This window comes from Rana temporaria, chromosome 4 (genome assembly GCF_905171775.1).
Source record: "Rana temporaria chromosome 4, aRanTem1.1, whole genome shotgun sequence".
Taxonomy (NCBI): Eukaryota; Metazoa; Chordata; class Amphibia; order Anura; family Ranidae; genus Rana; species Rana temporaria.
The window spans coordinates 354,882,949-355,296,115 of NC_053492.1; the positions used below are offsets into that span (position 1 = coordinate 354,882,949).

Here is a 413,167-nt window from a genome sequence, read left to right on the forward strand (position 1 = left end):
ATAAAATCTAACTTTTTTTGACATATAAGAATGTCTAATCTGTAATTTGATGCCTTTTGGAGATTTTTCCATCTTTCCTTGGCTTCGTTATGCACATTAATACAAATTTTTACCTGAGGTGCCCAAACTTTCGATTCCCACTGTATATGGCCAATTTGAAGGGAGCCTTTCGGAATATAAATGGGAGCTGCTGTTAAATGACCTGGGGTTGTCTTTGCTTCACCACATAAGCCTACAATACATGGATCAAAATTTTGATTTCAGTCCATGTATGAGCACCCTGGTTGCACAGAAGCTGATCCATCGATCAGCCACCCTGTTAGGTTTTTCCCAAGCAATCAGTGAATCGTGAATTTTTGGCAGATCAATTGTTTTTTTTTTTTTTGGTACTTGCAACATTTTTAAGGGGTTACAACAGAGGGAGGTGCACATGTACACATGTACTGAGTATACATGACATACACTTCAAAGAGTCATGGAAGGAGTCACATTCCACCCAGGACTGCACAACGCCAATAGTCTGCCAGTAATTATACCTGTATTGTGTTCTTGAGATCTTGACAAAGCAATTCATTACAGTTTTTTTGTATTCGAATAGATGCATTTTGGCTGTTATTGACCAACTTCTTTGCATCTATTGTGTCTGGGTTGTGGATTCCTTCAGTTTTTGCAACATAAGAGCCGGTTCACACTGGGGCGACCTGGGATCTGACTTCAAGTCGCCCCAAGTCACCCCAAGTCGTGCGGTCGAGAAAATGAATGGAAGTGAATGGAAGCCGTCTTAATGTACACTACTGAAGTCGGTAAATAAAAGTGCAGCGCCTATAACAGGAACTCCTATAAAAAGTTCTATATAATGAAGCTATGACTAAGCATCTATCCATGATGTCAAACATGTTAGATTTCTTGTCCCCTATGTCCACTTTCTACCATTGATTGCAGTGAATTTTTGGATGTTATACAGCTTTGGATTTTATCCCTGTTAATTTTGTTTCAAAACATCGCCTATCAGAGTGCGGCAGTCCAGGAACATTTCTTTTTTCCACGGATCAGCACAGAGTCTGCACCTGTCAGTACTACAGGGCAGGAGCACAGCATAGGCCGCAGGGCTTGGAGCGATACTCTTTTCCATTGTTCTCATCTGGAATTGGAGCAGAGTGAGTCACCTGGAAGTTGATTCATACAGCTTTCTGTTGAGGAGATTACCAGTCCAGTAGAAACGGGGAGCGTTACAACAGCAGTGACCAGATCGGGCAATCGGCCTTCCACGCATATACGACCCACCACCGTATTGTGTAGTTTGGGTCCACCCTATTCGGTAAGGGTATTCCATCTGATTGTTTGTCTCTGGAGGGATCATGTTTCCTTGAAGGGAAACTTTCTATATTGATTCTACAAATATTACTCCACCATTTGGATTTTTTCACCTTTATGGACACTTATATATATGTCATGTATATTAAGTTGTAAATCACATATTCACTTTGATACGGTTGAATTTGTTTCAAGACACTTCATTATATAGAACTCTTTTTATAGGAGTTTCTGTTATAGGCGCTGCACTTTTATTTACCTAGTTTGTTACAATTATCCCTTTGTTGTGTTGGCTGCCCACTAGAGAGATTTTAGGGAAGCGCAGTATTTACTTTTTTACTACTGAAGTCTCTCCCACCTTTAGAAAAGGTTCCTGTACTACTTCAATCCGACCCATTGATTTCAATAGAAGTCGACTCCAAGTCGGATCTCCGTTCACAGTGAGGCAACTTTACAGGAAGTCGCCCCAGTGTGAACCTGTTCTAAGGCAAGCCCCTCCCTCCCACAGGGGAACTCCAGGCCAAATTTTAAATAAAAAAACGGTGTGGGTTGCCCTATAGGAGCATACCAGGCCCTTAGGTCTGGTATGGATTTCAAGGGGAACCCCCTACGCCAAAAAAATGGCGTGGGGGTTCCCCCCAAATCCATAACAGACCCTTATCCGAGCATGCAGACCGGCCGGTCAGGAAAGGGGGTGGGGTCGGGCGAGCGCCCCCCTCCTGAAACGTACCAGGCGGCATGCCCTCCACATGGGGGGCGTTTTGGGGCAGGGGGGCACCCTGTGGCCCCCCCACCCCAAAGCACCTTGTCCCCATGTTGATGGGGACAAACAAGGGCCTCTTCCCGACAACCCTGGCCGTTGGTTGTCGGGGTTTAGGGGCGGGGGGCTTATCGGAATCTGGGAGCCCCCTTTAATAAGGGGCCCCCAGATGCCGCCCCCCCACCATATGTGAATGAGTATGGGGTACATCGTACCCCTACCCATTCACCTGGTGGAAGAAAAATAAAACATAATAATAAATAAAAAAACACTACACAGGTTTTTAAAGTAGTTTATTAGGCAGCCCTGGGGGTCTTCCGACTTCTCCCTTCTGCCGGGCACCACCGCTGTCTTCTTTCAGCTCTTTTACCAGCGGGGGCTGATCTTCTCCCTTCTTCGGGGGTCTTCTTCCGACTTTGGGGGGTCTTCCGACTTCTCCGCCCTCTTCTCCCGCTCTCCAGTTCTTTTTCTCTTCTGCCAGGCACCACCGCTGTCTTCTTTAAGCTCTTTTACCAGCGGGGGCCCGGTCTTCTGCGTCGCCTTCTTCTTTTCTTCTCCTCTTCAATGTTGACTCGACGCTCCCTCCCGCTGTAATGCCGGGTGTGCCGTGCGCAGCAATTTATATAGGCCTCTTATGACGTCACAGTCCCAGCATGCCCTGGGTGGTGATGACATAAGGGGGCGGGGTAATTATGTCATGGGGGTTCCCCTTGAAATCCATACCAGACCTAAGGGCCTGGTATGCTCCTAGAGGGGGAACCCATACCATTTTTTTACTTAAAATTTGGCATTGAGTTCCCCCTCCTGGAGGCGACTTCAAGTTGTGTTGTAAGTTGCGTTGTGATTCATACTCAAGTCGTGTTCAAGTTGCCTCCCAAAGTCGATGTAAAAGTCATGTTGCCCCAGTGTGAACCGGCTCTAAGGCTGTGGTGTGAAGCTTCATATTCTTCAGGAATACTTGCTACATTTACAGAACCTCAACCTTAAAGCATAAGTCACAACAAAATGAAAATACAAATAAAAATGTGTCTGTCTGTAGGGTTCAATCTTGAATTAGCCCTCTCTTTGCAGCATTAACAGCTTTAACTCTTCTGGGAAGGCTGTCCACAAGGTTTAGAGGTGTGTCTATGGGAATGTTTGACCATTCTTCCAGAAGTGCATTTGTGAAGGTGTTGGATGAGAAGGCCTGGCTCGCAGTTTCCACTCTAATTCATCCCAAAGGTGTTCTAGCGGGTAGAGGTCAGAACATTCAAGTTCTTCCACCCCAAACTTGGTCAGCCATGTTTTGTGGACAGCCTTTCCAGATGAATTGAAGCTATTATAGCTGCAAAGGGGCAGCGAACGCAATATTGAACCCTACGGACTAAGACTGGGATGCCATTAAAGTTCATGTGCGTGTAAAGGCAGGCACCCCAATAATTTTGGTAACCTAGGGCCAGATCCTCAAAAGAGATACTCCGACTTAACTGCTGTTCAGTCTGTGTGTAACTTTGGAAACGATCCTCAAAAGGCTTTTTCCAAAGTTACACAGAAGATCCGGCATGTGTAATTGAATTACACTGCCTAATTTTAGGATGCAGTACCGCATCCGCCGCTGGGGGCATTTCGAGTCGAAATGCCGTTGCTAGTATGCAAATTAGCACTTAAGGCGATCCACAAAGCTTTCTAGCTTCCTTTTTGCGCCGTAAGTGTTATTTTGCAAGTGTAAAATTAGGGCTCGTTTTACAAAGTGTAAAGTTAGTCACACCTTGTAAAGGCCCATTCCAGCGACGGCATTTGGTATGCTTTCCCGAGGGAGAACTCCACGTCAATTTGTAAAAAACAAAACCGGCATGGGTTCCCCCCCAGGAGCATACCAGGCCCTTAGGTCTGGTATGGGTTGTAAGGGGACCCCCCCTACGCCGAAAAATCGACGTAGGGGGTCCCCTACAATCCATACCAGACCCGTATCCAAAGCACGCTACCCGGCCAGCCAGGAAGGGAGTGGGGACGAGCGAGCGCCCCCCCCCCCCCCTCCTGAGCCGTGCCAGGCCGCATGCCCTCAACATGGGGGGGTTGGGTGCTCTGGGGCAGGGGGGCGCACTGCGGGCCCCCCCACCCCAGAGCACCCTGTCCCCATGTTGATGAGGACAGGACCTCTTCCCGACAACCCTTGCCATTGGTTGTCGGGGTATGCGGGCGGGAGCTTATCGGAATCTGGGAGTCCCCTTTAATAAGGGGGCCCCCAGATACCGGCCCCCCACCCTAAGTGAATGGATATGGGGTACATCGTACCCCTATCCATTCACCTGGAGGCAAAAAGTAAAAGTTAATAAACACACAACACAAGGCTTTTTAAAATATTTTATTATTCTGCTCCGGACGCCCCCCCTGTCTTCGTTATTAGCTCAATTAGCAGGGGGGGCTTCTTCTTCCACTCTCCGGGGGTCTTCCACTCTCCGGGGGTCTTCCGCTCTCCGGGGGGGCTTCTCCGGACTCCGGGGGGGCTTCTCCGGACTCCGGGGGGCTTCTTCCATCTTCTCCCCTCTTCCGCTCTTGACTCGGCGAACCCCGATTCTTCTGCAGCTCTCCGGTGCCTTCTTCTTCAGCGCTGGCTGCCTGCTATGTTTGTGTGTTAGCTCGATTTCAAACAGGCAGCCAGCGCGGTCTTCTGTGGCGTCAGGGTCTTCTGGTCTTCTGTTCTTCCGATGTTGCCTCGTCGCCTGTTGTCGCTGTAATGATGGAAGCGCGCCTTGCATCACATTTATATAGGCATCACCGTCCCATCATGCTCCGGCAGGTACCCACGTGGTGGGTGCACGTGGGTAGGCACCCACCCACGTGGGTAGGGGGGGGGGGCGCTCGCTCGTCCCCACTCCCTTCCTGGCTGGCCGGGTAGCGTGCTTTGGATACGGGTCTGGTATGGATTGTAGGGGGACCCCCTACGTCAATTTTTCGGCGTGGGGGGGTCTCCTTACAACCCATGCCAGACCTAAGGGCCTGGTATGCTCCTGGGGGGGGAACCCATGCCGTTTTTTCTTTGAAAATGGGCATGGAGTTCTCCCTCAGGAATGCATGCCGCTGTCATTTTTTTTATCCCCGACGCAACTTTAAGCCGTCGCGATCCTCAAAACTCGGCGTAACGTAACTTCTCGCATGCGCAGTACGGCCGGCGCGCATGCGCAGTACGGCCGGCGCGGGAGCGCGCCTCATTTAAATGGGACTCGCCCCATTTGAATAGGAACGCCTTGCGCCGGCGGAATTTTAGTTACACAGCCTGAAATTTCTAGATAAGTGCTTTGTGGATCAGGCACTTAGGTAGAAACTTTAAGGCAGTGTAACTTAAATTGGATTTTTTAAGTTACGTCAGGTTTTTGTGGATCTGGCCCCTAGTGTGTATATATATCTATATATGTAGCCATGACCCCGCTGGGTTGCTACGTGTTACAGCATCCACACATTTCACCCTGCTGCCAGTCATTCATTAGACACACTTCTCAGTCAGTGAACAGTCTCTTGCTTGTTTTTGTTGTTTTTATTAGGGGATTGAACTTGGTTGGGGAAATGGGACATGGGATGCCCATAGGATGAATATTGTTTGGCAGAATTAAAGTAACTGCGTCACACTTCTCAGCAGAACAAGATGGCTGACTCTAAACTTGACAGTCCTTTACCTCAGAATACTTTCTCCAGCACACTACTTAGGAGCTCTTAATTCACTATCCAACTTTAGTCTCCTGTCACACCATCAGCACATGATTAGGCCTCAGAATAAGTCCCAGTGTCTTTACTTGATAGTCCTCTGTAGGCTGGGGCAACGCTGTATCCTGACCTAGGCCAACAAGGCCCAGGCCTAGGGCAGCACTTTGCAGAGGGGCAGCACGGAAAGAGTCCCCACTGGCTTGCGCTACACTGTTAGTGTAACGCAAGCTACTTCTAATTTTGGCTGTCCTTTCATCCTGGACCACAAACCTTCCTCACTGTGCTATATGTTTTCTGCTACACCCTTGGCATGGTTATATCTTCTTAGTCCTCTCCATAAAATTATCAGAAATTTGTGCTTAATGTAGAACTATAGGCAACACTTTTGTTTTCATTTTGAATAGAGTAAGGGAGGGTTATAGCCCCTGTCAGTTAAATTTTTACCATTCCTGTCCCATTGCAAAGATTTTCCTTCACTTCCTGCCCCAAACAGGAAGTGAAAGATAATATATGCAAATTAAGGGAATCTAATGCCCCCAGGCCCTAAGAACTAGTGTCCCCACTCAAAAATGTCAGGATGGGCATTAAACAGAAAGGGGTGTGGCCTTGACAGGAAGGGATGGGTCATATTTAAATTAGGGGGTGCACAAGTTTAGTCAGGCCTAGGGCAGCACAAAACCTAAATACACTACTGGGCTGGGGCCTGCAGTAGCCCTCTGTGGTAGCAACTTATTTAATTGAGAAGAATAAATGTAGATGGACTATTGATCCCAGCAAGTCCGATTGCAAATGCTGCCCGCAGCGACTTGACACAAAACTCCCACAGTTTCCCCCTCTGGGTCTACATCTAGCTCCCCTGGCATGTCTCTTCCAGAACTTTCCACTATGCCTTCCACTCACTGACTCTCCTGGATTCTTCCTGAATGACTTTACTCTGGACGTGCTGACAAACTGTCCTTCCAGCTCCTGTTCCAGGACACCTCCCAAGGAGAGGCTCCCTCCCAGATCCCGAGCTCACCGCCTGAGGTACCCCCCCAGAAAGGCAAGAAAGACACGACAGTCTAACACTCCATCATCCAGTTCACCCAGCCGACAACTCCTCCCCCAGCAGGCTGACCATGGGTATATGTAGGAGGCCTGCCCCCTGCCACTCCTAGTTGGGGATTGGTCAGGGCTCCCACATGCACCCCATGTCACTCCAGCATTCTGCCCTTCCCCTTTTCCAGAACATTCTCCCTGGAAACAGAAGAGGCAGCCAAGAGCCGAGGAACAGTCACCTACTGCTATACTCAACCCCTCCCCTGGCCCCAGATCAAAACAAACAGGCTTAGCTCACAGCATAGGTCTGCTTAAATTTTCCTACGCTGGCAGCTTACACAAAAAACCTAAGGTAGAGGGTGCTACATATATATGTATATACATTGGATACAAAAAGTCTACACACCCCTGTTACAATGTCAGGTTTCTGTGATGTAAAAAATTACACAAAGATAAATCATTTCAGAACTTTTTCCACCTTTAACCACTTCAATACCGGGCTTTTATACCACCTCCATACCGGGCCTATTCTGGCACTTCTCTCCTACATGTAAAAATCATCATTCTTTTGCTAGAAAATAACGCAGAACCCCCAAACATTATATATGTTTTTTTAGCAGACACCCTAGGGAATAAAACGACGGTCATTGCAACGTTTTATCTTGCACGGTATTTGCGCAATAATTTTTCAAACACCCTTTTTTTGGAAAAAAAATAGTTTCATGAATTAAAAAAATAACAAACCAGTAAAGTTAGCCCAATTTTTTTGTATTATGTGAAAGATTATGTTACACCGAGTAAATGGATACCAAACATGTCACGCTTTAATTATGCGCACACTCATGGAATGGTGCCAAACTTTGGTACTTAAAAATCTCCATAGGCAGCGCTTTAATTTATTTTTACAGGTTATCAGTTTTGATTTACAGAGGAGATCTAGTGCTAGATTTGTTTCTAGCACTCTAACGCACGGGGCGATACTTCACATATGTGGTTTAAACGGCGTTTACATATGTGTGCGTTCGCATCTGCACGCGAGCTACCGGGGACAGGGGCGTTTTAATTTTATGTTTTAATCTTTTATTTATTTTTTGACTTATTTTTTACACTTGTTTAATTTTTTTCACTTTTATTCCTATTACAAGGAATGTAAACATCCCTTGTAATAGGAAATGTGTGTGACAGGTCCTCTTTATGGAGAGATGCTGGGTAAATAAGACCCCACATCTCTCCTCCAGGCTGGAAACCATGAGATCGGTGAAAAAAAATTCACCGATCTCATGAATAGTTGCTTACAGCCTCAATCGCGGCTTTGTTTACTTACAGGGACCCGGGCGTGAGGTCATCACATCGCGCCCGGGTCCTCCGGCGGTCATAGAGATGACTGGTCATCTCTATGCTTCCTGCCGACACCGGACGATTCGTTCTCCGGACCCCCGAAGGCACAGGAGAGCCCGGAGAAGCACCGGATGGCGGCGGGAGGGGGGTGTGTCCCCTCCCGCCGCCTGTAAGAACGATCAAGTGGCGGAACCGCCGCTATGACCATTCTTATGTCGTGCAGAATCGTCGGCTGAACAAGAGGATATCTGGATGATGCCTCTGGCTGCAGGCCGGTATTGAAGTGGTTAATGTGACATATAAACTGTACAACTCAGTTGAAGCACAAACTGAAATCTTTTTTTTTGGGGGGGGGGGGAGTAAAACTAAAATAATGTTGTTGCATAAGTGTGCACACCCTCTTATAACTGAGGATGTAGCTGTGTTCAGAATTAGGCAATCACATTTAAACTCATGTTAAATAGGAGTCAGTACACACCTGCCATAATTTAGAGTGCCTCTGATTAACCCCAAATAAAGTTCAGCTGTTCTAGTAGGTCTTTCCTGACATTTTCTTAGTCGCATCCTACAGCAAAAGCCATGCTCCACAGAGAGCTTCCAAATCATCAGAGGAATCTCATTGTTAAAATGTATTAGTCAGAAGCAGGGTACAAAATAATTTCCAAGGAATTAGATATACCATGGAACACAGTAAAAACAGTCATCATTAAGTGGAGAAAATATGGCACAACAGTGACATTACAAAGAACTAGATGTCCCTCCAAAATTTACGAAAAGAGGAGAAGAAAACTGGCTAGAGAGGCTACCAAGAGGCCTACAGCAACATTAAAGGAGCTGCAGGAATATCTGGCAAGTACTGGCTGTGTGGTACATGTGACAACAATCTGACGTAATCTTAATATGTCTGGGCTATGGGGGTAGTGTGGCAAGACGAAAGCCCTTTTTCATGAATAAAAACATCCAAGCCCGGATAAGTTATGCAAAAACACACTGAAGTCTCCCAAAAGCATGTGGGAAAATGTGTTACAGTCTGAATAAACCAAGTTTAAACTTTTTGGCCATAATTCCAAAAGATATAATTGGTGCAAAAACAACACAGCACTTCACCAAAAGAACACCATACCCACAGTGAAGCATGGTGGTGGCAGCATCATGCTTTGGGCCTGTTTTTCTTCAGCTGGAACAGGGGTCTTGGTGAAGGTAGAGGGAATTGTGAACAGTTTCAAATAACAGTCAATACTAGCACAGAACCTTCAGACTTCTGCTAGACAGCTGAACAAGAAGAGGAACTTCATCTTTCAGCATGACAACAACCCAAAGCATACATCCAAATCCATAAAGTAATGGCTTCACCAGAAGAAGATTCAAGTTTTGGAATGGCACAGCAAGAGCCCAGACTTGAATCAGATTGAAAATCTATGGGGTGATCTGAAGAAGGCTGTGCACAGATGATGCCCTCTCAATCTGACAGATTTGAAGTGATGGGCAAATATTGCCAAGTCCAGATATGCCATGCTGACTCATACCCAAAAAGACTGAGTGCTGTAATAAAATCAAAAGGTGCTTCAACAAAGTATTAGTTTAAGGGTGTGCACACTTATGCAACCATATTAGTTTATTTTTTTATTCTTACTTCCCTCTACCTAAAAGATTTCAGTTTGTTGTTCAATCGAGATGTCCAGTTTATAGGTCACATTAAAAGGTGGAGCAATTTCTTAAATTATTTATCTTTGTCTCATTTTTTACATCACAGAGAAACCTTACGTTTAAAGACTTTTTATATCCATTGTAGATTTTGAGCTAGATTCACCAAGGCTTTACGTCGGCGTATCTATTGATACGCCGCGTAAGTTAGAAGATGCGCTGTCGTATCTATGCATGGTATTCAGGGAGCTAGATACGTCTGAATTTCAGCTTCCTCCGACCGACGTAAGTGTTAGTACGCTGTCGTATCTAGGGTGCATATTTACGCTGGCCACTAGGGGCGCTTCCGTAGATTTACGCGTAGAATAAGTAAATGAGCTAGATACGCCAATTCACGAATGTACTTGCGCCCGCTACGCCGTTTACGTAAGGCTTACGTCCGGCGTAACGTTACCCCTGCTATATGAGGCGCAGCCAATGTTAAGGTATGGACGTCAGAACAGCCGTCAAATTTTACGTTGTTTATGTAAGTGGTACGTGAATGGGGCTGTACGTAGGTTACGTTCACGTCGAAAGCATTGCGCCAATGTTTTTAACCACTTCCATACAGGGCACGTATACACCTTCCCGCCCAAGCCAATTTTCAGCTTTCAGCACTGTCGCACTTTGAATGGCAATTGCGCGGTCATGCTACACTGTACCCAAACAAAATTGGCGTCCTTTTTTACCCACAAATCGAGCTTTCTTTTGGTGGTATTTGATCACCTATGCGATTTTTTTTTTTGCGCAACAACTAAAAAAAGACCGAAAATTTTGAAAAAAATTACGTTTTTATTTTTTTCTGTAATTTTTTTGTAAATAAGTAAGTTTTCTCTTTCAATTACGGGCACTGATATGGTGGCACTGATGGGCACAGATGAGATGGCACTGATGGACATCGACGAGGTAGTACTGACGGGCACAGATGAGGTGGTACTGATTGGCGGCGCTGGCATGCGGCACTGATGGGCACACATAGGAGGCACTCATGGGCACACATAGGCGGAACTGATGGGCACTCATGGGCGGCATTGATGGGCACTCATGGGCGGCACTGGGCACTCATAGGCGGCACAGATGGGCACTCATGGGCAGCACAGATGGGCACTGTGGGGTGGCACAGATGGGCACTGTGGGGTGGCACTGATGGACACTGTGGGGTGGCACTGATGGACACTGTGGGGCGGCACTGATGGACACTGTGGGGCGGCACTGATTTACTTGTTGCCAGTCAGTGCCCATTTGTGGGCACTGATTGGCATCTTTTTTTTCTTGCATCTTTTTTTTTTTCCATTTTTTTTTTTCAGACTTTTTTTTTGTTTTGCCCTTCCCTGGTGGGCATCCCTGGTGGTCCATGTGGCGATCCGAGGGGGGGCTGCGCTGATAAACAATCAGCGCGAATCCCCCCTGTCAGGAGAGCCGCCGTTCAGCTCTCCTCTACTCGCGTCTGTCAGACGCGAGCGAGGAAGAGCCATCGACGGCTCTTCCTGTTTACATTGTGATCAGCCGTGGTTGGACACGGCTGATCACGTGGTAAAGAGTCTCCGTGAGAGACTCTTTCCGGAGATCGGTGTTGCGGGGTGTCAGACTGACACCCCGCAACAACGATCGCCGCGATGCGCGCCCCCGGGGGCGCGCAGCGGCTCAGAATCCTGAGGACGTCATATGACGTCCGGTCAGGATTCTACAACCACTTTGCCAACGTCAATCTGTCATTGGCGGGCCGCAAGTGGTTAAGAGAGTATATGAGACGGGATTCTGAGCATGCGCTAACATGCGCCGTACGAACGGCAATTCATTTACATGGGGTCACGGCTAATTTAAATGAAGCACGCCCCCTACCTGCCTATTTTGAATTAGGCGGACTTGCGCCTAATACTGTTCTGGGCTCCCTGATTTACGTCGGCGTAGCGCATATGAGATGCGCTACGCCGGCCAAAAGGTACGCTGCTGTACCTGAATCTAGCTCTTTCTATATATATATTGTAATAGTCAGGGTCCCGGTCACCATAAAAACGCAGCAAAAATGGACACAGAATCTGCATGTCAGCGGACTGCAGGACTACACAGCATAGTTTTTAAACGGAGAAAACTGTTTTGGCAGCTTTCTCCAGGTTTTTCTAAGCTTGGATGGGGCTGTGTAGTTTGGAGATCCTACAGAGACTTGGGCGCGATGGGATCTTCAATCCTGTGTCCAGATCTTGTGATTAGCCAGCAGGTTGTGTGTCCAGGTGAATATAATGAGGGACTGGTGAGAACAGAGAGGAGAGGAAGGTGGAGTGTGTGCAGCTGGCTGCTGGTTCAACACAGTGTGTGTGGAAAGCTGTCTGCCCTGGAAGACTACATCCCTGGTGTGGGGGGACTTTGTGCCTGGCGGACTGGGAAGGCTGGTAGACCTGAGGTGGCTAGCGAGTCCAAGGGGGCTGGAGGAAGTCCGGAAGTCTGGGAGACAGTAAGCTGGAGAATCCTGTTGAGGCCAGGAGTGGGCCAGGTATAGCAGGTACTGCAAGGCTGAGTGAGCCTGGGAGCCAGGAGGCTTGGTATTTTTTCTTTCTATGAACATTACTGGAGAAGAACCCCTGCGTGGGAATCCTGTATGTGAACTGTTTATTTTTGCCTTTTAAATAAAAATGGGCTGCCATGCCCTCAAACCCAACATCTGACTGCTGTGGACTCGCCAAAAAACGCATTTACCAATTGAGTTAAACCCCCAATGTTTACAATATATATATATATATATATATACACACACATACACGCACATTATAAATATATAGGATCAGATTCACAGTGGAGATACGACGGCGTATCTGCTGATACGCCGTCGTATCTCTGTTTCTATCTATGCGACTGATTCATAGTGTAATTGTTTTACACTGTCGGATCTTAGGATGCAATACCGCGGCCGCCGCTGGGGGGAGTTCGCGTCGTAAACCAGCGTCGGGTATGCAAATTAGGAGTTACGGCGATTCACAACGGATTTTTTCGCGTTCGCTACGTCGCCGCTAGTCTAGTTTCCCGTCGCAAAGTTAGTCGTCGTTTTAGGTGCCCTAACTTTAGTCAGCAAGTGTATTGCTGTCTAAAGTATGGCCGTCGTTCCCGCGTTGAAATTTAAAAATCAACGTCGTTTGCATAAGCCGTCCGGGAATACGGAATTACGCTACACGCGTCGCCGTTCGAAAAAATGACGTCACGGCGCGCAATGCACGACGGGAGTTCGGAAACGGAGCATGCGCGGTAGGTCCGGCGCGGGAGCGCGCCTAATTTAAATGGCACACGCCCATTTAAATTGGCCCGCCTTGCGCCGGAGGCCATCGGCGTAGGTTTTCATCGCAAGTGCTTGGTGAATCAGGCACTTGCGATGAAAAATTGCGGCGGTGTAACGTATCTACGATACGTTACGCCGCCGCTCTCCTATGTGAATCTGGCCCATAGTTTCAGCTAAAGCCTATCACATGCAGTATTCATTACCATGCATGTGTTTTTATTTGTTTGCATTTTTTGCAGCTCCTTATTCATAAAGTTGCCAAAGATAAGCATAAGAGACTAAATAAATCTAAACTGTCTCTACTTATGGAAACATTACTCTCCTGGGAAGAGAAATATTTCTGGATGTACACTACATGGGAAATACTTTTAGACTTTTAATAGAATCATGGAAAGATGACTAAAAATATGCTAGCTTTGGTAATTTTGTGGCAGTCTATAAGCCCTGTTTTTGAATTACTTTCATCAAGCAGAACAACTGCAATTGTTTTAAAAGTCCAGTGTGCAAGAATACCCTTATATTTTCTTAGGCTTTCTGAAACCTGGGTGGATATAGACAGCAGCACTTCTCGTAAGGCGTTGGTATTCTGAAGCACAGCAGGAACATTTGAAACAAAGAGTATGGCCATTCAACGTTGAAGAATTCCTACCTTCCTGTGGTAGTTCTTAACAGCTTTAAACAATGCTGACACTAACGTTTATGAAAGCTTAGCTATTGCACCCTGATGTGTTTTGAACCAATGTCACTCCAGCGAAGTAGGTGGTTGTAGTAATGTAATAATTGTTCTAGAATTCAAAGGCTAGTGTTGGACTCCTATGTTTATGTTACTGGTTGAGTATAGTTTAGAAAGAATAAACTAAAAGGCTACTGCTGAAAAATGTACATTTCAAACTAAAAGCCACAAACAAAATGCAATTTTATCAACAAATTGTTAACCTATTAGAAATTGAGATTTTATATTTAGATTTGGATTCTTTGGATCCACTGAGTGGCCATTTAAAATGTATTGGTGACTCAAGTTCCACAAGCTTAGCACCATGGTTCCTGGTACTATTCACCTTGGAGTGGGTGTTTTAACTACGTCTATAGCATTCTCAATATATCCTTATAATTGATGCTACAGGTGTGCTTACCTTGACACTAAAACAGAGAATTCTCAACATCAGGGTTGCTGAGTGATATAAGAATTGGTTTCATTCTCCATCATCAACCCAAAAAATTCAATTTCAATTTTAAGACCCTTAAAATATATGCATTTCTTGTGGTCAGGCCTCAGCCAGAACAGATTCACTTACAGATTTACTTACTGCCTGAAATTGCCAGGTGTCCGCAATGGTCTGTTACAGGAGTACAACACTCACACAGGAGCCACTATAAACTGTATCTCCCAACTGGGGACATAGACAGCTTGGTCTATTTAGAGCGTGGTGTGCCTCCTTTCCCAGTAGACGCCTTTTATGGAGAAATGCAGCGTAGGGCGGAGCCAAAGATCCTGACATCACCACGCCCCAGCTGGCTGGCTCGAGCCACGGCTGGTAGTTTTGCCTCCTAGCTTGTTAGTTGAAAATACTTTCATGCTGATGTCAGTTACCCAGCTTTAGTAATAAAGGGTATTTGTTTTAAAACCACTGCACCATGAAGTATTCCTTTCCTCTTTTAAACATGTTTCCTCTATGAGTGAGCCCATCTATATCCAAACCCTGAAGGTGATTGTTAATTATCCCCAGCTGGCTAGTGGAGGTGAGGATTCAGATGACTGCATGAGCTACCATTGCTGACACTGGGAGTATTCCTGCATGCTGAGCCCTTTTGATCTCCGTGATAGAGATCCAACTAATCTGGTAAGCCGCCTCTTTATATACCTGCCATAGTTTTTTCATCTGCCGAGTGAAAGCGTAGGATGAAGATTTGAATCTCTGCCCCTTTGATTCCAGCAATACTTTTGTAGCTGATTTGAATGGACACTTTGTAGCTGATTTGAATGGACTCTTTTCACTTTTTTTGTTATATTGTATTATATGTTATATTTTTAGGTTTGTGTGATAATACATTTTCCACTCATTTGCACTTTGTTTGCTATATATGGTTGCGCATATTTTTATTTTTATCAATAAAAACCCAACAGAGGCCCAAAACCTTCCCTATATCCCTTCCCTACCTAAAATATAATATAAAGGGGACCAGTGGTGCTGGGTGCTATGTAGAGGGGCCCAGAGCTGTGGGGTGCTGTGTAATGTAAGGGGCCCAGGCTCACAGGGTAAACTCTGCCCACCTGCCTGCCAGTGCAACATCTCATCTATATTGTGTTGGCACAGTTGATAAGATATAAAAACAAAATTCACTGCAATACTAAATAGTAGTCTTTTGTCGGCCAGGGTGTCTTTGCCTTACAGGGTAAACTCTGCCCACCTGCCTGCCAGTGCCACATCTCATCTATATTGTGTTGGCACAGTTGATAAGATATAAAAACAAAATTCACTGCAATACTAAATAGTAGTCTTTTGTCGGGCAGGGTGTCTTTGCCTCACAGGGTAAACTCTGCCCACCTGCCTGCCAGTGCCACATCTCATCTATATTATGTTGGCACAGTAGCTTGCATGCATAGTACAACTAAACTAATCTAAAGAAATTGACAGGTAGAGGCAGGCCACCCCGCAGGGGCCGTCGTGGTTGTGGTGCTGTGATTCCCTTTGGCCCTAGAATAATGGCCAGTGTTCAGAGGCCACGTACACTGAACTCGAAAAGTTCTGAGGTCATAGTTGACTGGCTAACACAGGACACCCAATCTTCTACAGCTTCCGCTCGAAACCTTGACGCACCATCCTCCTACCACTCAGCTTCGGGCACCTCTCAAGTTACCACTCGCCCGCCTGCCGCCACCACCGCCACCACCAACACTAGCATCACAGCTGATTCACTTGATCTGTCAGAGGAGTTATTTACACATCAGTTGGAAGAAATTAGTGATGCGCAACCATTATTGCCAGAGGATGTAGATAAAAGGGATATGACTCAGTCAGGCAGAATTACACACATGGATGTATGGTGTGATGATGATGTACCCGCTGCTGCTTCCTTTGCTGAGTTGTCAGATACAAGTGAAGCGGTTGATGATGACGATGTGTCCGGGGATGTCACGTGGGTGCCCGCTCGAAGAGAAGAAGAACAGGGGGAAAGTTCAGATGGGGAGACAGAGAGGAGGAGGAGACGAGTTGGAAGCAGGGGGAGGTTGTCGCAAGGAGCTAGTGGCACAGTCAGAGAGCATGTATCGGCACCCGGGGTCAGCCAGACAGCACGCCAATCAACGCATGCTGTTGCCACCACCAGAATGCCGTCATTACAAAGCTCAGCAGTGTGGCATTTTTTGGTGTGTCTGCCTCTGATAACAGTGATGCCATTTGCAACCTGTGCCAAAAGAAACTGAGTCATGGGAAATCCAACACCCACCTAGGTACAACTGCTTTGCGAAGGCACATGATCGCACATCACAAACGCCTATGGGATCAACACATGATGACGAGTACAAGCAGCACACAAGCTCAAAGCCACTATCCTCCTCCTGGTGCAGCATCTTCAGTCACGTCAACCACTGTTGTCCTCCTTGCCCCCTCTCAACCATCCACCACTCCGTCTCTCACCTTGAGCAGTTCCTGCTCATCTGCCCACAGTCAGGTGTCTGTCAAGGACATGTTTGAACATAAGAAGCCAATGTCACAGAGTCACCCCCTTGCCCGGCGTCTGACAGCTGGCTTGTTGGAACTCTTAGCCTGCCAGCTTTTACCATACAAGCTGGTGGAGTCTGAGGCCTTCAAAAAATTTGTAGCTATTGGGACACCGCAGTGGAAGGTACCCGGACAAAATTTCTTTTCACAAAAGGCAATCTCAAACCTGTACTCTATTGTTCAAAAGGAAGTCATGGCATCCCTGGCACACAGTGTTGGGGCAAGGGTCCATCTGACCACTGATACCTGGTCTGCAAAGCACGGTCAGGGCAGTTATATCACCTACACTGCGCATTGGGTAAACCTGCTGTCGGCTGCCAAGCATGTAATGCGTGGCTCTGCAGAGGAGCTGGTGACACAGCCACGACTTGCAGGCAGGTCTGCTGCCACCTCCTCTGCTCCTCCTACTCCATCCTCTTCGATAACCTCCTCGGCTGAGTCTTCTTCTGCTGCTGCATCTTGCTCCACATCAACTGCACTCCCCCAGCTCCCCAGGGGCTATTCCACATCACGGATACGACAGTGTCACGCCGTCTTGGGGTTGACTTGCCTGAAAGCAGAGAGTCACACCGGACCAGCACTCCTGTCCGCCCTGAACGCACAGGTGGATCAGTGGCTGACTCCGCACCAACTGGAGATCGGCAAAGTGGTGTGTGACAACGGAAGCAATTTGTTGGCGGCATTAAATTTGGGCAAGTTGACACATGTCCCGTGCATGGCACATGTGATGAATCTGATTGTACAACGCTTTGTGCATAGGTACCCAGACTTACAGGACATCCTCAAGCAGGCCAGGAAGGTGTGTGGCCATTTCAGGCGTTCCTACACGGCCATGGCGCACTTTTCAGATATCCAGAGGCGAAACAACATGCCAGTGAGGCGCTTGATTTGCGACAGCCCGACACGTTGGAATTCAACACTCCTAATGTTCGACCGCATACTCCAACAAGAAAAAGCCGCCAACGAGTATTTGTATGATCGGGGTGCTAGGACAGCCTCTGCGCAGCTGGGAATTTTTTTGCCACGTTACTGGACGCTCATGCACAATGCCTGTAGGCTCATGCGTCCTTTTGAGGAGGTGATACACCTAGTCAGTTGCACTGAAGGCAGCATCAGCGACATCATCCCATTTGTTTTCTTCCTGGAACGTGCCCTGCGAAGAGTGCTGGATCAGGCCATAGATGAGCGTGAAGAGAAAGAGTTGTGGTCACCAACACCACCAGAAACAGCCTTCTCAGCATCACTTGCTGGACCTGCAGAAACGCTGGAAGAGGAGTGTGAGGAAGAGGAGTCAGAGGAGGAATGTGGCTTTGAGGAGGAGGAAGACCAACCACAGCAGGCATCCCAGGGTGCTCGTTGTCACCTATGTGGTACCCGTGGTGTTGTACATGGCTGGGAGGAAGAACAGACCTTCAGTGAGATCAGTGAGGACGAGGAACGGGACATGAGTAGCTCGGCATCCAACCTTGTGCAAATGGGGTCTTTCATGCTGTCGTGCCTGTTGAGGGACCCTCGTATAAAAAGGCTGAAGGAGAACGACCTGTACTGGGTGGCCACGCTACTAGACCCCCGGTATAAGCAAAAAGTGCCTGAAATGTTACCAAATTACTGGAAGTCGGAAAGGATGCAGCAGTTCCAAAATAAATTTAAAAAGTATGCTTTACACAGCATACAAGGGTGATGTCACAGCACAACGGGAATCTAACAGTGGAAGAGGTGAAAGTAATCCTCCTCCTACCATGACCACGCCGGCAAGGACAGGACGCTTTACAGACGTGCTGTTGATGGAGGAAATGCAGAGCTTTTTCAGTCCTACGCATCGCCACAGCTCTTCGGGGTCCACCCTCAGAGAACGACTTGACTGACAGGTAGCAGACTACCTCGCCTTAACTGCAGATATCGACACTCTGAGGAGCGATGAACCCCTTGACTACTGGGTGTGCAGGCTTGACCTGTGGCCTGAGCTATCCCAATTTGCGATAGAACTTCTGGCCTGCCCCGCTTCAAGTGTCCTTTCAGAAAGGAGCTTCAGTGCAACAGGAGGTATTGTCACTGAGAAGAGAAGTCGCCTAGGTCAAAAAAGTCTAGATTGCCTCATCTTTATTAAGATGAATGAGGCATGGATCCCGAAGGGACTGACAGTGGGCGATACATTTGACTAAAGACATGATGAGATGAGCTTCCTTGGGCTACAAATGGTCCACACGCTGCTGTATTTTATCTCTGCATGCCGGATGACTTGCGTGACTTATCCGCCACCAAATAGGGTTCAAGCCGCAATGTTTTAGTGCACTTTCTGCCTGGAAAACATAAATTTTTCTGGCCGCTGCTACAGCAGCAGCTGCAACAATACTTACTTTTTCAGGCATGTGTACATGCCTAATTTTTCTGGCCTCTGGTGCTGCACTGTGGCTGCAAAAACAAAACAAAAAAAAAGGCACATACATGTGTCAATTCCCCTTCGTGATCGTTACCTTGTTGTGGTGAAGGGGCTTGCTTATCACAATGAAGCGACCACCTCTATGAGTGTGTTGGCAATGGCAATGTTGATAAGGTCGTTGCTTCATTGTGAACAGACCAAAAGCGATCGGCTGGATAATATTGCATAGAAAAAACATACATTTTCTTTGTGATCATCTAAGGTGATCATTAAAGCCTACTAGGCCAACAATGGGCCCACACTGCAGAATCATTGTTTTCTGGGTCACTTAACTGTCACTGAACTACCTCAGCACGACCATAGGCTTTGAAAAACCCCCATCGCCTGCAATCTCCAAAACGTTTATTGACATCAGTGAGGACAAGGAATGGGACATGGCTAGCTTGGTATCCAACCTTGGGTAAATGGGGAGTTTGCGGTTGTGCAAATAGACTGTTTGCAGGTGTTTGCGGTGCGTTAAACGGGGAGTTTGGTCTGTCAGAGTTTGGTCTGTAACTGTGAACCCTAACCCTATTACAGACAGGGTTAGGGTTACAGATAGGGTTAGGGTTACAGATAGGGTTAGGGTTAGAGACAGGGTTATGGTTACAGATAGGGTTAGGGTTACAGATAGGGTTAGGGTTAGAGACAGGGTTAGGATAACAGTTAGGGTTAGGTTTAGGGTTACAGACAGGGTTAGGGTTACAGACTGTAACCCTAACCCTATCTGTAACCCTAACCCTGTTTGTAACCCTAACCGTAACCCTAACTGTTACCCTAACCCTGTCTGTAACCCTCACCCTATCTGTAACCCTAACCCTAACCCTTACACTACCTGATCGATACAACATCATACCTGATGTTTTAAAGCACGTTATTCCAAACAATTTATGAATGTTAGGTGATTTCTGCCCTTTATGGATTAAAAACGGACTGTGCGATAACTACGTAATTTTCCATGGGAGTTTTGCCATGGATCCCCCTCCGGCATGCCACAGTCCAGGTGTTAGTTCCTGTTGAAACAACTTTTCCATCACTATTGTGGCCAGAAAGAGTCCCTGTGGGTTTTAAAATTCGCCTGCCCATTGAAGTCTATGGTGGTTCGCCCGTTGGTGAACATTTGCGGAAGTTTGCGTTCGTCAACCGAAAATCTTAGGTTTGCGACATCACTACCTACAGATACCACCAAGATGAAGGGCTGAAGTTAATAAATTTGTGACAGTTCTTTTACCCCTATAAAACAAGTGAAAAATATTTGTGCTGTAGAAATAAAAATATACAAAATATATAGATATAATTGGCAAAGCAGCCAAAAGTAGAAGTGACAATTAAATGGCAGTGTAGTAACAATATTGAACAATCCCTATAAGGGACAATACGCAAAGGGTCCAAAAATCAAAGTCCAGCCGTATGAGAAAGATACAGTTCATATACAGTTTGATCCAGCCAATGAAAAAATGTAAAATTGAAAATAAATAGTTCAGAGGAAAGAGGCCTCGTAGCCGAAGATTGGTGAAAAGAAGGTAAGCTGTGCACCAAGGTCTCAGACAAACACCTCCAGTGGTCCCAGCAGCTCACCTCAACTCTAGCAACTAGAACTTGTCAGCCAGATCCTATTGTATGGGGTCCAGAGCAGATGTAGATCTCGGTGTAAGGCAGTACATGCAAAAATAAAAAGGGCATACAACAAAATAGTGTGATATTGTTATAAAAGGGAGCCTCGAACGTAACCAGTGGGGATGCACTCACATAGAAATAAAAAACATGGGGCTTATCTCCACGAGCGCCGAGCTCGTCAATCCCTGCTTCCCTTCCTTCTCCAATTCTCCAATGTATCAGGCTAGGGGTCCTACGCCTCAGGTGGCTCACAGCTGGCACTTGGAGTCTGATGGATCAAATCCTGGTGTGTGTATATGTGGGTCTCGATGATAACAGTACATGTAAAACAGACCAAAAGGACATGCAGCCTAATGGTGTAATAACGTAACAACACGGGACCCCAGGAGTATCCAAATTGCAGATGCACTCACATGAATAAAGTGCAATGGAACTTATCTCCACAAGTGCGGACTCGTAATAGGCCTGCTTCTCCTCATCCTCCCACCTGCCTGTGGATCAGGCTGACAGTGCTGGATACTCAGATGGTGGTGTCACACATGGAGGGAAAGTAAATGAAGGTACATCGCATAACCCAGTAAACAGTAGGATGTTTAATAAAACTAAAGTAAAAAAACTCACATTTAAAAGTAGTAAAATTACATGTATCCCACAAGTAGCGAACTCGTTCGACCGTCCGTCGGATGCTAGAGTGTGTCCAGCCCTCAAATCCCGACGTGTATCGTCACAACACGTGACTTCATCAGGGGGTGATATCTCTTTTTGTCTATTGAGGTAGACTCTCCTAATATTTGCAGCAGTATCCCTGTCACCTCCCCTTCCCCTGTTTCCTCCTTTTCTCACTCAAGACAGCACAGGAGTTCACTTCACTTATCTTTTACCCCTATATCTCTGTATGTTTAGCATCTCAAGGAGTGTTGGCACAAAACTGATGAGTAAGATATCCTGACACACCTTAAAGAGGACTGCAGTCTGCTCACATAATTTGTAATAAAAATCTTTGTCATTCTGAAGCTTTCCTCCAACAACTTTGCATATTAACCATTTTAACTGGGGGCAGCTGAAACTGCTGCCTGTTTACTTTCTGGATTTACACAGAATCACACCTCCAGCTCTGTAGCCCTGCAGCTCTCATTGAATCTCTTATGACTCACCACTCACCACTACTCTCTTCCTGGCAAACTCTCACAAGAGTGAGAGAGAGAGAGAGAGAGAGAGAGAGAGAGAGAGAGAGAGAGAGAGAGCTGTGCATGATGTCATAAGTCTAGGCTTTTTACCAGACAAAAACAGGAAGTGGGCTGTATAAGGAATTTACTGGCAGAAAATAAATGTTTTACAAAGTTAAAACAACAAGGGCAGAAGATTTAATAGATGGAAAGTTGAAAAAAATACTGAAGTTCCTACAAGTACCTGTATTTTACCATATATGGAACCATGTAAGTTTGAAATACTATTTAAGAAACATCTGTTATTTGTGTCATCCTGTATTTGAATCACTCTCCCTAGTCCACTACCATTCTAGTTTAAAAGCAGTGACAAGAGAGGAGTGTGCTTCTTTTACTAGGAAAAATCACAGGCATTTGTACATACAAAATCGCACTGTTATTTGTACTATACGTGCTATTCAGAATAACTCTTGACTTATGTATGTGGGAGTGTTCAGCATGTGCTGTAATTTTATCTATGACCACACAATGATCAAAAAAAATGGCTCAGGCTTGGAGGAATATATATAGTGCAATACAGAATTATTATTGAAATGTATGTTGTCTTGCAGAGTTAAAGTGTATGTAAACTTTTAGTTTAGTTTCAGGTGACGTAAGGAAGGGTAAGAACCCCTGGCAAGTATTTAGTGCTGTGTCTCCATTGTCATAAAGTGAATCCAACATTTCTGAGTTGTCATCAGAGTAAGAGGTGAGGGGAATTTTTTTCATATGTGACAAATGTGTTGGTAACAACTGTCTAAGGCCGCGTACACACGGTCGTTCTAAACCGATGAGAATGGTCCGACGGGCCATTTCCATCGGTTCACCGGTGAAGTGGTCTGAAGTGCGTACACACCATCGTTCCAAAAACCGATCGGGTCAGAACGGGGTGACGTCAAACACACGACATGCTGAATAAAACGAAGCTCAATGCTTCCAAGCATGTGTCAACTTGATTCTGAGCATGCGCGGGTTTTGAACCGATGCTTTTCTGTACTAACCATCGGTTTGGACCGATCGGGCAGCGGTCCATCGGTTCGGTTTTGAAGCATGTTTTAAAATTTTGGACCGAAGCAAAACAGACCGATGGGCTATACACATGGTCGGTTTGGACCGATGAAACTGAACCTCGGTCCATTCTCATCGGTTTTGTCCGACCGTGTGTACGGGGCCTAAGAGGAGAATTCCCCTTGTTTCTTGTTAATTTGAGGATCTTGCTGAAGGTTATCTACAAAGTTGATGCTTCAGTTTCTTCTTCCATGTACAAATAAAAACAAAGGTTTAAACTGTTATTGGGGTGCAGATAACAGAACCGTTTATGGCCTGCCTAAGGTGCAAGAAGAGGGGATAAATAAATAATAAATAAACTGTGGCAAGACCAGTATGTCAGGTGACTCCTTCCCGTTCCATTGACTTCTATGTCACTGCCAGCCAAAGAAAACAGTCAAAATGCACTTAATCCAATTGTTGACTTCATTCCGCAGGATTCAGTGTTGTGATTCCTGTGCAACAGCCTAAAGGATGCGGACATTGTGGAACAGTGTAGAAAATCCCAGGACTGTCCCGCACAATCTGGGACACTTGTCAGCTATGTTTAAACCCACCAATTTCACTTCTCAGCATAGACAATTTTTTATTTTTTAGGTAAAGCCCTGCCTGTTATGACAGGAGAATGGAAATCTGTTGATGTTCTAATTATTTGGCATGCATTTAACAATAGTTGCCAACATTTGGAAATAGTTAGGAGGGATCACTCGAAAAGCTATAGAGGAAATCGGGATGCATGGAGACATGGCTAAATGTGGGGGGCAATATTGTGGGTATGACCTAAGGGTGCATGGCTTGTAGTGCGCCACCTTTTTCCCTTTGCTTTGCTATTTTTTTTAAACAAAACAGGATCTGAAGGTACACTCAGGAGAAAATCAGCCCTATTTTTGGTATAAAATGGGAGTCGCATTGTTGGTATCAGTGGGATAAAAAAAAGTCCATCTTCCACTTCAGTGGTAAGATATTAGTGTGTGTGGTTGGGGTCAGTGGGATATTTAAAAATAAGCCCCACATCATCTGTTGGACAAAGTAAGCCAAATGATTGGCATAACTGGGATAAAATAAGCCAGATCATTAGTGTCATTGGAATAATAAAACGAGGACTAATTGATGATTTTCTTCCCACTCTAAGGCCAGCCATACACAGAGTGAATTTCTTTCCTGCAACCTGGTTGCAGGAAAGAAATTTGCTTGATTCTCCCATCAACACAGAGAGTAGCATCGTCTTCTCCCTGCGGGGAGCCGTCCCTATCAGGAGAAAACAGTGATTATTCCTAGTGGCTATAGCAGCTGCTAGAGATAATCACAGGTAAAACTCAGCGTGCTGGTGGTACCCAAGTTGATTGATAGTTTAACTTGATACATTAAGCCTGATCATACCCAGTTTGAACCTCGGCCAGTTTGAACCATCTATGGCCTGCCTATGGTGCAAGAAGAGGGGAGGGAGGCCTAAATAAACTATGGCAGGACCAGCATGTCACGTGACTCCTTCAGATTGTCTTCTATGTCACTGCCAGCCAAGGAAAACAGTCAGGCCCCGTACACATGAGAGGATCCATACGCTGGAATTGATCCGCGGACCGGCTCCAGCGGATAGATCCCCTGGTATGTACAATCCAGCGGATCTGTTTCCGCGGATTTTTATCCCCTGGGATGGATTTCCAGCGGATAAAAATGTTAAGACCTGCTTTAAAATCTATCCGCTTGAATCCATCCCAACGGATTGATCCGCTGGTCTGTACAGACTCACCGGATCAATCCGTCCGAATCAATCCCCCGCATGCGTCGTAATGATTCGACGCATGCGTGGAATTCTTTATATGACAGCATCGCGGCGACGGCGCGACACGTCATCACGATGGGATTTCGGCACGGATTTCGATCCGATGGTGAGTACACTCCATCGGATCAAAATCCTCGAAAATCCTTGAGAGGATTTATCCGCGGAAACGGTCCGGTGGAAACTAGCAATAAAAACCAGCCCTGGAAAAAATGTCATACCACCCCCATAACATTATTATACCAGCCCAACAGCATAACGTCATTATGCGTCTGCGTCTATCACATGAGCTGATCTAGGAGGAGAGCAGAACTTTTCTCACAGCGTGAGCGCGGCCAAAAATTTCACACTTGGCTGCTCCAAGACACAGCCAAGTGTGAAATTTTTGGCCGCGCTCACGCTGTGAGAAAAGTCCTGCTCTCCTCCTAGTTCAGCTCATGTGATAGACGCAGACGCATAATGACGTTATGCTGTTGGGCTGGTATAATAATGTTATGGGGGTGGTATGACATTTTTTCCAGGGCTGGTTTTTATTGCTAGTCTGGCCCTGAACTGAGACACTTGTCAGCTATGTTTAAACCCACCACTTTCACTTCTCAGCATAGACAATTTTTATTTTTAAAAAAAAAATAATTATGGTTTCAAAACAAGCATTGTAGTTACATATAGGTAGATTCAGAGAGAAAGGTTTAAACTTGCTGCAGCGTAGCTTAGCGTGTTTAGGCTACGCCGCCGTAAGTTAGCGAGGCAAGTACTTGATTCTCAAAGTACTTGCCTGCTAAGTTACGGCGGCGTAGCCTAAAGCGGGCGGGCGTAAGGGCGCCTAATTCAAATGTGTGTAAGGGGGCGTGTTTTATGTTAATGGGGCTTGACCTTACGTTTTTTTTCAACTGCGCATGCGCCGGGCGCCTACATTTCCCAGTGTGCATTGGGGCTAAGTACGCCGCACGGGCCTATTGATATCGACGTGGACGTAATTGACGTAAATCCCTATTCACGGACGACTTACGCAAACGACGTAAAAATTTCGAATTTCGAAGCGGGAACGGCGGCCATACTTTAACATTACTATTCGATCTATTAGATGGAATAACTTTAGGCCTGATAATGCCTTACGGAAACGGCGTAAATGTACTGCGGCGGCCGGGCGTACGTTCGTGAATCGGCGTATCTACTAATTTACATATTCTACGCCGACCGCAATGGAAGCCAGCCTTAATATTGCAACCTAAGATAGGACGGCGCAAGCCGTCCTATCTTAGATGTGTTTAAGCGTATCTCTGTTTGAGAATACACTTAAACATAAGTCGGCGTAGATTCTGAGTTAGGTCGGCTTATCTACTGATAAGCCGGCCTAACTCTTTCTAAATCTACCTAATAGTTAGTATTCTTGCCTTATAGCTGTAGTTGTAGCCATAGCTCAAGGTTTCATTGAGCTATGGCATTTGTATGTTCTTTCTGTCTGAATGGATTCCTCTAGGTACTCCAATTACTTCCTACAGTTCCTAAACATACTGGTAACATGATTGGCAGTTGACTAAATTTGGCTTAACCTGAGTTTCCTACTTGGCTTGTGCTGAAAGATGAAGGCAAGAATCAACTGCATGAGGCTACTTTACAGCAAAACAAAATAAATCAGATGGATTATGGAAAGAGCTTATATGCACAACTTTTCATATAACTTACCAGCACTTGTATGAAATTAGAGATATTTGACATTTATGTAACTTGGCTGTTAACCATATTGCTCTACAAAAAAGGAAACCTGTGCTGAAAGAATATGCAGATCATTGATGAATGTTTCTTCTTAGAATGCGGTTTGGCCAGATGTCATGCTGTTCAAGTACCTTTAATCGTCTGTGGAATGGCTCCAGACCAAGTAGGCATGCTGGCAGGTACAAGTGCTTTTTATTTGTTGCCCTTCCTTTGGTGACACAGATAGTGTAGTTGATACCCCTTTATATACCAGCTGTGGGTGGAGCCCAAAGGAATTGATTTATGGGAGCAGGACACCCCTGTTTAGCAAGTCATAGTGCTGTGCGGATAGAGAGAGATCCCTCTGCAAGGCTTGACTACCAGGGTGACCAGAGGACACATGGGGAAAGATGGGAAAACCTTGCCACCCCTGACCTTTTCTAGCCATCCTGTGGTTTGGTTTAGGACAGCCTTGGTGCCTAACTAGAAGCATCTCATGCGTCAGGAAAGAACACCCAAAGTGTGATGGCAATATCTGGGAAGATGGCTGCAATGATTATGTGACTATTCTGAGTGTTCTGCACTAAAAAGACAACTGTCAGGAAGTCATGATAATGATTGTTGTGTTGTGAAAGAGCACTTAGGGCCAGATTCACAAAAGGGATACGACGGCGTATCTGCTGATACGACGGCGTATCCCTGTTTCTATCTATGCGACTGATTCATAGAATCAGTTACGCATAGATAGGCAGAAGATCCGACAGGTGTAATGGACTTACACTGTCGGATCTTAGGATGCAGTACCACGGCCACCGCTGGGGGGATTTTGCATTGTAAACCAGCGTCGGGTATGCAAATTAGCAGTTACGGCGATCCACGAAACTTTTTCCCGTCGTTAGGTCGCCGCAAGTGTTAGTTTGCCGTCGCAAAGATAGGGCACCTTTTACAAAGTGTAAAATTAGTACACCATGTAAAAGTATACCCGTCTTTCCCACGTCGCTTTTGAATTTTAAAAAAAAAAAATTCCCAGCGCAATTCTTTTTTTCATGTCGCGATTCACAAAACGTTGGCGCGTCATAATTTCGCGCAAATCACGTCGGGAAATTTGCATCGGGAGCATGCGCAGTACGTCCGGCGCGGGAGCGCGCCTAATTTAAATGGTACCCGCCCCATTTGAATTGGCCCGCCTTGCGCCGGACGGATTTAGGATTCACCGCCGCAAATTTCCAGGTAAGTGCTTTGTGGATCGGGCACTTAGCCAGAAAATTTGCGGCGGTGTAACCTAAATCGGTTACGTTACGCTGCGCCGCCTGGCTGTGAATCTGGCCCTGTGCCACTATGATGATCTGGTTTGCAGTAAAGTGTTGAAGATGCTTTGGATTGGACATTATTTATTCTGGGTAGAAGGCCTCAGGCCTAGAATATGTGAGTGGATGGGCCTCAGGCCAAGAGAAATTTGACACAATATGGCAAAGTATCTCCAAAACGACAGGTACGTGATTATCCAATACAAGGTGAAGCGTGAGAGAAACAGCCACCCAATAAAGGACAGTTAGAGGCAGATCAAAAAATGTGGACTTTCTTTTTAGCTTGCTTTTTCCGAACTACATTAAAAAATAAATTTATTAACATGAAAAGCAACCAATAAAATGCATACTCACAAAGATGCACAAGTATACAACAAGTACATAGAAGGATGAGTCCTGTGATGGGAATTGGATGATTTAAAGTAGAAGATATATACATACATACCATTGGAGCAAGTTTATATATTCCATTCACCTGATCGATGTAATACCATACATATGTAAGATTGATTGGAAGGAGATCTTTGAAGGTGTTATGTCTTTGGAATGAGGAGTCTTTAAAGTGGCTGTAAACCCTTACAGACCACTTTTACCTACAGTGAGGAAAATAAGTATTTGAACACCCTGCTATTTTGCAAGTTCTCCCACTTGGAAATCATGGAGGGGTCTGAAATTGTCATCGTAGGTGCATGTCCACTGTGAGAGACATAATCCAAAAAAAATTCCAGAAATCACAATTTATGATTTTTTAACTATTTATTTGTATGATACAGCTGCAAATAAGTATTTGAACACCTGTCTATCAGCTAGAATTCTGACCCTCAAATACCTGTTAGTCTGCCTTTAAAATGTCCACCTCCACTCCATTTATTATCCTAAATTAGATGCACCTGTTTGAGGTCATTAGCTGCATAAAGACACCTGTCCACCCCATACAATCAGTAAGAATCCAACTACTAACATGGCCAAGACCAAAGAGCTGTCCAAAGACACTAGAGACAAAATTGTACACCTCCACAAGGCTGGAAAGGGCTACGGGGAAATTCCCAAGCAGCTTGGTGAAAAAAGGTCCACTGTTGGAGCAATCATTAGAAAATGGATGAAGCTAAACATGACTGTCAATCTCCCTCGGACTGGGGCTCCATGCAAAATCTCACCTCGTGGGGTCTCAATGATCCTAAGAAAGGTGAGAAATCAGCCCAGGACTACACGGGAGGAGCTGGTCAATGACCTGAAAAGAGCTGGGACCACCGTTTCCAAGGTTACTGTTGGTAATACACTAAGACGTCATGGTTTGAAATCATGCATGGCACGGAAGGTTCCCCTGCTTAAACCAGCACATGTCAAGGCCCGTCTTAAGTTTGCCAATGACCATTTGGATGATCCAGAGGAGTCATGGGAGAAAGTCATGTGGTCAGATGAGACCAAAATATAACTTTTTGGTCATAATTCCACTAACCGTGTTTGGAGGAAGAAGAATGATGAGTACCATCCCAAGAACACCATCCCTACTGTGAAGCATGGGGGTGGTAGCATCATGCTTTGGGGGTGTTTTTCTGCACATGGGACAGGGCGACTGCACTGTATTAAGGAGAGGATGACCGGGGCCATGTATTGCGAGATTTTGGGCAACAACCTCCTTCCCTCAGTTAGAGCTTTGAAGATGGGTCGAGGCTGGGTCTTCCAACATGACAATGACCCGAAGCACACAGCCAGGATAACCAAGGAGTGGCTCTGTAAGAAGCATATCAAGGTTCTGGTGTGGCCTAGCCAGTCTCCAGACCTAAACCCAATAGAGAATCTTTGGAGGGAGCTCAAACTCCGTGTTTCTCAGCGACAGCCCAGAAACCTGACTGATCTAGAGAAGATCTGTGTGGAGGAGTGGGCCAAAATCCCTCCTCCAGTGTGTGCAAACCTGGTGAAAAACTACAAGAAACGTTTGACCTCTGTAATTGCAAACAAAGGCTACTGTACCAAATATTAACATTGATTTTCTCAGGTGTTCAAATAATTATTTGCAGCTGTATCATACAAATAGTTAAAAAAATCATACATTGTGATTTCTGGATTTTTTTTTTTTTTTGATTATGTCTCTCACAGTGGACATGCACCTACGATAACAATTTCAGACCCATCCATGATTTCCAAGTGGGAGAACTTGCAAAATAGCAGGGTGTTCAAATACTTATTTTCATCACTGTACGGGTAAGCCTAAATTAAGGCTTACTTGTAGGTACAAGAAATATCTCCTAAGCCTACACGGTTTAGGAGATATTTTCTAAAAAGACAGGCACCGATGTCTACGGCGCCGCAGGTGCACTGAGCGTGGCGTTTCTAACGGTGGTCGCGACGTCACTCCCGACGAGGACCGCTGCGGGGGCTTCGATCTCAGGTAAGTAATTCATAATGAGCTAGTATGCTATGCATACTAGCTCATTATGCCTTTGTCTTGCAGGGTGTATTTTTTATTTTTTTTCCAGAGGGTTTACTTTCTCTTTAATCTTTATGCTTTATGGCCATTTGTTGGCCAAAGCCATCTGGTGAGCGCATTTTGTTGTCACTACGGATCGTAGATGCATTTTTCCGCCGGCCGCTATGTGGCGTTTCCGTCGAACTCCGCATAGAGTATGCAAATTAGCTAGTTACGGCGATCCACGAACGTACGTCCGGCCGGCGCATTTTTTTACGTTGTTTGCGTTCGGCTTTTCCCGGTGTATAGTTACCCCTGCTATTATGAGGCGTACTCAATGTTGAGTGTGGCCGTCGTTCCCACGTTGAATTTTGAATTTTTTACGTCGTTTGCGCAAGTCGTTCGCGAATAGGGATTTGCGTAGAATGACATCACCATTGTAAGCATTGGCTTGTTCCGGTTTAATTTCGAGCATGCGCACTGGGATACCCCCACGGACGGCACATGCGCCGTTAAAAAAAAACGTTGTTTACGTCGGGTCACGACGTATTTACATAAAACACGCCCCCATCACATCCATTTGAATTCCGCGCCTTTACGCCGCCAAAGATACACTACACCGCCGTAACTTAAGGTGCAAATTCTTTGAGGATTAAAAAAAAAACTAAGTTACGGCGACGTATTGTATCTTAGATATGCTACGCCCGGCGGATTTATGTGCCGATGTACGTGGATCTGCCCCCAAGTGTTTCTGCAGCCTCATGTGTGCACGCTAGCGCATTTCGGGGGCGCACCCCCTTCTTCAGAGCTGTGCTAACCAGACAACCAAATGCCTTGTGTTTAAATGCAGCAAAGCACACATAAATCCGAACCCCCGCCCCAGCAGAAAGGGCGGAGCAGAAAAAAAACACCCTAATATATTAAATGTGTAAGTAGACAGAAGCTGTGAAAATCAGCGGCGAGATGTTACCTGCTCCAGACGGTTGGACCCTGCAGGAGTCATCTTCCTGACCTGTTAGCTCAAATAATCTTTATGGCGTGGTTTTATTGACCCTTTTTTTTTTAAGATACTTTGTAGAACAGGTGAGCAACTCCTCTTGGCCTTGATGAAAAATGAGAACCTTGGCCCTGTGATATTTCCTTCTTTAATTATTTGTGAGATTAATTTTGGCTATAGTGCACAGTACTCTTGTTTATCACTGTGGGAGAAACAGAGTTTGAAAACAGAGGGACCCCCACTACAAGCCAAGGGAATCTAGAGAATAAGGCTTCTTTTGTATTTACCATCATGATATACAGAACTGTTTCTAACATAAATATTTGGGAATAGATTTGCGCAAAATGAAAATAATAAGAAAAATCACAAAGTAACAATTTATCATCAAAGGGAACCTCAGAAACGGTGCTAATCTATTACCATAAATCTGAAAACAGCTTTCAGTTAACAAAGTCTGTTCCAAGTTATCATTCTTTTGTCAAGTTTGCATTCACTGTAGCCAATTAGTTTGTGGTAAGCAGGGCCTTTATTAGAAGTTGTGGGGCCATGTACAGCCTACTTGACAGGCCCCCTATCAACCCTTCTACAATAATTAAAGGAGTTGTAAATAAAAAAATTGTTTTGCTGAAATGACTGGTTACAGGGTATAGAGACATAATAGTTAACTGATTCCTTTTAAAAACGAATAAAAATAGATACACATCAATCATATAATGTACCTGTAGTTTCTAGTTTCGTTTTTGTATGTTGTTTCCTGCCTCTCTGCTGTACAGAGCCACAGAGCCAATACAGGGCAGTGATGGTTTGGAAAACGAAACTGATTGGTGCTGTGGGGTTTTAGACACACAGGGCCAGATATACAACGAGCGGCCGTAACTTAACTTTTCCTTTTTAAGTTACACCGCCGCAAAATCTCTACCTAAGTGCCCGATCCACAAAGCACTTACCTAGAAATTTTCAGCGGTGTAACTTAAATTCGTCCGGCGCAAGGCGGGCCCAATCTAATGGGGCGAGTCCCATTTAAATTAGGCGCGCTCCCGCGCCGGAAGTACTGCGCATGCTCCCAACGCGATTTTCCCGACGTGCTTTGCGCGAAGTTACGTGACGCCGTGTTTTGTGAATCGCGCCGGGTAAAAAAAGTTGCGTCGGAAAAAAAAAGATGCGGCGAAAAAAAAAAAATGTAAAACATTTTTTTTACAGCGTCGCGGGAAAGAAGGGTCTACTTTTACATGGTGTACTAACTTTACACTTTGTAAAAGTAGCCCTAATTTTGCGTTTGCAAACTAACAACTTACGGAGACTTCACGAAGGGAAACCGCTTTGTGGATCTCCGTAAGTGCCAATTTGCATACCCGACGCGGAATTTCGACGAGAAATGCCCCCAGCGGCGGCCGAGGTACTGCATCCTAAGATCCGACAGTGTAAAACTATTACACCTGCCGGATCTTAGGGATATCTATGCGTAACTGATTCTGTGAATCAGTCGCATAGATAGAAACAGGGATACGACGGCGTATCAGTAGATACGCCGGCGTATCCCTTTTGTGGATCTGGCCCACAGTAATCACACCTCCTTGATTAGTGACCACAGAGAGAAAGCTCCCAGTACTGTGGTTATCAGGAAACAGACAACCAGTAAGTGTGGAGATCAGAGAAGAATTACAGCAACTTGATAGCAAAAACGAACAATGAGGACATGAAAACAGCACTCCATTAAGGTAAAGGAAACTATTAAGATAAAAAAAAATTCCTTTACAAACCCTTTAAGCAATCCTCAGGATTTACTATTCCAAGCATATGGTGTAGCCAGACTCAATACACTGCTTCCCAGCTTAGTATTGTGTGCATAGAGATGTACGATACGAAGACCAGTAGTAAAATTCCGTCCGACAAACGATCTGCCGATTTTCAGATTGTTAGTATGGTGCTTTCGACAGCTGATTTCGATTTTTCGTCTGACAAAAGCTGTCTGTGCAGACTATAACATTTTTGTCGTACGTGAACTCAATGTCCGATTTTTGTTTTTTATTTTGCATTATCTTTATTTTTGTATTATTACGGTTTTAACCCCCAAAAAATCGTAAGAGCAAGACTACGCACGCTCAGAAACGAAAGAATACATAAAAAACTATTCAACACATTACATCACTTCTGAAGTTGTATTCCGTTGAACGAGAATTTTCGTATGGTGAGTAACCTCTTCACTTTCCGAAAATCTCGTTCAACGGAATACAACTTCAGAAGTGATGTAGTGTGTACGAGGCTTAAAGGGTCACTAAAGGAAAACATTTTTTTAGCTGAAATGACTGTTTACAGGGTATAGAGACATAGGGGCAGATCCTCAAAGAAATTACGCCAGCGTATCTCTTGATACGCCGCGTAATTTCAAATTTCCCGCGTCGTATCTTTGTTTTGGTATCCACAAAACAAGATACGACGGCATCTGGGTTAGATCCGACAGGCGTACGCCTTAGTACGCCGTCGGATCTTAGATGCAATTTTTCGCCGGTCGCTAGGTGGCGTTTTCCGTCGTATTCCGAGTTTGAGTATGCAAATTAGCTATTTCCGACGATCCACGAACGTACGAGCGGCCGTCGCATTTTTTTAACGTAGTTTCCGTTCGGCTTTTTCCGGCGTATAGTTAAAGCTGCTATATGGTGGCGTACTCAATGTTAAGTATGGCCGTCTTTCCCGCGTATAATTTAGAAAATTTTACGTCGTTTGCGTAAGTCGTCTGTGAATGGGGCTGGACGCCATTTACGTTCACGTCGAAAACAATGACGTCCTTGCGACGTCATTTGGAGCAATGCACCCTGGGAGTTTTTAAGGACGGCGCATGCGCAGTTTGTTCGGCGCGGGGACGCGCTTCATTTAAATGAAACACGCCCCCTACCCGCCGAATTTCTAAGAATCAGGCGCAAAGATACGACCCGCCGGACGCAGAGATACAACGGCATATCTAGAGATACGCCGTCGTATCTCCTCTAAGAATCTGGGCCATAGCGTTTGTTCCTACTAAGTAGGGACAACTATATGTCTCCTCTCCCCTGACAGAACAGGAATTTGACAGCTCTTAAAAGTAACCCCTTACAGGGTTTTGCGCAGGGGTGCCATTCTGCCCTATAAAAAGACGTGAGCCGGTCGGGAACCGGTTAAACCCTTAGGAGTTATATCCACTATCAAGTTTATATTGCTGTCTTTGTCCCTGCTGGGGAGATTCACTCCTCTATTTATACTGGTGACCATAATCACTGATGAAGAAAGTGGGGGGGGGGGGTCTAAAATTTGGCCAGAACAAAGGGTAAGGGGCAAACTTCCAACTGGGACATTTGTTCCATGGACAACTCTTTTGTCTTTTTTTTTTTATGAGAAAAAGGTTTATTGTGCCATTAGTCATCCAAAACACAATACAGTAGACAAAACATATAGGAAGCCTAGGACATATAGCAAAGAAATATAGGAAATCAACTTAATAAGGAAAATAACATGTCCCAGTAAACAGAACATCCCATCCATTATAAGCAACTAAATGATAGCTTATTGTAAAATTTTAGCGATAACAGAGTGCCACTAGAAGTCACATAACACTTAAAACACAAACGAAAAATGTGAAAACAACATTGAAGTAAATATCTATCTGCACAACCTTGCAGGATGAGAGATCAACAGCCAATGGGCCAGAAACTGAATAGTCTTCGCTATCCCGTTGCCTGGAAGATAGATGTAACCTCCTTGGGCAAGGACAAGAAGTACCATTTTGAGTTTCTTACATGTAATAATATTTATGTAAGGGCAACACACTTATATATCGCCCTGGAGGTAGAGGTCAGAAGGTATTTAACTCTCATACCTCTAACAGCCTGTACATGACTAGCTGGGGTACTGCAAGTCCTGGAGTATCCAACTATGCCTGCCATATAGAGCAGAATTTACCAGCAACAATTTACCAGCTCGATCATTTTTATGCACATAGCATTGGATTAATTGAAAGTGCGCATATAGGGCCAGATTTACAGAGATCTGCGGCGGCGTAACGTATCGTCTTTATGTTACACCGCCGCAAGTTTTCAGTGCAAGTGCCTGATTCACCAAGCACTTGCATGTAAACTTACGGCGGTGTAACGTAAAGCCATCCGGCGCAAGCCCGCCTAATTCAAATGGGGCGTGTACCATTTAAATTAGGCGCGTTCCCACGCGAACGTTCTGCGCATGCTCCGTTAGGAAATTTCCCGCCGTGCTTTGCGTGAAATTACGGCGCCCCGACGTGTTTTTTTGAACGGCGACGTGCGTAACGTAATTTCGTATTCCCGGACGTCTTACGCAAAAAAAAAAATTTGAAATTCGACGCGGGAACGACGGCCATACTTTAACATGGCTGTTCTAAATGTAAGCCATGAAAAAGCAGGCTTAGTTTTGCGACGGGAAAAACCGACTAGCGACGACGTAAGAGATTGCGATGAACGCGCGTATCTTCGTGGATCGCCGTAATCAGGTAATTTGCATACCCGACGTTGGAAAACTACGCAAACTCCACCCAGCGGCCGCCGGAGAATTACACCTACGATCAGAAGGCGTACAAAGCCGTACGCCTGTCGGATCTTAGCCAAAAGCCGTCGTATCTTTGTTTGTGAATTACAAATAAAGATACGACGCGGCAAATTTGATAGTACGCCGGAGTATCAGCAGATACTCCGGTGTACTTTTTCTGTGAATCTGGCCCTTTATCTTTTAAATAAACCTTATCTTGGATTTTACACTATGCGAGCTCCTTCTCTTTTCATGGCGCAACTTGCAACATATACTGAATGAGGCTGCAACTTATTGATGCTCTTTCTTGGTGGATATCCATGCGGAAGTTAACCAGCATACTTGTGATTTTGATCTCCTGCTATAAGAGATCATTTTTAGCTGGTAAGAGGCAGTGTGTCATCAATGTGGAGGTGCTTCTCTGTCATCACTTTTCTGGATGCTGTGAATTCTTTTTATCACTTGGAGATTGATATTTTGAATACCTTTTTGGACTATATGGGAACAATTTCACTTATTTGGACTTTAACGGTTCACTATACACTTATGTGTCTTTATTATCACTCTCTTTCACACATTGAGAGTGTCTGATTATTGTTTCATTATTCACATATTATTTTTATATAGGTCACACTTATATATATTTGATACTACTAGTGCAGCTTTTTTTCTTTCCTCGCGCCGTAGGCCTTGATGAGGTCTTCTAAAAACCCTGCAGAGTCGGACCCCTCTGCTTTTTCAGGAAGGCCAATGAAACGGTTCCGGTTCTCTATATCATCTTATTTGGAAGCAAGTTGTTGTATTTGGCGTTGCATATCCTCTGTAGTATGCTGCAAGGGATGTAAGGTGTCTTCAGGTCTGATTATGTGAATCTTGGTTTCAGTTACCCAGTCACGTAGTTTGGACATATCCTGTCTTATAAGTGATATATCGATTTTGACTTCTTCTATTTTGGCCATTAACATGCTTTGGCAAACCGCTATTGCCTCCAGTGCCTTTGTCGTCTCAGTCTCAGCACGTGCTGACACAGATGGGGAGTCAGTGCCATCTTTGGCCTGTTCTTTCTCCTGCTCGCCTCTGTAACTTTCTTCAGCAGGGACATCATTTGTTGAGAAGGAGATCTTAGGTAACAGATAGGTAGTAAAAACCAAAGGATTGCTAGCCCGAATAAAGTATACAGGATAAGTTGTGAGCGGAGCTATCACCACCAGCATCTTATTCCATCGCACTCCAGGCCAATCCCCCTATACAGACTGATTTTAACTGTTGTAGGTTAAGTAACACTTTAAAGTTTCCATTGCTGTTTTTTATTGTCCTATATGCACCTTTGTAGTAGCTATAGATAGGCAGGATGACCAGAGTCTACCTCCTTTGTAGAGAGGATGGTGTTTTGTAGTAGCCCTTGATAGGCCTTACATAGTTTTGGGGTTCCTGTGCAGCAGTACAGGCTATTTTCCTGCTACGGCAGTTGCAACTCCCTTCACTTTTAAGCAATTGTTTTATTAATCATAGAGATACTCTGAGCCCAGGTATATCTATGATGTATGGAAAAAATTATGTTTTGTTGCAAAGTATATGTAGGGCAGTGAAAGTGGTGAGTTAGGAGGAGGGTGGCTGTTTAGTCCCCTGTCCCTCTGTTCCCAGATGCTATTATCACCACTGTATTACCCATTCTTCTTTTTGTACAGGAATAGTAGGAAATCTGTTGTATTTAATGTTTGGGATTCCTTTTGTCAGGTGATGTAATCTGGTTCACATATAAGTCACCTAGAGCTGACGCCAATATGTTAATAATTAAAAAATAGTTAAAATGTAGTGTTTTAAAAGCATACTTGTGATGGATTCAGGAAATGGATAGGAAGGGGGATTGGATAAGAAACTAAAATACACTCCCTAACATTGACCATAATCAGTTGATTGCTAAAAAAAAAAAAAAAAAAAATCTCACTCATTTTTATTGTCTTGCAGTAAAATGATCTAATCTTTAGTGTTCTAGGTGCAGCATATGGTGTTCACCTCAGTGGCGGAAAGATGACTACTACTCATGCTGATTGAATTATTGCTCTGGAATTTTAATACGATAAAGCATGATAGTTTCTATAAACAATGCAGCATAGTCTGGAATTGATAAGAATTTTTGTGAAAGAAAAATATATTTAATTATCTTTAACGAAGTCCATGTGGCTCTTGCATTGTGAAATCCAACAAAGTACCATTTTGTTATCTGTTTTTTGCATATGAAAGTTGGAAGACCAAATACTGTAATATGTTTTTTTTTCATGTTGTGCAAGTACACACATGAATGCAGTACCCAAAAGTGCTCTATAATATTTTAATTTTAGTGATCACATGATTTATTGCACTAAAGTATTAATCTAAAGTTAATTGTCTATATTGTATTTATTATTTAATTACATACATACAATTTATTCCAATACAGTTAGAGATGCATTGAAACCCATATAGGAGCCATAATCTTAAGTTCATAAATGTTATGGGGTATATTTATTAAGCAGTGAAGGTGACATTTACTGCATGTGAATACATGTAATTTAAAACACATGGTCAGTATCAAATTGACTGGTTGGTCCGACTTTGATCCTACTTCAGCCCATTGAACATCACTGAAGTCGGTTCACCGTCTTAACTGATCTGACTTTGACATGCGACTTGTGGTCCGATGATCTGGAGGGGGAACTCCACGCCAAATTTAAAATAAAAAATGGCATGGGTTCCCCCTCCAATGGCATACCAGGCCCTTCGGTCTAATATGGATTTTAAGGGGAACCCCCAACCTGAAAACCGGCGTAGGGGTCCCCCCGAAATCCATACCAGACCCTTATCCAAGCACACAGCCCAGAAGGTCAGAAAAGGGGGTGGGGACGAGCTAGCTCCTTCCCCCGCCTGAACTATACTGGGCCGCATGCCCTCAACATGGGGGGTGGGTGATTTGGGGCAAGGGGGCCCTGCGCCCCCACCCTAAAGCACCTTGTTCCCATGTTGATGAGGACAAGGGCCTCTTCCTAACAACCCTGGCCATTGGTTGTCAGGGTCTGCATGGGGCTTGTCGGAATCAAAAAGCCTCTTTTAACAAGGGGGTCCCTAGATCCCAGCCCCCACCCTATGTGAACGAGTATGGGGTACATTGTACCCCTACCTATTCACCTAAAAAAGTGTAAAAAAAAAATGCAGTACACAGGTTTTTAAAGTAATTTATTAACGCAGCTCTGCCGGTTCTTCTCCCCTCTCCGGGTCTTCTCCGCTGGTGTCTTCTAGCCCTCTCTGGTTCTTCTCCCTCGGTCAGCTGTCTTCTGGTGGGTCTTGTCCGCTGTCTTCTGTCTTAAATTTTCATGCAGTGTGCATGGGGACTTATAAATATGCAAAAAAAAGTTGCGCTATAAATGTGAACCTGTGTATACATTAAAAAACCGTACTCATATTCAGTGTACTCACAGCAGAAAAATGTAATTACCGTGATACATACATAAGCAAAAAGCGTGAACCAAAAATATTATAAATGGATGTACATATCAAGTACATATAACAGTGAATATAAATGTAAATACTGACAGCTGAGATGACAGTGCCACTGAGCATCAAGCAACTACCACCAGAAAATCCTCAGTGACTGATAGTAGATAAATCAGTCCATATTAAAAAAAATGATATAATGAAAAAGAACAGTGCTAGTGACTGGTGATTATAAAATTGCGGCCTTATAAATATGTCTCTTTAATTCTTATTTAACAGGTGTGATAAAACAGCATAACTACTCTTGCTTCCATTCAAAAAATTTCATTGATAACACCGATGTATAAAATAGTTTATTGCATAGCACTGACATAATATGCGGTGCATTTCAAAGAATAATGTACTATAGGGATGGGCGAACAGTTCGGCCCGAAAATGAGTTCAGGCCGAACTTTGGCTGTTCGGACATTCTCCGAACAACCAAATTATCAGGGCGTTTGACCGTTTGTTCGGCCCGCCAAACAACCATAATGCACTGTGCCGCCGTACAGCCTTGATTGGCTGAAGCAATGAAAGCTTCGCCCAATCAGGGCACAGAACTAAATAGGTACCAAGGGTTGGAAGATCTACTAAAGCAGACCAGAACAGTCCGTAGCTTTTTCAGGCGGTCATACACAGCCAGTGCTCGGTTGGCTGAAATTCAGCAGGCCCACCACCCCCCCTAAGAAGCGCTGCAAAAAAATCCCTCAACCCTCCCAGCAACTCCTGCACCTGGCCGGCTGTCTCAGGGGCGCCAGGCTGGGTGCCACCCGCCCCAACACCTGGGACCTGTTTGTCAACCCCTCCCACCAGCCTACACAAAGCATTAGAAACATCAGTAGGTAATAGTACAGTAGGTAAAGAGTTAGACTTACCGGGCTGACTGGGCACGACCCCCACAGCCGTAGAAGCAGTCTCCACAGCCGATGAACCCTCCCGGGACACCTCCACTTCCAAATCCGATACCTCGCCTTTGGATTTCCCCTCCTCGGCAGGCGTCATAAGCCCCCCAGGCAATGCAGGCCTGGAGGCCGTGGACCCCAGCTGCTCCGTGGCTCCCGACCCCTCTGCGACCCGGCCGGCGTCCCGCCTCCATCTTGTCTTCCTCTCGGTGGGCCCCCGCTAGGCCGCGCCGCCTGCACACTGGCCTCCCTTACTGCGCCCGGCCTGCTCCTGGAACCCGGCCCGATGGCCGTAGAACTGCGTCTCCCCCGCCGAATCTCCCCCAAGCACTCGCAGGTGTCCCGGGAGGGATCGTGCGACACTCTGTGTTCCGGATTGCAGGCGAGGAACGAGCCGCCATTACGGCCCATAGCCCCACCCCCTGAGCTCCTCCGTTTCCGTCCAGCCCCCTCTCTAGCCACGGCCTGTGACCGTTTTACCGGGGGGGGCGACGGGTGACTACTGGGACTCCTGGTCTGCCTATTAGAGCGGCCAGAGGGGCCGGGTGAATACCGCTCCGGCGGCCTAGATATGCGCACACATGGCGTGGCCCCCCCGCTCTGGGAACCCACTGCCTGGTCTTCTATGTAGTCCACTACCCGTTCCAATAACCATTCGCGCCACCACCCTGAGCCTGGCTAAAATTAAATCCGCCATACCTTCTAAAGAAGGAGCAGCGTGAAAACTGCCCGACTGTGTCCTTCAGACCCCACCCTCCTCCTCTTATATTGCTCCTGCCCATCACACTCATTTTTCCAGACTGCCCCTCCTTCCACCTCCTCCTCAAAAATTAACCCTGTGCAAGCTCCCTTGCACCCAGTCATGCCCCGGCCCTCCGTTACTTTCTGTTCTGTCATTCTCACTCTGGGCCTCACTGTCTATTTTATTGGGAAGGAGCAATATGTAGTAACACTAAAAACGCATAGTTGCAATTCCACACTTTTCAGGCTTTATGCTGGAGTAATTCAAGGAGAGCTCCAGCCCCAGATGAGGAGAGTAGCATGTTAAATTTTGGACCAAGCAGGAAGAATTATTATGAGAAATATATTTTTTTCTTTGTGCAACATGCTGGCAGCACCAAACACAATACAGTGCTAGAAAAAAAAATGATTAAAAAAGAACACTTTCTGATTCAATGTATTTATTGGTTTTAAGCCACAAGTAAGAAATCAAAAGCAAGCACATAGGTTGCCCCCGCAGGGGCTAAAGTATGATCAGGTATTACAGAAGAATCCAAGAGGAATACAGACATAACAATCAAAGTTAAACCTTCTTGCGATAGGGATGATATTGAAGGATAATTAAGGTGAAATGGAGGGGGGGGGGGGGGGGAAAACATACACCACAACCTACTCACAGTCCTCCCAGGGGTGGTCCCATTCCTGAGACCAACCCCAAAGGATAGAGTCTGTAAGAACAAGAATAACCAGAAAGAAGGTAGGAGGGAGTAAGAAAGAACAGAGTCTAGAGAAGGAAAGAGAAAAAGGAAGGAAAAATAACTCTGATACGCCGCCGGAAGCAGTCAGAGGAGGCCTGAACAAGCCAGTTGGAGTAAGCGAAACTCATAGGCAATACAAGGTTCCTAGACTTTGAGATATTTAGGGTGTGAATCGTTCACAATATTAGACATCTGCTAATGAAGCATCAAGGCAGTCATACGTGACTTCACCCATTGAAAGGCAACACACGGGGTCTTCCAGGCCTGGGCTATATGGTCTGTTTAGCAGATATAAAAAGATAAGTAGCCAGCTTCTGCTAGGATGCATATAGGCCGGGAATCGGGCAATGCAATGGGGCCAACTTTGTGTCCCTGTGGACCGTTATATGGAAGAGGGTCTGGAGCAGGCCAAAAACCCTGGGCCAGAACCGCACCAGCAGGACCACCAGGTATGCAGGACATCTTCCCTTTGGCCACAGTTATGAAAGCATCTGCCAATACTGCCCAGGTAAGCATGGGCAACCCGGGCAGGGACCCAGTTTCACTTAAAAAGAACCTTATACGTGGCTTTGAGCGTATTTGTATTAAAAGAAAATTTTGCAACTGTTTTCCAAGCCTTACTCCAGTCCTCTAAATCTATAGTGGACTGGAGGTCCCGCTCCTATTGAGATATGTAGGAGAGGGATGCTGATGACGGGCGTCCATTCAAAGATGCTTGGATGGCTGAGATAAGGCCAGGGGCATGCTGGCACGCATGTTCAAAGAAAGTGTTTCGATATGGGTAGGTGGGCATATGGCGAAGGACAGCAATCCAGTGTTTTAGTTGAAGAAAGTGAAAATGCTCCCCGGCTGGAGCCTCATGTCTCACAAATAGCCTCCCAAGATGGATGGGAGCAGGAGGAAAGAAAATATTGGACCCGCGTGAAGCCCCGGGAGGGCCACCAGAACGCTGGGGTTACGTCAAACCTAGGGGAAAGAGGGGGGTTAAACGTGATAGGCAGCAACGGAAAGGAACACTTTTTAATCAGAGTATAGCATCAAGTTAAATAAACTCCTGGGATATTGATCTGGTCAGTTAAGTAGCAGAGGGGGTTGTTAATCAGTTTCAGCTGCTTTGGTGTTAATGAAATGAACAACAGGTGCACTAGATGGGCAACAATGAGACAACCTCCAAAAAAAGGAATGGTTTTACAGGTGGAGGCCACTGGTATTTTCTTCCCCCTTTCCTTTTTTTTTATTTTCACTAGTTTTGCATTTGGCTAGGGTCAGTGTCCCTACTGGTAGCATGAAGCAATACCTGGACCCTATAGAGGTTGCACAGGCAGTCAGGTTTGGTGTGTCTCCCAGCACGGTCTCAAGAGATTACAGACAGGTGTTTTTTTCTTGGACAGCTGGACAGGGCCGTAGAAGGTCCTTAACCCATCAGCAGGAACGGTATCTGCTCCTTTGTGCAAGGAGGAATAGGATGAGCACTGCCAGAGCCCTACAAACTGACCTCCAGCAGACTTCATGAGGGCGGCCTGAGGGCCCAACATCCTCTAGTGGGCCCTGTACTCACTGCCCAGCACCGTGAAGCTTGATTGGCATTTGCAAATGAACATTAGAATTGGCAGGTCTGCCACTTGCGCCCTGTGCTTTTCAAATTTTCACAGATAGGAGCAGGTTCACCCTGAGCACGTGACAGACGTGAAAAGGTCTGGAGAAGCCACGGAGAACATTATGCTGCCTGTATCATCATTCAGCATGACCAGTTTGGTGGTGGGTCAGTGATGGTCTGTGAAGGCATAGCCATGGAGGGACGTACAGACCTCTACAGGTTAGACAATGGCACCCTAACTGCCTATCGGTATAGGAATGAAATCCTTATGCCGCGTACACACAACCGTTTTTCGGGGTTCTAAAAAATAGAGAACAATAGTGCAGCGCTGGAATGTGTTGTACACAATACTTAGTGACATAAGATCTAAAATGGAATATACATTAAATAGCGACTTAATGAATGTGAAGAAGTCCATACAAAGACCATACACCACAAAAATGCGTTGCTGGATCAGTGAAACGATCACACAGACTGATGTGTGAAATAATAGTCCATAAAAAGAAGTAGCTTTTCAATTGTTGACATATGATGTTAAATGTCTGGTTGTCTGAAGGGATCACAAAGGCATCGAAGTATAGATAAAAGTATAATAAGGGACTCTTACCGTAGGGTGTGGACTCAGCTGTTTTGCAACAGTAAGTCTCATACGCTTGAAGGTCTTGACGGACCTGGATCGCTGCAACAAAGGACTCCCCGGATGATGATATGTACTTCAATCACTCAGTTAGGATGAATACCGAAAGAAACAGGAACCGGACGGATGAGCCTTCCAATGCAGGATACAAATGAAGAAATTCCAACGAGCTCACAGAGCAAACGAAAAAAAAAAAAAAAAAAAAAGAGTGCTCCAGATGGTGCAGGTTAAAAATATAAACCATGACAGGTTTTTATTTAAAATTCATATAACAAAATGAACAGATAAAAGGTGATCACATAAATTATAAAAGCAGTATGGGATGCAGTAAAGCGGGATCCGACGCGTTTCGGCTTAGAGAGCCGTCAACAGAGGTTCTAAAAAATGACGTTTTTTTAATGTCAATAAAAACGATCGTGTGTGGGCTTCAGAGCATTTTTCGGGTTCTAATAAATTACCAAAAAAAAATTCGAACATGCTCTATTTTTTCACTACGTTTTTAACGTTGTCGTTTTTCAGGTTGTAAAAAATGGTCTTGTCTGGGACATGTTTCAATCCATCCGACGTCTCCAGGTTGCACTTCAGTCTCTTCAGGAGCTCAGTGTACCCTGGTGTAGATTTGGGAGAAAATACCCCAGGACACTATCCCTCGTTTAATTAGGAGCATGCCCCAATGTTGTCAGGCATGCATACAAGCACGTAGGGGCCATACAAACTACTGAGTACCATTTTGAGTTGCTACAATTACATTTTAGTAAAATGGACTAGCCTGCTGCATCATTTTTCACTTTGATTTTCAGGGTGTCTTTGAATTCAGCCATCTGTAGGTAGATAATGCCACATTGTTTGATGGAAATTCTTAACACATTACCCAGTCCATATCAGTATAGGTATCCAAAATAATATTTTCCCCATTGAGATCTGATGTGTTTTCAGTGTTCCATTCATTTTTGTCTGGCACCAACAATCATGCCACTTTCTTCCCCACTCTGATACTCGGTTTGAACTTCAGCATTTTTTTTTTAAGCCAGCAGCTACAAATACTGCAGCTGCAGACTTTTGAAATATGGACACTTACCTGTCCAGCACGCCCACAATGTCCAAAATGCCCAGAGGCGATTCAGTTTGCATGTGTTGCGCTATATAAAAGTTTCTCACTCACTCAGTTCTATACTGCGCATACGCGAGGAGCGTGGCACGCCGTCACTGGTCCCCGCTCTCTCCTGGGAACAGTGTGTTTGCCAGAATACAGCGGGAGGTGCGGGAAGCGGCCGGAAGTGGGTGCAAATACCCGTCTTAGACAGGTATCTGCACCCCCCTGAAAGGTACCAAATGTGACACCGGAGGGGGGAGGGTTCTTTAAAGTGGAAGATACATTTTTGGGCGGAACTCCGCTTTAAGATACAGTCCCCAGACTCCCTGTTGTGTGCTTGTGATCATTATCATGATCACAGCACAGCAGGTGCTCTATGGCTGTCACAGTTTGTCATATGGTTGTTGGGCTGTGTTAGAGACTAACTGTACAGCCATAACAAAGTCTGCACCCAACAACCATATACACCTGCTGTGCTGTAATCATGATAATGATCACAAGCACCGTAAAGTAGTTGAGCTGTGTTTTTAGTAAAAGTAGTGGTGCTGTGCTGTAGGATGACTGGTGACAATTAATAAATGACAAATAAAAAATCTATTTAGAGTGCAAGTGAAAATGACAATCAATGTATGCAAATGTGTAAATATTTCCGAAGAAATAAATTGATAAAATCACAATATGAATGAAACACACATATAAGTGAAAAACTTGATGTGCAAGCAAATAGAAAAGTTAATACGGTGCAATGAACTCAAAATGTCCCATGTGCCACCTTAGGCACATATAGCAATCAAAACGTGATAGTTCATAAGACAAATCGAAAGATGATGGATAAGTGGGGATACCCTTCACCATAACCAGCGAATAAATGGCTGATGTCTGGCCAATCCAATATGGTGACACCTTAGTATGCACTAACCTCTCACCTTAAAGCGGTGGTTCACCCTCCTTAACATCATTCTAGCATTACATTTGGCATCGTAGCGCGAGCTACAGTATGCCGGTCTTACATTTTATATCCCCGTACTCACTGTGCTATTGCACATTGAAGATTCCGACTCCCGCGGGGAATGGGCGTGCCTATGGAGAGGGAGGATGATTGACGGCCGGCTCTGGCACGTCACGCTCCCCGAAGACAGCCGGAGTAGGTCTCGGCTCTTCACGGCGCCTGCGCACAGGCTATGCGCAGGCGCCGTGAAGAGCCGAGCCTATTTCGGCTATTTCCGGAGAAGCGTGACGTGCCAGGGCCGGCCGTCAATCACCTTCTCTCACCATAGGAACGACCATTCCCCGGAATCTTCAATGTGGAAAAGCACAGTGAGTACAGGGATAAAAAATGTAAGACCGGCATACTGTAGCTCGCGCTACGATGCCGAATGTAATGCTAGAATAATTTTTTTTTTTTTTTTTTTTTAATAGGGTGAACCCCCGCTTTAAGGTAAGGTAACAGTAAAGAACCAAGTCGGGTGCTTCAGACGGACTCTGGGGGTCCCTCTCCAGTAGGTTTGGCTGGTGATGCCTTATGATGAGTAAAGCCTCTTATACGGTTTCCTCTGTGCCAGAAATAAAAATGGAAGATCCCAGATAGTGAAGAAACTATTGATAAAATATTTATTAAAATAAAAAATATGGATGGTACACTCACTTTTACAACTGTCTCACAAACAATCCACAAGCAATGAGCTTGTACTCCTGCATCACCTCCGGCTTTCCCTTTCGCTCAATCCCGACGCTTATCGTCACGCCCACGTGACTTTATCAGGGGATGAGCTGCGTTTTTACCACCCTCCAACCATTCTCCTTTAAGAACTTTTTACCCAAGCTTTCCAATTAGGGCCGCCTCTCAGTTTTTCATGCAGACCTGATTAAAAGCTCCATGTACGTCTATGGGAGTCTGGATGTAAATGAACTTGTGCCTGTTTTCACTCATCTACCTCCATGTCCATTCAGGTCCAAAAAAATGGAAATGGACTGCATCCCTTTCTATTTTTCCAGACCTAAATGTGACAGATCAGAGGTGGCCTGATGTAAATGGACACAAAGTCCATCTACATCTGGCCACTCAGAGTCCATTCACAAGTCCACCCCTCTCTACTGTGTGGAGTATGCAGACACAAACTGAACAGGCACTTATGTCAAAGCACTGGCTTTTGAATGGTGAGGCATTGTGACAGCTTCTGGCAAGATAGGGGAGGTGGGTCCAAACTAGGGTCTGATCATGCCTGAGCTCATTCTTGCCAATTAGTTATTGTAAAAAGTTCTAAAATAAGACACCTCTGCCAGTTTATATGTGTAATAAGTTTAGAATATTAAAGTAATGGCTATTAAGTTTGTAATAAGTAGAGTATATTATACACAATGCATATTCTAAGTTCTAAGTTTTTTAACTTTCCTGTCAATAACCAAAGAGAATTCTGTAGCTGCCTAATAAATATCTTAATAAGGGAATGGGAACAATTTAGAAGAGAAAGTTTTGCGTAAACTGTAGCCAATATGTTCAGTACACAAAAGCAGTGTTCCCTGCTATGTTTTTGCTGTTCAGCATAATACTGCCTCTAGTATAATATGTACTTGCAGCAGATCTGCAAATGTTACCATTACCATGTTGGCCCCTTTCACACGAGGACGGATCCGCTTTCAGCGGTCTGCCAGCTCAAGCGGGAGTTCTCTCCGCTGAGCCAGCGGATAACAGGTCCCTCTCTGCTCACTGAGCGGGGAGGGGCTTGTGCAGTGCCACTGTCTCCTGTGGAGAGATCGGACGAAAAAGGACAGCATGTCCGTTTTCATCAGTTCCTAACTGATCCGATATGGACGTATGGCAACGTATCAACTTTATCTATAAATATTAGTACCCAGTTATACTATGTACATTTAGGAAAGAATCCAGGCCTTTTAAAAAGCAATTTACTGAGCTGACCAGAACCACCTCTGGAGGGAGTCTAGTCCACATTTTCACAGCTCTGATGCCCCGTACACACGATCGTTTTTCCCGACGGACTTTTTACCGTTGGGAAAGCCAAGAACCTGCTCGGCACCTTTTCCCCCCTACACACAGCCAGTTTTCCTGGCAAGAAAACTGCCATGAGAGCTTTGGCCGGGAAGCCCGGCCGTGTGTATGCTCCACTGCAGGCTTTCCCCATAGAAAAACTGTCACGAAAAATATCGCCGAGAATTCCGGCAGGAAAAGAGAAGACATGCTCTCATTTTTCCTGCCAGTATTCCCAGCGGTTTTCCTGTCGGGAAAACTGCCATGGAGCATACACACGGACAGTTTTCCTGGCCAAAAGCTGTCCTGGCAGTTTTCCTGCCAGGAAAACTGATCGTGTGTACGCGGCATTACTGTGAAGAAACCTTTCCGTATTTGGAGAGGAAATATATTTTCCTCCAGACGTAAAGAGTGTCCCCTTGTCCTCTGTGATGACCAAAGTGAACACCAAGTTCACTATATGGACCCCTTGTGTATTTGTACATGTTAATCATTCCCCACCCTCTCTTCTCAAGAGAGAATAAATTCAGTTCCTCTAATATTTCCTAATAGCTGAGCTCCTCCATGCCTTTTATCAGTTTGGTTGCCCTTCTCTGCACTCTCCAGTTCCCCCGATATGCTTTTTGAGACCTGATGCCCAAAACGGAACTGCATATTCCAAAATAGGTCTTATTCATATTCAACAAAATGATTTTAACACATTTAGGATCTACCCCGTTTCCTATACTCTATAGACGTATTAAAGCGTATCCATGCCATGTAAAGTAATGATATTTAGACATATCTAGAACCTACACAAACCTTCTGTTCTATGGCCACACACATTTTAAAACATGTCTTTTATAGGCAAAATAAACCACTGAAAATGAAACCAAAAATGTCCAAAAAACTGGAGTTAGGTGATCTGGAAAAACATCTAATGCTAATCTAAAAGAAGATACATTTCAATGGAATCGTTTTGGTTTTCTCTATGGAGTGTTTTAAATCATAACATAAATGGTGTGGAAATCCCAGGAAATGGTAACCATAACATAGATGAACATTATCTCTTGATCCAAGTAAACATTTGTGTGGTTCATTTAAATTACCATTTAAGTTTTACATCTTTTAAATTCTTTATTTAAGAGGTTCACTGGAACATACAGCGACATCAGATATTCTTTGTAAACATTCACCATTGAGGTTACAACTTTAGTTTCAGATTTTTTTTTTATATTTGAAATACATTTGCATTTCTGGATGTCTTAAAAACTGCTTTGTCCATGAGGAAGCTTCAGCTAGTAAGGCAATGTGTTCAGTGAAGGCAGGAAAGAAAAGGGTGGTGATGGTTATTGGAATCAATGCACCATGCTAGAAAACATTGGGACAAGGTTAATGAGGCCCAGATTCACAGAAAGCTGCGTATCTCTGTGCGGGCGTAGCGCATCTCATATGTGCTACGCCGACGTAACAGAGAGGCAAGTACAGTATTCACAAAGCACTTGCTCCCTAAGTTACGGCGGCGTAGCGTAAATGGGCCGGCGTAAGCCCGCCTAATTCAAATTAGGAAGGTAGTGGGCGTGTTGTATTAAACTTAGCCGTGACCCCATGTAAACGAACGGCGCATGCGCGCGAATGCGCGCGAATGCTCAGAATCACGTTGAATGTACGCCCTAAGATACGACGGCTCAATGGCAACGACGTGAATGTAACCTACGCCCAGCCCCATTCACGTACGACTTACGCAAACAACGTAAAATCTGACGGCAGTTCCGACGTCCATACCCAACATGACTTAGACCAACTATTTGGTGGTTTATCTTTACGCCGGACGTACGCCTTACGTAAACGGCGTAGCTTACTGCGACGGGCACCAGTACATTAATGAATCAGCGTATCTCGCTCATTTACATATTCGACGCGTAAATCAATGGAAGCGCCTCTAGCGGCCAGCGTAAATATGCACCCAAGATACGACGACGTAGGAGACTTAGGTTGGTCGTAGGAAGCCAAAATTCAGGCGTCTCTCATTACAAGAATAAGGCACATAGATACGACCGCACATCCATGGACTTACGCGGCGTATATAAAGATATGTCGGCGTAAGTCTTCGTGAATCCGGGCCTATGAATCCTGGGGAAGAAGAGAGTGAGGGAGAGAGCAAGTGGAGGAACAAAATTGTAGAAGTCTGTTGGAGAAAAATAAGAAAAAAAAAATGAGGGAGGAAGGGGGTTTGGGGTTAGGGAATGAGAATAGTAGAGTATGACATACAGCACATAGATCTAATATTACACATTCTTAGGATAAGGTAGTTCAATAATTGTATTTTTAGTTCTTAAAGTGTATGTAACAATGAACTCCTACTTTTTGGTCTGTTAATTATACCATTGGAAGAATTTTATTGTACCTGTTCGATAAAATGTTAGCAGTTTATTTACACAGACTATGTACAGAAACAAAAGAGAAAAACCAAAAGAAACTAAGAACATAAAAGAGAAACTAAGAACATAAAGCCTTGTCGCTTAGTGACTTACTAACATACAGGGTCCCGGGAACCTATTGCTGGTCTGGTGCTTAGCCATCTGCAAAATAAAAGTCTGACACCAAGGCTGTGTTTCATCAAACCAGGGGCGGATCCCCCTCCTGAGTCTAATCTCAGCAGGGGCACTGCCAGAAAATAAGGTTTTTCGTGGGCAATTTATCGGGGCAATGGCTGGAGTTTTGGCACTTCGATCTTCATGGCACCATGGTTGATATGTTGTCAGGATGATTGAAGCAAATTATTTCTGTTGTTACATTGTAATATAAAATGAAATAGTTCAACTCACCATAATGCAGAATCACTGGGAGCCCCGAGTGTGTCACATGCCATCGTCACCTGCCTTCAGATGCAGCTTGTCACTTGTCACGTTGCCTGCCAGCAGATGCAGCTTTTAACTTCTCACGTCGCCTGCCACCAGATGCAGCTTGTCACTTTCCACGTCACCTGCCTTCAGATGCGGATTGTCACATGCCACCAGAAGCCGATTTTCACTTGCCACATCGCCTGCCACAAGATTCGCATTGTCACTTGCCACATCACCTGCCACCAGATGCGGATTGTCACTTGCCACCAGATGCAGCTTGTCACATCGCCTGCCGCAAGATGTGGATTGTCACTTGCCACATCGTCTGCTACCAGATGTGGATTGTCACATGCCATGTCGCCTGTCACACGATGTGGATAGTCACTTTCCAGTGGTTGTGTCCCAGACTGAGGGTGGGCAGTGAGAGATGTTGTAATCGCCCTGCTGCCCACAGCTGCACAGTTAGGGGGACAGGGGGACTGCGGTGATGCAGAGCGGGCGGTGAGTGATGTAATTTCTTTGTTCGCTTACTCACCTGCCGGCCTGCTCATTGGCCTGCCTGCCCACTATTTTTACTGGGGGAGTAATTGCCCTAACTGGATCTGCCCCTGCAGCAAACAGGCGCAGTATTTTTACCATGCAGGTAGTCCAGTGCTTGCTAGTCTGACATGCACAAAAACTTGTTCCAGGGTAGAGCAAAACCCCTTAGCAGCCTGGGATTTTACAGAGAGCCTAAAATTACCATACCTGGACTCCTCTCCTCAGCCAGCCCAGGCATCCTCAGCTCCGCCACTAAATACAAATAATGAAAAATATCTAGCAAACTGTCAGCATCTAGGACAATTAGTCATATTTAGAATTAGAACCAATTGTCCCTTTATAACCAACGACACCAAAAAGCTCCCAATTCACTCCCTGGCCATCTCCCATCTCAACTACTGCAACTCCCTTCTCATCAGCTTACATTTACATAAGAAACCCCCCTTCAGTTCGTTATGAATGTTGCTGCCAGGCTCCATGTGTGCTACTCCTGTGTCAATCCCTCCGTTGGCGCCTGCTCACCCAATGAATGAAGTTAAAGATATTATCAATAACCTACAAAGCTATCCACAACTCTGTCTCCAACTACATCACCAACATAGTCTCAAAATACCAACCCAATTGTTCTCTTAACTTCTCCCAAGACCTCCTGCTCTCTAGCTCCCGTCACATCTTCCCATACTCGCCTCCACGACTTTTCCCTAGCCTCTCCCATGCTATGGAACCCCCTACCCAAATTTGTCAGATTATCTCCTACTCTGCTTTTAGACAATCCCTGAAAACTTGCATCTTCAGAAAAGCCTATCCTTTACCTAACAACTGTACTTTAATTGTCTCCATCAGCTCCACCCCCACAGCTATTCCCCTTTGTATCACTTGACCCTCGCTCCTAGATTGTAAGCTCTAACGAGCAGGGCCCTCTGATTCCTTCTCTATTGAATGGTATTGAAACTGTACGGTTTGCCCTTGTGTTTTAAAGCACTGCTCAAACTGTTGGCCCTATACAAACCCTGTATAATATTATTAATTAGTGCCTATGTGGAAATTAAGGGATTTAGTAGTTTAGCAAAAGTAAGCTGGGAAGGGCTGGCACCATTTGGTCCACAGGAATTAAAAGAGTGCATTTCTGGCAGATTAAAAGGTATATATACACACAGTATGTACTTTAAAAGAAAGCAAAAAATAAATGCTGTGTTAATACATTGCATATGTTCGTTAAATATAAAATGTAAAGCGATCTATGTGGCATAGCTTAGTGTTTATTCCCTCAGAAAAGGGGAGATTTCATAGCTGCCTGCCAATTCAGGAAACCAAGTAATTTATTTACCATTGGTTTTGTTGCTCAGAACATTTGGCACATCTCCAGCCCTGGCCACAGAAACACCTGCTGATAATCCAGGAACCCACAACTCATTAGTGTGGCCAAACACTGAGACAACCAGATTACAGAAGAAACTACTACTGAAAGACCAGTTAAATTTTGAAAGATTATATAGAAATTTAAATATCTTAAAAAAGGAAAGCTTTGCATGGGCAAATCTCCATTGTAACTGCTGTTTATACAGTACTCATTTTTCTGATGAAAAAAAAAAATGTATAATTTTGGTTGATAATTGTTTCTGTTTTGATATTATAATCAAGTTTTGTTTTTAAAGTTTTTAGCACATTTAGGTTTTTATGTGAATATGCTAAATGCCCGAGTACTTTTTTTATCTCTTTTTATCAATGCTTGTGTAGCGCCCTGCTACTTTCATAGCTGGTGCTGCCTTAAAGGAGTAGTAAAGGAAACATTTTTTTTTTGCTGAAATGACTGTCTACAGGGTATAGAAACATTATAGTTAACCGATTCCTTTTAAAAACGATTAAAAATAGATAAAAATCAATCATATAATGTACCTGTAGTTTTTTAGTTTCGTTTTTGCATTTAGTTTCGTTTTTGCATGTTATCCGGCCTCTGTGCTATACAGAGCCATAGAGCAGTGATGGTTTGGAACATGAAACTAGAAACTCCCAGTACTGTGGTCATCAGGAAACAGACAACCAGGAAGTGTCCAGAACAGAGAAGAATTACAGCAACATCAGAGCAAAAACGAACAATGAGGACATGAAACCAGGACTGCAGTAAGATAAAGGAAGCCATTTAGCTAAAAAAAAAAAAAAATCCTTTAGTGACCCTTTAAATTTAGAGAGTGGTCAGAGATTTAGTTACCTCTGGTCATGTTTTGCCAAATTTGGGCCTCTGTTCCAGCCATGGCTGTACTGTGAGTGACCACTATTGTTGTCTGAGGTGCCTGTACCACCCCAGGCCGAGGGTGGTAGCAGTCGAGTCAGGGCGTATTGGGTATTTTTCCTTAGCAGCCAATCGGTGGGGGTTGATCGCCTGGCTGTGCATGCTGGGGGAGTAGTACTTAAGGGACAGACATCATTGGTTTGCGGTCGTCGATCGCTGGTCTGTCGTCCCACCACCCCCTGTGTGTGGCCCTCATGGCCGGGGGTGCCGTTCAAGTGTTCCCAACTCCGGGACCGCGTTGGTCCAGGGTTGTGATCTACTGTGTGGGCCCGGTAGTCAGACTGGGTCCCCAATTGCAGAGTGGTCCTGTGCTGTCCGTCCTGAGGGAGGAAGCCGCCGGATGAAGAACCTGTCTGGGAGAGCACAGAGCACGAGGCTGGTATCTCCAGAGAGGCCTTGAACTTCATCGAAGGACGCACCATTACTGAAAGGCTGAATGATGGTCGCCTGTCAGTTCTGAATTTACCCAAGTTTATTCAAGGGAGAGATCTGGGTGCTTAATCCTGTGTTGAGAAGAATTCCTGGACCGAATACATCTCCACCTTTGGGAAGGTCTGTGGCAGAGACTTTGCTAAAGTTTCCGTGTGACACCCTGGCTGCTAGGCTGGTGAGAGAGGCCTATCCAGGTGCACAATACCCACACTGGCTAGAGTGGCGACGTGAGTATTGCTGGAAGCAGGAGAGTTTACGAACAAAGTTATACACCTGAAACTACTATCCTTTCTACCTCTTCAACTACTACTTTTATTGTTTTCCCCCGTTGGATAATAAAGCACAGAAAAGGACACCTAAAGTGTAGACATTGCAGTTCTTCTCAACTCTCATTGTATACCCTAGACAGCGAAGGAAGAGAGGTAACACGCTACCCAAAACTAACCAGCAGCTCCTTCCGGGGTAGTGCTACACTTGCAAAACGTTTTACTCTCAAACCACAGTCATTCCAGCAAGCTAAAAATCGCACAACTGATATTAAAGATTTTTGCTGCTCATAAACTTTTTTATTCTCAATTGCTCATGACTAACTGACATTGTACACAGAGCTTAGATTGAGGGAAACATAATCTTTGTGCTCAACTTTAGCAGTGCTTACCAACCTATTTTAGACATCTCCAGATAAAGGCTATGACCCAGATTCACAAAGCCCTTACGCCGACATATAACAAGTTACGCCGGCGTAAGTGTAAATGTGCGCTGTCGTATCTGTGCGCCAGACCCACAAACAGATATGCGCCTAAAACCAGGCTACACCCCGCCGACGTAGCTTGCTTACGCCGGCATAGGGTGGGCGCACATTTAGGCTGGGTGCATGTTGCCGCTCCCATTGAATAGCCATTCAAACATGCAAATGAGGCAAATACAGCGATTCACGAACCTGCGTGCGCCCGACACAGGCTACGCGAGGTGCGCGTAAGTTGTACGTCCGGCATAAAGTTATTCCCCATAAAGGAGGTGCAACCCAGCAGCAGACATGCAAAAGGTCTGCACCAGGGAACACAAGCCGGTGTATTTTACGTTGGACGGGTGTCTGGCTGGGCATAGGTTACGTTCACGCCGTACGCAGTGATCCAGCGTAGTTTAGGCAGTTGTTCTGACGTGGTTGTGAGCAGGCGCAGGGGGATGCGTCCACGTCACGGCGCATGCGCAGTTCGTGATACGTATCTGTCTGGCGCTCGGCCCATCATTTGCATGGGGTCACGCCTCATTTGCAGGGGTCACTCCCACTTCCACCTACGCCGGCGTACGCCTTCGAATCCCACACCACGCTGGCACAGCATTGGGAGCACTGGCTTGCTGAATGCATTGCTTGCCTCTCTGCGTTGGCATAGCGTACATTGGTTACTCTACGGCGGCGTAATGTGCGCTTACACTCTGTAAATCTGGGCCTATGTACGCATGTATCAAGTGGTGTGAGTACTGTGCATCGCATTCTTGGCCATTAACCAGCAATGCAAAATCAAGCTTCCTCATTTGATTTGTTAATCAATTTATTTTATGTTATATTTTATGTTATTTTAATGTTTTTCGTAAGAAAAAAGCCTTTTCTACTTCATCACTTCCATTTGCCCAAATTGTATAGGACCCTTGTACTACAAACATATTGGCTAGTACATGGCTGAACATGTGTCCCTTTTATTAACAGTAGTGCATGTTACAATCCCAGTGTTGGCGTTCACAAGGTATTTCTACAGCTCCATGCACAGTATAGGTGTAGATACTCAAGGGTAGGTGTTGGAAGGCAACATGAGTTCATATATTTCTGGAGTTTCTACATATCGGTTTGCTATTCCCAAGATCAGCTGGCTGATTCCGTTCCATGGTTTTAAAAAGGAAGACGGCCCAGGGCTCCTGGAGATGATATGGGCAATACTGCCACCCAGAGGCCAATTACGGCAGGGTGGTCAGTAATTTGTTGAGGAACACTGCCCTGTGAACACTCTGATTCGTCCAAAACCGAGTGGGGCTGGCAATGGGGGGGGGGTTTAGAGGAGATATGACTGCTATGGCGACAAAAGAGCTCTTTCTCTCTCTCCTGACCTGCTGGTGAGAGCCTTGTGGAATCCTAACTCGGGCCTAAGCCAAGGGGCTCACAGCTCTCTTTTAACATCTGAGACCAGCCAACGAGGAGTCTATCTAGAGCAGTGTTTCTCAACTCCAGTCCTTAAGGCGCCCCAACAGGTCATGTTTTCAGGATTTCCCTCAGTTGAAACAGCTGTGGTAATTACGAAGGCAGTGAATCAAATCACTGATGCAAAATAATGGGAAGCCTGAAAACATGACCTGTTGGGGCGCCTTGAGGACTGGAGTTAAGAAACCCTGATCTAGAGAATGTGTTGGTATATTCTCTGTAGATATCTGCTGTGTAGTGTGTGAATATTTCTACTTTCTTGAGAAATAAATAAGATTGTTTTACTAAGCAGATGTGTCTGCCAACATTTTTTTTGGCAATGTCTAAACTCCAAGAGGTGTCCAACAAAGCGTAGCTCACCTGATCACTCAATTTTCCAGAACATTGTTAAGAAGAAGAGGCTCCTACCGGCTCCAAGAGCTTTGAGAAAACCAAACACCCAGGACACCACCTCAGCCAAGCGGGATGGTCTGTTAGTTATTTTCCAGTGATAGGAGAACTTCTTGGCTATTGGCAATAGGGAGTGGAGCCATCAAATTAAAGATGTCTTACCTTGATCTCCCTGTCCAAAAAAGGGAACAATTCTTAAAATGATAGGGTCTTGTGCTGCAATGTCCAGGTTTGGTGCTGCATTTAAGGAATTTATATGAAGGATGCTACTACAAGACCCATGCAAACGTGCATAGTGAGTGGATGCCCACCTGCTGGCACACAGAAAACAAACAAAGTTGTAGTTTCCATAGTTTTCATAAGAGGGAGGAATACCTTGGCCTGGATGTTGTCCAAGATTAAACACAGGTATTCCAGGCAATGGGATGAAACCAGCAAACACATCTGAAGATTTAAAACCTCCCAAACGCCTCCAGAGTGCAAAAAATGAACATTTAGATGAACAACTATGGGGCCATGGCTATGTTCAAGGGAAAGACTTTAAACTGGTAATGTTTCCTCCCTACTATGAATTGTAGAAACTGCTGGTATCCATGGTGAATGAGTGCATGGAGCAATGCATCCATGATATTGACAAAAGCCAGAAAGTCCACCCAATGCAAGGATGTCACTACTAAATGGATCAACTCCACCTTGAACTTGTGGATTTTGACAAAATCTTTCAATGCTTTAAAATACAATATTGGCATACCATGCCCATTTTGGCACTATGAAAACATTTGAGCAGAACCTTTAAACATTACCACAGTGGGAACTGCAATCACTACCCTCTCAGCCAGGAGACCAGAAAAAAGGTTGGAAGCCAAAAGCCTCTGAAGATTATGTGAAACTAAATTCTGTAGCCATGGGCTACCAATTCATAAATCTATTTCTCCGACTTTCATGCAAGCTGAAAGCCCACAAATGTTAGAAGATAAACCCGGGGGGGGGGGGGGCAACAGGTGGGGGAAAAACAAAACATGAGGGTTTTTTTCTGCAGGTTTGGACTGCCAGGGACACTTACCCTTCACAGAAGTGTAGGCCTTTAAAGAGTCTATTAGTCCAAATGTTTTCCCCAAATAATAAAAAAAGAGCCACTCGAGATGAAACAAGGCTCAGCTTTTCAAAATAAATCCTTGACCCCGCTGAGCTGGTGCAAAAATAGTGGTCTTTCAGTGAGGTTCTTCATGTCCTCATCCAGCATCTCTTCATAGACAATTCCCTATGAATGGCAGATCTACAAGTGCCTGTTTGAATGGTAGGTCAAATGACCAGGGATTTTTTGCCCACAGCTGAAGTTGACAGTCTAAAGACCAAGAATGGTTATGCCGAGCAATATAAGGAAAAAAATATAAAAAAAATGCTTCTCTTGGAGCAAAGACAATGTGGGTGCTTTGTTGCTCCTCGAAGGAGGTACATCCTGTTCCCGAATCCTCCATAGGTGCTTCCATCACCACCTGGAAAGCCTCCTCTTTGCACAACTCTGAAGGCACAAAGGAGGGAGGAGGCAGTTTCTTTACTTACCTGTAGGTGATCAAAAAAATAAAAAAATGTTATGCATGTGGTATAAAACACTAGAAAATTAATGCCAGAAAGTACAGGGATTAAGGATGGGCCTGGGATGCTTAAAGCTGGAGGCACAGAACCAGGAAAAATAAAAGGGATGCCACCTGTGACGATTTAGAAGAATGACAAAATGAATCCCCCCAAAGTGCTCTGCATCTCCACAGCATAAGTGGGGAGGTAGAGTAAATCTTTGTCTTTCAGTTCATCCAAAGAGGACCTATAAAAACCTCCACCTATCGGTCCTCCCAACTTCCAGCACCAGTAACAGCCCCTAGTGAACATCCACAGTTCCTGTGACACCTATGGGGGACCTTGGTATTTAAATCAGGTGGTTAAATCAGCACAAGTGCTCTGAAGGCTGTTGATGATCTAGAGATTTCTGTGGATCTGTGTGTTTGAACTTTGGTTTGGCTTTGATTCATCATTCACACGAGCCATTGGCCGAGGCCTGAGTGTGTTCTCGAAGTTTACGCTCTAGAAGGGTATGGGCTTTGTTACCTTTATCATAGTATACCTAACGGAGCCTCTGAAGGGCCTTTTCAACCTTGCCTATGTCTATGCTTTTAAGGACTGCCCGGAGACGTATAATTTCTCTTAAGAGACGGATCGAAGACGAAGTCGTAAGTCTGGATTCTAAGTCCCGTAGTCGCTGTGCTGTCTGTTGTCTCCGCAGCTTGGAATTTTTCTTCCAGGCCGTAGAGACCGCTATACATTGGCCACGTATGACCGTTTTGTGTGCCTCCCAGAGGGTTCCCACAGAGATCTCCTGGGTATTGTTCTCTGCAAAGTACAGCTTTAAAGTGTTTTCTAACTCCGACCTATGTGCGAGGTCCTTTAAGAGGAAGTCGTTGAGTCGCCAATGGTGGCGTCTGACCCTAGAGGGATCCAATTTAAGTTTCAAGAGGATCGGAACATGGTCCGAACATTATATAGGCAGGATTTCTACGTCAGTGATCGCCCGCAGGGAGGGGGCATTAACAAAAAAGTAATCTAGCCGTGCATGTGTGCGAAACGGGTGGGAGTAATGGGAGTATTGACGTTCAGTCGGATGTTCCACACGCCAGGCGTCAAACAGGGCAAACTTACGGGTGATCTGTCGGAATTGTTGGGATTGTCTAACGAGGCGTGGGGAGGGGATTTTCTTGTTAAGGGATGTCTTATTTAGAGTAGGGGAGAATGGGAGGTTGAAGTCCCCATCTACAACTAAAAAGGAACGTGTGGTTCTAAATAGGCGGTTGTACACCTTGGTCACAAAAGACATCTGGTTCACATTTGGTGCATAAATATTGCAGAAGGTTATGTCAGAGTGTTGCCATCTGCCACTAAGGATCTAGAAATGGTTATTCTTTATTACTTATCAGCATCACAGACCTGGTAATTGTGTAATATGTGTTTGGTAGTGTACTTCACTGCCAGACACATTTTGCAGATTAAAGTTATTGTAAACCCTCACCCTGTAAAACAACCCATTCAGTTGCATAAGAGCGATAGGAGGAGAACCAGCTGCGAACTGAAATTACCAGTGAATGGCTATGCACGGGAGGGGGGGAGCAATACAATATATTCATACAAGTTCATGGTACAACGAGCACATATCAGGAATATGAAACGTTGGGTTTACATATTGTTTAATAAGACAACATTCAGAGCCATTTATCCATGTAAGCTACACCAAAACATCACTCATGCCAAGTCAGACTTGTCAGTGCTGAAGCCTATGTCAGTTTTCAGTTGTATATATTTATATACATAAAAACATGCACTCAAATGACAAGTCACATTGTATGTATAATGACTGTTCAACTATGGCATTATAACATGGACATTGGGCCTAGAGCTAATTATATGTTAAAGTGTCCACCCAAAAACAGTTTTTTCAGTGATGGATGTACCAACTCTTTAGTAGGCAGCATCAGAACGCTACATACACACTTTACACAGATTTCACACAAGATAAATGTTCAATGAAACATAACTTTTATAACATTTGCAGCAATAACCAAAGGCAAAAATGTTTACTAGAAACATGTAGATGTCCCAGCTTCACTTTTTTAAATGTCCAATTATAAAAAAAAGTACAAACAAAAACATACAATATGTTTTTTAACTTATTTATTCAAAAAGTTGCTGAAGTATAACAAACTCATCTAAAATGAATTTGTTACAGAACAGTTCAGAAAAAGACACTGCTGGACATGATATGATAAAGGAGACCTGCATAAAAAGCACTATCATTTTTGCAGTTAGGATTCTTTATGTAGCAAACTTATCTCAGACTATTAGGTCAAGGAAAAGTTCAGGAACAATTTAACATTGCTGGATTCTGTAAAATAAGAAAGTTCTAAATTGAAGGCACCTTGATTCTAACACCATATTACCTCCTAGAACATAAATAGTGCAGTCATGTACAAACCCAATAAGCCAGATCTCGCTCAAGCTGCCACATTTTCTACCTGACAGAGAAAATCTTAGAAAAGTGGACTATGAATTTGAATATTGTAATTACACGTGTATTAAGTCTACTGTTAGGCACACCAAGATGTCATCACACATATAGGTGATACATCATCTACTCTAATGTAAAAGTTACACGAGTGAACAAAATAATGCCAATACAATAGGTCTTATTAAGTTGAACTATAATAGCCACAGCTATATATAAACCTACAGGTAAGCCTAGGACATAGGCTGTAACCCATATTGTCTACCAATGTGACAGCCTTCACAAAAAAAGTGAGAGAGTAATATACTGTACATAGATGGCAGAAGTTTCCCTCTTTTAAAGTGTATTTCTAGACATACCTGTATTGTTCGGTTTGGACAGAGTAGGGAAGGGTTATAGTTCCTGTTAGGTTTTCACTGTTATCCATTAGAGAAATGTACCCTCACTTTGTGTCTTCCCAAGAATGCTTTACCATACAAGAAGTAAAGGGAAATCTTCAACAGGAAGACACAAATAACAATTATTTTCTTTAGTGGAGTAGGGGAAGGGTAAAATAAAACCCATTTTCAGATTTTGCTTCTGTCTGAACCTCTGTTGCAGATATTTGTTTAATTTCTGTATGGTTAAGCCAGTGCCAGCTGGACAGTAAGCGAGGGGGAAAAAATCTCCATCGGAGCCTTGAATAGCAGCAAAACATTTTTTGTATACAATGGGGAAGGATTAAGAGTTGTAATCCTTACTCACTGTATCCAAAAAAAGGGGGAAAAAAGGTTTTGGGCTTGACATTCACTTTAATGAGTGTTCATCAGAAGACTTCCTATGCTCATAGCTATTGTATTTAAGCTCTCACTGGTCATTTACAATGATGTAATTTCACAAATGCTTTATGAGTATTATCTAGACTTTTAAACTCATAGTACATAAGGTTTGCTTTGTAACAGTTCAAAAAAACAAAAAAAAAACTTTCTTCAATGCAAAATATAATATAAAACCTATATTAAACTTTTGAATATGCAAGCTAAAAAAATACCAACGTTTAGCAACTATAAGTAATTTATAGATCATACAGTACAATGGTGTGATGGTATAAATGGCAGTTTTAAGCATGTATTGTTTCATTTAAAGAGTAAATTTCATGAAGAAAAAAGCTTGTTGGCTTTCACAGAGGCAAATTTCAAGTAGTGCTGTATAAGACAGATATTCTTTGCCCCAGTAGCTTCATGTTTAACATTTCAGTTCTTGGAAAGATTGGATGTGAATGTAAAAAAGCTGCGGTTTGTCAGTGGGTCCAGTTGGCTAAAAGAAAAATTAAGTAGTAAGCATTCTTGGGATTCACACAGAGATTCCAGGCAAAGGCAGTGCAGAATTCTGGGGAGGAAAAGAAAGTAGATACCCATTTTAATATTTTGCTTAACAGCAGGCTTTAGAAACAAGCTATTAATTCAACCTGAGCAGACAGTAGATCAATTGTGTGGCTGATGCACAAAGCATACCAGGAACAGATCAGGGGGGAAGAAAAATCCAATGTAAAGAGAATATGCATTTCAAGTCCTAAATACACATGGTATAATATCTGTATATGTTTATTCAGAGTAAGCATTCCTATTACCAGATTTAATGAATATTCTTGTTCATGATATTTAACATTGTTATAAAACAAAATTTAACCTATGTAGCCTTTCCATGTGCTTTTAGCTGGGTTTAGATCTTTACACGGTAAAGAACTGGGTTAAACAAAAACCTACATGGCACATTTTAATTGATACGGTCATGAAAGTAATTCCCAATTGACAATTCATTTCATTAGTCCCAAATGTATGTGTGACCAGAGATCATAAATATTGATAAAGCTTTTGCTTTATACAGTAAGTAGCATGATTACTGTTGAAGTAATTGTAAAGGCAAACCTTTTTTTTTTTTAAACAAACCTGTCTATACTTATCTGCTCTGTGCAAAGGAATTGCACAGAGTGGCTGCAAACCTCCTCTTTTTGGGTACCCTGTCGGCACTCCTCTCTGTCTAGTGCCCCCATGGGAAACAACTTCCCACGGGGGGCACTCATGCCTGCTTGCACATGAGCCCCGCTGCATCCATTGACACAGACAGCGGGACTCCGATTGCTCCTTGACTATACCATACAGAAGTGGTCACACACAATTTTTTTTGCTTTAGAAAATTCACCGGAAACTGCATACTAGGTGCATAGAGACTGCAATAAATAATTATTATACTATCTGACCAGTATAGTTAAACAGTGGTTAGATGTTCCCCTTTGAGTGATTTACCAGAATAGGGCAACATCCAAATAAAGTAGAATGTTGGGAACAATTCTTTAGGAAAACATAGAACTTAAAGATATCAGTTTTACTATCGCCAATATACAAAACAAAACTGTGTTTAGGTTGGTGTATTAGTGCTGCTAAAAGACTGGACTGGGCTCCCAGAAAATGCTACGTGTAGCAAAACGTGTAGGAAAAGATGAAGGGCTTATTTTTGCAAGATTGTCATTACCTTCCACTTTCTCTGCTTGAACAATCGTTTAGGCAGGTCTGAATCAGCTTGGTGCCTTAACTTTTTAGTATCATCACACTGATACATCGTTCTTCAACTTCATTTGAGATTGCAATAAAAGTGTGCCAAAGTAGTGACAAAGAGGACTCTGGTACTCTAGTGAAGTAACTCGATCTCTGAATAATAAACTGAAATACTAAGATGTTAATCTGTGCTTATGTCACCTATCCCAAGACTAAGCTGTACCTTTGATTTTCTTATAACTCTGGCATTTTTATGAGCACTCTAAGCTCATGACCAGTCAAATAAATGTTTCCAGAATAAAGTTGGCTATCCATGGAAGTAATATTCATCTGTGTACACCATTCCATTGCAATCCAAATTAATTTTCAAAGGTCGATAAGATTGATTAAGCCGGTTATAATAGAATTCTATTTTTGAATAATTTGCAGTTTAGCCAGTTGATGAATTTCAGGATTTCCTCTAGACATTCAGAATAAATAAATAAATAAAAAAAAAAAAAGGAAAAAAAAAAAATATTTTTAAAAACTGTACATATGCAATTCATTAAGGAAGGCACTTAACGTAAATCTGATTTTACCTGAACAATCACATAAGCAATGCATTATGTTAAGAGGATTAAACATGCATCTAAAAATGTGAGAAATCGGTGGATGTTTGGCATTACTGTGGTCCAGTACTGTACATATTCCTGTGAATTAATAAAAAGCCTGAAACGGTAACAACCAGACCAGACAGATTCCAAAGCAGAAATCAGTATGTAAGCCAAGAAATATGTAACTAAAACAATATGTAAACTGGGTCATTGATCACTTGGGAATCAAGAGAACTCCTCAGTTCAACAAAGCCAGTTAAATATGTTAAAAATATGTCTAAAATTGCAGCCATGTAAAATGCAGGCCAGACAAATCACCTACAATTCCCATTTGCCTATTACAGTAAGCGGTTTCCAAAAATTAACAAAAAGCAGATAAAGTACACTGCAGGTGTGAAAAAAAAATGCTTTTGAGCTAAACATTACAATTTGTTGAAGCTACTGTGATCATTAAAGAAGTGCAAATGGCAATGATTGTGTGCAAAGTACAGTAACACAAAACAGTTTAATGATCCATAATGATAACATTTAATTGACTGAGGGATACTGCCGTTAACAAAATGCACTACCTTATTAAAAACCTCAACTATCGCATTGATCATAAAACAAACTTTCCCTGTGTGCGCTCATGTCAAAAAATCTTACCCTATATCCCTGTATATTGTGCACGCTAAGATGCCTACGTTTTTTGAAACTAACAAAACTTCCTGCTGACACCACCGATTGTGGAAGTGAGTTCCACATCCTTACTGCCCTGACAGTGAAAAACCCCCTACACAGTATAAAGTTAAATGATTCTCCTTCAATTTGAGTGACCACGTTTCTTCTTATACTCCCTGCGATTGAATAGTTTACTCCCTATTCTAGAATCACAATTGAGATATTTGTATATCATTTAAGGTTTGTAATCATTTCTCGTAACTGAGGTCCTACAGCCCCTTAAGCCTCGTACACACGATAGGTTAACCAGAGGACAACGGTCTGAAGGACCGTTGTCATAGGTTAACCGATGAAGCTGACTGATGGTCCGTCACGCCTACACACCATAGGTTAAAAAACCGATCGTGTCAGAACGCGGTGACGTAAAACACAACGACGTGCTGAAAAAAACGAAGTTCAATGTTTCCAAGCACTTGATTCTGAGCATGCGTGGGTTTTTAACTGATGGTCGTGCCTACTAACGATCAGTTTTGACCCATCGGTTACCAATCCATAGGTTAATTTTAAAGCAAGTTGGCTTTTTTTTAACCTATGGTTAAATAACCTATGGGGCCCACACACGATCGGTTTTGAACGTTGAAAACGTCCTTCAGACCGGTGTGCTCTGGTTAACCTATCGTGTGTACGAGGCCTTATTAATTTTGTTGTATTTCTCTGGACGCTGGGCCAGATTCTCTAAGATTCGGGGTTGGCGTAGTGTAAGCCATTTTACACCACGCCACCGCAACTTACTGGAGCAAGTGCCGTATTCTCCAAGCACTTGCTCCGTAATTTGTGGCGGCGTAGTGCAAATGGCCCGGCGTATGGCCGCGTAATTCAAAGGGGGCGGCTTGTATTCAAATTAAGCGCGCCCCCGCGCTGATCGAACTGCGCATGCGCCGGGCGGAAAAAGGGCCCAGTGCGCATGCTCCAGCTCATGACGGAAAATGTCAATGACGCCGACGTGAGCGTCATTGACGTAAAGTCGTATTCGCGGACGACTTAGTAAAACGACGTAACCGACGGAAAAAGACGACGCTGACCCGACGCCATACTTAACATGGCATACGGCGGACTGGCGTAAGGTTACCCCTTATATAGCAGGGGTAACCTTACGCTTACGGAAACTACGTAAACGACGACTACGCGGCGCAAATTTGTTCGGGAATCGGTGTATCAGACTCATTTGCATAGTCAAATGAGAACTGAACGTAAACGCCACCTAGCAGCCAGCGTCGAACTACATCTAGGATCCGACGGTGTAAGTGACTTACACCTGTCGGATCTTGGCCGTATCTATGCGAAAATGATTCTAGGAATCACTCGCATAGATACCCGGGGCCAAAAACAGAGATACGACGGTGTTTCCTGAGATACACCGTCGTAACTCTTTTGAGAATCTGGCCCGCTCTGCATAATTTCTTCGTATTCTTGACCAGAACTGGACGAAATACTCCAGATGTGGCCGAACCGGGCAGGATTTTATCTCTGGAGTAAATTCCTAAGTATATGTTGGCCCTTCACCAATCCACTAGTAATATTTCCTGTCAGTATGATGTCCATCAAAATTAGGAAGAGCTGTCTGGCTATAACCTGACTGAGTTCTTTGAGGACACTCGGGTGCAAGTTATCTGCACCTGGTGATTTGCGTTAAGTTTTTTAAATCTTATTCCGACACCAGCTTGTGTAAGCTACAATAATACATTACTAATGATACATTCTCGATTGCTTTACCCCTCCTTTTCCTTAGTAAAAACGGACAGTTGCCATCTCCTTATTTGTAACCAACTTCCCCTGATTATCCTTCATGGGGCCAATGTACTCTGACCTAGCCTTTTTACGATTAAGAGATTTAAAGATTATTTTATTTTATCTTATCCTGCTTTGTGCCTTTTGTGGTCTATATTAGCCTGATTGCATTATTAAACTTCTTATTGCGTTCTTTGTAGTGTTTAAATACCAACAATGACCTCTCTGCCTTTTTACGTTATGGTTTAGCCACCTAGGTTTAACCTCAGCTCTTCTATATTTTTTGCACATTCAAATGAACCAGATAATACCTTTATTTAATATGTTCCTGAAGAACTCCCATTTTTTTCTCAGTATTCAATATTTCTTGGACTTGGTCCCATTTAATGTCTTGTAGTATTGAACGCAATGAGAGAGTGGGTAACCGCTCAAAGAGAACCAGGTAATCTGATTCCTGTGGTCCGAGCCAAGGGTGCAGGCAGTGCAATCAAAATGCAGGTTAGGATGAAGGAAAAAAGGCTGGGACAGCCGCACTCCAAAAAAACTCCTCCTTTAATTAAAAATCACAAAAGAAAAGCTGACGTTTCGCACTATGCCTTAGTGCTTCTTCATAGCTATGAAGAAGCACTAAGGCATAGTGCGAAACGTCAGCTTTTCTTTTGTGATTTTTAATTAAAGGAAGAGTTTTTTTGGAGTGCGGCTGTCCCAGCTTTTTTCCTTCATCCTAACTAGTATTGAACGCAGTTTAGAAAAGTTGTCTCTTTTGAAATGTAGGGCTCTTGTACTACCCGCCTGCCTCCTTTTTCTATGATTTATACTGAATGAAGTATCCTGTGATCACTGGTTCCCAAGTTGTCCCGTATTTTCACATCCACAATCAGATCTGTATCATTTGTAATAGATCTAGCAATGCATTCTTTCTAGTGGGGGAATCCACCAACTGGGACATGAAATTGTCCTCTAAGACATTTAAGAAATGATGGGCCCTAAATGAGTGATCAGTCCCTTCTGCCCAGTGAATATGTGGATAGTTGAAGCCCCCCATTATAAAGACGTTGCCCTGCCTCACTGCCATTTCTAACTGCAACAGAAGATACAACTCCCCCTCATCCTTCAAACCCCCACTAATATCTTCCTGCTTGTATCTTCTCTTTAAAAGTTCCACCATGCTGTCCCTCATGTTCACCTGTAAAATGTTCTTTATACAGGCACCCCCTTCCTCTTCTATCCTTCCTGACCCTCTGATGCAAGGAAAAACCCTGGATAGTTGCCAATAAGTCACATGAGCTGTCAAAACCAAGTTTCTGATATTCCCAAGTAGTCTGAATCCTCCTTGTGTATCAGCAGCTCAAGTTCCACCAGTTTGTTAGCTAGGCTCCTGGCATTTTGTGCCTCTCAGTTTTGTATTGGTGCATATTTTTTCCTGTAGTGGGTGTAATTTTGTTTTACCAACCCACTCACCCAGTCTAAGTATTATGGTTATAGCGCCCTCTGATCTTTGCTCACTGCTGGCTTTCACTTCCTCTAACCCCTCCCCGCCCAAAACCTAGTTTAAAAACCCCTCCAACTTTTTGGCCATCCTTCCCCCGCCCCCCCCAACAGAGCTGCATCCTCCCTATTAAGGTGCAGTTCATACTGGACCCAAGACTGAAAAAAAACCTACATTTTTTTTTAGCATTATAAAATATTACAGCTGGCCAGTACCCTTTAATTTAACCACTTGGCGCCCACGCTATAGCCAAATGAGGGCTACAGCGTGGACCCCAAATGCTTGGAGGATATCAATAGAAGTCCTCCTTCGCGCATTCCCCACGCGCTGCACGCACGGTGATCACCCGAGTCACTGAGACTCGGGTGATCACGGATCCGGCCCCTTATCACGTGATCAGCTGTCAGCCAATGAAAGCTGATCACATGATGTAAACAAAAGCCAGTATTTTTTTTTCCTCACGCTGACAGCATGAGGAGAAAAAAAAAGCCAATCACCCAAAGAGAAAGGAGGCACATCTGCCTCCTCTGTGCCACCAGAAACCCCTGCTAGTGCCACCTATCAATGCCCACAAGTGCCACCTAGCAGTGCTGCCCATCAGTGCCCATTACTGCCACCCATCAGTAAACTGGATTTTCTTATAGGAACACTTTGTGAGTGAGTGAATAGCTTGTAAAGCACTATAAATGTGAACTGAATCGCCTCAAGGCGCTTGGCATCCCTTTTCCTTCTATTTTGCCTTCAGAAAAGATGGGTCTTGAGTTTTTTCCCTGAAGGCCTGGTGATTCTCTTCCGTTCGGATATGAGATGGTAATGAGTTCCACAGTCGAGGTCCTTGGACTGTAAATCTTCGTTTCTTCCTTTGCTCTTGTAACGGGCCTTGGGGATTTGTAGTAGATTTTGGTTAGCTGATCGGAGAACGCGATTGGGGTTGTGGTATTTTATCACATAGATATTGGGGGGCGATGCCTTGTACACATTTGTGTGTCAGGCAGAGGGCCTTGAATGTGATTCGGTCCTTGACGGGCAGCCAATGGAGGGACCACAGGGTCTTCTCGCTTTTCTTTTTTTGGACATTGGGGAGCGGGGGGGGGGGGGGGTAGAAGCTGCAAAGGGGTTAACAAAAGTGTACTTCTTGAAGGAATTTTGTGGAGAAATAAGAGTGTATATCAATATATCAAAATGTATGGATGGAATGTGAAACAGGGAGCAATGCACTAAATATGTCAAAGTACAGGTTAAAAAGGGAGAAATTGGTAGCCATCACTTTAGAGGGTAGATACGGTCACTTTCGAAGCCCTCAAAACATAGGAAATACCAAATACAATACCATTCCACTCACACCTCTTATTCAAGGGGGGTGAGTGTATTGATTGACTCTGGGATGGTGTTCACCTGCAGACAGAGTAAAGTGGAAGCAAAAGGGCGATATGTATTTATTTTCTGCATGATAGAGACAAGAGAATATGTGGTGGCCAATGTTTATATGCCCCTTCCCCCGCTTAGTACAGAAATTCTGTGGGATTTAATGGAATTTGTAATGGACAAGGCAGGTGTGCCTGTTATAGTGGCGGGAGACTTCAATATGACTAGGAACAAAAAGTTGGATAGATTTCCTGCCGGGATCTCTGCTGGCCATGCGGCCGACAGCCCTCGTCTTCAATCCTGTGGGGAGACAGGGCTGGTGAACGTGTGAAGGGGGAGACATCCGGAGGAAAGACAGTTCTCCTGCCACTCGAGAACGCATGCGACCCTGTTCAGGATAGTCCTTATACTCTGTAATGAAGAGGCCTTGGGTTAGGTGGGGGGAGGTGGAATATGAACCAAGAAGTATCTTGGACCACTCACCAGTGACCTTTGAAATTAAGACAAGTAGAAGCTATAGTAAGGGGGATTATAAGATGAATCCATTCTGGTTGGAAGTAGTCGAAGATACGAGAGGGATATGTAGCAGCCTGAAAGAATTTATAACATTAAATACAGGATCAGCCACGAGGGGGGTTATATGGGACACTTTGAAGGCGTTCCTGCAAGGAGTCCTAATACAAAAAAATTCACTTTTTAAAAAGCAAACACGTGACAAAGAGGTTGCGGCAAGGGAAAAGGTGAAAAGGGCAAAGACAAGTTATGTGGGAAATCCAACCATAGAGAAACAAAGGATGGTTAGAAAGACAGGAAGAGTATATACAATTTGTACTTAAAAAGTCGGAAAACAAAAGGCCATTTCAAAAGCAGAGCTTTTTTGGGGAGGGTGAGAGAGTGGGGAGAATCCTGGCCCTAATAGCTAGAGCCAATGCTCCACGATCTGTCATTCCGGCTGTTTTTGATGAGGAAGGGGAAATTAAGAGAGGCACTCCGCAAATAGAGATTTTTAAAAATTATTCCCAAAACCTGTATAGTAGTACACCACATAGTAATGTAGAAAGAGATGGAGACCACCTTTGAAGGGCTGCAGATTCCCCTGCTGTCAAGGGAAAATAAAGAGGGATTGGAGGCACCACTGATGCTGGAAGAGCTACGAATAGCAACTGCGGACATGGCAAACCAAAAGGCCCCAGGGCTGGATGGCTTGCCAATAGTAACATATAAAACTTACAGTGAGGTGCTGCTTCCATGTCTCTATGACTGAAGCAACAATCATTGTTAAAAGAGGGGAAAAAATCAACTTGAGACAGCTTCGTATTGGCCGAGATCTCTGTGTTCAGACAAAGATTTTGGCCAAAATATTGGCAACAAGGCTAAATAAAATAGTCTCCAAACTGGTACATCCGGACCAAACCGGATTTATTCCAGGTAGATCCACAAGTATCAATATAAGAAGAACATATTTGAATATTCAGTTGCCAATGGAAAAGGGGGGTCAAGAGCTATCCTGTCCCTAGATGCAACCAAGGCGTTCGATAGCCTTGAGTTGCATTACTTGTGGAAAGAACTGGCGGAATTTCAGTTTGGTTCCAAGTTTATCCAATGGATTAAAATACTGTATAAGGGTCCCAGGGCGAAAGTAAGAATAAATGGCGAATGCTCGGACTGGTTCCAGTTAGCGAGAGGGACAAGGCAGGGGTGTCCGCTGTCGCCCCTGTTCTTCGCCCTAGCAACGTAGCCCCTGGCTATCGCCATAAGAGCGTCCCCAGAAGTACAGGGCTTTAAGAGGAGTCTGGGGGAAGAGAAGGTTGCAATGTACGCAGACGATGTAATACTTTTTCTAGGGGATACACAATCCTCACTGGAGACAGCAATGGGTATAATTGGGGATTTTGGTACATTTTCGGGGTTGACAATCAATTGGGATAAATCGTCACTTTTGCCGATAGACCCATCATTACAGAAGATTGCCCAAGTGAAAATCATGAGCCAAATGAGATACCTGGGAATAAATGTAAAAAGGGACCCAGGGCATTATATAGACGGAAATTTAGTACCATTAATGACAAAACTGAGACAGAAGTGTCGAGTTTGGAACCGGCTTCTACTTTCAGTGGCTAACCGGTATAACCTGGTTAAATTGGTCTGGATGCCGCAAATTTTGTATGTCCTGCACAACTCCCCAGTATGGATTCCAAGATACTGGTTTAAAAAATTGGACAGTATGTTTAGGGAACTAATATGGAGGAATGGAGCAGCAAGGGTCCACCTCCGAACCTTACAGCAACCAAGAGAGAAGGGAGGGGTTGTCACGCCCAAATCCGAGGCACTATTTTCTAGCCGCACAAATGCAACATATGCAGGGTAGTAACCTATCAGTAGGCAGAAAGTCATTGAAACGTTTAATATTGACTGACACCAGTCATAATACAGAAGTAGAAGCAGTAGAGGTGGACTCTTTCTGCTCTAGATGTCCCACAGTACAACTGATGGTAAAATGTTGGGAAAATGTCAAGAATATTCTGGGAGACAGTGGATTTTCCGAATTTTTGCCCATATGGATAATAATAATCTAAAGGAACTTAAGGTTATGGAGAAAATTGAGGAATAGGATAGATATATTATACATCTACTGGAACAACTTTTTAGAGCAGGGAGAATAAAGTCATTCCAAGAGATAAGGGAAGATTACGCAGTCCCAAATCTTTCCATAGATACCTGCAAATCAGGCAAGCGCTGAACGTGTTGTTTCGGAACAGGAATCACCAGAATGGAACAAAATGCCCTCTCACCGTAACCTAGTAAACACAGATGCTTCTAGAGGGATGATTTTGGATATGTATAGGAGTATAGAGGGGGTGGATCAGGGTGAAGGATTGGATATTAAAAACAAGGATAAATGGGAGAGGGACGTGGGTCCACTATCACAGGAACAGTGGTAACATATTAGAAGCAGGACCTAGAGTATCATTATCCCCCTCCCAAATAGTATCCCACCTCTACTTGATACATAGAGCGTACTATACGCCTCAAAGGATGTTTCAATTTGGTAGGAGACCCGATGCAAAATGTCAGATGTGGAGAGGACAGGGGAGACCCAATACACATGGTTTGGAGGTGCCCCAAGCTATATCAGTACTGAAAAGAGATTGTAGAGAAGATAAATGTGGTGTTTGGGACATCTCTGCAACCGGAGGTTAAGACGTGCGTATTGGGTCTCATGGAAGAAAAGGGGAATGTCAGAAGATATACAAACGGCAAAAACAAGGTTTTTGTTCAAGGAAGGAAACTCATTGCGCAGAGGTGGCAAGAAAGGGACACCCCCAACAGGGACAGAATGGAGAAAGGTGATGGACGACACTGTCATGAAAGAGGAATTTATTTACACTAAGCGGGGAAATAAAAATACATTTAAAAGTATGTGGAAACAATGGATAGAAGTGGAGACATGTTTGTGGGTGGGTGATGGATAAGTGAGGATGGAATATGGTAGAGGGAGAAGGGAGAATGATTGGGGAGATGGGGGTGGGGGGAGGGGTATGTGGAATTTAATTTTTTGATATTTGATAAATGAATTGCTGCATATAAAAGAAAATTAATGTCTGGTTTTATCATGTTGGAAAAGAGAAAAAAATAAAGAATATTTGATTAAAAAAACAAAACACAGGTGTTGCTTCTAGCATGAGCAGCTGTCTCTACCTCTGCATTAATGGCTGCCATGGCTGGGCTCATTAATGTAGATGTAGAGACAGCTGCTTGTACTTCCAGTTCAGCATTTTTTTTTATTAATTTTGACTATGCACAATTGCACTTGGTAACTGTGTGCATGGACTTTGCACTTTATATTAATACATGTGAATAGAGTATCCGATTTGCAAATGGGCACTACGCTAAAGTTAGTGGGGAATGGGAGAGTTATTTTGCTCCCATTCACAATTCGCCAAATTTGGACTTCTGTCATTCCAGAAATGTCCACTGGGTCAGTCTGTGCTCCAGGGATGCGGTACCATCCCTGGCCAGCAGTTTGCGCCAGAGGGGTTCTGGCAGAGCAAGTTTTCCCCAGCAGCCAATTAGAGGAGTTTTTCCCTCGCGGGGCATGCTGGGGGAGAGTATATCTGTGACAGGGGTCATGTGCTAAAAAATCTTTGCGGGGTCCCGGTTCCAGGTGCGGCATCCACCTTCAGGGTGCGCGCATCCATGGACCCCGCCGGCGTGGCCCACCTGGCCAAAATTGCAGGCTACACAGAACCTCATCCGGAGGTGAAAGGGGACTCCGGTGACTTACTGGATCCCCAGTTCTATTGAGAGGATCCCAGGCTGGGTGCCGTTCGATTGGGGGGTCGGCTTGAGGAGAACCCGGAGGCAGGTTGTCCAACAGGGCTTGAATGAACCAATCGGGGATCTAGTGACCGGAATGCTGACAGGTATGCTTTGCTGTCATCCGGTGACCTATGCTAAAATCTACTGGGAGGATTCGCTCCATTCATCTATTCAGCTCGCTTAAAGTAATAGGCCTGTGGCAGAGGCCCTAGAGCCAGGCCTGTGAGAGAGACCTGTTCCTCCCAGCAAATCTAAAGTGACACCTCGGCTGCCAGGCTTGAGATAGGGGTCTGTCCGGGGGCACTTCACCCACTCTGGCTAGAGTGGCGACGAACAATAATTTGGTACTACTGAGAGCAGGATTGCTCGGTTCATATCCAGGCCTGATACTGCACAGTTTTTCTCTCTCTTTCTTCATCAACCCTTTTCTTCCCATTTGATGTTGATGTTGGCCATGTTGGCCTGGAAATAAAGCATTGGAAAACCTTTATTCACTGTCTGGACCTTCGCTCACTACTTTGTTCTCCCACTACACCCCTAGACCACATCAAGGTAACTTAATATGCTGAGCCCAACAACAAATCAGCGGCTCCTTCGGGGGTAGCGCTACATATATATCTAAATAAATAAATATCAATCACACATACACATATACACACAATTTGATGCATTTGTGTTTCATAACATAGGTTTGAATAGCACAGCATTTTTTACACAATATTGGAAGCGATTTTCACGTCTCGTGAGTGGCATTATACTATTGCGCTTTAGATATAGTACCGGCAGTTCTTCACTATATTTTCTTCTCTTTTTCTGCCTTCTATCCGCCATGATGGATCTCCTTTGGTCCAAATGATTGCAAGAGTCCTGAATGCCTCGTTTAGAATAGAAAGATTCATATATTAGATCTTAATGATCTCAGCACTTCTGACCCCTGGACTGAAAAGCTGAGGGTCTATCAATGTCGGTGAGTGGGGCCACAAGAGGGGAATGTGATGTTTGAAAAACCTCTCCTATACATCCCAAAGCATTAATCACCATTGAATGATTTTGAAGATTTTTAGCACTTTCACCTCACTTTATTTCACTTCTTTTGTTCACGGACTGTGTTACATATTGTGTTGTCTTTTAAGCCTAGTTAGCGGTGTTTATACATTTTTTCACATTTTTACTGTTCTAACACAGTGGTTCTTAACCTGGGTTCGATCGAACCCCAGGGGTTCGGTGAGTGAGTCTCGGGGGTTCGGCAGTGGTCACACAGGGCCGCCGGTACAAGGCCGGGGCGGACGGGTGCCCTGGGCGATAACATTTCGTATAGGAGGGGTGGCGCAGCCGCAGGTGAAGCTCTGCCGTGGCCAGCGGCACTGTACAAATTGTGTGCCGAGTGCACTCCTGCATCCGGGACCGTCACCTCCCGGCTCCCTTTCCTGTCTGCTGCAGCCTGTTTACTCCCCCTATGAAGGAGTCTCTTGATCCCTTCCAGCGGCGTGACGTCACTCCACTCACGATATTATTAACGGGCCAGATCCACAAAAACCCGGCGCAACGTAACTTTTTCAATTTAAGTTACACGGCCGGAAAATTTCTACCTAAGTGCCCGATCCACAAAGCACTTACCTAGAAATTTTCGGCTGTGTAACTTAAATCCGGCCGGTGCAAGGCGTTCCTATTCAAATGGGGCGAGTCCCATTTAAATTAGGCGCACTCCCGCGCTGGCGGTACTGCGCATGCTCACGACGTCATTTTCCCGACGTGCTTTGCGCGGTTTTACGTTGCAGCGGGTTTTGAGAATCGCGACGGGCGTAAAAAAAAAAAATACGAGTTGCGGCGGGAAAAAAAACAATTTGAAAAAAAAAGACGGCGACGCGGGATAGAAGGGTCTACTTTTACAAGGCCTAAACAGTTTAGGCCTTGTAAAAGCAGCCCTAATTTTACGATTGCAAACTAATACTTACGGAGAAAAAACGAAGCTGAAAAGCTTTGTGGATCTCCATAAGTGCTAATTTGCATACCCGAAGCGGCATTTCGACTCGAAAATGCCCCCAGCGGAGGATGCGGTACTGCATCCTAAGATCCGACAGTGTAAGTCCCTTACACATGTCGGATCTTCTGCCTATCTATTGGAAACTGATTCTGTGGATCAGTTCCAAAGATAGAAACAGGGATACGACGGCGTATCAGTAGATACGCCGTCGTATCCCTTTTGTGGATCTGGCCCAAAGTGCATATGTGCTAAAGTGAAAATTCACTTACTGTAGGTAGTCCTCAAAACAAGAGAGAATATAATCTCAAACAGATATGTATTGAAGTCCTCCTAAGGTACTGCAATGTACAAACTGGAATTCAGGGCCAAATCCTCAGCCAGGCGGCGTAACTTAACTTGCAGCAGTTAAGTTACACTGACTTAAAGTTTTTACCTAAGTGCCTGATCCACAAAGCACTTACGTAAAAATTTCAAGCCGTGTAAGTTAAGTGCCGCCGTCGTAAGGCGTTCCTCCTCTCCGGGGGGCGTTTACAATTTAAATGAGGCGCGCTCCCGCGCCGGCCGTACTGCGCATGCGTGTGACGTCATTTTCCCGACGTGCATCGCGCGAACGTAATTGACGCCGGGCGGCTTTGTGGATTGCGACGGGACACTAAAGTTGCGACGGGTGAAAAAAAGACGCGCCGGGAAAACAAATAATTAGAAAAAAAAATGACAGCGACGCTCGGCATGCATTCCTGAGGGAGAACTCCATGCCAATTTTCAAAGAAAAAAACGGCATGGGTTCCCCCTCAGGAGCATACCAGGCCCTTAGGTCTGTTATGGGTTGTAAGGAGACCCCCCTCCGCCGAAAAATTGACGTAGGGGGTCCCCCTACAATCCATACCAGACCCGTATCCAAAGCACGCTACCCGGCCAGCCAGGAAGGGAGTGGGGACGAGCGAGCGCCCCCCCCCCTCCTGAGCCGTGCCAGGCCGCATGCCCTCAACATGGGGGGGTTGGGTGCTCTGGGGCAGGGGGGCGCACTGCGGGCCCCCCCACCCCAGAGCACCCTGTCCCCATGTTGATGAGGACAGGACCTCTTCCCGACAACCCTTGCCATTGGTTGTCGGGGTATGCGGGCGGGGGCTTATCGGAATCTGGGAGTCCCCTTTAATAAGGGGGCCCCCAGATACCGGCCCCCCACCCTAAGTGAATGGATATGGGGTACATCGTACCCCTACCCATTCACCTGGAGGCAAAAAGTAAAATGTAGTAAACACACAACACAAGGCTTTTTAAAATAATTTATTATTCTGCTCCGGACGCCCCCCCTGTCTTCGTTATTAGCTCAATTAGCAGGGGGGGCTTCTTCTTCCGCTCTCCGGGGGTCTTCTTCCACTCTCCGGGGGTCTTCCGCTCTCCGGGGGGGGCTTCTCCGGACTCCGGGGGGCTTCTTCCATCTTCTCCCCTCTTCCGCTCTTGACTCGGCGAACCCCGGTTCTTCTGCAGCTCTCCGGTGCCGCCTTCTTCAGCGCTGGCTGCCTGCTATGTTTGTGTGTTAGCTCGATTTCAAACAGGCAGCCGGCGCGGTCTTCTGTGGCGTCAGGGTCTTCTGGTCTTCTGTTCTTCCGATGTTGCCTCGTCGCCTGTTGTCGCTGTAATGATGGAAGCGCGCCTTGCATCCCATATATATAGGCATCACCGTCCCATCATGCTCCGGTAGGTACCCACGTGGTGGGTGCCTACCCACGTGCACCCACCACGTGGGTACCTGCCGGAGCATGATGGGACGGTGATGCCTATATATATGGGATGCAAGGCGCGCTTCCATCATTACAGCGACAACAGGCGACGAGGCAACATCGGAAGAACAGAAGACCAGAAGACCCTGACGCCACAGAAGACCGCGCCGGCTGCCTGTTTGAAATCGAGCTAACACACAAACATAGCAGGCAGCCAGCGCTGAAGAAGAAGGCACCGGAGAGCTGCAGAAGAACCGGGGTTCGCCGAGTCAAGAGCGGAAGAGGGGAGAAGATGGAAGAAGCCCCCCGGAGTCCGGAGAAGCCCCCCCCGGAGAGCGGAAGACCCCCGGAGAGTGGAAGAAGACCCCCGGAGAGCGGAAGAAGAAGCCCCCCCTGCTAATTGAGCTAATAACGAAGACAGGGGGGGCGTCCGGAGCAGAATAATAAATTATTTTAAAAAGCCTTGTGTTGTGTGTTTATTAAATTTTACTTTTTGCCTACAGGTGAATGGATAGGGGTACGATGTACCCCATATCCATTCACTTAGGGTGGGGGGCCGGTATCTGGGGGCCCCCTTATTAAAGGGGACTCCCAGATTCCGATAAGCCTCCGCCCGCAGACCCCGACAACCAATGGCAAGGGTTGTCGGGAAGAGGTCCTGTCCTCATCAACATGGGGACAGGGTGCTCTGGGGTGGGGGGGCCCGCAGTGCGCCCCCCTGCCCCAGAGCACCCAACCCCCCCATGTTGAGGGCATGCGGCCTGGCACGGCTCAGGAGGGGGGGGGGCGCTCGCTCGTCCCCACTCCCTTCCTGGCTGGCCGGGTAGCGTGCTTTGGATACGGGTCTGGTATGGATTGTAGGGGGACCCCCTACGTCAATTTTTCGGCGGAGGGGGGGTCTCCTTACAACCCATAACAGACCTAAGGGCCTGGTATGCTCCTGGGGGGGAACCCATGCCGGTTTGGAATTTACAAATTGCCGTGGAGTTCTCCCTCGGGAATGCATACCAAATGCCGTCGCTTGAATGGGCCTTTACAAGGTGTGACTAACTTTACACCATGTAAAAGCAGCCCTAGTTTTACACCAGGCAAACTAACACTTACGGCGAAAAAACTAGGTACAAAAGCTTTGAGGATCGCCCTAAGTGCTAATTTGCATACTAACAGAGGCATTTCGACTCGAAATGCCCCCAGTGGCGGATGCGGTACTGCATCCTAAGATCCGGCAGTGTAAGTCCCTTACAGATGTCGGATCTTCTGCCTAACTTAGGAAAACTGCTTCTGAGGATCAGTTCCAAAGTTAGAACCAGAGATACGACGGCTTACGCCGGAGTATCTCTTTTGTGGATTTGCCCCTTAGTTTTTTCAACAAAGCCTGTAAATGAAGATGTTCCCGATATTCGACTGTGCCGTCACCAATTTGGAGTTGTGATTCCACCATCTGGGGAAGGGGTAGGTACTCTTACCATGAGTCGTGGACTCATCCACCAGCGTTGGCAAGTCATAAAAGCAGAGAAAAAATTTGCGCAGTGTATGGGGCTTCAGCAAAACCCTAGGGTTTTCATGCTTGCTGAAGCTCCATACACTGCGCTCATTTTTTCTATATGTGATAACTTTTTACCTGTACACATCTGATGGTGTTTGTACTTTTATATTCATTCTGCCATATTTGATCGATGCTACGTGGAGGCTTCTCTTTTTTTCATCATCCCTCTTGCTCATCGTGTGTGTCTCTCTTCCCTTGATGGGTGAGCAATTGCTTTTGTATACGGAGCTCTCAAAGTGCGTGTCAAAGGTTCCATCTTCAGTTACCATCCAAGGAAGTTCAGAGTGTGTTCCATATGATCGTGTGAGGAGGTTGCAACTAGGCTGCAGGCGTTCAGATCTCTGCTTTTACGACTTACCACCGCTGGTTGAGGAGTCCACGACTCATGGTTTAAAGTTCTTTTCACTTTAGCACATATGCACTTTAATAATATCATATTGGATGATTATATTTTATGTGTTCATTGTTTTAGTGATATTGCATGGACTAGTTAATGGTCCATTCACATGTTTGACTATATACACAAATTTTGTTATTTGCACAATTAGTGGGAACACTAGTGTTGCTGATTACAGGAAGTATTTACTTCCCCACAAGTCATTCTTGCATACACATTTTTTCTTATCTTCATTATCATATCTAACCATTATCATAAGAAGAAAAGCAATTGAGAAAGTTCTCCTTTAGGTACATTTTTTCAGTAGGCCCTGAGGTAGAAATGTGTGGTTCCTACATAGACCATCTTTATCTCCCAACATGTGCTGAATGCAAAAGAAAATTATATGGAGTACGACAAACACATGATTCACTGAAATGAAGTCTAAATGAATTAACTCAACATCAGGAGGCTAAACAACACTGTTTGCCTTGTGACACAGTCATGAGAACTCTAGGTTACATAAATCCTATAAGTAAATAGAAGAATAATCGCTGCTACTCATTGTTTCAGTCTTGAAAATTAGGCTCACATTGGCAAACCATGTGAAACTTGCATTTGAAGCCAGAAGTATAGCAGAGGCTTCCTGTATCAATCTGAAGTGAGAGAAACAAGTAAAATTAGACGGTGTTATTACAGTAGGGTCATTGGCCTCATGTATAAAAATCCTAATAAAAGTGACACTCAAAAAACAAGGGGGCAGATCCACAAAGATATTACGCCGGTGTATCTCTTGATACGCCGCGTAATTTCAAATTTTGTGCGTCATATCTTTGTTTTGTATCCTCAAAACAAGATACGACGGCATCTTGGCTAGATCCGACAGGCGTACGTCTTAGTACGCTGTCGGATCTAAGCTGCAATTTTTCGGCGGCCGCTAGGTGGCGTTTCCGTCGAATTCTGCGTCGAGTATGCAAATTAGCTAGTTACGGCGATCCACGAACGCATGTCCGGCCGGCGCATTTTGTTTACGTCGTTTGCGTTCGTCTTTTTCTGGCGTATAGTTAAAGCTGCTATATGGTGGCGTACTCAATTTTAAGTATGGCCGTCGTTCCCGCGTACAATTTTGAATTTTTTACGTTGTTTGGGTAAGTCGTTCGCGAATAGGGATTTACGTAGAATGACGTCACCGTCGTGAGCATTGGCTTGTTCCGGGTTAATTTCGAGCATGCGCACTGGGATACCCCCACGGACGGCACATGCGCAGTTAAAAAAAACGTTGTTTACGTCGGGTCACGACGTATTAACATAAAACACGCCCCCATTACATCTATTTGAATTCCGCGCCCTTACGCCGCCAAAGATACACTATGCCGCCGTAACTTACGGCGCAAATTCTTTCAGGATTCGAAAAAAAAAAAGTTGCGGCGGCGTAGTGCATCTTAGATACGCTGCGCCCGGCGCAAAGGTACGTGGATCTGCCCCAATGTCTATGCCAGTGAATACCGAGTGCTTGCAACAAAATATATTTAAACGGTTAGTACAATCTACTGTATGCAAAAGCTGTTGAGCTTCTGACTTTCTTTTCCACCTTTTAAGCAACAGGGATCTCTCCATTACTCTGGTTTATTTAGATACCATTGAAGTGTATCTAAAGCCAAAACGATCTTTGTTTTGTTTTGGGAAGGGTGGTGAGGAGTTAGTGCTTTGCCAAGTTTTTTGTTTGCCGTCTGTATACTCATATAGGATATGACCACTGCCACAAGGAGTCAGTGAGGTAAAATTCCAAAAATTTAAAAAGGAGAAGTAAATCAAAGCTTGTTTGGCTGTACTTCTCTTGTGGATTACAGGAGTGCAGTTAGTTCTGCATTCCTGCAACCCAGTTTCAGATGACAGCAGGCTAAAGCTGACGTCATAGAGCCGTTCCAGGATGGTGAAAGATCACAACCATACAGTTGGTCCAGCACCTGGCTCAGCCTCTCAGTGAGCCGCTGAGAGCCTGGGGCAGCTGGGGGTGGTGCAAAGCACACAGCGGTGGTGGACAGTCACCAGCTGACCCCTCACTGAGAATTGAATGATCAACAGTGTTTGATTGTTCAGTTCTAGTCTTAAAGCTGGTGGTGGACAGATGCAACATTGGAACGATGCTGCATCCACTTACTGTATGCAAGTAGGATTTAAAAAAAAAAAAAACCCATACAGAACAGAAAATAGGAAGAATCTTTCAATCTGTACTGTCCTGCCATTTTAGGGCCTCAAAAGATATTATAGGCAGTCAGAACATCAGTTTTCTGGAATTTGTAGCCTTTTTTGTGACTAGCTCTAGCAATAGACTGAGTAGCTCATCGAGTTTACCCATTTTTACATATTTTTTATTCAGGTTGACTGACTCACTACCTCTGCTGGATGTTTATTCCAAACAACTTACCTTTCAGACAAATAATACTTTCTAAGATTAGTTTTGAAATTTCCTCAAGTTAGCTTGAGGTCATGTCCCTGTATCTTTGATTTTTGTCTCATATTGAAAATACTGCCATCCTGAACCTTATTCACCCCCTTGATGTATTTAACCACTTCCACTTGGCTTTCTGACGGTATAGGGGGAACGTGCGCTGCATCACCGAGGAGCTGATGCGTGTGTCGGGCGGCTGCGATGGCCACTGGGCACCCGTGATTGCTAATGACAGAGCAGGAACCTGGATCTGTGTGTGTAAACACAGATCCACGTCCTGTCGAGAGAGAGGAGGCAGATTGGTGTTCCTATATAATAGGAACACACAATCAGTCTTCCTCCCCCAGACAGTCGCACCCCCCCCTAGTTAGACTCACTCCCTAGGCAACACATTTAACCCCTTGATCGCCCCCTAGTGTACATTTATACAGTCATCAGTGCATATTTATAGCACTGATCGCTGTATAAAATGTCAATGGTCCCAAAATAGTGTCAAAAGTGTCCGATCTGTCCGCGATGTCACAGTACCAATAAAAAAAATATAAAAAAATCACAGATCACTGCCATTACTAGTAATAAAAATAATAGTAATAAAAATGCCAAAAATCAACCTATTTTGTAGGCGCTATAACTTTTGAACAAACTAATCAAACAGTTATTGTAAAAAAAAAAAATTACCAAAAATATGTAGAAAATGACATATCGGCCTAAGCTGAGGACATTTAAAAAAAAAAATGGGATATTTATTGTAGCAAAAAGTAAAAAATTGTGTTTTTTCAAAATTGTCGCTTTTTTGGTTTATCGCGCAAAAAAAATATTTGGGTACAGTGTTGCATGACTGCGAAATTGTCATTCAAAATGTTACAGCGCTGAAAGATAAAAATTGGCCTGGACAAGAAGAGGGTGAAAATGCCTGGTATTGACGTGGTTAAAGGTTTTAATCATGTCCCCTTTCCCTTCTTCCCTCCAGACTGTACATTTTAAGTTCCTAAAGTCTCTCTTGATAGGTTTTATCCCCCAGAACTTTCTCCATTTTTGTTACCCGTCTCTGAACTTGTTCTATCTTATCAATATCTTTTTGTAAACCAGGTCTCCAGAATTGGACACAGTATTCTAAATGAGGTCTTATAAAGATCCATATAGGGGAATCAGAACCTCCTTGCAACATGCTGTTAATATAGATGTCAACTAGACAGCTTGGCAATTACTAATTTACTCAACAAAATATTAGCATCGGTTTGTTTTCATTGTATAAGAATACAGACAAAGAAATCATAGGGCCAGATCCACGTACAGCGGCGCATCTCTCCGCCGGGCGCAGCGTATCTAAGATACACTACGCCGCCGTAACTTTTTATTTTTTTCGAATCCTCAAAGAATTCACGCCGTAAGTTACGGCGGCGTAGTGTATCTTTGGCAGCGTAATGGCGCAGCATTCAAATCTCTGTGATGGGGGCGTGTTTTATGTAAATACGTGGTGACCCGACGTAAACCACGTTTTTTTAAATTGCGCATGCGTCGTCCGTGGGGGTATCCCAGTGCGCATGCTTGAAATTACCCCGGAAAAAGCCAATGCTCGCGACGGTGACGTCATTCTACGCAAATCCCTATTCGCGAATGACTTACGCAAACAACGTAAAAAATTCAAAATGCGAGGCAGGAACAACGGCCATACTTAACATTGAGTACGCCACCATATAGCAGATTTAACTATACGCCGGAAAAAGCCGAACGCAAGCGACGTAAAAAAAATGCGCCGGCCGGACGTACGTTCGTGGATAGCCATTACTAGCCAATTTGCATATTCAACGCGGAATTCGACGAAAACGCCACCTAGCGGCCGCCGAAAAATTGCATCTAAGATCCAACGGCGTACTAAGACGTACACCTGTCGGATCGATCCGAGATGCCGTCGTATCTTGTTTTGTTTATGCAAAATTTGAAATTCTTTTGTGGATCTGCCCCAAAGTCTTAATTTTTAGGGTTATATGTTATACTTCTCTAGCAAGTAGCTTATTAACCTAAAGAAAAGTTGTCGGCTTTTATATCCAAGTAAAACTGGAAAGATTAGAGTGGTTCAACACAGCTAGGTTTTAGAGGCTTTTCAATAGCCTTTTTCAGACTAGAAGTCATTACATGGTATTGAGGCAGCATAAGAGATGAGTGTGGGATAAAAAACATTTTATAGCTCAACAACTTTATGCATGTACACCTATTAAAAAACTGCTAAACAACCAGATGTAACAAAGGCCTAGTCCTACTGTTAAAAAGTGAATTATTTTGGGAGTAGGTCACAAGCAACTTATTATTTATGATTTCCAATTGCATGGCTTAAATCAAAAACATTAGAAATGTCAGCAGATAATGAAAGCAGTATTGTGCAGCTAGCAAAAGGGAAATATAAAGCAGGCATCAACAATCTAGTACCTAGAATTCATATAAACTTATTGCCTTTCTGAACAAAGGCATGAAGGACAATGTATATAAAAAAAAGTAAAAATAAATAAAAATCTTATCCATATGAACCCTACAGGGGACAGATGCCCCTCCATTGAATAATACAAGGCCCACCTCCCACTTGTACAAAGAAGCAGATTTATGGAGAGACCACAGATTCTATAGAGAGAACAAGGGTCCTTCTCTATAGAATTTTTTTATGGCATATGAAATTTATTTAGAGGATTGAAATGAAAAGTTTGGTTGGGCTTTAAAGAGATATGCATGGTACCCATCCTTCAGGGCATAACTGTGGTTATTGACTCTAACAATAGTCACTACATATGGAGACAATGGGGGTCATTTAGTGCACTTGAAATTGCACTGAAAGTGCACTTGGAAGTGAAGTCGCTGTAAATCTGAGGGGTAGATTTGAAATGAAGGGAAGCTCTGCTGATTTTATTATCCAATCATGTGCAAGCTAAAATGCTGTTTAACGTACCTTACATGTCCCCCTCGGGTCTACAGTGACAGCACTTCCAAGTGTAATTTAGTGCAATTTTAAGTGCACTTTGCACTTGTAGGGGCAGATTCACAGAGCAAGTACGCCGGCGTATCTACTGATACGCCGGCGTACTTTCAAATTTCCCGCGTCTTATCTTTAGTTTGAATCCTCAAACCAAGATACGACGGCTTTTGGGTAAGATCCGACAGGTGTACGGCTTCGTACGCCTTCGGATCTTAGATGCAATACTTTGGCGCCCGCTGGGTGGAGTTTGCGTCGTTTTCCGCGTCGGGTATGCAAATTATCGATTTACGACGATCCACGAACGTACGCGCGGCCGTCGCATTCACTTACGTCGTCTGTAGTCGGCTTTTTCTGGCGTATAGTTAAAGCTACTATTTTGTGGCGTATAGATAGACTTGCCATGTTAAAGTATGGCCGTCGTTCCTGCGTCAAAATTTGAATTTTTTTTGCGCAAGTCGTCCGTGAATAGGGATGGACGTAAGTCACGTCTAAGTTAGAAAAATTACGTTGTTGCAACGTCATTTAGCGCAATGCACGACGGGAAATTTAGGAACGACGCATGCGCATTTCATTCGGCGCGGGGACGCACTTCTTTTAATGGAAACCCGCCCCCAACCCGCCCAATTTCAAATACGCCGCCAGAAAAACACTACGCCGCCGTAACTTACGGCGCAAATTCTTCCTGGATTCGAATTTACGCCAGGTAAGATACGGCGGCGTAGCGTATCTCTGATACGCTGCGCCTGTCCAATTGTATGTGAATCTGCCCCGTAGTTTTGCAGTGCAAAGTGGATTTGCCTTTCCTAAATAACCCCCAATGCCTCTATTGTGATCACAGAATCAATACTTCACAGAATGCTGGGTGAACCTACAATATATAAGGTTACCTAGCTTAATGATGGTAATCCGGATCAGAAAAGGCATTCCACTGGCAGGTGACTGTGGGCATTTGATAGGGCAAATTGCAAAAAAGTGTGTCATCACTGAATATTGTTTGAAATGTTGTGTAACCCCTGTAAGAACTGTTCAGTGTAAAAAGGACAAGACAGCTGTTCCTTTGATATAAATGAAAGGGGACATATGTTGTTAATCTAAATGGCATTCAAAGCAGTTCTGTATAGAAAACTAGAGAAGTTTTGTCATGTCATACTGAATTAGATATAATCTAGATACACAGAATTCAAGAGTGGATTTCTTTAACATAGGATTTGCAGAGGAAAACAATCCTCTTGTGTAGGCTAATGCTAAATTATATTCTGGCTTAAGGGGCAGCACATTGAGGTTGATTTACTAAAGGCAAATCCGTTGTGCACTTGGAAGTGCAGTAATGTAGATCTGAGGGGAAGATCTGAAATGAGGGAAGCTCTGCTGATTTTTATCATCCAATCACATGCAAGCAAAATTGCTGTTTTTTTATTTTCCTTGCATGTACCCCTCAGATCTACAGTGACTGCACTTCCAAGTGCACTTGGAAGCGCACAGTGAATTTGCTTTTAGTAAATAACCCCCATTGTGTTTTAAAATGCAGTGCATAGGTGGATGGAGAAAAGGAGACTTAACAGCTTTGGTCTTCTGCAGAAAAATGTATACAGCATGCATTTGTCTGCACTGTACCAGGGCACTTTGTTCTAGCCAAAACAGGGCACATAGAAAATATTTTTTAATGCATAAAAATTCAGGTTTCTGCAATGTGAATGAGCCTTATGCCACATACACACGACCGTTTTTCGGGTTCTAAAAAAATGATGTTTTTAAGGGTCTTGAAAAAACAACGTTTTTTTCAACCCGATCATTAAAACGGCCTTGCCTACACACGATCGTGAAAAAATAAATGCTCTAGCAAAGCGCGGTGACGTACAACACGTATACCGGCACTATAAACGGGAAGTACCATGCGGATGGCGCCACCCTTTGGGCTGCTTTAGCTGATTTTGTGTTAGTAAAAGACGATTCACGCTTTTCAGTCTGTTACAGCGTGATGAATGTGCTTACTCCTTTACGAACGCAAGTTTTACCAGAACGAGCGCTCCCGTCTCATAACATGCTTCTGAGCATGCACGTTTTGTCACGTGGTTAAAGCCCACACACAACCATTTTTTACGACGTAAAAAAACGACAACGTTAAAAACGACGTAAAAAATTAGAGCATGTTCGAAATTTTTAATGGCCATTTTTTACATCAAGTGAAGTAGCACCAATCTGAACCAGCCAGGGCCAAGTGCCATTTCTATAAGCTGCCTCGATTCTCCGCTTGTCAGTTGAATCACCTCTGACAAGTTTTCCCAAGACCAAAAAAAAAAGGAAGGAAGGAAGGTGAAAGGGAAGGGATCTCCAGATCTGTTCCTGTGTGCGGTGTGAAGTAGGGTGCATCCCTTCCCTCCAATCAGGTGTCAGAGCTCTCCTCACTGAGCTCTGCAGTGTGTAATTTCAGCTCCTGAGACGTTTTACTGACAGGTCAGACAAGCTTTATAAATTCTAGACTTTAAATAGATGAAGAGTAGACTGGAAAGGTACCACTTAAGTAGGGGGGATTCATTTTATCTCGGTATCAACTGAAGCAAGTCACTTCACTAGGTATATGTAAGGGTTTACAACCAATAAGTCTTGGGGCATATTTTTTACAGCTGCGGATGTGATGTTCACCAAACATTCAATAAAGGTAAATTAATCGCTAATTTAAAACACAATAACCCAGAAAATATACCCGTATTGACTAACATTCACTCCTTTGCAAATATACCCCTTGGTTTTGTGGTTTTAAAGGTCTAACCACTTTAACAGAACTTGTAAAACATTAGCACCAGTTTGACAAATTATCTTCTGTCAATCAAAAATTGGCAATGCAAAGTAAAGCATCCCATCATGTAGAGTATGTACAAGCATAAGCCTGAATTACTGTATAGAGAGATCATAAGTACTGCTGCCAAACACCATTCTTTTAGAAGTTGGCAGAGGGCAGTCCCTCACACAAGACTTATGGGAAAACTCTAAGAATATGGTACAGGCAAAAGTGCTACTGTTAAGTTAAATCCACTAAGCTATAACGACCATGATGTTTACAGCAAAAACGAAAATGAACAGCTAATGAACTTCGCAAACAACTCAATGCGATAAGTTACTGCATGAAAATATGCGGTAATTACCACATTAGCAAAACTTTGCCGCAGTAGGTATTTACCATAAAATTCTTAGTGAATTGAACATTTGCACAATTGTTTCCGCAGGCTTTTACTTTTTTTTTTTTGCATTATTTGATACCATAAACCTTTCATCGGTATTCACATTTTTTAAAACACTTTTTTGCTTCCCATGAATGAAAAGCTGCTGCAATAAAGTACAAGTTCAGTCCAAAAAGACAAATCAGCACAAGGAACTTTAATCTGATGTGCCACTTGTGCTGCCGGGCTCATGCAAATTATTGAAATCTTCCTCCTCTTCCAATTCCCCCTACCACTGTAATCTTCTACTATAACTGCCCTTGCCCCTTCCCACCTCCATTTAAAGAAGCAGTACTTTCATGAATGAAAAGCAAACTATGAATGGAGAATGGACAGATGAATGAAAAGGTCCAACCCCTCCATTCATAGATCATCTTTCATTCATAGACGCTATAGTACAGGTTCTATGAAAGGAGGAGTGTGCAGAAAGGGAGGACATAGTCTTGAGGACTGCGTGTCCATAGGCTCTATTAACACCGAACCAGAAAATTCCGTTGGGGGGGGGGGGGGGGGGGTAGTGAGAGGGGAATGGAGGAAAACGTTCAGGAATGCAGGAGCCAGCAGCACAAGTGACAAGTTTGAACAACAAAAAGTAATGTCTCTTGTGCTGATTTTTTCTTTTGTGACTAAAGTTAGGCTTTCAAGACATATAGCAAGGCTCCACACCCCATGGCCTGCATTATAGGAATTGGACATAAATTGCAGTATTATTATGGAGCATAGAAGGAGCAATATCTGGTCATATTTAAAAATTGGCTCCTAAATGGTTCCTTTACAGAAGCATAGTTAAAACCCCAAGGGTCTTATTCATTAGTTCACACTAAATGCATTACTTTAAACACATTGTTTTACATTCAAAAACACTGAAGGGACTAGTTTCATTTAATGCAATACGATTTGTGAAAAAACGCAAACTGCCACATAGGGTCTACAGGTCCATAATCAGACTGTGGACATGCCTAAGATTTTTCTATTTGATGGTAACTAGGAAATAAAACTAACTTGTAAACCATATAAATTGCTTGTTACAGCAATGTAAGATGCTCCTATCAGAAAATGGAAAACTAAGTTTCAGTTATCACTGCCCATATTATACAGAAATATATTTGTCTATGTTTGAATACATCTAAGTTTTTCCTAGACAGGTTTAAATGAATTTACTGCTGACCTCTCCAAGAAACAACTACTCTTTAGGCAAAACTTTTGGAAGTTTGTTTAGAACATTCCTTCTGGTAGTTTGAGGTCATGTCCCGGTGTTCATAATCCTTGTGAGCCTTATTTTACACTCTTAACGTATTTAGAAGTTTGTCATGAATCAGATTGCCCTCCTATCCTCAATAATGAACATACTAGGTTCCCACAGTCTCTCCTGTAATGCTTTATCCCTCAGACCTTTCACCATTTTGGTTGGCCGTCTGTAGATTCATTTTATCTCATCAATATCCTTTTGTATCTTTTAGGTTTCCAGATATGGACACTGTATTCAAAATGAGGTTACCATATATATTCGAGTATAAGCTGAGCTTTTCAGCACATTTTTTTGTGCTGAAAATGCCCCCCTCTGCTTATACTCAAGTCACCTTTTTGCGCCCGATCTTCCGGACTTTGGGGATCCGGTACTGGCCAGCCGTAGGTTCCCTGGACTTGTCACACTCTTCCTCTACAAGTGTGCAAAGTTTGTTGTCTAGGGGACCTACGGCTGGGGATCACCGATTTTTCAAACTCGGGCAGCCCTTCCATAGACTCCCATGTTAAACTTCAGTCTAGTCTTGGACACAGCAAGGCATGGGCATAGTGAGGCATGGTCACAGTGAGGCATGCACATGGACACGGCGAGACAAAGTGAGGCATGCAGATGGACACCCTAGGCTTATACTCGAATCAATACGTTTCCCAGTTTTTTGTGGTAAAATTAGGTGCCTCGGCTTATACTCGACTATATACGGTACATCAAAGATATAGGGGAATCAAAAGCCCCTTCCTTTTGCTGGTGATCCCTTTAGTGATGCAGCCCAGAATTCTATTTACGTTCTCTGCTGCCTGGTCACACTGTTTGCTCATTTGGCTATCAACAAAAAAGTACCCCCATATATTTTTCCTTTAGTTCTGACCAGCACTGCATTCCCAATATTGTACTCTATCAGAAAATATGTAATCCCCAAGTGCATTGTTTTGCATTTGAAAACGTTGAATTGCAACTTCCACTGCTTTGACCAATCTTCCAGCAATGCCAAATCATGTTTCATGTTACAAACACCTTAAGAAATATCAAACCTATTGCACACCCTTGTGTTATCAGCTGTGCTAAAAAAAAAAAAAAAACTGACTTGAACAGCAACAGATAAGAGCAGCAAGCAGGGCATGCCCAGGAGAGGCATATGAAAGAATCTGGGATGCAGTGACAATGTTCACATATATTACAGCTGAAATACACTATAACACACTAAGAGCTACAATGAGGGCTTATGTGTATGGAGCAGTTTGATCCAGGATGCTCTTGCAGCCCCAGGGGAAGGGAGCATGTTGGCATTGAAATGTTAGAAACAGGTACCAGGGGAACTATTCTGAGGTGTACAAGGTTTGAATATGTCTCATATTTAAAGCAATCAGTAAATATTCTACATAAATCATATATAAAATCTTGAAATACATTGCGACTTTAAAAGTGCAGCTCAATGCAAATGTAGAAATTGGGGCTATGGAAAGCCCAGAAGAGATGATTGTAGCCTGCACTTATGTATCTCACTGATCTGCCTGTCAGCCCAGGACAATTTGGTATAATTTAGAAGTAGAAGTGCGTGAAACTATAAAGCAAAGATACGTTTAATGCAGGGTTTGACAAATTTGCTTGGAATCTAGGAGCCAGCTAAAAAAGTTAGGAGCCAGAAAACGCGCCCGTCCCTCCAAGCTCGCGCGCAGACGCAAACGCATTCGTGAGTAACGCTCGCATATGCAAACGGTATTCAAACCACACATGTGAGGTATCACCACGATTGGTAGAGCAAGAGCAATAATTCTAGCCCTAGACCTCCTCTGTAACTCAAAACATGCAACCTGTAGAATTTTTTAAACGTCGCCTATGGAGATTTTAAAGGGTAAAAGTTTGTTGCCATTCTACGAGCGGACGCAATTTTGAAGCGTGACATGTTGGGTATCAATTTTCTCTGCGTAAAATTATCTTTTACAATATAAAAAAAAAAGTGCGCTTGTAAGACCGCTGCGCAAATACGTTGCGACAGAAAGTATTGCAACAACCACCATTTTATTCTCTAGGGTGTTAGAATGAAAAATATATATAATGTTTGGGGGCTCTAATTAGAGGGAAGGAGATGGCAGTGAAAACGGTGAAAAACACATTAGAATTGCTGGATTGCTGTTTTACTTGTAATGCCAACGGCCACCACAAGATGACCAGATCACAGAAGGAAGCTTAGGCCTGCAGAAGGCCGCGGCCTCAATTGCCGGCCTGCGCAGCAGGGGAGGTGGGGGCGCACGGAGACACAGTGTCGGCAATTGAGGTCACGGCTTTGCGCCCTTCTGAAGGCCTAAGCTTCCCCGGGCGCCAGGTCACTATTTCTTGTCGCAATTGCGACCGGATATTGTTGAGCCCTGGTTTAATGCATGCACTTAATGTGTACCCTCTATCACATACAATATACATTCATGTGGAGGATTTTTCTAACTTTATTACTACAAAATGATTTCTCCCATTTAAAAACACAGTAAATCATTTATTACTTAACCACTTACCGACGGCTGGCCGTCATATGACGCCCTGGGCTTTGTGCGGGGATAACTAAATGATGCCTGCAGCTACAGGCATCATTCAGATATCGTCTTTCAGCCAGCGATTTCCTACAACCATGATATCAATCATATCCAGCGACGAGAGAGGACGTCCCCCCCCCCCTCCCGCCGCTGCTTCTACCGACTCACCGCTGCGATCTTTAAATTGGAGATCGGATCCGCCAGCCCTGGATGTTTACCATAGAGATTTTCGGCGGACCAGATGGTCGCCGGAGTCTCTCTGATCGTCGGAGGCCGGGCATGATGTTTTGACATCACGCCCGGCCTCTGCGTTCAAACAACGTCGCCTCGGCTGGGAAGACAAGATTGTGTATTTTTTTATGACAGGCTTCCCAGCCTAGAGGTGAGATGTGGGGTCTTTTTGACCCCATATCTCACTGTAGAGAGGACCGATCATGCCATATTCTTATCAAAAGGGATTTTTACATTCCTTGTAATAGGAATAAAAGTGATCAAAACATTTTTTAAAAAGAAAGTGTCACACAAAAATTTTTTTAAGTAAAAAATAAATAAAAAATGTTTTATTGTTAATTTTAAAGTCCCCGTGTGCTCACACTCAGAAGCAAACTCATACACAAGTCCCGCCCACATATGAAAACCGTGTTCAAACCACACGTGAGGTGTTGCCGCGAACATTAGAGCAAGAGAAATAATTCTAGTCCTAGACCTTCTCTAACTCAAAACACGTAGCCAGTAAAAAAAATGTAAAGCATCGCCTATGGGGATTTTTAAGTACCGAAGTACTGTATGGCGTCATTCCACAAGCGTGTGCAATTTTAAAGCGTGACATGTTGGGTAAAAAAAAAAAAACATAGGGCTAGATTCAGATAGCCCGCCGTAACTTTGTGCGGGCGTAGCGTATCTCAGATACGCTACTCCGCCGTAACTTAGTGAGGCAGGTTCTGTATTCACCAAGAACCTGCGCCCTAAGTTACGGCGGCGTAGCGTAAATCTGCCGGCGTAAGCGCGCCTAATTCAAATTGTGAAGAGGTGGGCGTGTTTTATGCAAATAAAACATGACCCCACGTAAATGACATTTTTGACTAACGGCGCATGCGCCGTCCGTTAATGTAACCCAGTGCGCATGCTCCAAATTAACCCGCAAAAAGCCAATGCTTCCGACGTGAACGTAAATTACGCACAGCCCTTTTTGCAAACGACGTAATCGATGGAAAATTTGACGCTGGCCCGACGTTCATACTTAACATAGGATACGCCTCATATAGCAGGGGTAACTTTACGCCGGAAAAAGACTAACGTAAACGACGTGAAAAAATGCGCCGAGCGGACGTACGTTTCAGAATCGGCGTATCTACCTAATTTGCATATTCCTTGCGTAAATCGACGGAAGCGCCACCTAGCGGCCAGCGTAAATATGCAACTAAGATACGACGGCGTAAGAGACTTACGTCAGTCAGATCTTAGCCAAATTCCGGCGTATCTTGTTTTCTGAATACAGAAAAAAGATACGCCGGAGCATCCTAGAAGTTACACGGCCTATCAATAGATACGCCAGCGTAACTTCTTTATGAATCTACCCCATAATGTTTGGGGGGTCTATGTAATTTTCTTGCATTTTGTATGTATGAGAGAAATGTCAGAATTGGCCTGGTTGGGAGGTGGTTAATATACACAGAACATTTTTCTCAAAACTACTAGTTTTTCACTAATGTAATTTTAGCCAAGATCATTTTCTAAAGATGGAAAAACAGATTTAATATGAATACACACTAAAATAAAAGATTGGGTGTACCTGAGGTTTGTTTAGAATAGCCCTTTTACTTCTTCAGTGTCAGGATCAAGGTCAATGTCATAAAAGCAAGGTCTTGTGGGTAATCCTGGCATGGTACTCATCTAGGAGAAAAAAGTGCACATTAGTGACATGACATTCTATATAGATAAACTGGGGTTAGACAACAGTTATGGTAACTTTACAAGTTTTTGGTTCATGGTTGAAGTGGATGGCAGGCCCACCCACTTACATTAGCGAGCAATAGGCAAGTCATGTAGCATTAAAATGTCCATTGCAATGTGTAAAACATGGATCAGATCAGCCAACTGTTTTTATTGGCCCCTGGTGGTCTGTGTAAAAGCAGTCTTACTTTATCAGACTGCTAGTCACTAAAAAGTATCAACCTGTATAAAACCAAGGTATGTTATCTACAAAAAATGTACTTGCACAATACCATAACAGGAGACCTCCCATAAATGTCACAGTATGAGCATGAATGAGGAGAATAAAGATCTAAAATAATAATATACAAGCATATCATACAAGTATAAAGCAGCACATACACATGCTGTTTATTTCAGACGACTGGTGGTTATTGTACAGAATCTATATAATGCCAACAGCCTGTGCAGCGCTTTACAACATGAGGGTAGACAGCAGGGGTCAAGTCCTGGGGAAAAAAGTGTGGGAACTCCCACCCAAGATCCACTCCCCCGCCAAAAAAATAAAATGATACGCTCATATGCATAATTACTAAACCGCATGTTTTGTTTTTTTCTTCGATCCACTGTACCTTAGTAATCCTTTGTTACTGGCCGCTTCCTGTATATGGATTCATCGGGTATTCCGTCACTTCCTCGATGCCGCAATGTCTCCTGGGAGCTTTTGTCATTGTTCCCAGGAGACATTGCGGAGGTCTGCCGCAAGTTATCGCGGGATTTAGAAAGAACTTTAAGCAAGTTCTTTCTAAATCCGGCGATAACTCGCGGCAGACCTCCGAAATGTCTCCTGGGAACAATGAAAAAAGCTCCCAGAAGACATTGCGGCATCGAGGAAGTGACGGAATACCCACACACTACCGGATGAATCCATATACAGGAAGCGGCCAGTAACAAAGTATTACTAAGGTTCGCCTGCCCCTGACAGTGACTCGAGCTGGGCATCGCCGCTTAGTGAAGGATTGGCTCGGGCGGCTCGGCTGCTCTCGGCTGCTTTAGTCCTGCAAAGGGAACTGCGTTCCTGCTGTGAAAAAAGTGCAGGAATTCCGTTCCCACGCGTTCCCGCAGGACTTGAGCCCTGGTAGACAGTACAGTTACAATACAGGAATCATAGGGCCCTACAGGTGCAGCGGCTACAGGGTAAACTCCAGACCCAGGACATGCGCTGTAAAAGGGTATTTTCTATCGCTACTGTAGTGTACATGCATACATGCTATTTTACTGGCATGCTAGAAAACTAAAAAAAAAAATTATAATAATAATTCCAGCTTCATAACGGGGACAAATACATGCTTTGTGCCACATGACCCCTTCTGTGCTACATAAAGCCCCCTTCTGTGCTACATAAAGCATCAATGCATGAAGTGAAACTTTACACATTTTCCCCAAAATCCTTTCTCCTGACTTCTACCTCCTCCCTCTTTCAATCTGGGAGAAAAAATAAAAAAACTATTAACATTTAATTTTTTTTTTTTTACTGCCAGAAAGCCTAGGCTAAAATTATGTAAAAGTCCCTGCACATACAGTAGTGTATGTGGACACATTGCAGGTCTCTGCCAGTTTTCTCGTGTGTACAGACACTGCCTCCTTGGCTGCAAGATGTATCCATCCCAGGAGCAGATTGCAAGATGTGCACACATGCCGTGCAGTCTTTGCCAGGTCCCACAGTCCCCGTGTCTGCACATGGAACACGTCTGAATTAAAGATTGCGGTACTGAAAAGGAAGGGCAAAGAGCTTTTGCTTCAAGAAAGACAATGTTGGATTTCATGGTCTAGTAAGTATTGTATGTTTTTTATTTTAAGACATGGTCAAGTACAGTAAAACCTTGGTTTGAGAGTAACTCTGTGTTTTCCAAGACAAGCTAGATTTTTAAATACATTTTGACTTGATATACAAGCGATGTTTTGATATAAGAGTAGCGTCATGTCACAACCGAGTATAAGAGAGAAGACAGACACCTCTAAGTGTAGCAATATGGTAACATTTAATGAAAGTACAAGATTTTGCAACACATTGCTACACTTAGGGGAGCCTCTCTTCTCTGTTATACTCTGTAGCTCCTACTGGATTTTGCTTCTAATCCCCTTGTGGAGGCTTCCATTTCTAAATTGACATTTTATGAATACACAACCTATAGCATTGCTATAATCTTGTTATATGGACTATAAACTGAAGGATTTATGAATAAATGGTTGTGGAACAAATCATTTGAATTTACATTATTTCTTATGGGGAAATTTGCTTTGATATACAAGTGCTTTGGATTACAAACATGTTTCTGGAACAATAAACACTATATCTGAAAAAGTGAAGACGGTGAAGTCATTAACAGGTAGTAAACAGGAGAGACAAGAGTCCGTGTTCAAAGAAAAGCAAGAGAGATCTCAACGGCTTGAAATGCTCATCCTCTTCCACCAGAACCATCACTCGTGAAGATAATTTGGGGTCTAAATACACCCCTGTTGTAATTGCTCTTACCAAAAGGTACTATATACAGCGTTGTATGAACTCAAAAATGCCTTTCCACTTCCAGATTCAAAAAGGTACATAAACGCATCCAGCGACTGGTGCTCAGATATAGAGGTAAAAAAAGCCACAATAGTGTAATATATATTATATATATATATATATATATATATATATATATATATATATATATATATATATATATATATATATATATTACACTATTGTGGCTATATATATATATTTTTTTTTTAGGTAGCGCCGCCTTGATGATATGTAATGTGTTGCTAATGCATTGTATGTTGTATTGCTATAAATTTGCCTATCAGTAGATGGGATAAGGTGGCCGCTTTTTACCATCACTGATTTTTTATATTGTCCTAGAGGGAGGTGATTATAGTACCTCTGTGTATTTTCATTTAGTTTCTCTCCTCTCTTCCACAAGCACTTTGATTTTAGGAAGGGCTAGTCGTTTTATGTATTATGCAGAATTAAGTACGGTAATTAAAATAAACATTAACAACTGTATCCGTGCCCACCAATGCAGGCTGAGTGTGTCCACCAATGTAGCCCTTGTGCCCACCAATGCAGCCCTTGTGCCCACCAATGCAGCCGCGTGTCTGCCAATGCAGCCATGTGCCCATTGCCCACCAATGCAGTCTTGTGTTCACAATGCAGCCTTGTGCCCACCAATGCAGTCTTGTGTCCACCATGCAGCCGTGTGCCCAGTGCCCACCAATGCAGCAGTGTGCCCACCAATGCAGCCGTGTGCCCAGTGCCCACCAATGCAGTCTTGTGTCCATCTTGCAGCCGTGTGCCCACCATGGAGCCTTGTGTCCACCTTGCAGCCTACCTGTGCAGCCGAGGAGAGGAACAGGAGAGCCGCCCAGGTGATCAGAGTGCAGCGGGGGAACACGGTGATAACAGCTTTCATTTCAATAGCCGTGTTCCCGCCGCACAACTTCATATCATTGATAGACAGATCAACTGTCCAATCCCAGCGACGGGTGATCTGTCAATCAAAGTCCCGGGACCAGGGGGCAAGGCTGTATTTGACAGCGAGCGGCGGGGAACACGGCTATTGAAATGAAAGCTGTTGTTATCACTGTTCCCCCCGCTGCGCTCTGAACACTTAACATCTCTCTCTCTTCCCCCCCTCCGGCCTCCGTGATCGCTGAGAGAAGGACTCCAAATTGACACAGGCTGACGGCTCCCCCCGCCCACCAACTCCCAGGCAGCCCTTCCTCGCCAGACTGTAGAATCCACTCGCAAAATGCGAGCAGGCGAGTGGATTTTTTGAGGGCTGATAGATAGATAGATCTCTATCTCTCTCTCTCTCTCTCTCTCTCTCTCTATCTCTCTCTATCTCTAGATAGAGATAGAGATCGATAAAATATATATATTATATAAATATATTATATATATATATATATATATATAAAAATAAAAAATAGAAATAAAACTTTTTTTTTTTCTATATATATATAAAAAAAATAAAAAAAAATTAAAAAGGTTTCCCTAACTTTCTGTTAAAATAAAATTGCCAGAACTATAGGAACGCCACCGAAATTAACCATTTTTGGAAAGCAGATACTATAAGGGATCTTATTTTTTACCACAATTTTTTGGTAAGCAAGAAACATGCCGGTATTATTCAGGAGGTTAAAACATGGAGCTTGGTAATGGTGCACTAAATACTGTACAAGGCATACAGGACTTACACAGAGGCTGGAGGAGGTGAAGCGGTTAATGTAATGGTCATATACAATGGAGGGGATGGAGATGAGGGGATTAATGTGCAGGGATAAGGGAGACGAAAGGGTGTAATCAATGGGGATTGGTTGCACATAAAATGATTGTTTAAAATCTTAATTATGCTATTCAAAATAAGAAAATTGAAACTCTGAACAATTTCATTACATTGTGGCCTGCGACCGGTTACCAAATCACTTAAGTGTCCCACGTTCTTCAAAAGGTCAAGAACCCTGCCTTAGACAGTTAACCCTTTTGAAAGATTTACCCATAACTCTTTCTGTAAAATAATGGATTTCACATCACATTCTATTCCTGTTACAATGGTCACAGTACAGACATGGTAAAATTAGTTAGGAGGAACAGAGACAGCAATAAGAACCTCAGGAGGTTCTAATCCTACCCTACCCTGCTTAACCACTTACCCCCCGGACCATATTGCTGCCCAAAGACCAGAGTACTTTTTGCGATTCGGGACTGCGTCGCTTTAACAGACAATTGCGCGGTCGTGCGACGTGGCTCCCAAACAAAATTGGCGTCCTTTTTTTCCCACAAATAGAGCTTTCTTTTGGTGGTATTTGATCACCTCTGCGTTTTTTATTTTTTGCGCTATAAACAAAAATAGAACGACAATTTTGAAAAAAATGAATATTTTTTACTTTTTGCTGTAATAAATATCCCCCAAAAATATATAAAAAAACATTTTTTTTCCTCAGTTTAGGCCGATACGTATTCTTCTACATATTTTTCGTAAAAAAAAATCGCAATAAGCGTTTATTGATTGGTTTGCGCAAAAGTTATAGCGTTTACAAAATAGGGGGTATTTTTATGGCATTTTTATTAATATTTTTTTTACTAGTAATGGCGGCGATCAGCGATTTTTTTTTCGGTATTGCGACATTATGGCGGACACTTCGGACATTTTTGACACATTTTTGGGACCATTGGCATTTTTATAGCGATCAGTGCTATAAAAATGCATTAGATTACTATAAAAATGCCACTGGCAGTGAAGGGGTTAACACTAGGGGGCGGGGAAGGGGTTAAGTATGCCTGGGTGTTATCTTACTGTGGGGGGGGGGGGTGGCCTCACTAGGGGAAACACTGATCCTCGGTTCATACAGTGTATGAACCGAAGAAAAGCATTTCCCCTGCTGACAGGAACGAGAGCTGTGTGTTTACACACACAGCTCCCGTTCCCCGCTCTGTACCGAGCGATCGCGTGTGCCCGGCGGCGATCGCGCCCGCCGGGCACACGCACGGGAGTCGGGGGCGAGCGGGGGCCCCTAGTGGCGTCTAAAAGGCAGGACGTCATAATACGTGATCTCGCCTAGGAGAGCCACCTTGTGAACGTATTATGACGGTGCGGCGACGGCAAGTGGTTAAAATGAAAAACAAAAAATACATTTATTAGGCCTACACTTTAATAAAAACCTAATGAAAAAGTATTTTTGAGGGAAACTAGGGTTCTAGGAAATCTAGCAACTAGGGCTGAAACAATTAATCAACCTTTAGTACCCCTAATAGTAGTGGTTATCCGTTGTTTTTGTACGATAAAAAAGGGCACATTTTTGTTTAAACCAATCATGAAATGTGATTCAAAAAGCATGCTGCTGCTATAAACCTCTTGCCGACTGCCTCACACACATGAACGTCGGCAGAATGGCACGGGCAGGCAAAGCAACTTATATATACACACACGTTGCTCTGAACCTGCCCACTAGCTAGCGCTCGTGCACGCCACGGTCTCCGTGACCATGCCCGTGGGACCTGCGGACTCTATGTCAGCCGGTGACCCTCAATCAGGTCATGAAACGGCGGGACTAGGGGATACATTTGTAAACAAGGCATCTCACTGATTTGCCTAGTGACACAATACTAATTGTCCGCTCCCACTAAACGGGAGCAGCGATCAGTGATGTGTCACAGTAAGCTACGCCCCCCAACAGTTAGAATCACTCCCTAGGACACACTTAACCCCTTCCCTGCCCCCCTACTGGTCAACACCTTCCCTGCCAGTCACATTTATACAGTAAACAGTGCATTCTTATAGCACTGATCGCTGTATAAATGTGAATGGTCCCAAAATAGTGTCAAAAGTGTCCGATGCGTCTGCCATAATGTCGCAGTCACGATAAAAATCGCAGATCGCCGCCATAACTAGTAAAAAAAAAAAATGCCATAAAACTACCCCCTATATTGTAGATGATATAACTTTTGCGCAAACCAATCAATATATGCTTATTGCGATTTTTTTTTACAAAAATTATGTAGAAGAATACGTATCAGCCTAAACTGAGAAAAAAATAGTTTTTATAAAAAATAAATAAAAAATTGGGGATATTATGGCAAAAAGTACAAAATATAGACTTTCAAAATTGACGCTCTATTTTTGTTTATAGCGCAAAAAATAAAAACCACAGAGGTGATCAAATGCCACCAAAAGAAAACTATTTGTGGGGGAAAAAAACAAATTTTGAGCAACTTCGCACGCCCGCGCAATTGTCAGTTAAAGCGATGCATAGTCCGGGGTTGAAGTGGTTAAACGTCTTGGTGACAGCAGGAGCAGGTAGCTTGTAGCAAACTACCTGCCTATGACATGGGAGTCTGGATTACAATCCGGTCTAAACAAATCAGCAAAACAGTGTTTTAGATCTTTTAAAAAAACCTTTTCCTTATATAAAAATGTTGATCTCTGAATCTGATATATACCAGATTCAACCACTGATGGCATATAGCGGGCATCACTAAATGGCGGCCCGCGGTCCGCGTCCGTCCCGAGCTGCTGCTCTTTCCGGACCGCGGCGATCGGGCCATTTAGACGCCGCTTTTGTCTCCAGCCTCCTCCGCTATTATTAGCAGAGAAGAGGAGCGGACGGCGGGACAATTCTGGACTGTGGGCGGGACCAGAGAGGTAGCTGCCTGTCATGTTAGATGGGAGGTGATTGGCTGCTAAGAGGCGGTCCTAGCAGCCAATCACCAGTTCGCCAAAAAGTCAACCCGACAGCTCCCGCGCCTTTAGTTCACGATTATCCCACCTCCTGCTCTCCGCTCTGTGAAAGGTAGGAGTGGAGAGGGAAGGGAGGAAAATGTATGAAAATGTTAAGGATGGGGACCGGAGGCAGTGCTGTGTGTGTGGAGGGGGGTCATGTAAAGGGGGCATCATGTAAAGGGGGCAGTATCGTGTGGGAGGAGGGATATGTGATGGGGCAATACTGTGTGGGGGGGAATATGTGATGGGGCAATACTGTGTGGGGGGGGATATGTGATGGGGCAATACTGTGTGGGGGATATGCGATGGGGCAATACTGTGTGGGGGCATATGTGATGGGGCAAAACTGTGTGGGGGGATATGTAATGGGGCAATACGTTGTGGGAAGATATGTGATGGGGGTCATGTAAAGGGGGCAAAACTGTGTGGGGGGATATGTAATGGGGCAATACTGTGTGGGGGGATATGTGATGGGGCAATACTGTGTGGGGTGATATGTGAAGGGGGTAATACTGTGTGGGGGGGATATGTGAAGGGGAGCAATACTGTGTGGGGTGATATGTGAAGGGGGCAATACTGTGTGGGGGGATATGTGAAGGGGAGCAATACTGTGTGGGGTGATATGTGAAGGGGGCAATACTGTGTGGGGTGATATGTGAAGTGGGGTAATACTGTGAAGGGGAGCAATACTGTGTGGGGGGAAATGTGAAGGGGGGTAATACTGTGTGGGGGTGATATGTGAAGGGGCAATACTGTGTGGGGTGATATGTGAAGTGGGGTAATACTGTGTAGGGGGATATGTGAAGTGAGGTAATACTGTGTGGGGTGATATGTGAAGAGGGACAGGGCTGTGGTGGGGAAGATGTGAAGGGGACAAGCAGCTGCGCACAAAATTAGGTGCTGCACAGAAAACGTGAAGGGGTACCATTGACTCCTAAATGCACTAAAATGCAAAGTGCAATTTTCTGCACATGGAAATTGCATGGTACAAACGCATCATGCAGTTTCCATGTGGCTGCCTTTTTAAAAAGATGCCAGGACCTTTTCCCAGCAGAAACGCAAGCGCAGCAGCCCATTCAAACGAATGGTGTGTCGTGCCTGCACCCCTGGGCTGCGATGTAAAGAATTGGGGTAATCGCACAAAACTGCGATGCGGACCTCGGCTGGAAGAAAATTTTACTAATCGGACCTCCATGAATTTTAATTCAATACCCCTGGCATATAGCATGCTGCCTCTAGGAGCACATTTCTGATTATAAGAATTGACATTGTCATAAATGGTGGAGTCTCTGTGACATGGCATGGTCTCAATTGAATCCAGTTCAAGGGAATGGCAGGAAGTCATTAATTTGAACTGGCCAAAGATCCCTTTTAGTTTTACTTTATACAAAAGAATAAAACAATATACGCACAGAGTATCAAATCTAGGAACTGCCTGGGAAAACTTGGAATTAGCTTGCTTTCAAAGGAACCCAGAGCTCATTACATTAACAACCACTAATTGCTTTCAACCACAACACAAAATAAGTAAAAACTTCTGGTAAACTTCTGGTGACAAAAACTTCTCAAGCACGACCCTAGCATCAGGAAAATATCATATTTCTTTCCTTGCGAGTTACAGCAATGTGTTTTGTGTGTTGAGAAGAGCTCTGCTATTTAACCTTTAATAAGAAGATCTCATTTTACAAGCTTATTACACTCTGCCAATGAAAAGAATTGCCTGGAAAGGTGACTACAGAGAACATGTTGTGTTTTTCACTGGCCTCCACAAACTTTATTGAATCTGCTAAAAGGATTCTTGGAACTTTATTGGATTCCACAGCATTATAATTATTGACTCGGATCATTTGATTAATTAAACAATGCCATGGAAAAACAAACCTCCAGAGCATCTGGCTTCATTCTAAAAGCTACAGGAACTAATTTCCTACACAGATTTTTTCATTAGGATTATGGTGTTTATTATAAGGTCAGTGTTATGTCCTGTAGTCTGGGAGGTAGTGTAATTATTATAGAGTGCTTTAACAAGTTTAGGCATCCATAATAGGAACAGAGGGCCAGATCCACAAAAGGGATACGCCGGCGTATCTACTGATACGCCGTCGTATCCCTGTTTCTATCTATGCGACTGATTCACAGAATCAGTTACGCATAGATATTCCTAAGATCCGGCAGGTGTAATTGTTTTACACTGCCGGATCTTAGGATGCAGTACCGCGGCCGCCGCTGGGGGGAGTTCGCGTCGTAATCCAGCGTCGGGTATGCAAATGAGGCGTTGCGTCGATCCTCAAAGCTTTTTCGCGTTCGCTACGTCGCCGCTACGTTAGTTTCCCGTCGCTTAGTTACACTTTTGTGAGGCAGCCCTACTTTTACACAGCAGGCGTACTGCTGTGTAAAGTATGGCCGTCCTTCCCGCGTAGAATTTTTAAATTTTACGTCGTTTGCGTAAGCCGTACGGGAATACGGAAATACGCTACGCGCCGTTCAAAAAATGACGTCACGTCGCGCAATGCACGTCGGAAAAAAAAGCGTCGGGAACATGCGCAGTACGTCCGGCGCGGGAGCACGCCTAATTTAAATGGGACTCGCCCCATTTGAATTGGCCCGCCTTGCGCCGGACGGATTTGAGTTACACCGTCGCAAATTTCCAGGTAAGTGTTTTGTGGATCGGTACCTAACTTAGGAAATTTGCGGCAGTGTAACTTAAATCTAAAAAGTAACGTTGCGCTGCCGGGCTGTGGATCTGGCCCAGAATACCAACAAGTATAGAATGTAGAATACATGCAACATCTATATACAGTGACATCTACAGGTCAGAGGTATGAACATCACATATTCCCCTCATATTAGTCTTTCTTCCTTAATATGTGACAAGGGGCGACTATGAGTAAAAGCAGCTTTACGTGTTTCGCATAGGACAAAAACAATCTAAAGCCTCATACACACAGTCAGACTTCAAACAAACTTTTCCGTGGATTTTTGTTTGAAGGGCTTTGGCGATGGAGCGTATACACGGCCGGATATTTTTGAAAACCTGCTCATTTTGAAGTTTGTTGTCAAAAAGTCAGACCGTGTGTCATTTTCAAGACAAAAGTAAATGCCCATTCAGATGCATCAACTTTTCAATATGGTCTAGTATTTTTAAAAGTCATTCTACACCTTCCTACCTGCACCTTGTATTTCGATGTGCATTCGATGTGCATTGATCATGTAGTTTCATGGTGTCATTTGTTGCATTGTACATACATTCTATAGTAAAGTAAATCTTCATGTTCCTGTGTCAGAAGTTTCTGTTTGTCTTCAAACATGAGGCATGCAGCATGGCACTGCACAGGTTAATGCATGATATCTGTTTGTAGTCTAAGAACTGGTACTTCCTGTGAAGAAACTACATATCCCATAATTGCTGTACCTGTCTAGTACAATTGAGCGCTAAACAGTAATTTGATCTGAAACAGGCATAACAATGGCCATGAATAAGCACTGACCAAGTGTGAAACGCGTCGGTTGTTTATGATTCTCGCTGTGTATTTGCGGTGTCTGCTTATGTTTCTTCAATAAAGATAACTCAAGAGTTCTTTGGTGTGCGGCCGTCCATCCGTCTTTTGCCACTTTCCATTGCCTAGTGCATTGCCAGCACCCACATCTACCTGGACTTATCCACGATTGCACTCGGGATTTCCCTGGAGCGGTGAACCCCACTTCGCTTTGTTCTTTAAATAGGCATAACAATTAACCGAGAAGTCACTGTGCAGTCTCATCACATTGGCACTGCCTAATTTGTGATGCAACACTGACAATGGCAAGTTATGGATTGTGCAGCACTGTATGTTCTGTGTGACCCAAAACAAGAAGTGGCATGTCCCTTTAACAAATAGGGACAAGCTAGGTTGCATGTGCCTGAAAAAAGAGGGGATAGGGTTGGGACTTTAGATGAGGCATATAATAAAAACTACCACAGGCCTCCATCCCTGTAAATCTAAAAAAAAGGGGGGGGGGTTGGGACTTTGAATGAGATGCGTTTTTAGCAGTATGCGATTAAATATATATATATGGAATATAAATTTTTTTTGCTCAATGGCCAGGCTCAAAATTACCAACCAAAAAAGCACTAAACCAAATTAATCTGTCTAGCTGTATGCATTAAAAACAGAGGTTTAGTTGCACGTATTTGCAAATACCTGTGTAAGCTGCAGGCCAACGTCAAGGCACTCCGTGTACTGTAGTTCCTAACTATGAATTTTAAAGTCTCCTAAAAAGCACAGGTGTGCTAATCAATAGATAGGGGGCAGGTAATCACCTAAACCCTATCCCCCCTTTTTTCAACACTATCCAGAGATGGCGATGCGTTTCAGGAGTGGAATAGAGTGCCTCCACAGATCTACCACCGACAGTTAATTATGCATTGTCATTTTTTGACTAGCTGACCCAGGTTGATGTGGTCCGCCCTTAGTTTGGTGGTATTTTGGTTTGGTTGCACTCTTGCATTTTTTTTGTTTTTCCAGTGCTCTTTTTTGCTAGACCAAGTATAGGGCTTAGGTAAGGAAGGGGTTAAAACTGCGCCATAGCACCCAGACTCATTAATTAAAAAGTCAATTGGAAAAAATCAGGATTTGGAAAAAGAAAGTCTATAAAATTTTCCAGGGATTCCACGATACTGGTGTATGGGATAGTGGATCCCACCCAGATGATCCACAATTGTTCGTGTGTAGCAAAGTTACCAGAGTCATGAGCTGCTTACCAGATCCACTATCCCATACACCAGTATCGTGGAATCCCTGGAAAATTTTATAGACTTTCTTTTTCCAAATCCTGATTTTTTCCAATTGACTTTTTAATTAATGAGTCTGGGTGCTATGGCGCAGTTTTAACCCCTTCCTTTCTCTAGTCTTTATATTTTGTGCCTCGGCACTAGAAACTGCTGCCTTCCCTTCCATACATATATTTTCCTCTTGGTTTATATATCCTTTTGTCTTATGTTACATTAATTTATATGCATTAACCCTTTCTCCGGATAAGCGCAATTTTTTCTTACTGTATAGGGCTTAGGTGATCACATGCCCACTATCTATTGATTAGTAGACCTGTGCTCCTTTTTAGGAGACTTTAAAATTCATAGTTAGGAACTACAGTACACTGAGTGACTTGACGTTGGCCTGCAGCTTACACAGGTATTTGCAAATACATGCAACTAAACCTCTGTTTTTAATGCATTCAGCTAGACAGATTAATTTGGCTTAGGGTTTTTTTGGTTGGTAATTTTGAGCCTAGCCATTATGGAAACATTTTTTATATTCCATATATATATTTAATTGCATACTGCTAAAAACGCATCTCATTCAAAGTCCCAACCCCCCCCCCCCTTTTTTATAGGTTGCATGTGCCTTTAACAAATAGGGACAAGCTAGGGGAATGTATACATGGACATAGGGGAATCAATCGCCATGACACTACAAACTGCAGCCACAACATGCGAGTCCATCATTACAAGGTAAAAAGGAAACAAAGACAAAAAGGGAAACAACTACACCAATACCTAGTTAAAACAAAACATATAAAAGTTTAAAACGCCTTTAAGGTCTTTGGAAACTGCATCTATCACAGAGAACAGTAAGCGTCTCAATTTCTGACATACGGTTTCATCTTGTTAATTTTGTGAACAAAGTTCTTTGCACAGTCCAGCGAGTCTTTGAATGGTTTAACTTTGGACACTGGTAGTGTAGGGGCTGTTGTGATAAGACCATACACTAATTGTATATTTAATGCAGCAAAATGATCCCCGACAGTCATAGTGGTGAATTTCTTTACAATGTAGAATTTATTGGTACACAATGGATATGCGCATTCCCACGGACCATGGAATAGAGCCAACTTATAGGACTATTTCTTAATGTAGTTGTTGTATGTGGTGTTATTTACTTAAAAGAGGTCATTGGGTCCCAAAAACTGAAATGTGATGATTTGCTGCAGTTTATTATTTATTGGCACCCCTGACAAAACTATTTAGAGCGAAACATTTAGGGTATGTTGTTCTTTTTCAGGTGCACCATTTTTTCTCATCTTTTTGTTTGGATTCACATAGTTTTTGTGGGGATTAGGCAGGGGGATCCCAAGGTTTCATCCATTTGTTTTATTAGCATACACAGTAGTATACTTAATAGCAGGAACAGGAATGAAATGGAGAATTTATGAGTGTGGTTTGGACCATTTCATTACGTCCATTATATATCCCACCTGTATGCAAGTACTGTGTTGGAGTGTGTCCTATACCCTTACCATTTTAATTTATATATATTAACTACTGAAGAGAAGGGGTACTGTATACTGCCTAACTTGTTGAGACCACTGTGGTTCGAATGCCATGATTTATTGATATCCTTGTTTTTTTTTTCAGAACCTGATGATCTCTTCCTAGATAAGTAAGGCCAGTTTGTTGTCAAAATGGAATTTAGGCTGATTGATTTTTTTTTTATACAGTCAGTGGCAAGCAACCAATTACAGGAATATGGTCAATAAAATAACTAACTATACTTAGCAAGACAGGAACAAAGGATGTTTCTGGACAGCTGCACTCTGAACAATGATTGCCTTTATTGAAATAGGAACAGCACTACAAGTCACAACAAGTTAAACAAAACCTGGAAAACTGACGCGTTTCGCACTGAATCTAGTGCTTAGTCATAGCTGTGACTAAGCACTAGATTCAGTGCTAAACGCATCAGTTTTCCAGGTTTTGTTTTGCTTTATGTGACTTGTAGTGATGCTCCCATTTCAATAAAGGCAACCATTGTTCCGAGTGCATTGTTCTTAAGCATCGTAAAACACAGGAGGTTACGATGCTCAGTTATATGAATGGACAGAGTCGGTGATCATGTTCATTCGGAAAAGGTAGGAGCCGGGCTTAGCGGCTCCTACCTCTGCTCTCCCCCCCTGACAGATTGAGGGGGGAGAGCGGAACAGACGGGGGAGAGAGAACTGCACGGACGGACGGGGGGAGTTGGAGAGAGAACGGCACGGATGGACGGGGGAAGGGGAGGAGAGAGAACGGCACGGACAGACAGGGGGGGGGGGAGAGAACTGCACGAACAGACAGGGGAGGTGAGAGAGCAGCACGGACGGGGAAAAACAGCACGGGGGGAAGACAACACTGAGCACGGGGGGGGGGAGAGAAGACAACACTGAGCACGGGGGGGGGGGGGGGGGAAGAAAACACTGAGCACGGGGGGGGGAGACAACACTGAGCACGGGGGGGGAAAGACAACACTGAGCACGGGGGGGGGGAAGACAACACTGAGCACGGGGGGGGGGAAGACAACACTGAGCACGGGGGGGGGGCAGACAACACTGAGCACGGGGGGGAGAAGACTTGCAACTCCCCTGCCTGCCTAGGTATCGGATGAAGCATCGGGAGCATTTCCCAGAGTACAAGTACTTGGGGAAATGCTCGGTATCGGGACATCCCTAAATTAAAAGGCTATAGCTCAAAAAACAGTGAATTGGGGTGCTGCTGCCTGTAAGCAAAGCAAATGTTAGCCTGAAAAAATACTTACACAGAGAACTGCCAAAGTATTTATTAATGTTTAAACAGAGTTGTTGATTTTCCATGTCACCTTTGAAGCTGTATGAAAAAGACCTATCCTAATGTACATTTTGTTTGTGCCACTGGCAAAATTTACCTGGTTTCCCATCCCGGTTTTTGAAAATGGCTTACTTAGTAGCTCAAAAGAGGCCAGGATTGACTTGCCTCCTATTAACTTTGTTAGGGCTTGGAGCCAAGCCCAGGGCCTCTGCTATGTCCGACAGTAGCTCTTCTCGCAGAGCCACTTGAGATGCTGGATAGCTCCCTGCCTGATTGCTTACACAACCTTGCCTTAATTCTTGCTTCTTGTGAACTTTGAACACTTTGATACTCACATAAACTTCACAATTTAAGCCAGGTCCCTGCACTTCCTGTTTGTCAGATTATTATGCTATCTCCAGCCAATATCTCACTCGTGTCACTCCTGCTGCCGTCTGTATCTTTGCTACTACTCACTCATTAATGCTCTTTGGCTTGTTCCTCAACTGCATTTTTGCTTGATTCCAACCTTCAATCACTTGTTATTGACCTTTGGCTTGTTTACCGATTATGATTTTGTTTGATCCCTACCTGCTATATCTCCGCTACTTGACCCCGGCTTGCTCAGCTACTGGTGTGGCAATTCTGAGGACTATGACCTGGTATTAACATGCAGCAAAACCCACCTCTACCATCAGGAGGCTCTGATAAAAACGCGTTGGCATTTAGGCCCCCAGAGTGACCTGCTTGTGCACTTATCCAGTTGGTCAGTGGAAGCCTCTCTACTGCCATAAGCTACTGGCCTTTGTGCCAGTTCCTGGACTGTGACAAAACTCAATACAATTTGCCCAAACATTCAAGTTCACAGAACTCCAAGAGCATCAATTCGCTCATCATAAATTATAAACTTGCCGTTACACGGGAGGCTTGAGTGGTTAATATATGCTACTGTTGCTTAGGTTCAATATAATTGAAAATTCTTATTTTTCAGGTGAGCGATGGAGACCTCTTAATGTAAGCCAACACTGCAAATGGTTATTTAAAACATGAAAAAAAAAACATGATGTAAAACATGCCTGTAAGTACAGTATGTCTTGTCTGTTAAAAGAAAATTACTTATAAAGTCACTTAAGTGCTTTTGCTATTACACAGATCTTCAAACCCCAAAAGGGAGATGCTTTACCAGTTCATACTTCCCCAGTCAATTTCTAAGAGTGACACCTGGTTGTTGGCTGTCCCTTCATGTGACTGTATCTTTGGATTTGCATGTCCATTTTTTATTAATAAAGACTACGGGCCAGATTCACAGAATAGATACAACGGCGTATCTCCTGATACACCGTCGTATCTCTTGTCGTATCTATGCGACTGATTCATAGAATCAGTTCCGCATAGATAGCCCTAAGATCCAACAGGTGTAATTGACTTACACCGTTGGATCTTAGGATGCAGTACCTCGGCCGCCGCTGGGTGGAGTTTGCGTCGTTTTCCAGTGTCGGGTATGCAAATTAGCAGTTACGGCGATCCACGAAGGTTTTCGCGTTCGTTACGTCGGCGCAAGTCTTTTTTTCCCGTCGCAAAGTTAAGTGTGCTATTAACATGGTGTGAAATTACTCCACCATGTTAAAGTATGGCCGTCGTTCCCGCGTCGATTTTGATTTTTTTTTTCGGCGTAAGTACATTACGCATGTCGCGATTCACAAACACGTCGCCGTAATTTTTACGCAAAGCACGTCGGGAAAATTGCGAACAGAGCATGCGCAGAACGTCCGGCGCGGGAGCGTGCCTAATTTAAATGTACACGCCCAATTTGAATTGGGCGGGCTTGCGCCGGACGTGTTTACGATACACCGCCGCAAGTTTACAGGTCAGGCACTTACACTGAAAACTTGCGGCGGTGTAACGTAAACGGGTTACGTTGCGCCGCCGCAATTGTACCTGAATCTGGCCCTACTTCTTCAAGTTCCTCTGGAGTGCGGCTGTCCATCCATTTCCATTTTTTCCATGTTTGCCTTGTGCATTGCCAGCACCTTGGACTCCTGAGAGGTTCCTCAAATTGGCTGCAAAGACCTACCTGGAGCGGTGACCCCCTCCCTTTGACACCTGGTTGTACAGGAATATTTAATAACATGCTACCAATCAGGGACTAGGTCTACGTATAAACGCATCTAAATGAAAGTAAGCAGTGACAGAGTTGACAGGCGAAGGAGGTATAGTGTTGAGTAACAGTAATCTATGTATAAAAATATGTTTTTAAACTCAAATTATTAGCTAGATGTATTTAAAGTATATTTAAAAGGGTATTTAAAGAGCTAAACCCTAACTGTACAACACATTGTTTGCTAAAGCACCATGTATCAAACAATTGCCATTTTTTTCATAAAAGCATATATTTTTAAATGTCCTTAGTATTTCAGTAATGCGTTGCTAATCCAGCATCTTTTAGCCACTTCCTGTCTACATGTACTGAATTGAATAATGGCTACACACTGATCTGGACCAGCTTCCTTATGGGACAATAGACCATGTCTGCATGCATTCCTAACATGTAATCTCCATCAGAGAGGGGTACATGTAACAGGATAATAAGCAGGAGCATATTTGGGAGACAGTGATCAACCCCATAACAGAAAGTAACTCTTCAAGGGCATTCATAGAAAAATCACCAGGTATTTAAAAAAAAAAAAGCAGCTTAATAGTTATGAAGATTGAAAACAGTTTTAGAATTATTTTACATATTAGAGATCTTAGGGCCAGATTCTTGTACTCTGGGCGTATCTCTGCGGCGGCGCAACGTATCTGATTTACGTTACGCCGACGCAAGTTTTTCAGGCAAGTGCTTTATTCACAAAGCACTTGCCTGTAAAGTTGCGGCGGTGTAGCGTAAATCACCCGGCGGAATTCAAATTTGTCGGGTAGGGGGCATGTATCATTTAAATGAAGCGCGTCCCCGCGCCGAACGAACTGCGCATGCGCCGTCTGTAAAATATCCCAGTGTGCATTGCAACGACGTCATTGGTTTTGACGTGAACGTAAATGACGTCCAACCCCATTCACGGACGACTTACGCAAACGACGCAACTTTTTAAAATTTCGACGCTGGAACGACGGCCATACTTAACATTGGCTGCGCCTCATATAGCAGGGGCAACTTTACGCCGGGAAAAGCTTAACGTAAACGTCGTAACTTTACTGCGCCGGCCGCGCGTACGTTCGGGAATTCGCGTATCTAGCCAATTTGCATACTCAATGCGGAAATCTACGGAAACGCCACCTAGCGGGCAAAAAAAAAAATTGCAGTTTAGATCCGACGGCGTAAGAGACTTGCGCCTGTCGGATCTAATGGATATCTATGCGTAACTGATTCTAAGAATCAGAAGCATAGATACGACGGGCCAGATTAGGACTTACGACGGCGTACATGGCGCTGCGCCGTCGTAAGTCCTTTGAGAATCTGGGCCTTAGATACTGGCTTTAGGCCTACTTTTAGCATTCTGTATTCAGGTAAACATGGAAAAAAAAAAACTCTGCCATAATGTACAGAGTACACCTATTATAATAAAGACACACAAAAGATAAAGCTGCTAGTAAGACCTCTGCAATTCTGAACTCCAGTTTGCGATTGGCAACTCTAAAGCCGTGTACACACGATCGGTTTGTCCGATGAAAACAGACCGACGGACTGTTTTCATCGGACAAACCGATCGTGGGTGGGCCCTATCGTTTTTTTTTTTAATTTTTCCTATGGATAAAAAAAAAAACACAATAGAAAAATCCGATCGTCTGTGTGGAACTCCATCTGACAAAAATCCATGCACGCTCAGAATCAAGTCGACGCATGCTTGGAAGCATTGAACTTCATTTTTTTTCGGCTCGTCTTAGTGTTGTACGTCACCGCGTTCGGATCGGATTTTTGACTGATGGTGTGTAGGCAAGACCAATGAAAGTCAGCTTCATCAGATATCCGACGAAAAAATCCATTGGATCTGATTCCAACAGATATCCAATCGTGTGTACAGGGCTTAAGTGTTTGTTGCTCCCATATACCATTTAAGCAAGTCCCGGAGCCACATGCACCACTTAAAGGGTAAAATCAAATTTATTGTTTAGCACATGCTAAAACACAGACATTTCATCAAGGAACCAATCTTGAATGTGTTTCACCCCCTACTTGGAATTAATCAGAGGGAAGATCAGAGGTGGAGTGTGTTTGTGCTAAACAAAAAAGTTGATTTTACCATTTGAAAGTGATGTGCACCTCCAAGGGTATCCTAAACTACGATAAGCACACTTGATAATTTTAGGCATGCAGGGGACAAAAGCAACATGTTTGCTCTAATCCCCCACCTCAACATCACATTTTCCTTTCCTAAACTCCCCGATGTTACCTTCAACTGCTGGTAGCAAAGAAAATATGCAGTACTACCAATTCTGGATAAGCTGGTGACTCTGGGCCAATTATCAAGCACTAGTGCTGTTACATAGGGAAGGTCCATAGCCCTAAGCTAAACATTATGCTGCTCCTGAGATGTAGCAGCAGAAGAGCAAGGACATGCTCTTCTCGATGAGATGCTATAATGTCCACCGATTGGCATCTGCCTGGTAGACCAGGGTGGCATACCTGGTGGGTGTCCTTTGTGGACATCCCTGGTGGTCCGGGGCAGGCATCCGCGGGGGGCTACGCTGATAAACAATCAGCACAGATGCCCCTCCCCCCGTCAGGAGAGCAGTCGATCGGCTATCCTCTACTCGCCCTGTCAGATGCAAGGAAAAGCTGATAAACTGCTCTTCCTGTTCACACTGATCAGCCGTGATTGGACAAAAATATGGAGAAGCAACCGCGCTAATAAATAGCGTGATAAAAAATGACTACTACTGAGTGACAATCAAATGTGATAAAGTGAAGCTGCACCTTACTGAATATATACAAACAGTGAAAACATATGGAAAAAAAAAACAAGATGCGCTACATATAGTACAATGTAAACAAGTGTCCAAAAAATGATGAAATGAATCATCCGTGAATAATAGTGAGATATAAATAAACAACAAATATTCAGGAAAAAGTCCTTAGTGGAAACGGAAAAGTCCTTTCACCAGTGATTATGAAAAGCAATGTCCATATTGGTAAGTGACAATCCAAAAAAGAAAAGACCTCCACCAAACGAGTATTGAATCTGCTTACCAGATTCCCGGTGGTCTCTTAATTAAAAGAAGACCCCAGGTAGCATGAAGGTATTAAACTCTGCAGAGTCGAAGCTTGAGGGACAATCAGGCAAACGATCTTGGTTGCACTCCAGTGTTAGGGGATACGGTGACCATACCACATAGAAAACATAGGAGGCCACAATAGTGTAAATCCGTAAAGAATTAGTTTATTAAAAGTTGGTAACAAAAACACACTTACAATTTAGCAGTGTTTGACAGGCATATAAAGTGACGCTCCGGCCGGAAGCAGACCAAACAGCCCATCAAATGGTGTGGAAATATGCAGACAGCGGGGGGTGATACCGGTGTAAATGCACGTTCCGCCCGACCTGGTTTCGCGACAAATCGCTTCCTCTGGGGATGATTCATTTCATCATTTTTTGGACACTTGTTTACACAGCCGTGATTGGACACCTAGGGCACGTGATCGTGGCTTATCCTGCTGGACGTCATATGGCGCCTAGTCGGGATAACTGAACCACTTCCCGACCGTCAATTTGCTATAGGCCGGACAGAAAGTGGTTAAACTGACTTCATTTGCAGACCAAAGTTCCTCCCTTTGATTTGTAAATGAACAGAAAGACACAGGGGCAGATCCACAAAGATCTGCCTATCTTTAGGCAGGCGTAGCGTATCTAAGATACACTACGCCGCTGTAACTTACTTTTTCGTCTTGTGAATTCTCAAAGAATCCGCGCGGTAAGTTACGGCGCCGTAGTGTATCTATTGCGGCGTAAGGGCGCGCGATTTCAAATGGGAGTGATGGGGGCGTGTTCTATGCAAATACGTCGTGACCCGACGTGAACAATGTTTTTTTTGAACGGCGCATGCGCCGTCCTTAAAATATCCCAGGGTGCATTGCGACAAAGTACGCCGCAAGGACGTATTGGTTTCAACGTGAAAGTAAAGGACGTCACATTCCTATTCACGAACGACTTACGCAAACGACGCAATTTTTTTTCAATTAGACACGGGAACAACGGCCATACTTAACATTGAGTACGCCACCATATAGCAGCTTTAACTATACGCCGGAAAATGCCGAACGGAAACGACGTAAAAAAATGCAACGGCCGCTCGTGGATCATCGGAAATAGCTAATTTGTATACTTGACGCGGAAACGCCACCTAGCGGACGCCGAAAAATTGCATTTAAGATCCGACGGTGTACTAAGGCGCACACCTTTTGGATCTAACCCAGATGCCGTCGTATCTTGTTTTGTGGATACAAAACAAAGATACGACACGGGAAATTTAAAATTACGCCGGCGTATCAATAGATACACCGGCGTAATCCTTTTATGGATCTACCCCAGCCTTTCTCAACCAGTGTGCCGCGGCACACTGGTGTGCCGTCAGAGGTTCTCAGGTGTGCCGCAGGGTCAGTGGAGAGAAGGCTGTCAGATGAGCTCTCCTGCCGAACTGTGAGAAGCTCTGTCGGCTTCAAAATAGAAAGTAAAGTGCAGAGGAGTGAGCTGTGCTCTCTGCTTCCCCCTAGAGTGCAGTACCCGGCTGAATGAGGAATCTAGAAAGGTACTGAGCTAGAAGCTAAATTCATTTTAAAATGGCTTTATACATGTGTCTGTGTGTGCACATGTGAGTGCATGTATGTGTGTGTGTGTGTGTGTGTGTGTGTGCGTGTGTGTGCATGTAGGTATGTGTGTGTGTAAGCATGTGTGTATGTGTAAGCCTGTGTGTAAATGTAAGCATGTGTGTATGCGTAAAGTGAAAAAAAAAAGTGGTATATAAATCCATAGTTTTTTTTTTTCACTTTATTTTTCTATATGAGTGGGTATTGTAGCGCTGCACTCCTTTGTATTATGTCTTGCTTTGAAGTTTTTGTGCTGAACTTTAGTGCTAGCTGCTTCATTTATTTAATTTATTTTTTCAACATATGATACACAATCATTTTTTATTTTCACCAATTTCCTTTAGCGCTGCATCAGCCTTAGGGCTTTTCTCTTTTCCATGTGTGTATGCATGTAAGCATATGTGTAAGCATGTGTGTAAGCGTGTGTAAGCATATGTCTGTATGTATGTGTGTATGTTACTTTTAATCCTGACCCCCCCCCCCATTCCTGTACCATCAGAATGGCTTTTGTAGGGCTTGTTTAATAGCAGCAAGGACTGCTGCTCCTCTGAAAAGCAATCCATGCACAGATCGCTTTTCAGAGGCATTTGACAGGAGGTAAAGAGGCATTATGTTGCTTCCTCACCACCTGTTTTAGGCCCGTAAATGCAGCATCACTACACTGCAACTGTGCAATGCACACAGTTGCGGGGTAGTTTCAGTGCACCCCCATTCACCCTCGGTATACCTCCAGTTGCAGCCACAGCATGTGAACACCCTCAGCTGCTGCCTCTGCAGCTAAGGTGGAGAAGTTGGGGGTGGTAAAACAGCTCAACCATGTGGTTTTACCGCCCCTATGACATGTGAACAAGTCCTTGGTTCACATCTGTGTAGCTGCATGTAGGGCAGTCCATTAATTTCCGTACCCACAAAATGCAGGGAAACAAGTCCCCAAACTTTTCTTTTTTTTTTAAATTGCACTGCAGCAAAAGCACCACACGTTTTCCAATCTGTGGGGGTACCATTAAGAAGCAGAGCATTTGTCTGTGAGCACGATTTTGCCCGTGTTCTGCGACACACCGTAATGTGAACCAAGCCTTGGACTGGGGTGCCTCAAGACTGAAAATACTTTTTAAGGGTGCCCCGACTAGAAAAAGGTTGAGAAACACTGATCTACCCCACAATGTTTCTTTTTATGTGTCTCAGCGCTGAGCAATGTTATTGATAAATATGGCCTGCTGTTTTTTTGACAGCTATGAGCAGAGGAACTGCTCTGCACTTTTTACATGAAACGTGGAAATGCCAGATTAAGACCGTGCGGTGGGGTTGAATCGAGATCGCAATCTTTTAATGATTAATCATGCAGCCCTACTCAGAAGCTGTCATAACTATACTTGACCTGGAACAAGTAGGTTCAAGGAAAATTAAAGGTTAATTAGTGAAGCAAACATAAGCCCCAAAACATGGGAGTCAGCAGTGGCCGCTCCCATAAAGTAAACCTCAACTCAAAAAAGCGAAGATGTTTTATGTTATAGGGAACATCAAGAAGTGTTATCAGCACATAAGCAGTATCCTGAAGTATTTACTGAAGTAAAACAGAGGTAATCCCACAAGCATCAATAGTTTCTATAGAAATATTTGCAATCTCTTCCCGGTCATCTGCCACAGAATTCCAGATGCTGCTTCAGATGATAGATAAATCAAGGCACAGTTTGCTTTGCATTGTAACAATATAGTAGACATTAGATTTATTTAACAAAAAGGTGTGACCTGAATAAAGTCAGATGGCTTGCCAAGCAATACTGCTAAGGGGCCTTATGAAAATAATCATGAAAAATACTGTGTCCAGAAATGCTCAACTCATGGCAAGTACTAAGGATATGCAATCTAAAATTGCTCAGTAATCCACACATCCCTACAATAGAAAAACACTACAAACAATAAGTGTGCCGGATTAGTTCTGATAACTGCTTCTCAATGACAGCTAGTGTGACACAGAAGCAAAACATTTTTTGAAGAATTTTAGCTCCATGAAATAAAGCAAAAAACTTTACATTAAATTTAAAAGCTGAAAATGTTGTAGAAAAAAGTGATTTAAAATTGATAAATATGTTTAAGCAAAGCAAAATGGGATTGATTTGTTTAAAGGTAACTCCAAGCTGCTATATTCCGTGGAGAAAATGTGTAACCCTGTGCAGTTTTTCTAAGTTTACCCACTAACAAAGAAATGAAGGGTCTATCATTTTTATTATCCCAAGTGTATTTATAAAGATAGAGACCGAATATCAACCACAAACACATATGTATAACGCTATAAATTAAGTTGCAGTTCAGTAAGTAAAATAAGTATTTGATCCCCAAGCAAAACATGACTTAGTATTTGGTGGTGAAACCTTTGATTGGCAAGCACAGAGGCAAGCCGTTTCTTGTAGTTGGTGACCAAGTTTGCACACATCTCAGGAGGGATTTTGGTCCACTCTTTACAGATCTTTTCTCAATCCTTAAGGTTTTTTGGCTGTCTCTTGGCAACTCAGTTTCAGCTCCCTCCATAACTTAACTATAGGATTAAGGTCTGGAGACTGACTAGGCCACTCCATGACCTTAATGTGCTTCTTGTGCCACTCCTTTGTTGCCTTGGCGGTATGTTTTGGGTCATTGTCATGCTGGAAGACTTATCCACGACCCATCGTCAGTGTTCTGGCTGAGGAAAGAAGGTTCTCATCCAAGATTTTACAATATATGGCCCTGTCCATTCCCCCCAATGTGGCAAAGTCGGCCTGTACCTTTGGCAGAGAAACCGCCCCAAAGCATCATGTTTCCACCTCTGTGCTTGACTGTAGGGATGGTGTTCTTGGGGTCATAGTAAACATGTTCTTCCTCCAAACACTGAGGAAGTGGATGGGTCATGGATGCTTATACAGTTAGATACTTATTCATCATGGCATACCGTCAGGGAGGTATATGTAAAGAACAAGGAGTTTTGGAAGTAATAGTTTAGGCCCCACAGAGCTCCGATCCCAGCATTATTCTTGTTCAAATATTATATTGAGAAATAAGAAAAGGGTTCCAGTACAGGAGGTACAAGTCATAGTACAGTAGGTACAAATACACAGTGAAATCAACTCAACATGGATTGAATGTGGAAATAGCCATGTAGAGATAAAAATGTTGCATAACAAGTAGTGCAGGAGGATAATCCTCCGAAAAGGCATGTAGAAGTACGCTGAAAGGCTGTGCACAGTAAACATGGCAACAAAAAATGGGGGGGGGGGGGGGGTGAATGGGAACGTATATATTAGGCAAGAGCACCCTTATTTATGTACAGGATAAAACAAAGGCAGTTATTTGCCAGTCATACAAGGGAGGGTACCAAAGAGCCCGAAGAGTACTGGGAGACTGCAGATAGGGGTGGGCAGCGAGGGCAAGCCAAGGGGCAAACCCAATGGGAGGTCTCAATCTCAACATTATTGAGTTTGTCCGCGATTGCACGAAGAGAAAACCCACATCCACAGAACATCCATGGTTAGTTCTCCAAGATGTCTGGAACAACCTGCTACCTGTGTGAAAGTGTACCTAGAAGATGCGATGCTGTTTTAAAGGCAAAGGGTGGTCACACCAAATATTGATTTGGATTTCTCTTCTGTTCATTTACTTTCCATTTTGTTAATTGTTAAACTATTAAAAGGAGTTGTAAAGGAAAACATTTGTTTGCCTAAAATTTATGTCTGCAAGGTAGACAGAATAGTGTAATGATTCTGTTAAAAAAGTACCTATTAAATTCCTTCATCTATATCACCTCCGGCGTTCTAGTTTGTTTTATCATTCACTTCCTGGTTTGCAAAGCTTGTTCATGCAAGAACTACATTTCCCAGTATGCATTGCAGCACGCCCAGTAATTCACAACTCCTTGAATTTTCTAACACGTAGAGAGCGTCCTGCTGCACAGATGTAGTTCCCAGGAGGGGGCGAGCACGTCACTGACCACCGCAGTCAAGCCTCCCTTCACTGTGGTGAGTAACAATCAGACAAGCAGGAAGTGAACAGAACAGAGAAGAAATAGAGCAACTTCTGAGCAAAAACGAACAATGAGGAAGTGAAAAGAGGAATGTCTGCAGGTAAAGGATGCTTATTATGAAAAATAAAATAAATCTTGATCACTGGTATCTTTTATTTTTCTGGAGTAGTAAACTAAACCCCCATTCACACATGAGTATTTGTCTGCTCATTTCACCTACAGCTTACTATGCCTGCACCACACCTCTGTATCTATATGAAAATGTCGGGAAATGAAAATGGCATGGGAGGTTGTAAAGGATAGGGGGGCTTAGTGCTACTTCAACTTCCTATTTATGATTACCTTACTAACAATTAGGAATACACTTGTAATAGTTTGAAGCTTTAATTCGAGATTTTCCTAGCTTGTGACGGAAAATATTGATTATATGAAGACAGGAGGCGAGTATCTTATGCATTATCTTTCTTTAATAATGCCCATAGCAGAAATACAGTAAACATTTATTGTAACTTAAAAGAAAAAACTCAAAGAACTACCCTTCCCAGCAGTCCCTGGGCCAGCGTAGCCCCTCCCAGACCGTAATCTATATAAGGGACTGTCTGAGGTAACCTATTCCTCTTTCTTCATGCGAATTAGTGTAAACAGGAACCGAAAGTCCAATTAGACATCTCCGCGGCTGCCGGGAACCTTCCGACCGAAACACAACATCTGAATCTGGAGGAAACTAAAGGACAAGGCCAACACGGACCAACTTCATCCGGACCAACTTCATCCCAACGGGGACTATAGGAAAACCAAAACCATTCGGAGCCGACCGGTCAGTCGTCTTCAGGAACATGGACCAACGGATTCAGTCAACGGCATCCCGACTCCGGATCTGGAACGTAGTAGGAGCCTCCATCTGCAGTGAACTAAACCCATGGATCGAAACGGAACAGCAATCCCGACGGGGTTAGTGAAAACGAACTCCCGGGGCGTACCCGCCTCCGACTTGCAGGGTGTGTGGTTCAACAGTCTAGAACGAGAGAGAGACAACCTCGTGACAGGGTTGGGTCGGGAGGGAAGATACTCGCCTCCTGTCTTCATATAATCAATATTTTCCGTCACAAGCTAGGAAAATCTCGAATTATACCTCAGACAGGAGGCTCATATCTTATGCAAGTTCAAAGCTATAACAATGCATATATAGATGATAACAAATGAAACAACTACAAAATTGATATAGATATGTGTTCCTCCGATCCAAGCAGAATTGGCGGAAAGCAATCGTGGTTACCAGTCCGCCGCTAGCCGTAAATCCTATAGGGAGCCGCCCGGGGTGATGACCTAGGAGCCACCGCTCCTCTGGAGGGGTGGGCGCCCAACAGGGTTACGTAAGACCCTGCCATTTCCATGATTGATCGTACCCCTCTGGCTAGCGTAGCTGAGGAAACCGGAAACTGAGGTTTAGCGTAGGAATGAGGAGTAGGAAGAGATGCGAAGATCGCAGTGGGACCGTGAAGGACTAAGAAATCCGTAGACAACGGAGTACGATGTGCAGGGAAGAACGGGTAGAAAAAACCGATGAAGTCCCGCCGCTGTCCTACGCACGACGGAAAAACCCCGACTCTCCGAGGCGGGATCCGACGCCTGGAATGGCCAACGTCGTGACACCCGATATGCGTCTGACGGAATCAGACACGAGGGGGCAGTAGCTCAAACGACAATAACCTCCGACAGAGTGAGATTGTCCCCCCAGTCCTGGCGCGTGGTCAGGACCACTGATCACCTCCTAAGAGCGTTGATACCCTGGGTGTGATGGGCGTTGAAACTTAACGCTTACTAAGTCGGTACACCATGGGTGTTATCCCACCGGTAGTAAGTCTACAAGGGAGCGGTAGTCCGAGTTCGCAGCGCGGAAGGCGCAGGGGAGCTATAGGACCTCCCAGACTCAAACGAGTCCACCAGGTAGTTGGTCATCTCAGACGAACGCCTTCATGAGTTTAACTTGTCGTTGATCACCAACTAACCCAGAGTCCTCCGGATGATCGAAAAGTATATCTAGTCCCAAGGCCTAGATCAAGGCAAGTGGAACCCCCGTTATAAAAGAAAAGGTTGCTGTCCGTGACCGACACCCCGAAAACCCAACCATGCGAAGAGAAGTAGGACGTGCGTCGTGAATAGAGGGTGCAGATCCCCGTACAGACTGAGGAGAGAAAGGATCCCATAAGGGAGCAAGGGCCAGGAACACTGACCGGTGCAGTAGTCAGTCGATGGAATTGGGCGGGTAACGAGAATTCCAATCTAACACCATAGCGGAAGTGCCTGGGGTACATTTCGCAGCTGGAACGATGTCGCGTTCCAGGCAGAAATGTCAGAGATCTTGCTAGATCCGTTAGGATTTTGGGTCAAGGATCCCCCAAGCGAAGGTCGTACTGGACCACGGATACGGTGTCCATACGCAAGAACACACCGTAGGTGGACGTGTGTGGCATTAGAGTCCTGATGGCAAGACGGTCGTCAGGATTTCCACGTGTGAACGTGCAGCAGAGACTCCGCTGTGGGCCACGCCCCTCCTGTGGACAAGGGACCGCATCAAGTACCCCAACCGAGGTGGTTGGCAACCTATTCCAAGATGAATCCGTCGTGGAGTTGCAGGTGGACCTGCCGTGCCGTCTGTCGACCTGACGTAGCCACCACCGTAGTTCAATTATGGCTTCCGTGTCCAGAGTGACGACGTCTGCACAGTGAAGCCCCTGGCAAAGACGTAGGGACTGAGACTCTGAAGGTCTCGATAGTGAAAAGAAGCTGGACAAATGGCCTGGATTAACGCCGGAAACAGGCCGACCAGGCGAGCCAGTCCGCGTAAGGATACCCGTCGTTAGCCCAGCACGATACTGACCTCGTGCAGATGGCGGCCAAGTGGTCATGGGTAGCCGAAGGATCACTAGGTTGGTGTCCACCAAGAACCCTAAAACTCTACCTCCTGAGATGGGGAGAGGATAGATTCCCCGTGATCTATGGGGAACTGTCCCGGAGGCGTGTTCGTTCGCCAGGCGAGGGGTACGAGCCATTAAGAGTAGGTCGTCCAAGTAGATAATCAACCTCACCCTTTGTGTCGCAGAATGTCGTCACTGTATACAGTAATTACGAGAGATTTCTCAAGTTACTACCGGGCGATAACCGCCCTCCTTTCCTGACCAGGAAGACGTTGTTGGGGAAACCCGGGGAGAGCGGGTCCGTCTCCACTATCGTTTGGGTGAACCAGAGGCTCTGCAATTCGTTGTCCATTAGGGCGGTGTTCAGGTCTGAAGACCGAGGAAAGAGGGACTAGGTCCATCTCCGGTCCTATAATCCTGATAGACCGGCACTGTACCGTGTTAGACTTTGATGACGTTTGGGCTCATCCGGGATGGAATAGAGCCCTACCGTCTTGGAATATCTTAATCAGCGTGATCCCGACTAGCCTGCCCTCGGTGGTCGGACCGGGGTCTGATTCGGCTAGGTGAGACAGCTGGGGAACAAGCCACGTTAAGATTCGAGCGGCGGTGTCCAGTCGGACCCGTAGTGTCCACGCATCCCAGGAGGCGACCGCCCGTTGGGCCCAGCCCCGATTTGGGACAGGTCAGTCGGCTGTTCAGCGGCGTGGCCTGCTCACTAAGGTGTGGGATGATGGTGATAGGTCCCAAAGATCCAAGGCCCTGGTCTGTATGATCCGAAGGACCTCTCTATTCCCAGCTTGGGGGATTTCCCGTGTATGGTGGGATACCCCCAGGGTATGGGGTTCACCTCGGGAGCGTGCACAGCCATAAATGGTAAAGGAAGGGGGTTACGCCCTGAAAATGATTCGGTGAGTTTTTCGACCGTTCTCCGGGTCCATTATGTGATATATTGGATCACCTCGGGCGGAGGTGCCCAGTCATCGGAGTGTGGATGGCATATCGCCCCCGGATCTATAATGGCTCTCTACGAGAATCCATCGAGTGTCACCCTGGGAACAGGGTTGGCGTGGTCATAGAGCGCCATGTGCCCACTGCCCTAACACTCATCATCATTCTCATCATCTACAACCTCAGACTCAAGGTGTTAGCCGCCTCAGATTCCGCGGACAACTCTGGAAGAGTCCACGAATGGGTCTGGCTTAGTCCGTCTAACGGATCGCTGCCTCTGCATGTGCATCTCCCCGAGGCTCGGGGGTCGGTCGGAGTCTGGGAGGGCAGTGGGTCGGCAGTCCGGGTAGGGTACTGCCTGGGACATATTATTTACTTCCCCTGTCGGGGAGTCAAGGGCCACAGAAACGTGGCAGCGTTTTGGAACGCCCAGCCCTTCTCAGGGGCGGTAGACCGTTGCCGGATGGTCCGGGCATATGGTGTGCAGGCGGGGGTAACCTACGCCATGGTCGTAAAGATTGGTCTACCGATCAGTTTTGGCAACTGTGTAGCACTGTTGAGATTTGGCCTCCTAGGACTGTGTCCACCCTATCCGGGGTACCGGCATGAACAATGCCATGATATTCATTAAATTGTAGAATCTTTGTACAATTTCATACGATTTTTTTTATACATATTTGTATAATTTATTTATATAATGAATATATAATTTGTATAATCCATCTATAATTTATTATTTGTAAAATTGAATAATGGATTTAGTTATATATTATAAGTAATAATATATATTAATAATAATATCATTAATAATAAATGTATTTATTCATTCAATCCTTAGATAGTTATTTAATACATTATTTATTAGGAGTATGTTGTAGGGAATAAATTCCCCGGAGATAAACATGCTATAATTTCTTTATTTAATTTATTGATTTATTGATCTATCTACATATTGATTATTTATTTATTAGGATAAATAAGGTATATGTTCTAGGGAATAAATTCCCCAGAAATATAATTTGAGTATATATTGAATTATTTATTTATTTATTTATTAGATATTGATTCATTGGAATGAAATATATATATTTATATATATCTGAAAAGATGTACTGCCATCTAGTGGTTGAAAGCATGGTGAAAAGCAGCAGGTTCCTGGCTACGACACCGCTGGGAAGGACATCCTGCGGTGTGAGGGGAGCCTGACGAGATTCTAACTCCAGAGGCGAAGTCTCGCGAGACTACGGCCTCTGGAGTTCTTATTGGCCCGAGGTTGTGAGGGACGGAACGGTCGATGAGAACCGTTCTCCCCCGTCTCGCTCTCGATACCGAGAGAGGCACCGAAAGAGAGGAGAGGAGGAGAGGAGCGGCCGCGGCGGAGACCCCGCCCCCCACCTGAGCGCGCGAAGGGGAGCGTGGGGAGGGGGGGGGGGGGTACAGTTGCCCAGGCATGGCGCCCGCTGAGGGAGCGAATGAAAACCAGCGCGGATCCCGCACGGACGCCGCAGTGCTCCAGCGTCAAAGAAAGGGAAAAAACCCGAGCAAAGAATCAAAGAATTGGAAACAAACAAACGTGGCCTCTCAAACATATCTGCCTGACACCGCTCCGGTGTCAGGCAGACAGAAATAAAGCGCAGAAACGGGGGATAGCAGGGAGAACCCCCAGTATTCCACATCTTCCAAAAACTACAGAACAATCAATTCCGACAAAATACCTGACACCGGGGCATTCGGTATTAGGGAGGAATTCCAGGAAAACTCTCCATGTTCCACAATACCTCAAACATATCAGTCAAGACTGAACAAAATCACCCGACACCGGGGCACTCTGTATCAGAGACCATATATACAGTCAAACAATAAAGGTACATGAAACACCTATCTTGTAAATAATAAAGATACAAGAAGTACCTATCCTGTAAATAATAAAGGTACATGAAATACCTATCTTGTAAATAATAAAGGTACATGAAATACTTATCTTGTGTGCTCTGCCATGAGCAGAAAGAAAGAGGAATAGGTTACCTCAGACAGTCCCTTATATAGATTACGGTCTGGGAGGGGCTACGCTGGCCCAGGGACTGCTGGGAAGGGTAGTTCTTTGAGTTTTTTCTTTTAAGTTACAATAAATGTTTACTGTATTTCTGCTATGGGCATTATTAAAGAAAGATAATGCATAAGATATGAGCCTCCTGTCTGAGGTATAATTAGAATTATGAAAGATTGTGTACAATAATGTTTATACTTCTAGTAGAGAAAATAATAATAATAATAATAATAATAATAATATACATACATATACACACACACACACACACACACACACACACAGTTGCAATAAAAAGTATGTGAACCCTTTTGGAATGATATGGATTTCTGCACAAATTGGTCATACAATGTGATCTGATCTTCATCTAAGGCCCCGTACACACGATAGAATCCATCCGCAGATAAATCCCAGCAAATGGGTTTCTGCGGATAGATCCTATGGTGTGTACACGCCAGCGGATCTTTTTCCGCGGATAAATCTCCCCTGGGATGGATTCCAGCAGATCGGATATTTGCTGACATGCACAACAAATCCATCTGCTGGAATCCATCCCAACGGATGGATCCGCTCGTCTGTACAGACTCACCGGATCCATCCGTCCAAAGGGATTCCCCGCACGCGTCGTAATGATTTGACGCATGCGTGGAATTCCTTATATGACAGCGTCGCGCCCGTCGCCGCGTCATAATCGCGGTGACACGTCATCGCCAGAGGATTTCCGCGCGGATTTCAATGCAATGGTGTGTACACTCCATCGCATAGAAATCTGCGGAAATCTTTGAGAGGATTTATCCGTGGAAACGGTCCGCTGGACCGTATCCGCGGATAAATTCTCTCGTGTGTATGGGGCCTTAGTCACAATAGACAATTACAGTCTTCTTAAACTAATAACACACCACAAATAAATGTTACCATGTTTTTATTGAACACACCATGTAAACATTCACAGTGCAGGTGGAAAAAGTATGTGAACCCCTAGACTAATAACATCTCCAAGCCAACTGGAGTCCAATCAATGAGATGAGATTGGAGGTGTTGGTAACAGCTGCCCTGCCCTATAAAAAAACACACACCAGTTCTGGGTTTGCTTTTCACAAGAAGCATTGTCTGATGTGAATGATGCCTAGCACAAAAGAGCTCTCAGAAGACCTACAATTAAGAAATTGTTGACTTGCATAAAGCTGGAAAGGGTTATAAAAGTATCTCCAAAAGCCTTGCTGTTCACCAGTCCACGGTAAGACAAATTGTCTATAAATGGAGAAAGTTCAGCACTGCTGCTACTTTCCCTAGGAGTGGCCGTCCTGTAAAGATGACTACAAGAGCACAGCGCAGACTGCTCAATGAGGTGAAGAAGAATCCTAGAGTGTCAGCTAAAGACTTACAAAAGTCTTTGGCATATGCCAACATCTCTGTTAGCGAATCTACGATACGTAAAACACTAAACAAGAATGGATTTCATGGGAGGATACCACAGAGGAAGCCACTGCTGTCCAAAAAAAACATTGCTGCACGTTTAGTTTGCACAAGAGCAACTGGATGTTCCACAGCAGTACTGGCAAAATATTCTGTGGACAGATGAAACCAAAGTGGAGTTGTTTGGAAGAAACACACACCACTATGTGTGGAGAAAAAGAGGCACAACACACCAACATCAAAACCTCATCCCAACTGTGAAGTATGGTGGCGGGGGCATCATGGTTTGGGGGTGCTTTGCTGCATCAGGGCCTGGACGGATTGCCATCATCGAAGGAAAAATGAATTCCCAAGTTTATCAAGACATTTTGCAGGAGAACCTAAGGCCATCTCTGACCTCAACCCGATGGAGATGCTATGGCATGACCTCAAGAAATCGATTCACACCAGACATCAAGAATATTGCTGAACTAAAACAGTTCTATAAAGAGGAATGGTCAAGAATTACTCCTGACCGTTGTGCACGTCTGATCTGCAACTACAGAAAACATTTGGTTAAAGTCATTGCTGCCAAAGGAGGTTCAACCAGTTATTAAATCCAAGGGTTCACATACCTTTTTTGAATGTTTACATGGTGTGCAATAAAAACATGGTAACTTTTAATTATTTGTGTGTTATTAGTTTAAGCAGACTGTGATTGTCTATTGTTGTGACTTAGATAAAGATCAGATCACATTTTATGACCAATTTGTGCAGAAATCCATATCATTCCAAAAGGGTTCACATACTTTTTAGTGCATCTCTCCATCTCTCTCTCTATCTATCTCTATCTATCTCTATCTATCTATCTCTATCTATCTATCTCTATCTATCTATCTCTATCTATCTATCCCAGAGGACATGAAAGCCCTAATTTAAGCACTACAGGACTTTTAGAGGCTAGCTATGTTTAAAGTGGATGTAAACCCGAAAAAAAAAAATTGATGTCACAATGTACAGTATAAGATTTCCTATCATCTGTGCCCAGTCTTGCCACACAAAATTAATCCAGCTCTGAGCAATCCTCTTATTGTTCAGTGAAATAAAACAGATTTACAGAGAAAAACCTTAGTCCGTTCCGCCCCCTTGCTGTGAGCGACAGGTTATTTACATATCTCATGCACTAGCCTGGAGATGGGCATTATTTTTTAATTCCCACCCCCACTCCTTTTCTGAAGTCATGTGGTTACTTTTCTGGATTTTGACTGGATGTTAGGGATCATAGCAGAATTTAGTGTAAGGAATACATAGGAAAAAATGCATGTTGACAAGGGGAGTGTAGAGGAGGGTGGGGAGTCTACTGACATCACGACTCCACCCACAGAGCTCCAGACAACAGATCCACCTACAGAATCTGCAGTTTTTCAGTTCTTATAACAGACAGAGGGGAAACATTTGACAGGTAAGGAGGCATGTATATCCTTATAGATCAGCACTATGGCAGTAGTTTAGAAAGGATGAGAGTGGGTTTACATCCACTTTAATCGTATGATTTAGAATTAGGGATGCACTGATATATCGGTGGCCGATACAGATCGGCCGAAAACATCTGGTTTGGGGACATGCCGAAACAGCTTAAAAATTGCCGATAATGACTGCTCGCACGATCACCGCTGACTGTCCCATGTCATCCTCCAGCCCCCGTCCGTTTTGCTGCAGTCTCTCTCCCTCCGTGTCCCCCTCGGTGTTTCCTTCTCCTCCTTGTCCCCCTCCGTGTTTCCTTCTCCTCCTTGTCCCCCCCTCCGTGTTTCCTTCTCCTCCTTGTCCCCCTCCGTGTTTCCTTCTCCTCCTTGTCCCCCTCCGTGTTTCCTTCTCCTCCTTGTCCCCCCTCCGTGTTTCCTTCTCCTCCTTGTCCCCCTCCGTGTTTCCTTCTCCTCCTTGTCCCCCTCCGTGTTTCCTTCTCCTCCTTGTCCCCCTCCGTGTTTCCTTCTCCTCCTTGTCCCCCCCTCCGTGTTTCCTTCTCCTCCTTGTCCCCCTCCGTGTTTCCTTCTCCTCCTTGTCCCCCTCCGTGTTTCCTTCTCCTCCTTGTCCCCCTCCGTGTTTCCTTCTCCTCCTTGTCCCCCTCCGTGTTTCCTTCTCCTCCTTGTCCCCCTCGGTGTTTCCTTCTCCTCCTTGTCCCCCTCGGTGTTTCCTTCTCCTCCTTGTCCCCCTCCGTGTTTCCTTCTCCTCCTTGTCCCCCTCCGTGTTTCCTTCTCCTCCTTGTCCCCCTCCGTGTTTCCTTCTCCTCCTTGTCCCCCTCCGTGTTTCCTTCTCCTCCTTGTCCCCCTCCGTGTTTCCTTCTCCTCCTTGTCCCCCTCGTCCCCCTCCGTGTTTCCTTCTCCTCCTTGTCCCCCTCGTCCCCCTCCGTGTTTCCTTCTCCTCCTTGTCCCCCTCCGTGTTTCCTTCTCCTCCTTGTCCCCCTCCGTGTTTCCTTCTCCTCCTTGTCCCCAGCCATGTTTCCTTCTCCTCCTTGTCCCCAGCCATGTTTCCTTCTCCTCCTTGTCCCCAGCCATGTTTCCTTCTCCTCCTTGTCCCCCTCCGTGTTTCCTTCTCCTCCTTGTCCCCCCCCGTGTTTCCTTCTCCTCCTTGTCCCCCTCCGTGTTTCCTTCTCCTCCTTGTCCCCCTCCGTGTTTCCTTCTCCCCCGTATCCCCCGCCATGTTTCTCTCTCCCTCCGTGTATTTCTGCGCCCCCCCCCCCCGTGTTTCTCTCTTCCTCCGTGTATCCCTCCGTGTCCCCCGCTGTTTTTCTCTCTCCCTCCGTGTCCCCCCCATGTTTCTCTCTCCCTCCGTGTATCCCTCCATGTCCCCCGCCATGTTTCTCTCTCCTTCCGTGCTCCTCCTCCACCCCCTGGAACTGTCAGGATGGCCGAAAACATCTGGTTTGGGGACATGCCGAAACAGCTTAAAAATTGCCGATAATGACTGCTCGCACGATCACCGATGACTGTCCCGTGTCATCCTCCAGCCCCCGTCCGTTTTGCTGCAGTCTCTCTCCCTCCGTGTCCCCCTCGGTGTTTCCTTCTCCTCCGTGTCCCCCTCTGTGTTTCCTTCTCCTCCTTGTCCCCTTCCGTGTTTCCTTCTCCTCCTTGTCCCCCTCCGTGTTTCCTTCTCCTCCTTGTCCCCCCCTCCGTGTTTCCTTCTCCTCCTTGTCCCCCCCTCCGTGTTTCCTTCTCCTCCTTGTCCCCAGCCGTGTTTCCTTCTCCTCCTTGTCCCCAGCCGTGTTTCCTTCTCCTCCTTGTCCCCCGCCGTGTTTCCTTCTCCTCCTTGTCCCCCGCCGTGTTTCCTTCTCCTCCTTGTCCCCCTCCGTGTTTCCTTCTCCTCCTTGTCCCCCTCCGTGTTTCCTTCTCCTCCTTGTCCCCCTCCGTGTTTCCTTCTCCTCCTTGTCCCCCTCCGTGTTTCCTTCTCCTCCTTGTCCCCCCTCCGTGTTTCCTTCTCCTCCTTGTCCCCCTCCGTGTTTCCTTCTCCTGCGCGTTTCCTTCTCCTCCGTGTCCCCCTCAGTTTTTCCGTCTCCTCCGTGGCCCCCTCGGTGTTTCCTTCTCCCCCGTATCCCCCGCCATGTTTCTCTCTCCCTCCGTGTATTTCTGTGTTTCCCCCCCCCCCCCCCCCCCGTGTTTCTCTCTCCCTCCGTGTATCCCTCCGTGTCCCCCGCTGTTTTTCTCTCTCCCTCCGTGTCCCCCCCATGTTTCTCTCTCCCTCCGTGTATCCCTCCATGTCCCCCGCCATGTTTCTCTCTCCTTCCGTGCTCCTCCTCCACCCCCTGGAACTGTCAGGATGGCCGAAAACATCTGGTTTGGGGACATGCCGAAACAGCTTAAAAATTGCCGATAATGACTGCTCGCACGATCACCGATGACTGTCCCGTGTCATCCTCCAGCCCCCGTCCGTTTTGCTGCAGTCTCTCTCCCTCCGTGTCCCCCTCGGTGTTTCCTTCTCCTCCGTGTCCCCCTCTGTGTTTCCTTCTCCTCCTTGTCCCCTTCCGTGTTTCCTTCTCCTCCTTGTCCCCCTCCGTGTTTCCTTCTCCTCCTTGTCCCCCCCTCCGTGTTTCCTTCTCCTCCTTGTCCCCCCCTCCGTGTTTCCTTCTCCTCCTTGTCCCCAGCCGTGTTTCCTTCTCCTCCTTGTCCCCAGCCGTGTTTCCTTCTCCTCCTTGTCCCCCGCCGTGTTTCCTTCTCCTCCTTGTCCCCCGCCGTGTTTCCTTCTCCTCCTTGTCCCCCTCCGTGTTTCCTTCTCCTCCTTGTCCCCCTCCGTGTTTCCTTCTCCTCCTTGTCCCCCTCCGTGTTTCCTTCTCCTCCTTGTCCCCCTCCATGTTTCCTTCTCCTCCTTGTCCCCCTCCGTGTTTCCTTCTCCTCCTTGTCCCCCCTCCGTGTTTCCTTCTCCTCCTTGTCCCCCTCCGTGTTTCCTTCTCCTGCGCGTTTCCTTCTCCTCCGTGTCCCCCTCAGTTTTTCCGTCTCCTCCGTGGCCCCCTCGGTGTTTCCTTCTCCCCCGTATCCCCCGCCATGTTTCTCTCTCCCTCCGTGTATTTCTGTGTTCCCCCCCCCCCCCCCGTGTTTCTCTCTCCCTCCGTGTATCCCTCCGTGTCCCCCGCTGTTTTTCTCTCTCCCTCCGTGTCCCCCCCATGTTTCTCTCTCCCTCCGTGTATCCCTCCATGTCCCCCGCCATGTTTCTCTCTCCTTTCGTGCTCCTCCTCCACCCCCTGGAACTGTCAGGATGGAGAGCGGGGTAGGAGCCAGTAAATCCGGCTCCTTACTGTTTCGAATGGACAGAGTCAGTGATGACTGACTGTCCATTCACATAACTGAAACATCGTAAACTGTGTTTACAATGTTTCAGTTTATGACTGAAGAGAAGCCGCTGTCTTCTCTCCATTCATTTTCAGCGCAGCTGAAGCTGCAGAGAAAGGGGGTTGGGGAATCTGTGTCCCTAGTGCCTTTACCTGTCTCAGAGGGGAGATATCAGAGGTCTTTTAAGACCCCTGATATCTCACCAAAGCCCCCCCCAACAGGGCTGATAAAAAAAAAATTGCAATAAATAATTTAAAAAATAAAATGTGAATAATAGAAAATAAAATGTAAATAATAAAAAAAAAACACACTGACAATCCACTACCACCCCCCCTCAAAAAAAAAGAAAAACAAATATCACTGTAAGAAAAAAAAAGTCATTTTCGGTTTCGGCCTGACATTTTTTTTTTTTTGTTTGTTTTGTTTCGGTTCTGAAATTTCCATTTCAGTGCACCACTATTTAGAATGGTATGAAGTCGGAGGTTGCAGTTAAATGTAAATTATTGCAGCAAGTTGACACATTCTCTGGAAGTTCATAAGATTCTATTTCTAACACTGGCATTATTATTATTGCATTACTGGAGAGCATTTGTGGACTTACAGTCAAACACAGAAGCAGATTTATCTGTGCTGTGCTTATATGTTGGTGAACATTAACAATTTTTTAAATAAATATTTAAAACAACATGTGTTGTGTTTAGTAAACGTATTTAAATAATAAACAAGGCATATGTATAATATAAAACACACCCTAGACACAAAAATAATAGTAATGATCAAAAAGATGCCTTATTTACATACACAAGCAAAATGTGAACTAATATTCACAATCAATGTGCATCACATGCCAGTCCATTTTGTGGTCACTGGTGTATTATTGTAACAGCCCACAATACATTTAGCTAAAAGACAAGTTGCACAATGTGAAGATAAATAACCTTCTGCAGAAAAAAAAAAAAAAAGACACCACTGCAAACCATGCTTTGTTATTTACATGCTCACCCTTTCATAGAACTCTAATGCCCCGTACACACGCTCTGGAATCCCGACGGGAAAAAAGAGCTGGTTCTCTTTTTTTTGCTGGCGGGTTTGGCAATTTTCCCGTCTGAAAAACTGCAAGGGAGCATACACACGGCCAGGAATCCCAGCCAAAAGCTCTCCACGCAGTTTTCCAGTTGGAAAACCCGGTCATGTGTAAGGGGCATTAGTTATAGTAGGTCAAAATCAGCTTGGTGGAGAGTTTGATATACCCTACACATCAATTCCTAATCCTTAGCAGCAATCTCTGCTGGTGAGACTTCATTGACGATTGAGTCCAGTGCCTCACTTTTATAAATCCCCTCATTAAAAGAAATCTGAATACTTACCACAAAATATATACAATATAAATTTATAATAAAACAAGTATACTCACAGAAGAAATTGGTCTTCGGCACTCAGTGTGCCACTCATCAGTGTAAACAGCATACCAGGCAAAATCATTGCCCGCAGACGTAAGGCATAAGGTGGAGTTTAACTTCTGACCCAATCGCGCTACACAGGACCATTCTTTTATGTGAATACGTTTGATCAGCATCGGCTTTGACTTTTATGCCATTTACAGTGATGAGTGCCACACTGACTGAGCACTAGAGACAAAATTTGTTCTGTGCAAGAGTACTTGCGGTTTTATTATAAATGTATTTGGTGGAGAGCATTAGATGTTACTTTGATTTTTTTCTGAGGGGGTTTGTAAAAGGGAGACAATGTGGAATTGAGAAGTCCTCCAAGTTCTACCAGCTGGGATTGTTCATAAAAGGAACACTACTTGGTCCTCCACCTTGTCCAATCAGAGAATACCTCTACCTTACTTCTACCTTTTGGAAAAAATTTAATAAAATGGACCCAGAAGATTGTAACTGACTGTAGTAGCATCAGCTTCCTGGCACGCTGAAGACCATACGTGGAGTTCAGCTTTACCAGTGTTACTGCTTATAATTCCCATTGGGTTCTGGTGGGGAGCAAGCATTTTGTTTTTGGCTCTTTCAGTGAACTAGTAAAAAAGGGTACACAGGTCTTATTTACTAGTTAAGCAGATGATGGGCAGGTGAGGTATATGCCTGCAGCAAAGTGATTAGCAACCTTAATTTAGCAGATTTACAAATATTAATTAAATCAGTGGATTTAAGGAGATTAATTTCTTAATGAAAAGAGACTTCCATAATGTGGCATCCTGGTTGTTGTCCTGCCATATGTGATCCATTATAAAAAGCATACAATGTAGGACTGAAGTATAGCAACACATAGGAGTCTTTAGTCCCAACTAGTCCTTTAAATTTAAAATCATTTTGTTTACCTTGATCATCAGATTTTAAGTTTCTATGAAAAGTGATAATGGCATTTAGAGGGGTACACGGGTATCTAGCTTGATAGGCCATGGTCTTAAGCTTTGCATCAGGTTCTACTGCAGATGAAATTCTATGACTTCGCTCTCCAATTATTAAAAACACATTGGACGATGACAGCAGCAATCACCATCTTATGAAAACTGCAATATGACAGACAACCCCATACAGGGTCAACTCTGGTCTGAAGGCAAGAACACAACAATCTACACACTCATTTGTTTTTACGCAGAATGTGAATTATAGTACAACGCCTAGCAATGAACTGTTCTGTGAACCCAAATAAGTGAACTCAAATATATATTAGTTCAGATTTCAAAGAATGTTTTGCTAAATCGGCAAGGTCTTATAAGTTCTAATCAAGGAAAGATGTTCTTTGAAGTAACATATGCTGGACAAAAAACGTTGGATTGGGTTTACTGCTTCTGTCACCCAACCTAAGCTTGCAGCACCAGGAACAAATAAACAATTTCAAAACATTTGAACACGAAAAAGGTAAAATTCTGACAATGATGATCTGCAGCACCTGTCCCAAGAACTACCCGGGCATAATCCACTTCCCATTCTTTAGCCAAATGATTTCTAATTTGATTAAATTATAAGCGCTAAACAATGAAAAGATGAGAAACAAATATTGGACAGCCGCACTTCCACAAAATTCTTAAAATGTTACTTTTAATAGTAAAAAATTAAAACAGCACTACAAGTCACAGCAGACAGTGGGGTGGATAGCTGATGTGTTTCGCACTGGAGTATCAGCGCTTAGTCATAGCTATGACTAAGCGCTGATACTCCAGTGCGAAACGCGTCAGATATCGACCCCACTGTCTGCTGTGACTTGTAGTGCGGTTTCCATTTTTTACTATTAAAAGCAAAATTTTAAGAATTTCGTGGAAGTGCGGCTGTCCAGTCTTTTTCTCCAGTCTTCGCTCCGTGCATTGCCTGCACCCACGCTTCTGAGAGGACACTGATTGCACTCACCTGGAGCGGCAGTTTCCCTTTTCTCTACATGAGAAACAAATACCTTTAATAAATCAGATTACTGGCCAACCATAAAAACAAAAGTTTATGTTCAATGTCTAATACAAATACATATTGTTCATTGTTTTCTAACCACCTCTTAGTTTCAAAATTAACATTTTGCAGAGGTATGTTTTGCAGATCCATTTATAATTATTCATCATTTGTGGAAATATTTCAGCACCATTAGAAAAGCTCCAACCAATTCTATAATCTCATAACATCCGGTAAAGTAAAACAAAATAACACAAAGGATAGGTCATGTGCTATATGTAAATGGCATTGATACCCACTTCTGACATAATTTGTGTCAATCATTTTTGGGTTCCATTGCCCCGTTGATCTCTATACTTAAAGGGTCACTAAAGGAAAACATTTTTTTTTTTTGCTGAAATGACTGTTTACAGGGTATAGAGACATAATAGTTAACTGATTGCTTTTAAAAATGATTAAAAATAGATAAAAACCAATCATATAATGTACCTACAGTTTAGTTTCGGTTTTGCTGTTGTTTCCTGGTTCTCTGATGTACAGAGCCAGAAAACCAATAGAGAGCAGTAATGCTTTGTCTAAAACCCCTCAGCACCAATCCAGTTTCGTTTTACAAACCGTAATCACACCTCCTTGATTAGTCACCACAGTGAGAAATCTCCCAGTACTGTGGTGATCAGGAAACAGACAACCAGGAGGTGTCCAGAACACAGAGGAATTACAGCAACATCAAAGCAAAATCGAATAATGAGGACATGAAACCAGGACTGCAGTAAGGTAAAGGAAGCTATTTAGCTAAAAAAAAAAAAAAAATTCTTTAGTGACCCTTTAAGCTATCTGTGCTATTGACAGAACCTAGGCCTATGAAACTAATTTGAAGGAAGTTGCAAGTCTTGAAGAGAACCATTAGAAGCCAGAACAAGGCACAGAACCTGAAAACTACACTAACTACACCCATATCCCCACTGTTCACCTTTATGTACCAGTAGAAGAGCAGTAGTTAGTATCACTTTTGTTTCCTATGTTTTACACTGGATATACATCCGAGGTGTATTGTGGATTCATTCATAAGGAAAAATACCAGTACAGTATGTATTCTGTTTTTAAAATCAAACTAACTTGAGGCCAAATATCTCCTGCATTACTGGATTACGTTTGGGAATCCACAAGCTTTTAACAGTGTTACAAGGCTCCCCAGTGTTTTTTTCATAAAAATATATGAAGAAAAACCTTAGAATGTGTGAGGAAAAAAACATTTATCACATGCCCTACAGGAACACAGAGCAGAGGAAGTGACTCTTAAAATGATTCAAGGTATTTTAGGTTATTTTCTAGTAACACACCAAACATAAGGCAGTAGGCATGAAGTCAATAGTACAGGTATAACTTAGTTATAATAATGGTTCCAAGAAAGAATGCAATATTACAAATACTGTTTAGAACTGCCTTAACAAACAAGCAAAGATTAGTTAAGTTTAGGGAGCTTGATTAATGGCAGTCATCCAACAGCCTGAAGAAGAAATCTACCAGTGGCCAAAGATTCATTTTAGCAGATAAATCATCATACACACCCCTTAAAACACTTCAGATTTGTAAATTTTATGACTCCCAGTCCACCACTTAGAACAGCTTATTATACACAATTGACAAGACAGGAATGTTCAATAAGTTATAGAAATTGCAAGATGCATTATTCAAAATTCCAAACAACCTGCTTTGCAAAGTCTCATAGTGATTATTGCAAAGATACAGTACAGCATAACTTCTTAAAAAAATTGCCATGAATATATTTTCTTAGTTGGTTACGTAAACATAAAATCAAATTAAATCAATATTTGCGGTTTTTGCTCTTTAAATTTAAAGTGACCCCAAAATTCTCTGAAGTAGAGGTCGACCGATACATCGGCCGATATTTGACCATTTTTGATAAATCGGCAGATTATTATCCAAATTAGGCCGATATTTAACACCGTGCCCACAAGTGTTCCTCCCCCTTCTCCACACTCCGTTGGCAGAGCAGCGTGGCGTTTGACGCTTGCCAGAGCCACCAAGTGTGTGAAATTGACACGTAACTGAATGCAGAGAGAGAGAGAGAGAAGCTGTGAAAATTGGGCGTTGATGTCTGGGGTGGGCTGGACCCAGCAGCTATCAAACACCAGCCAATGGGGTGGGATCTGGGCGGGCCCCTACATGTATCTGACCATGTCCCCTTAAGCTGTCCATTCATTGGCTGGCGTTTGATAGCTGCTCCAACATCACCGCTGAATTTTGACAGCTGGTCTCTCTGCATTCAGTTACATGTCAGGTTCACACACAGTTGCACTATCGGCTCAGTGAGAAACTTGCCAGTGCCACCTGTCAGGGCCATCTATACTGAGGACATCAAGTGTGTGGTAGATTGACAAGAGGAAGCAGGGAGAGTGGAGTGGGTGAAAAAAAAAAAAAAAAAAAAATATCGGCAGCAAAAAAAAAAAAAAAAAGCAGCATCATATCAGCCACCCTGATTTCTAAATATTGGCCAGGGAAAAACCCATGTCGGTCGACCTCTACTCTGAATGCCCACTTCTACAGAGGATAGATATATTTGCTAAACAGCACACAGAGGTGTTTCTGGTGATTGAAGAATCCAAAAGATCAATGCCAGAGGAGTGGGTGGATTTTGGACTGTGTTTTTTGTACACATAGAGAACCTTGTGTTTGATCAATAGTCACACAGTCTATTGTATATTGATTTCTGATTTGTGTAGTTTTGAACATGTGCGTTTTCTAATTAATTGAATTAAATATGCATGTTCTTGCAAATAAAAAATACATTTATACTTTTTATTCTTATTCTATAGCGCGCTCAGGTGTATAGCGCGCACCCCTAATCTAGAAGGGAAATTCCTGGGAAAAAAAAATTACTTACAGTTTGTCGGTGTCTTGCCCGGCGTCCATCGGCGGCCTTGTCCGGTCCGGCGTCCGTCTGCGGCCTCGGTGGTGTCCTCCCCGCTTCTTCCGCGCTGTCTCTGAGCTCTCCCGCTCTGTCTCTGAGCGCCGCCGCCGACATATACCGAGCGCAGTACACTCGGGTACACTCGACCACGCTTGGCTCGTCTCGCATAAAGGCTAGGAGGCGGCACAGGGCGTGACCGCGAGCGTTGCAGAGCGTGGCCGAGCATAGCCGAGTGTACTGCGCTCGGTATATGTCGGCGGCGGCGCTCAGAGACAGCGGATCGGCATATAATGTGCACCCATGATTTTCCCCTGATTTTAAAGGGGAAAAAAGTGCGCGTTATACGCCGATAAATACGGTAATTCATATATTTCTGCAAATGAATAATGCGACTGTATGGGTACAGCCACACTCTTTAAATTGCGACAGCAGATGTGGGGGAGAGGAACCCCCGCCCGCTGTCATGGGGGTGGAAGATTGAAGGCTTTGGCTGAAGGTGCTAGAGCATGTTAACCGTTATACCCTAAATCCGCGTAATGTTTAAAAAGCTCTAAAAAGGTGAACTTAGCCTTTTAATAGTTTACTCTATCATGTAATTTTACAAAATTACATATATGCAGCTCTCAAATATTGAAGGTTAGGCAGAACAACACAAAATAGGTTTTATATAAAACTCCAGAGAGACCATCCTGCTAAAATCACATAAATTACAGGCAATCATACTAACCAATACATAGAATGAAAAAAACAAGAAAAGAAAAATGACCCATAGAAAACTTTCATCCCTGTGTTAAGTAACCCAGGTGGTCTCTCATTTTTGATTTCCAAGAAAAACGTATTCTTCCCTGAGTGTCAAACACACTAAATTGGAATAACTAGCTCCAGCTGTCAAAAAACACATTTCCTGAAGAGAAATACTTTGCCGCAGAGATGATATCCTTGGGCGGGAAATTAATTCACTGACGTCCAAGTAAAAATGTTATGATGAGGGTTGTTAAAAAAAAAAAAAAAAATCAATACGCTTGCACTTAAAATGCTCCTAGGAATGTACTTCCTTAAGACAGTGTAGGCTTTAACAGATGAGTGGAAGCAGGAAACACAAGAAAGGCCAGTAAGCTTTTACACAAGAATAATCCATTTCCTTCAAAACCTAAATAGGGGTGTCTCTCATGGGAAGTACAGACTTGGATAAAATATTCAACACAAGTGATACATTCACATAAAACGTTCTTCCCAAAATGTATAATCTGCAGACCTTCTTAAAAAGTTTAGAACATATAAATTGTAGCCCTAAATAGTAACTAATCAATATAGAAACTATGGGGCAGATTCACATACATTTAGATAGGCGCAGCGTATCAGAGATACGCTACGCCGCCGTATCTTACCTGGCTTTAAGTCGAATCCAGGAAGATTTTGTGCCGTAAGTTACGGCGGCGTAGTGTATTTCTGGCGGAGGAAATCAAATCGGCGATTAGGGGGCGTGATTCATTTAAATGAAGCGCGTCCCCGCGCCAATTGAACTGCGCATGCTCCGTTTAGAAATTTCCCACCGTGCTTTACGCGAAATGACGTCGCAACGACGTAATTTTTTGAACTTAGACGTGACTTACGTCCATTCCTATTCACGGACGACTTATGCAAAAAATAAAAAAAATTCAAATTTCGACGCGGGAACGATGGCCATACTTAACATGGCAAGTCTATCTATACGCCTCAAAATAGCAGCTTTAACTATACGCCGGAAAAAGCCGACTAGAGACTACGTAAGAGAATGCGACGGCCGCGCGTACGTTCGTGGAAAAAAGCTCATTTGCATACCCGATGCGGAAAACAACGCAAACTCCACCCAGCGGACGCCGAAGTATTGCATCTACGATCCGAAGGCGTATGAAGCCGTACGCCTGTCAGATCGAACTGAGATGCCGTCGTATCTTGGTTTGAGGATTCAAACTAAAGATACGACGTGGGCAATTTGAAAGTACGCCGGCGTATCAGTAAATACGCCGGCGTACTCTCTCTCTGGATCTGCCCCTATAAATATAAATGTATGACAGATATAAAGTCCAACAAATTGTGTATGAACTAGGTGAAACTTGAATAGAAAATTCAACTGAGTGAATGATTCTGTGGTAAAAGGAAAACCATGCGATATTCCCACACTTTCAACGTGACACAAACTTGTGAAAGAACCACCACCGAATCCACAGAGGCTTACAAGAAATGTTGAACCCTGAAAAGCATACGCTCAGAGGGTCAACAAAGCTTGATATAATCAATGGATGTAACAATACGAGACCAGATCTTCAGAGACAATGAATAACAAGTCCACCATCGAATGTAAAAGGTATATGATGCTTGAAGGTGGTGACCCACGGACGGTCAAACCATGAGCCCGATGTATTGGAAGAGAGTTGAAAAGAAGCACATAGTGTAATACTGTAGGCAGTGAGTGTTTAACCACTTGCCGCCCGCCAATGACATATTGACGGCAGCAAAGTGGTTGTAGAATCCTGACTGGACGTCATATGACGTCCTCAGGATTCTGAGCTGCTGCGCGCCCCAGGGGGCGCGCATCGCGGCGATCGTTGTTGCGGGGTGTCAGTCTGACACCCCGCAAAACCGATCTCGGTAGAGTCTCTCACGGAGACTTTACCACGTGATCAGCCGTGTCGAATCACGGCTGATCACGATGTAAACAGGAAGAGCCGTTGACGGCTCTTCCTCACTCGCGTCTGACAGACGCGAGTAGAGGAGAGCCGATCGGCGGCTCTCCTGACAGGGGGGGTTCGCGCTGATTGTTTATCAGTGCAGCCCCCCCTCGGATCGCCACATGGTCCACCAGGGAAGCCCACCCTGGACCACCAGGGAAGGGCAGATAAAAAAAGGCTAAAAAAAAAAAAAAAAAAAAAGCTGTAAAAAAAAAAAAAAAATGCCAATCCGTGCCCACAAATGGGCACTGACTGGCAACATAGGTTAATCAGTGCCGCCCCAGTGTCCATCAGTGCCACCCCACATTGTCCATCAGTGCCACCCTGCAGTGTCCATCAGTGCCACCCCACAGTGCCCATCCATGCCCAGTGCCCACCTATCAGTGCCCATCTGTGCCACCCATAAGTAGCCATCAGTGCCACCCATAAGTACCGCCCATGAGTGCCCATCTGTGCCGCCTATGTGTGCCCATCAGTGCCTCAGTACTACCTCATCGATGTCCATCAGTGCCATCTCATCTGTGCCCATCAGTGCCGCCATATCAGTGCCCGTAATTGAAAGAGAAAACTTACTTATTTACAAAAAAATTAACAGAAAAAAATAAAAACATATTTTTTTTCAAAATTTTCAGTCTTTTTTTAGTTGTTGCGCAAAAAAAAAAAAATCGCAGAGGTGATCAAATACCACCAAAAGAAAGCTCTATTTGTGGGAAAAAAAGGACGCCAATTTTGTTTGGGTACAGTGTAGCATGACCGCGCAATTGCCATTCAAAGTGCGACAGTGCTGAAAGCTGAAAATCGGCTTGGGCGGGAAGGTGTATACGTGCCCTGTATGGAAGTGGTTAATAACCGATTGAAACACTTACATAAAAGTGGAAAAAACAGGCACTTGATCAAATGTGCGTGGCAGCAGTGAAGTCACCCGACACATTTTGCAATATGTTGCATCGTCTGGGGTATTAAAAAGTTTGAAGAGTTTCCTTACCGAGTCAAGGAATTTTTAATTTTTATAAACCCTTTAAAAAAAAAAAAAGACAAAAATGGTCCATCATGAACACAATTTCTAGCATTACATGTTTTATGGTGTCTTAACTTGAAAATGTGTCTCTGGACAACAATTTCCACACTGCACAACTAGTTGTACCAGTTGTCCAACATGTTATCTCAGTTGCCTGACAGCTAAAATGCCAATGGAAGAACAGCTGGGTGGATGTAAAAAAAAAAAACATGTAAAAAAAGACAAAATCTTAGAAAGTACAAACACCTGAAATACATGTAATGTACACAACCTTCATCTTGGGAAAATATTTACATTTTATGGGAGAATGGGTAGAGTTTTTCCTTGTTGGAAAAACACTGGTAAGACGATGCAGAGTTATGAACGTTTACTCAAAAGACCAGCATAAACCCTAACTGTAAGACATTTCGGCTAGGTTCACACTTATGCCAGATGCAGCTCGCAGCAGGGGTCCAGTGTGTCCCTGTTCTCAGTTTCAGAGATGAATCGGGCCCGAATTGTTGCCCGAGTTCGGACTTGAAATGGAGCCAAAGACACACAGGATGCTTTAGCAATCTGCTCCGCAGGCCGCAGCCACCCCAGAGATATGTGAACTGGCTCCATAGAGAGCCGGTCAGTGTCTCCTGTCATGTGAATTGGATGCAGTGAACCCCGCATCCAATTCACATAAGTGTAAACCCAGCCTGTTTGCTAAAGCAGAATGTATCTTAACCACTTCAGCCCTGGAAGAATTTACCCCCTTTCCCACAAGTTACATTTTACGGTATTTGATCACCTCTGCGGTTTTAATATTTTGCTCTATAAACAAAAAAGGGTGACAATTATAAGAACATAATTAAAAAAAAAAAAAACACAACACAATTATTACATTTTTTTTAATATAATAAACATCCCAATTAAAAAAAAAAATTCCCTCAGCTTAGGCCGATATGTATTCTTCTGCATATATTTTTGGTGAAAAAAATAAAAATCACAATAAGCGTATAATGATTTATTTTTAGCATTTTCAAAACATCCTGTGAGGTCCTCTGTTCCTCTTTCTACTGTATATATAAACACGCAAACATATGTGCCTCAAGGAGATTGTGGTGGTCTCTTCAGTTCTAAAGCTGGCATACACTGCTAGTGGGCTGAACAAAAAAACATTTCATTCCTCCATGCATACAAACAAGGTGGCTGGAGGAATTCTCCAGGTTACCAATAAGTTGGGACTACTTGAACTTGGTCATACAACAGACGATAAAGCACACGCCATACAATCATTTTTTTTTTTTACACTAATAAATTGGTATTATCCAACACATTTTCAATATACACTGAGTGGTGTCCTCATTTATGCAAACATGTATGCATCTGTATAACAATGATGTGCTGATACACTGTATGCAAAATTTGCATTCCAGTTCATTCTTGTATTCCTATCCCTTAGTTTACATGATACAACTACAGTCTGTGTGAAAGACCTTTCCCCCTTTTACTCTCCCCCACTCCCAAACTAACGCTGGCCATACACTGGTCGAATTTTTTTTTTTTTTTTTTCGAAAATCCTATCTAAGAATTTTTGTTTCTATTTCGCACCGTTAGTGGGCTGCAGCAACAGCCGATTTTGGTGTAGCCATCGAATTTTAATAATCCAACATGTTGAATATTTTTTGAAAAAACAAACGATTATCTAATCAATGATGGGAGAATAGCGCGAGAAATGTAATCGAAAAAGAAATGTGCACGTGCAAGAAAAGAAAATTCCCCAAAAGAAAAGAAAGTTCCTGGAAATAAAAGAAGGTTCCCAGACACGAAAAAAAAAATTCTGTAGGAACATGGAAGTAAAATTGAAGGTTTGGTCGGTTGAATTTCGGAATCAATGGTGGCACAAAACCTAAATACACTATTGGCTCAGGCCTGACAGCCAGATGCAACTATTTTCACATAAGGAGGGGCAATGACGACATCTACCTTCAACAGTGGAGCTTACCCAAGGTGGGCTCATGAAGTGGGGAGGTGACTAGAAAGCACAGAAAGGGGAATATCCGTTACTTTTAGGAGTTTGCAGCCCATCAGTACTAGTGTCATGGAGTCTAAACAAGTATTTTTATGAAGTTTGTATGTTCACCACTTTGAGCTTGGGTTTCTGGACTGTTCTGGTTACAACCTACAATTTAAACAAAATGCTGATGTTAAAAATTGTATCTAAAGCCATTTTTTTTGTCTTGGCAAAGGTAGTAAGAGGTCTCTTTGTCAGATTTTTATTGCTATGTCCCCATCAGGAAGTTTTATACACTTGCTTCTTGTCTTCGTGTCCATTGTCAGTCAGCAGGACTAAAACAGAGGGTAAAAATTTAAGTTTTCACTAAAACAAGACTAGAGGAAAATTTTCCTATGGGCATAGTTGCTCCAGTGCTAACCAACTATCCAAGAGGCAATTTCTGACACTTTGGAGAGATTTTTTTCCATTTCCTGTTGGGTCTACAGAGCAGGAAGCAAAAGATCTCCCTAATCACAATACACATGTTAAAATGAAAAACACAAAAAGTAATAAAAAAAAAAACAAAAAAAAAAACGGAATTCAATATATTTTACCAGACTATAACCCAGGTGGGCCCTGCTGTGTGTGCGAGCATCTTTATGACTAATGTATAGAAACTGGGGGCAGGAACTGATGTGAATGGTTCACCATTCTCTGCAGAATATACTGTATAAACAAATAAAAAGCATAAACAACAAATGCCGTTTTCTTTTGTCATGCACCAACTCTTACCAGTTTCCAGCACCAGAGTGCCAAATACTCTGTCAAAATCAAGAAGTGAATTTACTGCTCCACCTGTGTGAATGATGTGACCCCAGGTCAGGGTCATAGGGAGCCGAGATAAAAGCCATTCAAGTGCTAATTGAATGTTACTCTTGTGTTACTGCTGACATGTTGAGATAACACTTGGTTTATTTTACCTTGAAAGACTACCATGCTGCGTAGGAACCTGAGCCAATCACAACACAAAGAAAAACATGCTTCAAAAGAATTCAGAATTGACCATGGACAGGCGCAGTACAGCTCTGAAGAGATAAGGTGGCTAGAAGCCCAAAATGCACGTTTCCAAAAAAAAAATAAAAAAAATAATAACTTTTAAAACAGGGTCTTTTATTGCCAAGTTAAAGTGTGATTAAACTATTGCTGGAACAAAAAAATCCCAAGGTCAGATATATGCAGGATGCAGATATTGGAAGGATCAGAGTTGCAACTGCCGTTTCTTATGACCTACATATGGATTCCATTACCGTCCTATATCCTGCAATCATGTCCTCCTTCCTCAGTGGGAAGGTCTGCATGTTATAGTCACATGATTAGTCCCTGTGTTGTAAAAGGAAAACCTGCTGAGAAAAGCAGATAATGACTGCAATCATTACGCTTCTTCAGCATGGATGATCTGTATACAGTTTACAGAACATTCACATCATTTTGATAACACTATATAAGCACCTGTAGTAAATAATAAATTACAGGCAGTAAAAAATACCACTTATGGCAACTAGATGGAGCTCAGGAGCATAGGAAATATACAGTGAATGAATGAATGAATGAAAAACTTATAAAGCGCGGCGCATGCGAACTGAATCGCTTCTTTTTCGCTCACATTTTTGTAAATATTTTATTATATCTTTTCATGTGACAGCACTGAAGAAATTACACTTTTCTACAATGTAAAGTATTGAGTGTAAAGCTTGTATAACAGTGTAAATTTGCTGTCCCCTCAAAATAACTCAACACACAGCCATTAATGTCTAAACCGTTGGCAACAAAAATGAGTACACTCCTAAGTGAAAATGTCCAAATTAGGCCCAATTAGCCATTTCCCCTCCCCGATGTCATGTGACTCGTTAGTGTTACAAGGTCTCAGGTGAGAATTGGGAGCAAGTGTGTCAAATTTGGTGTTATTGCTCTCATTCTGGTCACTAGAAGTTCAACATGGCACCTCATGGCAAAGAACATGAAAAGATGAAATATTTACAAAAATGTGAGGGTGTACCCACTTTTTTGTGAGATAATGTATATGTCTTTGTAAAAAGATGCAATGTAGCAATGTAACTAGGGTTGCCAACTCATCCCTTTAAAACAGAACACATATTAATTACACAGGTTATGTGGCTGATTAAGGAGGTAATGAAACTCACTTGGTGCCTTATCTGCATTAAATTAGCCTCAGAACCTGTGTAATTAATATGTGTTCTGTTTTAAAGGGATGAGTTGGCAACCCTAAATGTAACAGTTCTATAGCTAATAATAGTGCAGGTCCCCACTGTGAACTACAGGACAACTCAAGCTTATCCTATGAAGATAAGGAAGGAAGTGCTTTGCTGTACAAATTAGGATAAGGCATCTAGGATTACAGGATAATGCTCCTCTATAGATATATTAGAGTATATGCGTTTTGTCACCCTTGGACAGGAACTGTGTTATTGGCATGAGCATCAGACTCTGTTTCTTGTCCCACAGAGCTCCCCCTCCTCCAGCTGTGCCTACCTTCCCCTTTTTTAACACTCCTTTTTCTGCAGTCTCCAGCTTCGTCATTGACATGCAGTGTCCCCTTTGAATTTCCACCTGGTGGTGGCGGTCCTGCACTGTAGGTAAGAGGGCCCACCCAAAACCTGGAGCTTCAGAGAAAAGGAAAGTCTTGGCTGCCAGGTAGGGGTGCAACGGATCCTCATTGATCTGTATGGATCAACACCTTCAGGTTGGCACACACGTGATCCGCGGGCCTCCCGGTCCTGCATCGCCCATAGGAAAGGCAGCGGTTTCGGCCTAGCTCCAGGAACACCGGCGGCCATCTTGGTCCACCCGCCGGCGGCCGCAACAAGCTATGGCCTGATTTGCCTGGAGTTCGCTCCCCTCCTGGTCCTGGATAGGCGTCCGGAGCCAAATAGATGGTCCTTTCCTTCTTTGAGACAACACGTGCTGGTTCATATGCCACTTTAGTGGCTGGAAACTGAAGTTCACTGTGCGCTGTGGTAGTTTTTTCCTGGTAACAAAACAGGGGATACATAATCCTGTAGTAATTGGGGCAAACAGGCATGCATGTAGGAAACTGGAGTGGTTGGCTTTTTGACAGAGAGTATCTGCATACATTTGTCTAACTCATAACTGCATATTCTCTCTAACAGGTTAATACTTTAATTTAGTCCTGCAATCCAAGTCCATCAGTGCACTGCAAATGCTATGGAGAAAACACTGCAGCTGTGCCTAAAATGAAAAAGTCTGCTCTATGTACCTTCAATCTGGGCTTTAAATTCTCCATCCAGTCAATTTTAGCTGGTTTAGTAGTGATCCTCTGCAGCATCCTCTTGTGACGCGATACTCTGCTGTGGAACGTCCATTTAAAATAATATAAAAAGTGTCAAACAAAAGACAAAACTTGTTTGTCTTTTTTTTTTGCTTATCCGAAAAATTATCCGATCCGTGACTCTGATCCGAGAAACGATCCATTGCAATCCTACTGCCAGGTGAGCGAGGGACAAGGAAGGTGCTCTTTACATGTACCTTAGGCAAAAATAGAAATGTAGGCCTTGCAGTGCAGGGGTTGCCCCACTGCAGAGGTAGATTTTTAACTTCCCTGAAGTTCAGCTTTAAGGAATACACACATACTTTATAACAATTCCCCAAAGTTTGATGCTGCAGGCAATTTCCTAACTAAACCCACCATCACGATAACTGGCCTGCTGGTTAAAAGTGATTCATCATTTTGTGACAATGAAAATAGCCCCATCATTAATATTTCCCTTTGCTCTCATCTTCATAAAGAAGCCCTTAAATAACCTGTTTTATAAATTTTTCTGCATTTCTTCTTACTGCGGCCAAGAATGAGCAGATCACTCATCAGTTTTAAATGACAGCAGAACTCTTCCCAACCAGATGCTGAACACTCCAGTCCTTCAAGGTGAGATACAGGGGTTTTGCCCTGCCTTTGTATGCAACACTGCTTGCTTCCTCAGCCCTTGGCTTTCACTCTAGAAAGCCAAGGGCTTGGGAAGCAAACGGTGTTGCACTAGGCCTCATTATGCTTGCATAGGCTACTACAACAGGAGATATATGAGGTATATAACATACATACTCCCCTCCATGCTGCAGCAATGGTGTGATGATGCAGCTATCCTCATATGACCACTGATCATTCAGTTCTCGGTCTTCTCTAGTAGAGGGCATTGACTGTAATTCATCGTTCCCTGCTCTGCCCCTCCAGCATTCATGAATCACCGAGCTGGAGAGAGACGGGTGCAGCTGGAGCCGAAAACCAGCTGTCAATTAGGCACCTGGGTGGATCCCGACAATATGATCGGAATCCTTCCAGACCCTGGAGTAGCTCTGTGATGTCAGCTGGCTTTATCCCACTGTTGGCTGATTCCGGGTCACAGGAGAGCAACAGTAAGTGCACTCTTGTGATGCAGAAGAGAAGTTTGGGCAAACAACCTATGGCCATACTTCTCTTAAATCTTGTGCTACCAGATTTCGCCTTATAATTGGACACATTGGGGGGAGATTTACTAAAACTGTAGAGTGTAAAATCTGGTGCAGTTCTAATTAGAAACCAATCAGCTTTCAGGTTTTATTGTAAAAAGTTTAATTGAACAAGCTGAAGTTCAAAGCTGATTTTGTTACTATGCACAGCTGCTCCTGATTCTGTGTGCTCAAGTTTTAGTAAATCTCCCCCTTGTGACATCAATTTGAACTCTCAGTCTGTCATGCCAGCAGGGCCGCCATCAGAAATTATGGGGCCCCTTACACAGCTTCAGGCATGGGCCCCCTGGAGCAGAGAACTGGGGGGGTGGGGGGGGGGGGGGTGCTGCTGCCGCCTCAAATTGAGGGGGCTGCCGTTACAAAAACAAAACAAAAGGTTTATAAAAAAAAATTACAAAAGAAAGGGGGGTTGCCATCCGGGGCCCTGGGGACCTCCTGGGCCCTTTAATAAAAAATAAATAAAATAAAAAAGGAAAAATAAATAAATAAAAAGAATGTAATTTTTTTTTCTTATAAAAAAAAAGGGGGGGGAGGGGTTGCCATCCTGGGCCATGGGGACCTCCGGGCCCTTTTATAAAAAATAAATAAAAAATAATTATATAAAAAAAAAAAAAAAAAAGGGGGGGTTGCCATCCGGGGCCCCTGTGGACCTTCAGGCCCCTTACAGGTGTACTGCCTGTACCCCCCTGATGGCGGCCATGCATGCTAGTAAGCAGCTGAGGAACTGACTTACCTAGCAAGTGAAAATTAAGGATAAGGGTTATCCATTGCCATAAATTCCCTTTCATGGCAATGATATGACCTTCCTAAAGAAGTCATACAAGGAAGACATTTCCCACATATTTGTTATATTCATCATTACAAAATGTAACGTGCTGTACTGAGTGTTCCATTTGCTTGCACTGCATTATAGTTAAATACCAAACAATACGCATACTTCGTTAAGGCTGCACAGTAGTTAGGGGCAACGTGACTTCACATACTATGCATGCAACCATTCTTGTGAATGAAATCATCTTCCGGAACAAATAGTGGGAAAACCTCTTCCAAGGCAAACAAGCCCCAATGACTTGTCTTCCTGAATTCCAGGAACCTTTCCGATCAGCAACTACTTCCCCTTTCACACAGACAATTGTATGAGTGATGTAGCAAAGAGAAAGCTGGTCATTTCAGTTTATCTTGAAGTATGAGAATACAAAGAGACTGCAGCCTGATCTGGATGGATATGATAACACTGGAGAAGAGCTTGTCCGGAAACCAAGAGTCTTGCCAGCTGTGGATGTCAAGCTGCCAAGAAGTTTTTCTATATATATATATATATATATATATATAATATAAATGAGAAGAAGGAACTGAGGTCATCGGTCTTCATATCCAGTATGTAGGAAGCACATGGTATAACAATGACACTTACTAATATAAAGAAAATTCTCAAATTAAAATTATGCAAAGTCATCGTGGTCCAGCGTTATGATATGAGGATAGAAACACCCACACACTACTTAAATTATATTTCACACACACACACACACACACATATACACACACACACACACACACACACACACACACATATACACACACACACATATACACACACACACACACACATACATACATACATACATATAAGGGGTTAGCTCGGTAGCGGGGTGTGTGACCCCCTGGATGGGTTCACTACACACTGATTTATACAGAGAAACAGCCGAAGACAGTTGAAAGCAAAGATTTTGGTTTATTCTTCCATCTTGCTGGAAACAAGTGCAAGCATCCAAACAGCATAAACAAAATCAAACATAAAATAAACCCTGGCCACTTGGGGTGTCTACCTTCACCACACAGGAACCTATCTATGGAGTCTGGCACATCCTAGTGCTGGGCAGACACTGCTGGTCCTACAGCAGAAAACAATAGTCTCTTTTTGATTTTTATCACACAGAAAAATCAGCAGCACCTCACCTCTTCAGAAGTTTTTCTGTTCACTGCTCTCCTTCACTCAGAAAGCCTCAGGATGCAGCAATCAGTAGTAATCCTCTGAATTACTTATATAGGCCTTAATTGCCTCATTCTGAACAGCTGAAGTTTTCCAACGCCCTTAAATCTTTCTGGCTGACTTCCTGATTTACCTGACTTCCTGTCACAACATATATATCACAGTAAATATACACACATACACACACACACACACACACACACACACACACATACACATATACACACACACACACACACACACACACACACACACACACACACAGTCAGGTCCATAATTATTGGGACATTGACACAATTCTAATCTTTTTGGCTCTATACTCCACCACAATGAATTTGAAATGAAACTAACAAGATGTGCTTTAACTGCAGACTTTCAGCTTTAAAAAGGGGTTGTAAAGGTATTTTTTTCCCCTAAATAGCCTCCTTTACCCCAGTGCAGTCCTCCTTCGATTTTGCTTTGTAATGTCCTTATTTCTTCTGAGAAATCCTCACTTCCTGTTCTTCTGTCTGTAACTCCACACAGTAATGCAAGGCTTTCTCCCTGGTGTGGAGAAAGCCTCTTGAGGGGGGAAGGGGTCGAGCAGGCAAGTCAGGACACTCTCTACTTTGCAGATAGAGAAAGGAGCTGTGTGTTAATGTGCGTCCTGACACTCCTGCTCGCCCCCTCCCACCTCAGGTGGCTTTTACCACACCACGATAATTGCGCGGTCGTGCGAAGTGGCTCCCAAACAACCGCGCAATTGTCAGTTAAAGCGACGCAGTGCCCAATCACAAAAACTGGCCGGGTCCTTTACCTGCTTAAAGGTCTCGGTTATACTCAGTTGTGAAATTACACTACTTGTATATCAAGTCAAAATGTATTTAAACATTTTGCTCGTCTTGCAAAACGCTCTCAAACCAAGTTACTCTCAAACCAAGGTTTTACTGTACTCTTTCCCAAGTCACTGTCTTCCAATAGAGTGCTCCCCTTTATATGCTGTCTTAGTGAAAACTGAAATATCTGCAACAAAGACCCACAACAACAGACACAATATCTGTCTGTTTTCACCTTATCCAACATGCACACACACACACACAATAGATTTTGGTTGGGTTTACTGTACGGGTGCCCAGGAAAATCTGACTGTATCAAACCTTCTGCTTTGCCCGCTTAACACATTACAACATGAAAAATATACTCTTTCTGGAATCTTAAATGCTAGAGTGTTAGGTGGAGCACCTTTATCGCTCTGCTTCATGAACCTCTGATTACAGGCAGTAAGCCAGACAATGATTTATAACAAAAGCAAAATATATGGACTTGTTTAAGAGGCTATGCAGTAGGGAGGACAGTTACATGAAATACAATTCTTTATATAAGGAAATATGCAAACAGATCCTGCTGCCGCACCCTTCTGTACTAAATTTTGTACATTTGATTCCACTTGTTGACCTTTGCCACTCATCTTATATAGAGGATTAACTGAACACTGGAGACTGAAAGTGTAGGTGATAAACATACTTGCACCACAAGAAATAGACATAGGGGAGTAGATAGAAACTATTTAACCACTTGCCTACTGGGCTTTTTTTTAGAACAACCTTCTGCCTAGGCCGATTTTCAGCGCTGTCACACTTTGAATGACAATTGCGCAACACTGTACCCATATACATTTTTATCATTTTGTCAAACAAATATAGCTTTATTTTGTTAGTATTTAATAACCGCTGGGTTCTATATTTTTTGCTAATCTAAAAAAAAAAAAAAATTCATAGTGAGTTAACATTTTTTGCAATTTTTCTCCTTAACTGATAGCATTGATTGGCAGCTCTGGTGGCCCCAATTATTAGTGTCAATGTCCATTTAAAATAAGCCGGTTATCGGCTTTCTTCTTCTCACCTCACACCATCAGTGGCTTGCGTTTACAACCTGTGATGAGCTGTCCTTGGCTAACAGCTGATCACATGGTAAAGGGGCGCTGTGATTGGCCCTTTACCTCGATCTGTGATCGGCTGAATCCAAGGGACACTGCGATCACAGAGCACGCCGCACACCCACACGCCACAGGGGGTGCACAGGCAACGCGATCATGGGAGGATGTCCATGAACACCCTCCGGCAAACTAAGTCTTTTATTTAAAAAGGAAAAATGCACTACAAAACACAGCACAAAATACAGGGATATAAACTGACGCGTTTCGCACTATTGGTTAGTGCTTAGTCATAGCTCATCTTGGAAGATAAGGAACAGTTACAGAGTGGAATCTTTTTATGAACTGCACAGTTATTTGGTTATTGCAGATTATGATTGTTCTAATTTAATATATATTTTTACTTTGCTGCAAGGTGGTTTAGACACTTTGGGGTAGATTCAGGTAGGGAGCGGGTAACTCTATGCGGACGTAGCGTATCCTATTTACGCTACGCCTCGGCAACTGACAGGCAAGTGCATTATTCACAAAGCACTTGCTCCATAAGTTGGGGCGGCGTAGCGTAAGCCCGCCTAATTCAAATCTGTAAGATGTGGGCGTGTTTTATGCGAAATCATCGTGACCCCAAGTAAATGACACTTTTTACGAACATCGCATGCGCCGTCCGTGAAAGTATCCCAGTGCGCATGCTCCAAATTAACCCGCAAAAAGCCAATGCTTTTGACAGGAACGTAAATTACGCCCAGCCCTATTCACGAACGACTTAAGCAAACGACGTAATAGACGGAAAATTTGACGTTGGCCCGATGTCCATACTTAACATTGGCTGCGCCTCATATAACAGGGGTAACTTTACGCCGGAAAAAGCCTTACATAAACGGCATTTCTGTACTGTGACGGCCGGGTGTATGTTCGTTAATAGGCGTATCTAGCCGATTTACATATTCTAGTCGTAAATCAGCATACACGCCCTTAGTGGCCAGCGTAAATATGCAGTTAAGATACGACGGCGTAGGAGACTTACGCTGGTCGTATCTTAGACAAATTCTGGCGATACGACGCCTCAGACTCAGAGATACGATGGCGTATCTGGAGATACGCAGTCGTATCTCCTACCTGAATCTGGCCCTTTATATACATAGTTAGTATTTAATACGTTTAAGAACAATAAGCGAGCCGGGCTATACACTTACAGCATTCATTCATTAACATCACCGTAAAGTTACTGGTACGCATTAAACCGAATATAAAACACAAAAAATAAGAAAATTGTCTGAATGCCAGTAATTTTAAACAGATTTCACAGTATTTAGTCAGTATGCCTAGTTGATGTAAACCACAGAATTAACTCATTTTACGATTTCCCTTTTGGTCTACTAAAATATTACTGAAAGTGTCTTGTTAGATCTCTAGAAAAGAATACCTTTTGACCCTGCCTGTAATTCACTGCTGTTCTGTGCACTCTTAAGCAGTGTTATCAGACAGACATTCTCATTTTTCCTCTGGTCCTATTGTTATGAAGATGAGGAGAGAGAGGGAGGTGTAGTTCAAGCCCATTTTTCCCCTAAGGGTGACAACTATCCTGAGGGAAAAAAAGTGTGGATACCCTGCGCTGCCAATACTAATAGTAGCTGATAACACGGCTGAGGTCCCATGCACACGAGACGCAGATGCAAACTCATCTAAACATACGTTTTCAAACGCAAAAAACAGCGTTTAAAATGCCCGTTTTGCCGCAAATTTCGCAGCGTTTTACCGCGTTTGCGTTTATAAGCGTTTAGTTAAGAAACATCATAAGACCCTCCCTAAGCTCAAAAAACAGTCTTATTTAACCATTTCAGCCATTTTGTGAGACCAGGGTAGCAGCTGAGAGAGCAGCAGTGTACTTGTATTTAGCGTGTCACTTGCCACATCACCTGCCACAAGCTGCGGATTGTGCACTTGCCACGTCACCTGCCACAAGTTGTGAATTGTCCACTTGCCACGTCGCCTGGCCATGCCACCTGCCACAAGTTGTGGATTGTCCACTGACCACGTCACCTGCCATGTCACCCGGCCACTTCACCTGCCACAAGTTGTGGGTGGTCCACTTGGCATGTCACCTGGCCACAAGTTGTGGATTGCCCACTGGTCACGTCACCTGCCACAAGTTGTGGATTGTCCACTGGCCACGTCACCTGAGCACGACACCTGCCACAAGTTGGGGATTGTCCACCTGCCACAAGTGGATTATCCACTTGCCAAATCACCTGGCCACGTCACCTGCCACAAGTTGTGGATTGTCACCTGGCCACAAGTTGTGGATTGTCCACTGGCCACGTGACCTGGCCACGTGACCTGCCACGTCACCTACCACAAGTTGTGGATTGTCCACTGGCCACGTCACCTGCCACAAGTTGTGGATTGTCCACAATGCAATGCAAGCAATTACAGTTTTTTTATGTTTTTCATCACTTGCCATAATTTTTGAGATTTCGAATGTAAAAAAAAAAAGGTCACCTTTAAAAACGCCTATTAACAAAATTGCGGCAAAACGCCACTACCGCGTTTTGCGCCTGAAACGTGAAAACGTTTGCGTCTGAACCCATTTTTTTGCTTCTGAAAAAACGAGCATAAACACAACTGCCAAAAAACGCAGAAAAACTTGACAATGTGCATTGACACATAGGATAACATTGAATGTGTTCAGGGGCAGTTGAAAAAGCTGTTTAAAGTGCTTTAAAATCCACACTTTGCAAACATACCTAACCTTCTAAACGTTGCATTCTGAATACAGAAAATAGCTCACGATTGGTCAAACTGAGGCACTGGCTGGTAGGGTTGTGGATGTTGTATATGTGTATGGAAAAAACAAGCTTGTTTTCAATGCTCTTAATACGTTCTGGTCTCGTCCTTTGAGAGCCCGTATAGGGAACAATATTGTGACACAAATAATCCAAACGCTAGAAATATTTTGAATGCAACACGTCACTTTAGTGAATGTCATGAGGGCGATCTCCTCTTTCCGGTTTAGAGGAATAGAACGGTTGTCTCACTCGCCCAGAGGAGGTGATAGGGAGAGAAGACTATTGGGGAGAGAAGCACGGTGGATTTTTAGATTAAAAACTAGATCGCCTCAGGGGTTAAACCTGAGGTGGGACCTGGACTTGCACTTTAAGAATTAAGAATGCCTCTTCCCAGAGCCTCCTCTCTCTCTCTTTTTCCTCTTCTGGTGTCTTTTTTCACATACCTGGATTATTATTTTTATCTTTTGTATTTAATGTTTTTTGAATTTCATGGTGTGTTTTAATTATGTATATTTATGCATGCAGGGGTGTGTACATACCTGTACTATCACTACAAGGTATGTGGCACACACATGGATCACCCAATATGCATTGCTGCCGATTCCCTTTTTTGGATAATTGCCTGCGGTCAATTAAGACAATTAGTGGGTGGAGCCAGTGATCCTTAGAGCTACTATTTATTTCAAAGTTTCATGTCTGTAATGTGGTTATGATTAAAACCTTATAGGCTGAAACGCGTCAACTGTTCTCATTTGCGTTTGTTCACTGTGGCTTGTTAATAAATACAATAATGTTTTAAGAGCAATGACCGGAGTGCGGATCATCTTTTCCTCAGTACTCTACTCAGCCAGCGACTGTGGATCGAGCACCCGGGAGCTCTGCTTTCTATGTGATGTATGGGCAGTAGCACTAACTTTTTTGTTTATATTCTAGGACCTGTAACCCAGAAGCCTTGTAGAATTTTAACTGGAATAAAGCCTTCCATCTTAGGTCCAGGATATGCACAGGTCTTTATAGATGCGAGTTGACTGGGGGGTCATTGGCTCTCTCTCCCACTCTTGGCTTTGGGAGACTGCTGCTAGGTGAAAAGGCTGACTATTCACAGAATACTACAAAAGTACACATGCAATTTGTTCAAGAGAACCTTTTAGGTAACAACCTGTTAGTCAGAAACTGACCTAAACTTTGTGGTTTGAATGTGTAGAAATGTTGTTTGTTTCATGCCATGGACCTGTTGTAAAAGTCCTCATGCCTCAAACTGTTTGACAAAACTGCTTGGACTGTTCTTGGGTGTCCCTGGCTTTTGGGCATTGCTACCGCTGCCGGCTGAGCCTGTCCCTATTATAATACGTAAAATATATTTGCTTTTTAGCTCAAGGTGATTAAGGCTCGCAGAGTGGCGAATTAGTTGGCCCTGCACAGAATGTCTATGTCCCCTCTGCATTTATTTTTTTTCAGGCGGCTCCAGATTCCTTTCACAACTGAAAATGCACCTTTAAATTAATTTGATTAAGAGTAAATTAGAGTAAACCACAAATTATTTGTATATTTACCCAATTATTGTAGCTACAACATAATAAGCACAATGACAAGAAAATTTATGTTTATATACATATAATAAACAAAGATAATAAAGTAAAAAACTGTGCACAATGCCTTAGAGCACGGGTCAAAACAAGGCCCACAGGCATCAATTCAACTTACCAGGCCATTTTATGGGGGCCTTTTTTTCAGCCGGATCATGGGGGGGGGGGGGGTATAATGCCTGTGGAAAGACATGTGTGCAGAGGTGGGGAATGGGGGAGAGTGGTGCAGAGGTCAGAGCTCCAGGGGGTTGGAAGTGAGTGGTGGACAGCCTGTGAACAATGAACCCTACACACTGTGCATAGCACACTTCTGAACTCTGAACATAGGGCATCCTTGAAATTACACTCTGTACATAGTGCACCGCTGAACTCTGCACTCTGTACATATTGCATCCCCAAACTAAAAAGGCAATCATAATGCTGATGCGGGTCTGCGATGAAATTGAGTTTGACACCCAGACATTAGAGAATAAATTATATAGGAGCAATGTACAGTGACCCATTGGAAACAAACACAGATCACTAAAATACATATTTCAATTACTTGCTATGGGAAGGCATTATAGATATAATCATGAGCCTGCAATTAATAGGATCGCACATGCTTACATAATATTGTTCATAGGCTACAAAACTACTTACAGTTCCAACCAAAGGAAATATGAACCCAGCTCCAATACTAGCCCGCACATCACTTATGGGCAGAGTGAACCCTGTTGGCACGCCTTTCTTCTCAGACTGATGTGACAGCGACAAATGCGTCTTGGCCATGCAAATGGGAAGGTTATTAAATCCCTGTCAAAGGCAGAAAAAGCAAAACATTTTATCAATCGGTACTTGAATATGTGGATTGTTAGTGCATTTACAATAAGAATACAATGTAAAAATCCCCTGGATGTCAGTCTAGGAGACAAAAACCTCAGGTGGAAATCGAGTCAGCGAGGGACCTGGATGAAGGGCAGGATGGGTTAGAAGATTTTTGCATAGTTGGTCTTTAAAGCAGTACTTTACTCTGTCAATCAACATTGACTATTTTTTATCCTTACAGTGCAACCAGAAAGTATTCACAGCACTTCACCTTTTCCACATTTTGTTACAGCCTTATTCCAAAAAAAAATATAAAAAAATAAAAAATTTCCCTCAAACTTCTACAAACAATACCCCCATTATGACAACATGAAAGTAGTTTGTTTGAAGTCTTTGAAAATGTATTAAAAAAGCATTTCCCATGACACTCAAAATTGATCTCAGGTGCATTCTGTTTCCACTGATCATCCTTGAGATGTTTCTACAACTTGGAGTCCACATGTGGTAAATTCAGTTGATTGACATGATTTGGAAAAGCACACAGCTGTCTATATAAGTTTACAGTGCATGTCAGAGCACAAACCAATCCATGAAGTAAAAGGAATTGTCTGTTGGCCTCCGAGATAGGATTGTATCATGGCACAGATCTAGGGAAGGGTACAGAAAAATGGCTGTAGCATTGAAGGTCACAATGAGCACAGTGGACTCCATAATCCGTAAATAGAAGTTTGGAAGCACCGGGACTCTTCCTGAAATGGTCCCCCGATTAGGGGGAGAAGGGCCTTAGTCAGGGAGGTGAATAGGAACCCGATGATCACTGACAGAGCTACAGCGTTTCTCTGTGGAGAGAGGAGAACCTTCCAGAAGAACAACCATCTCTGCAGCACTCCACCAACAAGGCCTGACCGAAACTATTCCTCAAAAACAGGCACATGACAGTCCACCTGGAGTTTGCCAAAAGGCACCTGAAGTACTCTCAGACCATGAGAAACACAAATCTCTGATCTGATGAAACAAAGATTGAACTCTTTGGCCTGAATGACAAGCTTCATGTCTGGAGGAAACCAGGCACCGCTCATCCCCTGGCCAATACCATCCATATAGTGAAGCATGGTGGTGGCAGCATTAAGCTGTGGGGATGTTTTCAGTGTCAGGAACTAGGAGACTAGTCAGGATTGAGGGAAAGATGAATGCAGCAATATACAGAGACATCCTTGATGAAAACCTGTTCCAGAGCACTCTAGACTCAGATTGGGGTGAAGGTTCATCTTCCAACAGGACAACGCCCCTAAGCACACAGCCAAGATAACAAAGGAGTAGCAAAGGGACAACTCTGTGAATGTCATTGAGTGGCCCAGCCAGAGCCCAGACTTGAACCCGATTAAATGTATCTGGAGAGATCTGAAAATGGCTGTGCACCGACGTTACCCGTTTAACCTGATGGCGCTTGAGAGGTCCTGCAAAGATGAATGGGAGAAACTGCCCAAATATAGGTCTACCAAGCTTGTAGCATCATACTGAAAAAGACTTGAGGCTTTAATTGGTGCCAAAGGAGCTTCAACAAAGTATTGAGCAAAGGCTGTGAATACTTATGTATATAGGATTTGTTTATTTTTATTTGTTTTAATAACATTTGCAAAGATTTCAAAACAAACACTTTTCATGTTGTCATTATGGGATATTGTTTGTAGAATTCTGAGGAAGATAATGAATTTAATCTAATCTATTTTTAAATAAGGCTGTAACATAAAAATATGGAAAAAGTGAAGCGCTGTGAAAACTTCCCGGATGCAATGTATGCCGATGTATACCCTGTTTCCCCAAAAATAAGACCTAACCTGAAAATAAGACCTAGCGTTATTTTCCAGGAAGGCTGCAATATAAGCCCTACCCTGAAAATAAGCCCTAGTTAAAAATGATTGTGAAATCCTATAATCCACTCTATTATAGTAGTATATAATGTACAATGTGTGCGTTTCTGTAATATAATTGAGGGGAAGAGAGCTCCGGCGGGTAACAGAAGCACAGAGCGGCTCTATAACAAAGGTATTTGGCACAATTTTATTACAGAAACACACACATTGTACATTATATAATACTGTAATAGAGTGGATTATAGGATTTTACAAGCATTTTAACTCGGTTCACACTGGGGAGTCCTGACAGGCAGGGAGAGAGAGGGGGAGAGAAGACAGCATATTACATGGAAAGACCTACCCCGAAAATAAGCCCTACTGTGTCTTTTGTTGGCATAATTAATATAAGACCCGGGCTTATTTTCGGGGAAACACGGTAGATAGAAAAGTATACTATATTTAATTCCTAGAAGCTTTTGTTTTCATTTTCTCAGTTTCTTCTGGATTTCCAGGGCTAGGAAAACAATGTCCTACATCCCAGGAATCTTCATGAAGAGAGGGGGGGGGGGGATATTCTTAGCTAAACACACCCACCTGCCTGCATATCTGAGCTAAAGGCAGATAGATTCCAGAAAGTACAGTAACTGCTACATGAATTATCTGCGGTCACTCAACATGGCCACGACCAGAATTTCTAGGGTGAGTTTTTCAAAGTGACTTCTCAGCAAAATAAAAGCATGGAGACACGAACGGATGGGTGAGTTTTCTTTGAATATAACAAAAAAACATACACCTTTTCTAAGCAAAATAAAGTCAGCTGCAATTGGTCTTTGTCTGTATATGTCGTATTTTATTGCCCACAAATAAAATAATTTTCTTGTTAAATATTAACCACTTCACACAAAACGACATAATCGTACGTCAGTACTTTGACGCTAAATATCGGAGTTATGGCAGCAGCTAGCTGCCATAACCCCGATATTTTCGGGAACGCTGTGAAAGTTTCTCTTTAAAGATAAAAGTGATCTCCATGCCGGATTTGCCGCAAGATCACCGCACTCCGGTCGTCTCCTTCGCTTACCGGCGGTGGAGGCGATCGTGTCTGGTAGCGGCGAAGGCAATCGCGTCCTCTATCGTGGATGTCTGGCTGCCGACTGAGGGGAAGATGTCCCCTGCTCAGCTCCATGGCATGGTAGGGAGGGAAGCGACGACCAACATCACTTCTGTCCTAGCTCTTAGAAGAGATTTTTTATTTTTAGTGACTTTTTTTTTATTATTGCATTTTTGTGTAAATATGAGATCTAAGGTCTTTTTGACCCCAGATCTCATATTTAAGAGGTCCTGTCATGCTTTTGTTCTATTAAAAAGGATGTTTACATTCCTTGTATTAGGAATAAAAGTGACCCAAATAAATGTTTTTAAAGTGTCAAAATAAAAAATTGAAAGTAAAATAAAAAGATTTTAAAAACGGTGTTGAACTTGAAACCACACATGTAAGGTATTGCCACGATCGCTAGAGCAATAATTCTAGCCCTAGACCTCCTCAAACTCAAAACTGGTAACCTGTAGACATTTTAAACATTGCCTTTGGAGATGTTTCAGGGTAAAAGTTTGTCGCTATTCCACGAGCGGGCGCAATTTTGAAGCATGACATGTTGGGTATCAATTTACTCAGCGTAACATTATCTTTCACAATAAAAAAAATAATAATTGGGCCAACTTTACTGTTGTCTTATTTTGTAATTAAAAAAAAAGTGTGACCGCCATTTTATTCTCTAGGGTGTTGGAACCCTAGAGAATAAAACAAGTGTAAAAAAGAGGCTTGAGGCTTAAGTGGTTAAAAAAAATATATATATATTTATATGTATAGGGCCAGATCCTCAAATCTATTGATACGCGTAACTTATAGTTTGCACCGGCGTATCTTTGTTTTGTATCCACAAAACAAGATACGCCTGAAGCTGTGCTAGATCCGACTGATGTACTTTTTAGCACGCCGTCGGATCTAAGGTGCATATTTACGCTGGCCGCTAGGTGGCGTTTCCGTCGATTTCCGCGTCGAGTATGCAAATTAGCTAGATACGGCGATCCACTAACGCACGTCCGGCCGGCGCATTTTTTTACGTCGTTTCCATAAGGCTTTTTTCGGCGTATAGTTACCCCTGCTATATGAGGCGTACACAATGTTAAGTATGGCCGTCGTTCCCGTGTCAAATGTTGAATTTTTTATGTCATTTGCGTAAGTCGTTCGCGAATAGGGCTTTGCGTAGAATGACGTTCACGTCGTAAGCATTGGCTTGTTGCGGGTTCATTTTGAGCATGCGCACTGGGATATCCGCACGGACGTCATTTACGTCGGGTCAAGACGTATTAACATAAAACACGCCCCCATCACATCCATTTGAAATGCACGCCCTTACGCCGCCAAAGTTACACTACGCCGCCGTAACTTACGGCGCAAATTCTTTCAGGATAAGGAAAATACGCTGTAAGTTACTGCAACAATGCGCCAAGGTACGTGGATCTGTCCCATAGTATCTTATAAGGGACTGCAAAGAATACATCACATTTTCCAGCATGAAGTCAAAAAAATAAGAAGAGAAGAAGAAGAAAAAAACAAACAAACACACAAACAAACACACACACACACACACCCCCCTTCATGCTGACAGGAATAATAAAACCTCAGAGGGCTACAACTGCTTATACCAAACTGTGGCGTAATACGAGTCACTTGTCTGAGCATTGGGAACAGTGGGGAATCTCAAGATGAGAAATAATTGGCAACCCTTCCAGCCTTTTCCACCGCATATAATGTAATAACTATTATGCTTGTATCATTTTGCCAGTTAATACACAATGTTGCTTTGTCAGATATTTTACCTGCTGAGTGTAAACTTCAATCTTTGACTGAGCCTTTGGAGACAGTTCTATGTCTGCCGCACCATAGACCTTCTGAGCGATGGTCCGAATTTTCTCCACAATGGGTAACTATAGACACAAAGAAAATTTTTACAAAAAATGTTCTTTTAATTGACATAATAAGCAATCATATGTACAATTTCAAACAATATGGAAAAAATTATTGCCTGCCTTTTAGAGGCTATTCTGCTGTGGCAAATTAACGTGCGCTATGTTAAGGCATCTCATTCTCATTTTGAATGTGCTGCCAACGCACTGCAACATTATAAAAAACAAACCTTACCCTTTTTCACCATAGATCACCATAATCCATAGTAGGTGTGTTGTGGTGCACTGCTGTGCATTAACCACTTAAAGCGGGGGTTCACCCGCACATAACACTTTTTCCCCTATTCCTATTTTGATTGACAGTCTTCCGACGGTCGCATCCATCGCGTCACGATTTTCCGAAAGAAGTCGAACGTCGGTGCGCAGGCGCAGTATAGAGCCGCACCGACGTTCGGCTTCTTTCGGCTACTAGTGACGCGATGGATGCGACCGTCGGAAGCCTCTCGGAAGACTGTCAATCAAGAAGGAATGCCCGCTCCCGAAGACCCATACCCGGAAGCGACGGAGAAGATGCATCTCGAAAACAGTAAGTACGGCTCATATTTTAAAACAACTAGCCGATTCCCCTAGACAAAACGAGCATCCATCTAAGGGGAAAAGATAAAAAAAAAACATCATTGGGTGAACTCCCGCTTTAAGGACCGCCTAACGCCGATATACGTTGGCAGAATGGCACAGCTGGGCACAGGCACGTACATGTAAGTCGACCTTTAAGAGCCCGGCCGTGGGTCGCGCCGGCCCACGCACACGACTCGGTCTGAAGCTCCGTGACCGCAGGACCCGATCGCCGCCGGTGTCCCGCAATCAGTCATAGGAGCTGAAGAACGGGGAGAGGTGTGTGTAAACACACCTTCCCCGTTCTTCACAGTGGCAGTGTCATTGATCGTCTGTTCCCTGATATATGGAAAGACGATCAATGACGTCACACGTCGAGCCCCCCCCTACAGTTAGAAACACATATGAGGTCACACTTAAACCCCTACAGCGCCCCCTAGTGGTTAGCTCCTAAACTGCAATTGTCATTTTCACAGTAATCGGTGCATTTTTATAGCATTTGTTGCTGCGAAAATGACAATGGTCCCAAAAATGTGTCAGAATTGTCCGATGTGTCCGCCATAATGTCGCAGTCACGAAAAGAAAAAAAACGCTGATCGCCGCCATTAGTAGTAAAAGAAAATTATTAATAAAAATGCCATAAATCTATCCCCTATTTTGTAAACGCTATACATTTTGCACAAACCAAATCGATTAACGCTTATTGCGATTTTTTTTTTACCAAAATTAGGTAGAAGAATACGTATCGGCCTAAACCAATGTTTTTTTATATCTTTTTTGGGGATATTTATTATAGAAAAAAGTAAAACAATATTGAATTTTTTTCAAAATTGTGGCTCTAGTTTTGTTTATAGCGCAAAAAATAAAAACTACAGAGGTGATCAAATACCACCAAAAGAAAGCTCTATTTGTGGGAAAAAAGGACGCCAATTTTGTTTGGGAGCCACGTCGCACGACCACGCAATTGTCAGTTAAAGCAACGCAGTGCCGAATCGCAAAAAGAGGCATGGTCCTTAACCTGCATATTGGTCAGGGTCTTAAGTGGTTAACATGTTATCAATGCACCACAAAACACCATAGGAAGGTGTGTGTGTTGATGCTTGTAACCACAGGGTAGAAATCTGAATACGTTTTTATATAATTACTAAACATAAAGATGGCAATTCCCTTTCATTTTCTTTTCTTTAATTTTCTACTATGAGACAGATTCAAATTGCTTCAGATTGCTTGCTTTAACAAATTCCTTCCCAAAGAATGAAAGAAATTGACAACTAGCTCTAGACTTGATTGTTCATTGGCACTTGTTTGTGATTTTTTGAACTTTATAAGACATGGGCCTCCTTTTTCCATTAACCTGGAAACTTTCTAAGCCCATTTACAGATTATAAATCTGAATTGATGAGGAACAAGAGGTACTTGTAAGATGTATTATTTGATGGTTTAAATGTTATATAAGGGTTTGAATCTAAGATTTCACAAAGATAATCACGATATACAGTATATTAACTGCCTAAAGCGGAGCTTCAGTAATTTTTTTTCATCTTCCCATCTATTAAATCTTCTGTTCTTATTGTTTTAACTTTGGACTAAAAAAAAGTTTTTTCAGCCAGTAAAACCTTATACAGCCCACTTCCTGTTTCTTGTCTGGTCTTTAGCCTAAGCTTGTGACATCATGCACAGCTCGCTCTCTCACTCTCGTGAGTTTGCCAGGAAGGGGGGGGTGAGTCATAAGAGGGCCACTGAGAGATGCAGAGCTGGAGGTGTGCCTCTATGTAATTCCAAGTGAACAGGCAGCAGCTTCAGCTCCCCACAGTTAAAATGATTGAAGCCAGACTCAGTAGAGGGAGATTTCTGCAGCATATTTGGCAAATACAGAATCACAGTATATATAAAATATGAAAAGTGGTTGGAGGGAAGCTTCAGAATGGCAAAGATGTTATTACAAATTATGTAAGCAGACTGCAGTTCCTCTAAGGGCTGCCCCCCGTACATATATTATGGCCGGGCGGCCCTTAAGTGCAAAATCACATATATGTGCGTGATAGTCTTCTTCTGCTCTGGGGCGCGCGCTGCTGGAGCCCCGCTCCCGCTATGATTAACCACAGCAGAAGCCAATCAGCGGGTCCGGCGGACGCAATGTCCTTCAGGTACCAGGCAATCGTTCATAGAGAGGCAGAATGTCAGTCTGCCTATGCAAACAAGGCAGAACGCCATTCTGCCAGAGAGGAAAATGGAGATCTTGTGTTTCTGCTAAGCAGAAGCACTGATCTCCGTTTTCCTTTAGTCAAAGCATCCCACACACAGTTAGAAAGCACTCATAGGTAACCCATTTAACCCTTTGATTTCCCGATGTTAACCCCTTCCTTGCCAGTGTCATTTATACAGTGACAGCACATTTTTATTTAGCACTGATCATTGTATTGGTGTCACTGGTCCCCAAAAAGTCTCACTTAGTGTCAGATTTATCCGCCACAATGTTGCAGTCCCACTAAAAATCGCAGATATAGTAAAAATAAAAAAAAAATGTAAAAAGTCTCTAAATCTATCTCATAGTTTGAAGACGCTATACCTTTTGCACAAAAACCAATATACGCTAAATGGGATTTTTTTTACCAAAAGTATGCAGCAGAATATATATTGGCCTAAATTGATGCAGAAATTTGAATACATTTTTTTTGTATTGGATATGTTTTATAGCAGAAAGCAAAAAATCTTGTTTTTTTCAAAATTGGTCTTTTTTTGTTTATAGCACAAAAAATAAAAACCGCAGAGGTGATGAAATACCACCAAAAGAAAGCTCTATTTGTGGAAAAAAACAGACATCAGTTTTATTTGGGTACGCCGTCGCAGGACCACACAATTGTCAGTTAAAATAACGCAGTGCCGCATTGCAAAAAATGGCCAGGTCAGGAAGAGGGTAAAACCTTCCGGAGCTGAAGTGGTTCAAGTGTATTCCTTAGAACACCCGGAGCAGACATAATCCGAAGCGGCTGTGCATGGCAACCAATTGGCTTCTAGACTTCATTTTTAAAGCTCATCTGAACAAGCTGAAGCTAGGAGCCAATTAGTTAACAATTACAACTGTTCCAGATTCTGTCTGCTCCAGTTTTGATAAAGCCCCCCAATGTGTTAAAGGGTCAGCGGCCATGCTAGGGCAGTGCCGCTTCGAGATCACTGAATGTCACAAAAAAAATCTGAAAAACAGTGCTAATATTGTAACATTCCTCTCCTTCTGTCGATCATCTGACAGCTGTTCCCTCAGTATGACGCTCACTAACCAATAATTAGAAGGTGAAATAGGCTGGCCAGAGCTCCAACTTTGCAGATGAGGTTGCAATTTTTATTACTGAGTACCTTGGGTTTTAGGGGGTTCCTGTGGAGCGGTGGAAGATATATTAAAGTATGGTACATATAGGCACTGAGCAGACCTACAAGCATTTTAATATATATTTTTTTAAATTCAGCACAGGATTGCTACAAACCTGTATGTAATGAAGAAGTAAAACATTAAGGGTCCTTTCACACGTGCGGACCGTTCGTCCGTTTTTTTATACGTCCGTTTACGGACTGCAATGCTTTCCAATGGGATAGCATACGTTAGCGGATGAGCATCTGCATAAGTCCGTTAACATCCGTCTCCGTTAAGCTCCATTTTTTTGAACGGAAGAAAACCCTATTTTTCTTCCGTCAAAAAAACAGAACGGACGAAAAACGGATGTTAGCGGACGATCCGTTTAACATCCGATCCGCTAACATCCGTTTTTCATCAAAATATGTAATAAAAATAAAGTTCTAACAAAAAATAAAAAACGGATGAAAAAACGGATGAAAAAACGGATCAACTGATGATAAAAAACTGATCTAAAAAACGGTCCGCACGTGTGAAAGGACCCTTACTTTTGATCTACAATTTAAAAAAATACTAAAAAATTTAAAAGTTTTCTGTAGTTTGCATAAACAAAAAGCAAATGTGTAATCCTTTTGTTATTAGCATTAAGTTTTTGCAAACCCTAAAGGGTTATATTTGCCAGAATTAAATTAAAAGTTTATGTCTTTAGTATTAAAACATGCCTTACTTGTACAAGGTCATTTAAAAAAAAATTATTGTAATAAATTAAAAAGGGGAACCTCTCCAATGAGCTCCACATCTGTGTGGGAACGCAGCAGAGTTTCAGAAAAAAAACTCTAGTAAGAAAAACAGAATGATGAGGTCAGGATGAACTTCTCCCTAGATCGAGTTTCTCAGCTATGGAATAATCACAACTCTGAACCTGCTGAACTTCCCAAACAGAACTATGAAGGAAAGACATGCACACCTTGGAGAGGACTGAAGACTAAAGCCTGTAGGCAAGATCAGCATAACAATTTCTATTACGAACCCAAGCAAACTACAATATCATAGCAGTACCGATTTACCAATTTAACTGTCACTGAATAAAAAGACCGGGTGGGACAATCGTCTTGAAAAAGTTTCTGCACTTTTTTTTTTATACTTGATAGAATTTTAAAAGTGCGGAAACCTTTTGAAGAACCGTTGTATATAACATTCTGATGCTCCATGGCCTCCAAAGAGGTTGTCATGAAATTAGATGCATAATTTATCCGCCCTAGAAACGCCTGTAGGAGCTTCTTGGATTTTGGCCTTCTCTGTGAGGCTAGGCTGTGAAAGTCTCACACATGTCCTAGCCCCATACTCATGAGGGGTACCAGAATGTGTTTTGGGTGTGATTCTCTAAGTATGCCTATGCTGTGTTATAAATATCCTATTGACAACTTTGTGTAAAAAGTGGTGCTCCAGGGCCTACAAAAATGTGTTAGGTAGTTAGGAAATTAGATGAGTATTTTATGCTCCTTGAAAGCCCAAAGGTGCTCCTTGGATTTTGGGTGTAAATGGAAATGGAGGCGAGATGTCAGCGTGCAGCTCCTGCCTCCACGCGTTTCATGCAAATGCACGTTTTCAGGGGATGCTAGATGTCAAGACATGCATTCACATGAAATGTGTTGCGGCAGGAGCTATATGCTGATGTCTTGTCACCGCTTCAATGCTTGGAATTGGCGCCGGTGGCTCCCTTTGTAAGTGCACGGTTTTATTTGTCATGACAATCGTTTTACTGGCATTTGGATGAAGCCTTTCACTTTTTTTATGTAGAGTCTATACTTTTAAATAAATATACTACACTATATGTGGTCTCTGCTTGTGGCTCCATGTGGTGAGTGCTTTTCCCCCCAAACAGTATCAAGTAAACCTTCTGTTCCCAGTGGTGAGAAGCGGTTCTGTGTCTCCTTAGAGAGAATAGAGCTGGTTTATCACGTGTGAAGGATCCTATTGACACAAAAGTGCATGTTGCTGCTTTTCTCTGGCAGTTTTAATGTCGGTGAGTGCATTTCAGTTCTGTTGCTCGTGCTTTTTTTTCTCATTATTATTTAAAAAATTATAATTTTTTAATATTGTAAATGGTTTTTGCACATTATGAATGCTGTGTTGATAGCACATGCTTTAAGTTTGCAATAGTCTATATTTGGAGGCGCTGCATTATTTTCTTTGTTTGGGTATTGTATATTTACCTATTGCAAGCTGCCCATTTTTTTTCTGCACGGTTTTATGTTTTCGTAAATATAGGTATGCCTATGCTGTGTGTGAGAATTTATTTAAAATGTAAAAAGTTAAAATTAGAACTTTTGTTTCTTAAATTTTCCAAAAAATTGTGACAAAAAAAAAAAATTCCAACTTAAAAAAAATTCACCATTTCTCTTAATACCTTGGGTCACTTTGGGGTATTTGTACTGTCCTGGCATTTTAGGGACTCATGAAATGAGATAGTCAGTACGTCAGTATATAATCAGTCTTTTTTAACCAGGGTTCCCAGAGGGTGCCTTTAGGTGTCTTCAGGAGTAAAAATTGTATACAAGCTAGTGGGTGGATGAAGCCTGTCTATTCGTTACACAAAGCCACAGGTTTTTTTATTGTGCACCATCACAACCTTCCAGGCCCAGTGTCCGAACAACCAATTAAATCATCAGGTGAATAAGGATGTTGGGCATTGATGCAGAAGAGAAACATTGAAATACTAGTCAGTACCAGTGTGCAAAGATGTATTTGTAAGAATAATTTCCTCGAACATTGGGAGTCCTACATGTGTGGTTGTTGCTGCCTTATATAAAACTATTTATTTTGTTTTTAAAACTTTAGAAAGGGGTGCCTCGAGATTGTGTGGAATTTTAAAAGGGTGTCTTGACTGAACACCGATATATATATTATAGTTTGTAGACTAACTTTCACACAGACTAAATAATATATACTGATTTGGGTTATTTTTACCAAAGAAATATAGTAGAATACATTTTTGCCTAAATTTATAAAAGTGGATTTTTTTGCTAAATTTTATAACAAACACTAAGAAAAACATAGGTTCCCCCCCCCCCCCTCAAACTTTTTGGTAATTATTTTTTTTGCTTATAGAACAAAAAAAACTGCGCTTATTAAATGGTACCAAAAGAAAGCTTGATCTGTCATTTTTCATTTGGGTACAGTCTTGTAAGACTGAGTGAGAGCACTGAAAGCCAACAATTGACCTTGGCAGAAAGGGGGTTAAAGTTTCCAGTATTGAAATGGTATTCAAGAACATTAAAGTGGTTGTAAAGCCACAAGGTTTTTTACCTTGATGCAAACTATGCATGAAGGTTAAAAAACTTGTGTGCAGCCCCAACCCCAGCATTGTCCACGAGAGCCTTGCCTCTCCAGGGACTCGCACTCCTGATTGGCTTTTGGCAGCAGCGGGTCAATCACATCCAGTGAGCCAAAAAGGAGACACAGGGAGTAGGGCCGAGATGCAGCTCCATGTGTGAATGGACACACAAAGCTGTGTGGAGCGGTGGAGGCACCCGGCAGGAGTCATGGGTGTCGTCGGGGGGATGCAAGAAGAGAGCGATTATGGGTTGCTTGGTGCAAAACCAGAGCAGGCTAGTATGACATATTTGTTATAAAATAAAAAAATAATTTAATATCGCTTTAACTAAAAGATCCAAATCTTCAAAAGTCTAACTAAGGTCCCTTTCACACTTATACAACTTGCCCCACGATTTGTGATGGAAAAGTAGCAGGACAAGTGGTTACCCTTGATTTCCAATGACAGCCATTCATATTAGTACGACTTCAAAGTAGTCCCTGCACTACTTTGGTCTGATTTTGTTGCCAATTACACAGGCATTGCCTGAAATTGCAGCAAAATCACGGCCACGAAATACGGCAAAATCACAGTCGCAAAATCACGGTGAAGTCGCAGTAGTGTGAAAGGGGCATTTGTTTCTATATAAATGAAAAGTGGTTACCACACTTTGCAAACTAAAAACTTTTTTTTTTTCACCATTTCAACATGAAAATAAAATGGGCAAAGTAGGACATTACATAGTGTTATCTATAAATGTATGAGAGGCATGCTGGGAATAAGAAAAGCATGTTGGGACAATACCTATGTTATTGATCATAAGATACAAGCTGAAGAATGTGCATGTACCAGTTATATGAACATTTTTCCCAGTGAGCAACTGTTATTTTAGATACGTATAGATAATGTAAGAAGTGGGTTTCTTAATGCAAGATAGAAATCGGATCACAAATATGCTGATTTAGGAATGTATTTACGAGAGTTTCACTAATACAGTGTAACATTTTTAACTGCAAAAAACAGTATGCGACAGTAGCTTTTGTTCTACCCTTGTGACTTGTAGGGCCAGGAATAGCTCCTTGATGCAGTCATCTGTTATCCAAGCCCTGCATTATGCTGATCAGTACAACCTAAACCTACTGAACCAGCAAACACTAGAAAATCAAGTCAGATCTTACCATGAAATCTTCTAGAAGCTAAAATATGTATAGTACAGTGTAAGACAGGGGTAAGCAACCTGCAGCCCTCCAGCTGTTGCAGAACTACAAGTCCCATCATGCCTCTTGGAATAATTGCAACTGCCAGCCTATTTTTCTGCAACCGAGGTACATTAATGGTATATTGGTACATAGGTGAGCTGGATTTTAGAAAAAAAAATAAAAAAGGGTGAACTTGGCCTTTAAAAGGGGGCTTCCAGATTTGGATAGGCCTCCACAACCACTGGCCAGGGTTGTGAAGAAGAGGCCCTTGGCCCCATCATTAGGGGGACAAGATGCTTTGGAGGGGGATCCCCCCCTGCCCCCCGTGTTGAGGGCATGTGGCCTGGTATAGTTCAGGAGGGGAAGCTCGCTCTTCCCACCCCTTCCCTGGCCTTCCAGGCTGCAAGCTCGGATAAGAGGGGTCTGGTATGGATTTTGGGGGACCCCACACCATTTAAAAAAATTGGCATAGGGGGTTCCCCTCAAAATCTATACCACACCCAAAGGGCCTGTTATGGATTTGGGGGGGGGGCTCCATGCCATTTTTCCTACAATTTATTTTATTGCTGGCACCTGATAACTCATCCCTTGTTAAGGATGCAGCGTCTGGCTTCCCGGTCCACTCCTGAACAACCAGCTATTTACTGGTTGTTGAGAATGCAGGCGGCCTCCGATTCAAAAAAAGAAAAACTTTGCTAAATGCTGGGCAATGGCGTTAAGCAGAGTTTGGTAGCGTTTAGAAGCGGTTAACATTTTTTTGTGCCACTAAATACTCTCCTGACAGAAAACGCGGATAAAAGCCTATGTGTGTATGAACACATAGGACAGGGATATGCAATTAGTGGACCTCAAGATGTTGCAGAACCACAAGTCCCATGAGGCATAGTAAGACTGACAGCCACAAGCATGACACCCAGAGGCAGAGACATGATGGGACTTGTAGTTTTGCAACAGCTGGAAGTCCGCTAATTGCATATCCTTGACATAGAACATGCAGGGGAGTTTAGACCGATTCCCAAAACAGCAACTGTGCATGAGGCCTTAGGATCTTACAATAGGAAGACATCAGTTTGTTGCATTATGTCATACCAGAAATTTCAGGTCACAGTTTTGCGTGTGGATACAGACAAGATCCATCTTAGTTATACCACATTTAGAAAAAGCAATTCGTCCACATTTTCCGAATAGTACAGTAAAACCACATTAATCTTGCCTAAGGTTTCATTCATACGGCTGTAAACAAAACGCATATACAAGTGTTTTTTAAATTATGGATCTGAATGCAGCTGCCCTATTTTCAAAGGAGCCATTCACACAGGTGCATAAACATGAGCTGCTTTCAGATACATAACACAGAACCCAAAACTCTGCATCTAAGAACACAGGGCCAAATCCACAGCCAGCGGCGCAAAATAAGTTTTTTAAAACTTATGTCATTTAAGTTACGGCGCCCTAAGTTGGTGTCGTAAGTGCCGTATCCACAGCGCATTTGCGCACAAAATTGCGCCAGCCGTAACCTAAATTCGGAGGCGTATGGCGGGGTTATGGCAAGTGGGAAGGAAGTGGGCGTGCTTCATTGTAATGAGCCGTGACCCCATGCAAATGAAGGTCCGGCCGTACTGCGCATGCGCGCAGGAATCTGCTGCTCACTGCGCATGTGCAGAACTTTGCTGGGCGCAATCAGTGAGATAGGTAAAAGGCCAAGTGTACTTAGTTTGAGGATCGCCCTGTGCTTAACTAGCCCCAGTCAAACACACTTCATTTGCAAAAGTATTTCCCTGTGTTCCCTTCCATGAGCAATTTGCTTCTGCTCTTAGTTTGTCAGTGTTTGTTGGTAAGTTGTGTGTGATAGAGAAGTGTTGGAGGAGTAGTAGATAGTAGTTGTTGTTTGTTTGTGATAAGTGTATTTTTTGTTTGATTGTTTCTGCTAAGTTTATATTTTTTTTTTTCTGCTTGAATTTTGTGTTTGGTTTTTGTGTGTTTGTATTTGACTTTGTAGTAGCTGTCTGCTTGTGTGTGTATTTTTGTGTATTTGTTTGGTGTGTATTTTTGTGTGTTTGTCCTGTTTGTTTTCTTGTTGCTGTGTGGTGTTTGTGATGGCTCCCAAACGCAGGAAGCTGAATTTTTCCCATGTTGAAAAGCAAATCCTTGCCAGGTATATCATCCAATATGGAAGATATTTACATGGGCCTGATAGCCGGAACACCTCCCCGTCCCAAAGGAAGAGGATCTATGCCAAAATTACAGATCACATAAATGCGGCGGGGGGAGGGGAGACGAGGACCCCCGCTGGCATTAAGAAAAAGATCAATGATCTGAGGAGCGTGGTCCGCAATAAGGTGGCCAAGCTCACTGCGCATAGGAGGGGCACTGGAGGAGGGGGACCATGCCCCATCCGGCTGACTGAGGAGGAATGGGCAGTGGCCCGGTGTTTCGAGCCAGAGCAGGTGGTGGGCCTGCCTGGTTATCAGTCTGATGTTCCTGTGAGGCCAGGTAAGGTTTTTTTTTTCTATTTGGTGATTAGCATGTGTGGGTGGGGGAAGGGAACATGTGCCAAGTGTGTGGATCCTCAAACCTGTGATTGTTTGGTGTCTTCCACAGATGACCAGGAGATTGCTGGGCCATCAGGCCAGGCTGCTGCACCACCCCAAAGACAGAAGGCTGCTGAGGAGTCCCCAGGGGAGGGGAGTGGCCAAACCTCCCCTCACGAGGAGGCTGAGGGGGAGGAGGGGGAGGAGGAAGAAGATCTCCAGATTGGCCGGGAAATCATTATTGCCACTGATCTCATGACATTTGACGATACCCTTGAGGCTCCCCTTGAGGCTCCCCCAGAGGCTACCCCAGATGCTGGCACCAGTCAGGCCACCATCAGGGGTAGCCCCTCCCACTCCTCCCACAACATGCCGCAACCCACAAGGGTCACTCTATCCCCTCCTCCCTGGCCACAAGCCTCAGGGGCAGGCAGGATGGCGACCCAGGAGACCAGGGGGGGGGTCTGAGCATATGCCCGCCAGTCTGCTGAGGGACAATGCCCAGCAGACCCGCAGTCTGGGTGACATCAAAAAAACTATGGCCAAGATGGAGCACAGCCTGGATGTAATGAGGGAGTCACTCAGTGATGTGGCCACCAATTCATTGGGTGTCATCACCTGTTTGTGGTCCCTGCATACCGCCACAACAGGCGTGGCCCAGAAGGTGACTGCCCTCACCCGGGCTGTGCAGGACAACACCCGGGCTGTGCAGGACAACACCCGGGCTGGCCAGGCCAATACGGCTGCCATCACTGTCTGCCTGAACAGGATAGCAGTGGCCTTGGAGGGCAGGCCAGCCGGAGGTCAGACACCAGGGGAGGCTCCTCCCTCCCCTGCCCCCCCCCCATGAAGATACTCCATCCCCTGCCCCCCCCATTAGATACTCCCTCCCCTGCCCCCCCCGTGAAGATCCTCCAGGTGCCCGTGGCCGTGCCCCTGCCCGTGGGCAGCCCAGACGGAGCACTCGCCGCCGGACTTAAATAGCAGGGGTACTTTTTTTTTTTGGTTTTATAATTTTGTTTATTATACTGTACTTATGATTTGGTTTATGTGTGTGAATGATGTGTGAATGTGGGGGGGGGGGGGCATTCCTGACAAAATAAGGGTGTCACCCTCAGTTTTGGTGGAGAAGGGATCCCCAGGACCAGGGAGAAGTGATCCTAGGTTCCTGAATGGTGTATGAATGCACAGTGACATAATTGGAGCCGTGGCGTGGCGTTACTGCTCCCAAGTACCAAAGGGGGGGGGGGGGGGGGGTACTTGGATCTAATCCAATTCGATGTGCATGTGATGTGTCTGTGCTAGGGACCACAGTGGTGTGCATTCATGCATTCTCATTGTGACATAAATCATGTGCGTTTCCAGAGACAAAAACATTCTCAATGTGTCATTATTCATGTGCGTTTACTGTGCAAAGCAACATTCTCATTGTGACATAATTCATGTGTGTTTGCAGTGAAAACAAATATTATCATTGTGACATGATTTATGGCCATTTACTGTGAAAAGATGCCTTCTGCGAGGCGTCTCCTGGCTACTGTGCCCTCAGTAGACCGGGTAGAGTTGGCTAGGGGGGGATTGCCTGGGTGGGGGGTCAGGTCAGCACGTAAGTTAATCTCCAGTCCCCTTCTCATTGCAAAGTTGTGAAGAATACAACAAGCCCCTATTATTTGACACACAGAGTCTGGGGAATACAACAGTGTACCCCCAGTCTTGTCCAGGCATCTGAAGCGGGACTTCAGCAGCCCAAATGTGCGCTCCACCACTGCCCGGGTGCGAATATGAGCCTCGTTGTAGCGTTGCTCTCCTGGGGTTTGGGGGTTCCTGAAGGGGGTCATCATGTGAGGTCCCAGGGCATATCCAGAGTCACCTGGAAGGGAAAAGACAGGAGGATATTAGTCATGCATGTGCCCCTTGTGATGTCTGCATCATGGGGGGGGACAGTCATACCTGACACCCATGTCACTCATCAACCAGCCAGCTGTCTCCATACACGTTCAGCTCCAATTCACATGATATGTTGGTCTGCCTGAAGATATAGCTGTCATGGCACGAACCCGGAAATTTGGCACAGACATGCCAGATGAGGCCATGGGCATCTACGATTACCTGCACATTTATGGAATGCCAGTTTTTGCGATTCCTGAACAGGTGCTCTGTATCATGGGGGGGCTGTAGTGACACATGGGTACAGCCAATGGCCCCGATGGTCCGTGGGAATCGGGCAATCTGATAAAAGTCGGCCATGCTCTTCATTCGCTGGTCCTCCTGGGTGGGCTTTTCAAATTGACTGCCCATGCATCTCAGTATTGCAGGGACAACCTGGTGCACACACCTGCTCATCAAGGACTGTACCATCCCAGCCAGACCTCCACATGTTCTTTGGAAAAACCCAGTGGCAAGAAAATGCAGGGTGGCCATAACTTTGATGTGAGGTGGCAGGGCATGAGATCGTTGGGTTGGGGTGTTCAGATCATCCTGCAGGATCCTGGTTAATTCCAGGATGGCTTCCTGGTTAAATCTGAAGTTGCCAAAGACCTCAGACGCAGTCATGCCAAAGAGATCTTGGCGTGGGCGGTATACCCTCTCCTGTGCCCTCCTCCTCCTCCTCTGTGCCCTCCTCCTTCTCTGCGCCTGTAAAGTTGCGAGTGCAGTTATAATCATGGATGGGCCGGGCATTTTGGCAGTCAGAATGAAGTCCAGCAAAGAAGTGTTGTCAGCTCTTCCTCAATGGTGTTGCTTCAGCAGACCTTTACAGGGCTGGTGTAAAATTAGGGCTGCTTTTATAAAGTCTAATTTTGCTCCAGAAAACTAACAGGTGCGTACAGGGCGTAATCTACGGCGCACAGGGCGTAATCTACGGCGCACACACTTAATTTTGAGGATCGCCCTATCTCCCTCATTTGCATCTTTGCCTATCAAATAAAGCGGCGTGACTAGCGTAATTTGCGTCAGAGGATGCCCCGGAGTAATTATTTTAGGTAGGACGGAAAAAACGGATTTTTCGTTTTGAGGATCGGGCGCAAAGATACGCGCGGAGTAAAATTAGAAATCTCGAGTTAAGTCGGCGCATCTGCTTTGTGGATTTGGCCCACATATTTTACTCATTTACGTGTATAGGCATTTGCATAAATTAAGTCTAAACAAAGGGGAGGGGGGGGGAGAAGCATCATAAAAACAATATGCATACGCGTCTTTATGCATTCAAATGTGTCTATATGCAAGTATTTTAATTAGTGTTGTCCCGATACCACTTTTTTAGGACTGAGTACTAGTACCGATACTTTTTTTCAAGTACTCGCCGATACCGAATACCGATACTTTTTTTTAAATGTGTCCCCAAATACAGCCATGTCCCCCCACAAATGCAGCCATGTCCCCCCACAAATGCAGCCATGTCCCCCCCCCATATCCAGCCATTGTCTCCCCTTGTCTCCCCCCATATGCAGCCATTGTCTCCCCCCATATCCAGCCATGTCTCCTTACCTGCATCCCGCTGCCAGCCCGACTGGTTAATACGCGCGGGGAACATTACAGCTTTGAATAGCTGTAATGATTCGCTCCGCGCTGCGTATAGACACTCCCCCTTGCTCCGGATTGGACAGTTCACCCGAGCAAGGGGGAGTGTCTATACGCGTCGGGGCAAATGAATGCTGTAATGTTCCCCGCCCGTATTAACTAAGCGGGGATGCGGCGTAGCGGCGGGATGCGTCGGCGGCGGGGGGGAAGAGTATTCTATTTTGGTATCGGAGGTATTTGCGGGAGTACGAGTACTCCCGCAAATAAAGAGATTTTTAATACAGCTTACCTGTAAAATCTTTTTCTTGGAGTACATCACGGGACACAGAGCGGCATTCATTACTATATGGGTTATATGGAGTACCTTCAGGTGTAGACACTGGCAATCTCAAACAGGAAATGCCCCTCCCTATATAACCCCCTCCCATAGGAGGAGTACCTCAGTTTTGTAGCAAGCAGTATGCCTCCCAAAATGGTCCTCAAAAAAGAGGGGTGGGAGCTCTGTGTCCCGTGATGTACTCCAAGAAAAAGATTTTACAGGTAAGCTGTATTAAAAATCTCTTTTTCTTTATCGTACATCACGGGACACAGAGCGGCATTCATTACTATATGGGATGTCCCAAAGCAATGCTTACAATGAGGGGAGGGAGAACATCTCCAAGACAAAAGGATTTAATTTAGAGATATACTCAAATCATAATAAATCCAACTTAGTTGAGAAAAATAATCTTACATTTTTAAATTTAAACTCAAACAAGAGGAGCCCCCGGATCCGAGGGTCTCAAACTGCAGCAGCACTGCCTGCCCGAAGGCAGTATCAGTATTCCTTCTTACGTCCAACTTGTAGAATTTTGTAAACGTGTGGACAGAAGACCAGGTTGCCGCCTTGCAAACTTGAGCCATAGAGATCTGGTGGTGTGCTGCCCAGGATGCGCCCATGGCTCTAGTAGAATGAGCCTTTAATGATACTGGAGGAGGCAACCCTTTCAAGCCGTAGGCCTGAGTGATTAATTGCTTAATCCACCTAGAAATGGTGGACTTTGCAGCTGCCTGCCCCTTCTTGGGCCCATCCGGTAGAATGAACAGCACATCTGTTTTCCGGATCTTCTTTGTAGCTTTAAGATAGGCCTTCATGGCCCTGACAATATCCAAGGTATGCAGCAACCCTTCCTTTCTGGAAGTAGGTTTAGGGAAGAAGGATGGTAATACCAAATCCTGGTTCAAATGAAAACTGGATATGACCTTCGGTAGGAAGGAAGGATGAGGGCGGAGAACGACCCTGTCCTTATAAAAAACAAGATATGGTTCCTTACAGGATAAGGCTGCCAGCTCCGAAACTCTTCTTGCGGAAACTATGGCAACCAAAAATACTAACTTCCTTGTCAGTAGAACCAAAGGAATATCAGCCAACGGCTCAAACGGTTGTTTCTGTAAACTTGACAGAACAACATTTAAATCCCACGGACAAAGCGGGGATTTAACTGGAGGTCTAATACGTAAGACCCCTTGAAGGAAGGTCTTAACCAGCGAGTGGGTGGCCAGCGGCCGCTGAAACCACACTGACAGAGCAGAAATCTGTCCTTTGATTGTGCTTAATGCCAATCCTTTATCCACTCCTAGCTGGAGAAAACTTAATACTCTATCGATGGTAAATTTGCGAGAAAGCCATCGCTTGGACTCACACCAGCCTACATAGGCCTTCCAGACCCTGTAATAAATCACCCTAGAGACCGGTTTCCTGGCTCTGATTAGGGTAGAGATTACTTTCTGAGACAGACCTCTACCCCTGAGAATCAGGGATTCAGCTTCCGGCCGTCAAATTTAGATGCCGTAAGGCAGGGTGGAGGATCGGACCTTGCGATAGCAGGTCTGGCCGTAGAGGAAGAGTCCACGGGTCTCCCACTACCATCCTTAAGATTAGTGAGTACCATGCCCTTCTGGGCCATGCTGGAGCTACCAGGATGACTGGTATGTGCTCCACCCGGATCCTGCGCAGCAGGCGGGGTAGTAACTGGAGCGGGGAAAACGCATAAAGAAGTTTGAACTGATGCCAAGGGCAAACCAACGCATCGGTTCCGCAGGCCATCGGATCCCTTGAGCGGGATATGAACCTGTCTAGTTTCTTGTTGAGTCTCGATGCCATGATATCCACGTCCGGCACTCCCCATCTTTGGCAGAGTGCTTGAAAGACTTGTGGATGCAGAGACCATTCCCCCGGCCATAGAGTCTGGCGGCTTAAGAAGTCCGCCTGAAAGTTGTCCACTCCTGTAATGAATATTGCCGATATGCAGGCACATGAGCCTCTGCCCATAGGAGAATCAAGCTCACCTCTCTCTGAGCGGCTTGACTGCTGGTTCCCCCTTTGTGATTTATGTATGCCACGGCCGTGGCATTGTCTGATTGAATTCTCACCGGGAACCCCTGCAATTTTGACGTCCAAGCCCTGAGGGCTAGTCGAGCAGCTCTGAGCTCCAAGATGTTTTTTTTTTTTTTTTTTTACACGTCAGACTCTGCTCACATAAAGCCGAGAGACTAGCTCACGGTTCGCCCGCCCTTAGCGTCTCTCTTGCGGCTTTGCATCATTCGTGTTTTTTTTTTTTTAAACATTACAGGTTTAACATTTTTAAATATTTAAGTTAATCTTTTCCCGCTTAACAGGTCTCACAGCCTTCCTTGCTAACGTAACATAGTTAATCCCCCCCCCTTTTTTTTTTTTTCCCCCCCACCCATCTCTTCCCTTCCCCCCCCTCCTCCCCCCCCCAGATCTGTGTGCCATGCAATCTTCTTTATGGTTTCTCAGCTATCTGCTTCTATTATTCCCTGGACGAACTTTTCTGAGGATTTAAACACTTTCCATTTTTCCCAAACCACCCTGTATTTGTCCACTTCTCCTATCTCTCTGCAGGCAAGGTATTCCATCTCTTCTATATATTCCACCCTTTCTATCCACTCTTTAATTGATGGCCTCTTTGGGTGTAGCCATTTTTTGGGGATCAGAGCCTTAGCTGCATTTAACAACACTGGGACCAGAGTTATTCCATATTGTTTTTTTGTTTTTTCAGTTCCGTGAAACAAACAGGGCAGCGGGCTACATAGAATCGTCTCCCCTGTTATTTCTACAATATATTTCAGAATTTCTTTCCAATATTCTTGTATTCTCGGGCAGTCCCACCATATATGAAGCGTTGTTCCTTTTTGTTTACAGTTTCTCCAGCATAACTCAGAATTACTTGGGTAAATCTTACTCATTCTTGATGGGGTCAGGTGCCATCGCACCATACATTTATAGTTTGCTTCTATGGTGGTAATGTCCGCGGCATGATTATATACTGCACCTATCATTTGTGTTTTATCGATTTTTTTACCGATGTCGCTTTCCCATTTTTCTAAAAAGGGCAATGCTTCCTGAGTCTCGAGTTCTGTTAGTATCCCGTATACCTTTGATATACCGTGTGTCAGGGGCTTGTCCATGCTGCATATTTTTTCTATTGGGTATAGTATCTTATCTTCCCTAATTGGTTGTGGTAGTGTGCTCACAAAATGTTTTAACTGCAAGTACTCCCATTCACTCATGCTTTGTTCCCCTTCCCCTATTTTTATCTCTTGCCTTAGTTTAATTTTTCCCCGTGTAACAATATCTTTTAATTTTTTCTCCTCTAAGTGCTTTCCAAAGCGTGTTCCATTACCTGGTGGAAAAAAATTAGTGCCTGCTAATGGGATTAGTGGAGAGTTATACTCCCATTTTTCCCGTCTAAATATTGTGTCCCATATCCTAAATACGTTCCTTGTTATGCTATGTGTATTTGTGCTCAATTCCCTCATTTTCGGTGGTATCCATACGTTTCTATATAATAGTGTCCCACTTAATATTTCTTCCATTCGTACCCATTTTTTTTTTGTGTATGCATTTGTCCATTCTACCAACCTCGCTAAGTTTACAGCATTATAATATCTTTTTATATCGGGGAGCCCCAACCCCCTCCTTTTTTTTTCATGCTCAACAATGAGTAGCTTAATCTGGCCTTTTTACCCGCCCATATATATTTTAAAATTACTGTTTTAATTACTTTAAACTAACTTTGCGGTATTTTTATTGGGAGCATTTGAAGTTTATATGTTATCTTCGGTAATATCATCATTTTAAACGCGTTAATTTTACCTATCCAAGAAATATGTTTTTTTGCTAGGTTTTTCAAGTCTTGGTTAATATCGTTGATTAGGGGGACAAAGTTGGCCGAGTAAAGTTTTTCAACTGTAGATGTAATTTTTATACCCAGGTATGTTATAGCTTCTTTTTCCCATGTAAATGGATATTCTTTCTGTAGTTCTTCTACTTCTTTTTTTTCCAACCCCAGATTCAAGATTACTGTTTTTATCGGGTTTATTTTAAAGTTTGAAAGTTCACCATATCTTTTTATTTCCTTTATGACATTGGGAAGGGAGATTCTAGGTTTGGTCAAATATAGGAGTATGTCATCCGCATACGCCGCCACCTTATGTTCTTCATCTCCCACTCTCACCCCCCCTATCCCCGGGTTTTCCCGAATTCTTGCTAACAGTGGTTCCAAAGCTATTACATATAGGAGAGGCGAGAGCGGGCATCCCTGTCTGGTTCCGTTTTCCATGTTGAACACAGACGACACACTCCCGTTGACCTTCACCCTGGCCGTTGGATGGCTATACAAGTTCTTTACCCATTTCATGAACCTTGGTCCCAGGCCTATATTTTGTAAAGTTTCCATCATATACCCCCAGTCGACTCTGTCAAATGCTTTTTCAGCATCTAAGGACATGAGTACGACTGGGGGTTTCTTTTTTGGATCTCGTTGTAGCAGTAACAGGGTCCTTATACTATTATCTCTTCCTTCTCTGCCTGCTACAAAGCCCGCCTGATCTGAATTTATTAATTGCGGCATTAAACTTTTTATCCTAGTTGCTAATATTTTCGCGTATACTTTCAGGTCTGCGTTTAACAATGCTATTGGACGATAGCTGGAACACAACGTTCCATCTTTTCCCGTTTTAGGGATAATAGAAATATTTGCCAAAAGAGATTCTTTTCTCATTTCCTCTTCTTCTCCTATTTTGTTAAAATAGTTACACATCTCTGGGACCAAGAGTTCTCCAAATGTTTTGTAATATTTGATCGGCAAGCCATCTGGGCCTGGGCTCTTCCCACATGGTGTTTCCCTGAAGGCTTTGTATATCTCTTCTTGGGTTATTGGGGACTCTAGGGATTCAATGTCATTTTGGGAAATTTTAGGTAGTTTCACTTCTTCTAGGTAATCCCTGATTTTCCTTTTTCTCATCTTTTCTTGCTCTTGGGTTTCCTTGGTTCTTATTGAATATAATGAACTATAAAAAGTCCGAAAGGATTCCGCTATTTCGGACGTCTTATATTTCATAAGGCCGTCTTGATTTTTTATTTTTTCTATGTAGTTTTTTTTTTTTTTTTCCCTAGATATTCTGGCTAAATGTTTCCCTGGTTTGTTCCCCCATTTGTACCTCTCCTTTCTAACATTTTTGAATATGTCTCTTGTTTCAACCTTCATCAGATCCCTAAGCTGGGTCCTCTTTACTATAATTTCTTGATATATTTCATTTTCTCCTCGCTCTTTATGCATTTGTTCCAGTTCAAATAGCTCAGTTGTTAATTTTTTCATGTTTAATTTCCTTATCTTTTTTTTCCCTGCTCCTATTGAGATTAGTTTCCCTCTGATGTATGCCTTATGGGCCTCCCATACGGTAGCTACCCTTACTTCAGGTGTATTATTAAAGGTGAAGAATTGATCCAAATCCGTTCTCACTGTGTTGTTTACCTCTATATCCTCTATAAGTTCTTCATTTAAGTTCCATGATCCTTTTCTTTGCTCTATTTCTTTGAATCTAATTTCCACTATTACAGGGGCGTGATCTGAGATTGTAGATACACCTATTGAGGTTTTAACTACCTCTTCCAATAACTCGTGGTCTACCATTATATAGTCCAGTCTTGAGTAAGTTCCGTGCACGGAAGAGTAATAGGTATAGTCTCTTTTATTTGGATATATAATCCTCCAGGGGTCTATTAAACAGTAACTATACATTTTTTTTCTTAATATTCTAAGCTGTTTGGTATTTCGCCTCTGAGCCCCGGATGTGCTATCCAGTTGATGGTCCATTGAAAGATTGAAGTCTCCTGCTAATATTACATGTCCTGATTTAAAGTCCATTAAGGCATTCAAAATCCCCCTCAGGTATTTATGTGGTTGACTGTTTGGGCAGTATATATTTGCCAGCGTGTATTTTTTCCCATGGAGTACTCCTTTTAGGAACAAATAACGACCATCTGGGTCTACCTTCCTATCTTCTACTGTAAAAGAGATATTCTTCCCTATTCCTATGGCAACCCCCTTAGCTCTCTTTTTTGGGGAGTCCCCATAGTACCAAATGGGAACTGCCCGAGAATACAATCTGACATTAGAATCCAACGTTATATGCGTCTCTTGCAGGAAAACTATTTCAGCGGAATACCTTTCAACTTCTCTTAGTACCATATGCCTTTTTTCAGGGCAACTGAGACCTCTTACATTGTATGTTAAGAAATTTATATTTGTCATAGTTTTTTTTTTTTTTTTTTTCCCGCTTTCGTGGGTATATATGTTCTTTCCTATTGCATGACACACAGATCTAAATCCCTTTCCCCCCTCCCTCCCTAATCCTCCCCTCTCCCTTCCTACCCCAACTCCTCTTTCCCCTCCCTTCTCTTTCCCCCCCTCCACCGGTACCTTACCCCCTTGATCTTTATTTGGGGCTTTCTCCTCCCCTCCCCCCGCCCCCCCATCGATCCCTGACCTTCTGGTCATTTTTTAGAGCTTTTTCTATTTGGCGCTCCTGGCGCTCTTTTGCTCCTCAGGCTGAGGTGGAGTTCTATTTTAGCCCGGTCTCCTATCCCCCTATACTGGGGAACTGGTGAAGAAGCACTCTCTGGGTCTCCCCTCTCCCCAGTCCCACCCCGACAGTTTACTATCTTGACCCTCCCCATCTCCCTCCCACCCCCAGCCCCCCCCCATCACTCCCCCCCTCCTCCACCAGTCAGCACTAATAATTTTTTGGTGTTGGGATGCCTAAACTATGACAAAATTCTGGTGTTTCCTCCAGAAACCTCAATCTTGCCGAAACACCATTTTTCCTGCCTATCAGGCACGCTGGGAATCCCCAATTATACTGAATATCGTGCTCCTGCAAGACACCCAGCAATGGTTTTAAACTTCTTCTTCGTTTTAACGTCTCTTGTGACAGATCTTGATAAATTTGAATATTATGTTGATCATATTCTAACGGCGACTTCCCTCTCAATTTTCTCCATAGCTGGTTTTTCTCTTCCCAGTTTTCAAAACGCACTATAATGTCCCTTGGGTAGTCCTGTGCTCTCTCCCTAGGACGTCTTATCCTATGTGCTCGTTCTATTCTGAGCGGGGAAGTTGTTTCTCTCTCTAATATTGGATTACAGATTTTTGTTATTATTTCTGGGAGGTCCTCAACCTGTGTCGTTTCTGGAACTCCGCGTATTCTTATATTCTTTCTTCTGTCTCTATTCTCTTGATCTTCTAATTTATACGCCTGTTCTCGTTGATTTATTTTTAATGCTTTTATTTCATCTTCTAGCTTTTTAAGTGAGGTTACATTGTGGTCAACTTTTTTCTCCACTTCTTCCACTCTTTCCAATATCTGCCCCATATTTCTCTCCATTTTTTCCATTTGCGTTTTGAGAGATCTTTCTAAAGCAGCGAACATTCCTTCCATTTCCCTTTTTGTTGGCAAAAGTGTCATATCCTGCGTTTCTCCTTTATTTCTCTGGTCTAAATCTGTTTCTTTATCTGTTTCACTATCTTGGTCTGTTCTACTCTCAAGGAGTGATTCTGTGAGTATTTCTGAGTCCGCCAGGGTGTTAGCTGGCCCTTTTTTCTTATCCTTTTTCTTTTCTTTTTCAGCTTGGCCTGCTCTACCAGTCGATGGTTTTTCTATATGCTGGTTATCCCCGTTTGTCCCATGGGTCACAAATTTGCACATTGGGCCTGGGCTTTGACTTAATCGGGGTACCTTTGGGATTGCCCCACCTTTCACTATTTTTCCTCTTGTGGTCATCTTTGCGCCTGAGTTGTAACTACGTCACTTTAGAGAGGTTCTGAGGGAGAACCGTTTGCACATATGATAGGTGTGTACTGCAAAAAAAAACTTTTTTGATGTTTCTTATATCACAATCTCAAGTTATTATGATATTTCTTCTCTTTGGTTTTGACTTGGAGCTATTTGGGGCACCCGACTCATGTACTGACCTCCCCTCTCCTGCCCGTCTCCGGCGCCCGTATATCTCTAGGACCTCCTTCTACGGGTTTTCCTGGCTCTGTAGTCTGATTACCTGCAGTGTATGTAATGCTTTTACCGATGCTTTTACCGATACTTTTACTGTTACGTCTTTTGATGTTTCATTTATCACAGTTTAAAGTTGCTGTAATATTTCTGTTCTTTGTCATTGTCTTTAGCTTTACACAAAGGTATTCAAAACCATATGCATGTATACTCGCCCCCCTCTTCTATCCGACTCCAGTGTTCGTCTATCGAGTATAGTGCAAAAAGAGTTCCGTATGTCTAGTACACCAATTAATCCCCAAAAAAAAAAAAAAAAAAAGAGAAAGTATCCCAAAAGAGAGCCACCAGAGAAACTATGAGGTTACCGAACTCCTTACTGGAACCCAAAAATACAGTGCTGCACTCATGTCACTTATGACACATTTTTTTCACATTTTTATGTCACATTTTTTCAGGCTTTCATATCAATCCCGTTCATTTATCAGTCTCCTCAGGAAGGGGTGTCCCATTTGTTTATTTCTATTTTCTTAATTTTTAAGAGATAGAACGTTTGTACTCACCACTTCGTTGGTCAGAGTGCACTGTGGTATGTACTTACCATTCCAATGGTTGTCTACATGAGAGGAGCTTACCATCTGCTGTAATAGGTTCCAGGGTTTTCCCCACCTACTATTGTGGCTATGATGTGGTGGTAATGCCAGCCGCAGACTAGGTCCTCTTAGTCTTAATCTGGGGCTGATGCCCCATTTCGCTGGACTGCAGGGCTACAGAGCCAGAGAGCCACCCAGCACTGCGTGTCGCCCCCCCCCCCGAGCCCCCCTCCCGGAGCCGCGCGGCACGCCTCCGCAGCGCATTCGCTCGCACTCTCCAGGGACCCGGGCAGATCGGAGAATCAGGGGAGACGAGGGAGACGCAGCACCGCCGCAAGCTAGTCAGCCGGGAGAGTCGAAGGAACCGAGGAAGCCGCCCACGTGACAGCCCAAGTGTCAGGTAAACAGATCGGGGGAGACCCGTGCTGGTCCGCTCCAGCCAACAAGGAGCTATGTTCTGAAGAGGGAAAGGAGGAGTAGGGGGGGGGGCGCCGGCGCCCTAGTGGAGGGAGCGGAGGGAGCGGGGGATCCGGTTCTCGCTCATTTCAGCGTGGGTTCGGAGCATGGCTGGGGAGCAGGCATCCCGTCTAGCTACTCCTCCACACTGACCGCGCCATCTCTAGACTCCTCCCTCCACTTGAGCTCCAAGATGTTGATGGGCAACTGCTTCTCTGGCTTTGCCCAAGTACCTTGGCGAGTGCAACCATCCAAAATTGCTCCCCAGCCCGTCAGGCTGGCGTCTGTGGTCACTATCTTCCAAGCCACTGGGCTGAAAGACTTCCCCTTCAGTAGATTCTGAGGGTCTAACCACCAACACAGACTTTGTCGGACTCTTGATGAGAGCGGCAACGGGATATCCAAGGCCTGTGGCCTTCTGCTCCATGCTGACAGGATGGCTGCCTGTAGGATGCGAGTGTGGCTCTGGGCGTATGGTACCGCCTCGAATGTGGCCACCATCTTGCCTAGTAACCTCCTACATAGGCGAATAGTCGGTTCTTTCTTGCTTAGAACCAGTAGGATTAATTCCTTGATGGCTTTTACCTTCCTCAGAGGTAGGAACACTCCTTGTTGTTCTGTGTCTAATCTCATGCCGAGATATTCCAACTGCCTTGTGGGCTGGAAAGCTGACTTTTCTCGATTTAGGACCCAGCCGAACCTCTCGAGGTATTGGACCGTGAGGGCCACTGCTCGCTCCAAGCCGGGAGACGAGTGGTCTATGACTAGGAGGTCGTCCAGGTATGCTAGGATCGTGACCCCTTGGATCCTTAGCTTGGCTAGGATCGGAGCTAGGACCTTCGTGAACACCCGGGGGGCCGTAGCCAACCCGAAGGGAAGCGCCACGAATTGGAAGTGACGCGAAGCCACCATGAAGCGTAGATATCTTTGATGTGGCTGATAAATTGGAACATGAAGGTAGGCATCCTTTATGTCTATGGACGCCATGAAGTCGTCCTTCTGGAGTGTGGCAGCTGCTGACCGCACGGATTCCATCCGAAATGAGCGGATCTTTAGATATGCATTTACCATCTTTAGGTCCAAAATTGGCCTGACATCTCCCTTGGATTTTGGGATGATGAATAGGTTGGAGTAGAAACCCAGCCCCTGTTTTTCCAGGACTGGTACCTCTACTATTACTTCCTGGGAAAGTAGATGATCTAATGCCGATCTTAATGCGGCTCCCTTTTCCGGATCGTTTGGAATCCTCGACTTCTGGAAATGAGGAGGAGGAAACCTTAGGAAATCTAATTTGTAGCCTGTGGCCACGGAAGACCGTACCCACTCGTCGGGAATGCTGGCTTCCCAAATCTCTGAAAAGAGTCGCAGCCTTCCCCCCACCTTCGTGGGTGGGGGCGCCCCTTCATAAGGTTGGCTTGGGGGCTGGTTTTGCTGGTTTGCGAAACCACTGCCTTTTGCCTCTAACAGCCTGTCCTTGTGATTTGCTGTTGAAGCCAAAGTTTGCTTTTGCAGGAGGCCGTCGATACTGCTTGGCATTAGAGGGCCCCTGCCCAGGGGAATACTGTCGTTTAAACGCAGGTCCCTGAACCTTCTTCTTAGTTGGCAAGAGAGTACTCTTGCCGTTTGAAATGGTCTGAATGTATTTATCTAGGTCTTCTCCGAAGAGTCGTCCTCCATGGAAGGGGAACCCTACCAGGAGCTTCTTGCATGGGGGCTCAGCCTCCCAGCTTTTTTAACCATAAGAGTCTTCTCATATGGATAAGGGATAACGATAAACGTGACGCTTGCTGGATAGAATCCTTGATTGCGTCTACCGTAAAACATATGGCCTTAGGGACATCCGAAAATTTTTCTGCCTGCTGGGCCGGAATAAGTTTAAGCATCTGCTTAAATTGATCCGATAATGCTTGAGCGACCCCAATCGCAGCCACAGCTGGCTGTACTACTGCCCCTGCAGTAGTGAAGGAGTTCTTAAGTAGTGCTTCCAAGCGCTTATCAACTGGATCCTTGAACACCTGTATGTTTTCTACAGGGCATGTTAACGATCTGTTAACACATGAGATGGCTGCGTCCACTGCAGGAGTAGCCCATCTTTTGGAAAATTTTTCTTCCATAGGATATAGGACAGAGAACCTTTTAGGTGGTAAGAAGATCTTATCTGGCTTGTTCCAATCTTGGAACAAAATTCCCTCTAATAGAGGATGGATCGGAAACACAGCATTGCTTTGAGGCGCCCTCAGTGAGCCCAAAGCTGAAACCGTCGATACCTGGAGATCTGGTACTGGCAAGTTGAACTGCCCCAGACTCCTCTGTATCCGGATCTTCGATCCCTGAACCTACTTGGTCCTTGTCCAAGAGGTCGTCCAATTCCCCTGAGGAAAGGACCTCCTCTTCTGAGGGTCCGCGCTCGGGCGACGGAGATCTATTCCGCTTACTGCCCCGCATAGCTGCGGCTACCCATGCTTTTCTGCATCTCTTTTAAAGAGGTGAGTAATACCTCCTCCGTGACCATCTTAGGGTTGGACTGACCCGCGTCAGCTCCAGCCCCAGATCCCGATGGCCCCAAGGCTCCCTGTGGGGAAAGCAGCGGCATAGCTTTGTCCGAGACCTCAGACTCTCTGGGGGAATCCCCACCTCTTGTACCCTCTGACCCGGATGCCATGGTACAATACCGAGGTACACCTGCTACCTATTGGTATTTGGAACTATAAAAGTTAATTGCCCAAACACCTGTTTGGGGGATAAAAAATGCTTCCTCTCCCCTAGATGACTTTTTTTTTTTTTTTTTTTTTTCTCAAATCCAGGAAAGAAAAAACATTCTGTCCCCCTGAGTAGTATTGCAAAGAAAAACTATGAGATGGAAAGAAACAGCCTATTTCTAGGCTTGAAAAACAGTCCTCTGAAGACTGCAATATCCTTTCTGGCCACTGTGTGTCCTCGGCGCCCCCGTGCTGCCGCTCTGGTCTTTCTCCTCAGTTCCAAAGTATTGAATGGAACAAACAAGGAAGGGCCGCCCCTTCCTTTAAGCCACTGACCCGCCCTTCCCCCCCAGCAATCTCAAACAGGAAATGCCCCTCCCGACAGGGGGGGGGGGGGTTTGGGAGGAAGGGACCTCTCTGTTCCAGCAAACTGCAGCCTGCAGCCTGGAACCATGAGGAGGTCAGCGTTTTGCCTGCTTTGCAGGCCTTGAGGAGGAAGACTGAATGGAGCATCGCCTGGAGGCTTGCAGGTAAGCACAGCTCTCTGACACACACATATATTTTTATATAACACAGGCCCCACTCAATGCTTTTCCAACACTACAAGGGAGGTCACATCTTATGGGGAATAATACATAGAGAGCCATCCTATCTTTATGATATGTGACTAGTTTGCCAGATGCAGTGCATAACTTTAGGCATGTCCCCTGTGACCCCCCAGAAAAAACCTGCTAAGAACCAAGTTCCGCAAGTTTTCCCCTCACTTACCTGCTCCATGCCGCAGGACTTTGCCAAGCAAGAGGCCCAATCTTCCCCCATCTCCGTGGGGATGTCTAGACCTTCAGGCCCTGGGTTCCTATGAAGGATCCACTGTCCTGGGCCCATATAGCACCCTGGCAACAGAAAACATTAGGCACCCAAAGGTTTCTAAGTTCTGGGCCCAGGGTCCAGCTCTCTAAAAAGAAAAGCATTATGGGCTATACCCCAAGGGTTTGGGGTCCGGTTACTGACCACTTTAGCGCTGAGGCTTTTTTGGACAGAACCGGTAGCTCACCTAATCCCAAGGATGCGGAGGCAAGCTAAACCATGACTAACACCTAAGACACTGGCGTAAAAACTGAGGTACTCCTCCTATGGGAGGGGGTTATATAGGGAGGGGCATTTCCTGTTTGAGATTGCCAGTGTCTACACCTGAAGGTACTCCATATAACCCATATAGTAATGAATGCCGCTCTGTGTCCCGTGATGTACGATAAAGAAACTAGTATCGGTATCGGGACCGATTCAGAGTATCGGGACAACCCTAATTTTAATAATTACGCAGGAACTTTTCTCCTAGAAAACACATGTATATCATCAGTAAAAAATTTACGGCCGTATGAATGAGGCCTAATAGTGCAAATAGGATGTATAAATATACTGCTACATTGTAACAACAAAGTCATACTTACAGAATGGAGAGGAGTACAAAAAAAAAAGAAGAAAAAAAAAGTAAATCAAAAAGAATAAAAAAGTAGAATTGGTGGCATCTCCTGGGCCTCACTAGTCCACAGCCAGGTATTATTCAAGGGTTCCAGGTTTTGTAAAATTTAGATTAAATCTCTTGAATTTTAAAAATCAACTGTAAACCTGATGCATGCACAGCCAGCACAAAATCAGTTATAAACAAGTAAAATCAGTTTCTGAATACTATCAAGGAAATGTTGAAACTGTATTTAAATCAGAAAGCCCACTTAATTATACCAGAGATTTAATAAATTCTATACATGCTAGTTACAGGATTTTTTTATTTTTATTTTTTTAACAAGACATTATCCTCTTATCACAAAATAGTGTGTTGTACAAGTTGCCTCCTAATCCAATTTATGAAGGCTGGGAAACAATTGCCACAAATGAGGTATAACAGGGTGATAACGGAAAATAGAACAAGCTGAACTATGTTCATTGGCTCAGTTTCAGGGCTATACTCTACATTACATAGAAAAAACAAATCTTGGCTAGCGCTGGAGGTTAATGACCATTTTTGTTGTGCCACAGACCCAGGTTACAGAGGTTGCATTTTAGGCCATTAAGCAACTACAGTGAAGAAAGAGCCATTTGCTTGTGTCCATATGCAGTGAATATGTATGGGAGTGGTTTTATAATTATAAGTCACACGCTGCACCAACAGGGCTCTAATGAGGAAATTGACAGGGTCTGCATCCCTTTAGAAAAGATTTCCCTTTTGGAGTACCTCACCAAAAATACAATTTTTATTGCTAATGCTTGAAATCTGAAAACTTAATTTTTAATTGCTAATTTTTCATAACATAAGTGGAGTAACCCTTTAAATGCACTTTCTTGCAGTTCAGTGGTGCAGTGTTGGGGTTTAGGATATATCCAATACATAGTGCCTTGTCAAAAATGTAAAAGCTAATCAACTAGTCACTTTTCACAAGTATAAAATATCAATGCTTTTATCAATACCTGGTAGGAAAGTTTTAAAGGAGTTACTGAATATATCTAATGCTTACCTCCAAATTATATAGGTATGTAAAGTCAACATGTTGTCTTGCGGCTCCGCTTACAGATTCAGCCAGTTCTACAGCTCCTTTTCCACCAAATGACCAATGATTGCATGGAACAGCATCAAAAGCACCAGATTCTTTAGCAATTTTACACACCAGGTCAATCTCCGCCTGACTGTCATTTCTATGAAGCAAAATATGAATAAAACACAGCTTCCATTATCCATATTAAAGTGTATGTTACCATAAATATATATTTATTTGTGTGTGTGTTCACATATGGGTATTTCATAAATCCTAGTATGTCATTTTCATGTACTGCTTCCATTTTTAGTACCTGATTGATCCTGCCAGTCACCTTTAACCCTTATTAAAAACTGACCCCAAAAAAACACAGAAGTTGATCTGTTCTTGTGTGGTCAGTTTTCATCATTTGGCTGGCCATTCAGAGGTACAGGACACAGCATGCCTGTATTTGGTAGTCTGTTTAGCCAGCACACATCCCGACCAATCACAGCCTGCATTTGTAACACACCCCCTTTTCTCAATCACAGCCTGCATCTTGAACACACATCCCTGCATCTGACCTCAGGCTGAACAGACTATAGAATACAGGCACAATGTGTGTCTGCACAGTCTCCTGTAACCCCACCCCTCAATATCAGAAAAAGATGCATAGTCACAGAACACTTTTTTTTTTTTAAAGTGTATTTTGTGCGTGTACTCGAGAGAGGAGCCGGACTGCAGGAGTTGGGAGTAGGCAGGCCTCCCCCAGAGGCAATCTGCCACCTTTCTCCATGCCCCGGGTGGCAATGGCGGGTGTGTGGGGGGGTCCTCCCACACAGCCCGCCCTACCTGCTCCGCTTTGAAGCCCAACAGGGCAGAGGGACTCCCTATAAGGGAGTGAGAGGATCTAGCGCGCTCAACCAGCCCCGTTAGTCCTTCGCCTCTCTTTTTAGAGACCGCGTGGTCAAAGTGCGTGCATGTTAACCCAATTTCGAGTGCGTGTATGTGTGGTGGTTTTTGTGGGAGGGGGGTGGGCGCACTAAGCGCAGGCTTACCTCGCATAGCACACCCACCCGGAGCCGGGCTGAGACCACCAAACTCAATTCACATGTAGCCGAGACCGGGATCCAAACCCCTAGCTGCAGAGGTGAATGGCTTGTCAGCGCAGTGCAAATCGCATTGAGCCACCGCAGCTCCATGTCACAGAACACTTTAACCTTGGAAAAAGTTAAGAGTATTTCTGAAAATTAGTTACGGTACCTGCATGTACCTACATCACTGTATTAGAAAGTGTCTATAACAATGCATGTTCACAATTAACGTTAATTATTGAAAAAAAGGACTAAATGACATGTTGATTTTTTTTTTTTTATATATATATAAATGTACTTTACTTAATTCATCACAAGATGGCCGATATTACCAGTATAAGTCAGAAAAACCTTCGGTGCGTTTCTCCAATTTATTTTGACTTGGATACGAAGATCTGACTTTCTCTGACTTGATAGCCAAGCTCTGCCGACTGCTATGCCCCTGTCCAGTGACCATGCCTTTATAGGCCACTATGGTCGTCTTACTGGACATTGTACTAGCAGTTGGTCAGGCTTAGTCATGAGCTCAGAGTTACTCAACAAAGTGAAACCAAATCAGAGAGGGGCAAAGAAGTTGCTTGTCTGGGTAATAAAAGTAACAGCAGGCATCTGGTGGTGTTTGCTCTTAGGCAGCATTAAAAAAATAAAAAATAAATACAACAAAGCACAGGTTCACTTTAACAAATTACTACATTTAAATACAAGTCATACAGGTAAACATGGAAAACATATCACCAGGCACAGATGGTTCTGTCAAAATATTGTAAAAGAGCCAAGTGCTGATTCATGTTTTCTAAAAGCAGCTTGCCAGTTTACTCATGCAAGCCAGCCGTGAAGCTACTACAATACACAACACAATAATAACCAACTTCTTCAGAAAAAAACACGCAGGCAGTTTTCCATCTATTTTCAGGGTAAAAAAGTGAGTGTTATACGCCAATAAATACAGTATGTGACAGAAGTAATTTAATTTAACCAATACTGTGATGGTTTATTTTTTCATCAACCATAAAAATAGGTCGCCAAGTGGAATATACGGTATGATAAACTGTATGTAGGGCGAAAGGATTCTGATCCTAAACAACCATTGCAGTGTGCAGAAAACCTTTTGTCCGTATAAGTTAATGAGGAAGAAAACTTCTAATCCCCAGAAGGATCTTACGCTGAAAAAAAATGCAGCCATCATATTGAAGACAAGGAATGAGGTTTGGGTTTGCAATAAACATTTGGGACATAAACCTTTTACAGGTTCACCACCAGAAATAAGGAACAACCTAGAGTGCAGTACATAGCCTTTGCCCCTGGCCAGCTCAGTCCCAACAGGCAATAAATTTAATGGATAACCCAGCCCCTAGGGTTGGCCCATAGCAGCCATACTGTTATGCCTCGTACACACGGCCGGACTTTCCGAGAAAAAAAAAGTCAGACAGGCTTTTTTTCCTCGGAAAGTCCAGGCCGTGTGTAGCCTCCATCGGACTTTTGTCAGAAGTCCAACGGACCTTAGATAGAGAACCTCTTTCTTTCCGTCGTACTCCCGACGGACTTTTGCACGGTCAAAAGTCCGACCACGTGTAAGAGGCATAAGTTCGTTGGAGCTCTAAGGGAGAGTTGCCAAATCTGTGTAGGAAGATATTGTTTTTTACTATCATTCATTTTCTTGAATTGTCCAACATGGCAGTCTCTGAGCTCCATGTCTAATGTTTGACTATAGTCTATTAGCCCTAGAAATGGCCAGAATTTAACAAGATTTCAAGGTTTACCCCCATACACTTCAATGGGGTTTGCAGCAAAGTTCACATTGAGCAAAATCTGCCAACTGTTCATGAACCTAACCTGGGCAGACTTGCTAAGGACATACAAGCTGTAATATTTTACAGTGTGTTGTTGGGTTTATATATGCACATTTAGCTAAATAATGCCCCTCATGGCACTAAAAATTGTAACTTCCCAACAAAATTTAGACTTGTAAGTGTGAAAAAAAAAGTATGGCCACAGACAGAAAGCAACAGTTGAATTTACTCAAGTTATTGTCAAAGGGAGACTGAAAAAGAGTTGGGATCATGCTTCTTTCCCATTGTTCGTGCAATTAATGCTAAGTGGAGCTCAATAGTTGCAAAGTGTCCTTGATTTCTAGGAACAGAGCCAGATTTTATAGATATTTTCTGTTAATGTCCTTGGTTTTTAGAAATGGAGCCAGCTATACATCTTTAATAAGACACCTGCGTTTTATAAAGAATAGCTTTTGAAAGAAGAAAAGTTAACTATATTTCAGATTTCTAACACATTTGATATTTATAAATATATATTATATATTAAATATATATTTACATGCAGCCAAACGGTGAGGCAACCACAGGGTTCTCTTGGGTGGGGGCATCATTTCGGAAAATATTAGTTGATGGGATATTATGCCAAGCCAATTATTTTAATAATATACTGAGCTGGAACCAGTATTACGACAAAGATTACAGTCCCTATTTCCATGTCGTTTATGGATCAGGGATTCAAATTATTGAAGCCACTGGAAAACATTTGACAGCCAAGCAACTGGCATATGCAGAATACATCAATAATGGCAGCTTCCATGTTTCCCACACCAAATATTTTCTTTCATTTTAACCACTTTGTTGAAGAACTTACTTGAAAATATTTAAGGCGACCACAACTGGAACACCAAACTGCTGAGCAATCTGGATCTGCTTCTGTAAGTTACAACAACCATCCTGAACCAGCTTGAGATTCTGTAAGAAATGAGAAAATGTTCTTAGGTCTGTTGAGTTACTGCAACACATTGATTCCCTGTCTTTTTACAATTGAGACAATGCTGTTTTTTCCACACAGTATGTGAATAATTAATAACTAATGTTCCATGTTGTTGGTGCTGGAGCATATGGCTAGGCTAATGCTTTCAAGCATACATTAAGAGCCCTGCAATCTGTTGCCAAGCACAAATCACACTATGAACATCATGCCTGTTTAGGCCATTTATGAACGTTACAGTCAGCTATATGACGTCAAGCAGACCAACGGGCTGGTCTAAATCACAGCTCCACCTACAGTGGATTTCCAGTTAAACAAAATGCGTTTGCATGCCCAGATGTTGTATCGAATTATATAAAATGCAAATAACGGCAGCAGTGCAAATCCTAACCTCCCTGGGGCCCTAAGCAAAATGACATGTCACATTAAAGTTGAGAAGCGTGGGGGGGACTGCCTAAAATAACATGTCACATTAAAGTTGAGAAGTAGGGGGAGGGGGTGTTCTGCTGTCAGAAATTACATCTTACATTAAGGTGAGAAGCGGGGGGTGCCAACTTCTTACCTCTTCTCCCATGCAGCCAGCAAGTTGAGAAGCGGGGCGAGGGGCCAAAAATAACTTCTCACCAGACAGGGCCTCTAGTAATTTGAAGGGCCCTCCGCAGCTTTGTGGGGCCCTAAGCGGCTTGCATAGTGAGCCTATAGGGCGGATCGGCCCTGAACAGCAGTTTGCATTAGCGAAGACAGTGGTTTCCAGTATGTCACTTGAATACACCTCTGCAGTCCACTTCCCAAAAAACTGTATCCGCCACCCACAACATTGAGTACAGTACCAACACCACCAGAAACACATCCACATCCTTTTAAACCCCATTTAGATTTGTTAACTTAAAGTCAGAGCCACAGGATGGCGTAATGCTGACAAGCTGTATACTAAATACTGTAGTAACTGTACTTAAAAACATCTTTATGGTGAGATCTGGGGTCTATTAGATCCTAGATCTCTCCTCTGCCAGCCAAAACATATGATCAAACCCAGATCAGTTTAAACAGATGCATGTTCAAGTTGCTAATGGCTTATTTACATGAGAATGAAATCCAAAGTGACAAAATCTCAGTCGCTTCCGGATTCGGATGTCCCACAGTGCAAGGAACAACATCAGTTCCTCTGTGTCCCAGTGTCATAGAAATTTGGCTGTATGCAGAGCACACAGACAGATCTAAAAGTAACACATTTTGTCTTTGTGAAACAATCCATCTTTGAGCTAAAAGTTCACTCATCATTCATTCCCTTCCATTCATACAATCGGACACCATCACCCATCAGCTTGTTTTCGTCTCGGCATCCTCACCAGACTTCCTGACGACGCCCACACGAAGTATATTTATTAGCACAAAAGACTTCACAGACCACAGCTGATTGGAGGAGATCACAGCATTTGGCCATAGGAAGTGATGTCACAGCATGTGGGCTTGACACAGCAAATGCCCATATATGGATGGGACAATACTACAACATAATACAACAGCATGATACAATAACTATACAGTAATAACAATACAGTAATAATACAATAACCATATGATACAGTAATAATACAATAACCAATGAACACAGTTCCTGATGAGGGGAGCTTATCTGCAGGTGTACGCTCACATCATAAAACCCTGTTGATCAGGTACCGAGAGATGACAGGAGCACACACCAGCCAAACTGACAATGCGTTTGCAGAGTGGACGCATCGCACAGGTGAATATCTGTGCATGACACAGGGGCCCTTTCGCCGGCCGACACCCCCACTCCACAAAGACCCTTCTTCAAATCAGGAAGTGTATATCAACCAGTCTCAGTCTGCCCCAGTCAGCTCTTTAGAGCGGGCGGCGGGAAAACCAACAATGGGTGACATTATGACAATACATATTAAATACATCTTCATTAAATTTCCACAACACCAGGGACCAGATGTCACTGGTTGCATTCTTCCCAAAAAAAAATGTTTTTTATATTTTTTTCAAAATTGTCGCTGTGCTTTTAAGTTTATAGCGCAAAAACTAAAATCCACAGAGGTGATCAACTACCACCAAAAGAAAGCTGTATTTGTTGAGAAAAAAAGGACATTAAATTTTGTTTTGGTACAAAATCGCACCACTGCACAATTGTCAGTTAAAGCGACGCAGTGCCGAATCGCAAAAAATGGCTTGGTCAGATAGGGGGTAAATCCGATTCTTCTGGGGTCCCCCACCGACACTCTTGGCTCCTCATTTTCAGCTAGTGCCCCCATAGGAAGCCACTTTCTATATGGGGACTCGTACAGGCTCGCTGAAGAGCCACCTTGTCCATGCCCATTGACACAGTCTGGGCAGCTTGTCCCTGCCCCTGCTCCTCAGCACAGGATTTGATTGAAAGCAGCAGGAGCCAATGGCTTTTGCTGCCATCAATCTGCCCAGAAAGGGGGGACAGAGCCAGGAGAGCCTCGGCTCAGGTAAGTATAAGGGAGGGGGGGCAGTCTGACACAGGCTTTATGCTATAGAAACACTTCTATAGTGGCGATAAAGCTGAGAGCTCCAACTGGGATCTCTCTTAGACCAATTTCACACTGAGGCGCTTTCACACTAAAAACAGTGCTTAAAAAGCTCACGAAAACGTATTTCCATTAAAATCAATGAATGCTTTCTTCTCCATTAAAATTAATGGAAAGCTCTTCAAAAGTGCCTGAAAAGCGCTCAGTGTTTTTACTGGCAGTTTAGAAGCCCCTCAGTGTGAAAGTGGCCTAAGACTCCAACATACATACACAGACCCAGTGGATTTAATACTTTGGTGGGCATAGCTTTTAGAACAAATTTATTTCAACAATACTATGACCAAATATGCAAACTCACAACCTTAAAACCCTGCTTGTTTGCAGAACTGCATATATACTTAGAAGTGATGAATATTTTATGAAATCTTGGGTTTCAATTTATTGGTTTTATCCTACTGTTTTCTTCATTGAAAGACTAAAAATAACATGGCATAGAGTTTTTCAGAATCCACTGCAATAATCAAAAATTCCATATGTATTTACATGAATAAGCAACAGTACTTTTCATAAAGAGCAACATTCCTGACTAAGCAGTAATCGTTAAGAGAAATTGACCTCTGGAAGCTATGCCAAAAAAAGGCAGGCAGAGGTCAAAGCCATCAGTATTGCTTGTGTTCTTCCAGCAGCTGACCTTTTACCGACTTACTATGCCATGTTCGGCACTCTTTCTGCAGGGACGGTTAAGTTTCATATAGGGTTGTCCCGATACCGATACTAGTATCGGTATCGGGACTGATACTGAGCATTTGCGCGAGTACATGCAAATGCTCCCGAAGCTTCCCCCGATACTTCCCCCCCAGAGCAGGTGGAGAGGGAGCGGAGAGCGGGTGGAGAGAGGGCAGAGCAGAGAAGTCCTTTGGTATGGAGGAGAGGAGACCTGCTGCCGGTGCCGCCTAGTCCCCAAAGTGAAAGCCAAGCCCCCCCGTCGCTGCCAACATCTAGTTGATTAGCGCTCGGGGAACATAACAGCTTTCATTTCAATAGCTGTGTGTTCCCCGATCGCTAATCAACTAGACGGCAGCGGCGGGGGGCTTAGCTTTCTCTTTGGGGACACAAGGCTGCATTTAGGGACAAGGCTGCATTTAGGGACACAAGGCTGCATTTGGGGACAAGGCTGCATTTGGGGACACAAGGCTGCATTTGGGGACACAAGGCTGCATTTGGGGACACAAGGCTGCATTTAAAAAGTATCGGTATCGGCGAGTACATGAAAAAAAGTATCGGTACTTGTACTCGGTCCTAAACATGTGGTATCGGGACAACCCTAGTTTCATACAAAAAGGTACATTTTTCAGTACACTGCTTAAGCACAAATAAATGTTACCAATAAACATAACAAGTCTGCAGGTCTCCTTAAAAGAGAAGTTTGGAAATTCTTTTTTTTTTTGTTTTATGAATCATACTTACCTAGGTGGATGCAGTATTGGTCCGATCTGTCCCCCACCGGCTCAAAGACGGAGAACCGAGTGATAAAAGACTAATAACCGCTCAGTTCATAGTGCTCCCTGAAACTGTCACTGCGGTTTGCTCACACCCCCCCCCCCACATACATTTACTGCAGCGCTGGGCCCTGGAGGCAGTGGGAATGGCTGGCTCAGGCTTTCAGTGGCTCGCTGAGAGGCTGAGCCAGGCTTCTGAGTAAATCCTGACCATATAGTCGAGATCTTTCCCTAGCCTTGAACGGCTCTGTGATGTCAGGCTAAAAACAGGTCACAGGAGTGCAGAACAAACTGCACTCCTGTGATCCACAGGAAAAGTATGGTCAAATGATCTTTGGCTATACTTCTTCAAAAGCATAAGAGGTGTTAACCAGCCCAAAAGACAAAGAATGAATTAGCCTACTCCAAACTATATAACTTGTGTGTTTTAGGATCAAAAACCTTATAGCAAGCAGTAGCGCCAAAATACCATCATTACTACCAAAAAATGTACACGGGTGGCTTTTTTTTTTCTTTAACCACTTGCCGTCTGCCTACCACAGATATACTGCGGCAGGTCATCTCTATTGCGTGAAACAATGTACCTGTGCGTTATTTTGTGCTATAGAGGGGGGGGGGGGGACACGCGCGCTGTGATTGGATAGAGGGGGGGTCCCCGTTGGACCCGATGTTGGCCGGCCACTTGCCATCGTTCCCCATATAGGCAGAACAGTGATGTAAACAAGGCAGATCGCCATTCTGACAGTGAAGATAAAGAAATCATGTGTTCCTGCCTAGCAGGGACACAGATCTCTGTCTTCATCCAGTCAAACCACCACCCACACAGTTAGAAAGCACTCCATAGGGACACACTTAACCCTTTGATTGCCCGATGTTAACCCCTTCCCCTGCCTGTGTCATTAGTACAGTTTTTATCACCAATCACTGTATTAGTGTCACTAGTTCCCAAAAAAGTGTTAAAAGTGTCAGTTAGGGGTTGGATTTTTTCCACCGCAATGTCGCAGTCCCACTAAAAATCGCTGATTGCCGCCATTACTAGTAAAAAAATAATAAAAAAAAATGCCATAAATATATCCCATAGTCTGTAGACTGACTTTTGCGCAAACCAATATACGCTTTATTGGGATTATTTTACCAAAATAATGTAGCAGAATACATATTGGCCTACATTGGAGGAAGAAATTAGATTTTTTTTATTGGATTGAGTTTTATGCCGCGTACACACGATCGGAAATATCGACAAGAAAACCGAGGATTTTTTTCAGACGGAATGTTGGCTCAAACTTGTGTTGCATACACATGGTCACACAAAATTCCGACCGTCAAGAACGCTGTGACGTACAACACTACGACGAGCAGAGAAAAATAAAGTTCAATGTGCGATCAATGTGCGTCGAAATTGCATACAGACCATCAGAATTTCCGAGAACTTTTTCCGTTGGAAAAATTGAGAACCAGCTCTCAAATTTTTGTGAAATTCTGACAGAAAAGGTCCGTTGGAGACTACACACTGTCGTAATTTCTAACCAAAAGCTCACATCAAACTTTTCTTGTTGGAAATTCCGACCGTGTGTACGCGGCATTATAGCCAAACGTAAAAAATATTATTTTTTCTTAAAAATGTTCACTTTTTTTCTTTACAGCATAAAAATGTAAAACCGCAGAGGTGATCAAATACCACCAAAAGAAAGCTCTATTTATGGGGGAGGGGGAAGGGGATAGGACATCAATTTTATTTGGGGATCGCGCAATTGTCAGTTAAAGTAATGCAGTGCCATATCACAACAAAATTACCTGTTCATTAAGGGGGTAAAACATTGCCGGGGCTGAAGTGGTTAAACTTTTGTTGCTACTACAAAAAAAGGTCTTCTAGCTTTAAAAACAAAAAAAAAAAACTGACCAACTCATGAATAGCAGGGTTGGCAAAATACAGTCCACTTATACACATGTGAATTGGTGTAAGTATGCATAAGGCCTCATGTACACTGCTGCTGGTAAACGGGCATTTAGGAGCAGTTGGGCATTTTTTTTCAACTGCTCCTGAACTCTCCTCTATGTCTTCTTATCAGTACATGTACACAGGGTCGTTTACAGTCGTTACGGCAGTTGAGTTTAGAGGCTTTTTTTGGAACCCAAAAAAATGCGTTCAGAAGCTGTGTTTAGAGGCATTTCAAGCACTAAACTTGGTAAAACTCATGTTTAGCAGCGTTTCATTTACAGACGTTTTTCATTTCAACTAAAAACGCTTCTAGACGCAAACGTGGCTAAACGCGACATATAAACCCTGCTAAACGGACGTTTTTAGACGCCGGTTTCTAGCTGTCAAGTTAATTTGTTCAGGAGAGGTTGAACAACGTCCCGTGTACATGAAGCCTTAGTATGCTTTTTGCTTTCCATTCCAGGATTGTTTTTCAATCTCATTCTGGCCGTTTTGATTAGTGATCAATCAAAAAAGGGCAGAAGAGAGCTATGACTGACACATCCCTTTATTTTATATGAACAGCCTACACAGTCAAGCGTATTCAACAGCACAAAGAATTAAGCATCAGTGATAAAGTGCAGTCACTTTATATCAATTAAAATTAATCTTACAGAAGCAACACTATTACAACACACAATTGATCAATCATTACTACTGCTACAAGGGGTGCTGGTGTGGATTATTCATACAATATTACAACCACAATAATTACCCTAAAATTATATTGTTAACCCCCTATCTCCTTTTATCTTGTAAAACACTGCATAATATAAAACACTGTATAATAATACAGGCGAACATTACATCTTGATTATAATGGTAAAATATAGATCAAACCACAAATATCAATCAGTTCACCAAGTTTAAATCAGAAAAGCAACACCACAACATATTACATTTTACAAAGTCAGCATGTTGTAATAAGTATAAAGCAGTTCCAATATTTATTACCTCTTCTGTGTATTCTTTTGCAAGAGGAGCTCCAGCAGTAACCTGAAATTATAAAAAAATAAGATGTATATTCTTAATTGAGTAGGTGAATGCATGTCAAAGAAATTAAACAAATAGATCAAAGGGAAACTATGCTGTTTTAATTTACATTTTATGTTCATAAACTGAGGTTTTCTATTTTTTTAATTATACAAATGATTGAGTTTACAAATGTAAATCCAATAAAGGATACACTTGTGAAATAAAATTTGGGCGCCTTTCACGCGGCAAGCCCGTTCGAATCCGCCTGTCTATTTTTTCCAGGCGGAACCGAGCGGGCCATCCTTTGACTCCTATGGGAGACTGTCAGCGGAGATGTGTCCGCCGACACCCGTCTTACATCCGATCCGCTAAAATCAGACATATGGTGGTACGTGCGCCATGCGTCTTGGTGGATCGGATCGGATGAGAGCTGATGAAAACAGACATGATGTCCGTTTTCATCTGATCTCTCGATAGGAATCAGAGGCGCTCTGACAGGCTCCTCCCTGCTCAGTGAGCAGAGACGGATCCGTCATCGGCCAGCTCAGCGGAGATCAATGGAGCGATCTCCTGCTAAGCGGATCCACCTCGTGTGGAAGAGGCCTTAGGCTTCATGCACAATGGCTTAAAAAAAAAAAAAAAAACACTTTGCTTCTACAGGAGTATTTTGTTTTCTGCCTGTAGAAGCAGCTCAATTTTATCCTATGTGTTCATGCACATTAGGACGATTACAGTCATATTTTGAGCTCAGTGTTTAGAGGCAGGAAAAAATAAACTTCTGGTTCACTGTTCTGATTGGAGCTTTCTGGCAGAATTTTTTATTTTTTTTTAAACTCTCCAAAACTCATCTAAACGTTGTACAAAACATGCTCTATATGAGCATGTTTTACTCCCAAGAGAGCCTTTGCACATTTAGGGGGTTTAGAAGCGGTTTGACTTTAGACCGTTTCTGAACTCTCTAGGATTACTTCTCAACAGAGAGAGTCAAGAGATGGAAACATTTAATGAACCTAAAAAATATTTTTTTTAACTTGTTAAAACTAAAAACACACCAAAAGCAAGGGTATTTAATAAATGACGTCGATAAAAATCTAGAATATTTAACATTTCACTCACAGCAATTGCAAGTTTTGCATTTTATAGAAGTTATATACAGTATGCTGGAAAAGCTACTTTTCTGCTATAGTAAATACATTACTAAACCAAATGTTGGTTTAGAAGGGAAAAACTCCAATGATCACGTAAGCATTGTAACATACAGAAGAACTTACATTGGGCCCTCCTCCATGCATCTTTAGCGCTCTAATAGTAGCAACAAGAACAACCACATTGGGAATCAAGCCAGAAGCTCTGCACTTAATGTTGAAGAATTTTTCCATTCCAATGTCTGCACCAAATCCAGCTTCTGTCACTAGAAAAAAAAAAAAAAAAGAGTAAATCATGAACAAACATTAAAGTAATCCTCTAAACCACTACTATGTCAAAGTCCACAAATTGTACATTATTTATCTTTCCGTGTACAATCTCCCAAATTGGTAACAGGATAAATATTACCATATAGGAATTTCTGAACAATGGTACTGACCATTGCTAGGCCTGCATAATAAAAAAATGACTAGTACATACTGTGGGACTACTTCTGGTACTAGTTCTACAAGCACAGGTTTATCCTACTACCAGGCATTGGTTTAAGCCCATTAACTAGTTGCTTTTGTATTGTGGATTTAATTTAATTTACTAGGTCACATCACAAGTATCCACCAACCAGGGCTGTCTTTAACATTGATTGGACACTGGGCAAATGTTTTTTTGCCCCCCCCCCCCCATGCAATTTTGCTCTCCATTCCAAAAACTGGTCCAGGCTCGCTAATTGGTTGCTGCACATCCTTACTGTTCACTGATCTGGTTACTAGAGGTTACTGCACATTAATACTGCTCACCCATTGGTTGCTAGAAGTTACTGAACATTATTACCTCTCACTGATTTGTTGCTGAAAGTTTCAGCCTTTTATCCATTTTTATCCTTTTAGCATCCATTTATTTAAAACACATGCCAGCAGAGAAACAATAAGTGCATACTTACGCATCAAAACACATCAACAGACACAAAATATATATATTATTAATTACAGTAATTGCAGCCGTTCCCACACTGGCAACCACCCACAGTCAGAACACAAAACACATAGCGGGTGTGTGGGTACAGAAACTGAAAAAGCACCATGCGACTTCCCTGTGGCTACATTTAAAAAAAGTGCAGGCTCCTTTTTCCCCCCGAAAATGTAGGCACAGCTCCCCATACACATAAATGGGTTGTCGTCCCCGGCAGATGCGGGCCTCAAACCCACTCAAGTGTGAGCCTAGCCTTGGGATTCAGAGCAGTGTACACATGTCAGTAGTAGGTAGGGCACTGTACAGAGAAAAGTATGGCAGAGGACAGGAGATTACAGGACAGGGGGTCAGTAGGGAAGAGCTTAACTTAACTAGTTTAGTGCTACATGTTTGCCCAAAAAAGGTAATCGTACACAGAACGTGTAGCATGTCCAGTCTTTCTGCCCTGATCCCCCCTGCCAGTACACAGCAATTTGGCTATGATTAATCAAAGCTGCATTGCCGAGTACACAGAAGTTTGGCAGCTTCAGCGGTCAATAAAAACAAAACAAAACAAAAACGCATTCTGACAGTGTTTACAGTGCCTTGAAAAAAGTATTCATACCCCTCCGAATTCTCCACATTTTGTCATGTTACAACCAAAAAAAGTAAATGTATTTTATTGGGCTTTTATGTGATAGACAAACACAAAGTGGCACATATTTGTAAAGTGGAAGGAAAATGCTAAATGGGTTTACCAAAGTTTTTACAAATAAATATTTGAAAAGTGTGGCGTGCATTTGTATTCAGCCCCCTTTACTCTGATACCCCCAAATGAAAATGTAGTGGAACCAATAGCCTTCAGACGTCATCTAATAGAGTCCACCTGTGTGTAATTCAAATGCAGTATAAATAAAGCTGTCCAGTGAAGCCCTCAGCTTTTAGAGAGCCTTAGGGAACAAACAGCTTTATGAAGGCCAATAAACACACCAGATAGCTCAAGGATAAAGTTGTGGAGAAGTTTAAAGCAGGGTTATGTTATACAAAAATATCTCAAGCTTTGAACAGCTGATGGAGCACGGTTCAATCCATCATCCGAAAACGGAAAGAGTATGGCACAACTGCAAATCTACAAAGACATGGCTGTCTATCTAAACTGACAGGCCGGGCAAGGAGAGCATTAGAGAGGCAGCCAAGAGGCCCATGGAAACTCTGGAGGAGCAGCAGAGATCCACAGCTCAGGTTGGAGAATCTGTCCACAGGACAACTATTATGCCCCATACACACGATCGGAATTTCCAATGGAAAAAGTCAGACAGACTTTTTCTAATCGGAAATTCCAACCGTGTGTATGCCCCATCTGAGTAATTCCATCGAAAATTCTGATGAATTCCATTGGAGTTTACATAGAGATGTTTACATGTTCTTTTCCTCCGATGGAATTCTGTCGGAATTCCGATGTGAATTTGGTCGGCCAAAGGGCTGATCGTGTGTACAGGGCATTAGTCGTGCACTCCACAAATCTGGCCTTTATAGAAGAGTGGCAAGAAGAAAGCTATAAGAAGTCCCATTTGCAGTATGTGAGAAACCATGTGGGGGACACCGCAAACATGTGGAAGAAGGTGCTTTACTCAGATGAAACCAAAGTTAAACTTTTTGGCCTAAAAGCAAAATGTTATGTGTGGCGGAAAACACTGCACATCACCCTGAACACACAACCCCGAATGTGAAACATGGTGCTGGCAGCATCATGTTGTGGGGATGCGTTTCTTCAGCTGGGACAGGGAAGCTGGTCAGAGGAAATGGCAAGATGAATGGAACCAAATACAGGACAGTCTTGGAAGAAAACCTGTTACGGTCTGCAAAAGGACTTGACTGGGATGGAGGTTCACCTTCCAGCAGGACAATGGACCCTAAACGTACAGCCAGAGCTACAATTGTTTAGACAAAAGCATATTTATGTGTTAGAATGGCCCAAAGTCCAGATCTACCGTAATTCTAATAGAGAATCTGTGGCAAGAAAATTACTGTTTACAGACACTCTAAATCCATTCAGGGAGCTTGAACTATTTTACAAATAATGGGCAAAAATGTAATGCCCTGTACACACCATCGGTTCGTCTGATGAAATTGGACTGATGGACCATTTTCATCGGACAAACTGATCGTGTGTGGGCCCCATCAGTTTTTTCCCCATCGGTGAAAAAAAATAGAACCCGTTTAAAAAATTTTGTATGGTTAAAAAACCGATAGGAAAAAACGATCGTCTGTGGGGAAATCCATCGGTCAAAAATCCACGCATGCTCAGAATCAAGTCGCAAGCATTGAACTTCATTTTTCTCAGCACGTCGTAGTGTTTGATGTCACCGCGTTGGACACGATCGGTTTTTTAACCGATGGTGTGTAGGCAAGACTGATGAAAGTCAGCTTCATCGGATATCTGATGAAAAAATCCATCAGACCGTTTTCATCAGACGAACCAATTGTGTGTACAGGGCAAAACTCCATTTTCCTTCCACTTCACAATTATGTGCCACTTTGCGTTGGTCTATCACATAAAATCCCAGTAAAATACATTTATGTTTCTGGTTGTAACATGACAAAATGTGGAAATTGCAAGGCGTATGAATTTTTTTTCAAAGCACTGTATAAATAACACTTTATGTAGTATCTGAGCAAGATACAACATAAGTTACTTCTGTATCATTCTGTTTATACATCTGCAGATAAAAAAGGGATAAAGTTTGACCTGCAGATTATGTCAGTTAAAGCGACCTGATGAAAAATAAATAAAAAAAGGTTTGGTTTTTAAACATATTTGTGGTTTAACACATTATTAACCATTCATTTACTCTAATCTGCCCAAATTAACTCCTTATTCTCATCCAATTATTTTCCTGCTGATTTTTTTTCTTGTTCATTTCTAGTTGCGTACATTTCTGCTTCACCTGCTGTAGATATATGGATAGGTATTGGGAGGGTGACGTAAAGTAATCTAGGACAGCAAATTTACCCTGTTATACAAGCTGTACACTCACTACTTTACATTGTAGCAAAGTGTAATTTCTTCAGTGTTGTCACATGAAAAGATATAATAAAATATTTACAAAAAAGTGAGGGGTGTACAGACTTGAGATACTGTATATAAACTCACTTAATACAAAACGGTGGACACTTTTCCAAAAGGGGTCTTTGGAACCATTAATGTATCCTAAATTTACAAATACACCAGACAGGAGAAATATATTATACTTTGTTCTATAAATATGAGGGATGGGGGCAATGCTGGTTATGAGTTTGATGTGTACAATTTCATAAACTGCACAGTACAGACTTGGAGAGGGAGACCAAACCAGTTGTGATTCAGTGCTTACGTGCCAACCAACAAAAAGCTGATATAAGTGCATTAATCCATACAGTGTAAGCAAACTTGCATATTTTAGTGCCAAGAAGCCCCTGAGGCTGCATACAGCTGCTCATATACATATGAATGGGAGAAGGTGGTTGTAGGCAGCCATGTACTACTACTTGCGCAAGTGGGGCATGTGCATGGATGTAATGTCCCAAAAGTAGTAAATGTGCATTCAGGAAATTATGATACAAAAATAAAACTGCGCCAATAAAACCAACCAGCAACAGGGTGCCAGTAATTAATAGAGAAAAACAAAGTCTCTGAGCCCCAAGAATAATAACATAATAGGGGTATAGATATTAGAAAAGTCCCAAGTTGTATGTAGGGGATCAAGGCAGACCCCGCAAACAGGATAAACAGCACCACCGTGAAAATGACTTCTTGTGAGGAAACCACCACCTAATGGAAAGCCGCTTACCACAACCAAGAGGTTCAAAAGCCTATAAGAAACTCCTTCCACGAACTGAGGCACCGGACAAGCAGGGACTCCAAAGGACAGTTATAAGAGGATTTGACAAGTCTCCAGAGATATAAAAGAGGAAGCTACCCACGGCCTGCTTTTCAGAGGTCCCCCCTCCCCTATCTCCACTCCACTATACTTCCAGAGCTCCCCGTGTTTATTGACACTATCCAGCAAAATAAATGGTGAATTGGGCAATAGCTTGCAGGCAACAATAGCTGAGCTCTTTGAACTTCTAGTAGCCCTGATCTGTCTTTGGAGATCAATGAGAAAGTTCTTGCTCTCGATTAACATATATTAAATTTAACACATGATGCTTCATTTATACTTCAAAGTATGCTTGTTTTCTTTATTTTACATTGTTATTGCTTTATAGTTCACCTTTTTTTGCACCTGTAACATATTTTCAATATATTTCTGTACCCCTTGTCATGCTTTATTTTATGGCCTTCCCCTAGTCCATCCCATGCTTTCCAAAACTGAATTTACTGGTTACAATGGTGATTTGCAGGTTTAGCCTTTTGTGTCTGCAGAAAACGATTTTGGAATCATCCAAGCCTCGTTGTAATGTTTAGTCGTGCACACTGTGGCACACAACTCTGTGATTGAATCAGTGCACGCATTGAAGTATTCCGACTTTTTAAAATCCAGTTTGTGTAATCACAGAACTAAAAAAGAAAGTGATTGTATGTTAAAAAATAAGGAAATAAAGTGAAAAAGCCTGAACTACACGTGTGCTTGTTCACAAATAAGGTAAATTGGCACTGGAAGGGCCGCGATCAATGGCCTTGGGTCCCTTATGCCACGTACACACGATCCACGATCTGATTTTCTGACGGAAAAGCTTGGATGGTTTTTCTGACGGCATTCCGTTCAAGTTTGGCTTGCATACACACGTCACACAAGTTCTCTGTACTTTCGTCCGTCAAGAACGCAGTGACGTACAACACTACGAAGAGCCGAGAAAATTAATTTCAATGTTTCCGAACATGCGTCGGAATTTTTTGCGTCTGAATTGCTACAGACGATCGGATTTTCTGTTTTTGCGCAAGTCAGTATAACATCCCTGTATTTGACTATTACTTAGGAGTTCAATGCAGTCTCTTGCTGTCCTGACTTTTTTTTATATAGTGGCTTACTGTCCCTTGTGCCCTCTCCTGTCCATCTTGGTGCCCGCAGTAGGTTTGGAGGCGTCTGTTTGTTTTTTGTAATTTCTAACATTGTGAGTGTGACTTAATACATTACTTACGATGCCGTGTTACAATATCGTTAAAATGTTTAATGGGTAAACGTTGTACCTTATAGTTTTTCTACTATATTTTTATGTAGAGAATATCCATCATACTCACCCCCTGAAGAAGACAACAGAGGTTGAAATGCATTGGGGTTTTGCTCACATACCAGGGACTTTGGGTCCCTTTTCCAGTGGATTGATGGGTATTCTATTTTTTGTTGTGAGAGTTTTAATAGGATCTCTATATGGTAACTATTGTCTATTGTTTTAATGTTTTGCACAATACAACTTTGCATATTTTGTCATTCATATTCTTTAGTATAAAAATGAGGGGGGTGTAATGGCGCTTGCCACTAATATAATAAGCAAATGATTAATAATGAGCACAAAATTATTAAATGACCAGTAAAAATGTGTTTCACACCTTATTCCTTGAAAAAACCTCCAAACATCAATAACAATGATGAGAAGGATGAATACCGTGAAAAATAATGAAAATCCAAAATATATGATTGACTAAAAACCATTTCGGTCATCAGACATTTATTCAAATAAATATCCCAAAAATTGATAATATATAAAAGTGAGAAAATGAATCCTTCAGTGAATAAATAGTGACATCAAACATCCAGTGTATATTACAAAAAATAAAAACTGCAAGAAAAAATGCAAAAAAATAAATGTATCAAAAAAAGTCCATGTGCACAATCCCTGTGCTAAAAATAAATGTTCAATCAAAATAACAGTGCTTCAGTAATGTTTTCAAACAGTGTGTGGTGCTTCAAAGAACAATAATCCAAATAATAAAGTGTTTCCAAAGTGCAAATGTGCTTGAATGATAGCTGTAATCCACCGTACAATCATTAAGTGTAACTGTGCAGAACCAACACCAGTGTATGGTAGTACAAGCCTCTCACCTTAGGAAAGGCTATAATGAGCCTATAATGATTGCTGAAAAGCCCAGCAGATATCCCTGCAGATCAATGCTTCCAGGACAGATTTTTCTCCACACTCCCAGCTGCAGCTCTCACAGGTCCTAGCCAGAACACTCCCAGCATGGATGGCACTCAATAAAACACATATGATATCCCCATAGTGTTATATAGTATGCAAACATAAGGTTTTAATGAGCAAAAAGAAATGCACTCACATTTAGAACGATTAAAAAAACATCAGGCAGCATGTAGCTGACAGGCGTGTGTCTCCGAGTAGTATCCGTTCTCGGCCGCGAACGGAGATGACGTCACCGACAGCTCTCCTGAATCTTGACGCTTTGCATGGCAGCCCGACGCCACTTAATCATAAGATCCTTAAGAACCCTCTTCTTATGATTAAGTGGCGTCGGGCTGCCACGCAACGCGTCAAGATTCAGGAGAGCCATCGGTGACATCATCTCCGTTCGCGGCCGAGAACGGAGACTACTCAGAGACACACGCCTGTCAGCTACATGCTGCCTGATGTTTTTTTAATCGTTCTAAATGTGAGTGCATTTCTTTTTGCTCATTAAAACCTTATATTTGCATACTACACTATGGGGATATCATATGTGTTTTATTGAGTGCCATCCATGCTGGGAGTGTTCTGGCTAGGACCTGTGAGAGCTGCAGCTGGGAGTGTGGAGAAAAATCTGTCCTGGAAGCATTGATCTGCAGGGATATCTGCTGGGCTTTTCAGCAATCATTATAGGCAAGTTATAGCCTTTCCTAAGGTGAGATGCTTGTACTACCATACACTGGTGTTGGTTCTGCACAGTTACACTTAATGATTGTACGGTGGATTACAGCTATCATTCAAGCACATTTGCACTTTGGAAACACTTTATTATTTGGATTATTGTTCTTTGAAGCACCACACACTGTTTGAAAACATTACTGAAGCACTGTTATTTTGATTGAACATTTATTTTTAGCACAGGGATTGTGCACATGGACTTTTTTTGATACATTTATTTTTTTGCATTTTTTCTTGCAGTTTTTATTTATTGTAATATACACTGGATGTTTGATGTCACTATTTATTCACTGAAGGATTCATTTTCTCACTTTTATATATTATCAATTTTTGGGATGTTTATTTGGATAAATGTCTGATGACCGAAATGGTTTTTTTAGTCAATCATATATTTTGGATTTTCATTATTTTTCACGGTATTCATCCTTCTCATCATTGTTATTGATGTTTGGAGGTTTTTTCAAGGAATAAGGTGTGAAACACATTTTTACTGGTCATTAATAATTTTGTGCTCATTATTAATCATTTGCTTATTATATTAGTGGCAAGCGCCATTACACCCCCTCATTTTTATACTATTGCTGGTGCGTGAGCATCTTTCAGTAGTGGCTGCTGCCTTCATATTTTATTTATTTCATCGCTTTTTATTCATATATTAATATTAGGTTTTAGTGCCCTGGGTTAGAGTGGTTTTGCGCATTAGTTCCCCCCCTACACATATTCTTTAGTGCCCTTATAGTTCTATCCATATCAGTTCTTGGATCGCTACCTTAATCATGTGGCTTTAAAGCAGAACTAAACAATATAACAGTTTCTCTCAAAACATTTATATTCAAGGCATGCCATGAATGACAACTGTCCACAGGTGTAGCACTACGGCCACTGTAGATTAAACCAAGGCTATGTTGGCAGCTTCCTTGACTATCAAGGATGGGAGGGTTTAGTTTCACTTTAACCGCTTAATCACCGCCCTATAGATGAAAGACGTCTACAAGGCGGTTCCTTAACTCTGGGAGGATGTCCTCTCAGAATCGCGCTCCCATGGGGCGCGCACACAGGGATGTCCTCCCAGAATCGCGCTCCCATGGGGCGCGCACACAGGAATGTCCGTGACAGTCGGGTCCTCCGGACCCGACGCATCACGGACCACAGGAAATTCACCACTGATGGCGGCGGTTTACCACGTGATCGCTCCGTCCAATGGCAGAGCGATCACTTGTAAACAAACCGGTGTCATGTGATGACGCCGGTTCCTCCCTCCCCTCTCTGTACCGAACAGTACAGTGTGAGAGGAGAGGGGAGAGAGCGAATGCAGCACGAGTGCTGTGGGCTGGATCTGTGACAAATGCAGTCACAGATCCAGCCATCCATCCATCCCTACATGCTCAGCTATCCCTGCCCATACTGTGCAATACTCTGCAATACCCCACACTACTCTGCAATACCCCACAATACTCTGCAATACCCCACAATACTCTGCAATACCCCACAATACCCTGCAACGTCGCCTATGGGGATTTTTAGGTAGCAAAGTTTGGCGCCATTCCACGAGCGTGTGCAATTTTGAAGGGTGACATGTTGGGTATCTATTTACTCAGCGTAACTTCATCGTTCACATTATGCAAAAGAATGAAGAAAAAATACTAAATTTGCTAGATTTTATAACAGAAACAAAGAAAAATTATTATTTTTTTTACAGAATTTTCAGTCTTTTTTCTCTTATAGCGCAAAAAATAAAAAACCCAACGGTGATTAAATACCACCAAAATAAAGCTCTATTTGTGTGAAAAAAAGGAAGAAAATTTCATTTGGGTACAATGTTGTATGACTAAGTAATTGTCATTCAAATTGTGAGAGCACCGAAAGCTGAAAATTGGTCTGGTTATTAAGTGGGTTTACGTGCCTGGTGGTCAAGTGGTTAACCATTTTTTTTTTGTGGTGAATTGCATTAACCACTTCCCGCCCGGCCTATAGCCGATTTACGTCCGGGAAGTGGTTTTGAAATCCTGACTGGACGTCCTGCAGGATTTCATGCCGCGCATCGATCGGTGATATGGGGTGTCAGTGTGACACCCTGCATCTCCGATCTCGGTAAAGAGCCTCCGGCGGAGACTCTTTACCACGTGATCAGCCGTGTCCAATCACGGCTGATCACGATGTAAACAGGAAGAGCCATTGATGGCTCTTCCTCACTCGCGTCTGACAGACGCGAGTAGAGGAGAGCCGATCGGCGGCTCTCCTGACAGGGGGGGTTGCGCTGATTGTTTATCAGCGCAGCCCCCCCTCGGATCGCCACACTGGACCACTAGGGAAGCCCACCCTGGACCACCAGGGAAGGGCAAATAAAAAAAAAAAGAAGTCTTGAAAAAAAAAAAAAAAAAAAAAGAAGGATGCCAATCAGTGCCCACAAATGGGCACCGAGTGGCAACATGGGTAGATCAGTGCCGCCCCACAGTGTCCATCAGTGCCACCCCAGTGTCCATCAGTGCCACCCCACAGTGTCCATCAGTGCCACCCCACAGTGCCCATCCATGCCCAGTGCCCATGAGTGCCGCCTATGAGTGCCCAGTGCCACCCATGAGTGCCCATCAGTGCTGCCCATGAGTGCCCATCAGTGCCGCCCATGAGTGTCCATCAGTGCCACCCATGTGTGCCCATCAGTGCCGCATAGCAGCGCCGCCAATCAGTGCCACCTCATCTGTGCCCGTCAGTACTACCTCATCGGTGCCCATCAGTGCTGCCATATCAGTGCCCGTAATTGAAAGAGAAAACTTACTTATTTACAAAAAAATTACAGAAAAAAATAAAAACGTGATTTTTTTTCAAAATTGTCAGTCTTTTTTTAGTTGTTGCGCAAAAAAATCAAAAAAAAAATCAGAGGTGATCAAATACCACCAAAAGAAAGCTATTTGTGGTTGAAAAAAGGATGCCAATTTTGTTTGGGAGCCACGTCGCACGACCGCGCAATTGCCATTCAAAGTGCGACAGTGCTGAAAGCTGAAAATTGGCTTGGGCGGGAAGGTGCATAAGTGCCTGGTATGGAAGTGGTTAATGTGGTTATACTGAATTTGTTCACTTTTTGTATGCTCCTGGAATGTATCTTTAGTGGATTTAAACTGAATGTTAGGTTAGACATTAACCTAATTTTTTTTAGATTCAGGAACTTCTGCAAATCAATACATTTTGTAAAGGGCTTTGTAATTAGAAAGAACTTAGGACATTTAGCTACCCATGGTCCATAAAATATGAGTGTAAGTGATCCAGTAATTTCTTTCAGATTACTTCAATCTTATGCAAACACATAATGCATTATTTACAAGCAAAGGAGGAGTTCAGTTTATAGGGCGAAGATGGAGGCTTGTTAAGAAGCACTTAGTAAGCGCCAGGTAAACAGTGTAAGCAAGAATTAAAAAACAGCTGTTTACATGATTTTAAATCCTTGCAAAGCTTAGGAATTACTATGTCCGTATTTGCATTAACTACAAAATGCATGAAAATATGGAGAAACCATTGAAGAGCAAAACATCACAGCATGAATTCCACTATGAATTACATTAAATGCTGGGAAATGGTCTACACACAAACATGCACTAAATTATGAAGCCTCTTCACTGTTAGACAACTAGACAAAGATTGGCCAAGAATGTCAAAGTGTGACGTCAGTTAAAAGGAAGGAAACAGGATGTGGTTCCAAAGCTGCAAGGATGAAGGCAATACACTGCAGAGGAAATAAAAAGCAGGACAAATGAGAAGAAAACAATATGCAATGCCAAGCTCCTCCATTAGGATACTGGCCTTTGATTGCATACACTTTCCAATCGCTCCAATATTATTTCCGCTTTGCAGATTCAAGTGCCAAGAAAAACACCAACAAATGCATCCCTTGGGGACATCGGAAAAGTTCAATATAGTGAGTCTTCACTAATTACCAGATTAGGGAAACCATAAAAAGGTACAATGAAAATAATGATCAAGTTAAACACTTCATAAAGAACATGTTAATGTAATCTTAATGATGTGTTTTACTACTTGTTATATTATTGGAACTTCTGCTTTAAGCACTCCTCACCCCCTTACATGCCACATTTGACAAGTCATTCAGACACAATGACACAAACGTATAAGAGATCAGAAAGAATGTCATTAAAGTTCTTGAAGAGGGCTGGAGTCACAAGCCAGAGTACATTACAAGATATTCATAATGCCTGTCTCTGGTGTTAAAAGTGATTTTACATTCATTACCCTCTTTGATCCTGATCAGATTGTATGCTTCATGGAGCAGAAACTTAGTTCAAAATTTGAACAATTTGAAGCCTGTTAAAAAGTTCAGAAATCAAGGGTAGCAGGTATCGATTTTTCATTGTGATGTCACCAAGACCTCTAATCTGTGCAGGGCCGACGCGTACCATCCATTTCCTCCACAAACAAAAAGCCAGCAGGAGAATGGGACTTATGGATAAATCTTTTCCTGCGGCTTTTCCCAGACATACTCAGCATGGCATGAGTCTTAGGGATGGAGAGATTGTAGACTCGACCTCTGAGCATATTAGTCACAGGAAGGAGGCGCAATTGTAGGGACGATGAGGCAAACCGTCAAGATTTTTTTTTTTTTAAACAAAAAACATCTTGGAAGGCCTGATAATGCCAAGGGAGCATCAGGGAGTTGGTGATCAGCCACAGGAACACAGAGGTGGTTGCACCTTAGGTAGAGAAGTCTCATGGCATTGCAACACCCGTGACATCACTTGGCCAGAGTTTCAATCCAGATAGGGCGACTGTTTCTGCAACCGAATGAAGGGACTAGAAGACTTAGGAAGAAACAGGAAGGAGATTTCCTCACAATGAAGAACATAGACATGCTTAGTTTTGGAGGTAGCTCTGAACTGTAGTGATCCCAAGGCCAAGGTAGAACGATCGACTGCAGATACTGATAGAGGCATCGCCAAGGGAACGAGAGGAATGCCCTATTCACTAACCAAGGACAGCTCGAAGTTCCCGGGTGCCCAAGAGTCCGCATATGCAGAAACTTGATATGAGGAGTTCAGAGCCCAATAAATGGAGACGGGTATGATATATGAAGGGAAAGAGGCAGAATTTAGGTTCCGATCTAGATCACCTCCCTCAGTGACCTAGACCCAATAGTTTCCCGGACAGACAGGTCTTTATTATATGACCGTCAGCCCCACAGTAAAAGCAAAAGGTCAAATCTCAGGCGACAAAAAAAAAAAAAAGAAGCTTTTTTGAAGTGAGGCGTGTCTGGTCTACACGGTGTGCACAATTAGGCGGGTATTATAACCAAATTCAAATTTGTATGCATATTGTCTAACGCTGTATAAACATAAATGCTGGGTGGATTTAAGCATATCAGATGATGGGCATTTGTGTATCAAGGGAGGTTGTGATCTAAAAAGATCAACATCTGATTTCAAGATGTGCATAATTAGACAGCTTATTTTCCTGAAAAAAAGCTCCAAAGTTGTTAAAGTATTTCAGAGGGGATGCAGAACTCTTGGAATTGCTAAGATATTGGGGCATGATCACAGAACCAAACGTTTTGTTGCAAATAGTCCGATGAAACATGTTGAGAAAAAAACGCAAATTAACTGCCAAAGATTTGAGAAGAATCAAAATGTGAAGCTACCAGGAACCCATTATCCTCCAGTGCTGTCATATTCCAAAACTGAAACCTACTTGGAGAGCCCAGAAGTACAAGGTGTTCAGAGACATAGCCAAGGGCTGAAACTTACACAACACTGAACAGGACACAAGTTGAAACGTCAAGACTGGGCCAAGAAATAACTGAAGACAGATATATCAAAGGTTTTATGTACGGAGATGAGAGTGACTCTTGACAGACTAAGTGGATGGGGCCTGTGGCTGGATCAATAATAGGCACAGAGTTCCACTTTGACTCAGGTGCCAGAAAGGTGGAGGTGGGGTATTGGTATGGGCTGGTATTATTAAAGAGGAGGTATTAGGACCTTTTCAGGTTAAGGATGGGACTCAAAATCAACTCCCAAGCCTACTGCAAGTTTTTAGAAGACAATTTCTTCAAGCAGTGGTACAGGAAAAAAAGTCTTCATCTTTAATTTCAGAAAGACCAATATATTTATGAAGGACAATGCTCCATCGCATGCATCAAAGTACTCCACTTTGCTGCTAGCCAGTAAAGGCCTTAAAGATGAAAAAATTACATTGCCCCCTTCCTCGCCTAAACCCTATTGAGAACTTGTGGGCCCATCTTAAAGCGGTGGTTCACCCTGCAGAACAACATTTTCGCATACAATTCGGCATTGTAGCGCGAGCTACAGTATGCCGGTCTTAATTTTTTTATCGCCGTACTCACAGTGTAATCGTACATAGTAGATTCTGACTGCCCGCGGGGAATGGGCGTTCCTTTCAAGAGGGAGGGTGATTGACGGCCGGCTCTGGCGCGTCACGCTCCCCGAAGACAGCCGGAGTAGGTCTCGGCTCTTCACGGCGCCTGCGCACAGACTATGCGCAGGCGCCATGAAGAGCCAAGCCTATTTCGGCTATTTCCGGAGAAGCGTGACGCGCCAGAGCCGGCCGTCAATCACCTTCCATCTGGATTGGAACGCCCATTCCCCGTGGGCAATCGGAATCTACTATGTACGATTACACTGAGTACGGCGATAAAAAAAATTAAGACCGGCATACTGTAGCTCGCGCTACAATGCCGAATTTTAGGCTAGAAGAAAAAAAATTTTTTTTTTTATTTTATAGGGTGAACCCCCGCTTTAAACAGGAGATTTACAGTGAAGGAAAACCGTAAACCTCTCTGAACAGTGTCTTGGAGGCTGTGGTTGCTGCCAACGTAAAACATTGACCGTCAACAGATCAAGAAACTGACACACTTCATGAATGGAAGGCTTATGACTGTTATTGAAAATAAGGGTGGCTATATTGGTCACAGAATTTTTTAATTTTTTTTTAAATGTCAGAAATGTTTATTTGTAAATTTCGAGTTGTTTATTATTCTTACTTTAACACATGAAATTAAACAAGTGAGATGGGAAATTTTTCATTTAGTTTCAAATTAATTCTGCTCACTAATAGTTGTCAAATATTTGTGCACACAGATTCTCAGAAGAAAGCCAAAACCTCACTTTTAAATAATACTCTTAAATATACAGGTTTGAGGTTTAACATTTTGGATTGACCTAGAGCACTGTAGTTCAATAATGAAATTAATCCTCAAAAATACAACTTGCCTAATTGTGCACACAGTATTTGCATAGTTCTTCAGATGCCGGCATAGTTGCAGAGATGGGTTGTTCTGGAGCTTTCTGGACAACAACAGAAGCTAAACAAATCTTGTTCCTGGAAGCCGTCAACGATTTGGATGCCAAGGGCAATCAAGTCATCCAGGGAGGTGGGTATGGTTCTGCCAGCTAGTTCATACTTTTTACGATCCGCTAGACCTTGCCAAAAAGGTTGCAGTAAGGGGCTCACTATTCCATGGCAGTTCCGAAGCCAAGGTACAAAAAGGGAACTGCGTATTGACCAACAGTCATGTTTCCTCAAAGCCGAAGAGGTCCAGGAGGAGGAGGAGGCCCTGACAGGCACATCAAAGGTTTTGGGGGAAGATTGCTGGCAGGCAGAGACTGGAAACAGTAGGGTCTTGATGCTCCCACAGTGGTGAGGCCCAAGCCAGACCATCTCCAGAAATGAGTGATATCATGTATGCCACCTTGGAATGATCAGTAGGGAAATGGCCCACTAGCTCAAAGTACGTACTGATTGATGAAGCCCCGACAAGCTTTAGGATCACAGAAAAAGCGAGGCGGTGGAGGCAGCTGGAGTTTTGAAGGAGCAGCATGAACTGGAATAGGAGCCAGAATAAATGGCAAGGAAGTGGGCATCTGATCCAAAAGGGAAGAAAAGTTTTTACAGACACTGCATAATCTGCTCTTAAATAGGCCTGCTGGACATCAACTCTCTGTACCAAATACTAAAGTTGTGCCAGAAGAGGCTGCGGTGTCTCCGAGGAGGTCATGGCCTGAGCAAAGTGTCAAAGCCCCAGTCTGCTTCTTCACCAGAGCCTCTGATGGTGGATATGGACTTGCAGCAAGCTGGAGCCAGGTTGCAACCCCCAGGTATGCCCAGCTGAGGATGCAGAGAACACTTGCGTGTGCAGAGCACAACAGCAATCGATAACAGGAAATCTAGGAGACAAATCGGGGTCAGCAAACAAGCACAGACTAAATTAAGCTGGGGTCGGTGCACAGGATACACAAAAAAACAGAGCTGTGAACTTGCTCATGCAATGTGGACTACACTGAGCACGTCTTATATTAGGCAAGCAATCTGGGATGCGGGTCAGGAAATAATGGAAGGGAAGAAAATAAAAGCCCACAGAATAGCAGGCGACACCCATAGGTGAGCACAGCCAAACCACACATGTGAAAAGGAACCAGGGTAGAAAAAGCACACAGCAAGGATGGAAAAATATACAAGCATGAAAGTGCAGGCCAACGTGTGACATAAAAAGCCACTAAACACATTATTGGTGCCTTTTAACCACTTAAGGACCACTGCATGACGATATACGTCGACAGAATGGGTAGTAAGCACGCCGGCGGGGGCGCATTCGTGACCCGGCGCATTCGTGACCACGCCCGCAGGACCTGATCGCCGACGGTGTCCCGCGATCGGGTCACAGGAGCTGAAGAATGGGGAGAGGTGAGTGTAAACAAACATTCACCGTTCTCTGTGGCAGTGTCAGTGTCAGTGAAAGTCTGTCCCCTGTCATAGGGAACGACGATCAGTGATGTCACACGTACAGCCACGCCCCCCTACAGTAAGACACACACACACACAAGGTCACACTTAACCCCTACAGCACCCCCTAGTGGTTAACCCCATTACTGTGAAAATGACAATGGCAGTGATCAGTGCATTTTTATAGCACTTTTCGCTGTGAAAATGACAATGGTCCCAAAAATGTGTCCGATGTGTCCGCTATAATGTCGCAGTCATGGAAAGAAAAAAAAAAGTTCTTTTATACATTTTTTGGGGGCATTATAGCAAAAAGTAAAAAAAATATTATTTTTTTTTTAAATTGTCGCTCTATTTTTAATAGTGCGAAAAATAAAAACCGCACGAGGTGATCAAATACCACCGAAAGAACGCTCTATTTGTGGGAAAAAAAAAGGACGCCAATTTTGTTCGGGAGCCACGTCGCACGACCGCGCAATTGTCAGTTAAAGCGACGCAGTGCCGAATCGCAAAAAGGGGCCAGGTCCTTAAACTACATAATGGTCCAGGTCTTAACCAGTTAACCTGTTCTACACAGGGCCTCATCCCCTTTACCACATATGGTCACAGTTTATAGCAAAACTGAGAAAAACACCACCTATGTTGTACCACCTATGTAGCATGCTCTGTTGATATCACTTGGTGTGTCCCCACAAAAAGCAGGGGGGCTCCAACCCTGCCCAGAAAATAACAATGCTTAATTTCAAAAGTATAGAACTAATAAAAAAAACAAGATATTGGTATGCTGAGTAGTATTGGCCCCCCAGAGGAGAACATAAAAGTCCAATAAATGTAGTAGTAGGGGCAGCCAAGCACTTGGGCAGCTCTTCACAGGAGTAGAAGCGGAACTTAGTGTTTTTATTCCCTTATCTATTTCGGGTACTGCACTCAGAGGCGCTTCTTATTTTGTATCTTCAAAAGTATAGAACATGCTTTGTAAACATAAACACAGAAAGTGTTTCATGACCAGAATTGGTGCAGAACTGTACTTGGCCCCTAAAGCGGTTTTTACTTTCCTTTAGTTGTTTTTAGGCTATTCATTTTTTCGTTATGCCATGTCAGATTAGGAAACACTCCACTGGCTATCCCTAACAAGTTTATCGTTTTTACGAGCACTACCACAATGTACTCCGATATGCATTTGCAGTATTGGAGAAGGGAACAGACAATGCAAACCTAGAACCTTCAGGTTCATAGACCTTGAAATGTGAACTAGAATAAAAGTCAAGCTGGGATAAAAGAGAAAAATAAAATAAAAAAACTTTGAACAGATATAGGGATTATATGGCTTATCTCTAAAGGACGAGTATTGATGTTTTGTATATGTTTCATGAATTGCCATCGCCTAATATGGTATATCTTTGGAGTTTACCACATATTGCATGAGGCTTGGTTCACAATAGAGTCTTGTCAGCTCCAAAGCTAAACACAAGTTCAGGATCATTACAACAAATCATTCAGAGGATATACAGTATTGTCAGTCCTAAAATTAGGTGCTGTCCAGGATTATTTCTAAGCACAGATCTTCAAGTTGTTACTTGTGAACAATACAAAGGGAAACGGAAAGTGCAAGCTGCTCACTGCCACTTACTCTCTGGATGTAAACAAAACAGTCTCGGTGCAGCTGGATATTTGCAATGTCAGGAAAAAAAAATATCAAAACTGAATGGAAGCCAGTGAACTCAACCAGCCCATTTTCAAAAGCAAGAGCACAAGAAGATTTCATTTTGAATGGATATTGTTTCAAAGACTGAATTAAACACTGCCAAAAAATACAAGTTTTATCAGTGGCAATTTAATAATAGGCATATATAGTATGAAATGTCTAAGCAATTAGCAGTATTGTCTTGCAGTCTTTGGATCACCAAGGATGCCCCTCTATATAGAGTGTGCATGATTTACAAGGAGTTGCTTCTACCATAAAATCAAGGATAATTGTCTTTTACCAAAACTGTCACTGTTTATACAAGTATCAGGACATGGGACATAAAAATCCACTTTATGAAAATTAAATTGTGCCAATGGTTCAATGATCTCTATTCAAGTACTGTAGAATGTGTCAGAACTGACCGAATTTTTTTTTTCAAAAAACAAAAAAACAAGCTTACTGGTTCCAGATTAAGGGTCCTGTCAATGCCATTTTGCCAATGGAATATGTTTGGAATGCTTCAAAGATCATTTACAAATACTTTACAGGTGCATTTGACCTGCACTTACCTCTTCCTGGCTTGCATTTGTTCGGCTTTATGAGGGCTTCTCTTACATTTGTATGGGAATGCAGAACCCGTTTGATGCGAATAAAAGCCAATCAACAATGGTCTTATTAAAAGGAGTTCCGCCAGCCACTTTTAAAAATTAGAAGTCAACAGCTACACATACTGTAGCTGCTGACTTTTAACATTAGGACACTTGCCTGCCTTGGAGTCCAGCGATGTTGTCACCGCAGCCAATGTTTATATCGGCTGGTTGGGTGCTGCCGCCACCCTTGCTGGTAAAGGAATCCGGCAGTGTAGCCTTTTGGCCTCATGGCCGGGTCCCTACGGTGCACGCACGAAGAGTGCTGCGCCTTTCCACTGGCCCGGCAGAAGGGGGGGGGAGGCGGTAGGAAAGAAAATAACTTGATTCCCCCCCATCCACACAGTCTATGTAGATGGAGAAATACTTCCTGCAATGCTATTGTGTTCTGCCAGCTGGAAACCTTACCTGTCGGCAGAGCACAATGATTAGTGTTGCTGGCTATAGCCAGATTCAACAATGTAAAATATGATTTTTTACCATTTTTCAAGTGGTCTTAAAGTTTTGATCAGGACTGTATTAGGTTTCTGCATTTTTATTCCCTTTTAGCTTCATAATTGTTCACACATTTGCACAGTTCAGGAATTCTAATTGTTTGCAACAACGTTGTTAATTTGTATGTATATTTCTATGGATGCATTGCTCAACTCCTTTGGAACAAAAAAAAAAAAAAAAGTTGGTCCTTGAACTTGCCAACATCCTATAATGCCGCGTACAAACGACCGTTTTTCATGACGTGAAAAATGATTTTTTTTTAAAGGTGTGGGCTCCAGAGCATGTTTCGTGACGTGAAAAATGGGCATTAAAAATTTAAAAAACATGCTCTATTTTTTCGCGTGCATGCTCAGAAGCAAGTTATGAGACAGGAACGCTCGTTCTGGTTAAAGTAGCGTTCGTAATGGAGAAAGCACATTTGTCACGCTGTAACAGACTAAAAATCATGAAGACTGAAAAGCGCAAATCGTCTCTCACCAAAAACTTTTACCAACACGAAATCAGCAAAAGCAGCCCCAAGGGTGGCGCCATCCGAATGGTACTTCCCCTTTATAGTGCCGTTGTACGTAGGCAAGGCAGGCTTGACAAGAATCAGGTCGAAAAAAACCATTGTTTTTTCTAGACCATTAAAAATGGTCATGTGTACGCGGCATCAGCACAAAATAAATGTATTGAGTCTTACTACTGGTGGCAGAGAGCTTTTTGGTCTAACTCCAGGTAAATGTCTAAAAACAAAGTGGGATACCTATATAAGAGCCTATTTTATCTGCCAAAGGATTTGTATTGATGTCCAGCCAGCTGTGAGATATATATATATATATATATATATATATATATATATAGCTCATTCAGACAGCACAGACAGGTTGGTAGCCTGGCATTACGTCAATGACTACACAATTGGTTATCTACTTGCCCCAGTCTGTGATTAGACACTGAAAGAGCAGCAGACCGATTACGGTAATTTAATGTTGTGCCCACACTGCTTTCTCCTCCTGTCAGTATTTTCCTTGACAACCCAACTGGACCCTAGTGCTACCCAAGCCTCTCACAGTCCACTGTGCAATAGATTAAAAGAAACGGACACCAAAATAAATGAAAGTGCCTAGTTGCACTTTAAAAACCTTTAATCATTTTGATAATTAATACATTATTAAATGAACACGATGAGCATTCCTTGCTATGCTCAGTGGTTCTAGACACTGGCCCTTATGACTTAAGGGTCGGCAGATGTAATTACATCACATAGTAGGGGAATGCAGAGATCGGACACACATAAGTCTTATGAGGATTATTTAAAAAAGCAACCGCTTTAATTTGAGATTAAATTAAAAGATTTAAAATAATAAATTAAAAACAGAAAAAAAAGGCTCTCAACTGGGTATTTTTTTTTTTAAGAATCATTGACAATTTAAAGTCTGAAACTATATGGCCTTGTGCACAATAGACATTTTTTACAGCCGCTCTTAGGGGCGTCTGGTATTTTTTATATCCTGCCTCTAATATCTCCTGCATGTTAGCCTATGTATTCATGTACACATTGAATTTTACAGAATTTAGTGGCAGGAGAGTTTAGAGGCAGGAAAAAAAAAAAAAAAAAAAACACCATACTGCCAGTGCATCCAGGAGCAGCAGAGTTTTCATTAGATTGATTCTCTGAATAAATAAATAGGAGTACAATGTACATGCTTTACATTCCGCGTATTTCTTATGTGATGTTCGCACATCTGCAGATTATATTTAATTTTTTTGCAGGCCAAGTTCAAATGGAGACGTTGCGTGTTAAGGCAGTCTGGTTTGACAGTACAGTGCTTACAATGACACAAAACAGAAACATGGACACAAAGGCTGATGTCTAAGCTTAATTTTTGTTGTTAGTAGACTTAAGAGATGGGTCATCTGGTGTTTGTCATGCTAGCACATGGCAGTTTATAGATGGGCATTTTCCCAATGTAAAGTCTGCATGCCTTGATATGAAACGCAATAGGATTTGGCTACAAAATTCCAAACATGCCACTCATTGGTTTTAAACTACAATACAAATCACTTAAATCAGAACACTTTCAGCTGTATAGAGGGTATATTACAAAGATAATTTTATTGTATGAGAAATAATATCAGTACATACCGACAGAGAATGCAAGAATAAATCCAAAATCACAAAGTATATTTCTACACGATAGAATCAGTAGAATTCAGTTTAGCATGCCAGTTTTTAAACTACATTAAAATTTATGTGTAAAAACTTCCCATAGAGTATTTTCTCCATGAAGTAAAATGCCATAGTTCCTAAGTGTCTCAGATCCTGTGGGATTATCCTGCTTTTCTAAACAATTTCCCTCAGTACATAGTTGCCAGAGAACCAGCAGCCCCAACAACCGAGTTGCGCCACCGCACATGCCCGTGCACGAACGGCGCGCACGCATGCGCGGTTCTGCGATACGGCGCGTGCACGCACAAGCGCCTCCCCGCACGCCTGTCACGTACCTGGTACAGAGCAGATCCTGACGTGCAGGGAGCGGCAACTCTTGCTCCTCTGGTAGAGCAGACAGGGAGCGCTAGAGTTCAGAGTCGCACAAGCGCCTAATATGGTGCTGTGCAGGTCTGCAGTGGTTTCCTGAAGACTCCGGGGGTGCTGTGCAGGAACTACGGAGATGCTGGAAGGTCAGACAGCAAACAACAGGAGCTTGGTGCAGACGGCTGGAACAGGCAGCAGGAGGGAGGTGTACTGTAGTACAGATGCTGGCGGAGTCAGGCAGGCCGGGTCAAACACAGGCAGATCAGGTACAGAGAGGAGGCAGAAGCGGAGTCGTGGTTCAAGCCGGGTCGGTAACAGGCGGGCAGCAAACCGTTGGAAGGAGGAGGCAGGAGCGGAGTCAGACAAGCCGGAGGTCAGGGCAGGTGGAGATCAGAAGGGTCAAAGGTAAGCCGGGTTCACAGGTGCAGGAGACAATCAGGTAACGGAAGTCGGGTAGGGTAAAAGGAACGCTGTTGACTGAGCAGCAAGAGGCTATGGGATGAGCCCCATTAAATAGCCTGACTGGTGCCAAAATGACGTCATCGCGTGCCCGCGCGCCGCTGCCGCGCGTGCCCGTGAGCGCCGCTGCCGCTATTGCGCGCACCCGTGCGCGCCGACGTGCCGCGAACGCGCGCTCCCGTGCGTGCTGATCCGCTATTGCGTGCTGATACGCGATTAGCGCCACCTAGTGGTCGGCCAAGTCCATGACAACGCCAAACAGAGTGCGGCCCTGCCTACTTAAGCCAGCCCCAGTCTCATGACGGGTTGCTGGTTTGTTGTCAGCTCCTGCTTGTGTTAACCTTCCTGAACCTGTGCTTGAACCTATTTGACCACCACCCTTTTTTGTGACCATAGTCCTCAGTGACAGCAGAAAAGCTCTGCCTTCCAGTACCTGGGACCATCAATGCTGGCAAAACTAGCCAGAGTGATCTCATGCCCAATGACAACTGCATAATTAGAGAGTCTACATCATCCGACACTGGGGCATTCTTCCACCTACTCACCATCAACATTCAAACTTTTTTTTTCCCTACTGACACCAGAGAATTTTTTTCTCCCACTAATCAGCAATGTAAGCAGCATTAAGTTGCGTACCCATGACTGCTGCAATCCAGGCCATCTCTTACATACTCCAGACTACTGCGGTCAATACGCTATGTTACTAAGCACTGTTGCTCTTTTTATACTATGTGGTACTAGACAAAGTTCCGATTGCTTCACTCTGTAAATTGCATTCTCCTAACCAAATTATTAATTGACTCAGGTCAACAAACTTCTAGATTTAATGTAGTCCCAGATCTTTTATTTATATTTGTATTTAGTGTATAGAAAAGTGATTTTTTTTTGAGCAGGGTGACAGAAAAGAGAAAGAAGGCCTTAAAACATCAATCCGCTCACATATTAAGGCCCGTGCAATGTAAAAATAATGAGGTTTCAGTACATGGTAGGATATTGATCTAGGAAAAGAGACATTATTTTACTTAAAGTTCTACAAAGACTCCAGTACGACCCAGAAGAGGACTTAAAGGGGTTGTAAACCCTTGTGATTTTTCACCCCAATACATCCTATGCATGAAAAAACACCTTGCTGTGTATGGCCCCCCATTTCACTTACCTGAGCCCTGAATTTCCAAGGGCGCAATCCCGCATCGCTCTCCCCATGGCTCTTCATTAGATAGATTGATAGCAGCACAGCCATTGGCTTGTGCTCCTATCAAATCCAATGACGTGGCTGCCGGGGGGGGGGGGGGGTGGGGCCAAGTCATACACTCTGCATCTATGGGCGCTGAGTGTATGGCACAGTAGCGGGCCCGCAAGGTTACCCTCTCAGGAGAGCGCTTCCCAGAGGGGGTTATCTATTGCGGGAAAGAGCCGTGAGAGCCACCATGGGATCCCAGAAGAGGACGATCGGGGCCACTCTGTGCAAACAAACTGCACAGCAGAGGCAAGTATTACAATTTTATTTAAAAACAAAAAACCTGAACCTATAGTGTCACTTTAAGATTTTTAGATTCTGCTCAGACCTGTGGGAAGAAGCAAATTTGAAAACATGCAGTAGATGTGCGACAGTCCAGCACCATTCCTTTGCTGGGTCCCTGGACCGTTTTTTTTTTTTTTTTTACATAAAATGTAAAGTCTTGCAGAGCTAAAAAAAAAAAACACATTGTGACCCTTGCATTGTTCTGAGCCATCCACTGTAGAGGAAGAGAGTTTAATCACATGGGAGGTGTCTGCCCAAAAAGGTAATACTTCAAATATTTCTAGTGTCCACTTTATGGCCAAGCATTGCTTTTCACTGTTAAACAGTTCCTCTCTGCTGGTGTTAGTTTCCGGCTGAGGTATGCTACTAAATGCTCTTTTTCCATTTCCTAGGACAAGACCCTAGGCAGCGAATACACAATTTATTTATTTTCTGTTCAACAGGTTAAATGAAAAAAAAAAAAAAAAAAAGGAAGAGCCTGTTCCCAAAGTCACACTTGACATGAAAGGGCAAATCCCCCCGATGTGCCATTGTATCCTGCCAGTGAGAAGTCCTCCCCACCGGCAGAATACAATGATCAGTGTTGCCGCCTGTAGCAAGTGGCTCTGATCATTTAGGAAAAACCTGACAGGCTGGTTGTACACAAATTGATCGATAGATCGACTTGTGCACAACCAGCTAGCCCAAACATGGATCAAAATTTGGCCGGTTCAGCAAAGACTGCCCAAATTTAGATCAATGTATGACTGGCTGCTTTACTAAGCCCCTTTGACATAATTTGACAAAAAACAGAACAATGCTAAATGCTCTTTTTAGTCTCAAGCTGCATTAATATCAATTTAAAATGCACATGCTTATGGAGATATTGTGACCTAGCAAGCCTACATTTGTCACTTAAGGTCTTGAGCAAGATGTACTGTAAATCATAGCCCCGTATTTTATGCATAAGCGCAAATTATACAGCAGAAACCTTTAAAATTTGTATTGAATCAAATTTGTCTCTGAAAAAAAAAAAATCTAGAGCCATTACTGATTAAAATTTTCGTGTTCGATTAATCGATTTATCGACCAATTTCAATTATAACGCACATACAGATCCAACTACTTTTAGCTGATCTCCTTGCATTGCAACTCTGCATTAGTCAGTGGTATATGTGGTATACACTATATACAATCAACCGACACTAGTTAGTTCCCACAATCCATGACTTACAGTAACTTCACAGTTCACACAAATTTGTTTTAAATTCAAACTGTAGCACTGACGTAAGTAATTTTTTCTTATTAAACTTTAAGAAAAACGTAGAAAGTTAGTTTAACTTTAATTATAAAACTTATCTAGTATATTGACTGTCAGTCACTTTATAGTAAACAAGTAGGCATCACTTTAGCCAGTCACGCAGACATACCAGAGTGTTTACATTTTCTGGAAGCAGACATGATCGCATTTTATTGACAATATACCCTGAAGAACTGAACAGTCTATCGCACGGAACAGATGTTGCCGATGCACAAAGAATTGTCTGCACAAAACGTAGGACAGGAAAACGATGGTTAATTTTGCCCCCTTCCCCAGATGGAGCCTGATGCATCCTCCTGCTCCACAGATGCAAAGGTACCTCAATCCAATGGGTGCAGTTTGCTTGCATCCAGCAGGGCAAGTCTCACTGTCCAGGCTGTCCGGTGATGTCGAGAATTTTGATCGATCAAAAAAATTAAAGATTAAATCGAGGAATTTATCTTTAATTTCCCCAGCCCTAAAAAAAATCTGATAAGTAATCCTGAGAAAGAAAAGATTTGGAGCCTTACTATAATATGTAGATATCTAATTTTAACACAGTAGAAGACTAAATTGGAAGATTGTATATTTCAACATCTATAAAAAACAATCTTTAATTACCCATGATTCCTACATATATCAAGTATTCACCAGCCACACCTCAGGTACCAACAATAACATTTAAAAGTAATTTTGCCACTGGCTCGCATTATATTTTTATGGTCTTTCCCCAAGATAAAAGCATTTTGGAAGAATGGTGATCAATTTATAAATGTTTTCATACATCTTTCACCCACGTTGCAAACTATTTGGATTTCATTGCAGAAATACAGTGCCTTGCAAAAGTATTCAACCTCTTTTTTCGTGTTTTGCTGCCTCACAACCTGGAATTAACAAGGATTGTTTGAGGATTTGCATCATTTAATTTATAAAACATGCCCACAACTTTGAAGATTTTTTTTTTATTGTGAAGCAAACAAATAGAACAAAATAACAGAAAAAGTCAATGTGCACCCCCCTAAAAATCAATACTTTATAGAGCCACCTTTTGCAGCTATCACAGCTCTCACAAGTCTCTATGAGCTTTGCCACATTTTACCACAGGGATTTTTGTCCATTCCTCCTTGCAAAACTGCTCTAGCTCCTTCATGTTGGATGGTTTGCACTTGTGAACAGCAATCTTTAAGGTTACTTTCACACCGAGACACTTTGCAAGCGCTACAGCGCTAAAAATAGCTCTCAAGTTGCAAAGCACCAAGGGCTTTCACACTGGAGCGGTGGCACTGGCAGGATGGTAAAAAAAAAAAAAAGAAAAAAGTCCTGCTAGCCGCATCTATGAAGCGCTGTAGGAGCAGTGTATACACTGCTCCTACAGCGCCCCTGCCCATTGAAATTAATGGGCAGCACAGCCGATTTGCAGCCGGTTTTCACCCTTTTTTGGCCGCTAGAAGGGGTTAAAAGTGCCTCGTTAGCAGCTGAAAAGTGCCGCAAAATAGCGCTGCAACACCTCAGTTTGAAAGTAGCCCAAGTCTGACCACCAATTTTCTATTGGATTGAGGTCTGGGCTTTGACTAGGCCATTCCAACACATTTACATGTTTCCCCCTTAAACCACTCAAGTGTTGCTGTAGCAGTGTGTTTGGAGTCATTGTCCTGCTAAAAGGTGAACCTACACCCTAGCCTCAAATCACACATACAGAGTGGTACAGGTTTTGCTCAAGAATATCCCTGTATTTAGCACCATTCATCTTTCCCTAAACTCTGACCAGTTTCCCAGTCCTGACTGCTGAATACCCACAGCATGATGCTACCACCACCATGTTTCACTGTGGGGATGGTGTTCTTTGGGTGATGTGATGTGTTGGGTTTGCGCCAGACATAGTGTTTTCTTTGATGGCCAAAAAGTAAGATTTTAGTCTCATGAGACCAGAGCACCTTCCTCCATACATTTTGGGAGTCTCCCCACATGCCTTTTCACAAACTCAAAATGTGCCATTTAGTTTTTTGCTGAAAGTAATGGCTTTCTTCTGGCCACTCTGCCATAAAGCCCAACTCTATGGAGCTTACAGCTTATTGTCGTCCTATGTACAGATATTCCAGTCTCTGCTGTGAAACTCTGCAGCTCCTCCAGGGTTTACTTCGGTCTCTGTGCTGCTTCTCTTATTAGCCATCTTTGCTTGGTCCGTGAGTTTTATACTATCCTCTTAATGCTGAATAACTTTATTGCGTCATCACCTTGAGCTCTTCCAGCGAATATCATTTGTTAGCTACACTATAAGCCACATTCAAACCAACACAGCGCCCCTGCCTTTTCTTTTCATCTCTAGTCTTAGCCACAATTTTTGGGCTTTTTGGATCTGACTTTATCCCTTATGGGGCCTGCGCTTCCCTGAATGATCCCTGTGGGGACAGTGGAGCGATTTACTGAGCTGGTCACATCATAATCCCCTGATGAAGTCAAGGGTTTGGCGAAACTAGTCGGGAGGACCTGACCATATGTTTGTACATATTACATTTTGCTCCCATGTTTACAATGTACTGTTCATGTGATTGAATAGACAACATTTCTTGTGATTTAATAAAATCATTTATTTTTGTATTTAAATTATATTCAGAACTTGGTTTCTCTTTGTGGCACCGTGATAATCCCACCACCTTCTACCCTCCTATTAATTCAAGGGATGAGGTGCCGTATCCAATTTAGGACATTCGACCACTAATTGCTCATTGTCCCTTGTTTGGAGAGTTCCTTGGTCTTCATGGCACCGTTTGGTTAGTGGTGCCTCTTGCTTAGGTGTTGCATCCTCTGGGGACTTTCAAAAAGGTGTGTATATGTAATGACAGATCAAGTGACACTTAGATTGCACACAGGTGGACATCATTTCACAAATCATTTGACTACTGAAGGAAATTGGTTGCACCAGAGCTTCATAACAAAGGGGTGAATACATACACACGTGCCAATTATTTTTTTTATTTCAGAAAACTAGTTTTATGTATATATTTTTCTAACTTTACTTCACCAACTTAGACTATTGTGTTCCGATACATCACATAATATTCAGATTAAAAAAAATATTTAACTAAAAGGCTGGAATGTAACAAAATAGGTATAAAGCCAAGGGGGCGAATACTTTTCCAAGGCACTATATGAATTCTGAATGTAATTTGTGTGAACCTTGTGTGAAAAGATTTAAAGATATACAAAGTCATATTTTATGCTTGAATCTAAAATGACTCACGGTACCTTGACTAGCAACACTCAAAACTGGAATTGGACATCTTAGCAAAAAAATATCCTATTACAATGGTTTTCCTCACTTGGATTATACTACTAAATAATGCCTTCCCACCTAAAAAGTAATGCACCCACACCATGACTGCCCAACCAAATACAATAAAATATGGAACCCCTGGTTTATGTGATTAAACCTTAGCCTTTTGTACTTTACAATGTAAATCAATTCTTATGAGATGGGTCAGATGCACTGATTTCGCAGAGTAGTGCACTTGTATGCATTACCATAAGATCTCACTTTCTACACTCATTTTATTACCTGAACAAAAAAGGCGTTACAATTCTGAAGCATTAGACACAACCAGCATTTACATACATGGATAAATCTTCGCGCTTACCCTTGGAGTAAGCACTCGATATGACAGGTTCTCGGTTCTTTGCCACAAATCTGAACTACCTTGTCCCTTCTGACACACCTGATTAGATGCTGCAAACACCTATGTGAGCTGAAGTCCTAACTCGCGATTACAAAATATCAGGAAAAGGGCACTGGGCTACTTAATACACAATATCGATGAGCAGGTAAAAGAAACTTCAAGCTAACTGGCATAATTACTAGGTTTAAGCATAGCAGTTAAAATACCATAGTCCTAAAGCAAGATTAATATAGCCATAGCAGTATCAGTAATAAACAGTATAAACAATGAACAGTATCAACAGCAATTAAAATACAAAAAACAAACATAAAAAATAAAGTAGCGCTTCTGCAGTAAATGGTCATAGATGTATGTACAGGAATGTATGCATCTTGAGAGGGGTGCCCCTTGGAAGCAGTTGGTTAATTTCTGGCTCCCGACCTGCTAGCCAACAGCTGAGCCTTGTCTTTAAGGTGGTGCACATCTGTACCGTCCCATAAAACTAACGTTAGTGGTACTTAGTGGTTTTACAACAGCTGAGAAATTCCTGATAAACTTACGGTAGTAATTGGCGAAGCCGAGGAATCTTTGTAGTGCCTTTCTTGTTCGTGGAACAGGCCAAGCAAGCACACATTCAACCTTTGACTGATCCATCGAAATGCCATCGGGTGTGATGTAGTAACCAAGGAAAGAAATGGAGGATTGTCCAAAGACGCATTTTTCCATCTTCGCATATAACGAATGCGCTTGGAGCCTCGCCAGAACCCAGCGTACATGTTTAACGTGTTGTTCTGGATCGTCCGAGTAGATCAAAATATCGTCGAGATAGATGACGAAGCATACGTCTAGCAAGTCCCTGAAAATGTCACTAACAAATCGCTGAAAGGTTGCTGGCGCATTGCACAAACCGAATGGCATGACGGTATATTCAAATAAACCGTAGTGAGTTTTAAAGGCAGTCTTCCACTCGTCACCGGAGCGAATTCTGATTAAATTGTAAGCGCCTCTGAGATCTAATTTCGTGAAGATCTTTGAAGTTTGAAGTCGTTCAATGAGCTCTGGGATAAGAGGTAAAGGATACCGATTCTTGACCGTAATGTTGTTAAGAGAGCGATAATCTATTACCGGTTGTAATGAACCATCCTTTTTCTTGACGAAAAACATTGCTGCACTAGCTGGAGAGGTAGATGGCCTGATGAAACCCTTCAAGTTTTCATCCAGGTATTCCTTCAGATGGCCAAGTTCTGGTGGAGAAAGTGGGTAAATTCTTGCCGTAGGGATGGGATCAATGGGGCAGTCGAAGATGCAATGTGGAGGCAGAGTGTCCGCCTTGGACTTACGCAGTGTTTCTCAATTCCAGTCCTCAGGCCCCCCCAACAGGTCAGGTTTTCAGGATTTCCATTATTTTGCACAGGTGATTTGATCAGTTTCACTACCTTAGTAATCACCACAGCCTTTTCATCTGAGGGAAATCCTGAAAACCTGACCTGTTGGGGGGGCCTGAGGACTGGAATTGAGAAACACTGGACTTACTGAATACATCGACAAAGTCTTGTAGATGAGAAGGAAGATCTGGTGATAAACTTTCTGCCGCCAATATTGGAGGAATAGGGTAACAAGTCTCTCTACAGAAAGTGGACTGAGGACGTACGGTCCTATCTGACCATAGAAAGGTGGGCTGATGAAGAAGCATCCATGGAAGTCCTAACACAATAGGGAATACAGGAGAAGGAATGATGTTAAAAATAAGAGATTCAGTATGACCGTCCAGACATGTGGCCACCAATGGATGTGTCTCAGTGGTTATTGGGCCTGAAGTGGAATTGGAGCCATCAATAAAGGTAACCGAGAGGGGAGTCCGTTTAGAGGCATAGGGGATCTTGTTAGCATGGACTAGAGCAGAATCTATGAAGTTGCCACAAGCTCCAGTGTCAATCATGGCCTCAATGGTGATCCTCTCGTGGTCCCACTGTAGAGTAAGAGGAACAGAAATGTAACGGTTTGTGTAGGACACATGTCGGTTATGCTTACAAATATGAAGTATTTTACCTTCAGTTTTCTTTCTGAGGAGTGGGCAATTGGAGAGGTTGTGGTCAGAACTGGCACAATACATACATAAATTTTGAACCCTCCTTCTTTGCCTTTCTATTTTGGACAGGGTCCCCTGACAGAACTCAGATCCATGGGAGTATCCTTAGGGGGAGACCTTGCTCTCCTAGGAGGTGGTGGAGTGTACGTATTGGAACGTTCTGTTCTTTCCCGTAACCGTCGGTCAATGGATACTGACAGCTGCATAAGGTCATCTAGGGTCGTAGGTAAGTCTAGACGAGCAAGTTCGTCTTTCAAGGCTTCGGATAAACCTAGGCGGAATTGGTTCCTGAGTGAGATATCATTCCATAGCGAGTCACGACAACAACATTTAAACTCTGAGATATAATCTTCCACAGGTCTCTTACCCTGTTTAAGACTCCTAATGGTGTTCTCGGCAGATAATTGTTCATTGGAATCCTCATAAAGGAGTGACATGTCATCCAGGAAAGAGTTGTAGGAACCCAAGAGCTCCCCTTGCTCTTGGAGGTGAGCGTCTGCCCACGCTCTGGGTTCTCCCCTGAGGTAAGAGATTAGAGTAAGTATCTTGATCCTGTCAGAATAATAGGTACAAGGTCTTAACTCAAATATTAAATTACAGGAACTGATGAATTTACGAAAAAAAATTCTGTTGCCAGAAAAAGGTTCAGGAGGGGAGACCTTGGGTTCAGGTCGTTCTCTGTAAGAGGCAACATTTGGGCTAGTATGACTGCGCAGAGCCTCATTTTCCAATCTCTGTGTGCAGAGAGTTTGGAATCCTACCATCACAGTCTCAGTCAAGAAACATAGGCGCCAGTGAAAACTCAAACAAAGTATAAAGTCCAGGTAGAACTGATACTAGTTAAATGCAGAAGTAGCCGAGCATGCGATGCATGTAAATAACCTTAACGGCAAAGTCCTCAAAGTAATAGGTAGTACATGTGCACAAAATAACATTTGAGAAGGAGGTACGTAGGCATGCAAGACTTCCGTTTATACTTGGTGACTTAGAATGTAGAAATCATGGCAGGATCCTTATTAGAAGTACCAAACATAGAGAGACTATGGCTGCAGCAATTCCTGGTATAGTTAGCATACATAATTAGCAGGCAGGGCAGTTCATAGGAAAGCAAGGCATAACATCAGGGTACTTGCGATACTGAAGTGAATGATGCAGGCATAAGGTCAGGCTCCAAGGGTCCAGACGGGTAAGGCTGGTGAAGCAGGCAGTGAAGATTCCTGGTCCAGGTCAGGAAGTTGAAGTTCAAAGCAGGTGCGTCTGGATACCCAACAGACAGAGGCGTTGTGTCAGCCAAAATAAAGGAACACTTTCTGGTTAGTGCTAGGAGCTTAAATAGGCCGCCCAGCAGCTTAACAGGAAGTCACAGGCTAATTAGAAAGAAGGAAGTAACTATAGTTGAACTTCAAGTGAGAGACTCTTCAGGAAGAAGGTTTGGCAAGGAAGTAACGGATGAGAGTTAACTGGGAAAGAAGCACAATTGTATTTAGTGCAAAATTGCTCGCGAGACGTTACAAAAACTCTGTATGCTGCGATTCTGGAACTACTAGGCAAGAGTATCCCACAGCCGCACAACTCATGCAGGAGTCCCAGCGCTCCTCCCGGTCTCCTCCTGTCCTGCCAGGTACCGGACTACTCCCACAACAGTGATTTGCATTGCCACCTTACCCTCATCGCTAGCACAAAAGATACCTCCACAAGCCACATTTTGAGGTATTTGTGGAAACAAAGCAAAACTTTTGAGGGATACTGAAGAAGATTTGGTCACATTAACAAGATATTATAGGATTGATGGTTATGCATGCAGTCAACCCACCCATCTTAATCATGCCCAGAACAACTCCCTTCTCCCCCACCATGTGCCATAGTAAATATTGGCAGGTAACAGGAGCACTTATACCATTTTGGAATTCCTCAAAACTGAATAGAAGAAAGGATTTTGGTTATATTATTACCGGTATTTTATTTTTCTACTGTCTGTTCTCCTTTCCTCTGAAAAAACTTTTACTATAAATTAATCTAACCTTCTACTTTTTACTCTTTTTCTTCGTTTGTCTCTGGATAATACAGATCATTTGTCTGAAGCCTTACAAAAAGGCACAGATGGTCTACATTTTTTGGCAGATCCAATGGCCTTCAGTCAGTCAAACATTTTTGTCTTTATGGTTTCAAAGTTCTATTAAACAAAGAAAAATGACTCTTGGCAAAACTGCAATGCCCACAAAAAAAGATTTAAACATGAATGTGATAAATCTTGGTAAAAGCATGCCTATGAACACATCTGGAAGATAATTCCATTTCATGTGTATTTTGTTTACCACATTTCAATTCCTAAATGGCTCTGAGCCTTAGATTTCAAATGCTTTTTAAACTATATTTTATTTTGATATGTCACCATCACTTCGCTAGCTGCATAACCAGTAAAAAAGGTCTATGGTTCAAGAAAGGTGGAAAAAAAAGACTTGATCTTTAAAGTAGAACTAAAAAGGCAAAAAAAAATTCATTTGGATAAAGAAATAGGTTATGACCCCTGTCAGTTTTGCTTGCCATCTGTGTCCAATCATGGGGATTTCCTTGCATTTCCTAGCCAATAACCAAAACCGGAAGTGAAAGGAAGAGCAAGGGAATCCTGGAGTGCCACCAGAACTAGTGTTCCGATTGGAAGATTTCCTTGTCTATTCCTGTTCTGGGGTCAACCTAAAATTATATTTTTAATTCCACTTTCGATGAGAATGATAAAGACAAAAGAGGGTGAATCTCCCCAACAGGGGCACAGACAGCAATAAAAACCTGACAACAGTTCTAACTCCTCTCGCTCTATCCAGAAAGTTATGCCTTTAGTTATACTTCAACATTGAAATAGTCTATAACAGGTAGCCTGCCTAGTAGTTCCCCTATTCCAATAGTTGGCATGTGACCAACCCCCATCCCAAACAGTGCTTAGAGCAGGACTAAACCTGTAGCCTTTATAGTTTCAAAAGTTGAAAGTGTATGGACAACTTGACTGCCAAATTACATATTTTTTTCAGAAAATTGTAATTGAGGTTTTAAAAAGGGAAATAAAGTAAAAAACATTAGGCCAAGGACCTGTTTTATGAAATTTTAAATGAGATGCAATTTTAATAGAAGGAAGAGTCTTGGCAATGGTCTTTGAGTTACGTGTGTTATTATGTGAAACATACTAATGCTATATGGAGTCTGTGTTTATGAGACTTTTGGGGTCAGTAAAAAAGGGGAGGGTGGGATCTTATGGAAAAGGCAGGGCAGGAGGTGCCGAAATAATGAATAATGCTTTGTAATTCTGCAGCATACGCTCCAGACTGCTTTTGGCCGCAGTTGCATGCTTGCCCCCAAAACATACAATACAGGGGTAAAAGCCCTGCATTGCGAGTGATGACACCGAGGAAGCGGCCACAGACAAGAGCTTCATAGGGAAAAAAGCGCTGGAGCCAGGTAGAGTGACGTGTAAGTAATACTGACTCTTCATCTCTCCCTAAAGTTGGCCTTTAAGGGAAGTTGGTGAACAAGTAGGGTTGTCCCGATACCACCTTTTTAGGACCGAGTACAAGTACCGATACTTTTTTTCATGTACTCGCCGATACCGATTACCGATACTTTTTTTTAAATGCAGCCATGTCTCCCCCCAAATGCAGCCATGTCTCCCCCCAAATGCAGCCTTGTGTCTCCCCCAAATGCAGCTTTGCGTCTACCCCCCAAATGCAGCCTTGTGTAGGTCTCAGCCCCCCCCCCCCGCCGTCTAGTTGTTCGGCGCTCAGGGAACATAACAGCTTTCATTTGAATAGCTGTGTGTTCCCTGCCGTGCGTCGTCATATATAGCCCCTCCCCCATGTCCAGGCACTTTGATAGACAGATCACCCATCCAATCCTGGGACGGGTGGTCTGTCTATCAAAGTGCCCGGACAAGGAGGAGGGGCTATGACGTGCGTCAGGGAACACACAGCTATTCAAATGAAAGCTGTTATGTTCCCTGAGCGCCGAACAACTAGACGGCGGCAGCAGCTCTCCTCCAGTGGTAGTATGGTTATACATACCCGAGGACTGCTCTGCTCTCCGCCTCCTCTCCGCCTTCCGATTCAGCCTCCTCTCCGCCTTCCGATCCCGCCTTCCAATCCCGCCTCCTCTCCGCCTTCCAATCCCGCCTCCTCTCTGCCCCCTCCCCGCCCCCACTCAGGAGGAAAAAATAAATAAAGTATCGGGGGAAGCATCGGGAGCATTTGCAAATGCTCAGTATCGGTCCTGATACCGATACTAGTATCGGTATCGGGACAACCCTAGTTCTAAGTGAAGACGGTAGGGGACAGGGGTTCCTATGCCTGACTCTTACAATATATGACAGTTTGCTGCATTTGGTGCAAGTAGACATAATAGGCACAAGTCAGGATTAGATGTTAAACACAGTATGTCACAAAAGTGAGTACACACCTCAAATTTTGGTAAATATTTTATTATATCTTTTCATGTGACAACACTAAAGAAATTACACTTTGCTACAATGTAAAGACGTGAGTGTACAATTTGAACAGTGTAAATTTGCTGTGCCCCAAAACAACAAACACAGCCATTAATGTCTAAACCACTGGCAACAAAAGTGAGTACACCCCTAAGTGAAAATGTCCAAGTTGGGCTCAAAACGCCAATATTGTGTGTGGCCACCATTATTTTTCAGCACTGCCTTAACCCTTTTGGGCATGGAGTTCACCAGAGCTTCACAGGTTGCCACTGGAGTCCTGGAGTCACTGCCACTGGAGTCCTCTTTCACTCCTCCATAATGATATCACAGAGCTGGTGGATGTTAGAGATCTTGCCCCACAAATGCTCAATAGGGTTTGGGTCTGAAGACATGCTTGGCCAGTCCATCGCCTTTACCCTAAGCTCCTTTAGGAAGGCAGTGGTCATCTTGGAGGTGTGTTTGGAGTCGTTATGTTGGAATACTGCCTTGCTGCCCAGTCTCTGGAGGGAGTGGATCATGCTATGCTTCAGTATGTCACAGTACATGTTGGCATTCATTGTTCCCTCAATGAACTGTAGCTCCTCAGTGCCGGCAGCACTTATACGGCCCCAGACCCTGACACTCCCATCACCATGCTTGACTGTAGGCAAGACACACTTGTCTTTGTACTCCTCACCTGATTGCCGCCACACATGCTTGACACCATCTGAACCAAATAAGTTATTATTGATCTCATCAGGCCAGACATACGAAATGTCTTAGCAATAACATATTTGTGACTTCTAAAGTCCCGTAAACTTAGAAGAGTAGTTTAATTTAACTTTGGTCCAGGTTATAGGAAAATACTGTATAATTTGGATTAAAACCCTTTCAGCTTATCTGGGGTTTCCCTACTTTCCAGGTCTGTTAATTAGACAAATACTTCTATTGTTCTGGGATATTGGATGTCAGCACTGTCTCCTTATTTTGGCAAACAGTCATTCCAAGGCATTGCTTCATTAAAGTGGTTCTAAAGCCTTATGCCGCCTACAACTGTTTTTCATGACGAGAAAATGCAATTTTTTAAATTGGTGTGTCCTATGTAGGCTCCAGAGCATTTGTTGATGAGAAAAATGGGCATTAAAAATGTAGAACCTGCTCTATTTTTTCTTGTCGTTTTTCACATCATTTTTCTCGTCGTGAAAAACAGTCATGTGTACGCTTTAATGACAAGGAAAAAAAACATGCATGCTCAGAAGCAAGGTATGAGAAGGGAAATTTGAATACTCAGCCCAAAGGGTGGCGCCATTCGAATGGAACTTCTCCTTTATAGTGCCGTTGTACGTACGTCACCACGCTTTGGTCGAGCATTTTTTATCACGATTGTGTGTATGCAAGGTAGGCTTGAGAGGAATCACGACGAGAAAAACGTAGTTTTTTTCCAGGACATGTGTGTACGCGGCATCAAAGTGGATGTAAACCCCATTCATGAAATCTGACCTAGGCACATATACAGGTGCATCTCAAAATTTTAATATCATTAAAAGGTTCATTTATTTCAGTAATTCAATAATAAAAAAAAAAAAATCATTTTATATAGATGCGTTACACAGAGTGATATATTTCAAGCATTTTTCTTTCAATTTTCATGATTATGGCTTACAGCTAGTGAAAACCCAAAATTCAGTATCTCCGAAAACTAGATTATTACATAAGACCAAGTTCAAAAAAATAAAAAATAAATAAATGATTTTTAATACAGAAAATGTTGGCTTACTGAAAAGTATGCCCATGTACAGCATAGTATGCACTTAATACTTGGTCTGGGCTCATTTTGCATTAATTACTGCATCAATGTGGTACGACATGGAGGTGATCAGCCTGTTGCACTGCTGAGGTGTTGTGGAAGCCCACACCACATTGATGCAGTAATTCATGCAAAAGGACCCCAGACCAAGTATTGAGTGCATACTATACTCCCACAAAATGCGAGTAGCAAATTTGAGGTCTGTATTATACCTATGCCTTTTGTTAACCCCCGACCCCAATCCATTATACCCAAGCCACCAACACCCACCCCACCCCCAATCCATTATACCTATGCCTTTTAATTACCCACCCCCTTACTCCTAGAAATGTTTTTGTTCCATCCCTCATTATACCAATGCCTCCAGAACATAACAGCACAGTCACATTTACCATTCTTCCGCAGCCATGGGGGGTCAGGCATCTGTGCACACTAAAGGTGCCTTGCAGAGACATGCACCTCTCTTCTCCTTAGATGTGCGGCTGGAGGGAGAGGGGCGGTCCCAGGCAACTGGTAAACATCTATTGCCATGCTCACTCTACAAGCCTGTGCGGGGCAGGGATGTGTAGCAGGAGGGAGATGGAGAGGGGCGGTCCCAGGCAGCTGTAGAATTCCTATAAAACTGGCTGCACTGCGAGAGGGCACTGGCTATACATTGCCGGTACAGCACAGCCCTGTCTATACACGCACTCCTCATAATTCCACTTGCCAAATGCGATCAGGCGAGTGGAATTTTTGAGGGCTGCTATACTGTACATGGACATACTTTTAAGTAAGCCAACATTTCTGCATTCAATTTTTTTTATATATATATTGGTCTTATGCAATATTCAAATTTCCTGAGATACTGAAATTTGGGGTTTTCACTAGCTGTGAGCCATAATCAAAATTAAAGGAAAAAAATAAAAATTGCCTAAAATTAATGTCTGCAAGGTAGACAGACAGAATAGTGTAATGATTCTGTTAAAAACTAGTAAATACCTATTAAAATTCCTTCATCTATATCACCTCCGGCGTTCTAGTTTCTGTTCTCTCATTCACTTCCTGGTTTGCGGCGCTCGTTCATGTAAGAACTACATTTTCCAGTATGCATTGCGGCACACCCAGTAATTCACACCTCCTTGAAGTCTCCAACACTTAGAGAGCGTCCTGCCGCACAGATGTAGTTCCCAGGAGGTGGCGAGCATGTCACTGACCACCACAGTAAAGCCTCCCTTCACGGTGGTGAGTAATAATCAGACAAGCAGGAAGTGAACAGAACAGAGAAGAAATAGAGCAACTTCTGAGCAAAAACAATGAGGAAGTGAAAAGAGGAATGTCTGCAGGTAAAGGATGCTTATTATGGAAAAAAAAAATCCTTTACAACCCCTTTAAAAAGAAAGAAATGCTTTAAATATAACCCTCTGTGTAACACATCTATATGAAATATAGGAGTTTGACTTTTTGAATTAAATTAATGAAATAAATGAACTTTTTGATGATATTTACATTTTATGAGATGCACCTGTATTTGTAGTATTTAATTATCTCTCGCCAAAGCCTTAAGTCCCCTGTTTTACTGCTGCTATGGTCCTCTGTTATCAGCATAACTCCTGACAAGTTCTCAAACACAGGAGATAACAGCAGCTGAAAATTTGTGTCAGGAGGGTGCTATAAATAGATTAGCAGAAAGCTGGTCTATTCACAGCAAGTTTCTTCGTTACTCTGCCTATGTGGAAAAGGGGGGCCTTCGCCTTTCCCCCAATCAGCTGTAGCACAGTGAATGCCCAGACTGACCTCCCACTGCTAAAATAGTAAGAAAAATTTCTAACACTATGTTCACTTTCTAAAGAGTATAGAAAGCTGAAGACAGCAGATATACATGTAAAACTTATATAGGGAGATGTTTTATTTTTGTGTATCATCTGAGGCTGTTCACTTCAATAGGTATATGTGAGGGTTTACATCCACTTTAAGGTTTTTAACTTAATGCATTCTATACAATAAGGTGAAAAACCTGTGCTGCTTCCAACACTGTCTTTCTCCTCATTGGACAGAACAGCAGCAGGAGCCATTTGCTCCCGTTGCTGTAAATCAAATCCTGTGACGTGGGAGCGGGGCTGAGTCCCGCCGTCTGGCAATGAACGCAGCAGTGGGACTCTGAAGTGAGCTTGCCCTCTCTAATCTGTTCCATCACCCTTGCTGCTCTCTGTGGTGGTACACCACAAGTACCAGCCAGCCTGCTCTGCCTACTGTCCTGCTTGTGGTATGTGCTTTCTATTATTGAATGGTCTGTCAGGTTACACCCCTCTTTTGTTCATTGAACAGTCTGTTTGTAGCACTTCTGAATGATTTTTTTCTTATCTATACTCCTGACCTGGCAAATCCAGACAAACATTCTCACAGCCTGAGACTGCGATCACCATACTTAATATTGAGAAAGTTTTGTTTATGCTGCTGTGCAGTAATTGGCTTGCACCAACCAGTGTTTGGTCAGATGGCCAAAATGTTTAATTTTGGTTTCATCATACCATAGAACCTTCCTTCAGGCAAACTGTACATGAGATGTAATGCGAGTTCTAGTAAGAGGTTTCCTTTTCCACTATAAAATAAAGCCGTGATTAAGCAGGCAAGAAACCACTGTATTCCTAATAACTCCAATCCTAACCATTAAGGCCTGTAACTTCATCAAATTGGCCATAGGTCTCTTGTTGGCCTCACTTACTAGTCTTGTGCTAATTTTGCACTTTGGAATCCATTTATAAAGAAGTTTGATTTGCAAATGCCTCTTTCACACAAATATTCAATACCCATATTGTTTGGCATATGTATGAAATACTGGTTTCTATTGCCTTTTGCTAGATGAAGACAACATTCCCCAACATTTGATCCCTAGAGAAAAAAACCTTTGGAACATTTGACCAGAAGAGTTAAAGTGGAACTTCACCCAAAAGCTTCACTAGTTTGCATCCTCTCCACCACGCCACATTTGGCATGTTGGGGGGGGGGGTGACAGGTACCTGTTTTTTTTACAGGTACCCGCGCCCACTTGCAGACATTCGGGCCCCCACAGCCTTCTGTAACACACCACAGGTCCCAGAAGAATAAGGACCTCACATGTGCAGTAGGTTTCCCTCACTTAAGATGCCCGTGCCTGGACCCGAAGCCAACTGAAGAATCGGCTCAGGTGTGGACATGGCTAGATCCCTGGACAGACAAGTGGCCTTGTGTTAAAAGTCAGAAGCTACAGTATTTGTAGCTTCATTTGTTGGGGAGACTGGAGCCTTTAACAACATACAATCAATAGAGAAATATAAAAAACACTATAGGCTGAAAAAAAAAAAAAAAAACATTTAATCTGCTTATTGTAGGAATAAAACTAAAAAATGACCTTCAGAACTACTTTAAAAAGAGTATATGTTGATCAGTGTACAAATAAATCCACTGCATTTTAGTGTTCCAGGGCATGAAAACAAGGCATAAAATACTTTATAGGCACTGACCCAATTATCTAAAAATTTAATATACTAATATAATTTAATATAGTTACCAAAAGAGTGGCCTAAATAAAACCGTTACATGGGGAATAATGTAACACCCACCCAAATCTTCGGAGGGTCTAAATGGGAATAACACATCCACTAGGTCTGAGACAGAAGCTGCCCTCAGAAGAAAGTCGTCCAAGCAGCCAATGAGGCAAAGCCTCTCTGTCCCAACAAAGTTAGGATAAGTGTCAGTGTCCGGATTCGAACCAATGACACGCTTGCTGCCAAGTAATGACGTTAACCACTACACCACTGTGTGCATAAAAAAAAAAACATTCTGAAACAGAAGCCCTGGATAACAAGGGCACAGCATTCAATGAAGCATCCAGACCTATATGAGGCCCTGGACCAGCTGGTCCGCTAGCCTAATAACTTCGGGAGAGAGTCGGTGCTCCTCCACTGTCTGGTGCAAAATGCTCACTCCGTGGGTGACTGAGACCCCAGAGTAGTGGCCACAATAGGCCGCAAGACAGACCCCAGCATGGTAAACATAGAAAGGGTCAGTACTTTGGATCTTCTATCAGTCAGATCCATACAAGCGGGGCCTCCCGCAATAGGGAGAATGTTCACCTATACATGACACCCGGAGGGTCCACCACCGGAGAAGAAGCCCACCTCTTGAAAGGGCTCTCCTTGAAGGGGCACTGAACCGCATCTAAGAAATTAACAAAGAAGGGCACAGAAGGAAAAAACCTACACAGAGCGGTCGGATTTCTGTGATCTAAAAAAAGAGAGAAGGACAGAGCCCTCGGTGGAAACCCAGCTGCACTATCCAGCTTAAGAGAGTCCCCTACAGAAATGTGAAGCGCACCCATAAATGCTTTATCCTGCACTGACAGGTACCTGGTCCGCGGCTCCAGAACAGAGCATTCCCCAGGGGATAATGGGGGGAGGGGGCACTCTTTAAACCCCCGCCCGTCTGCAGTACGCCCCCACCCTGGCACAAAAGTGTCCAAGGCTAACAAAGCCTCTGTGGGAATCGCAGGTGCTAACACCTGCTGCTACCACCAGCATGTTGGGGAAGGATCCAGATACTAACTCCAAATATTAAAACATTTACATGAGTATATATATGAAATGTAGGTGCATCAGCATGCAGCCTCCACCTGTCCTTACAATAAACTGAAGCTCCTAGGGCCCTATTCAGGGCCTCTCACCCACTTGCTGCACTGACCAGGGGTACCCAGGGGACTCACCTCAGGAGGAGATTGCCCAGCGCTGCCGACCGCTCTCAGCACACGGCGTGTGGAGAGGAAAAGAACCGTGAAGGACTGTGCAGCGTCTGAAGGGACCTGTGTGCGCCGTAGGATACAGCACTAGGGGTCAGGACTGCACAAAGATGGCCACCGAGCGTTCAGAACGCGGCCACAGGAAAATGGCCGACCGCAATGTAAGCTGCGCAATAGCACGGCTACGACAAAATGGCCACCAATGGGAGTTTTCAATGTTATTGAAAACCTCCCAAAAAATGTCCCCAGCGCCGGGCAAATGGCGGCAAAACGCTGCGTTTAAACAGGAAAAGCCTCCTAGGGCTTTACAGTGAAAACCCCTCACAGGAAAGTACCCAGTACAACAAGAACAGCAGCTTTAGCAATGCGGCAGAGGGAAAGGAGCAGGGAAGGGAGGAGAAAAAGACCCCCGAACCCCAGGAATGCCCAGCCGTACCAACCCACCGAATCGGGAGGGACTGTACTTACCCGTCCGAGCGAGGACTCGCTGACGCATTCCTGACAGAACTACAACCGCAATAGAGGTAGCGGTCAGTCCACTGAGTGAGACAAAACCACAGCCCAGTCATATGTGGACCTCTGAGCAAAGCTCGCTGGCCACCCCAGGAGCCATGGGGTATAGCGTAGCAGACCCAGCCTCTTTGCAATGGTGTGCCCACGCTCACTGGTTGGACTGAGTAGACTACAAGGATCTATATTATCCAGCCTGTCCCTCAGCCGACAGTTGAAAGAAGATTCTTCAAGAAAAGGTAAAATAAAATAAAATTTCTCCTCAGGGCGCTGGGCCCAAACGTCCTTCTCGTTTGCTAGGCAGAACAAAACTGAGGCTGCATGCTGCAGTGAGGAGGGTTATGTCTGGAGGGACTGCCCCCTGGGCAGGGCTGTTCAATTCTAACATGTATTTAATTATCTAACATGTTTCTGCCTAGTCCTCTCCTGTAAACAGGGTACATAACCCACTTGTCAAGATTTAAGGAGCTGTGTCCGTCCATCCGAGACTCTCCCATCTGATTGGCTGAGACACAGCAGCGGTGTCACTGGCTCCCGCTGCTATCAAAGTCAGTGAGCCAATCAGGCGAGAGAAGGAGCCAGGCCATGGCTCCGTGTCTAAATTGACACAGGGAACTGTAACGCGGCATGGGTGTTCCCTATAACTAGCTGCTTGCTGTTGGGGCACTTGACAGGGAGGGGCCAGGAAGCACAGAAGGAGGATCTGGGCTGCTCTGTGCAAATCCACTGCAAGAGAGGGGGCAAGTATAAAAGGTTTGTTATTTTTATTTAAAAAAAAAAGACTTTACAAATCACTTTATTGATTAGCAGTATAGGATATGACTTATTAGAATCCAAGGCAAACCTCTAATGTATTACTTCAGCCTGGGTTGTTTAAAGGAACACTAAAAGGCAGATTTTTTTTTTTCTAAATAACAAACATGTTATACTTACCTCCACTGTATAGCTCGTTTTGCACAGCGTGTCACCGAATCCGGTCTTCTGGGGTCCCTCGGCGGCTGTCTCTGCTCCTCCTCGCAAAAGCTTTCCACCTTCATGCGAGCGAGCTTGCATTGTGGAAAGCTTTTGCGAGCGCGCACCCGTGATACAGCGGCGGGCATAGCCGCCGACTGTATCACTAGGCCCCGGCCCCGGCGCGCCATCGGATGTGATTGACAGCAGTGCCAGCCAATGGCTGTGCTGCTATCAATCCGTCCAGCCTAGCCAATCAACAGCCAGGCTGGGAACCAAAGAGAATCACGGACGTGCGGGGGACTTTCGAGGGGGGGGTGGGGGCGGTACCATCGGATGTTTTTTCACCTTAATGCATAGGATGCATTAAGGTGAAAAAACATTTGCCTTTACAACCCCTTTAAGCCTTTACTAAAATATCTCCAACAGCAACATACTTTTCTTCAGCTCATCCTCAAACCTTAACTGGTGATCATAAAGCCATAATGAATCACTTACTGTATGTGCTACTAGAATTTAAATGCTGAATATCAGAATTATTGAGAAACTGAAATCTTACTCGGTGCTTTGCTTTTGCTGCTCTGCATGTGAACTTTCAGTGACTTGCTTTGTATATGTAATATTATCCATTCTAGACCATACTTGTTCAAGATAAAAATCACATTTATACCTTGCAAATAAATTCCATATGTTTGGTAAAATGGCCATTATTATAGCACAGTATGAATAACAATACTAATAAAGACATATTGAAATAAGGCCCATTAAGTGCTCATTTCCCTTTGTTTCATAAATGGCGTACCCAAAGAATATAAACAAGGAGACCTGCCCTCAAATAGAGACTGAGACATGAGTATAAATGTCAAAGAGAAACAGTGAAAAGGGTTTAAAGTATATATTTCTACATTTATAATCCAAACCTGCCTTTTGAAAGCATGCATACAGATTTACAATAAAAAGTCTCCAAATGGATCTTAAAACTGTCTGTAAACCCACTTTAAAAAAAGAAGAAATTGCTGACAGATACAGATTTTTTTGACAGAAGATACCCTAGCAGTCTCTTCTGTCAAATGCTTTCCCTGCCTGTCAGCTGTAATCTACACTGTAGAGTTCACAAAAAAAGTTGTTTGTTGGGAGGTGAGAAAAGGACTTTTTTTACTTGCACATTGTGATCATTGCACTTGGTGAACTTTGGACATTCATTTGAACTTTGTATTTTATACTTTATGATTGAAGGTCCATTTCATCTTGGGATTTTTTTTTTTTGCACACATTTTAACTTCTAACTTCTGGACCAAGCCAATTTCTGTTTACAAGTTAAAATCAGTATTTTTTGCTAGAAAATTACTTAAAACCACATACATACACATATATACACACACACACACACACATATTTATAAACTATTTTTTTTTAGCAAAGACTCTAATGAATAAAATGGCGGTCATTGCAGTATTTTATGCCACACGATATTTGCCCAGCAGTCTTTCAAATGCATTTTTTTTTGGGGGGGGGGATAAACTTTACTTTTTTTTTTTATTTTTTTTTTTATTAAGTTTAGTGAAGTTTGCCAATTATTATGTATACTGTGAAAGATGTTAAGTCAAGTAAATGGATCCCTAAAATGTTATGGTTTAAAACTACACACTCTTGTAATGGCGACAAATTACTTGCACCAGTTGAGATTTACAGAGGAGGTCTTTTGCTAGAATTATTTCTGTCAGGAGGAGGAGGGGTAGCTGCTCCAGGTAAAAAGCCTTGATAATGCACCTCACGGAAACCACAGGTGCTGGCAATGCATTCAGCAAGGCAGGAATAAGAAAGTATATGATTAAACACTAGAAATAGTGTGAAACGCGTCAGGGTCCAGTTTGCTGTTTTCTTGTGCTGTCCTATTTTAATAAAGGCAACATTTGTTCAGAGTGCGGATGTCCAGAATTATTTCTGTCACTCTGACAATTGCGGTGATACCTCACGTGTAATGTAAACACAGTTTACATTTGCGGGTGTGACTTGCGTATGAGTTTTCTTTGGTGTACAGGGACAGGGTGCTTTAAAAAAGGTTTTATTTATTTTTTTCTTATTTCCTTTTTTTACACCATCTTTAAAAAAAATCTGATTACTATTTTTTCTGTCACAAGAAATGTAAACATCCCTTGTGACAGTAATAGGCAGTGAAAGGCACTCTTTATGGAGGGATTTGGGGTCCAAGGACCCCAAATCCCTCCTTTGCACTTAAAAGTATTCAAAAATTTCAAATTCTGCTTTTGGAATACTAGGGATTTCTTTAAATCTGCGCCGTTGGCAGCCGAGTAAACAGGAAGTGACGTTACTTCTGGGTTACTAAATCGGAGACCCGACCGAAGCCAATTCCAGCCGTTTTCGTGCCTCAAGCTAGCCTGCAGACATTTCTCAGGTCTCCTGGTGGGATGGGAGAACTAGGTGGAGCACCAGCGGGAGGGGGGAACGTCCCCTCCTGCTGCTTGCTATAATGACCAAAGGGGCTGCTGAGCCACATTGGTTGTCATCAGAAAGCCTAAAGAAATGGTACCGGGGTACAAGCACTTCTTCATTAAAATAAAATAAAAAAAAGGAGGTATGTCATTGCTTGGGACTTTAAAGTTTTAAGGTTAAAGTAATTACTAATTTTAAAATGTTTCATTCTGGGCCGTATTGTCACTTTATTTAAAATTTGAAGGTTCCAGAATAATTTTTTACAAAATCTACACTTTTTGCACATGTTGAGCTTTTTTCAGCATGGTCTTTATTAAACTGACATTTATTTTCAAATATATTGTGAAATAGTACCTTCTGCTAATCCAAACTAATTAGATCCCGAATCCATGGTGTAGATTTATTTTACATTCATTGACCTACGTCATGTGACTGCAGGCCATACCCACCCACCACCATATTCCCCAGATACAACCATATAAAAATACACATGAAACATAGGATTTTGGCAAAAAATGGCCGCGGCACTTTATTGGTTTACATTTTTCATAACCCAAATATATTACCCAATACTTGCATAAAATAAATCAAGCAGGCTCTGCTCAGTTATTAGAACTCGAGCAGCTTAAACTTTAATATACCAAGAAAACGCTGTGGTCAGGATTCTGGGGTGACCCTGACCACACAAAATGCTTGCGAGGGGGAGGGAGGGAAGGAGGGAGCTTTTACTTTCGTATTCCTGGACACCACAAAGGAAGTACAAACTTCTGCATCCCCCTTATACAGTCCCGAGGGAACTCCAGAACCTTCCAGCAATTCCCATTGGACCATTCCGGATCCCTTTCAAATTAGGGACAGTGCCCCCAACCATTTCACCAAAAAATACCTAACCGAGTAACACATCAACCAGGGCTGGGTGGCCACCATCCCAAGAAAGTGGACCCAAAGAATGTATTCCCATAGACGTGAAAGGGCCCCAACCTACAATCATGTGACAGCTGAGCAGCCATCACATAAAAGAGTAATCTTCAAAGCCCCCTCTGGCTGGCTCCAAAATTATAATTTTAGATATTTGAATATAAAATAAGACTTGAATGTAGTTGGTTATTGTTTTAAAAACATTACAGGTCTCTCTAGTATGTTTGATGTTATGAAGGGGCCTTAGGTGATGCAATGTGGTCCAGTTATTTAACGCTACACATTTTACGATACATAGAAATGTTGTACAAGCGATAAATGTGGTGCAGCACTGTTACGTTGGAGACAAACTCAGAGTGAAAACAGGAAAGCACTCCTCTTAAGTGTAGGAAGTTCGTAAGTGTGGGAGGCTTTCTACAATAATGTTTGGAGAAGTGGGTGCAGAAATAAAAAAAAAAAGTCTGGAGCTTAGCCAGACGAGCACCATGACAAGGGCCGATTCCTGGGTTTGTGGCAGTTTCAGGACAGATGTGATGTTCCATTAGTTAGAAAATAAAAAAGAATAGTAGAATAGAAGTGTGTACAGTAGAAAGGCAGGACAAGTGAAATGTTTAAACATTAACCCTTTCGCTGCCAGGCACTGTGCCCCATTTTTTACACTCTGGTGGCCAGACCATTTTTGCAATTTTTCCCTTTGCTTTTTTTATTTTTCACTTATAGCTTTCAGAATTTGTGAACTGATCTTAGCAAAATGATCAGTCACATTTAGCCAATTGAGGTAAAGGAATGGATGTTCCTTTGGTAACAGCTAGAAAAATGCACCAATGACATTGGGGCTTCATGTTGGACTTACTGCTGAACCGGTCAATTTTTATAACAAGAACCGAAGGACAGAACCTCAACAAAACATATGCAAACAGAAAAACATAACACAAGGACGGGAACACTGTTGTCCTGGAAGACTCCTGGAAATAATAATAATAATAATAATAATAATAATAATAATTCTACAGGATTTATATAGCGCCAACCATTTGTGCAGTGCTCAACATGGGGGCAGACAGTACATTTACAATACAATATGGGAGGAATCAGAGGGCCTTGCTCATTAGATTTACCAGTAACTCAATTTTTTAAAAATTGTAAGCTCCAACTCTGGTTTTCCCAAATCATCTTCCCATGTGAGGATTAGCAAGAGCTTACTAGATTAAGGAGGGTCACCAAAAGTCCAACAACCTCAACCACCTCCAGGGTGACCATAAATATGGCAGAAGACTTGACAGCCAAGCAGAAAAAGACAAAGAATGACTAGTTCTGTACCATGGTGGAGATATATTATTATACAGGATTATATTAATATATCTCCACCATATATAGAATATAAGCACATAAGGATCTGCTCAAAAGCATACATCTAATGACTTTCCACCACCTATATCCTTGTATATGAATGTGCCAAACCCCAGTGCCTTGAGACATGCATCATCCAGGGACCCATGGTAGTCTCCACTGTGTAAGAACAAGCCATACACAAATTTGTTATATGGTGACAACGCTGATTCCCCAAGCTACTGTGTAACTACTGCCAATGAAAAGACCAAAGCTCTATGTACACGGGACGTTTTTACAACTGCTCCTAAATGATTAAACTTGACAGATAGTAACACACGTTTAAAACGTCCGTTTTGCCGCGTTTAGTGGCATTTTGAGTTTAGAAGATTTTTTTTTTTTTTAACCACTTCCATACCGGGCCTATTTTGGCACTCCTCTCATACATGCAAAAATCATAATTTTTTTGCTATAACCCCAAAGCGCTATATATGTTTCTTTAGCAGACACCCTAGGGAATAAAATGGCGGTCATTGCAACTTTTTATCTTGTACAGTATTTGCGCAATCATTTTTCAAACGCCTTTTTTTTTGGGGGGGGGGGGGAACGGTTTCAACAATTAAAAAAACAACAAAACAGTAAAGTTAGCCCAATTTTTTTACATATGTGGGCGGGGCTTACATGTGTGTTCGCTTCTAAATGCGAGCTAATGGGGACAGGGGTGTTTAAAAAAAAAAAAAAAAATTGTATTTCATTTTTTATTTTACTTAATTTTATTTTTACACTTTTTTTTTTATCACTTTTATTCCTATTACAAGGAAAGTAATCATCCCTTGTAATAGGAATGGTTCGTGACAGGTACTCTTTATGGAGAGATGCGGGGTCAATTAGAGCTCACATCTCTCCTCCAGGCTAAAAAGCATGAGATCCTGAAGAAAAAAATTCACGGATCTCATGCTTTCAGCCGCGATTGCGGCTTTGTTTACATTCCGGTACCCGGGCGTGACATCATAACATCACGCCCGAGCCGCCGCCGATCATAGAGATGACTGGTGACCAACTGGTCATCTCTATGCCTCCCATCCGGCGCTGGCAGATCGTTTCTTCGATGACACAGAGAAGCAAGCGGCGAGACTGCCGCTATGATCATTCTTATGGTGCACAGAATCGCCGGCTGAAGAGATGGATATCTGAATGATGCCTGTAGCTGCAGGCATCTTTCAGATATCCCTACTGAAAGTCCAGAATAACATCCTTGGGCTGGAAGTGGTTAAATGGGAAAAAACGAAAAACACCCATAAACGAAATGCTGCTAAACCCGAGTTACCGCGTTTGGTGTCTGAAACGTGGAAATCTTCTGCGTCTGAACCCATTTGTTTGCTTTCAAAGAAACGCTGTTAAACGCAACTGCCTAAAAATGACAATAAATGGAGACTGTGTACATGGTCACATAGGATAACATTGAATGAGTTTAAAAAAAAAAAACACACTAGAACAAGCCTCCAAATGCATCCTTTCTCAGAGAGGAGTATAGTGGTGCTTCATGCCATCAAGGTAACTGACAACCATAAATAAATAGTAGAAGTATATTCAACTAGCAAACAAAAAAACCTAAACTGAAGTCTGCAACAACACAAAAATACAGAATTGCAACATATCCAAGGCATGCATAAGGATTACCATATAAGTAATAATGCAGCAATATAAACTATCACACCATCTACACATGAAGCCATGCATAAGGTATAACATTGGGTTACAGGGTAGACCCTACCCAAAATGCATAACTATATTGCATTACATGCAAAATGGACTTTGGGTTGTAAATGTAAATCGGCTGCAATACTCCACACCAAGTGTAGCAATGCAAAAACACATTCCATAAATAGCCTAAATCTTTGGAGAAACTGAATGTCTACCTGTAACGGATTATGGACTATTCTGCCTGGACATTGATAATAACTGCAGGACTTGTTACAGTTGGATTTACCACATTGTATTCTGAGCACAAAGGGTTAATTGGACAAGTATCTTTTCATTGCTGGAATGCTAATGTTCCCTTCGCATAGATAATGAACCCTCTTTGTGTGCAGGTAAACAGCCCCCCTGTGAGGTGTATGCTGATGGGGATTATGTGTGAGTGATAATTGTTTTAAAGGTTAATTGAATTCTATGTGCCTGGCCAGGAAATGTTAAGTGGGGTGAGGTGCCGAAGCGGCTAGAAACTGGCCAAGTGATTAATTCAAGGAGATGTCATTGTTTCAGGGGGTCTGTGTTGAAGCCCCCTACTGGAAAAAGGGGAGGGCGGAAACTGTCATTGTTCTTGTAACAGTTGTAAGCAGATATAAGCAGGTGAAATATGCCAAATAAAGTCAGTCTGCTTGACCCGCCAAACGTAGCCCGTCTCGTTTCTTGGAAGGGCGTTCGATGGGATATACCGGCGGTACCTGCATATCGCAGCTTGCCAGGGAAAAGGACGTCTCCAACGGCCGATACCCCTCACTACCAGTGGGTAGCCGTTACATTGGTGGCAGCGGTGGGATGGTCCTTTTATCCAAAGAGCAAGTTCTGAATGGAGTCGCAGTACGCCAGGCTGAAAAGATCCACACTGAAAGATCTATTGGAGATTCGTGGTAGGAGCGCCAGCAACAGACCACGGAGGGAGCTGATAGCTGAACTGCTGGAGCTGGACGAAATGGATGGATCCATGGAAGGAACGGAGCCCCTTGCACCGGTCAGCGAAGAAGATGTAATTACTGGGATTGTACAGCGGAGATTATCCTTGTATCCAGAAACGTCCGTGGAACTAATCAACCAGCTGTTCCGGGAAGCAAGGGAAGAAATACAAACGAAGAGGGGACAAGAACTGGAACTGGTAAGAGCGAGACAGCCCATTACACCTGCAGTTCCTACCCCCCCACCCGCTGCTACAGGAAAGAAAATACCGTTCACTGCATTTAAAGCTTTTGTAGAAAGTGAGGAGGAAATCGATGGATATTTGGCGGACTTTGAGAGGCAGTGCTCACTACACCAGGTACCACCAGACCAATGGGTCACTATTTTGTCGGGGAAATTGTTGGGCAAAGCCAACGAAGCCTTTCGGGCTCTCGCTCCAGAGGATATTTTACAATATCAGCAAGTTAAAAAGGCGCTGCTAACCCGATATGCCGTAACGCCAGAAGCCTACCGCCGGCGCTTCCGGGAGTCCAAGAAGATGGCTGTGGACTCCCACATGGAATGGGCCAACCAGTTACAAAGGGTGGCATCCCTTTGGGTCCAAGGGTGCAAGGCCAACACCGGGGAGGAAGTATTGCAGCTGTTCCTAATGGAACATTTCTTCCAAGACCTGGCCGCAGACATACAAGACTGGGTACGAGATCGCCGTCCCGCTAACTTAAACGAGGCGGCTCGGCTAGCAGATGAGTACGCGGAGACAAGGAAAGTAAGCCAGGGTACGACGCGGCTGGCTCAGAAGGTAGAACCGCGTACTCCAACCGTCACCCCACGCCCAGAGTTTCGGGCTCCAGTCCCACCACGTCCTCAGGGGCCTAGCAACTACCCCCGGGATTCGCCTAGGGTGACGTGCCATCACTGCAGCGACACGGGACATATTGCTCGTTATTGCCCTTTGAGAGCTACAAATAACAATTGGAGACGCACAACACCCAACACAGAGGGCACTCCATCACGTCCCTCTGCGGCCCACTGCCTGGAGACCGAGGGGGGCCCTGAGGAATGTCTGGGAATTTGGTATGAGGCAGACCCAATACAAGCGGCCTCTCCGGATAACCGTCAGCATCACCGTCAGGAGGTACGAGTGAATGGACAAGTAGCACAAGGCTTAAGAGATTCCGTGACTACTATCACTCTGATTCAAAAACATCTGGTAAAGCCAGAGAACGTGTCCACTCGCACAGTTGCCGTCCGGGTCGCAGGGGGTGCTGTATTTCGCGTACCCACCACCCGTGTGCACTTAGACTTGGGAGCCGGGTCAGGAAAGACCACAGTTGGTATCATGGACAACCTACCTGCCGAGGTGGTGCTGGGCAACGACATTGGCCCTCTGACTTCGGCTTATTTACCTACACCTGCTGCTGCTTGTCCCGGGACCACCCGCGTTGCTGGAATCAACCCGCTTGCTGCTGAGAACCGGGTAAGACTACCTTCCCCGACATGTACTGTAGATCCGGCACAATATCACAGTCTAAAATGGGAATGTGACAAGTTGGCCAGTGAGAAATCAGAGATGCAACGACACTATGTCATGTATTATGAGATGTCCCGTGGCTTGAACATTGAAATGCACAAACAGGCGGAAATTGTCAAAAGATTAAATGGGATTTGCATCCAGGTGGTGCCGTATCTGTCCCAAGAGCATCAGCAACAGGTTTTGGGAGCCATTGAGAGAGCAAAGCAAGTGACTGTTCCAGAACTGAATTCTATTGTTCACCGTCACCATCAGCTACCGACCTGGTAAGCCAATGGGAAGGCCGACGGACTGTCCAGGCAAACGGAACTTTTGCCCTAACAGCAGACCGGACATCCCCAAGTTGATCCGAAAAGGATCAATCCGGGTCTGCCGAAGTGTTCCACAAAAGGGGGGCAGTGTAACGGATTATGGACTATTCTGCCTGGACATTGATAATAACTGCAGGACTTGTTACAGTTGGATTTACCACATTGTATTCTGAGCACAAAGGGTTAATTGGACAAGTATCTTTTCATTGCTGGAATGCTAATGTTCCCTTCGCATAGATAATGAACCCTCTTTGTGTGCAGGTAAACAGCCCCCCTGTGAGGTGTATGCTGATGGGGATTATGTGTGAGTGATAATTGTTTTAAAGGTTAATTGAATTCTATGTGCCTGGCCAGGAAATGTTAAGTGGGGTGAGGTGCCGAAGCGGCTAGAAACTGGCCAAGTGATTAATTCAAGGAGATGTCATTGTTTCAGGGGGTCTGTGTTGAAGCCCCCTACTGGGAAAAGGGGAGGGCGGAAACTGTCATTGTTCTTGTAACAGTTGTAAGCAGATATAAGCAGGTGAAATATGCCAAATAAAGTCAGTCTGCTTGACCCTCCAAACGTAGCCTGTCTCGTTTCTTGGAAGGGCGTTCGATGGGATATACCGGCGGTACCTGCATATCGCAGCTTGCCAGGGAAAAGGACGTCTCCAACGGCCGATACCCCTCACTACCAGTGGGTAGCCGTTACACTACCCATGTGCAAAAGAAAGCTATGAAGAGGGAAACACTGTGGTACAAGGTAGATACCGCCAGTACACCAAGTAAAAGCATATGTAAAAAGATTACACCATTACACTAGTGCTGCAAAGCACACTCTGGACGTTCTCCATTTGTTCTTAACCAATGTTGTAAACAGATAATTTCCTTGTAGTGAATGTGTCATGTACAGATCTAAAACTGTGGATAACAAAAGAGCATAAGAAGCACACATGCCCTGTAGGTCCTACTGTTAAAACACTAATTGGGTGCTCACAGTTGAAATGCCAATGCAGGGGAGAGGAGCAATGGTTCGGGCGACTACATCAGTGGATCATGAGACAGGCGAGTGTGCATTTATTAACCACTTCAGAAGGATTTACCCCCTTCCTGACAGGAGCACATTTTGCAATACGGCACTGCATCACTTTAACTGACAACTGAGCATTCGTGCAACGTTGCACTCAAACACTTTTGGTGGTATTTGATCACCTCTGCGGATTTTATTTTTTGCGCTATAAACAAAACACAAGTAACTTTTTTTTTAATGCGTTTTTTATTTTTGTTATAAGAAATATCCCCAAAAATATATCTAAAAAAGTCTCTCAGTTTAGGCCGATATGTGTTCTTATACATATTTTTGGTAAGAAAAAAAACAAACGCAATAAGTGTATATTAAAATCGGTTTGCGCAAAAGTTATGTCTGCAAAATAGAGCATGCTCAGAGTACGCTACAGGTGCGCGTCCACTAAGCCGCAATTTAAAAGGGACGTACAGGTACTCCCATTTGCTCAGCCATGCCATTGTGCCAACGTATATCGTCGTGCGCTGGTCGGCAAGGGGTTAAAAGCCAGCAGCTACACTTTTTGCCAACACAAAAAAGACTGGAGCTCATCTTTAATGTGATCTGTGAGCCTACAGTGGATTGGAAAAAAAAACTTTCCTCTTTGAGCAAAACTTCACCCAAAAGAGGAAGTTCCACTCTTCCTCCTACTCCTTTACATTTGCCACTTTTTTGAAGGGGAGGTACTGGATTTTGACAGGACGTCTACACAAGGAAGGCTTTTTCACATAAACAACAAGCCTAAAATACATCGAATGCATATATAAAAGGTTATGGGAAGATTGTTGTTGAAATGATCCGATAACAGGGGTCTCAGAGATAAAATTAAGGGCCCAGATTCTCAAAGGAGATACGCCGGCGTATCTCCAGATACGCCGTCGTAACTCTGAGTGTGAGGCGTTGTATCTATGCGCCTGATTCTTAGAATCAGTTACGCATAGATTTGTCTTAGATCCGACAGGCGTAAGTCTCTCTCTTTACGCTGGCCGCTAGGTGGCGCTTCAGTCGATTTACGCGTTGAATATGGTAATGAGCTAGATACGCCGATTCTCAAACGTACGTGCGCCCGGCGCATTTTTTTACGTCGTTTACGTAAGGCTTTTTAGGGTGTAAAGTTACCCCTGCTCTATGAGGCGTAGATGAGGCGTACCAATGTTAGGTATGGACGTCGGAACAGTGTAGATTTTTTCACGTCGTTTGCGTAAGTCGTCCATGAATGGGGCTGGACGTAAGTTACGTTCACGTCGACTAGGCATTGAGCGGGCGCAATTTAATTTGAAAATTAGACGTGATACTGAGCATGCGCCGTTCGATAAAAGCGTCACTTATGTGGGGTCACAAAACATTTACATACAACATGCCCTCTACCAGCCTAGTTTGAATTAGGCGGGCTTACACCGTATCAAATACACTACGCCGCCATAACTTAGAGCGGAAGAGGTTTCTGAATACGGGACCTGCTGCTCTAAGTTACGGCGGCGTAGTGTATCTGAGATACGCTACGCCCGCCTAAAGATAGGCGTTTTGAGAATCTGGGCCATGGTTTCTAAGCAAGATTATATATCAAAAAAATTCCCTGCCTCATACACACTATTCGTTTTTTTTTTGTTCAACCCAGCAGGCTGAACGAAAAAACAAAAACAGAAAAAAAAAAAAAAAACTGGAGTGTGGAAGGAGCTGCTGTATTACCAATCTGATGTTAGTACAGCTATCTCCCCCACTGAGATATTGTGTTCTGACAGGAGGAGACGACCAACCAGTGTCGCTTCAGTCTCTGCTGTCAGAGTACCCGTCGGTCTAGAGTAGCTGGATGCAAGCACGTTCATCCAATTATGTTTACTACATTGCTTATATATTCTCTTGGCAAGATCTCTGCAATTAAAATTTCCAGCTTTGCAATACTCCCTTTCATTATAAGGCAATCTAAATCTTCCAGATGGATTTTTTTTATTATTATCATTTACATTACAGAGTGCAAAAAAACTGGGAGGCAGGTATGAAATTCCATGGGGGAGAAGGGAAGACGTCCCCGATAGAGATTGAGAAATAAAAATAAAAAAAAATGAACGGATGTTTGAATAGTTTACCATGTGCAGATTTGCTAAAAGCATCCTGGGAAAAAAATGTGTGCAGTAGTAACAGGTCACGGAGTAAAGCATCCTTTCAATGAAGAAAGACTGTCACAACAGTGTCAGCAATTTACATTCATAGGTATGAAAAAAAAATTCTATACAAGGGGCCTACAGTTCAAAGTTACTTGCAAAAGAAAAACAGAAATGTGTGCTATGCCTGGAATGTTCTCATTTACCGCTACACTGTAGCTTTAATCGAGAAATACGCTCCTTTTCATGTAACTCATAAAGAAGAAGTGAGAGGTAAAGCAGACAGCTGAAATGTGAAATAAAGATCCCGTCTAATGTTCTACTCTACATTCAAAAACTTGTGGAAAATTAAGGGCACCATTTAAGAATTCACATGTTAAACTAGCAAATTTAAAAACTTTGTTAAACCAATTGTCCCTTTATAAAAGCCTTGTGGTTTACCGCATGGATGATCTCCTACTCAAATGTTTTCTGAACAATCCCTCGTGCTTTTATAAAAGGATTCATTACAGTTGTGCTCACAAGTTTACATACTCTGGCAGAATGTATTTGTTACTTGTTCAACTTTATCTGTAGGGACTTTTTGAGTGAAGATCTAGAGGTTTGACTTTTAAAAAACGATGTAAAAAAACTTGATTTTTCACATTGTTTGTGTATTTTGCGGTTTGCTTGGAGTTTAGCTTTAAATGTGTGGCATAAAAATGTAAGATCTCCAGTTCCAAAGGGTGGCAAGGTCAAAGCATCCTACCGAGCTAAAAAGGTCTCTGGAAATAAAAGGCTAATTTCACACCCAAAAAAAGGCATGTGTAGAAAAAAAAAAAAACCTGTTTAAAAGCAATTCATTACTTGAAAAACTGTTAGAAAAACTGACAAACTATTTATTTAACTGGGCATGAAAAGGTCAACCGACTGTTTAACCAAATCCAGAAAATGAATAAAGCAATAGGGATAGTATTGTTCAGAGGCCAGGATGTTTACATTATGAAACCCAACAGGGGAATGGGCAATACAAATTGCTGGCTGGAAGACCTAGTCAAATATACGAAAATATTTTAAAGTTCATTAGTCTTGCAGAGGGTTTAATTTTGGCATAATTGTACAATTTAAGATAAAAAGACTGGTGCATTGCATAGAAATAGAGGAATAAATCAATCTGCGTACCCCCCTGAAGAGCCAAACTGGTCAGGCAGCAAAAGCAATTAAGGCCCCTTTTACACGGGGCGGATCAGTAATGATCCACCCCGTGAACCTCCGCTTGCTCAGCGGGGATCGCTCTGTTGATCCCCGCTGAGCCGGCGGATGACAGGGCGGTCTCCGCACACTGTGCAGGAACCGCTCCATATTTTCTCCGCTCTCCCCTATGGGGGGGGGGGGGGGGAAATCGGATGAACACGGACGTTTGTCCGTGTTCACCCGATCCGCCAGACGGATGGAAAAGTAGTTTTTTTCCTCCATCACACTTTGGCGGATCAGATGTCAGCAGGCATGTCACCGCTGACATCCGCGGCTCCATAGAGGAGCACGGAGCGCCCATTCAGGTCCGCCTAAAAAACTGGCAGGCGGACCTGAACGGGCCGCCCATAGGTTACATTTACTGTATTTAGCCACTTAAGCCCCGGACCATATTGCTGGTCAAAGACCAGGCCACTTTTTGATTCGGCACTGCGTCGATTTAACTGACAATTGCGCGGTCGTGCGACGTGGCTCCCAAACAAAATTGGCGTCCTTTTTTTCCCCACAAATAGAGCTTTCTTTTGGTGGTATTTGATCACCTCTGCGGTTTTTAGTTTTTGCTCTATAAGCAAAAATAGAGCGACAATTTTGAAAAAAAAAAAGAATATTTTTTACTTTTTGCTGTAATAAATATCCCCCAAAAATATATAAAAAAAACTTTTTTTTCCCCTCAGTTTAGGCCGATACATATTCTTCTACATATTTTTCGTAAAAAAAAAAAAAAAAAACGCATTAAGCATTTATTGATTGGTGTGCGCAAAAGTTATAGCGTCTACAAAATAGGGGATAGTTTTATGGCATTTTTATTAATATATATTTTTTTACTAGTAATGGCGGCGATCAGCGATTTATAATCAGTACTTCGACATTATGGTGGACACTTCGGACACATTTTTGGGACCATTGGCATTTTTATAGCGATCAGTGCTATAAAAATGCATGGGATTACTATAAAAATGCCACTGGCAGGGAAGGGGTTAACACTAGGGGGCGAGGAAGGGGTTAAGTATGTTCCCTGGGTGTGTTCTGGACTGACTTGGGGAAATGACTGATCGCTGTTCATACATTGTATGGACAGACAATCAGGCATTTCTCCCCCTGACAGGACCAGGAGCTGTGTGTTTACACACACAGCTCCCGGTTCTCGCTCTGTAACGAGCGATCGCTGGTGCCCGGTGGTGACGCGTTGGCGTCAGGGGCGAGCGGGGGCGCGTGTGCGCCCCTATTGGCTACTCGGCAAGATGACGTATAGCTACATGATCTCGCCCAGCAGAGCCGACCTGCCGTCGTATAACTGCGGCGGCTGGTCGGCAAGCAGTTAAACAAATCTATTGTTGTGCATGTTAAACTGTTATCCTACTTTATTGGCTTTCAAACGTAATATTTTATTATCAATATTCAAATTAATATACAGTACAGTATTTTTATTAGCAGTGGCGCACAACACTCCACCCCCACTCTCCGCCACCATTTGCGGATTGGTCCGGTTTTTACCCCCCATCTAGGTGGGTAGCGGGCAGCGTGCAGCCTCTCCTCCATCGACGGCTTCCATCGTGTCGCTCCACTTCTCCTAGTCGTCCAATAGGACTGCCTGTCCTTTCAGCCAATCGGGTGACAGGTGTCAAAATCTGCTATCCGATTGGCCGGGAGAAGGATCAGTGTTACAATAGCGCATATTCATTCGCTGTTGCAACACCTGGGTCGGCTGCGAGCCTGTGCGCCCTTAATGGACAGGTCGCCTCTGTTTATTAGGTTTTGTGTTCTTCCAAGATCTTAACATTCATTTCAGATGCTCAGATGTGCAGGATGATCAAGTAAAGTCTCTCTGTAGAATGGTTTTGAAAGACAGCCATTATCTTATCACAAGGTGTCTCCCAAGTAGGCCAGCTGGAGAAACAACAATGGTCAGACTGGAAAGCCTGCTTCAATTATGGCTGCTCCCACTGCCTACTAAGGAGCTCCAGCGTGTTTGCACAGTCCACGTGCAGAGCCCGCCAGGAAGTCTGCACCTATCTGCGCTAATCAGAGGCAGGAAGACATTTCCCAATCTCTGCAGCCAAGCATCGGGACAATGCCTCTCTGCCTGTGATTAGCGCAGTGTGGTGCCGACTTCCTGGCAGGCTCTGCACGTGGATTGTGCGAACATGCCGGAGCTCAAGTGTCTTGTAACCTAGCCTGTTGTAGTAAGCCCTGTTTTGCTGCCGATAAGCCTGAAAAACAGTAAACCACCCCCCAAAAAAAGGACACAATAAAAAAAGGAGTTGCTTTTCTAGGTTTAGGATAATAAAAGTCAACGTGAGGGATCATCTGTTCTTTGGAATCCTCCAAGCTTCCATACAAAAAAAAAAACACTTGCTATGATTTCTATATGATTCTATTCAAACAAAACAGTTATTACATGCTTTTATGCTGAACTTATTCTTTTTTCAAGGAAGATAACTAATTGTTGTGAAAGGCTTCTCTAAATGGATGCAACCAAATGGCTCACCATGAGCAAATATTGCAGCCAAGGCATGACTGTTTCCACATCCTAGGGAGGAGCATTAGTACATGGTCTAGTCAGTTGTTACATCATACAACACAAAACATGAACAGTAGTAGAATACAACACAATTTATACAATATCTACATGTATAAAATAAAACAATATTCCAGCCTTCCACTAATTAGCAGACACATGAGCACAAGTTAACCCCTTCAGTGCTGGTATTCAAAGCAACAGTTTGAAGGTGAGCCATCTCTACTTTTGTTTAAAAAAAAAAACACACACACACACTACAATCTTATTTGGTAATTTATGTACATTACAGGAATAATAATACGGAAAAAAAAGAAAGAAAGAAAAAAGTAAAAAAAAAAAAAAAAAATGATGCAGATCCCTACCTATTGTTATTCTGAAGAAATAGCAGATGGACACAGACAAACAGCCAAGTGATCCCTGACACTGATGCAGAAAATGCAGTGATTTTTGCAAGTCTCTCACACACCGCATTGCAATTGCACGGTGATGTGCTGTGTGCTTGATTGAACTGTATCGCATAGGTATAAATTTTAAAAAAGTTGCCTGCACCTTCTGGATACAAATGTAGTGCGATTTGGACCATACGAAATTAAGTGGCTTGAATCGTACCACGCAGAATCGCATGTGATTTGCACAGAAATGCAGTGCAATTCACAGTGTGAACCTAGGCTGAATCTATATGGGAGTGGTTTTAGAATTATTAATCAGCTGCTATACCTGCAGGGCTGAAAATTAGGAAATTGGCAGGGTCGTAGACGCAATTCCCTTTAGGGAGTATCCCACCAAAAATTAAATTTTTGCTGCAGGGGATGCCCAAAATCTGATTTGTATCTGTGCAGACTTCTAGGAAAAATTGGTAAGCCAATCACGCAAGCAGGAAATTACATTTCTAGGGGGCCTTCTGTACACCATCATGTGTGTACAGAAAGCCTCCTGGTAGCCATATTGCATTTTACAGAAAATTCCAGCACTGCAGATTGAAAAGGTCAGGGGATTTTCAATAACATTCAATTACAATATGACGTGTGTGTGTTCATAAGTTTATAATTTATGATTTCTTGGCCATTTTTCAGAGAATATGAATAACACAAATTTCCTGTGCCTTTGTAGCTCACACATCCCCAAAACATCAGCGATCCACCTTGTTGTAGCGTTTATGGTTGTGGCCAAAAAGCTAAATTTTGGTCTCATCACTCCAAATGACTTTGTGCCGGAAGGTTTGAGGCTTGTCTCTGATGTTTGGTGTATTGTAAGCGGGATACTTTGTGGCATTTGCGTAGTAATGGCTTTCTTCTGCAGCCCATCTTTAAGTGTCTCCTTATTGTGCATCTTGCTTTCAGAGAGTTCTGTATTTCACCTGAAGTTATTTGTGGGTTTTTCTTTGCATCCCGAACATTTTTCCTGGCAGTTGTGGCTGAAATTTTAGTTGGTCTACCTGACCGTGGTTTGGTTTCAATAGAACCCCTATTTTTTCACTTCTCAATTAGAGTTTGAACACTGCTGATTGGCATTCTCAATTTCTTGGATATCTTTTTTCTGTTTTATACATTTCAACTATCTTTTCCCGCAGATCCTTTGACAATTCTTTTGCTTTCCCCATGACTCAGAATCCCAAAACTTCAGTGCAGCAATGGATGAAAGATGCAAGGGTCTGTCAGGAGTCCAGAAACTCATTGGCCTTTTATACACACACACACTAATTACAAGCTAACTGATGTCAGGATGGTTCCCTTTAAATCGGATCTCCACCCTAAAGTGAAGTCGTGCTGATCGGCACCTTCCCCCCCTCCGGTGTCACATTTGACACCTTTCAGGGGGAGGGGGGTGCAGATACCTGACTAAAGACAGGTATTTGCACCCACTTCCGGCCACACGTCTCAGGCAAAAGACGGGTTTTTCCTGACTTCCCGTCTGTCCCCCGTTGTGTGCTGGGAACACTCGGCTCCCAGCACACAGCGTGTGAGCCAATCGGCGGGCGCAGCACGACTCGCGAATGCGCTGTAGGGAACTGGGCAGTGAAGCCGGAGCGCTTCACTTCCTGGTTTCCTCACCGTGGATGGAGGGGGGAGCAGCAGGGTGACGAGCGATCGCTCGTCCTCTGCTGCGGACGCCGCTGGACTCCAGGACAGGTAAGTGTCCTAATATTAAAAGTCAGCAGCTGCAGTATTTGTAGCTGCTGGCTTTTAAGATTTTTTTTTGAGCGCACATAGCCATTCAAACCCCTGTGTGTCAACTTGTGTGCATGTTATCAGGCCCAAATCACCAGGGTATGTAAACTTTTAATCAGGGTCATTTGGGTAGTTTTGTTTTCCATTAGGCTTTAAAAAAGAGTAAAAACAGTTGATTGATAAAGAAACTTCAGCCAAACACTAACCATGAGTGAAAAATGTTTTTGTTTTATCATTCATATTCTCTGAAAAATGGCCAAGAAATCAAATTATGCCAGGGTATGTAAACTTATGAGTACAATTGTATTATAAATCTAAATTTTTTTTTCTCTCCTTCTAAAAATTGACTTATCCGTTAAAGATGGAAAAAATTAAGAATTGTTGATGACCAGCATACAATAAAATAAAGGAAAACAAAAAAGTAGTCCAAACAGCATAGGCATTATTGTAAATGCACACTTTACCACCTCTTTTAAGGTTTGTTTTTTATTTTCCGAATAGGTTCCTTTAAGCTAGTGCATTGTTGGTTCACTTACCTTTTTTTTAGGATTTCCCTTCTAAATGTTTTTTTTCTTTGTCTGAGTTTCTCACTTCCTGCTCCTCTTTAGTAAGCTTGCCCCCATCATTCGAGCCGTTCTGGCTGGGGGTTAGTCAGCGTGCACGCTCCCTCCCTTGGGACTACATCCCTGCAGGGATGTAGTCCCAAGGGGTCTGGTGAGCATGCTGACTAACCCCCAGCCAGAACAGCTCAGAAGATGGGGGCAAGCTTACTTAGCGTCTCCCCGCAGGGATGTAGTCCCAAGGGAGGGAATGAGCACACTGACTAACCCCCTGCTAGAACGGCTCGGATGATGTGGGGAAGCTTACAGAGGAGGAACCGGAAGTGAGAAATTCAGACAAAGAAAAAAAACATTTAGAAGGGAAATCAAAGGAAAAGGTAAGTGAACCAACAATGCACCAACTTAAAAGGAACCTATTTAAAAAATAAAAAACAAACCTTTACAACCCCTTTAACCACTTGCCGACCGCGCCATAGCAAAAATACTGCTACAGCGCGGTCGAGTTACTGTGACAGGACGTCCCTGGGACGTCCTCGTGCACTTCCGCGTTTGCGCGTCCCCTGGGGCGCGCTCGCGGAAGTGTCCGTGCTCGCCGGGTCTAGAAGACCCGGCGCATCACGGATCACGGTAAATTGCCGCGAATCGCGGCTGTTTACCACGTGATCGCTCCGTCAAATGACGGAGCGATCACTTGTAAACAAACCGGCGTCATTTGATGACGCCGGTTCCTCCCTCTCCTCTCTGTACCGTTCGGTACAGTGCGAGAGGAGAGGAGAGGAGGGGGGGGAGCGCGGGGTGTCAGCAGTGCTGTGGCTGGATCTGTGACAACTGCAGTCACAGATCCTGCCATACCCCCCATACTTACTCTGCCATACCCCCCATACATACTCTGCCATACCCCCCCATACATACTCTGCCATACCCCCCCATACATACTCTGCCATACCCCCCCATACATACTCTGCCATACCCCCCCATACATACTCTGCCATACCCCCCCATACATACTCTGCCATACCCCCCCATACATACTCTGCCATACCCCCCCATACATACTCTGCCATACCCCCCCATACATACTCTGCCATACCCCCCCATACATACTCTGCCATACCCCCCCATACATACTCTGCCATACCCCCCCATACATACTCTGCCATACCCCCCCATACATACTCTGCCATACCCCCCCATACATACTCTGCCATACCCCCCCATACTCTGCCATACCCCCCCATACTCTGCCATACCCCCCCATACTCTGCAATACCCTGCGCGATACTCTGCAATACCCTGCGCGATACTCTGCAATACCCTGCGCGATACTCTGCAATACCCTGCGCGATACTCTGCAATACCCTGCGCGATACTCTGCAATACCCTGCGCGATACTCTGCAATACCCCAATACTCTGCAATACCCCAATACTCTGCAATACCCCAATACTCTGCAATACCCCAATACTCTGCAATACCCCAATACTCTGCAATACCCCAATACTCTGCAATACCCCAATACTCTGCAATACCCCAATACTCTGCAATACCCCAATACTCTGCAATACCCCAATACTCTGCAATACCCCAATACTCTGCAATACCCCAATACTCTGCAATACCCCAATACTCTGCAATACCCCAATACTCTGCAATACCCCAATACTCTGCAATACCCCAATACTCTGCAATACCCCAATACTCTGCAATACCCCAATACTCTGCAATACCCCGCAATACCCCGCAATACTCCGCAATACCCCAATACTCCGCAATACCCCAATACTCCGCAATACCCCAATACTCCGCAATACCCCAATACTCCGCAATACCCCAATACTCCGCAATACCCCAATACTCCGCAATACCCCAATACTCCGCAATACCCCAATACTCCGCAATACCCCAATACTCCGCAATACCCCAATACTCCGCAATACCCCAATACTCCGCAATACCCCAATACTCCGCAATACCCCAATACTCCGCAATACCCCAATACTCCGCAATACCCCAATACTCCGCAATACCCCAATACTCCGCAATACCCCAATACTCCGCAATACCCCAATACTCCGCAATACCCCAATACTCCGCAATACCCCAATACTCCGCAATACCCCAATACTCCGCAATACCCCAATACTCCGCAATACCCCAATACTCCGCAATACCCCAATACTCCGCAATACCCCAATACTCCGCAATACCCCAATACTCCGCAATACCCCAATACTCCGCAATACCCCAATACTCCGCAATACCCCAATACTCCGCAATACCCCAATACTCCGCAATACCCCAATACTCCGCAATACCCCAATACTCCGCAATACCCCAATACTCCGCAATACCCCAATACTCCGCAATACCCCAATACTCCGCATATATAATGTTTTGGGGTTCTATGTAATTTTCTAGCAAATAAATTGTGATTTTTCCATGTAGGAGAGAAATGTCAGAATTGGCCTGGGTGTTCCAGAACGCCTGATGGCGCTCCCTGCATGTTGGGCCTCTGTATGTGGCCACGCCGTGTAAAAGTTGCACACATGGGGTATCGCCATACTCGGGAGGAATAGCAGAATGTGTTTTGGGGTGTTATTCGTGGTATGCATATGCTGTGTGTGAGAAATAACCTGCGAATATGACAGAAACAAGTTTTTTTTTTTTTTTTTTACAGAATTTTCGGTCGTTTTTCTTTTATAGCGCAAAAAATAAAAAACCCAGAGGTGATCTAATACCACCAAAAGAAAGCTCTATTTGTGTGAAAAAAAGGACAACAATTTCAAATGGGTACAATGTTGTATGATGGAGTAATTGTCATTCAAATTGTGAGAGCACCGAAAGCTGAAAATTGGTCTGGTCAGGAAGGGGGTTTAAGTGCCCAGTGGTCAAGAGGTTAAACTGTGATCCCTGTGACAATAGCTCACTTCTGAATATTTTAAGAGCCAGCATTAACTTACCCACAAAGCCGTTTTCTCCCACCAGCTTCAGGGCAATCTTGTCTGCCAAAACTGAAGAACTGCCATGTGCGATGTTAGCAAAAGGACCAGCATGAACAAACACTGGTGTTCCCTGTTAAAAAAATTAAGTGTACATGTCTTACTAAAAGGACTGCTCACACCACTCATTTTTCTTTTTTTTTCAATACATGAAAAATCTGTTAAATGAAAACATATTTATGACGTTTACTAAAAACTATGCATACATTAACAACAAATAAAAAGGGAAAAAAGTTCAGAGTTGCATTTAGAAGTCGAATCCGGTAAATACTGCTTAAAGACATGAGGGAATTTACCAAGGTTGGAACAGACACAATCTATGCATGCCAGCCAATCAGCTTCTAGCTTTCATTTTCAAAGCTTAATTGAACAAGTCGATTGGCCACACACGATATTCCAGATTTGGTCTGCTCCAGCTTTAGTGAAGTGCCACCTTTACATGCAATCTTTGTTTACAGCAGAGCAAAAGCAGCACAGAAAATGTGAAGGATTCTGTGCCACTAGAAAAGATGGCAACATATCCTGAATATAATATGCTACAGCAGATTTTTAAGTGACCAGCCAAGAGTTGCAGAAAACAATGTAGAGTTATTTTACTACACACAAACAAAATGAAAACACATTCTTACAGGTCACCAAAATAGCAGAATTTTGGTTTCCACGTCAGCGATGATCAAGACACAACCAATAAAATTTGTGGTTTACTAGAAAATTGCCTCTAAATGTGTTTCTGCATTACCACTGTAGAATGTCAGAAATCTCACAAATTTAGGGACTGGGCTTTTCTTGCTACTTCATAGAAAATGTCTATTTTTAATGTACAATACATTTGGAGCCACATTGAGCACTGAAAAGACATGGATGCAACTCCTATTGCCCCACTATGCAGCTTAGCAAATTAATACTGTGCTGTCCAAAGCTTTAGAGGTCATTGGCTACCTCCACACACAAATACAATTTACTAGGAGGATTATATGAAGCAGTGGTCTTCAAACAACGGTATGTAGCCTAGATGCGGCCCTTTGTTTGCCTTTTTTCAGCCCCTGTGGCACCATTTGTCTCACCGATACAAGGCACCGACACCAACAATGGTGCACTATTCCTTCCACAGACACCAACAATGGTGCAATATTCCTTCCACTGACACCAACAATGCGGCGCCATTTCTTCCACAGACACCAACAATAGGGCACTATTCCCTTCACTGACACCAATAACGGTACACGATTACATCCACAGACAATGGGGTGCTATTCCACCCACAAATATCCATAATAGGACACTGTATACCAAGAAAGTGAGGGGTGAGAAGAGCTACAAACGTCCCTTAAAATCCCTCACAATAGAAGCCTGTGTGCGGCTCCTAGAGTGCACACCCGTGATTATATGATCACTGTGTCCAGTCATGGTTTCACACAGGTGTAAACAAAAGCTGCATGGAACTGGTTTCTGGCTCAATCTCCTTACACAGATAATCTGTGAGAGGAGAGAGAGAACTGTTACCGGTACAGTGAGTACCCACAGCCTAGCACAGTGTTCACACAGCCACAGCACAGCCAGCCAACGGTGTCCTCTGCAGCCGACCACCTGCCTCCTGTCCCAGTGTCACCAGTGCTGCCAGGAACAGTGTCCCTGATTTCCTTGACCATTTGTAGACTAGCACTAGGAGAACTTGCCAACAAAAAGAATGAGGCATTCTAAAAAAGCAGCAGGAAATCACCAGCAGCGCAGTATCTCCCCGTGACATGGTCAGCACTAGCCTTGCAGTTCACCCAACAGGAGTCAGGAAATTATATGCATAGTTTATGCCTCTAGACTGCCTGAAGGTGTTCATTGGACGTTGGGCCTCTCTATGTGACTAGGCTGTGAAAAAGTCTCTCATATTGGTATTGACATACTCAGAAGGCATAGCAGAATGCATTCAGAGGTGTAATTCTAAGTATGTCTACGCTATTAGCTAGAAATATCTTATTAATTGAGAACCAAGAATTTCTTTCCACATTTTACAAAAAACATGGCAATTTGGGCCAAGCTGGCCCAAACAAACTATTTACTGCACTAACAAGTGCGCTTGCTGGGCATGCTGTATAAACTGTATGTAGCGGAGGCTACATATCAGTATACAGCGCTGTCTTCCAGCAGTGGGATTACAGGGCTTAGCACTTCTGCGTGTACGAAATGAATAAACCTAAACAGTTTCATTTTGATCTGGTGACAGGGGTGAGGTGAGGTGCCTGAACTCCATAAAAGTTCAGTTGTGAGGTAAATCACACACTTACCGTATGAAGAAGCAGGAAGAAGAGATGCCTGCCTTCTACCTTTTTTTTTTTTTTTTTTAGGTGATTGTCACAGCTTGATTGTTTTAACCTTGCCAGCATAAAGGTTTATTTTAATGGGCTATGCCCTTCAGTGGAAGTTTGACCAGTCTAAGGCTGTCTAGAACTCATGGCAATGACAGGCCTTTTAGACTAGGTCAAGTTACTGTTTGAGTGCTCACAGTCGAATTGTGACTGCCACAGTTTAAATGTTTATGTTGGAAAATTGCTTATGTTGAGATTAAAATAAAGCTGTGGCCTTGCCCTTTCCAACTTATCCGGTCTGAGTGTCGTCTATTGGGGCAAGGTATGGAAAAAAGAGATTTTTAATACAGCTTACCTGTAAAATCTTTTTCTTGGAGTACATCACGGGACACAGAGCGGCATTCATTACTATATGGGTTATATGGAGTACCTTCAGGTGTAGACACTGGCAATCTAAAACAGGAAATGCCCCTCCCTATATAACCCCCTCCCATAGGAGGAGTACCTCAGTTTTGTAGCAAGCAGTATGCCTCCCAAAATGGTCCTCAAAAAAGAGGGGTGGGAGCTCTGTGTCCCGTGATGTACTCCAAGAAAAAGATTTTACAGGTAAGCTGTATTAAAAATCTCTTTTTCTTTATCGTACATCACGGGACACAGAGCGGCATTCATTACTATATGGGATGTCCCAAAGCAATGCTTACAATGAGGGGAGGGAGAACATCTCCAAGACAAAAGGATTTAATTTAGAGATATACTCAAATCATAATAAATCCAACTTAGTTGAGAAAAATAATTTTAAATTTTAAATTTAACTCAAAAAAGAGGAGCCCCCGGAATCCGAGGGTCTCAAACTGCAGCCTGCAGCACTGCCTGCCCGAAGGCAGTATCAGTATTCCTTCTTACGTCCAACTTGTAGAATTTTGTAAACGTGTGGACAGAAGACCAGGTTGCCGCCTTGCAAACTTGAGCCATAGAGATCTGGTGGTGTGCTGCCCAGGAGGCGCCCATGGCTCTAGTAGAATGAGCCTTTAATGATACTGGAGGAGGCAACCCTTTCAAGCCGTAGGCCTGAGTGATTAATTGCTTAATCCACCTAGAAATGGTGGACTTTGCAGCTGCCTGCCCCTTCTTGGGCCCATCCGGTAGAATGAACAGCACATCTGTTTTCCGGATCTTCTTTGTAGCTTTAAGATAGGCCTTCATGGCCCTGACAATATCCAAGGTATGCAGCAACCCTTCCTTTCTGGAAGTAGGTTTAGGGAAGAAGGATGGTAATACCAAATCCTGGTTCAAATGAAAACTGGATATGACCTTCGGTAGGAAGGAAGGATGAGGGCGGAGAACGACCCTGTCCTTATGAAAAACAAGATATGGTTCCTTACAGGATAAGGCCGCTAGCTCCGAAACTCTTCTTGCGGAAACTATGGCAACCAAAAATACTAACTTCCTTGTCAGTAGAACCAAAGGAATTTCAGCCAACGGCTCAAACGGTTGTTTCTGTAAACTTGACAGAACAAGATTTAAATCCCACGGACAAAGCGGGGATTTAACTGGAGGTCTAATACGTAAGACCCCTTGAAGGAAGGTCTTAACCAGCGAGTGGGTGGCCAGCGGCCGCTGAAACCACACTGACAGAGCAGAAATCTGTCCTTTGATTGTGCTTAATGCCAATCCTTTATCCACTCCTAGCTGGAGAAAACTTAATACTCTATCGATGGTAAATTTGCGAGAAAGCCATCGCTTGGACTCACACCAGCCTACATAGGCCTTCCAGACCCTGTAATAAATCACCCTAGAGACCGGTTTCCTGGCTCTGATTAGGGTAGAGACTACTTTCTGAGACAGACCTCTACCCCTGAGAATCAGGGATTCAGCTTCCAGGCCGTCAAATTTAGATGCCGTAAGGCAGGGTGGAGGATCGGACCTTGCGATAGCAGGTCTGGCCGTAGAGGAAGAGTCCAAGGGTCTCCCACTACCATCTTTAGGATGAGTGAGTACCATGCCCTTCTGGGCCATGCTGGAGCTACCAGGATGACTGGTATGTGTTCCACCCGGATCCTGCGCAGCAGGCGGGGTAGTAACTGGAGCGGGGGAAACGCATAAAGAAGTTTGAACTGATGCCAAGGGCAAACCAACGCATCGGTTCCGCAGGCCATCGGATCCCTTGAGCGGGATATGAACCTGTCTAGTTTCTTGTTGAGTCTCGATGCCATGATATCCACGTCCGGCACTCCCCATCTTTGGCAGAGTGCTTGAAAGACTTGTGGATGCAGAGACCATTCCCCCGGCCATAGAGTCTGGCGGCTTAAGAAGTCCGCCTGAAAGTTGTCCACTCCTGGAATGAATATTGCCGATATGCAGGGCACATGCGCCTCTGCCCATAGGAGAATCAAGCTCACCTCTCTCTGAGCGGCTTGACTCCTGGTTCCCCCTTGGTGATTTATGTATGCCACGGCCGTGGCATTGTCTGATTGAATTCTCACCGGGAACCCCTGCAATTTTGACGTCCAAGCCCTGAGGGCTAGTCGAGCAGCTCTGAGCTCCAAGATGTTGATGGGCAACTGCTTCTCTGGCTTTGCCCAAGTACCTTGGCGAGTACAACCATCCAAAATTGCTCCCCAGCCCGTCAGGCTGGCGTCTGTGGTCACTATCTTCCAAGCCACTGGGCTGAAAGACTTCCCCTTCAGTAGATTCTGAGGGTCTAACCACCAACACAGACTTTGTCGGACTCTTGATAAGAGCGGCAACGGGATATCCAAGGCCTGTGGCCTTCTGCTCCATGCTGACAGGATGGCTGCCTGTAGGATGCGAGTGTGGCTCTGGGCGTATGGTACCGCCTCGAACGTGGCCACCATCTTGCCTAGTAACCTCATACATAGGCGAATAGTCGGTTCTTTCTTGCTTAGAACCAGTAGGATTAATTCCTTGATGGCTTTTACCTTCCTCAGAGGTAGGAACACTCCTTGTTGTTCTGTGTCTAATCTCATGCCGAGATATTCCAACTGCCTTGTGGGCTGGAAAGCTGACTTTTCTCGATTTAGGACCCAGCCGAACCTCTCGAGGTATTGGACCGTGAGGGCCACTGCTAGCTCCAAGCCGGGAGACGAGTGGTCTATGACTAGGAGGTCGTCCAGGTATGCTAGGATCGTGACCCCTTGGATCCTTAGCTTGGCTAGGATCGGAGCTAGGACCTTCGTGAACACCCGGGGGGCCGTAGCCAACCCGAAGGGAAGCGCCACGAATTGGAAGTGACGCGAAGCCACCATGAAGCGTAGATATCTTTGATGTGGCTGATAAATTGGAACATGAAGGTAGGCATCCTTTATGTCTATGGACGCCATGAAGTTCCTTCTGGAGTGTGGCAGCTGCTGACCGCACGGATTCCATCCGAAATGAGCGGATCTTTAGATATGCATTTACCATCTTTAGGTCCAAAATTGGCCTGACATCTCCATTGGATTTTGGGATGATGAATAGGTTGGAGTAGAAACCCAGCCCCTGTTCCAGGACTGGCCGGAATCCGAGGCGGATCGTTTGGAATCCTCGACTCCTGGAAATGAGGAGGAGGAAACCTTAGGAAATCTAATTTGTAGCCTGTGGCCACGGAAGACCGTACCCACTCGTCGGGAATGCTGGCTTCCCAAATCTCTGAAAAGAGTCGCAGCCTTCCCCCCACCTTCGTGGGTGGGGGCGCCCCTTCATAAGGTTGGCTTGGGGGCTGGTTTTGCTGGTTTGCGAAACCACTGCCTTTTGCCTCTAACAGCCTGTCCTTGTGATTTGCTGTTGAAGCCGAAGTTTGCTTTTGCAGGAGGCCGTCGATACTGCTTGGCATTAGAGGGCCCCTGCCCAGGGGAATACTGTCGTTTAAACGCAGGCCCCTGAACCTTCTTCTTAGTTGGCAAGAGAGTACTCTTGCCGTTTGAAATGGTCTGAATGTATTTATCTAGGTCTTCTCCGAAGAGTCGTCCTCCATGGAAGGGGAACCCTACCAGGAGCTTCTTGCATGGGGGCTCAGCCTCCCAGCTTTTTAACCATAAGAGTCTTCTCATATGGATAAGGGATAACGATAAACGTGACGCTTGCTGGATAGAATCCTTGATTGCGTCTACCGTAAAACATATGGCCTTAGGGACATCCGAAAATTCTTCTGCCTGCTGGGCAGGAATAAGTTTAAGCATCTGCTTAAATTGATCCGATAATGCTTGAGCGACCCCAATCGCAGCCACAGCTGGCTGTACTACTGCCCCTGCAGTAGTGAAGGAGTTCTTAAGTAGTGCTTCCAAGCGCTTATCAACTGGATCCTTGAACACCTGTATGTTTTCTACAGGGCATGTTAACGATTTGTTAACACATGAGATGGCTGCGTCCACTGCAGGAGTAGCCCATCTTTTGGAAAATTTTTCTTCCATAGGATATAGGACAGAGAACTTCTTAGGTGGTAAGAAGATCTTATCTGGCTTGTTCCAATCTTGGAACAAAACTCCCTCTAATAGAGGATGGATCGGAAACACAGCATTGCTTTGAGGCGCCCTCAGTGAGCCCAAAGCTGAAACCGTCGATACCTGGAGATCTGGTACTGGCAAGTTGAATGCCCTATGGACCAAGTCCGACAATCCTTGAATCCACCAGCTCTCCCTCAGGGAGACTGCCCCAGACTCCTCTGTATCCGGATCTTCGATCCCTGAACCTACTTGGTCCTTGTCCAAGAGGTCGTCCAATTCCCCTGAGGAAAGGACCTCCTCTTCTGAGGGTCCGCGCTCGGGCGACGGAGATCTATTCCGCTTACTGCCCCGCATAGCTGCGGCTATCATTTTACCCATGCTTTTCTGCATCTCTTTTAAAGAGGTGAGTAATACCTCCTCCGTGACCATCTTAGGGTTGGACTGACCCGCGTCAGCTCCAGCCCCAGATCCCGATGGCCCCAAGGCTCCCTGTGGGGAAAGCAGCGGCATAGCATTGTCCGAGACCTCAGACTCTCTGGGGGAATCCCCACCTCTTGTACCCTTGTCCTTTGATGCCATGGTACAACACCGAGGTACACCTGCTACTTATTGGTACCTGGGACTTATAAATAGTTAAATGCCCAAACACCTGTTTGGGGGATAAAAAATGCTTCCTCTCCCCTAGATGACACTTTTTTTTTTTTTTTTTTTTTTTTCAAATCTAGGAAAGAAAAAACATTCTGTCCCCCTGAGTAGTATTGCAAGAAAAACTATGAGATGGAAAAGAAACAGCCTATTCCTAGGCTTGAAAACAGTCTTTCTGAAGACTGCAATATTCTTTCTGGCCACTGTGTGTCCTCGGCGCCCCGTGCTTGCCGTTCTGGTCTTTCCTCCTCAGTTCCAAAGTATTGAATGAGCTATATGGAACAAACAAGGAAGGGCCGCCCCTTCCTTAAGCCACTGACCCGCCCTTCCCCCCCAGCAATCTCAAACAGGAAATGCCCCTCCCGACAGGGGGGGGGTGGGGTTGGGAGGAAGGGACCTCTCTGCTCCAGTAAACTGCAGCCTGCAGCCTGGAACCATGAGGAGGTCAGCGTTTTGCCTGCTTTGCAGGCCGTGAGGAGGAAGACTGAATGGAGCATCGCCTGGAGGCTTGCAGGTAAGCACAGCTCTCTGACACACACATATACTTTTATATCACACAGGCCCCACTCAATGCTTTTCCAACACTACAAGGGAGGTCACATCTTATGGGGAATAATACATATAGAGCCATCCTATCTTTATGATATGTGACTAGTTTGCCAGATGCAGTGCATAACTTTAGGCATGTCCCCTGTGACCCCCCAGAAAAAACCTGCTAAGAACCAAGTTCCGCAAGTTTTCCCCTCACTTACCTGCTCCATGCCGCAGGACTTTGCCAAGCAAGAGGCCCAATCTTCCCCCATCTCGGTGGGGATGTCTAGACCTTCAGGCCCTGGGTTCCTATGAAGGATCCACTGTCCTGGGCCCATATAGCACTCTGGCAACAGAAACATTAGGCACCCAAAGGTTTCTAAGTTCTGGGCCCAGGGTCCAGCTCTCTAAAAAGAAAAGCATTATGGGCTATACCCCAAGGGTTTGGGGTCCGGTTACTGACCACTTTAGCGCTGAGGCTTTTTTGGACAGAACCGGTTAGCTCACCTAATCCCAAGGATGTGGAGGCAAGCTAAACCATGACTAACACCTAAGACACTGGCGGAAAAACTGAGGTACTCCTCCTATGGGAGGGGGTTATATAGGGAGGGGCATTTCCTGTTTTAGATTGCCAGTGTCTACACCTGAAGGTACTCCATATAACCCATATAGTAATGAATGCCGCTCTGTGTCCCGTGATGTACGATAAAGAAACATGGTTATTATGGTTTAGGCCTTTTGTTGCTCAGCAGTCAAGCTTCCTCTGAGGCCTCGTACACACGACAGAGTTTCTCAGCAAAAACCAGCAAGAAACTTGCTGGGAGATATTTTTTTGCTGAGGAAACCGGTCGTGTGTACATTTCCGTCAAGGAAACTGTCGAGAAACTCGACGAGCCAAAAAGAGAGCAAGTTCTCTATTTCCTTGACGGGAATGGAGAAAATTGGCTTGTCGAGTTTCTAAGGCTTCACAAGGAACTCGACGAGCAAAAAGATGTGTTTCGCCCGTCGAGTTTCTCGGTCGTGTGTACGAGGCCTGACTGGCAGTGACAGAGAGGCAGGTGGATGACATCACAATCTCCAACTCAGGGAATCAGAAGCAGCCATGTATTCATGCATAGATTGCAGAGGGCTTGTAGTTCCCAATGAACTGCAAGCTCATTAGTGTACATCCTCGTAGTTCGAGTCTTCCTGCTGTTCAGTAACTGTCTGCCCATATGGGAGGTATATATAGACAGTTGTACTAAGTCTGCAGGAGCCCGACAATGCATCTTCTGATTGCGGGTGCAATGCTTTGCAGGCCAACATAAATAAATGCACATTATCTACCCGTAAAGAAATGTGCATTTAAATTTTTTACAAAAGTGAACTATATTTTAACCACTTCAGCCTCGGACCATTTGGCTGCCAAATGACCGGCCACTTTTTGCGATTTGTCACTGTGTTGATTTAACTCCACAAATAGGGCTTTCTTTTGGTGGTGTTTGATCATCTCTACGGTTTTTATTTTTTGCACTATAAACAAAAATAGAGCAATGGTTTAACAAATTTTTTTTTCAGTTTAGGCCGATACGTATTCTACATATTTTGGTAAAAAAAAAAAAAAATGCAATAAGGCGTATATTGATTGGTTTGCGCAAACGTTATAGCGTCTACAAAATAGGGGGTAGTTTTATGGCATTTTTATTATAATTTTTTTTTTTTACTTGTTATAGCGGCGATCTGCGATTTTTATCGTAACCGACATTAAGGCGGACACTTGACGCTATTTTGGGACAATTGTTTAGACTACGTGCCCTATTGCACATAACTTTACCAAGTGTCTAACCAGACAAAAATAAAAGTTCTTTGAAGTCCATTAATAGAACAAACGTAAGAGGAGGTATTGTATATGAGAACTATAGACGTTTGGTAGGTTTTCCTCCAACATCCCTTTTCCTTCCAGTGTAGAAATACTTGAGGGATTCACCTTAATTCACCGAAACATTACCCTAAACCTTTAAATATTCTATATTTAATTTTATTATTTTATTCCACCTAATGTCACGTCCATCTGTCACTACCATGAAGTAATGCAAATAGTTATCTAAGGGAATGTTTCAATGTGGTTAATAATCACAGCTCTAGGTCAGAATACTGGCAGCCTCCTGCAGTCAACATCTGTGAAAACATGAACCATCCTTTCATTACAGCAGTGCAAAAACAGATAACCCCTTGAAAATTCCCATATACTATCCCAGCTTCTGGCTATACAGGCTTATACAATTATGAAACAAAGGCAGGAAGCCGTACATATATCAGATGCAAGCATATGGAGAAACTGTCAAGTGATGTATATTATCAGCATGTCAGAAAAGTTTATGAAAAATAAAAGCAGAACAAACCTGATAATATACAGAAAGTTCCCTGTGATGAATAAGTAGCACTTAAACACATAAAACACACATGCAAATCATAATACTCTTTTTCACCTTGTTCCACTATCAATAACATGCTGCAAATTAACTAAATGACAGATCTCTCTACCATGTATAAATATAGAATGAATACTTCTATGAAATAGAATAGGAAATGAAAACGGTCTACAGATTTGGTTAAATGAGAAGTACAGCCAAAGCTCATTTAGCTGTACTTCTCCTGTGGATCACAGGAGTGCAGTTCCTACCACTGTCTGTTGACCTCAGAGCCGGTCCAGGCTGAGGAAAGATCGCGATCATATGGTCAGGATCCACTCAGGAGCCTGGACCAGCAACAGACTCAGCCTCTCAGCAAACTGCTGAGAGCCTGAGCCAGCCACTCCTGCCCCCTCCACAGCCCAGGAGCCTGGAAGAGCAACAGACTCAGCCTCTCAGCGAGCTGCTGAGAACCTGAGCCAGCCACTCCTGCCCCCTCCACAGCCCAGTTCTCCAATGAGTGCTGGGGGGGGCAGAGAAGCAGGAAGACTGGAGCCATCAGCGGTGTTTGATCGCTCAGTTCTGAGCCTTAGAGCCGGCGGCAGGTTATTAAAATTAATAAAAAAATAAAAAATACTTTTAAAAGAGAAACTGTCACAAGAGAACGAAAGGGTGCCATTACTGAAATTTCATTTGAGAATGCTAGTTCCCTGGCTGTAATTTCAACACTTTGACTTTAAAAAGTCAATGTGATGTGTGGCCCTTGTACTGCTAGCTGCAGGATTACTTAAAATCTTGATCACTCGATCCTCCCCTTTCCCAGTTACTATAATCTTCCTCTGTGGTGGGCGTTAAAGGGTTGATGGTCCTGCAACATGCACTCATCGAGACTGCCCGACTCTGCCCACCCTTTCTGATTCACACTGTACTATAGCTTCTATGAATGAAACCGATGTGTGAATGAAGGACAGGTGGTTGAATGAAAGGTCCGCTTTCTCCATTCACAGATCACATTTCATTTTATAGAAGCTACAGTACCGCTTCTATGAACAGAGTAGTTTGGGTGTTTAGAACTAGCATAGTTGGGCACTCTTGACGAGAGCCTGGCACAGGTCTGTCGGGTCTATTAACCCCCCCTGCAGCACTGGAACATAACGGTGTCAGAGGTAGGGAGGAAATGAATGTCCCTTGTGCTGACTCAAAACAAATACAGAGATAAGGCAGTTCTGACACTTTTCTGCAGTTTACAATTACAGTATGCTTAATCCAGGACTGACACTAAAATTGTCACGCTCATAAATTTACGAAGATGTCCTACTTTTTTGAGCCCATTCCTTGGTTGTAAATAGCTGTACATGCTTCAGTGATAAAAAAATGGTAAGATGGATTCTTCTAGTATTAACACCAGAGTGAATCACTCGACAAAGTTTACCACCACCTATAGAAAAACTCCATGGAGGAGGATACGTGTGGATGTCATTATGCTTTCTTACTAGGACGGGAGTTTGTTTGCAGCCGGCCATGTATTTTTATGCGCAACTTTTTAACTCTGCAAATGCAAGTGCAATACTGTTTTACTAAACTAGTTACTAGGCAATGGTTAGTTTCGCTTTCTGGGTCTATTGCGAAGTTCATTGCTGAATTTAAAGACCTCGGATTGAACAGTAGTATCTGTGTGTGGATATATCAATGCAGCCAGCTACCCAGGGCTTATTTCCATGATCTTCTGTGCAAGCAAAGGCCTTGACTGGGCTATAGCCACATGCCTGGGCTTGCTTGCCATCTGGTAAGCAAGTTATTCTTTAGGTGGTGGTACACTTCGTTGAGTGTGGTGTTAATACTAGAAGAATCCATCTTACCATCTCACTATTTTTTTATCACTGAAGCATGATACATGTTCTACAATCAAATATATTTAATTACTTGGACTATTTAGCGCGGCTTCTTCTATTCATTCATATGTTGTGCACATCTCACATTAAGCTGCGGCTTCCTGGATTATAATTGTTTTTAACCAATACAGTAGCGCATGTTTATCCCTTAAATAGCTGTACATGCTCACCGACTTCTTAAAACTGACCCATACTTCCTAGATATCTTGGCAAGTAGAGTAAATAGCCACTGATAATGTTTAACTGTATGGGAAAAGGTGATCTGGCAACTCTGTAGAAAGTCTGAAACAAATTACTGAATCATAAAATAATAACAGTATAAGCCAGGGATATGCAATTAATGGACCTCAAGCCGTTACAAAACTAAAAGTCCCATCATGCCTCGGCCTCTGGGTGTCATGCTTGTGACTGTCAGAGTCTTGCTTTGCCTCATGGGACATATAGTTGTTCTGCAACAGTTGGAGGTCCGCCAACTGCATATCCCTGGTATAAGCCAAAAAAATGTAACGCGGTATGAAGTTTGGTCTAGTAAAATAGTCAAGACCAGGGGTAGTCTTCCAAAACCTAAGAGATTTTTAGGATAACACACAACAATAGCCTGTTTCTCTACAGGATCATGCATGTTTACATAAGAGTTCATAGCACCACCAGCAGCATAACACCCCTATTCTAAATAGTTGCTTCGATTGTCTTCTCCATCCATTGCCATAGCCAAAAACATAGGTTTAGGCCAAGTTGTACAAGCAGGGGTTTTGTAAAGACTAGTTTAAGTTAAAATAAACTCTGGGCGTATCACATTTCACAAAAAAAAAAAAAAAAAAACACATCATTAATAAACTCACCTCCAATGTTTGCATCAAGGTTGGCTTTATTGCATCCTTCATTAGTACAGCCAAAGCTCCAGTAATACCCTTAAAACATGGGACAATGAAATGAGTTACCATCAAGTTAAAAACATTGTCTCTTATACAATATCATTTTACAGGACATCCTTTAAAACGTAAACGTATGCCCCATTGCTAAGCTGGACAGAACAGCAGGGTCAACCACGTTTTTTCTTTTATGCAGAATACAGAAAATTAATCCCATAGGAGCAAGTATAGACAGCATGTAATACGGTCAACAATCTAAAAAAAAAAAAAAAAAACAACACACATCACAACTACTATTACTTTGTGTTTCAGCCCTGGTTCACACTGGGTACGATTTGGAACGATTTGAGATGCGATTTGACATGTCAAATCGCATCTCAAATCGGCGGCAATTGTCGGCAATGGCACTGTCCTAATCAGTGCGACGCCGCATCTGCGATTTCAAAAAGTAGTTCCTGTACTACTTTTTGCGATTTTGGGCCGCGAAATCGCGGTAAAATCGCGCATTTTACCGCGATTTTGAATTCGCAGCAGTGTGAACCTAGGCTAAAGGTTACTTGCATTTTCTTAAGTCGCAATTTGCAAATTAAAATTGCACGACTACATTAAATTAAAGCAGGGCAATATACATATATTATGTTGGACATTTATATGCAAATGAACGACAAACCCAGAAGCGCACATACAAAATAAAAGATAATGTCAGTAGCTGAAAAATTCAACCCGTTTACTATACTACACAGCCCAAATAAGTTAAAGAGCAACTTTAAGATATGTTTATTAAAAAATTGTAAATTATATAGTGTACACCAAAATACATTTAGTATCTAAAAATAGGTTTAAAATTTGTAAAAAATATTCAAGCAAATAAAAAAATAATTGTAGCTTTGACAAAAACAACTGTTACACATATACGGTATGGCAGCACACACTGGAGTGACAGCATACATTCTAGGGCCACCAGAGAGCCATACAATATGTTTGTTTAAAACGATAAAATCCACATCTCCTGAATGCAATATCCACATCTCACTCACTGTATATACGATTGTCTGCTTGCTTACCACTACACAAGCAGGCAGAGCCACAAACATTCGAGGCGGGTGATGATGACGTCAGCGCACTGCTCACCTAGGCCGCCGCCGGGTGTACCAAGATGGCCACCGCTCCAGAGCTAGGCCAAAGCCGCGGCCTTTCCTATGGACTCAATTCACGGATCGGCATACCACGCGATCCGCAGATTCAGGCCCCATACACACCATAGAATCTATCCGCAGATAAATCCCAGCAAATGGGTTTCAGCGGATAGATCCTATGGTGTGTACACGCCAGCGGATATTTATCCGCGGATAAATCTCCCCTGGGATGGATTTCCAGCAGATGGATATTCGCTGACATGCAGAACAAATCCATCTGCTGAAATCCATCCCAACGGATGGATCCGCTCGTCTGTACAGACTCACCGGATCCATCCGTCCAAAGGGATTCCCCGCACGCGTCGTAATGATTTGACGCATGCGTGGAATTCCTTATATGACAGCGTCGCGCCCGTCGCCGCGTCATAATCGCGGCGACACGTCATCGCCAGAGGATTTCCACGCGGATTTCAATGCGATGGTGAGTACACTCCATCGCATAGAAATCTGCGGAAATCTTTGAGAGGATTTATCCGTGGAAACGGTCCGCTGGACCGTATCCGCGGATAAATTCTCTCGTGTGTATGGGGCCTAAGAGGCAAGAGCCAGATGCAGCCACCAAAAGAGGCACATCGCTTGCGAGGCATAGGTTCCCGACCCCTGACCTAGGTGCAATATTGGGTTCTGTAGTTTGTTGCTATTTCATGGGCACACAAAATGTTAAAGCTTGCCAGGTTTAGCATCTATTTACGCGACTCAAATTTTACCAAAATTATCTTGTTTCTGTGCACTAAAACTACATGGGGAGGATGATTTACTAAAATTAAATATACTGTGCACTGCAAGTACACTTCAAGTGCATTTTCTCTAGATTTAATGGGAAACTCTGAAATGAGGGGAAGCTCTTCTGGTTTCTATCATGCAATCATGTACAAGCAAAAATGCTTTTTTGTTTTTTTTTTCCCTTACATGTGATAGAGTAGTCTTTGCAAAGTGAAGCTTTACCCAATTTACTAAGCTCTGATGGAGAGCACTTGCAGTACACCGTATATTTATTTGCCTTTAGTAAATCAACTCCTTACTGCATTTAATTCTGCTTTCAGAAAATATATGTTTTGAGGTATTATGTAAATTTTCAAACCTAAAATGTGTATATCATGCAACGCAACTTTTTTTTGCACATCTAGTATGCATAGCTGAGGTGATCAAAAACCACCTCAGTTAACTTTTTAAAAAAGCGTCCATTTTTGAATCACCAGGTTGCTTAAAGCGAAGTTCCACCCAAAAATGGAACTTCCGGGGAAGTCATGTCACCCTTTCCCCGACCCCCCCCCCCCGCTGTCTTCTGGGAAACACACTGGTCCCAGGAGAGAGCGGGGTCCAGTGAGGGCGCGCCACGCTACTCACGCATGCACAGTAGGGAACTGGGCAGTGAAGACGCAACGCTTCACTTCCTGATTCCCTCGACGAGCGATCGCTCGGCCTCGGCTGCCGACATCACGGGTGTGCTGGACAGGCAAGTGTCCATTTTTTTAAAAGTCAGCAGCTGCAGTATTTGTAGCTGCTGGCTTTTAAAAAAATAATAAAAATTTGGGTGGACCTACACTTTAAAGCAGTGCTTCTCAACCCTGTCCTCAAGCACCCCCAACAGGCCACGTTTTGGGAATTTCTTAGACCCCTTTCACACTAAAGCGTTTTTACAGCGTTTAAACTAGCGCTATTAAAACGCTCTCCATGCATCTTAATGGACCCTTTCACGCGGAGTCCTGCCAGCAGCATCTTTGGAGCAGCTTTTGGGCGCTGAAAAATAAACTCTCCAAAAACGCCCCTCTCCATTGAAATGAATTGAAAGCGCTGTAAAAATGCCTTCCCTTTCACACTGAGGCACTGCAAAAACGCCCTAAGAACGTTAGTGTCTTAGCGGTGCTTTACCAGCGTTTTTCGGGTGCTGGCAGTGTAAAAGGGCTCTCAAAGCACTCTGGCTTTCTAATTGGGATTGCAGATGAGGCTTCTTTCAGGCGCATTACAGGCTTTTTTGTTTTTTTTAACTCCAGAGCACCTGAAAAACGCTTGAATAAACGCCCCAGTGTGCAAGGGGCCTTAGATAAACTGTCTAAAATACCAAGCCATTGACCCATTGGCCTGTTGGGGGTACTTTAGGACAGGGTTGAGAACCACTGGCTTACAGCATAATCCTCATGGCAGTGTTTCTTTATAAAAGTAAAGGGTCCCCATTATCCACAATAATTAGATTCTATGGGGGAGATTTACTTAAACTGGAGCATGCAGTCTGGTGCAGCTGGGCATAGTAACCGATCAGCCTCTAGGTTCCAGCCCTCGTTCACACCAGGCCAATTTGACATGTCAAATCGCATGCCAAATCGAAGCCTATTGTCGGCAACAGCACCGTCCAAATCAGTATTAGTGTCACTGGTCCCCAAAAAAGTGTCGGGTGTCCAATTTGTCCGCCACAATCCCACTAAAAATCGGGAATCTTCGCCATTACTAGTAAAAAAAAAATTCACACTGTTGGTAAACTTTTTGGCAAATCAATATACGCTTATTGGGAAAATATGTAGCTGAATACATTTAGGCCTAAATTTATGAAATTTGATTTCTTTCTTTCTTTTTTGATTGGATATGTTTTATAGAAGATAGATCATATATATTAGAGATCTCTCTCTCTATATCCATCACACACATACAGTATCTCACCTCACAAAAGCGAGTACACCCATCACATTTTTTGTAAATATTTTATTACATCTTTTCATGGGACAACACTAAAAAAATTACACTTTGCTACAATGTAAAGTAGTAAGTGTACAGCTCGTATAACAGTGTAAATTTGCTGTCCCCTCGAAATAACTCAACTCACAGCCATTAATGTCTAAAACGCTGGCAACAAAAGAGTACACACCCAAATTGGGCCCAATTACCATTTTCCCTAGTCATGCGACTCGTTAAGTGTTACAAAATCTCAGGTGTGAATGCAGAGCAGGCGTGTTAAATTTGGCGTTAATTGCTCTCACTCTCTCATACTGGTCACGGGAAGTTCAAAATGGTACCTTATGGCAAAGAACTCCCTGAGGAAAAATAGAATTCTTGCTCGCCATAAAGATGGCCTAGGCCAGGGATATGCAATTAGCTGTTACAGAACTACAAATCCCATGAGCCATTGCAAGACTCTGACAGCCACAAGCATGATACCCAGAGACAGAGGCATGATGGGACTTGTAGTTTTGCAACAGCTGGCGGTCCGCTAATTGCTTATCGCTGGCCTAGGCTATAATGCCCTGTACACATGACCGGATTTTCCGTCAGAAAAAACATGGTTTCCGCTCAAGCTTGGCTTGCATACACACAGTCGCACAAGTTCTCTGAATTTTCATCCGTCAAGAACGCAGCGACGTGCAACACTACGACGAGCCGAGAAAATTAAGTTCAATGCTTCCGAGCATGCATCAAATTGTTTCAGAGCATGCGTTGGAATTTCAGATAGGATTTTTTTCGTCTGAAAATTTGAGAACCAACTCTCAATCTTTTGCTGGCAAAAATTCCAACAGCAAAAGTCTGATGGAGCACACACACAGTCGGAATTTCTGTTCAAAAGCTCACATCGGACTTTTGCTGGCGGAATTTCCGGTCGTGTGTATGGGGCATAAGAAGATTGCCAAGACCCTGAAACTGAGCTGCAGCACAATGGCCAAGACCATACAGCGGTTTAACAGGACAGATTCCACTCAGAACAGGCCTCGCCATGGTCGTCCATAGAGGTTGAGCGCATGTGCTCAGTGTCATTTCCAGAGGTTGTCTTTGGGAAATATACGTATGGGTGCTGCTAGCATTTTTGCAGAGGTTGAAGGTGTGGGGGGGTCAGCCTGTCAGGGCTTAGACCATATGCTACACACTGCATCAAATTGGTCTGCATGGCATCCCAGAAGGGACCTTCTTCTAAAGATTATGCATAAGAAAGCCCGCAAACAGTTTGCTGAAGACAAGCAGACTAAGGACATGGATAACTGGAACCATGCCCTGTGGTCTGATGAGACCAAGTTAAATTTATTTGGTTCAGATGGTGTCAATTGTGTGTGGCGGCAACCAGGTGAGGAGTACAAAGACAAGGGTGTCTTGCCTATAGTCAAGCATGGTGGTAGGAGTGTTATGGTCTGGGGCTACATCAGTGCTGCCGCCACTGGGAAACTACAGTTCGAGGAAACCATGAATGCCAACATGTACTGTCACATACTGAAGCAGAGCATGATCCCCTCCCTTCGGAGACTGGGCCACAGGGCAGTATTCCAACATAACGACCCCAAACACACCTCTACGACAACCACCTCCTTGCTAAAGAAGCTAAGGGTAATGGACTTGCCAAGCATGCCTCCAGACCTAAACCCTATAGAGCATCTGTGGGGCATACTCAAAACTGAAGGTTAGATTAGTGCTAGGTCTCCAACAATCACCAGCTCTGATGTCATGGAGGAGTGGAAGAGAACTCCAGTGGCAACCTATGAAGCTCTGGTGAACTCTATGCTCAAGAGGGTTAAGGCCGTGCTGGAAAAGAATGGTGGCCACACAAAATCTTGACACTTTGGGCCCAACTTGGACCTTTTCACTTAGGGGTGTACTCAATTTTGTTGCCAGCGGTTTAGACATTAAACGACCACCCAATTGTCCGTTAAAAAAACAGTGCATTATCGCAAAAAACAGCCTGGTCAATAAGGGGGGTAAAATCTTTTGGGGCTGAAGTGGTAATGGAAAAAGCTGAAGTTAGAAGCTGATTGATACTATGCACAGCTGCACCAGTTTTAGTAAATCTCCCCCTATATCAGTGATGGCGAACCTTGGCACCCCAGATGTTTTGGAACTACATTTCCCATGATGCTCATGCACGCTGCAGTGTAGTGGAGCATCATGGGGAATGTAGTTCCAAAACATCTGGGGTGTCAAGGTTCGCCATCACTGCCCTATATGTTATTGCAATGAACAGATTAATTAGCTTAATTAGCATTGTGTAAAAAGGTGGTTTGATCCTTTATTTTTTGTTCCTCCTCTTCTTCCACTGTCCCCAAACAATCTCCCGATAGAACAGAGGCTAGGGGGACAAGCTGGACATGCTCAGTATGGTGTGTATTGCAAGAGTTTGTTTTTTTCTTAGGAGAGCGCATGTGATCAGCAGTCAGCCAATCAGTACTGTCCAGACAGAGGATCAGGGGTCCTGCAGCGTGATAGGACAGTCAGAGCAAAATTAAAAAAACTCCTCATAAAAGCTTTAACCCGATATCAATAGAAGTCACAAGACTGCTCTAACTGCTGATGAAAACATGGTATTTGGTAGTTTAGATTGCATTTTAATGTTCGGTGTGAGACCAGGTATAATGAATACAGGGTCCATGGTTCAGTAACACCAAGTGTATTTGCTCAGATTATTTCTTTGAATGTCTGTGGAGGTATCCACACGGAATGATGTGGTTTTCTCTCATTAAATACTACTTAAAACACTTGACTGATTGCCAGTGACAACATCTTTTTGCCTCGTCACAAGTTTTCATGTATAAGCCCAGTTTTACCATATTCAAACACTACTGGCAGTAATAGCTTATGTAAAAAAATAAAAGAGAGGCTACATCTTAAAAACATTGTTGGCCGTGTTATTAAATTCCACCTTTCTGAATTACTGCAGTGTTTAATTAGGAGTTCAGAAACTTACAACTCCTGACAAGGTGCACATGTGTTAACATTTTGCATGATATGTAGTTACAATTTTTCCTATGGAGTATACCAATCAAACTCCAGTTCCACATAGCAGTTTTATTTCCTGAGGAGTACCCTGATCATAACTTGATATACGGTTAAGTACACCAGAAATGCAGCTGCCATATGTGATCGGAAAAAATTTAATATAAATGGTAACAATCGTTTTCCTGAAACAGAATGTACCTTTTCACAGTTTTAGAGCTTGCTTCGACAAGCGGCACACTCTAAAAAATGCATCCATCATGGAACGTTTTTCAAAAAAGCAATAAAGCAGAAGCTGCCAACCATTCTGGAGGCAACACTGGCACATCCCCTGAATGCACATTTTTTTAAAACTTGAATGGGGTCACATTTGGTGGCAATACTGACTGTGGCCAATGTGTGGGCGGGAAGGGGGGGGGGGGTATATGGCTCAGGTGTTGCCAAGTTGCTGGGAAGGAAAATAAAAAGGCACCTTTTTTCACCATTGCCTGGCTGCTTGTGCAAATGAGCCAGCTTGGGCCAAAACAAATTTCAGAAAATTTTTATGTCAATAATATGCATTTTGGCAGATTAAGAGACTACCCTATTTTTCTGAAGAGGAGCAAGAATTACTGAAGGTACTACCTGATCTTCAGAGACAGGACTGACCACAATAATGCTTGGACCCCAAACCCTTAACGATAGGGAAGGAGGAGATCAATGTTTTCCAGCATAGAATTGGCACGTGGCCACTCAGAGGGGTTTTCCCCGAAATCCAACAGTCCCTCATTGGAGGGGAAGGGGTGAATTCCCTGCTAAACAAAAAGGAGCAGTACACCAGGTTTGGGCCTTTTTAGGGATGACTTAAGCTTGACAACCTTATCGACTGATAACTGGTGATGACGAACAAAGGAAACCGGTGAGGCCCAACGCAGCCGGATCTTAGATCCCTTAGAAGGGTGCAGACTAAAAGGCTTCATGAATCTAACTCTTTACAGGAGAATAATTAACCTTGCCAGGAAAGGTCACTAGCCTGATGACCAGAACTATTGCTCCTAGAAGTAGGTGTGGCCAAGTTACCCTGAGGATCCAAATAGGAAGCAGTTAGAGCTGGCCCTGGTCGAGCATGAAGGTCAGGGAGTCCCTGAGGGGTACCATTTACCAAGAGGAGATGTTTGCATCTCTAAGGCTGGAGGCCTCCCTGAGCAAGAGAGATGGGACACAGATGGGGCACAGCTACAGAGCCAGAGTTACCAAAAGGGTTGAATCAAGTGGTCCTCAAGTGGTAAGGACCAAGAAAAACTGGGAAAGTTGCAGAATCCTTTACAGTAACATTACAGTACAATGTAGAGCCCAGGGTCCGAAGGTTACACTCCAGTCCAGCCCTGCACGTCCAGTCCAGTGGGTAGTGGGTATGTTTCCAAGCCTAAGCGGAGAAGATGCTGATCTGTACAGCTGCTATGTGGGGTTGGTCCCAGGCAGTGATGTAACAAAAGTCAATAAAAGGGGAATCCACAAAATAAAAAATAAATTTTTCCTAGAATAGTTGGAGAAAATATGTCCATCCCATTGAACAGCAGCAAAAATTTGAGGCATGGTGGGTAAAAGAGGAGTTTTAGTGGAGGCAGACTTCCGCTTTTTTTTTCTGTTTTTCAATGTCAAACCCTCCTAAAGGCAGCAAGTATAACCCAACTGTGCCCCTCAATGGGCAAGAAAGAAAGGTATTTTAAGGCAATTCCAAGCAATAATCAACCAAATATCCTGACATTTAGGGGAAAAAGGACCAACGAGATAAAAGGATGTGAACCTTCAGACAGTATGGAATTTTTTTCACCTCTAACATCACTCTTTATTTCCCTTATCAAAATAGGTTTTGGAGTGCTAGAATTCATATTAGCCTCCTTAAAACCCAAATTGTATACAAACTGACATGCCACATTACCACAAAATCTTTTCCACGCTTGGCTTATTCTGAAAAAAGGCACAGCCCCACCAAGATTCTATGAGGCTCTTAAAGCCTTTACAGTTGGGTTACAGCATGATGACTCCTCTTAAGAAGTTTCTCGTCTATGCTTTATGAGGCTATGGAAAATGTAAAATACTATTCATGGGCCTGACTACAGTGTTGGCTTAATCCACACGTCTTCAAAAGGCAGTATGCAGTATTTTAGCACAACCTTTGTTTTTCAATCCACAGTAAATCTCCAGCAATTTGCCATGTCACCAAATGGCAGTTAATGGTTTCTAGAGATATACTTCATACAATAATTTAAAATTTTAAATTGTCCATAATTTTTTTTTGATCACTAGCACTCTTTTTATCAATAAATTTTTATTGGGTTCATCAACTTACAACACTTGAGGTAGTTGCATTCAATATACAACTTTAGTATAATCACCTTGTACAGGCAAAGATTTAACGGAAGAATACGGTACTCGGCGACCTAGGCCAGCCTACCCCAATTTGGTACAAACAGCAGGGCTGGGAGGTCACCAAGATGATCAGTGATACACCTATACAGCTAAAGTAAATACAAATAAAAGGAGGAGGGAGGGAAATTTTCCATAAATATTTTAAGAAGGGAAACAAAGCCCCTCAATCTATTTTTGTTTTACCAGTACAGTATTTTTATTTCAAAGATTAAAATTCCCAATCAATATAGTCTAGTCCAAGTTATATCTAAATAGCCAACAGTATAGTAGAGCCGATTTTTATTTATGTTTTGGAGAAATTACAAAGTCTAATTCTTAGTGGCCCTAGAAACGTTTGGGTAAAGTGAAAGACTGAAGGCCCTTCTTTGGGGGTAAATAGAACCAAGAAGTTAATGCTTCTCTACATTCAGTGATCTTGTCTATTGATTAAAGGAATACAAATATGGCGCCCCATCTACAGTGCCTTAAAAAATTATTCATACCCCTTGGAATTTTCCACTCTGTCATGTTACAACCAAAAACGTAAATGTATTTTATTGGGATTTTGTATAATGAACCAAAAAAGTGGCACATAATTGTGAAGTGCAAGGAAAATGATAAATGGTTTAAAAATTTGTTTACAAATATCTGAAAAGTGTATTCAGCCCCCTTTACTCTGATGCTCTAAAATCTAGTGGAACCAATTGCCTTCAGAAGTCACCTAATTAATAAATAGAGTCCACCTGTGTGTGATTTAACCTCCGTTCAAATACAGCCTTTTGTGAAGCCCTCAGAAGTTTTTTTTTTTTTTTTTTTTTTTAGAGAACAGCATCATGAAGGCCAAGGAGCACACCAGACAGGTCTGGGAAAAAGTTGAGAAGTTTAAAGCAGGGTTAGGTTATAAAAAAATATCCCAAGGAGCACTGTTCAATCCATCATCTGAAAATGGAAAGAGCATGACACAATTGCAAACCTACCAAGACATGGCCGTTCACCTAAACAGACAGGCCGTGCAAGGAGAGCATTAATCAGAGAAGTAGCCAAGAGGCTCATGGTAAATCTGGAGGAGCTGCAAAGAGCCACAGCTGAGATGGGAGAATCTGTCCATAGGACAACTATTAGTCGTGCACTCCACAAATCTGCCCTTTATAGAAGAGTGGCAAGAAGAAAGCCATAAGAAGTCCCATTTGTAGTGTGCAAGAAGCCATGTGGGGGACATCGCAAACATGTGAAAGAAGGTGTTCTAGTCAGATGAGACCAAAATTTTACTTTTTGGCCTAAAATCAAAACACTATGTGTGGCAGGAAACTAACACTCACCCTGAACACACCATTCCCACCGTGAAACATGGTGGTGGCAGCATGTGGGGATGCTTTTCTTCAGCAGAGACAGAGAAGCTGGTCAGAGTTGATAGGAAGATGCAAACTTAGAAGAAAATCTGTTAGAGTCTGCAAAAGACTTGAGGCTTGGGCGGAGGTTCACCTTCCAACAGGACAATGACCCTAAACATACAGCCAGAGCTACAATGTAATGGTTTAGATCAAAGCACATTCATGTGTTAGAATGGCCCAGTCAAAGACATACATCCAATTGAGCATCTGTGGCAAGACTTGAAAATTGCTGTTTACAAACGCTCTCCATCCAATTTGACAGAGCTATTTGCTATTTTCTGGGCAAAAATGTCACTCTAGATGTGCAAAGCTGGTAGAGACATCCCCAAAAAGACTTGCAGCTGTAATTGCAGCAAAAAGGTGGTTCTAAAAAAGTATTGACTCAGAGTGGCTGAATACAAATGCATGCCACACTTTTCAGATATTTGTTAAAAAAATAAAAAACATTTAAAACCATTAATGGTTTCCCTTCCACTTCACAATTATGTGCCACTTTGTGTTGGTCTATCACATAAAATACATTTACCTTTTTGGTTGTAACATGACAAAATTTGGAAAATTTCAAGGAGTATGAATACTTTTTCGAGGCACTGTACACATAGGATGTACAGACTGTTTTGGCCAATGTTACCATCTTCAAAAAGTGCTAAAAACAAACCATGCGCAATTCAGATGTGTTCAGAAATGCCTAACATACTGTTTAGGCAGTCAAGTGAAACTACTAATACGGCAAAAGAGATAAGGACTAAGGTATATTATCTCTTTACAATAGTTCCGGCTTCTGTTCACCTTTAGGTTTGCTTGTTGCCATCTGCCTTTGAATATTCTACCCCTTCTGCCATATTGTAAAGCAGGGGTGCCCAACCTTTTGAATAGCGAGGGCCACTTAAGCAACTTGGTAACACAATGAGTGGAGCAGGTTGATGACAGGTCTGTGTCCGCTCTTCATATGTAGAACGGACATGGACACAGCGCACTCTTCTCTATGGTCCTTCCGATCCTATCAGGACAGATGGAAGGGGACGGATCCCCTTCCGTTTATTTATTTTTTAGCAGATTAAATTGGAGGTAGACGGGTGTAAACAGAAATCCATTTGCAGCTCCATATAGGAATAGAGGGTCGGACTGATCATGTGAAAAGGGCCTAAGGCGGATCTCACACTGATGTGCTGCAGTTTACACACAACACGGGGGCAGCAGTGTACCTGTGCCTTTCCTGCGGGTTAGCTGCACTTTGCCATAGACTTCTATTATATCCTGCAGGTGTGGTGCACTTTCTGAAAGCACACCAAACCCACAGGTAATAACAGAAGTCTATGGCTCAGTGCAGGTAATCCACAGATTCACTGCAGAAGAGATATTCCCATATATACACAGTGAATTTGGTAATAAAAACATACTTTTAATAAAAGTATTCCATTCAGATATCTCTGGCTGTTGCTGTCCCAGGCAGAGTGCATTTATGCCTCGTTTCCACTGAGCGGTTCGGTACGCTATTTTGGGTGTTTCCATTATGAAAGTGTGCCATAAAACCGAACCGTATCGGACCAGTCTGGGTCCTGCTTCAGATGTTGGGCCATAGAAAATGGAACAGTTCCATTAGTTATTATAATCTTCTAGATTGTAAGCTCTAACGAGCAGGGCCCTCTGATCCCTCCTGTATTGATTGTATTGTGACTGTACTGTCTTCCCTGATGTAAAGCGCTGCGCAAACTGTTGGTGCTATATAAATCCTGTATAATAATAATAATAATATTAATAATTAGGGCGGAGATGCAATACATTCCACTGATTGGTGGACGTGCTAGGCATTTTTTCTAAATCCTGTATGGTCCCGACGGTCCGATTTGCAGTGGAAACGCTCACGAGAATAGACCGGTCCGTTCTAAACCGTTCCAAATCTACTGACCCAAACTGTTCCGGTCAGTGGAAACAAGGCATTAGTATCACTAAGACCCCTTTTACGCTGGGGCGGTTTTCAGGCGCTTTAGTGCTGGAAATCGCCTCCGCTACACTCCAGAAAACCACTTCCCATTCATCCCAGTGTCTTTTCAGTGTGTCCTGGAAGCAGCTTCTTTTGGGCGGGTTGGGAGCGCTGTATTTAGTACTCCCAAAATGCCCTGCCCATTGGCATGAATGGTCAACTTTTAAAACGCTGCAAAAACAGGAATTAACCACTTTTTTGGGGTAAAAACTGCCCTGCTAGTGGCCAAAAAGCGCAGCTAAAACGAGCTGCGCTTTAGCAACACAGGCAGGAGCTATCAGTGTGAAAGGGGTCCAACACTTCCTACCTCTACCTTCATTCACAACACTGATGCTCTGGTATGGAGGGTCGGCAACACATGATCTGGGCTTGCTGACCCACCATGCCAAAGCAGGAGGTGGCCGGCCACATCAGAAGGCTCGGCAGGTCAGTGGTTGGACACACCTGTTGTACAGAATATAAAATACATAAAAAAAAAAAGAGTGGACATCCCACATAAAAGCCATGGCCCAAGTGTTGCACGTACTGCACCTGACATTCAAACCCTCACATCACAGCTGAATCCTGAGTCATTCTGACAGGCAAACCTTGCCCACCCCCACATGCCTCCCACACATTCCGATTGTCAGGGAGGCTACCAAGGAATGTGTACGAAGCAGGGTCAGCTGGGTGAACTTATCCTTTAAAAAAGTGTTTTGTGTCTAATGCCGCGTACACACGATTACTTTTTGTGATGAAAAAAAGTAATTTTTTATCATGTAAAAAAATGAAATTTTTCCAACTTCATCATTAAAAATGATGTTGCCCACACACCATCGTTTTTGAAAAATGATGAACAAAGTGACGGCACTCTAAAGGGGAAGTTCTATTTGCCTTGAGGCTGCTTTTAGCTGGTTACTTGTTAGTAAAAGACGATTCGTGCTTTTTTGTCTGTTACAGCGTGATGAACGTGCTTACTCCATTATGAATGGTAGTTTTACCTCCTGTCTTATAACTTGCTTCTGGGCATGTGCGGGGTTTAAAACGTTGTTTTTGCCCACACACGATCATTTTTTATGACACAAAAAATTACATAAAAAATTGAAGCATGTTCGAATTTTTTTTGGTCGTTTTTCAGAAGACAAAAAATTATGTTTAGCCCACACACGATCATTTTAAATGACGTTTTTAAAAATGTCATTTTTTTTTCAACACAAAAAGTGATCGTGTGTACAGGGCATAAGGGTAAGCCCAAGAAAATAACTTCTCCAGCCTAAAGAAAAAAAAAAAACTGTCAACCCAAGGACAAAGGCCATTGTAGATCCCCACTTCTCATACCTGACCAACACAATAACTTGGGATATGCATTAGTATGACATGTCATCTACCTTTTAAAAGTATCCAGCCAGACCAACTACAGCTGCTTTATCCCAACTGCGCACACAAGGCAGGCAGGACTAAGGAGAAAATTTGAAGTATGGCAAGAACAGCCTTGAGATGCCACAGACTGGGCTAGTTCTTAACCAGCTTTTTTTGTGCTGCAGACCATCTTCTGCTTACACAAACCCACAAAATACTTTAATATTTAAAGCGAAACTTCGCTCTCAATCACTGAATGTTTGTAAACCTTATGATGCTGGCATTAGTAGACAGGAGAGTATATCCGGTTTACAACTACCCCCCACCCCCCATTTCCTTTATGACTTCCTAGGTATAGGATGTCCTACATCCTACTTCAGGAGTTTTTTTTTTACAGCAAAGCACACATGCATGCCTGAGCTAAAGGCAGATGCATTACAGGAAGCAAATGATATCGGTAGGGCTGCAACTAATTTTCATAATCGATTAGTTGGCCGATTATTGTTTCGATTAATCTGACAATAGCCTAAAAAAATTAGCAATTTTTAATTTTTTTTTGCCCAATTTGTTGTTGGGCAGATTACAAAACACAAATTGCGGCAAAAACACATTACATGCTTTTCTGTAGCTTCTCCATTAAAGTATATCGAACCAAAAAAAACAAAATGGCACCGTTTTGCGTTAAGAAGCCCTTGCCCTTTCCAAATACACAGCAGCTGAAAAAAAAAATCATGGATGTCATCGTGTCCCATAGGAAACCATGTAACTGAACTGTAGTGTGTTTCTGCAAAAAGCACCAAAAAAAACAAAAAAAAAAACAGAGGTGTGAACCCAGGCCTGAGATGTTTAAAAAAACAAAAATAAGTACAAAAAGAGCAAATAATCGCTACTGTAAGGGGGTTCGTTTTTTTTACTGTGGGACAGTGAAAGTAATATTTACAGTAGTGATTTGCTTTGTACTATAAAGGGCTAATTTTAGTTTATTTAACCCCATTATGTTACTGGCTGATTAAAATCGATTATGAAAATTGTAATCGATTTCATAATCGATTGTTGATCAATCGATTAGTTGTTTCGGCCCTAGATAGCGGGGGGGTTCAAACTGACTTGTCAGAAAAATCAGCATGGCGATATGGAAAGATGGGCGAGTTTTCTCTGAATAAAAATGAATTCAATAGCATTTTTGGTTTGTGGTGTTCAGATACAGTGTAGTCCTGCTTTAATGCCAACATGCTATGTAAATGCAGTTATCCTTTAGGGCTCCTTTTCACATCATTGTGGTGCGCATTATGCCGGGCATCCACATGTGTTTAAATGAGAAGTCCATCCTGAGCTTTTTAGGCTGTGCTTCTCCTCTGGTTCACAGGAGTGCAATTCATTTTGCACTCCTGTGACCCGTTTTTAGCAGAGAGCGGTGTGAAATCCGCTCTCCGCTGACGTCACTCCCATCAGTCGCAGCGGCGCTTCATCCAGACTTCAAAGTCTGGATCTGCCAGCTGCCTTGACTGATGGCAGTCTCAGCGAGCTGCCGAGACATCCGCTCCGCACCCCTCCACAACTCAGCGCTCCAATGAGCATGGAGAGATGCTGACCGACAGGCATCTCCTCTCTGGTCACGGAGGAGTGAGAACCGAGCCATCGGTAGTGTTCGGTGGCTCAGGTCTCAGTGCAGAGATGACGGGGACAGCTTCAGCATCGGTCTGATGTTCCATCCACCGAGATAAGTACAAATAAATAAAATTAAAAAAAAAAAACTGAAAAAAAAATATATATTTCTCTTTTAAGGCAGCTCATTAAAAGACAAATTGGCTGCTCAAGATTCATAACACACCAAGACTGATGCATGCACTATTTCTGGCAGCACACCACAAATCTATAATGGTGCATTGCCAAACATTGTGCTGCTCTACAATGCACATGCATAGACAATGTTTCAGAAAACGTAACTATATGCCAATTATACATAAATCTATTATGGCCAATGAAAACACAGCCGATTCTGCTGTAACCGAGTCAGATGCACAATAAATACTAGAAAATTACCAAACCACAGTGAAAAACCTTTTCCAATAAAACCACAATACAAAGAAACTGAAACCACGCCACATTATGATTTTACGGAGGTGTTTATTCACTGTGGTCTGCTAATCTACTTCGTTCCCTCTTCTGCCAAAAGGTGGTCACACTGCTCTTCTGTTAAAAAATAAAAGTATTCACTAAAATATAAAAAAAAAAAAACAGATAAGACTTATGAATCACATATGGTGCTATTAATACTAAACCAAAAGGAAATCCTATGTATGTAACCAAAGATCACAATTTATAAAACAAACTGCTGCATATTGAGGTAATAAATCAAATTATTTGTGGAGCCACTAATCCATGTCAGATCCACTTAACTTAATTGATACAGCAAGGTGCCAGCTGTCAATCACTTTCTATCCTAAGAAGCAGTCCAAACATCTAGAATTTACCACAGGAAATGTATTTGGCAAGAATAAAAAAAATACATTCCGATGTGACCAAATATTGCCTGTGTTGGATCAATGAGCCAATCCAATCTCAGTCTTGTCAGTTAATATGTTTAAATGCTTAGTATCATTTTTCAAGTTTTTTCTTTATTACATGCCTACTCGATACTCTTGGCATTTGAATATTTTGTAATTTTTACCTTTAAGAAAACATACAAAGGAAGTAGCCAAAAAGAGGTTGTAGAAATAATAAGCCTTGTAGGTTACTAGAAACTGGTGCACATGTTTCTAATAAGCTGACAGATAGGGCCTCTGAAAAAAAAAAAAGGGAAGGACTTTGAAAACAAAAAATGGTGGGTGCCTTCGATTATACATTGCAGGTATCATTTAAAGCCACCCTGTCGCAAAATAACTGAACCTAGAAGCAGTACTTGCACAGAAGGATGTAATTACTTGCCTATCTCACGTGCCCCCCTGCCCAAGTCTCTACAGAAGCCAATACTTTTGGGAGTGGTCACCTGCTGTGTCTCTCTTCTCCCTCCCTCCCCCACAGTGCCCTATGGTTTCTCCGCTGACCTTTACACCACTGTAAGATCAAGAGCCACAGGAGATTGATGATCCCGGAGGTGTCCTGTACAAGCTTTCAGGAAAGATTCTCTTCACTGAAGCAGCATTTGGCCGTGTGTTAAAACAGAGTTCCATCCAAAAGTGGAACCTCAGCTTATCTGAGTCCTCCCCCCTCTGGTGCCACATTTGGCACCCTTCAAGGGGGAATGTATACCTGTTTTTTTTACAGGTATCCTGTCCCTATTTTCACGAGACTGGGCCACAGCGAAATATGTCAGCAGCTCGGTCTGGAACGGGTGGAACTCCGTTTTAAGCATCTACATTCTGCTTTACAGTCAGGACATGGTTTACCGCCAGCCGCTCCTCTGCGGTTTGCAAGAGTAGAACTCCACTGACTACTACAGGGCAGAGAGAAGGCTCCAAGAGAAATGTATGTGTTACTACTAGATCAGTGGTGTAGCGTGGGGGGTGCGAAGGGGGCCACCGCCCTGGGCGTAAAATTTAGAGGGGCGTTGTGACGCGTGTAAAGAGGAGGGAGCGCCAACAACAGATGGGACATAGGAAAATATGCATGATGTCACCACTCCAGGCTTTACCAGTTACTTTCAAGCACACTCTCCTCTTCCCTACAGCCAGCGCTGTCTCACATGGTGGATCATGTGACCAGACTGGAGATAGCTGAAAATAGGTAAGTCGATGGGTCGGGGGGGGGCGCAAATTACTTGCCTCACCCCAGTCGCTGACAACCCACGCTACGCCACTGTACTAGATGCACACAGGCAGCTGAAGCCAAAAGGTGAACATTGCAGTGGGATGGAGCTTAGGAAACAGTGGGTGAGATCAAGGAGGGAGCAAAAAGGGTGGAAAAAACCTTTTGAAAAACTTAAGTCAAAAGTTTTCTTGCCTTTTTAGGCTTGTCAGTTTGTCCCTAGATTAGATACAAAATGTTTTCAACCTAAAACGTGTTACTAAACCCAGGATCCTGCATTCACTATATCTGGTCTCCCATAGTACACAGAACATGAACATGCAATTATTTTAGTAAATATAAACTGCTAAACACCTTTTTTCATCAGCAGTATATAGCAGTCTAGATACTTCCATCAGTGTCCGGCCCTGACCCTCTGCCTAGAGTAGACAGTGCTAAATCGGCCCTGTGCTGATCACATGAACCCTCCCCAACCCCCAAAAAACTCTAGCACTACAAGCCAAACTGAGCATGTGCAGAGTGACCCCAAGGCTCCATAATATCAGGAGATGGATTGGGGAATGTGGAAGGAGGGAAGGATCAGAAGACATGATCATTCTTTTTACACAATGCACGGGATTAACCCCTGCAACCTAACAAGCATGCTTTACTGCATATACAAACTGTTTTTTCTGTTGTGGGTTTAGTAACACTTTAAACCAGCACTCAAACGTTAAGTATTACAGTCATATAAAAAGTAATAAAGAAAAATTATTTTAATGAAAAATAACCTTACCAAATCTTCTGCTGTCACTGGCTGTCCTTTCTTGTCACTAGCGACAACCATCTTTCCAAATCTCTCCTTCATGTCACGGAGACTGTCAGTTAAGGCAAGTATAGCCATAATCTCGCTTGCGACAGCAATGTCAAATTGAGCCTAGAAAGCAAAATAAAAGTGATGCAAGTTTAAAGTGGATGTAAAGCCAATCTCATTCTTTCTAAACTACTGCCATAGTGCTGATCTATAAGGATATAGAGGCCTCCTGCATGTATCCTTACCTGTCAAATGTCTCCCCTCTGCCTGTTATAAGAACTGAAAAACTGCAGATTCTGTGGGTGGATCTGTTGTCTGGAGCTCGGTGGGTGGAGTCGTGATGTCAGTAGACTCCCCGCCATCCTCTACACTCCCCTTGTCAACATGCATTTTCTCATGTGTATTTCTTACACTAAATTCTGCTATGATCACTAACATCCAGTCAAAATCCAGAAAAGTATCCACATGACTTCAGAAAAGGAGTGGGGGTGGGAATTAAAAACCAATACCCGTCTCCAGGCTAGTGCATGAGATACGTAAATAACCTGTCACTCACAGCAAGGGGGCGGAGCGGACTAAGGTTTTTCTCTGCAAGTCCGTTTTATGTCACAGAATAAAAGAGGATTGCTCAGAGCTGGATTAACTATGTGTGGCAAGACTGGGCACAGATCATAGGAAATCTTATACTGTACATTGTGACATAAAAAAAAAAATTAAAAAATTTTTTTGGGTTTACATCCACTTTATGTTTTAGAAAATATACTGCAAGTATCACAGTACTGAACAAGGCCAAAGTTTTTGGCCTTAAAGTGGTTGTAAACCCTAAAAAAAAAAAAAAATAAAAAAAAAAAAACCCTGCAAGACAAAGGCATAATGAGCTAGTATGCATCGCATTATGAATTACTTGCATCACATCGAAGCCCCCGCAGTGGTCCTCATACCCCCCCTCCGGCCGGCAACATCTCTCCCGGGGGTTACTTCGGGGTATCGCGGCTCCGGAGCGGTGAATGCCCAGAGGCGCGATGATGTCACTCCCACGCATTGCGCCTGAGCCGACCGGTAACGGCACACTGACTGAAGCAACGGGACATACGACAGGGGATATCTCTTAAATCGTGAAGGTTTAGGAGATATGCTGGGTAGCTATTATTATCGGCTTACAAGTAGCATAAAGTGGTTGTAAAGGGTTTACAACCACTTTAAACCCTGACCCAACATTTGTATGAAAAAGTATACCGGTCTCTTTGTATCGCTTCCTTTGTGTCAAATACCTGGTGTTCCTGTCAGTCCCTCTGCTTTCCTATTAAAACACTGACCCCAGTAGGTATGAGAGTACAGCATAGTCAGATTTCAAGCTGTGCTGGGAACTCAGCCTGTTCTCCAATGATCAGACTGGTGCCGATATGCCCCTCCTGCACAGTCATTCACTGGGAAGTTCAGTGTACTGCCGTTTCCCCTACCCTAGCTCTATATGCAGCTAATAACAAAGGGTATTTTATATTCACATATGTTCACATTTGTGTTAAAAAATAATTTCACCTTTTAATAAAAAAAATACAATTTAAACCTTTTTTTTTTTTTTTTTTTTTTTAGGAGCCCAGACAGCACTGCCATGCAGGTCTCCTGCAGATTGCCAGTATAAGCTTTCTGCCTGTATACAGTTTCACACTGACAGAAAAAATCAATGCACTACCAGAGCGCTCAACGGCGGTGTGGCAGTTCATTGAGAGCTAAAAGCGGACAGCCACAAAGGATGACAGTACTTCTAGATCATTCATTCAAAGAACTCTGTAAATGAATGACGTGACTTTGTAGGGTGGTGCCCTACTCTTTTTAAAAAAGGGACAGCTGGTATGGGGAACTTCAACCCATATTGCTGTCAGACAGAGGGTCGCTGCAAGAGCGGGAACCTGTTACATGTTCCACCCTTAAAAAACGGGTGGATCACGTAACATGTTCCCGAAGGTGAACTAATCCTGGTTGTAAAGGTAAAAAAAAAAAAAAACACACATGTCTATACTTGCCTACTCTGTGCAATAGAATCGCACAGAGCAGGTGGGAACCTTCTCCTTTCTTTGGGTCCCCCATCTGCACTCCTGGCCCCTCCTTTCTGGGCAGTGCCCCTGTGGGAAGCTGCTTCCCACGGGGGCACTCTTGTGTGTTTTTGCACCCGAGTCCCTCTGCTGCGTCCATTGACAGACAGCGGGACTCGGCCCCGCCCCCGGCTTCCTCATCACTGGGAGCCAGTGGCTCCCGGTGCCCCAGCAAAGCCAGTGAGACCCAGAAGAGAGGGGAGAAAAGATCTGCGAACACGCACAGCGCTGGATCGAAAGGGGTCTCAGGTAAGTAAAGGGGGGCTGAGGGGGCGATGCCGAGAACCAAATATGTTTTACCTTAATGCAAGGAACCCTTTTTAGTAACTGTTCAGTAACGAAAATCCCTGTTTAAATCCTATAAATCGCATATTTGGCACATCTTCTCCAGCTCTGTAATGTACTAAGTATATAAACATTTAAAACAATAACAAAAGTGAGAAAAGCATCCACCACATTTAGGCTGGCCATAGATTTTGTAATTTTCTTTACTTCAACCACGGCTTGGAGGAAAGAAAAAAAACGCAGTTCGTGTTGATGGTGGAATCTATCCCGCTGTGCCATTGTATTGTGACAGTAGGAGGGTTTTTCCCGCCATCAGAACACAATGATCACAGCTGGTGGCTACAGCCGATGACAGAAATCCTTAAAAAAAAAACAGACCGATTGTACTGAAGTCAGTCAATAGGATTACCAATTTTTATCAATTTGGTAAGGCAGGAGAACATTCTGCACCCAGGCACCTCAATGAGCACATCTTAGTAGCTGTGCCAACAAACATGGTTAAACCCCTAGGCTGCTTTTTGCATGGATTCCAACGTTGGAAGAGCACAATAAAAAAGTGACTATTCTTAAATGCAGGTGCAATATGGAGAACACTTGGAATGTGTGGTTAGGAGAAAATATGCTCGACATGCAGTCTCAGAGGACTGTGGAATACGTGCATTCTCAATACATCCCACATCCTCTACAAAAAAGGGGGAACTCCTGGCTTCATATCAAATAAATTCCATCTAAATGAGAAAAAAAATTCTGTGCGTACATATAAAAACAAATGCTTTCATATTAGAACAAATTGCATGTTTACTTCTCCATGCTAATTATAATGCAGAGTTCACACAGCATTCTCGAGGGCTTGCATAAAATCAGAAAGCCCACACAAATGACATATACAACACAGAAAGCCGCTATAAAATCACTGCTAGCCATGAGAATATTTGACTAATCTCAGTGGCAATACCTGGCGAGAAAAACCCTTTTCTGTGTTTGCTTCTCCAACCGTGATTTTCCTGAGGAATCTGTCATTTGTGTCAAGCACTGTGAAGAGATTACAAAAAGTTTGACCCATTAACAAGACAGATGTGAAACAAGATGAAAACATGTAATGCTAGAATAACAAAACATAAAAAAAAAAAAAAAGGCAAGGAGTAAAAGGAGTATACCAAAGGCAATATAGCCTACTATTTTTGTGTGTGTGTGTAAATGGAAAAACAACAAAGTCATTAAATGAATAACCATGCATTTGACTCGCACCACATGGCTGAGCTGTACCCATTGAGTACTAGAGAGTGGGTGGCAGACTTTTGTGAGGTCAGGCACTGATGTTGGACGAGGAGGTCTGGCTCGCAGTCTCCACTCTAATTCATCCCAACTGTGTTTTGGCGGATCCAAATCATTTGGTGGAGGGGGATTATGGTGTGGGGTTGTTTTTCAGGGGTTGGGCCTGACTCCTTAGTTTAAGTGAAAGGAACTCTTAAAGCGTAATTTTTTTTTTACACAATTTCATGCTCCCTACCCTGTTCCAACATGACTGTGCACCAGTGCACAAAGCAAGGTCCATAAAGACACGGATGAGCGAGTTTGGGGTGGAGGAACTTGACTGGCCTACACAGAGTCCTGTCCTCAACCCAATAGAACACCTTTGGGATAAATTAGAGCGGAGACTGTGAGCCAGGCATTCTTATCCACATCAGTGTCTGACCTCACAAATGTGCTTCTGGAAGAATGGGCAAACATTCCCATAGACACACTGCTAAACCTTGTGGACAGCCTTCCTAGAGTTGAAGCTGTTATAGCTGCAAAGGGTGGGCCAACTCAGCATTGAACCTTACAGACAAAGACTGGGATGTCATTAAATTTAATGTGCGTGTAAAGGCAGGTGTCCCAAAAGTTTTGAAAATATAGTGTATATATAGCAGGATTTCACCTTAAAGTGGAGGTTCACCCTAAAAACGAATTTTTAACATTAGAGCCAACATAGCAAGGGCATATACTTTCGGCAGGTTTTTTTTTCTCTCCGTACCTTCCTTTATATTCTGATTTGGTCCAGGGCTTCCGAGTTCTGATGACTCCGGGACTGGGGGTTCCTATCCCTCCCTCAGGGTTCCGATGACTGCGGGACTGGGCGTTCCTATCCTTACGTTCGATGATTGACGGCTTGTGAAACAGGTGACCTGTCGCACAACGCGCGTCACCAGATTTCCGGAAATAGCAGAGTTGCGAGTCGGCACTATACGGCGCCTGCGCCCGCCGTGTAGAGCTGACTGCGCAGGCGCCGTATAGTGCCGACTCGCAGCTCGGCCATTTCCCAGCATCTGGTGACGCGCGTTGTGTGACAGGTCACCTGTTTCACAAGCCGTCAATCATCGAACGGAAGGATAGGAACGCCCAGTCCCGCAGTCATCGGAACCCCTGGACAAAAACAGAATATAAAAAGGTATGTACGGAGAAAAAAAAAAAAAACGCCCTAAGTAAATGCCCTTACTTTGTTGGCTCTGCTAGATGTAATATTAAAAAAAAAAATTTGGGGGTGAACCCCCGCTTTAACTAACCCTCAAAAAGACTGTTGTGCTGCATTTTACGGTTTAAATCCTAATTAAAACAGAAAAAATATATGCATGGAAAATAAGAAATATCAAGGTGAATGATTTTAACTGAAGTGTTGGCTAAAACCTAAAAACTAGCAGAAGATTGCCCCACACCACTGTATATTTAACTACAGTCCTCCAGGACATGGTTGTGAGTTACCTCGCACACAATATTTTATCAGTTACTGAGAGATATTTATATAGCATTATATTGTTTTAATCACACATACACCATAGTTTCCACTTTCTTACCTCTCTGCCAAGTTATTGTAGAAGGGTCAATATCCAAGCGGACAAATCGGCTGATCTCCTCTGCAGTCAGTGATCCAGGGTCTGTCTTGTCAATACCTATTCTCTAGCAAAACAGTATTAAAAAATGTTCAGTTACTCCACTTTACAGGTGCTTCGCCTACCCTAGTCAGTTCTCACATCTATGCCCAACAAGTACAGACCAAAATGGCTTTCATTTTTTTTTAGGGGGGGGGGGTAAAACTTGGGTTTCCCTTTATTCTACCTTGAGGATCTGCTGCATGTAAAAAAGATGCCTACTGCCCATTCTATTACTGTTCATACAAACAGTAGCAGTAAACCCTTAGTTTACCAATTGAAAATGGTCAATACTGGTGAATACAGTCTGTTGTAACCAAGTCACAAAAGCAATAGTATTAACCAGGTGGGTTCTCTGGGATTATATATCTAGACACATATTAAGTGTAAGATATTATTTTATAATAAAAGCAGCAGAATCAGAAATGATAATGACCAAGAAACCGTAAAAATGGATAATGGAAAGATGGTTACTATTCTAAGACTCTGTCACCAGACCATTCATTGCAAACAACAATCTTCCCAAAATGTTATACATGCATGAGATTTCCCCATAAATACATCACCTGTGTAGATGCCCAAAGCCTTGATAATGCTACTGGGAGTACTTATTTCAGATGAGCAAACAGTGTGGCCAGGCAGGGGGAAAAGAAGAAAATTCTAGGATGCTTCACTAAAAAGAGGTCACCAGCATGAGAAAGGAGGACATAAGTCCCCCATATAGATTTTTAGTTACACCTCATTTAGAATACAGTGTCCAGTTCTGGAGAACTCTTGCAAAAAAAGATATAAAAGTGTTTGTTAACCCCCTCAAAAAAAAAAACACCACAGATTTTGTTCCTTTGCATTCTATACATTGCATTCTATCTTGTGCTGTGTAATTTGGCACCCTGTAACACCTGGTTAATCCTGACCGTTTCTGCCCTTCCCCTGTAAACTGACCACGGTGTATCATGGCTGCTGAGCCCTGACACTGTGGTCATTTTATGTTCCTCCATCTGCAGCCCTGCTCTCCTGTGTCCATCTTCTCTGTCGTCCTTACCTCTCTGCATGGGTCTGTGCCGCCGCCCCCCCCCCCCCCGCTGCCCTCACGTTTTATTTAAAAAGCTCCCATCACGCTCTAATATACCAATGAGTGTTCCTGCGTTATGCTTATCTGTATCTAGATCAGCGCGGCTCCCAGCAATCAGCTGACTGTCAGCTCTCTGGCTGATGTCAGCGGTAGTGCTTGGCCCCGCCCACGGGAACTGTGAGCCGGAAAGTGAAGAGACCTGAAGAATCAGCTGAGCGCTAGGAGCCATGCTGATGAAGAAGAGCTTTTTTTTTTTTTTAATACAACACAGGCACACTTATTGGTATATTACCGAGGGGATGGGATGATTTTGTATAAGTGGGTTAAAAAACACTTTAAGACTGAATGAGTCCAGAAATGTGCAATAAAAACAGTGCAAGGTCTGACGGATAAAACGTATCAGGAGAGACTTCAGGAACTGGAAACCTTTAAATACATTAAAAGGGGTTTATAAGGTTCAGGAGGGCAGCATTTTTAATATGAAGCCAAGACCAGGAACATGGGGACAGGACTTCAAACTAGCAGGATGAAAGTTTTAAACTAATCTTAGAAAGATTTTACCAAAATGGTAGTTGATGCTTGAAATAGACTTCCAAGTGAGGTAGTGAGTCACTCAACAGTAATAGATTCCAACATGCTTGTGACAAACAGATCTATACGCAAACAAAAAAAGTTAACCCAAAAAAAAAAAAGTGTAAATGAAATAACCGAGGCAGACCCAAAGGACCACTTGGTCTTGTAATGACTGTCACACTACTATCCATCTTGGAAATGTCAGCATCCACAGTGGACTTAGAACAATCACTTAAAACGGAGTTCCACCCAAAAATGGAGCTTCCGCTTTTCAGAACCCTCCCCCCCTCCAGTGTCACATTTAGCACCTTCCAGGGGGGTGCACATACCTGTCTAAGAAAAGGTATTTGCACCCACTTCCGGGGAGTCACCCCCGTGAGAGTCACGCCACTCCCCCCCCCCCCGATTTCTCCTGGGAAACACACTGGTCCCAGGAGAGAGCAGGGACCACCGAGGGCACGCCGCACTACTCGCCGCAACGTTTCACTTCCCGATACCCTCACCGAGGATGGTGGCAGAGGCAGCCGAGAGATGATCGATTGCTCAGCCTGGGCTGCCGACAAAACAGGTGCGCTGGACAGGCAAGTGTCAGCAGCTGCAGTATTTCTAGCTGCTGGCTTAAAAAAAAAATTCAGGTGGACCCCCCCTTTAAGTAACATAATATTCCTCTTCAACTCCTGCCTGGCTTCTACATTAAGGCATCGTTCACCCAGGACATTTTTAACAAGGATGTTACATGTGTCTGCTTTTTTTTAATGCCTCTAAACGACCATGCATACATTAGGCATTTAGAGGCAACACCCACCCCAACTACCAACGTATCCAGGTGCAGCGTTTTGACAGAAAAATATATATATATAAAAAATAAATTTTAAAAAAAATCGGTGTGTAAACGTGTATAATAAGGAAGTGACCCTGCTTAAGAGAAGCAGTCCAATGGGGACACCTATTCTAGTGACAGCTGTCGAGGTAAAATTTCTGACACGTCTCCCCAACAAAGGCATACCCAGCATTAAAACTCTGATGGGGTTCCAACTTTATCCCACTAAAACTAAAGTAGAACAGTCAAAATGTTAAACTTTGGCGAGGCATAATGCATGTTATTAAAAGTGAAGTTAAACATTTAAGGCTTAGGAGGACGTGATCAAAAATAAAAAAAAAATAAAAAATTACCCAACTTAAACACAGCATACATTTTCCCCCCAAAGCCTCCCAAATTCCACTAAAAAGGGCTAACCCTTTGTTTCTGCCTAAGCGAGAACAGGAAGCATCTAATCAAAATCTTTTTACGCAGCTTAAGTTTTCTCGCACCATTGACAATCAGATGGGTGTGGAGCCAAAGGTTAACACATTATTCTAGAATCTTCTAGTATTCAACAATAAGCCTGGTGAAATGAAAGCTCTTGTGAATTTTTAGTATTCCCTTTGCAGCAGAGTTCACTAGGTAAAATCAACAAATTCCTAGCAATATGTGGTTCACAGAAAAAGATTTGAGCGTGCACCTCACACATGGAGTCAGTTGGATCCTGTGCCAAAGGTATTTTTCTAGGATTACAGAGTGGCACTTCACAGGGAAAACTTCCAGCCTGCCAGTGATTAATATTCCTCACAAGAAAAAAAAAAAAGTATATTGTAACCCTTCTTATTTAACAAACTCCAGATGTCAAAACAAAGCCACTCAAAATATTAGCCAATTACAGGCCAATTTCAAACTTTTATTCAAGTTGCATCTCAGCTTAAATTGGTTCTTAAAGGCAGAAGTTTTTTTTTTTATCTTAATGCATTCTATGCAAGTGGAGTTTTGAGCGAATACAAGAATGAAAGAAAAATGGTGCTACAAAAATAAGTTTGTCTTAACACAGAAGAGCTGTAGAAAAGAGATGGGAGAGACATATTTAAGTACCCACACATTCATCAGTATTGCATACTAGTTCTATTCTTTGCAGGGATCACATGTATACAATGAGTACACCCCTTTTGAAAAGTAAGATTCAAATCAATATCTCAATGAACACAAGAACAATTTCCAAAATTGACAACATTTAGTTTTATAGAACATTTGTTTAGCTCATTACATGAAAGTAAGTTTCAGGATATAAACTTGGATTACAAAATATTCAGTTTTACTCAAATTAATTGATGCAAAAATGAATACACCCCCCCACAAAAAAAACGGCTAAATCTAATATTTTGTATGACCTCCATGATTTGTAAGGACAACACCAAGTCATCAAGGCGTGGAATGAACAAGTTGGGGACCTATTGCAACAGCGATCTTTTTGCATTCTTCAAGAACGACTTCTTTTAGAGCCTGGATACTGGATGGAGAGTGATGCTCAACTTGTCTCTTCAGAATTCCTCATAGTTCCATTGAGTTCAGATCAGGAGACATACTTGGCACTGAATCACTTTCACCCTGTTCTTCAGAAAAGCAATGGTGACCTTAGATGTGTGTTTTGGATTGTCATGTTGAAAAGTGCATGGAGTGATGGTAGCATCTTTTCTTTCAATAAAGGGCAGTATATCTGTGAATTCATGATACCCTCAAAGAAATGCAGCTCCCTGACTACAGCAGCACTCATGCAGCCCCACAGGAGGACACTGCCACCACCATGTTTCACTCTAGACACCATGCATTTTTCTTTGTACTCAACTTTGCGACACCATACACTTTTGAAGCCATCAGTTCAAAAACATTTAGCTTGGTCTCATCACTTTAGAGTAGAAAGTCTCAGTAGTCTTTTTCAGCATGAGCCCTGGCAAATTTTAGGCTTTTTTGTGCATGGGCTTTAGGAGAGGCTTTATTTTGTGGACGACACCCATACATGCCATTCCTTTGCAGTATACACCGTATTGTATCACAAGAAACAATCCCCCCAGTTTGGCTTTCTACTTCTTTGGTAAAATTATATATATATATATATATATATATATATTATATATATATATATATATATATATATAATCACTTTTGCTACAGTATTCTGACTAAGTAAAAGCTTTGCCATCTCCTTGTAGCCTTCATCTTTGTGTAAAGAAATAATTTTCTCTTTCTCTGGTCTTGTGAGATTTCTCTTCCATGTGGTGCCATTACTGACATAAGGGGTTTTCTTTGTTAAAGGGTCACTAAAGGAAAACTGTTTATTGGGTATAGAGACATAAAAGTTAACTGATTCCTTTTAAAAATGATTAAAAATTGAATTTAATCTATCATAAAATGTGCCTCTAGTTTCACTTCCGGTTTTAAAGGTACATACATGAAGTTCCGGGTGAGAGGTGAGTCAGGAAGACTCACAGAACAAAAACAAACAAATCCAGGGCAGTGTTTTGTTTCTAAAATGAATCGGATTGGTTCTGAGGAGTTTTAGACACACAGTAATGACAGCTTAGACCACCGTGAAAATCTCCCAGTACCATGGTTATAAGGAAACAGGCAACCAGGAAGTGTGGAGATCACAGCAGAATTACAGCTACTTCAAAGCAAAAACGAACAATGAGGACATGAAACCAGTACTGCAGTAAGGTAAAGGAAGCTATTTAGGATTTTGTCATCTAAAATTTAGCTTTGCTCCTAAAACTTTCATTGGGGTGTATTTATTTTTGCAACATGTCTTGAATAAATTTGTTAGGAAAAACACTTGTGTGTGCCAATTAACAAATCTTGGCTGCTATTAATGGCCCACATGTTGATTCTGAAGGTAAAGTAAAGGTTGTTTTGACAAATATGTTGGGGTGTACCACTGTACATAGCAACCATAAGGAGACCAAATATTCTTAACGGATCAGATAATATATTGGCGTTATGTTTGCCCTGATAGTATATGGGACCCATAGTGATATCTGGACATTTTTGTATGTGTCAAGACAAAAGTTTTTAATGGGATACATGGTCATGGGTATGTATTTTTCTACTTTATAGTGAATTCATAATTTTTTTAATAATACATTTGTTTATGGAATATTGAATGAAGTATATGCCACTTGGTCTCTTTAAGAGTGGTTACCATAGGATAGCAGTGTCTATGCCACAACCCCTTTTTTGTTTTTTGATTGGTGGTTTTAGGGACCAAATATGAAGGAAGCTAGAGCCTAGAGATTTAAAGCGGTGGTTCACCCACAATAACAGCATTCTAGCATTAAATTAAGCATAGTAGCGCGAGCTACAGTATGCCTTTATTTATTTATTTTTCCCCGTACGCACTGTGTTATCCTATAGTGAAGATTCCGACTCCCCGCAGGGAATGGGCGTTCCTATCCAGAGGGAAGATGATTGACGGCCGGCTATGGCACGTCATGCTCCCCGAAGATAGCCGGAGTAGGTCTCGGCTCTTCACGGCGCTATACGGCGCCTGCGCACAGACTATGCGCAGGCGCCGTGAAGAGCCAAGTCCTATTTCGGCTATTTCCGGAGAAGCGTGACACGCCATAGCCGGCAGTCATCTTCCCTCTGGATAGGAACGCCCATTCCCCGCGGGGAGTCGGAATCTTCACTATAGGATTACACAGTGAGTACGGGGCAAAAAAAAAAAATAAAGGCATACTGTAGCTCGCGCTACTATGCTTAATTTAATGCTAGAATTTTTTTTTTTTATAGGGTGAACCCCCTCTAAGTTTTTTTTTTTTCATCCCAATATGTACTTGGGTCAGAAGATTAGCATTATTACTAGGCAACAAAAAAATGACATCAGGTATTGAACCCCTGCAATTCTTTCAGCAGGTTCTCTTGAAAAGGCTCAGAGATGCACAATAGCATTAATGCCAGCTTAAAGGGCCAGCCCAGTTGAAAGTCAAATTTCAGTTAGAGTCTGGTAGGCAGAGTCACTTGCTGGATTCTTACATTTTTTTTGGTACCCTACATACAGTGGATATAAAAAGTCTACACACCTTTGTTAAAATGTCAGGTTTCTGTGATGTAAAAAATTAGACAAAGCCAAATCATGTCCGAACATTCCACCTTTAATGTGACCTACAAACTGCACATCCCCATTGAATAACAAACTAAAGTCTTTAAGGGGGAGGGGGGAATAAAAACTGGGGATATAGCCGTGTTCAGAATTAAGCAATCACATTTAAACTCATGTTAAATAGGAGTCAGTGCACACCTGCCATTTAAAGTTCCCCCGATTAACCCCAAATAAAGTTCAGCTGTTTTTAGTAGGTCTTTCCTGACATTTTCTTAGTCACGTCCTACAGCAAAAGCCATGGTAAGCAGAGACGTTCCAAAGCATCAGAGGAATCTCATTGGTAAAAGGTATCAGTCAGGAGAAGAGTACAACAAAAGAATTTCCAAGGCTTTAAATATACCATGGAACACAGTGAAGACAGTCATCAAGTGGAGAAAATATGGCACAACAGTGACATTACAAAGAACTGGACGTCCCTCCAAAATTGATAAAAAGACAACTGATCAGGGAGGTTGCCAAGCAACGTTAAAGGAGCTGCAGGAATATCTGGCAAGTACTGGATGTGTGGTATATGTGACAACAATCTACCCCATAGCCCGGACATATGACGAATACGGGAAAGTGGCAAGAGAGAAGCCATTTCTTACCAAGAAAAAAAACATCCAAGCCTGGATAAATTTAGCAAAACACATTTAAAGTCTCCCAAAAAAATGTGGGAAAATGCGTTCTGGCCCGATGGTTGAATATTTTGGCCATAATTACAAAATTTATATATATATATATATATATATATATATATATATATATATATATATAAACACTGCAAATCACCAAAGGAACACCATACCCACCGTGAAGCTTGGTGGTGGCAGCATCATGCTTTGGGCTGGTTTTCTTCAGCTGGAAGAGGGGCCTTAGTCAAGGTAGAGGGAGTCATCAACCGTTCCACATACCAGTCAATATTGGCACAAAACCTTCAGGCTTCTGCTAGAAAGCTGAACATGAAGAGGAACTTCATCTTTCAGCATGACAACGACCCAAAGCATACATCCAAATCAAGGAATGGCTTCACCAGAAGATTAAAGTTTTGGATTGGCCCAGCCAGAGGCCAGACCTGAATCTGATTGAAAATCTGTGGTGTGATCTGAAGAGGGCTGTGCACAGGAGATTCCCTTGCAATCTGACAGATTTGGAGTGTTTTTGCAAAGAAGAGTGGGCAAATAGTGCCAAGCCGATACTCATACCCAAAAAGACTGAGTGCTGTAAAAAAATCAAAAGGTGCTTCAATAAAGTATTAATTTAAGGGAGTGCACACTTATGCAACCATATATTTTTTATAGTTTATAGGTCACATGAAAAAAAGGTATAAAAAGTTCTGAAATTATCTTTGTCTCATTTCTTTTACATCACAGAAACCCAACGTTTTATCAGGGGTGTGGAAACTTTTCATATCCACTGTGTTAGCCGGGCTGTGTTAGCCGGCCGGCTATACAATTTCACATGTGATTTTTTATCTTCACACTAAGTGCAATTTTAACCAATTTTTATATTAAAAGTTTACTGGATTACGCTATGTTGCCATTTTTTTCTTTCCTCACCTGGCTGTGACTATATATGAAGAGCGGGATTCCAGACAAGGCCACCGAGGCCAGGCCTCGGGGGGGGCAGGGGTGCAGGGTCGGCGCCGCGGCAACAGGGGAGTGAAAAAATTCTGGTCTCGGTGGCCTTGTCTGGAATCCGGCCCTGGGGACGCTGCATTTACTATTACTACTGGCACAGATTCCGCCCACACTCATTAGGAGCCTCCCCCGGGCCAATCCGCCCCCGCCTACTTACACTGTGTTGCACCAACACAAAACCGCCCACCCATTCAACGTCCAGTCTGCTCCAGTATGAACACGGCGCATCCTTGCTCCGCCCACTGTATCCTCGGCCACCAGATCTCCATGACAACGCACGGCGCTCTCCCCTCTCACTGGCCAGCAGAGGGGACCAATAGGAGTGAGCGGGGTCGCAGATTTTAAAATGTTTTCTATTGTAAATGCGGTGGAGGAGGTCGGGTGCTGCTGCGAGAGATCTGTCTGTCCCATAGAGACAGGGGAGAGCCAGACTCGACCATCCGATCCATAGAGAGGGGAGAGCCCGAGATCTGGACCAGACCATCCGATCCATAGAGTGGTGAGAGCCCGAGATCTGGACCAGACCATCCGATCCATAGAGAGGGGAGAGCCCGAGATCCGGACCGGACCATCCGATCCATAGAGAGGGGAGAGCCCGAGATCTGGACCATCCGATCCATAGAGAGAGGGGAGAGCCCGAGACATCCGGGACCCCACCAACCGCCATTGGCTCGCAGGAGGGTGCAGAGTACCGGGAAATCTGACCCTCCTCCATTCACCATACACTCTGCATATCGTGTAAGGGGCTACAGAAGAGGGCAAATTTTAAATTGATGGGCAGAGGCATCCCCTGTAGCCATTCTATAAGCATAATAACAATATACTGTATAAGTATTGAAAACGCCCATCAACATTTTTATCATCTCCTTCCATCATTTTAAAATTTGCTCTTTTCTGTAGCCATCCGCCCCGTACACGATATAAAAGTAATAAACCCGCCTCTTGCACGAGAGAACATTAATACACACACCCCTTACTCTGCATGAGCATCGGGAGCGTGCCGCTGCATTGTGGTCATTGCGTAGGCGCCCTGTAACAGCTGACTCAGTTATTCATCTTCGGCTATTTTCGGAGGCTCTGTTGTGGTTCGTACTGTGCAAGCGATGCGCCTGCGCAGTACAGCGGGGTCAAAATCTGCTGGGGGATCTTTTTCGGCAGACGCAGCACGAACCACAACGAGGCCGACAAAAATAGCTCAGAGTCATCTGAACACGGCGCATGCGCAATGACGACACTCTTGTGACAGACGCTGCCGCACACTCTCCATGCTCATTCTACCCTGCAAGGGGGCGGGTGCATTACTGTTATATCGTCTAAGGGGCGGATAGCTACTGAAGAGGCCAAGTTTTTAATTGATGGGCAGAGCTGATAACTTGGGGGTGGTTTTAGAAATATACTCGTGCAAAGCTGCCCAACAACATTGCAAAAGCCGCCTTTCATTTGTTTAAACACGCCCCACTAAGACGTATAGTATATTGCTAATACCACCCGGCATTGCGCAGGTGCCGTGTTCAGCTGACTGAGCTATTTATGTATCCTCATTTCTATCACATGGGGGGCTCAAAAGCCCCCTATGTAATGGTGTGTGTGTGTGTGTGGGGGGGGGGGGGCGGCATTGAAGGACACGGCCTTGGGGCGGAAAAGGGAGTAAATCCAGGCCTGTATATATGACTGCTTGTGAGTGGCTGGGGATCGATTTATTGCCGAAGAAAAGACATCCAGTTGCATAGACCCCTTGGCTGGGTTATAGGCCATACACCAACAGAAGATCTCTAGTTGGGATCTTCATCTTCGGTATGAGGCAGTTATTTAGAAGGTGGAGGATCTTTCCTATTACGTCACTTTTCCTTGGTTTGCTCTGGTTTGATGTCACCAACTTACCTATAAGGAGGACTGTACACCTTTAAGATTTTTGACTATTATCCGATGGTTTTCTTGGAAAAATAGATCATTCACTTGTTCACTCTTTTTGGGACTTATTGGATTATATTGCAGATAGGGCAACCTATCTGTGTTGTGTCACCAGAATTATTGATAACATATGTATTCAATGGAAAAAGAGTACCGCTCCAAGCCCTGCGACCTATGTTGTGCTCCCGGCCCTGTAGTACTGACAGGTGCAGACTCTGCGCTGATCCGTGGAAAAAATAAATGTTCCTGGACTGCCGCACTCCTATGCTTAAGCATCTATCCATAATGTGAAACATATTAGCTTTTTGTCCCCTATGTCCACTTTTTACCATTGATTGCAGTGTTGCACGATTGTTTGGATGTTATACAGCTTTGGATTTTATCCTTTGTTTATTTTGTTTCAATAAATCGCCTATCAGAGTGCGGCAGTCCAGGAACATTTCTTTTTTCAACATATGTATTCACTTATTTATAATGTCTATTGGTCTTTTTGGATATCTTTACATCCATTGTGCAGCATGGTTCTACAATTACAGCTGCAAGTCTTTTTGGGTAGATCTCTACCAGCTTTGCACCTCTAGAGGGAGTGACATTTTTGCCCATTATTCTATGCAAAATAGCTCAAGCTCTGTCAGATTGGATGTAGAGTGTCGGAACAGCAATTTTCAAGTCTTGCCACAGATTTTGAATTATATTTAGGTCTGGACTTTGACTGGGCCATTCTAACACTTGAATATGCTTTGATATAAACCATTCCATTGTAGCTCTGGCTGTATGTTTAGGGTCCTTGTCCTGCTGGAAGGTAATCCTCTGTCCCAGTCTCAAGTCTTTTGCAGACTTAAGCCCTGTACACACTATCGGAATTTCCGATGGAAATGTCCGACGGGCTTTTTCCATCGGAAATTCCGACCATGTGTATGCCCCATCTGACTTTTTTTTCCATCAGAAATTCCGATGAATTCCATCGGAGTTTAGATAGAGAACATGTTCTCTTTTACTCAGATGGAATTCCGTCGGAATTCCATGTGATTTTAGTCGGACAAAGGTCCGATTGTGTGTTCGGGGCTTAACAGGTTTTCTTCTGAGGATTGTTCTGTATTTGGCTCTATCTTCCTATCAACTCTGACCAGCTTTCCTGTCCCTGCTGAAGAAAAACATCCCCAAAAATGATGCTGCCACCACCATGTTTTACTGTGGGGATAGTGTGTTCAGGGTGATGGGCAGTGTCAGTTTTCCGCAACACATAGCATTTTGCTTTTAGGCAAAAAGTAAAATTTTGGTCTCATCTGCCCAGAGCACCTTCTTCCACATGTTTTCTGCATCCCCCACATGGCTTCCTTGCAACCTGCAAATGGAACTTTAGGCTTGCTTTCAACAATGGCTTTCTTCTTGTCACTCTCTCATAAACGCCAGATTTGTGGAGTGCATGACTAATGGTTGTCCTGTGGACAGATTCTCCCACCTGAGCTGTGGATCTCTGCAGCTCCCCCAGAGTAAACATGGGCCTCTTGGCTGCTTCTCTGATTAATGCTCTCCTTGCCTGGCCTGTCAGTTTAGGTGGAGGGCCACGTCTTGCCCTTGTGGTTTTTCCCTTGTGCCATACTCAGATGATGGCCTGAACAGTGCTCTATGAGAGGTTTTAAAGCTTGGGATATTTTTTTTGTGCCAGAAGAGACGCCAATGGTCTCTTCTGTCATAAACGCTTCACCCTGTCTGTTGGTGGCAACGTACACCGAGCCACATATGTGAAACTCAGAGTAGATTTATGGCACCATGTGCCTTGATGATGCGACTCATGTGCACATGCGAGAGAGTGATGTCATCACGGCCCAGCCATTCAAGCAGACAAAACGAGCAAGCCCAAAAGTAGTTAGACCAGGCAGAGATGTAAGTGCCCTGCACCATATGCAGGAATGTGTTCGACAGGCAATTCTGCCATAGTGTGCCAATATGTGGTGCATATTCGCACATTATGCCAAAAATCTCGGGGGCCCATAAAAAATAAATTAACAGGGTTTTATTCCGCTTTAATAGACCTTCATCTGCCTCTCAACCAATCGAATGAGGCAAGAAGAGACTTTGATGCAGAAGAATTAAAATAGTGGAAGTGAGACCTTATCTAAGCTCTACATTAGCTATGCGTGTTCATAATAGGGTGAGGCTTCTAAGAGCTAGACAAAACTAGCTGGCTAATATTATGGGGCTAGGATATCTGTGGAAGTCTGACATCCTCAAATGGAACATCAAAGAGGAAAAAACATTAAAACTGTCTTCATTGTCCTAAAAAAAAAAAAAAAAAATTTACTATATTGTCTTCTAGTATCTTCCCCAGCAGTTATAAAAGACTAACATGAGTAGCAAAACTAGCAGAAGCCTGCACATACCGTTGTTACAGTGAATGTTACATTTCTAAAGCATGTAACATTTGACAAAAGCATGTTAGCGAGGTCAGGATGCTGGGATAATTGAAACCATTCCACAAAAATATTTTGCTTTCAATGTCCCCTGTTAAAATGAACTGCCAGGCAGCATGCAACACACCCATGTCCTGTTTTAAAAGGCAAGGTCCAATCACATGGTTTAGTCAATGATAATGTGTTGGTAATGGATCTACTACCACCTAGTGGCTGACAATAATCCTGTTTCCCAGTATAGAAAACATGTCAGTAATGGAGACAACTAGGTCCTTCGTTATATGTAAACTATGTTGTACATGACTAAATAATATTCAGCATTTGATTAATGAGAAAGCAGGGTTGAAAGTCAAGGAACTCAATCCAGACAAATGGAGTCAGACCGGCGGACTATAGTCTCTAGAGAAATCATTACAACTGTAAAGGCATAATGCTTTCATTATATTGCACTCACCCTAAACAACCTATATTTTTTTTATTTCATGACACTCATACTACAAGCACAGATAGTACAATAAGGAGACTTATTAGCTATACTCAAATGTCTCTTTTCACTAGGCCGTATCAAAAAACGATGTGTAACCCAAAGATGTGTACAACCACCACATCTTAGCACACAGTATCTGATACTGAAAATATAAACACTTTATGGTTGGAATTTTGGAAATTTTAGTAATTTAGCACAGCTGGTTTTCTAGCAGTCTTTTTATTTTTAAAGAAGAACTAAAGGGCGATTTCTTTGCTTTAGGATATAATAAAAGAAGGTTATAACCCCTGTCAGTTTTTGTTTTGTCTATCTGTTCCCCAATGGGGAGGTTCTTTTTCTGTCCCATAGCCAAAACCGGACTTAATATCCAGTTGTCACAAAAGTGTTCTTTTGGAAAATCCCCCTAAAATTTGGGATTTTTTTAAACTTTCAATGGTAAAGAAAAACAGGGATCGCAAACTTCCCCAACATGGGCACAGACAATGATAAGAATTAACCAGATCATCTAAAATACTCTTTTTATAATCACTTTTTTCCTTTATTATAACAAATCTAATTTTCCAATCAACGTAAAAAAAGAAACAAACAGAAACAGACAAAAACAATGCATACAATTTTCTCCCTATAAAATCCTTTTAACATATACCCCTCGTTCCCCTTTCCCCTTGGATTGCTCTGGATCTATGCTTCTGTTTTACCCTTTTCATTCTATTTTATTTTTTTTTAAAAAGGATCTTAAAGAGGAGTTCCACCCAAATTTGGAACTTCCTCTTAACCCACTCCTCTCCCCCTTACATGCCACATGTGGCATGTAATTTATTTGGGGGGGAGTGGGGGCTTCAGGAGGAGTGGGACTTCCTGTCCCACTTCCTCCTTCCGGGTAGACGATTAAGCCTAATCGCCTAGGCGATTAAGCTTAATCACCTACAGGAAGGGGCTGCTGTAGGCGATCGCCCAGGACACGTGACAGGTCCTCGGCGATCGCCTATCCAATCAGATGGTGCCGGGCCGCGCCGCTCGCGCATGCGCAGTGCTGCTCACGCATGCGCAGTGGGTGCCCGGCCGTGAAGCCGAAAGCTGTCACGGCCGGGTGCCCACACTGAGCATGAAGAGGGGGGGGCGAGGAGCGGAGCCCCGTCCGGCGCGTCGCTGGAGCAGGCAAGTGTCGGTTTATTAAAAGCCAGCAGCTACACTTTTTGTAGCTGCTGACTTTTAATAAACTTACAAAATGGGTGGAAAACCCCTTTAATAATCTAAAATATTTTTAAAAATGTTTTAGGTATACTTTAGGTATGGAGCACATCTTGTGGGCAAACTGAGAAAGGAGCCCAACTCTTGCACTTTACAAGTAAAAAAGTGCCACCAATGTGCATTAAAAGAATGCAGAAGCAATAATGCAAATCTTTAAAAAAACATCCACTGTATTAAACTCCAACTCCAGCCAAACACAAATTTCAGTTCAGATAGAGTGTGGGCTAGAATGTCGGGACAAAGACAATTTTTTTTTTTGGGGGGGATAAAAGTAGGGAAAGGTTAAAACCAGGGTACATTTTTTACCATCTTTACCCATTAGGGAGACATCCCTTGCCCATTGTAGTCTCAGGATTTATTTTCCAATGTGAAGAAAGTACTTATTCCTGTTATGGACACATTGAAAATGTAGTATTTACCCTTCATTTTATTTCTGGTAAAATTACTTGAGAATTAATCTCTCATGGGGACACAGACAGCAATAAAAAATAAATAAAATAAATAAATAAACCAACAGTGGTTCTAAACCCTCCATACTCTAATGTGGAAACCTCTAGGGTTGGGATTATGTGGGCAACGAAAAGAATATATATTCAAAAAATTATAAAAATATATTTTAATACATATGCGTAGAAAAATTACAAAAATTACATGAAATACAAAATTGGTGAAAAAAAACACAAAACATTTACATTGAAAACATATAAATAGACAGATTGACACTATGCCATGTTACAACATGAAATTCACCCCAAAGAGGTGAATTTGTGAAAGATGGACTGATCCAACGTGTTTCCGAAAAAACTTTCAAAGTTTGATCTTCATCAGGGATGTAAAGTGTCTTTACTGTTTCATAGTGCCTATGGCTGTGTTTCCATTCTACACCTGAAATAACCTCCACAGTGCTGACCCAAGATCCCCAAGCCGACCTGTAATCCAAATCCACATAAAATCGCCAAACACTATCTCATCAGAGATTGGAGACCAAAAAGGTCAAAAAAGGCGTTTAAGAGTGAATTTGATGGAAAAGTGGACTAACTCTCAAGATGAAATGTTTTCCATATGGAAAACATTTCATCTTGAGAGTTACTCGGCACTATGAAACAGTAAAGACACTTTACATCCCTGATGAAGATCAAACTTAAGTGAAAGTTTTTTCGGAAACGCGTCGGATCAGTCCATCTTTCACAAGTTCACCTCTTTGGGGTGAATTTCATGTTGTAACATGGCATAGTGTCAATCTGTCCATTTATATGTTTTCAATGTAAATGTTTTGTGTTTTTTTTCACCAATTTTGTATTTCATGTAATTTTTGTAATTTTTCTATGCATATGTATTAAAATATATTTTTATAATTTTTTGAATATAATTCTTTTCGTTGCCCACATAATCCCAACCCTAGAGGTTTCCACATTACAAAGTTTTAAGGGATGATGGCAACTACATGGTCAATTGTATAGGCTGGTTTATTTACAAACCCTCCATACTCTACCTGAATTTAAAAAATAAAAGTTTTGGCCAAGATATACTGTAATTTTAAGCTAAGGGTGAACCCCATTTAAAAGCAAAATATATTCCAAAAAAGCAAAGTATGATTACAGAAATGTATCAGACAGCATCGCTGCTAACTGCAAATGACAGCAAAAACTGTGTCAACCCAAAACTCTTGGGGCATTGTGGCCCAGAAGGCTGGAAATCTTATATTGTGTTTGATGTATGTAAAACAAAGGGTAAGGAACAATCTGACATTCTCAAGTGGATTTAGCTGTGTGTTCCTGCACTCATAAATATGCACTTGCATATTATACAGTATACAAAGATTCTTAGCTCAGTCGCGATTTAAAGGACAATTGCTAAACTTACCTTTAAACGAGCAATCTGGATTGGAGAGAAGCTTCTGACCCCATTTATGGAAGGAACAAGTCTACTATATAAAGCCTGAAAACAGACAGAAGTTTTTGTACAGCGGTGTTTATATGTCAGACTTCACAAAGAAAAAAAAAACCATTAGGGCATACACAACATGTAATAAAGAAAAACAAAATGTTACAGTGTATACTACAGTCCACAGATAGAAAATATAACATTTTACTTTGTGTACCAAGGAAGAAAAGCAATAGCTGTAGCTCCATCCACAAAAGTAATCATTACCTTGTCTGATTGAGTGTTCTCGTGCAGAATCCTGGCATCTATGGCAGCTGCCAGCAAGTTATTGGCTGCTGTAATAGCATGAATGTCACCAGTCAAGTGTAAGTTAAACTACAAAATAAAAAAAAAATCTGTGATTATACATGGGGCTTGGACAAATCACTACAAACATTAAACTGGTATTTTAGTTTAAAAGTTGAGACTATTACTCAAAAATTGCATTTTAAGTAAGCCTTTCAGCTGGCTTTACACCCGCATGGTTCAGTTTTCATGCATTTTTTTCATGAATTTCTTATTAACGCACATAGGTGGGGTAGTAAGAGAAGAACCTGATGTTTTTCAAATACAGCCAAGCCAAGATTTAATGATCTGTTGCCAGATCATGCGTTTCAATTCATTTTGAGTTCCACAGGCTCCTCAATGTACACTGACTGACCAATTAAAAGGTGCCTCACAACACATCACAATGCATATATACATTATACAGTGCCTTGAAAAAGTATCCGTACCACTTGAAATTTGACATTTTGCCATGTTACAACCAAAAACAAATGTATATTCTATTGGGATTTTATGAGATAAACCAACACAAAGTAGCACATTATTGTGAAGTGGAAGGAAAATAAAAATGTTTTAATTTTTTTACAAATACCGTATTGATCAGTGTATAACACACTTTTTTGCCCTGGGGGCAAAATCGCAGGTGCGTGTTATATTCCAATAGTGTACCTTGGAAGGGAAGGAGGGGGACGAACTCAGTTGAATTCACAAACCGTCATCTCCTGTTCGGCTTTCACATCACACACACAGTCCCGCCTCCACCACTGGCATTGGACCAGTGTTCTGTCTATCACAGGAGCTGGTCCAATGCCGATGGCGGAGGCAGGACTGTGTGTGTGTGTGACTGCCGAGTGAGAGCTGAACAGATGACGGCTTGCGATTTCCTGCACTGTCCAGGCTGCATTGATGGCGAGGTTGCAGATGAACATTAAGGCCAAAAAAGGGGCCTCTTGGCTGCTTCTCCGATTAATGCTCTCCTTACCTGGCCTGTCAGTTTAGGTGGACAGCTATGTCTTGGTAGGTTTGCAGTTGTACCATAATCTTTCCATTTCTGAATGATGGATTAAACAGTGCTCTGTGAGATGTTCAAAGCTTGTGATATTTTTTTATAACCCAACTCTGCTTTAAACTTCCCCACAACTTTATCCCTGACCTGTCTGGTGTGTTCCTTGGCCTTCATGATGCGGTTTGTTCAATAAGGTTCTCTAACAAACCTAAGGGCTTCACAGAACAGCTGTATTTACACAGAGCTTAAATGTCACACAGGTGAACTCAATTTACTAATTAGGTGACTTCTGAAGGCAACTGGTTCAACTAGATTTTAGTTATGGGCATCAGAGTAAAGAGGGCTGAATACAAATGCACACCACACTTTTCAGATATTTATTTGTAAAACGATTTGAAAACCATTTATCATTTTCCTTCCACTTCATAGTTTTATGCCACTTTGTGTTGGTCTGTAACATAAAATCCCAATAAAACACATTTACGTTTTTGGTTGCAACATGACGAAATATTAAAAATATCAAGGGGGTATGAATAGTTTTTCAAGGCACTGTATATAAATCAGAGCCAATATAAACAATAGGATGCAAAGTAACATGAAATGTATAGGTGCAAAAGTTGAAAGGGGCCTTAAAGTACATATAAGAAAACCTTTTTTCTTCATTTTGGATAGGGCAAGGGAGGATTTTCGCCATCTGTGTCTCGTTTAAAAGATTTTCCTTCACTTCCTGTCCCATAAACCGGAGGTGATAGGAAATCTCTGCAAATTAGGGGAATCTGTTGGAGATCCCCGGCTCACCATTGGAAGATTGCCCCTCTTCCTTTTCTGGGGACAACCCAAAATGTGGGATTTTCTTTTACTTTCAATGATAATGGTAAATAGGACAAATGGAGAGGGTGAAGCTCTCTAACTGGGGCACAGATTGCACTAGAAACTGACAGGGGGGCTTAATCCCTCTCCACTAGCCAAAACGTAAAAAATAAAAGCCTTTAGTTATACTTAAGAGAAAAACAAGATGTTGCAGACCACCTCTTGAAATTGTCTGTGGATCATCTGTTGTTGTTCACAGTATAGATGACGAGAAACAAGTATGCGGGTCAAAGAAAAGTGAGAAATTCTCATCTGTTCTCTTGCTACAGGGCAGCAGCTCAAAGTATTGAAGTCAGAGACAACCATCTTTCGAAAGAGGGGTCATTAAAGGCAGTGTATAGTGGAGTATACAGGACTGAATCAGCGGTTTACTCCTTCGGGGCTTCAGTGGACCAGTAACTCCCATAGTTCCTCATTTTGCTAAAATATTTTAAAGGCTTCTCCTTAAACACAAAATAAATTTATAAAAATCCAATAGATAGCGACACCCTCTTAATGGACACAAGAGATATATTATCAGTTAACATGATTCTAAACTGCCAACACACACTGAAATACCAGTTTTGGGAAGACCCAACGGTTCAGAACTAAAAGCAGCAGGTCTTGTTCGGTTATTATAATGACAGGTGAAGAATCTAATATCAATGCGCCCTAGACGACATCTCTAATGCAAAAAAATGAGGCCTCCAAGAAGGATAACAAATAATATGCCAGGGAGATCAAAGGTAGTAGGCACATTTTGTGCGATTTCTGACCATCGAGGTATAATCGTCCATTTTATCTGTCTCCCTGGAGATCAAATTTTCTAGGTGGCAAATAGAATCCATTTCACAGTCCCAATTCAAAAAGGGTGAGTGGTTTGGTTGTTGCCACGCCCTGGCGATAACAGTATGTGCAGAAGTCACGAAGTGTCAGAGAAGACTTTATTTTCTTTATAGGATCCAGGCAGTAATGAGAGGAGAATTACCAATTTTGTCACCTACTAAAATCATAGTCGAGGTGAAATATTTTGTCCCAGAAAAGAATTATGAGAGGGCAAGTGCTCCAAATGCGAGTCATGGTGCCCCGATGCCTTAAAACATCTCCAATAGGTGTTCAGAATGGACGGGTCTATTTTATGTACAGTAGTTGGGTAGCGATTCTAATGCAAAATTTTATAACAGCAGGGAAGAAAAAACAAAATTTCCTTCAAAGTTGCCTTTTGTTTATTTAGCAAAAAAAAAAAAAAAACACACACCCCGGCGGTGATCAATACCAAAAGAAAGCTTTATTTGTGTGAAAAAAAATAGATAAAAATTGCCAAAGTGCGACAGCGCTGAAAGCTATAAATTGGCCTGGGTAGGAATTGGGTGAAAGTGCTCAGTATTGAAGTGGTTAAAGACATATGTGATCTGATCTTTGCGATGGGGTCAGATATGGAAAGTGAGACAGCACCCAGGAGGAGGTAAATGGTTCCCATGGAGAGCATGTCTTAAGCATGAACCTACACAATTTATTTTGACTTTAAATTATTTCACCAACTTTTATATTGAGCACTTTGAATTTGGGAATTATATATTTTTTATATACCGTATTTATCAGCATATAACACGCACCTTAATTGTAGGAGCGAAGTTTCAGGAAAAAAAACTAAAATTTTAAAAAGAGAGAACTTTAAGCAACATAAGGGTCAGTGCCCATCAATGAAGCCTTACCATTGCATATCTGCAGTCTCACTATTGCCCATCTGCACCCTCGCAATAGCCCATCAATGCAGCTTGATTAATGCCCATATGCCGCCTCACCATTGCCATGGATGCAGCCTGACCAATGCCCATCTGCAGCCTCATCTCAGATTACTGCTGCCTTGGAGGGGACAGGGAGGGGGCGGTTACATACAGCGAGAATCTCCTCTTTAATACAAAGTCCCGCCTCCTGGACAGGTTTCTATGAACAGAAGGAGACGGGACTTCCTATTACAGGGACCGCTGTGTAAACAGGAGATTCTCGCTGTATGTAATCCGGCGGCACTCGTCCCACCCCCTCCCCATTCCCTCTGAGGCAGCCCAAATTGCTGTATCGGCGTATAACACGCACACACTATTTGCACCCGATTTTCAGGATGAAAAAAAGTGTGTTATACGCCAATAAATACAGTATATATTTTTCAGTCATGGTATTTTTTATTAGTTTGTTACCTTTTTGAATAGGTTACATTACTATAGTCAACAGTAGACTCTAGCACAACACTTACAACTGAATATTTTTTTGTATCTTTTGGTCACTTTTGCTGCTCAATAATTATGTCTTGTGCACAAATTTCACTTTTATACAGTGCATAGTAATATTAATTCGCTAGGTAGAATTAGGCTGTGCAAAAAAAGAAGGCTGTGCAAAAAAAAGCCCATTTACAATAAACAGAGGGGAGATTTCTTCTACAGTCTAGAAGACGATTTAGTCCCCTACCATGATTATGGTCCTTCTGTAAGGGTGAACAATGTTTAGTTCATGTTAATCACTTAACCCCCGGACCATATTGCTGCCCAAAGACCAGAGCACTTTGTGATTCGGGACTGCGCCGCTTTAACTGACAATTGCGCGGTCGTGCGACGTGGCTCCCGAACAAAATTGGCGTCCTTTTTTTCCCACAAATAGAGCTTTCTTTTGGTGGTATTTGATCACCTCTGCGGTTTTTATTTTTTGCGCTATAAACAAAAATAGAGCGACAATTTTGAAAAAAAATTATATTTTTTACTTTTTGCTGTAATAAATATCCCCCAAAAATATATAAAAAAACTTTTTTTTTCCCTCAGTTTAGGACGATACGTATTCTTCTACATATTTTTCGTAAAAAAAAAAAAAAAAAAAAAATCGCAATAAGCGTTTATTGATTGGTTTGCGCAAAAGTTATAGCGTTTACAAAATGGGGGGTATTTTTATGGCATTTTTATTAATATATTTTTTTTACTAGTAATGGCGGCGATCAGTGATTTTTTTTCGGTACTGCGACATTATGGCGGACACTTTTAACACATTTTTGGGACCATTGGCATTTTTATAGCGATCAGTGCTATAAAAATGCATTGAATTACTATAAAAATGCCACTGGCAGTGAAGGGGTTAACACTAGGGGGTGGGGAAGGGGTTAAGTATGTGCCTGGGTGTGTTCTTACTGTGGCGGGGTGGCCTCACTAGGGGAAACACTGATCCTCTGTTCATACATTGTATGAACAGAAGATCAGCATTTCCCCCGCTGACAGGACCGGGAGCTAAGTGTTTACACACACAGCTCCCGTTCCCCGCTCTATAACGAGCAATCGCGGGTGCCCGGCGGCGATCGAGCCCGCCGGGCACACGCACGGGAGTCGGGGGTGCGCGCACACGCCTCCGGCGGCGCGCATGCGCCCCCTAGTGGCCGCACAAAGAGCCGACGTAATATGACAGGCTCTCGCCCAGGAGAGCCGACCTGCCGCCGTAGAATGACGTCGGCTAGTAGTTAAAACAGACTTGATGATTTCTAATTCATGAAACCTTCCAATCTAGCATGCAAAGAAAAGATCAGATTGCAATCAATGATCTAGCTACAGTAAGGCCCCTTTCACACGGGGCAGTGGAGGTGCGGTGGCGGTATAGCGCCGCTAAAGGTAGCGGCGCTATACCGTCGGTATTGCCGCGGGATCCGGCTGCTAGCGGTGCGGTATTAGCGCTCCTCTCACCACTCCAAAGATGCTGCTTACATCGGACTTTTTTTCCCTACACCCAAATTGACAGGAGGCAAGTCAAGTAAATTCTATTTTTCCTCTGCATTGGCAACAGAAAGGATTGTATTGGGGAAATCAGTGCATTGCATTGTTTGATGGTGTGGAGGATACAAGATTGCTGCTACAAAGTTTTTAGCACTCTATAGGAATAAAAGCTGTCAAAATAGATGTAGGCGATGACCAGGAACACTATAAAAAGGTATTAAAAAAAAGGTACTGTGTGGCACTAGAGGGTGCTCGCTTTGCCAACAAGCTGCAGGCAATTGTATGTGGCCACACAAGTTTGCTTTATCCAGCTACCTCATTTCGCTTTAGTGTTAACCACTTAAGCCCCGGACCAATATGCAGCCTAAAGACCCAAGGTGTTTTTACAGTTCGGGACTGCGTCGCTTTAACAGACAATTGCGCGGTCGTGCGACGTGGCTCCCAAACAAAATTGGCGTCCTTTTTTCCCCACAAATAGAGCTTTCTTTTGGTGGTATTTGATCACATCTGCGGTTTTTAGTTTTTGCGCTATAAACAAAAATAGAGCGACAATTTTGAAAAAAAAGCAATATTTTTTACTTTTTGCTGTAATAAATATCCCCCAAAAACATATATAAAAACATTTTTTTTCCTCAGTTTAGGCCGATACGTATTCTACCTATTTTTAGTAAAAAAAATCGCAATAAGCGTTTATCGATTGGTTTGCGCAAAATTTATAGTGTTTACAAAATAGGGGATAGTTTTATTGCATTTTTATTTTTTATTTTTTTTTTACTACTAATGGCGGCGATCAGCAATTTTTTTCGTGACTGCGACATTATGGCGGACACTTCGGACAATTTTGACACATTTTTGGGACCATTGTCATTTTCACAGCAAAAAATGCATTTAAATTGCATTCTTTATTGTGAAAATGACAGTTGCAGTTTGGGAGTTAACCACAGGTGGCGCTGTAGGAGTTAGGGTGCACCTAGTATGTGTTTACAACTGTTTGGGGGTGTGGCTGTAGGAATGACGTCATCGATCGTGTCTTCCCTATAAAGGGAATGACGCGATCGATGCGCCGCCATAGTGAAGGACGGGGAAGCCGTGTTTACACACGGCTCTCCTCGTTCTTCAGCTCCGGGGAGCGATCGCGACGGAGCGGCTATAAACAAATACCCGCGCCGTGGTCCCGGATCGCTCCCCGAGCGGACCCGACCACCGCATGTAGCGGGGGGGGTCCCGATCGGACCCCCCACCCGCTAATAGTCAAGGACGTACCTATACGCCCATGTGCCTGTACGTGCCATATTGTGGACGTATATGTACATGCGGTGGTCCTTAAGTGGTTAATGTAGGGGTGTGATGAACACAAGTCAATGTAATCCATACAGATCACAAAAATCAACATGACTGAAGTTGCATGGATAAGTCAATCATCTGATGTATATAGGTATGTTAAAGGAAGCTTGTACTAAGAAAACTAGAATGCCATTACTCGTCTCTCCTGAAAAGGGTCATTCAATACTTTAAGCTGTTCCCCAAGAACTGACTTGCATACTTGTTCTAGGCGAATGATTTTACAAGCTGACCAGTGTGGCAGTCAGGCAAATAGCATTCATCATGAGCACAAACTTTTCCCCTTGCATTAGAAAATACTCGCTTGTTATTGTATATACCTCTTCCATAGGGATAACTTGAGCATAGCCACCACCAGCTGCTCCACCTATGAATAAAACAAACATTATATAAAAAGCAGAATACCATAACATTTTATGAAAAAAATACAAAAAAGATACTTACTAGGAGTCATAGGGGTGGATTTACTAAAAGGCAAAAAGGCAGTGTAGTTGAACTAATTTTCTCAGAGAGTTTAGTAAATGTGGTAAAGCTCTGCTGCTCTCCATCATCCAATCATGTGCAAGCAAAACTGACTTTTTTTCCCTTGCATCCATTTGGGTATTCTTTACAAAGTGAACCGTTACCACATTTACTAGGTCTGGGGGAAATAAGTGTAACCGCACATGCAATGTACACACTCTGGGGGTGATTTACCAAAACTGGAGAGTGCAACATTTGGTGTACAGTAGCCAATCAGCTTTTAACTTCAGCTTGTTCAATTAGGCTTTGCCCAAAAAAACAAAAAAACAACACACACACCTAGAAGTTGATTGGTTTCTATGCAGAGCTGCACCCGATTTTGCACTCTCCAGTTTCAGTAAATCAAAACATCTATTTGCCTTTACTAAAGCCACCCCATAGATTGCAATGAGACACCGCTACAAGAAAACGATTCTCAACTTTTGCTTTATCCATCAAATCACCATCAACAAACCAAGAATACTTCAAAACAATTTCAAGATATAATAATCCACACCCTCACTGAGCTCCAATGAAAGAATGCATTAAGATATTTACTTACTGATGAAAAGTATTATAGTAAAAAACGAAAATAAATAAGCAGCACAGGAAAAAGTGCACCTCAGTGATAAAAAAAAAAAACAATGGGTATGATTCAAAGTCTTCAGGGCCAGGAGGTACAATACATTGGGGTAGATTCAGGTATGAGATACGACGGCGTATGTCCAGATACGCCGTCGTATCTGAGTGTGCGGCGTCGTATCTATGCGCCTGATTCTTAGAATCAGTTACGCATAGATTTGACTAAGATCCGACCGGCGCAAGTCTTACGCCGTCGTATCTTAGTTGTAATTTTACGCTGGCCGCTAGGTGGCGCTTCAGTATATTTACGCAAGGAATATGCAAATTAGGTAGATACGCCAATTCAAAAACGTACGTCCGCCCGGCGCACTTTTTCGTTTACGGCGTTTACGTTATGCTTTTTCCGGGGTAAAGTTACCCCTGCTATATGAGGCGTATCCTATGTTAAGTATGGACGTCGTTCCCGCGTTGAATTTTGAAAATTTTACATAGTTTGCGCAAGTCGTCCGTGAATGGGGCTGTGCGTAATTTACGTTCACGTCAAAAGCATTGGCTTTTTGCGGGTTCATTTGGAGCATGCGCACTGGGTTACTTTCACGGACGCCGCATGCGCCGTTAGTCAAAAACTTCATTTACGTGGGGTCATGTTTTATTTGCATAAAACACGCCCACCTCTTCACAATTTTAAATTAGGCGCGCTTACGCCGGCAGATTTACGCTATGCCGCCGTAACTTAGGGCGCAGGTTCTTGGTGAATACAGAACCTGCCTCACTAAGTTACAGCGGCGTAGCGTATCTGAGATACGCTACGCCCGCAGATAAATAAGCAATTCTACCTGAATCTACCCCATTGTTTTTAAAAGTACCAACTTGAATGAATGAATGAATGAAAAAATTTATATAGCGCGGCACATGCGAACTGAATCGCCTCTGGGCGCTTGTTGTTTGTGTCTCATGCCTATCAGAAAAGCAGGGTTTTGATCTGCCTTCTGAAGGACAGGTGGTTTTGCTCCAACCGAATGCTGGTTGGTAAAGCATTCCAAAGCCTGGGGCCCTGGAAAGCAAACCTTCTTTCTCCTTTGGACTTGTATTTGGTTTTAGGAACCTTGACCAGATTTTGGTCGGTGGATCGCAGAATGCGGTTGCAATTGTGCGGTTTGATCTTGTCGCATAGATATCTAGGAGCCTTCCCATGGATGCACTTATGTGTCAGGCAGAGTGCTTTAAATGCAATTCTGTCTTTCACTGGCAACCAGTGAAGGGATCTCAATGAAGGTGAGATTGATTCCCAAGATTTTTTCCCAGTCACCAGTCTGGCGGCCGTATTCTGTACGACTTGAAGACGAGCGATTTGGTACTTGGGGAGCCCGAGGTAAAGGGCATTTGCATAGTCCAGTCTGGAATTCACGATTGTTCCCACCACGACTGCTACGTCTTCTTTGGGGATAAATGGAATCAGTCTGCGTAGTAGGCGCATCAAATGGTGCGCCCCGCTGACTACTGACCCTATTTGTGCGTCCATTGTCATGAAGGTGTCAAACGTGACTCCCAGACTTTTGACTTTGGAGCTAGGGGAGATGATTTGTCCCAGGATGGGAGATGGTGTCCAGTTTGTTGTCGGTTGTTTCTTCCAACTGGCATCGAAGATAAAGAGTTCAGTTTTAGCGCTATTGAGTTTGAGATAACTCTTAGTCATCCAGTTTTCTATTGAAGAGAGACATTTCTCTAATCTGAGATGATGATCCTTTTTATGGCAGATGCGAAAATACAACTGCGTGTCGTCTGCATAAGAGTGATAGAGTAGTTCTTGGCTACCGATAATATCAAAGAGAGGACGAAGATAGATATTAAACAGCACCGGTGATAGGGGGGATCCTTGGGGGACCCCACATGGCACCGTGCGTTTTTCTGAGGTGAAGGATCCCAGTTTCACTGTTTGTGATCGGTTTCCGAGAAAAGAGGAGAACCATGGTAAGGCATCTTCTGAGACTCCGGCGACTTCTGTTAGTCGTCTCAGTAGCAATTTATGGTCTACTGTGTCAAAAGCTGCGCTTAGGTCCAGCAGAACCAGGAGACACGATTCTCCTTCGTCTGCGGCCTCGAGCGCATCGTCCCATATTTTCAGTAAGGCCGTTTCTGTACCGTGTCCGGGACGGAACCCGGATTGAAATGGATCGAGTAGGTTGTGGGTGTCCAGATGCTGTTGCAGCTGATTTACCACCACTTTCTCCATTATCTTGGACAGAGCATTTAGACCTGTTATGGGACGGCGGTGAGTTGGGTCCATAGGATCCAAATTAGGTTTTTTCAAGATCGGCAGGATTGTGCCCTCTTTCAGCAGGGAAGGCACTATGCCTTCCTTAAATGACTGATTTATAAGCTGCGTGATCGGAGGCGCCAGGATGTCGGCACATTCCTTCAGTAGCTTGGTGGGAATGATGTCATTGGGTGCTGTGCTGTTGCGCAGTGCACCAATGAATTTTTTTGTGGTATCGATGGAGATGGGTTCCAAAGTGAACTTAGTTGATTGTAGAGGCGTTCCGTCGGTGTATTGATTGAAGAGGGGGCTGAGTGGAGTATTGTTTTGCCGAATACTTACCCGAATTTTTTCAATTTTGTTGATGAAGAAATCCGATAGTTCATTGCAGAACTCTTGGGTGTCTGAAGTGGGAACTTCAAGACATCCCGGATTCATGGTCTGGGTGACCATCCTGAAGAGTTCGCGTGGGCGATTCCTTGCGCTGTTAATTACCATAGAAAAGTGCAGTTTTTTGGCTTTGAAAATTTCCTTGTGATATCGTGTTGTTACTGCTTTGTAGAAGTTGAGGCGGTCTTCTGAAGGACTTCTTTTCCAGGCGGCTTCCGCCCTTCTGCGCTCTTGCTTCAATAGCGACAGCTGGTTATTGAACCAGCTGGACTTTTTTGCCCGGCTGCGGAGTTTGCGCTTTGGTGCTGCTAAGTCGGCTGACTGTAGCAGAGCTGCATTTATGGCATCCAAAGTATCTGAGGCTGCTAGCTGAGGAGGAATAGCCCCAATTCGGTTTCCCAGGGTAGATCTGAAGAGTTCCGAGTGGAGCTTCTTCTGAGATCTAGCCCAGTGTGTTGTCACCGGCTTGGGTACTTTCATGACTAGTGAAGTTCTGGGAATTATGAAGCTAATTGCATGGTGGTCTGTCCATGGCAAAGGTTCATTTCCCAAAATGTTTATTTTCAGATTTTGTCTGAAAATTAGGTCGAGTGTGTGACCTGAGGCATGCGTGGGACCGCATACAAGTTGCTGAAGTCCTAATCCTTCCAGGTGGTCGATGCAGGCCTCCGCGATGGGATCCTGTGAGGAGTTGGCCCACAAATTGAAATCCCCGAGCAGCAAAAGATGATTGCTGTTAAGGGAGTAAGTGGAAATGAACTCCGTTAATGCTGGAATCAACTGCGATTTGGGCCCAGGGGGCCTGTAGCAGAGGAGAATGTGAACGGTCTCCTGAGAGTGAGCTTGAAGTTGAAGCGTAAGGGTTTCCATAAAAGGTAGAGGATTTTGAAGGACCGGTTTAGTGATTGCAATATGCGACTTATGAATCACCGCCAGGCCTCCTCCTCTTTGCCCTATTCTATTTTCCGTTAGGATGCGATAATTTTCTGGCACCAATTCTCCGAGAATGGTGTTGCAGTCGTCTGACAGCCAACTTTCTGTAATAAAGAGGCAGTCTAGATCGTTTTGTAGTAAGAAATCATGGATTTCTGAGCGGTGTTTAACTGCCGATCTAGTGTTAAGCAACGCACATGATATGTGCTTGAGCTGTGTTGAATGGTTGAAATTTTTGATGATCGATCGTCGATCGATTCTCAAAAGTTGATCCGATTTTAAGGCTTTTGTGGTGACGGCAGGTAATATTGTTGCGAATTGTCTCAGACCCCAAATGGTTTCCGCAGAGTATCTCAATTTAACCATTGTTGCCAGTCACCGTGAGGGGGGGTGCGGGTGTTTGGTGAGAGAGGATTCAGGGAATCCTCGCTCTCAGCAATCCTTGGTCCAGAGGAAGGCAAAAAAACCCTGGGCAAGCTGGCCAATGTGCTGCGGCAGGGAAAAAAATTCCTTCCTGATCCCTAAAGGCGATCGGCTCAAGCCCTGGATCAAAGATTGATGACTTAATGAGGGGAAAAGGGGGGGGGGGGGATGCTGGGTGTCACTGTTGCTGGGGTGCACCAAGATGGCCGCCAGGCAAAGACACAGGACCCAGGCTGGGGGAGCAATCAGGTAGGTAAGAAAATGATTCCACCGATCTGGTTGCTAATAGGGGGGGTGGAGGGGACCTCTAGGGGTGCAGGGGCGATAAACAACGAAAACTGCACTGTTGGTGGTAGGTGCAGGGAGAAACGGTCGGAGCGCCGGTAGGCCGCGGCTGAAGCCGCGGACTTTCCTGAGGCGCGGCGGCCGCGAAAAGTAGCAGGCTGGCGCGGGCGTGTAAAAACGCCAAAAAGCGCCGAAAATACACCCAGGGGGGGTGTCTGGGGGCAACCACAATCGTGGGTGGCCGTGCGAGAGAGGATGCCGAGAAAAATAGAGAGCCGCAGTGTGGGGTCTGTGTGACGGCTGCCCTGAAAAGGACGGCCGTCAGTGGTTCCCCAAGATGGTAGGCCCTGAGAGAACAGGGTCTTACCTGCGGAGCAGGAAGGAGTCCACGAGGAGAGGAGAGAGCTGGATTCCTGGTTCCTAGGTTCCTGGTTCCTAGGAGCTGTTTCTTGTGCAGCACAGGTAATGGAAAGTCTGCCTAGTCTGCCTAGTTTCTGACTGCCAGGTCTGGGTGGGAGCAGGCTCGTAAGCGGAAGGTCCGAAGCACCCTACTCCACCTCTGACACTGACTGACTGACTGACTGACTGACTGACTGACCGTCATGTGGACTTCAAGTGGATTTAATCTTGTACCCACAGTAAGGCTTTCCTGCAAGTACAGTGAATATCTCCTAAACCTGCACGGCTTAGGAGATATTCACACTGCATGCAGCCGGTGACGTCACATGGGTATACCGTCCTTTCAGAGCACCATGCTGCAGTCCATGACTCCCACGTGCATGCGCAGGAGTGACGTCATCGCAAATCAGACGACCAAACCCAAAAAGAAGACCGGGTAAAGATGGAAGAATCTTCAGCGGAGTCAGCGCTCTGATGGAAGGCTTCACTCTAAAGGCAAGTATTTCATAATGTGCTAGTATGCAATGCATACTAGTACGTTATGCCATGGTCTTACAGGGTTTAAAAAAATAAATGCAGTTTACTACCGCTTTCAGTCTGAGAAAGCATGTGCTTACAGACAGACAATGGTGTGCCGTCTACCACATGCAATCTAAAAAGAGCAAATTATTATACAGGATTTGAATAGCGCCAACAGTTCGCGCAATGCTTTACAACATGGGGGCAGGCAGTACAGTTACAGTGCAACTCAATATGTGTGAAATCAGAGGGCCCTGCTCATTAGAGCTTACAAAAACAAACTTTTTTTTTTTTTTTTGGAGCCTGAATCCTAGAAGAGATCCTGCTTGCACTGCTGCCGATACAGCCAAGGTTAGAGGATCTACATGTGGCTTGGATGCAAGGCCTGGGTTGGAAAGCAACTAAGGAGGTAAAATTCAATTTTGGATAATTGGGTCAAGTCAGCTAAGAGGAAACTGTAGATGTAGGCTACTGATTCAGCTGCCGACCAAGACTACCAGGCAGTTTTTATACAACCTAGTAAACGGGTGGAGGTTCTAATATAGGGAGGGCTGTTATTTGGGTCTAAATGGGGAAGCATTTACATCCAAGCCTACCACATAATTATTTACCCAAAATCCCTTCTATTTCTTAGTTTTAAGGAAAGAAAGCATCTCTACTCCAGATCCCATCATTCCAAACTTACCTTTAACTCCAAAAGTGGGCCCTTGTGAAGGTTGTCTCAAGCATGCAAAAGAATTGATATCTTTATGTGCGGTGAGAGCTTGTACCAGCCCAATGGTAACTGTGCTTTTTCCTTCACCAAGAGGAGTAGGCGTAATGCTAAAATTGTGAAAAATAAAGAAGAAATATGTCAAATGAGTTTGGGACACTCACTATGGGATGGTTCTACTTCCAAAACAAAATGAAGAAAGGGTCAATCTGCAATGTGAATGAATGAGGCTGCTGTAAGCTGTACTTAGACAGCACATATGGCTTGCATTTAAACAATTCGGCGTGATACACAAGAGAAGAATCAACTATTATTCTGGCAAGAAATCGAAAGACTGAAGTGAATTTTGATAGGGGTTTACACATAACTACAGCCAAAATCTGAAAACTATCACATTATCTACTGCAGCGCTGCTTTAACTGCTGTTCATGTTCTTTTGGGTGCTTCTGTGTAACCCCCGAATGTGGAAAAAGAGTAAAATCACAAATCAGAACAGCAATACAATTCTAGGTATGCAAAAAGCAAATGCAAAGAAAATACACAGCCATAAGACAATAAATGTATGTATGTAAATCCTAAAACGAAGACACGCAATTATGTGAATGAGAACTAACCGACGTTAACATTTAACCAACTAGTAGTATGTATAGCAATCTATGCTTACAAAGAAACCTGACATAAGGTGATATTGCACACAGCATGCATATTCAAAAAGGAAGACCTGCAAGATTCCCCTAGTCATTGAAACGTGAGCGACAGCTTACATCAAAAATGCTGTGTATATGAACATGAGCGCTAGTTATCAGTTTGGCAATCATTCGTATACAACCTAGGCACAGGCTTTTACACCAATTTAGCAACGGTTTAGACCAAAAAGGACACAAGTAAATGACAACTGGTAGCTTTCTTTTCTATGATTACCAGGCAGAAATGCTTGTCATACATAATGTCCTAGAAATTTTATCCACTTTCTAAAACCTTTGCCCACCAAAAAATGTTAACTATGGGCATTTTTTTTTTTTTGTTTTGAGTAAGGGTGGGTAATAACCAGTCCCATTGGAGAGATTTTTCATCACTTCCTGTTCCAAAGCCAGAGAAAGCGAGAGGCAATCAGAACTAGTGTCCCCACTGGAAGATTTCCTCGCCAACTCTTCTGGGGACAACCTGAAATTTGGCATTTTATTTTGCTTTCAATGAGATTGGTAAACCGTTACATAGTTAGTGGTGAACTGGTGTCTTTATTCAACCTTAAAGCGGATGTGCCACAAAAAAAAAATTAAAAGCCAGCAGCTACAAATACTGCAGCTGCTGATTTTTAATATTAGAACACTTGCCTGTCCCGGAGTCCAGCGCCATCTGCAGCAGAGGACGAGCGATCGCTCGTCACTCTGCTGCTCCCCCCCACCATACTCAGTGAGGGAACCAGGAAGTGAAGCGCTCTGGCTTCACTACCCGGTTCCCTACGGCGCATGCGCGAGTTGCGCTGCCGATTGGCACCCGCTGTGCTCTGGGAGCCGAGTGTTTCCAGAGCACAACGGGGGGCGGCGGGAGGTGACGTTCTGCCCGCAGAAAACCCGAATCTGTGTGGCCGGAAGTGGGTGCAAATACCTGTCTTTAGACCCCCCTTCCCCCTGAAAGGTGTCAAATGTGACACCAGAGGGGGGGGGGGGTTCCGATCAGCGTGAGTTCCACTTTAGGGTGGAGCTCCGCTTTAAGGTTTTACATCCTTACCGCTCCAACAACAGAACCCCCTTTGCAGTTTAGGGTTAAACTGCTTCTCTCTGCGTGGCCACGTGTCTTCTTAATTGATCGGAGACTGAAGAATTTACTCCCTATGCTAGAATCACTACTTAGATACTTGTATATTACGATCATATCTTCCCTTAACTTCTCCCTGGAGAAGAGAAATTGAGGCTGTGTTCACACCTATGCGAATTGAATGCAGCTTACCCCAATTCGCAGAACATTTTAAAATCTATTACTTTTCAGTATGGTTCACATATGTGCGTTGCATTCGCACACCGCATTGCCCCAAAAAACGTGTCCGTTTTCTAGACCGTGTGGTGCGAATTGCAAGCACATATTCTTATATGGGAACACATCTGATTCACAGATGTATTCTGTTGTGAACAGGCATTCTATCCCTCTCCTCACTACACCTCCCCCCTCTCCCTGCTCAGCTGATCTGCAGCTACAACGGAGAGGACGCGCTGAACAGCTGCTTTTTCTCTTCACACAGAGAACAGAGCTGGAATTTGCACCGGACTGGTGTGAACCCAGCCTTAATGTTTGCAGTCATTCCTCATAATGGAGGTCCCAAGCCCCCTTATTAGCTTTGTTGCCCTTCTTTGGACTCTTTCCAGATCTAGCACATCCTTCCAGGAGGATTGATGACCAGAATTTGATAGCACACAAGATGTAGCTTAACCAGAGTTTTCTGACCCGGTAGAATTATAATTTTATCTCTTGATTAAATAAAATTTTTAATGCATGCCAATAGACTGCAATCTTTGCTTGCTACAGGTTGGCATTAGATGCCGTTGCTGACCCAGTCATCTACTAGGGCTCCCTGAATGTTTTTACCTCCTCTAATCCCCCAGAGATAATTCCCAAGTGAGTAACTTGCATTCAAATTTTTAGCACCCAAATGCATTACTTTGTTTTTCAATATTAAAAGCTTGTTTGCCACATAGTAGTCCACCCCTTTATTTTATCAAGGTCTTCCTGCAAAGTTGATATATTCTGTTGTGGTGTTAATTCCCTGCTTAGTTTTGTTTCGCCATCAAACAGATTGAACCATTTATTCCAACCTCTATATCACTTATGAACAAGTTGATCAAAATTGGTCGCAGGACAGAGCCTTGGAGTGCCCCCGCTTACAACTTCAGACCATTCAGAAGATATTGGTTACTACTAAGCACGCTGATGTGAGCACAACAATTTTTGTATCAAGATTGAAGTAGTTGCCTATAAGCACATATTGATTAAAGGGGTTGTAAAAACAAAAATATTTTCCTCTTAAAGTCTGACAGTAGCTGATAAAGTAAAAAGTAATGTTTTGCATTATAACTAATTTGATACCTGTTGAAATCGAGCGGTTTTATTCACCTCCGTCACTCCCGAATCATTATTCTCACTGACTTCCTGGTTTCTGGTGCGCATTCATTCTTGCTACATCACGGCCTAATGGGAATTACAGTTCCCATTAGGCTTAGCCTCCATGCCTGTGAGGGATAAGAGCATCTTCATGCAGGGCTGTAGTCATATGGAGGAGGTGAGCACATTCTGCTTTCCACCATGCAAAACGGCTCAGATGCTGGTGGAAAGCAAGAAGAGGAGTGACAGGAAATGGAATTTTCAAACCTGGATTACTGTATTTTGGAGGTCAAAAGGAAAAACGAGGTAAGGGATATTTAAATGCTCTGGCTTACAGCAATCAATTGATCTAATAAAAAACGAACCTTTAGTGTTCCTTTAAGTATTGATGGACACTTTGATCATTAAGCACATTGATGCAAGCACTATTTTTGTATAAGGGTTAAAGCAGCAGTCTACGTAGGTATATTTTCAAGAGGATCTTCAAGTCTATGCAAAACAGGTAGCCAGTGCAAGGACTCCATGATAGGGGTAACATGATCACTTGTACTAGACTTGTGCTGCGTACACACAATCGGTTTTCCCACCTGAAAAAGTCTGATGTGAGCTTTTGAAATTGGAACTCCAACCGTGTGTATGCCCCATTGGACTTTTACGGTCTGACCGTGTGAGTGAGTGAGTGAGAAACTTGTAAAGCACAACACATGCGAACTCAATCGCCTCTGGGCGCTGTTTCCATTCCATGGGTAAGGAAACCCCCTGACCTCAGAAGAAATGGGTTTTAATCTTTCTCCTGAAGGTCAAGTGGTCCGATTCCAGTCGGATGGTAGTTGGTAGCGCATTCCACAGCCGAGGTCCTTGGACTGCAAATCTTCGATCTCCTTTGGACTTGTATCTGGCTTTGGGTATTTGGAGTAGGTTTTGATTTGTGGATCGCAGAATGCGATTTGGGTTATGGGCTTTTATTTTTTTGCATAGATATTGGGGGGCAATTCCATGAATACACTTATGCTGGCAGAGCGCCTTGAAAGTGATTCTGTCTTTTACTGGAAACCAATGAAGGGATCTCAGCGAAGGTGAGATTGATTCCCATGTTTTTTTGCCAGTCACTAATCAAGCGGCCGTGTTTTGAACGACTTGCAGACGAGTGATTTGGTATTTGGGGAGTCCTAGATAGAGGGCATTTGCGTAGTCTAGTCTGGAATTGATGATTGTTCCCACCACGACTGCAATGTCCTTTCGGGATAAAGGGGGTGAGTCGGTGTAGTAGGCGCAGCAGATGATGGGATCCGCTGACTACTGACCCTACTGCATCCATTGTCATATAGGAGTCGAAAATGACTCCGAGACTTTTGACTTTGGTGCTAGGGGTGATAGTTTTACCCAGACTTTTTCGTTTTGCGTGAAACAGGAGCAGTTCTGTTTTTGAACCATTGAGTTTAAGATAACTGGATGTCATCCAGCTATCTATTACAGAGAGGGATTTCTCTAGTCCAAGAGAATGATCCTTTTTGTTGCAGATGTGAAAATACAGTTGAGTGTCGTCTGCATAAGAGTGGTAAAGTAGCTTCTGGTTCCTGATGATTTCAAAGAGGGGGCGGAGATAGATATTGAACAATACGGGTGACAAGGGAGATCCCTGAGGGATTCCGCATGATACCGTACGTTTTTCAGAAGTGAAAGGTCCCAGTTTCACTGTTTGTGATCGGTTTTCCAAGAAGGAGGAGAACCAGGGTAAATCACCTTCCGCGACTTTGGCCACTTCAGCTAGCCTAGCTAGCAGTAGTCCGTGGTCTACAGTGTCAAAAGCCGCGCTTAGGTCCAGCAGGATCAGGAGACAAGATTCTCCTTCATCTGCAGCCTCTAGAACGTCATCCCATATTTTGAGCAGCACCGTTTCTGTTCCGTGCCCCGGACGGAAACCTGACTGAAATGTGTTGAGTAATTTGTGGGTGTCTAAATGCAGTTGCAGCTGTTGTACAACCTCTTTCTCCATTACCTTGGAGAAAACATTTAGACCTGTTATGGGCCTCCGGTTGTTTGGTTTTATTGTACCTTGTTTCAGCAAGGTGGGCACCATGCCCTCCTTGAATGACTGGTTTATGAGCTGCGTGATAGCTGGTGCCAGTATATCGGCACATTCTTTCAGCAGTTTAGTGGGAATGATGTCATTGGGTACTGTGCTGTTACGCAGAGTCCCGATGATGTTTTTAGTGGCATTGATGGAGATGGGTTTTATAGTAAATTTTGGTGGTTGCGGTGGGTTTATGTGGGTATTTGGTTTGGGATTTGGGGAAGGGTTAGTGCCGATTCCATTTTGCTGAATACTTTCATGGATTTTTTCAATTTTATTAATGAAATAATCCGATAATTCGTTGCAAAAATTCTTGTGAATCAGAATTGGGGGCCTCTAAACAAGTTGGATTCATTGTCTGCGAAACCAGCTTGAAGAGTTCGCGGGGGCGGTTTAGGGCATTAGCGATGATGTTGGAGAAGTGATTTTTTTTTGGCCATAAAGATCTTTGTGATATTTCTTCGTTATTGTCTTGTAAAAGGTGTGGTTTTCCTCTGAAGAGCTCCTTTTCCAAGCAGCTTCTGCTCTTCTACGCTCTTGCTTTAGCAATGCCAGCTGGTCATTAAACCAGCTGGAGTTGTTTTTCCAGGATGCAAGTTTTGCAATTTGGTGCCACCAAGTCCGCTGACTGTAGTAGCGCCTTGTTAATGGCGTCAAGTGTTTCTGTGGCTGTTTTTTTTTGTTGAATTGTTTTTATTTTGTTCCCTAGTGTTGTTTAAAGAGTTCCAAATGGATCTTCTTCTGGGATCTAGTCCAGTGAGTTGTCACCGGTTTTGTCGTTTTTTTTGGCCTGGCGTTATTGGTGATTTTGAATTTAATGGCATGGTGATCGGTCCATGGTAGCGGCTTATTTTCCAGGACGTCAATTTTCAAATCTTGTTTGAAAAGAAGATCGAGCGTATGGCCTGAGGCATGAGTGGGGCCTACTATTAGTTGCTGCAGACCTAATCCTTCTGGATGGTCGACGCAGGTGTCGGCGACAGGGTCCTGCGAGGAGTTGGCCCAGAGTATGAAATCCCCAAGCACCAAAAGGTGTTTGATGCTTAGGGTGTATGAGGAGATGAATTCTGTCAACGATGTTAGAAGATGCGTTTTTGGGCCTGGTGGTCTATAGCATAGTATATGGACCATGTCTTGGGGATTTGTTTGCAGCTGTAGAGTGAGGGTTTCCATGAATGGAAGGGAGTATTGAAGGACTGGTTTGGTAATCGAGAGGCGAGTCTTGTGGATCACCGCCAGGCCTCCCCCTCTTTGCCCCACTCTGTTCTGCATTTGAATGCGATAATTTGTTGGCACCAGTTCTCCCAGAATGGTGTTGCAGTCTGCTGTAAGCCAGCTTTCTGTGATGAAAAGGCAATCTAGATCGTGTTGAAGGATGAAATGATAGATTTCTTACCGGTGTTTTACTGCCGATCTTGTGTTAACCAAAGCACATGATATGCGTTTGGGCTGGAGTACCTGCATGCAGTTTTTTACTGTTAATCGTCGGTTGATTCTTAACAGTTGCTCACTCTTTAGAGCTTTTTTGGTGACCGTTGGAAGTGTAGAGGTGAATAGTTTTAGTTCCCAGATGATTTCTGCAGAGTATTTCAAATAACCCATGGTTGCAAAAAAGACGCAGGGAAGTACTGTTGATTGGAGGGCTTTGCCGGCGCTGGGAGGAAGAATATGCAAGTGAACCATCACTCGCTTAAGTCTTCCCTCCCCGAATTGGTCCAGAGGAAGGCGAAAAACCCCAGGCGTGCTGTGCCAATCTGCAGCGACCGGGGAAAAAATTCCTTCCTGATCCCTCACTGGCGATCGGTGAAACCCTGGATCAATTGCTTTGAGGGGGGGCATGGGGGATACATATCCCTGGGTTGACCGATGGGACCTAGTTTCAAGCTGAAACAGGCTGTGGAGGGGGCGGTGAGGGGGGGTGTTTTTACTTGAATGGGAGTACCAAGATTGCCGCCGACCTGGACTAGGCCCGAGCCGGGGGCGACGCGGGAAGAGTCCTAGGGGGCCTGGGGGGTTTCCAGGTGAGATCATGTGCAGCGGGGAGCCTATAAAGCTGGGAAAGTCACTGATGTCTGGTTTTCTGGGCCCCAAAAGGTAGAGGACAGCAGGGATGATGGCGGGGAGACGGCGGGAGATAGCGGTGCAGTGTTTGGGATGCGATGGGGGGTGTCGGTCGTCCGTTTCCCGGGATCAGAGCCGCGGCTTATCCTGAAAAGGATGGCTGCATTCGATCCCCGGGTTGGAGGACAGACCAGGCCGGATGGTGCAGGCCTTACCTTTGAGAGGAGCTGCCTATGGGAGGCCGCGGCTTATCCTTAGGACGGCGGCACGCTGTCCCAGTGGGAGGCGGGGGGAGAGCCCAGGGAGAAAGCAGGCTTACCTGTGAGGCTCCCCGGGAAGAGCGTGGTGGTGGAGGAAGAGGGAGGCCAAAGGGGATGGGAGAGACGGAGATCCTGGGTGCTGCAAGCAGGGGGGGTCGGAAGAAACCCTGCCTGTCTGATCTATCCCTGAGGCTACGCACTAGCCCTGAGGTGAGCCGACTCGTGGGAGAGCGTCCTGCTTCACCACTGAACTAGCAGCCTTCCTGTGTCCTAGGACTGTTTCAGCGCCGTACGGGGCATTAGAATTATACCAGTGATGGCCATGATGTGATCAACCATCTCCTGCCAGAAGATTGAAATTTTAGGGCAAGTCCAAAAGATATGGAGAAAAAAAAAATCTCCATCTATCAGTACGCAATGGGAGCAAACAGATGAAACAGTGTGGTTCACTTGTTGAGTCCGAGATATAAAGCACACTATAAAAAAAGTTTAAATGGTCTCTCACAGACACTAGTTTGTTTGAAGGGCACATTTCAAACCTCCACCTAATCCCGCCAACAATTTTTTTAAATAGGATATCAAATTTCATGAAATTTCTACATATCATCCCAATAATACTATTAAATCTGTGTTACGATATGCTTTAAAAATGTATTTACCACAAACATCTAGACACCACTTTCCACAAACCTAGCATTCTGACTGAGTGTTACTTACAACTAGAATAGCAACATAAGGCTGCACTAACATCTGCTGCTAAAATTAGAATGAATGATTTTTAGTTTTCTGCCCTAGATGAATTAGTTTTTGTCCAGGATGTACATCCCACAGCCAGGGCTGAATTTACACTTTTTGCTTCCTCAGCCAGCTACCGCAATCCACCTCCTCTCCAATATTTGTTTGGCCATGCACCCCACAGGACACATGCACTGTTTAACATACACTTATAAATGCCAAAGACAATAGAAGACAATAGAAGTAAAGAACAGACAGGTATGGGCAATACAAATATAAGACATACAGTGGATATAAAAAGTCTACACACTCAGTTTGTTAAAATGTCAAGTTTATGTGAGGTAAAAAGATAATCATGAGACAAAGATAAATAATTTCAGAACCGATTCCGCCTTTAATGTGACCTATAAACTACACAACTCAATTGAAAATAAAATAATAAAATACTGTGGTTCATAAATTTGCATACCCTCTTATAACTGGGGATGTAGCGGTGTTCAAAATGGAGTTTGAATGCAATTGCTTATGTTAAACAGGAGTCAGTACACTCCTGCGATCATTTAAAGTGCCTCTGATTAACCCCAAAGTTTAGCTGTTGTAGGACTTTCCTGACATTTTCTTAGTTGCATCCCACAGCAAAAACCATGGTCTGCGGAGAGCTCCCAATGCATGAGGGAACTCATCGTCAAAAGGTCAGGAGAAGGTTACAAAAGAATTTCCAAGGAATTAGATATACTATGGTACACAATGAAGACGGACATCAAGTGGAGTAAATATGGAACAGTGACATTACTAAGAACTGGACATCCGTCCAAAATGGATGAAAAGATGGAGAAAACTAGTTAGGGGGGCTGCCAAGAGGCCTACAGCAACATTAAAGTAGCTGGAGGAATATCTGGCAAGTACTGGCTGTGTTGCACATGTGACAACAATCTCCCGTATTCTTCATATGTCTAGGCTATGGGGTAGAATGGCAAGACCAAAGCCTTTTCTTATGAATAAAAAACATCCAAGCCTGGCTAAATTTTGCAAAAACACATCTGAAATCCCCCAAAAGCATGTGGGAAAATGTGTTAGTCTGATGAAACCAAGGTTGAACTTCTTAGCCAGAATTCAAAAAGATATATGTTTGGTGCAAAAACAAAACTGCACATTCACAAAAGAACACCATACCCACAGTGAAGCATGGTGGTAGCAACATCATTCTTTGGGGCGGTTTTTATTCAGCTGGAACAGGGGCCTTAGTGAAGGTAGAGGGAATTATGAACAGTTCCAAATACCAGTCAACACTGGCACAAAACCTTCAGGCTTCTGCTAGAAAGCTGAACATGAAGAGGAACTTCATCTTTCAGCATGACAATGACCCAAAGCATACATCCAAATCAACAAAGGGATGGCTTCACCAAAAGAAGATTAAAGTTTTGGAATGGCCCAGACAGAGCCCAGATCTGAATCCTATGGAAAATCTGTGGAGTGATCTAAAGAGGGCTGTGCACAGGAGATGCCCTTGCAATCTGACAGATTTGGTGTGTTTTTGCAAAAAAGGGTGGGCAAATATTGCAAATCTAAGATGTGTTGATAGACTCATACCCAAAAAGACTGAGTGCTGTAATAAAAGCAAAAGGTGCTGCAACAAAGTATTAGTTTAAGGGTGTGCACACTTATGCAACCATATATTTTACTTCTCCACCTAAAAGATTCCAGTTTATAGGTCACATTAAAAAAAAGGTGGAAAAAGTTCTGAAATGATTTAATTTTGTCTTTTTTTACATCACAGAAACTTGACATTTTAACAGGGGTGTGTAGACTTTTTATATCCACTGTATGTATGAGAAAAGGAGGGTAGAGTATTGTCTGACAGGCACATTAAGCCTTTAACCACTTGCTTACTGGGCACATATACCCCCTTCCTGCCCAGACGAAATTTCAGCTTTCAGGACTGCGTCGCTTTAACTGACAATTGCGCGGCTCCCAAACAAAAATTTACGTCCTTTTTCCCCCCACAAATAGAGCTTTCTTTTGGTGGTATTTGATCACCTCTGTGGTTTTTATTTTTTGCGCTATAAAACAAAAAATGCGACAATTTAAAAAAAATAAATTATATATATATATATATATTTTTTTTTTTTTTTTACTTTTTGCTATAATAAATATCCCAATTTGTTTAAAAAAATAAATAAAAAAATTCTCAGTTTAGGCCGACACGTATTCTTCTACATATTTTTGGTAAAAAAAAAAAAAAAAAAAAAAAAACGCAATAAGCGACTGGTTTGCTCAAAAGTTATAGTGCCTACACAATAGGGGACAGAATTATGATTTATTTTTTTTAGTAATGGTGGCAATCTACGATACCTGGCGGACATCGCGGCAGCCAGGCACGTGCATCGGCACTGCAGTGATGCGGCGCGCATGCGCCCCCCAGTGGCCGGAGGAAGCGAGGACGTCCATAGACGTCCTCCCGGCAATTGAGAACCACCTTGTGGCCGTCTTTTAACTATAGCCGGGATACCAAGTGGTTAATTAGCATGGCCAGCATACATTTAAAATGGCCTGGGCAGCCTTCATGAAGCCGTTCATCAAAAAGAGGACTGCATTACTAAATGACAGTGTGCTTACTGCCTAGTTAAACATAAGGATGTCCACACACTGTACTACAAAACTTTAGGGGCCTATTCACACTTTTGCAATCCCCTGCAGTGCATCAATTCATGCTAGAGTGAAGGCAACATTTTATTTTTAATATAACAAACCGGTTATATTAACCTGCTCTGGTTTTGAAAAGAGCAGCCCCGATCTTCCTCTTCTCAAGTCCCTTGCTGGTGCTCCTGGCTCCTCCCCCTGCCTAATGCCCCAATAGCAAGCCGCTTGCTATGTGTGCTCTCTCCCAAGCCAGCTCTGTGTGTTTATAAGACACACCTGTTACCATTGACAGGATCTGCTTATGAACTATAAAGAGCAAACAGCAGCTTCCCATACACTGGAAATCAGGTTAAATATTTTGATAATAGAAAAAGCAAAAGGAGAAAACCCCCTAGTGGGACTTTAACGGCCTTTGATAATAGGGGTTGTAAAGGTTCGTTTTTTATTTTCTAAATAGGTTACTTTAAGCTAGTGCATTGTTGGTTCACTTACCTTTTCCTTCAATTTCCCTTCTAAATGTTTTTTTTTCTTTGTCTGAATTTCTCACTTCCTGTTTCTCCTCAGTAAGGTGTTCAGTAAGCTGTTCTAAATGACTTTCCACCGCTCGGATGATGGTGGAAAGCTTACCGAGGAGAAACAGGAAGTGAGAAATTCAGACAAAGAAAAAAAAACATTTAGAAGGGAAATTTAAGGAAAAAAGGTACGTGAACAAACAATGCACTAGCTTAAAGGAACATATTTAGAAAATAAAAGATGAGCCTTTACAACCCCTTTAAATCTTAGAGATATAATGCATCAAAAAGGAGTATTAAAAATTCAATGGACCATGGTCGTTCAGCCGTGGTGCTAGCCAGGACAGTAGTCCATGGATGACGCAGAACTTTTTGCACCTATGTATTTTGTACCTTATTGGCCTAAATGTACACCAGCCTTTAATTGTTCTTAATAAAAACCAACGTTAGACCTACCGGTAACGGTATTTCTATGAACCTTCCAGGACGGCACCCGAGAGATGATGGCTCCTCCTGCAGGAAACACAATCACATGACAGTTTAAAAGGCCCCGCCCTTCCCCTTGCTCCTCAGTATGCAATAGAGTAATCCTGAACTGGTTCACAAGGGACGTAGTCCTTATAGGTACTTACCTTTTTTCCCTCCACATAGGGTGGGAAGTAGGCCTGCCGTCCTGGAAGGTTCATAGAAATACCGTTACCGGTAGGTCTAACGTTGGTTTTCTCTTACCACCTTCCAGGACGGCACCCGAGAGGATAATTGAGTAATAAACACAGGCCTACCTTCAGGGTGGGACCACAGCTTGTAGCACCTTTCGACCAAAGGCTAAGTCTTGCTGTGACAACATTTCCACACGGTAGTGCTTCAGGAATGTATGATGGCTGGACCAGGTGGCCGCACTGCGGATTTGTTCCCAGGAGGCCCCTGCTTTCTCAGCCCAGGAAGTTGCTATGGCTCTGGTAGAGTGAGCCTTGATCTTTTTGGGAGCTGTTGCTCCAGTACATACATAGGCTTTGGATATTGCTTCTCTAATCCATCTTGAGACTGAGGCTTTTGATGCATGCAGTCCCTTCCTGGGCCCAGCGTGTAGAACTAGTAGGTGGTTAGATCTTCTAAAACTTTTAGTTCTCTCTAGATAAATGAGAAGACACCTTCTCACGTCTAACAAATGAAATTTCTTTTCTTTTTCGTTCTTTGGTTCAGAACAAAAGGACGGCAATATTATGTCTTGCGTCCTATGAAATAGGGATGCCACCTTCGGCAGGTACAGGGGGTCTGCTCTGAGGGTGATCCTATCTGGCTGTACCCTCAGGAAGGGTTCTTTCATGGATAGCGCCTGCAAATCCCCTACCCTCCTGGCCGAAGTAATGGCTAACAAAAAAGTCAACTTTAAGGTTAGAAACTTAAGGGGAACCTCTTCCAGAGGTTCGAATGGGTGTATAGATAACGCCTCTAACACCCTAGTTAAGTCCCAAGGCGGACAATTATATTTTTGGACTGGAGAAATTCTTTCTCTAGCTAACAAAAAACGTTTTATAAGGTCCTCTTTCGCCAATCTTTTATCCAGATAGACTGAAAGAGCCGTTATTTGGACCCGAAGGGTACTAACTTTTAATCCTAAATCTACCCCATCCTGGAGGAAGTCCAGGATAACCGGGATAGAAGTTGAAGCTACCTGTCTTTCCTTACGCCAGGAACAGAAGGTCTTCCATACCTTTTGGTAAATCTTTTGAGTTACTGGTTTTCTGCTCATGAGAAGGGTATCTATGACCCTCTCTGAGCAGCCTTTGCGTTCTAGAATCTGGCGCTCACTAACCAGGCTGCTAGCTGGAAGAATTCCGGCTTTGGATGGAGTACTGGGCCCTGCCTGAGGAGATCTGCCCTGTACGGGAGCTTCAGAGGCTCCACCATTGCCATGGCTCTTAGGTTTGCGAACCAAGTTCTTTTTGGCCACCATGGTGCTATCAGAAGAATCTGGCCTGGAGACCTGCTGAGTTTCTGAAGAACTCGCGGAATGAGCGCTACCGGCGGGAAGGCATAGGCCAGCCCGAAGCGCCAGGTCTGGGATAGCGCATCCAGACCTTCCGACTGTAGTTCCCAGGAAATCGAGAAATACCTTTCTACCTTCCTGTTTAGTCTGTTGGCAAACAAGTCTATTTCCGGTTCCCCGAAATACTGGACTAGGTGTTGAAACACCTCTGGGTTCAGTTCCCATTCCTCCTCCCTCAACTTGTGACGGCTGAGGAAGTCTGCTTCTATATTGCTCGTCCCCTTTATGTATATGGCTGAGATAGAGAGTACTCTTTCTTCTGCCCAGGTTAGGATTTCCCTGGAAAGTTCTAGTAGGGGACTGGACCTGGTCCCTCCCTGGTGACCTAGGTACGCTACTACTGTAGAGTTGTCTGAGCTTACTTGGACTTCTCTGCCTCTGATGTCTTCCTGGAAGGCTATTAAGGCTTCCCCCACTGCTCTGAGTTCTCTGTAATTGGATGACCTGCGAGCTAGTGAGCTGTCCCATTGCCCCTGCGCTTTTTTCCCCTCCAGGTGGGCGCCCCACCCCCAGGAACTGGCATCCGTGGTAACCTTCACTGGGTTCCACTGAGCCCACGGTCGCCCTCCCCTCAGGTTTTGGGGAGATGTCCACCACTCCAGGGAGGACAGAACCTGGGGGGTGAGTAGTATATCCTGATCTAAGGACTCTTTCCTTTTGTCCCATGAGGACAGGAAGAAGAAGTGTAATGCCCTTGCATGAAGCTGAGCCCAAACCACCGCTGGGATGCTTGCTGACATCAGGCCTAGAACTCTCAGAACATTCCGTCTGGAGAGTTTGGGGTTTTTGATAAGGTTCCCGACTGCTGAGGCTAGTTTTAAAACTTTTTCTTCTGGTAAGAAGAGTCTCTGCTGCCTGGTGTCCACTACGTATCCCAGGAAGGTCTTGACCTGTTCTGGGTTGAGGGAGGATTTTTCTATGTTGATTATCCACCCTAGGCTCTCTAGGAGTGCCATTGCTTTGTTGGCATCCAGCGTGACTTGGGCGGCTGATTTTCCTGAAATCAGCAAGTCGTCTAAATAAGGTATAAGGGATATGCCCTGAAGGTGCAGGTATGCCACCGCTTCTGCTAGGACTTTTGTAAAAATCCTTGGGCTGGAGGTTAGCCCAAATGGTAGTGCTCTGAACTGCCAGTGGAAGGTTTCTCCTTCCACCACGACCGCAAACCTCAGATATACCTGGTGATCCACGTGGATTGGCACGTGGAGATAGGCATCTTTGAGATCTAGGGTCACCAAGAAGGCCTCCTTCATGAGGTTCTTTCTTACCGAATAAATACTTTCCATAGCAAACTTTTTGTATTCCAGAAACTTGTTCAGGTTTCTCAAGTTTACTATTAGACGGTATTTCCCGGAGGGTTTCCGTACTACGAAAATATGGGAATAAAATCCCTGGTACTGCTGAGCTTTTGGTACTGGTACTACCACTAGTTGTTTGGCTAAGTCCTGTATGCCCTCCAAGAGGGCAGACCTTTTCAGGGTATCCCTGGGAAGGTGAGTAATGGTGATCATGGTGGGGGGTGTAGCCAGAAATTCTAGGCGATAGCCTTTTTGAATTATTTGGCAGATGTAATGACTGTTCGAAATTTTCTCCCATAGGGGAAGGAATTGAGATAGTCGACCCCCCACTCTGACTACGTCGTCACTTGGACGGTTTGTCGCTGGGTTTTGGAGGAGGGAAAAGGAGGTTGTTCTTCCTGTTCCCTTTGCCAAAGTTCCAACGCCTAAAAGGTTCCTTTTTGGCTTTTTGTCTACCCTGCCCCTGGGGGCCTCGAAAAGTTTTCTTGAAACCTTCTTTTTTGGGTTTAACTGGGAATTTTTTACCTTTTTCTGATGACCTAGCCAGGACATCATCCAGGTCTTTCCCAAACAACAGGGAACCTTGAAAGGGGATGCCACAGAGTTTTCCCTTGGATGTAGCATCTCCTTCCCAGGCCTTGATCCAAACTGCCCTCCTAGTGGAGTTAATGGGGGCTGCTGTCTTGGCTGCTGCCCTTGCAGATTCCGTAGCTGCATCTGCTAGGTAAGCAATCGCCTTCCTTACCACAGTAAGTGACTCAACTACCTCCTCCGCCTCCGAATTCTGGGCGAGGTGGTCGGTGAGTGTCTCTACCCAAACATCTGTATTCCTAGCTACACATGCTGCTGCTAAGGCTGGGCTTAGTGCTGCCGCATTGGCCTCCCAGGCTTTCCTAAGGAGAGACTCTGCTCTACGGTCCATCACATCCTTGATGTTACCTGTATCCTCAAAGGAGAGATCAGACAATTTAGTGACTTGCGACAAAGCCGCATCAAGTCTAGGAAGCTTAAAAAAGACTTCCTCATCTTCCTGGGAGAAGGGGAACCTTCTTTTCCAGGTTTTTTGTTTGATTATTCTCCTTTCAGGGTCTCTCCACTCCTGAAGGACTAACTCCTTGAGGGATTTGTGCAGGGGGAATACTTTAGATTGAGCGTCACTCAGGCCCCTATAAACTTTATCCTGTGCTGAGGTAGGTTTAGGGGTCTCAGGAATTTCCTCTGTGGCGTAGATAGCCTGGAGGAGACTCTCTAGATCTTCTACAGCAAAGAGGTGTTTTCTTGGACGTGTGTCCTCCTGAGACTGACTAAAGGAGTCTCCATCTACCTCCCCTGAGCTGTGCCTAGACCTAGGTAGACTGGCTACCTCACTCTCTTCACCATCTGCTTCCCCCAAAGGGGGATTTTGTGAAGGTGTAAAGAAAACACTTGGGCCCTTAGAAAAGGGGGTCTCCTGAGAGGAAGTGCCTTCCTTAGGGGTAAGTTCCTCTGTTTCAGTCTGTGCCGACTGCCCGGCTGCCTCCCGAAAGGCTTTAACTGTTGCTAACATTTCTGTTTGCATGGATGAGAGAAAACTCTTCATCATGGCAGCAGCCTCCTTTCCCGCCAGTATATTAATACATTTGTAGCAGAAAGGTTTTGTGTAGGACTTGGGGAGCTTCTCTCTACAATTCCCACATTTTTTAGAGGAACTATGCCCTGTAGCGGAGGGAGACTGAGCTGAGGCCTCCTGGGGTCCGCTGGGGGTTTCTGAAAGACATGAAATATACATTTAAATTGTCTTTTTTCCCCCAAGACTGCTGGCTGTACTGGGGAGGGGAGGAAGTGGACGAGAAGGGACCAGATCCTGCTCCGGTCGTTCCCTAAATGTTTGGGAACTCTCACCACTTCCCCCCTCCCTTTCCAGGGGGATTGGTACTTACCGCCCCCCGACCTGGATCTGCCAGCGGTCGTGTCGGTCTTTCCGTCCTCTTCCATGAGGAGGGCGACTCGGTCCTGGCTGTCGGTACTCCTGTACTGGTCACCGCAAGCCGACCCGTCCACCACCCACGCTGTCTCCTCGCTCCACTGGGAACTTCCGGGTTACGCCGTCCGGAACCGCCCACTTCCTGTGATGCAGTTCCTGTCTCAGAATGAGGCCTGGAGCGCGGCGTTTTTACGTCTGGAGACCCGGGAAAAACGGCGATTCGAATGGTGGTGGATTCGATAGCACGCAGTGATGGCTCACCTCCCCGCAGCTCAGAGCACTGGTGCTTCCATAGGGCGACCTGTGAGTTTGGACCGAAGTCTACAGGTAAGTTCAGCCCTCCCCGGCCTCCCTTAAACCTGTCTCACAGGGGTACCTTCGACCCTCCCCGGTCTCTAGGTTTCCATAAACAAAACAAACGTGTCGCTGTGTTGGAGAAACACAATCAATACTGAGGAGCAAGGGGAAGGGCGGGGCCTTTTAAACTGTCATGTGATTGTGTTTCCTGCAGGAGGAGCCATCATCTCTCGGGTGCCGTCCTGGAAGGTGGTAAGAGAAATTTGATATTTCATTTTTATTATTCCTTTTGATGCATTATAGCTCCATACGATTTAACGATCACAGGCCGTTAAAGTCACCCTAGGGGGTTTTCTCCTTTTGCTCTTTCTATTTGACTTGGGATGCTGGCCTGACCAAACCCGTCGATCCATGGGCATCCACAGAACTTTTTTCAGGAAGGGCATCATTTTAAGGTTACCCATGCACCGGACCCCTTTTCACAATGTCATGTACGGGAGGGGCTTAGCCGTGACTTGCAAATATTTTTAAAGGGGAAAAGGAAGACATTATTCCAGGAGTGTGCCATGTACAGGGTGCAGAACCCAATGCTATGCCAGTATGCATACCCAATCCCCCCACAGAGCTCTGTTCCCCCCACAGAAGAGAATCGTCTAACTTACAGTGACAGGTCAGGCTCTTGGCATAGGCGCCTGTTGATGCACTCTGCAGGCTTGAGAGGCTGTGGATAACCCGCCCCTCCTCTGTGGTATATGCAGAGCTGGGAGAGCAAGAAGGGTTTTGTGTGTGCCGGCTCATGAAGCTAGAGATCAGTGCTATCTTAACATCAGACGATAAAAAGCCTTCCCAGCTGCCGCCCACAGTGCAATCTTTCCTGTGCCGGGTGCTGGTACATGGAGAGCGTTCCAGCACCCACTGACTGTCTGCGCGTTGTGTTCGGGTGATTAGGGTGTGTGTGCCTGGGCACAACCCGGGCGCATTCCTAAGGTGGACACCTTGCTGATCCGATTCTGGGGGGGGGGGGGGGGCGCTTTCCCCTCTTGCCCCTACCTGCAGATGCCCATGCTGCGATCATACCCTCATCCCCTACATCTATTTTGATAATGGCCAGCTAAGTTTTATATGCATAAGGAGGCCAAGCATCATGTACATTTGATTCCTTTTTTTTTATTTATTTTTTAATAATGCAAATATTAATTGTGAATAATAGAAGCATTATTCTACCCATACACTGGCTGCTATCACAAGAAAGTAGTTTTCCAACAAAAGTAAAAGAAACGAAAAACAGCAGCAAATAAAAATGCTAAACATTAAGTATCCTAGTCTAAGATTTTGCGGTTCGAAGAAAACTGCTTTCAAAACATTAATATAAAGTATACACTATAATGAAAATACTATGGCTATACCACAGACTAAACAAATTACCAGATTGTCAAGCAAGTATTTACAGTAGCCGAGTAATTTAACTCTACAAAGAAAATGCCAGAATGTTAAACATTAAAAAATGATGCAACTGCGTATTCTTACCCTGCAACTAAGACATATTTTCCATCTGGTTGCTCTTTTAATCTGTCCAGAACAGACAGGCGTACTTTGGCTTTGGTGCGGCCATACATTTCAAGTTCTTCAGAAAGCAATCCTATCTCTTTGGCAAGCACATCAATAGCTTTTGGACTCTGTCTTCGAGAAATCTCAATATCGCTGAAAGAATGAAAATAAAACAGATCCATTGGTTTTGGTGGGGAGCAGTATAGAATATACCCCATAAGGCAGCTGAAGTGGCAATCTAAAAACACATGCATGTCCTGTGTTTACACGTGTAGTGCCTAAATGACAACATCATTAATCTACATAAAATAATGAAGCTTGTCATTGCTGCAGCAAGGCACAGGTAGCTACTGAGGAAGTCCAGACAGTACGAAATCTGCAAGATACAGCTGTTTGAAGGAGCTCTAAGCAATATATACAGACAGCAGCGGAACAAATGCAGAAAAAATTACATGAATTTGAACTCAAAAAGTGAAATTTTGCAGTTATAGAGGACATCTAAAAATATGTGCTAAAGCAGTGCTTTAATAATTATCTTTTGCCTTGAATTCCTCCTGAAAAATACAACCAATTCCAAAAAGGTTGGGACTCTAAAACGGCGAAGCCTCCATCATTAACATCATTTAACTGTTTAAAGGGGCATGAGGGGGAGGGAAGGAAGTGGGCTGTCATTTATCTGGAGTGTATACGCCGACATGTGTGAAATGAACAGCTTTGAAAGGAACTGAAAGGGGCATGCTCAGTAGATGTGGAAATGGCTGGTCTACATAATGTCAGGCTACATTGCCTGAAATAAGATCAACTGATAAAGACCCCAGATTGTATAAGGAACAAATTCAGTATGAATGAGACAAAAATTAAGACCTGGGTACAGGAGAAAGAGTTTGTAGCTTTAAGCAACGAAGGTTCCACTTCTTATACTTCTGAGCATCAAGCCATCTTCTACTGCTTTGTGCCAAATTCTGTTAAAAGAGAAAGAATGTACACATCAGTAATTCATGGAATTTAAAGTGATACCAGGATTTCCTTAACGCAATAGACTAACCTCCATCCTAAGGGCTGCTGTCAGTGGTCCTACAGCTTGGCCAGCTAACCCATCACTACTCTGGTCAGAACCTGAAGAATCAAAACAATACTAATGCATTATCAGAACGTACAAATCATAAAGCACTATATTCTGATCAGTTAAATCACAAAGTAGCTGGAGTCCTGGTGTGAATTTTCTACTGCTGTATCAGTTTCTCGCAGGGAGGAATATCCAAACGGGATTTTGTATTACACATCTGTACGTATGTAGAAACTCATGCATTGTTACAGTCAGGGCAGCCGATAAGGGGGTACAGCCGGGCCTGGCTCCATTCAGTTTAGCAGGGGGACCCAGGCAGCACTGGGAATTGGATGGTGGACAGAAGAAGGTGATCCGTATGATAGGGGTGGGCAATTTCTGCAATCAAACACTCTAAGTCTCTCTCTGCAGCAGCTGAAAGTTGGCTTCTAATCCTCCCTCATTGTCGACTTTAAGCTGCTGCAGGGAAAGCAATACAAGGTAATCGTTTCCAATAATTGCCCCCCCTCCACTCATCTTACTTCAACCACAGTCTCAAGTCTTTTGCCGACTAACAGGTTTTCTTCTAAGATTGCCCTGTATTTGGCTCCATCCATCTTCCCACCAAATCTGACTAGCTTCCCTCCCCCTGCTGAAGAAAAGCATCCCCACAACATGATGCTGCCACCACCATGTTTCATGATGGTGTATTCAGGGTGATGTGAAGTGTTAGTTTTCTGCCACATAGCGTTTTACTTTTAGGTCAAAAAGTTACATTTTGATCTCATCTGACCAGAGCACCTTCTTCCACGTTTGCTGTGTCCCCCACATGGCTTCTTGCACACTACAAACAGGACTTCTTATGGCTTTTTTTCAACAATAGCTTTCTTCTTGTCACTCTTTTGTACACCATGCAGACAAAAACAAAAAAACAAAAACCCGGAAAAACCCTTCATGAACAAATGGGAATAGGATACAAAAAACGTTGTGTGGGTGCTACAGCAGTTATAGGAATGAGGTACAAAAAAAGCCACTGTCCACTAAATGTTAAATGACCTCTTCCTACAGTTTGACTGAAGGCAAGTGGAGACTCTGGAGTCAGCTGGAAAAAGATTCTAGGAACTTTTGGGCCATCAGACTAAATATGTTTTGCATGTGGTGGTGGCAGCATCATTCTGTGAAAATACTTATATATGATAGAGTGCAGCAAAGTAAAGGTCTCCAAAAAAAAAGTTTAGGAATGCTGGTCTTCCAAAAAAACAAAAAAAACAAAGTAAAGACCCCAAACATAAAGCCAACACTATATATGAATGGCTTAAAACAAAAAAGGTGCCAATGTCATGGAATGGCCAGGTAAGAATCCAGATCTCAATCTTATGTAGAATTTGTAATTTCAAAACAAACGAACGGAGCTAAAGCAGTTTTGAAAGCAGAATGGGGAAAAGTGCAATGTTCGGGGCTGATAAAGACCTATTCACACAGACTTACACGTTTTACTATCTAATACGGACTTGAAGGGAGTGCATACTTATGCAATCAGCCATTTAGTGAGATTTTAAGTTACAGAGATCTGTTTTCACAAATAGATCCACCTGGATTTTTTGTTCTTTGATGAAGTATTAACATTTATAGGGAGGTGAATATTTTTTTATATAAACCATATGCCTATGTACACTAAAAATGGTATGCTAAATACCCTAGATAAAACCGATTACCAGCTGTAAATTAAGGTTTTTATTCCCAGCGTGTCTTACATAATCAAAACAATACAGAATATTGAAACTGTATCTACAACCTTTCCTGGAAAAGAGAAAATCACAATCATAAAAAGGTAATAAAAGTTTGCCGAGAGACGGGGCCCAGCCAAAATGACAGATTAGGAAAGACACATTAAATTCCTCTTTATGGCTGACCTCTAGAGCTAATAAAAACAGATCACATTTTATTTGTCTTGAATGGAGAGACAGTCTCATAAGAAAATGTATACGTGCCAATATGCTAGAGGTATTAACTTCAGTCTTGAACAATGTACACAAAATTATCCTCAGTATTAAGTGCTTGCCAATGAGAAAGGTATGACACAAAGAATTACAGACTAAATACACAATTTTTTTTTTTTTTTTTTTTTTTTTTTTATTTGTTCTGCACCAAAAACACTTGTTTACATGTAGATCTAAATGATGGAAATCACCGACATGTACTTAAAGCGGAGGTTCACCCAAATAACATTTATATCAGACCAACTTCTTTATACTTCTAAGGCCCCATACACACGACCAAACATGTATGCTGAAACTGGTCCGCGGACCAGTTTCAGCATACATGTTCGGTCGTGTGTAGGCGCGAGCGGGCCGAATTCCAGCAAACATTTGCCCGCCGGGCCTTTTCCCAGCAGACAAATATTCCTGGACGTGTTTTAAAACCGTCCGCTGGAATCCTGCCCGCTCGGACATGTACGGTCGTCAGTACAGACCTACCGTACATGTCCGAGTGCCCGCCGTCCCTCGCATGCGTCGAATGACTTCGACGCATGCATGGAAGCCTTTAAATGGCAGGCCCGCCCACGTCGACGCGGACACGCCCCGCGTAATGTTTACGCGCGGACTTCTGTACGATGGTTAGTACAACCATCGTACAGAAGCCCTCTGGCAGGCATGTACGGTGAAAACGGTCCGACGGACCGGTTTCACCGTACATGTTTGCTCGTTAGTACCCGGCCTTTCATGTACAGTACGCAATTTTTTTTTTTTTTTTAGGCTGTACATACCTTCTAATCTATATTTGCATTCTGGCTTCTGGGTACTTCTCCCCCATGGGAGTAGGCATTTCTATGCTGAGGAGGCATGTCATCTGGGAGGTCGCCCAGATGATTGACATCTTTTCAAAAAAAATTCTCCCCGGCGGATAAGGCCCCGCCCCCCGTATTGCGTAGGCGCATCATGGCATTTCCGAAATAAGCCGAACATGAAGAAGCTCTATACGGAGCCTGCGCAGTCAGCTCTACACGGCTCCTAGTCGGTGCGCAGGCGCCGTAAAGAGCCGACTCGCAGCTCTGAATGTTCGGCTTCTTTCGGAAACGCCGTGACTCGCCTACGCAATGCGGGGGGCGGGGCCTTATCCGCCGGGGAGAACTTTTTCTGAAAAGACGTTAATCATTTGGGTGACCTCCCAGATGACATGCCTCCTCAGCATAGAAACACCTACTCCCGCGGGGAGAAGTACCCGGAAGCCGGATTGCAAATATAGATTAGAAGGCATGTACAGCCTAAAAAAAAAAATAAATAAATTGCGGACTGTACATGTTAGAAGTATAAAGAAGTTGGTCTGATATAAAATGTTATTTGGGTGAACCTCCGCTTTAAGGCTACACGATCTGAAAACAAAGCAGTAGCTTTCTTTTGGTGGCATCATTATCCTTATTAGGAAAAAACAAAAAACACGGACCACACAATTTGGCGGCTGTTAACCTCCGAGGTCCTAATCCCAAGTCCTTCATTTTTGCTTAGGCCTCCTGAAAGAGCTTAGCCTGCCTGTTGTTTCTTAATGAACACTCTATGTAGCCTTGTTATGTCTCTCCTATGAACACAACTGATGTTGGTTTATGGAGTGCCTTGTTATATAAATCGCCAACCTTAATGGCTGTAGCTTCCATATATGCGGTTTCCACCAACATTTATTTTTTGTATTTCAATGTTGCTTCAGACCCGGGAAGATGGAGCACACTTGCTTTGCCGTGATCAGTCATCTCCCCCACATAGGTTTGCCTTCCTTTAAAAAAGGAGCATCGGTCTGCCTTTAGCAGTTCTGTGGGCGGTCACCGGATGGAGTTTCGTGCCTCTCTACTGTCACTGCTACTCGTATAATTTACTCCTATATAGGTTAAACAATTTGTGGTTTTCCACTTTTTTTGTTTTATGTATTGCAAGGTTTCTTGTAACCCAATAAAGAAAAAAAAAAACACATCCAGTGTGCATGAGCATCAGCTTTACAAGTTATAAACATGATCATGGTCCTTACCTGCAAAGACAATCACTGTTCCAGGTTTTATCCAGCTAACCGGAATCTCCTGAGGCTTTGTGCTTCCCATAACAACAACATTAGCTGCACCAAGCTTAAAAAAAAAAAAAAAAAAAAAAAAACACAATAAAATTAATAGTTTAGTTTGTAAAACTCACAAACATTTAGGTTCTTAAAATGCATGTCTGGCTTCCTGTTTGGGCTTTTGCTGCACTGAACTACCAAACAGATTTATCAGCCCTGCCTTGGTTCTCACTTCTAATCTACAGAAGACTTTATGGTACAGCTACAAGGAGGAAGGAAGGTGGTCTGAAGCAATAGTGTATTTAGGTTTTGTGCTGCCCTAGGCCTGACTAAACTCATGCACCCCCTAATTTAAATATGACCCACCCCTTTCTGTCAAGGCCACACACCTTGCTGTTTAAGACCCGCCCTGAAATTTTTGAGTGGGGAGTTCTGAGGGCCTGGGGGGGGGCAATAAATTCCCTTAATTTGCATACTTTTCCTCTCACTTCCTGAATGGCTATGGGGCAGGAAGTAAAGGGAAATCTCTACAATTGGTTAGGGATGGTAAAAAAATTAACTGCCAGGGGCTATAACCTATATAATAATGCCTATAGTTCTACTTTAAGCACAAATTTCTGATAATTTTATGGAGAGGACTGAGAAGATACATCCATGTCAATGGTGCAGCAGAAACCTATATCACAGTGGGGAAGGTTTGTGGTCTGGGATGATAGGACGGTCAAAATTAGAAGCAGCCTCCCCCCCACAGTTGCGGAATGCCGGCCACCCGCATACCGGAAGCAGTGCGGCCGCTATTTATGGGGGCGCTAGACTAATTTGCCTCTCAGCCCAGTCCGCCCCATAAGACTAGCGCTACACCAACAGTGTAGCACAAGCCGTCGAGTACTCTTTTCCATGCTGCTCCCCTGCAAAGTGCTGCCCTAGGCCTGGGCCTTGTTGGCCTAGGCCAGTATACAGCGTTGGTCTGAAGTCCAGCTAAAGAAAACTAAAAATGGTTGACAAAAGGGTATGCAAATCTGTAAATAGGCAACAATTGCACAATTTTTTTTTTAGCTTTATCCATTTACCAGTCTTCCAAACAAACGCTCCAAAAAGGTTTCCGAAAAGTTGTGTGGGTAGATTTTCATGGTGCGAGTTAGCTTTAAAGCGGAAGTAAACCCATCTATTTGATAGTTTAAAAAAACAGTTAACATTCCCGGCATGCCGGATATGCTAGATGTCACATTTGCTTGTGCTCTCAACCAAACTGTCAAACCATCCAATGGCTGGTTTCATAACTGATCACATGTGCAGCATGGTGGCAGTTGCAGATTAAACAGAGGCCAAGATGGCAGCTTCCTTGGCTGAAAACAATAGGAGGGTTTACTTCCACTTTAAGGCTTTGATTGCCATAAGATATATTACACATTATAAAATGACCTAAATGATGCAATCTCTTGCAGTCAAATGGTTATACAACAACCAAATACTTATTCGACATGCAAGGTATTTTAAACATTGATATGGCCAAGCATTTGCAAGTAAATCATATGATCATCATTCTCCCTTCCCAACTTTCCAAGAAGGGCATCATGTTGTCCACTCCGATGAGGCTACCCTAGTAGACAGTTATATGTGCACTCCCAACCCGACTGTCCTCAGCTCATCAAATCTTCATAGTGTTTCAGAATACACTTTAGGCTTGCAGTGCAAATCTGCTGGTGCCACTTAATTTGGGTGGGAATCATGGCTAAAATTACTTCAGAATAAAATTTAAGCCCACCTATAAAAATTCTTATCCATGAGAGCTGCTGGATACCTACTACTACATACACAGGTGGTCCTACCTATGTGCGGTAACAGAAGCATGGTCTCATCTGGTGAGTTCACAAGAACCATCATAGTAGTGGAAGTAGCGGAATTAGATTTTTCTGCTCATTAGTTGGTTAGTCTGAATTGAGTATAGAGAACAGACCTCCATAGAATTTCAGGAAAGGCATTTATACAGAGAAATCATTGAGCTCTACAAGTGTTCAGTGAAGTGAAAAATATATTACCACTATGGAAAGAAAGAACTAATGCAGGAAATATGCATCTAGATTACAAACTTCTCTCTTTTTACACCAGAACGCCTCTGAGGATTACAGTTAATGACAACCACCAGCTGTGTTACACCAAGTCAAAAAACAAGATTCTGCATTTACAAATATTAAAAGGAAAGATGGCTTTTTTAAACTGTGTTCAGTGTTTAGACACTACAACGCATGCATTACTTGTCTGAGGAAAGCAGCAAAATCTGATTTACATTTTGTAATAAGGTTAATATTGCTCATCCGCTTGTAAAATCGGACATAATAAAGACCGTGCAGTGGAGGGCAACTAATGTTTCATGCAATTAGAATTTTTTTGTATCCTCATTCCAATTTAAGACCAAAAATGATGGCATTTCTGGACATTTAAGACCCCGCTCACGCCGGTGTGATTAAAAACGCATATTGGGATAGCAAGCGACTAAATCATGTTCTGAAAAAGCTGCTGCCCTTGAAACCACATACAAAAGTTCTTTCACACTGGCACCTGGTCCCAGCCCGCATCGCAAAATGTGTACCCAATTATTTCCCTGACTGTTTTAGAGGCTGCAGGACACCAGGAACACATTTCCACATTTGGTGGGCATGCCCCATTTGTGCATAAATTGTGACCTGAGGTTTTCACCTTTTTCTCTACTGCCCTGGGCAAAACTGTTAACCCGGTAGCTATACTAAATACCCCCCCCCCTCCTCGACATAACTGGGGCACAACTTAGGCCCCTTTCACACGGACGGTTGTTCTGCCACAGTTAAAAAGCATGTTCATTTTCTGCTGAAATTCAAGACTCCAGGCACATCGATTAGTTGCATTTGTACAGTGCGATTAGCTGCGGTTGCGTTTAGCCGCGGCACAATATTGAACGGGGATCCGACTTGGATCCCTGCCAATACCAAGCACTGTATGTTATGAATCTTGAGGGGGAACTCCACGCTAAAATTTCAAATTAAGGGGGTCCTCCCAAAATCCATACCAGACCCTTATCCGAGCATGCCGGCCGGTCAGGGAAGGGGGTGGGGGATGAGCGAGCGCCCCCCTCCTTAACCATAACAGGCCGCATGGGGGGGTAGGTGCTTTGGGGCAGGGGGGCGCATAAGGGGGCGGGGTCCCAGGGTGATATCCGCCCCCTTCATTCCAAGGGGAATCGGGTAGTTTTTTTTAAAAACGAAGCAGTTCTTACCGTTTTAGAGAGCGATCTTCTCCGCCGCTTCCGGGTATGGGCTGCGGGACTGGGCATTCCTACTTGATTGACAGTCTTCCGACAGGCTCCGACGGTCGCATTCATCCCGTCACGATTTTCCAAAAGTAGCCGAACGTCGGTGCGCAGGCGCCGTATAGAGCCGCACCGACGTTCGGCTTCTTACGGCTACTCGTGACGCGATGTATGCGACCGTCGGAAGCCTGTCGGAAGACTGTCAAATAGGAACGCCCAGTCCCGAAGACCATACCCGGAAGCGGCGGAGAACATCGCTCTCTAAAACGGTAAGTACTGCTTCATTTTTAAAAAAACTACCCGATTCCCCTTGACAAAATGAGCATCAATCTAATGTTAAAAAAAAAAATGTAAGATGTGTTTAGCAAAGTTTCAATTCTATTCCTGTATTCTGTGTAGGACGTGTGCTTTAGGGAGCCCTTAGTGTTCAAAAATCCTAGCATAGCCCCTGACCATGCCCTGTATGAGGATGATCTGTAGAGGACTGCCTATTACAACTTTTCAGAAGGATTCCTCACTCATTCAATACAGCCGCATGTAAAAAACACAAAGCTATCTTGTCTGTGGATATAGGATAATTCATTCAATGGGAGAGAGAAAAAAAAAAAAAAAAAAAACACACACACACACACAGCTGTAAAAACATTTTAAGTCCCACTTTATGTAATTTGCTGCCTCCAAGTGGATGTAAACAGAACTTCACGTTCATTAAATGGATTTGTTCTAAAAACAAATATGGCACTTGCAGCCGTTTCGTTCATCTCATGTTAGCAGATAGCAGTTCTTTTCTGATCACAGAACAATTAGTAAACCTGTAAATACAGTATTTTCCATGTCCACTTGGTTATGGCACTCATTCAGATCCGTTAAATTGATGCAGTGAAAACCAAAATATTTATTTTGTTCTTTGCTACAAAAAACAACTACTGTGAACCTCCTGCAGAATTTGTAGCAGAATAAGTCATTTATCACATTGTCATGGAATCAATTTCTCTTTATGTTCCGTACATATGCATCATGTTTTTTTTATTATTACATCAATTTTTTTTATTTTTACTAGTATAAAGCGTTTGTTACCAACACTTCATATTCCTGATATGTGCCTGCTGCATTATGTACTTGTATGAGAAATATTGCATTTTTTATTCAAATTTGTCGCTCTATTGTTTATAGCGCAAAAAATAAAAAAACCGCAGAGGTGATCAAATACCACCAAAATAAATCTCTATTTGGACGCCAATTTTGTTTGGGAGCCACGTCGCACGACTGCGCAATTATCAGTTAAATCGACAGAGTGCCGAATCGCAAAAGGGGGCAAGGGCCATAACCTGCATAAAGGTCCAGGTCTTAAGTGGTTAAACTACGTGCGTTTTACAGGGTGATTTTTTACAAATCACCAATTAAAGTGCTTGTCTAGATTTATATCCCTCAGTATCCAGTTTCTTTAAAATAGATTTTCTCATGTGTTTATAGTAATCCATGTTTTGGAACCATACATGAAAATCTTTAGAGCCGGTTCACACTCCAGTGGCACGACTCCGGGGGCGGCTCTGCAAGTCGTCCTGAGGACGACTTCAGAGGCGACCTGCAAAACGACTTCTGTATAGAAGTCAATGCAGGTCGCCCCGAGCCGCCCCCGAAGTCGTACAGGAACCTCTTTCTAAGTCGGAGCGACTTGCGTGGCTCCTATTAGAATGGTTCCATTGCCTTCAATGGGACGCGACTCTTCAGGCGGCTGAGCCGCCTGAAGAGTCGCCCCAGTGTGAACCTCATATCTAGCCTTTTTAAATCAAAATAAATGTATTGTTTAATCATGAACCAATAAAGTAAATATTTTTATGCTTATTTTGCATTTCATATTCCTTGTTTTTGCTGTAGCTTTGATGAAGGGGGCTTATTTGAAACCCCTGATACGCAATGGCAGTTTTTTTCACATTATCCTGCCTATGAATTTAAAAACGATTTGGGACTCAAAGACCACCCAGGAGAGCCACCTAACCAAGAGCAATTGCACTCTAACCAGATAAAGTTGCACTATTAGTTCAAGACCCAACTCCTCATATCCCCCTCCCCCCAAAAAAAAGTCTGTTGCTGTTTTATTGACATTTTACTCCTCAGTTGTGCTTTGGTGCACCTCATATTTGCTTGGTAATGGGTTTTTATGCAACACATCCTTGTTTATTGGATGTGTTTACAGACATTTGCCACAGGTTCAAGGTTACGGACAATTGGAGGATGCCATTTAAATTACCCGCGCCGGACCTACTGCACATGCTCAGTTCTGAAATTCCCGAACTGAATTCGCAAAGACGACGACTAAATTTGCGACGGGAAACTAGACTAGCAGCGAACGCGAAAAACCATTGTGGATCGCCGTAACTCCTAATTTGCATACCCGACGCTGGTTTACAACGCAAACTCCCCCCAGCGGCGGCCGCGGTACTGCACCCTAAGATCCGACAGTGTAAAACAATTACACCTGTCGGATCTCAGGGCTATCTATGCGTAACGGAGTATCTGAGATACGACGGAGTATCTGAGATACGACGGAGTATCTGAGATACGACGGAGTATCTGAGATACGACGGAGTATCTGAGATACGACGGAGTATCTGAGATACGACGGAGTATCTGAGATACGACGGAGTATCTGAGATACGACGGAGTATCTGAGATACGACGGAGTATCTGAGATACTCCTTTGTATCTTCTTTGTGAATCTGGGCCTTATTGCCCAATTGTACATTTAAAATCCCCAAATGTATTCATCCTCCTACCATTTTTTCTCCTTCATTATTTGTTTTGGTTTTCTATTTTAAGTCAAGGGGAAAAGCAAAAAGTATTAATTATCCTCCAAATATTTGCCAATGGATATTAGCATGGATAAATCTGGCTCATAAAAGATTTTTCCAAATTTGTAATCAGTACATGTGTACTTTTACTGTTGATATATTATGATACTCATGTTTTGATATGTTTGAAATCTCTGTAAACAAAATGTTTTTATGAAATACTTTTCTTGTGATGCGACTCACAAAGTCCCTTGCATATACTAGATCGGGACCAAGACCCATCCTTCTTCCCCTTACCCATCTCACATTATCACATTTGTTCTTTGTACATAAAGTGTACCTTTCTGAATTAAAAAAAAAAAAAAAAAAAAAAAAAAAAAAAAAAAAAAAAAAAAAAAAAAAAAGAAGAAGAAGTAAAGTTATATGGTTTCAACACACTAAAAACATAAAAAAAAATTGCGCACACCTTTTACAATACACTATGCTAACAGCACAGATTACATAAAAGGGAAGTAGCAATAGAAGAATGAACTCAACTTTCCTAACCTAATGAAGAAACAAGCATCTATAAGAAACAAAAAATATTTTACGGTTGTGCGATTATGTAATTTGCCAGTTTGGGAAGGTACTTTCATTTCTAAATGCAGAGATTATGTAAAAAATTACATAAGCCATTCCCTTTAAAACAAACATGCCAAGGTCAGCAGCTATACATCTTAGGTAAACATTTCTAGAATGACGCCAGACAGCAGCTGCTTTGATTCCATAGAGGAAGGTGCAGCTGCTATACATCTCATCCTCAGCATTGTACCTTGTTCTGCAGCTGCTGGGACTGCCAGGAGCAACATGTAGACACAGCACCTTTCTTCTGTAGGAGATAGTTCAGGGGGGCCTCCAGGGAACCATCGGCACCAACTATCAACACATTCTTCCCATCTAATGAGTTGTTCCCTAAAGAAAAACATTTTTTTTTTTAATATTTTAGCTAGGATAGTAAAACAGATTATACATTACATATACATAGACTAACAAATACCGGTACACAATTGTGAGGCACCACAATTAGACTCTAAAAAAATGAAATGGTTTGTGGAGTTGCTTGTGGATGGGCATGCTTTTATCTTGTTCTGTCTTAAAAGTATTTTAATTCATAAGGAAGCGCCCTTCCTGCCCAAGCCAATTTTCAGCTTTCTGCGCTGTCACTTTTTAAATGACAACTGCATGGTCATGCTACACTGTACCCCAGGGGTGTCCAAACTTTTTTCAAAGAGGGCCAGATTTGATAAAGTGAGAGCCGACCATTTTGCCCGACATTTTAAACCATTAAAATTTGGTCGAAGTGTGTTCGTTCCTGGCGTATATTCGAATCCTCAGCGAGTTCGCGCCTTAAGTTACGGCGGCGTAGTGTATTTCTGGCGGCGGATTTGAAATTGGGCGGGTTGGGGGCGAGTTTCATTTAAATGAAGCGCATCCCCGCGCTGAATGAACTGCGCATGCGTCGTCCCGAAATTTCCCGCCGTGCATTGCGCTAAGGACGTAATTTTTTTAACTTAGACGTGAGTTACGTCCATCCCTATTCACGGACGACTTACGCAAAAAAAAAAAAAATTCAAATTCCGACGCGGCCATACTTAACATGGCAATTCTATCTATACGGCGCAAAATACCAGCTTTAACTATACGCCGGAAAAAGCCGACTACAGACGACGTTAGAAAATGCGACGGCCGCGCGTACGTTCGTGGATCGTCGTAAATCGCCAATTTGCATACCCGACACGGAAAACACCACCCAGCGGACGCCAAAGTATTGCATCTTAGATCCGAAGGCGTACGACGACGTACACCTGTCGGATCTAACCCAGAAGCCGTCGTATGTTGTTTTGAGGATTCAAACCAACGATACGACGCAGGAAATTTGAAAGTACGCCGGCGAATCAGTAGATACGCCGGCGAACTTCGTCTGTGGATCTGGCCCTAATACTCTGCCCAAAACAAATTTTCTTGCCTTTGTGAATATGTGTGGTGAAGAGATGAGCTTATGCGTGTTATTTAGATATATGGTATGTATTGGCGTAAAACACGCACCTTCACTTTAAAAAGGAAGTTTCAGGAAGAAATCTTACATTTTAAATAAAGAACTGAAGCAAAATAAGGGTCAGTGCCCATCAATGCAGCCTAATCAGTGCCCATCTGCAGCACCCACCGTATTGCCATGAATGCAGACTCACCATTGTCGTCAGTGCAGCCTGATTCATGTCCATCTGCAGCCTTGAGGAGACAGGGAGGGGGCAGGATGAACACCAACAGACATACAGGAGAAACTCCTGTTTTCTCGGCTGCCTCTTTAATTGAAAGTCCCCGCCTCCTGTGATTGAGGGAACAGTTGTCCAATCCCAGCGCAGGAGATGGGACTTCCTTTTACACAGGATGCCGTGTAAACAGGAAATATTCCGGTCCCACCTCCTCCAAGGCAGCAATCATTTATATCTTTTGTGGCCTCCGGCGCTCGGGATTCGTTGGGGGCCACAAAAGGGATTATGTCAAAATTACCAGGTGGGCTGCCTAAAACTGGAACGCGGGCTGCGATTGGCCCACAGGCCGGACTTTGGACATGCCTGCTGTACCCAAACAAAATTTTTATAAGTTTGTTCCCACAATCAGAGCTTTCTTTTGGTGGCATTTGATCACCCCTGCATTTTTTTTATTTGTGCTAAACAAATAAAAAGTCTGGTGGTCATACATTGTGGGCATCCGCGGGGGGCTGCGCTTATCAGCACAGACCTGTCAGCCACAAGTAAGGGAGAAGCCGATACACAGCTTTTCCTGTTTACGCTGATCAGCCGGACACGAATGCCTAAATACAGATGAAATCTGGCGTAACTAGAACCTTCCAAGGCCCCGGTGCAAGAAACCATAAAAGTGCCCCCCTGACCCCAGGGCCCTCCCCCCATACCCTACCCACCGTGGCCGAACACCAGGGCCCAGTTGCACCATTGGTATTTCTGCCACTAATGTCGGATTTTTATATTGCCTTGTTTATTTTTGACCATTTAAATTTTTTTTTTTTTTTTTACCGGAGTCCCCTTTGGGGGCTTTGGTGAAGTATCAGGGGTCTTAACAGACCTCGGATGTTCCATCTTTGATATAGAAACTTTAATCTCTGCAGCCTCAGCAGCACAGAAGGAACAGGAATAGCTGTATACAGAGCTTCCTGTTCATTCACAAAATGAAGCATAGCAAACACAGTGAGAGTCCAATCACAGCAAGTGGAGGATAGAGGCAGCATGTACAGCAAACCGATCCCTAATCATTTTCCTCTTGCAGGCGCTAAAAGGCGTCAGAAGAAAAAAAAAAACTCAGGGGGATCGGATCATCTATATGCCACAACCCCTCCTATCTAGGTTCCAGGGGGCCTGGGCACCCCCCTGTACACGAGGCTGGTTTGCAATTGCCACCCCTAAACATGTGTCCCTGGATGAAATGCAAATGAGTGGTTTTATCTTACAAATTATTTGCATTTGAGTCTATGCAGTTCTGAGGTTTACATGTAGCACAGCCTTGTTTGCATAGTAGAAGACCCAATTTCCCTCTGCTGAAGTTATGTCACAGACTCACAGTTAAGTGACATTTAAAATGATCATTAATCCGTTTAGTGAGAATTTTATTTAGAAGTTCTCTATCCCAATTGTGGATTTGACAGTATCCTGCCGTAGGAAGGCACTTACCATTCTGCCTCCAAGGACCCAACCGATAACCAGTTGAAAGCTTTCTAGAGAGCGGTTCTCATTGGTGGGCAATGCCCTTCATTCGATTCTGGTTATGACTTTACTTTGTCAAACCATGTCTGATTGGTTAAACTCCATCAAAATACATTAACTGCTGTTAAGGAGGAGTCCTTGCTTATAGAACATTGAGTAGCTGTAACGGTTTGCTATAAGCTTCTTGTCCACAGCAAGACAGGTGTCAACCGATGTAGTGAAGTCCTCCTGTCAGAAGGACAGGAGGAAGTGCATAAGTGCCTTATAAGAACTTTAGGCAGAAGTGGTTGTAATAGTGTGAAATGTGATGCAACTCCTGTCATCCACCTAAGACCTGGACGGTTGAACTTTGGTTGGTTGAGTTGAAGTTTTAAAAACGCAAGATAAAAAACTATTCAGGAAGCACTAATAAGTGACTGCAAGTGGTGGAGATGTTAAAGTCTTATTGACTCTAAAAACAAAAATGTAATGTAATACTGCAGTTTATCAATTAAAAGTTGTGGCTGCAGTAGTTTGCTTCAATTTGGCTTTTTTTTTTTTTACCTAGGAGTCTATTTTTAAACTTCCTTTAACAGACCAGGCTGTCTAGCAAAAAGTTAGAGGGCCAAGACAAACCATTAAATGCTGACAACCTTTATGTCAAAAGGGAAAAAAACAAAACTTCTGCTTTAATTTGTTAGATGCACTAGCAGATTTAGGAGGAACTTAACACTACCCTCTCCCTAGATTAACAATGCTGCTGTCCAAAAGGTGTCTCCATTGCCCCTCCATCCAGATGGGAGAAACCCTAAGGCAGGAATTGTGTAACTGGCCAGATCACCAGGTGAAAAAAAAAAAAACCCCAATTGTTAAGTTGCAACATATTTAACATTTTTGGATTTAGGCTACTTTCACACTGGGGTGCTTTTCAGAAGTTTTTGTGCTAAAAATAGTGCCTGTAAAAGCGCCTCTCAAGCCCCCCCCCCCCCCCAGTGTGAAACTCCGAGTGCTTTCACACTGGGGCGGTGTGCTTGCAGGGCGAAAAAATAAGTTTTGCAAGCAGCATCTTTGGTGAGTTGCGGGCGTGGTGCTTCTTTTGTGATAGTAGAGGGTATATAACCACTTAAGCCCCGGACTTTTAGGCAGCTATATGCCCAGGCCAGGTTTTGCGATTCGTCACTGCGTCGCTTTAACAGACAATTGCGCGGTCGTGCGACGTGGCTCCCAAACAAAATTGGCGTCCTTTTTTCCCCACAAATAGAGCTTTCTTTTGGTGGTATTTGATCACCTCTGCGGTTTTTATTTTTTGCGCTATAAACAAAAATAGAGCGACAATTTTGAAAAAAAATCTATATTTTTTACTTTTTGCTATAATAAATATCCCCCAAAAACATATATAAAAATGTTTTTTTTCCTCAGTTTAGGCCGATACGTATTCTTCTACCTATTTTTGGTAAAAAAAAAAAAAAAAAAAAATCGCAATAGGCGTTTATCGATTGGTTTGCGTAAAATGTATAGCGTTTACAAAATAGGGGATAGTTTAATTACATTTTTATAAAAAAAAAAATTTTTTACTACTAATGGCGGCGATCAGCGTTTTTTTTCGTGACTGCAACATTATGGCGGACACTTCGGACAATTTTGACACATTTTTGGGACCATTGTCATTTTCACAGCAAAAAATGCATTTAAATTGCATTGTTTATTGTGAAAATGACAGTTGCAGTTTGGGAGTTAACCACAGGGGGCGCTGTAAGAGTTAGTGTTCACTTAGTGTGTGTTTACAACTGTAGGGCGGCGGTGTGGCTGTAGGACTGACGTCATCCATCGAGTCTCCCTACATAAGGGATCACTCGATCGATGCAGCGCCATAGTGAAGCACAGGGGAAGCCGTGTTTAAATACGGCTCTCCCCGTTCTTCAGCTCCGGGGAGCGATCGCGACGGAGCGGCTATAAACAAATAGCCACGCCGTCGTCCCGGATCACTCCCCGAGGGAATCCGACCGCCGCATCTAGCGGGGGGGGGGGGTCCCGATCGGACCCCCCACCCGCTAGAAGGCAAGGACGTACATGTACGCCCATTTGCCTGTACGTGCCATTCTGTGGACGTACATTTACATGCGGCGGTCGGGAAGTGGTTGAGAGTCGACTGAAGTCTTCGAAGTAAATAATGCCGCGTACACACCATCACTTTATGTGATGAAAAAAAAACAAAATTTTCTGTGAAGTAAAAAACAACGTTTTTGAAACTTCAATTTTCAAAGACGAAGTTGCCTACACACCATCGTTTTTTTCACAATGTTCTAGCAAAGCGAGGTTATGTTCACCACGTTTTTCCATTGAAGCTCGCTTCATAACTAGCTTCTGGGCATGCGCGGGTGTAAAAACGTCGTTTTAAACGTTGTTTTTTGCTACACATGGTCAATTTCTGTGAAGTAAAAAACAACATTTTGAAAAACGACACATAAAATTGAAGCATGCTTCAATTTTTTTTTGTAGTTTTTCACAAGACATAAAACGGCGTTTTCCCCCCACACACGGTCATTTATAGTGACGTTTTTAAAAACGTTGGTTTTTTTCATCACATAAAGTGATGGTGTGTACGCGGCATCAGAATTAGTTTAGCACAAGCTTTTTCAAAAGGGAGAAAGTCTATCACCTACAGGACACTACCAAAAAAAAAATGGAGGTCTCACGAAGTAGGGTGAAGTTTTAGAGGTACGCCCAAGGGGGTGCATCTAAATGTTTTGCCACTGTTAAATCTCCTGAAGGCAGCACCCTTCAACCCAGGGTCTACAAAAATCCAGCCTGTGCCCTGTACAATTAAGATGATAGGATTTATACTCGCAGTAAAATACATTTCTTGGAGTTCATTGAGGGGCACAGGTCCCCATTCCTTTGCGAGCTTGTTTTCATTATTACTTTGCTACAAAATGAAGGCATGCTGGTTGTGAAAAGGTTATACTGGGTGGGCTTACGTTTTTTTTTGTTCAATTGGCAGTATAACGAAAGGTTAGGACAGTGGTTCTCAACCTGGGGGTCGGGACCCCCTTGGGGGTCGAATGATGATTTGCCAGGGGTCACCCAATCCTGGGCTGTTCCTGAAGCCCACATCACTCTCCCAGCCTTTTTGCTGCCACCCAGCAGGGCTATCCCTGGAGCCTGTGGCAGCCCAGCTGTGGTGTTCCTGGAGCTGGCAGCCGCCCACTTAGCCTCTTTGCAGGTGCCTATTCAGTTCACAGCATGGCTGGGTGGCAAAGACTAGAGGTCAGCTGACTGGTGAGGTATGTAAAGTGGGAGGGGCTGGAGGAGACCCTATCTCCTGATTTCGGCATAAGTGTCACTGCTACGAGACACCACAAAGTCAGAGACACAGTGAGTAACACTACCTGTGATTATAGTTGCCATTAAAAGGACTCAGGTAGCGCTAAATGTCCATGGGTTAGGGGCGCAAATTACTTGTCTTGCCTTGGGTGCTGACAAATTTTACTGTTGGCGGTCCCCACAACTTGGGAAGTTTTATTAAGAAGGTTGAGAACCACTGGGTTAGGTTTTCCTGTGTTGTTCAATGGATTACAGAAATGCTATTTTAGAGATGTATGAATGAATAGATCTAGCCTACATAACTCCATATGGTTCTCTATTATCATACACAATCCTACAAATACTCTAAAATTCAGCCATGTTATGTACAGTGGGTACCCGGACATTGGATGGATATTCAGGGATGTGAAATCCATTGCTAGTCTCCATTTACTACACATTACAATCTGGTAGTCAGCCAGACAGCTACAATGACATATTACTGTCATTTAGACTCACTTAAAGCAAACATCTTTAACTGATGGCATACTACTGAAGTCTGAAAACATGTTATTCTTGATGCAGCTCATTTTGCCATATTTACAACGTTGCTGCCTTTTAACATTTTACAAGAATTCTGGCAGTCAACATAGAATAGGTCAGAAACTATTTTGTACATTACATTTTACGACAAACTTTGTTATGATATGCAGCTGTAAAATTTACAATCACAAACTGTAAAAACACATAACAAACATAGACCTTCGAATTTCCAAACAAACCAGATGATTGAACCGGAAATAAGCAACATATATCAACGAAAAATACACTTAATAGACAAGTAACAGTAAGTCGGTTCACACAGCAGTGGCACGACTTTGGGGGCGACTCTGCAAGTCATCCTGAGGACGACTTCAGAGGCGATTTGCAAAACGACTTCTGTATAGAAGTCAGTGCAAATCGCCCCGAGACGCCCCCGAAGTCGTACAGGAACCTTTTTCTAAGTCGGAGCGACTTGCGCCACTCCTATTAGAACGGTTCCATTGCATTGAATGAGACGCGACACGTCAGGCGGCTGAGCCGCCTGTCGTGTCGCCCCAGTATGAACCGTGTCTTCACACTGGTATTACATAGGTGCCGACTTCAGTACATGTCACATGAAGTGTATAAATCAATGGTTCCCTACGAGAGCCATCTTAACTGGTCTGACTTTGAAAAAGGTTCCTTCACTACTTTCGTCCGACTTTGGTCTTACTTCAGTCCATTAAGTCGGATCATCTTACCCGATTCGACTTTGGCATGAAACTTGTGCCCTGAGGATCTTTATCCACGCACGCAGCACGGCAGGAGAGGAAAAGCGGGGGGGAGCAAGTGACCCTCCTGGACCATACCAGGCCACATACCCTCGACAGAGGGGGGGGGTGCTCTTTGCCCCTGAGCACCTTGTTCCCATGCTGATGGAGACACGGGCCTCTCCCCCACAACTTCTGGGTGGTTGTTGTAGGGGTCTGCAGTTGGGGGGGCCAGGGGGTTTATCGGAATATGGAAGCCCCCCACCCCAAAAAAAAAATGAGATAGATAAAAAACCAGCACACAGGTTTAAAAAACTAAATAAATAAATCCTATTTAAAAAGGAGCTCCAGTATCTCTTGCTCCACTTCTTTCCCCTCCGGTTCTCCCTGCGCTGAGGTATTCTTCATCTGCATTTTCTTGCTCCTGTTCTCCTCTCCGCTGTCTTCTTCCTCTAACAGTTCTCCCTTCAATATCTTCTTCTCCCAATGCTCACTCCCGCTGTAAATGTTAGTTATGGCGTGTGCCATTACTTATATAGCCAAGGGGCATGGCCATCCAGTGACGTCACTAGATCCAAGCAGACATGTTCCCAATCACTACTTTGTGGAATTGCCCCCCCCCCCCCCCCCCCAAAACATGGACATCTATTATTAGATACAAGTTCAACTGTAATGTAACATTTTCCGATCCGCACTCATTGTTAAAAAGACCAACTGTAAGGAAGTCTGCAAAATTTTCACCCGCCCAGCTTGCGCTGATCTGTTCTAGCTATAGCTTGTCAGATTGTTGCTCAATTCTTCTTAACCCACTCAAATGTTTATGGGCATTGTGTCTTTAAAGCCTAAATCCTGTTCCAAAAAAACAATTGCTTCACTAGACAATGCGCCCGCTGAAAGCGCTGTATGAGGCATCAGCTACAGTACAGTATACAGCATCATGCTCCGACAGTGGGATGGGGGACTTCCTGTCCAGCTCCCGGAAAAAAATTGGGTCAGCCTGAGCACTGCTTAGCCATTATACCGGAAACATTGTATTTCATCAACGAACACAGAACTGTATGTAGCTAATGCTACAGTTTATACAAAGGTTACAGCAAGCGCATCCGTTTGTGAAGCAAATAGTTTGGAACAGCTTGGCCCAAACAAATTATTTTGAATTTCAAGAATTCTGGAGTTGGGCATTACAATTGTATTTAACAGCAAACACTAAAAAGTAGATTTTGTCTTAAACATGTTGCAATAATGTCAAAAAGTTCATTTTTTTTCCCCCATTAAAATCATTCCTGGTGGTCCTACCATCACCGAAATAGTTAACAGGGTGTGCACAGTGTAGAGGGGAGCAATCCTGTGTTACAATCAGCTCTTTGCCGAAAAATATTTGTGTAGGATAGTTCTTTAAATTACTTACCCATTTGTTCTATGAGCTGGACAACACCTTGAGCAGTGGGTGAAATGAAACCCTGCTCAGTATTGGTACGGACCATTTTTCCCAAGTTGATATCTGTGACTCTAAAAAGTAAAACAAACAGATTTGATGAGAGAAACTTCATAATGTAGGTCTGAGATAGAAAGATAGAGGGGTATATTCACGTAGAATGGCGTAACTTTGCGCGGGCGTAACAAATCCTATTTACGTTACGCCTTTACAGGCAAGTGCCGTATTCTCAAAAAAAGTTGCGGCGGCGTAGCGTAAATAGGCCGGCGTAAGCCCGCCTAATTCAAATTGTAAAGAGGTGGGCGTGCCTGTAAATCAGGCTTGACCCAACGTGATTGACGTTTTTCCCTGAACAGCTCATGCGTCGTCTGTGGAATTTCCCAGTGTGCATTGCTCCAAAGTACACCACAAGGACGTCATTGGTTTCGACGTGAACGTAAATGACGTCCGGCCCCATTAACGGACGACTTACGCAAACGACGTAACTTTTTCGATTTTCGACGCGGGAACGACGGCCATACTTAACATTGTTATGCCGCACTTACACCACCATATAGCAAGGGTAACTATACATCGGGAAAAGCCCAACGTAAACGGCGTAACTGTACTGCGTCAGCCTGGCGTACGTTCGTGAATTTGCGTATCTAGCCAATTTACATATTTCAACGTGTAAATCAGCGTATACGCCCCTAGCGGCCAGCATAAATATGCAGTTACGATCCGACGGCGTAAGAGACTTAAGCCTGTCAGATCTAATAGATATCGATGCGTAATCTATTCCAAGAATCAGGCGCACAGATACGACCGGCCGGACGCAGAGATACGACGGCGTATCTGGAGATACGCCGTCGTATCTCCTCTGAGAATCTGGCCCAGAGTTTCTATTACTTTAGTTAACCAACCCCATTTTCACCACAAAAATAGCACAGTTATATATATATATATATATATATATATATATATATATATATAAAAAAAACAACACAAACACTTTATCTGATGACAGATCAGTTTGTTATCAGTTAATATCATTTTTTCAAATGAGGATGGGATGGAGCCTTTGATATGTTTTTTGTTATATCGGTCCGGTGCATGGATGCCATTTGTCCCAGTTTGCCAGAGACGGTCTTTGTCCCCAGTGTCTTGATTGGCAAAGCCTGAGCTGATAGTTTGCCCCATTGTCCTACATCTGCCAGGCTCAGTAAATAAGCAACAGCCATGAGCAGGCACAATTTTTTTGCTGGAGAAGGTGAATTGTGCCTTGCTGTCATTTGGCAATGCATCAAGAGACGTGTAGTCCTGAAGCAGGAATCATAAGGGTGCTCAGGAGAAGTGTGGCTCAAAGTTTGTTTGTGGAATTGAATGACAGCTTGCTGGCATGACTGCTGGTATAGCAGCAGCAGAAGGCCCATCAGGACAAAGAGGCTAATAAATGTGTAGTTTAGGTATCAAAATTTATTTTAGGTAATTTCTGGGTGTTCCAAGATTTCATTCTGAAACATAATAGCACATTGCATTTCATTAATGTTTTTTTTTTCTCAATCAGAAGCTGGAAAAGGAGCATATGATTCTCACCCATCCACATCTTTGTCCGGTGTCACTGCATTTAGAACTTTGAGGCTGGGGTCAGCCAAATGAAGGGAAACTCCATGGACTTTAGGATCTTCATTAAGTTTTAGGATTTCACCAATAACCTGAAACAGTAAAATCAAGCACCATTTAAATTGTGTTGGCTGTGCTGGAAGAGTTTGATCCAAATTCATATAAAAGTATTATATTTAATTAGCTTTACCCTGATGCAAACTTCTTAAAAAGAGGGAGAAAGCCCTGTAGGGCAAAAAAAACAAACACACACACACACATACATACTTTTTCCCTGCAAAGCAAAGGCATAACGTGCTAGTATGCATCGCATACTAGCACATTATGTGACACTTACCTGCAAAACTAAGCTTGCCCCTCTTCCTTTCAGGGCCACGGACTCCGGCTATGTGACTGGCTGGAGGCATGTGTACAGGAGCCGCCAGTCACAGCACTCGCTCCTGAAAAAATGGCAGGGGTGGACGTTTCTTCAGAGTGCATGCGCCAATGACATTGGCACACTATACAATAAATATCTTCTAAGCGGCGCACGTTTAGGAGATATTTACAGTACAGATAGGCAAGGCTTACCTATAGGTACAAGTACTGCAGGGAGGTTTACAACCTCTTTAAATCCCCAAAATACCTAAAAGTGTTTGTAAAGGCAGAAGGTTTTTGCATTCTATGCATTAAGACAAAAAAACCTGTGTGTAGCAGCCCCCTTCAGCCTTACCTGAGCTCCATCTCTATCCAGCGACCGTCTGGGACTCTCCCTCCTGATTGCCTCAGACACAGCAGCTGCACCATTGGCTCTCACTGCTGTCAAAGTCACTTAGGCGATAGATAGATAGATAGATAGATAGATAGATAGATAGATAGATAGATAGATAGATAGATAGATAGATAGATAGCTAGCCCAAAACAAGGCTTCCTGTCTGAATGGACACAGCTGTGGCTCGGGTGCCCCACAGCAAGTGGCTGCCTGTGGTGGCATGCAAGGGAGAGGCAAGGAGCACCAGCAAGGGACCCAAGAGGATTGGGGCTGCTCTATGCAAAACCACTACACAGAGCAGGCAAGTATAACTTTTTTTTTTTTCCCTTTTAAAATAACACAAGACTTTAGTATAACTTTAACTGGAAAACAGGGATATATGTGACCAGATGACACATTAAATGACATGGTCTCTCTACATACATGCATTCTCTAATCAAATGTAGATTTGTTACCTGAAAAATAATGTAACTACACCCCTACATTTACAACCTCTACAAATCAAATTGGAAATAAGTGCTGCAGATTAGGTACCAATGATTAAAACCTTCTTAGAGTCTGCAGGTGAATACAGGTTTTTTTAAAACTCAGATGAGATTGAAGGTCAGTTGTACCGTTTGTGGTGTCAACATATCAAAAGAGGCCCTCAGAATTAGGAAGGTTGTGGATGCCTAGGAGTCAGACAATTGATGTCACCATCCTGCCTCTACACCTCATGCAATCAAAGAATGCGTTGCATTTATTCAGAAGATAAAAGCTTTTCCTGAATGGCGCCCATGCCAAGCGGCTGACCTGTGTTCACAATGCATTTGGCGTACCCGCTCAGTACTGGACTCAGAAGTTGAAAAAAAAAAGACACAAGTCCATCCAGTTCAACCATAACATTTTTATATATTATATATATATATATATACACATATACACACACATATACATACACACACACACACATACACACACACTACAATCCCATATACCCAATTTTATACCCATAGATGATCCAGACGAAGGCAAAAAAACAAAATAAAAACAAAGAATGATCCAATTTGCTACAGCAGGGGAAAAAATTCCTTCCTGATCCCCCCGAGAGGCAATCAGATTTTCCCTGGATCAACTTTAAAGTAAATGATTACTTGAGTAGCTGTCTACTGCAGGGATTTCCAGCTTCCAGGGACAGTGACCAGGTATGGCATTTACATAGTTCTGTTGGTTCAGCTTGGATGCATCCATGTAAAAATATGCCATACCTGGAGTTCCACTTTAAACCTACCTCTGCAGCAATTGAAATAATTTTACTGTATAGAAATTATTCCACATTATGAAAAAATGGGATGCATAGCCCATTAAAAAATGGAAAAACTGATGCACACAATAATGAGAAACAAAGTACAACTCCTAGGCATATAAAGGCAGTGTAAATGTTCTCACCAAAATGCCGCTAAATAGGCTTCTTTAAAATTAAGAGGGGCTTTGGAACATTTTACATGTCATTTACAACCTGAAGGCTGTGGTATGGAGTCTGCAGGGTTCTGGGGAACACTATGATAGGAGGAGAGATTGGGAACATGCCTGACAGGTCATCTGGGCTCTCCTACGCCGGGCACTTTGTCGTGTTCCCCCCCCCCCCCCTCCCCCATTCACAAAAATGAATTGGGCTTTCCTAGTTTCAGAGTCCTAAGGCTGGGTTCACACCAGTCCGCGGCGAATTCCAGCTTAGTTTTCCCTGCAAAAATAAAAAAGCAGCTGTTCAGCAGTTCATCTCCATTGTAGCTGCGGATCAGATGAGCATGGGGAGGTGTAGTGAGGAGGGGGAGAGAATTTACAATGGAACGCATCTGTGATTCAGATGCGTTCCCATAGAAGATAATGGGCCTGATTTCGCACCTGAGCCGGACCGCACTGCCTAGAAAACGCACACGTTTTTTTGGCAATGCGGAGTGCGCATGCACCGCAGATATGTGAACCAGCCTCATTCAAATTAATGCATTTTAAAGTGTCCTGCGAATTGAACGCGAAGTAAGCTGCATCCAATTCGCATAGGTGTGAACCCAGCCTTAACCAAGAAAAGCACATATGTAAATGTGCAGGTTCCATTTTTTTTTGAAGGCGGCAAAATGGTGGATGTAAGACTATTAATACACTATTCTGATTTGGGCAAATTCTGGTTTTAGATTGAGAAATTAAAATGAAAATTAAAGGACATTCCAAATCAATGCCATATGGGAAGTATAGACACTGACCTCCTCCTCGCTGCTCCCTTCTAGGCGTACGTGAAGGACTTCCACACCAAGCTGAAAAAAAAGAAAAAAAGAAAAAGAGAAGTCATTATCTTTGGAACTTTTTTCCTATTTCATTGTACTTAATGTATCCATCAGTAGATATTGAGTAACCCGTATGACTCAAAGGACTTCCTTTGTATGTTTGTTTTTTACCTCAATGGCCAATTGTGGGTTATTTTATACCTTAATGGCCAATTGTGGGTTATTTTATATTTTAAAGCTGAAATCTAGGCAGATATAAAATACACCCTCAGCTCTGTAGTCATAATTATATGCATATTTAAATGCAAGCAGTGCAACTACATTTGAAAGGATACCAGATTTTTTCATTACAGCAGAGCTTAGGGGGAATGAGAAAGAGCACAATGAGCCCATCAGTGGCATCAGGAGCATGCTGATAGTAGGACAAAACAGACATGAGCTTGTCAGACAGCCGCTTCTCCCTTCACTGTCCAGTCACAGATCTGGGAGGAAATCTGTAAGGCCTTGTTAAATGGGTAGCAGAGGGTTTATTTCACTGACCCCCCTCCCAGACTGCCAAGCCATAAGTTTACATGGCCAACAGCCATTAAAGTACACACTGCTGCAGTTGCGGCATGGTACAATGTATACAACGTGTTGCGTTTGGCAGGTAGAACCTATCCAAATGAAGAAGGAGGCCATGCTGCAAGCTCTGTAACCATGTGTAAAGAGGGGTGTGGGCTTTCAATAATTAAAAACAGGCATTCAGGAAGTTACATATCGCCACAGAGGCACAGTAAACAAGGTCTAAGTATTACGTAACGGAAGCAGCGAAAAATCAGGTCCAATTCCCTTCCAAGCGAAACTACGCTGTGCAGCAGAACCGAGTAATCTCAGATTTGGATAGACAAAAACCATTGTCACTGACTGGGAATAAGTATAAAGATAACCAAGTGACGCTCATCCAAAGCAGGCTTGTTCTTAGACTGACTAAGTCAGACACGGCCAGGCATCACTTTAAGGCCCCTTTCACACCGAGGAGTTTTTCGGGTGGTACAGCGCTAATATTAGCGCCTAAATACCGCCTGAAAAACTCCTGCCCAGCATTCTCAATGTGAAAGCCAGAGGGCTCTCACACCGAGGCGATGCGCTGGCAGGAGAGAAAAAAAAATATCTCCTGCAAGCAGCATCTTTGGAGCGGTGAGAGGAGCCCTCTGTATAACGCTCCTTCACCGCTCCTTCCCATTAAAAAAAAAAAAATGGGAAAAATGGGAAACCGCGCTAATACCGCCCGCAATGCATACAGCGCCCACAGGCGATTCAGTTCGCATATGTTGCGCTTTACAAGTCTCTCTCTCGCCTCTGCAGAGGCGCATTGCGGGCGGTATTAACCCTTTTTCGGCCGCTAGCGGGGGGGGGTTGATAACGCACCGCTAGCGGCCGAATGCCGCAGCAATTCCGACGGTACAGCGGCGCTATACCGCCACCGCACCTCCACTGCCCTGTGTGAAAGGGGCCTAAGGCAGAGTCTTAGCACACCCTGCGGGAAAAATATAAACAGAAAATCAGCATTATTTGGATGTTTTTTGTGCACATTGCAAACTGGGACCGTAAAGTGTACTAAAAACGTATGAACCTTTTAGTAGAGCAGTCAGGATATTGTGCTCACTAGGTGGGTGTGCATCACAATGCAACTGTACCAATTATCTTTGTAGTGATTTCTCCTTGCTCCCACCCATTTGCATTTAATAAATCAATCCTAATGTACTATTGGTTTACAGCGCACTATTTACACTTTACAAAAAAACGCTACAGCACAGATCTACAACTTTTAAAATCCACAAATCAGTAAATGTAACGCATTAAATCTCACCTCTCGTGCATAATTTTGTGTTGCTTGCAAGGTTTGATCTTCCCCATTTACCTTAAAATTAGACAACGAAGAAGTCAACATACATAAACTGCAGTTTAAATCAGCTAAATACATTCCAGGTGCATCAAAACAAAAAGGTGTGCAAACGTCTAAGCATTTGTTTACTTTAGAAGGCAGCCATAGCCAAGTGTAGAAGCATGTTGCTTTTGTGGATGCAGTGGTCTCTCTGCAAAGGTCCAACACACCCCTTGCTGAGTAAAACCTATTCAGTAACTCTGCAATCAAAAAATATCACAACTATAGCTCTCCAAACAGCAGAAAGCATGTTTTAAAAATGTTCTAATCTGCAGTGTAAAAATGGAGTTAACCACTTCTGAACCGCCCACATACTGCGGCACGTACCTGCGGCTCCGGCCACCAGCGGTAGAGGGATATCGAGAGAGAGCGGTAGATTGAGAGAGCGGTAGATCGAGATAAGCTGTTCCTAGTGATCAGGAACAGCGATTTCTCTCTACTCCCCGTCAGTCCCTTCCTGACAGTTAGAAAGCACTTCCCTAAGGAACACTTAAAGCGGTGGTTCACCCTTAGAGGGCACTTTTTCCCCTTAGCTTCCTGCTCGTTTTTACTAGGGGAATCGGCTATTTGTTTTAAAATATGAGCATTACTTACCCGTTTACGAGATGCATCTTCTTCCGTCGCTTCCGGGTATGGGTCTTCGGGAGCGGGCGTTCCTTCTTGATTGACAGTCTTCCGAGAGGCTTCCGACGGTCGCATCCATCGCGTCACGATTTTCCGAAAGAAGCCGAACGTTGGTGCGCAGGCGCAGTATAGAGCCGCACCGACGTTCGGCTTCTTTCGGCTACGAGTGACGCGATGGATGCGACCGTCGGAAGCCTCTCGGAAGACTGTCAATCAAGAAGGAACGCCCGCTCCCAAAGACCCATACCCGGAAGCGACGGAAGAAGATGCATCTCGAAAACGGGTAAGTACTGCTCATATTTTAATACAAATAGCCGATTCCCCTAGACCGAACGAGCAGGAATCTAAGGGGAAAAGGGGAAAAATTTAATAAATGAGTGAACTCCCGCTTTAAAGGAGTTGTAAAGGAAAAAAATAAAAAATGTCACCTTAATGCAATCTATGAGCCCCCGTTTTACTTACCTGACTCCTCGAAAGTCACATGCTCGGTCCCGAGATCCTCTTTGCCGCTCAGCCTGGCCGCTAATTGGCTAGAGTGGATGGATTGAGAGCAGCGCAGCCATTGGCTGGCGCTGCTGTCAATCACATCCAGTGACACGGTGCACCGCGGGGCTGAGTGATACAGTGAGCAGCTATGACCGCTCAAAGTATCACGGTAGTGCGCCCGCAAGGACTCATCATCATGTGAGCTCTGGCATTAAGGTGATAAGTTCTTACGGGGATGACCAGAGACAGCCGCCAAGGGACCCCAAAAGACGTGGATCGGGGCCACTCTGTGCAAAACGAACTGCACAGTGGAGGTAAGTATAACATGTTTGTTATTTAAAAAAAAAAAAAAAAAATCCTTTATTAACCCTTTAACGCCTTCCCCATCAGTGCCATTTATACAATGATCAGTGCATTTTCTTAGCACTGATCACTGTATTGGTGTCACTGGTCACCAAAAAGTGTCACTTCGGGTCAGATTTTTCTGCCACAATGTCGCAGCCAAAAAAAAAAAAATCCCCGCCATTACAAGTAAAAAAAAAAAAAAAAAGAAGTCCCTAAATCTTTCCCCATTTTGTAGACGCTATAACTTTTGCGCGAACCAATCAATATACACTTTGTGCAATTTTTTTTACCAAGAATACATACATTTATTTTTACAGATTTTATATTTTTTGGATATGTATTATAGCAGAAAGTAAATTTATTTTTCTTTAAAATTGTCACTCTTTGTTTAGAGCCCTTTCACACTGCTAGCGCGGCCACGTCAGCGGTAAAGTGCCGCTAGTTTTATCGATTTCAATGGCAGGGGCGGTTTAGGAGCAATGTATACAGGGGCGGACTGACAACTCATGGGGCCCCCGGAAAATAAGAGATTATGGGGCCCCCGGGTAATAGGAGATTATGGGGCCCACACAGTACACACACACACACACACACACACACACACACACACACACACACACACACACACACACAGTATACATACACAGTATACACACACACACACACACAGTATACATACACAGTATACACACACACACACACACATTATACATACACCCACTGAAAAGGTACTGGAGAGGCGGGGCAGCTATAAACTTGGGATTTTTTTTTTACATACTGTCCCTAGTTTTATGAAGGCTGGCAACCCTGATGGGGCCCCCTAGTGGCATGGGGCCCTTGGGCAGTGCCCGAGTGACCAAATGGTCAGTCCGCCCCTGAATGTATACAACGCTCCCCCATTGCCCGAAAGATGCTGCTTGCAGGACTTTTTTTCTTTTTCGCAAGCGCACAGCCCCACTGTGAAAGCACTCAGGCTTTCACACTGTAAAGGCTTGAGAGGCGTTAAACACCTGAAAAGCGCCTTTAGTGTGAAAGGGGTCTTATAGCGCAAAAATCTACAAAAATCCATTATATAAAACTAACTTATCTAGTCCTGTAAAGAAAAAAATTATACCTGCCCGGGTCAGAGGCCCCTCCCCTCTCCACTGTATGCACTGACACTCGGGTGGAGAAAGAACTACAAGCCCCAAAGACATCCCGCCGCCCCACAGGCACCATAGAGCTGCCGATGGCCGCCTCCCCCCTCTGCATTCTAAAACAGCCAGCAAGAGGTGCAGGGGAAGATGCCGGGTCTTTGGGTCCCACCACAGCGTCAGAATGGCAAGGCCCAGTCGCAATTGCGACCCCTATAGTTCCGCTACCGAGTAAATCCCAAATTTCCCCAAATAGAACACAGACAGCAATAAAATTTACACAAGGTTCTAAACGTTCCCTACTCAATGCAAAAATGTTACCATTATCTGAAGCTTTCATTTAAAATTTTAAAATCAGAAGATAGATCAGAAACAGACCAATTAGTGCAGTTACATTACACTAGTTCTTACGTATATAGTGCCTCTTTCTCATTTCACTCTGTCCACCTACCTGAATTACAGCCAGTACTGGCTTGAATGCAGCATTTTGTTTTTGCAAATTATAGAATGCATCTTTTGATTGCTGAATTACATTCCTGAAATAAAGAAAAACAAGAGTAGTAAGTATTTTTCCATAGAGCTATGTTCCCTCTACTTCTCTTACAATGGATTCTAAATAAGCCATTTAAGGGCCACCTCTAGGCAAAAAATAAATAAATAAATAAATCTTTGCAGTGGGGCTGTGCCCACACTGCAAGGGTTAATAACCATTTGACTAGGTTCTACTTACCTGATCGTTTGCTCCCCCATGTTCTGGTGGTGGACTGTTGCTTGGCGTTATCTAGGGCCTCAGAGGGGTACAGGCAGTACACCTGTAAGGGGCCCGGAGGTCCTCAGATGGCAACCCCCCCCCCCTTTTTTTATAAATACAATTTAAATAAAATGTTTATATATTTTTTTTGTTTGATTTTATTAAAGGGCCCAGAGGTCCCCAGGGCCCCTGATGACAACCCCCCCTTTTTTGGGGGGCTAACTTTACTTTATTTTTTATTTATTTTTTTGTCAATTCATTAAAATCGTTTTTTTCCCCAAAAAAATGCATTTAAGAGACAGCTGCGCAAATACAATGTGACAAAATATTGCAATAACCACCATTTTATTCTCTAGGGCCTGTACTAAAAGAAATGTATAAAAAGTTTAGTGGTTCTAGCAAAAGATAAATAAAAAAATTATTTTAACTTGAAACCAACAAGTGTCAGAAAAAAGGTTTAGGGGCAGATCCACAAAGAAAGTACGCCGGCGTATCTACTGATACGCCGCTTTAAAGGTCAGAAAACTACTTTTTAGGAACTGCAAGAATCTGGGGCTAGGGTCTGAAAAAAAAAAAAAAAGTTCAGCTCTATTAGGCTAATGTGTAAGGTAAAGTCTACAGCAGGGGTGTCAAACTCAATTTCATTGCGGGCCGCATCAGCATTATGATTGTTCTCAAAAGGGCCGGTTGTATCTGTAAGATTAGATGTCAAGCGCATCCCCTCCCTTTACATTAGATGTCAAGAGCCACCCCACCATCAGTAGCCGAGTCCCCCACTCTCCCTTACATCACAGTGCACCCCCTTTCCTTATGCTGCTGCTGGGAAGAAGTTGGATGCATTGCTTAAAAAGCAGAAAGTAAGGGTCTGGAGTAGGACCAGGGGAGGGCTGGAGCTCTCCTACAGCTGCAAGGGACACATGAAATGGCCTGGAGGGCCGGATTCGGCCCGCGGGCCTTGTGTTTGACACCTGTGCTCTACAGGCTTAGAAATTGTTTTCTATTCAATTACCAATTGATAGAAAACTGTCTAAAAGACAGGATTCATACTGGTTAATGATTCATACTCTGAACAGTGGCAGCTGGTGCTCAAAGTTTTTTGGGGGGGGGGGTGCAAAAAAACTGAAAACTGTAACAGTTAGTAATGCAGGGCTGCCATTTATCATGTAATCATCATTACTGCTAGATAAAATTGTGCCCATCAATTACAGCCTCACTGTCCATTATGAGGAGTTCCCAGGTCTGTACACCTGCTGGCTGCTGTGCCCATTATGAGGGGTTCCCACTGTCCCTGTACTGAATTACCGGGTCTGTACACCTGCCGTGCCCATTATGAGGGGTTCCCATCATCCCTGTGCCAAATTCCTGGGTCTGTACACCTGCTGGCTGCTATGCCCATTATGAGGGGTTCCCACTCCAAGAGGGACATTTTCTCTTTTTCTGAAGCCAATCTGTGGCGGATTTACTCTGATGCTATGGGGTAGAGATTTAATAAAACATTGTAGCCAATAAGCTTCCAACCTCAGCTTGTTCAGTTAAGCTTTAGCTATAAAACCTGGAAGCCGATTGGTTTCTATGCAGAGTTGAACCAGATTTTGCACTTTCCAGTTTTATTAAACCAACCCTTAGGCCCCTTTCACACTGGGGCGGTTTGCAGGTGCTATTGTGTTAAAAATAGCACCTGCAAACCGACCTAAAAACCACTCCAGAATTTCTGCTAGCCACATCTTTGGAGCGGTGAAGGAGCATTGAAAGCAATGGTAAACCGCAGCTATACCGCCGGCAATGCGCCTCAAAGGCGCAATGCCACTGGTAATAACCCTTTTTGGCCGCTAGCGGGGGGGGCACCGCTAGCAGTCAAATACCGCCGCAATTCCAAAGGTAAAGCGTCGCTTTACCACGACCGCACCTCCCGCCCCAGTCTGAAAGGGGCCTTGGAGTCATTGGTCTGCTACATCACCCATCTAACTTCAGTTTGTGGACTATTAATCATCAGCTGACAGACACTCTAACATTATCCGGTTGGATATTTTGGTAAACTTGGGAATCCATTTTCCCCCTCCATAATGGCAAGTGGTCCAGGCCTTGAGCCAGCAAATAAACCCCAAATCATGTTCCCTCCACCATTGGGATGTTTTGATGTTGGTAAGCTGTACCCTATTTGTGCATACATACAGCACTACTGGTGAGTATTCTTCCCGAACAATTCAACATCAGTCAATAGAACATTTTCCCCAGTGGTGTTGTGGTTTGCCATGGTGCTCTTCGGCAAACAACAATGGTTTTGAAGAGCAGCAGTTTCTTTCATGGCGTTCTGCTATGGACACCCTACATATTCAAAGATTTACATATGGTAGACTCATGAACGGGGACGTGGGTTCTTCTTTACCTCATTGAGGATTCTGCATTGTGCTTTGGGAGTCATCTTGGCTGGGCACTTATTCTAGAACAGTAGCCACAGTTATAAACGGTCTCTATACACAGTTTGTCAACTGATGGACGCCTAAACACTTTGGCCTCGTACACACGACTGAACATGTCTGCTGAAACTGGTCCGCGGACCAGTTTCAGCAGACATGTTCGGTCGTGTGTATGGCCGACCAGGCAAATTTCCGGCGGATCGGACAGGTTTCCAGCGGACAAATGTTTCTTAGCATGCCAAGAAACATGTCCGCTGGAAGCCTGTCCGTCGGACATGTTCGGTCGTCTGTACGACTCACCGGACATGTCCGCTCGGCCGAAAGCCCTCGCATGCGTCAAAGTGATTAGACGCATGCGTGGAAGCATTGACCTTCCAGGGTCGCGCACGTCGCCGCATCGTCGCGGCCACGTCACCGCGTTCGCTGTCCCCGGGAAATTTGGTCTGATGGTGTGTACAGCCATCAGACCAAAACCCGCCAGCGGACATGTCCGATGAAAACGGTCCGCGGACCGTTTTCATCGGACATGTCCTGTCGTGTGTACGAGGCCTTTGAGATTGCTTTGTATCACTTTCCAGCTTTATTCAGATCAACTACTCTTAATTGTATGTCTTGAGAGAGCTTTTTGCGAGGCATAGTTCTTATGTACCGCAATCTTGAGTATCTGTCATCCATTAAAGTAGCTCTAAACCACACCTTCAATTTTGACTGTTTAATGGGTGTGTGCAATAAAGACACAGAAGACCAGCTAATTCCAAGGAATTCACATACTTTCTTGCTGCTGTATAATTATTATTTAGGAAACTTGTAAATAGTGAGGCTACAGTAATGGTCCAGGGTAAACTTCTCTTGTGTAGCTTCTCCATAATGGGGGTCCAGGCTACGTCAATTATGCCGAGTATACCCCCAGAGAGGTCTTCAGGATGTGGGTTCCATAGGGATGAACCATATCCCTGGACCCGTATAGCACCCTGTGGCCGACTAGCACTGCACAAGTGCCCAAAGCAACATTACAGGCTTTGCGCAATGTGCAAGGTCTGGGTACATCTCCCAAGGTTATATCTAGGTAGCAACGATCCAGATGCACCGTTTCCATTCTTAACTTAGGAGACAGTGAGGAGCTGATTGAAGAATCCAAAGAAAAATAATAAACTAGGTTAGGCCAAGAGTGGTGCATCACCTTAGTGATATTGAAGTAATTTTTTTTAAATAAAAAAACATGATATACTTACCTGCGGTTCCTTATTTCCGGTTTGTTGGACCCCACTCCTTCCTTGCAGGTACCCTCAGCAAGCTGTGTGCCAAGGGGATACTCATGTGGTTGCACTCCCAAGGCAGACCGTGTGTTTCATAGACACAAAGCATGGCTTGGCCATACCCCTGCAGGATCTGACTGACAGCCTACGGCTCCTGCTGCTCAGTGAAGCCTGTGAATCCAAAAGGGGAGGAGAGAAGAGTAGGGCTGTCGGCAGGGATAGCGCTGAATTGTGAGGCGTCAGGTAAGCGTCTAGAGACAGGGAGGGAGGAACAAGTAGTGGGGTGGTGTCTTACTGTTTACACTAATGCAGGGAATGCATTAAATGTTACAAACACCTAAACTTTAGAACCATTAAACACTTTAACTAGCAAAAAACAAAGGCCTCATAGGGTAAAGTGAAGTAGGTTTATAGGGGGATGCACGATGGGGGGGGGGGGGTTCTTGTCCAAAGTTTTGCCAGGGCCAATTACTTGAAGGTACCAGCTTTTAACCCAGGGTCTACAATTGTCCTGTAGGATTAAAGTTATTCTAAACCTTTAAAATATATCATTTTATTTTTACCTGTTCTGTACGATTGTTTTGCACAAAGCACCCCGAACCTCCTCTTCTGGGGTCCCTCGCCGATGGTCCTGGCTCCTCCTGCCTTTTGAGTACCATCCTAGCAAGCCAATTATTTGGGGGGGGCTTGCTTGCTACCCGAGCCCTGTTGATGGCATTAACCACTTAGTAACCGCCCTATAGCCGAAATATGGCTACAAGGCGGTTCCCTAACTCTGGGAGGGCGTAAATATACGTCCTCCCGGAGAATCAGACCCGCGCGCCCGAGAGGGCGCACACACGCGATCACCGGCACTCGCGGTAAGGAGCCAATGGAAGCGGCTCCTTACCGCGTGATCCCACCGTCCAATGACGGCGCGATCACTTGTAAACAAACCGGCGTTATGTAATGACGCCGGTTCCTCCCTCTCCTCTCTGTACCGTTCGGTACAGTGTGAGGGGGGGGGGGGGCAGGTGGCAGCAGCACTGTGGGCTGGATCTGTGACAATTGCAGTCACAGATCCAGCCATCCATCCCTGCGCAATACTCTGCAATACCCCCCCCCCCCCCATACTCTGCAATACCTTGCAATACGTCGCCTATGGGGATTTTTAAGTAGCGAAGTTTGGCGCAATTCCACGAGCGTGTGCAATTTTGAAGGGTGACATGTTAGGTATCCATTTACTCAGCGTAACTTAATCTTTAATAGTATGCAAAAACATTGGGCTAACTTTACTGTTTTTTTTTTGGTTTTTTTTTTAAGCACAAAACAGTTTTTTTTAAAACACGCGTTCAAAAAATTGCTGCGGTTTCTAATGAATTTTTTAGCAAATAAATGATGATTTTTACATGTAGGAGAGAAATGTCAGAATTGGCCTGGGTGCTCCAGAACGCCTGAAGGTGCTCCCTGCATGTTGGGCCTCTGTATGTGGCCACGCTGTGTAAAAGTCTCACACATGTTGTATCGCCATACTCGGGAGAAGTAGCAGAATGTGTTTTGGGGTGTAATTTGTAGTATGCATATGCTGTGTGTGAGAAATAACCTGCTAATATGACAGAAACTAGAATTTTTTTTTTATTTTTTTTTACAGTCTTTTTTCTTTTATAGCGCAAAAAATTAAAACCGCAGAGGTGATCAAATACCACCAAAAGAAAGCTCTATTTGTGTGAAAAAAAGGACAAAAATTTCAGATTGGTACAATGTTGTATGACTGAGTAATTGTCATTCAAATTGTGAGAGCACCGAAAGCTGAAAATTGGTCTGGTTAGGAAGGGGGTTTAAGTGCCCAGTGGTCAAGAGGTTAAAAGACAGACAGCAGGGCTTTACTATGCCCCCTCGTCATAGGATTTGATTGACAGCAGCTGCTGTCCTGTTGCTCTCAATTTTCCCAGTGAGGAGTAAGAGCACAGCATTGAATCAAGTTCAGGATCAGGAAATTATAATAAGGGCTGGAGGGGAATCCTGGATATAGAAGGTGGATTGCCTTAATGCAGGCAATGCATAACAGGAAAACATTAAAATAAAAAACACTTTAAAGGCTTTAGAATCACTTTACAAATAACATTTTTTGCTTTAGTTCTACTTTAAAGCAAGCCAGTGTGTCGCATTGCAAAAACAACTTTACTCCCTTTTACACATACCAAAGGGAATCAGCAGCAAGACATGAGCTGCTATATGTACAGGGACACAGTTTAGACGAATAACCTGGAACAACATTTACTAGTTTTACTGTATTTCCGATTTGTTATAAAGCTTTACATTTAAACCACTTCCCAGCACAGACAAGTCCTGACATTTGAATATTGACATTGGAGCAGTCTATTGCATCACTTGGGTCCTGTATAGCAAACACTAGAGGATGTTGTGGGGATATCCTGAGTCTCCAGCAGCCATCTTCCAGGAGACCGATGTCCCTACACAAAGCTCTCTGTGTAACCTTCTAGTTATTGCTAATGGGCTGAATTATAAAAAGTGCTGTAAATGAGTTATCATTCATAACCAATCCTCTGACATATCCAGAAAAGTAAACATGTTGCATTGCTACTCATAAGCAACCCATTCTTGCTTGCTCATTTCGTATTATAAATAATCAGACCAGTAAATTCTTTAGTTTTACAATATCTTTTTTTTTTTTATTACCCGTATTTGCCGGCATATAAGACGACTGGGCGTATAAGACGACCCCCTAATTTTCCAGGAAAAATGTTGGTTTTGGGATATACTCACTGTATAAGACTACCCCCTTCTTACTAGTCTTTCTGGAAGCTGAGGGGTAGCCAGATCCGCTGACAGAAACAGGCTTTTTCAAATCTCACTGTGTCATTACATTACATTCCTCACTGTGCCATTACATTACATGCCCCTCTCTGTGCCATTACATTACATGCCCCTCTCTGTGCCATTACATTACATGCCCCTCTCTGTGCCATTACATTACATGCCCCTCTCTGTGCCATTACATGCCCCCTCTCTGTGCCATTACATTACATGCCCCCTCTCTGTGCCATTACATTACATGCCCCCTCTCTGTGCCATTACATTACATGCCCCCTCTCTGTGCCATTACATTACATGCCCCCTCTCTGTGCCATTACATTACATGCCCCCTCTCTGTGCCATTACATTACATGCCCCCTCTCTGTGCCCGAGCTTGCCCCCTCTCTGTGCCCGAGCTTGCCCCCTCTCTGTGCCCGAGCTTGCCCCCTCTCTGTGCCCGAGCTTGCCCCCTCTCTGTGCCCGAGCTTGCCCCCTCTCTGTGCCCGAGCTTGCCCCCTCTCTGTGCCCGAGCTTGCCCCCTCTCTGTGCCCGAGCTTGCCCCCCAGTGCAATCACTGCAAACTGCCATCACTCACTTTTTTTCTGAATGGTGCGGTGCGGTGACAGTCTCCGTGCTGCGCGCGTCAATGATTTAAAAGACGCGCCTTCTCCTCAGACTGTCCTGTGTTAGGCGGAACACAAAACTTCCCAGCAGTGCCTCTGTTCTGTGTTCCGCCTATCACGGACGTCTTCTCATCTCGTCCGAGGATGAGAAGGCATCTGTGATAGGAGGAACACAGAACAGAGGCTCTGCTGGGAAGATTTGTGTTCCACCTATCACAGAACACTCTGAGGAGAAGGAGCGTCTTTTAAATCATTGACGCTCTCGCAGCATGGAGACCGTACCCAGTGTATAAGACGACCCCAGACTTCGGATGCATTTTTTTGCATCCAGAAAGTCGTCTTATACGCCGGAAAATACGTTAACTTTTTTTTTTCACCAACACCTATAACAATTAGTTTCATAGACAACTTATAGGTGTTCTATGAATTTAATAAACAAAATACTTCTCTTAACTGAGATGCATGTCAACAGTTACTGCGCCCCTTCCATGATACTGTGAAAAGTGACGGCTTGGCTGGTCGCCTCTGGCGTTCAGAGCTTCCACACGTGTAGCTGAGTGACTGCCAAGCAGAAGTTGTGAACATGCTGCTCACTGGCCACAGATACAGAATAGCGCAATACAGTCTGACACTGAGCATGCAAATCCCTGATCATAGAGATACATGACAGCACTAATACAATGTATACTGTCACCAGAGATCACTGGCCACACATACAGAATAGCACAATACAGTCTGACTGAGCATGCAAATCACAGAGATACCTGACAGCACTAATACAATGTATACTGTCACCAGAGATCACTGGTCATAGATACATAATATCACAACAGTCTGACAGCACCGATACAATGTACACTGACAGATCGGGAATACTACACAGGTAAAGTATCCATCGCTGGAGGCAGGAAGGACTGATTTTAGGAATAATTGCAATAGAAATTAGATGGGAATTAAACAATACAGCGTGAATAAACATAGCAAGAGGAAGGCAGACACCGGAGCCAGAAATGTGTCTGGGAACAAGGCCATGACACGTGCAGCCTAGCACACTGACCCTATTCTGAATGAAAATAGTCTGGGGCAGAGCCAATGTAAACTGGGATCTGGCTCACACCTGAGAAAATGTGCCAGTTACAAAGACTTATGTCATAGGCATCCATCCTAATCTTCAGCCACCTATCAGGACAGTTTATAGAGATGTAGAAGTGCGACATCCAACATATAGAGGACTTCTCCAGAGCTATGAGGACGGTCATATAACATGCCAAGAGGAGCCTGCAATGTACCATCAGCCTGATGACTAATAGTTGTGCTGAGAGTAGTAGTTCCACTGCACTATGGTCACTCAGTTGGCTAGAGCTGTGTTGACACCAATCTATAACTGATCGCTAGATCTATGGTCACCTGTATCAGTAGACACTGATAACTTTAAAGTAGATAGAGATAGAGATAGAGGCCCGGATTCAGATAGGAGTTACGACGGCGTATCTCTGAGTGTGCGGGGTCGTATCTATGCGACTGATTCGTAGAATCAGTTACGCATTGATTTCCCTAAGATCCGACCGGCGTAAGTCTCTTACACCGTCGTATCTTAGGCTGCATATTTACGCTGGCCGCTAGGTGGCGCTTCCGTAGATTTACGTGAGGAATATGCAAATTAGGTAGATACGCCGATTCAGAAACGTACGTCCGCCCGGCACATTTTTTTACGCAAGGCTTCTTCCGGCATAAAGTTACCCCTCATAAAGCAGGGATAAGTCATGTTAAGTATGGACGTCAGAAACGACCGAACAGCGTTGTATTTTACGTCGTTTACGCAAGTCGTTCGCGAATAGGGCAAGTTACGTTCACGTCGAAAGCATTGACAGTTTGCGGCGTAATTTGGAGCATGCGCACTTGAAAACGTTCACGGACGGCGCATGCGCCGTTCGTAAAAAACGTCAAGTACGTGAGGTCACATGTAATTTAGATAAAACACGCCCACATCATCCACATTTGAATTAGGCGGGCTTACGCTGGACCACATACGCTACGCCGCCTTAACTTAGGGCGCAAGTTCTTTCTGAATACGGAACTTGCGCCCTAATTTACGGCGGCGTAAAGTATCTGACATACGTTACGCCCGCCGATAGATACACAATTGTATCTGAATCCGGGCCAGAGATAGAGATATATATAAAAAAATAGGAGGCAAAAGGCATACAGAAGGCAAAAGTAAATTAGAACACCTGTCAGGTTTTTATTGTGGTCTGTGCCCCCGTTAGGGAGATTCACCCTCTCCATTTGTCCTGTTTACCATTAGCACCAAGAGCCAGTTCACACCACATGCAGTCCAGTGCGTTTTTTCCTGCATCAAAAACGCATGGAAAGTAGGTTATATGGTTTTTCAATGGCATAGTTCACACCAGTGCTTGCAGTTCCAGAAAAGTAGAACATGCTGCATTTTACCTGCACTGGAACGCTGTAAAATGCATCAAAAACGCACCTAAATGCACTGGAACACACTTGTCCTTATTTAAGGTTAATAAAAAAAAAAAAAAAAAGAGGGGTGAAAAAAAAAAAAAAGCACTGGACTGCATCAAAAACGCACTGGAACGCATCAAAAACGTGCATGCAAAAAAGCACCTGGAACGCATCCGGATTGCGTTTGTATGGTGTGAACTGGCCCTAAAAGAAAAATTAAAACCCACATTTTTGGGCTGTCTCCAGAACAGCAAGAGGAAATCTTCCAATGGGGAGACAACTTCTGGTAAGCTTGGAAGCCTTAGAGCCCTTTCACACTGGTGCATTTTTGCGGTAAAAATAGCGCTATTAAAACGCTCCCCATGCCCCTCTCCTTCGAAATGAATTAAAAACGCTCCGTTTTTACAGCGGTTTTTAATTCATTTCAATGGAGGGGGCATGGGGAGTGTTTTATGGGCGTTTTAATAGCGCTATTTTTACCGAGAAAACGTGGGAAAAACGCACCAGTGTGAAAGGGCCTTAAGGGATTCCCTTAATTTTCAAGGATTTCCTCTTGCTTACTGCTTTGGCTATGTGACAGGAAGTGAAGGGAAATCTCACCAAGGGGATGCAAAAAAAAAAAAAAAACACACGCACACACCTTAGGGCTCTTTCACACGGAGCAGATCCGTATTGATTTGCTCCGTTAGCCCGTTGGGCTCAGCGGGGATTCCTCCGTAAATCCCTGCTGAGTGGTCGGTGGACAGGGCAGTCCCCGCACACTGTGCAGAGAACGCCCTGTCTCTCCTCCGCTCTCCCCTATGGGCAATCGGATGAATACGGACCGTGTGTCCGTATTCATCCGATCCGTTCCGCCAGACGGAAGAAAAATAGGGTTTTCTTCCGTCTGAAAAAGCGGAACTTTGCGGACGCGGATCGTTACGGACATTAGCGGATGCATCATCCGCCAACGTCTGCAATCCCATAGGGATACATTACAAGTCCGTAAACGGACTTGTAGTAAACGGTCCGTTCGTCCGCCCGTGTGAAAGGGTCCTTACTCGATGCAAAAAAATTGAATAAAAGTTTTGCCTATAGTTCTACCTTAAAGTGGAGGTTCACCCTAAAACAATTATCTAACATTACATCCAGCATACAAACGACATGTACAGTATGCAGGTATTTTTTTTGTTCGCCGTACATACCGTTTAATTGTTATTTTCCTCCCGACTTCCGGGTTCTGATTCCCGTGGGACTGGGCGTTCCTATTGAGAGCTTAGATGATTGACGTCTGGTAAAAAACTTCCCATGGCGCATAAAGCGCATCACCAGTTTTCCGTAAATAGCCAACCTGCGAGTCGGCGCTATACGGCGCCTGCGCCCGCCGTGTAGAGCTGACTGCGCAGGCGCCAAATAGAGCCGACTCGCAGGACGGCTATTTACGGAAAACTGGTGATGCGCTTTATGCGCCATGGGAAGTTTTTTACCAGACGTCAATCATCTAAGCTCTCAATAGGAATGCCCAGTCCCACTGGAATCGGAACCCGGGGGGGGGACAACAATTAAACGGTATGTACGGCAAAAAAAAAAAAAAAAACACAGCATACTGTACATGTCGTTAGTATGTTGGATGTAATGTTATACAATTGTTTTAGGGTGAACCTCTAACTTTAACTACAAACACTGAGCTCTGGAACTGTGATTCTATACACACACACGCACACCTCATCAAAAATGTTATTTATTTCAGTAATTCAATCATTGGCTTACAGCCAGCGAAAGCTTCATAAAATACAGTGGACCAACACCAGCAGATGACATGGGTCTCTGTGTGTGTCTGTCGCCTGTGATCCCTACATTGACAGACGCTGCAATCGCTGTATCCACCAATACTGTGATCTATAGGCAGTGCCGGCCCAAGACATTGTGCTGCCTGGGACCAAGAATGAAATGCTGCCCCCCCCCAGAAAAAAAATCACGCCCACCAAAAGGCCCCCACATTCATTATTTTATATCATGATAACTAAAGGGGACCCGTCATGGCTCTATACATGTATAAAGGAGTATAAAGAGGACCCGTCATGGCTCTATACATGTATAAAGGAGTATAAAGAGGACCTGTCATTTCTCTATACATGTATATAGAGGACCTGTCATTACTCTTTACATGTAAAGGAATATCAAGAGGACCTGTCACGGCTCTATAAATGTATATAGGACTATAAAGAGTACTTGACACGGCTCTATACATGTATAAAGGAGTATAACGAGGGCCTGTCATGGCTCTATACATGTATATAGAAGTATATAGAGGACCTGTCATGGCTCTATACATGTATATAGAAGTATAAAGAGGACCTGTCATGGCTCTATACATGTATATAGGAGTATAAGGAGGACCTGTCGTGGCTCTATACATGTATAAAGGAGTATAACGAGGACCTGTCATGGCTCTATAGATGTATAAAGAGGACCTGTCATGGCTCTATAAATGTATATAGGAGTATAAAGAGGACCTGTCATGGCTCTATACATGTATAAAGGAGTATAACGAGGGCCTGTCATGGCTCTATAGATGTATAAAGAGGGCCTGGCATGGCTCTATACATGCATAAAGATGTATAAAAAGGACCTGCCATGGCTCTATACATGTATCCAGGAGTATAAAGGGACCTGTGAATTGCCGGCGGCCACAATGTCTTTTGCGCAAACTAATCAATGTACGCCAATTGTGTTTTGTTTTTTTTGGTACCAAAAATATGTAGAAGAATACATATTGGCCTAAACTGAAGAAAATAGTTTATTTTTCCAAGTTTTGGGGATATTTATTATAGCAAAAAGTTAAAATTATATATATATATATATATATATATATATATATATATATATATATATATATATATATATATATATATATATATATATATATATATATATATATAGAGCACAAAAAATAAAAACTGCAGAGGTGTGATCAAATATCACCAAAAGAAAGCTCTATTTGTGGGAAAAAAAAAGGACATAAATTTTATTTGGGTGGCGGAACGGGCTGGCGGGCATCAGTATGCTGCCCCCCTAAAAGTGCTGCCTGGTACCCATGGTACCACCCGGTCCCATCATAGGGCCGGCCCTGTCTATAGGTATAGTCTCTCTGATCTGGATGTATATACATTGTAACGTATAGGCAGTTTCCTGGTGCGAGTTCCCCTGTGTGCAGTGCAGTCCCCACTACAGTGCTAGGCTCATGACTTCTTCCTATAGCCTCCAATCACATGGCTGCTTTCCATAGGCACGCCCCCTCCACTGTCATCCCCCCCACCTAGGGTTGCCACCTCATCCCTTTAAAACCGAGCACATACCAATTACACCGGTTCTGTGGCTGATTAAGGTAGAAATTAAATTCACTTAGTGTTTTTCCTGCATTACAATTAGCCCCAGAACCTGTGTATTTAATGTGCTTGTTATTAAAAGGGATGAGCTGGCAATGTCAGTTTACACAAGGTCCAGTCATGTCACCTTCTATGGGCTGACAGCCCCCTCCACACACACAGTCCTCTTCCCCTTTAAGAAGTACCTGGTGATTGAAGCATGAGGCTCTGGCTGTGATGAAGCTGGCCGGCTGTCAGCTGGTCTGAGCCGTCCAATGATGTGCGGAGCTCGGTGTCCGGGTAGTCGGCTGTACAGGCGGCGGAGCGGTACCCAACGCATGGTGAGCGGTCAGAGGAAGGGAAGCGTGTTCTGAGCCCGGGACTTATCTCTACAAGACTTCCCAGCCACATGAAGGGGCGCTCACTTCAGGCAATCTCCGCCCCTACAGGGAGGGGCCTTTGCCGGCCTGCCTGTGGATTAACCACTTCATGACCGGGGAGCTGACACCTCTGTCATTAGAAGCATGCCGTCGTCGTCGTGACTGGTGGGTGGAATGTGGAAGTTCCTAGAGATATATTTGTGCATGATTGTCAATTTTCCACAAGGGTTACTTCATCCCCACTTCATTCAAAAATAATTTTTTTTTTCTTGTACACGTGTTAAAATGAATATTTTAGGCCTAAAGATGACTTAAAAGCCCAAAACATGCCATTGTTTCTGCCCTGGAAAATAAAATGGTGGTAGTCTGAAGAGACCAGGGCCGATCCGCCCTATAGGCTCACGATGCAAGCAGCTTAGGGCCCCGCAAAGCTGCGGAGGGGCCCCCCAAATTACTAGAGGCCCCCGCCTGGTGAGAATTAATTTTCAGCCCCTCGCCCCGCTTCTCAACTCGCTGGCTGCATGGGAGAAGAGGTAAGAAGTCCGCACCCCGCGCTTCTCACTTTAACCGCTTCCCAACCGCCGCATGTAGATATACGTCGGCAGAATGGCACGTACAGGCACATTGGCGTACCTGTACGTCCCTGCCTTGTCGGGGGTCCAATCGGGACCCCCCCCCCCCCCGCTACATGCGGCGGTCGGATTCCCTCGGGGAGCGATCCGGGACGACGGCGCGGCTATTCGTTTATAGCCGCTCCCCGGAGCTGAAGAACGGGGAGAGCCATATGTAAACACGGCTTCCCTGTGCTTCATCGATCGAGTGATCCCTTTTATAGGGAGACTCGATCGATGACATCAGTCCTACAGCCACACCCCCTACAGTTGTAAACACACACTAGGTGAACACTAAATCCTACAGCGCCCCCTGTGTTTAACTCCCAAACTGCAACTGTCATTTTCACAATAAACAATGCCATTTAAATGCATTTTTTACTGTGAAAATGACAATGGTCCCAAAAATGTGTCAAAATTGTCAGAAGTGTCCGCCATAATGTTGCAGTCACGAAAAAAATCGCTGATCACCGCCATTAGTAGTAAAAAAAAAAATAATTAATAAAAATGCAATAAAACTATCCCTTATTTTGTAAACGCTATAAATTTTGCGCAAACCAATCGATAAACGCTTATTGCGATTTTTTTTACCAAAAATAGGTAGAAGAATACGTATCGGCCTAAACTGAGGAAATTTTTTTTTTTATATATATGTTTTTGGGGGATATTTATTATAGCAAAAAGTAAAAAATATTGCATTTTTTTCAAAATTTTCGCTCTATTTTTGTTTATAGCGCAAAAAATAAAAACCGCAGAGGTGATCAAATACCACCAAAAGAAAGCTCTATTTGTGGGGAAAAAAGGACGCCAATTTTGTTTGGGAGCCACGTCGCACGACCGCGCAATTGTCTGTTAAAGCGACGCAGTGCCGAATTGTAAAAACCCCTTGGGTCATGTAGCAGCATATTGGTCCAGTCCTTAAGTGGTTAATGTAAGATGTCATTTCCGACAGCAGAAAGAACACCCCCCCCCCCGCGCTTCTCAACTTTAATGTGACATGTCATTTTGCTTAGGGCCCCAGGGAGGTCAGGATCGGCACTGGAAGAGACACTAAATTCTTTTTTTCCTTAACCACTTAACGACCGGAAGATTTACCCCTTAATGACCAAGCCATTTTTTGCGATACAGCACTGCAATGCTTTAACTGACAATTGCGCAGTCGTGCGATGTTGTACCCAAACAAATTTGATGTCCTTTTTTTTTTCTTCTTACAAATACAGTAAAACCTTGGATTGCGAGCATAATTCGTTCCCGGAAGCACGCTTGTAATCCAAAGCAAATTTTCCCATAAGAAATAATGGAAACTAAAATGATTCGTTCCACAACCATTTATTCATAGGTCCTTCAGTTTATAGTTCATAGAAAAAGATTATAGCAACGATAAGTTGTGTAACTATAAAATGTCCGTCCACAAATGGAAGCCTCCACAAGGGGATTAGAAGCAAAATCCAGCAAGAGCTACAGAGTATAAAAGAGAAGAGAGGCTCCCCTAAGTGTAGCAATATGGTTACATTTAAAGCGGAAGTTCACCAGAAAACAATTACCGTATTTATCGGCATATATCGCGCACTTTTTTGCCCTGAAAATCAGGGCAAAATCGTGGGTGCGCGATATACGCCGATACCCGCTTTCCCGCGCCGAGTTTTGAATACTGCGCCAACATATACCGAGCGCAGTACACTCGGGTATAGTCGGCCAGTCTCGGCTTCTTCCGCGGTCACGTACAGGACGTGAGCGCGACAGTTGCCGAGCCTGCCCGAGTGTACTGCGCTCGGTATATGCTGGCGCAGTATTCAAAACTTGGCGCGGGAAACGAGCGGGGAGGACGCGAGGACGCCTCAGAAGGACGCCGGACCCGCCGAAGAAGACACCGGACCCGCCTAAGAGGACACCGGACCCGCCGCAGAAGGACACCGAAGCCGCAGAAGGACACCCGAAGCCGCAGAAGGACACCCGAAGCCGCAGAAGGACGCCGGACCCGACGAGGCCGCCTGATGGACGCCGCGCAAGACACCAAAACTAAAGTACAAAAATAACTTTTTTTCCACAGGATTGGGGGTCACTTTAGGGGTGCATGGTATACGCGGGAGCGCGTTATACCGCGATAAATACGGTATATACCATTCCAACCAGCATACTGCAGACATGTACAGTATGCGTTTTTTTTTTGTCTGTACATACCGTTTTATACTTGTTTTTCTTTCCAGACTCCCGCGGGGAATAGGCGTTCCTATGAAGAGGCGTAGATGATTGACGTGCGGCTAAGGCGCGTCACAAGTTCCGAAAATTGCCGGACTGGGACTCTGCTCTATACGGCGCCTGCGCACAGACTAGGAGCTGACTGCGCAGGCGCCGTATAAGGCCGAGTACCAGTCCGACTATTTTCGGAACGCCTTAGCCTCACGTCAATCATCTACGCCTCTTCATAGGAACGCCTATTCCCCGCGGGAGTCTGGAAAGAAAAACAAGTATAAAATGCTATGTATAGAGAGAAAAAAAAAACAGCATACTGTACATGTCGGCAGTATGCTGGTTGGAATGGTATATAATTGTTTTAGGGTGAACCGCTGCTTTAATTTTACATTACATTTTCTGGTTACATTCTGACACTTCTCTTCTTCATCTAAAAATCATACATTTTTTGCTAGAAAATTACTCAGAATCCCCAAACATTATATATTTTTTAGCAGACACCCTAGGGAATAAAGTGGCTGTCATTGCAACTTTTTTTCTTGCACGGTATTTGCGCAATCATTTTTCAAACGTCCTTTTTTGGGAAAAAAAAACGATTTCATTAATTAAAAAATAACAAAACAGTAAAGTTAGCCCATTTTTTTTGTATAATGTTAAAAATGATGTTACGCCGAGTAAATAGATACCTAACTTGTCACTCTTTAAAATTGCGCACACTCATGGAATGGCGCCAAACTTCGGTACTTAAAAATCTCTATAGGCAACACTTTAATTTTTTTTACAGGTTACCAGTTTAGAGTTACAGAGGCGGTCTAGCGCTAGAATTATTGCTATCGCTCTAATACATGCGGCGATACCTCACATGTGTGGTTTGAATGGCGTTTACATATGTGGGCGGGACTTATGTGCACATTTGCTTCTGAGCGCAAGCTACTGGGTACAGGGGCGTTTTAAATAAAAAACAATTATTATTATTTATTTTTACTTTTTTTTTTATCACTTTTATTCCTATTACAAGGAATGTAAAGATCCCTTGTAATAGGACTAGTGTGTGACAGGCAGGAGAGAGCTGGGTGAAAATCTCCCCCCGGGCTTGTGACACTATGCACAGCCACCGGCCGCCACTACCAAATGCTGTTTTTGGAGAGCAGGAATATGCCTGCTAGAGCTCTGTTACCCAGGTCACGGCCGCTGCTCACCTCCCACTGTGCAGCTGTGCCTGCGTCAGCCCTGAGGTAGATGGCTGCAAAGCTGAACTATGTCTCGTCTCACACATAGCTCGGCCTCAGCGCACACCAGCGCTGACATCCCCTTCTCTCTCTGCACAGACATGAGGAGAGATAGAGCTCATCTGCTCCTCCTCCTTCTGAGTCTGCCCTGCCCACACTCCCCGGGCATGTGTGGGCACTGGACAGGAAGTCTGAACCCAGAAAAGCATCAGACAGCCTGCCTGCGCCTCAGCCTCCATCCTGGTAAGCTCACCCTCTCTAGTCTCTCCTGCCTCCCAGTGTATAAAAAGGGGTGCCCTGTGGACTTTGTTAAAGGGGAGGGGGGGGGCAGGCTTTGGTGAGCAGAGACCCTCTTTACACAATAGTCCACAGCATGCACCCTTAAATCAAGTTTCGCAGAACACCCCTTACATCAGATCTGATGTATATGGGGTCTGTGCAGACTCTGATGTAAGGGGGGACTCTGATGTAAGGGTGGGCCTCTGTGCGGACTCTGATGTAAGGGGGGACTCTGATGTAAGGGGGACTCTGATGTAAGGGGGGGGGGACTCTGATGTAAGGGGGGGACTCTGATGTAAGGGGGGGACTCTGTGCGGAATCTGATGTAAGGGGGGGCCTCTGTGTGGACTCTGATGAAAGGGGGGCCTCTGTGCGGACTCTGATGTAAGGGGGGCCTCTGATGTAAGGGGGGCCTCTGTGCGGACTCTGATGTAAGGGGGGCCTCTGATGTAAGGGGGGCCTCTGTGCGGACTCTGATGTAAGGGGAGGCTCTGTGCGGACTCTTGCGATCTTGATAAATCTTAGACTGTTTTCCTCGATCCATCACGTTTCCACGCTCTATGGGCCACTTGACTGGACTTGTCCCCCAGGCCTAAGGTTGCCAGCCCTCCCCTGGTGACAGGTCCTCTTTATGGAGAGAGGCGGGGTCAAAAAGACCCCACATCTCTCCTCCAGGCTGGACAGCATGAGATTGTGAAAAACAATTCTTTTTTTTCACTAATGCAACCTCAAAGGTGAAACTAATATATGAGATAGATTACATGCAAAGCAAGATAGTTCAAGCTGTGATTTGTCATAATTGTGATGATTATGGCTTACAGCTCATGAAAACCCCAAATCCACAATCTCAGAAAATTAGAATATTACATGCAATAATAAAACAAGGATTGTACATAGAACAATATCGGACCTCTGAAAAGTATAAGCATGCATATGTACTCAGTACTTGGTTTGGGCCCCTTTTGCAGCAATTACTGCCTCAATGTGGCGTGGCATGGAAGCCATCAGCATGTGGCACTGCTGAGGTGTTATGGAAGACCAGGATGCTTCAATAGCGGCCTTCAGCTCTTCTGCATTGTTGGGTCTCACGTCTCTATCTTTCTCTTGGCAATGCCCCATAGATTCTCTATGGGGTTCAGGTCAGGCGACTTTGCAGGCCAATCAAGCACAGTAATCCCATGGTCATTGAACCAGGTTTTGGTGCATTTGGTAGTGTGGGCAGGTGCCAAGTCCTGCTGGAAAATGAAGTCAGCTTCCCCATAGAGCTTGTCTGTGGAAGGAAGCATGAAGTGCTCCAAAATCTCCTGGTAGACGGCTGTGTTGGCCCTGGACTTAATGAAGCACAGTGGACCAACACCAGCAGATGACATGGCTCCCCAAATCAACACAGACTGTGGAAACTTCACACTGGATTTCAAGCATCTTGCAGTGTGTGCCTTTCCATTCTTCCTCCATACTCTGGCTCCTTGGTTTCCAAATGAGATGCAAAATTTGCTCTCATCAGAAAAGAGGACTTTGGACCACTGAGAAACAGACCAGGTCTGTTTTCTTTAGCCCAGGTAAGACGTTGTTTGTTGTTCAGGAGCGGCTTGACAAGAGGAATACGACATTTGAATCCCATGTCCAGGATCCATCTGTGTGTGGTGGCTCTTGATACACGGACTCCATCCTCAATCCACTCCTTGTGAAAGTCCCCAACACTTTTAAATGGCCTTTTCCTGACAATCCTATCCAGGCTGCGCTCATCCCTGCTGCTTGTGCACCTTTTTCTTCCACACTTTTCCCTTCCACATAACTTTCTATTAATGTGCTTTGATACAGCACTTTGGGAACATCCAACTTCTTTTGCAATTACCTTTTGAGATTTTCCCTCTTTTTGGATGTGTCAATGATGGTTTTCTGCACAACTGTCAGGTCAACAGTCTTTCTCATGATTGTGATTCCTACTGAACCAGACTGAAAGACTATTTAAAGGCTCAGGAGCCATTTACAGGTGTTATGGCTTAATTGGCCGATTAAAGTGGGACACTTTGATCCTAGAATATTGCACCTTTTCACAATGTTCTAATTTTCTGAGATTGTGGATTTGGGGTTTTCATGAGCTGTAAGCCATAATCATCACAATTATGACAAATGAACTATCTTGCTTTGCATGTAATGAGTCTATCTCATATATTAGTTTCACCTTTTAAGTTACATTAGTGAAGTACATACATTTTTGCACAATTTTCAAATTTTTCGAGTATCACCTGTAAGTATGCAGGCATCTGGGGTAAAGCTGTCCACATAGACCAGGGGTGCCCAACCTTTTGAAGAGCGAGGGCCACTTTAGCGACTTGGTAACCGGTTGCGGGCCACAATGAGCAGAGTGGGCAGATGGCAGGTCCGTGTCTAACTATATTGCTAAACTTAGAGGCGCCTCTCTTCTATTTTATACTCAGGTGGGACATGACGCTACTCTTATATCAAGACATTGCTTGTATATCAAGTCAAAATGTATTAAAAAATGTTGCTTGTCTTGCAAAATGCTCTCAAACCAAGGTTTCTCTTATCGTCCATGGACAGACACAGCTCCTTGAATTTTGACAAGTGGGTTATGTTCCTGTTCACAGGAGAGGACTAGGCAGAAACATGTTAGATAATTAAATACATGTTACTTTAACAGAGTTGAACAGCCCCGCCCAGGGGGTGTTCCTTCCAGGCATAACCCTCCTCCTTGCAGTATGCAGCCTCAGTTTCATTCTGCCTAGCAAAGGAGAAGGACGTATGGCTCCCTTTGGGCCCAGAGCCCTGAGGAAAAATTGTATTGTATTTTATTTTTTCTTGAAAGAATCTTCTAATCAACTGATGGCTGAGTTTTTCCGCCATTTTGGCAGCGCTGACGCAATTTTTTGGGTGATTTTCAGTTACTATTGAAAATCCCATTGGCGGCCATTTTGTTGTAGCCGTGCTATGGCACAGGTTACTATTGCGGTCAGCCATCTTCCTGTGGCCGCGTCAGCCTCTCTATGCAGCGTTCGGCGGCCATCTTGGCTGAGTCCTTGACCTCTAGTGCTGGTTCCTATGGCGCGCAGCACAGGTCTCCTCACGAATTGCCTCACAGTTTACCTCACTGTTTTTCCTCCTCTCACACATGCTGTGTACTGAGGGCGGGCAGCGGCGCTGTGCAGTCTTCTCCTGTGATGGTGAGTCCCCTGGGTAACCCCCGTTCAGTGCAGCAAGAGGGTGGATTTTCAGTCTAGCCTGAATAGGGCCCTGGGAGCTTCTGAAATGGAGTCAGTCTCTGGTTTTCTTCCCCAAACATGCCTGAGGTGGCAGCTGGTGCACTTTGTCAGTAGTCCTGGAAACCTTTGTTGCCAGGGTGGGAGCGGAGTGCAGACGTGAGGGGGGTACAAAAGCGGGGTCTGTCCGTTTTTGGGCCTCAAGGGCCTAAAATGCCTTTGTGAACGATGGGTAGTTCCGCATGCAATCCATTTGTTCGGTGGTAGCTGCGCTCCATCCGGGGGACTTTCTGGCGTCCTTGGACATCAAGGACGCATACATGCATGTCCAACTTTGCGCGAGTCACAGAGGTTTCTATGCCTCGCGATGGGGAGGCCCACTGTCAGTTGTGGCCCTTCCTTTTGATCTGGCACCAGCACCACAGGTTTTAACCAAGGAGCTTGCACTTATCCCAACCTTGTTGGGACAGCGTGACTTTGCCATCGCGGGCTACTTAGACAACTTTCTGACTCAGAATTAGTGGTCGTGTTGGTAGCCTATCAGGTCTTCTCTCCGTTTGCATGCAGATCCTAGGTCTGTGGGTAGCCTCCTTCGAGGCGGTACCGTATGCCCAGTTCCACGCTCGTGTTTTTTCCAGAGGGAAATACTGTCCGAGTGGTACAAATCTCTTGTCTCTGAATCATCAGATTCAGGTCCGCCACCTAGTTAGTGTGTCTCTGAATTGGTGGCTGAGATCCCCGACTCTTTGGTCCGGGAAGTAGTTTCTTCCTTTTTGTGGACGGTGATTACAACGGACGCCAACCTCTCGGGTTGTGGGGGCACCTGGGGGGTCCAGTCGGCCCAGAGTCGTTGGACTTGAGTGAACCTACAGCCACGCCTCCCTGTATGCGCCCGTTCTCATCTGATCTCGGTAACTACCCAGGGTCGGGCCTGGTTAGAACCTGGGTGGGAGCCCGCCTGGGAATACCAGGTGATGTAGACCCTGTCTACCGTTATTCGTCCTAGTACTTTGGGCAATCAGGCTATGCCTCTCCTCGTGGTCGAGGTGGTTGCAAGGTCGTCCGATCTGGATTCAGCCTGACAACGCCACGGCCATGGCTTCGGTCTACCATCAGGTATACCGGGAGGCAGGCTACTGGAGTCGCCTGATGCTGGACCAGGACGACTGGTCTTGGTACTTGGAGTCAACTCCTTTGCAGGAGGTGAGTCTCACAGGGCATGGATTTCCTAGCCGCTTGTCTCAGCAGCAAGGGTGTCAAAGTTTGTGGCCAGGTCTAGTGATCCTGTACAGACGCATCAGTCACTTTGGTGGCCCGTGGGGTCTGCATCAGCGACTTTATGCCTTTTCCTCCCTTGTTGTGGCCTCCCCGGCTGCTCCACAGAGTGGAGGCTGGGGAATCCTGATGATTCTAATCGCTCCAGATTGGCCTCGGCGTCCTTGGTATGCCAATATCGGCTGCCTGGTAGTGGAGGTACCCTGGCGGCTGCCAGGGCGGGAGGTCCTTCTGTCTCGAGGTCCCATACTTCCTCCTGTTGTACAGTCACTGACTTGCTCAACATGCTATTGGAAGCCAGACTTTAAGAGACCGGGGTCTGTCTGACTCGGTCATCTCAACCATGCTGAGGGCACGCATGCGTTTGCAAATGCGTGCGGACCAAACCCCTGTTTTTAACGCATACTGTAGACAGGGTAATTGGTTTTCTGCAAGCTGGTCGGTTAGTAGGCTTGGTTTTTCCCTGGGCATTCCCCAGGTTTTTGTCGTCATCTGCTTTAGCCTTCCAATGCTACTTACTGTTATGGCCAGCTATAGATGGGGGCAGTGGACATGTTTATGCTTCACCTGTGGTGTTTATATTGGTCCATCAGTGCACCAACACCTTTGCAGCCATTGTGCTACATGCTGGGTGCTTGGTGTGCTCTTGTATCTTTAAGGAGGGGTGGCTTCCCTTCAGTTCACCTGCCCCTGTCTATCCATTTAAATGCATGTGCCTCCACTGTGGGGACGCTCATTGTTTAGTGTTAGGACCACAGATTACAGGGTGCCTTGGCGCGGCTCTGTGACTCACGCATGCGTTTGCAAATGCGTGCGGACCAAACCCCTGTTTTTAACGCATACTGTAGACAGGTTAATTGGTTTTCTGCAAGCTGGTCGGTAAGTAGGCTTGGTTTTTCCCTGGGCATTCCCCAGGTTTTTGTTGTTGAGGGCACGGTAGTCTTCTTCCGGAGGATCTACCGTCGCATCTGGCAGGCCTACATCTCTTGGTGCGAAGAGATGGAGTGACGTCCATGGACGTACTCTGTGTCCACGGTCCTGCTGTTTTTACAGCTTGGAGTGGATCTAAAAACTGCTTAAAGCACCGTTTGGGGCAGATTTCAGACTTGGTGTGTTGTTTCAGTGGCCTTTTTGCGACCCGTTTCCTGGTGGATACCTTTTTGTGCAGGGGGTTTGTCCTATGCTTTCCCCGCTTGGTCCATCTCTTCCCCCATGACTTTTGACTCTGGTGCTCTCGGTTCTTCAGGAACCTTCCTTTTGGAAACAGGGAGATTTCTCTTGACAACTATCTCAGAAGGTGGCCCCTTTGGCGGCCTTTACCTCTGTTAAAGGGGTTTCTGAGTTGGTGGTCTTGTCTTGCAAGCCGGCATGCTTGACCCTCCATAGGATTAGGTGGTGGTGCGCCTGCGACCTTCCCTTCTTCCGAGGGTGGTTTCGGCCTTTCGCCGGAATAAGGACATTGTTCTTCCATCCTTCTGTCGTCGGCCGGCGCATCCTACAGAGGATGCCTTTCATACTTTAGGCGTGGTACTCGTTTTGCGGGTGTACCAGCCTGCTACGGCTCCGTTTCGGAGATCTGACTCTCTTTTGTGTCGGTGTCTGGTCCACAAAAGGGCCTGGCGGTCTAGTCGACCACCTTTTTTCGGTGGATCAGGCAGGCTGTCATACAGGCCTATGCTCTTAAGGGACGGGCCCCCCTTGCCGGTCACGGCACTTTCGACCAGGGCAATGGTGCTTCCTGTTTTTTTTTCTGACAGCATGCGTCGGTATCACAGGTGTGCAAGGCGGCGACTTACTCATCCGTTCTCGCTTTTCCCAGACTTCACATGGTTGCTGTGAGTGCATCTTCTGATGCTTCTTTCGCTAGTTTTTGCAGGTGGCAGTTTAAAGTTGCACCTCCTCTGTTGATTGTTTTGGGGTGAAGTAAAATTGGTTTTACTGATATATTTCCCACCCCTCGTTTTTTGACACTGCTTGGGGACGTCCCACTTGTCAAGATTTAAGGAGCTGTGTCCGTCCATGGACAATAAGAGAAAATAGGATTTTTTGTACTCACAGTAAAATCCTTTTCTCTGAGTCCATGGACGGACACAGCTCCCACCCCTCCTTTTTAGGTTTTTACTGCTTGTTACGAACTGAGGCTGCATGCTGCAGTGAGGAGGGTTATGTCTGGAGGGACCGCCCCCTGGGCTGGGCTGTTCAACTCTATTAATGTAACATGTATTTAATTATCTAACATGTTTCTGCCTAGTCCTCTCCTGTAAACAGGGAACATAACCCACTTGTCAAGATTTAAGGAGCCGTGTCCATCCATGGACTCAGAAAAGGATTTTACGGTGAGTACAAAAAATCCTATTTTTTGTGGCACACAGATTATTGTTGATGCACATAGGTGTGCGCAGCCTATTACATTAGAGTATGCACCCCAAAGCTCAAACACACGTGTGTGTGTGCGTATATATATATATATATATATATATATATATATATATATGGCAGTAGGGCAATGGACAGTGTCAGAAGGACAATTGATGGCATCAGTGGGCAGGTACTGTTAGTAGTTTATTTTTATTTTAAAATTACTTTTTGTTCTTTTAAATCTCTTTGTTTTTTTTTATATCAATAAACATTCTACAACTTACATTTCTTACATTTCTCTTCATCTTCAATTTGTTTGCTCTCACATCAAAGAGAATGGCCACTTACACATCACAAAGCACACATTTTTCCCCTTACAGTAAAATGATTACTTTTTACAATTAAATTTTTTTATTATTTTTTACAATTTGTTTATTATTTTCTTTTACATTTTGTTTTGAAGCACCATTGGGGGGCATTGGTGAGACATCAAGGGCCTAAACAGACCCCTGATATATCACTTTTGAGACAGAGAAAGGGGCTGAGGACAGAAATTCCTGAGTCCCTTTCTCTGCAGCCAAGCAGCAGGGGGAATCTGTGCAGCACAGGGTGATTAGGGTGTGCCTGGACACACCTGGCACACCCTGTGCGCATGCCTATGTTGATGCATGGGGGTATGAACGCACTCAAGTTGTTGGGGCACAGGAATTAAAGGGGAATTCCAGCCTAATTTTAACTATGGCTGTGAACTCCAGGGGCTGTGATGTCATCATTGGGCTCCCATAGCCCAGCCAATGTCAGCACTCCCTCCCCTCCCCTGCAGCAGGCGCACACTGACACAGGGGAGCCAGAGCTGTAGGACCATGTGACTGAACCAAAGCAAACTAAAATTAGGCAAGTATACAGAACTTTTTCCACAAGGGATAGGTAGTAGGAGGGGGCATTTTTCAGGCTGAAATTTCACTTACATTTTTACAGTCACAGAAATGAATGGTTAGGGAACAGGAATTCATTTCTGGAGCACATGAATTATTATTGGGGAATAGGTATGATTTTTTTTTAGGCACTTGAATTATTGGGGCACAGGAGTGAAGTTTTGGGGCATAGGAATGAATTGTTGGAGTACATTAATTCATTTTTGAGGCACAGGAATCAAAGTGGAATTCCGCCCTAATTGTAGGCATAGTTAGTGTTAGAGAAACAAGGAAGGGTGAGAATCAAGGGGCAGTTGCTGAAGCTAACCACAAGGATTCCCGCCCAATTGGTTGTAATGGACTCTCTCGGTACTGATAAACGACAATGTCATTTTTATATATAAAAAATACAGTATTTATTACATATAAAATTGACATGCAAAATGCATCTAAAAATCAATGAACAAATACTTAGGGTTCCCCCAAGAGGTATCTGTTGGTACAGTATATCTCATAAATTAGTGTATCCTCAACTAGTTTAGACACGCCGCTTCTTCAGGAGAAATGATCTATAAGACAGATGATACAATCAACCATAAGACAAATACATTGTAAGTAAACATTTTCAATATAGCAAAAGGTATAACAAGGAGAATTGCTCACCCAGCAGGTCAAAAGGTATGGTATGAACCCGAGCCGCTCAAAGAAATTGCGCGGCAGACGAGGGGGGGGTCAAACAAATAATGATATTGATAAGGGAACGCAACCTCTAAAGTAGTTCCAATAGGGTAAAGGTGGCAGAATTTGATGAAGAAAAAGAAAAAAAAAACATCAGAAACGGAGGGGAAAGGGACTGGAATAGGAAGGGAACATGGAGGGGCTGGACAGGAGAAAGGGACATAAAAATGGGACATCAGTTCAGGCTGATCTACTCCTTTACATCCCCTACAGATTCTCCCCATCTGGCGCAGAGTGGGATGGAGGTAAACACAAGTGTGAGTGTAGCAGCTGGAGAAATTGACTTTACAATGCAATACAGTACAAAATAAATTGACCCCTTAAGGGGAGTGATGGGGTTAATTAACATTGCCTGGTTATTGCTGTATTAGCGGCCAGTGGCAGTGTTTATTAACTCCTCGCATTAATGACTAGTGGAAATGTTGATTACCCCCTCACTCCCCCAAAGGTTAATAATTTATTTGTACAAAGCTGCATTAATGGCCATTGGCATTATTAACCCCTAGCATTACTGCCTAGTGCCAGTGATAATTAACCCCCTCACTTCCCCAAGGAGTAACAATTTGCACAAAGCTGCGTTAGTGGCCAGTCACAGTGATTAACCCCTTTATGCTGCACCATGAAGGGGTTATTTAAACTGCCATTGGCCACCAATAGGGAGGGACGTTTTAAATACCACCACCGACCATCACTGCTGAAAGGATAAGGGGTTACCAGTGAAGGGGGTTGCATAGCATAATACTACTGACCAGCAATGTATATATTTTTAAGTGAACCGACACCAGTGCTAGGGGGCGATTGTGATTACTGAAATCAAAACTGGCACAAGTTCAGAGTGTTATTACTTCGTAAATTGTCACCAATACTAGGGGTTATTACTGCATATACTGGCACCAATACTAGGGTTTATTGCTCCATAGATTGACACCAATGCTGGGGGTTATTATTGCAAACACTGGCACCAATGCTAGACAGTTGTGTGAAAACTGTCCAATGGGGGGGGGGGGTCTGATTTGTGACATGCCCACCAGGTGGAACTCAACTTTGGCAATGCTGCAATGGCTCCATCCTATTTTGAAGCCTATTAGAGCCTATGGCTTCCATCAGGTGCTTAAAAAAAACACCCCTGCTGCTTCAGTCACTCGGCATCCTAAAAGACACCTGAATAGGGGATGGCTGCAGCGGTCATGAATAGATTCATGCTGTGCATGAATTTATCCATTAAGCATATAGGGAGTGGCCTGGACAAGGGGGTGGTGCCCCTGCATTTTCTGCAGGGAAATGTGGAGCGGTTTCTCTCTCTGTGCAGGGAAATGAGGAGCGGTGTCTCTGTGCAGGGAAATGTGGAGCGGTGTCTCTCTCTGTGCAGTGACATGTGGAATTGGAGCCTGCCTGAGGGAAGAGAACTGTCACTGACTGTGCCAGAAATGCCTCTCCAGAGTCTAGCTGTCTGAGGTGAGGTTGGGAGCAGTGAATGAATTAGAACATATGTGTGTTATGGGAGCATGAGCCAGCAGCAGAGGAGGAGATCACATCCTTAAATCTCAGCCAGGGTTCATGCTGAGACTTGTAGTCCTTTACTTTTGGGGATGTGACACCCCAAAAGTGAAGGACTAAAGGTCCCAGCATGAACCCCTCAGAGCTCAGGATGTGTCACACACCACTGTCCCCCCAACTAGTGAAAGACTACAGGTCCCACTGTCCCAGCTTAAATCCCTCAGAGCTGAGGATATGTCCCCCCCCCCCCCAATTAGTGAAGGACCACAGCATGAACCTGTGGGATCTAAGGGGGACACATCCTTAGATCTCAGGGGTTCATGCTGGGACTTGTAGTTCGTCAGTAGTTGGGGGGGGGTCACATCCTTAGATCTCAGGCATTAATGCTTGGACTTGTAGTCCTTCACTAGTTGCGGAAGGGGGGGGGTCAGGTTTTCAGCTCTGAGGGATTCTTACAGGGACTTGCTTGCAGTTTATTTTCTGGAGGCCATGGTAATACAAGTCCCCCACAGGCCCTGGAGCGCCACATTGTCCTCCCTGCCCCCCCCCCCCCCACCTTTGTGATCATGAAAAACCTTAGAGACTGTTTTCACGATCCATCATTTTGCCTCCACCGGGTCTATGGGCCACTTGACTGGACTTGCCCCCCAGGCCTACCGGGTTTCGGTTCTCTTGGATGACTGATCAGGGACCTGAGGGACTGCGTTTTAACCACTTCAGCCCCGGACCATTGTGCTGGTCAAAGACTGGGGCACTTTTTGTGATTCGGCACTGTGCCGCTTTAAACCGACAATTTTGCAGTCGTGCAACGTGGTTCCCAAACAAAATTTACATCCTTTTTTTCCCACAAATAGAGTTTCTTTTGGTGGTATTTGATTACCTCTGCGGTTTTTACTTTTTGCACTATAAACAAAAATTTCGTGGCAATTTAAAAAAAAAAAAAAAATGCAAT

At 43.6% G+C, this 413,167-nt stretch overlaps 1 protein-coding gene across 1 annotated transcript; it reads right to left on the reverse strand.

Moving 5' to 3' along the window:
- Positions 1-60,384: 60,384 nt before the first annotated feature.
- MTHFD1L (methylenetetrahydrofolate dehydrogenase (NADP+ dependent) 1 like) lies at positions 60,385-397,951 on the reverse strand. Its single transcript, XM_040350849.1, has 28 exons — positions 397,727-397,951; positions 384,316-384,400; positions 381,202-381,252; positions 379,329-379,379; positions 376,311-376,429; positions 374,709-374,809; positions 365,780-365,919; positions 358,870-358,963; positions 354,853-354,923; positions 354,672-354,769; positions 353,787-353,960; positions 335,247-335,383; positions 328,593-328,639; positions 321,274-321,381; positions 320,986-321,060; positions 304,757-304,859; positions 302,878-302,954; positions 299,527-299,667; positions 280,993-281,061; positions 267,912-268,023; positions 202,895-203,034; positions 201,603-201,644; positions 194,533-194,633; positions 190,802-190,979; positions 161,576-161,683; positions 156,672-156,824; positions 93,305-93,405; positions 60,385-62,098 (listed from the first exon to the last, which is right to left on the reverse strand). Exons 1-27 carry the CDS (start codon positions 397,858-397,860, stop codon positions 93,316-93,318), a joined length of 2,799 nt encoding a protein of 932 aa, XP_040206783.1. The 5' UTR covers positions 397,861-397,951; the 3' UTR covers positions 60,385-62,098; positions 93,305-93,315.
- Positions 397,952-413,167: the final 15,216 nt, after the last annotated feature.

Bases quoted from the DNA above. Each gene is read 5' to 3' on its own strand.
- MTHFD1L (XM_040350849.1), bottom strand. From the start codon at position 397,860: ATGCGTTGGGTACCGCTCCGCCGCCTGTACAGCCGACTACCCGGACAC. The intron at 376,430-379,328 runs GTCAGTGTCTAT...TTACTGTTTCAG, and splicing joins AAGGGAGCAGCGAGGAGGAG to GTTATTGGTGAAATCCTAAA. The intron at 161,684-190,801 runs GTAAGCATTAGA...TTGTGTCTATAG, and splicing joins CATACCTATATAATTTGGAG to TTACCCATTGTGGAGAAAAT.